Source organism: Hypanus sabinus, chromosome 8 (assembly GCF_030144855.1).
Source record: "Hypanus sabinus isolate sHypSab1 chromosome 8, sHypSab1.hap1, whole genome shotgun sequence".
In the NCBI taxonomy this organism is placed as follows: Eukaryota; Metazoa; Chordata; class Chondrichthyes; order Myliobatiformes; family Dasyatidae; genus Hypanus; species Hypanus sabinus.
In genome coordinates, this window is record NC_082713.1 from 24717868 (window position 1) to 25272849 (window position 554982).

The following is a 554982-nucleotide window of genomic DNA, read 5'->3' on the forward strand; positions in this document are numbered from 1 at the left end:
GAAAGGGCGCGGGACAACTTTGAAGTGCCAGTGGCACTGAATGTGCCGGAGAGGGAGTCGGAGGTCCCTGCATTGATGAGGCACTGTTCCTGGACATCAACGAGAGAGCTGCCGGTGCAGAGGAAATCAGCCCCCCAGCAGGGGCATAGACACCACTGCCAGCATCAAATTCCAGTGGAACCTCTGCCCACCGAAGCACAATGCCTTCTCATGCTTTACCAAAAGCCCAGATGTTCATAGCCTCGACAGATGGTCCATATTCCCCAGTTCATATGTCTAATGGCAACACGGGCAGGACGCTCACCTGAGTACCTGTGTCACAGAGGAAACGACAGCCGGAAACTGAGTCTGAAACAAAAAGAAACTGCCTGACCTACCGACGCTTATAGCAGCTAGCAGGCACCGGCCATTCCGTTTCCCGACTCCTTGAACCTGCAGGGTGGGCGGCATTTCTTAGGTCGTGGCCCAAACCTCTTGTGGTAGAAACACAGGGTAGGAGACCATCGTTGAGCCACAGCAAGGCGGTGAAGTCATCCAGCCACGTGGTCCCCCAGACCCTTTTGGTGATGGAAACACCTTGTCAGCCTCTCTCGCTAGAGCACGGAGCTTTTCGAGGAGACAGCCAGCCAGAGTCACCTGGTAGTTGTTTTAGGAAAAGCTCTCTGAAGATGAAACATGGCTGATGTCCACCAAGGAGGGACAACATGTGGTCCATCATCTCTGACGGCTTGGAGTTGCCTAAGCTGGACAGTGAGAGGAGCCAACAGGTGTGCTCAGACTCAGAAAGTTCAGAAGTTTCTAGAAGGAGTTGCTTAAGTGTCTCGTACCTGCAGTCTTCCGGGGATGCTGTAGGATACTCATCACCCTGGTCACCGTAGAGATGTCTAACGCTACGAGGACCTAATGATATTTCGTGTCATCTCGTAAGATTCCCCACACTGCGAACTGGGCCTCCGCCTGAGCAAACCAAATGGTGGTATGTTCATGCCCAAATTCAGGGAGCTTGAGAACAATGGCGTTTGCAGTCATGATTGTAAAATAACGTACAACGTAACACGTAACATACAAGCGAACTTAACCCTTAACAGTCTGGGTGAATTCTGCCTACTTACAGTAAGGAGTCCCTACTTTATACCATCTTGAGATTCATGTCCTTACTGGCGGCCACAAAACAAAGTAACCCAATCGAACTCATTAAAACAAAAGACCGTTAAAACACCTGATGTGCAGCGAGAAGAAAAAACATTGTGCAGACAATAAAAGTAAGCAAGTAGCATTCAGAACTGCAGTTTGCAAAAGTGAGTCGACAGCCGATTCACAAGCTCGTTGCATGGCAAAGCCTCAGTTTGGCGCAGAGATGAATAAACCTCACAGTGCAGCATGTTTGCATGCTCACATGGTTTTATATTCGGTGTAGAGAGGAGAGGGAAAATGGAGAAACCAAGGCCGGCGGTGACTGGTGCGTTATATTTTTAATTTTTTTAAAAGTTTTTAATGGCTCCGGACCAAAATGTTCTTACTTTCTGTTATTTCCAAAGCAACTACCACATTCCCTCTATGGTTATACAAATCTTAACAGTGCTCTTTAATGCCTCCATAGTTCCTTTCCTCCCAAAACAACTTCTTCCAGGTGTGTCAGCAATGGTATATTATTGCAATAATAAAATAACTCAAAATGCTGGAAGCATTCAGCCTGTGGGAAAAGAAACAGGTAATGCGTCAAATCTGAGACCTTTTATTAGGACAAAGAAAGTGAGAAAGCAAGTTAGTTTTAAACTGCAGAGGGTGTAGGAGAGGTGGTAAACTGGTAAATTTCTTTATTATTATCGTATGTACTGAGGTACAATGGAAACTTGCTTTGCATACCATCCATACAGTTCATTGCATCACATCAGTTCATTGAGGTACTTCAAGGGAAAGGCAATAAGGGAATGATTCTTATTTTCTGATAAAGGGTCTTGGCCTGAAACGTTATTCTTTATTCCTCTCCATAGATGCTGCCTGACCTGCTGAGTTCCACTAGCATTTTGTGCATGTTACTCAGCGCCTGCAGAATCGTTTGTGTTTAAGAGAATAATTCTTAGATAATAGACTTTATATTTAAAAGAGTAGAACAATAATAATAGAAATAATGAGAAGATCTGCAAAGAGCAACTTGCAACAAGTCCCCATGCTCCTGTGTCATCTTGTGTGGACAGAAGAGCAGGAGTATCTCTGATAACATAGGCCAAGGTTACCATGGTGATGACCTGTTGGTCAAGTCATCTAGTTGAAATATTAAAGGGAAAAAGAAAGGCTGTGAAATGCAGGTTAGGGCCAAATGAAATTCCTTGCAGCTTAGACAGTTGATGGAAGGAAAATAGTTAATATCAAAGGTTATAAGCTACAGCAGAATTGGGCAGTTCTGACAGTTCTGCAGAGCAGTCACACAATCTGTGCTTGGTTTCTTCAGTGTGCCTCTCATGCAGAACATCTCTCAGACTCCCACACAGAATGCAAGAACTTTGTTCATTTGATGAGATTCCTTTCATTATCGACTTCAGCTTTCTTCCTTCTAGCTTTTTAGTTAATATACCCATCAGCACTTTTCCCTGAATCTTACAGTTTTGGTTTTCCATATGTACTATTCTTGTCAGGCTATGCAGAACTTACAGGAGGAACTAGGATGAAAGGTTCAAAGTTAAGCGGTTACCCAGTTAGAACTCAAATGGGAGAGAGAAAAAAGATTTCTTTACTTGGAACTTGGACTGTCTAGGAATTTTCAACCTTAGAGGGGTATGATTGCACAATCTAGGATATTTAAGGCTGAGAATTTTAGACTTTTTGAGGATAAGGATCCAATTTCAAAGACTGTTCATCCCATGTTCTAGATGTTTATTTATTTATTTATCTATCTAGCTAGCTAGCTGTTTGTTTATTTATTTATTATCATTTCTTTCTTTTTGTATTTGCGCAGTTTGTTGTCTTTTGCATATTGGGTGAATGCCCAATTTGGGGTGGTTTTTCATTGATTCTGTTTTGGGGTATTATTCTATTATGGATTGACCAAGTATGCCTGCAAGAAAATGAATCTCAGGGTTGTATATATGCAGTTTGATAATAGATTTACTTTGGAAATGGGATTGGGTAGGTGAGAGGATATGAGTTATAGAATCAAACATCAGAACAAATTTGAGGGGCAGTAAAGACGCCTGGTGTTCCTATCCAATTTGGTTTGGTTTTGTCTGCTTACTGACTTAAAGTCAATGACATACGCAGGGACATCCAAACAGCCAGAGTGACTTGCAATGGAAAACTTCCATTAGTTTTCTATGGTTAATGGGATTATGAGTGGTTGTCAAAGTCCAAAGCATTAATGCTATCTGAGTGGGGTTAGATTATACATAATGGACGATCTCACCTGTATTGAATTATTTAAATAAACAAGATGCTTAATCAAACAATATATATACACAAGATTACTCAGATATTACTGAAATATTAAATACACAACAAGAAGCCTTAGGTTCCACACCACCAGGTTCAGGAACAGTTATCACCCTTCAACCATCAGCGTCCCAAATCAGTCTGGGTAACTTCACTCGCCTTATCCTGAACCGATTCCACAACCTACAAGACATCTTTAAGGATTCTACAATTCATGGTCTCAGTACTTTTTTATTAGCTCAGTTTGTCAGCCTTTGTTTATGTACTGAATAGACTTTTTTCACACACATTCTATTGTACTGAATTATTTTCCTGTAAATGCTTGCAAGAAAATGAATCTCAAAGTAATATATGGTAACATACATGCATTTTGATAATTAATTGTACTTGACTTTGACTTCTATGTACCACATTTACACTTCCTACTCTCCCTCAGTACATGATTTGTCTGCATTTCAAATTACAAACTTTGTAAACAGCACCTAATTGGGATGACCTCAATATGAATGTAATTCTTCAGCATAGAAGCAGGACAAAAGCTGATATTGTTTGTTGGAGTGAATAGGGGCAGAGGTTCAAGTGACTAACCCTTTTCTTCTCCTGGGAGGATTAAGCGAGCTGGTTATGTCTGCATTATAGAAAAGTGATTGGAAAGCTGCTTACTGTAGTGTAAAATAACTTGGTCAGGATGTGTCATGGTGCTGTGCTCAAATAAGACAGGATATGGGGAAGAGACTCCTACTGTGAAGAACTGCTAATGTGCATCCACACAGCTGGAAGAGAACAAAAGGAACTGTAACCTTTTGTTGACCACGTATTTTTCCAGTTGCAGTGGACTTTCATGTTTTCATGTTTTGACAACTTGGAAAAATCTGGGTAATATCTAATAAATCAGGAGTCAAATTCACCTCAGGCCTCATTTAGATCATCTCTTAACAGGTACTGTATGACTTTTGTACTCCTTTTTATATATGATACTTACTCTGTGTGAACTCTGCTATGTGGATTCTAACATGCTGATGAGACCAAGGTCCACTGAGCATACCTAAGTGAAATGCTATAATGGAAAAGCAGCATCCATCATCAAAGATCGTTGCCACCCAGGCCAGATTCCTTTCACGCTGCTGCCATCAGTTAGAAGGTATAGGCGCCTTGGGGCTCGCACCATCAGATTCAAGAACAGTTGCTACCAGGCTTTTGAACAAAAGTGGGCGACTACACTCACTTGCCTTTCCATGGAGATGTTCACACAACCAATGATTTCATTTTAAGGACTCTTTATCTTGTTATTTCATGTTCTTGCTATTTATTTCTGTTTATTTATATTTGTGTTTGCACAGTTTGTTGTCCTTGACACTCTACTTGATCCTTCATTGATCCTGTGCTCGCTATAAGCCTGTAGGCTTCCTGAGTATGCCCTCAGAAAAATGAATCTCAGAATTTGTATGTGGTGACTTATCATAAATGTACACTGATAACAAAAGATACTTTGAATTTTTGAGCTTTGAAGCTGGAACCGGCCACAGGTGAGGGACGGTGCTTAACAGTTCCGGTAGATAAGTAGTTTAGGAGTTCAGATGCTCCTCCTGCCAATTACCCTGGGCTTTCCTGTGCTTCTGATGAGTGGACTTCAGGTACCCAATGCCCATCCAGGTTGTCATAGAAAATGCTCACACACTGATCCAGGATCGTCTTCCCGAAAAAAGGTCATAATGGTATGCACAAGATTTGTTCTCCTCCATATATGCTACTGAAAGACCCAAAAACCTCTCTCCCCCTGCACCCTGCACACCACAGTCAGCAAAAAGAGTTGATATCACTTAAGTCTAGAAATGGCAGCCTGTTCTGGTGGGATAACGGGAAGAAGGACCAGTACTTTTGAGTCAGGGATCTGATTGGGGCTGGAGTTATGTATTTGTTCGGCCATGGGAAGGTGACCCTTAGGTGACTGAAGATGCCAGCTGAAGTTTAATTGCAGTGAAGGAGCGAGATCAGTACAATAGTGTTAAGTGGAGAGGATAGTTAGTTAGAACTTTATTGTCATTGCTGAGGACAATGAGATTGGAGTGAGACTCCATTAAGTACAAAAGAGCATACAGGCAATTCAATGACTAAAAACACAATGACTGAATTTAAAAGAACGTCTGAGTTATTTAGAATGACAGCTAAATTACAATTCAATTAAAAACAAGCAAATCTAAGACTAAAAGAAACAGTGGCTACCCCATTTAAGTATTGCACATACCTATGTTATAATATACAATGTGTTAGGGCATATTCTGGAATTAGGATATATAGCAAACTTTAACTTCAGCAACTAATCTTTAGACCTGAACGTGGATTGTAGATTATATTTAAAATGCAACCCTGGGCAATGGTTTCTGGAGCTGTGGACAGCAGTTAATTGACAAACTGGCCAATGCTGATTAATGTTCATCTTGGGTGTCTAAAGTGTGGGTGTGAAGTAGGAGGTGCAGAAATTAAATGTAATTCAAAGGAAGCCTTGTAAGTATATTGTAAATATAGAACTGTCCTTTGATCTTTAGCATATAAAAATGTCATGGAACATTGGGTCAAACAGGCCTCTTCCTCCAGAGAGTGTCTCATTTTGTTGAATAAACCATTTTTATATCCATTAGCTCTCTCTGATGCACCATCAATAACTCTTGGAGATGTGAGGTGAGATATAGGCTTTTATTGGCTGGAAGAAAGAACAAGCAGCAAGTGACCACCATACTACATCCTGGAGACTGAGGAAGGGTCTGTGCCTCGAATCGCCTTTATACCGGGGTCTGTGGGAGGAGCCACAGGAGCAGTCAGCAGGGGGGGGGGGCGTGCCCAGACAGGTATATATAGTTCACTACATTCACCATCCCCCTTTGTTTTAAAAGAGAGTCCCCATGGGGCAAAGTTTCTTACAAGTATATTTACAGGTTAAGTCTATCAGGTGGTCAAATCTGTCGCTGCGATCGACATAGCACCGGCTGTGATTGCACAGGTGCCGGTGGTGATTGCACCGGAGACGGTGGTTGTGCTGGTTCCGGCCTGACCGGAGGTGTCAGCCCACTAGGTGTCAGTGATCCCTCATAGGAGTGTCGTGAGGAGTCTGTGTAGGGCTCGGTGTGCACGGTGTCACCTCGGGTACAGGGTTCATAGTTACCGTGGAGTGTTTGGGGTAGTGGTCTGTTGCTCCTGCAGGCGCCAGGTCACAGACGGAGACCGTGTCCTCCCGCCCATCAGGTAAGACCACGTAGGCATACTGTGGGTTTGCTTGTAGCAGGTGAACCCTTTTGACCAGCGGGGAGTATTTGTTGCTCCTCACATGTTTCCGGAGCAGCACTGGCCCTGGAGATGTCAGCCAAGCTGGTAGGGTGGTCCCAGTGGCAGACTTCCTGGGAAAAGAGAATAGGCGCTCATGAGGGGTGGCATTGGTGGACGTATATAACAGAGAGCGGATAGAGTGAAGTGCCTCGGGGAGGACCTCCTGCCATCGAGAGACCGGCAACCCCTTTGACTTAAGGGCTAAAAGTGTGGCCTTCCACACTGTGGCATTCTCCCTCTCCACCTGTCCATTTCCCCGGGGATTATAGCTCGTGGTCCTACTAGTAGCAATACCCCAAGCCAGCAGGTACTGGCGCAGCTCGTCACTCATAAAGGAGGACCCTCTATCACTGTGGATATAGCAGGGATATCCGAACAGAGTGAAGAGCTGGTGCAGGGCTTTTATGACGGACGTGACAGTGGTGTCAGGGCAGGGGATGGCAAAGGGGAACCGCGAGTACTCATCGATAATGTTGAGAAAGTAGACATTGCGGTCACTGGAGGGAAGGGGGCCCTTAAAGTCAACGCTCAGTCACTCAAAGGGGCGGGTGGGCTTGATAAGTTGCGCCATGTCAGGACGGTAGAAGTGCGGTTTGCACTCAGCGCAGACTTGGCAGTCCCTGGTCATCATCCTGATGTCCTCAAGGGAGTACGGCAGGTTCCGGGCTTTCACAAAATGGTAAAATCGGGTGACCCCCGGGTAGCAAAGATGTGCATGGAGGGCGTATAGCTGGTCGAGCTGTGCGCTGGCACGCACTCCCTGGTATAGGGCATCAGGGGGCTCATTGAGCCTTCCAGGCCGGTACAGGATATCATAGTTGTAGGTGGAGAGTTCTATTCTCCACCACAAAATTTTATCATTTTTGATTTTGCCCCGCTGTTGTCTGCTGAACATGAACCAGCCTATATCTCGCTTCATGTCTCCGAGAGTTATTGATGGTGCATCAATTTTATTGGCTGGAAGAAAGAACAAGCAGCAAGTGACCACCACACAACATCCTGGAGACTGAGGAAGGGTCTGTGCCTCGAATCGCCTTTATACTAGGGTCTGTGGGAGGAGCCACAGGAGCAGTCAGCGGGAGGGGGGGCGAGTCCAGACAGGTATATGTAGTTCACCACACTCTCATGACCTTTTTCACATTACAACAAAATGATTAGATATAAAATAGCATCAAGAATTAAAGCTGAGATTTTAAAAGAGCTCTGAAATCAGAGGAAGGCAGTTGCCCCATTTAAAGCAAAATATTGCACATGCCGATATATATTGCATTTAGAGATTGTCCACAATGCCAGTGGATTATGGGTGGATGAGGGGCATTGTTCAGCTGCACAACCTGGAAGGAACCCAGCAATAAACTAGATTGGATTGGCAACATGAAGCTGGGAATTATTCAGAGCTTTTCCTTTAACATATGCTTCTGCAGGTACAACAATGTTATTAAATCTTAATTTCCCAGGCAGTGCCTAACAATAGGTAGAAAGTAACCCAATTTCCAGGTGCACTGGGAATAATTTCACCCATGCACAGCCAAATTAGAAATTTCAACTTCAGACCACGTGCTCTATAACTGGAAGGGTCCATTTGATCTTCCAGAAGAGATTATTCAATCCAGAAATGATTGAATTCACATTCCATTCTATAAATAACTGGTGTTCAGTCAGGTAGTTGTAAAAGAAGGGACTATTGTTACATGAGCCAATTCCCCAGTTACCTGAAGACACCCTAATACTAATGTGGTATTTACAAATAAGAGCTATTCCTATACAATAGATAATGAAAACCAAGCTCTGAGATTTGTATGACTTGCCAACTTTGCATTGCTGTGTTGCTGGTTATATCTATAACAATCATGATCTAGTGGCTTTTTCAATGTAATTTGCTGAATGTATTTAAGACTTTCAATTATTTTCTCATTGCCTGCTTGATGTAATATTTGCATAAGAAGCATGGCAATTGACCCGTGAGGTAAGGCTTTTAAACTTTGCCAGTACACCACCTGTTCATCAGTTGTATTGTATACAAGAACAAGAAGAGAACTGCTTCTAATTGCAATTTAAACAAGAAATGTTTGGCTTACTCACATAGTCAATTCTTGCAAGTGTAGTGTCATAAAAACCATCTGCATGTAGGGGAGTAATAAAGATTTTTATCAGTCAGTACACAGATGCTGAAGTGGTATATTTGCTCAAATAAAGTGGTATATTTGCTCAAATAAAGCAAAGACCTTGACTTGAATGAGAGGCTAGATATCCATTAACTGCCTGGAGTCCTGGGAAAGAAAAATCTCATCCATTAAGTGTGCTGATGGTTAAAAAAAAAGCCTTTTGCTACACGTTTGTAGTTAAAGGAACTTTGTTTCCAAGTGCAAGTAAAATGTTTTTTTTGTTTGTTTGGAAAGGGAGGAAAGCCAGTAAAATCAGCAGCAACAACCGATGCCATTGCTAAATTTCTATGTTCCCTAAATGTGGGGAAATGGGCAGGCAGGCTATCTATCGGCAGGAGGTTCAAAGTTCAAAGTAAATTTATGTATTACCCTGAGATTCATTGTCCTGCAGGCATGCACAGTAGAACAAAGAACTACAATGGAATCAGAGAACAGCTACTCTCAGGGACTGGCAAACAGCCAATATGCAAAGACAAACAAAACAAGTAGTACATATATAAATAATACTGAGAATGCGAGGTGGAGAAACCTTGAAAGTGAGTGCACAGGCTGTGAATCAATTCATTGCTGAGGTGAGTGAAGATTTCCACACTGGCTCAGGTGCCTGATGCTTGAAGGATAATAACTCTTCCTGAGCCTGTGGTGAGGGCACTCCCAAGGGCAGCAGTGAGAAGAGAGCACGGCCTGGATGGTGGGGTCCGTGATAATAGATGCTGCTTTCTTGTGGCAGAGCTCCTTGTGGATGTGCTCAGTGGTGAGGAGGGCTTTTCCTGTGATGGACTGGGCTATATCCACTACTTTTTGTAGGCTTTTCCATTCTTGGACATTGATTTTTTCATATTCGGTCATGATATAATTATGTATGTATACATCTCCCCCTGTATATCCTTGTTGGTGGGTGGCCAAGTGGTTAAGGCGTTGGTCTAGTGATCTGAAGGTCTCTAGTTCGAGCCTCAGCTAAGGCAGCATGTTGTGTCCTTGAGCAAGGCACTTAACCACACATTGCTCTGCAACGACACCGGTGCCAAGCTGTATTGACCTAGTGCCCTTCCCTTGGACAACATCGGTGGTGTGGAGAGGGGACACTTGCAGCATGGGCAACTGCTGGTCTCCCATACAGCCTTGCCCAGACCTCAGTCAACATTGAAAATCGATGGACAGCCGAAGAAGAAGAGAAGAAGATATCGCTCCCCACTACTAATGCTAACAAGGCACTACGTGAGCTCTATAGCACCATCAGTGACTTTCAAACCAAGCACCCTGATGCTATCTTCATTTCCACTGGTGATTTTAACCATGTGATCCCAAAAATAGTTCTGCCTAAGCTCCACCAGCATGTTGGTTTTGCTACTGGAGGTGAAAGTACACTGGACCTGGTTTATACTAACATAGCAGATGCATATAAAGCGGTTCCCCGACCCCACATTGAGCTCTCAGATCACTATTCCAGCATACAAACCACTGATTAAATGCAAGAAACCAGCTCTAAAGATGGTGAAAGCCAGGCCTTGAGGGGGCAATCTCGGCATTGCAGGACTGATTTGAAAACATAACCTGGAGAACGTTTGGAGAGCCTGCTACCCACGGCAACCACGTTAACATGTGACCAGCTACATAGAGACGTGTACTGAGGATGTTACCATCACTAAACGCATCTGTGTGAGGGCAAATCAGAAGCCACGGCTCACTGCGGAGGTCCGGGCCAGGCTAAAGGATTGTGATGCTGCTTTTAGATCATGGGGATGTGACAGCTCTCAGGGAAGCTTTTGCATTCCATCAGGAAGGCAAAATGGGGTCATTCTCAGAGAACATACAACCATTTCCATGACACCAGAGACATGGAGTGCGTGCAGCAGGGAATTTAAAGGATTACAGCCTACAAGTCTACCCTGCGTGTCAGCAATGAGGACGCCTCATTCCCCAACAGACTGAGTGTTTTCTATGCCTGGCTTGATGCACAGAACAAAGAGTTGGTGAGGAAGGCACCTCTCCCCCAGGGGAGCAGACACTCTGTCCGGCTGAAGATGAGGTGAGGAAAACCCTGGCTGGAGTCAAACCCACGCAAAGCTGTGGGGTCAGGTAACATACCAGGTCATGTTCTGAAATACTGTGTGGCCCAGCTACCAGAGGAGCTGATGGATATATTCAGCATCTCTCTGGAACAGCCCAACGTCCCCTTGGTTTGCAATGAGGCAACTGTCACCCCAGTGCCAAAGAAAGCGACAGTAGCCTGCCTAGATGACTATCATCCTGTGGCATTAACATCAACCATAATGAAATGCTTTGAGCAGCTGGTCATGGAGCACATTAAAGCCTTTCTCCCGGTTATATTGGACCCTTTCCAGTTCGCTTATCACTCAAGTAGATCAACTGATGATGCAATAGCCTCTGCCTTCCGCTCTGCCCTGTCCCACCTGGAAAATGGGGCCTCATATACCAGGTTGCTGTTTATAGACTTCAATTCAGTGCTTAACACCATCAAAGCTCAGAAACTGGTGTGAAAACTGTCCTTGCTGGGTCTCAATGTAAATAGATCCTGGACTTCTTAACAGAAAGGCCACAGTCAGTCGCCGTGGCAATAATGTCTCCAGTCCCATTAGGCTGAGCACTGGCACCCCAGGGCTATGAACCCAGCCCGCTGCTGTTCACACTGCTGACGCAAGACTGTGTCACAGGATTAAGCTCAAACCATGTTGCAGGTGGCACAACAGTGGCTGGCCTCATCAACAACAACGATGAGTCGGAGTACTGAGAGGAAGTGCACTGGTGTGAGAACAGCAACCTAAGTTGGAACGTGAAGAACACCCAGGAAATTATTGTGGACCTTAAGAAGGTGCGGATGATCCACCCGCTCTGCACATACTTGCAGAGAGAGTTAAGTGCACCAAGTTCCTGGGAGCTCTTATCATCGACAACCTCAACTGGTCCCTCAGTATCGCTTCCCTGAATAAGTAGGCATACAGCGCCTCCACTTCCTGAGGAGATTCAGGCTCCCACCACCCCTTCCTCACTCTAGCTTGACTGCGTTTTACAGGAGCGTCATTGAGAGTATCCTGACCAACTGCATCTCCATCTGGTATGGGAGCAGCAGAGCATCACACAGGAAGTCCCTACAAAGGATTGTGAGAATGACTGAGAGGATCATAGGGGTCACCCTAACTTCCATCAGGGACATTTATTAGGACCACTGCTTATGCAGGGCCACTTAGTACTATCAAGGACTGCATCCATCTGCCCAGCATCTCCTTTGCTTTTCTACCATCAGGCAGGAGACTCCGACGTATAAAGACAAGAACGGTCAGGATGGGAGGCAACTTCTTCTCATAGGCCATTAGGCTTCTGAACACCCTGCCACATTGCATTCGAAGTGTTACTGGATAATTTTGTACGGTACCCTGCAATATTTAATTTATGCATTTTACTTTGTTTATCTGTGGATTATTCATTTATAGATTTAATTCTTACTTTCCTAAGTTATTGTGTGTTACTGTGCTTTACACCCTGCTCCAGAGAAACATTGTCTGGTTTGGCAGAGTACATGTGTAACACCCTGGGAAAGGTTTTACTGCTAGCAATATGGTCTTTCTGTAGAAGCAGTGTTTGAGTTATGGTCAGAGGTAATGGGTGCTTTGGTGAGCTGTCCAGTGAAGGGAGTGTGTTTTCGTGTTGTGTGCCTGACACCGGTGTGAGCTGGGTCTTTTGTTTGGCGGGAGATGAAGGTAAAAGGCACCAGAGAGAAGAGGTCGTAGGACTCGACCCAGAGCAGGACCATGAATCAACAAATCCCAGGGAGATCGAAGGAGGATCAATGAAGGGGAAACTGTGAGCTCCAACTTGTGCACATTAGACTGCTTCATTAAAATGGACCCTTTTCTTTTTTTGCTTTTTCTTTATTATGTATGTGTGGCATCCGTTAGTCTCGCGAGACCATGGATCTGCGCCTGGAAAGTCTTCCCTAGGGTGCAGACCTGGGCAGAATTGTATGGAAGACCGGCAGTTGCCCAAGCAGCAAGTCTCCCTCTCCATGCCACCAATGCTGTCCAAGGGAAGGGCAAGGACCGATACAGCTTGGCACCAGTGTTGTCGCAACTCCTGCAGGAGTTGCCAGAGTGAGGTTGAAGACAACTTCGGACTGCCTTATGGACTCCAGCTCCGGATTTGTCCTCAGGGTTTACTCCCAAAGCCTTTCCCATGAGTGGGTATGGACGCAAGGCAGTGGAGGTTTGAAATCAGTTTTCCCTCTCTTAGATGGACTGCCTTCTCAGGCTGACGAGCTCCATCTTTATTAACTGTTTAGTCAAATTAAGAGTTATAAAGCTAAATTGTTCAATTGTATGTTGCGTACTGTCTGTTATTTCATGGTACTTATTTGTAACAGGGTAATGAATCACGCAGCATCCTCACAAGCAGGGCTTTTTGGTGGGGGGGCTCACACCTCAATCTCAAACGCTTGACGGGCCGGAGACAGAACCAGAGCGTTTCACATAATGTAATTAAATGACAGTAAACTTGACCTGACGATGCAACCAGTCAGAATACTCTCCACTGTGCATCTGTAAAAGTTTGCCTAAATTATAGAGCATGTGCCAAATCTGTGCGAACTTCTAAAAAAAGTGAAGATACTGCTGAGCCTTCTTTGTTAGGAACTGAGCGAGTCAGCACCTCTTGTGGTGGGTTGGTTGGAAAACGATGTGTTTCTGTGTCAAACTGGATGCATTGGTCGCAGTGAAATTGACTCCAGCTCTTTGTGGATTCTGTTGCAAAAGGATGCTCTGCTTTGGAGCTGTAGACCACATTCATACACTCTAAAATGCAGGTCCAAAGTTCACGGACAGAGTAGTGAAGCTGGTAAGTGAACATCCCCGGATCTAACAGAACAGTTGCATATATCCTTAGTCTTCAAGAAGGAAATTCATATGATGGTTTCCCAAGTAATTGCCATAAAACTAAATCTCAGCTTCTGTCAAAATACTGGAAGTTCTCATGCAAAATTTTGTATCTCATATTTCTGACCAGTTGCCTTTTAATAGCCTGGATTGTCTTCCTGTTCCACAAAGACAGAGAACTGTTGATATGTTTTTAATAGTATCTGATCGTCACAGCAGATCTGCTTCTTGAAAGGCCTGCTGTGAGTGGGGAATTATCTGGATGAGTTTGTCCAGGCAAGTAAGGCAGCTTGAAGCTTTGTTATTCAGCCATTTAGAAGTGGAATTGGGTCAGTTAGCCCATCAAATCTGTTCTGCCATTCAGTCAGGGTTGTTTTATTTTCCTTCTCAGGCCTTCGACATTCTTACTAATCAAGAACCTATCAATCTTTGCTTTAAATATACCCAATGACTTGGTCTCCACAGCCATTTGTGGCAATGAATTCCACAACACACCATGCTCTGGATAAAGAAATTCCTCCTTATCTCTGTTCTAAAAGGATGTCCTTAATCCTGAGGCTGTGCCCTCTGGCCTAGACTCTTCCAATACTGGAAACATCCTCTCCATGTTCACTACATCTAGGCCTTTTCTTGTTCAATTCAATTTTGTTAACAATTCCAAAGATTATGATTGCATTGCATGGCTTATTAATCATTTGCAAAGATTAATTATTTATCATGAATCCCCTAGTGCCACATCTAAATATGTACTTGTATAACAACTAACCATTTCCTCAATATGTGTAGTGCTTAGTATCAGCAGATTTTTGTTGATAGTCAGTCTCTATTATTAATTGACAACAGCCAATGTGCTCATAGCAAGACCCAATAGCATCAAATGATTTCATAGTCAGATAATTACTTCACTCCTGGTGAGATTGGCAAAGAAACAATGTGAACCAGAATTGCGAAAGTTCTGTGTACTATTGATCCACCAGACTAGAATTTCACACACTCCCAGAGATCCTAATCATTTCTATTTAATTACTGAGCACTGACTTGTGTTTCCAGGGGTCCTGCAATTATTGGACATTTTCTTGCCTCAATTTCTTTTGCTGAGTGGCATGATATTTGCATCCAGCTGAGAGCTGATGAAATTCTCAATCCTCAAATTTGTCTGTCTTCTCCAGTGTCCCTCAAGAATTCCCAACATAAATCATCACGCCTCGATGATTGGCCTCCTTTATGTCTGAGTGAGTTGCTTCTTAATCCCCTCTTGGAATGATCATTTTTACCAATTTACTTAGAAAACTAAATCCAGATTTGTGACACAAGCTGTGTCCTCCAGGGAGTCTGGGAGATGTTGACATAGAACCATAGAACCGTAGAACATTACAGCACAGAAACAGGCCTTTTGGCCCTTCTTGGCTGTGCTGAACCATTTTTCAGCCTACTCCCACTGATCCGCACCTGGGCCATATCCCTCCATACACCTCTCATCCATGTACCTGTCCAAGTTTTTCTTAAATGTCAAAAGTGAGCCTGGATTCACCACTTCATCTGGCAGCTCATTCCACACTCCGACCACTCTCTGCGTGAAGAAGCCCCCCTAATGTTCCCTTTAAACTTTTCCCCCTTCACCCTTAACCCATGACCTCTGTTTTTTTCCTCCCCTGGCCTCAGTGGAAAAAGCCTGCTTGCATTCACTCTATCTATACCCATCATAATTTTATATACCTCTATCAAATCACCCCTCATTCTTCTACGCTTCAGGAAATAAAGTCCTAACCTATTCAACCTTTCTCTGTAACTCAGTTTCTCAAGTCCCGGCAACATCCTTGTAAACCTTCTCTGCATTCTTTCAACCTTATTAATATCCTTCCTGTAATTAGGTGACCAAAACTGCACACAATACTCCAAATTTGGTCTCAGCAATGTCTTATACAACTTCACCATTACATTCCAACTCTTATACTCAATACTTTGATTTATAAAGGCCAATGTACCAAAACCTCTCTTTACAAACCTATCTACTTGTGACACCACTTTTAGGGAATTATGTACCTGTACTCCCAGATCCCTCTGTTCTACTGCACTCCTCAGTGTTCGACCATTTACTTTGCATGTTCTACCTTGGTTTGACCTTCTGAAGTGCAATACCTCACACTTGTCTGCATTAAACTCCATCTGCCATTTTTCTGCCCATTCCTCCAACTGGTCCAAATCCCTCTGCAAGCTTTGAAAACCTTCCTCACTGTACACTACACCTCCAATCTTTGTATCATCAGCAAATTTGCTGATACAATTTGCCACATTATCATCCAGATCATTGATATAGATGACAAATAACAATGGACCCAGCACTGATCCCTGTGGCACACCACTAGTCACAGGCCTCCGCTCAGAGAAGCAATCCTCCACTACCACACTCTGGCTTCTTCCATTGAGCCAATGTCTAATCCAATTTACTACCTCTCCATGTATACCTAGTGACTGAAACTTCCTAACTATCATCCCATGTGGGACCTTGTCAAAGGCCTTACTGAAGTCCATGTATACAACATCCACTGCCTTCCCTTCATCCACTTTTCTGGTAACTTCCTCGAAAAACTCTAATAGATTGGTTAAATATGACCTACCACGCACAAAGCCATGCTGACTGTTTCTAATAAGTCCCTGTCTATCCAAATACTTGTAGGTCCTATCTCTTAGTATTCCTTCCAATAATTTACCTACTACCAATGTCAAACTTACCGGCCTATAATTTCCCGGCTTACTTTTTCAGCCTTTTTTAAACAACGGAACTACATGAGCCATCCTCCAATCCTCCGGCACCTGACCTGTGGATATCGACATTTTAAATATTTCTGCCAGGGCCCCTGCAATTTCAACACTAGTCTTCCTCAAGGTCTGAGGGAATACCCTGTCAGATCCTGGGGATTTATCTACTCTGATTTGCTTCAAGACAGCAAGCACCTCCTCCTCTTTAATCTGTGTAAGTTCCATGACCTCCCTACTTGTTTGCCTTGTTTTCATAGACTCCATTCCAGTTTCCTTAGTAAATACAGATGCAAAAAACCCATTTAATATCTCTCCCAGTTCTTTTGGTTCCATACATAGCCGACCACTCTGATCTTCAACAGGACCAATTTTATCCCTTACTATCCTTTTCCTCTTAAATGTTGTGTAGACGTTGAAGAAAGACACAGAGCCGAGATCGCTAACATTCAAAGAACAATCAATACGCCATGACATCATAATCTTGGGAATTATTGAAGAAAAATGTGAATACTGTGATTGGGAAAATAATTTTTTAAGCTCTCAGTTAATTAATTAAGAAGGTAGAAACATAGAAACATAGAAAACCTACAGCACAATACAGGCCCTTCAGCCCACAAAGCTGTGCCTAACATGTCCTAACCTGAGAAATTACCTAGGGTTACCTATAGTCTTCTATTTTTCTAAGCTCCATGTACCTATCCAGGAGATCTTAAAAGATCCTATCATATCCACCTCCACCACCATCACAAGCAGCCCATTCCATGCACTCACCACTCTGTGTGAAAAACTTACCTCTGACATCTCCTCTGTACCTACTTCCAGGCACTTTAAAACTGTGCCCTCTCGTGTTAGCCATTTCAGCCCTGGGGAAAAGCCTCTGACTATCCACACAATCAATGCCTCCCATCATCTTATATACCTCTGTCAAGTCACCTCTTATTCTCCAACGCTCCAAGGAGAAAAGGCCTAGTTCAACTCAACCTATTCTCATAAGGAATGCTCCCCAATCCAGGCAACATTCTTGTAAATCTCCTCTGCACCCTTTCTATAGTTTCCACATCCTTCCTGTAGTGAGGTGACCAGAACTGAGCACAGTACTCCAAGTGGGGTCTGACCAGGGCCCTATATAGCTGCAACATTACCTCTCAGCTCTTTAACTCAATCCCATGGTTGATGAAGGTCAATGCACTGTATGCCTTCTTAACTACAGAGTCAACCTGCACAGCAGATTTGAGTGTCCTATGGACTCGAACCCCAAGATCTCTCTGATCCTCCACACTGCCAACAGTCTTACTATTAATACTATATTCTGCCATCATATTTGACCTACCAAAATGTACGACCTCACACCTATCTGGGTTGACCTCCATCTGCCGCTTCTTAGCCCAGTTTTGCATCCTATTGATGTCCTGCTGTAACCTCTGACAGCCCTCCACACTATCCACAGCACCCCTAACCTTTGTGTCATCAGCAAATTTACTAACCCACCCGTCCACTTCCTCATCCAAGTCATTTATAAAAATCACAAACAGAAGGGGTCCCAGAACAGATCCCTGAGGCACACCACTGGTCACCAACCCCAATGCAGAATATGAGCCGTCTACAACCACTCTTTGCCTTCTGTTGGCTGGCCAATTCTGGATCCACAAAGCAAGATCCCCTTGGATCCAATGCCTCCTGCTTTACCAATAAGCCTTGCATGGAGTACCTTATTAAATGCCTTGCTGAAACCCATATACACTACATCTACTGCTCTACCTTCATCACATCCTCAAAAAATTCAATTAAGCTCGTAAGGCACAACCTGCCTTTCACAAAGCCATGCTGACTATCCCTAATCATATTATGTCTCTCCAAATGTTCCTTAATCCTGCCTCTCAAGATCTTCTCCATCAATTTTCCAACCACTGAGGTAAGACTCACTGGTCTATAATTTCCTGGGCTATCTCTGCTCGCTTTCTTGAATAAAGGAACAATATCTGCAACCCTCCATAACTCTGGAACCTCTCCCATCCCCGATGATGATGCAAAGATCATTGCCAGAGGCTCAGTTACCTCCTCCCTCACCACCCATCGAAGACTGGGGTACATTTTGTCTGGTCAATAGATAATAGTCAATAGACAGTAGGTGCAGGAGTAGGCCATTCGGCCCTTCTAGCCAGCACCACCATTCACTGTGATCATGGCTGATTATACACAATCAGTACCCTGTTCCTGCCCTCACCCCATATCCCTTTACCCCGCTATCTATAAGAGCTCTATCTAACTCTCTCTTGAATGCATCCAGAGTCTTGGCCTCCACTGCCTTCTGGGGCAGAGCATTCCACATATCCACCACACTCTGGGTGAAAAAGTTTTTCTGCATTTCTGTTCTAAATGGCCTACCCCTTATTCTTAAACTGTGGCCTCTAGTTCTGGACTCACCCATCAGCGGGAACATGCTTCCTGCCTCCAGTGTGTCCAATCCCTTAATAATCTTATATGTTTCAATCAGATCCCCTCTCATCCTTCTAAATTCCAGTGTATACAAGCCCAGTCACTCCAATCTTTCACCATATGACAGTTCCACCATTCTGGGAATTAACCTTGTGAACATACACTGCACTCCCTCAATAGCAAGTATGTCCTTCCTCAAATATGGAGACCAAAACTGCACACAGTACTCCAGGTGGGGTCTCATCAGGGCCCTGTACAACTGCAGAAGGACCTCTTTACTCCTATACTCAATTCCTCTTGTTATAAAAGCCAGCATGCCATTAGCTTTCTTCACTGCCTGCTGTACCTGCATGCTTGCTTTCATTGACTGATGTACAAGAACACCTAGATCTTGTTGTACTTCCCCTTTTCCAAACTTGACTCCAGTTAGATAGTAATCTGCCTTCCTGTTCTTGCCACCAAAGTGGATAACCTCACATTTATCCACATTAAACTGTATCTGCCTTACATTTGTCCACTCACCCAACCTGTCCAAGTCACCCTGCGTTCTCATAACATCCTCCTGACATTTCACACTGCCACCCAGCTTTGTGTCATCAGCAAATTTGCTAATTTGCTAATGTTACTTTTGGATAAGTCCCGGAGACTTATCCAATTGGACACTTTCCAAAGGCTCCAGCACATCCTCTTTCTTAACATCTACATGCTCAAGCTTTTCAATCCACTGTAAGTCATCCCTACAATCGCCAAGATCCTTTTCTGTAGTGAATAATGAAACAAAGTATTGATTAAGTACCTCTGCTATCTCCTCCGATTTCATACACACTTTTCCACTGTCGCACTTGATTGGTCCTATTCTTTCACATCTTATCCTCTTGCTCTTCACATACATGTAGAATGCCTTGGGATTTTCCTTAATCCTGCCCACCAAGGCCTTCTCATGGCTCCTTCTGGCTTTCCTAATTTCATTCTTAAATTCCTTCCTGCTAGCCTTATAGTCTTCTAGAATCCTATCATTACCTATTTTTTTAAGTCTTTCATAAGCTTTTCTTTTCTTCTTGACTAGTTTTTCCATAGAAACATAGAACACAACAGCACAGTACAGGCCCTTCAGCCCTCCACGTTGTGCCAAACCATATAATCCTTAAAAAAAGTACTAAACCCACACTACCCCATAACCCATTTTTCTTTCATCCATGTACCTATCCAAGAGGCACTTAAATACCCCCAATGTTTTAGACTCCACCACCATCCCTGGCAAGTCATTCCAGGCACTCACAACCCCCTGTGTAAGAAACTTACCCCTGTTATATCCCCTAAACTTCCCTCCCTTAATTTTGTACATATGCCCTCTGGTGTTTCCTATTGGTGCCCTGGGAAACAGGTACTGACTATCCACCCTATCTATGCCTCTCATAATCTTGTAGATCTCTATCAAGTCCCCTTCCATTCTTCTACGCACCAAAGAGAAAAGTCCCAGCTCTGCTAACCTTGTTTCATATGACCTGTTCTCCAAACCAGGCTACATCCTGGTAAATTTCCTCTGCACCCTCTCCATAGCTTCCACATCCTTCCTATAATGAGGAGACCAGAATAGAACACAATACTCTAAGTGCAGTCTCACCAGAGATTTGTAAAGTTGCAACATGACCTCTCTACTCTTGAACTCAATCCCCCTGTTAATGAAGCCTAGCATCCCATAAGCCTTCTTAACTACCCTATCAACCTGCGCAGCGACCTTGAGGGATGTATGGATTTGAACCCCAAAGTTCCTTTGTTCATCCAACTCTTAAGTAACTGACCATTAATCCTGTACTCAGTCTTCTGATTTGTCCTTCCAAAATGCATCACCTCACACATGTCCGAATTGAACTCCATCTACCATTTTTCTGCCCAACTCTGCAGCCTGTCTATATCCTCTTGTAACCTTCCACAACCTACAGCTCCATCCACAACTCCTCCAATCTTCATGTCATCCGCAAACTTACTCACCCATCCTTCCGCCTCTACCATCCAGGTCATTTATAAAAATCACAAATAGCAGGGGTCCCAGGACAGATCCCTGCGGCACTCCACTAGTCACCGACCTCCAGGCAGAATACTTTCCTTCCACAACTACCCTCTGCTTTCTTCCTTTAAGCCAATTTTTTATCCAAACAGCCAAGGTTCCACTTATCCCATGCCTCATGACTTTCTGGATGAGTCTCTCATGAGGGACTTTGTCAAATGCTTTGCTAAAGTCCATGTAGACCACATCCACTGCCCTACCCTCATCAATTTCTTTTGTTACCTCTTCAAAAAACTCAATCAGGCTTGTGAGGCACAACCTTCCCTTCACAAAGCCATGTTGACTATCCGTGAGTAGACTATACTTCTCCAAAAGCTCGTAGATCCTATCCTTAAGAATCCTTTCCAGTAGTTTGTGTACCACCGACACAAGACTCACTGGTCTATAGTTCCCAGGTTTCTCCCTATTACCTTTTTTAAACAAGGGAACTACATTTGCCATTCTCCAGTCCTCCAGTACTTACCCTGCACCCAAAGAGGATTCAAAGATCATGGCTAATGCTCCTGTGATCTCTTCTCTCAATTCCCACACCAACCTGTGGTGTATCATATTCAGCCCTGGGGATTTATCTTAAAAATCTTAATGTTTCTAAGAATCTAGCACTTATTCTTCCTTAATCTCCACATTGTCCAGCACACAGGCCCACTCTACTTTGACCTCACCCTGATCAAGATCCTTTTCACTTGTGAATACTGGAGCAAAGTATTCATTTAGGACCTCCCCAACCTCCTCCACCTCCAGGCACATGTTGCCCTCTTTATCCTTTAGCGATCCCACCTTTGTTCTCGTCGTCCTCCTATTCTTCACATACGCATAGAACACCTTGGGGTTCTCCTTAATCCTACATGCCAAGGCCTTCTCATGTCCCCTTCGAGCTCTCATAAGTCCTTTCTTAAGCTCCTTCCTGGCTACCCTATATTTCTCATAAGCCCCTCCTATTTCCTTCTTCTTATATCTAACATATGCTTCCATTTTCCTCTTTACGAGTTGCCTCACATGCTTCATCAGCCACGGTTCCCTTTTCCTACCATTTTCTCCTTGCCTCAGTGGTACAAACCCATCCTGAACCCAGCTCAAGTTGTCCCTAAACTTCTCCCACATTACTTCTGTGCTTTCCCCTTTCAACATCTGTTTCCAATTTACTCTTGCTAGTTCCTGCCTCATCCCTTCAAAGTTAGCCCTTCCCCAGTTAAGCACTTTACCATTTCATCTGATTTTATCCCTTTCCATAGCTATGCTGAAGTAAGGGAGTTGTCACTGTCACCAAAATGCTCCCCCACCAAGAGGTCTGTCACCTGACCAGGTTTATTACCCAGAACTAGATCCAGTATGGCCTCTCCTCTCGTCAGCCAGTCCACATACTGTCAGGAATCCTTCTTGAACACACCTGACAAATTCAGCCCCATCTATCCCCCTTGCACTCAGGAGGTGCCAGTCAATATGAGGGAAGTTGAAATCACCTGTAACTACGACCCTGTATTTCCTACACCATTCTAAAATCTGCCTGCTTATCTGCTCTTCAGTGTCCCGAGGACTATTTGGGGGCCTATAGACTACTCCCAGCACAGTGATTGATCCCTTCCTATTTCTGACTTCCACCCAGACTGACTCCATGGACATTCTCTCTGCAGCGTCATCCCTTTCTATAGCCGTGATACTATCCCTGACCAGCAATGCCACTCCCCCCCCCCTTTTCTACCTCCCGTCCTATTCCTTTTAAAACACCTGAACCCCGGGACCTGCATCATCCAATCCTGCCCTTCCTCCAACCAAGTTTCAGTAACGGCCACAACATCGTAGTTCCACGTACTAATCCATGCTCTAAGTTCATCCTCCTTGCTCCTAATACTCCTAGCATTGAAATTTCTACAGCCTTTGCACACCACGGTTCCTATACTCTACCATCCTTTCCCTGTCTCTTTGGAACGTACCTATGCAGAACTCCATGCAAATATCCTCTGAACATTTGCTGCATTTCTGCTGTACATTTCCCTGAGAACATCTGTTCCTAATTAATGCTTCCAAGTTCCTGCCTGAGAGCTTCATATTTCCCCTTACTCCAATTAAATGTTTTCCTAACTTGTCTGTTCCTATCCCTCTCCAATGCTACGGTAAAGGAGATAGAATTGTGATCACTATCTCCAAAATGGTCTCCCACTGAGAGACCTGACACCTGACGAGGTTCATTTTCCAATACCAGATCAAGTACAGCCTCTCCTCTTGTAGGCTTGTCTACATATTATGTGAGGAAACCTTCCTGAACACATCTAACAAACTACCTCATCGAAGCATGAGGCCGATTAGCAAGATAAGAGCTCATGGAATTACAGGGAAGTTACTAGCATGGGTGGAGCATTGGTCGGCACCAATGCTCTCTGTTTTCTGGTCGGCAGAAAACAGAGAGTGGGAATAAAGGGATCCCATTCTGGCTGGCTGCCAGTTACCAGTGGAGTTCCACAGGGGTCAGTGTTGGGACAGCTGCTTTTTACAATGTATGTCAATGATTTGGACTACGGTATTAACGGATTTGTGGCTAAATTTGTTGATGATACAAAGATAGGTGGAGGAGTGGATAGTGTGGAGGAAACAGAGAGCCTGCAGAGAAATTTAGATAGTGTAGGGGAATGGGCAAAGAAGTGGCAAATGAAATACAATGTTGGAAAGTGTATGGTTATGCACTTTGGTGAAAGAAATAAATGGGAAGACCACTATTTAGGTGGGGAGAGAATTCAAAATACAGAGAGGCAAAGGGACTTGGAAGTCCTTGTCCAAGATATCCTAAAATTTAACCTCCAGGTTGAGTAGGTTGTGAAGAAGGCAAATGCAACGTTGCCATTCATTTCTAGAGGCATAAAATATAAGGGCAGGGATCTAATGTTGTGGCTCTATAAAGCACTCCTGAGACCACACGGAGTATTGTGTGCAGTTTTGGGCTCCTTATTTTAGAAAGGATATATTGACATTGGAGAGGGTTCAGAGAAGATTCATGAGAATGATTCCAGGAATGAAAGGGTTACCATATGAAGAACGTCTGGCAACTCTTGGACAGTATTCCCTGGAGTTCAGGAGAATGAGGGGAGATCTCATAGAAACGTTCCAAATGTTAAAAGGCCTGAACAGATTAGATATGGTAAAGTTATTTCCCATGGTAGGGGATTCTAGTGCAAGAGGGCACAACTTCAGGATTGAAGGACGTCCATTTAGAACAGAGATGTGGAGAAATTACTTTTGTCAGAGGGCAGTAAATCTGTGGAATTTGTTCACACAAGCCGCTGTGGAGGCCAAGTCATTGGGTGTGTTTAAGGCAGAGATAGATAGGCTCTTGATTAGCCAGGGCATCAAAGGGTATGGGGTGAAGGCAGGGGAGTGGGGATGACTGGAAGAATTGAATCAGCCCATAATTGAATAGCAGAGCAGACTCGATGGGCCTAATGGCCTACTTCTATATCTTGTGGTCTAATGGATTGATGGTCAAAACCCCTTGCTCTAGGGAGATGGCAATCAATATTTGGGAAATTAAAATCTCCCACCACAACAACCCTGTTATTATTACACCTTTCCAGAATCTGTCACCCTATCTGCTCCTCAAAGTCCCTGTTACTATTGGGTGGTCTGTAAAAAAATACGCACTAGAGTTATTGACCCCTTCCTATTCCTAACTTCCACACACAGAGACTCTGTAGACAATCCCTCCATGACTTCCTCCTTTTCTGCAGCCGTGACACTATCTCTGGTCAGCAGTGCCATGCCCCCACCTGTTTTGCCTCCCTCCCTGTCCTTTCTGAAACATCTAAAGCCTGGCACTCTAAGTAACCATTCCTGCCCCTGAAACATCCAAGTCTCTGTAATGGCCACCACATCATAGCTCCAAGTACTGATCCACGCTCTAAGCTTGTCTGCTTTCTCCATGATGCTTCTTGCATCAAAATAGACACACCTCAAACCATCGGTCTGAGTGCATCCCTTCTCTATCACCTGCCTATCCTCCCTCTCACACTGTCTCCAAGCCTTCTCTATTTGTGAGCCAACCACCCCTTCCTCTGTCTCTTCAGTTCAGTCCCACCCCCCAGCAATTCTAGTTTAAACTCTCCCAGATAACCTTAGCAAACCTTACTGCCAAGGATATTGGTCCCCCTGGGATTCAAGTGCAAACTGTCCTTGTTGTACAGGTCACACCTGCCCCAAAAGAGGTCCCAATGATCCAGAAATCTGAATCCCCACTCCCTGCTCCAATCCCTCAGCCATGCACTTATCCTCCACCTTGCTCTTATTTACATGATCTGTATGCTATAAACGTGACTGTGTAAACAAAATCTTAAATGTTCATTGGAGCTGGAAGTCATTGGGCAAATCCAGGTGTTTAGACTTGGGCTGTTGCTAATGATGAACACACTCGCAGAAACACAATACATACTCACCAGTGTAAATACAATGATTTCAGGGGAGGCTGTGGCATGGTGGGACCAGCTGGACTGCTCTCAGGGAGACTGAATGGTCTCCTCACATGCGTTAACCATTCCGTGACTCTTGTCATACTTTTCACTATTTGACAAGAATTTCTCTGATCCATACAAAGTGTGAGAGAATTATAAAAGATATGCATAATAGTAGTATCATGTACGCACACACACACACACACACACACACACACACACACACACACACACACACACACACACACACACACACATTTTTGGGAGCAAGACATGAGCTCAGAGGCCAAACACAGGGCTTGGTTCCTGTCAATGTACATAGTTTTGGAGTCTTGGTCAGCCAGTGCAGACAGCTCAAGCTAGACAATGATGGATGCTTCCCAAATGTTATATCTCTACAAGAAAGCCAGTCTTCAGTGATGTATGGTCCCCAGACCTTCCTTGCTTAAAATGCTGCAGACCCATTTCTTGCAGAATATTGGGAAAACAGGAGGTGGGAACATTGATATTCCGAAGATGGGATCATTTCCGTTCTGGCATTAGAACCAAAAGCATTGAAAAGATGAAGCACTCAAGGGCCACGTGTGACCAACCAAAGACTGAAATGGCCAGGTTCCCCCTGAATGCTCATTGATTTTCACCAGAGCGGCAAATCTCTACTAGGACTGTAGATTTTGTTACATCCTTCTTAAATGATGCGTCACTCCAAGCTGACACAATAATGATCAACGAACACGAGGAAATCTGCAGATGCTGGAAATTCAAGCAACACACAAAATGCTGGTGGAACACAGCAGGCCAGGCAGCATCTATAGGGAGATGCTGTCTTCTTCCTTTGGATGCTGCCTGGCCTGCTGCGTTCCACCAGCATTTTGTGTGTATTACAATAATAATCACCATGTTTCAGAAATAGCTTCATTGTGCTCTGTGTCTTTAAGAGTTTGTGCTTCAAACATGGGAATGGACTTGTTTTTCTGCTTTAGGTGGTAATGTACTAGATCTCCACTGTGCTGCCAACTGTATATAAAGGAAGAACAAGGTCAAAGGATCATCAGATAATAAGTGAGAAACAGCCAGAGTTAAAGCTCCCTTTGTTTTCAGTGAGAGTGAGTTTGAACTTCACCCTTTCCTTGTGCTGGCAAGTTCCCAGATCTTCAAGCTGTCTTCCTTTTCAGTCAGTCTTGCCAAGATTGTTGATAAACAACTCACATGTATGTGTGTGTTGGTGTAAATATCAAAGTACTTATATGTCACATATTCTACATTGGGATTCATTTCTTGCAAGCATTTACAGGAGAGTAAAGACATAGAATAGAATTTATTAAAACTATAGATTAACAAAGGCTAACAAACAACCAATGTGCAAAAGAGGACAAATTGTGCATTCAATCAATCAATAGATGAATAAAAGAAAAATGAATGAACAAAAAGATGAATAAAACTGAGAACATGAGTTGTAGCGTTCTTGAAAGTGTGTCCATAGGCTCTGGAATCAGTTCAGTGTTGAGGTGAGTGAAGTTATCCATGCTGGTTCAGGAGCCTGATGGCTGTAGAAATAACTGTCCCTAAAAGAAAGCGGCCAGTGAAGGAGTGGAGATTTGAGGCTTTGACTTGAGAGACTTCGATGAGAAGAGGGTGAGGATGAGCTTCACTCCAAGTGAGGTAATGCCGGGTAAGTTCCTTTCAAAGGAGAAAGTTTAAAAGTTGAAGCAAGTATAGAGTAGGTCATGGCAGCTGAGATCGGCCCCATGGTTTGTTCATCCTGCAGCATATGGGAAATCAGTGATACTTACAGTGTCCCTGACAACTATGTGTGCAGGAAGTGTGTCCAACTGCAGCTTCTGGCAGACCGCATTGAGTGTCTGGAGCTGCGACTGGATTCATACTGGAGCATCCGCGATGCTGAGAAAGTCGTGAATAGCACATTCAGTGAGTTGGCCACACCGCAGGTAAAGGCTACACAGGCAGAAAGGGAAGGGGTGGCCACTGGACAGTGTAGCAGTAGGCAGGTAGTGCAGGAGTCCCCTGAGGTCATCTCCCTCCTAAACAGATATACTGTTTTGGATACTGTTGGGGGAGATATCTCAACAGGGGAAGGCAGCAGCCACAGAGTTCATTGCACCATGGGTGGCTCTGCGGCACAGGAGGGAAGGAAAAGGAGTGGGAGAGCTATAGTGATAGGGGATTCAATTGTAGGGGGAATAGATAGGCATTTCTGCGGCCGCAAACGAGACTCCAGGATGGTATGTTGCCTCCCTTGTGCAAAGGTCAAGGATGTCTCTGAGTGGCTGCAGGACATTCTGGAATGGGAGGGTGAACAGCCAGTGGTCGTGGTGCACATAGGTACCAACGATATAGGTAAAAAACGGGATGAAGTCCTACAAGGTGAATTTAGGGAGTTAGGAGATAAACTAAAAAGTAGGACCACAAAGGTAATAATCTCTGGATTACTACCAGTGCCACGTGCTAGTCAGAGTAGAAATAGAAGGATATTTCAGATGAATACATGGCTTGAAAAATGGTGCAAGGGGGAGGGATTCAAATTTCTGGGGCATTGGAACCAGTTCTGGGGGAGTTGGGACCGGTATAAACAAGACGGTCTGCACCTGGGCTGGACTGGAACCAATGTCCTAGGGGGAGCGTTTGCTACTGCTGTTCAGGAGGCTTTAAACTAATGTGGCGGGGGATGGGAACAAGTGCAGAGAGACAGAGGGGTGTAAATTGAGGGTAGAAGCAAAAAGTAGTAAGGTGAAAAGTAAAAGTGGCAGGCAGGCAAATCCAGGGCAAAAAGCAATAAGCGCCACTTTTCAACATCATTGTATAAGGGCTAAGAGTGTTGTAAAAACAAGCCTGAAGGCTTTGTGTGTCAATGTGAGGAGCATTTGTAACAAGGTGGATGAATTGAATGTGCAGATAGTTATTAATGAATATGATATAGTTGGGATCACAGACTCATGGCTCCAGGGTGATCAAGGATGGGAGCTCAACATCCAGGGATATTCAATATTCAGGAGGGTTAGACAGGAAAGAAAAGGAGGTGGGGTAGCATTGCTGGTTAGAGAGGAGATTAACGCAATAGAAAGGAAGGACATTAGCCTGGAGGATGTGGAATCGATATGGGTAGAGCTGCATAACACTAAGGGGCAGAAAATGCTGGTGGGAGTTGTGTACATGCCACCTAACAGTAGCAGTGAGGTTGGGGATGGCATTAAACAGGAAATTAGAAATGCGTGCAATAAAGGAACACCAGTTATAATGGGTGACTTCAATCTACATATAGACTGGGTGAACCAAATTGGTAAGGATGCTGAGGAAGAGGATTTCTTGGAATGTATGCGGGATGGTTTTCTGAACCAACATGTCGAGGAACCAACTAGAGAGCAGGCCATTCTAGATTGGGTATTGAGCAATGAGGAAGGGTTAGTTAGCAATCTTGTCATGCGAAGCCCCTTGGGTAAGAGTGACCATAATATGGTGGAATTCTTCATTAAGATGGAGAGTAACATAGTTAATTCAGAAACAAAGGTTCTGAACTTAAAGAAGGGTAACTTTGAAGGTATGAGACATGAATTAGCTAAGATAGACTGGCAAATGATAATTAAGGGGTAGACGGTGGATATGCAATGGCAAGCATTTAAAGATCGCATGGATGAACTACAATTGTTCATCCTAGTTTGGCAAAAGAATAAACCAGGGAAAGTAGTGCACCCGTGGCAGACAAGGGAAATTAGGGATAGTGTCAAGTCCAAAGAAAAAACATATACATTAGCAAAAAAAAGCAGCACACCTGAGGACTGGGAGAAATTCAGAGACCAGCAGAGGAGGACAAAGGGCTTAATTAGGAAAGGGAAAAAAGATTATGAGAGAAAGCTGGCAGGGAACATAAAAACTTACTGTAAAAGCTTTTATAGATACGTGAAAAGAAAAAGATTGGTCAAGACAAATGTAGGTCCTCTACAGTCAGAAACAGGTGAATTAATCATAGGGAACAAAGACATGGCAGACCAATTGAATAACTACTTTGGTTCTGTCTTCACTAAGGAGGACATAAATATTCTTCCAGAAATAGTAAGGGACCGAGGGTCTAGTGAGATGGAGGAACTGAGGGAAATACATGTTAATAGGGAAGTGTGTTAGGTAAATTGAAGGGATTAAAAGCAGATAAATTCCCAGGGCCAGATGGTCTGCATCCCAGAGTGCTTAAGGAAGTAGCCCAAGAAATAGTGAATGCATTAGTGATAATTTTTCAAAACTCCTTAGATTCTGGATTAGTTCCTGAGGATTGGAGGGTGGCTAATGTAACCACACTTTTTAAAAAAGGAGGGAGAGAGAAACCGAGGAATTATAGACCGGTTAGTCTTACATAGGTGGTGGGGAAAACGCTAGAGTCAGTTATCAAAGATGTGATAACAGCACATTTGGAAAGAGGTCAAGTCATCGGACAAAGTCAGCATGGATATGTGAAAGGAAAATCATGTCTGACGAATCTTATAGAATTTTTTGAGGATGTAACTATTAGAGTGGATAGGGGAGAGCCAGTGGATGTGGTATATTTAGATTTTCAAAAGGCTTTTGACAAGGTCCCACACAGGAGATTAGTGTGCAAACTTAAAGCACACGGTATTGGGGGTATGTTATTGATGTGGATAGAGAATTGGTTGGCAGACAGGAAGCAAAGAGAGGGAGTAAACGGGACCTTTTCAGAATGGCAGGCAGTGACTAGTGGGGTACCGCAAGGATCAGTGCTGGGACCCCAGTTGTTTACAATATATATTAATGATTTAGACGAGGGAATTAAATGCAGCATCTCCAAGTTTGCGGATGACACAAAGCTGGGTGGCGGAGTTAGCTGTGAGGAGGATGCTAAGAGGATGCAGGGTGACTTGGATAGGTTAGGTGAGTGGGCAAATTCATGGCAGATGCAATTTAATGTGGATAAATGTGAGGTTATCCACTTTGGTTGCAAGAACAGGAAGAACAGATTATTATCTGAATGGTGGCCGATTAGGAAAAGGGAAGATGCAACAAGAGCTGGGTGTCATTGTACACCAGTCATTGAAAGTGGGCATGCAGGTACAGCAGGCAGTGAAAAAGGCAAAATGGTATGTTGGCATTCATAGCAAAAGGATTTGAGTACAGGAGCAGGGAGGTTCTACTGCAGTTGTACAAGGCCTTGGTGAGACCGCACCTAGAATATTGTGTGCAGTTTTGGTCCCCTAATCTGAGGAAAGACATTCTTGCCATAGAGGGAGTACAGAGAAGGTTCAACAGATTGATTCCTGGGATGGCAGGACTTTCATAAGAAGAAAGACTGGATCGACTAGGCTTATACTCACTGGAATTTAGAAGATTGAGGGGGGATCTTATTGAAACGTATAAAATTCTAAAGGGATTGGACAGGCTAGATGCAGGAAGATTGTTTCCGATGTTGGGGAAGTCCAGAATGAGGGGTCACAGTTTAAGGATAAAGGGGAAGCCTTTTAGGACCAAGATGAGGAAAAACTTCTTCACACAGAGAGTGGTGAATCTGTGGAATTCTCTGCCACAAGAAACAGTTGAGGCCGGTTCATTGGCTATATTTAAGAGAAAGTTAGATATGGCCCTTGCGGCTAAAGGGATCAGGGGGTATGGAGAGAAAGCAGGTACAGGGTTCTGAGTTGGATGATCAGCCATGATCATACTGAATGGCGGTGCAGGCTCGAAGGTCCGCCTACTCCTGCACCTGTTTTCTATGTTTCTATGTTTTTAAGCCCCTGGTTGTAGAGTGGGACCTAAGGCCTAGCCAATGGTAGTAGTGAGAGGAGAGTGTGTGTGTGTAACTTCCTTTTCCTTTCTCCCTCCATTTTTCCAGGAAGTATGGGCTCAGGCTCAGTTTGACCCAATACTCTGTCCATAACCTGCTCTCTGTGCACTTCCCTAATGGGGGAAAACTGCAGAATAATGTCCCTAGCCAGCAGTTCAGCAACAACGAAAGCGACTGTAACACCCTGCTGAACTCAGCCCCCCTGACTTGGGACTGAACCTGCACTGCACACCGCAAATGACACATTGTTAACCAAGACTTGCGCTGGTGTAGTCATCTTGATGGAACATTCATAGCAACCCAAAAGGCTTCAGTACCAAAAGTAAATTTTTAATATATATAAATTATGGTCACTGATTCTAATTTATTCAGAGTAAGTTCTCAGAAATACTATCTCTTTTTTTCCAGAAACGCTGAATGAAGTATAGCTTCAGCCAGACCACAGGGGTCATCTGCCCTATCCTTTTTTCCATAAGACATTGGAGCGGAATTAGGCATTTTGACCTATCAAGGCTGCTCAGCTATTTCATCATGGCTGATCCATTTTTCCTCTCAGCCCCAATCTCCTGCCTTCCCCCCGTATCCGTCCATGCACTGACAAATAGGAATAGAAACACCTGAGAAAGCAAGAGAGATTCTGCTGATGCTAGACAGCTTGAGCAACAAACACACAGACTACTGGAGGAACGTAGCAAGTCAGGCAGCATCTATTGAAGGGAATAAATAACCGACATTTCTGGTCAAGACTCTTCATTGGGACTGGAAAGGAAGTATGAAGAAGCTAGAATAAGAAGGTGTGGGTGGGTAAGGAGTACAAGCCGGCTGGCAAGTTGCAAGTTTTGTTTCTTAATACAACTTAAGAGGACAGTTTGGCGATCACATTAATGCTGGCTTCCATAAGAGCAATCCCATCATTTCCATAAGACTTTGACACAGGAGCAGAATTAGGCCATTCAGCCCATTGAGTCTGCTCTGCCATTTCATCCTCTCACTGATTTCCTCCTCTCCTGGAGTCATGCAGCAGTTTTTGCCCTCTGCTTATCTGTACAATAGGGGGCAATGTGCAGTGACCAGACTGTCTAACAACCCTCATGTCTTTGAGGTATCAGGGGAAACTGGAATATCCACGCAGTTCTAGGGAGAATGTGCAAAGACCATACAGGCAGCACCAGAGGTCAGGAGTGAACCGAGTTCACTGGAGGTGGGAGACAGCTGCGTCACTGTGCCACTCTGCACCGTGTTCTCTCTCAGCAACCCGTTTGAATCTTTCTGCCACTGTCTTGTTGAGTCCCAATGCAGGCTCTTAGCCTGAAATGTCGACTGTTTATTCCCCTCCATAGATATTGCCTGGCTTGCTGAGTTCCTCCAACATCTTGTGTGTGTAACCCGAGAGCGTAAACTGACCATCAGTTTAAATTCTCATCTAACAGATGAAAAATTGGAATGGTTTACTGTCCTGCAGGGAATCCTTAGCTGAAGCTGAGGATCCAGATAGCAGCCTGTCAAACCAACCCCAGTTTCCTTCACACCTTTTACCTGATCACTGCAACTGAAGTAGTCATATGTATAATGCCTTCAGCATAGTAACCTCTCCCAATGAGATCCATGAGGCAAAGTGGGAAAATAAACTGCTTCAGAATCAGGTGTATTATCACTCACAGATATGAAATTTATTGTTTTGTGTCAGTAACACAGTGCAATACATATAAACACAATAAATCATAACAAGAAACATTTTTTAAAAAGTGCAATAAGAGCAAACTGATGAGGTAATTTTCATGGATTGTCAAGAATTTGATGGTGGAGGGGAATACGCTATTCCTAAAATAATGAGTGTTCATTCTCATGTTCCTGCACCTCCTTCCTGGTGGCAGTAATGAGAAGAGGGCATGTCCTGGATGGTGAAGGTCCTTAATGATTGATGCCATCTTCTTGAGGCACGGCCTTTTGGCCTCGGAGGGTGAAGATTTTGCGATGTATATTAGCATGGATGGCCAATGGCAGAGAGATGGAAACATTTAGAAGCAGAATCCCCAGGGCAACAACACTAACTGAGAATGTTTCTTCTTCCTCATCATTCATCCTTTGCTTTGATGCTAAGATCATGAAATCAGCAGAGTTTTACATTCTAGCAACCTTGTTCACTTTCCTCCTAACCATTACACCATGTAAGAAGATGTTAGGAGTTAGCCGGACACAGGCCAGGCTCAGTAGGACTTTTATATTGAATCTAATATAATATCAGGATCTCCATCTTCCTGCAGTTTTATTTGGATTATAGGAGTCAGTTTTAGACATATCTTTCTCTGCTGAAATATTATTTTTTGTGGTGTATCATTGAATCAAGTTTGCAGGTATGGCGAGTGAGACAGAGAACACTGACTGTGAGTAAGCATGTTCATCATTTATTTACAAACAGTAAAAAATTGACCAAACATTCATGTTCTCCAAGTTTCAGAAACTATAAAGTTCAATATTCAACAAACAACCTTAGCTAAAAGCACGTACAGAGCATACCTTCCCAATAGCTATGTGCCCCACTTGCCTTAAGCAAAGGAAAAGACAGAAAGAACCTCCTGGATATCCTCAAATATCCAGGATATTTGAAACTGGACACTAGGCAGCTATCCAATGGGGAAAGCAGATGCTGTGTCTAACCTAACCAATCACAACAGAAGAAACTTTCAACGATCAGAATGAGTCACACCCCCCAAAGGACATGTAAACAAATAATATTTGCAGTTGAAAGCTGAGACTCTTAAAGAAGTAGCAGGCTATCCATGCACACAAAACACTGAAAATGATCAAGCAGGTTCGGAAAGCAACTGGCAAGGCATATACTGTGACGGCCTCCATTGTGACAGAATGTGACTACACCTGCTATGTTGTGAGACTATTGAACAGTCCCTAGTATGGGCGATGACCTGTTGACCTCATAATCTACCTCATTGTAAACTTGCACCTTATTGTCTAAGTGCACTGGACTTTTTTCTGTAACTGTGACACTTAATTTTGCATTATGTTATTGGTTTCCCTTGTACTACCTCAATCTACTGATGTGATGAAATGATCTGCATAGATGGCATGCAAAACAAAGTTTATCACTGTATCTCAGTATGTGCGATGAAAATAAACCAAAGTTCAAAGTATATTTGTTATCGAGGTATGTATGCAGCATACAATGTTGAGATTTGGCTTCCCACAGACAGCCTCGAAACAAAGAAACACATTGGAACCCATTCAAAACAGGCAAAAAAAAAGAATAAATCATCCAAACAGCAGAAAGTAAGCGAATAGCACATCAAATATTAAACATGAAATCGCAAAACCCTTGGAGCATTTAGGAATGTTCAGTTTAGGCCTGTGTCATTCGTTGACTGCAGGCCACACAGCCGGTCAGCCCCAATCAAAATCACACAAAATAGTAATAATAAAAAGGAATAAGCATTAACGGAAGCACATTATAACATGAACTGCAGAGCCCTTTAGAAACGAGTCCAATCCATAAAATGCACCGATCAAGCTTTGCCTGAGACCTAAAACTCCTACACATTCCTCCGACAGCAGTGGGTGAGAGGAAGAGGGAGACTGTTCAAACACAGGCAAATGGCGCTGTATTCCGCTGTAGTCCTCGTTGGTTTCAATCTTGTTCAAAGCTTCAGTCAGTGGGCTGATTGAGAATTTGTTTCTCTACCATTAGGCCACACGCTCTGCTCCCAGCCTCATTCCCAGCCATGCCAAATTCCCCCCAGGCCAGCAAAGTCACCGACTCACTCAGTTGTGATCAAAATGTAAATTACAGGCTCCAATTGCTGATTGGTAGTAGAACTATATTTAAAAGAAGAAGTAGTTTCATTAGTCCATTGGTCACTGGCGCCATCTTGCCAAAGGATTATGTTAGATAAAAGAAGCAGGAAGTAGGAGGGGCTTATGAGAAATATAGGGTAGCCAGGAAGGAGGTAAAGAAAGGACATAGGAGAGCTTGAAGGGGGCATGAGAAGGCCTTGGCATGTAGGATTAAGGAGAACCCCAAGGCATTCTATGTGTATGTGAAGAATAGGAGGATGACGAGAATGAAGGTGGGACCGCTAAAGGATAAAGAGGGCAACATGTGCCTGGAAGCGGAGGAGGTTGGGGAGGTCCTAAATGAATACTTTGCTTCAGTACTTGCAAGTGAAAAGGATCTTGATCAGGATGAGGTCGAAGTAGAGCGGGCCTGTGTGCTGGACAATGTGGAGATTAAGGAAGAAGAAGTGCTGGATCTTCTTAAAAACATTAAGATTGATAAGTCCCCAGGGACGGATATGATACACCCCAGGTTGTAGTGAGAATTGAGGGAAGAGATCACAGGAGCATTAGTTATGATCTTTGAATCCTCTTTGGCTGCAGGGGAAGTGCCGGAGGACTGGAGAATGGCAAATGTAGTTCCCTTGTTTAAAAAAGGTAATAGGGAGAAACCTGGGAACTATAGACCAGTGAGTCTTACGTCAGTGGTATGCAAACTACTGGAAAGGATTCTTAAGGATAGGATCTACGAGCATTTGGAGAAGTACAGTCTACTCACGGATAGTCAACATGGCTTTGTGAAGGGCAGATCGTGCCTCATGAGCCTGATTGAGTTTGTTGAATAGGAAACAAAAGAAATTGATGAGGGTAGGGCAGTGGATGTGGTCTACATGGACTTTAGCAAAGCATTTGACAAGGTACCTCACAACAGACTCATCCAGGAAGTCATGAGGCATGGGATAAGTGGAACCTTGGCTGTTTGGATAAAAAATTGGCTTAAAGTAAGAAAGCAGAGGGTAGTTGTGGAAGGAAAGTATTTTGCCTGGAGGTCAGTGACTAGTGGAGTGCCACAGGGATCTGTCCTGGGACTCCTGCTCTTTGTGATTTTTATAAATCATTTTTATAAAGATGTAGAGGTGACGGGATGGGTGAGTAAGTTTGCGGATGACATGAAGATTGGAGGAGTTGTGGATGGAGCTGTAGGTTGTGGAAGGTTACAAGAGGATATAGACAGGCTGCAGAGTTGGGCAGAAAAATGGCAGATGGAGTTCAATCCAGATAAGTGTGAGGTGATGCATTTTGGAAGGACAAATCAGAAGACTGAGTACAGGATTAATGGTCAGTTACTTAAGAGTGTGGATGAACAAAGGGATCTTGGGGTTCAAATCCATACATCCCTCAAGGTCGTTGCGCAGGTTGATAGGGTAGTTAAGAAGGCCTATGGGATGCTAGGCTTCATTAATAGGGGGATTGAGTTCAAGAGTAGAGAGGTCATGTTGCAACTCTACAAATCCCTGGTGAGACCGCACTTAGAGTATTGTGATCAATTCTGGTCACCTCACCTCATTATAGGAAGGATGTGGAAGCTATGGAGAGGGTGCAGAGGAGATTTACCAGGATGTTGCCTGGTTTGGAGAACAAGTCATATGAAGCAAGGTTAGCAGAGCTGGGACTTATCTCTTTGGAGCATATGGAGAGTTATGGGGTAGTGTGGTTTTAGTATTTTTTTTAAGGATTATATGGGTCGGCACAACATGGAGGGCTGAAGGGCCTGTACTGTGCTGTAGTGTTCTATGGTTCTATGATTTACCAGTCTACTGATTTCTAATGAAATGGAGCTCAGGTAATATCACATTTGGAATATTATGTAGTTTCACCAGCAAGAGAATATAGTCAAAGATCACCAGGCTGATTCCCAAAGAAGTCAGGTTTGTTGTATGAGGAGAGACTGAATAAAACGAGTCTATAATCTTTTGAGTTTAAAAGAACAACAGCTGAAATTGAATATGAAATATGCAAAATTCATAAGGGATTTGACAGGATTGGTGTAAAAATAGTCCTTTCCCTGGTTGTGGTCTCTAGAACCAGAGATCACAATCGTAAAATAAGGGAGTGGGCATTCAGGTCAGAAATGGCAAGCAAAGAGTGGTGTTGCATAGCAGTTGGCATAATGCAACTGCAGCACCCGCAGTAACAACAGGGTTTAACTGCTGCCACTGTCTGTAAGTAGTCTGTATGTTCTCCCCGTGAATGGGTGTTCCGGTTTCCACCCACATTCCCAAGACCATAACTTCCAGTCAAGATGGTGCCAGCGAACAACAATTCCTCAGGCAGCATCTTCCAAATGGTGAATTATTTCACTTTTTCTTTGTCTTTTCCCGATTCGTTTCTATCTTAATTGTGTTTCAGAAACTGCTGGAGATGGTGTTTGGAGTTCAATCGAGTGATCTAGTGTTCTGCTGTCCCCAAGAAAATTCCAGGAGAAGACTGTGAGCATGAGTTGTCCCAAACAAGTCAAGTCAAATCAAGTTTATTGCCAATTTGACCATAAATTGCTGGTACAGTACACAGTAAAAATGAACTAACGTTCCTCCAGGACCCTTGTGCTACATGAAACACAAAACTACACTAGACTATGTGAGACAGCACAAGGCTACACTAGACTACGTAAAACAACATAAAAACTGCACTAGACTACAGTCCTGCACAGGACTACATAAAGTGCACAAAACAGTGCAAGGCAGTACAATAATTAATAAACAAGACAATAGGCACAGTAGAGGATAAATTACAATATTGTAGCGGTGTGCTACACGCAGCGCTAAAATTATGACACGGAGTCGGTAACTGCAGTCGAAGGAAAAACTTTATTCGAAATCCTCAGCCTCGCTTTTAAGCCTCCCTCAACCTGCCCCCCGTGGCGCAGAGGCTCCAAAGCTCTGTGCTCGCAAACCCCCGTAGGCTATCTAATTGTGAGCCGGTTCGGATGTGCCAGGAAATGGGTCGTCACATAACCCCCCCCCAGAACCGGCGATACACCCCCCAATGTCCACAGTCTGGGCCAGAACCTGCTTGGGAGGTCGGCCTCTGCGCCGAGGTGCCGGAAACTCGGCCGGTTGCGCAAGGTCCACATGGGCCGGTTTGAGGCGGTCCACCGTGAAAACCTCCTCTTTCCCCCCAACGTCCAGCACGAACGTGGACCCGTTGTTCCAGAGCACCATAAACGGCCCCTCGTATGACCGCTGCAGCGGTGGCCGATGCCCGCCCCTTCGTACAAACACAAACTTACAGTTCTGTAGGTCTTTGGGTACGCAGGTCAGCTGCCGCCCGTGCTGTGAAGTGGGTATGGGGGCCAGGTTACCGAGCTTCTCGCGTAGTCTGCCCAGGACTGCTGCGGGAGCTTCCTCTTGCCCCCGTGGGGCTGGTAGGAACTCCCCGGGGACGACCAGGGGCACGCCGTATACCAACTCGGCCGACGAGGCGTGCAGGTCATCCTTGGGCGCTGTGCGGATGCCGAGTAGGACCCAGGGAAGCTCGTCCGCCCAGTTGGCTCCTCGCAGGCAGGCCATGAGGGCCGACTTCAGGTGACGGTGGAAACGCTCCACTAGCCCGTTCGACTGTGGGTGGTAGGCAGTGGTGTGGTGCAGCTGAGTCCCCAAAAGGCTGGCCATAGCTGACCACAGGCTGGAGGTGAACTGGGCGCCTCTGTCGGAGGTAATGTGGGCCGGTACACCAAAGCGAGATATCCAGGTGGCGATCAGGGCTCGGGCGCAAGATTCGGAGGTGGTGTCGGTGAGCGGGACCGCCTCTGGCCATCTTGTGAACCGGTCCATGATAGTCAGGAGGTGCCGTGCTCCGCGCGACACTGGCAGGGGGCCCACGATATCCACATGAATGTGGTCGAAACGCCGGTGGGCGTGATGGAACTGCTGCGGTGGGGCTTTGGTGTGCCGCTGCACCTTGGCCGTCTGGCAGTTCATGCACGTTTTGGCCCATTCACTGACCTGTTTGCGGAGTCCGTGCCAAACGAACCTGCAGGAAACGATCCGGACAGTAGTCCGGATGGAGGGATGCGCCAAGTTATGAATGGAGTCGAAAACATGGCGCCGCCAGGCTGTCGGGACGACGGGACGGGGCTGGCCGGTGGCAACGTCACAGAGTAGGGTCCTCTCACCCGGGCCCACGGGGAGGTCCTGGAGCTGCAAACCGGAGACTGCGGTTCTGTAACTCGGAACCTCCTCATCCGCCTGCTGCGCCTCTGCCAGTGCCTCAAAGTCTACCCCTTGGGAAAGGGCATGAACGGTAGGGCGAGAGAGCGCATCCGCCACGACATTGTCCTTACCCGAGACGTGCCGGACATCCGTCGTGTATTCAGAGATGTAGGACAGGTGGCGTTGCTGGCGGGACGACCAGGGGTCGGACACCTTCGTAAACACAAAGGTAAGCGGTTTGTGGTCCGTGAACGCGGTGAAGGGCCGACCTTCTAGGAAGTACCTGAAATGCCGGATTGCCAGGTAGAGCGCCAACAGTTCCCGGTCGAAAGCACTGTACTTGAGCTCGGGTGGCCGCAGGAGTTTGCTGAAAAACGCCAGGGGTTGCCAGCGACCTGCGATGAGCTGCTCCAGTACCCCACCGACTGCCGTGTTAGATGTGTCCACTGTGAGGGCGGTAGGGGCATCCATTCTGGGATGTACTAGCAATGCGGCGTTCGCCAAAGCTTCCTTCGTTTGAACGAAAGCGGCGGCGGACTCCTCGTCCCAGGTAATATCCTTGCTCGGACCCGACATCAGGGCGAACAGGGGGCGCATGATCCGAGCAGCTGAAGAGAGGAAGTGGCGGTAGAAATTGACCATACCTTCGAATTCCTGAAGGCCTTTGATCGTGGTGGGTCGGGGAAAGTGGCGGACCGCATCTACCTTAGCGGGCAGAGGGGTTGCCCCGTCTTTAGTAATCCTGTGGCCCAGGAAGTCAATGGTATCGAGTCCGAACTGGCATTTGGCGGGGTTGGTCGTAAGACCGTACTCATTCAGTCGGGCGCAGAGTTGACGGAGGTGGGACAGATGCTCCTGACGACTGCTGCTGGCTATGAGGATGTCATCCAAATAGATGAACGCGAAGTCCAGGTCCCGTCCCACCGCGTCCATTAACCGCTGGAACATCTGTGCGGCATTCTTCAGGCCGAACGGCATGCGGAGGAACTCGAAAAGGCCAAACGGGGTGATGAGAGCCGTTTTGGGGACGTCGTCAGGATGCATCGGGATTTGATGGTACCCTCGGACGAGGTCTACCTTGGAGAAGATCCGTGCGCCGTGCAGGTTTGCTGCAAAGTCCTGAATGTGTGGCACAGGGCAGCGATCCGGTGTGGTAGCCTCGTTCAGCCTGCGGTAGTCGCCACACGGTCTCCAGCCCCCGTCGCTTTGGGCACCATGTGCAGGGGGGAGGCCCATGGGCTGTCGGACCGCCGAATGATCCCCAATTCCTCCATCCTCTGGAACTCCTCCTTCGCCAGTTGGAGCTTGTCCGGGGGAAGCCGCCGAGCGCGGGCGTGGAGGGGTGGTCCCTGGGTCGGGATGTGGTGCTGTACGCTGTGCCTGGGCATGGCCGCTGTGAACTGCGGTGCCAGAACCGATGGGAAATCCGCTAGGACCCTGGTGAAGTCGTTGTCGGACAGCATGATGGAGCCGTGGTGAGGGGCTGGCAACTGGGCTGCACCCAGGGAGAACGTCTGAAAGGTCTCGGCGTGGACCAGTCTCTTCCTGGGCAGGTCGACCAGTAGGCTGTGAGCTCGCAAAAAATCCGCACCCAGAAGCAGTTGGGCTACGGCGGCCAGTGTGAAGTCCCACGTGAACTGGCTGGAGCCGAACTGTAGCTGCACCTGACGGGTGCCATAGGTCCTTACTGTGCTGCCATTCACGGCCCTCAGGGGGGGGACCCGGTGCCCTGCTGCAGGTGTCGTAACTCGTCGGAGGTAAAACGCTGATCTCAGCCCCAGTATCGACCAAAAACCGGCGTCCCGACCTTCTATCCCACACATACAGGAGGCTATCCCGATGGCCAGCCGCCGTAGCCATCAGCGGCGGCTGGCCCTGGCGTTTCCCGGGAACTTGCAGGGCAGGCGACAACGGCGGGCTTCCGCGCCCCACCTCTGGTGGTAGAAGCACCAGTGTTCATTGGGCCGGGGGTTGGCGGGCTCTGCGGCCGGGCCTGGACTGGTTTGCTGCCGGGAGCGTGGCTGGGAGATCAGTGCGATGGACGCCCCGCTCACCTTTTTGGCATTCCACAGCAAGTCCGCCCGGGCTGCCACCTTCCGGGGGTCACTGAAATCCGCGTCGGACAGCAGCAGGCGTATGTCCTCGGGCAGCTGCTCCAGGCATGCCTGCTCAAACATGAGGCAGGGTGTGTGTCCATCGGCCAGAGACAACATCTCATTCATTAAAGCCGAAGGAGGTCTGTCGCCCAAGCCATCCAGGTGCAGTAAACGGGCAGCCCGCTCGCGCCGTGAGAGTCCGAAAGTCCTGAGGAGCAGGGCTTTGAATTCCGTGTACTTGCCGTCTGCCGGGGGCGACTGTACGAACTCCGCGACCTGGGCCGCTGTGTCCTGGTCGAGGGAGCTCACCACGTAGTAGTAGCGGGTGTCTTCTGAGGTGATCTGGTGAACGTGGAATTGGGCTTCGGCTTGCTGGAACCATAGGTTCGGTTGCTGTGTCCAGAAACCCGGCAGTTTCAATGAAACCGCATGAACAGAGGCGGCGGCAGTCATTTCTGGTCCAAAAATTGTTTGGACCATCGGGGTCACCAATTGTAGCGGTGTGCTACACGCAGCGCTAAAATTACGACACGGAGTCGGTAACTGCAGTTGAAGGAAAAATTTTATTCGAAATCCTCAGCCTCACTTTTAAGCCTCCCTCAACCTGCCCCCCGTGGCGCAGAGGCTCCAAAGCTCTATGCTCGCAAACCCCCGTAGGCTATCTAATTGTGAGCCGGTTCAGATGTGCCAGGAAATGGGTCGCCACAATATAATAATAAATGATGTAGATGTCAGTGTGAACTCTGAGTACTGAGGAGTCTGATGGCTTGGGGGAAGAAACTGTTGCACAGTCTGGTCATGAGAGCCCGAATGCTTTGATACTTTTTGCCAGATGGCAGGAGGGAAAAGAGTTTGTATGAGGGGTGATTGGGGTCCTTCACAATGCTGTTAGCTTTGCGGGTGAAGCATGGGGTGTAAACATCTGTAATAGTGGGAAGAGAGACCCCAATGATATTCTCAGCTGACCTCACTATCTGTTGCAGGGTCTTGTGATCTGAGACGGTGCAATTCCCAAACCAGGCAGTGATGCAGCTGCTCAGGATGCTCTCGATACATCCTCTGTAGAATGTGATGAGGATGGGGAGGTGGGAAATGGACTTTTCTCAGCCTTCACAGAAAGTAGAGACACTGCTGAGTTTTCTTGGCTATGGAGCTGGTGTTGAGGGACCAGGTAAGATTCTCTGCCAGGTGAACACCAAGAAATTTGGTGCTCTTAATGATCTCAACAGAGGAGCCGTCAATGTTCAGCGGAGAGTGGTCACTCCATGCTCTCCTGAAGTCAACGACAATCTCTTTTGTTTTGTTCACATTCAGAGACAGGTTGTTGGCTCTGCACCAGTCTGTTAGCCGCGGCACCTCCTCTCTGTATGCTGACTCATTGTTCTTGCTGATGAGACCCACCACGGTTGTGTCATTGGCAAACTTGAAGATGTGATTTGAGCTGTGTATTGCTGCACAGTCGTGGGTCAGCAGAGTGAACAGCAGTGAACTGAACACAGAGCCCTGGGGGGGGGGGCCCCGTGCTCAGTGTGATGGTGTTGGAGATGCTGCTCCCGATCCGGACTGACTGAGGTCTCCCAGTCAGGAAGTCTAGGATCCAGTTGCAGAGGGAGGTGTTCAGGCCCAGTAGGCTCAGCTTTCCAATCAGGTGCTGAGGAATGATTGTGTTGAATGCTGAAATGAAGTCTATGAACAGCATTTGAACGTATGTGTCTTTTTAGTCCAGATGGGTGAGGGCCAGGTGGCGATAGCATCATCTGTTGAGCGAGTGGGACAATACATGAACTGTAGGGGGTCCAGTGAGGTGGGCAGCAGGGCCTTTATGTGTCTCATGACAAGCCTCTCGAAACACTTCATGATGATGGATGTGAGTGCAACAGGACGGTGGTCGTTGAGGCAGGACACTGAAGACTTCTTCAGCATTGGGACGATGGTGGTGGCCTTGAAGCACGTTAGAACGACCGCGCTGCTCAGGAAGATGTTAAAGATGCCAGAGAGAACATCTGTCAGTGGTCTGAACATCCTCTGAGTACTCTGCCAGGAATATTGTCTGGTTCAGCAGCCTTCCATGGGTTGACCCTGCGCAGGGTTCTCCTCACATCGGCCATGGTGAGACACAGCACCTGGTCATTGGGAGGAGGAGTGGTCTACCTCACCACCACACCATTTTCTGCCTCAAAGCAAGCGTAGAAGTTGTTCAGTGCATCTGGGAGGGAGACCAGAGACAGAGTATGGGGCCATGATTGGCTCCAGTTCTTGCCAATCAAAGTGTCAAACAAGATTGAAACACCAAGTTGAATGTGAAGGAGGCCAGGTCAATGAGTGCCCTTCACAGGTCAGACTGGAGGCCGAGAAACCACATCAGGCCAGAGGTTGGGGGGCTGAGTTGGCTTTTTGGTCACTCTTCACGGGTCAGACCGGAGATCGAGAGACCGCCATCACTCACACCACATGGAAGGCTGAGTTTGAACTTTCACTCTCCTCAATGCTGACAGAGGATGCATTTGGAATTCTGAGACATATGTGATTATTGGTGTGGACTGTATTGGTCTCCTTCAAATTTTTCAGTTTCCTTTCTCATTGCAAATTGGCAAGTGGGCAATATGCTTCCTTCTACAGGCGAGGGAGCGGTTGGGGATTTGAGGTCTGATGTTCTTGCTGTTTTTCTGTGTGAGAGGTTGGGGGTTTGATATAATTGTCTCTGTTTTCTTGTGTGGGAGGAGCTTAAGGTTTGCAGTTTGATGTTTTAGCTGCCACGTCCGTAAGGCAATCTGTTAGTTTTTGTGTGAAGGAGGTGTTGAGGGGCTTGGGATTTGTTAGATTTGTTTATTTTCCTTTTTCGGACAGGAGGGGATATAACCATATAACATATAACAATCACAGCACGGAAACAGGCCATCTTGGCCCTCCTAGTCCGTGCCGAACCCTTAATCTCACCTAGTCCCACCTACCCGCACTCAGCCCATAACCCTCCATTCCTTTCCTGTCCATATACCTATCCAATTTTACCTTAAATGACACAACTGAACTGGCCTCTACTACTTCTACAGGAAGCTCATTCCACACAGCTATCACTCTTTGAGTAAAGAAATACCCCCTCGTGTTTCCCTTAAACTTCTGCCCCCAACTCTCAAATCATGTCCTCTAGTTTGAATCTCCCCTACTCTCAATGGAAACAGCCTGTTCACGTCAACTCTATCTATCCCTCTCAAAATTTTAAATACCTCGATCAAATCCCCCCTCAACCTTCTACACTCCAATGAATAGAGACCTAACTTGTTCAACCTTTCTCTGTAACTTAATTGCTGAAACCCAGGTAACATCCTAGTAAATCGTCTCTGCATTCTCTAATTTATTGATATCTTTCCTATAATTCGGTGACCAGAACTGCACACAATATTCCAAATTTGGCCTTACCAATGCCTTGTACAACTTTAGCATTACATCCCAACTTCTGTACTCAATGCTTTGATTTATAAAGGCCAGCGTTCCAAAAACCCTCTTCACCACCCTATCTACATGAGACTCCACTTTCAGGGAACTATGCACAGTTATTCGTAGATCTCTCTGTTCCTCTGCATTCCTCAATGCCCTACCATTTACTCTGTATGTTCTATTTGGATTATTCCTGCCAAAATGTAGAACCTCACACTTCTCAGCATTAAACTCCATCTGCCAATATTCAGCCCATTCTTCTAACCGGCATAAATCTCCCTGCAAGCTTTGAAAATCCACCTCATTATCCACAACATCTCCTACCTTAGTATCATCGGCATACTTACTAATCCAATTTACCACCCCATCATCCAGATTATTTATGTATATTACAAACAACATTGGGCCCAAAACAGATCCCTGAGGCACCCCGCTAGTCACCGGCCTCCATCCCGATAAACAATTATCCACCACTACTCTCTGGCATCTCCCATCTAGCCACTGTTGAATCCATTTTATTACTCCAGCATTAATACCTAACGACTGAACCTTCTTAACTAACCTTCCATGTGGAACTTTGTCAAAGGCTTTGCTGAAGTCCATATAGACTACATCCACTGCCTTACCCTCGTCAACATTCCTCGTAACTTCTTCAAAAAATTCAATAAGGTTTGTCAAACATGACCTTCCACGCACAAATCCATGCTGGCTACTTCTAATCAGATCCCGTCTATCCAGATAATTATAAATACTATCTCTAAGAATACTTTCCATTAATTTACCCACCACTGATGTCAAACTGACAGGTCTATAATTGCTAGGCTTCCTTCTAGAACCCTTTTTAAACAATGGAACCACATGAGCAATACGCCAATCCTCCGGCACAATCCCCGTTTCTAATGACATATTAAAGATCTCCGTCAGAGCTCCTGCTATTTCTACACAAAGCTCCTGCTATTTCTACATTAAACAACTTTTCATTAAACAACTTCCATGGCTACCTGGAGAAGATGAACCTCAGGGTTGTATTCTGCATGTTAAAGTTAAAGCCTTATAGGCTCATCAGGCCAGTGCTTATGCTGGTTTCTGTGGCGTGAAGCGACTGAGAGTATGAGACTCCCCCCCGGATAGGACGCTAGTCTATTGTGAGGTTAACTTCCAGCATTTTTCCGGTACCCATTTTCAGCTGGGTGGACTGGAGCAATGTGCCTTGCTCAAGGACACAACACACTGCCTCGACTGGGGCTTGAACTCACGACCTTCAGATCGCTAGTCCAACACCTTAACCACTTGGCCACGCGCCACACTGTAGCCTGCATACATTGACAATAAAATGAACCTTTGAACCTCTGAAGGCATATGGTATGGGTTAGCGAGTTTTATGCATATTGGCGCTAGAGCATGGCAACACCTGCAGGTTACCCTGCATAATCCTCACTGATTTGATTTGATCCAAATGACGCATTTCACTTTATGCTTCAATGTACAAGTGACAAATAAAGCTAATCTTTAATTTTATTCATTGGAATTCACCATCCCAGAGGCTGAGGGGGTTCAGTTGCGTAATATATTCAAGACAGAGATCGATTGACATTTAGATATCGAGGCAAACAAAGATAGGATCGTAGGTGCATGAATGTTGCAGAGGGGTGAAAGATCTGGATAATTGAGACGGTACAAGGAACCAAATGGCCTCCCTCTCTGCTTCTGTTTCTCAAGTTCATTACATCATCGTGACAAAAGCTATTTCTGTCTCTTGTTTCTTGGTTTCCTCTTTTGAGTGAGGGCCAGTCTGAAAAGTGGCAGTTCTTGCCCCCTTGAGAAAATGTAACTGTTCTGAAAGTTAGCTTTTGAGGCTGCTGAAGGTCAGATGTGTAGTGGCAAAAGAACAACACACAGGGCAGACCAGGTAGGAATCAGTTTCCCTTCCTTGACGAATGTAACTAATCTAATTAATCTTTACAATACCAGCCATCGGTGAGAGGGTACAGGAGCCTGAAGAGTCACACTCAAAGCTTTAGGAACAGCTTCTTCCCCTCGGCCATCATATTTCTGAATGGCCTGTGAACTTATGAACACTACCTCACTCTTCCTCTTTTGGCATTATTTCTTATTGTAACTTAGAGTAATTTTTATGTCTTGCACTGTACTGCTTCCACAAAATGACATTTCAATGACATTAAACAGGATTTTGATTCTGACTCTACATTGATGCAATTAGTTTTCACAATCCCCCTTGATTGGATTTGAACTCATGACCATGAAACTATAAAGAGAAAAATAATGCATGAAGAAACGACTCCCCGCAAACACTAAGGATTTTTTTTTTTTTGCGTTCAGGAGGTAAGGGAGACAAAATTGATCCTTGCAAGTTCAATATTTTTTTTATTTATTAATCAGATTTGCTGTTACCCTGGGGATTATTCATGCAACCACACTAAGGAGCAACTGAGTAATGACTTGACACTAGAAATGACTTGCCTGTGCACAAGATTCAGGCAAGAGTCAAGATTCAAGTTTAATTATCACCTGCAGATCGAAGCATATGTTGAAAGGTGCCATTTGTGTTAACAGCCAACACACCTGAGGGTGTGCTGGGGGCAGCCCACAAGTGTAATCACACATTCCGGTGCCAACATAGCGAGCCCACAATACTTAGCAGAATGACACAGAACACAATGAGCAACAACAGAAGAAACAAGTCCTGTTCCTTCCTCCCACCCACATATATATACGGTCCTTTAGCCCCATCAGGGTGTCACCTTCAGCCTCCAGCCTACAGAGGACTTGGACTTGGGCTTAGGCTTCAGACGTCAGGCTTCATCTTCGCCAGAGACTCACAGACATAGTTGTGGCATGGAGTAGTCCAAGTTCAGGTCGGAGCTCTGGTGGGCTCAGCTGTCCCGCTTCTGTTGGTCGGCAAAGGGCTCCTTTCTCTGGAGGAGACAGGAGATACGAGAGCTGGCTTGACCTTCTGTGCTTCAGGGCTGCTCACGGAGCACTCACCCTCTAGGCCACAAGATAATCGATCAGTTATCGTAAGAAAACTAAAAACAAAGCGATTACAATTACAGGGACCAGGGAGACAAAGCCAGATAAAAAGAGCAATAAGGCAAATGTTCTGGTAGCTAATTGATATGCAACATGCTAATTAGCCCATCGCCTTTCAAAAAACAGCACAATCACATTACTGTAGCAAGGCAAGTGAAAGCAGATCTAACCTGCTATCTGCTAATGCTAAACTAGCAAAACACTTAGGGTAAAAGTAGGCCAGTGATTAAGTTACTGGTTCGGCATCCCAAGAAATGGACTACTGATCTGAAATCATGAATATGAGTCCTCATGTAGGCTTAGGAATTTAAATTCAATATTTGAATCTAGTTAATTAAATAAATTCCGTGACTATGAAACTGCTTAAAGTTTCAAAGCTCTAACTGCTTCACCAACGGGCTTGATAATCAGAAATTAGACCCTCCTAATCTGGCTCAGACTGTACAGTACTGTGCAAATGTCTTAGGCACATATAGGGTGTCTAAGACTTTTGCACAGTACTATAGTAATCTTATTCATAGGACTGTACTGCTGCAAAGAAAAAGCAGATTTCATGACAGTGAGTGATGATAAACCTGATTCTGATAAGGATCTCTAATGTGGACTGAGAATGGGAAGGGGGCTGGGAGAGGGGAATCATGGTTGGGAAGAGGGTAAGGGAGAGGGCAGGGAGCAGGAAGCACCAGAGAGACATTCTATAATGAACAATAAACTGACTGTTGGGAATCAAACCACCTTACCTGGTGTCTCAGGGATGGGTGTGTCTGCACTCGCGCCACCTCCCCACCCCTGGCACTCATTCTCTGCCACCTGTCCCACACCACTCCCACAGTACTCCACCCTTACCATTCCAAACCCTGTTCCTGCCAGATTTACAAATTCGCTCTCCACACCACGTTGACAGATATAACACTGCAAAAGTCTTAGGCACCCAAGCGATACATGCCTAGGACTTTTACATGGTACTGTGTGTGACTCCAGACCAACAGCATTGGTGGAAACACAAGGGACTACAGATGCTGAGACCTGCAGCAACAACCAGTTGGAAGAGCTCAGCAGTTTGATCAGTGTCCATGGGAGGAAGGGAGTTGTGTTTGCTGTTGATTCTCAATTGGCTTTTCCGTGGCCTAACAAGCCACAATGATCAGGGCCTAGCAGAATTAGTTAATAAACATTGAATTTACAAATGACTTCAACATCACACAGTCATAAATGTTAAGTTTAGAACTTATTCCTTAAAGAATATATTATCAATCAATTATTTAGAAAGCCCCTCGGACCATCTAGTCTGTGCCAAACCAATATTCTGCATTGACCCACTGACCTGCACCCAGACCGTAGCCTAACATACACTTCCCATCCATGTACACACCCAAATTTCTGTTAAATGGTGAAATCGAACCCAAATCCACCACATCCGCTGGAGGCTCGTTCCATATTCTCACCATCCTCTGAGTGAAGAAGTTTCCCTTCATGTGTTCCCCTTAAATTATCACCTTCCACCCTTAACCCATGACTTCTAGTTGTAGTCCCACCCAACCTCGGTAGAAAAAGCCTGCTTGCATTTACCCTATCTATACTTCCCATAACTTTGTATACCTCTATCAAATCTCCCTTCGTCCTCCTACGCTCCAGCGAATAAAGTCCTAACCTAGTGAAGCTCTCCCTACAACCTCAGTTCTCAAATCCTGGCAACATTCTTGTAAATTTTCTCTGCACACTATCAATCTTATTTATATCTTTCTTATAGGTAAGTGAGCAGATCAATTTGTTGGATTACTTAAACTTTGGTGCGTAAGCGAGTTCAGAGATTAGCAGAATAAATCTTTTGAGATTATTTGCTGCAGCTGTCACAGTGATGCATCAGAAATGATCTCACTGTGTCACTAACTGTCGAACCAATTTTATTTTTAGTAACAAATGAGAACTTTACAATTAGGTTTTAAATTTAAATTTTCAGAAGCATCTCTGCCTCAGCATTAAAAAAAAACTATTCCCAAATTCCTTGTAATTGGACGCATGCGATTCAAGGAAGAATGTTCCCCTTAAGGGTAAGAATCGTCCCCTCACCGAACCTCATGCATGTGAAGTTATTAGCCCTTGCCTCTGTCCCATACTTTTAGCTCCACCACAGTCTTCTGTCTCCTCCTTCCCTTTAGTCAGGCAGGGAGGCCAGTTCTCAGCAAGTTCATGAAGGTCTTGACTCCCTGCTGGAGATGGTAGTTGCTTTGCTGGCTGGGCCAGCAGGGTAAAACGAGCTGACCGACTGTTAGCTCCATTGTCAAAGCAAACAAGATTGATTTCAGAAGAACTAATAACTGAAACACAAGCTGATGCCAGCAGAATCCAGCTTGCTGAATGTGATGGAGGAAACAGCTGCTGGCTGATTAATAGTATGTGGGTGATGAAGGGAACTAAGAGTAAGATTCTACATATCACCAGTCAACGAGCATCTGTTTCCTAATATAGGCTTTAATCATGAGACTGAACGAATCCAGTCCTTTATCAATCTCCTAGGGACTGTGCTAAGGCTAGCAGGGGGCAACCTGGCACATAGACAACATGCCTTCTAAAAAGACTGCAACTCCCAATTGCTCTGCGATCTCTGTCATGAGGCTACTACGTAGAGGAGATCTCTTCGGTCGGCTTTCACCACACTTCACTTTAGCAGATGGTTTCTGACTTGTGCCTTTTTCAAACGTTAGATTCAGGCAGGAGGAGAAAGCAAAACATTTTCGAGAATATCAGACAGAATCAATGTTGGTCACACTGGCTGGTTGCAAAGAGGCGTTTACCCAATCTTGTATTGTAAACATAAACCTAACAATTACTTCTTGCACCAGTCATCCAAGTATAGCCCATGCTATTTCTATATTCTTGCAGTTTGATCGCAGCTTTATTTTCCTCCTTTGCTGGAAGTCCCCCGTGCAGTATGTTCACAGGAATTGCTCAGGGGATTCAATCTGTCTCCAGTGGTTGCACAGAGAAGACGATGGCAGAGCTGTCACCATTTTACACTTCATCTGATTCAGAAGGGGAACTTGGAATAAAACAGTACAGACTGCTTATATGTTATTGTCCATTTCTTATCCAAACCTTCAGAGACACTGCAAACCACAAAATGCTGGAGGAACTCAGCAGGTCAGGCAGCACCAATGGAGAGGAATAACCAATCAATATTCCGGGCTGAGACCCTTCATCAGGACTGGAAAGGAAGGAGGAAGTCAGCATAAGAAGGTGGGGGGGAGGAGGGAAAGGAGCACAAGCTGGCAGGTGAGAGGTGAATCAAGTGAGGGGGAGGGAGGATAAAGTGAGGAGCTGGGAGGTGATAGGTTGAAGAGACAAAGGGCTGAAGAAGAATGAATCTGATAGGAGAGGAGAGTGAACCATGGGAGAAAGGGAAGGGGGAATGCCAGAAGAGGGAGGCATTGGGCAGGTAAGAAGGAGTAAAAGGGGAGCCAGAATAGGGAATGGGAAAAGAGAGAAGGAGGATGGGGAGGAGAAATTAAGGAAGTTAGAGAAGTTGATTGTTCATGCCATCAGACTGGAGCCTCACCAGATTGATGCTCCTCCAACCTGAGAGAGGATAAAGTTGGCAGTAGGAGGTCATGGACCACCGTATCAGAATGGGAATGGAAAGCAGAGTTAAGTTTGGTGGCCAGTGGGAAAACCCGCTTTTTGTGGCGGACGCAGTGAAGGTGCTCAGAGACAATGGTTCACATCTTCTCCTAAACATCAATTGTACAATGTGCATCGTTTCTTGATCTTTTGCGGATATAAAACTCAATCCTCACTGTGGTATTCCCCAATATAATACACAGTGGCTGCCTTGCCTATGCAGGAAATGGAACAGACATCCTTCATCATAAATATCTGAACATTTACCTCTCAAAAGAAGCCTTTCAGGAAAATCCTTGAGTTTCTACATAGGAAGTAGCTCTTCCAAAAATTGATAAGCACGAGGTAAAGACTTTTTTTGTGTTTTTTGTGTCTCAGTGATTAATGATTGAATTACCTTGATGAAAAGTGAATATTTCCTGTAAGGATCCTTTAAAGAATGTTAGGCTTGGTGGATGAAGCCTGGTTTCTGCATAGATTAGAAAACCAGTGCTCTATTCTTGAACACTTACTGTATTTTCATTATCCATCTTGTCATATGAATGTAAAATTCTCATCTCTTTGTTGGTTGGCAGGGCGTTACACAACATGAGCAGAGCCCTTTCCAGTTTATATAGGCTTCAGCCTACTGCAAAAGAGCACTCATTCATTAATTGGGAATTTACTTCTGAGATTAATGTAACTTCAATTTGTAGGTAGTAGTATTAAACTTGTCCTCAAGCTGACTTGTACTGCACTGAATTCATAAATAACTTTTCCATCATTTTTCTATTGAAGGCAAAAGTCTCTGTTCAGTTCCAAAATGAATGCAATTGGGATTGCAATGCTGATCATGTATAATGGGTCTTCAAACTAATTCTAAACACGTGATGAAAGTATTCATGGCGAGCTCACTGTGAATGAAATTGTTGATGATACTGACACTGGGTTCTGCTCTGGCACCAGTATAGGGTTTACTACCAATGTGTGAAATAAATAGGGGAATTCTGATCAGCAGTCTGAGATAGACCAAAACTGTACCACACAGTATGGCCCTCCACCCACAACGTCGTGCTGACCTATGTAAACCTACTCCTCAAGTAGTCTAAATCTTCCCTCCTGCACAGTCTATTGCCCTCTGTTCTTCTTACATCCTTATTGCAAAATAAGAGAATCTTAAATGTCACTCTTCCACCACCACTGGCAGTGCTTTCCAGATGCCCACCACTGTAAAAACCCACCCCTGACATCTTCCCTTAAATTTTCCTCCACTCGTCTTTCAAGGACATCTCTGGTATTAGGGATTGCCATCCTGGGAAAAAAAAGTGCATGCTGTTCACTCAATCCATTGCTCTTATTAACTGATTCACCTCTAACAAGTCATCTCTCATCTTTCTTTTCTCCAAAGAGAAAAGCCCTAGCTCGCGTAACTTTTCCTCATGACATATTCTCTAAATCTCCATTGCACATTCTCTAAAGTTTCCATATCTCCCCTATAAAGATGTTAAGCGGACTGAACACAATTCTCCAAATGTGGCCTAACTGGAGCTTTATAGGGCTGCAACATTAACTCCCCTGACTAATGAAAGCTTTCACACCTTCTCAACCACCCTATCAACTTATGCTGCAGCTTTGAGAGGTTTATGGACTTGGACCCCCATATCTCTCTGTTCCTTCACGCTGCTAAGAATCCTGCCATTAACCTTGCACCCTGCCTTCAAGTTTGATCTTCAAAAGTGCATCACTTGATGTTTTTCTAGCCCAACTTTCCATCCAATCTTCTACACTATCTTCTACACTATCCTCGACACTGCCAAACTTTGTGACTTACCAACTCACCCTTTCACTTCCTCATCCAAGCTGTTTATAGAAGTCACAAAGAGCAGATCCAAGCAGAACACCACTAGTCACCAACCTCCAGGCAGAATACACTCCATCTACTTTCACCCTCTCTCTGCCTTCAACAAGCCAACTCCAAATCCATGCTTAAGTTCCCCTACTCATGAGTTGCTGAATGGAACTATCACGGGGAACTTCGTCAAATGCATTACTAAAGTCCATATGACTCATATTCACTGCTCTGTCTTCATCAATTGTTTAACCACTTCCAAGAAAAAGTCAATCAGGCCCATGAGGTACATCTTGCCCCTCACAAAGCCATTGTTGGCTTTAAAGAAAACAAGGAATTTTCCATCCCTCCCCCCAATCCCACCTCCAGTACTTCTCTCAAACGTGGTCACTAATGCATTGGGCTGATCATCCACCTTTGAGTCAGAAGTTCATCCCTTCAAGCCTCACTCCAGAGTGTCAAGAACATAGTATTGACCAAAACATTAACACAGCCTGTGGGATAATTGCAGTTTTAAACAAAAATTGAAGTCTTTATCTGAGCTCCGCCGTTTGTCTCAGGTGGATTAGTAATATTAAAAGGCACTTCCTAAAGAAAAATAGGGTAAATCTTCCAGTCTTCTGGTCAACATTATTGTTTCAACAAAATACATGCGAAGAATTTAATGTGCTATTGACGTTGCTGCTGCATTTCAGCACAAGTGACTGCACTTTGATGCGATGCTGTTTGCACATGAGTAAATTCTAAACTGGACCACAGAGAGATATGACTGAGGAGGTAGTTGCTGAGTTGTGACGTGATGAAGTCACGTGGCATTTGAACACCATGTGCCCGCCTGGTTTTATCCCATGATGCAACGAAAGAAGATTCACGTTAGTGGATGAGCAAAATGTGGACCGTTTAGTCCAAAGCCTTACTGGCATCAACCCCAGCATGCATGAAAGCATCGTTCTCACTGTGCATTTATAGAGAGCACTTCATGTAATCAAGTTCAAGTTTAATTGTCATTCAATCATCCTTGAATACCAATGAATATAGACAAACAAAACAGCGTTACTCCAGCACCTAGGTGGAGAACACTGTACCAACAGTCACACAACACGAGGCAGATACAGCACATATAAGATAGCAAGCACATGTAAGGTATCAGTAAAATATAATCATACACAAAAATATATAATCCAAGACCCTGGGTTCATGAATGTTGCACCAGTCTGCAGCTGAACCCAATGAAGCTGGTCTTCTGCCACGTGAACACTGTTGAGGGGGTGGGGGTTGAGGGCAGCAACAACTCTAGCTTCGACGCCATGCCACACTGCCTCTAGGGCAGTGGAACTAGGGTAAAGGATGAACTGAAGGAAATTTATATTAGGCAAGAAACGGTGTTGGATAGACTGTTGAGCCTGAAGGCTGATAAGTCCCCGGGACCTGATGGTCTGCATCCCAGGGTACTTAAACAGGTGGTTCCTGAAATTGTGGATGCATTGGTAATCATTTTCCAATGTGCTATAGATTCAGGATCAGTTCCTGTGGATTGGAGGGTGGCTAATGTTGTCCCACTTTTCAAGAAAGGAGGGAGAGAGAAAACAGGGAATTATAGACCGGTTAGCCTGACGTCAGTGGTGGGAAAGATGCTGGAGTCAATTATAAAAGGGGAAATTACGACACATTTGGATAGCAGTAGAAGGATCAGTCCGAGTCAGCATGGATTTATGAAGGGAAAATCATGCTTGACTAATCTTCTGGAGTTTTTTGAGGATGTAACTATGAAAATGGACAAGGGAGAGCCAGTGGATGTAGTGTATCTGGACTTCCAGAAAGCTTTTGATAAAGTCCCACATAGGAGATTAGTGGGCAAAATTAGGGCATATGGTATTGGGGGCAGAGTACTGACATGGATTGATTATTGGCTGGCTGACAGGAAACAAAGAGTAGCGATTAACGGGTCCTTTTCGGAATGGCAGGCTGTGACCAGTGGGGTACCGCAAGGTTCGGTGCTGGGACCACAGCTGTTTACAATATACATTAATGATTTAGATGAAGGGATTAAAAGTAACATTAGCAAATTTGCTGATGGCACAAAGCTGGGTGGCAGTGTGAAATGTCAGGAGGCTGTTATGAGAATGCAGGGTAACTTGGACAGGTTGGGTGAGTGGGCAAATGTATGACAGATGCAGTTTAACGTGGATAAATGTGAGGTTATCCACTTTGGTGGCAAGAACAGGAAGGCAGATTACTATCTAAATGGAGTCAAGTTAGGAAAAGGGGAAGTACAACGAGATCTAGGTGTTCTTGTACATCAGTCAATGAAAGCAAGCATGCAGTGAAGAAAGCTAATGGCATGCTGGCCTTTATAACAAGAGGAATTGAGTATAGGAGTAAAGAGGTCCTTCTGCAGCTGTACAGGGCCCTGGTGAGACCCCACCTGGAGTATTGTGTGCAGTTTTGGTCTCCAAATTTGAGGAAGGACATTCTTGCAATTGAGGGAGTGCAGCGTAGGTTCACAAGGTTAATTCCCGGAATGGCGGGATTGTCATATGTTGAAAGATTGGAGCGACTGGGCTTGTATACACTGGAATTTAGAAGGATGAGAGGGGATCTGATTGAAACATGTAAGATTATTAAGGGATTGGACACACTGGAGGCAGGAAGCATGTTCCCGCTGATGGGTGAGTCCAGAACTAGAGGCCACAGTTTAAGAATAAGGGGTAGGCCATTTAGAACAGAGATGCGGAAAAACTTTTTCACCCAGAGAGTGGTGGATATGTGGAATGCTCTGCCCCAGAAAGCAGTGGAGGCCAAGTCTCTGGATGCATTCAAGAGAGAGTTAGATAGAGCTCTTATAGATAGCGGGGTCAAGGGATATGGGGAGAGGGCAGGAACGGGGTACTGATTGTGTATGATCAGCCATGATCACAGTGAATGACAGTGCTGGCTAGAAGGGCCGAATGGCCTACTCCTGCACCTACTGTCTATTGTCTGTTGTCTATTGCCTCTGATGCCTTTCCAGACATCCCACCTCTCCTGGAAGTTCTGTGAGTCTCCCGCATATTGATAGCGGCTCCCTGAAGCCTGCAAATTATATATAATATCCTGGAAATCAATATTTTTGAGAGGAAGAGCGAGAGCAAGAGGGAGCATCCTGATCGGTCTCTCTTCGTGTTAAGTAGACCTATTGGTTTTCTCTGTGGGCGGGCTTTACAGTCGACCCCAAAACCAATGGCTTTTCTATTGCCCATGGTGGGTTAAAATGTAAAAGACATGTTGAGGTGAGTTTAACAGGTGTCGTTCGTTCATTAGCATAGCTAATGTTATTTAAACTAGCTGGCTAGCTGCTAAGGAGCTACTCTATTGATGTCCTACATGATGAGGCCAAACTCCCTGTAGACTTGCTTAAAGTTGTAATAGGATTAAAAAATGACTCCATGATAATATAAGTACATATTTTAATGTCACATTTCCTGCATATACCCAACTTAGTTAACAGATTGGACAAAATCACTAAACAAAATATTACATACACCCTTGGAGGTCGACGGGGGAGGAGGGGAATATGGGATTGCGGGGGTGGGGGTGTGGGGGGGTGCTACCTACCTGAAATGGGTTTTTGCAGGGTGGGATATCTGCCTTTCTCCTGGGCAACTGTAAACAGGCAAACCTCAGGTTCAAGGCCAAGTCCTTGCTATGGCCAAGGCCTCACAGCTTCCCAACCATCTGCCAACAAGTCAGTGAATCAGACTTGTAGTGCTCTGTAAGCCCATAAGATATAGGAGCAGAGTTAGGCCATGTGGCCCATCAAATCTGCTCCACCATTTCATCACAGCTGATCCAATTTCCCTCTCAGCCCCAGTCTCCTGCCTTTCCCCCATATCCCTTCATGCCCTGACCAATCGAGAACCTATCAACCTCTGCCTTAAATATACATAAAGACTTGGCCTCCACAGCCACCTGTGGCAAAGAATTCCACAATATCTAACAGGGCCTTGTGATCACAAGAAAAGCAACTGAAATAAACGATCGAATGTACCAACGTATTAATCATCTGAGACCTTGCAAAAGCAGAAATAGCCCTTTTCTGTTTCTCTTATCATCCCTGTAGTGTTACAATTGTTATCAGTGGATAGGACATCATGCAAACTGTTAGTATCTGGTTATCTAGCCTGCTATCTTGCTCTTATTTTTACTCTGCTCACCAAAATTTTGCAAGCACAAACCCACAACGTGCTGTGGTACAGAGAATACTTGAGGGGTGTCTGTGACGTGCATACAGTGCAGTCAGATCCCTTTCAAAGCTAATATTAAACTTGCTGTCACAGATTTCCATAATAACTCACTTATATAAAATTCTGTATCTCCTCCTCAGCAATATTTTCCCGCAACTGGGATTATATCAATAGAAACTCAATGTTATCTAGCATTCGTGACATTTTAAGGTGGAAGATTTCTGTGGCTGACATGATTATAAAACACATGCTCCCTGTAAAGGACTCAATATCCCCTCTGACTTTTACAAATCACCGACTCTTATGAATCTCTGGCTAATAACTACTCAAGATAAGAGCATTTGGGATGGTAATTTGGGAGGGAAAGGTTGAACAAGTTAGGTCTTTATTCTTTGGAGCATAGAAGGTTGAGGGGGGACTTGATAGAGGTATTTAAAATTATGAGGGGAATAGATAGAGTTGACCTGGATAGGCTTTTTCCTTTGAGAGTAGGGGGGATTCAAACAAGAGGACATGAGTTGAGAGTTCAGGGGCAAAAGTTTAAGGGTAACATGAGGAGGAATTTCTTTATTCAGAGAGTGGTAGCTGTGTGGAACAAACTTCCAGGAGAAGTGGTAGAGGCAGGTTCGGTATTGTCACTTAAAGTAAAATTGGATAGGTATATGGACAGGAAAGGAATGGAGGGTTATGGGCTGAGTGCGGGCCAGTGGGACTAGGTGAGAGTAGGCACTCAGCACGGACTAGAAGGGCCGAGATGGCCTGTTTCCGTGATGTAATTGTTATATGGTTATATGGTATTGAGTAGCTCCGGTCCATACTGCGGGTGAATATCTAACCTCATCACACTGCTTCACAAACTCCCACTCACCTACCTCATCACGCACCTGTGGAGAGCCTATGTTGGTTCAAAGTTCAAAGTAAATGTATTATCAAAGTACGTATGTGTTACTATATACTACCTTGACAGACTTTTACAGGAAAAGAAGGAGTGCAACAAAGTTTACAAAAAACTACAAATAAATGCTGGTTAGAATTTGGAACAATGAATGAAACATTGACCACACTGGGACTGAACATTATCTGAAAATGGGAAATGATTTAGTTCTATCTGAGACCAGGGTGATGTACAAGACAATGGTAAGGTTACACGCAAAGTACTGTGCACAGTTTTGGTTACCCCATTATAGAAAATATATCATTCAGCTGGAAAGAGTGCAAAGAGTGTGTGAGAACTTTGCCTGGACTCGAGGGCTTGAGTTATTGGAAGAGGCTGGGTAGGCTGGGACTTTACTCTTTGGAGTATACATGAAGAGGTGACCTTGAAGAGATACATAAAATCACAAAGGACATGTACAGAACGCAACGTTTTCTTCCTTAGAGAAAGAGATTCAAAAACTAGTTAGCATAGGTTTAAGGCACAAGGAGAAAGATTTAAAAGGACTTCAATGAGAACTTCTTCACAGAGAAAGTAGTCTATATATGGAACGAGCTGCTAAGTGAAGTGATTGAGGCATTTAAAAGACAGTTGGACACTTATATGGTTAAGAAAGCTTTAGCAGGATATGGCCAACACAAACGAATGGGACTAGCTTAGATAAGCATCTTGGTCAGTATGGATGAATTGAGCCGAAGGGCCTGTTTCTGTGTTGTACTGCTCTATGACGCTTTGCATATAAAGCAAACCATGATGGCATGAAGTATCACTCTTTGAGCATCAGGTCTATACTCAAGTTACCTCGGAACTGATCACTGAACACAAAGTATGGACTCTTTCAAGGAAGCTACAAATCATGCTCTCAATATTATTTATTTGTTTGTTTATTATTTGTTTACATTTGTTTTCTTGTATTTGTGCGGTTTGTCGTTTGCACATTGGTTGCTTGTTCGTCTTTGAGTGTAGATGTTCATTGATTCTATTGTATTTCTTTGTTCTACTGTGAATGCCCACAAGAAAATAAATGTCAGGGTAGTATATGATGACATATAAGTAGTTTGATAATAAATTTACTTTGAACTTTGAGTTGCTATGGTAAGTTTGGAAATTACATTAAAAGAAGGCATAACAATAAATATATAATGGCTGTCATTAAAAAATCAATATGTAGCTTACTAGCAATGTATATCATTTTTAAAATACCAACAAGTAAAGTGATTCAGCTGTGACTAGCAATAAAAGTTAAAGGTGACGTTAATAATAGTGATCAGTCTGGGAATTGGGCAAGTTTCAGAATTCAGGATAGGAAGTTCTGAATAGTTCAGCAAGAAACTTAAAAACAAAGAGTAGAAGCTTCTACTGAGAAAGATATAGCTCAGCTGAAGTTAATGTGGATCCTACGCAGCCTGATATATATATATATATATATATATATATATATAAAATTGGGGAAGAACATACTTGCAGAGAAATTAAATATTTTGCATTAGCTTTTATAGAAGACACAGAAACCTCCTGGAAATTTACATTGTAAATGAGAATTTCAAAGAAATTTGTATTACTAAAAATTGCTACTCACGGGACAATTTACAATGACCAAGTAACCTACCAATGGGGAGTCTTTGGACTGTGGGAGGTAATTAGAGCACTCGGAGGAGAACCACGCAGTCACAGAGAGAACATAACAAACTCCTTATAGGCAGTGACGGGAATTAAACCCAGGTCACCTGTACTGTAAAGCATTGTGCTAACTACTGCATTACTGTGCCTCCCCTGAATGACATTCATAGAATGAGGTATAACCACACTGTTTAAGAAGGGATTAAGAGCAAATGGGGAAAATATTGGTTAGCCTGACATCAGTAACAGAGAAAAAGCTGGAATCCATTATTAAGGAATTGGAAACAGAGCATTTTGAAATAATAATAGGGTTAGGCAGAGTCAACATGGATTTTTGAAGTGAAATCATGTCTAACAAATCTGGTGGGTTTTTTTTTGAAGTTGTAAATAACAGAATACATGAGGGCAAACCAGCTAATACGGTTTATTTGCACTTTCAAACAGTGTTCAGTAATGTCCTACTCAGCAGATTATTAAACAAAATTAAAGTGCATGATATTTAGTGTAAAATAGCAGCGTGGAATGAGCATTGGTTAATACAGAATATAGACAGTACAATTAAACCTTCATTGGTCTGTATGGGGAGCTACATGACCAGCTCGTGCTGAGGCCTCAGCTGTTTCCCATCTAAATCAATGATTAGATTGAGAGCATCAGGTGTAACTTATCCAAGTTTTCTAATGACATAAGGCGAAGAGGCAAATCATAAACACAAGAGATTGTTCAGATGCTGGAAATCCAGAGTAACACACACAAATAGCTGGAGGAACTCTGCAGGTCAAGCAACATCTATGGAGGGGAATAAATGTTTAACGTTTCAGTCAAGATCTGAACTGGAATGAAGACAGAAGAAATCAGAATAAAAAGATGGGTGGGGGAAGGATGACAAGCTAGTAAGTGATGGGTGAAGTCAAGTGAAAGAGAAGGTAGGCAGATGGGTGAGAAGGGAATTAAATGAGAAGTTGGGAGGTGATATGTTGAAAAGGTAAAGGGCTGAAGAAGAAGGAATCTGATAGGAGAGAACAGAGTGGACCATAGGACAAAGGAAAGGAAGAGGGGCATCAGGGGGAGATGATAGGCAGGTAAGGAGAAGAGAAGGAGTGAATGGGGAAAGGAGAGAGGTAGAAATTACTGGAAGTTAGAGAATCAATGTTCATGTTATCAGTGGAAGCTATCCAGATGGGAAATGAGGTGTTGCTCCTCCAAACTGATGGTGGCATCATCATAGCAGTAAAGGAGGCCTTGAATTGACATATCAAGGTAGGAATGGGGAAATGGAATTAAAATGATTGGCTACTGGGCCCTGCTGTTGCAGATGGAGCAAAGTTGCTTGATAAAGCCATCCCCCAATCTACACCAGGTCTCACTGATGTAGAGGAGGCTGCATCAGGGGCACTGGATACAATAGATGACATAGGTAGAAAAAGGGAGGAGGTCCTGAAGAGAGAATTCAGGAAGTTGGGTAGGAAGCTGAAAAGCAGGACCTACAGGGTGGTAACCTTAGGATTGCTGCCTGTGCCATGTGCTAACAAGTGCAAGAATAGCACGTTAATGTGTGGCTAAGGGATTGGTGTAGGGGGCAGGGCTTCAGGTTCCTAGATCACTGGGGCCTCTTCTGGGGAGGTACGACCTGTTTAAAAAAAGGACAGGTTACACCTGAACCCAAAGAGATCCAATATCCTAGCAGGCAGGTTTAATAGAGCTGTTAGGGAGGGTTTAAACTAATGTGGCAGGGGGTGGGAACTGGAGTACTAGGGCTGAGGAAGGGGAAAACAGAAATAAATCAAAGATAGTGTGCGACAGAGATGATAGGAAGTACAGGTAGGAGATGAGACACAATCAGAGCCAGTAGGATTAGTTACAGGGCAATAGAGGTGTAGTGCAGTTAAAACAGAAAGCAACAAATACTGGACTGAAAGTTTTATATTTGAATGCACGCAGCATAAGAAATAAAATGGATGTTCTTGAAATTCAGCTACAGATTGGCAAGTATGACATTGTGGCCATCTCTGAAACTTGGCTAAAGGATGGCTGCCATTGGGAGCTGAATGGAAAGACAGGTTAGATGGCAGAGGGTGGTGTGGCCCTGGGTATAACAAATAATATTAAATCGTCAGAAAGGGATGATATAGGATCAGAAGGTGTAGAGTCTCTATGGGTTGAGTTAAGAAATGGCAAGGGTAAAAGGACCCTAATGGCAGTCGTATACAGGCCTCTAAACAGCAGCCGGGATGTGGATTACAAATTACAGCAGGAGATGGAAAGGTGAGTCAGAAGGGCAATGTCATGATAATCGTCGGGGATTTTAACATGAAAATGGATTGAGAAAACCAGGTCAGTACTGGACCTCGAGAGAGAATTTGTAGAATGTCTAAGGGATGAACAGCTTGTAGTTGAGCCCACTAGGGAATTGGCTGTGCTGGATTGGGTGTTGTGCAATGATCCACAGGTGATAAGAGAGCTTAAGGTTAAGGAACCCTTAGGGAACAGTGATCAGAATATAATTTAGTTCACTTTGAAATTTGAGAAGAAGAAACTAAATTCCAATGTGTCAGTATTTCAGTGGAATAAAGGAAATTACAATGACATGAGAGGGGAACTGACCAGAGTTGACTGGAAAGGGACACGAGCAGGAAGGACAGCAGAGCAGCAGTGGCTGGAGTTTCTGGAAAATTGAGGGAAGTGCAAGACAGATATATTCCAAATAAGAAGAAATTTTTGAATTTTTGAAAGTTAATGGGAAGATAGAGGATTGGGAAGCTTTTAAAAACTTGCAGAAGGAAACTAAGAAGGTCATTAGGAAGGAAAAGATGAATACTGAAAGGAAGCTGGCAACTAATATCATAGAAGAAACTAAAAGCTTTAAGTGTATACAGTAAAGGGTAAAAGAGAGTTGAGGGTCAATATAAGACCTATAGAAAATGATGCTAGAGATATTGTAATGAGATACACAGAGATGGCAGAGGAACTGAATGCATATTTTCTATCAGTCTTCACAGTGGAAGACATTTGCATTATACTAGACATTCAAGAGTGTCAGAGAAGTGAAGTTTGTGCAGTGACTGAGAAGGTGCTCAGGAAGCTTAATGGTCTGAAGGTGGATAAATCTCCAGGACTTGATGGAATTCACCCTCGGTTTCTAAACGAAGTAGCTGGAAAGATTGCGGAGGCATTAACAATGATCTTTCAAGAATTGACAGATTCTGGCATTGTACCGGATGATTGGAAAATTGCAAATGTTACTCAGCTGTTTAAGAAGGGTGGAAGACAGCAGAAAATAAACTCTAGACCTGTTAGCCTGACATCAATGGTTGGGAAGTTGTTGGAATTGATTGTTAGGGATGAGATTATGGAGTACCTGGAGGCACATGACAAGATAGGCCAAAGCCAGCATGGTTTCCTGAAAAGAAAATCCTGCTTAACTAACTGCAGTTTTTTGAGGAAATTGCAAGTAGGGCAGACAAAGGAGATGCAGTAGACGTGGTGTACTTGGAGTTTCAGAAGGCCTTTGACAAGGTGCTGCACATGAGGCTGATTAGCAAGATAAGAGCCCATGGAATTACAGGAAAATTACTAGCGTGAGTAGGGCATTGGCTGGTTGGCAGAAAACAGAGAGTGAGAATAAAGGGATCCCATTCTGTCTGGCTGCCGGTTACCAGTCGAGTTCCATAGGGGTCAGTGTTGGGACTGCTGCTTTTTATGATGTATGTCAACGATTCAGACTATGGGATTAATGGATTTGTGGTTAAATTTGTCAATGATACAGAGATAGGTGGAGGAGCGGGTAGTGTTGAGGAAACAGAGAGTCTGCAGAGAGACTTAGATAGTTTAGGGGAATGGGCAAAGGAGTGGCAAATGAAATACAATGTTGGAAAGTGTATGGTCATGCACTTTGGTGGAAGAAGTAAACGGGCAGACTATTATTTAGGTGGGAAGAAAATTCAAAATGCAGAGATGCAAAGGGACTTGGGAGTCCTTGTGTAGGATACCCTAAAGGTTAACTCCAGGAAGAGTCAATGATGAAGAATGCAAAGGAAATATTGGCATTCATTTCTAGAGTATATAAGAACAGGGATGTGATGTTGAGGCTCTAAAAGGCACTTGTGAGACCACACTTGGAGTATTGTGTGCAGTTCTGGGCTCCTTATTTTTAGAAAGGATATATTGACATTGGAGAGGGTTCAGAGAAGATTCACGAGAATGATTCCAGGAATGAAAGGGTTACCGTATGAGGAATGTCAGGCAGCTCTTGGGCTGTATTCCCTGGAGTTCAGGAGAATGAGGGGGGGATCTCAGAGAAACATTCCAAATGTTAAAAGACCTGAACAGATTAGATATGGCAAAGTTATTTACCATGGTAGGGGTGTCTAGGGCAAGAAGGCACAACTTCAGGATTGAAGGACATCCATTTAGAACAGAGATGCTGAGAAATTACTTTAGTCAGAGGGTGGTAAATCTGTGGAATTTGTTGCCATGAGTGGCTGTGGAAGCCAAGTCATTGGGTGCATTTAAGGCAGAGATAGATAGGTTTTTGATTACCCAGGGCATCAAAGGGTATGGGGAGAAGGCAGGAGAGTGGGGACAACTGGAAGAATTGGATCAGCCCGTGATTGAATAGCAGAGCAGACTTGATGGGCCAAATAGCCTACTTCTGTTCCTATATCTTATGGTCTTATGACCCCGACAGATTTGCAAATGAAGTGTTGCCTCACCCAGAGGAACAGTTTGTGGCCCAGAATGGAGGTGAGAGAGCAGGTGAATGGGCAGGTGCAGCATTTGAAAGCTGAGAAGGCTTCAGCTTTGAAGGTGGGGATGGATGGATATACAGTCGGGTAACTTGAAGGGATGAAGATAAGGTAGATGGAATATGCTATGCAAAAATGGAAGGCCATGCACTTTAATAGAGAAAAACAGGTAAAAGTGGGGTACATTTTAAATGAGAAATGGAATGTTTCCAGTTTTCAGAAAGATCTGGGTGTGCTTATACACAAATCACTGAATGTACGGGTACAGGAAGCAACTTGGTAGGCACATAGTATGTTTACTTTCATTGCACGAGGATTTGAAAAATCTTGCTCCAATTACAATGGGGCCCAGGTCTGAACCCATTTGGAAATTTCTGTTTGGGTCAGTCTCCCAAACCAAGGAAGATATACCTGTGACAGAGGGAGTGCAGTGAACTTCTCCAAATTGATTTCTGGGCTGGTGAGCTTGCTGTATGTGGAGAAATTAGTAAACTAGGCCAACTAGATTTTAAGATCTCCTTAAATGTGTTTTTTTTTTCATTCTTACAGGGCTTGACATACAGTGATGACGTGTCTGAAACCAAGGGCCAGGCTCTTAAAACAAGAAGTTGCTCATTTGGGACAGTGAAGAAAGAACTTCAGTCACTGAGTATATTCAAGGCCAATTTTTATATATATTACAAGTTATGTAGACGATGTATTCATGCAGAGTGAAAGGTCAGCAACCTCTTTGAAGGCATGAGAAGATGAATGGCCTACTCTTGATTTTAAATTGTTATTTCATTTAGCAATACAGCACAGAATAGGCCCTTCTGATCCTTTGTGCCACACTATCCCAGCAACCCCACAAGCCTGATTACCCCTAACCTAATCAGAGGACAGTTTACAATGAGCAATTAACCAACTGGGTATGCCTTTGGACAGTGGGAGGAAATCAGTGCACCTGGGGGAAACTCATGCATTCCTCAGGGAGGAGGTAGAAAGACTCCTTGCATATCGGCACCAGAATTGAACTCCAAACTCTGAAACATGCTGAGCTGCAAATCATCGCGCTAACTGCTACCCTACTGTGGTGCCCAATCTAATTTTCTTAGCTCATTTAGTTTTTAGATTGTTCCGATTCAGATTTATTTATCACATGCACATCAAAACGTGCAGTGAGATGCACCAACACACACACACACACACACACACACACACACACACACACACACACACACACACACACACACACACACACACACACACACACACACACACACACACACAATGCTGGAGGAGCTCAGCGGGCCAGGCAGCACCTATGGAAAAGAGTAAACAGTCGACCGTTCGGACCCTTCCTCAGGACCTGCTTGGATATCCAGCATCTGCATCTTGTCTCGGTGAAACATGTCATTAGCATTAACAACCAACACAACGTAAGGATGTGCTCGGGCAGCCAACAAGTGTCGCCATATTTTGCGGCAGCAACATAACATGGCCACAATGTTCAGCAGAACAACTCAAACAAAACAACTATGAAAAGAACAAAACAAGACAACAATGGCAAAACAAGCCCCTTGCCCATCCTCCCAATCACCCACCTACTCACTCACATGACATCAGGGTAGGCTGCCTCCAGGCTTCCAGTCCTTGGCCCCAGACTCTCAGGCTCACAGACATCGGGCATCCAACTTTGAATCGCCGATTTCAGGGTATCGGCCGCAGGACTTGCTGATGATGGGTTACATGTTCGGGCCTCAACCCCAGGAATTGCCGATCGTTGGTTTGACCATTAGGCTTTAACGCCAGGGATTAATGATCATGGGTTTGACTTTATGGGCTTGACCCCAGGAAATGCCAATCATGGGTTTGACCTTTAGGCTTTGACCCCAGGAAAAGCTGATCATGGGTTTGACCTTCTGGCCTCTACTTCTAGAACTTACATTCTAAACTGTATGTAAGTTTAAAAGCATGGCAAATGACTATCTTTGTGGTTCCAGGAACTGTAAACTTAGACTTTGACATTTCAGTTTGGTCCATTATCTGGCTACCTTGCCCTTGTGACCAGAACACATCACCAACTTTACAGTGGATTTGCTACTTGAAGTATTTCTTCCCCATTCCTACACTTCTCCATCTGACATGTTTTTTCTTCTACTTCATTATTTAAGAATCATAATTTTGCCTTCATTTTTGACACTTCAGCAATATGTATTCCTTTTGTATAAATAAAGCAGGTTTTTCTCAATGGTGTCGATCTGCTGCTCATGTAGTTTGCCGCAGAATGCACGTGATTAAATTGTTCCGGGAGTGACATCTCTGCTATATTCCGACCATCGTTAGTACAGGGCTCCTGCAGACCCCATCTTCTATAAATCTGCCTCTAGTATTGTCATCCCTCATGAATTCAAATGGTTGGCACATTGCTTTACCGCGCCAAGTGATCACCGACTGGAGTTCAATTCTGTAAGCAGTTTGCACATTCTCCCTGTGACTGTGTGGGTTTTCTCTAGATGCTCCAGTTTCCTCCCAAGTTCCAAAGAGGTATGGTTGGGGCTCGTGAGTTGTGGGCATGCGACATTGCTGTAGGACGCATGGCGAGACTTGCAGGACGCTCAGTACAATCCTCGTTGATTTGATTTGCTGAAAATGATGCATTTCACTGTAGGCTTTGATGTGACAACTAAAGATGACCTCATCTATCGCAATCCTCCTTTGATGCGATTATTATAGAGATTATGTGGGAATAATATTTTATAGGCGTGCCTTCTTTAACCCTAGTATTATTCACGCATCTTTCAAATTTCATACATTGATGACAGATGAAAAATTCCTCAGAATTATCCAGTAACAACTTCAAACTGCATTCTCCATTCCGAAACTTTGTTTGTTTTGTTCCTATTAAATATTTTTCTGCAGTTTCCAATGTCTATTGCAAATGCCAACAAATTGAAGTGTGTTTCCACATTCCCCGTGATTTTATGATCAAGGAGCTATAAATTACTTTGGTTCCTGCAGCAGCTAAAGATTTGAGGTCTGTGGAAGTAATAGCTTTCAGTGCACCGTTCCAAAAACTCAAGAAACTATTGCAAATCAAAATTTAAGACCATAAGATATAGGAGCAGAATTAGGCTATTCAGCCTATTGAGAATGCTCTGCCATTCAATCTTGGCTGATTTATTTTCTCTCTCAACTCATTCTCCTACCTTCTCTCTGTAACTCTTGACACCCTTACTAATCAAAAAACTATTAACCAATGCTTCAAGTATATCCCAGTGACTTGGCCTCCACATCTGTCTGTGGCAATGAATTCCACTGACACTCAGGCTAAAGAAATTCCTCCTCATCTCTGTTTTAAATGGATGTGCTTCTATTCTGAGGCTGCGCTTTCTGGTCCTGGGTTCTCTCACTATTGCAATCATCCTCTCCACATTCATACCTCATATCTTATCTTCCTCATGTGTTAACCCTTTCATTCCCAGGTCATTCTCCTAAACCCCCTCTCGAACCTCCCCAATGCTAGCACATCCTATCTTAGATAGTTGACCCAAAATTGCTCATAAAACTCCAAATGTAGTCTATACAATGCTTTGTGCACTACACCTTTGCTTTTATATTCTAGTTCCCTCAAATAGGTTTGGCAGTATATGCACTGGAGGAGCATCTTATTTGATGGTAAACATACAGCTGTAGGTATTGGGAACTTGTCTTAATCTCTTTATTTCGACGAATGCTCAGGCCTTTGTAAACTGCAAGCATTCCAGAGGTCATGTAGAAATAAGAAATTAATTTTGTGAATTATAATTTAATTGGGTACGTGTGAAGTCCCCGTCCACACTGAGGTTCTACGGTGGCCTCCAGGGCACAATCTCAGGCTGTTTACAATGAGGCACCAGTTTCAGTGGGACTGAGTTCAAATTTTGTTCATTTATTCTGAGGGCGAGAGGATTTTTTTTTGTCAGCAAGAATACAAAGAAATGGGAAACAAGAAAAACAGCCTACTTAGCCAATTCCATCAAGTACATATATACAATTATTCTAAATATCTCCCCACCACAAACTGCATTCCCATAAACTAAGAAGCCTGCAGGCAACTTTTTATTTTGAAGAGTATTCACTGCAGTAATTGTCAGGCTGGAAATATCTATCAGATGTTCAGGTGGACATGGTCTCCCAGACTATAGCAGCATGTAATGCTTAAATTAAAATAGTAACTTTTATGACCTTAGGATGTTCTAAACATTTTCTGCTCAATGAACAGAGCTGAAATATAAGGACTCACAGGCAAGGCCCCAAAAATGCCAGGAAGATAAATTACCAGAAAGAAGAGTTGTTTGCAGGATTAATTTTAACCAGGATTATGAGAGAAGTCTGCTGCATTTCATGCACCTGCAACACTGACTAAAATTAGTTTTATTGTCTTGGGACAAGAGGGTAGAGTTTGTTTAGTGTAATAACATAAAATGGATAGTGAATTGCTGGCCTGTTCTGTATCACCTAAGTGTTTAATTTCCATTGGAGTAAAGTTCAGAAGAGAAATAAAACAAGCTTTGGTTCTGCATCATTGGCCAATATGCTGGTGTTGCTAAGACGCTCAGTTCAGGCAGATTTAACTCTTTCAACACTGTTAGTCAAAGCCAGCATCGACTCAGTGAGCATATTGCCTTTATCTACACTAGTCAACAGAAAACAAACAAACTGATCCTAAAGGGCTGACTGATAATCCCCAACTTTGCCATCACAGGGCAGCACCCACCATTCCCATTCTAATTGCACCCATATCTTGGAACCTCTGAGATCTGCCGTCTGAAAACTACTAGAGCAACACTGAATCATCAACATGAAACAGTCTGCAGAAGCAGGCGATCCAGAGCAACACACATGAAGAGTTGGAGGAACTCAGCAGGTCAGGCAGCATCGATGGAAATGAAATAATAGTCCACATTTTGGGCCAAGACCCGACTCCTACAGTGACTTTAGAGGCAGCTGCAAATTGACAGCAGTCCTTAATCTGACTGGAGGCTGGCGGCCCAGAGGCTTGGAGGACTATCGGTGAGCAGCGGCCAGACAGCGATTGGAATTATGAGAAGATGCAGCTCACTCAGGTACGCTGATTGACTGCATAAGGCATCGACTTGTGGCAGTTTGATGCTTTCAGCGATCAGGATTGTTTGGCAAGGACAAAATAAAGTAAGGCAGGAGCAAGCAGAGTGGCCACGGTTGGAATGGGCAGTGTAAGAGCGGGGATTCTGAGGCTTCAGCCAGAGAAGGCAAAAAGCTGTAGATAGAATTTTTTCACCCCACAGGTTTTTTGTTGTTTTTCTTTCTTTATATTTGCTTAGTTAGAACAGTAGGGAGGCCTGGCAGGATAGTTGAATCCTCCTCTTACAGAATGTAGGAAGGAAGGGAAACATCCAATGTCCCTGTTGACTAGACCTGCAAGAAGTGCATCCAGCCGCAACTTATAACACTCTGCGTTAAGGAACTCCAGATCATCGGGAGGCCATGGGGTGACAGATAGGACATATAGAGAGGTAGTTACACCCAAGATGCAGGACATGGGAAACTGATTGACAGTCGGGTAAAGGAAGAGGGTTAAACAGCCAGTGCAGGGCACCCCTGAGGCCATTCCCTCAACAACTACACTTTGGATACTGTTGAGGGAGATGCCCAGCTGAGGAAAATCACAGCAGTCAGGTCTCTGGCATTGAGTCTGGCTCAGTGACTCAGACGAGAAGGAGGGAGAAGAGTTGAGCTGTGGTGATAGGAAATTCAATATTAGGGAAACAGAAAGGAGGTTCCGTGGACGAGAATGGGATTCCAGGGTGGTATGTTGCCTCCCGGGTACCAGGGTCCAGGACATCTCAGATTGAGCCCTCAGCATTCTTAAGTGGGTGGGTGAGCAGCCAGAGGTTGTGGTCCATATCATGGGTAGGAAGAGTGACACAATTCTGCAAAGGGAGTTCAGGGAGTTAGGTAGCAAGTTAAAGGGCAGGGCCTCCAGGGTTGAAATCTCAGATTGCTACCTGTACCATGTGCGAGTGAGTTCAGTAAAGGAAGATCATACATTCTAACGTGTGGCTAAGGAGTTGATGTAGGCTGGATTTTTGGATCATTGGGCTCTCTTCCAGTGAAGGTGGGACCTTTAGACAAGAGGCAGCTTGCACCTGAATTGGAGGGGTCTATTATCCCAGTGGGAAGGTTTGCCAGTACTGTATGGGGGAGAGGGGGAATTAACTAGAGTTGCAGGGGATGGGAATCAGATGGATGTGGAGACAGATGTTGTTAAGACCTCAGAGTCAGTTATCAAAAGGTGAGTAATGTCCTGAGCTGCTTATGCAAGACGTATTGTAGGAAAGGCAGATGAGCTCATGGCTCAGCACATGGAATTATGATATCATGGTCATTAGTGAGACTTAGTTACAGGAGGGGTAGGACTAGCAGCTCAATATTCTAAAGATCCATTGCTTTAGATGGGACAGGGATTAAAGGAGGAGGGGTGGTGTTACTAAGCAGGGAAAATGTCATGGCAGTGTTCCATCTGGACAGACTGCAGAATTCGTCCACTGAGGCGCTATGGGTGGAATTGAGAAATTAAAAAGGTATGACCGCATTACTGGGGCTAGATAACAGACCACCCAACAGCTTGCGGGATTTAGAGGAACAAATTTGTAGAGAGTTTGCAGACTGTTGCAAAGAGCATAAAGTTTTTATGATAGGTGATTTTAACTTATTGACTGGGACATAATGACCGGGACTCCCATACCATAAAGGGGCTAAATGGGATAGAGCTGGTCAAGTGTGTTCAGGAAAGTTTCCTTAATCGGTATGTAGAAGTTCCAACGAGAGACTGTGCAGTACTTGATCTGCTATTAGATAATGAGACAGGGCAGGTGACAGAAGTTTGTGGTGGGGAACACTTCACATCTCGTGAAGTGCCATTAGTTTCAAAGGCAATATGGGAAAAAGGTAGGTCTGGTGAGATTCTAAATTGGAGAAAGGCCAATTTTGATGGTATCAAAAAGGATCTGGCAAGTGTAGATTGGACCGGCTGTTTTCTGGCAAAGGTGTACTTGAAAAGTGGGAGGATTTTAAAAGTGAAAATTTGTGAATATAAAGCTTGTATGTGCCCGTCAGAATAAAAGCTGAAGATAACAGGTTTAGAGAACCTTGGTTTTCAAGAGACATTGAGGCCCTGGTTAAGAAAAAAGCAAATGCATTGCAGGTATAGGCAGGCAGGAACAAATGAGGTGCTTATGGAGTACAAGAAATGCAAGATTACACTTAAGAAAAAAAATTAGGAGGGCTGAGAAAAAATATGAGGTTGTCCTAGCAGGCAAGGTGAAGGAGAATCCTAAGGGATTCTACAGATATGTTAAGAGCAAAAGGATTGCAAGGGACAAAACTGTTTATCTAGAAGATCAGAATGGAAATCCACATGTGGAGCCAAAAGAGATGGGGGAGATCTTGAATAGAATTTATTAATCTGAATTTACTCAGGGAACAAATGCAGAATCTATAGAAGTGAGGCAAAGCAGCATCAACTTCACCAACCCTGTACAGATTACAGAGGGAGGATGCGTTTGCTACCCTGAAGCAGATTAGGATGGCTAAATGCCCAGGACCACACAACGTCCCTCTGACGCTGCGGGAGGCTAGTGGAGAAATTGCAGTGGCCCTAGCAGAAATACTTAAAGCATCCTTAGCAACAGGAGATGTACCAGAGGATTGGAGGATAGTGAATGATGTTCCGAAGGCTCTAAAAATAAACCAGGAAATTGAAGGCCCATGAGCCTGACATCGGTAGAAGGAAAGTTATTAAAAGGTATTCTAAGGGACCGGATATATGAGTATTTGGATTAATACGGACTGATTAGGGATAGTCAGTATGACTTTGTGTGTGGTAGGTCATGTCTAACCTATCTTTGAGGAAGTCACCAGGAAAGTTGATGAAGGCAAAGCAATGGATGTTGTCTACATGGACTTTAGCAAGGCATTAGACAAGGTCCCACATGGGAGTTTGGTCAAGAAGGTTCAGTCACTCGCCATTCAAGATGAGATAGTACATGGGATTAGACATTGACTTTGTGGGAGAAGCAGAGAGTGGTAGTAGATGGTTGCCCCTCTGACTGGAGGTTTGTGACTAGTGGTGTGCTGTAGGGATCAGTGCTGGGTCCTTTGTTGTTTGTCATCTATATCAATGATGATGATGTGATAATGTCGAAATTTGCAGATGACACCAATATTGGAGGTTTAGTGGACAGCGAGGAAGACTATCAGAGCTTTGATAGAAGTACATAAAATTATGACGAGGTAGATAGGGTAAATGCAAGCAGGCTTTTTCCATTCTGGGTGGGCGGGACGACAACTAGAGGTCATGGGTTAAGGGTGAAAGGTGAAAAGTTTAAGGTGAGACATGAGGGGAAACTTCTTCAACCAGAGGGTGGTGAGAATGAGGAACAAGCTGCCAGTGCAAGTGGTGCATGCGAGCTCGATGTTAACATTTTTTTTAAAAGTTTGGATAGGTACATGGATGGTGGGGGTATGGAGGGCTATGGACCAACGGCTAGGCAGTCTAAATGGTATGGCATGGCCTGCTTCAGTGCTGTACTTTTCTATATCTCTATGGCTCTATGTGTGTGGGTTGGTGAGAAGGAGGAAAGGGCACTGGTTCTGCCTTTATGGCTTGTGTGTTGTTAAGCCAAATATTGTGGGCATGTTATGTTTGGTGCCGGAATATGTAGCAACACTTGCTGCTACTCCCAAAGCCTCCTTAGCCTGTGTTGTATGTTCATGCAAATGACACATTTTACTATATGTTTCAATGTATATGTGATAATTAAATGGACCTGCTTCTGAGCTACCCCAAGCTACACACATATAATGCCGGAGGAACTTAGCAAGTCGGGCAGCAGCTATCAACATGAATAAACAGTCGACTTTGCGGGCCGAGACTCTTCTTCAGGATTGGGAAGGAAGTGGGAAATGCCAGAATAAGAAGGTGTGAGGAGGGGAAGGAGGACAGGAGGTGATCGTTGAAGCTCGGTGGCTGGGGAAGGTATAGGGCTGAAGAGGAGGAATCTGATAGGAGAGGAGAGTGGATCATAGGAGAAAGGGAAGAAGGAGGGGCTCAGGAGGAGGTGATAGGCAGGTGAGGAGATAAAAGGCTAGAGTGGGAAATAGAGCAAGAGGGGAGGGGAGGAGGGAAAAATATTATTGGAAGGAGAAATCGATGTTCAGGGGATCAGATTGGAAGCTACCCAGGAATAATGTCCACTCTAAGGTATACGCACACACATCTTTTGCTCAATTTAAACTGTGCACAAGAGGTTGTCACCCTCTACCTCATTGGCATGTTAAGTATATCACAATCGTACACAATCACATGTCCTTTTCCGGTTTATGATACAGATGGTGTTGACAACGTGGATTTCGCGATGATTTGTCTGCAGGTTTAGAACTGGCTTATTTATACTGTTTTTATTGAACAAATCATTGGCTCACTGTGTGATGCACCATCAATAACTCTAGGAGACGTGAGGCGAGATATAGGCTTTTATTGAACAAGCAGCAAATGACCACCACACTACATCCTGGAGACTGAGGCCAGGGCTATGTCTCCAATCGCCTTTATACTGGCTTCTGTGGGAGAAGCCACAGGAGCAGTCAGACAGGTATATGTAGTTCACCACACTGTGTCAAATTCCAAGGAAGCAAAGGGTGTGAAGCACAAAAGAACTGCGTTTATTTACAGTGGTATGGCTTAATGCAACTGAAGACACTGCTACACCGAAAACTCATGAGGTCAAGAACGTGCAGTTACAAGAAAATCCTTAGAATAGCTTCAGGTTTAATTCACTTAAAAATTCAGTGTCCATAAAAAATTGCACACACTGGCCATTACAAATTAGAGGGAAATTTCCTGGAAATATGAGGTGCTTCTCTTCCACGCTGAGAGCGGTTTCTACACGGCACAATTGGAGGCCAGGGACCGAATTGTCAGAAAGGTAATAGGATTCAGATTTAAGATAGTTGGCCACCAAGAAATCATGCTTTTGGGGGATTGAGCGGAGGTTCTCAGTAAAGCAGTCCCCCAATTTATGGCGAGTCTCATCAATGTAGAAGAGGCATCATTGGGAGTACCAGATACAAAGGACGACCCCAGCAGACTTGCAGCTTAAGTGTTGTTTCACCAGGAAGGACTGTTTGGGACCCCGAATGGAGGTGAGGGATGAGCTGAATGGGCAGGTGTAGCACTTTGGCCACTTGCAGGGGTAAATGCCAGGATGGAGATTAGTAGGGAAGGGCAAATGATGGTAGGATCCCATTGGAGATGTTGGAAGTTGTGTTGGATGTGGAGGCCCATGGGGTGGTAGGTAAGGACAAGAGGCATTCCATCCCTGTTGAGGCTGCGGGAAGATGAGGTGAGCACAGGTGTCCAGGAAATGGAGGAGATGTTGCTGTGGGCAGCATCAATGATGGAGGAAGGAAAACCCCATTCCCTGATGTCCTGGAAACATGCCTACCTCCTCACCCTGGTGCCCTCCTTCTTCCCTGTCTCCTATGGTCCTCTCTCCTCTCCTATCAGAATCCTTCCTCTCCAGTCTTTTACCTTTCCCACCCACCTGGCTTCACCTATCACCTTCCCCTCCCCCCACCTTTTTACTCTGGCATCTTCCCTCTTACTGTCCATTCCTGAAGAAGGATCTGGGCCCGAAACGTTGACTGTTCCTTCATTTCCATAGATGCTGCCTGACCTGCTGAGTGCTTTCAGCATTTTGTGTGTGTTGCTCTAGATTTCCAGCATCTGCAGAAACTCTTGTGTTTCTGATCAACATCTTGTCCATTTCTGAAAGGACAATAAACCCATGGACACTACCCCACTAATGTTTTGATATCTTTTTGCACTATATATATACACACAGTGCCTATAAAAAGTATTCACCCCCCCCCCCCCACCGGAAGTATTCATGTTTTATTGTTTCATAACATTGAATCACAATGGATTTAATTTGGCTGTTTTTGACACCAATCAACAGAAAATGACTCTTTCGTGTTAAAGTGAAAACAGATCTCTACAAAGTGATCTAAATTAATTACAAATATAAAATACAAAATAATTGATTGCATAATTATTCACCCTCTTTAATATGACACACCAAATCATCACTGGTGAGGTCAATTGTTTTCAGAAGTCACATAATTAGTTAAATGGACATCTGTTTTTGGAGACCTGTGTGCAGACAGGGTGTTGCAATTGAGCTTTTTGGCCATCGGACTAAATGCTATGCTATGGCGATGCTTCATTGCCGCAGGCCCCGGGCGACTTGTGAAGGTAGAGGGTAAAACGACTGCAGCAAAATACAGGGAAATCCTGAAGGAAAACCTGATGTAGTCTGCAACAGAACTGCAACTTAAGAGAAGATTTGTTTTCCAGCGAGACAATGACCCCAAGATAAAGCCAAAGCTACACTGGAGTGGCTTAAAAACAACAAAGTTAATGTCCTGGAGTGGCCAAGTCAGAGTCCAGTCCTCAATCCAAATGAGAATTTGTGGCTGGACTTGAAAAGGGCTGTTCACTCACGATCCCCATGCAATCAAATAGAGTTTGAGCAGTTTTTAAAGGGGAATGAGGGAAAATTGCAGTGTCGAGATGTGCAAAGAGACCTATCCCCACAGACTCAAGGCTGTAATTGCTACCAAAGGTGCATCTACTAAACACTGACTTGAAGGGGGTGAATAATTAAGCAATCAATTATTTTCTGTTTTATATTTGTAGTTAATTTAGATTACTTTGTGGAGTTGTTTTCACTTTAACATGAAAGAGTCTTATTCTGTTGATCAGTGTAAAAAAAAGCTGAATTAAATCCACTGTGATTCACTGTTGTAAAACAATAAAACGTGATAACTTCTTTGGGGGGGGGAGTTGTTGAATGCTCTTTATAGACATTGTGTATTATTTGTGTATGTGAAATATATATATTTCTTATTGTAATTTATAGTTTTTTTATTATTATGTACTGGGGCTGCAAAACAATAAATTTCCCAACGTGCCAGTGATATTAATCCTGATTCTATTTCTCGTTTCTTGTAATCAGAATCTTGAACAACCTCCCAAGTCCAAAATGATGAACTCCTGATCTTGTTGTGACCCTTGCACTGCACTCCTCTGCCTCCACTGCATTCCCCTGCCTCCACTGCACTCCTCTGCCTCCACAGCACTCCTCTGCCTCCACTGCATTCCTCTTTCCACTGCATTTCCTCTGCCTCCACTGCATTCCTCTGTTTCCACTGCATTTCCTCTGCCTCCACTGCATTTCCTCTGCCTCCACAGCATTCCTCTGCCTCCACTGCATTCCTCTGCCTCCACTGCATTCCTCTGCCTCCACTGCATTTCCTCTGCTTCCACTGCATTCCTCTGCCTCCACAGCATTCCTCTGCCTCCACTGCATCCTCTGCTTCCACTGCATTTCCTCTGCCTCCACTGCATTTCCTCTGCCTCCACTGCACTCCTCTGCCTCCACAGCATTCCTCTGCCTCCACAGCATTCCTCTGCCTCCACTGCACTCCTCTGCCTCCACTGCACTCCTCTGCCTCCACTGCATTTCCTCTGCCTCCACTGCATTCCTCTGCCTCCACAGCATTCCTCTGCCTCCACTGCACTCCTCTGCCTCCACTGCATTTCCTCTGCCTCCACTGCATTCCTCTGCCTCCACTGCATTTCCTCTGCCTCCACTGCATTCCTCTGCCTCCACTACATTTACTCTGCAGCTGCGACACTGTATTCTGCATTCAGTTTACATTTTATGGCCGTGATGTGTGGCATGCCCTGTTTTGCTGGCACGTAAATGTATACATTTCATGGTATCTCAGTGACTGCGACACTGATAAACAGTACCATAAGCCAGCAGTACTCAAAACGTGGACCGTAAAGTAGTGGGGCCATTAGCAGAGATGCTGTCGCAGAACTCCAGGGGCCGGGACTTGAGAAACTGAGCTACAGGGAAAGGTTGAATAGGTTAGGACTCTATTCCCTGGAGCGTAGGAGAATGAGGGGAGATTTGATAGAGGTGTATAAAATTATGATGGGTATAGATAGAGTGAATGCAAGCAGGCTTTTTCCACTAAGGCCCAGGGGAGGAAAAAACCAGAGGTCATGGGTTAAGGGTGAAGGGGGAAAGTTTAAAGGGAACATTAGAGGGGGCTTCCTCATGCAGAGAGTGATGGGAGTGTGGAATGAGCTGCCAGATGAAGTGGTGAATGCAGGCTCACTTTTGACATTTAAGAAAAACTTGGACAGGCATATGGATGAGAGGGGTTTGGAGGGATATGGCCCAGGTGCAGGTCAGTGGGACTAGGCTGAAAAATGGTTCGACACAGCCAAGAAGGGCCAAAAGTCCTGTTTCTGTGCTGTAATGTTCTATGTTTGAATGGTTCTTTGGGTCCATGTTCAATCCTGAACTTCAGAGCTGTGGATGTGGAGTTATTTCTGCCTGTGACCACGTTTTGCTTCCATGCTTTTTTCATTTTCTTCCCACTGGCCTAATACGTATCAGGTGGTAGGTTAATTGGTTACTGTAAAATGGCTCGGCTATGTAGGTGAGCGGTTAAATCTGGGGAAGCTGTATTAGATTGAGTCAGTGGACTAAAGAGCCTTTTCCTGAGTTTTATGACTCTAAGTTTCTGGAGTAGATGGTGGAGTGGGTTCAGATGCACTTCATGAGGTCAAGAAATCAAATCATTGTAGTAATTCCAGGGAGCGGTAGAGCATGTGTGGTGCTCTCTGGTCTACAGCACCCTGATCCAGGCAAATCCAGCCTGGGCAGCTCAAGATGCAACAGACAAAGCACAACAAATATTGAGGTTGTGTGTTTTCCTGAGAGGCGTGGATAGAATGCCAGGCCAGCTACAGAAGCTGGGTTTTACCAGTGCTGCTTGGTTACAGACTTATCACAGCTATAGTCCAAAACCTGGACCAACAAGCTGAATTCCAGACAGAGCTGAGGGCGGTGTCAAGGCAACACTTAACTGAGAGAGGCATTCAGGAGCCCCGGTAAATGTGAAATCAATGGACCTTGAGGGGAAAATACAGCACTGGACAAAATCATGTGAAAGGTTATTGAAGGTCTATCAAAGATTCTGCAGCAGGAGTTCCTTTAGCTACTTCATCAATGATTGTTCTAGCACAATGCCAGAATGTGTTTATTCAATCTCTGACCATTCGCCACTGCTCCGACAATGAAGCAGACAATGCCTTTCAAAAACGAAGGTTTACACTGTCCCTTAGAACTGATTCCAAACATTTTTGCACTATCCAAGTTAACCAAATGACCTATATTTACTGTGCAGCAGTAATGGCAGAAATGAGTGAGTAGATTAAAAGATTAAAGATTAGCTTTATTTCTCACATGTATATTGAAACACACTGACACTAACCCTTGTCCATTCATCACTCCCTACTGATCTCCCTCTTGACATTTATCCTTGCAAGCGCAGCAAGAGGTACCCCTGCCCCTCCACCTCCTCCCTCACTGCCATTCAGGGCCCCAAACAGTCCTTCCAAGTGAAGCGACACTTCACCTGTGAGTCTGTTGAGCTCATCTACTGTATCCGGTTTTCCCAGTGTGGCTTCCAGTCAGTGACACCCGACATAGATTGGGAGACCGCTTCACCGAACACCTACGTTCTGTCCACCAGAAAAAGTGGGATCTCCCAGTGGCCACCCATTTTATTTCCACTTCCCATTTCCGACATGACCATCCACGGCCTCCCCCACTGTCACGATGAGTCCACACTCAGGTTGGAGGAGCAACACCTTATATTCCATCTGGATAGCCTCTGACCTGATGGCATGAACACCGATTTCTCGAATTCCCAGCAATGGCCCCCCCACCCCCTCTTTCTCTATTCCCCATTTCCTTATCTCCTTACCTGCTCATCACCTCCCTCTGGAGCTCCTCTCCCTTTATCTTTCTTCCATGGCTTTCTGTCCTCTCCTATTAGATTTCCCCTTCTCCAGCCCTGTATCTCTTTCACCAATCAACTTCCCAGCTCTTTATTTCACCCTTCCCAGTTTCACCTTTCACCTTGTGTTTCTTCCTCCCCTCCCGCACCTTCTAACTCTGACTTCTCGTTTTTTTGTTCTCGGCCCGAAATGTCAAATGTACTCTTGTCCACAGATGCTGCCTGGCCTACTGAGATCCTCCAGCATTTTGTGTGTGTTGCTCAGATTTCCAGCAACTGTAGATTTTCTCGTGTTTGTGAGTGAAATCCATTGCTTTGTGCAAACTAAAATCAGCGAGGATCATGTTAGCCAGCACACAAGTGTCTCCAAGCTTCCAGTGCCAACACAGCATGCCCACAACTCACCTACACTAACCGTATGTCTTTGGAATGTGGGGGGGAAGCTAGAGCACCCAGACAAAACCCACATGGTCACCGGAATAATATGCAAACTTCTTGCAGACAGCGGCAGGAATAAACCCCAATCTTACAGCAGGTGCTGTGAAGTGGTCTGCTAACTGCTATATGGCCGCACCTTCATTATGATAATTACTGATAATCATTAGAATAATTGATGGGATATCCATCAAATGGGTTCATTTTTTTTATGGCGTTGAGTTTCTTCAGAGTTGTAATTATCATGATACTTCCATGTTTAATAGTACGACATTAGCACTTCCACCAACAACTTGCACCAATCCTTGGAATGAAACATTGTTGTCAGAATATCTGTAAGTTCCTCCCTTGAATCATTTACTAACTTTGGAGCTATTTCATGCAGGTCTTACAATCTAGTCACTAATTAGTGGCAATTTTTTTTCCAAAGGTCGAGGAATTCTGTTAACATCTCAGGTGGTGATGAGAGGACGTACAGGAGTGAGGTAAGCCAATGAGTGGAGTGGTGTCACAGCAACAACCTGGCACTCAATGTCAGTAAGATGAAAGAGCTGATTGTGGACTTCAGGAAGGGTAAGACAAAGGAGCACATACCAATCCTCATAGAGGGATCAGAAGTGGAGAGAGTGAGCAGTTTCAAGTTCCTGGGTGTCAAGATCTCTGATGATCTAACCTGGTCCCAACATATTGACGCAGGTATATAAAAGGCAAGACAGCAACTATACTTCATAAGGAGTTTGAAGAGATTTGGTATGTCAACAAAAATACTCAAATACATCTATAGATGTACAATGCAGAGCATTCTGACAGGCTGCATCACTGTCTAGTATGGGGGGAGGGGGCTACTGCACAGGACCGAAAAAAGCTGCAGAGGGTTGTAAACTTAATCAGAATCAGAATCAGACCTTAATCGTCAAGTACCTGTGCACATACAAGGAATTTACATACAAGGAATCAGCTCCATCTTGGGTACTAGCCTACAAAGTAACCAGGACATCTTCAGCGAGTGGTGTCTCAGAAAGGCAGTGTCCATTATTAAGGACTTCCAACACCCAGGGCATAAGAACATGAGAAATAGGAGCAGGAGTAGGCCATCCAGCCCATCAAGCCTGCCCCACCATTCAATAAGATCATGGCTGATCTGTCCATAAACTCAGCTCCATCTACCTGCCTCTTCCCCATAACCCTTAATTCACCTACTATGTAAAAATCTATCTAACTGTATCCTAAATATATTTAGTGAGGAAGCCTCAACTGCTTCCCTGGGCAGAGAATTCCACAGATTCACCATTCTCTGGGAAAACTAGTTTCTCCTCATCTCTGTCCTAAATCTTCTCCCCTGAATCTTGAGGCAATGTCCCCTAGTTCTAGTCTCACCTACCAATGGAAACAACTTTCCTACTTCTATCTTATCTATCCCTTTCAAATTTCTGTATGTTTCCATGAGATCCCCTCTCATTCTTCTGAACTCCAGAGAGTATAGTCCCAGGCAACTCAATCTCTCCTCATAGGTTAACCCCTTGGAATCCCTGGAATCAACCTGGTGAACCTCCCCTGCACTGCCTCCAAAGCCAGTAAATCCTTCCTCAAGTATGGAGACCAGATCTGCACACAGTACTCCAGGTGTGGCTTCACCAGTACCCTGAATAGTTGCAGCATGACCTCCCAGCTCTTGAATTCAATCCCTCTAGCAATGAAGGCCAACATTCTGTTTGCCTTCTTAATAACCTGTTGTACCTGCAAGCCAACAGGTACATGAACAAGCACTCCCAGGTATCTCTGCACAACAGCATGCTGCAGTCTTTCACCATTTAAATAATAATCTGCTCTTCTATTATTCCTTCCAAAGTGGATGATTTCACATTTTCCAACGTTGTATTCCATTTGCCAGACCTTGGCCCACTCACTTACCTATCTATATCCCTCTGCAGACTCTCCACATCCTCTGTACAATTTGCTTTTCCACTCAGTTTAGTGACATCAGCATGCCCTTTTCTCACTGTTGCCATCAGGAAGGAGGTAGAGAAGCCAGAAGGCACACACTCAGTGTTTCAGGAACAGCTTCTTCTCCTCTGCCATCCGATTCCTAAATGGACATTCAACCATTGGACACTACTTCATTTTAATATACACTATTTCTGTTTTTTGCATGGTTTTTAATCTATTCAATATACCTATACTCTAATTGATTGATTTTTTTTCTTTTTCTATATTATGTAGTTCATCAAACTGTTGCTGCTAAGTTAACAGATTTCACGTCACATAATAAACCTGATTCTGATTCTGATTAATTTTCCAAATTCCTTTCAATTTTATTTCTACTGTTTTCAATGCATTTTGGTGTCTTGAATACTAAAAATCTCACAAAACTTCCCTTTTTCATATTTTCATACCCTCTATAGATATTGTTATCTAGCGGGCTTGATATCTGGCAGTTCACCAACGCCTCATGACTATCTTCTATTGTTCTAACTCCAATTTTCCTTCAAGTTTATTGGTTCTGAATACACTGGGTATGGGAATAACTACCGTTCCAACAAGGATAGTGACTGGAAGCATGCAGTCGTTCTAGTGAGAGTTGATGGGCGAATTTTGGGCATGTAGGAAGAGACAATAAGCAAGCACCACTTTAAGACAATGGGCCTAAGCTCCTGGGACTATCACTGCCAATTCCACACCACCACCCAACATGCAACACCCCCAGATCAACATGCTGTTGGAAAATGAGGCTTAAAACTTGGTGGTTCTGGCCATTTTATTAGGTGTTACAAGAACAAAAATGAACAAAAAGCAAGGGAAAAGAAGTTGTGGTCATCTTCAAAGCAGAGATGAACAACGTTCTAGTGATAATGATTAAGCCGCTAGATATCCACTTTCAAGCAGCGTGATACCTACTGCAGAAAAACTAAGGAAGCTTCTAGACGCTGCTTGCCATCTCCAAACAAGAAACAGCCCAAACTGAACCATTTCAAATTATTGTCAGAGACTTCAACCAGGCTTGTTTGAAGAAAACCCTTCAAGCAGGCTTCAATCATACTGGTGTCCAAGAATACCATGGTAACCTTTCTCAATGACTATCATCTAGCTGGACTTCCATCCACAATGATGAATTGTTTCAAGAGACTGGAGATGAAACATATCGACTCCTGCCTGAGAGATGACTTGGATCTGCTCCAATTTGCTGAAGCAACAGGTCCTCAGCCCATGATATTTCATTGGCTCTTCGCTCATTCCTGGAGCATCTGGACAGCAAAGGTACATACATCAGGATGTTCTTTATCAACTACAGCTCAGCATTTGATATCATCATAACCTTAAAACTAATCAACAAGTTCCACGATCTTGGCTTCAATTCCTCCTTGTACAATTGGATCCTGCATTTTTTCATTTGTAGACCCCAAGATTTGTCTCCTTACAGGCAGAGCTGCAAGTCAAAGAAACCCAACAGAACCTGCTAGAAAAGGCCACCCAACCCCCATTATGCAGAAACAAACACAAGCAAATAACATTCCATACTAAAGTTCACTAAAGTGAGTTCACAGCCATGAATCCGGTCATCACTTCAGCCAGTCCAGGAGCCTGTTAGTTGCAGGCCACAGACCCAGTTCAGAGCAGAGGTGAGTAAATCTTGCTGAGCACCGAGTTGTACACTAGCCCATCCATCTCCTCCAGCTCTGACACACTGACCTTTACAATCTGGCCTGGAGCTTACATCGGCCAAACAGCAAGTCGTTCCTCAGACGTAGGCTTTGCCAATTCGGTACACTCTCAGGTCTGGGCCCCACAGGTTCGATTTGGCCTGTGCGCAACCTTTCCAGTCTGGCCCAGTGCTTAAATCGGTCAAACATCAACTTGTTCCTTGCTCTCAAGCACAGGCCTCGACTCTGCCTTGCCTCAGTTCTGCTGCTTCGAATTGCCTTCAGGTCCTCTCCAGCAGGGACAAACGGTGGCTCATTCCCCACTCTCAGGCCTGGGCCCTGATGCCTCAGTTTGGCCTGTGCATGATGCCACAACTGTCCTGCACCTTCAAGGCTTCAGATCACACCACAAAAGTGCCGGGTCATACAGGGAGTACAAAAGTTCAAATCCGAAAGGAAAGTTGCAGGCTTTTGATTGCAGTGATAATTATTTTGAGAAAGCGTGTGATTAATATACTAGTTAGTATTTTTATTTGCTGTCAGCAATCCATCACCATCTTAAACTGGGAATTATAAGCAAGCTTAGGAGAATTTAACTGCAAGGAAAATAACATTTCTATGCCCTAATCCAAGAATGTCAAACCAGAGGGGTTTGAAATCAGCCCCTACCACAAGCAGAAGCTGGAAAATAGCAGAAGCACATCCTTTCGGGTTCAACTGTTTGTCAGTGATGAGGCCCGGCTCACAAAACCTGCCGGCAGCCTGGAGCTCTCATCCACTTTCACTCTGCTGATTTACTTCCAAGGCAGCCACCTAACCGACCTCAGATTTGCAAAGCTGAGCACCTGTAAAATGCAAAACAGAAACACCGCATCAGATGACAACTTCAGCAAATTCTCACCAATTTACTTGCAAATCCAGCTGCTGTGCAAGATAGCCGTAAGGCTATATTTGGAGAACTGCAAGAAGTTCTAGTCACCCTGCCGGAGGAAGGATGTGTTTGAACTTGAGAGGGTCCAAAAAACATCAGTAGAGGTGAACTGGGCCAAACAGCCTCTTTCTGTGCCATCATTCTTTTGGGCTCCATATCTAAGAAACGATGGGCTAGCATTGAGAGGGTCCAGAGGAGATTTACAAGAATGATCCCAGGAATGAAAGGGTTAATGTATGAGGAGTATTTGATGACTCTGGGCCTGTACTTAATAGAGTTTTGAAGAATGAGGTGAGGGAATCTCATTGAAACCTACTGAACACTGAAAGTCCAGATAGGGCGGATACAGATGTGAAGAAGTTATTTCCAATGGTGGAAGGATCTAGAACCAGAGGGCACAGCCTCAGAATAGAAGAATGTCTCTGTAGAACAGAGATAAGGAGGAATTTGTTTAGCCAGAGGGCGGTGAATCTTTGGAATTCATTGCCATGGACGGCCGTGGAGACCAAGACATTGAGTACATTTAAAGCGGAGGCAGATAGTCAGAGAGGCAAAGGTTACAGGAAGAAGACAGAAAAATGAAGTTGAGAGGGAAAATGGCAGATGGAGTTTAATGCTGATAAGTGTGAGGTGCTATATTTTGGTAGGAATAATCAAAATAGGACATACATGGTAAATGGTAGGGCATTGAGGAATGCAGTAGATCAGAGTGATCTAGGAATAATGGTGCATAGTTCCCTGAAGGTGGAATCTCATGTGGATAGAGTGTTGAAGAAAGCTTTTGGTATGCTGGCCTTTAGAAATCAGAGTATTGAGTATAGGAGTTGGAATGTAATGTTAAAATTGTACAAGGCATTGGTGAGGCCAAATTTGGAGTATTGTGTACAGTTCTGCGAATTATAGGAAAGATATCAACAAAATAGAGAGAGTACAGAGAAGATTTACTAGAATGTTACCTGGGTTTCAGCACCAAAGTTACAGAGAAAGGTTGAACAAGTTAGGTCTTTATTCTTTGGGGCGTAGAAGGTTGAGGGGGGACTTGATAGAGGTATTTAAAATTATGAGGGGGATAGATAGAGTTGACATGGATAGGCTTTTTCCATTGAGAGTAGGGGAGATTCAAACAAGAGGACATGAGTTGAGAGTTAGGGGGCAAATGTTTAGGGTTAACACGAGGGGGAACTTCTTTACTCAGAGTGGTAGCTGTGTGGAACGAGCTTCCAGTAGAAGTGGTAGAGGCAGGTTCGATATTGTCATTTAAAGTAAAATTAGATACGTATATGGACAAGAAAGGAATGGAGGGTTATGGGCTGAGTACGGGTCAGTGGGACTGGGTGAGAGTAGCGTTCGGCATGGACTAGAAGGGCCAAGATGGCCTGTTTCTGTGCTGTAATTGTTATATGGTTACATATATATAGTTTTAAATCAGCCAAGATCAAATGCTGGAGCAGATTTAATGGGTCAAATAGCATAACCACACTAACCAGTTCCCCTTCCCTCTTATTACGGTGCCTGAGATGTTGACATTGCCTCTGGCTCTCTGGGGAAGGGCCACAGCAGCCAGCTGAAAAGTTGTACTTTCAGACAGAGAATGATTGAACGGTACTTCAAAAGGACATGCTGCTGACTTTTTTCTGCTTAACACACTGTGACAGGACAGGGAGAAAAAAGCCCTGTTGCATTGTTTTAGAGTTTTTATTCCAAATTCTGCTGTATTTCATTTTTTCCTGTAAATAGCTACTAGAAAATGAATCTGAATGTAGAATATGGTAACATATATGGTCAGGGGAAATTTATTATTGAAAGACATATGCGTCACCATATACAACCCCGAGATTCATTTTCTTGCAGGCACACTCAATAAATCACAATAGAATCAACAAAAGACTGCACCAACAGGGCATAAAGTCAGTGTGCAAACTACAATAAACTGTGAAAATAAATCAAAAAAGAAAGAAAAAAGATATAATAAATAAATAAACAAACAAATAAGCAATAAATATTGAGAACACAAGATGAAGAGTCCATGAAAGTGAGTCCATAGTTTGTGGGAACATTTCAGTGATGGAGCAAGTGAAGTTGAGTGAAGTTATCTCTTTTGATTCAAGAGCTCGATGGTTGAAGGCTAATTTCTCAACCTGGCAGTGTGAGTCTTGGGGCTCCTGTACCTTCTTCCTGATGGTCTCAGTGAGAAAAGATCATGACCTGGGTGGTGAGGATGATGGAAGCTCATCATCCTGATGAAGGAAGCTGCCGTCTTGTGACAATGCTCCATATAGAAGTGTTCAATGGTGAGGACTTTAACTGTGATGGTGTTAGGGCATTTTGTGGGGGAGGGGGGGGGTTAGGACCTATAACAAATAACTTCAGCCACTAATCTTCAAATCTGAATATGGATGGTGGATTACATTTAAAATGCAGCTCTGAACAATGGGTTCCGAAGAGCCGTGAATCACAGTTAATGGAAAGACCAGACAATGCTGATCCAGATTAATTTGGATATTTGTGGTGTGTGTGTGAAGCAGAAGGCGTGAAGGTTGTGTGCAGTTCAAAGGAAGCATTGTGGATGCATTGTGAATCTGGTGTTGTCCTTTGATCTTTGGCATATAAAATGCTGTGTAGCATTGGGTAAGTCAAGCCTCTTCCTCCAAAAGAGGTCGCAATACGATGCCTGCTGTGTCTCATTTTGTCAAATAGAGACTGCTTCATATCTACCAGCTACTTCTCACTGGTAACTTTGTTCACACAACAATGGACCAGGCAGTATCCATTAATTTTTATAGAATTTTCAATACAAGGCATTGTATTATGGCAACTCCTTTGCTTGCATCTTCAAAACCAGCTCTATTTCCACCTTTAATATTTTTCCTTTTCAGGGTTCTGGAGTTACGCGCAGGCTTCGGTTCTTTGCGGGAATGGGACCCGTTCTCGGGGTTCCACCACTGGCCGTTATTTAGCATGCCGAAGATCTCGGGGATTGGGAGACGGGCGGATTGAGGGTCGGTGTCACAGCAGGGAACTCTTGTATCGTCAGGGAGGCCAGAAAATCTTTTACCGTGGGCCCAAAGACCTGAGGTCTTTGCAATCTTTGGACACAGAGCTCGAAAAAAGCGACAAAACTGACTTTTAACATCATAAACCAGCTGGCTGTTGTTATGTCAGCCACTCACTGTGAAAATGGGGGACACCTCCCTCTCCCTTGCCAGGGAGAGAGAGAACCTGTGGTTTGTTGAATGTCGGATGAAATGGGAAGCCTTTGGGGTAACTTTGGCCTGTGTCTTTGCTATTGCTTAGCATGTGTTTGGGCTCAGTGATGGTACCGATGCGCTTTTTTTTGCTGGTGGGGGGGAAGAGGGAGGATTATTGCTTGCTGCTGCTTACGTGGGGGGGGAACGGGGATGGGGTTTGGGGTTCTCAAGTTTAACTGTCGTTCAGTCTTTGGGGCACTTCTCTGTTTTCATCGATGTTTGTGAAGAAAAAGCATTTCAGGATGTATATTGTATACATTTCTCCGACATTAAATTCGGCCTTTGAACCTTTGAACCTTGATGTTTCTACACTAGGCTGTGATAGAGCCAGTCAACATACTCTCCACCACACAATTATAGATCAGAATTACAAGTGTGTTTAAGGAAATGGGGCTTTAAACTCCCTATACCGACGATCTTACTGGCGAACGTGCAGTCTCTGGTGAATAAAATCGATGATCTCAGAGCCAGGTTGCTGAATCAGAGGAACATTAGGACCGTGTGTGTCTTTTGTTCCACCGATCCTGATTAACCCCCTCCATACCGGATGCAACGATCCAGATCGACGGGTTTACTATATACCATCAGAATAGATCTACGGTCTCTCAAAAGCAGAGGTGGAGGAGTATACCTCATGATCAACTCTTCTTAGTGCACAAATATATCAGTGCTGTCCCAATTCTGCTCACCAGACCTGGAATATCTAGCAGTAAAGTGTCGTCCTTTTCACCTACCACAGAAGTTCTCTGGGGTCATTATCGGATCAACATGCACGAAACAGCACACCCTAACGCCTTCACCATCATTTTGAGAGATTTTAATAAGACCAGTCTAAAAAAATCATTAAGCAATTACCATCAACAGCTAACTTGAAATACCAGAGGAAACAACACACTGGACCATTGTTACACCACCATCAAGAGTGCCTACTGTGTTATTCCACGCCATCACTTCAGGAAGTCTGATCACCTGGCTGTAGTTCTACTCCCTGAGTATAGGCAGAGACTGAAGACTGCAGCACCAGTAGTGAGGACCAAGAAGCTTTGGACAGGGAAAGCATAGGAACACCTACAGGACTGCTTTGAATTGGTGGACTGGAGTGTATTCAGGGATTCATCATTGAACCTGGATGAGTATGCTGTAGTTGTTACCGACATCATTAAAACCTGTGTGGATGAATGTCTGCCTACAAAGACTTACTGTACATTCCCAAACCAAAAGCCGTAGATGAACCAGGAGATACGTTGTCTGCTGAAGGCTAGATCTGTGGCATTCTGGGAACCCAGGCCTGTACAAGAAAACCAGGTATAATTTGCGGAAGGCTATTTCAAAGGCGAAGGGACAATTTTGAATGAGGTTGGAGGTGATATCAGATGCATGGCAACTCTGGCAGGGACTGCAGGACATTACTTCCTACAAAGTAAAACTCAATAGCATGAATAGCAGTGTTGCTTCACTACCAGATTAACTCAACACCTCTATGCCCGCTTTGAAAGGGAGAACACAACTGTAACTGTGAAGATCCCTGCTGCTCCTGATGACCCTGTGATCTCTGTCTCAGAGGCCAATGTTAGACTGTCTTCAAAGAGAGTGAACCCTTTAAGGCAGAAGGTCCTGATTGGAGTACCTGGTAAGGCTCTGAAAAGCTGTGCCAACCAACTAGCAGGAGTATTCAAGGACAGTTTCAACCTCTCACTGCTATGGCCATAAGTTCCCACTTGCTTCAAAAAGGCAACAATTATACCAGTGCCTAAGAAGAATAATGTGGGCAGCCTTAATGACTATCACCCGGTAGCACTCACATTGACAGATGAACATGCTTTGAGAGGTTGGTCATGACTAGACTGCACTCCTGCCTCAGCAAGGACCTTGACCCACTGCAATTTGCCTTTCATCACAATAGGTCAACGGCAAACACAATCTCAATGGCTCTTCAAATGGCTTTAGATCACCTGAATAGCACAGACACCTACATCAGGATGCTGTTCATCGACTGTAGCTCAGCATTTAATAGCATCCTTCCCACAATCCTGATTGAGAAGTTGCAGAACCTGGACCTCTGTACCTCCCTCTGCAATTGGATCCTCAACTTCCTAACTGGAAGACCACAGTCTGTGCGGATTGGTGATAAAATATCCTCTTCACTGACGATCAATACTGTTGCACCTCAGGGGTGTGTGCTTAGCCCACTGCTCTACTCTCTGTATACACATGATTGTGTGGCCAGGTATAGCTCAAATACCATCTGCAAATTTGCTGACGATTCAATCATTGTTGGTAGAATCTTAGGCAGTGATGAGAGGGCGTACAGGAGTGAGATATGCCAAGTAATGGAATGGTGCTGCAGCAACAACCTGACACTCAATGTCAATAAGATGAAAGAGCTGATTGTGGACTTCAGGAAGGGTAAGATGAAGGAACACATACCAATCCTCATAGAGGGATCAGAAGTGGAGAGAGTGAGCAGCTTTAAGTTCCTGGGTGTCAAGATCTCTGAGGATCTAACCTGGTCCCAACACATTGATGTAGTCATAAAGAAGGCAAGACAGCGGCTATACTTTATTAGGAGTTTGAAGATATTTGGCATGTCAACAAATACACTCAGAAACTTCTATAGTTCTACAGTGGAGAGCATTCTGACAAGCTGTGTCACTGTCTGGTATGGGGGGGGGGGGGGGGCGGCTACTGCACAGGACCGAAAGAAGCTGCAGAAGGTTGTAAATCTAGTCAGCTCCATCTTGAGCACTAACCTACAAAGTACCCAGGACATCTTCAGAGAGCAGTGTCTCAGAAAGGCAGTGTCCATTATTAAAGACCTCCAGTGCCCAGGCCCTGCCCTTTTCTCACTGTTACCATCAGGTGGGAGACACAGAAGCCTGAAGGCACACATTCAGTGATTCAGGAATAGCTTCTTCCCCTCTGCCATCCGATTCCTGAATGGACTTTGAAGCTTTGGACACTATCTCACTTTTTTAATATACAGTATTTCTGTTTTTGCACATTCTTTAATAATCTATTCAATATACGTAATTGATTTACTTGTTTATTTATTACTATGTTGTTTTTTTTCTCTCTGTCTCTGCTAGATTATGCATTGCATTGAACTGCTGCTGCTAAGTTAACAAATTTCACATCACATGCCGGTGACAATAAACCTGATTCTGATTCTCGAAGCTTGTCAAAGTTTTAGATGTCATGCCAAATCTTTACAAACACCTAAGGAAGAAGGGCTGTTAAGCTTTCTTCATGATTGCACTTATACACTGGGCCCAGGACAATTCCTCCAAAATGATAACACAGAGGAATTAAATTTGATGACCCTCTCCACCTCTGAATCCTCGATGAGCAGAGGGACCTCTGGTTTCCTCCTCCTGAAGTCAATAATCAGCTCCTTGGTCTTGCTGACATTGGGTAAGAGGTTTCTGTTATGGCACCACTCAGCCAGATATTCAATCTCCCTCCTATAGGCTGATTCATCACCACTTTTGGTTCAGCCTATGTCAGCGATGTCAACAGCAAACTTAAACATGGCATTGGAGATATGCTTGGCCGCATGGTCATGTTTGTGAAGCAAGTCCAGATTTTCCAGGGTTCAGTGCAGAGCTATGGACCTAGTGTGGTGGTAAACAAATGGGAGGTCATTCACATCATTTCTCAGACAGCACCAGCAACCTCTCAAAACATGTCATCACTGTGGATGTAATTCTTACTGGTTGATGGTCACTGAAGCAGGTTACCACATTCTTCTACGGCACTGGTATAATTGAAACCTACATGAGGCAGGTGGGTACCTCAGGCTGCTGAAGTGAGAAGTTCAAGATATTGGTGAGCACTGAAGCCAGTTGATCAGCACGGGTCTTTACCCTGTCTGGGCTGGATACTTCCTGAAGGATGCCTTCACATCAGCCTCAGAGACTGAAGTCACAGAGCCATTGGGGTTGAGGGGCTTGTGATGGTTCCTCCATGTTTTGATGGTTAAAGCCAGTACAGAAGGCTCTTGATATTAGAAGGCATATTTTGCTAATAAATTTAACCTTGATGTATCTCATTCCTATGAGTCAGAAGCGCCAGAATCTGCTGCAGTAAAAATCTGCCTTAGCTGAACAGTTAAAAGAAACTTCAAATGACATTCCTTCATTTCATGGGGCGGCAGAGTAATGTAGCAGTTAGCACAGTACTATTACAGTGTCAGGAGTCACAAATTGGTGTTCGATTCCCACAGCTGTCTGTAAGGAGTTTTTACATTCTCCCAGTTACCAGGTGCTCTGGTTTCCTCCTACATTCTAAAGATGAACGTTAGAGTCAGAGTTAGCTCTTGTGGGAATGCTATGTTGACACTGGAAGCATGGTAACACTAGCAAGCAGAACCAATGACATATGTATTTTAAACACTCGAACCCAGATTATAACACTTGTACATGCCTGCCTCTTGTCTAGGCTTTTCCTGCAACCAATAAATGAATCAGGCAGCATCTATAGGGAGAAGCACTGTCGACGTTTTGGGCTGAGACCCTTTGTCAGGACTAACTGAAAGGAGAGATGCTAAGAGATTTGAAAGTAGTGGGGGGGGGAGGGGGAAATGCGAAATGATAGGAGAAGACCGGAGGGGTTGGGGTGAAGCTAAGAGCTGGAAAGGTGATTGGCGAAAGTGATACAGAGCTGGAGAAGGGAAAGGATCATGGGACGGGAGGTCTCGGGAGAAAGAAAGGGGGGGTGAGCACCAGAGGGAGATGGAGAACAGGCAGGGTGATGGCAGAGAGAGAGAAAAAAACAAACAACTAAATATGTCAGGGATGGGGTAAGAAGGGGAAGAGGGGCATTAACGGAAGTTAGAAAAGTCAACGTTCATTCCATCAGGTTGGAGGCTACCCAGCTGGTATATAAGGTATTGTTCTTCCAACCTGAGTTCTAGCATTCTAGCAGTAAGTCAGATTTACTATACCAGAACTTGTGGGATAATGGGCATGAGGGGAGACACCTCTACAGAATACATAAAACTGTTGGATTGATGGGAGGAAGAGGTGAGACAAGAAGGGAAGGAATTATATTTATTCATTTTAGAATTTGGCCTAATATATTCAATTTTTCCTTGTATTTTGTTGGAAAACATCACTCTGGGGTGTGTAGGTTTTGTCATCCTTATGAAACAGTTTAACACATTATTTTACAATGTGAAGCATAAAAGGTTGAAAGAAAGCAAATGCAAGCAGCATGACTAACTTTGGGGGGTTGACAGTTTTCATTTAAAAACTTTACTAAGTTATGAAAGTGACTTTAATTTAATTCACAATATTGTATCTCATTATCTAAAATCTATAGGGCTTTTGGAGTAATTTAGTTTTCATTTGATAAAGAACTAGTAGGATTTTATTTCCCAGCTCTCTATACCACGCTCCAGTCTAGTTAGTGGCAGTAATGCACCTTTAAGTTGGACTGCCAACCACAATTAAAGGTCAGAAGAAGAAGGAAAAGGGTTCAGTTATTCTTCAGACCAAACATTATATTGAGTAAGAACTGTGATCTAAGTGATTGTTGGTGCCAGACGAGGTGGTTTGAGTATCTCAGAAACTGCTGATCTCCTGGGATTTTCACACCCAATAGTCTCTGGAGTTTACAGAGAATAGTGCGAGAAACAAAAATCAAATCCAGTGAGCAGCAGTTCTGTGGGTGAAAGAGTCTCAGTAATGAGAGAGATCATAGAAGAATAGCCAGGCTGGTTCAAGCAGACAGGAGGGAGACAGAAACTCACATGATCATACCTTATAACAGTGGTATGCAGAAAAGCATCTCTGAATGCACAACACATAGAACCTTGAAGTGGATGGACTACAGCAGAAGACCACGAACATACATTGAAGTGCCACTTTACTGGCTACAGGGGATATGTGATAAAGTGGCTATCTGACAGAACTTCTCAATGAAGCAAATGGAGAAATATCATAAGATGGAGGAACAGAATTAGGCCATTTGGCACATCGAGTCTGCTCCGCCATTTCATCATGGCCGAACCATTTTACCTTTCAGCCCCAATCTCCCACCTTACCCTTCATGCTCTGACCAATTAAGAATCTATCAAACTTTGCCTTAAATATACCCAGTGAGTTGGCCTCCACAACCATCTGGGCAACAAATTCCATAGATTCACCACCCTCTGGCTAAAGAAATTCTTCACCTCCATTCTAAAAGGATGCCGCTCTATTCTGAGGCTGTGTCCTCTGGTCTTAGACTCTCCCTCCATAGGAAACATCCTCTCCTCATCCACTCGAACGAGGCTTTTCAACATTCTATAGGTTTCAATCAGGTCACCCCTCATTCTTCTGAATTCCAGTGAGTACAGCCCAGAGATATCAAACACTCTTACAAATAACCGGGCCCCAAAATTTAAGAACTGTGCCTTCACTGACCAATGAAAGACGTGATTCCACCTTCCTGTTCCGACACCACTATCACCCAGTCCACCTGCCTTGTGTTTCACATCCTATCCTTACATTCCCTTTCCCCACTAATCCTTGTGCAGCTGCTGGTCAGGGTGCGGTGTGGAGATGCATAGTTCACAGCTCCCCCACCCCCATCAACTCACGTCGCTACAGAAATCTGCCACTAACATGAAGGCATGAGAAGCCGAAGGCATTTGTAAACTGCAAGGCTTCAGCCCTTGTAACTGAGATTAATTTTAACAGAATCAATTCCGAGCACAGTGTAAACACTGTCGCTCTGTTTATTATCACACCCACGTATTGGACATGCCCAGCACGGCACACAGTCTTAAAGAGGAAATGTACTGTCTCTGTTCTTAAAAGAGAAATGTACCGACATAGAATTAAGCAAAAATATTTTTCAGGTTGCTTTCTCCTTTCTTTATGGCACGGATTTCCTGCTCAGTTCATGCTGTAGATTGAGCACATGTGTGATTAGACAGAATGAAGGATAGTGGTAACTCAGAGCAGCGATAGAAACAGTCATCTCTGCCTCAAATCAGGAAAGATTACAAGAGAAGTCTGAGATGTCAAAGTTCAAAGTAAATTTATTATCAAAGTACATAAATTATATGTCACCATATACAACCTTGAGATTCATCTTCTTGTGTGTATTCACAGTACAACAAATAAATACAACAGTCACTGAAAAAGCACACACAAAGTCCAACAAATAACAACGTGCAAAAGAAGTGGTTATGGATACGGCCACTTCGTTAACTTTGAGTTTCTGCTTAGAGTTACAACTACACTCATGCATCATTCTGTTTAATCACACGTGCACTCGCAGCACGAACTGAAGAGGAAATGCATACCATAAATAAAAGCGGAAGTAACAGGTGCAGATTAAAAGAAAAATAAAATAAGTAAATAAATAATACTGAGGACGTGGGTTGTAGAGTCCCCTGAAAGTGGAATCAGTTCAGAGTTGAGGTGAGTGAAGTTATTCATGTTGGTTCAGGAGGCTAAGGCTCTTGATGGTACCTTCCTGATGGTATCAGCATGAAGTGAGCATGGCCTGGATGATGGGGGTCTTTTGATGATGGATGCTACTTTTTTGTGGCAGTGCTCCTTGTTGATGTGCTCAGTGCTGGGGAGAGGGCCTTGCCTCTGACGGCTGTGCCCACAGTTATGCTTTGTAACTCTAGAAACTAATTGAAAGAAAAACATAGGAGCCAGGATCGTTTGTACTTAATTTTACTTTAGTTTCGCTTTAGTGAGGCCCTCACATATGACGTGGTGGCTTGATTATGTACACCAGTCACTTTTACAAATAACCAGTATTGAATTATGCAAGCAAACACAAATGCTTAATCAAACAATATATTTACAACATTATTGATATATTAAATACACAACAGCTGCCACTTTTTGTTGGCATTTTCTTTATACCAATCCATGAAGCCGCTAGTCAGGGTACTTTCCACTTTGAATCTATAGAAGTTTGTCAAAGTTTCAGATGAATGACAAAGCTGTGCAAACTCTAAGACAGTAGTAATATTGCCATGGCTTCTTCATGTTGGCACTTACTTACTCATCCCAGGATAGATCCTCTGATATGATAATGCCAAGGATTTTAAAAATACTGACCCTTTCCATCTCTGATCCCCTAATGAGGTCTGGCTTATGTAGTCAATAATTAGCTTTTTGGCTTTGCTGATATTGAGTGAGAGGTTGTTTTTGTGGCACCACTCAACTAGATTCCCAGTCTCCCTCCTATATGCCAATTTATCACCACCTTTGATTCAGCCAATGACAGAGGTGTCAGCAGCAAACTTAAATGTGGCATTGGAGCCCCACAGTCATAAGGCTAAGCACGCAGCCTTGTGGTGCACCTATGCTGATAGTAACAATGGAGGACGTGTTGTTGTAACTCCATTCTGGCTAGGATCTGCAGGTGAGAAAATTGAGGATCCAATTGCACAAGGAGATATTAAGGACTAAGTCTTGGAGCTTAGTGATCAGATTTGAGGGGATGAAAGTGTTGAGTGCTGAGCTGTAGTCAGTGAAGCGTGTCCTGAAGTATGCATCTCCATTGTCCAGATGTTCCAGAGCTTGAGTTTGATCAGGTGAACATCAGACAGGACTAAAGACTAGTTCACATAGTTCAAGCAGGTAGCTCTCTGATATCGCAACAGAATTTTCATTCTCTCCAGCTTTTCTTCTTTGCGACATACAGTATAACTGCTCTGTTTCTGTACTGTACGTTTCTATAGATATATATCAACAGTAGAGCAAGTCACAAATTTTATTTTCAATTTGAATCTCAATATTGAGTACTAAATTACTCACAATACCACCAGGCTTCACTACCACATTTCCCTTGCTATTTAAAAATCCAATATGTAAACGACATTCATTTTTTTAAACTGCAAGCACTGAGAATGCAAAATTCAAACACTCAGCAAATTAGGTTGCTCGGCTTCCTGAAGTCAATGATCAGCTCTTTAGTTTGACTGACATTGAAGGAAATGTTGTCTTGACACCATGTCGCTAGGCTCCCTTTCTCCTTCCTGTACTCTGTCTGGCCGTTGTTTGAAATCCAGCCACGATGGAGGGGTCATCTGCAAACTTACAAATGGAGTTAGAGCAGAATTTGACCACGTGATTATGAGAGTATAGTGAGAATCGTAAGGGCTGAGCAAAACAGCCCTTAATCACCCTCTTCTACCCCCTCCTGTTAGGGAGAGGATACAAAACTTTCAGAACACATACCGGCAGCCTCAAGAGGAGCTTCTATCCAAATGTGTCGGACTCTTGAACAGACGTCGCATGCGCTGAAACATGAGCTCCTGATCTTCAGTCTAACTTGCGGCCCTTGCACTTCATTTGTCTACTTGCACTGTAATTTCCCTGTAAATGTAACACTGTATTCTGCATTTCATTTTTCTTGGTATCTCAATGTACCTATGTGTAGCATGATCTGCTGATTGGCACACAAGCAAACAGTTTTCAAGCACACATGACAATAATAAACCAATTCTAGTTCCAATTCTGACTCCATCTGAGGAGAGAGAAACTGAGTTAATGCTTTAGGTCAAAGACCTGACGTAGAATTATTAACTATGTTTCCTTTTCCGTAGTTGCTGTGTGACTTACTGAAGTATTTCTATGATTTACTTCATTTCAAATACAAACTGCAGTCTTTGTCGTCTCCTCTGAGGATTGTCCATATAGCCTTAAATGTGCACCCTGACTGCTTTGTGCATGAAGGTCAAGGTCAAGGTCTCTATCTTAGCTTCCTAATCTCAGAGTTTCTCCAGACTGATACTGCTGATCTCTTCCATATTTCATGGTCTGATGCTCACTGCAGATTAGAGAGGTCACCCAATCTCCATGCTCAAGGAGAGGGGTCATCTACTTTTCCTTCAGCCCATAAGAGTAGATGGAACATGTGCAAACAGTTGTCTGCATTTCAGGCTTCCCCAGAATGGAAGGCTCCACCCATATCCTTACAGAGATCTCCCTGGCAACCTCCTATCAGGAGTACCCAGCTGTAACAGTCGCCTGCAGGAACTGCCTGACCTCTTGGAAGTATTCCCCTACCCCCGCCTCTTCAATGTAATATCAATTCCTCAATGGCTTGTTGCAACTAGACGGTTGTTTGCATTGCAATAAGTCCCTTTAAAAGCTCTCTGCAAAGATAGCATTAGCCATGCTAAAATGCTGACAGCACTAAAGTTACAGCACTCGATTAGGAATAAGTCACTGAAACCATCTATAGTGCAGAGTTACAAAGCAAACCTCAGCAATATTGCTCTGTGAACTTTGCAGTTGAAGGTCTCATTCTTTCTGCAAACTTTTATAATGTTGGGTGTCGTTCAATGTTGTTTTAATGTTTAGAACATAGAATAGCACAGCACTGAATAGGCCCTTCGTCGCCCAATGTTGTGCCAACCTTTCAACCCACTCCATGGCCAAGCAAACGCTCCCCGTCCACCAGCCCTCCATTTTGCTTTCATCTGTGTGCCTCAAAAAGGCAATTCCTACTTACAGGTCAGACTTGAGGACTCATATAAGATGATCACTCTTAAGTCTAATAGAGAATTCGGTAACTTCTTTTTACAAAACGACTGAATCACTAAGTGATTGTAGCACAGAAGGAAGCCAACCAGGCCTTGAACCCATACAAACTCTATGCAAGAATGGTGCATTTGGTCCCCTTCGTGGTAGTCTTGAAAATTCAGCTAGAACTTGCAGAACTATGGCGAGATGGCAGCAAAACTGAGCTAGCTCTCGTTTGAGTTCTACAATTAAATCTGCCTCCACTACCTAACCCTGGTAGTGCGTTCCAGATTTTCATAATGTTGAGCGATGGGAGGAGTACATCAATGTGATACTGTCAGCAGAACGAGCTGTTTATATCCAATAAATATTACGTAATACTTCGCGCCGCTTTGTCTTTCAGAATTGGCGAGACTTGTTCTGCTTTCAGTTCCCATCCTAATCTTTTCGCTGCTTCCACATTAGCAGGTGTTTGGCCAGTATTACACTGGGGAAACTATCTCTTGAATCCTTTTCGATGTGAGGATCCTCCTGGATCCATCAAATAACGCCTGGTGCAGGAGGCTGTGAATTCCCATTCAATGCGAATTTTGGGGCAGAGTTTTAAGAGGAAAGTAAATTACTCAAGTAACGCATACAATGTGCTAGAGGAACTCAGCAGGTCAAGCAGCGTCTGTGGAGGGAAATGAACTGTTTAATTCAGCCAGGACTATTCATCAGAGTCTTTAATCTAATCTTTTAAAACCGGCTCCCTAATTTTCACACAACAAGATCCCACATGAAACAACGGGAAACAATCAGATAATCTACACAGGGGAAAACACCAGAAGAATCTCTGCTCTACTTCAAATAATACTGTGAAATCTTTATATCTATCTGAGAATTGTGTAATTCAAATGCCTCCACTTCTAACAATGCTTCTTTATTACGGCGCTGAAGTGTCAGCCAAGATTTTGTGTTCATATCGCTGGAGTGGGACTGAACTCACAGTCTCCACTATCAAAGGAACAACTGCTACCAGCTGAGCCACACCCACAGGGAGGTCACTCTCCTTGGTCCCCTCCATGCCAACTGCACAGCATCACATGTTCGGAACGTTTACAATTGCTGACAAGTGCTAATGTTTGCAAGTTAGCAGTCTAGAAGAGGTAACAAATTTAGTGTCTGACTTATGAGATATGCTTGAGATGAAGGTGGATACTTGAGCCAATATTACTTCCATGATGTAAAGCCTTTTTTTGGCATGTAGCATGTCATTGCAATTCAATATTACTGTTCATTAACTTCAAATCTGCTTCTAAGATTAGCACTTTAAAACTTACCGTGGGGAGGAATTTTGCTTCAGTCTGTTAAAAAGATAAAAGTATTAACAAGTTTATGAAAAGGAGTTCTGGGAAAATGTTGGTGAAGAATTATTTTCCAAAGACAACACTTTATGCACAGATATATTTTCATTGTTTTCTAAAAAATGCAATATTTTCACTTGTCTGCACTCTATTTATAAACCTGTCCATTTGTGTTAGTCTGGATATGATAGTCTAGCTAAAGCTGTTGATAGACAACAGATCCATGTTGTATTAATCCATAAAGGAAGAGTGATATACTGTTCAATTTGCAGGATAATGACAGGTTTCAGCTCTTCAGAGCTTTGATTGTTCCGGGTTGCTGGAAGTGACACTAAATTATTGCAGAAATCAAAGAGATTTCAAATCAGCATTTTGGGTTCGCAAGCAGAATGCAGAGATCGTCATTAAAATGGAAAACTGGATGAGGAAGGTTATTGAATGCAACACAGTGAGAGAGGTGAATTATCACCTCTGTAGATGATTCTATTATTGCAGGTTACAGGACAATATTCAAAACATGGTGTAAATTGAAGGAGATACCATACACCACAAACAAAGAAGATTAATATGATCAGCTTTATTTGTCGCATAGAGTCACAGAAAGTATCAGATTCAGAATCAGAATCAGGTTTATTATCACTGGCATGTGGAATGAAATTTGTTAACTTAGCAGCAGCAGTTCAATGCAATACAGAATATAGCAGAGAGAGAAAATAATAATAATAATGAATAAAATAAAACATAATAATAAATAAACAAGTAAATCAATTACATATATCGAATAGATTATTAAAAAATGTGTAAAACCAGAAACACTGTATATTAAAAAAGTGAGGTAGTGTCAAAAGCTTCAAAGTCCATTCAGGAATCGGATGGCAGAAGGGAAGAAGCTGTTCCCGAATCGCTGAGTGTGTGCCTTCAGCCTTCTGTATCTCCTACCTGATGGTAACAGTGAGAAAAGGGCATGGCCTGGATGCTGGAGGTTTTTAATAATGGACGCTGCCTTTCTGAGACACCGCTCCCTAAAGATGTCCTGGGTACTTTGTAGGCTAGTGCTCAAGATGGAGCTGACTAGATTTGCAACCATCTGCAGCTTCTTTCGGTCCTGTGCAGTAGCCCCCCCCCCCCCATACCAGACAGTGACGCAGCCTGTCAGAATGCTCTCCACAGTACAACTATAGAAGTTTTTGAGTGTATTTGTTGACATGCCAAATATCTTCAAACTCCTAATAAAGTATAGCCGCTGTCTTGCCTTCTTTATGACTGCATCAATGTGTTAGGACCAGGTTAGATCCTCAGAGATCTTGACACCCAGGAACTTGAAACTGCTCACTCTCTCCATTTCTGATCCCTCTATGATGATTGGTATGTGTTCCTTCATCTTACCCTTCCTGAAGTCCACAGTCAGCTCTTCCGTCTTACTGATGTTGAGTGCCAGGTTGTTGCTGTGGCACCATTCCACTAGTTGGCATATCTCACTCCTGTACAGCCTCTCATCACCACCTGAGATTCTACCAACAATGGTTGTATCGTCAGCAAATTTGCAGATGGCAATTGAGCTATGCCTAGCCACACAGTCATGTGTATACAGAAAGTAGAGCAGTGGGCTAAGCACACACCCCTGAGGTGCACCAGTGTTGTTAGTCAGCGAAGAGGATATGTTATCACCAATCCACATAGACTGTGGTCTTCCGGGTAGGAAATTGAGGATCCAATTACAGAGGCCAAGGTTCTACAACTTCTCAATCTGGACTGTGGGAATGATGGTATTAAATGCTGAGCTATAGCCAATGAACAGCATCCAGACGTAGGTGTTTGTGTTGTCTAGGTGGTCTAAAGCTGTGTGAAGAGCCATTGAGATTGCATCTGCCGTTGACCTATTGTGCCGATAGACAAATTACAATGGGTTCAGGTCCTTGCTGAGGCAAGAGTTCAGTCTAGTCATGACCAACCCCTGAAAGCATTTCATCACTGTCAATGTGAATGCTACTAGTCGATAGTCATTAAAGCAGCCCACATTATTCTTCTTTGGCACTGGTATAATGTTGCCCTTTTGAAGCAAGTGGGAACTTCTGCCCATAGCAGAGAGAGGTTGAAAATGTCCTTGAATACTCCTGTGAGTTGTTTGGCACAAGTTTTCAGAGCCTTACAGGTACTCCATCGGGACCTTCTGCCTTGCGAGGGTTCTCTCTCTTTAAAAACAGCCTAACACCAGCCTCTGAGACAGAGATCACAGGGTCATCAGGTTCAGCAGGGATCTTCACAGCTGTAGTTGTGTTCTCCCTTTCAAAGCGGGCATAGAAGGCATTGAGTTCATCTGGTAGTGAAGCATTGCTGCCATTCATACTATTGGGTTTCGCTTTGTAGGAAGTAATGTCTTGCAGTCCCTGCCAGAGTTGTCGTGCATCTGATATCGCTGCCAACCTCGTTCGAAATTTTCCCTTCGCCCCTGAAATAGCCCTCCACAAATCATACCTGGTTTTCTGGTACAGGCCTGGGTTGCCAGCCCTGAATGCTGCAGATCTAGCCTTCAGCAGACAACATACCTCCTGGTTCATCCACAACTTTTGGTTTGGGAATGTACAGTAAGAAACAGGCCATTCAGCCCATCTAGTCTATGCTGAACCATTTAATCTGACAACTTCATAACATATCGACCTGCACCCAGGCCACAGTCGTCCACACCCCTACCATCTAAATACATATCCAAACTTCTCAAGCGTTGAAATCAAGTTCACATGCACACTCCACAAGCAGCTCATTCCACAATCTTATAACGCACTGACTGAAGAAATTTCCCCTCATGTTCCTCTTAAACTTTTCACCTTTCACCCTTAACCCATGACTTCTGGTTGTAGTCCCACCCAACCTCAGTGGAAAAAGCCTGCTTGCATTTACCTATCTATAACCCTCATAATATTGTATTCCTCTATCAAGTCTCTCAGCCTTCTATATCCCAAGGAATAAAGTCCTCTAACCTATTTAATCTTGCTTTATAACTCAGGTCCTCCAGTCCCAGGAATATCTTGTAAATTTTCTCTGTATTCTTTCAAACTTGATTACATCTTTCCTGTAGGTAGGTGACCAAAATGGCACACAATACTCTAAATTAGGCCTCACCAATGTCTTATACAACTTCAACATAACATCCTATATCCTGTATTCATTGCTTTGATTTATGAAGGCTAATTTTCAAAAGCTTTCTTTATACAGTAACCTTATTTACCTGTGGCATTATTTTCAATGAATGATGGACATGTATTCCTCGATCCCTTTGTTCTACCATACTCCTCAGTGCCCTACCGTTCTCTGTGTAAGACCTACCCTGGCTGGTTCTAATGAAGTGCAACACTTCGCCCTTGTCTGCATTAAATTCCACCTGCCATTTTTCAGCCCATACTTCCAGCTGGCCCAGATACTGCCTCAAGCTCTGGGAGTCTTTCTCTCTGTCCTCTAGGTCCCCGATCTTGGTGTCATCCGCAAAATTGCTGATCCAGTTAGCCACATTATCACCCAGATCATTGATATAGATGGAAAACAGCGACAGACTCAGGACCGATCCCTGTGGCACTCCACGAATCACCGGCCTCCAATCAGAGAGGCAACCACCTACTACAACTCTTTGGCTAATGCCTAATCCAATTTACTACCTCACCTTGAATGCTGAGTGTCTGAATCTTCAGGACCAACCTTCCATCCAGGACTTTGCCTAATGCCCTGCTGAAGTCCATGTGGACAACACCTTTGCCTTCATCAACTTTCCTGGTAGCTTCCTTGAAAAATTCTATAAGGTGGGTTAGACACAACACACAAAGCCCTAACAAAGACTATCTCTAATCAGTCCATGTCTATACAAATACCCATATATTGGATCCCTTAGAATAACTTTACCACTACTGATGTCAGCCTCACCAGCCAGAGGAGCAATATAAGCTACCTTTCAATCTTCCAGTACCTCACTGGTCACTAGGGATGATTTAAGTATCTCTGCTTATGGTCCCTACAACTCCTGCACTTGTCCCCCACAGGGTCCAGGGGAACACCTTGTCAGGCCCTGAGGATTTCTCCATCCTAATTTGCCTCAAGGCAACAGGTACCTATTAAAGTGCCACTGAGTGTATAGCTGAAACAATAAATTTGCTGAATTACACCAGCGATCTCCATTGATGTCAACTCACCATGTGGTGGCATGGTAGCATAGCAGTTAGTGTAATGCTGTAAAACATGAAGTTATAAGATTGAGGTTCAATTCCTACTGCTGTCAGTAAGTTACGTTCTCCCTGTGACTGTGTGGGTTTCCTCCATTGCTCCAGTTTCCTGCCACATTCTAAAGACATATCAGTTAGAGTGCTGGTCAGTAAGTTGCACGCATGCTGGAAGCTGCTTCCATCAGAAAGAAGGTTCAGAAGCCTCAGGACTCACACCATCAGGTTCAGGAACAGTTATTACCCCTCAACCCTCAAGCCCTTGAACCAAAGGAGATAACTTGACTCAACTTCATCTGACCATCATTGACATGTTCCCACAACCTATGGACTCACTTTCAAGGACTCTCCATCTCACTTTCTCGATATTTATTGCTTATTTATTTATTTATTATTATTACACCTTTCTTTTTGTATTTACAGTTTGTTGTCTTTTGCACACTCTTTGAACACCCAAGTCGGTGTGGCCTTTCATTGATTCAATTATGATTATTATTCTATTATGGATTTATTGAGTATGTCTTTTGGTAATAAGTTTACTTTGAACTTTGAAGTGTATGATTCAATATTGAGTCCAGAAGGCTGCAGTGTTCCCAGACAGAAGATAAGGGGCTGTTCCTGAAGTTTACATTGGTCTGTGGATTCATCATTCAAGAAGACGAGTGAACTTCACCTTTTCTCCTCCGATGGAGGATGAGAGGTGACCTGATAGAGGTGCATAAGATGATGAGGGGCATTGGTCTTGTGGATAACCAGAGGCTTTTTTCCCCAGGGCTGAAATGGCTAACACAGGGGGGGCATAGTTTTAACGTGCTTGGAAATAGGTACTAAGGGGATGTCAAGGGTAAATTTTCCACACAGGGAGGCGTGGGTGCATGGTATGCACTGCTGGCGGTGGTAGTGGAAGCTGATACAATAGGGTCTGTTAAGAAACTCTTAGATAGGTACATGGAGCTTAGAAAAATAGGGAGCTATGCGCTAGGGAAATTCTAGGCAGTTTCTAGAGTAAGTTACATGGTTGGAACAACATTGTGGGCCGAAGGGCCTGTAATGTGCTGTAGATTTCTATATTCTATGTTCTAAGAATGTATTGTTTCCGAGTTTATACAATACTAGAACTCATGGACTCAGGCAAGGTTTAATTTAGACTAGGCATTCTGGTGCTTCTCCTGTTACTTCCAAATGATCTTTAAAATGGGAATGTTTTCTCCTATGGCACAAGGAAGTGGAAATTCCATGACAATCCATGGGCAGAATCCAAGAAAAGTGATGGTTTTTACGGGCAGTGGCCACTTGATTGGATACCTCCTGCACCTAATAAGGAGGCCACTGAGTGTACATCCTTGGTCTCCTGCTGCTGTAGCCCATCCACCTTAAGACTCAACACATTGTGTGTTCCAAGATCTTTTTACTGCACACCACTGCTGTAACTTGAGTTACTGTCCCCTCCCTGTCAGCTTGAACCAGTCCGGCCATTTTCCTGTAACCTCTCTCATTAACAAGGCACTTTCACCCACAGAACTGCCGCTCACTTCACTGGATGTTTATTTGTTTTTCACTTCATTCTCTGTAAACTCTGGAGACTATGTGCATGAAAGTTTCAGGACTTCAGCAGTTTCTGAGATACTCAAACCACCCTATCTGGCACCAACAATCATTCCACAGTAAATGTCACTTGGACCACATTTCTTCCCCATTCTGATGTCTTCTCTGAACAACAACTGAACTTCTTGAGCATGTCTGCACTCTTTTCTGTATTGAGTTGCTGCCACACGATTAGATGATTAAATATTTGCATTGACAAGCATGTGTATCTAATAAAGTGGCCGCTGTGTGTAATTGGTAGAGTTTCCTTGGATCAAAAATCATATTGAAGCACTCAATTGTTCCGTATTTTCTGTGTGTTCTGTTTTCACAGGGACATTGTTTAATAAATTCTGGCCAGAAAATGGAAAATCCATTTAATAAATGAGTATTAATTAGCCCTTCACATTGAAATTTCTTGGAGCAAGTTAGCCCATTTTAAGCCCTTTCCCAGGGTGAGGACTTATTAGTACTATTTGCTGCTTACCTCCAGGAAGACCATGAACTTGCCGTAGAGTTTGGAGGCTTGAGTCCCTCAGTGACCTGCAGAGCGATGTTGGCTGGAGTCAACTTTAGAGCTTTAGGCTTTGTTTCTTGGTAGGGTCACCCATTCCAAACAGGTCAAAGGTTAGAGGCCAGACTAAGAGTTGTCCACTGGTCCTCCAGGGTTGGGGGTCCAGCTCAGGGCCTACAACCCTGACGGGTAAAACAAAATTGTTACCTGAGTGTGATGGTATTCCTGAGTCTCCACCCAGGACTTGCATAGATGACTAAAATGAAAGCTGAGAGGAAGCTGCTGACACGATGAATGGAGCCCTGAACACTGCCAGAGATGTCAGACCTTCTGTGCTGCCCTAAACGAGAGTGGCATAACATGCAGTTAGTAAATAACCATGTAAATTTCATCAGTGGTATCTTTGCAAACACTTTTAGTCAGATACTCAAAGCTCCCACTGTAAGCAACTCTCTAATTGAGTTGTTCTCTTTGCAAACATTCTGAGAACAACTCTTCTTTAAAATCACCCCCTTCTTTGAGGGGGGGGGGGTACTGATTTAAGATGCCTCCTTAAAAGTAGGCTGTTTTGCATTTGGAAGAAATTGATACCAATTCTATGCAATCAGCAAATTGTGGTAAGTCTCATCACAAATAAGCAAATGATTTTTAACAGGATACAAATTTACCTGGTTTGAGGACCACTTAGCATTAAAAGGGTTCGAGTTATTTATTTTTACCATTGCTCCCACCGCGGTATAGGCACGGATTGGTGGATGGACAGAAGAAGAAGGGTATGTGGTCGACAATTCGTAAACATGAGAAATTCTGCAGACACTGAAACTCCAAAGCAACACATACAAAATGCTGGAGGAACTCAGCAAGTCAGGCAGTGCTTATGGAAATAAATAAATAGTCAATGTTTCAGGCCGAGCCCCATTCAGCTAGGTCAATGCTGCCTGACCTAGTGAGTTCCTCCAGCATTTTGTGTGTGTTGTACAAGTTAAGGAATTTGCCTTGTTTTCTTCAGAATGAATAACAGTTGAATCCAAAGTTCCTTAATTATGGAGGGTTTTATCAAAATTGGCTGGGATTGATCTACCATCTAGGAATGAACCCACCCCCACCCCCCCCCCATAAAAATAAGAGCCATAGATGGAATATTATGGAAGATTGTCAACACAAGGCTATAAGGACCTAATCTGCTGTGTGGTAATTGACTGTTATTACCCCAAGTAACTGTTCTGAAATCTTTAATTAAGCATGAAATTGCCTTGCACTGACTTAAATAGAAAATAGTTGGAAGAAATCAGCACAAATCTCAAAATGTGTTTGCGAAAATAACTGACACAACAGCAATAATATTAATTGCATAAAATTACAAGTACAAACAAAGGAATCTAAGAAAGCCTTCAACAAATAGCATAATATTGAAGAAATTTAAGGGGTCTAAAACTACTGCAAGGGTATCAAACTGCTTTAAGAATCAAGTTAGAAACAATAACATGGAAAGCAGGTGTTATGACTGTGGCTGAAGACACAGGAGAGACACTGAAGCTGATGATATCGAAGTCTTTAATCATCATACTGGAGGAACTCAGCAAGTCAGGCAGCAGCTATGAAGGGAATTAAACAGTTGATCTTTTAGGCTGAGACCCTTCGTCAGAACTGAATAGTTCAGGTCCTGATGAAGGGTCTTGGCTTGAAACTACTTCTTAAGCCCATCATCCTTAATAGGGCTTTGGCTGCCGACAATAGCTTGCCAGAGACCTCTGTCCTGGGCTAGGCTTTAAGATGTCTGCAGGTGTAACCCATCTTCAAGGATCCTTCCTCTCCCAGGAATGAGGTCTTTGGAGATTCTGCTGGTGTTTCTGTAGCTCTGGATTTCTACAGGATGGGGTTGTGAGACCCATGCCCAAACCTCCTTCTTTTGCAGCCAGGATTGGAACCATCCTTGGCAGAGTTTGACTTGAAACCACAACCATTTATTCTCCACCATAGATGCTTCCTAACTTGCTGAGTCCCTCTAGAACAGGGGTTCCTAACCTTTTTTCCTGCCATGGAGTCCTACCATTAACCAAGGGCTTGTGGACCCCAGGTTGGGAACCCCCTCCTCTAGAAAATGGATTGAACAGCTGACTGCCCTGTTCTGTACCATATTTTCTCTTCAGGCACACACCAAAGCAAGAAGCCAAGATCATTTTACCTCGTAAATCCAAGTGTTCTAAATGCCTTTGACACATTTGGGAAATGAAACTGTTTAAACCCAAGCATAGGTAGAAAATAACATAACAGAAGCCTTCTCCTCCTGTCTATGTACTTTCCAGTACACTGACTGGGGGTGCTGATGGTGTACTCCAGTGCCAGCACACAATGGCTTCTAATTTGATTCCAGTTGGCATATACACATATAAACAGGCAGTAGGCCATTGGCTTCATAACTCCCAGCTGGCAGTCTGTTCTCTGTTGTGTTGGAAAGCCTCAATCTTCAACACCGTTGCTGCTCAGTACACATCTGTGGGTGTGATTGCACACAGGATATACAGAGGAGGAAATATTGGTGCAGCAAAAATAAAATTATTGGTGAGAAATTGCAAAGTTTAGACCAAGAAATAGCAGTTTGTGGGCTGCAGATCATGAGGTGAATATTTTTAGCAGATGATATTTCCTTGTAACAAATTTTCTCTCCTCCCAATTTGTTAAATACTATTGGGTGCTTTGTGTTTATGATGTTCAGAGATAGAAGGGTAAATTAGTGTGATGGTTTAAAAAAACTGGATGAAGTATGCAAAAGATCAATCCACTACCAAACCCATTTGTCATCAAAATTCTGTATTAAAATCAGCCATCAGAGATCTTAACTTCTTAGTTCACCTCCATTCTTGACCATTATCGTTGACAAACGCCACTTGCAATGTATAACACTACAGATTCCATTGTCACTAAAAGGCAGAACCTCTACAGGTTTCTGCACAAAACAGCAGACAATTAGAAAGTGCCACTAACATTCTAACCACTTCATTTATTCACGTCACCACTTAAAATTTCTGCCCTGGAAAATCTATGGGTATCCTAGAGAAAGCTTCAGACTGTTATTGAATTAGGAAGTTGTTGGTTACATAGATCCTCAAGAAAGAGATAAAGTAAAAATCTAACAGATGGTTTCAGAACACTGATAGGAAAATTCCATTCCTTATTCAGGCTCCCCTTTATCCTTTCTCTTCTCCTCACCTGCCTATTACCTACCTCTGGTGGCCCTCCTCCTTCCCCTTCTCCCTTGGTCCACTCTCCTCGCCTATTTTCAGCCCTTTACCTCTTCCACAAATCACCCACCAGCTTCTCACATCATCTCCCCTCCCCCACCTACCTACCTGGCTAGCCCTATCATCTAGCTTCCACTCCTGCCCCTCCCACTCCTCCTTATCCTGGCTTCTTCCCCCTTCCTTTTCAGTCCAGATGAAGGGGGTCAGTCCGAAACGTTGACTGCTTGTTCCATTCTGTAGATGCTGCCCGACCTGCTGAGTTTCTCCAACATTTTGTGTGCGTTACTCTGGATTTCCTGCACCTGCAGAATCTCTTGTGTTTAGGGCTCAAGTGGCACAGAAAGTGGCCCTTCAGCCCATAGAATCTGTGCTGGCTGTCAAGTAGCCATTTATACCAATCTTACATCAATCCCACTTTATTCTTCCCACATTCCCATCAACAAGTCATAGATCTACCATTCATCTATGCACTGGGCACAATCTATAGAGACCAATTAGCCTACTAATTGTCATGTATTTGGGAAGTGAGAAGAAACTGGAGCACCTGGAGGAAATCAAAGATGCTTATGCGGCAAACAATCCTGTTTATATGTTGCCTCTGTGTGTCACCGAGTGCACCCAAGGTCAGGACTGAACTTCCCTCACTGGAATATGTGAGGCAGCAGTTCAAGTGAAAATTAGATGGAATGAGGGAGGAGGAAGAAAGACAGTCAAAGGAATAAGGGGGGATGGGAAGGAAGCAAGAAGACAGACGTGGTAAGAGAAGGAAGTGAAAAAAAAGCATGAGAAAGAGAAAAAGTGAGGGAATGAAGAGATAAGGCAGGAGGGAATGGAGACATGGGCCAAGCTGCAGGAGTTGGGAGAAAGGGGCTAATCCAAAACTCCAACTATTGAGTGAGGATCATTTGACCCACAGAATTACTGTATTGTGTGAGAGATTAATTATCATTTGAAAATTGAAACAATTTATTTCCCTGTAGTACAAACAATCAAAACAATGGAGACATGGATGTGTTAAAAAAGAGTTACAGACTTAAAGAAATGGATATTGATGATTTATGCGGAGAATAATAGTCACTCGGTAAATCACAGCACTCACTGCAGTTGTTCATCTATTTCCCATTGTAGCATTTTCTATTAACAAGCATTTTGCCATTGCTCAGGACTGCAAGTAAACACTTATCTCTTTCCTGTGCATTAAATAGGATTGGAGGTAACCTGTTTAGATGGAGCAGAGTGCACTTAGCCCTGGATATGTTGTAAGTAAAGCCCACAGGTCGCTTTATTATCCAATCAGTTCCTTTCATGCGATGTGAAAACAAAGTTCTTGGGATCTTTTTAGGGAATGACGAATGTGCTAAATTAGACAATACTTTTGTTGCCTTTGTGAAAATCCTCTTGTTTATGAGAAGAACTTTCCTTTTGCGTCAAACATATAATTAACCTTTTCTGCCTAGCTGCTGGACAATGGTGCACAAGCAGAAAGGTTCAAACCTTGCATGCTTCATTATTGCCATGTGCATCATAGCTCTTAACGGAACAATTGCTCAAAAGCACATATAATGGGATTCTTCTGCCTGACCTACGTAATCTTGTTATCTTATCAGTACATGTGTAGGAGTCTTTTTGCAGACATCAGAAATTAATTTTGCTTTTTGGGATGCATCAGGTCATATTCATCCTGAACATGAGTGTGGGACTGAAGTGTAACATATAAGGCTGGAGAGCTGCACAATGCATTGACGTTTTGCTGCTCTGCAAAACTTTGCAATAATTGACAGTGCTCTTCAGCTAATGCCTTGCTGAACGTATGTCCAGTCCCAATCATGCTACTCAGTGTGAGGTCCTCTCACTGCAAGTCAGCTTCTTGGCTGTTGCTGAGTGGCCATTTACAAAGACAAAAATTTGGAAAGTTTTTAGACAAGTTTTAACTGGTTGGCACAATCGCTTTACAATGCCAGCAATCACCGATCGTGGTCCAATTCTGCCCACAGTCTGTAAGGAATTTGTATGTTCTCCCTGTGACCGCATGGACTTTTCACCAGGCTCCCAGTTTCCCCCCACATTTCAAAGATGTCCGGTTAGGGTTAGGAAGTTGAGGGCATGCAATATTGGCCCCAAAAGCATGAGGACATTTGTGGGTTGCCCTCAGCACAACGTTTCAATGTCTGGTTCAATGTACATGCTAATCTTTAATCTTTAAACCCACTGCTTCATTGTGAATATAGAGCTAAACATATGTTTGTCTACTGTTGAATTTGCTAAACATAAAAGGTCATCATGTGTCAACTTAAAATAAATTTTGCAATTCAGTGCTATTGAAGGTTAAGGTTCACTTCGTTTAAGTGAAACCAGGCATTTAAAAACCAGAAGATTTAGAAGCAGAATTAGGTCATTTGGCCCATCGAGTCTGCTCTGCCATTTCATCATGCATAATATATTTGATCAGGCCAAACAAGAATCCATCAACCTCTGCCTTAAATATACAAAAGACATGGCCTCCACAGCTGCCCATGGCAACAAATTCCACAGATTCACCATTCCCTGGCTAAAGAAATTTCTCCTCATCTCTGTTCTAAAAGGACACCCCTCTATTTTGAAGTTGTGTCTTCTAGTCTTAGACTCTCACACCATAGGAAACATCCTCTCCACATCCATTCTATCAAGGCTTTTAACCATTTGATAGGTTTCAATGAGGTCACCCCTCATTCTTCTAAATTCTAGTGAATAATGCCCAGAGCCATCAAATGCTCTTCATATGACGCCATTCAATCCTGAAATGATTTCCATAAACCTCCTTTGAACCATCTCCTGTTTCAGCACATCTTTCTAAGATAAGGAGCCCAAAACTGCACACAATATTGCAAGTGGGGCCTCACCAGTGCTTTATAAAGTTTTAACATTACATCCTTGTTTTTATATTCTAGTCCTGGTGAAATGAATGCAAACATCACATTTAGTTTCCTCATCACTGACTCAACCTGCAAATTAACCTTTAGGAAGTCCAGCTCAAGATCCTTCTGTGCCTCGGATTTTAGTTAATTTTCTCCATTTAGAAAATAGTCAACCCTTTTATTTCTTCTACCATACACTTCCCAACACTGTATTCCATCTGCCATTTCTTGCCAGTTCTCCTAATCTAAGTCCTTCTGTAGCCTCCCTATTTCCTCAAAGCTACTTGCCCTTCCAACTATCTTCATATTATCTGCAAACTTTGCAACAAAGCCATCAAGTCCATCATCCAAATCATTGAATCAGTCCCAGCACAGACCCCTTTGGTACACCTGCAGCCAGTCAGAAAAAATCTCCCTTTATTCCCATTCTGAGCTCCTGCCAATCAGCCACTGCTTTAACCATGTTAGAATTTTTCATGTAATACCATGGGCTTGCAGCTTGTTAAGCAGCCTCATGTGTGGCACCTTGTCAAAGGCCTTCTGAAAATCCAAGTACACAACGTCAACCGATTCTATACTGCTATACTGTCTATACTGCTTGTTACTTCTTCAAAGGATTCCAACAAATTTTCCAGGCAAGATTTTCCCTTGAGGAAACCATACTGACGATGGCCTATTTTATCATGTGCCTCCAAGTACCTTGAGACCTCATAGTTAATAATCAACTCCAACTGAGGGCAGACTAACTGGCCTATAATTTCCTTTGTTCTGCCTCTCTCCCTTCTTGAAGAGTGAGGTGATATTTGCAATTTTCCAATTTTCCCGAACCATTCCAGAATCTAGTGATACTTGAATGATGATTACTAATTCCTCCACAATCTCATCAACCACCGCTGATTGACCTTCAGATCTTTCAGTTTCCCAAGAACCTTCTCTCTAGTTATGGTAACTTCACACGCAATGAATACTACAGATGACTAGAGAGCCAAATGTCACATATTTGAGTTGAGATTGATTCTGTATTGAGTCGGAGTTTATAGTGAAACAGGAAGGAGTGTAGTGTATTTCATATTTCAATAATAATTGAGCAATACTGTAAATATATTGTTTGATTAATCATTCTTTGTCTACATCATTCATTATGGATTAAATGGAAAAGTTTGTGAATGGCATATGTCATTATATTACCGCATCACATGTGAGCACCTCACTAAAGTGAAGCCAGGTACACGCGTACAAGAAAAAAAATGCAGATGCTGGAAATCCAAAAAATGCTGGAGAAACTCAGCAGGCCAGACAGCATCTATGGGAAAAAGTAATCAACGTTTCAGGCCTGCCAGATTCCTCCAGCAATTTGTGTGTGTTGCAACGTACACACATAATCCCGGGCTCCAATGTTTTTCCTTCGATTAACTTCTGGTGACAAAACATAACAAATGCACCCTTGTTGTTGTTTGAGGTACCTTCTCATGAATGGGCTGACTGCCCATCCCCACTAAAGCCAGTTTCCTGGCAATACATCATTGAACTAAAAAAAAATAAAATGTAAGGTCTTGCTGTGAGCTGCAAGAACCACAGTTCTGGTACCAGGCCCTTTGTACATACACACACAAAGAAGTCTAGTCAACAACACTTTCACCCAATGATACGCATGCGTGACCTGGACTGCAGGAGTCACTACACAGCAGCAAGTTGTGAAAACTCCTGAAGGCAGTGTAAAGGGGCCTTTCTGAAGAGGTCATAGCTGGCCCAGTCTGGTGCTAGGAATCCGCTTCTGGTTGGACCTTAACTAATTTTCTGTGCCCCCCTCAGTCTTGTTTCTTGAAATGCTATGTCCTCAAAGACAAAGAAGACACTGTGGTATTAATAGCTGGTAATTGGTTTATTATTATCTTCTGTACAGAGATACAGTCAAAAACGTTGTTTGCACGACATCAAGACAGATTATTCCATTCATAAATATACCAATGTAGAACAAAAGGAGAAACAATAACATTTTTTTTATCAGGTGATGGAAAGGGAGCTGAGTCTGGCGCCAAGAATATGCTTCTGGTTGGACCTTAACTGATTACCTGGGTGTCACTCAATGTAACAGAATATCATGTTGCAGCTTCAGAGAAAGTACAATGCAGGTAGACCAATAATGTAGAAGGGCCATGATGAAGTAGACTGAGAGATCAGAAAAGAGGTCACCTGTATCATAAAGAAGTCCCACCATTCAAAAAGGAAGCTTTGCTTCCGAGTTTATACAACAGTAGAACTCATCCACTCAGACAAGATTTAATTTAGTCTTGGCATTTTGGTGCTTCTTGTGTTACCTCCAAATGATCCTTAAAATGGAAATGTTCTCTCTTAGGGGCACAGATCCCAACAAGGAAGAGGAAACTCCATGATAATCCATGGGCAGAATCCAAAAAAAAAGTATTGTTTTTACACTTAGTGCCCACTTTATTCAGTACTTCCTGGAACTAATAAAATGCCCATGCTACATTCATGGTCTTCTGCTGCTGTAGCACTTTTACTTCAAGGCTCGGTGTGCCGTGCATTCAGAGATGCTCTTCTACACACCACTGTTGAACCATGGGATTATATGAGTTACTGTCACCTTCCTGTCAGCTTGAACAAGTCTGGCCATTCCCCTCTTACCTCCCTCATTAACAAGGTGCTTTTGCTGTCAGAACTGCCACTCAGTTTTCACAACATTCCCTGTAATCTCCAGACACTTTTGTGTGTGAAAATCCCAGGAGATCAGTAGTTTCTGAGAAACTCAATCCACCCCATCTGCCCGCAGCAAGCATTCCGCAGTAAAGTAACTTAGATCACATTTCCTCCCCATTCTGATGTTTGGTCTGGAGAACAACTGAACCTCTTGACATGTCAGCATGCTTTTATGCATTGATTTCCTGCCACATGATTGGCTGACTAGATATTTGCATTAACAAGCAGGTGTACTAATAAACCAGCCACTGAGTGTATTTGCCAATTATGGAGAACTGAAGTTCCCAGTTAGGGAGGATATTACTTCTAACTTGAGGGCCTTTCATCCTTATTCTCATTTATGGCAGCCATGGTTTGCTGCTAGAGCTGAATCATGGTGAGATCAAGCTGCAGGTTTGCCATTTGAAGTAATGCCTCATAAAGTCAGCTGACAATAACAGGAGAGGGTAGTGGGGCACATAGACCAAACTGCTGGCAAGCAGTGAAGGGCCAGCTCATGACACAGCAGAAAATGGTGAATTACCAAAGCAACAAAGATGAGTGGCTAACACCACAAATCTTCAGTCGAACTTGTGCATAGAATAACCAAGACACGCAAATTATGCTCACAACCATCATGTGTCGCACAGGAATTAAACGTGCCTTCAACATGCCCGCTCTAATGATGATGCCATTATGGTCTTTGGGCTTCTTGCCTAATGAAGTGAATCAATGTTGCCAACGGTAGACAAAAAGATTGGGGAGAGAAAAATGACAATTCGAATCAGAAGTGTGACAAGCCAACAAAATGCTAAACAACACTTAGTCTCAGCTTTAAGAGTCCAAATTCAGTAGCAGGCTGCATGGAAACCGCAAAACATCTGCTTTCTACAAGGAATTGTCAAAGAGGCCAGAAAGCACAAAGGATTCTTTGTGAAGATAATTTGGCTTCATTTTTAATAGACAGACTTATAATGAGCTGCAAGTATACTCTCTTGCATTGATTAACAGAACTAGAGCAAGGCAACAATGACATTTGAGGCATCCTACCTAATTCTGTGATGCACAAGCACTATGTGTAGGTGTGCAGAAAGAGAAATTCACCTTACTTTTAAACCTTCAGAGATTCTTCATCAGATTCTATTCTACACTCAGATCCATCACTTGCAGGGGCTCCCAACCTGGGGTCCAGGGACCCAGCTCAGTTAATGGTAGGGGATCATGGCAAAATAAAAGTTGGGAACCCCTCATAAATAGATATTTTGCTTGCTTTTTTTCCCCAGTCCATCAATTTCAGAATCAGGTTTGTTATTACTGACACATGCTGTGAAATTTGTTGTTTCGTGGCAGCAGTACAGTGTAATGCATAAAAGAGCTGCAATAAAAAGTATAACAATATAATTAAGAAGTGCAAAATGGGAGCAAAATGGTCAGGTTGTATCCATGGATCGTTCAGAAATCAGACAGCAGAGGGGAAAAAGTTGTTCCTCAAATGCTGAGTATTTGTTTTCAGTCTCCAGTATCTCCTCTTTGATGGTACCATTGAGAAGGGGGCATGACCTAAGTGGTGGAGGTCCTTAAGGATGGATGCTGCCTTCTTAAGCCATCGCCTTTTGAAGTTTTCCTCTCTGAGACAATGATGTAAAACAGGATAGTGTCGCTTTGTTTAGTGTAATATAAATTACTGCAACCAAGAATAGTAGAGCACGAAATATCCAGGACATAAAGACATAAGCTGGATTATGCCATTCATAAGATTGTAACTAATCCACTCTTGGTCCCAACACCGTTTACCTTCCTTTTTATTCGTGTTGGTATTGGTTTATTATTGTACCAAGATACAGTGAAAAGCTTGTCTTGCATGCTGTTTATACCAATCAAACCATTACACAGTGCACTGAGCTAGAAAGAGGTACAAAGTAACAATGGAATAAGTTATAAAAGCTGCCAAAAGAGCACAGTGCAGGTAAACAATAATGTGCAAGATCATAATGACATAGATTGTGATGTTGAGAGTCCATCTTATCATACAATAGGACTATTCAATAGTCTGATAATAGTGGGATAGACTGCTTCTAGCCATCTGTTATCAGACTTTTGCCCAACAGCAATATGTCCACAGCACACACATATCCCTCATTGAAGTCTGCGATATAAATTATAATCAGGGGACATCCCAGCGCAGATCCTGGAGGTACCCAAGTTATTACTTACTGATTACCAATCTAAAAATGAGCCTTTTATCCTGAACTTGTTTTATGTTAGCTACGCTTTTATCCCCAACAGATTAGTCCTAAACAGAACACTTCAGCACAGAATTGTACAATACAGCAAAATGCAATTTTGAATCGTAACACTCCCGTTTCTAGAATACAATTCAAGTCAACACTTTCAACCACTGAGTCTACATAACTCTCAAAAACATATTTGGTCCTGATTTTTCTTGGCACAGTGAATAAAATGTCATCTGGGAAAAGGCTCCGAAGCATTCAGGCTCTCACGACCAGACTATGTAACAGTTTCTTGCCCCAAGCTATCAGACTCCTCAATACCCGAAGCCTGGACTGACATCTTGCCCAACTGTCCTGTTTATTATTTATTGTAATACCTGCACTGTTTTTGTGCACTTTATGCAGTCCAGTGTAAGTCTGTAGTCTAATATAGCTTTCTCTGTGTTTTTTTTATTACATAGTTCAGTCTAGTTTTTTGTACTGTGTCATGTAAACCATGGTCCTGAAAAACGTTGTCTCATTTTTACTATGTACTGTACCAGCAGTTATGGTCGAAATGACAATAAAAGTTGACTTGACTTGACTATATAAATATATTATATAGTCAATATAATATAATATAATAAATATATAAATAAACTATATATTGTTTATAAAATAAACAATAAATAAGGAGAACATGAGATGAAGAGACTTTGAAAGAGAGTCCATAGGCTGTGTGAAGTTGAGTGACGTTATCCCAATAGTTTAAGAGCCTGATGGTTGGAGGGTTTAACTGTTCCTGATCCTGGTGGTGTGAGTCCAAAGGCTCCTGTACCATCTTTCTTACGGCAGCAGCAAGAAGAGAGCTTGACGTGTGTGGTGGGGGTTCCTGATAATGGATGCTGCTTTCCTGTAAATGTACTCAGTGATGGAGAGGCTTTACACATGATGGACTGGGCCATATCCATTACTCTTTATAAGATATTTCCATTCAAAGGTGTGATGCAACCAGTCAATATACTCCTCACTACACACCTTTAAGCTCATTAAACAGAATCCAGTGGGATTTGGGTTGGTGTGAGTAGGAAACATCCAACGGTCTTTTCTGTAATCAACAACAGGAAGCAGATTTGTGAAACTTACCCTGCATGTAAACTGTTAAAACTGAATTAATCTATGACTAACTGCTCAATACCTGCACTCCCACATCTAATCGGGTTATGCCTTTATGTTCTGATCCTCAAAAGGTTAATGCCTTAAACCCCAGGAACATCCAACAGCTACAGATATCCTGCAAAGGTTATGAATGAACACATGCTCATTACAGATTTTGGCCTGGGATTTCCCGCAATGTCAGAACCAGGAAGTTGCACCCAAAATTCCTGCACATTCCTGTCTCTAGAGTCAAATTATGCTCAAAATCCTGTCAATCTGAGTAGTGTGATTGGAATAGTAAAGGAAAAATCATTGTCACAAATACCAATTCAGTTTAATTCAGTTGCTAAGAAGAGGGACAATATCAAAAACTAACGAATAGAGTTGGATTCATGGAGGCGTAAGTGCCAACCATTAAGCACCCATTTACACTGAACCTTCACTATTTTTGTTTCCCCAAACTCCTGTGAACTAACGGAATTAACGGAAGATATGTCTATCCATGGCCTCCTCTACTGTCAAGATGAAGCCACACTCAGGTTGGAGGAACAACACCTTATATACTGGCTGGGTAGCCTCCAACCTGATGGCATGAACATTGACTTCTCTAACTTTCATTAATGCCCCTCCACCCCTTCTTACCCTATCCCTGATATATTTAGTCTTCTTTTTGTTTTTTTTCCCCCTCCCTTTTTTTTCTATCTCTCTCTGCCCATCACTCTGCCTGTTCTTCATCTCCCTCTGGTGCTCCCCCCCACCTTCCTTTCTTTCTCCCTAGACCTCCCATCCCATGATCCTTTCCCTTCTCTAGCTCTGTATCCCTTTTGCCAATCATCTTTCTGGCTCTCAGCTTCACCCCACCCCCTCCGGTCTTCTCCTATCATTTCGCATTTTCCCCTCCCCCTCCTACTTTCAAATCTCTTACTATCTTTCCTTTCAGTTAGTCCTGACGAAGGGTCTCGGCCCGAAACGTCGACAGCCCTTCTCCCTATAGATGCTGCCTGGCCTGCTGCGTTCCACCAGCATTTTGTGTGTGTTGTTGTTTGAATTTCCAGCATCTGCAGATTTCCTCGTGATTCCCTGTTTGATCCAGTCCAGTAATAAATATAAGATGCCATTAAGTACAAACTACATGTGAGGTTTTTGTATCAAATCACTTTCCATTGGTTCACAAGTCAGAAGCAGGACATCAGTCTACACGTGGTCCTGTAGGATTTAAAGCACTAAGCAGAACCACAGCTGGAAGAACTGGGGCAGCTTGGGATGACCTGATAAGAAGAGTGTCTGAGAGGTGGATTGGGGATCACAGTAGCTGAAGTAGATGTCCAACATGAAGATTGGAACATTCAGGATCTTCACACTAAAAATATAGAAGGTTGCATAAGATAATATTCAAAAATTTGTTCTGCCATTGTATTGGTGATAAACCAGCTGATGCTTTCTGCAAGTGGCTCTCAACAATAGGGCTGGTAATTTGTGTCCCTTTTTAGAGCACATGAATGAATCTTTTTTTTTAATGGGTCGCTGTTTGCTCTGCTGAAACCCTTGTTTTTGTATAGGACCCATAACATAGAAGACAGAGGGTTGGACAATGTTACAGAGGTGGGAATAGGCAGAATTTGTGATATAGTACTTTTGTGGTCAAAAACTCCCCTCAAGGACAAACATGGCAATGGTGGGAGGGGGGAGGGTGCAAATAGAATAGTTTAACCTCATGCAAGAAGTGTGACAAAGATGATAAAAAAACTTGAGGATCTGGAAATCTGAAATAGAAACAGACTATGCTGGAAACACTCAACGGATCAGGCAGTATCTGTGCAAACAGAAATCTAGCTCATGTTTCGTGTCAAGGGCTCCATCAGAATTGGAGAAAAGAGGGAAACAAGTTAGTTTTAAGAGTTGGGGAAGGAAGTGGAGAGGACAAAGGAAATAGGATGAGATCAGATTTGCAGTGTGGATAAGTTGTTGAAGTCAACCCAATAATGAGGGCAATTAGAAAGAGAGAAAATGACATAAACTTTGATATGAAACACTGTAGGACATGTTGAGTTCATCCAGAATTTTGTGTGTTACTCAAGATTTCCAGCATCTACGGAATCACTTGTATATATGTAGGACTTGCCCAGTAGGTCAGTTTGTGCTAGTGGAGAAAGAAAATCTCAGCTCATGTCTCAGCTATATGACCTACAGCAGAAACAGCTGGTTCTGGTACAGACAGAGGAAGCCAGTTATACGCTCCCCTCCACAGTTTTAGAAATTGGTATTGAGTTCAGAAGGCTGCAACATGCCCAGATGGAATATGAGGGACTGTTCCTCAGCTTAGATCAGGCCTCATTAAAACAGTTCAGGACTGATGGGTCAGTGTGGTAGAGGGATAGAGAATTAAAGTGATGGGCAACATTGAGATAGTCTGAAGTCCTGGCTACAGTGTTTCAGCTGTAGAATTAAAGGTGACCAATATTGTCAACTTCTGTGTATTTGGATCCTAACCAGCGTCAGCAAGGAACTGTGAGACTTGCAATAGAGGGCCTGTGTTTGGCAGGTGACTCATATCCTGTTCTGAAAGGCTTGGGTTTTATCAGACTTGAAAACAACCAAGGCATTGGAAATAGAATTGGTTTTCTATTGTCACATGTACCAAGATACAGTGAAAAAGCTTATCTTGCATTTTCTATATAACAATTCACATCATTACACAATGTACTGAGGCAAAACAACAGGATGCAGAATGAAGTGTTGTAGCTACAGAGAAAGTGCAGTGCAGGTAAACAATAAGGTGCAAGATCATAACAAGGTAGATTATCAGCTCAGGAGTCCACCTCATCCTACGAGGGAATCATCCAATAGTTATATAACAGGAGGATAGAAGCTGCACCTGAGCCTGGTGAGACGTGCTTTCAGGCTTTTTCTGCTGCATGGTAGGGGGAGCAGAGAGAATCACAGGGGTGGGTGTGGTCTTTGATTGTGCCGGCTGCTTTGCTGAGGCAGTGAGAAGTATAGACAGAGTCTGTGAAGGGAAGGCCATTTTCCATGATAGGCTGAGTTGTGTCCACAACTCTCTGCAGTTGCGATACAAAGCCATGAAGCACCCAGATAGGATGCTCTGTATGGTGCACTGATAAAAATAGGCAAGGAGTGATGAGGACATGCCAAGTTTCTTTAGCCTCCTAAGCAAGGCTTTCTTGGGTTTGACATCCACATGGTTAGACCAGGTTAAGCTTTTAGTGATGTTCAATCAGTTCAAACCTCGATGAAGTCAAGAGCATGCTCAATGACCTTCATGGTCTACTCCTGTCTTATGTCCCTCCTTTCTACACCTGATCAGTGGAAAGGTTACACTTCTGCAAGGACTGCTGACTGCTCCAGCATGCGAGGTGTGATTGCAGAAATCAGATATCAGTGCAATACTACCCAGCACAGCCAGAGATGAGGTCAGCGACATACTTACAAGAGGCATCATTTTCAATGTTAAAGCAACAATATTGCCACAGGGGTCATAAAATGATGAAATTCAGATTCAAAGTATATTTATTATCTGCGTATGTATATGTCACTATGTATTACCTCGAGGGGTTCATTTTCTTAAAGGCATTCACAGTAGAACACAGAAATGCCATAGAATCAAAGAAAAGCTACAAAGACTGACAGTCAATGTGCAAAGGAAGACCAACTGCAAATACAATAAATAAATAACACTGAGAAGATGAGTTGGAGAGTCCTTGAAAGTGAGTCCATAGATTCTAGGACCAGTTCAGGATTGAGATGAGTGAATTTATCCACACTGATTCGGGAGCCTGGTGGTTGAAGATTAGTAACTATTCCTGAATTTAGTGGTGTGGGACCTAAGATTCCTGTACCTCTTTCCCCTTGGCAGTAGTGAGTAGAGAACTTGGCCTAGATGGTGGGGGTCAGATGAACAGTCAAACCCAGTTTCTTCTAACTTCAAGGACCTTTTTGTTGTGTATTTAATATATTAGTAGTATTTGAGTAATATTATAAATTGTATTGCTTCATTAAGCATTCTTGTTTGTTTACATAATTCATTACAAGTAATATGTAAGAAACATGTGAATGCCGTGACATTATGCCACCACGTCATATGTGCACACCTCACTAAAGCAAAATAAATGAAGTAGACAAGTGAGAGTAAAGTGAAGCAATGAGTAATTTTTAGAACAAATCTGAGACAAGTACCTACCAGTTGAAGTGCAATACATTTCTTTTTTCTACGCAAGAGGAGAGACATGGTTGAGTTTTTCAAAAGTGGATGAAATTCATGTGTTCATAAACAGAGAGTACTGGGTGATGATCTGATGATGATAATAAATCAATCAATAAATAAATAAATAGCAGAAATGGCTGGCTACATTGGAAAGATAGAAGTGTTCAACTGCACAACAGATAACTCAATCTTGTAGACTGAATGAATTGAACAATATTTTGAAGTGAATCAAAGCCAATGAGAAGTGAGTGCTAGTTTTTCTGAGTGTAATAGGTGGAAAAGCATACAGTTTGCTTAGAAGTTCAACTGCTCCAACCAAACCAGATGAAATTAGCTTTGCTGATGTTGTAAATGCAATGCAGGAATATTTAGAACTGAAACTATTGTTGATTGCAGAACATTGTAGGTTTCAAAAGTTGATTCAAAAAGAAGGGGAGTCCATTTTAGCTTATGTGGCTGAATTGACGAGATTGAGAATTGTCAGTCCAGTAATGGGCTTAATGATGCTTATAGCAATTGTTTAGTTTGTGGAATCTCAGAAGAAAGCATTCAAAATTGACTCCTAATAACTCACATTTAAAAGAGCAGTTGAAACCATTGTATCAATGGGAATAGCAGCCAGAGACACAACTGAGTTACAGTCTAGAATGAAAGTGAGTGTGAACAAAATAGCAACATTTAAACAGAAACCTACCTGGCCCAACAAATAGTGTTACCATTGTGGCAGGGGCTCACATACACCATATCTATGCAGATTTAAAGGCAAAACTTGCAGACAAACAGCATATCGGGCAGACAAAAATACATGAACTGTACAGGGAAGAGAAAAAAAATAAAATGACAAATTGCAGTTTCAAAAAGAGCACTAATCTGCAGGCTATTGATGAAAAGTCTGATAATATGGGAGTGGCACAGGACTGGAAAGCCTTGAGATTTACATTGTGAAAACTAGCTAAAGACAAGCAAATCATAAACATGAGTTATTCTGCAGATGCTGGAAATCCAAAGCAACAGACACAAAATGCTGGAGCAACTCAGCTGATTAGACAGCATCTATGGAAACTAATAAACAGTCAATGTTGTGGGCTAAGACCCTTCTTCAGGACTGAAAAGGAAGGAGGAAGATGCCAGAATAAAAAGGTGGGAGAGGGGAAGGAGGGTAGCTAGAAGGTGATAGATGAAGTCAGGTGGGTAGGAAAGGTAAAGGGCTGGAGAGGAAACAACCTGATAAGAGAGGAGAGTGGACCATAGGAGAATGGGAAAAAGGTGGGGGCCCAGCAGGAGTTGATGATGGGAAGTGGTATGGGACCAGAGTTGGGAATAGAAGAAGAAGGGATGGGGAAGGAAAACGTTTTACCATAAGGAGAAATAGACACCATCTTTTTTATTCTGGTGTCTTCCCCCTTCGTTTCCAGTCCTAAAAAGGGTCTCAGCCCAAAACTTTTTGACTGTTTATTTATTTCCATAGATGCTTCATGACCTGCTGAGTTCCTCCAGCTTTTTATGTATGTTGCAATAGACAAGCAATATGGCTGTCACTAGAAGTAAAATGGAATTGGACACTGGCTCAGCTATTTTAGTCATTCCACAAAATGAGATTGAGCAGAATTTCAAAAATACTAAACTGAAGCCCACAGATATCCAACTAAGAACTTATACTGGAGGAAAAAATAACTCCTGTGGGAGTGACATTTGTAAAATTGAAATACAACAACCAAAAAGCCACATTCATCAAATTTACTAACCCATCCCTTCACTTTTTCATCCAGGTCATTTACAAAAATCACCAAGAGTAGGGGACCCAGAACAGATCCCTACAGTACACCACTGGTGACCAACCTCCATGCAGAATATGACCCATCTACAACCACTCTTTGCCTTCTATGGGCAAACCAGTTCTGGATCCACAAAGCAATTTCCCCTTGGATCCCATGCCTCCTTAATAAGCCTTGCATGGGGTACCTTATCAAATGCCTTGCTGAAATCCATATACACTAAATCTACTGCTCTACCATCATCAATGTGTTTAGTCACATCCTCAAAAAATTCAATAAGGCTTGTAAGGCATGACCTGCGTTAGACAAAGAAATACTTACTATTCCTAATCATATTATGCCTCTCCAAATGCTCATAAATCCTGCCTCTCAGGATCTTCTCCATCAACTGGCTCTCCTAATTTCTTTCTTGAGCTCCTTCATGCTATCCTAGTAATCTTCTAGCTCTCTATCATTACCTATCACTTTGAACCTTTCGTAAGCATGGGATCCAAGGGGAAATTGCTTTGTGGATCAAAGTCTTCTTGACTAGATTTACAACAGACTTTGTACACCATGTTTTCTGTACCCTACCATCCTTCCCCTGTTTCATTGGAACGTACCTATGCAGAACTCCACGCAAGTATCCCTTGAACATTTGCCACATTTCTTCCATATATTTCTCTGAGAACATCTGTTCCCAATTTATGCTTCCAAGTTCCTGCCTGATCACCTCATATTCCCCCTTACTCTAATTAAGGGATAGGAACAGAAAAGTTAGGAAAGTACTTAATTAGAGTAAGGAGGAATATGAGGCGATCAGGCAGGAACTTGGAAGCTTAAATTGGGAACACTCACAGAGACTCCGTAGACAATCCCTCCATGTCTTCCTCCTTTTCTGCAGCTGTGACACTATCTCTGATCAACAGAGCCATGCCTCCACCTCTTTTGCCTTTCTCCCTGTCCATTCTGAAACATCTAAAGCCTGGCACTCAAAGTAACCATTCCTGCCCCTGAGCCATCCAGGACTCTGTAACGGCCACAACAACATAGCTCCAAGTACTGATCCATGCCCTAAGCTCATCCACTTTGTTCATGATGCTCCTTGCTTCAAAATAGACACATCTCAAACCATTGGTCAGAGCGTGTCCCTTCTCCATCACCTGCCTATCCTCCCTTTCGCACTATCTCCAAGCTTTCTCTATTTGTAAGCCAACCGCCTCTTCCCCAGTCTCTTCAGTTCGGTTCCCAACCCCCAGCAATCCTAGTTTAAACTCTCCCCAATAGCCTTAGCAAACCTGCCCGCCAGGATATTGGTCCCCCGGGTTTCAAGTGCAACTCATCCTTTTTGTATAGGTCACTCCTGCCCCAAAAGAGGTCCCAATGGTCCAGAAATCTGAATCCCTGACCCCCGCTCCAATCCCTCAGCCTTGCATTTATCCTCAACCTCATTCTATTCCTATATTCACCTGTCACATGGCACAGGCAGTAATCCCAAGCTGACTACCTTTGTGGTCCTGCTTCTGAACTTTCTTCCTAACTCCCTGTAGTCTACTTTCAGGACCTCTTCCCTTTTCCTGCCTATGTTGTTGGTACTGACATGTACAAAGACCTCTGGCTGTTCTTCTTCTCACTTCAGGATATCTTGGACACGATCAGAAACATCCCAGACCCTGGCACCTTGGAGGCAAACTAACATCCGTGCTTCTTTTCAGCATCCACAGAATCACCTGTCTGACCCCCTAACTATATAGTCCCCTATCACTTCTGCCATCCTCTTCCTTTCCCTATCCTTCTGAGCCACAGGGCCAGACTCTGTGCCAGAGGCTCTGCCACTGTTTCTTCCCCCAGTTGGGCCATTCCCCCCAACAGTACTCAAGCAGGAGTACTTATTGCCAAGGGGTACAGCCACATGGGTGCTCTCTCTAGCCTCTGACTCCTGTCATTCCCTCTCCTGACTATTACCCACTTATCTGTCTCCCCAGACCCCGGTGTGACTACCTGCCCTTAGCTCCTCTCTATCACCTCCTCACTCTCCCTGACCAGACGAAGGTCATTGAGCTGCAGCTCCAGTTCCCTAACACGTTCCCTAAGGAGCTACAGCTCGATGCACCTGCCGCAGATGTGGCTGTCCGGGAGGCTGGGAGTCTGGTCAACTGAAAGCGAATTAAGAAAGGTACTGGATGATGCCACAGCAGTGTTCAAGGATGGTATTGGAAAACTCAAACATATCAATGGTAAAATAGTGTAAAATGAAAATGCACACCCAAGTTTTACAAAGCCCACCCAGTTCCTTATACTATCTGTGACAAAGTAGCCAGTGAGCTAAATCAATTCTTTCCAAGGTTGAGTGGAGCGCATGGGCAGTGCCAGTGGTCCCAGTAGCCATGAAGTATGATTGGGATCTGTGGTGATTTTAAGGTCACCATCAACCTAGTACTGAAAGTAAATCAATACCCTCTGCCCAGGACAGAAGATAAGTTTGCAAATCTTCCTGGAGGGAAAGTGGAGTAAGCTGAGGGCTACCTACAGATGGAGTTGGAAGAAGAGTCCAAAGTGTTTCTCAGCATAAGCACTCACAGAGAGCTTTACTGCTATAATAGGCTTATTTTTGGAGTAGCATCTGCACCTGAACTTGTGTATACGGTGCAGCAATGCTGCCCAGGCTCTCATTATTACCAGGATGGCATCACTGTTACCAGTAAGGATATCAGAGAACATCCCCAAAGTCTCAAGATAGTGTTAAAAAGATTAGAAAAGTATTGGCTCAGAGCACAATGTAGTCAGTATGAATTCTTAAAGCAAAGCATCACTTCCTGTGGTCACACCATTGAGGCACAAGAATTACACAAGCGTGCTGAGAAAAGAGCAGCAGTGGTGGAATGCCCCAAAGCCAAAGGATGTGGCACAGTTGTAGTTCTTTTTAGGGTTTGCCAATTACTATAACAGGTTTCTGTCAAACCTGGCTACTGTGATCTACCCCTTGAACTTTTTACTACAGGTCAGAAGAAATGACTACGGACAAAGCAGTGTAAGGTGGCTTTTGCAAAGGTAAAAGAAATGGTGACGATCTGCATTGTCCAGTGAAGCTTGTTTCTGATGCCTTGCCTTATGGTGTAGGTGCAATCATGTCACATGTTGTAAGTATTAGAAGTGAATGCCTCATTGCCTTTACATCATATTCCTTTACTGCTGTGGAGAAAATTTACCCACAGATTGACAGAGAGGCCTTGAGTCTGGTTTGGAGTGTAAAACATTTCAAGCAGCACTTGCATGGGAGGGAGTTTACCCTCATTACTGATCATTAACCACTTGTACCCACTTTCACTCCACAGAAAGGCGTTCCACTAACAGCAGCAATACAAATGCAGAGATGGGCTCTCTTTCTTAGCAGACGCACTTACAAGATTGAATTCAAGAGGGCAACTAATCATGGAAATGTTGATGGGTTGTCTGGATTTCCTTTGGGAAAGGAAATGCCTGAAAAATTTACAAAAGAGACTTCCCTTGACGTATTCACCCTAGGGCAAAACAAAAGTCTCCCAATTACGGCAGAGATGATCAAAAGAGAAACCAGAAAAGACCCCTGTCTCGGGTCTGCATGGTAACCCAAAATGGCAGGGATGTGCAGCAGAAATTCCAGTTCCCACATTTTTATCAGTGGCAGTGTGAACTTGCCTCAACAGGTGTTGCCTTATGTGGAAATTGAGAATTGTTGTAACATCCAAGCTGAGAGCTAAAGCTTTTGAGGGGCAATGTACCAGTCATCTAGATGTAGTCAAATTGAAAGCATTGGCTTGAAGCTTTGTCTCGTGGCCTGGGATCAATCAGCAGATCGAGCAGCTTGCCGTGCACTAGGAGAGGATTCGTGTGGATTTTGCTGAAGCATTCATGGGCACAAATTTCTTGGTAATAGTGGATGCAGCTACAAGGTGTTCCCAATAACCTCCACTACAGCCTCACACGCTGTTGATGTGCTATGAAGCCTCTTCACAAGGACCAGTGTTCCAGAACACTTAATCAGTGACAATGGGCCACTATTTGCTGTGGAACAGTTTCAGTCATTCCTGAAAATGAATGAATTAAGATGTATTCCATCCGCACCGTATCACCCAGCCACAGCTACAAAAAGGTGTAACAGCAGCGCAGTGGTTAGCACAACACTTTACAGTACCAGCAATGCGGGATCGGTTCTCACTGCTGACTGTAATGAGTTTGTACATTCTCCCCATGACCGCATAGGTTTCTTTTAGGTGCTCCAGTTTCCTCCCAGAGTATTGTCCACATTTCAGGCCAAAACTCTTTGGGTTTCATCCCGAAACATCGACAATACTCTTTTCCATAGATGCTGCCTGGCCTGTTGAGTTCCTCCAGCATTGTGTGTGTGTTGCTTAAATCGGGGGGATTGCTGGGCAGCACAACTTGAAGGGCCAGAAGGGCCTATTCTGCACTGTATCTCAATAATGTTGCAAGAAAAAGTTTGTAAACCCTTTGCAATTACCTGGTTTTCTGCATTAATTACTCATAAAATATAGTCTGATATTCATCTAAGTCACAATAATAGACAAACACAATCTGCCCAAACTAATAACACACAAACAACTGTATTTCCTCTCATCGTTACTGAGTGCATCATTTAAGCAATCAGTCTAGGTTCAAAAAATTATGTGAACCTCTGGGGTAATGTCTTCTACAAAAGCTGCTTGGAGTCAGGTGTTCCAATCAATCAGTTGAGATTGGAGGTGTGGATTATAGAGGCGTCCTGCCCTTTAAAATAGACACACAAAGTCAGGTTATTGACAGAGTCTGCACTTCTCAAGGAAGATCTGTTTATGTGCACCATGCCTCAATCAAAACAACTTTCAGAGGACCTTAGAAGAAGAATTGTAGAGATGCATCAAGCTAGAAAAGGCTACAATATCATTTCTAAGGACCTGAGTGTTCATCAGTCCATAGTAACCAAAATTGTCTCCAAATGGAGGAAATTCAGTACTGTTGCTACTTTCCCTAGGAGTGGGCATCCTACAAACATCAAACCAAGAACATAATATACAATGTTGAAGGAGGTGATAAAGAACCCAAAGGTAACAGCAAAAGACCAGCAGAAATCTTTAGAACTTGCTAAAGTCTCCGCTCATAAGGAAACCACCGAATAAGAATGGTGTTCATGGAAGGACTCAATGGAGGGAACCACTGCTCTCTAAAAAAACATTGCTCCCCGTCTCCAGTTTGCAAAAGACTGCATGGGTGTTACACAACGCTTCTGGGACAATACTCTGTGGACGGTCGAGACAAAAGTTCAACTTTAAGGCAGAAATGCACACTGTTTGGAGGAAAAAGGGCACAGCCCACCAACACCAAAGTCTCATCCCAACTGTGAAGCATGGTGGAAGGAGCATCGTGGATTTGCTGCCTCAGGGTCAGGGTAGCTTACAATCGTCAAGGGAACAAAGAATTCAAAATTGTATCGCATACTTTTTCCAACAAATACATGTAATATTAGATTATTTTTCTCAATAAGTAAATGAACAAGATGAACAAGTATAACAATTTTTTGTGTTATTTATTTAATTGGGTTTGCTTTATCTGGCTTTAGGACTTACATTAAGATCTGATCACATATTAGGTCATACTTACAGAGGAATAGAGAAAATTCGAAAGGGTTCACAAACTTTCTAGCACCACTTTAAATAAATTAATAAATAAATAGACAGACAGATAGAAAGATAGATAGATAAATATATAAATAAAACGGCTTTGCAAAAAGGTTTGTCCAGAATCCAGAGAACACACTGTGAGCAACGTCAGCTGAACACACTACACTGACACTGAATCAGAGGTTCATGAATGTTGTCCTTGCATAGCACAGTGCAACACACTCCTCAACCAACAACCCGCCTGCTATGCTGAATCCGGGCAATCCCTTGCACGCACGCTTGGATCTCCTCAAATCTAATCTCAGAAGCAGTATGCAGGACAAGCAGCTGAGACCAATTGAGAGTTCCTCAAGCAAGGAGCTTCAATATTTCACTCCTGTTCTAAGCTAGCAATTCTGCTGAGGGACTACAGTGATGATCAAATGTGGGTACTTGGAAAGATTAAGGACAGAACTGAACCACAATCCTACACAGTGGCGATTGCATCTGTTGTCATCTGGAGAAGAAATATTGATCAACTGAGCAGGGCAGGGTCGATTGTTAGAGATGAAGGGTGTCCAGAACTGTCAGAACCACTTTCTGCAGTCCCGGAGTCAACTCCTACAGCCATCATGGAGGAGACTGCGATTATTTCACAGCCATAAGTCTCACCTGTCAGGCAGAATGAACCTCCTTGTTAGGAAAGATGTGACCCCACAAGAGTAAAATATCCTTCACAATGATCAAATCTTGAATGTGACAACTTAAAATTCACTTTGTTGTAGATGTCTATATAGTAGTTGTATTATATAGTATACTGTGCATACAGTGTGAGTGTGTGTATATATATTTATGACTCTCTGTATATGAATAGAGAGAAGTATGTTACATATTTGAGTTGAGATGCATTCTATATTAAATTGTAGTTTATTGCTAAGCAGGAAGGAGTGTTGTGGGTAAGAGGTATATAAATGGTAAAAGTCATAATGCCAGCACATCATATGTTTGTGCCTCACTAATGTGTAAAATAAAATCGGCATGTTTTATCCCTGGGCTCCTGTGTTTTTCTTTCAATTAGTTACGTTTTGGAGCTACAAAACATCACAATTTTATCACAAAATCTGTTCGGTTTTAAATAAAGTATGACTAGCAAAGTCTGCTCAGCATGTTGCAAAAATATGCAGAGCTGTTGAATGATAATTTAGGTGACTATTTAAATCATCTGCTAAAGTAGGCTGAAACTCTGCTGAGTTCCTCTAGCAATTTGTATGCATTGCTTTAGATTTCCAGCATCTGCAGACTTTCTCATGTTTAAACTCTAAAAGACAAAGTTCTTAAAATTCAAAGAGGTATACCTTTCTGTACTTAATGGAAAATCAGCATGTAAAAACTTAATCAGGACTTCCCTGTGCAAAGTAGGACTGTGCATCACCCACACAATGTCTGGTATGCGCCTACACACATTAAGAAAACACAGCACTTAACAGCAAGAGTAAGCATTGTGAAACCAGCACAGGAAACACTCATCAGGCTGGGCAGCATCTGTAGAAAGAGAGACAGTTTCAGGTCCAGAATCCTTCATCAGAGGAGGAGGAGTAGTCATCCTGGACCCTCAAGCCTACACCCACCCCAGTCATGCCTGTCTTGCCGCAGCCTCATTGTCCATATCTTTCAGATTCCCTAAGCTTGTTTCATAAATGCATATACCTCTTCTCTAGCCCCCATGATCGTCTGGTATACAGAATTTCAGAGATTCACCTCCTTAGCTCTCTGTCTATGCCCTCTCATAGGACATAGAGCACCACAGCTCAGCACAGTACAGTCCCTCCAACTCAGGACGTAGTGCGACCATTTAGCCTACTCTATGATCAATATACGGCTGTCAAATTGTCTTTAATAAAATACTTGTGAAGTGCCTTGAGATAACCCATATAATTAACGCAGATACATTAATGCTTGCTGTTGTTATGACTTAGACAATATACTATTTAAAGGTTACACGTTTCCTCTTTAGAACCATGAAGTGAAACCTCCAGTTCGTCCTGTCCTTGGAGCCTTGTGCCCCAACTCTAAGCATTTTAGGGTCCAAGTGCCTTAAAATTCCCACAGTTTTATTCCTTTTCCCTCCGTGATGCAACTTACAGGCACTTACTAAAGGAGAGGCGCCCAGCAGAACTAGTTAGTGCCCGACAAAGAAGGGAAGTTAGAGTAGTGGCTCCACTACCAGATCCAGGACAGTTCATATTGTGGACGTCCATGCTGCTCACTAGTTGGAATGCGCAAGGGACGAACTGCACGAATCGAGCTGTCATCGTCGGATAGGACACTATGTATAGGGCAAGTGGAGGAGTCCAGCTTAAACTTCTACGCCTAATATATGTCAGTTTTGTAAAAGAATTTCTAACAACGGAGCTTTAAAAAAATTACTTTATCAGACTGCACAGCCAGCTGGAGCCGCTTGGGCTGTGCGCGCTGTTTACTGTACATCTGAACACGCTCGGCACCGCCAGCTCACGATCACACTGTTGCTGGGCAGAACAGAAAGCGAGGACCAAAAACCAAAAACCTACGGAGAATGCATTTGCGTTTAGGTTAATTTTTAAAAAAAAACATCTCTCACATTCCTGCAAAGACTAGCAGTGTTACCGATTCCAATGACGTCTTACTCTCAAAAGGCCTTTTGATCTTTCAATCATTTTGCACCGAGCTGCAGTAAATAGATCAGATATGATCTAACTGCCTCTTGGAAGCCCACCTCCGCAGCGCTCTCATTGGCCCTGCGGTACCCCCGTTCTGCCGCTGTCTGCACCGCCTCGGATCGGCCGGCGGCTCCTGCCGTAAACCCGCACACCTACACATAATAACCAACAGATCCCCAAATGAATAACCCCTGCCTCCTCTGGAGAGGAGACACAGAGCAAAAAGCAAGAGGGGGTTATTTCCGAGATACTGAGCGAGAGCGGTTTACGATGGCATTCCTGGCCAGGAGCACTTTGCAAAGTGCATTCGGTGAGGTAAAGCTCTGTCTAAATTGTGAGATGAGCCTATCAATAAGACTGAAAGAATCCACAGAAAATTTACAAGGGTGTTTCCATTCCCCACTCTCCTCCCATCTTCTCACCTGCCCATCACCTCTCTCAGGTGCCCCTTTCTCCCAGGGTCCACTTCTCTCCTAATTGATTGATTCTTCTTCAGCACTTTACCTCTTCCACCTATCACCTCCCAGCTTTTCATTTAATTCACCCTCCCCACCCACCTTCCCCCTTGCCTGATTTCACCTGTCACCTTCCAGCTTGTACTCCCCCCTCCCCCCACCTTCATATTCTTCACTGTCCCACTTCCTTTCCAGTCCTGACAAAGGATCTTGGCCTGAACAGTCGACTGTTTATCCCTGTCCATAGATGCTGCCCGATCTGCTGAGTTCCTCCAGCATTTAGTGTGTGTTATTAGGATGCAGTTGGGTCTTGAGGTTCTGAGTAATAGGGAAAAGTTGAATAGGTTATGACTATTCCCCGGAGCATAGAAGAATAAGGGGAGATTTGATAGAGGTATACAAAATTATGAGGGGTATATATAGGGTAGGGTGGCAGGGTGGAGATACAGCTCTACCAATGGAGGTATATGGTGTTCCTTCCATCCACTAGCCTGTAGGTCACCCTTGGACAAGGTGTAGCACCTGTGTAGTCCCCCCGACCAGGGTCATATGAAGCCAAGGGAGCAGGTGGTGGATGGTTGTATGAGCCATTGGTATATATCATAAATCCTGGTTAGACAACCACGGACACCAAGCAATCTCTGAAGAGTATTGATAATGAATGGGGTCATGCATCTTGTAAAGACACTGCCCAGAAGAAGGCAATGGCAAACCACTTCTGTAAAAGAAATTTGCCAAGAAAAATCTTGGTCAAAAGACCATGACTGCCCATGTCATAGAACACAGCACAGAATAAAGATGACGACGATAGATGGGTAAATGCAAGCTTGCTTTTTACATTGAGATTGTTTGAGACTAGAACTAGAGGTGACAGGTTAAGGGTGGAAGGTGAAATATTTAAGGGGAACCCAAGGGGGACTCAGAGGGTGATTGAGTTGCCAGTGGAAGTGGTTGGTGTGAGTTTGATTGCAACTTTAAAGAGAAGTCTGGATAAGTACATAGATGAGAGGTGTATGGTAGGCTATGGTCCAGGTACAGGTCGATGGAACGAGGCAGAATAATGATCCAGTGCAGACTAGTTGGGCCAAATGGCCTGTTTCTATCCTACGGCACTCTCTAACAATATGATTCTATAACTTAAAACTGTGACCTTGACTGACAAAATTACCAAAAAAAGTAATTATTACTTTTATTGATTCCATCACACCATAAGATATAGGAGCAGAATTAGCCATTTGGCTCATTGTGTCTGCTCCACCACTTCATCATGGCTGATCCAATTTTCCTCTCGGCCGCAATCTTCTGACTTCTCCCTGTATCCCTTCACACCCTGACCAATCAAGATTCTGATAATTTGCAAAAAAAAAATCTGGCTTCTGCCCTTTTTTTCTCAGTTCTGATGAAGGGTGCCAGCCCAAGATGTTGACCGTTAATTCCCCTCCATAGATGCTGTCCTAACCTGTAATGTTCCTACAGCATTTTGTGTGTGGAAACAATACCGCTTAAACACTCTGCGTATCTCCACAACATTTGAACTGGAGTGTCTTACCTTAATGATGTATTTTTATCTACACTGTAGTCTGTTTGGTTTTGGAGGTCTTCAACAGAAAGAGTTGATTGGGACTGATGGACAAATGTGTTCCACAGAGACCCTGGGAGCAAAGAGGCACAATGGATGTGACCTTCACCTCGTGAGAATTCCATGAGAAATACAGGAAGCAGCATCAATCATTCTACATGGACCTTGACTGTCTTGAGGGTCTGTGCTGTAGCCTAATCAGTTTGACTGCACATGGATAAAGACACAACATGCTGGCAGAACTCAGCAGGCCAGAGACAGCATCTGTAGGAGGAGGTAGTGACGACGTTTCAGGCCGAAACCCTTCATCAGGAAGCCAGAATTTTTTTGCAAATTACCAGAATCTTGATTGGTCAGGGCATGAAGGGATACAGGGAGAAGGCAAAAGATTGCAGCTGAGAGGAAAATTGGATCAGCTATGATGAAGTGGTGGAGCAGACACAATGAGCCAAATGGCTACCTCCTCCCATAGATGCTGTCTCTGGCCTGCTGAGTTCTGCCAGCATTTTGTGTTTTTAATTATTTTTATTTATTTCCAGCATCTGCAGATTCACTCATGTTGACTGCACATGGAAATTGATAATTCATTTATTATTGTCACATGTACCAAAATACAGTGAAAAACTTCTGTTTGCATGCGGATCATTTCATTCATATGTACAATACTCTGCAAAAGTCTGAGGGTCATATATATATATAGCTAGGGTGCCTAAGATCTTTACACAGTCCTGTAGTAATTTTATGCATTGCACTTTACTACTGCCACAAAAAAAACAAATTTCATGACATATGTGAGTGGTGATAAACCTGATGCTGATATGGGTCTCTATTGTGGACCGAGAGTGGGAAGGGGGCAGGGAGAGGGGAATCATAGTTGGGAAAAGGGGAAGGGAGAGGGGAGAGAGCGGGATGCACTAGAGATATTTCATCTAGAACTATTTATATGTGCACAAGACTTTTGCACAGTACTGTTCTTTGAGGAAGACAAGTGGATAAAAATAACAGAATGCAGTATATATTGTTCTAGTTCGGGAGAAAGGACAGTGCATTTAGGAAAATAAAACACAATGATGAGGCCATGATGAGGTAGGTCAAGAGTTCATCTTCAAGAATTTGTCTCCATTTTATTTATGTTGCATAGTCAAAGATACTACAGCATGGAAATAGGCACTTCAGTCCATATGCAACACACACAAAATTCTGGAGAAACTCAGCAAGGGAGACAGTATCTATGGAGGGATACTGTGCAGATGGGCATTTTGGACCGAGACCTTTCATCATTTATTTTCCCCAATAGTTGCTGCCTGACCTGCTGAGTTCCTCCAGCATTTTGTGTTTTACTCAAGATTTCCAGCATCCGTAGAATCTCTTGGGTCTTCCTTTTAGCTCAAATGCCCATACTGCCATCGAGAACCAATTTATACTAACCCTACAACTACCACGTTCCATTTTCCCCACTTCCTCAGCAAATCCCACAAATTCTACCTCTCACCTACACAACAGGAGCAAGTTACAGTGACAAGTTTACCCCCCAACCTTTGGAATGGAAGGGAGGAACCAGAGGAAGTACATTTGGACACGAGGAAAACATGCACACTCTACTCAGACAGCACCAGAGATCAGGATGGAACCCAGGCTTCTCGAGCTGTGAGGTAATAAATTATGATTTTAACCAATGGGTCCAGACTCAGTCTCAGTGCAAAAGCAAAGATTTGAAGAAGTTATCAGATCAGGCAATATTTGTGGAAGCAGGGTCTCAACCCAAAATGTCAACCTTCTATTTAAAGATTATAAACATAAGAGATTTTGCAGAAGCTGGAAACCTAGAGTAAAACACACACACACACAAAGTGATAGAGGAACTCAGCAGCTCACAGCATCTATGAAAGAATATAAAGAGTTGACATTTCGGGCTGAGACGCATCATCAGGACTATTTAAAGAATACAGTGAAATGTATCATTTGCATCAATGACTAACATAGTCCAAGGACGGCGGAGTAGATTGATGGGCTGAATGCAATGTTCCCTCTAAGGTGTGCATGTGCACACACCTTTCGCTACTAGAGCACGAAGGAGTTTAAACTGCGAACAAGTGGTCGTTGCCCTCTACCTCATTGGCATGTGAAGTACATTTCACGATTGTATGCAATCACGTTTCCTTTTCCGGTTTCTGATTCGGATGGTGTTGACAAAATCATTGAGTTTGCAATGATATGTCTGCAGATGTGAGAACTTGTTTTTATTTAAGAAATTATTCAGTGTGCGCTTGTTGTTGTTGTTGGTAAAAAATTGCACAGCACAAGATTTTTGTGCACACTGATCATTACAAATTAGAGGGAACATTGGCTGAATGGCCTAATTATGCTTTTATGTCTTATGATCTATATACCATATATGTTCCTAAGACTTTTGCATAGTACTATATATATATATATATATATATATATATTTCTTCAAAGTTCAAAGTAAATTTATTATCCATGTACATATATGTCACTTTATGCTATCTTGAGATTAAATTTCTTGTAGGCATTCACAGTAGAACAGGGTACCACGATAGCATAGCTGTTAGTGTGATGTGATTACAGCTCGGGGCTTTCTGGAATTTGGAGTTCAATTCTGGTGTTGTTCTGTAGGAGGTCTCTGTACAAATTTCAGAACATAAGTCGGTGAATGATTTGATTCTGAGTCAGCTCACGGCCAGTATGTTGATAAATCCAAATGACCACTTGCCATCAATCTTTTGGCTGCCCAGTTCTCGAGAGGGTTGAATATCCAGAGTGTAGTTTGGATCAGGGAACGACATGTGATCTTACTTTAATAGTTTATTTTTATTTTGTTGGATGTCAATAAATAATCAGATAACTTCTTGAAGATTAGATTGAAGTAGGACCAAGTGAAGAACGAATCTCTTGTAGAATGTGTAAACTGATACACCCCTGTCGAGTTTACATTGATTTCTGTGAAAGGTTGTGTTTGTTTGAATAACAGCCCTATGAGCAGGATGCCATTGTAGTCAAGTTAGGCTGGGATGTTCTGCCTGAATAGACTCATCAGATGAGAAAATAACCTAGGAGAGACTAATGCCTCAGTTTAGAATTTAAATTCTCCCCATACCCTTAGTTGGGTTTCTGTGTCATAAGCACAATACTTAGGGCTAGCAAGTAAAGGCTTGTTGTGGGTAAACAAGGAGAATTCTAATCATGTGGAATAGTCAGTATCGGAGGCATAGCAACAGCAGTTTTTATCTTTACTTTTGTGAACCTCCAGGCAAAAACAGGTTTAGGGAGTTAGATCACAGAATACTGAGTCAGCTATTATTTCAATATGTTAGGTGGCAGTATCCTCAGAAAGTGGAGCCCATGCTTGCATGCAACATGATTCAGGCAAAATTCAGGTACAGCCTAATAAGTGGCGAGTACCACAGGAGTACCAGGCACTGGTCATCCCCGACAAGGATCTAACCACTTATAAACACAAGAGATTCTGCAGATGCTGGAAATCCAGAGCAAAGCACACAAAATGTCAGGCAGTATCTACAGAGCGGAATGAACAGTCGAGGTTTTGGACCGAGACCTTTCATCAGGACTCATTACCCTTACCATTGATAATCCCTGTTGTCATCAGGACAAGTGCCTGTCACCACTTTTGGGTAGAAAGCAGAGCAGAAGTGGAATAGCCTGACACCAAATGGTCTTTTCGCTGTCAACAGTCAGGAAACTCAGCATCCACCAAGAAAATCCCTTTGATTCAGTATGTCAAGCATTCATTCCTCACTGCCAGCAGACAATGGTTACAGTGTGCACCATTTACAAAATGCACTGCAGTTACTCACCTTTACTGCCTTGAGAGCACCTCCCAAATCTCTGATCCCTAGCAGCTCCACTAGCAATGCCACTGTGTCATCTTTACTCTGGAGAACACCAGCTCTAAGTCCTGAAACTATTTGACATTTCTATCAACCACGTACTGTACCATGATCCAGAGATATTTAGAAAGATTGCTGAGTAATCATTTAACTCATTTTATTTATCAAATTGTTAACTAACTCTTGATGAATGTACTTGATGACTCTTGAGTGCTGGAATGTAGAATGTTTTCTGTCTGGTGGTATTGATGACAGCAACAGGTCACCCAATTTAAAGTGTCTAGTATAAACAGTAAAGGTCTTTCTACATTACCTAACAGAAGGATTGAGCTAAGTCTTTGAATTTTTTTTTCCCCCAAGAGAGGGGCCATTTTCTACAGCAACCATGCCTGAAAGGGATTAACAGTGAAATTTAAGATTTCATGCTGGTTCCTTGGAGATTTTGAGCAAAGAGATTATCTTTATTGGTCACATGTACATCAAAACAGCTAAACATACATTGAAATGTGTCACTTGCATCAGCAAGGATTGTGCAAGTGTCACCACACTTCCGACACCAATGTAACATGGCCACACTCACTAACCCTAACCGTATGTCATTTTGGAATGTGGGAAAGAACCGGAGCACCCAAAAGAAACCTTTGGGCATTGAATAGAATGAACACAAACTAATCTGGAACAAGGTTGAGGATGTTCAATCATTTAACTTTAGACTCTTACAACAAGTAACAAGGATATTGTCTCTCCATCAGTCACTGAAATGCAGTACAAGAAAGATAAACGATTTTAACCTTGTGCGCCTTCAGTTTACATCAGCCTTTGCTCTTATCCTACTAGGATCTTAATTAGACATCATTTAAATGGATGGAAAAATCCAACAAACTGCAATGGTCATCAATAATCTAGACAACCACACTTTCTTCATTTTGACAAGCCAAATATACCAAGTGGTTCTGCTATACACCCACAATAATTCCTGATTTTTTTTTGCAAGAGATAGTTCCTTTCCCAACACATGCTAGGAATTCCTAGCCCAATGACAGAGATAGAACTCAAAAGATCTCAGAATCAGAATCAAGTTTATTATCACTAACATGTGTCATGATTTTTTTTTGTTTTATGATGCAGTACAGTGCAATATGTAAAATATACTATAGGTTACAATAAGAAATATAAAAATATAGATATAAAGATAGATAGTGCAAAAAGAAGCAGTGTTCATGGATCCTTCAGAAAGACAAATGAACTGTTGGCTATTATCCACTAATTGATCAGACTACCGTCAAGTTTGGGGGAGCGCTATTTTTTTGCCCACGAATTGTAGATAAATACAGAGAATATGAATTGAAGATACATTTAGGTGATTCGTGCCTGCTTCATTCATTTAAGTGTTTATCAATTGACCCAAAACAAAATTCTGATTGTCTGTATATTGGATTTCAACAACTACCAGCACCCCCTCCTAACCCTAAGATTATTTTGTGAGATACAATCCCAACATTTATCTGAGGTATTGGCACCCACTGTCCATAAGAGATCTCAGCTTCTCTGTAACTGTATCAAGACTTAAAGCAAACATGTAAACCTGCTAGACACTGGGTTTTTAACGTAAACCTAAAATAACTCTGTTTCTTTCAACAGATGTTGTCGAGCCTGTTGAATATTTCTGCTTTCATTACTAACTTTTAACCCATCACTTGGAATGAGAAACTAGGCAAAAACAAATAATCAGTTCTTCAACATCTTCTCGTGGAGATACTGGGAAGTCACTGTGTACAGGACAGAAGCCGAAAAGTTAATAATCTTCTCACTCGACCATTGAGATCTGGAAATCATATCAGAAGCATATGAACTGATGTCCCTCATGGAAACATAATAGAATCACTGAAAGGCTGCACTGAATAGAGCAAACAAACAAACAATGTGTAAAAGACAACAAACTGTGCAAATGCAAAAGAATAAAGAAATAATAATAATAAATAAATAAGCAATAAATATTGAGAGCATGAGATGAAGAGTCCATGAAAGTGAGTCCATAGGTTGTGGGAACAGTTCAATGAAGGGGCAAGTGAAGTTGAGTGGTTATCCCTCTGGTTGAAGAGCCCGATGGTTGAGGAGCAAGAACTGTTCCTGAACCTGGTGCTGTGAGTCCTGAGGCTCCTGTACCTTCTTTCTGATGGCAGCAGCAAGAAAAGAGGATGATCTGGGTGAGGGTTCCTGGTGATGAATGCTGCTTTCCCATGACACTTCTCCATACACTCAATAGTGGGTGGGGTTTACCCATGATGGACAGTCCACAGAAGATTACAAAAGATTTTACTCTTACTTTTTTCTCACTCATTTTCACTGAGAGTTTCTAGATTATTTAGAGACAGAGATGCCTTCACAGCTGGTGGCAGATTTGCTGCTTCTTGGTATGTGTGTAGGGGAACAGTAACACTAAACAGAAACAGCACCAGGCAAGGCAGTGCTATTTTCATTTTCCTTTTGTACAACTCTCACTCCTAGTGGGGCGGCAAAGGTCAAAGAGAGTGATGCCTAAGCTATTTTGAAGTCACTGCATGAGTCACTCACTCTGAAACCTGAACATCTCTGAACAAGCTAAAACTGAACAGGAGGAATTCTGCAGAAGCTGGAAGTACAGAGCAACACATACAGAATGCTGGAGGAACTCAGCAGGTCAGGTAGCGCCTATGGGAATGAGCAGACAGTCGATGTTTCAGGCTGAGACCCATCTTTAGGGCTCATTCTCACTGAGAAATTCTAGATTATTTAGAGGTGGAGATGCCTTCACACCTGGTTGCAGATTTGTGCTTCTTAGTGTGCAAGTAAGGGAACTGAAGACCCAATGGCCAAATCAATGTTTGTTGCATCCTTACAAAGACAGTGCTCATTAAATACGGTGGGAGGCTAGCAGGTTGAGGGTCTCAAGTTGCAAGGGTACAGAGGTTACCTTGAGGAAGGGTTTCAGCTCCAAATGAGCAGTAACGTGATGGTCATGGAGGTAGCAGGCTTGCAAAGGGTATGATGCCAGGACCTAAAGGCAAACAGTGTAATGAAATGGAGAGAGAAGAGATTCATGAGAAGAAAAAAATACTTACAGCAAAAGTTCTGTGCTGTGAAATTGTTTTCAAGGACCTCAGGTGACCCTGAGTTACTTTTGGAGACCTTTGACCCTGAGAACGGTCACCCTTCTTTAAAAGGACCTTTGAAAACAAGCTCTTCTAGTACGGCAGTAGGAAATGCCAACTTCATAAGACTTTAGTGGGTCTCTGAGCGATTGACTGCACATGGCAAGAAAGAGATATCAGAAGAGGAAACTGTTGCTGGAGATCTGGAATAACTTGGCATGAGACAAATGGTCCAACAACAGTGAAGTAAACTATGTCACAAGTTTAAAACCCATCTTGTTTTTTCAGAAGTTTAAATTCCACACATGGACGGACTGTTCAGCACAATTAGACTAAGGACCAGAAGGAGGATGTCATGCTATAAATCATATTGTAACAGAGTGTAAAATCAACAGAGGTAAAGATAAAAATGTAATGCCCATGATGTTGATGAGAAATCAAGGGAAAGTTGCATCAGATGGCAGTTTTGAAAGAAGATGTGTTTCCTTGCATAATCTGTACCAGCAAAGGAGCCAAGACAAAATTGCCACAGGGTCGTAGAGCATTACAGCACAGAAACTGGCCCTTCAGCCCATCAAGTCCCTGCCAGACTGCTATTCTGCCTAATCCCATTGACCCACATGGACCATTGTCCTCTATATCCTTTCCATCCATATACTTCAGGTTCCTTAGCCAACGGGTATATGAATCTATAAAATCCATTGCAACTACCAGCTGTGGAGGCCAAATCACTGGGTATATTTAAAGAAAGTGGTAGATCATAGGTTCTTGATTAGTAAGGATGTCAAAGGTTATGGGGAGAAAGCTAGAGAATGGAGGTTGAGAAGGATAATACATCAGCTGAGATCGAATGGTGGACAGGATTCAATTGGCCAAATGATCTAATTCTGCTCCTATGTCTTATGGTCTTATGAAAAGTTCTCTTAAATGTTGTAATTGAACCCACAGCCACCACTTCCACTGGCAAATCAGTCCACATTTGCACCATCCTCTGAGCGAAGAAGATCCCCCCTCAGGTTACCCTTAAACATTTCACCCTTCACCCTTATTCTATAAGCTCTAGTGCTAGTCTCTCCCAACCTGGCTCGTTTCTAGATAGAAGCTATACAAACCATAAAACATGGAAAACTAGAGAACCCTAAAGAAAATAATATGAGATTTCTAGACACATAGACAAGCAGGTGGAATAAGTATATGCATGGTAGTTAAAATAGTGCAGTGTTACTTTCATAGGAAGAGCAAGGGCAGACAATATAAAAGACAGAAGACACAATGCTTAAAGGTGCACAGGAACAGAAAAATTAATGTTTGCATGTGCACTGAGGTTCGGTCAGACTGCATCTGGAGTATTGTGAGCCATTTTGGACCCCTTATCCAAAAAAGGATCTGACAGGAAGTCCAGTATCCAGCTACATAAGGCAGGGTGAAGGCCGAGGTCTCTGAGCTTCTTGTTGAGCCTGGATGGAATTATGGTGTTGAATGCTGAACTGTTGTCCAAGAACAGCATTTTCACATTAAGCATTCCTCCTCTCCAGATGTGTAAGGACAGTGTGTAGAGCGGTGACTATTGCGTCGTTGGTTGTGTCAGTAGGCAAATTGTAGCGAGTCCAGTGTGGGTGGCAGCAAGCTACAGACGTAGTCCTTCACCAGCCTCTCAAAGCAATTACTTATAATTGAGGTGAGTGCGACAGGATGCCAGTTGTTCAGACATGGTACCGTGGTCTTTTTAGGTACAGGGACAATGGTGGATGTTTTGAAGCAGGAGGGCACTCTACACTGGGAGAAGGAGAGATTAAAAATGTCTGCAAATGCACCTGCCGGTTGTGCTGTGCACATCCTGAGTACTCGTGACGGGATGCTGTCTGGTTCCACTGACTTGCGACTGTCCACTTACTGGAAACACCTACGCACTTTGGCTTCAGGGATGACCAAGCTGCTGGTCGCATCACCTGCAGGTTTCCTCAGGGGCTCAGTATTGGTAATATTGAATCGAGCGTAAAAAAGATTTAGTTCGTCTGGGAGAGATGATTGATGTTGGAAACTCTACTGCATTTAGCTTTGAAGTCTGCGATGGTGTGCAGACCTTGCCGTAAGCTGCATGTGTTGTTGGCAGAAAGTTGAATTAGAATCTCGTCTCTGAATTGTTGTTTCCCTGCCTTGATGACTGCGCTGATCGTAGCTGTATTTCTTGAGCTCTTGCTGATTACCAGCAATGTAAGCTCTGTCTCGCGCAGTAAGAGCTGCTCACATGGAACCATTGACCCGGAGTATCTGTTTGGAAAGACCCTGATCAATTTTGATTTTGTGTGTATTGAGAAGAGCATGCTGTCTACAATGCTGAAGAAGGTTTGCCATTTCAAGGTGCCACCTTTCAAATAGAACATGAAGATTCCACGACTTCGAGAAGAATTGAGGAGCTTCTTGAAGTCCTACCCAATTAGGCCCCCTCAGCCAACACCAGATTAGGTAAAGACCACAGGCATCCTTTGCCCCTATTGGTTCCCTCCAGCCTTCAACTTCAACATAAAACCTTGTTTTCACTTAAATATATTCGGCAAACACATTAATCAAGAAAAACAAACAAATGAACAATCTAACTATGATACAGGACTCTCATGTAGATGACTGATACCCAGGTTCAAAGGCATTTCACAATATTTAACACAATAAATCTTTTCCTCTATGCTCAAAGGGCAATGTTGTTTCTTATCATCAATCCTACATTATATAAAAAAATAAAGCTACTAGATATTATCCACCGTTATCATTTAATCCTTAACACACTGTCATTTTTTTTAATCTCCCGCTTCATAATTAAGTTTATTATCACTGATTTGTTTTTTTTTGCTGCAGTGGCTGTACAGTGCAAAGCATAAAATTACTATAAATTACAAAATAAATAGTGCAAAAGAAAGGAATAATAAGGTAATTACCATTCATGGGCCATTCAGAACTCTGATGGCAGAGGGAAGAAGCTGTTCCTAAATCATTGATTGCGAGTCTTCAGTCTTCTGTACCTCCCCCATGATGTCAGTAATGAAAAGAGGGCAGGTCTCAGATGGCGATGGTCCTTAGGAATGGATGCTGCCTTCCTGAGGCAGTGCCTTTTGAAGACGTCCTTGATAGTGGTGAGGGTTGCAGCCATGATGAAGCTAGCAGTCTATAACTCTCTGCAGCCTCTTGCTGTCCTATACATTTCCAGGCTGAGATGAAACCAGTCAGAATGCTCTCCACATACATTTATAAAAATTTGCAAGTCTTTGGTGATATACTATACCTTCTCAAACTTCTAACACAGTAGAGCATTGGTTTGCAGTCTTCATGATTGCATCAATGTATTAAACCCAGGGTGAACACTTTTGATGTGATTGGAACTTGAAACGGCTCACCACATAACTCTCAATGAGGACTAGTGTGTGTTCTCCTGACTTCCACATGCTGGAGTCTACGATCAATTAATTTATCTTGCTGACATTGAGCACGGGGTTGTTGTTGTGAATTGTCAACCAGTCATTCTGGCCACTTTATTAGGTACACCTTTACAACTGTTCATTAATACAAATATCTAATCAGACAATCGTCTGGCAGCATAAAAGCATGCAGACAATGTCAAGAAGTTCAGTTGCTGTTCAGACCAAACATCAGAATGGGAAAGAAATGTGACTTTAACCAAGGATTAATTGTCAGTGTCAGACAGGGTGGTTTGAGTATCTCTAAAACTGCTGATCTCCTGGGATTTCCATGCACAATGGTCTCTAGAGTTTACAGAGCATAGTGAGGAAAACTTAAAACATCCAGTCAGCAGCAGTTCTCTCTCTTGTAAATGGGAAAGGTCAGAGGAGAATGGCCAGACTGATTCAAGCTGACAGTAACTCAGACAGCCACACGTTACAACAGTGGTGCGCAGAACAGCATCTCTGAATGCAAACCTTGATGTGGATGGGCCACTGCATCAGAAGACCACGCCGAGTTCCTCTCCTGTACCTAATCAAGTGGCCACTTAGTATATCTCGCTACAGTCGGCCTCCTCATCACCACTTGAGGAAACTACTTATTCAGCTCTCACTTATATGTAATATTCAGTTTGCCAGAACTTCCCAATGCAATTTTAACTCCTATATTCTTATCAATTTCTGTGTAAAGTAAAAGTCTCTCACAAAATCTTCTGTTTATGGCCAAATTGTTTTCGGGATAATTCGAAGGTGTGTCTTCCATTTTAACATGGCATGTCATAGAATCAGTGAGCCCTAGAATTATAGAAAAATATAGCATGGAAACAACTAGTCAATGCAGACCAAAACACCCATCAAAGCTATTCCCATTTTCCTGCATTTGGCACATATCCCTCTAAACCAGGGGTCCCCAACCTTTTTTATGCCATGGACCAATACCATTTAGCAAGGAGCCCATGGACTCCAGGTTGGGAACCCCTGCTCTAAACCTTTCACATGCCAAATGCTTTAAATGTTCTTAATGCACCTCTGGCAGCTCCTTCAGAATACGGACCACCTTCTGGGTGAAAAGGTTGTCCCTTGGGTGACTCTCACCCTAATCCTATGCCTTCTAGTTCTTGATTCCCATAGCATGGGAAAAAGACAGTGTACTTTCATACATGCGGAGCGGTGTAGACCTGATGGGCCATATGGCCTAAGTCTGCTCTTATCAAGACCATGTTCATTCAAGTACAGTCATAGAATTAGACAGCATGGAAGCAAGCCCATCAGCCAACGAAATCCTTGCCTACATCAACCACCCATTTACACTAATCCTACAGTAATCTCATTTTTATCCTCCCCACATCCTCATCAACTTCCTCCAATTCTACTTTAAACACTAGTATAGATTTTAAATAAATAGATAAGTACATAAGTATCTAATAGATACTTATCTATTTTAACTCTTTAATTGTGCTGACCTCGTATTGCTACCTTGAGATTCATTTCTCTTCTTGCACTATTCTACTTTGACTAAGTAACTAAGCTACTTCAGTGCAGCCTTGACATTGGTGTTGACAACTTCTCATGTTCCAGGAGCAGCAGCTTTACATTTTTATAGCATGTTCCCTGTCAGTTAGGAGCTCATTGTTGGCCAGGAAAGGAATGTGGACGGTAGGTGAACACCACACAGGCCTGGTGCATTCAAGTGTATTCTGAGTCCCCTCAGACATGCAGAAAAATAATTTACAAAACTAACAACAAAACCCAATCTGTGTGATCAATCAGATTCAGATTCATCTACTTACCACGTGTATATTGAAACATAGAGTTTAATATGTTGTCCGCGTTAACAGCCAACTCCATCTAAGGATGTACTGGGGGCAGCCTGTAACTGTCGCCTCACGTTCTGGCCCCAACAAACCCAGTGTTCAGCAGAACACAGAACACAACAAGAAACAAAATAACAACAGCAAAGCAAACAAGAGAAAATCTGCAGATGTTGGAAATCCAAGTAACACACAAAATGCTGGAGGAACAGGCCAGGCATCAACTATGGAAAAGAGCACAGTCGACATTTTGGGTCAAGACCCTTCAGTACACCAGACTATTACAACACCTCCCTTATCTGTGGGTTTGATGGTGAGGTTAGGATTAGTGCAGAGGGAGTGGAGAGCAGAGCGTTCGGAAGGAGTGAGGTTGAAATTGGAGAGAGGAGTGTTGAAGTTGGGACAGTTGATATCCCGTTGACAGTTGGCAATGAGAAGGTCCTGAGCAGGCAGAAGACCAGGGTGCAGTTCCAGGAAGAGGAGGAGAGTTGAAGACAGGAAAAGGGGTCATTGGTGCGGGTTGGAGAGTCCTTGCCAAAGAAGTAGGCTTGGAGGCAGAGGCAATGGAAGATGAGCTCAGCGTCATGGCAGGTGAGGAACTCACTGAAGTGTGGGTGCAGGGGGACAAAAGTGAGGCCCTTACTGAGGACAGAATGTTCTGCCTCAGAGAGGGGAAGTTCAAAGGGAATGATGAAGACATGGCATGGATAAGAGCTGGAATCGGAGGGGGAAGGGGTTGGTAGTGCCTGAGGAGAAGGGAGGTTTGGGGTGCTCAGCAAAGGTGGAGCGAGAGGAAGGTGGAGTTTCCGAGGGTCCAAGAGCTGGCAGTGGGGGAAGAGGAGACAGGGCAGCACATTATGACCTGGCTTGGAGTTCAAGGTCGAAGTTGGAGTTGAGGGTTGCTCAATCAGCCCTTTGGAGATGTCCAAGGTAGGTGGAACCTGCTCTGATGGCAGCAGAGTCCATAGCATGTTTTGAATCTGCTCTGGGTCATTAGAGCTGTTGAGGTCAGTAGCAGGGATCACAGTCTGGAGATATCCAGGCCTGCCAGTGTTAGAGACAGCAGGGTCTGGGGTCTGTGGAGGGGTGATATTCCAATCCTTGCAGGACATGAGAAAGTCAAAGAACCGGTGATTGAAAGTGTGGATCCAGCAGGGGATTAAGTAGCAGACAAGTCCATTGTCATGGTCCTGACTGGCATTTCCCACCATTTCCCTTTCCTCCCTAATTGGTCCTTAATCCCCACACTTGATTCCCAATCTTTCCCAATTCCTCTCAATCACCAGCACCTGGTTTCCATTAGCCACTAGAGGATAAGACTCAGTCAGCTCTGGTCAGCCCTTGCCAGATTGTTGGTCGACTCAGAAAGAGAGGAACCTTGCTCCAAGTCTTCATCCTGTATCTCTCCTAAACCAAGTTTCCCAGGTCCTGGTCCCGATCCTACGCTCGCTACGGAGATTCTGCCTCCTGATCCTGCCTCTGCATCAGAGTCCTGCACTTGGGTTCGTTTTTCCTGCCACGTCCGTGTCACAGAACAATCTGGCCAGCCATGAACCCAGCGGACTCGGATCCCGTGCAACAGACCCTCGCCGGTCAGGGCCAGTTGCTGGGCGCCCACGACTGATTGCTCCGGGAAGTTACGGAACACCTCCATACGCTGGCCACAAGTGTGGGGAAGGTCAGTGAGCAGGAGGACCGGATTTTTGTCTTCCTTAGTCCGCCACACCCCCACCCCCAAGAACTCTGGCCGACTGTGCCCCTGGAACCGGCAACAAGATCCCTTCGAGAGCTGTCTGTTCCGGAGCCAGAACCTTCTGCGGCGGACCTAGGGAGGTGTAGAACATTCCTACTACAATGCTCCCTGGTTTTCGAGCAACAGCCATGAACATACACATCAGATAAGTCGAAGATCGCATACGTCATGGGGCTGCTGTGAGGGGATGCCCTGGCATGGGCTATGGCTATTTGGTGCAACCAACCTGAGGTTTGCGCCTCCTTCCCCACCTTCGTCTTGGAGATGCGGAAGGTTTTCGCTCAGCCCCTTCATGGAAAGGCCGCCACCAGACACTTGCTGACCCTGAGTCAGGGTCCACGGAGTGTGGCTAAATAAGCCATCGAATTCCGCACCCTCACAGCCGACTCAGGATGGAACGACAAGGCCCTACAGGAGGTGTTCCGACAGGGTCTCGCAGAAAGGATTAAGGATGAACTGGCAGCGAAAGATGACACGGACAGTCTGGACACATTAATCTCTTTAGCGATCAGGCTGGACAACTGGTTGTGGGAGCCTCAGAGGGAAAGGACTAGTCACCCAGATCCTCGGGTAAATCCACACCGTTTCCCTACCTCCCACCGATTCGCCTTCCCCAGCTCCCCCAAGTTTCCTTCCTGCTCCATCTGTCCACACCGTCCTTGGAGAAGAACCAATGCAGCTGGATTGGACAATACTCCCTTCAGCCCCCCAAACCCGGATGCAGATCCCGGCCACTGTGCTCTTCCAGCAACAGTCTTTGCCCCTATTAGTCCCAGTTGATTCCGGCACTGAGGGCAATCTGTTGGATGAGGACGTAGCCGCCCGGGCCGGAATCCCTCGGGAACCGCTCACCACCCCCTTGGAGGCCTGGGGCCTGGACGGTAGGCTGCTGGCTCAGGTAACCCACCGCACTCCGCCCTTAACACTAGTCCTGTCCGCTAACCAGCAAGAGAAGGTTAGATTCAATCTAATCCACTCGCTTGAAGCCCCGGTGGTACTAGGATACCCATGGCTGGTCCACCACAATCCCCAGATTGACTGGACTGCCGGGTGGATGGCCAGATGGAGTCTGGCATGCCACGCCCACGGTCTACGGTCGGATCCACCTCCCACGGAGGCTCCGGCGACTCCACTGGTTTCTGAAGACCTTGACCTCTCCAGGGTACCTGCTGAATACCATGACCTGGGACAGGTGTTCAGCAAACAAGGAGCACTTGCCCTGCCTACGCACCGCCCTTATGACTGTGCCATCGACCTCCTCCCTGGGGTGCTGCTACCCACCAGTCGCTCCTATAATTTATCGTGACCAGAGAGGGAGGACATGGAGAAATACCTGGGTGAGTCCCTCGCAGCGGGCCTCATCAGGCCCTCTTCCTCCCCTGTGGGCACCAGGTTCTTCTTTGTGGATGAGCAAGATGGATTGCTTTGCCCCTGCAACGATTATCGAGGCTTGAACGATATAACCATTAAGAACAAGTACCCACTACCTCTCATTAGTTCAACCTTCGACCCGCTACGCGGAATGACCATCTTTTCCAAGCTGGACCTGCGGAATGCCTACCACCTCATTAGGATACGGGAGGGGGGATGAGTGGAAGACAGCCTTTAACACCCCTCTGGGCCATTTTGAATATCTTGTAATGCCGTTTGGCCTTACCAATGCTCCCACTGTTTTCCAGGCCTTCATCAATGATGTGTTAAGGGACTTCATTAACCGTTTCGTGTTTGTCTATCTAGACAACATCCTGATCTTTTCCCGCAGCCTGCAAGGAACATGTTAACCATGTCCGTAGAGTCTTTCAGAGGGTGTGGGAAAACCAACTGTTTGTGAAGGCGGAGAAATGTGAGTTTCATGTCCCTTCGGTCAGCTTCCTGAGATACATCATCGAAGACGGGCAGGCGGGAGCGGACCCCGAGGAGATCCATGCGGTGGAGGAATGGCCTAGGCCCACAACCCACAAGCAACTCCAACATTTCCTGGGGTTCGCAAACTTCCACCGCCGTTTTATCAGGGACTACAGTTGGGTGGCAGCCCCCCTCACCCGACTTACCTCGCCCTCCACACGCTTTTCTTGGGACACCGAAGCGGAAGCAGCATTCACTAACTTAAAGAGACATTTCACCACCGCCCCCATCCCGATCCACCTGGACCCGTCCCGACGATTCATCGTGGAGGTGGACGCTTCAGATTCCGGGGTAGGAGCAGTCCTGTCCCAACGGTCCGGTACGGACGAAAAGGTTCACCCCTGTGCCTTCTTTTCCCACTGGTTGTCCTCCGCTGAACGGAATTATGACATGGGGAAATCGAGAGTTATTGGCGGTCAAACTGGCGTTGGAAGAGTGGAGGGACTGGCTGGAGGGGGCAGAGCATCCATTCGACGTCTGGACAGATCACAAAAACCTGGGGTATATTCAGACCGCCAAGCACCTGAACTCCCGCCAGGCCCATTGGGCATTATTCTCTGGGCGATTCAAGTTTACCATCACTTACCGCCCAGGGACAAGAAGGGAAAGCCGGACGCGCTCTCCCGCCAATGTGACCCCAGGGAGGACACCTCCAGTCCAGAAACGATCATCCCCGCACCCCATCCTGCGTGGTGGCTGCCCTCACCTGGGAGATCGAGTTCATAGTAAAGGAAGCCCAACGGGATGACCCGGACCCAGGTAAGGGGCCCAGCAATCGCCTCTATGTGCCCGAACGCATCCGATCTCAGGTCCTCCAGTGGGGGCATTCATTTCGATTTGCCTGCCACCCCGGAAGTAATCGAACCCTGGCACTCCTGAGAAGGCATTTTTGGTGGCCGTCCATGGAGGCAGACACCCGCTCCTATGTAGCGGCATGCCCCACTTGTGCCCGGGGGGAAGGCCTCTCATTGATGGCCTGCGGGATTGCTTCACCCCCTGCCTGTTCCTGGCCGCCCATGGTCGCACATCGTCCTGGACTTCATCACAGGTCTGCCCAAATCCAGCGGAAGTACAACCATTCTCACCGTGGTGGACAGATTTTCGAAGGCTGTGCATTTTGTAGGCCTACCGAAACTCCCCTCGGCCCAAGAGACCGCTGACCTCCTTGTCCGCCACGTCTTCCACCTCCACGGAATCCCCACCGACATCGTCTCGGACCGAGGTCCCCAGTTCGTCTCCAAGGTGTAGAGAGCATTCTGCCGAGCTTTGGGTGCATCAGTCAGCCTATCATCCGGCTTCCACCCCCAGACTAATGGACAGACGGAGCGGGCTAACCAAGACCTGGAAGCAACATTGCGTTGTGTGACCGAAAACAACCCAGCCACCTGGAGCAACCAACTCCCGTGGGTCGAGTATGCCCACAACTCCCTCGTGAGTTCAGCCGTAGGAAAGTCCCCGTTCGAGTGCTCACTGGAGTACCAGCCCTCATTGTTTCCTGTGCAGGAAGCAGAGATTGCAGTACCATCCGTCCGTGATCATATCGACCGGTGCTGCAAGATTTGGGAGGAGACACGCGCAGCCCTAGCCCGTTCAGCAGATCGCTACAAGGAGACGGCCGGCCGACACCGGACCCCGGCACTGGAGTACCAACCTGGGCAGATGGTATGGCTGTCCTCCAAAGACAGTCCGCTCGAGAATGAGCATTGAAAACTCGCTCCTCGCTTCCCAGGACAGTTCAGGATCAAACCGGTTATCAATCCCGCGGCGGTCTGACTGAAGGTACCAAGTTTCCTACGCATCCACCCTGCCTTCCACGTTTCCCAAGTTAAACCAGTCTCGGTCAGCCCCTTGTGTCCACTGCCCGATACTCCCCCACCAGCCCGAATCATTGACAACCATCCAGCTTACAGCGTCCGATGGCTATTGGATGTGCACTGAAGGGGCAGAGAGTTCCAGTACTTGGTGGATTGGGAAGGGTATGGTCCCGAGCAGCGTAACTGGGTTCCCCGCTCCTTTATCTTGGATCCTTCCCTCATCCAGGACTTTTATCGAGACCATCCCGACAGGCTGGGAAAGTCGCCGGGAGGCTCCCCTTGAAGAGGGGGTACTGTCATGGTCCTGGCTGGCATTTCCCACCTTTTCCCTTTCCTCCCTACTTAATCACCACATTTGATTCCCAATCTTTCCCAATTCCTCTCAATCACCAGCACCTGGTTTCCATTAGCCACCAGAGGATAAGACTCCGTCAGCTCCGGTCAGCCCTTGCCAGATTGTTGGTCGACTCTCAGAGAGAGAGGAACCTTGCTCCAAGTCTTCACCCTGGATCTCTCCTAAACCAAGTCTCCCAGGTCCTGGTCCCGATTCTACACTCGCTACGGAGATTCTGCCTCCTGATCCTGCCTCTGCATCGGAGTCCTGCACTTGGATTTGTTTTCCTGCCACGTCTGTGTCACATCCATTCCCAGCGGTGGAGAGACAATCCTGGAGTTGTGGAAGTGACTGGGAGAGAACACCAAATAATTCCTCATGGGAGAGCATGGCACGTAGAACCCAGCAGGAGAAGCAGTCGATTGAACATGAGTACCTGCGGTCCTCGGAGTCCAAATCGTGAAGCTTGAAAACAAATCTGGAAACCGTGTGGTACAAGCTGGCGGTGAAGACACGTTCCCAGGAGGGAAACGTGGCTGTGGTAGCGGGTCTGAGTAAGTGTGTACTCAAAGAGTCGGAGGGTCGCAAAGATCACAGAGAGGGACCAGTGGAAGAGTGTTGCACAGAGCTCCCATCAAAGGGAAGACTTAAACAGCAAAACAAACTCCTTTCCTCTTTCTCTCCTATCCACTCACCCACACAAAGTTTTCCAATGAAAGACGGGCCTCCAGTCTCCTGTCTCCAGGCTTTGAATCTCGGATTTCCGATCGACTTTTGGGCTTTGATCTTCCTTATCAACCCCCTGACCAGTTGATGATGGGACTCCAGGCTCACTGACCCGCTGGCCCATGTACTTTCTGCTCACATGGGCATCTGTCCCAGGACCTGCTGACATGCACTGGTTATTGCTGGACCGAGTGCAGAGCAGATGGTTAGACTCTGGATGTCCTTTGTCACCAGTCAATGTCGCTGGACATTGGAATCTAGCCTTCTGCTCCGTGTTCAGACATCCTTCGTTACCCATCCACATCGCTAGACTTTGAGCACAGAGCAAGTGGCCAGACTCCAGATGTCCTTCATCACCCATCCACATTGCCTGACTTTGCTTGCAGAGAAGAAAGCAAGATTCCGGGCATCTTTTGTCACCAATTCCACATTGCTAGACTTTGAGCACAGAGCATCCTAGACTCTCGTTGTCTTTCATCACCCATCCACTTTGCTTGACTTTGTGGGCAGAGAAGGAAGCTAGATTCCAAATGTCTTTTGTCACCTATCCATGTCTCTGAAGTTTGATCTGGATGTCCTTTGTTACTCATCAACATTGCTGGATTCTGAGCGCAGAGTGATGGTCTAGACTCCAATCTGACCTCCTAACTCCTTCACATCCCTAAAACCCAAATCTGACCTCTAATTCCCCCATATCCCTGTCCTTAAATCAAACCTGACCCCTAACCCTCCCACTTTGTCCCCAAAACCATTCCAAAGAACTTCAAAAACAAACATTTCTGAAACACAACCTCAATGAAAACTGCAGCTCAGCGCCATCTTGACCAAAAGCACCAAATCATTGCCAGATGATGGACTGTATTAAAATTTTATTGAGTTTTCCACTCATTGGAATTTAAATAGAGTCAGTCACCACTATATGTCACAGAATGGTAGACATGACTAGATGTTCCTAACATAATCTTGCTGTTTGCAAATGATGGAAATGCACTGGAGGCCATGCAGCGTTATATGTCCAGTTATCTCCTCCACCACTATAAGCAGATGCCATAAAAGTAGTGGGAAGTGAAGACCAAGCAAAGTGTATCTCAAAACATCTCCCAGCTTCTATGTTTAAGGTCTGCTGGAGTGAGATTCCAAAATTTCTGTAAAAGTCCATGTTCTTTCTGTATTCCTACCAAGTCCAGCCAGGACAAACAAAGTTACGGTATAATTTATCACAGTGGGACCTTCTGTACAAATTATTTGTCAAATCAGCCTATATAATGCCAGAAACTACATTTCACATGTAGCCCATTGGTTTTCACTTTACTTGTAATTAATTTTTAAGATATGAGAATTGCTGACAAGGCCAGAATTTATCACCCTTCCTAGGCTGCCCTTGAGAAGGTCTGAGTGGGTGTTCTTATTGAGCTGGTTCAGAATATCTGATTGTACATACATTCAGGTCATGTTAAATAATTGCAGGTATATGAAGCAGCCATTATGAAGGGACTAAAGAGAATAGCAAATTTATATTCATGGACACAGTTTGCAGTGCGGTGATTTAGAGTCATCGAAGCACTTGTGAAGTGCAGTCTCTCTTGCAATGTCAGGCATGCCACAGCCAATGTGCTCTCTGCACAGTGTCACAAACAAGAATGCGATAATGACCACATAATCTGTTTTATTAATGTTTGCTGAGGGATACATATTAGTTAGAAGCACAAGAGATTCTGCAGGTGCTGGAAATCCAGAGCAACAGAAAAAGGAGAAGGAAGAAGGAGGGGCACCTGAGGGAAGGGACGGGCAGGGAGGAGAAGAGCAGAGGTGGGAAGGGAGCCAGAAGGCAGAATGGAACAAAGAGAAAAAGAAAAAGCCTGCCTTCCCCCTTACCTAGTCTCACCAATCACCTGCCAACCCCATCGACCACTTATTTCTCTCCATAGTTGCTGCCTGGCCTGCTGAGTTCCTCCAGCATTTTGGTGTGTTGCTCTGGATTCACAGTATCTGCAGAATCTCTTGAGTTGCCGGTCTTCTCAAGTCCAGAGGGTACAATGTAACTAATAGGTTTACATCAAATATCCCCCCCCCCCCACCCATCTGTCCTGCTTGCTCGGCCCCTTCCTGGATGTCACCTACCTCCCCGTCCCTCTCCCCAGCCTGAACATGACTCAGACAAAGCAAGAGAAGGTGTAGGCCTTCTTGTAACACTGAACACTAGGAGTCAGGCATGCAGCTGTATTGCTTTGAAGTATGCCTCAGTTATTTTGATGGAAGTGGTTTCACGCTGTGTTGGTTCTAATGAAGCCTTTATTCCACTGTTGGCCACACTTAAATAACTGAGCATGTTACAAAAGTCTCACAGCTCAACCTTAACTACCTCTCCTAGGCTCTTATCTGATAGAGGAACAGCAGCAACTGAACCTAGTGATGAGTAGACTGTAAACACTGCCCGCCTCTGGTCTTGACCGTTCTATTGTTTCCTATAATGGCTGAGTCTAGGACCAAAGAGCACAGAATAGAAAGCCAGCTCTTTAGAACAGAAATGAGGCAGAATTTCTTCAGCTAGAGGGTAGTGAAACTGGAATTCATTGTCACTGCCAGCTCTGGAGGCCAAGTCATTGCGTATGCTAAGTGCAGACTCGTGTGTTTTTGAATTGTCGGGGCATCAAAGGTTATGGAGAGAAGGAAGCTGAAATGGGTTGAGATGGATAATAAATCAACATGATGAATTGGCACAGCAGAATTGATGGGCCGAATTGCATAATTCTGCTCCAACGTTTTATGGTTTTATTGCATAATCAAAGGTTGAGCTGGAGGTACTTCCCTGCTAAGTATCCCAGGGTTCAAAGTTCAAAGTAAATTTATTATCAAAGTCACCATATACAACCGTAAGACTTATTTTCTTGTGGGCAATCACAGTAAATACAAGAAACACAGTAGAATATGAAAAACTGTACCTAACAGAGCGGACAAACAACCAATATGAATAAAGAAAACAAACAATGCAAATACAAAAGGGAAAATACTAATAATAAATGAACAATAAATATTGAGGATATGAGATGAAGAGTCCTTGAAAGTGAGTCCACATATTGTGGGAACATTTCGGTACTGAAGTGAAGTTGCTTGAAGTTGTCCCCTTTGGCTCAAGAGCCTGATGGTTGACGGGTATCAACTGTTCCTGAACCTGGTTGTGTGGGTCCTGAGGGTCTTGGCCCAAAACGCCAGCTATTTATTCTTCTCCATGGATGCTGCCAGACCTGCTGAGCTCCTCCAGCATTTTGTGTGTGTTGCAGAAGAGAACATGGCTTGGGTGGTGGAGGTCCTTGATGAAGGAGGTTGCTTTCCATGTAGATGTAGATGTAGATGTAAATGTGCTCAATGGTGAAGAGGATTTTACCCATGATGAACTGGGCTGCATTCATTACTCTTTGAAGGACTTTCCGTTCAAGGGTGTTGCTGTTTCCATACGAGGCTGTTATGCAGCCAGTCAACATACTCTCCAACATATATCTATAGAAGTCTGGCAAAAGTTTTCAATGTCATGCTGAATCTTCACAAACCCCTAAGGAAGTAGAGTAGCTCCTGTGATTTCTTGGTAATTGCACTTGTGCAGTAGGCCCAGGACAAATTCGATGAAATGATAACATCAAGGAATTTACAGTTGTTGGCCCTCTCCACCTCTGATCCCCCAATGAAAACTGGCTCATGGACTTCCAATTTCCTCTTCCTGAAGTCAATAATCAGCTGCTTGGTCTTGCTGACATTGAGTGAGAGGTTGTCGTTGAGGCACCACTCAGCCAGACCTTCAATCTCTCTTCTATATGTTGATCCATCACCACCTTTAATTCACCCAACAGTAGTGACATCATCAAACTTAAATATGGCATTGGAGCTGTGCTTAGCCTCAAAGTCATAACTGTAGAGCAGGGGGCTAAGCACACGGTTTTGTAGTACACCTGTACCAGTGGAGATTGTGGAGGAAATGTTATTGTCAATCTGAACACACTGAGGTCTGCAAATGAGAAATCGATTATCTAGTTGCGCAAGGAGGTATTAAAGCTTATTGGGTAGTTTTGACGGAATGATGGTATTGTATGCTGAGCTGTAGTCAATAAAGAGCATACTGATGTATGCACCGGTGCTGTCTAGATGTTCCAGGGTTGTGTGGAACATCAATGCGGAAGGAGTTCTAATAGGGTGAATAGGACTTGTCTCTGCCGTAAATTCTATGCAATAGCCCAGATCATCCAGTGGATCTCAGTGCCAGTACCAACTTGTTTTAGTACAGTGCACCCTTCAGAATCAAAATAAATGCAGTATTTATTGAAGCCCACTCATCTTAGGAAGTTACGTGTTTCTTCTGTTTTAGAGCTAATGGAATCAAGTCAAAAAGATTTAAAACACCACTGAAGAGTTCTCATCCAAATTCAAGTTTACTGCCATGCAACCATATACATGAATACCACCAAACGAAGCAACGTTCCTGTGGACCAAGGTGCACAACTAGTACGTATAACTCACACACAATATGTAAGGTAATATTACCACAAATAAATAAACAAATGATAAGGTGCATTTATGACTCATAAAAGAAAATAGATAAATTTTATACACACACACACACACACACACACACACACACACGTATATTCAGATTATATAAAAGAAACGGACAGATTCATAATGTAGCAGTGGTAATGAATGAAAAAAATATTTATCTGGGTTCTGGCACAGCGGGCTTTCTTTCTTATCTTGTGCCAAAACAGCTCCTGCTGTGTTAAAAGCTTTCTTTCTCATTACTGTCACATTACTAACCAGTGGTGCGTAATAAAAAGTTTCAGTCTTGAAAGGGAAATGTTTCTATTTACAGTCGACCATTCCCAACTGTTCCCCTGGGTACTTGTTTTCTCACCTTCCCAGAGGGATGTTACTAACCATATGAAGAGTATACAGTCTTTCAACTTTGTCACCGAGACTTCACAAATAGCTTAAGGGAAAGCCAAAGGGATAAACATGCTTCAAACAATGCTGAAGAGTACAGGACTGTTAACCCTGCACACCTGGATGAGCACACTCAGTAACCACTTCATTACCTACTTTCTGTACCTAATAAAGTAGCCACTGACTGTACAGTACTGTGCAAGTGTCTTAAGCACATATATAAATGGCTAGGGTGCTGAAGACTTTTGCACAGCACAGCATAGACAAGTTTTACAAGAAAGAGCACCATCAGAACAAAAAAATCCCTAAAGATATGGAGTCAGCTCTGTAAGATTGAAAGATGAAAATTTCCTCCTTTAATTTCAGGTCCAAACTCAAATGCCATTTTTTTCCGATTTTGTTCAGTGAAACATTTAAATCCCAATTGAAGAAAGGAGTTTCAGTTCATTTTACTTCAAGTTTTTGCGAGTTGCTGTGTGCTGGTTAGATGCCCAAAACTTACATTATCTATACTTTGAAAAGTCAACATCTGAACGGGGCAAGTTTCTACCCTTCTCAATAACAACTTAATAAGGCGCCACAGTAGCATAGTGGTTAGTGCAATCCTATTACAGTTCAAAGTATACTTATTATCATAGTATGTGTACATTAATCAACCTTAAGGTTCCTCTCCTTACAGGCAGCCACAAAACAAGAAACCCAAAAGAATTCATTCAGAAAAAAGACTGACAAACACCTAATGTGCAGAGAGAATAAAACAAATCGTGCAAACAATAATAGTAATCAAATAGTATTTAGGACAAAAGTGGGTCCTTAGCTACAAAACCCGGACAGCCGGAGCAGCCTCATCCTCAGTTCAGTACGTAGCACAGTAAACATCATGGAGCAGCAAGCAGAACTGGCTCTTGCCTCCAGTCCTGACGCCTTGACTTTTCAATCCATCTGTCCCGGAGTTTAGATTATCCAGACGTCAGGTCGCTCCTCACTCCCGAGTCCCGGGCCCTTTCGCATCGACACGCTCTGAGCCTGGACCCCACCGCCACGTGACAGCCCTCACCTGATCTTTCCAAATCAGCCCGGTACTTAGATCGATCAAACCTTACTCTCGGTTTAGATGGGCGGGCCCCAAATTTGCCTCTCACCCTTTTCTTCAACTTTCCTCCGCTCTGCTCACCCTGACAGCTCGGTTAATCGAAGTTGGGAGTTCAGTTCAATCTGAAGGAGATTCTACGGTCTCCCCGTGACTGAGTGGGTTTCCTCCTGGTGCTCTGGTTTCCTCGCACAGTCCAAAGACGTACTGGTTACTCAGTGAATCTGTCCTGTGATTAGGCTAGTGCTAAATAGGTGGGTTCTGGGCAGCACAGCCAGAAGGGCCAGTTCTGCACTTTAAACAAAATAAATAAATTCTGCAGTTATGGACATGGAATCAGAAATAGATAATTATTTTCAATTTCCTAAAATGGATAAAATCTACATTATTTCAAAACCGAAAATGAAAATACTTCATGTTTTTTTCCTGTTTAGAAATTTCAAAATGAAACATTCTTTCCCAAATGAATGTACTGTGGTTGATTGCTGACATTCATTTCTGATATAAATATTTCTATTTCAGAAGTTTTATCAAAGGTTACTTTAAGGCACTTTGTGGCATTGAAATATGTATGGGACCTGACATAAAATAGCCATCAAATCAACAATTCTTTGTTATTAGTTCCAATTAACTGCATTTGATTTGAGCACAAGGTGCTTTCTATACTTCAAGTTATACCACAGACTGAAGTGATTATCTACCTGTAACTTTTAGCCTTTTTCCACAGATGATGTAAAATTCAGAAAGACACAATATCTGATAAACTAATTAACAATGATTACCTAATTTTATATTTTTAAAAATGTAAGCTAAACATTTTTGAGCTCACTTGGATGGTGAGATGGGACTTACCATGATTGCTGTAATCAAAGTAAATTTATTATCGAAGTACAGATACAGTGCCTATAAAAAGTATTCACCACCTTAGAAGTTTTATGTTGCATTGTTTTACAACATTGAATCATAATGGATTTAATTTGGCTTTCTTGACACTAATCAACAGAAAAGACTCATTGATGCCAAAGTAAAAACATATCTGTCTAAATTTGAATTGAATTGACTTTAATACTTGCATCCTTCACATAGATGAGTAAAAATCTTTACGTTGCATCTCCATCTGACTATGCAATGTGCAATTTATAGTAATTTATAATAAGTAGTATGTACCACAGGACAGTCAATATGACATAGAAATACAATTTCTATTTCTATAGAAATACAATTACTACACAATCAGCATGAATTAATCGGTCTGATGGCCTGGTGGAAGAAGCTGTCCCAGAGCTTGTTGGTCCTGGCTTTTATGCTGCGGTACCATTTTCTCTGGAACAGCTGTGGTTGGGGTGACTCTGGTCTCCAATGATCCTTTGAGTCCTTTTTTACATACCTGTCCTTTTAAATGTCCTGAATAGTGGAAGGTTCACATCTACAGATGCGCTGGGCTGTCCGCACCACTCTCTGCAGAGTCCTGCGATTGAGGGAAGTACAGTTCCCATACCAGGCAGTGATGCAGCCAGTCAGGATGCTCTCAACTGTGCCCTTGTAGAAAGTTCTTAGGATTTGGGGGCCCATACCAAACTTCATCAACCGTCTGAGGTGAAAGAGGTGCTGTTGTGCTTTTTTCACCACACAGCCGATATGTACAGACCACATGAGATCTTCAGTGATGTGTATATCAAAGAACTTAAAGCTGTTTACCCTCTCAACCGCAGATCCATTGATGTCTATAGAGGCTAGCCTGTCTCCATTCCTCCTGTCGTTCACAACCAACTCCTTTGCTTACACGACATTGAAGGAGAGGTTGTTTTCTTGACACCACTTCTTCTCTGTAGGCTGCCTCGATATTATTTGAGATAAGGCCAATCAGTGTAGTATCATCAGTAAATTTGATTAGCAGATTGGAGCTGTGGGTGGTGACACAGTCATGGGTATACAGAGAGTAAAGGAGGGGGCTTAGGACACAGCTCTTAGGGGCACCTGTGTTGAGGGTCAGAGGGGCAGAGGTGAGGGAGCCCACTCTTACCACCTGCCAGCTACCTGATAGGAAGTCCAGGATCCAGCTACACAATCCAGGATGGAGCCTGTTACAATTATTGAACACAAAATAATTGATTGAAAAATTACTCAACCTCTTCAAGTCAGTGTTTAGTAGTTGCACCTTTGGAAGCAATTACAGCCTTGAGTCTGTGGGGATAGGTCTAGATCAGCTTTGCATATCTGCACATTGCTTTTTCTCCCCATTCTTTACAAAACCACTCAAGCTCCATCAGGAAGTCATGTGTGAACAGCCCTTTTCAAGTCCAGCCACAAATTCTCAATTGGATTGGGGTCTGGACTCTGATTTGGCCACTTCAGGTCATTAATTTTGTTGTTTTTAAGCCATTCCTCTATAGCTTTGGCTTTATGTTTGGAGTCATTGTCTTGCTGAGAAAACAAGTCTTCTCCCAGGATTTCCCTGTATTTTGCTGCATTTATTTAACCCTCTACCTTCACAAGCCTTCCAGGGCCTGCTGCAGTGAAGCATCCCTACAACATGATGCAGCCACCACCGTGCGTCACGGCAGGGATGGTGTGCTTTTGACGATGTGTGGTGTTTGGCTTATACCAAACATAGCATTTAGTCTGATGGCCAAAATGCTCAATTTTAGTTTCATCAGACCATAGAACTTTCTTCCAGCCGACTTCAGCGTCTCCCACATGCCTTCTGGCAAACTCTAGCTGAGTTTTCATGTGAGTTTTGTTTTCTAACACTGGCTTTCTCTTTTCCAGTCTCCAATAGAGCTGCTACTGATGAAGTACCCGGGCAACAGTTGTTGTATACACTGTCTCTCCCATTTCAGCCACTGAAGCTTGTACCTCTACCAGAGTTGTCATAGGTTTCTTGGTGGCCTCCCTCACTCGTCCCTTTCTTGCACAGTCACTCAGTTTTTGAGGACAGCCTGCTCTAGGCAGATTTATAGCTGTGCCACATTCTTCCATTTCTTGATCATTGACTGTTCTCCAAGTGATATTCAGTGACTTGGAAATTTTCTTGTATCCACCTCCTGACTTGTACTTTTGAATAATCTAGTCAGAGTTGCTTAGAGTGTTCTTTTGTTTTCATGGTACAGTTTTTACCAGGATACTGACTCACCAACAGTTGGACCTTCCAGATACAGGTGTATTTTTGATACAGTCAATAGAAACACCTTGACTGCACACAGGTGATCTCCATTTAACTAATTATGTGACCTCTAAAACCAATTGGTTGCACCAGTGATGATTTGATGTGTCATAATAAAAGGGGTGAATACTTATACAATCAATTACTGCGTGTATCATATTTATAGTTAATTTTAATCACTTTGTAAAGATCTATTTTCACTTTGACATGAAAGAGTCTTTTTCTGTTGATCAGTGTCAAAAAAGCCGAATTAAATCCACTGTGATTCAATGTTGTAAAACAACAAAACATGAAAACTTCCGGGGGGGGGGGGGTGAATTCTTTTTATGGGCACCGTATGTTACCATATACATCCCTGACATTAATTTTCTTGCAGCCATACTCAATAATCTATAATAGAATAATAACCATAATAGAATCAATGAAAGGCCGCACTAACTCTGACATTCAATCTTTGTGCAAAAGACAAAAAGAAAGGAATAATAAACAAATAAATAAATAAATAAAAATCAAGAACATGAGATGAAGAGTCCTGAAATATGAGTCTACAGGCTGATGGGGCAAGCGAAGTTGAGTGAAATTATCTATCCTCTTTGGTTCAAGAGCCTGACGGTTGAGGGGTAGTAACTGTTCCTGAACCTGGTGGTGCGTGTCCTAAGGTTCCTAACACCTAACAGCAGCAGTGACGGAGAGCACAACCTGGGTTGTGGGGGTCCCTGATGATCAATTCTGCTTTCCTGCGACCATGTTCCATGTAGATGTGCTCAATGTTGGGGAGGGATTCACATGTGATGGACTGGTCCATATCCACTACTTTTTGTAGGATTTTCCATTCAAGGGTATGGGTGTTTCCATACCAGGCTGTGATGCAGTCACTCCATATACTCTCCGCCACACATCAACAGAAGTTTATCAAAGTTTTATCAAAGTAGATTCAGGATCAGTTCCTGAGGATTGGAGAATGGCTAATGTCTAATGGCTAATCCCACTTTTTAAGAAAGGAGGGAGGGAGAAAACAGAGAACTATCGTCCTGTCAGCCTAACATTGGTAGTGGGGAAGATGCTAGAGTCCATTATTAAAGATGAAATAGTGGCATATCTAGATAGCAGTGATAGGATTGCGCCGAGCCAGCATGGATTTACCAAAGGCAAATCATGCTTGACTAATCTATTGGAGTTTTTCAAGGATGTAACCAGGAAGTTAGACAAGGGAGATCCAGTGGATGTAGTGTACCTTGATTTTCAGAAGGGTTTTTATAAGGTCCCACATATGAGATTGGTGGGTAAAATCAGAGCTCATGGCATTGGGGGGAAGATATTGACATGGATAGAAAACTGGTTGGCAGATAGAAAGCAAAGGGTAACAGTGTATGGGTGTTTCTCGGAATGGCAGGTGGTGACTAGTGGGGTGCCACAGGGCTCGGTATTGGGACCACAGCTGTTTACGATTTACATCAATGATTTAGATGAAGGCATTGAGAATAACATCAGCAAGTTTGCTGATGATACTAAGCTGGGTGGCAGTGTGACATGTGATGAGGATGTTAGGAGAATTCAGGGTGACTTGGATAGGCTGAGTGAGTGGGCAGATACTTGGCAGATGACGTTTAATGTGAATAAGTGTGAGGTTATCCACTTTGGGAGTAAGAACAGGAAGGCAGATTATTATCTGAATGGTGTAGAGTTAGGTAAGGGAGAAATACAAAGAGATCTAGGACTAGTGGGGTGCCACAGGGCTCGGTATTGGGACCACAGCCACAGGACTAGGAGTCCTTGTTCATCAGTCACTGAAGGTGAATGAGCAAGTGCAGCAGGCAGTGAAGAAGGCTAATCGAATGTTGGCCTTTATTACAAAGGGAATTGAGTACAAGAGCAAGGAAATCCTTTTGCATTTGTACAGGGCCCTGGTGAGACCACACCTGGGGTATTGTGTACAGTTTTGGTCTCCAGGGTTAAGGAAGTACATCCTGGCTGTAGAGGAAGTGCAGCGTAGATTCATGAGGTTAATTCCTGGGATGTCCGGACTGTCTTACGCAGAGAGGATAGAGAGACTGGGCTTGTACACGCTGGAATTAAGGAGATTGAGAGGGGATCTGATTGCAATTTAAAAGATTATTAAGGGATTGGAGGCAGGAAATATGTTCCAGATGCTGGGAGAGTCCAGTACCAGAGGGCATGGTTTGAGAATAAGGGGTAGGTCATTTAGGACAGAGTTATGGAAAAACTTCTTCTCCCAGAGAGTTGTGGGGGTCTGGAATGCACTGCCTTGGAAGGCAGTGGAGGCCAATTCTCTGGATGCTTTCAAGAAGGAGCTGGATAGGTATCTTATGGATAGGGGAATCAAGGGATATGGGGACAAGGCAGGAACTGGGTATTAATAGCAGATGATCAGCCATGATCTCAGGATGGTGGTGCAGGCTTGAAGGGCCAAATGGTCTACTTCTGCACCTATTGTCTATTGTCTAAAGTTTTAAATGTCATGCTGACTCTTTGCAAACTACTAAGGAAGTAGAGGAGCTGCCATGCTTTCTTCATAATTGTACTACGTGCTGGGCCCAGGGCAGGTCCTCTGAAATAATAACACTGGGGAATTTAAAGTTGTTAACCCTCTCCACCTCTGATCCTCCATTGAGGACTGGCTCATGGACCTCTGGTTTCCTCTTCCTGAAGTCAATAATCAGCTTGCTGACATTGAGTGAGAGATTGTTGTGGCACCACTCAGCCAGATGTTCAGTCTCTAGCCCTTATGCTGATTCATCACCATCTTTGATTCGGCCTACAGCAGTGGTGTTAGCAGCACACTTGAATATGGCATTGGAGCTGTGTTTAGCCACACAATCAGAAGTGTAAAGTGAGTAGAGCAGGGGGTTAAGCATACAGCTTTGTGATGCACTGGTGCTGATAGAGATTGTGGAGGAGATGGTGTTGCTCGTTCAATCTGACTGGGGCCTGCAAGTGAGGAAATTGAGGATCCAATTGCACAAGGATGTATTGACACCAAGGTCTTGAAGATCGTCGATTAATTTTGAGGGGATGATGGCGTACAGCTTTAGCTGATTGGTAGGAGGCAGCGAGAGTGAATAAAAGGATCTTTTTCTGGTCGGCTGCCAGTGACTCGTGGCGTTTCGCAGGGGTTGATGTTGGGACCGCTTCTTTTTATGCTGTATGTCAATGATTTAGATGATGGAATAGATGGATTTGTTGCCAGGTTTGCAGATGATACGAAGATTGGTGGAGGGCAGATAGTGTTGAGGAAACAGGAAGGCTACAGAAACACTCCAGCCAGTTGATCAGCACAGGTCTTTAGTACTTGACCAGGTACTCCATCTGGGCCAGAGCCCTTTTGTGGGTTCAACTTCCTGAAGGCTGCTCATATGTTGGTATCAGAGACTGAAATCACAGGATCATTGGGTCTGTGGCAGTTTGTGATGGTTCCTCTGTTTTGATGGTCAAAGCGAGTGTAGAAGGCATTGAGCTCATCTGGATGCAAAGCCCTGTTGGCACCTATGTCACTTGATTCAAGCCCTGCCACAACTGTTGAGGATCCTTCATTGATTCAGGTTTAGTCAGGGATTGCCATTTGTGAGATTTGCTCTCTGGGGGACATACCTAGGGCTCCTGTAAATGCCTTGGTCACTAGACTAGAAAGATCCAGCCCTCAGCAGTTTGTGAATCTCATGATTCATGCAGGACTTCTAGTTGGAGAGGACTCTGAATGATTTTGTAGGACACACTCATCTACAACTATTCTTATAATCTAGTTGCATTACAAACTTCATCTAATGCATGCTCCAAAGCAACATTCTTCAGGAGATTATCTGCTTTCCTGGGTACTGGGATTGCAGATTTGCTTGTTGAAGATGAGTTTTCAGCAGAGCTCAGATGGATCAAGTGCGTTGTTATATTTCGAACTTGCTCTCAGTGACCAGTTTATTAGGTACACCTGTACACTTGCTCGTTAATACAAATGTCTAATCAACCACTAATGTGACAGCAACTCAATACAGAAAAGCATGCAGACATGGTCAAGATGTTCAGTTGTTGTTCAGACCAAACATCAGAATGGGGAAGAAATGTTATCTAAGTGACTTTGACTGTGGGATAATTGTTGGTGTCAGACGGGGTGGCTTGAGTATTTCAGAAACTGCTGATCTCCTGGAATTATCACATACAACCATCTCTGGAGTTTACAGAGAGTGGCAGTTCTGGTGCTCCGGTGAGTGGTAACTCTGTGGATAAAATGCCTTGTTGATGAGAGATCAGAGGAGAATGGCCAGACTGGCTCAAGCTGACAAGAAGGTAACAGTAACTCAAATAATCACACTTTACAACAGTGGTGTGCAGGAGAGCATCTCTGAATACACAATGCATCGAGCCTTGAAGTTGATGGGCGATAGCAGCAGAAGACCATGAACGTACATATGTCACCGTATACAACCCTGAGACTCATTTTCTGATGGTTATACACAGTAAATCCATTGTCAGAATTTTACCCATAGTCTTCTAAAGCTTTCCAATCCAAGTACTTGTTCAACTGTCCTTTCAAAGTTGTTATTGTTTCACTTCCACTGGCAGCCGATAGATACCACCCTATATTTTAAAAAGTTGCTCCTCAAGTTTGTCTTAAATCTCCCCCCCCCACTCACTTTTTATGCATGTCCTCCAGCTCTTGATACTTAAATTAATGGGAAAAAGACTTAGTGCATTCACACTATCTATATCCCTCATAATTCTATACATCTCTATAAAGTCACCTTTCAGTCACTTAAACTGTAGGGAATAAAGTTCCAGCCTGTCCAACCTCTCCCTATAATATATCGTGGAAGATTACCTTGTAAATCTTTTCTGTACTCTTTTCAGTTTACCCACATCTTCCCTACAGGGCTATGACCAAAACTGAACACAATAGTCCAGCTGAAGCCTTGCCAGCATCCTTATAGCTGCTCCCTGAATCTCCTATCTTTAAACTCAATATCCCAACTGATGAAGGCTCACATGTCAAAAGTTTTCTTCACCATCCTATATAACCATATAACAATCACAGCACGGAAACAGGCCATCTCGGCCCTCCTAGTCCGTGCCGAACTCTTAATCTCACCTAGTCCCACCTACCCGCACTCAGCCCATAACCCTCCACTCCTTTCCTGTCCATATACCTATCCAATTTTACCTTAAATGACACATCTGAACTGGCCTCTGCTACTTCTACAGGAAGCTCATTCCACACAGCTATCACTCTCTGAGTAAAGAAATACTCTCTCGTGTTTCCCTTAAACTTCTGCCCCCTAACTCTCAAATCATGTCCTCTAGTTTGAATCTTCCCTACTCTCAATGGAAACAGCCTATTCACGTCAACTCTATCTATCCCTCTCAAAATTTTAAATACCTCGATCAAATCCCCCCTCAACCTTCTACGCTCCAATGAATAGAGACCTAACTTGTTCAACCTTTCTCTGTAACTTAAGTGCTGAAACCCAGGTAACATCCTAGTAAATCGTCTCTGCACTCTCTCTAATTTATTGATATCTTTCCTATAATTCGGTGACCAGAACTGCACACAATATTCCAAATTTGGCCTTACCAATGCCTTGTACAATTTTAACATTACATCCCAACTTCTGTACTCAATGCTTTGATTTATAAAGGCCAGCGTTCCAAAAGCCTTCTTCACCACCCTATCTACATGAGACTCCACCTTCAGGGAACTATGCACTGTTATTCCTAGATCTCTCTGTTCCTCTGCATTCCTCAATGCCCTACCATTTACCCTGTATGTTCTATTTGGATTATTCCTGCCAAAATGTAGAACCTCACACTTCTCAGCATTAAACTCCATCTGCCAACGTTCAGCCCATTCTTCTAACCGGCATAAATCTCCCTGCAAGCTTTGAAAACCCACCTCATTATCCACAACACCTCCTACCTTAGTATCATCGGAATACTTACTAATCCAATTTACTACCCCATCATCCAGATCATTTATGTATATTACAAACAACATTGGGCCCAAAACAGATCCCTGAGGCACCCCGCTAGTCACCGGCCTCCATCCCGATAAACAATTATCCACCACTACTCTCTGGCATCTCCCATCTAGCCACTGTTGAATCCATTTTATTACTCCAGCATTAATACCTAACGACTGAACCTTCTTAACTAACCTTCCATGTGGAACTTTGTCAAAGGCTTTGCTGAAGTCCATATAGACTACATCCACTGCCTTACCCCTCGTCAACATTCCTCGTAACTTCTTCAAAACATTCAATAAGGTTTGTCAAACATGACCTTCCACGCACAAATCCATGCTGGCTACTCCTAATCAGATCCTGTCTATCCAGATAATTATTAATACTATCTCTAAGAATACCTTCCATTAATTTACCCACCACTGATGTCAAACTGACAGGTCTATAATTGCTAGGCTTACTTCTAGAACCCTTTTTAAATAATGGAACCACATGAGCAATACGCCAATCCTCCGGCACAATCCCCGTTTCTAATGATATCTTAAAGATCTCTGTCAGAGCTCCTGCTATCTCTACACAAACTTCCCTCAAGGTCCTGGGGAATATCCTGTCAGGACCCGGAGATTTATCCACTTTTAAGTTTCTTAAAAGCGCCAGTACTTCCACCTCTATTGTCATAGGTTCCATAACTTCCTTACTTGTTTCCCACACCTTGCACAATTTTTCCCGCACCTTACACAATTCTACTTGGTACTCCACTTTCAGGAACCATACCCTTGTACTGCAAGGTCAATCAGTTCTATAGCACTGCCTAGTGCCCTGCTGCTCATACAGACAGACAGACATACTTTATTGATCCCGAGGGAAACTGGGTTTCGTTACAGTCGCACCAACCAAGAATAGTGAAGAAACATAGCAATATAAAACCATAAATAATTAAATAATAATAATAAGTAAATTATTCCAAGTGGAAATAAGTCTAGGACCAGCCAATTGGCTCAGGGTGTTTGACAGTCCAAGGGAGGAGTTGTAAAGTTTGATGGCCACAGGTAGGAATGACTTCCTATGATGCTCAGTGTTACATCTCAGTGGAATGAGTCCCTGGCTGAATGTACTCCTGTGCCTAACCAGTACATTATGGAGTGGATGGGAGACATTGTCCAAGATGGCATGCAACTTGGACCCCAACCTCTTTTCAGACACCACCGTCAGCGAATCCAGTTCCACCCCCACAACATCACTGGCCTTACGAATGAGTTTGTTGATTCTGTTGGTGTCTGCTACCCTCAGCCTGCTGCCCCAGCACACAACAGCAAACATGATAGCACTGGCCACCACAGGCTCGTAGAACATCCTCAGCATCGTCCGGTAGATGTTAAAGGACCACAGTCTCCTCAGGAAATAGAGACGGCTCTGACCCTTCTTGTAGACAGCCTCAGTGTTCTTTGACCAGTCCAGTTTATTGTCAATTCATATCCCCAGGTATTTGTAATCCTCTACCATGTCCACACTGACCCCTTGGATGGAAACAGAGGTCACCGGTGCCTTAGCCCTCCTCAGGTCCACCACCAGCTCCTTAGTCTTTTTCACATTAAGCTGCAAATGATTCTGTTCACACCATGTGACAAAGTTGCATTGCATACAACTGACCTGGATTTGATTTTCCAAAATGCAACACCTCATATTCATTGGAATTAAACTCTGTTTGCCATTCCTTGGCCCATGTTCTTAGCTGATCAAGATTCTCCTGTAATTTTTGATAGCCTTCTTCACTATACCACCTATCTGCAAACTGATGAACCATTCCTTGTACTATCTTATCCAAATCATTGATTGGTCCAGCATCATCCCCTGAGACACATCACTAGTCACGAGTCTCCAGAACAAGAAACAACCTTAAACTTCACCCACTGCTTCCCACTATCAATCCATTTGTGTGTTGAGCTCTGCCTGGATTCCACGCAATCTAAACTCCAGAGCATCCTACCATGTGAAACCTTATCAAAAGCCTTACTGAAGTCCACATAAACCACATTTACTGCTCTTCTCTCATCAACCTTCTCAGTTACCTCATCAAAAAGCTCAATCAAGTTCATAAGATAGTTCATACTCAATCAAGTTCATACACAATTCCATGCTTACTACCCCTACTCAGCCCTTGATTTAACAGATATACCTTATCCTTCAGAATCCTCTCCAGACACACACCACCAAGTTTAGGAACAGTTATTACACTTCAACTGTCACGCTCCTGAACCAATGTAGTCAACTTCACTCACCTCAACTGTGAAGTGATTCCATAACCTATGGACCCAGTTTCCAGGACTCTACAACTCATGTTTCCAGTATTATTTATTTATTTGTTTATTTATTTATGTTTTGTGTTGCAGTTTGTTGTCTTTTACACATTGGTTATTTGACAGCCCTTATGTGTAGTTTTTCATTGATGCTTTTGTATCTGTCTGTTCAGCCATTAATGCCTGCAAGAAAATGAACCACAATGTAGTATATGGTGACATGTCTACTTCGATAATAAATATACTTTGAACTTTGAACTCTGAACTTAACTGCCACAGATGTTAGATTTACTGTCCTATAATTCCCAGGTTTTTCTATGCTGCGCTTCTTAGATAAGTATATTAAGAGAAAAGTGGTAATGAGAGAGAGGGAATAGACCAAAGAGGACATCTTTGTATGGAACCGCAGGAGGTGAGCAAAGTTCTCAGTGAATATTTCTCCTCTGTCGCTACCCCCCAGTTTACTAGCACCTCACCTATGATTAATTATGATGCAAATACCCCATCAAGGGTTCCCACAGATTCTACTTTAGCCTCCCACTGTGTTTTTGGAAAAATCTGATCAGGTTTTGGGGATTTCTCTCCCATGACGTCCAGTGCCTCCTCTACTGTAATGCAGGCTATCCCCAAGACCTACCCATTTATACTTCCTAGCTCCAGTGTCTTCATATCTTTCTCCATGATAAATAGAGGAGAAATATTCACTAAAGACTTTACTCACCTCATGCCTTTCCACAGAAAGGCTACCCCTTTGGTCACATATAGACTTCGGTCTAATTCCTTTTTCTCTTTACTGATTTTCTCTTAATATACTTAAAAATTCACTTTGTCTCTCCAAAATTAGTGCTTGAACCTGTCTACCAGTTTTGTCCTTTTCCATAACTATTTTAAAACTGATAGAACTGTGGTCACTCATCCCAAAGTGCACCCCCAATGTCACCTCAGTTACTTGCCCCATCGCATTCCCAAGAGTAGATCAATCTTTGCTTTCCCCTTAGTAAGATCCTTCATCCATCAAGTCCCGATGAAGAGTCACGGCTCAAAACGTTGATTGTTTTCCATAGATGCTGCCTGGTCTGCTGCGTTCCTCCAGCATTTTGTGTGTGTTGAAAGAATAGGTGTTAACCATTAAAGAATAGCTTTATTAATTGCATGCACATCAAAACATACATTTGAGAGCATTATTTGTGTCAGCGCCCAGCACCATCTGAGTTGTGCTGGAGGCAGCCGGCACAGAAGCAGAGGGGTAGCATAATGCTTTATTGCACCAGAGGTCAGTGACTGGGGTTCGATCCCACTGCTGTGTGGAAGGAACTGGTATATTCTCCACATGACCATGTGGGTTTCCTCCCACATTCTGAAGGCAAACGGGTGAGGGATCCGAAACTGTGGGTATGCCATGTTGCCATCTGAAGGATGGTGAAACTTGCAGGCCACCCACAGCACATATTCGGATGTGAGGAGAACCCTGGGCAGGGTCAACCCACGGAAGGCTGCTGGACCAGACAGTATTCCTGGCAGAGTGCTTAGAGGATGTGCAGACCAGCTAGCAGATGTTCTCACTAACATTTTCAACATCTCCCTGAGCAGCGCCATCGTTCCAACGTGCTTCAAGGCTGCCACCATTGACCCCATGTCAAAGAAGTCTTCAGTGTCCTGCCTCAATGACTACCATCTCATTGCACTCACATCCATCACCATGAAATGTTTCGAGAGGCTCGTCATGAGGCACAACAAGACCCTGCTGCCCCCCTCACTGGACCTCCTGCAGTTTGCGTACCGTCCCAACTATTCAACAGACAACACCATTGCCATCACCCTCCACCTGACCCTAACCCACATATGTTCAGATGCTGTTCATAGACTTCAGTTCAGCATTCAGCACAATCATCCCTCAGAAACAGATTGGAAAGCTGAGCCTACTGGGCCTGAACACCTCCCTCTGCAACTGGATCCTAGACTTCCTGACTGAGAGACCTCAGTCAGTCCGGATCGGGAGCAGCATCTCCAAAACCATCACACTGAGCATGGGTGCCCCCCAGGGCTGTGTGCTCAGTCCACTGCTGTTCACTCTGCTGACCCACGACTGTGCAGCAACACACAGCTCGAACCATATCATCAAGTTCGCCGATGACACAACCATGATGGGTCTCATCAGCAAGATGAGAGCATACAGAGAGGAGGTGCAGCGGCTAACGGACTGGTGCAGAGCCAACAACCTGTTTCTGAAAATGAACAAAACAAAAGACAGGGTTGTTGACTTCAGGAGGGCACGGCGCGACCACTCTCCACTGAACATCAACGGCTCCTCGGTAGAGATCGTTAAGAGCACCAAATTTCTTGGTGTTCACCTGGCGGAGAATCTCACCTGGTCCCTCAACACTAGCTCCATAGTAAAGAAAGCTCAGCAGCGTTTCAACTTTCTGCGAAGGCTGAGGAAAGTCCATCTCCCTCCCCCCCCCCATCCTCACCACATTCTATAGAGGTTATATTGAGAGCATCCTGAGCAGCTGCACCACTGTCTGGTTCGGAAATTGCACCATCTCGGATTGCAGGACCCTGCAGAGGATAGTGAGGTCAGCTGAGAAGATCATCAGGGTCTCTCTTCCTGCCATCACAGCCATTTACACTACACGCTGCATCTGCAAAGCAAACAGCATTATGAAGGACCCCAAGCACCCCTCACACAAACTCTTCTCCCTCCTGCCATCTGGAAAAAGGCACCGAAGCACTTGGGCTCTCACGACCAGACTATGTAACAGTTTCTTCCCCCCCAGCCATCAGACTCCTCAATACCCAGAGTCTAGCCTGACCCCAACTTACTGCCCTCTACTGTGCCTATTGTCTTGTTTATTATTTATTGTAATGCCTGCACTGTTTTGTGCACTTTATGTAGTCCTGGGCAGGTCTGTAGTCTAGTGTAGTTTTTTGTGTTGTTTACATAGTTCAGTGTAGTTTTTGTATTGTTTCATGTAGCACCAAGGTCCTGAAAAACATTGTCTCATTTTTACTGTGTACTGTACCAGCAGTTATGGTCGAAATTACAATAGAAAGTGACTTGACTTGTTTATAGACGCAAATGATGCATTGCACTGTATGGTTCGATAAACATAAGACAAATAAAGCACATCTCTCTTAGACAAGTTACAGAAGACTAAAATTAAAGGAATAGACCATAAGAATATGAGGTATAGGAGCAGAGTTAGGCCATTTGGCCCATCGAGTCTTCTCCACTATTTCATCATGGCTGATCCAAATTTCCTCTCAGCCCCAATCTCCTGTCTTCTCCCCATATCCCTTCATTCTATGGCCAATCCTGAATCTATCAATCTCTGCCTTAAATATACATAAAGACTTGGCCTCCACAGGTACCTGTGGCAAATAATTCCACAGATTCACCATTCTCTACCTAAAGAAATTCCTTCTAATCTCTGTTCTAAAAGGTCACCCTTTTTTTTTTTGAAAACTTTATTTTATAAAGGTCACCCTTCTATTCTGTGTATATGACCTCTGGCCTTGGACTCTTGCACCATAGGAAACATCCTCTCCACATCCACTCTATCAAGGCCTTTCATCATATGATAGGTTTCAATGAGGTCACTCCTCATTCTTCTGAATTCCAGTGAACTTAGGCCCAAAGCCATCAAATGATTTTCATATGACAAGCCGTTTAATTCTGGAATCATTTTTGAGAACCTCCTTTGAACCCTCTCCAGTTTCAGCACATCCTTTCTAAGATAAGGGGCCCAAAACAGCTCACAATACTCCAAGTGAGGCCACACTAGTTCTTCACAAATTCTCAACATTACATCTTTGCTTCTATACTGTAGTCATCACAAAATGAATGCTAACATTGCATTTTCCTTCCTCACCACTCAACCTGCAAATTAACCTTTAGGGAAGCCTGCACAAGGACTCCCAAGACTTTTTGCACATCAGGTTTTTTTTGTATTTTCTCTCCATTTAGAAAATAGTCAACCCTTTTATTTCTTCTACCAACATGCATGACCATACAGTTCCCGACACTGTATTCCATTTGGCACATCTTTGCCCATTCTCCTAATCTATCTAAATCCTTCTATAGCCTCTCTACTTTCTCAAACTACCTGCTCCTCCACTATCTTCATATCATCTACAAACTTTGCAATAAAGCCATCAATTCCATCATCCAAATCACTGATATATACGAGGGGTGATTGATAAGTTCATAGCCTAAGGTAGACGGATTCAATTTTCGAAATCCTAGCACATTTATTTTTCCTACATTTACACACTTAGTCCAGTAGTTGTGGAGCATTCAGATCCCTTCTTTGTACAAGTTGATGTCTTGGACCTCCAGAAGTGGTCCGCAGCATGGGGTGATTGATAAGTTTGTGGCCTACGGTAGAAGGAGATGATTTATTAACTTAAATCTTTCTACATTTTCACTCAAAGAGCTGAACTGCATGTGCATGTAACGAGAGCTGTATAACTCATCTCTTTCTACCTTAGGCCACAAACTTATCAAACATCCCTGCTGTGGAACGCTTCTACAAAGAAGGGATCCATATGCTCCACAACCGCTGGACTAAGTGTGCACATGTAGGAGGGGACTATGTTGAAAAATAAATGTGCTAGGTTTTCCAAAATTGACTCCTTCTACCTTAGGCCATGAAATTATCAATCACCCCTCGTAATGTAGAAAGAATCGGTCCCAACACAGACCCCTGCAGAACACCACTAGTCACTGGCAGCCAGCCAGAAAAGGCTCCCTTTATTCCCATCTTTTACCTCCTGTCAATCAGCCACTGTTTTACTCATGCTAGAATCTTTCCTGCAATACCATGGGCTCGTAGCAGCCTCACATATGGCACCTTGTCAAAGGCCTTCTGAAAATCCAAGTGCACACCATCAACCAAATCTCCCTTGTCTATCCTGCTTGTTATTTCTTCAAACAATTCCAACAAATCTGTCAGGCAAAATTGTCCCTTGAGGAAACCATGCTGACTATGGCTTAGTTTATCATGTGCCTCCAAGTAGCCCAAAACCACATCCTTAACAATCGACTCCAACATCTTCCCAACCTCTAACTGGCCTATAGTTTCCTTTCTTCTGCCTTTCTCCCTTCTTGAAGAATGGAGTGACATTGGCAATTGCCCGGTCTTCCAGAACCAATTCAGAATCTAATGAATCTTGAAAGATCATTACGAATGCTTCCACAATCTCTTTACCTACCTCTTTCAGAACCCTGACGTGTACACCATCTGGAACAGGTGACTTATCTACCTTTAGGCCTTTCAGCTTCCCAGAAACCTTCTCCGTAGTAATGGTAGCTTCACACACTTCATGATCCCTGACACCTGGAACTTCCACCATACTATTAGCATCTTCCACAGTGACACTGATGCGAGGTACTTATTCAGTTTGTCTGCTATTTCCTTGTCTCCCATTACTACCACTCCAACATCATCTTTCCAATATCCACTCTCACCTCTCTTTTCCACTTCATGTATCTGAAGAAACTTTTGGTGCCCTCTTTCATATTATTGGCTAGCTTACTTCCATAGAGCATCTTTACCTTCATAATGACCTTTTTACTTGTCTTCTGTTGGTTTTTAAAAGCTTCCCATTCCTCTAGCTTCCCACTAATTTTTGCTCTATTATATGCCCTCTCTTTGGCTTTTACATTGGCTTTGACTTCTGTGGTTAACCACAGTCTAGTCTTTCCTTTCGAACACTTCTTCCTCTTTGGGATGTATATATCCTGTGCCTTCCGAGTTGCATCCAGAAATTACAGCCATTACTGCTCTGCTGTCTTCCCTGCCAGTGTTCTTTTCCAATCAATTCTGGCCATCTCCTCTCTCATGCCTCTGTAATTCCCTTTACTCCACTGTAATACTGATACACCTGACTTTAGCTTCTTCTTCTCAAATTTCAGGGTGAATTTAATCATATTATGATCACTTCCCCTAAGGGTTCTTTTACCTTGATCTCTCTAATCAATTCTGGATCATGGCACAACACCCAATCCAAAACAGCTGATCCCCTAGTGGGTTCAACCACGAGCTGCTCTAAAAAGCCATTACATAAGCATTCTAGAGATTCCTCCTCTTGGAATCCAGCACCAACCTGATTTTCCCAATCTAACTGCCCATTGAAATCCCTCATGACTATTGTAACATTGTCCTTTTGGCATGCATTTTCTATCTCCCATTGTAACTTGACCACATCCTAACCACTGTTTGAGGGTCTGTATATAACTTCCATCAGGGTCTTTTTGCCCTTGTAGTTCTTTAGCTCTCTCCACAATGATTCAATACCCTCTGACCCTATGTCTTCTCTGTTGTGGAGACAGGGTTGGCAGTGCATGATGCTCATCCTGTCTACTAATTTTCAGATTCCAGCATCCAGCCACTGTTAACTATGTGTCTATACCAGGTCCAGTTTCATGATTATAGATTAAAGATTATCTTTATTTGTCACACGTATATTGAAACATACAGTGAAATGCGTTATCTGAGTCAACAATCAATCGAGTCCGAAATGTGCTGGGGCAGTCCCCAGGAGTCACCGTGACTCCAGTGCTAACAAAGCATGCTCGCGACTTCCTAACCCTAACCCATACAGTGTGTCTTTGCCTATGAGGAAACCGGAGCACCTGGAGGAAACCCATGTGGTTATGTGGAGAACATGCAAACTCCTTATAGATACAATCGGAAATTGAACCCCAATCGGTGATTGCCGATGCTGTTAAGCAATTGTACAAACAAGGACCTGCCACGCGAGCCCTGATGAAGGGTCTCAGCCGAAACGTTGACTACACTCATTTCCATAGATGCTGCCTCGCCTGCTGAGTCCCTCCAGCATTCTGTGTGTGTTGCCTGGATATCCAGCATCCGCAGATTTTCTCCTTTTTGTAAAAGGTGACTGCTGTGTGATATTCAGCCAAAGGTATCAGTCCTCAACTTTAAAGCATAACCTCTCCCCTAACAGAGATGCAAATAATATACAAGCTGAAGAGGTTCTTTTCCCTGCATAAAATATGTGAGTAGTGAAGATCTGGAGACTGTTGTGAAGATTGAAAAGATGCATAGACCACCTGAAATATGTCACAATAATTATATATTTTATATTAAACATTATAATATCAGAGCATATTATATGCAGATGTATAAACTATGGATGCTGTAAACTTGAAATATAAACAGAAATGCTCAAAATGCCCAGCAAGTAAGGCAGCATCTGTGAAGAGGGAAACAGAGTGTTACAGACTGATAGTTATTTTTTATTTGAACGTGGCACACAAATAGATCACAGTTTACATAACGAAACCATAACCACTTGCAATTAATAGAACAGTAAAACTAGTCTATGCCTGTGTTTACCCTCCCCACAGATCTCCTCCTGCCCCACTTCCTCTTACTCTATCACATAACCTGCTGCTTCATTCTCCATTTTGTGTGCCCAGCTTCCCCGTGAACACATGTGGTGCATCTTATTAGACTTAATTGCTCCATAAAGTAGTAAGTTCCATATTCGAACCACTCCCTGGTGAATAGGCAACAGTTAAATAGAAAACTACTCTTGAAATGTTATTGTATGTGCGTTGTTGAGTCAATGTAATTAATACAATACTTAATGGTTCTTTGGTGTCTTCACAGGTAGCAGAGAATGCAATGGCCTTGAGGACACATCTGCAGAGACCAAAGAGCACATACATTAACCAGCCAGTGAGATACTCAATATAAACACACAAAATGCTGGGGGAATTCAACAGGCCAGGCAGCATCTATGGAAAAAAGTACAGTTGACATTTTGGGCCGAGACCCAGGGTCCACTGTACTTTTTTCCATAGATGCTGCCCATAGAGGCTGAGATCCCCCAGCATTTTGTGTATATTCCTTGGATGTCCACCATTTGCAGATTTTCTCTTGTTTGTGATATTAAAGAGTTAGCATTGGGCTTCTTTTCTCAAATGTGTCAACAGATGAGGCTGTTTCCTAAAGGAGTAACTTCTAATATCTGTGTTTCATTGCCCTCCGAGTGAATGACATGTAAGGGTTAACTGTGCAGTCAATTCGGGGTTACATTCAGGGAAGAATGACAGATTATTTTCCCTGAAGGATATTGCGCTTCATCTTCTCACTCTTACCAATTCTTGCTTTGTACTCCAGATCCATGGTGGGCTTTCAAAGCGTGTGCCAAGTTAAGGACCGCTTGGTAGTGTAGCGATTAGCATTACACTATAATAGCGCTGGAAAACACTGATCAGGTTTGTTAAGTTTTGTAACTCCAAAACATAAAACCAAATTGAAAGGAAACATGGAGCTGGAAAAATGAGTCTAATTTCATTTTTACTTTAAACCAGGCACATACATATGACGTGGTGGTCTGATGTTATACTGTATGCCATTTACATGCTTTTATATATAACACATAATGAATTATTTAACCAAAGAATAATTCATCAAACAATATTACTGAAATATTAAGTACACAGCAGGGTTGAAATCCCCCCGCAGCCTGTAAGGAGTTTGTACGTTCTCCCAGTGAATGTGTGGGTTTCCTCCAGGTGCTCCAGTTTCCTCCTGCAGTCCAAAGACAGAAGGTTAGGGATAGAGAGTTGCGAGCATGCTATGTTAGTGCTGGAAGCATGGTAAAACTGGAGGGCTGCCGCAGTATAATCCTAGCTGATTTGACTTGATGCAAACAAAACACGTCATTGTATGTTTCAACGTACATGTGACAAATAAAGCTAGTATCATCTGAATCTTATTTGGCTGGGTATCTGACAAAATAATATCATAACATCACCACTTCGATCTCACATTCCTTTATATGTAGTGAAGCAAACAAGCTTACTGACTTCTTCTTAACTATAATGCTTTATGAATGAGCATGCTCTGAAGTGTGATGCCCCTAATAGTACAATGGGTGAATAGCCAGCTGAGTGCTCCGCAGTTTGCTGAAGGGTAAAATGCAATGGCAATAATCCCTGTGTTCTCTACAGCAATGAGAATTCCATAGGTCACAGTCGCAATGTATGAATATTTCACAATAATTTCTCTCCCCTCTCCTCTCATTTTCCATTCATTCTATCTCCCCTCTTACCCCTTCTCATCTCCTCACCTACCCATCACCTCCCTCTGTTGCCCCTCCTTCTTCCCTTTCATCCATGGTCCACTGTCTTCTCCTATCAGATTCCTTTTTCTTCAGCCCTTTACCTCTTCCACCTATCACCTCCCACTTTCTTACTTCATCCCTCCTCCCCCATCCACCCACCTTCCCCTTCAATTGGTTTCACTTATCATCTGAGAGCTTGTAATCCTTCCCCTCTCCACTATGTTCTGATTAACACTTCTTCCCCTTCATTTTCAGTCCTGATGAACGGTCTCGGTCCAAAACATAACTCTTTATTCCCCTGCATTTTACTCAAGATTTCCAACATCAGCAGCGTCTCTTGTGTTCATGAACATTTCACATCTCCTTTGGATGATTTAGAAGTCCACAACCCCAAATATGCCCAGTGCTGGCCTCGATTCATTTGGAGAGCAAACTCTGTGAACCCATAAAGATAAAGTCAAAGACCTCGTAGATGTTCCTCTGCTCAGAAAAAGCCTGTTTGGAGGTGAGTAGTCTGGACAGTGCAAGAAGAATGGAACGACTGTGATTTTCAGGGCACCATGTTCTCTAGGTTTTGACTATCCATTGAGAGTGTTGATCGTCTGGTATAGAAATTGCAATGCATCAGATCACAAGACCCTGAAAACATCATCGGAGTCTCTAACCATCTCCCCCCACCCCCACACCATTCAGGACATGGATCAGAAGTACTGAATGCATAGCACCCCCAGCATTGTCAAAGATCCCTCTCATCTCTCCCACAATCTCTTTGACTACTACCATCAGGCAGAGGGTACTGCAGCGTGAGAACAAGAACCAGCAGGGTGGGTAGCAACTTCTTTCCCCCAGTCTGTTAGGTTCCTTAACACCTTCTGCCAACCAGCACACACGTACGCCCTGTCTGAATGTCTTGTCATCACCCCTCCCCAGCTGCCCAACTCACAGACACTCATCTTACACTGGTCACTTCTCACCTTCTACTTCCGCTGTTTTACATATTTATACAACTGCTTGTTTTATTATAACAGTGACAGTAACATTATACTGTTTGACATAAACTTGCACCTCGCAATTCTTGTCAGTCAGGCAGTTTTCAGGCCACGCCACTCAGGGGTTTGTGCTAATGTTATTTTGTGACTGTGTGCGCCAGATCGTAACTGTATGTGCTGTGTGTGAGTACATGTACTGTGTTTTTCACCTTAGTCCCAGAGGAATGATGTTTGGTTTAGCTGTATACATGTGTATGTTTGGATGACAATAAGCTTGAACTTGAACTTACAACCTCAGAAAGCAATGATTGCACAGTGCTAATGGAGATATATTTTAAGAATCAAGCCGATCACGTGACCTCTGAATAGCAGGCAGCCTGTTGTTTTCCCTCACATTCATCTAATGGGCTGTTCAATTTATTCTGCTTTTTTTTAAACAATCTCAACAATTGCATTTATTTCTTCCTCACCTAAGTGCGATGAGTAGAAATTACTGTACTGCATTTGTATGGACAGAGTTGGTCAATGTATGCTGATGTAAGATAGAACTAGAGCACGTGCAGGCAAACAGGCTCCGCCTCAGGTAGTTACTGCTCAGCTGATTAAAGTCCAGGAGGCAGAGTGTTGTCTCTTCTTGTTATCCTGCATAAAGTTATCAAAGTGGTCACACTCTGGGCTGTGGCCAACAAGATTTAATCTTTATTTACTTGTTGAACAAACTCTCTCTTCCCAGATACTTATGACCTAAGAAGAAAAGACGGAACATGAGGTTAGTTCGGTCAATATCCGAGGATAGGTTTATGAGCTAGGGCTTTTCTCGCTGAAGGGAAGCAGGGTGCGAGGTGTACAAGATGATAAAACACACAAAGAGTGGACAGCCAGAGACTTCATCCCGGGTCAGAAATGGCTAATATGAGGGGGCCTAATTTTAAGGTGATGGGAGGATGTCAGAGGTCAGTTTTTTATACAAAGAGTGGTGAATTCATGAAACACACTGCCAGGACTGGTGGTAGAGGCAGATATATATGGGGCACTTACAAAACTCCTGGGGAGGCATGTGGATGATAGAAAATGGACAGCTATTTTGGAGGGAAGGGGTGGATGGTTTGACTGTAAAGTAGGTTAAAAGATAAGCACAACATCATGTGCAAAAGGGCCTGTAATTTTCTAGCAACACATACAAAATGCTGGACCTCCTGACGAAGGGTCTCAGCCTGAAACGTCGACTGTACTTCTTCCTATAGATGCTGCCTGGCCTGCTGCGTTCCTCCAGCATTTTGTGTGTGTTGCCTGAATTTCCAGCATCTGCAGATTTGCTCGTGTTTGCATTTTGTAATTTTCTATGTAGCATTGTCATACCCACGGACACCGCCGTGGAGGCGGCCAGCTGAAAGCGGTCGGCAAACATGCTCAAGAGAGTGCGCGGTCCGGCCTGCTTGTGGTTGTGTTTAACTCTGTTCCTTTTGTTTCAGTCCTGTCAAGTCTTGGCCAAAACAGCACGATCCCTGCTAACCCTAGTCCACATTCCGGAAAAGAAGATTACAATTTAGATAGACGCTCTAAAGGAATGGTATTAGTTCTGTACAGTATTAGGTTACTACTTCCAAACTGCAGTGACTGCAGTGCATTTTAGTTTGAGAGTTTTCGTTAGTGGCCCTTCGAGCCTAGAGTGTGTTATTTTCCTTTTGTTCTACACCCTAGCTAAAACTCTGTGAACTGTTTATTCTGCTTCAATGTCCCTCCCTCTGCACTTGGGCCATCACCAAACATCGTCGGCAAGCCTTGGACATCAAAATGGACCCGGTGGAATGACAGCAGCTCAAATCAGCCTTGAGTTTCATCGGGCAGGTAGGAGAAAAGTGAAAGTCAGTTGGAGGCTGGATTGGAAGAAAAGACTCTTGCAGTGCGACCGCTGCTTGCAAAGCGGCAGAATCAGCCCAAACAGGAAAAACAGGTGCCGGCATTTGTAGCAACGGCTCAGCAGCTCACCACCGACAGCCAAAATTAGGTGGCAGCCATTACTGCTCTCACTGACTTTATTTAGCAGCCTTCTGCCAGGACAGTCCCACTCTCAGCATCAGTACCTCCCACATCCTCCTCTGTAGCAGTCACATCAGCCTCAGCCACTAATGCCCTGATTTCCTGGCAGCATCTGGACCTGAACTGAGCGTTTCTCCACCAGACAGAAACTCCGGTGATCTCGACAGCTGCAGAAACTTTTTTTACCCAGTATGAACTAAGTTTCCAAGTCCAGCCAAGTCAGTTCAGTGATGTTGCCCATAAACTGCCCGACATGGTAAATCCCCTAGACGGGCCCCCATCAATGCTGTACAAGTTTTGGCTGCAGCCCAGACTTTATAGTCAAGTTCAAGAGTGTTTGATCTCCCAGTATGGGATCATGAGGCTGCCCACCAGCACCTGGACGTGTGCCAAGGGAAAGGGACAGTGAAGGACTATACAGTGAAGTTCCACAGTCCCACGATTGAGACAGAGTGGAACAAGAGATCTCTCATCACTGCTTTCCAGTGTGGGCTGAGCACAGGGGTCTGGCATGAGATCATATTGTGTGATGAACCAGACAGCCTAAATGACCTGATAAATCTGGCCATTCGAATAGACAACCACACTGCTGAGTGATGGAAAGAGGGAATGCCCTAAGCCTCCTACTCTTTAGATCCCCGGTGTCTTCATGTCTCTCCCGTCAGCCAACACACAGTCTGTGAAGGAGCCTTTGCCAGTGCAGTCCTGCACCTATCTCAGAACAAGCAAGATCAGCATAAGTGAACAAGTTACTGCCTCTACTGCGGCTCTCCCGGACACTTGTGGGCGTCATGTCCCAGGATGCCCCATAAGAGAGGGTACCTGTCAGCAAGAAGGGGAAATCTCTCAGATCAATTGTCTCTGAAAGCATCTTCACTTGATCAAGTAATGCTCCCAGCTTCTTGGTCATGAGTGTCCCAGATCCCCAAGCTTCAGTCATTTGTTGACTCGGGGGCAACCGGGAACCTCACGGATATCTCTCTGGCTCAAAAATGGGAAGATCGCACTCAACAATTGAGAGAGAAATTTGATGTCAGGGCTCTGGATGGTCGATCTCTGGGCACCGGCAGGATCCACCTATCCACAGTAGCTTTGCAACTACATGGAGCAGCTCTCCTTCCACCTTGCTGATCCAACTGCTTTGCCACTGCTTTGCTTGGCCTTCTCTGGCTATCTCGGCACCACCCACAGATCAATCGGTCTCTAAAGGCACTCCAAGAGTTGAGACCAGATGCCTGTCTACCTCTCTGGGTCCAGCTCAAGCCCATATCCCCTCCTGTGCCAGCTGCAAGTGTTCCGGCTGAATATGTGGACCTTCTTGAGGTCTTCAGTAAGAAGAAGGCCACCTTTCTGCCTCCAGACCAGCCATACAACTGTGCCATTGACCTCTTACCTGGTGTTAGTCCACCCCGGGGCCGACTCTTTCCCTTCCCTCATTCTGAAACGGTGACCATGGAAGTAGGCATTGGCCTTAGGGTTTATCTTGTTTGTGAGTAAGAGGACAGCAAGCTCTGTCCCTGCATTGATTATCGGCTCCTCAACAACATCAGAGTGACGAACCACCCTCTTCCCCTGCCTGCCTCTGTGTTTGAACATCTCCAGGGGGCAACCACATTCTCCAAAAAAGATCTGCACAATGCTTACAGCTTAGTTTGTATCTGAGGAGTGGATGAGTGGACAGCATTCAATATCTCCACTGGCCATTATGAGTACTTAGTGATGCCATCTGGTCCAGCCAACACCCCTGCTGTTTGTCAGACTCTGGTCAATGATGGGCTCCAGGAGATGTCGAATCAGTTTGTCTTCGTGTATTTGGATGACATTCTTACCTATTCCTGCTCTCACCCGGAGCACATCCAGCATGTCAAGAACAAACTTTATGCCAAGCCAGAGAAGTGTGAGTGCCGTTAAGAGCAGGTGTCGGCTTGGGCTACATCCTCGCCCCTTTCAGCATTCAGATGCAATGTTCAGGCAGTTACAGACTGGCCCAAGAGGTCAAACAGGTGAGGCACTTCATGGGATTTGCAAAATCTTATTCACTTCATCAGAAACTTTTGTTCCATCATGCACTCACCAAGAACACTTCTGCAGGATTCTTATAGATATGAGAAGAAGACCAAGCATTCTCAGAAATAAAGCGATGCTTCACCTCTGCCTTAGGGCTGCAACATCCACACCCATCTCCTCCGTTCATCGTTGATGTCGGTGTACCAGCTGTCAGCATTGGAGCTGTCCTCTCCCAGTGCTCTTCTTTTCTTTCCCATTGCTCGACTCCTACAGAGTGTAACTATGGTGTCAGGAACCAAGAAACTTCTGGCTGACGAGGAGGCCCTGTAGACATGGCAACACTGGCTGGAAGGGGGCAGAGCACCCCTTTCTGTATGGACAGATCACAAAAACTTCTCCTACATGCGTGACCCCAAGAGACTCAACTCCCATCAGACCCATTGGGCCCCCTCACTCGTCTGGTTTAATTTCACTTACCGTCCCTGCAGCAAGGTTACTAGGCCAATGCTCCCTCCCACCAATCTGACATCGCCGAGGACAATGCCCACACCTATCACCCTCCCCTTCCCCACTTGTGAATGGCTGCTCCAGTGACTTGGGGAATAGAGACGAAGGTGAGCTCTGCACAAGTCAGATCGAGGCATAGCTGGGGGAAGCCCCCAGCAGCCTGTTTGCCCCTGCCACAGTGCGCCCCAGAATGTTGGAACGGGTTCAGTCGTCCCATCTGTTTGGACATCTGAGAATTCAACAGACCCTGGAGTTTCTAAAAGGGTCGATTTCGGTGGACATCTTTGCCTGACTTCGACTCCGCCTATCGCACTTGTGCCCAAAGCAAGACTTCACATCAGCGCCCTGCTGGTCTGCTCTGCCCGTTACCTGTGCTTCACTGGCCCTGGTCCCTCCTCTCAGTGGACTTCATCGCTGGTCTGTCTCTGTCAGATGAAAATAGTACCATTCTGGTAGTTGTGGACTAGGTCACCAAAGCCGTACACTTCATTGCTCTCCCCAAGCTCCCATCAGCTCGTAAAAACAGCCACCCTCATGGTTCAGCTAATGTTCAGACTTCCCTCAGGAGATAGAATCTGATTGTGGACCACAGGTCATGTCTCGTTTTGGGAGCCACAACCATCCTCTCAGTTTCCTACCCCCATTCTAATGGCCAGACTGAATCAGGAACTGGAGACAACCCTGTGCTGCCTTGTCTCCTCCAAGTCCACGATCTGCAGCTCCCAAATAGTTTGGACAGAGATTGCCCACAATAACCTTAAGTCATCCTCCACTGGCATGCCCTTTGAGTGCCAAAAGGGATTCCAGCCACTGTTCTTCTCTGACAAAGAGATTGCTGTGGGAGTTCCTACTGCTGAACAGTTCATCCACGACTACAAGTGCACGGAGACTGACCAGGGCTTTTCTGCCACTCACTCAGAGACAATATGTCCAACAGGCCGAGCAGCTCCAGCACACACATGAGGCCTCTCAAGCCAGAGGAAAAAGTCTGGCTGGCACCTTGAGAGTAGAGAGCTTCAAGCTGACACCACACTGTGGGACCATTGGTAGTGCAGAAGCCTCTTATAGGCTGCACCTACCTATGAAAATACACCCAATATTTCATGTTTCCCAGCTCAAGCCAGTGACTTCCTCACCCCCTTGCTTGTCAGCCCCCACTTCTCTACTTAGTAAATGGGCCCCTGATCTATTCTGCGCAGCACCTCCTGGCATCTCGCTGGGTTTGGGACAGAGGTAAGGTACCTCATAGACCCCTCATAGAGGGGTCTGGCCCAGAACATTCTCGGGCTTCAGCTCAGGACACCCCTGACAGGTTTCTCATCCGGGACTTCCAGTGGGCACAGCCCTCTTGAAAGCTGCGCCTAGGGAGGGGGGCCCTGTCACAAGCAGAGACTCTGCCGCAGAGTCTCGGCGCCCTCACAAGCGGGCAGCTGAAAGGTGTCAGCAGTCACATTTGTGAGTATGCACGTTCCAGCCAATTTGTGGTTGTATTTAACTGCCTTCCTTTCATGTCACTATTGGCGAGCCTTGATTGAAGCACAGCGACGGCAAAGCTCCCTGCTTACCTTAGTCCACGTTCCAGGAAAGAAGATTACAATTTCGACTGACACAGTAAAGGAGCAGTATTAACTTAGTGCTAGGTTTACTGCTTTTGAGCCATGGTGACGGAATTAAAGTTTAGTTAGAGGCCCTCTTGGCCTAGCATTTGTTATTTTCCTTTTCTCCGGCACAGTTATTAAAACTCAGTGAACTGTTCATTCTGCTTCTGTGTGTGTGTCTCTCTGCACTTGGGCCATCATCAAACACCATGTTAAATATTGTACATGTCCACAGAAATCACAGAAAGCTGCTGACGAACATGATGATAAATAGTTTCAGGTACCCGGAGAGGAAACCTCCTAGCACCAATACAATGAGTCAAATTGACTGCTCCACGATCTTGGTTAGATAATTTCCCATTGGTGCAATAGAACACCTTCTCAATGTTCAGTGTTCCTTGTTGTAATTGCATAATGAATATTTATTATGCCCAGTATCGTTGAATTGAAATGTCAAATCCATTTTTAAATCAGAATTACCATTTCAAAAATCAAACGTCATAATCATAGTTATTGACTTTTACGTTGAGAACAGGCTCTTTAGCCCATCATGTCAATGATGAGTTTTTTGATCAACTATTCACCTGACTTGCCTGAGTCAGGATCACTGTATACTTCTGTACCTTACCTGTTTAATTTTCTATTTATGACGGTGAGGACAATATGAGTGAGGTTGATGTTCTGGAGCATGTTGTAATTAAGGGAGAGGAGGTGTTGGAGTTGTTAAAACACTTTAGGATGGATAAGTCCCCGGAGCCTGACGGAATATTCCCCAGGCTGCTCCACGAGGTGAGGGAAGAGATTGCTGAGCCTCTGGCTAGGATCTTTATGTCCTCGTTGTCCACAGGAATGGTATCGGAGGATTGGAGGGAGGCGAATGTTGTCCCCTTGTTCAAAACAGGTAGTAAGGATAGTCCGGGTAATTATAGACCAGTGAGCCTTACATCTGTGGTGGGAAAGCGGTTGGAAAAGATTCTTAGAGATAGGATCTATGGGCATTTAGAGAATCATGGTCTGATCAGGGACAGTCAGCATGGCTTTGTGAAGGGCAGATCGTGTCTAACAAGCCTGATAGAGTTCTTTGAGGAGGTGACCAGGCATATAGATGAGGGTAGTGCAGTGGATGTGATCTACATGGATTTTAGTAAGGCATTTGACAAGGTTCCATGTGGTAGGCTTATTCAGAAAGTCTGAAGGCATGGGATCCAGGGAAGTTTGTCCAGGTGGATTCAGAATTGGCTTGCCTGCAGAAGGCAGAGGGTTGTGGTGGAGGGAGTACATTCAGATTGGAGGGTTGTGACTAGTGGTGTCCCACAAGGATCTGTTCTGGGACCTCTACTTTTCATGATTTTTATTAACGACCTGGATGTGGGGGTAGAAGGGTGGGTTGGCAAGTTTGCAGATGACACAAAGGTTGGTGGTGTTGTAGATAGTGTAGAGGATTGTCGAAGATTGCAGAGAGACATTGATAGGACACAGAAGTGGGCTGAGCAGTGGCAACTCCAAGGCAGGATACTTGGTAGTGTGGAGGAGCAGAGGGATCTGGGGGTACATGTCCACAGATCCCTGAAAGTTGCCTCACAGGTAGATAGGGTAGTTAAGAAAGCTTATGGGGTGTTAGCTTTCATAAGTTGAGGGATAGAGTTTAAGAGTCACAAGATAATGATGCAGCTCTATAAAACTCTAGTTAGGCCACACTTGGAGTACTGTGTCCAGTTCTGGTCACCTCACTATAGGAAGGAAGTGGAAGCATTGGAAAGGGTACAGAGGAGATTTACCAGGATGCTGCCTGGTTTAGAGAGTATGGATTATGATCAGAGATTAAGGGAGCTAGGGCTTTACTCTTTGGAGAGAAGGAGGATGAGAGGAGACATGATAGAGGTATAGATAGAGTGGCGACCCACTTTCTGCGCAGGCGAACCAGCTCACAAATAGCCAGCGCGCAGGGGAAGACTTTGGTAATGCACCTCTGATGTCATTTCCGCCCGGAAATTAAATGCTACGGATTAAATACCAGTGCCGCGAAATTTGAATAAACTAGTCTTGAAACGACTTACCGACTGCATGCCATTATTTCAGCGCTGTGTGTAGCACATCGCTACATTGGTGACCCCAACGGTCCACGCGGGATTTGGACCAAAGATGACCGACCCTTCAACTGTTCATGCAGTTTCGCTACAACTGCCGACTTTCTGGACACTGCGACCATGTGTGTGGTTTAGCCAAGCAGAAGCCAGTTCCAGATTCGGCAGATATCTTCTGATTCCACGGATTACTGCCACGTGGTGAGCGCCCTTGACCAGGAGACGGCCGCCCAGTTGCGGATTTCATACAGTCGCCCCCGGAAGAAGGCAAATATGAAGCATTCAAAGTGCTGCTCATTGGGACCTTTGGCCTCTCACAGTGTGAGCTGAGTGCCCACCTGCCGTCAACATTAATGAACAAGATGCTGGCCCTCGCTGACGGACACAAGCCCTGCTTCATGTTCGAGCAAGCGTTCCTAGAGCAACTGCCCGAGGACATACATCTGCTGCTGGCCAACGCAGATTTCAGTGACCCCCGGCAGGTGGCGGCCCGGGCAGATGTGTTGTGGAAAGCCAAGAGGGAGAGCGTGGCGTCCGTCGGTCAGATTACCAGGCCACACGCCCAACAGTGGACCAGACCAGGCCTGGCAGGGGGTTGCATACAACACAGAGGCAGGAGTGAGGAGGCCAGTGAACAGTGGTGTTTCTACCACCAGCGGTGGGGCACAAAAGCCCGCCGTTGTCGCCCGCCCTGCAAGGGCCAGGGCCAGGGCCAGCTGTCCCTAATGACTATGGCGGCTGGCCACCAGGACAGCCTCTTGTACGTCTGGGACAAACAGGCAGGACGCTGCTTCTTGGTCAACACCAGAGCAGTAATCAGCTTCTTGCCCCCGATGGGGTACGACACCCACAACAGGAAGCGAGGACCAACCCTGGGGGCGGCAAACAGCAGCACGATACAGACCTACGGCACCCACACAGTGCAGCTGCAGTTCGGCACCGGCCAGTTCACGTGGGACTTCACACTGGCCGCCGTGGCCCAACCACTCCTGGGGGTGGACTTCCTGCGAGCTCACAGCCTGCTGGTCGACTTGCAAGGGAAAAGACTGGTACATGCCGAGACTTTCCAGACGCTCTCCCTGGGTGAAGCCAAGTTGCTGGCCCCACACCTGGACTCCATCACGCTGTCGGACAACTAATTCACCAGAATCCTGGTGGACTTTCCATCGACTCTGGCACCGCAGTTCACGGCAGCCATGCCCAGACACAGGGTTCAGCACCACATTCCGACCCAGGGACCACCCCTCCATGCCCACACATCAAGGCTCCCCCTGGAAAAGCTATGCCTGGCGAAGGAGGAGTTCAAGAGGATGGAGGAATTGGGGATCGTATGGCGGTCTGACAGCCCATGGGCCTCCCCCCTGCACATGGTGCCCAAAGCAGCTGGGGGTTGGTGACCATGCGGTGACTACCGCAGACTGAATGAGGCTACAACTCCAGACCGCTACCTCATGCCGCACATACAGGACTTTGCAGCACACCTGCATGGGGCAAGAATATTTTCCAAAGTAGACCTCCTCCGGGGATACCATCAAATCCCGGTGCACACCCTGAAGACGTCCCCAAAACGAGCACATATCACCCCGGACGGTCTGTTCGAGTTCCTCTGAATGCCGTTCAGCCTGAAGAATGCCACACAGACATTCCAGCGGCTAATGGATGCGGTGGGACGTGACCTGGACTTTGCGTTCATCTATTTGGATGACATCCTCAAATAGCCGGCAGAAATCTTCAGCAGCATCTGTCCCACCTCCGCCAGCTCTACTCCCACCTGAGTGATTTCAGCCTCACAATCAACCCGGCCAAATGCCAGTTCAGTCTCGATACCATCGGCTTCCTGGGCCACAGGATTACCAAAGACAGGGCAACACCTCTGCCCGCCAAGGTAGACGCGATCCGCCACTTTGCCCGGCCCAACACGGTCAAAGGCCTGCAGGAGTTAGTTGGTATGATGAACTTCTACCACCGTTTCCTCCCCTCCGCAGCCCATATCATGCGCCCTTTATACACCCTGATGTCGGGTAAAAGCAAGGACATTACTTGGGACGAGGAGGCCGCGGCCGCTTTCGTTAAAACCAAGGAAGCCTTGGCAGATGCTGCGATGCTGGTGCACCCCAGAACGGACGTTCTGACCGCCCTCACGGTGGATGCATCTGACACAGCAGTCGGTGGGGTGCTGGAGCAGCTCATCGAGGGGCGCTGGCAACCCCTGGCATTCTTCAGCAAGCACCTATGACCACCCGAACTCAAGTACAGTGCTTTCGACAGGGAGCTGTTGGCACTGTATCTGGCAATCCGGCATTTCAGGTACTTCTTAGAAGGCAGACCATTCGCCGCATTCACGGACCACAAACCGTTGACCTTCGCGTTCACGAAGGTGTCCGATCCCTGGTCAGCTCGCCAGCAGCGACATCTGTCCTACATCTCCGAGTACATGACGGACATCCAGCATGTCTCGGGAAAGGACAACGTCATGGCGGACGCACTCTCCAGACCAGCTGTCCAGGCCCTGTCCCTGGGAGTGGACTATGCGGCACTGGCGGAGATGCAGCAGGCAGACGACGAGATGCCCAGCTACAGGACCGCAGTCTCGGGTTTGCAGCTGCAGGACTTTCTCATAGGCCCAGGTGAGAGGACCCTCCTGTGCGACGTGGCTACCGGCCAACCTCGTCCCATTGTCCCAGCAGCCTGGAGGCGGCGAGTTTTCAATTCCATACACGGTTTGGTGCACCCATCTATCAGGACAACCGTCCGGCTGGTCTCCAGCAAGTTCGCGTAGCACGGACTTCGCAAGCAGGTCAGTGAATGGGTCAGAACGTGCATGCAGTGCCAAACAGCCAAGGTGCAGCAGCACACTAAAGCCCCACCACAGCAGTTCGAACCCACCCACCGGAGGTTCGACCACATTCATGTGGATATCGTGGGCCCCCTACCAGTGTCCCGAGGAGTGCGGTACCTCCTAACTGTGGTAGACTGGTTCACAAGGTGGCCAGAGGAGGTCCTGCTGACACATCTGCCGATTCCTGCGCCCGAGCACTGATCACAACCTGGGTAGCACACTTCGGGGTACTGGCCCACATTACCTCCGACAGAGGCGCCCAGTTCACCTCCAGCCTGTGGTCGGCTGTGGCCAGCCTGTTGGGAACGCAGCTACACCACACAACTGCCTACCACCCACAGTCAAATGGACTAGTGAAATGCTTCCACAGTCACTTGAAGTCGGCTCTCATGGCCCGCCTGAGAGGACCTAACTGGGTGGACGAGCTTCCCTGGGTCCTGCTTGGAATTCGCACAGCGCCTGAAGAGGATCTGCACGCCTCGTCGGCCGAGTTGGTGTACGGTGCACCCCTGGCCGTCCCGGGAGAGTTCATACCAGCCCCAAGGGAGCAAGAGGAAGAACCCGCCGCAGTCCTGGACAAACTACGCGAAAGGCTCGGCAACCTGGCCCCCGTACCGACTTCACAGCACGGACGGACCCCGGCCCATGTACCCAAAGACCTGCAGAACTGTAAGTTTGTGTTTGTACGAAGAGGCGGACACCGGGCACAGCTGCAGCAGCTGTACAAGGGGCTGTTCAAGGTGATCAACAACAATGGGTCCATGTACGTTCTGGACATTGGGGGGAGAGAGGAGGTTTTCACGGTGGACTTACTCAAACCAGCCCATGTGGACTTGGCGCAGCCGGTCGAGATTCAGGCACCCCGGCGCAGAGGCAGACCTCCCAAACAGAGGCTGATCCAGACTGTGGATATTGGGGGGTGTATCGCTGGTTCTGGGGGGCAGGTTATGTGGCAACCCACATTCTGCGCAGGCGAACTGGCTCACAAATAGCCAGCGCGTCAGGGGAGACTTTGGTAATGCACCTCTGACGTCATTTCTGCCCGGAGAGGGTGGGCGCTAGGGATTAAATGCCAGCACAGCGAAGTTTGAATAAACTAGTCTCGAAACGACAAACTGACTGCGTGTCATTATTTCAGTGCTGTGTGTAGCACATCGCTACAATATTAAGAGGAATAGACAGAGTGGACAGCCAGCGCCTCTTCCCCAGGGCACCACTGCTCTGGGGAAGAGGACATGGCTTTAAGGTAAGGGGAGGGAAGTTTAAGGGGGATATTAGAGGAAGGTTTCTCACTCAGAGAGTGGTTGGTGCGTGGAATGCACTGCCTGAGTCAATGGTGGAGGCAGATGCACTAGTGAAGTTTAAGAGACTACTAGACAGGTATATGGAGGAATTTAAGGTGGGGGGGGGGATCATATGTGAGACAGGGTTTGAGGGTCAGCACAACATTGTGGGCCGAAGGGCCTGTAATGTGCTGTACTATTCTATGTTCTATGTTTAACTGTCTTTTAATCATATTGATTGTATCCAACTCACCACCTCCTCGTGGAGTGAGTTCTGGGATATCAACCACTCTCTTTCTAAGGAAAAAAACTTCTCAAAGCACATCCTCTAACCTTAAACAATATTTCAATTAACTGTATACATGTGTTTGGTTGAACAAAAATAAACTTGAAATTGATCTCAAACCTCTGCTCTCTTGTTTTTGATAACCCTAATATGGGAAAAACATTATTGCCTACCCTATCTATGCTTCTTATAGTTTTACAAACTCCTATCAGGTCTGTCCTCAAGACACAAAAAAACTGTAGAAGCTGGGATCTGGAGCAATGCACAATCTGCTGGAAGAGCCCGGTTACTGCTGACTACCTGCAGCAGATTGTTTCTTGTTCTCTTCAACAGCCTCTCCTCCAGGAGAAGCAAACATAGCCTCCCCAATCTCTCCACGTTTCTCTAATCCAGACAATGTCCTAGACTGTCTTCTCTGCACTCTCTCCAGCACAGCCATATCTTTCCTGCAGTACGGCAAAATGAAATGCACGAATTGTCCGAGTGTGGCCAATCCCATTTTGTGTTCTACGCCCCATCCTATGAAAATAAGTATGTCATATTCCTTCACAAAATGCTGGAAGTACTCAGCAGGTCAGGCAGCATCTATGGTGAGAAATAATTAATTCTTATTTAGTGATACAACATGGTAACAGGTCCTTAAGGCCCAACAATCCCACACTGTCCAATTACATCCATGTGATCAATTAACCTATTAACCTGTACATCTTTGGAATGTGGGAGGAAACTGGAGCACCTGGAGGAAACCGACACGGTCATGGAGAGAACATACAAACTCCCCACAGACAGCAGCAGAACTGAACCTGGATTGCTGCTACTGTAATAGCATCACACTAACTGCTATGCTACTGTGCACCCATTCTTCATCAGAAATTCTTCAGCAAAGGTCTTGGACTGAAACATCGACTGTTTTTTCCCCTCCATAGATGCTGCCTGACTTGCTGAGTTCCTCCAGCATTTTGTGTGCGTTGCTCTGGATGTTCAGCATCTGTAGAATCTCATGTGTATCCTTTTCAAGTCAAGTCAAGTTTATTGTCATTTCCACCATAAACTGCTGGTACAGTACACAGTAAAAATGAAATAATGTTCTTCCAGGACCCAGGTGCTACATGAAACAACACAAAATTATACTAGGCTATGTGAGACAGCACAAGGCTACACTAGACGATGTAAAACAACATAAAAACTACAGACCTGCAAAGGAATACATAAAGTGCACAAACAGTACAATAATTAATAAACAAGGCAATAGGCACAGTAGAGAACAAATTTCAATATAATAACAAATGATGTAGAAGTCAGTCTGGACTCTGGGTATTGAGGAGTCTGATGGCTTGAGGGAAGAAACTGTTGCACAGTCTGGTCATGAGAGCCCAAGTGCTTCAGTACTTTTTGCCAGATGGCAGGAGGGAGAAGAGTTTGTGTGAGGGGTGCGTAGGGTCCCTCACAACACTGTTAGCTTTGCGGGTGCAGTGTGGTGCAGCTTTGCGAGTATAAATGTCTGTAATGGCAGGAGGAGAGACCTGATGATCTTCTCAGCTGACCTCACTATCCACTGCAGGGTCTTGCGATCCAAGACGGTGCAATTCCCGAACCAGGCAGTGATGCAGCTGCTCAGGAAGCTCTTGATACATACTCTGTAGAATGTAATGAGGATGGGGAGAGGAAGATGGACTTTTCTCAGCCTTCGCAGAAAGTAGAGATGCTACTGGGCTTTCTTGGCTATGGAGCTGGTATTGAGGGACCAGGTGAGATTCTCTGCCAGGTGAACACCAAGAAATTTGGTGCTCTTAATGATCTCAATGGAGGAATCCTCAATGTTTAGCAAAGAATGGTCACTCTGTGCTCTCCTGAAGTCAACAACCATCTCTTTTGTTTTGTTTACATTCAGAGACAGGTTACCTGTCTACCTGTGTTGTAACTTTCAAAGAACTATGGACTTGAACCCTAACCTCCCTCTCTTCATCAAAATTCCTTAGTGGCCTTCCTTCTCCCACCCCTAAATGATTTCCCAAAATACATCACCTTGCACTTGTTGGGATTACAGCCATCTACCAACACACTGCCCAACTGTCCACCTGATCTACATACTGCTGTAATCTTGAACAACCTTCCTCACGATCCACACCACCACCAACTCTCATTCAATCCATAGCCTTAATAATCATACTTTCTATATTCACATTCAAGTCTTTTATATATCAAAAACAATAAGGGTCCCAGCACTCATCCCTGTGGTACACCACTGATCGCAGAGTTCTAAACAAATAGGCACCCTTCCATCTCTACCTTATGCTTCCTATCAGCAAACCAAATTTGGATCTATTTAGAGCTTTATAGAGCAGGCGCTAAAGTAGAGGGAGACAGAGTAGGAGGGCTTCGGCGATAATGGGTCAAGGCGAGGTAGTTGTCTATGTAGAATATAGACAGGAAGTATGTATGTGAGGTCGGTGTTCTGTACTGGGGGTCAGATGTGGGACGTCCTGGAGTCTCTCAGCCTCCCAGACGGCCACATCTGCTCCAGGTGCATCGAGCTGCAGCTCCTTAGGGACCGTGTTAGGGAACTGAAGATGCAGCTTGGTGATCTTCATCTGGTCAGGGAGAGTGAGGTGGTGAAAGATAGGAACTATAGGCAAGTAGTCACACCGGGGCCTCAGGAGACAGATAAGTGGGTAACAGTTAGGAGCTGGAAGGACAAGTCTCCCTTTGGCTGTCCCCCTTAACAATAAGTACTCCTGTTTGAGTAATGTTGGGGGGGAACGGCCTGCCTTGGGGAAGCAACAGTGGTCGTGCCTCTGGCACAGAGTCCGGCCCTGTGGCTCAGAAGGGTCGGGAAAGGAAGAGGTTGGCAGCAGTGATAGGGGACTCTATAGTTAGGGGGTCAGGCAGGTGATTCTCTGAATGCAGGAAAGAAACACGGAAACATGGGAGTTTGCTTCCCAGGTGCCAGGATCCGGGATGTTTCTGATGGCGTCCACAATATCCTGAAGTGGGAAGGAGAACAGCCAGAGGTCATGGTACATATTGGTACCAATGACATCGGTAGGAAAAGGGTGAGGTCCTGAAAACAGACTACAGGGAGTTAGGAAGGAAGCTGAGAAGCAGGACCACTAAAGTAGTAATCTCGGGATTACTGCCTGTGCCACACGACAGTGCGTATAGGAATAGAGTGAGGTGGAGGATAAATGCGTGGCTGAGGGATTGGAGTGGGGGCAGGGTTTCAGATTTCTGGTTTATTGGGACCTCTTTTGGGACAGGTGTGACCTGCACAAAAAGGATGGGTTGCACTTGAATCCGAAGGGGACCAATATCCTGGCAGGGAGGTTTGCTAAGGCTATTGGGGAGAGTTTCAACTAGAATTGCTGAGGGATGGGAAGCGAACTGAAGAGACAGAGGAAGGGGAAGCTGGGAAGCTCACAAACAGAGAAAGGTTGCAGACAGTGTGAGAGGGAGGATAGGCAGGTGACAGAGAAGGGATACGCTCAGACCGACGGTTTGAGATGTGTCTATTTTAATGCAAGAAGCATCATGAACAAAGCGGATGAGCTTAGAGTGTGGATCAGTACTTGGAGCTATGATGTTGTGGCCATTACGGAGACTTGGATGGCTCAGGGGCAGGAATGGTTACTTCAAGTGCCAAGCTTTAGATGTTTCTGAAAGGACAGGGAGAGAGGCAAAACAGGTGGGGGCGTGGCTCTGCTGATCAGAGATAGTGTCACGGCTGCAGAAAAGGAGCAAGTCATGGAAGGATTGTCTACTGAGTCTCTGTGGGTGGAAGGTAGGAACAGGAAGGGGTTAATAACTCTACTGGGTGTTTTGTATCGACCGCCCAATAGTAACAGGAACATTGAGAAGCAGTTAGGAAGACAGATTCTGGAAAGATGTAATAATAATAAAGTTGTCATGGCAGGAAATTTTAATTTCCCAAATATTGATTTACATCTCCCTAGAACAAGGGGTTTAGATGTGGTAGATTTTATCAGGTGTGTTCAGGAAGGTTTCTTGACACAATATGGAGATAAGCCTACAAGAGGACAGGCTGTACTTGATTTGGTGTTGGGAAATGAACCTGGTCAGGTGTCAGATCTCTCAGTGGAAGAGCATTCTGGAGAAAGTGATCACAATTCGATCTCCTTTACAATAGCATTGGAGAGGGATAGGAACAGACAAGTTAGGAAAGTGTTTAATTGGAGTAAGGGGAAATAAGAGGCTATCAGGCAGGAACTTGGAAGCATAAATTGGGAACAGATGTTTTCAGGAAAATGTATGGAAGAAATGTGGCAAATGTTCAGGGAATGGAGTTCTGCACAGGTACATTCCAATGAGGCAGGGAAAGGATGGTAAGGTACAGGAATCATGATGCACAAATGGCTGTTGAGGAAAAGAAAGAAGAAAATCTTATGAAAGGTTCAAAAAACTAGGTAATGTAAGAGATCTAGAAGAATATAAGACTAGCAGGAAGGAGCTTAAGAATGAAATTAGAAGAGCTGGAAGGGGCCATGAGAAGACCTTGGCAGACAGGATCAAGGAAAACCCCAAGGCATTCTAGAAGTATGTGACAAGCAAGAGGATAAGATATAAGAAAACAGGACCAATCAATTGTGACAGTGGAAAAGTGTGTATGGAACCAGAGGAGATAGCAGAGGGACTTAATGAATACTTTGTTTCAGTATTCACTATGGAAAAACACCTTGGTGATTGTAGGGATAACATAGTAGATTGAAAATTGTTTTTCAATTGAAAATTGAGCATCAATTCACCAGGACTGGATGAAATGTACCCTAGGCTACTGTGGGAGGCGAGGGAGGAGATTGCTGAGCCTCTGGCAATGATCTTTGCAACATCAAAGGGGACAGGAGAGGTTCCGGAGGATTGGGGGGTTGTGGATGTTGATCCCTTATTCAAGAAAGGGAGTAGAGATAGCCCAGGAAATTATAGACCAGTGAGTCTTACTTCAGTGGTTGGTAAGTTGATGGAGAAGATCCTGAGAAGCAGGATTTATGAACATTTGGAGAGGCATAATATGATTAGGAATAGTCAGCATGGCTTTGTCAATGGCAGGTCGTGCCTTACAAGCCTGATTGGATTTTTTGAGGATGTGACTAAACACATTGATGAAGGAAGAGCAGTAGATGTAGTGTGTATGAATTTCAGCAAGGCGTTTGATAAGGTACCTCATACAAGGCTTATTGAGAAAGTAAGGAGGCATGGGATCCAAGGGGATATTGCTTTGTGGATCCAGAACTGGTTTGCCCACAGAAGGCAAAGAGTTGTTGTAGATGGGTCTTATTCTGCATGGTGGTCAGTGACCAGTCCAGTGCCTCAGAGATCTGTTCTGAGACTCCTACCCTTCATGACTTTTATAAATGACCTGGATGAGGAAGTGGAGGGATGGGTTAGTAAATTTACTAATGGGTTAGACACAAAGGTTGGGGGTGTTGTGGATAGTGTGGAGGGCTGGCAGAGGTTACAGTGGGACATCAATAGGATGCAAAACTGGGCTGAGAAGTGGCAGATGGAGTTCAACCCAGATAGGAGTGAGATGGTTCATTTTGGTAGGTTAAACATGATGGCAGAATATAGTATTAATGATAAGACTCTTGACAATGTGGAGGATCAGAACGATCTTGAGGTCCAAGTCCATAGGACACTCAAAGCTGCTGTGCACATTGACTCTGTGGTTAAGGCGGCATATGGTGCATTGTCCCACTCAATCGTGGGATTGAGTTTAAGAGCCGTGAGGTAATGTTTCAGCTGTATAGGACCCAGGTCAGACCCCACTTGGAGTATCGTGCTCAATTCTGGTCGCCTCTCTACAGGAAGGATGTGGAAACTATAGAAAGGGTGCAGAGGAGATTTACAAGAATGTTGTCTGGATTAGGGAACATGTCTTATTAGAATAGTTTGAGTGAACTCGACCTTTTTTTCCTTGAAGTGATGGAGGATGAGAGGTGACCTGATAGAGGTGTATAAGATGATGAGAGGCTTTGATCGTGTGGAGAGTCAGAGGCTTTTTCCCAGGGCTGAAATGGCTAGCGTGAGAGGGCATAATTTTAAGGTGCTTGTTAGTAGGTACAGAGGAGATGTCAGGGGTAAGTTTTTTACTCAGAAGGTGGTGAGTGCGTGGAATGGGCTGCCGGCAACGGTGGTGGAGGCAGATACGATAGGGTCTTTTAAGAGACTCCTGGATAGGTACATGGAGCTTAGAAAAATAGAGGGCTGTGGATAATACTAGGTAATTTCCAAGATAAGGACATGTTTGGCACAGCTTTGCGGGCCAAAGGGCCTGTATTGTACTGTAGGTTTTCTATGTTTCAATGTTTCTATTAAGCCAGTAACCTTTGATCCCATGTCCCTTCACCTTCAGATCTGCAGGAAACCGTCAAATGTCTTTCTAAAATCCTTATTGATAAATATTTATCACCCTCTTTTTCTGGTTTATCAGGGATTCTCTTTAATTCTACTTGGAAGGATATTTCATGGTTCAGTTTTCCCCCTCCTAATTCTTTTCCAAGTAGAAGGTGGATTGTACATTCCTATTCATGTGATGTGCCCACACGTCAAAATATTAAAACAGAGAGATCTTCAGTGGGTTTGTTAAAAGAAATAGTCTGCCAAAGGGACAGGCAGGTTATGTTCAGACAGACATAGGAGAGTTTATAATGTGAGTGAGGCAGGGAAATTAAACACTTGCTTTGTGCCTGACAGCATTGTTTGCAGTTCCACTGGTGAAGAAATTGCTTCTGAACTCAGTTCTGAATGGCCGAATCCTTATTTTGTATGTTTCAAAGACATCACCTCTTAATCTTACAAACTCAAGGGAGTGAAAGCCAAGTCTGCTTTATCTCTGCTAAAAGGCAAACTTTCAGTCTCAAGGGTTATTCTGGTAAACATTCGCTGCATTCTCCCCGTCTGAAATATAACTTCCTTTTGATCAGGAGACCAGATCTTTCAATCTCATACCACTTGAAGAAACCTCTGCTTTTCTACTATTTCCTCAAAAATAATGGTGGAAATAAATAAAGTTGATGTTTTTCTTCTGCTCAAGGCAAAAGGCAACCCTACAAACAGTTACACTAGCTGGTAAATACATTCAGAAATACCATAAAGGTATTACCAAAAAGAAAGTCTTATTATCAGTACCCACCTCTGCAGTCAGTTTGAGGAAGGGTCCATTTATTCCCACTCTGTTTTCTGATTCATAGTCAATTACCTCCCAATTATTTGTTGACCAATCTCTTGTATAGGAGCTTATCAATAGCCTGAAAACATGAATATGCCACATTAAATAAAGATACACTTTATTTGCCACATGTACATTGAAAAATTGAAACAAATAGTGAAATGCATTGTTTGTGTCAACAATCAAGATAGTCTGAGGACATCCTGGGGCAGCATGCAAGTGTCTCCACACTTCCAATGCCATCGTAGGATGCCCATGCCTCACTACCCTTAACCTGTATGTCTTTGCGATATGGGAGGAAATCGGAACACCCGGAGAAAAATCACACGGTCATGGGGAGAACATAAAACGCGTTACAGACAGCGGCGGGCATTGAACCGAACTGTAAAGGTTTCACTAACCACTACACTACCAGGCTGCCCATGTTTACTAGTTCCCCCTTCTATTAGCCATATTCAACAATCCAGTAGATTATTCAAATGAACAATGCACATAATATGCTGGAGGAACTCAGCAGGCCAGGCAGCATCTCTGGAAAAGAGTAAACAGTCAACGTTTTGCACCGAGGCCCTTCATCAGGACTGGAGAAAAAAAGATGAGGAGTCAGAGTTAGCAGGAGGGGGGAGGAAGAAACACAAGGTGATGGGTGAAAACAGGAGGTTGGGGGGAGGGGGGAGGAGCTGGGAAGTCAATCGGTGAAAGAGATACAGGGCTGGAGAAGGGGGAATCTGATAGGAGAGGACAGAAGAAAGAAAAGGGGAGGAGTATCAAAGGGAGAAGATAGGCAGATAAGGAGATAGAGCGAAAAGGAAACGGGGAGTGGTGAAGAGAGAGGGGCCATTACTGGAAGCTCGAGAAATCTATGTTCATGCCATCAAGTTGGAGGCTACTCAAATGGAATATAAGGTGTTGCTCCTCCAACCTGAGTGTGGCCTCATCACGACAACAAAGGAGGCCGTGGACTGACATGTCAGAGTGAGAATGGGAAGTGGAATTAAAAATGGGTGGCCACTGGGAGATCCCACTTTTTCTGGCGGACAGAGCGTAGGTGCTCGGTGAAGTGGTCTCCCAGTCCACATGAGGTCTCACCAATATACAGGAGGTGACACCGGGATCAGCGGATTCAGTAATGACTCCAGCAGACTCAATGCCCCCTCTCCCTCAGCATTTCCGGAAAAGCTCCTCCTCCTTCACCATTTCCCATTCCCTTGTGATTCAAGGACATTCAGTTGCTATTGGCTCCAATTTTTGTTTCTATTAGAAAGTCCTGCTGAAGGGTCTCAGCCCGAAACATCGACTGTACTTTTTTCCACAGATGCTGCCTGGTCTGCTGAGCTCCTTCAGCATTTTGTGTGTGTTGTTATTGTCTCCAATTGCCCATCCGTGTGACTGAGAAACTCACCGAGGGGCCTGTATCATAAAGTTCCATTCTTTTGAGGTGATCATCACTTAGACAAAGCAAATGAAAACGGACCAAAAACACTGAACAAAACAGTGAAGATGGTGCCTAAGTGTAGGTCAAAGGTGAAGAACAGAGCAACTCCTTCAGTAGAAGAAAGAATATGGTAAACTACTCTTCACTAGAGAGGAATTTTTTATGCCTCTGTCCTTTGCTGTACACCACAGACTCCAGGCTACTAAAATCATAGCAGTACCCTACTAACCTCTCTCTTTTGCAAATTACCTAAGAGCAGGTGAACGTTAGCTAAACTGATTCAAATAGTAATTCAAAAATTGTCCAGAAGACCCCTGATCTTGATGACCTGGACACATTCAGTTGCTATGAACTCCAACTCTTCCTTCTGTTAGAAAGCTGTGGGTTCAAATCCTGCTCTGGGTGTCTGAGCTACTTATATGATGCTGTGTGCCTGTGATGCTATTGGAAGAAGGTTTGTCATCGCATCTTTGCATACTTGTGCCCACGACAAAGGTGCTGCCTTTACATTTAGACTCAGAGTCAGAGTCACTTATCACGTGTACATACAGGGAAATGTGCCATTTGCTTTAATAACCAACACACCTAAGGTTATGCTGGGGGTAGCCCGGAAGGGTTGCCACACATTCCTGTGCCAATATAGCTTGCCCACAGAACAGAACAAAGCAAGATATACCAAGCAACAAGGCAACACCAGTGAAACAAGTACCATACCACCCCCACCCACACACATACACAGTCCTCCAACCCCAGGGCAGGTTGTCTCCAAGCTCCAACCTCCAGTGGTCTCGTGGATACACACTATGTTAAACTGAAGGCCTGGTCTCTACTTCGTTGATACAGTGCATTCTGGTTAATTGGGACAAATCAGGACCAGTACATTTTGCCCCAGTTAAATGACTGTCCCAATTAGCCAAAGTTTCATTGAAATACTTAAATAGGTATAAAAAAGACAACTACCATTTAACAAAGTAACAATTGATGCGTTTATGTGAAATACAGAACAAATTAGAATACCCATACCACTACAGTACTATAAAACTGTGTATTATTTCAGAGTCAGGTTTATTATCACCAGCATGCGTCGTGAAATTTGTTAACTTAGCAGCAGCAGTTCAATGCAATACATAACATAGAAGAAAGTAAGTAAATAAATAAATTTCAGTTTATGTATATTGAATAGATTAAAAATCGTGCAAAAAACAGAAATAATATATATTAAAAAGTGAGGTAGTGCTCACAGGTTCAATGTCCATTTAGGAATCAGATGGCAGAGGGGAGAAGCTGTTCCTGAATCACTGAATGTGTGTCTTCAGGTTTCTGTACCTCCTACCTGATGGTAACAGTGAGAAAAGGGCATGCCCTGGGTACTGGAGGTCCTTAATAATGGATGCTGCCTTTCTGAGACACCACTCCCTGAAGACATCCTGGGTACTTTGTAGGCTGGTACCCAGGATGGAGCTGATTAAATTTACAACGCTCTGCAGCTTCATTCGGTCCTGTGTAGTAGTCGTACCTCACCCCCACCTTACCAGACAGTGACGCAGCCTGTCAGAATTCTGTCCATGGTACATCCATAGAAGTTTTTGAGTGTATTTGTTGATATACCAAACTTCTTCAAACTCGTAATGATTGTGGTCTTCCTAATAGTTATCAACGGAAGAATTCATTCAGTTTACGATACCATGTTTTCTCCATTGACTGTAAATAAACAAAGGGGCACGTGGGGTGTCCAGGGAGGTGTAGTACCTCTGGTGAAGGGGCATCTCATGTCCAGTCCACGAAGGTCACTCACCTTTGGTCCCCACCAGAACTTGGCGCTCAGCTGTGGCTCCAAGTAGCTGTCACTGTTTTGACTGTCACTATTTTGCATTTGTACACTGTTTTGACAGGCAGGCTAAACCAGGGTGAGGGACATGCCTGTCTTAGCATGTGAAGTCGGGCCCGGTGGACAGGGCAGACGAGATCCAACGGCTAGCGAGGTGTTCTGCAATGCTACGTGGAGTGCAAAGGGCATGACAGGAGACAGATAAAGTCATGGTCATCCTCTGCAACCAAGGAAGATCCCAGTTCTGACAACCTCTCGTTCTACTGGACTCAGACTTCCAAGGCCAAGAAAGTGGAACTACCCCAGTGCAGTGGCTTTTCCACTTTAAAATCTCTCCAGCAGACATCCCCTGTCATTGTCAGATATGACAGACAGCCACCAAAAGAACAAGATCAGTGCAAACACCCAGTGCAGATAATGGACTGCCTTCATACAATGCCTTAGATGACTGAACCCATCAGATTTTCATTTTCATTGTAATATTCAAGATGATTGTCGGTGTCTTTGAATTCTTCATAATTCCTAACTTGTTGAAAGAGTGAAATATTTTCACTTTCACTCTCGGCCAATTCTGCTATCTCCAAGCCAGAATGTTTGGCAGTGAGCAAAACACATCTGAATTGTATTACTGATTACTTCTTCCAAATATCAGTAACAAAAATTACTGCCCTTTGAACACAAGCACAAGCTACTGATGCCATTTGAGAAGAGTTTGATCTAAACACGGTGTAATGTCTAATGGCCACGGAAGTACACATGACTGAAAGTAGTTAGAAACTGTTTGGCAACTGCCTCCTGTCCCAGTTAAATAGCACAGTGACCAAAATAAATGGAATGAATCCACTATTTTCTCAGTTCCATAAGACTATAAGGTATAGGAGCAGAATCAGGCCATTTGGCCCTTCAATTCTGCTTTGCCATTTCATCATGGTTGATCCATTTCTCTCTCAGCCCTAATCTCCTATCTTCTCCCCATATCTAATCAAGGGTCTACCAATTTCTACTTTAAATGTACCCAATGATTTGGCGTCCACAGCCACCTGAGGCAACGAATTCCACAGATTCACATCTCTCTGGCTAAAGAAATTCCTCCTCATCTCTGTTCTAAATGGACTTTCCTCTACCCTGAGGCTGTGTCCTCTGGTGTTAAACTCCCCTACCACAGGAAACATTCTCACCACATCCACTCTATCGAGGCCTATCAACATCCAATAGGTTTCAGTGAGATTCCCCTCATTCTTCTAAATTCCAGCAACTAAAGGCCCAGAGCCATCAAACACTCCACATATGACAAGCCTTTCAATCCTGAAATCATTTTCATAAACCTCCTTTGAACCCTCTCTAATGTTGGCACATCCTTTTTTAGACAAAGAGCCCAAACCTGATCACAATACTCCAAGTGAGACTCACCAGTGCTTTGTAAAGCCTGGAACTTTACATCCTTACTTCTATATTCCAGTTCTCTCGAAATGAATGCTAACATCCCATTTGCCTTCGTCACCACAAACCCAACCTGCAAATTAACCTTCAGGGAATCCTACTTGAGGACTCCCCAAGTCACATTGCACCTCAGATTTTTTTCAATTTTCCCATACATTTAGATTCAGTTTTGTTCTTTAAGACATGTCCCAAATAAGTGGCTGCCCTGGTTAACTGACAGCCCAATTAACCAGAATCCACTGTATATTGAAGAAGAGGGGAGTCACCCCAATATTCTGGCCAAAAATTATGCCTTATTTAACATAGTTGTATTTCCAACAACACTGGCTACAGTTCAGTAATACTCCATTGGGCATAAAGCAGATAGAACAAAGAGAGTGTGTCATTAAGCTGGAAAGGGAGAGTAAAAGATTTACTAGGATATTGCCATGACTGGCAGACTTAAGTATTAAGGAGAGACTGGATAGGCAGTGACCTTTTTCCGAGAACAAAGAAGACTAAGGTGTGACTCTATAGAACAAGCATTCCCAGCTTTTTTTATGCCACTGAGCAAGGGGCCCATGGACTCCATGTTGGAAACCCCTGCTATGAAAGAACATAAAATCGTGAAGAGCCCAAAGGAGGTGAATAGCCATGGATAGGGGAGTCTGAAACTGAACAACATAGATTTAGGATGGGAAGTATAAAGATTTACAAGGGACCAGTGGCAACATTTCCACACAGAGGGTGGTGAGCATATGGAATGAGTTGCCACAGAAAGCCAAAAGGTGGGCATAGTCACTAAGTTTAACAAACACCGAGACAGATACACGAATAAGAAAGGTTCAGATTCAGATTCCGATGTAACACATGTATATCAAAACACAGAGGGAAATACATTGCTTGCATTAACAACCAACACAAGCTATGGATATACAAGGATATGGAGGTACTGGGGTAGCCCACAAATGTCACCATATATTCCAGCGCCAATATAGCATGCCCTCAATGTGCAGCAGAACAGTACCAATGAAACAGTCCCTTTGCTCCTTCATATTCACACACACACACGGTCACCTTGAAGTTACAGGAGGCGAGTAGCTGGGTGACTGGTGACTGTCAGGAGACTAGACAGTTAGCACAGAGCACCCCCATGGCCACTCCCCTCAATAATAAGTATACCATTTTGGATACTGTTGTGGGGGGTGACCTCCCAGGGGGATAGAAACATAGAAAACCTAGAGCACAATACAGGCCCTTCGGCCCACAAAGCTGTGCCGAACATGTCCCTACCTTAGAACTACCTAGGCTTTACCCATAGCCCTTTATTTTTCTAAGCTCCATGTAGTCATCCAGGATTCTCTTAAAATAGGGGTCACCAACCTTTTTTGCACCGCGGACCGTTTAATATTGACAATATTCTTGCAAACCGGCTGACAGCGGGGGGTGGGGGACGTTAATAGTGACCGGAATATAGGTGATAAGTCAACTATAAGTCACTTATAAATGGCTCAAACACTCAATTTCATTTCTAAAAGGGTTTATCTAACAAATTTAATATTAAACACACAGCTCATATTTTCCTTGCATGAATATAGTGTTAAGTCAATTATAAGTCACTAGCATCATAACATTTTAAGTAACCTTTGGATATTAAACACCCAGCACATATTTTCCTCATGAACATATAAAATCATTGCAACACACCAATATCGCTGAATCAGTGGGAGCCCTGGGCTTGTTTCCCTGCAACAAGACAGTCCCATCGAGGAGTGATGGGAGACAGTGATACTCGAAAGGGGTTCCTTATGTCCAGTCTATTCCGTAATTTAGTTTTTGTTGCATTCATTGCAGAAAACCCTGCTTCACAGAGATATGATGTTGGAAATAGAAGCAATGTTCTCAGTGTTTTCATGGCTATCTCAGGATATTCAGCCTTGACTTCGATCCAGAATGCCAGCAGAGATGTTATATCAAACATACATTTTAGCCCACCGTCATTTGCAAGCTCGAAGAGTTGATCTTCTTCCCGCGCTGACATGGATGATTCACCGGGGGCATTCACAAATGGGTCATGGACCCATTCTTTTGCACGTCTTGGGTCATTTGCGGTTGGAAAGTAACACTCGAATTCTGTCGACAGCGAAGATAGGTGATCACACACCAGCTGTGAGAAGGACGGTGCAGCCTCAGTCTCTCCCAAAATCCCAGCTAATGTTGGGAACCTGTCAAATATACCCGTCCACTCGCCGTCTTCACAGTTCCAGTTTGGCTTTGAAAGCAGACACGTTATCTGCCAACTTGAAGACGGTTGTCATTCTCCCCTGAAGTGATAAATTGAGTTCATTGAGCAGGTTGAAGATGTCACATAGATAACCAAGTTTTGCTATCCACTCCTTGTCACTGAAGTGTGCTGCCAGTGGTGACTTTTTACCTGAAAGAAATCTCTATAGTAGCTCTCTTAACTCAAAAACCCTGGCCAGGGCTCTCCCCCTTGATAGCCACCTGACTTCAGTGTGTAAGAGAAGGCATTTGTGCTCTGCATCCATTTCCTCCCAAAGCTGCTCAAACAGATGTGAGTTAAGGGCTTTGTTTTGATGTGATTGATAACTTCAACAACATCCCTCAATACGCTGTTAAGATCAGGTGAAATTTTTCAGCTAGCCAGCATTTCCCTGTGTATGATACAGTGTGTAGACTGGGATTCAGGAGCAACCTCTTTGACTTGGGTAGTGAAACCAGACAGCCGTCCAGTCATAGCTGCAGCCCCGTCTGTGCACATTTCAACACAGAATGACCAGTCCAGTTTGCCTGACATGTAGTTATTCAAAGACTTGAATAGTTCTGCCCCAGTTGTGTTAGTTGGCAGCGGCAGTGCACATAACAGATCCTCATGCACATCGCCTTGAAATATATATCGCACGTAAACTGGCAGTATTGCTTTGTTGTCGACATCGGTAGACTCATTGAGCTGGATAGCTGTGCTTCGATGTCCTCCGCTATGTCATCGATTTTCCTTGAAACTGTGGTGGCTGAAAGAGAAACCTGTGCCATCTTGTTAGCTGCAGCTTCTCCCAGCAGTTCACGGCACATATCTTCGGCAGCAGGCAGAATTAATTCTTCACCAACAGTGAAAGGCTCCTAAGCCTTAGCAATACAGCTCGCCACTCAGTACGACACTCTCAGAGCAGCAGCATTCGTGGAGGTGCTGGCTTTCAGCTCTTGCTTCTGTCCCGCTTGCTCACGTTTTTTCCGCTGAAAAAACTCAACGGGTTTGTCTTTAAATGCAGGGTACTTGGACTCAAGGTGCCGAAGCAGTTTTGAGGGCTTCATTGCCTCATTAGACAGCTTGTCTCCACATATCACACACAGGGGGCTTGGAGCGTGTGAGTCACCAGTCGCATTAAAGCCATATTTTATGTACGACTCGTCGTATTTTCTGTTGAAGGAAGCTTTCTTTTTTTTTTTCGCATTCTCGGCCTCAGCTGTCCCTGCAATATCATCACTGTTAGGCCTTTTATGCCCCCAACCACCTCTTCCAAAGAAACTCTCAAGCGACGTTTGTTTTTAACTCATTGAGTAGTTGTAGGTTAATGACCGACTGATGACCTGATGTGCGTTCAAGTTCAATATTGGGCATGACAGGGAAAGAGGAAAGGTATAGCTGACTCACATAGTTTCATATCGCCAAATCATACTGTTTCCTTGTGGCCCGGTAGCACATGCTTTGCGGCCCGGTGGTTGGGGACCACTGTCTTAAAAGACCCTATCGTTTTCACCTCCGCCACCACCACCAGCTGCCCATTCCACGCACTCACCACTCTCTGCGTAAAAAACTTACCCCTGACGTCTCATGGGAATGCCAAGCAGACTGGGTAACTGGCACTGACTGGTTCGTGCAGCAGAGTGGAAAGAGGAAATAGTAGTGATAGAGGGTTCAATATTCAGGGGAACAGAGAGGAGATGCTGTGGACATGAACGGGACACCTGGATGGTATATTACCTCCCAGGTGCCAGGGTCAGGGATGTCTCGGATTGCGTCCACAACATTTTGGAGAGGGAGGGAGAGCAGCCAGATGCCTTGGTACATGTTGGTACCAATGACATAGGAAGGAAAAGCAAAGAGGTCCTGAAAAGAGAATTTAGAGAGCTAGGTAGAAAGCTGAGCAGCAGGACCTCCAGGGTAGTAATTTATGGATTGCTGTCTGTGCACATAACAGTGAGGGTAGAATCAGGATAATTTGGCAAATTAATGAGTGGCTGAGAAGCTGGTGCAGGGGGCAGGGCTTCAGGTTGTTGGATAATTGGGGAGATATGACCTGTTCAAAAGTGATGGGTTGTACCTCTACCTGAGGGGAACTAATACCCACGTGGGCAGGTTTGTTAGATCTGTTGGTGAGGGTTTAAACTAATTTGGCAGGGGCGTGGGAACTGGAGCGAAGGGACTCAGGATAGGATGGATGGTAAAAAAGCAAAGATAGTGTGCAGTCAGACTGTCAGCAAGGACAGGCAGATGATCGGATGTAATTGCACCAGCAGGGTGAGTATCAGTGCATCAGGGATGCAAAATCAAAAAGGGTAGCAAATACAGCACTCGAAGTATTATATATCAATGTATGGAGTATAAGAAATAAGGTGGGTGACCTTGCTGCACTTTTACAGATTGTTGGCTATGATGTTGTGTCCATCACTGAAACGTAGATGAAGGATGGTTGTAGTTGGGAGCTGAATGTCCAAGGTTACACATTGTATCGGAGGGAGAGGAAGGGAGGCAGAGGGGGTGGTGTGGCTCTGCTGGTAAAGAATTGCATTAAATCAAGAGAAAGATATAACACAGGATCAGAAGACGTTGAATCCTTATGGGCTGAGTTAAGAAACTGCAAAGGTAAAAAGATTCTGATGGTAGTTATATATTGGTCTCCCAACAGATTACAATGGAACACAGATTATAACAGGAAATAGAAAAGTCGTGTCAAAAGGGCAATGTTATGATAGTCATGGGAGATTTCAATATGCAGGGCGGTTGGAACTGGATCTCAACAGAGTAAGTTTGTTCAATGCCTACAAGAGAGTTTGTTAGAGCACTGGTCCCCAACCACTGGGCCACAAAGCATGTGCTACTGGGCCGCAAGGAAACGACGTGATTTGGCGGTATGAAACAATATGAGTCGCTGCACCTTTCCTCATTCCCTGTCACGCCCACTGTTGAACTTGAATGCACACAAGGTCATCAGTCACCTAAACGCAGTGACACCCTAGCGCCAGGGATCACTGATTGGCCTCGGGTAACTGGCCACCTCGGGCAGCCAGTGAGAAGCGCCGTTGCTACTGGCCTGGAGCGTGGACAGATGGGCGCCGCCTCTAAACCTGTTTAGCATGCTGAATGTTTGTGGGGAACCTGGTGCTAAAATATTTGCAGACGACCTAATTCGGGCTCAGGGTTTCGTAAGTAGCAGAGCAGTTACCTCACTGTGATCTACTGAAAGTCATCCCTCGAGCCAAACTTTTGTTGGCCAATAGATCCTGTCGCACTCCTCATTCAGTCAGTCGCTCTCTCCGGACTGCAACGACTGCAGCCGGCACGGGGACCTCCGGCCCTTACCTTGCCCTCTCACTGGTGTGTTGCAATGATTTTATATGTTCATACGAGGAAAATATGTGCTGTGTGTTTAATATTAAGTTTGTTAGATAAACCATTTTAGATACGAAATTGAGTGTATTAGCCATTTATAAGTGACATCACCTATATTCTGGTTGTGATTAACACCCACCCCCCACCCCCATCAGCCGGTCTGCAAGAATATTTTCAATATCAAACTGGACTGCGGTGCAAAAAAGGTTGGTGACCCCTGTTTTAGAGCAGTTTGTCACTGAGCCTATGAGGGGATCAGCTATTCTGAATTGGGTGTTATGTAATGAACCGGAGGCGATTTGAGAGCTTAAGGTAAAAGTGGATAGTAAAAGTTTTAAAAATTAAAAGAGAGGTGAGAGTGGATATAGAACCACTAGAAAATTAGACTGGTGAAAAATAATGGGGGACAAGGAGATGGCAGATGGACTAAATAACTATTTTGCATCAGTCTTCATTGTCGAATACAAAAGCAGTGTGCCAGATGTTGAAGGATGTGAAGATAAGTGAATGCAGTTACTATTACAAAGGAGAAGGTGCTCAAAAAGCTGAAAGACCTAAGGGTACATAAGTCACCCAGACCAGATAAACTGCACCCTAATGTTCTGGAAGAGGTAGCGGTAGAGATTGTGGAGGCATTAGTAATGATCTTTCAAAAATCATTGGACTCTGGCATGGTGCCAGAGGACTGGTAAATTGGAAATGTCACTCCACTCTTTAAGAAAAGAGGATGGTGGCAGAAAGCAAAGTATAGACCTCACTGATTGGGAAGTTGGCATCAATTGTTAAGGATGAGTACTCGGTGGCACAAGTCAAGATTGGACAAAGTCAGCATGGTTTCCTTAAGGGAAAATCTTGCCTGACAAACTTGTTGGAATTCTTTGAGGAGATTACACGTAGGATAGATAACGGGGATGTTGTACATTTAGACATTCAGAAAGCCTTTGACAAGGTTCCACTCGTGAGGCTGCTTACCAAGTTAAGAGCCCATGGTACTACAGGAAAGTTACTGGCATGGTTAGACTATTGGCTGATTGGTAACAGGCAGCAAGTGGGAATAAAAGGATCCTTTTCTGTTTGGCTGTCGGTGATTACTGGTGTTCTGCAGGGGTCGATTTTGGAACTGCTTCTTTTTATACTGTATATAAGTGATTTAGATGATGGAAGATGGCTTTGGTGCCAAGTTTGCAGATGATACAAAGATTGGTGGAGGGACAGGTAGTGTTGAGGAAACAGGAAGGCTGCAGAAGGACGTAGACAGATTAGGAGAATGGGCAAGAAAGTGGCAAATGAAACACAATGCTGGAAAATGCATGGCCATGCACTTTGGTAGTAGAACTAAACCTGCAGACTATTTTCTAAATGGGGAGAAAATCCAAAAATCTGAGATGCAAGGGGACCTGGGAGTCCTCGTGCAGAACACCCTAAAGGTTAACTTGCAGGTAGAGTCAGTGGTGAGGAAGGTAAATGCCACGTTGGCAATCATTTCAAGAGGTCTAGAATACAAGAGCAAAGATGTGATGCTGAGGCTTTATAAGGCACTGGTGATACCTCACCTTGAGTATTGTGAACAGTTTTGGGCTCCTCATCTTAGAAGAGATGTGCTGGCATTGGAGGGGGTCCAGAGGAGGTTCATGAGGGTGGATCCAGGAATGAAAGGGTTATCATACGAATAATATTTGATAATTCTGCATCTATACTCGCTGGAGTTTAGGAGGATGAGGGGGGTATCTCATTGAAACCTTTCAGATGTTGAAAGGCCTAGACAGAGTAGATGTGGAAAGGATGTTTTCTATGTTGGGGGAGTCAAGGACAGGAGTGCACAGCCACAGGATAGAAGGGTGTCCACTTAAAACATGCAGAGAAATTTCTTCAGCTAGAGGGTGGTGAATTTGTGAAATTTATTACCACTAGCAGCTGTGGAGGCCAAGTCGTTGGGGCATTTAAGGAGGAGGTTGATAGTTTCTTGATTGAACGTCGATGCGCTATCAATAACTCTAGGTGACTGGAAGTAGAGTACAAAATGATAGGCTTTTATTAGCAGCGAAAACGGGCACGACCATTTTGAAGACTGTGGGAGGAGCTGTGCCCCAATCACCTTTATACAGGGGTCTGTGGGAGGAGCCACAGGAGCAGTCAGCCGGGGGGGGGGGGGGGGGGGGGGTGTCCAGACAGGTATACATGGTTTACCACAGACATGGCATCAAGGTGAGGGCTGGGGAGTGGGGCTGAGGGGGGGGGGGGGGAGAATTGGCCATGATGAAATGGTGGAGCTGGTTTGAGTTGTCTAATTCTGCTCCTGCGTCTTATGGTCGTGTGGACTATTTCATCAAAAATAAATACAATTTGTGGAGATGAGCATCCATCAATTGATCAAGTGAGCAAAGTGAGCATTTCCTTAACATAACACCCAATGCCTAACTGAAAGTGTTTTACTTCCATAGTAAGTCAATGTTTTAATGACGTTTGCTACAAATATTTCAGATTTCAGATCTGGGTGATTGAACCTTAGGTAGGTACTTTCTCCTCTGCTTAAGGAGCTTAAAATATCACTTCAGCAGAGGCAGAGTGGTGAAATTTGAACTTTCTCACGTCCTTAGTAACCACATTTCAAAGCTGGACATTCCCTCAATTTCATTAACTGGTGAAAATAACCAAGTCCAATGAGCTAAACTGATCTTTTCCAAAGGCTAATTTCAAGTGAATGCAGGTAGCCAAAATTCTACAGAAAAATGAGTTGAACAATAAAAAAAATAAATTACAAAAAAAAGCTGAACTATAGCCACACTGTACGGGTGCCATTGGTCCATATTGTGCTGCCATTTGTGGCCCTCAGGGTGGGACCCGGTGCCCTGTTGCGGGTGTCGTAACTTGGAGGGAAGACGCTGATCTCAGCTCCGGTGTCGACCAAAAAGCGGCGCACCGACCGCTTGTCCCACACATACAGGAGGCTATCCCGATGGCCAGCCGCCGTAGCCATCAGCGGCGGCTGGCCCTGGCGTTTCCCAGGAAGTTGCAGGGTGGGCTACAGCGGCGAGCTTCTGCGCCCCACCGCTGGTGGTAGAAGCACCATTGTTTGTTGGGCTCCACACTCCTGCCTCTGGGTTTTGTGGGCTTTGCGGCCAGGCCTGGTCTGGTTTGCTACTGGGAGTGTGGCCTGGTGATCTGTATGACAGATGCCCCACTCTCCTTCTTGGCTTTCCACAGCATATCTGCCTGGGCCACCACCTACTGGGGGTCGCTGAAATCCGCGTCGGACAGCAGCAGGCGTATGTCCTCGTGCAGCTGCTCTAGGAATGCCTGCTCAAACATGAGGCAGGGCTTGTGTCCTTCAGCCAGAGCTAGCATCTCATTCATTAATGCCGACGGCGGCCTGTCTCCCAAACCATCCAGGAGCAGTAAGTGGGCAGCCCACTCACACCGTGAGAGTCCAAAAATCCTTATGAGCAGGGCTTTGAATTCCGTGTATTTGCCGTCCGTTGGGGGAGACTGTATGAACTCCTCAACCTGGGCGGCTGTCTCTGGGTCGAGGGAGCTCACCATGCAGTAGTAATGTGTGGAATCCGAGGTTATCTGCCGAATGTGGAATTGGGCTTCTGCTTGTTGGAACCATAGGTGAGGTCGCAGCGTCCAGAAGCTTGGCGGTTTTAACGAAACCGCATGAACAGATGCAGCGTCGGTCATCTTCGGCCCAAATTGGGGTCACCAATTGTAGCGGTGTGCCACACACAGCGCTGGAATAACGACATGCAGACGGAGAGTTGCAGTTGCAAAGAGGTTTATTCAAACTTCGCGGCATCACTTTTAAACCTTTTCGATTCTGCTTCCCTGAGTGGGAATGCTGTAGGGGGCGCATATTCACAGTCCCGTCCCGCGCATGGGCTTTTCCTCTTGCTGGTGAAGAAGCCCTGGCGCCCTTTTTGGGGCCGGCCTCTCTGCCGGCGCGCGCCATTTGGTGAGCCGGTTCAAGTGCGCTGGAAAGTGGGTCACCACACAATCACAGATACACATCTCAAGCACAGAACATGGAACGTTAAAAATAGAACATAACGTAGCTCAGAAACAAACCTTCAGCACCATGATGTTGCGTTCAATTAACCAAATTAGCAATTAATCATCCAACTAAACTGGTCCCTTCTGCCAACCCATCCATGTCTCTCTATTCTCTGTGTACTCACATGCCCAGCTAACAGTCTTTTAAATGTCTCTGTCGTATTTGCCTCCACTTCTGCTCCAGGCAGCACAATCCGGGCATCCACCTTTCACCGTGTGTAAAAAAACTTGCCCTACACATCACCATTGAAGTTACCACCTCTCACCCTAAATGCAGTCCTCTAGTATCTGACATTCTGACCCGGTGGAGAAGATGCTGGCTACTGCCTCCTCTATCTATGCTTCTCATAATGTTAACTTCCATCAGGTCTCCCTTCAGTTTCTGGCACTCCAGAGAAAACAACCCAAGTTTGTCCAGCCTCTCCTCTTGGTGCATGCTCTCTAACAGAAAACATTGAACATAGAGCACCGCAGCACCATTCAGGCCCTTCAGCCCACAATGTTGTGCTGACCTGTTAACTTACCCCAAGATTGATTTATCCTTCCCTCCCATATAGCCCTCCATTTTCCATTATCCATGTGTATGTCTAAGAGTCTCTTAAATGCCCCTAATGCAACTGCCTCTTCCAACACCCACCATTCTCTGTGTATAAAAAAAAATCTCTGACATCCCCCCAATACTTTTCTCCAATCGCCTTAAAGAAATGCCCCCTCATATTAGTCATTTCTGCCCTGGGAAACCACCTTTGGCTGTCTATTCTATCCACGCCTCTTATCATTTTGTACACCCCTATAAAGTCATTTCTCACCCTTTTATGTTGCAAAGAGAATAGCCCTAGTCCGCTGAACCTAATCCAGGCAGCATCTTGGTAAACCCCTTCCACACCCTCTCCAAAGCCACCAGATCCTTATGGTAATGAGGTGATCAGAACCAAATTCAACACCCCATCTTTGGGTAATAAACAGAATCACATCCGTGTTCTATTGCTCACTACTAATTCAATAGGCACAATCTTCTCAGAGTTAATTCACTATCCCTTCAAGCAATACAGGGTTATCTTATGTAAATAATGTATGTTTCATTTAATAGAAATTCTAAACAACACCTAATGATATTTATGTGACAACGCAACATTTACTGCTATTAAATCTGTGAAAAACTGAAGCAACGTAGCAATGTCAGAAGCTTAAATGTTCAACATGGTTAAAAGTTGAATATTCTGCTTGCAAGTAAACTACTATGCCAAAATACATTGCAGTTTATGGAAGAACTGGTATTTCCGTCCAGATAGTCAAAGAATATTAATGTCTCATATTTTGCAAATGATAGGTATGTAGCGTCAAAACTAATCTTTTAACAATACAGTATTCTCCTCCGGTATGGAATCTCGTTTGTCGACGTAGAGAGGGATGTAAAAGAGGTGGGGAAGTTGCACTGCTCATTGGGAAGAATGTTTTACTTTAGACGAGACAGTTTATGTCCCGTCTGCGGTTTGTGATGAAAAGATCGAGAGAGGGCAGAAGGCCAGAGCGGGGTGTCCAAGAAGCCTGACCTGCCAAGTTCCTCCAGCATGTGTTGCTCAAGTGCAAAGAGAATAATATTGTGGGGGTTGAAGACAATATCATGAGTGCTCAAAATAATGTGATATGTGGGAGTGAAAAAGCAAGTGTCCTGAGGGAGTTTGGGCCTGAAACATATAGTTTACTGCCAAACCTTGTTTTGTGCAAAGTGATAGATGCCTTGTTTAAAGCTGCGTGGGGGCTGGAAGGTTGGTAACCATTAGAAATATATGAGGGTTGTCCATCTGAGATGAGAAGCCAAAAGTAAAGTGAAGCACCTGATGCACCATCAATAACTCTCGGAGACGTGAGTCGAGGTAGGCTTTTAATATTATTAACTGGAAGAAAAGCCTGTCAGCAGCAAGCAACCATCAAAGAACATCCTGGAGACTAAGGGAGGAGCAGCGCCTCCAATCACCTTTATACCGGGGTCTGTGGGAGGAGCCACAGGAGCAGTCAGCGGGGGGGGGGGGGGGCGGAGGTGTCCAGACAGGTGTATGTAGATCACCACAGCACCTTAAGTTTCAATGCAGGATTTATTCATTGACTCACAACTTTAGTGCCCAGATGCCTTTTGCATTAGGATTTGTATATGAACTGGTAGATGAACACATTTGGTCAAGGTTGAACTTCCGTGTAGAATTACTAGGCCCTTGAAAGCAGCACCCAAGAATGGTAAAGAATTTCATCGTACAGATAGCTCCTCTGGAGACGATCCAGAGGAGGTTTCCAATAATGATCCCAGGAATGAAAAGATTAATATATGAGGAGCCTTTGACAGCTTTGGGCCTGTACTCACTAGATTTTAGAAGAATGAAGGGGGTCTCACCAAAACCTATCGAATATTGAAAAACCTAGTTAGATTGGACATGGAGATGATGAGTCCAGGGCCAACGTTAACAGCCTCAGATTAGAAGGATGGCCCTTCTCTTTTGCCAGAGAGTGGTGAATCTGTGGAACTTATTGCAACAGGTAACAGTGGAGGACATGTCATTGGCCTACTTAAAGCAGAGGTTGATAGGCCCTTGATTAGTAAGGGTATCAAAGGTTACGGGAAGAAGGCAGGAGAATGGGGTTGAGAGGGAAAATAAATCAGTATGATAGAATAGTGAAGAAAACTTGATGAGCTGAATGGCCTAATTCTGCTCTTATGTCTTAGCTATATTCTGGAGTCAGAGGACCGTAGCAAAGTCCAAAGCCATGGTTCAGAGAATCCTGGTGACATCGCTTGCAGAAACTCTTGCAACAGCCATCATTCACCATCATTTGCCAGTTTAGAACAGCCAGATACTTCAACTGTCAAAAGAAATATCACATTTTCACAGCCTGCAGATCCAAAATAAGACGTGAAACAGTGGCAACGTGGAACAGTAGAAAGGAGGCCTTCATTGTTTGAAATTTGCTTTGGACATTGATGATCTGGGATTGTACATTTTCTATGGCATGAGCAGTAACAGAAGTGAACAGACTGACAGATTGACTTTCAAGTAAATCATTGATTAACAATTGGAGCATTGAGATGCAAATTGATTGCTGCAGGCTGCCGACAATTTGCATATTACAAATTTAACCATTCTGTTGACAGCAAGCACTGTTGAACTTAAAGCCTGCTCTGCTGGGGATTTGCAGTTAAAAGGTCAAATGGAGTGCATGATACAATATAACAAACAACAAGAATAATTACAGTATTCCTCAATGCCACAAACTATAAAAATAGAGCATCTTTAATGGTGAGGTTTGTCTGAGGTTAGATTGATTAGGTTTAAAGGACGGTACAACATTGTGGGCTGAAGGGCCTGTACTGTGCTGTAATGTTCTACGCCCCATGCAACAACAGAAATTGGAAGAATGTTCAACATTCAAGCCTCAAAGTGCCACCTTGGCTGGCAAGACTTAGTAATATCGGTGGAGACAGCCTATAGTCACAATGGATCCAGCAAGCAGGTCCACATTGGACTAGTCAGAGCAGAACAGTCCCATGTGGTCTAAAGCAGAGGTTCCCAACCTGGAGTCCATGTACCCCTTGCTTAATGTTTTGGTCCATGGCATAAAAAAAAGATTGGGAACCCCTCGTTTCAAGAGTCAAACTGAGGATGAATGAAAGTGGCTAGAACAAAACGATGTGCCAACAAAAATTGATCAAAGTGGTTGTTTCAAAGGCAGAGGGAGACTATTCAGCTGTGTGGGACTAGAGTCAAACTTAATCAAAATGTAGATAGTGAATAATATCTGCTGTCCATTTCACAACCCTCGTGCACAGGATTGACAGGATCAAAGGTACCTGTGGACCTTATAATAGGAGTTACCTGGGTTCTCACACAAATAAGTGTTGAAAAAGGCCGTCAGCAGTACCTAATCATCAAAAAGCAAAAAGGATTCTACTCATAGATAAGGTTACCCAATGGAGTCAAAAATTTTCAGGCAGTATTGGATAAAATATTGCAAGTGCTGATGCAACTATGATAATATGCCTGTTTGTTTAGTTAAAGTTTAAAGATCAAAGTAATTTTATTACATAAGTATGCACAGTACTGCGCAAACATCTTAGCACATCTATACACAGCTAAGACATTTGCGCAGTACTGTATTTGTCAATGTGGAGTGAAGAGTGAGTTTGGAAATCTAGCGGGAGCAAAGGAGGTTGGGAATACTGAGAGCAGGTTTCTGCGGGAAAGGTGTGGGGCATGCAGCAGAGAAGTGCTGGGGCGGATGCAGACACACCCAGCCCTGAGAAAGCTGACAAGGTCTTTTGATTCCAAACAATGACCATGATACTATGCTTAAACTGGAGTTGGCAATACGGTGCACCAGGTTAGGTACAAGTGTTGTGATAAGCCATGTATGTGATTGACGAAGTTAGTTGTTTAATTGAGTACAATTGACCAGCAATCAAGGAAGAATTGTGAATAGTGTTTGGAATCAAGAAATTCTCGTAGGTTCAACAAGACAAATCCTTTAACGTAAACCACAGCCAAAATAACATCCCAAATTAGTGATCCCTACTATTCTGTCATTAAAGAACCAAAGATGGACAATCTTTCTGTCACTAAAAAATAGTACAGAATTTCCAAGCAGAATGGTGTCATGCCTGCCACATGAGAACTCAGATGTTGGAAGTGAAAATGCGATCAATACATTAAATGGAGTCAATAATAGATTTTCACTAAGTGAAATGGAAATTGTAAATAATAACCAGAAAAACCCAGGACTGAAAAGTATCGTTCAACAAACATGGAAAGGCTTGGAACGATCCAAAAGAGGGACTTAAACTCATTAAACATTCATTGAAGTGAGTTGTTGAATGAGTGGGGATCCATCTTAGAGTGGACTGAGAAGGATTCAGAATCAGAATCAGATTTAATATTACTGGCATATGTTGTGAAATGTTGTTGTTTTGAGGCAGCAGTACAATGCAATATATAATAATAAAAAAATATTACAATAAAATATACTGTTCAATATATTAAAATTAAATTAAGTAGTGCTTGGGAAAATGTTTGTTTCAATTTCATATAGAATTTCATAGGAATAGATAAAATTAGGAGGTCATATTTGCTGCCTCATTTTGGACAGTAGCCCTGAATAATTGGTAAGTAACCACAGTATTTGTTGAAAAGTAAGAACAGGCCAGCATTTTTTTTTTTTTTGCAGCTACAGTCAGGGCAATATAGACTACTTCAGAGCAAAAAATGAAGACGTTTATATCTTCATTTCTGGGAGTGAAACTTTCCTGGTGCAAATTGATAATTACTCAGAATAGGTTGAAACAAAATACATGTGTTTATGCAACCCAACAGAGCAAAATATAAATATACTAGTCCAAAATATCTTTAGCTGTTTCATTAATCACTTTGCTTCCACCATAAATTCAGAGGTGGAGATATTCATTGGAATTGCACAATATTCAGTTCTGTTAACAACTCATTAGCTAATGAAGTGGTGTATGAATGATTGCACTAAGTCCTAGATATCATTCAGACAGGGGCTGATAAATGTCAAGTAACACTCTTGCCACAAAACCACTAGTCATTCGGAGAACATCAAACCTCCTCTCCTAATATTACTTAGGCTTACCAATGGGAGTCCCTCACTATTGAGGGTTATCATGGATCAGAAACTCAAATGGGCATAAATACTGTAGCTAATGGAGCACATCCTGTGGCTAGGTATCCCACGGAAAGTAACACGCCCCTAATACCCCCGAATCATTTCCATCGGTGGATGCCACAGGCCTACATGGAATACTCGGCAGTTAATGGATGATTCTATCTCCAAAAACACTTAAGGAACTCAACACCATCCAGAACAAAACAGCTTGCCCATCTATCACCTTAAACATTCTTTTTGTCCATTGTCATTAGACAGTGATTACAGTGAACACCATATAGAAAATACTCTGCAGACTAGCTAGGCTAGTCTGACAATTTGCAAATTTGCAAACCCAACCACCAAAGTAGAAAAGGTACAGACACCTGGGTGCACCACCGCCTATGGGTTCCTCTCCAAGTTACAGACCAACCTGTCGCTGAGATACATGGATTGTCCATGTCAAAATCCAGGAAGTCTCTATCCGAATAGCACAACATTAGAGATTCTGCAAATGGTGGAAATCTTGAGCAACACAGTCAGAATGCTGGAGGAACTGAACAAGTCAGGCAGCATCAGTGGTGGGGAACAAACTGGCCTCTTCACTAGAAGAACTATGGAAGTTCAAGAAGACAACACCACCCACTCCAGGGCAATTAAGAATGGGCAATAAATCATGGTCTTGCCAGCTACACATTGAACCTAAAAGGCAACAAGCATAGGATTTTGTGTGCATGCCACAATTACCATCAAGAACTCAGTTCAAAGATCACAGTTCCAAACGTTCATTTATTATCTAAGCATGTATGCAATATACAACTCTGAGATTCTTCTTCTCCAGGTGGTCATGAAACAAAAGAAAGACACGAAAGTCAGTTCAAAGAGAAACAACAAACCTACCCTCCCCCCGGAAAAATGAAAGGCAACGCTATCATCAATTTTCACCCCCCAACCTCAACCCCCCCACACAAAACAAAGCAAGAATATCAGTCCCTAAATCCCCCACATTAACCCAAATCAGGCCCCAGCTGCTGTGTTTGCAGTCTTTATGTAACAGCGCACTTCCCTGTTTATTCTTCAGGGTGCTTATTTATTCTTATTTATTTATCTATCTATCTATCTATCTTATTTATTCTTCAGCTGGCAATTTTAGTGGTGGGTCCCCCCTCCCTACTGAGGAGAAGATACTTCCAGCTAACAAAGTACGGTAGTCTAAAACATTATGTAGTTCATTTATTTTCAGTGATACACATATAAATCCAAACAACATTCTTAAAACACTTCTAAAACTTACAAAGGATTTTTACCTTATAAAAGGCTTCCAAATTGCAAACCATTTCTATAACACAAAGGGTTTCCAAAAAAACAAATCCTAGAAACTAAAAGGACAAACCAACAAGGCAAATGTCATCCATCACAGAAATCGAAGGCTGAGGAATGGACTCTAGCTCACCTCATGTTTCTTTCATGCTTCTTGATGTTTCTTACCTCAAAAGCCTGAACAGCTCTCTTCATTCATACCATTCCTCTGCCACTTCACATACATATGATACTCTTCCTGTCATGGTTCCGGTTGGCTATTCCCCTTTAACGCTCTTTTCTCCCTGATTATGCCCTAATTTCAGTCATTAGATTTCCAATTGTTGCTAGTTTACTTAATTACAGTACACCTGGTTTTCATCAGAGGCTGTGAAATAAGTACGATAGCGTCACTGTCATAGGTTGCCAGTTTGTTGGTCTATTCTTGTGCGATACTTTGTTCCCATGTTCGATTAGAACTGTTAGTTCTAAGTTCAGCTCCAGTTTCAAGATAGTCCCTGTAAATCCCGTCTCCTTGTCAAGATTCCTCTGGTTTGCTGTTCTATGTTCATGTCTATGCCAGCATCCCCAGCTCAGTCGACGTGCTGATGTCCTGTACTTGGGTTCTCCTCAGTTGCCCTGTGCAACACTTTCAGATACTTTTTCTATACAAAGAATCTTAATGTTTTTGAAGACCCATTTCCCAGGTACCCACAATTAATGCTGTGAGGTTGACTCACCTTACATAAATCTTCCAACTTATTAATAGATCAGTTATTGGCTCTATCTGGTCTGCAAGTTTCCTTGAATTCAAGAACTAAGCTAACATTGTGTGTTTTGAAACAAGCCCAGTTAAATTCAGCAATAAGACAAGAGTTGAGACCCAACATCCTGCTTTCTATAGACAGTGTGCCTGTCTGTTTTTTTTCTGACTTCAACTGATTACTGCTTTCTACTTACATTTAATAAATGGAGCCTGGCTCCCGTTTACTACCAGAAGCTAAATAATGAATATTAGTTAGACGTTTAACTTACAACAGTTTGTTCTTTACAAGTAGCCACTGCTATATTTAGAAAGCTAAGCTTGGGTTAAAAAAAACACGAGGCTCCTTAGCCCAGGAATGAACATCCATCACAGAACATATATTCATTGCCAATTTATTAGGGACAGGAGGTCCCTAATAAAGTGGCTACTGAGTGTGTATGCGCAGGTACAATGAAAGAACTATTTGAAGCAGCATCACAGGCACATGCCATCATCTAAGAAGCATTCAGAAATTCTAAAATTAAACATAAACAAAAGGAAACAATTAGAACAAGAAAAAGTCCATTTTAGTGCAAAGTGATCAAAGTTGCCACAGTGCTGTTGAACTGTGGTGATTAGGATTGTGCTTGTTGATTCATGAATAGTTGAAGGGAAGTAGCTGTTCTTGAACCTGGTGGCATGGGACTTCAGACTTCTGTACCTCCTGCCTGATATTAACTGCGAGGAGATGCCATTACTAGAATGGTGGGGGTCTTTGATGACGGATGTGGCCTTCTTGAGGTAGCACCTACTGTACACACTGTACACGTGGTGAGAAGGGATATGCTTGTGATGTTTTGGACAGAATCCACTAACTAATCTCTGCAGCTTCATGACACAGACAGCACCTGAGGTCAAGGCTGAACCTAGGTTTCTGGTGCTGCTCTGCCAGACGTGCCCCTGTGGAGCAGTTTGAAGGTTTGACTAAATACTTGGAAGAAGCCTTCCCCACCATTGAGAACATTTACAAGGCACGCTGCCTCAAGAAAGCAACATCCACCATCAAGGAGCCCCATCATCTAGGCCACGCTCTCTTCTCACTCCTCCCATTGGGCAGAAGACACAGGAGCCTCAGGTCTCATGCTACAGCCAACCACTGCCCTGAGCAGGAAGCTTTTAAACAGATTGAAAACTACATGGCTCTTTAATAAAACATTAATTAAAAGAAAACTCCAGCTGTGTGGCAACAAAGACTATGTGTGCAGGAGCATTTCAGTTACTGTGGGGTTGTGGACCCATGAAGCTTCAATGAAACAGTGACCACAAGGTTCAGGAACACTCATTATTCTACAGTCACCAGGCCCCTAAACCAGCATGGATAATTCACTCACCTCAACTTTGAACTGATTCCACAGCCTGCAGACTTACTGTCAAGGGCTCTACAAATCATATTCTCAGTAATATTTATTTATTTTTTTAGTTCCGCAATTTGTCTTCTTTTGCACATTAGTTGTTTGTCAGTCAGTGTTTTTGTATGATTTTCCATCAATTCTACTGTATTGTTTTTATGGAGGGTCAATTATGAGTAGGGAGGAGATCTCATTGCTGATTGGTTGTGGGGCTATTCTACCCATGAAGATCAAAAGGGACACAAATTTGACTGGGCATCAGTTAAAGTAATGATGCAAGCTGACATGCGGCATGCAAGAGAAGCATGGTTTTCCACAAACCATTCAGTAAGCAGACATGTAGACCTCAATCCTATTTACAAGCCAGTGCAGTCAAAATTCCAGACCACAACTCACAAAATTTGCAACCAGCGATGAGATCTCCCCCCTGCATCAGAACTGTGTGTCCGTAATGGCAACCAGTCAGCTGACTGATGAGTAGATAAAGGCCCAGAATTCGGGGGGTACACCACAAATCAACAACACACAGATGATGTGTCCTTGTATGGTGACAAAACACTTGCAAATGAGGTGCCAAGATCGGAGAACAACTCCATTCAACCATCACCCGCCCGAGCTATACTTGTTCCAAATTATTTCCAAGTCCAAAAGTTTAATGTTAAAATCAGGAAAAGCCAATAATGGCTGAGGTGTGCTTTTTATGCCGGATGGTGGAGAACTGGGAGACCCAGAGTCTCCTGGGGAACTACATCTGCATGAAGTGCATCCGGCTGCAGCTCCTTGAAGACCATGTTGGGGATCTGGGGCAGCAATGAGGTGACCTTTGGCTTGTATGGCAGAGCAAGGACATAACTGACCCAAGTTACGGGGAAGTAGTCACCCCAAATTTGCAGGAGGCTGGTAGCTGGGTGACCGTCAGGAGAAATGGAAATGGGCAGTGAGAGCAGAGCACCCCATGGCCATTCCCCTCAAAAACAAGTATACCGCTTTGGATACTTCTGTGGGGAATGATCTCCAGGGAGAACGCCATGGTGACCGGGTTATAGGCACTGAGCATGAGTCCGTGCAGCAGGATGGAAAGAGAGAGAAGAAAGGAGCAGTAGTGATAGGGAACTCAGTAGTAAGGGGAACAGACAGGAGGTTCTGTGGATGTGAACGGGACACCCGGATGGATTGTTGCCTCCCAGGTGCCAGGGTCAGGGATGTCTCAGATTGCATCCACATCATTTTGGAGAGGGAGGGGGAGCAGCCAGACATCTTGGTACATATCGGTACCAATGACATAGGAAGGAAAAGCAATGATGTCCAGAAAAGAGAATTTAGAGAGCTCAATGGAAAGCTGAGAAGCAGGATCTCCCGGGTAGTAATTTCTGGATTGCTGTCCATGCCACGCACCAGTGAGGGTAGAAACAGGATGATATACGCAGAAAAATGTGTGGCTGAGAAGCTGGTGCTGGGGGCAGGGCGTCAGGTTTTTGGATAAATGGGATCTTTTCTAGGGGAGGTATGACCTGTTCAAAAGTGATGGGTTGCACCTGAACCCGAGGGGGACCAATATTCTCGCAGCCAGGTTTGTTAGAGCTGTTGGGGAGGGTATAAACTAACTTGGCAGGGGGTGGAAACTGGAGTGAAGGGAATCAGGAAAAGACAGATGGTAAAAACGTAAAGATAGCGTGCAGTCAGACTGTCAGGAAGGGCAGGCAGGTGATAGGAGTTAGTTGCAGCCAACAGGGATGATTTTGTGGCCATCACTGAATCGTGGCTGAAGGATGGCTGTAGTTGGGAGCTGAATGTCCAAGGTTACACATTATATCGGAGGGATAGGAAGGTAGGCAGAGAGGGCATGGCTCTGCTGGTAAAGAATGGCAACAAATCAGTAGAAAGATGTGACATAGGATCAGAAGATTTGAATCCTCGTGGGTTGATTTAAGAAACTGCAAGGGAAAAAGGATGTTGATAGCAGTTATATACAGGCTTCCCAACAGTGGCTGGGAGGTGGACCACAGGGTACAACAGGAGATAGAAAAGGTGTGTCAAAAGGGCAATGTTATGGTAGTCATGGGAGATTTTAACATTGGGAAAATTGGGTTGGAAATGGATCTCAAGAGAGTGAGTTTGTTGAATGTCTAAGAGACAGATTTTTAGAGCAGTTTGTCATTGAGCCTACTAGGGGATCAGCTATACTGGATTGGTGTTATGTAACGAACCGGTGGCAATTAGGGAGCTTAAGGTATAAGTACCCCTAGGACCAGTGATCACAATATGATTGAGTTCAATTTGAAATTTGACAGGGAGAAAGTAAAGTCTGACAGAGCAGTATTTCAGTGAAATAAGGGAAATTACGGTGGTATGAGAGGGGAGTTGGCCAAAGTAAATTGGAAGGAGCTGCTGGCAGGGTTGTCAGCAGAGCAGCAACGGTGTGTGTTTCTGGGGAAAATGAGGAAGGTGCAGGACACATGTATTCCAAAAATGAAGCAATACTGAAATGGTAAAATCGTACAACTGTGGCTGACAAGGCAAGTCAAAGCTATTGTAAAAGCAAAAGAAAGGGCATACAACAAAGCAAAAATTAGTTGGAAGATAGAGGATTGGGAAGTTTTTAGAAACCTACAGAGAGCAACTAAAAAATCATTAGAAGGGAAAAGATGAAATATGAAAGCAAGCTAGCAAACAATATCAAAGTGGATAGTAAAAATATGTTAAAAAAAAGAAATGAGAGTGGATATAGGACTGCTAGAAAATGAGGCAGGAGAAATAATAACGAGGGACAAGGAGATGGCTGCTGAATTAAATGAGTATTTTGCATCAGTCTTCACTGTGGAAGACGCTAGCAGTATGCCTGATATTGTAGCCTGTGAAGGAAGAGAAGTGGATGCAGTTACCGTTACAAGAGAGAGGGTGCTCAAAATGCTTTAAGACCTAAAGGTACATAGGTCACCCGGACAGAGGAACTAACATGGGTCACCCTAGGGTTCTGAAAGAGGTAGCATTAGAGATTGTGGTGATACCTTTCAAAAATTATTGGACTCCGGCATGGTGCCAGAGGACTGGAAAATTGCAAATGTTACTTCACTCTTTAAGAAAGGAGGAAGGTAGCAGAAAGGAAATTATAGACCAGTTAGCCTGGCCTCAGTGGTTGGGAAGATATTAGAGACAATTGCTAAGGATGAGACGATGGAGTACTTGGTGACTGACACAGGACAAGATTGTACAAAGTCAGCATGGTTTCCTTCAGGGGAAATTCTGCCTGACAAACCTGTTGGAATTCTTTGAAGAGATTACAAGTAGGATAGATAAAGGGGATGCAGCAGATGTTGTATATTTGGACTTGCAGAAGGCCTTTGACAAGGTGCCACACATGAGGCTGCTTACCAAGTTAACAGCCCATGGTATTACAGGAAAGTTACTAACATGGTTAGAGCATTGGATGATTGGTAAGAGGCAGCGAGTGGGAACAAACGGATCCTTTTCTGGTTGGCTGCCAGTGACTAGTGGGGTTCTACAGGGGTTGGTGTTGGGACTGCTTCTTTTTGTGCTGTATATCAATGATTTAGATGATGCAATAGATGGCTTTCTTGTCAAGTTTGCAGATGAAAGGAAAATTGGTGTAGGGGCAGGTAGTGTTGGGGAAACAGATGGGATGCAGAGAGACAGATTAGGAGAATGGGCGAGAAAATGGCAAATGAAATACAATGATGGAAAATGCATGGTCATCATTTTGGTAGCAGAAATAAATGTGCAGACTATTTTCTAAATAGGGGGGAAATAGAGGAATCTGAGATGCAGAGGGACTTGGGAGTCCTTGTGCAGAACACCCTAAAGGTTAAAGCAGGTTGAGTCGGTGGTGAGCAATGCAAATTCCATGTTAGCATTCATTTCAAGAGGTCTAGAATACAAGAGCAGGGATGTGATGCTGAAGCTTTATAAGGCACTGGTGAGGCCTCACCTTGAGTATTGTGAACAGTTTTGGGCCCCTCATCTTAGAAAAGATGTGCTGGCATTGGAGAGGGTCCAGAGGTTCACAAGAATGATTCCAGGAATGAAAGGGTTATCATACAAGGAACATTTCATGGCTCTGGGTCTGTACTCGCTGGAATTCAGAAGGATGAGGGGGGATTTCATTGAAACCTTTTGAATGTTGAAAGGCCTAGACAGCGTAGATGTGTAAAGGATGTTTCCCATGATGGGGGAGTCTCCAGATAGACGGGAACCCTTTCAAAACGGAGATGCGGAGAAATTTCTTTAGCCAAAGGGCGGTGAATTTGTGGAATTTGTTGCCACATGCAGCTGTGGAGGCCAGATTGTTCGGTGAAGTTAATACAGAGATTGGTAGGTTCTTGATTGGACATGGCATCAAAGGTTACGGGGAGAAGGCTGGGAACTGGGGTTGAGGAGGAGATGGAAAAAATGGATCAGCCATGATTGAATGGCGGAGCAGACTTGATGGGCCTGATGGCCTAATTCTGCTCCTATGTCTTACAGTCTTATAGTTATTAAACTACATTGACAATAGCTGTTTGTTTAAGTGAGAAAGTCAGTTATAGTTATGCAAAATGTGCATACTGATCAGTTACTCGTATCTTGTTTAAGGTTTAAAAGGAAATTTGACAAAATGGGGATCAGCATAATGTGTCAATAAACTATACTGTGTATCTATGTGTGACCTTGTCGAATGGGAGAGTGATGCGGAATGCCCACTTCGTTACTATACAACAATGAATTGGTATGTCACCAAAGACACTCGTAAATTTTTACAGATGTTCCATGGAGAACATTCTAACTGGTTGCATCAGCATCTGGTAGGGAGGGAACGACTGCACAAGATCAGAAAAAGCTGCAGAAATTTGTAAGTTCTGCCAGCTCCATCATGGGTACTAGGATCCAGGACACCTTCAAAAGGCAATGCCTAGAAAAGGCTGAATTCATCAATAAGGACTTTCCCCTCCCCCCCCCCCCCCCCCACCTCATCACCCAGGACATGCCCTCTCATTGCTACCACCAAGGAGGAGGTACAGAAGCCCAAAGGCACACACTCAATGTTTCAGGAACAGCATCTTCCCTTCTGCCATCAGATTTCTGAATGGACATGAACACCACCTCAGTATTTTTCTTCTCGTTTTGCACTATTTATTTAATTTAAATTTCTATTTTTATATATACGTCTTACAGTTCCTTATAGAATTTATTATTATTATTATTATTATGTATTACAATGTAATGCTGCTGCAAAACAACAATTTTCACAACACATGCCAATGATATTAAAACCGATGCTGAATTAAACACAACAGAATCTTAAAGCCTCAATATGCATAAGGGCTGCTGCAGTATGAAGCCGTTATAAAAACCAAGATTTTGACCCATTTCTAAGGAAGGATATGCATCAAAAACATAAAAATGTGCCCTTTCTTTTTTACAAATGCTGCCTGACCTTCAGTCTATTTTTAGCATTAATCGTCTTCTATTATTGGCCTATTGAGTTTTTTTGATACAGATTTATTTATTGCTTTCAACAATATCAGACGTTCACAAATTCCTTATTTTCTTTATTTTCTGTATTTCTCACATTCTTTTCTCCCCCATGGATTTTGAGCTAGTCCTGACAGTGTTTTCAGCCTTTAATTGTCTTCCTGCCTACTTGCCAATTAGTATCTTTTCTTTGCCTCTCTTTGCAATATATTAACATTACTTAGTAACATTACAAATCATTAGCTAGTTCCTTTGAAGTTAGTCAGATTTAGATTCAATCTTACTAGTGTTCTAGCTATCTTGGACAATGTCTCCCATCCACTCCATGATGTACTGGTTAGGCACAGGAGTACGTTCAGCCAGAGACTCATTCCACCGAGATGCATCACTGAGCATCATAGGAAATCATTCCTGCCTGTGGCCATCAAACTTTACAACTCCTCCCTCGGAGTGTCAGACACCCTGAGCCAATAAACTGGTCCTGGACTTATTTCCACTGGGCATGATTAACTTATTATTATTTAATTATTTATGGTTTTATATTGCTATATTTCTTCACTATTCTTGGTTGGTGCGGCTGTAACAAAACCCAATTTCCCTTGGGATCAATAAAGTATGTCTGTCTGTTTGTTCAACTTTTTTTCCCTAGAATATATCCAGACTTCTGCTTATCAGTTCTATCACAGGGGCTTCTTTAGGACGGCATGTTAGTTAGTGTCCATAATTGTGATTGGGGTTCAATTTCCACTGCTGTCTGCAAGGAGTTTTTACACGCTGCCCGTGACCACGTGAATTTCCTCCTGGTGCTCCACATTCCAAAGGTGTATGTATGGGTTAGGGTAAGTAAATTGTGAGTGTGCAATGTTGGCACCAGAAGCACAGCGACACTTGCAGGCTGCCCCCAGCACAGTCCAGACTGTGTTGATCGTTAAAGCAAACACTGTATTTCACTGTATGTTTCAATGCACATGTGGCAAATAAAGCTAATCTCGCTTTAATCTCTAAAGGTGGCCATGGCAGTTTGAAGAAAGTTTGTAACTAATCTACCAATGCATCAACTTGAATGACTCGGAAGGCACATTGCCCAAACCCACAAGCACCACTATCTAGAAAGGTAAAGGAAACAGGTGTAAGGAAACGCCGCTAACTGTAGCTTTCTCTCCAATGTGATGTGGGAATACATTAACATTTTGTTGGCTGAAAATCCTGGAACTCCCGAGCCAAGTTTGCTGTGCGAACTGAACTGAAGCAATTCAAGGCAATGGCTCACCACAAGTACTTAAGCACGGCTAGCATTAAATACTAAGTCCAATTCCTATTAATGATGTTGTTTAAACTCACACTGGAGGCCAATCTAAAGAATGCTTCATTGTCACAGTTACTCCCAAAATGTTAAACTCAAATTTCTATAGTTCATTCAGGCTTGGAGGATTTTCATACAAATTGATGAGAAGTTGATAGTTATCTTATTAACCAAAGCAATATTTCTTAACCACTGAATAAACATTCTAGCTAATCACAGTTCTTTTATTCTATTTTTAGGATTAAATAGCCACATCTGCCTGTGTAACAAGATTTGTATTTCCAATTAATTCAGAGTCAGAATCAGAATCAGGTTTAATATCACCAGCTTATGTTGTGAAATTTGATGTCTTTGTGGCAGCAGTATAATGCAATACATAGTAATGGAAAAATAACGTGAATTACTATAATGCATACATATATATATATATATATATATATATATTGCATTAAATAGTTAAATAAGTTTTATAAAAATAAAAAAAGTGCTGAGTTAGTCTTTATGGGCTCAATGTCCATTCAGAAATTGAACAGCAGAGGAGAAGAAGCTGTTTCTAAATTGTCGAGTGTGTGACTTCAGGCTTCTGTACCTCCTCCCTGATGGTAACAATGAGAAGCAGGCACGTCCTGGGTGATGGGGGTCCTTAATGATGGATGCTGCCATTTATTTCACTTTGAGAAGTGTCACTATATGAAAGTATATCTTATTTGGTGCATATCTCCATTGTTTTCTACTTTAATTAAATTGTATTAAGCCCTTGTTATTGATAGCACACAGGGAGTGTTGATTTTGCAGCTAAGCGATGAGAGGGGCATGGTCACATAGCAGACAGCACCATGCTTTGCAGTGGCAGCTGTAAGATCGTTGTTTGTGTTCCACTGCTCTCTGAATGGATTTTCTACATCCTCTCCAAGACCACGTGGGCTTCCTCCTGGTGCTCTGGTTTCCTCCCACATTCCAAAGATGTACCGGTTAGGGTTAGTAAGTTGTGGGCATGTATTGTTGGCACAGGATGCAGGGTGACACTTGGGAACAGCCCCCAGCACATCTTCGGACTGTGATGATTGTCGACGCAAATGAAGAATTTCACTGCACGTTTCGTTGTACATGAGACGAGTAAAGCTAATCTTCATCTATATTTCATTTTCACTGATATTGGCTGCTTTGAGCATTTATACTAATTTTTGTTGGTGATAACTTTATCAGGAAACTTTCTCTTCTCATAAACAAGAGAAAATCTGCGGATGCTGGAAATCCAAGCAACACACATGAAATGCTGGAGGAACTCAGCAGACCAGGCAGCATTGATGGAAAAAGGTATAGTTGACGTTTTGGGCCGAGACCCTTTGGCAGGACTGGAGAAAAAAAGCTGAGGGGTAGAGTTAAAAGTTGGGGGAGGGGAGGGAGAAACACAAGGTGATAGGTGAAACCGGGAAGGGTGAAGAAAAGAGCTGGGAAGTTCATTAGTGAAAGAGACACAGGGCTGGAGAAGGGGGATCTCATAGGAGAGAACAGAGGGCCCTGGAAGAAAGCGAAGGGTCGAGGAGCACCAAGATGGCCAGGCAAGGAGATAAAGTGAGAAAGGGAAAAGGTGATGGGGAATGGTGAAGGGGTGGGTCATTTCTGGAAGTTTGAGAAATCGATGTTCATGCCATCAGGTTGGAGGCTACCCAGACAGAATATAAGGTGTTGTTCTTCCAACCTGAGTGTGGTCTCATTGCAACAGTAGAGGAGGCCATGGACTGACATATTAGAATGGGACTGGGAGGTGGAATTAAACTGGGTGACCGCTGGGAGATCTGGCTTTCTCTGGCAGACAGACCATAGGTTCTCTTCTCATGTCTTACGTCTTAAGGAAATGGACTAACTGAGTTTCAGGTTCATAAATATTATCCTGCTCAAGTAAGTACTGTTCTGAACAATTCTTCTCACTAAGTGTGGGGTCCCCATTTCTGGAAACAGCTACCTGTTCCTATGCGAAACAAATGCTCACATACTGTCAGCTGTGGGTGAGTGATAGCTTCAAACTGAAGCTGGAATTACACATATTCAGGACTCACTCCACTCCAGAGAGACCTAACTCATTAATTCAATACTTTACTAAGTAATGGTCTATCAGTGGTATTGGACTTATTGATCCCATAATACCATTTAGAGAAGAGTAGGGGTATTAACTTGGTATCCCATCAACATCCTTGTACTTTCGATTCTTCAGCCAGAGTAGTGAATCTGTGGAATTCATTGCCACAGACAGCTGCAGAGACCAAGTCATTGGGTATATTTTTGTGGTGTTTGACTGGTTCCTGATTAGTAACGGCATCAAAGATCATGGGGAGAAGGCAGGAGAATGACGTTGAGAGAGATAATAAATCAGCCAATATGGAATGGGGCAGACTCAATGGGCCGGGCGGCCTAATTTTAATCCTATTTTTTATGGTTTATGGTCTTTTGAAATTTACTCCTCAACAACTTCCAAAACTCATCGAAAAGCAAAACAAAAAATTGCAGACACTGGAAATTTGAAATAAAAACTGACAATGCTGTCAATCTTTCAGTACTTATGTGGAGAGGCAGAGTTAACAGCTAGGCCAATGAATTTGCAGGTTTCCAGCTTCTATTGTTTTACTTTCACCTTCCATTACTTTTTAACTCACTGTCATTCCTCTTCAAGGAAGATCATAATACCACAAGAGATAGGAACAGAATCAGGCCATCCAACTCTGCTCTGCCACTTACTCATAGATGATTTATTTTCCCTCACAACTCCATTCTCTTGCCTTCTCTCCGTAACCTTTGATGCCCTTACAAGAAGCTATCAATCTCTGTGTTAAATATATCGACACCATTGCTCACACGCAGTGCTTTCTGTTTCCTTTCTCTTTTTTTGTAAAGAAGTTAACCAAAATCATCCCGCACCCTCATCTCTGTCCTTAACAGACGTTTGTAGGTCCAACTTATTCCATGGGGACTTCACCTGAAATTTTATCCTTCACACCCACAATTACCAATATCTAGTTTTTTCCTCAAATCACTGTCCTTGATACATTATGAGATCTATTCTTAATGCAATTCCTAGACACGTGTTTTCTTGACATCTCGGAAACAACACCAATTTATTCTGTCTCTGAGCTGTCTCTGTCAGCACTTTCATTTCATTAGAGTTCACCATATTTCTGTACTTCAACCTCTTCAGACATCAACGGTGGGCCAACTTTGACAGCTCTTTGATTCTAATATTCCTTTCTCACCTTCACATTCCATTCACCCCAAGTCTGTACCTAATCCAATCTCTTGCCATCTTTTCAACATTCCTCCTAACCTTCCCCTCTCTGATACTGAACAAACAATCCTCATCAGGGGCCTTAGCATCATCGAACTACATGCTCATCTTGTTGAGTTCTGAGCACCACATGCTCTTGAACTTTTCTTCTACAACCTTCACCTCCATGTTCATTTCTTTAGCCAGGAAGCTTCAACCCCAAGCCTGTGGTGTCCTTTTCCCCATTTCTAGAATTCCCTATTCACATGGATCATTCCGTCGGCCCTCCTACACACTTCACCAATTTTCATCACTAATTCCCAAACTACAATTCAAATTTTCTACTGGTTTTCACACCACTGAGCTTGCAGCAGTGCCCTCACTAGGGACCAACCCCAACATTAAGGGGGGGATTGTGCCTTAAAGTTTCATTAAAAGGGACTGCTGTTATGGTTTGTCAAGGTGACCAGTTCTAAACTTCATCTCCCATGCATGCTTGTCACACCTCCTACTAGACCATCTCTCTCCCACCAAACATCAGGGTACCATCACTTACCATCACATTTTCTTGGGAGGTCCTTATGTCACAGCCTCAGCCCCTTGTTCCTCCAGTCCGGGTAATTCTATTTTTACCTCTTCTCCAAGATTCAATAATTTATAAAAAGATATCAATAAGATTAAAAGAATACAGAGAACATTTACAAGAATGTTGCAAGGACCTGACAACCTGACTTAATAGGGAAAGTTTGAATAGGTTAGGACTTTATCCCCTGAAGCACGGGAGAATAAGGAGAGATTTGATAGAAGTATACAAAATGATAAAGGGTACAGATATGGTTAATGCAAGCAGGCTTTTTTTCCACTGAGGTTGGCGAAGATTAGAACAAAAGGTCATAGGTTATTTGTGAAAGGTGAAATATTTAAGGAGAACTTCTTCACTCAGAGGATGGTGCGAGTGTGGAAGTAGTGGATATGTGTTCAATTTCAACATTTAAAAGAAGTTTGGGTAAGTACATGGATGGAAATGGCATGGTCCAGCTGCCAGCTGATGGGATGGAACTAGACAGAATAATAGTTCTGCATTCTCTGGAAGGGCTGAAGGGCCTGTTTTTCATGCAATACTGTCCTACGACTCTATGATTCACCAGTAGTACTGCCCTGGAAGATGCAACCTAATCCTTTACCACAGAATTAATTTTTCTGTACATTGACTCCATTCTTTTTTCTCCTATTTAGCCATGTCCATTGTACCTCGGCTGCCACTACTCTGCCAGATTGACACTCCTGATCCCAGCGGACTTATTTTCACCATGGATGGCCAATCCCTCTTCACCCTAGACTCACACCATGATGGCCTTCTTCCATGACAGAGCTCCCCTCCACTTCCATCCCTCATATCCCTGGTGAATTTGTTCTTACATCAAACAATTTCTCCATTAATTCCACTCCCTTCCTCTAACTCAGCGTCAGAGCTGTGGGAAATCACGTGTGCCAGACTTTTAGAAGGAGATGTGTAGCAATTCCTGCTTTAGTCCTACACAGACCTCTTTCCTTGCCTCTTTTCCCAGTACATTGGTAAGTCTATTGAAACTGCTTTCTGCCTTGTACAAAACTCAAGGATTCCCTTACTTTTATACCAATTTCCACTCTTCTGCCTTTTTTAATAATCCATCGCTGACTCATGCTTTCCATTTCTTAAAAACAAAAAAAAATCTCTGCATATGCTAGAGATCTTAAGCAATGCACTCAAAATTTCTTGACTTCTCTGTCTCCAGATAAGGTAGACAACCAACACCTATTAGAAAACTACAGATTCCCAATGAGTGAGTGGGTGAGGCCTCCAATGGTCAGAGTTGACCATGGATATTGCATCCTAGCTGTCTAGATACACAATATGGACAGCAAGCTGTTGCCCATGTAGCTAGCTCCCCCTCTCCACACATCTGATGAACCCAAAAGGAACGGCAGAGACTGATACAGTTTGGTACCAGCAGTGTCACAGGAGTTGCCAGTCAGTATTGAACTCAATGTAGGACTGCCTTAATGACTCCAGCTCCATATTTTTCTCGCAAGGTTTACTCCCAAAGCCTTCTCCATGAGTGGGTATAGCCACAAGACAGCGGAGGTTTGAGATCAGAACTTTGCTTTTCCTAGATAAGCTGCCAACCACGGCTGATGAGCCCCTTCTGCTCAAAGTGACTGGTTTTCAGGTGCCAGTAACCTGCCTTTGCCCCTTCTACACAAACAAAATGCTGGAGAAACTCAGCAGATCAGGCAGCATCTATGGAAATGAATAAAAAGTCAACATTTGGAGCTGAGACCCTTCCTCAGGGTTGGAAAGGAAGGGGCAAATGACAGAATATAAAGCTGGGGGGAGGGGAAGGAGGGTAGCTAGAAGGTGATAGGTGAAGCCAGGTGGGTAGGAAAGGTAAAGGGCTGGAAAATAAGGAATCTGATAGGAGAGGAGAGTGGACCATAGGAGAAAGGGAAGGAGGATGGGACCCAGGGGGAGGTGATAGACAAGGGAGAAGAGGTTAAGAGGCCAGAGTCGGGAATAGAAGAGGGGAAGTGAAGGAAAAGTATTTTTACCAGATAGAAAAATCAACATCCATGCCATCAGGTTGGAGGCTACTCAGACAGAATATAAGCTGTTGCTCCTCCACCCTGAGGATGGCGTCATCATGGCAGAAGAGGAGGCTGTGGACACACATGTTGGAACAGGGAAGGGAATCGGAATTAAAATGTTTGGCCACCTGGAAGTTCCACTTTTGGCAGATGGAGCTGAGGTGCTCGACAAAGCTGTCTTCCAATTTACGATGGGTCTCACCAGTGTAGAGGAGGCCACTACAGACAACCCCGGCAGGTTCGCAGGTGAAGTGTTGTCTCACCTGGAAGGACGGTTAGAGTTCTTGAATGGAGGTGGGGGAGGAGGTGTATGGGCAGGTGTTGCACTTTGGCCGCTAGCAGGGATAAGTGCCAGGAGGGAGATCAGCAGGGTGGGATGAATGGACACTGTGGAAAGTGGTGGGGGGGGGGGAGAGTAAAGATACATTTGTTGGTAGGATCCCTTTGGAGATGGCGGAAGTTGTGGAGAATGATGTATCAGATGTGGAGGCTCATGGGGTGCTGGGTAAGGTCGAGAGGAACTCTATTGCTGTTAAAGCAGTAGGACAATGGGATGAATGCAGATTCCCATCACTATTTTAAGTGCACCCCCAACCTTGCTGCCTATGAGGTCTCCATTCTTCCAGTTCTACATCTGCATCATTTCTGCCTGATGATGGGACTTTCTTGAACACCTTCCCTTTTTCTCAGCAACACCTTTCCTCTACTGTAGTTAGCTGGGCTTGCAATGGTAAGCGCTCCATTTACTGCATTCTCCTCTCAACCAGAACAAGTACTGCTCTTGTCCTCACCTTCCAATTAATCATTCTCCATATTCAATGGATCATTCTTTATAAAATCTACCAGCTTCAATGGGATCCCTTCAACTTTCCCTTCCCAGCACCCACATGAGTCTGCATCATACACAGCTTGGTTCAATCTTCCACCTGTCACTTCAATTCTCCATTCTGACTTCCCTGTTTTGGCTACCTACTCTGTTCTAGCAAAACTCAACATACACTCAAGGAACAGTACCTCAGCTTCCGGTAAAGCTCCTTGCAACTCCTGGTACTTAAGAAATTCAACCATTTCAGATAGAAATGGGCACCACGGTAGCACAATGCTATTTCAGCTCAGGGTGTTCCAGAGTTCAGAGTTCAGTTCCGCCTCTGTTCTGTAAAGTCTCTGTACATTGTGCCCGTAGAATACACGGATGTTCCCCAGGTGCTCCGGTTTCCTCCCTCAGTCCCAAGAGGTACTGGGTAGGGAAAATGCTCATTACAAATTGTCCTGTGATTTAGGTCAATGTCAACTGGGGTTGTGGGGTTACTGGGGGAGCATGGGTCAAAGGGCCAGAAGGGCCTAAGGCACATCTTTTTAATATAAAAAGAGTGAACAGAGTTACTTCTGATGCAATAGTGCAGGCTTTCCTCTTTTCAAAGATGCTTGCAGACCTGCTGAGTACTTCCAGCATCACAAATGTTTGATTCACTGGGTTACTAATTCTTTTATTTCTGATCTTCAGAAATGCTGTGATCTACATCCCACATTTGTAGCAGTTTTCTTTTTCGCTACTACCTCAACCCATCTCCGGTTGCACACCTCCTAACAGAGTCAGAACCAACGGTTTCAACATCACAGGAATAGTTTTGGTTTCCACACTGTCCCAGACATCCACCATGCTTTCGCCATCTCTTCTCCTCTTTGCAACTTCAAGCACACTTTTGTTTCATCTGTTCCGGTTCCACTAAGGTCATCAACCTCAAATGCTATTTCTGTTTGTCTCTTTACAAATGCTGATTTACCAGCTGAATATCATCTACTTTTTTCTTGTTTCAGAGCAGTGTGCATGAATTGGCTATTGTGTTTCAGCAAAACAACGGTAACCACACCTCAAATGTATTCCATCAGTTTTAAATGATATTTGGCTGATTCTGAAAGGTGACTTATAAATGCACGGCTGTTTTTCATTTCTCAAATGTAAACTTTGCCATTCTTAGGATTTCTTCACACGTTACAACAGAGGAAAATTAATTTTGGAACATTTCTTTTTTGCATCACATCAGCTTGAGCTTTTCAAACAATATCTTGGGGTATGAATATTCAAAGTTCGACATGTTGACCAGAGCAAAAAGCAATCGGTTTCACAAGAAACCCTTCTGCTCGCCCTAAAGCAACTTGATCATAACCATCAATTCTGATGAAGTTTCGATTGTTGATTGGATGATCAGCCTCCAGCTGCTTTCATTCTGATTGGTTCGCGCTTCTCCTTCCTCTTGGATACAAGGGCGGGCTACTGATTGGCCAGAGATGACGCGAAGCAAGGAGTGAAGCAAAACCTGTGCTGTAATTGGTCAAGTGTGACGACTGGACCCGCCTTCTTTCTCAGGACAGGCTGGGCTGTGATTGGATGATGGTGCGTTTGAGTGACAGGCTGGTGCCTCCTTCCTAAGGAGGTTGTGCCTTGACTTGTACGGAGGAAAGGACCGGCTTTGCGGGACAAAGCCCCGGCTCCAGCGAAAGAAACAGCAGAGGGAGGAAAAAGAAGCAACAAGGGGGGATAAAAAGTCAATGCAAAGAAAATGATCATCAGTATCAGCGAGGAAAACGACAGGAACCCAGAGAACATGGCAGCGGGGGAATATTTAAACCGCTGTCAGAGGATCTCCAGACAGGTAACCGTGCAAAAAACAATATGAACAAAAGGAATAGCAGAGTAAACAGCAGCACTTGCAGCTCCCTGTACATATAGATTGAGCTAGTGACAGGGTAGCCACTAAACACTTTTAGCATTCCAATTTAATTCATTATCTTGCGTTTCTGTGTTCTTGCATATCTTTCATTTGCACCATTGAGTCCGGCGACTTGGTTGAAAAAAAATCATTGTAACTTGTTTTGTCTGTTGTGAATTTGCGTTTTATTTCTAGTCTTCCCATTGTTAAGATGTGTCTTTCCCCCCCCCAATACAATGTTCTTTTACACCTACCTCTTTTTAAAATTTTTTCATGTTTGTGATTTCAAGTGCTAAGGCACAGGGGTAAAAGGTGATATTCCAACTAAATCGATCTCTATTGAATAATGAAGTGATCATTGGATTCACTAGGTTGCAAACTTTGCAAAAAAAAAATTATTTTGAAAGGATATTGTAACTGTTTTTGTTCCCTCCTTCACCTCCCCATTCGACATTAATTGTGTATAAATTAGTGAAATCTTTCCCATTAAGTGCAGCCACGTTCCTCGATTGCAATTTACATTACGTTAGCCAGTTAAAGTATAATTGAAACACATAAAAATAGTCATTCTAAAATTACAGCACTGCAAATTCCACCGCATCAGTGTTAAGTAGTGATCCAAGATAGCAAACATGTATGTCTGTGCTGCTTATTTTAAATATCCCAATTCATTTTGGTCAGGAGCATAATCCCCATTATATTGCAACGATCCTTTGTGAATCGACTAAAATGCAACCTCTTTGCATCATCTTACCGTTTTCCCCCCTTCTTTGCATTTTTTCTCTCTCTCTTTGCTGTAGAGAAAGCATTTGGCCAACATCGATGCCAATCAAAGTTGTTTTTCTCTCCCAGCCGCGCTGCAGTGTCTGTTCTGCCAGGGCAGGGGGCGCTCCAGCTAAGGATCTGCTTGTTTACATCATTGCTGGACTTATTCCAGCCTCCTTTGTGATTTCACTTAAAGCTGCAGAGGTCTCTTTTCAACCTGCCAAATTCTGCAATTCAGAATCACCCACTGACAAATGCATCTGTATGCAGATTGATATGTAAAGATGGACAAGTAGATCTATTGTTGCAACACAATTGCATTTTTATTGAAAAGAGGAAAAAATTCCTGGAATTAAATTATTTTGACTGCTGAGAAGTGACATCAGTGAGACAAAGCCTTTTTTCCCTCTCTTGCTGCATATTTTAATTTTTGTACTCCAACGAAGAAAAAAACCATGCAACAGTATTTTAAATCATTAATGTCTGTGTTGTTAAGGTTACTTTTTCTGCATTTGTTGATTTACAGGCTTTCATCCTACCTATTATTCTTTTTCTTATCCTTAGTGTGCTACGGTGATGGCTCTCTCAGCTGTTCTTTTTCTTCTTGCAAATGAGATGCACAATCTAAAAAAATATATACATGGGCAGTTTTCTTATAGAACTGCATCCCTAGGCTTTAGGATCAGATCCATTATTTTGTATCTCCTGTTCTTCCAATAAAGGCTTGCTGCTGAAACAAAGCTCTGGTAAAGTACGAAAGCTTCACTTGCCTCTTTAGTGGGTCATGCTGATTTATTTTACCATTGGTCCTGATTTGGCCTGGACAATCCCATCTTTCAGATGAATGATCTAATTTCTAAGAAAGTTACTGCATTGAATCATCACTTCTTTATATGTCTTAAGAGTTAGCAAGATTAAAGTTTTCAGTGAACTTTCATCCAAGCAGGCACACGTCTACGAGGCATCTGTCCGATTTTTGGCCTGTGTGGAAGATCATTACTGTATTTTATTATCAAAGCACTTCAGCAGTCCGTTCTTAGTTTGGTTTGCAAGAACAAAGGCATCTGAAGAGAAACAAACATGGGTAAAGATGAATGGATGATATTTTCTAACCTGGAGCCCTACTGTTCCATTACTTCCCCCAACCCACCCCCAGCCAAGTGTAATTGTGGTTCTGTTTAAAGGCCCCATAAGCTTGGGGAATTAAGTGTCAGATCATAATCTTAACGCAGTCAAGCAAATACCATCATTAATGGAAATAGATTACGCACTTCTTCACTGTAACTGTAACCACAGCACACTTGTTCTTCTATGGCCACTTTAGTTCCTTATCACCGTTCTCTTCACCATCCTGTGCCTCTTCACTTATTACAAGATCTTTTTGCGAAACAAATTAAATGGCCAGTTTTCCTCTTAAGGTGCTGACTCATGGTGCCTTGTGCTTCAGTGGGCTACAGAATGTTCTGGTGTCTCGCGCAATTGTCTATTTTTGTTTAAGATGTTGAGGCACCAAGATCATCCCCGGGTCCTGCCCTTGCTCAGCACTCTTTCCTGAAAATGTTCCAGTAGGGTCACTAAGCTCTACACTGTTCCATCTGAAGGGCACTTGGAGGTAATTGTTGTTTTCTTATTCCCAGCAGAATGAGTAAATTAAATTTAGGTGGCTTGCCTCTGAGGCAAATGTGGGAGCCTTTGCCACAAGGCCAACAAGGTTGTTGTCTTAATCGGAGGATTGTAATCCTCACCGTCTGTGATGCTCAACAGGGTGTCAGCCATACATTCTTTGCTTGTTTCGAGTAATAATCCAAATCCAATACTTCAACTGCATAATCTTATTTGTACACTGAGACTGTTGCCTGCCACAGCAACAGAGCCTTTTGGACAAACTTGGGTGGGATCAGTTTGCATCCTGGTATTAAGCTTGCTGGGGCAGTGAGTACACAGATGAGGTATGATTATTTCCAAACTATGAACACGGGATTATTGTATTCCACCAGGTATGACTGAGATAGAGCATTACTGTTTGGAGTGACACTGGATGCTAGGTACACAGGAGGCTGACGAGTATGCACTTATGCTTGTTGATAATGTATGAGATGTGCAGCAGCCCAAAGTCTTGCAAATGGCTTATCTACACCAACCAATGGGGAAAAATTTGCTCCCTGCCAAAAGTAAGGATAAGATAGCACCTTGGAACACCAGACTATTCATGCAAGTTTTGTGGAGGAGATGCCACATTCTTTTAGCAATTTATTATCAAAGAGAAGGCAAAATTGATGGACTCTTGCAACCAGCTTACACAGCCAGAGCTAAAGTAGGTCAAATCAAATAAATAACTGTCAAGAAGTGTATAGAGTCATATGCATTACTATCTCAGGGCATTAATAAAGGTTTATGGAAAACTGGCAGTATGTCAATTGTTTGTGAGAGGGTCGGGGCGAAGGGGTTATTGAGAAGAATTGATGATTGAGAAATGAAGCAGGTTCGAGCATGATGAGAAAGGAAGATGGAGTGAATGTCACAGTTTCCAATTCTGGTAAGTTATTCTCAGAATTTTGAACTACTTATGGTGCAAAATTACCATGATATGAGTGACATGAGGATGTTATTATTTGTGTAATTAGTACTTTATCTTCTCCAAATTTGTCCGAAAAATTAGTTTTGAGATTTCAGGATTAATCCTCAAGCTACACAGAGTCAGTATATGTACTCAGTGGCTACTTTATTAGGTACATTGGTTCATTAAAGCAAATACCTAATTACCCAATCGTGTGTCGGCAACCCAATGCATAAAAGCATGCAGACATGGTCAGTTGATGTCCAGACCAAACATCAAAACAGGGAAGAAATGTGATCTTAGTGACTTCTGACCAACCATCTGGTTGTTGGTGCCAGATGGGATGGTTTGAGTATCTCATAAACTGTTGATCTCCTGGGATTTCTATGCACAACAATCACTAGAATTTATGGAGAATAGTACTAAAAACAAAACAGATCCAGTAAACAGCAGTTTTGTGGAGTTATTCGGAGGAGAATAGCCAGAATGTTTCAAGCTGACAGGAAGGCAACAAGAACTTAGAAAGCCACATATTATAACAGTGGTTTGCAGAAGAGCATCTTTGAATGCACAGCACTTCAAACCTTGAAGTAAATGGGCTATAGCAGCAGAAGACCGCAGACATACACTAGGTGGTGGCATCCTTCGGTCTCGAGAGACCATGGATCTGCACCTGGAGTTTCCAGGGCGCAGGCCTGGGCAGGGTTGTATGGGAGACCGGCAGTTGCCCAAGCTGCAGGCCTTCCCCTCTCCACGCCACCGATGTTGTCCAAGGGAAGGGCACTAGGACCCATGCAGCTTGGCACCGGTGACGTCGCAGAGCAATGTGTTGTTAAGTGCCTTGCTCAAGGACACAAACACGCTGCCTCAGCTGAGGCTCGAACCAGTGACCTTCAGGTTACTAGTCTGGTGCCTTGTCCGCTAGGCCGCGCACCAACACAACTGGCCATTTTATTAGGTGCAGGAGTTAATAAGTTAATATATTAATGATATTAATACATTATTAATATTTACACAGATTATTCATAATTGTAAACTCATCCAGTACTAAAAACCCAAACGAAGGCACCAAGAGCATTTTAAGAGCGGATGAATATGACTGGCGTGTAAGATCTTCAGCAACCAAGGGATGTTCGTAGACCTTAACAGAATCTTTTCTGTAAGTTCATAGCTGACTGAGCAGTCTATGAACCCTTTGATCATTTTACTCTATGTCAGACACTCAGCTGAGTCCAATTCAGGTTTGCTGCAGTTCACAGCATCATTTAATTCTCTGATTCAGCAGGGCTGGATTAATTAACCATTGGGATCACACTTTGGATGATACATAGTTCATGTTTAGGCAGGCAATCTTTGTAGTGATGTCATCCCTCAATATCAAGTAGTTTACAATTATCATGCATGAGATAGTTGACTATTGGCTTTATAATATTACTTGTGCAAAAATACCCAGATATTATTTAGCACGTCACTAAACCATTTTTGTTGACATGATTGGATAATAAATACAGGAAACTGGTAATTAGATCAAGTCAAACAGGAAATTTACTGTGGGAGCTCTTTTAAAAAATATATATAATTATTCCCTGAGCCTTTGCTGTGCTTAGTTTGAAGACTGTTGATGTTGCCTTTCTCAGCTCCCCAAAAGTAATCATTGTCCACTCAAACCAGGAAGGCCCTAGGGCAAGTTGGTCAGCTGTGCAGATGTCGGGTAAGGCAACTATCCTTTGCTTCCTAAGGCAAAATAGAAAACCTTCATTTATTATAGCTGGGAAGGTGTGTCTTTAGTGTGCTCCTTGCTCATTGAGCCCACTTGCACTGCCAAGCATGAAGATGGTTTATTTGGGTAAGAACCAAGATGGCAGACGGTGACTGGTATTGTACTGAAGGTAGTGTTAGAATCATTGACGTGCAGGGAAGTCTTCCCCCAGAAAGAAAACAATGGTGTTTCAACATATTGAACAAAATCTTTGTTTACACAACTTTCATGCATCCTTTCTGTCTTTGGAGACTTTGACTTTTTTTTTTGAGAAAGTCAACCCTAATGTCTTCCTGGCATATTGATGCTAGTGTTTAAAAACATGTTCCAGATTGGGAACAGTTTTCCAGTGCAAATGATGTGTGCAGCTGGTGGAAAGAGTACATCTCTGTGTGCTCTTGACGGATGGTAATCCATTGCATTGGTCGCCCTGGTGAATGACGACAACTTCCATTCCACGTTGACACCTGGAAGTTACTAATTTCTTTCGTTTCCTTGTATCAAGCTAATTCTCATTTTAAATTAGATCCGGGGATTTTCTTACACTCTTTGCTTCTGAAGACTATTAGATCGTGGACTTAGTTCCTCATTGTCCTAATGTGCACAGATACTGGTTTACTGGCTTAGTCAGTATTAATTGCCTTCCACCTTGTCTCATGTTGAAGAGCTATGAGTTAATTTGTACAAAAATAATTTGACTCCTTAGATATTTTCAAATATCTTTTCTACTTGCATTGAACTTTGTCACTGCAACTAAATTGTTATGTTAAGTGTATGGAAGTCCTAAAAGTTAAATGCTGCCTGCCTGTCCTAGTGATGGGGATTTTTTTTCCTTTGCATGTGGCCCAGGAGGAAGGGTTGGCAAGTTTGCAGCTTGCTTTCTCTTCAGTGAAATCTACTCCACAGTCACTGACGTGCTGGAGTTTGTTACAACTGCTTAAAGCAAACCTGCTGCGAGTGTGGCAAACTGCTCAAAGGCTTGTAAGTGACTGATAACACAGAAAAGATCTTTAAAAGAATCTTATTTTTGACCCTCGTGTTCAATTTTTGGGAATCCAATTTTGGCTGTAATTTGGTGCAGTAACTAAAAGCTCTTGAGCTTGCCCTCTCAAGTGGTGAGATTCTTGTTGATCTAGTGTTTCAGTATAACTTTCCTCTACTAATCCCCTATGCGACAAGAAGCTGGGACTCCACAGCCATCCTGGAATGGTGAATCCTAAAGGATATTTTTCCGAGTGGCAAGCTTTCTTCCCCTTGCTGCCGAGTGGCCAATTCACCTCATTCTGACCCAGGATTGAGACACGGCACAGAGTCATGGGAAGCACCTGCTTATCCGTACTGTCAAGCCTCATTGTATACATTTCAAGGTGTGTTAGCCAAGGGTGGGCAGTAAGCGGGGCAGCACAGTAGAGTAGTGGTAAGTGCAATTGCTTACAGCGCCAGCAGTCACCGATTGGGGTTCGATTCCCAGTGCTGGTTTTAAGGAGTTTGTATGCCCCCCCCCCCCCACCGAAGTAACAACGTGTGTTTCATCTAGCTTCCTCCCACATTTCAAAAGGTAACTGGCCCTGGAAGAGTGGTGACATTTGCAGGCTGCGGCCAGCACAGTCCTCTCCGATTTGACACAAACAACACATTTCACTATTTCGCTGTATGTGACAAGTAAAGCTAATCAAGCAACACAGAAAATGCTGATGGAACGCAGCAGGCCAGGCAGCATCTATAGAAAGAAGTGCAGTCAATGTTTTGGGTCGAGACCCTTCGTCAGGATAGTTATCTGTAATTCACTCCGACTTCGAAGACGAACATGAAAGAAGACCACCAGAATTATTTTGGGCTGTGATCTGGCTGAGCTGGCGGTGTTAGTGGGAGTATGCAGTAGATTTGTCGGCGACTCAAAAAAAAAAGTCTGCATTTTTGCTTGTGAGATCTTTCTGCACCTCCCCCAAGACCACCACCAATTTATTTATTAAATTAATAAATCTGGTTCATTAAATTAGCCACTTTTATTAAATTTAATTACACAACCTGTGCAGGATTGAACTCAGTCCCAGGTTTGTCAACCAGAATCACAACTGCACAAGCGTTGTCATTACCAAATGCCCTAATGACACATACTCTCTTAGTTTTATTCAATTGTTCTGTCAGTTAGCCATTTGACAGTTGGATAAATAGCATTGTCATCATGAGCTTTGCAAATACAGGGAAGTAATTGAAACAGTAATGCAGTTTATACACTGTGTCCTTGTGTGTCTTTACATATGGTGTCAAGTGAAATTGGGTAGATTGGGAATAGGCTAATCAAGTCTCCTAGGCAGGGAATATGTAACCTGTAAAATTTGTATCGGTATTCTAATTTGCAACAGTGTGTTGTTAAAGAACACAGGCCGTTTTAAGTGTTGCATATACAGGAATAACTATGTGTCTGCATTGGCCATCTGGGGGTCTCTACTAATCTACTTACCAGGATATGAATGGATTTGAGAATGAGCCTTTTATGCTTTTGAGTGTGAACAAACAGAATCACTAAACATAATGATCTGGTCTAGATTGGAACATTTGAAATAGATTATGTGTATAATTAAATAATTAACTGATGGTTACCTTGTGGAACATTGATGTTTCCAGTTTGACAAATTTCTTGGACCCACTGCCCATAAGACAGTTTGACTTTTAAGTCTTTATTGCCCTTGTGATCATCTGGTGCATAACAACGCAATGCTTCTGTCTGAACCCGGCCGAGCCTGAAGAAATTGTCAGCAGGAAATGTCTCTCACTGGTGGTAGCTGAGTATTTAAAAATCTATATTGTATAAAAATGGGGCACTGTGCTAGCGTAATGGTTAGTGTGATGCTGTTACTGTGCAGGGTGCTGGAGCTTGGACTTTGGAAGGAGTCTGTACATCCTCCCCATGACTGCATGGGTTTCCCTGGGTGCTCCTGTTTCCTCCCACAGTCCAAAGACATTCCACTTGGTGAGTTAATTGGTCGTTGTAAATTGTCCCATGATTAAATGAGGGTTAAATCAGGTGTTGCTGGGTGGCAAGGCTTGTTGGCATGAAGAGCCTGTTCTGCGCTGCATCTACAAATAAATTTCAAAGAGGCTTGGAGTATGAAGGTGATCTTATCATGGATGTATTGGAGAAATCTCTTCTAATGTAGATTACCAATGTGATCAGTTGAGGAATGTGCCAGGTTTCCCACATCTGCATTAGGAAGCATAAAAGTTCCAGTGCTTTAGCACACAGTGGTTCTTGCATCTAAGCAGGAAAGTCCAAAGCTGTTGAAAATGTATTCATTGAGAAAAACACAACTCATTGGGGAGAGATGTGGATTGCTTAACCCTGCTGGAGGATGGGAGTATTTTAGCTGTTACTATAGGAAGCGATTCACTGATGCAGTTAATGTTTAGTTCAGTGGATGCACATTGAAGTGCTCTCTGTTGATTTGCCTGGTGATTCCTGCATACTGAAGCTTCTGAATTTGGTATTTGTTTTTTTAAAAAAGTGTGTTGACACAAGTGTTCCAGTGGCTCCCTGCAACGGCAGGTGTAAGGGGGTTAAAATTACCATTTTTGATGGAGGATTGGGGAGTGGTGGTGTTACTGTTGGTAGGGATGAGGGGTGTTCCGTGGATGAGTTAAACAACCCAAGTGAGGGATCAGGATGAAGTGGGTGGGAGTTTTGTCTTGCCCCAACGCACACCCAATGGATCAGAGCTCCTGTCCTTGCTGCATCAACGTCCCATCAGAAGCCTGTCCCACAAGAGTAAGTTAGCACGTGCTATAGGAACTGGCAGTAATGAGGACTCGTATCCCAGCTGTGGAGATGAAAAAAAAAAGGCTCCACACCCCAAGGATCACCAGCAAAATTCTCGCTGCCTCCTTGGAGTGTACTGTTGACCCTGTCTCTGGGCTCTGCTTTTCCAGTGGAAAATTAATTGGGTGATTTGAGTCCACTGTAAAGGAAATATTGGTTTTGGCTTTTTATTGCCACGTTGACCAAGATACAGTGAAAAGCTTGTCTTGCATACTGTTCATACAGATCAAGTCATTAAATGGTGCATTGAGGTAGAACAAGGCAAAACAGTAATAATGTCGAATCAGATGTAAGAGATGCAGAGAAGGTACAGTGCAGATAAACAAAGGGCACAATGACTAAGGTCAAAAGGGCAAAGGTCAAAGGGCACAATGACCGTAAGGTCAAAAGTCTATCTTCTCGTACAAGAGGTCCATTGAAGACACAGTTAACAGTGGGATAGGGGCTGTCCTTGAGCTTGGTGCTGCGAGCTTTCAGGGTTTTGTATCTTCTGATGTATCTGTCTGATGTGGGAAGTGTATGAGGCACTGGCAGCTTAGTTCTTCACTTCGTGTTATTAAGAGTGATGATCTGACTGCAAGTCTCCATACTTGGTTTCCTTTCCAACTCTACCGCTGCACAGCCGCTGGATTATCTCAACAGCAATTCTATAATGCAGTCTTAATCCCTGCAATGAGCCAGTCAAAGTGGATTTGAGGGAGTGCTGTCGATGGGTAAGAGAGTTGAATCTGCTGGAGCAATGAAAGCAAAATGGGTGAAGGAAGACCAGCAACCTAAAGCTGAACGTGTGTGAGCTTTTACAATAGTGAGAAAGGATACTTTGCCTAGTACGTTCCCAGAATTTTCAGGAAAAGGAAGTTCTTGTCCTAACAATAGCTGGAGAGAGCAGGCTTGTTTATGGTGAGGAAGGATGCAATAATGGGAATTTGAAAGTTGGTATTTAGTGAGAAAGATGGTGGTTGGTGAGGTATTGATCAACTGTTTACCCTCGCTCCGAAAATTGGGGGAGGCAATGATTAGGGCCCTTAGAAGTCATGCAGTATAAGTGGTAAATGGTCTGAAAGATCAGATGATTGTGTTTGTGGTTGAGAATGGATGGGACTTGCACAGAAAACTTCATTTAAAAAGAGCTGAATGATGCATGTGATTGTGAGATGACATTGTCATGAATGTGAGTGAGGAAGTGATGAGAGAGTTTGAAATTGAGAAAAGCAAACAGGACAAAAATGTCATCGCCTCAAGGGAAGGGCAAGTCTTACTGGAGATTAAAGTCACCTTGGGTGTAGAATCATTTGGAAAAAACGTAGCAGGAATAGAGAGGCCAACCTTAATAGAAGAACACCAAGATTTGCAGCCAATGTGTATGGTACCCAATAAAGCAAATCTGAAGAAATTTGGTTAGATATGAAAAGATGCCTTTTCCATACCAACATTGTTGGCAGCTGTACCTTCTGGTTCTTCTAATGTGTTGTCACCAGTCATTCACTGAAGAATCTAAAATTGTGGATGACAGGTTACCGGAAGAGAAGGTTCATGTACATACTTGTTGTACTTGATTGGTACATTTGTTGAAGCCCGCCCCCCCCCCACTTCATTAGCTGAAGCAATAAGCCTTGGGTTCAAATTTTGCTTGGGCGTTGACACTAAATGTGTACCGTCCAATAAACTCATTACCTGAGATTTAATTTTATTGACTCCAGGGCAATCAAGTTTGTATACTGGGCTCCTGATCTAACCAGGCTTGTTTCACCAGAGACCAATTTCTCACCCCCAGCATAATGACAATAGATCTTGTGAATTGCTTGCCATAACCAAGTACAAAATTAAATTTATTTTCGAAGTGCATATATGTCACCCTATACAACCCAGACATTCATTTTCTTGCCGGCATACTTAGTAAATCCAGTGATCATAGTAAAATCAGAGAAAGACTGCACCAAAAGGGCAGACAACCAGCGTGCAAAAGACAACAAACTGTGCAAATACAAAAGAACGTAGTAATAATAATAATAATAATAAAACATTTCAAGAACATAAGATGAAGAGTCCTTGAAAGTGAGTGCATAGGTTGCAGGAACTGTTCGGTGATGGGGCAAGTGAAGTTCTGTGATCTTGTTCAAGGGTCTGATGGCTGAGGGGTGGTAACTGTTCCTGAACCTGGTGGTGTGGGTCCTGAAGCTCCTGTACGACCTACCTGGTGGCAGCTGTGAGAGGAGCATGTCCTGGCTGGTGAGGGTCCCTGATTATGTTGCTTTCCTGCAACAGCGCTTCATGTAAATATACTTAGTGGTGGGGAGGGCTGTACTCATAATGGACTGGGCCATATCCTCTTCTTTCTGTAGGGTTTTCCAATCCAAGGCATTGGTGTTTCCATACCAGGCTGTGATGCAGCCAGTTAGTATACACTCCACCACACACCTGTAGAAGTTTGTCAAAGTTTTTGATGTCACACTGAATCTTCACAAACTTCTAAGGAAGTAGAAGCACTGCAGTGTGTCCTTAGTAATTCGCTTTGGTGCTGGGCCCTGGACAGGTCCTCTGAAATGATAACACAGAGGAATTTAAAGTTGTTGACCTTCACCACCCCTGATTTTCCCCGATTTTCCCCTGATTTCTTCCTCCTGATGTCAAAAATCATCTCCTAAGATGAATTGCTTTTTCCTGTTTGTCACATTTCCAGAGCTCCAATGCACACTTGTCATTTGTTCAATATCTACAAGTGACTGAACCGGAGGTATAGGGGGCTATGTTTAACAGGCTTGTTAATTCTTGGGTGAAGCACTTATTAATGGGCATCACAGTGATTGGTGCTTTCAGAAGTGATAATTTAATATGAACCAAGAAGTTCACTGTTTTCCCGGGAAGATATTAATGGTTGGCACTGTGCCTCACTTGTTAAAGGGACTAGGAGGGGCAGTGATTCAGTTGTATTCTAATAAGGTGACGATGCTTACTGTTCCTTACCAGGTCACTGTGCTAGTAATATGGATATTGTTAGCTTACTAAATAAGTAATATCCTTGCTTTAGCTTGCAACCTAACCATGTCCTTGCATTACCGGGTTTCCATTTAGACAGAAGCTACTTACATTGGGGTCTCTCTCAACAAGCCACTTAATTAGGGCAATTCATACATCAGCCCTGAAAGGTTAAGAAACTGTATTTAAGAACAGAAAACAAAAAAAAAAGATCATTTGGCCAGTCCATGGAGTCAATTGTTTGTAAGATTATGAGACATTTGTTATAAATAAAGAAAGAAGATGTATTTAATATAATGTACCACATACCCAGCTATAGCAGGAGGTGGAGATAATATTGTTTGCATGTTTTTTGGTCCTGCAAAGGATGTATACTATTTCCTACGTTACGACAGCGAGAACACTTTAAATATAATTGACTGGGTGTGTAATGCTTCTGAGTGGCATCAGATTTATGAACGACACTCCATTAATGTCAATTCTTTCTTGCATTGGCCTGCATCTTAAGTCTGAATGCTGCATATAATATTTACTAAAGTGCGACTCTATGTTACTCCACTGGTCATTATTACTGACCATCAGAATAAACTTGTCTAAGCCTGTGTAAGTGACCCAGGTCTGCCAGCAGTCTGTCTGAAATCAGTTTTCAGAATTAATTTGTGGGGATTTTTTTTTTGAAACAGGTTAATTCTGTGCTTGCTTCAAGTACTTTCTGGGGGTTTGTGTGGATTGAAATCTTGCAGCTTATTCTCAGTATTATTAAATTGTAATCTGAGCAACGTTTGTGATTTGATTCAGTTTTGACTTGCGGACGTCTGCAATTTCGGAAGCCTTCAACACAGTCTTAAGAAGTAGAATATTTAATCTGAAAAAACATTGAATTTGCTACCTCAAGATGCTCCCAGCACCTGCCACAGACCTGTTTGCACCAGTAGTTCATTCTGGCATCCTCTAGCTCTAAACACAACCTCTGGACAAAGACCAAATTTGAAAGAATAACAGAGGAAGGAGGTGAATGAATGTGCCAAGAGCCTCTATCTATTGAAATATCTGATCGCTAGTATTTGGAAGGGTTGTGAAGGGTCTCAATCAACAGATCACTGAAAATGGCTTCGAGGTGAATAAATTGCTTTACATTAATTCTGAAAGCTCAGTCAGAAGCGAGAAAATCTGCAGATGCTGATGTACACTCGGTGGCCACTTTATTAGGTACAGGAGTGGATTCTTTGCTGTAACCTATCCACTTCAAAGTTTGATGTGTTGTGTAATCAGAGATGCTCTTCTGCACACCACTGTTGTAATGCATGGTTATTTGTGTCTCTATCACCTTCCTGTCAGCTTGAAGCAGTCTGGCCATTCTCTTCTGACCTCATTTACAAAATGGTTTGGCCTACAGAACCAACTCACTGGATTTTTTTTTGTTTTTCACACAATTCTCTGTAAACTCTAGAGACTGTTGGGCATGAAAATCCCAGGAGATCAGCATTTTCTTAGATACTCAAACCACCCCATCTGGCACCAACAATCATTCCATAGTCAAAGTCACTTGGATCACATTTCTTCCCCATTTCTGATGTTTGGTCTGAACAACAGCTGAACTTCTTGACCATGTCTGCGTGGTTTTATGCATTGAGTTGTTGCCACACGATTGGCTGATTGGATGTTTGCATTATTAGGTACACCTGGACAGCTTGTTAAAGAGGCCACTCAGTGTATTCTCAGAGTTCTGGCAGTGCTTTTGTATTCTAAACCAGTGAATGGGTTCAGACCTGTAAGCACAGCTGTGAAATATGCAGGCAGGCCAGTGATGATAATAGATATTTTCTTTTTAGAGACCGTATTCTTTTCACCCAAGACCAGCTTTCATTGGAATGAGTGGTGGCAGAAAGTGAATGGTTCATTAAAATCTGAAAAAGAAAGCTGAAGAAAACCCATGAGTGGTGGAGAAGCACTCTCCCAAGCTTGTATTTTTATTTCCTGATAGTGCCACATCACTGCAGGCTAACCATTGTACAGAAAATGTCACAATACCCCAAAAAAACGTGCATTTATTTTGCTGTTGGGGAGCCCAAAGGACCCAGCTAATTGGCAGCCGAGATCCAGGTTGAATGTGTGACTTTGGAATTTCTGTTGTAGACTCGGATTTCTGAGAGCTTAAACCAGCAATGGGAGTCAGAGAAATCTGGCCACTTCTGCAACAGAAAAACATAATTTAAAACAATAGCAATTTGTTTCTCTTATTTGCTGTGTTTATGTACTTTGTAATGACCTTTGTCCAGTCATTCAGTGCACGCAGTCTTTTTCCCACAATGCGGGAACCTGAAACCGGAGGGCACAGTTTTAAAGTGAGAGGGGAGAGGTTTACGAGGGACCTGAGGGGGGGTATCTTCTCAGAGAGGGTGGTACATCGACAGAATGAGTTGCCAGAGAAGGCCGTTGAGGTGGCAACATTTAAAAGACATTTCAGTAAGTACATAGGTGGGAAAGGTTTAGAGGATATAGGCTAAAATGGGACTAGCTTAGGTGGGCACTTTGGTTGTCATGGACCAGCTGAGCCGACTGACTTATTTCCTTACTGTATTACTCTCCTGACAGTTTTTTAAATTTCCAGAGAAGATCTTGCTTACTTTATCCAAGTCCTTCCAAATACATTTCTAACTTTGCCCCTGTATCATTCATCCACATGCGCGTAGCCTTTGCGACATGGACTGTGATGTTGCGTTTAGTCATTTCATTCTGCACTTATCTTGCAGTTATCAATCTTACTAGTTAAGAAATATTTACTTAGCTCTTTTTGTAATGTACATACGGGCAAGTTATCGGCCTCTTTATCAGAGAGCCTGTTCATTACTACTTCACTCTAGTGTCGTTGAGAATTTTTAATTATTTTCACACAAACTCTTTAGGTTCTTTATTTAACAGGCATGTTTTTTTTACTCCTGCTATACAATTTGGGGCCCAGCTTTATTCCTTTGTTGGGTCCATATATTCTTTTGCAGGAGGATTGGTATTAGCAGAACTTCCTATTCTTAGCTGTAAGTCATTGATTTGAGAAGACTTGCTGTTTTACCAGTGGGAAATTATCTAACCAAGATTGTGGAGCAGCATTGTATTGCTGTTAGGAGGTTTCCTCTCCAGATATCTGATAACATTTATCACCGTATACTTAAGCAGCTTTCTTGATTGTCATTGACATGTACAATATCATATTGAACATTACAGGACAGTACAGGCCCTTTGGCCCACGATGTTGTACTGACCTTTTAACCTGATCGGAGATCAATTTTATCTGAACTTTCTGGTCAATCCTCACCATCTACCAATTTTCCCCTGCAGCTGTGGTTATGCTGCCACATCCCAAAGATGAATTGCACTTGTGGCTCTCTAGTTTGTGCATTGGCTAATTTTGTCAAGAAAACCTTGGACTAAGCAGCCATCTCAGTTGTAGACCTGTTGATAAAATTCACTCGGAATTTAGTTCTGTTGCAGGTCTTTACATGTTAATTTGTAACCTGTAGCCCTCTCCCTTTGGAAATCCCTCATTGGCCCATGATTTGAATTAAATTAAATTCAATTCAGCACGTAATTGTTTGAGGTTATGACTATCTTGTAGATAATTTGGCACACCTGTTGCTGATATTTCATTGGTCGCATCAATCCTCTAGTGACTCACCTCCCCTGGTTCTGACTGTGCGGTACTCATTTCGTCCCCGCCTCCCATACAATGCTGTGGGCTTGGCTTGTGGAGTCATCTTGACTGGTGTTCACTGCTTTTGCAGAGATTATTTCATAACACAAGGATACTGATTGAGAAAGTCATTTCTAATTCTTATCATTAAAAGTGATTGCAGGAAGCCAATTTCTTGTCCATTCTCTTTTACTCTGCATTTGCTAAAGTGTCCTCTTTTTCACCTTAAGTTTGTTATGGTTTTCTGTTATCAGAGTTTACTCCTTCCCTTTAGAACGCAGTAGAGGCCCTTCAGCCCATGATGTTATGCTGACCTTTTAACCTACTCTAAGATCAATCTATCCCTTCCCTTGTATACAACTCTCCATTTTTCTATCATCCATGTGCCTATCTAAGAGTTTCTTAAATCTCCCTAATGTATCTGGCTCTACCACCACCCCCAGCAGTGTGTTCCATGTGCCCACCACTCGGCATAAAATAAATAAATAGACAATTCCCACTATACTTCTCTCCAATCACTTTAAAATTATGCCCCCTAGTATTAGCCAATTCTGCTCTGTGGAATAAGTGTCTGGCTGTCCACTGTATCTATGCCTCTCATCTTGCACACCTCTATCGTCACCTCTCATTCTCCTTTGTTCTAAGGAGAAAAGCCCTAACTCGCTCAACCTATCCTCGTAAGACATGCTCTCCAATCCCGGCAGCATCCTGGAAAAACCTCCTTTGCACCCTCTCAGAAGCCTCCACATACACCCTTCCTATGACGAGATGACCAGAACTGAGCCCAATACTCCAATTCCCTTTCTGGACATTTCCTTTCTGTTTAGCCAAGATACCCTGCAGAAGATAACAGATTCCCATCTTTGGAAGGGGCTCGGTGATGCAGGCCCACTTTGCATGAAGAATCTTATGCTCAGCAAACATGAAGATTAATTTCTCAGAGCATGACAGCAATGTTGCTGCTTCAGTTTTACAGAAGCCACTCTGGACTGTTGATTAAAACATTTTGCTTCTGGTGTTAATTTTGCATGTATCTGTAGTGCATTTTGTTGTTGGGGGGCTGAGATTACACTGCAGCTATGTTGAAAATTAATGACTTTGTTTTTGCCTGATTTTAATCAGCAGTGGACTCCTGGGAACTACATCATAGAAGTGCTAATTACTGCTCGTAATCCAAATTCAGCAGTAAATGGAAATTAAGTGCTTCAGAGGATTAAAGGTGCTTTATTGTTTCTTCCCATCTGCCCCATCCTTCAAGCACCTCACCGAAGTCTCCGATTTGGCACTAAAATCTGAGGTTGCCCTCCGGACAAATCTCCCAAATTGCTGTTCCACCTGCTTGGTCCTGAACGGTTTGTTTACTCTCTGTTGCAAGTGAATGTGTTTGGAGGTATTCCACGTGCAGCTTTCAGCAGGGGCTGGGTCAGCATGTAGCGATCAAGAGTTGAGAATTCTCAGCATCTTTTTTTTCTTCTTCTTTTGGCTGTTCTGAGAAACCCAAACAAAGTTCTCTGTGCATTTGCCTGTTTTTCCTGAAGTTGCTGCCACAATGTTGTGGCTTGTGATTGTGCAGAGGGTTCAAGCACTCCTTCGTTGTGGAGTAGTGAGCCTAACGTGACATGCAAGCTTGAGTATGTCGATCATTCCAGGCATGCTGTCTGTAGCAGGAATCACTGTGTTGACTGGGAGGACATCTTGTCCCTCGGCCATGCACTCTCACACCAGTTAGCACTTGGCCAGGGTCAACTTACCAAGCTGAGGTTCTAAGGTGAAGCTGCTCAAACTGTCTTTATATTTTCCAATAAACCTTGAGCCTTGGTAAAGAAGGTAAGAGCGAGGATGTTGTGCTGAAGGTTTATATGGTATTGGTCAGTTCACATTTGGAATATTGTGAGCACTGTGGGCTCCTTATCTAGGGAAAGATGTGTTTGTCCTGTTGAAGGTCCAGAGGAAGTGTACAAGAACAGTCGTGAGGATGGGAAGGTTAATTTACGAGAATAGTTTGCTGGCTCTGGGCCCTGTTCTCATTTGAGGAGAGGGCAGTAGAATCTGAAGGAAATCTACTGAATGCTGAACAGCCTGGATAGATTGAAAGTGGAGAGGATGTTTCCATTAGCAAGGGAATCTAGATTATGAGGGCACTACCTTAGAATAAAGGGATAGAGGTATATAAAATTATGATGGGTATAGATAGTGAATGCAAGCAGGCTTTTTCCACTGAGGCCAGGGGAGAAAAAACCAGAGGACATGGGTTAAGAGTGAAGGGGGAAAAGTTTAAAGGGAACATTGGGGGGGGGGGTGCTTCTTCACGCAGAGAGTGGTGGGAGTGTGGAACGAACTGCCAGTTGAAGTGGTGAATGCAGGCTCACTTTTAGCATTTAAGAGAAGCTTGGACAGATACATGGATGAGAGGTGTATGGAGGGATATGGTCCAGATGCAGGTCAGTGGGACTAAGCAAAAAAATGGTTTGGCACAGCCAACAAGGGCCAGAAGGCCTGTTTCTGTGCTGTAATGTTCTATGGTTCTATGGATGTCTTTTAAAAGTGAAATCATGGTGAATTTCTTTAGCCAGAGGGCTGTGATAGACAAGTCGTTGGATTAATTGTTTCTTGATTGCTTAAGGGTTACAGGGAGAAGGCAGAAGTATGGGCTGAAAGAAAATGTCAGCCATGGTTAAATGGTAGAGCAGGCTTAATGGCCTAATTCTATATTTATGGCCATGATTGGGTGAAGCATGTCCATTAATATATAATCCTGCAGCACTGGAGGGGATTGATACGCATTGCAGTCATCGGCTTTAAAAAAAAAAGTCCGGTGTTTGGATTTGAATATCATTGGTGTGCTCAGTATTTGCAGGGAGCCAGAACTTAATTGATGACTGAACAGAAGAGCGATGTTGTAATTAACGAGGGAAGGTATTAGTAACCTCAACTGTGAGGTAACTGAAGGGGAAGCTGAGACATAATGAGGTGAAACGGGGTTTCCACAGGGAGTTATGATGATCTAGAATTGGAAGCTGATCCAATGATGGTTTTCAAAAGGGAATTAGACGAGCATCTGAAAGGGAAAATGTGAATGGTCTTGGACACGTACAGGCAGTTCCTGGATTACGAACTTGCTGACACCTGCGCACAGGAGCGATTTCAACAATAATATTAAATTCCAAAAAGCCCAGTGTATGTGCATATATTTGTTCCTACAAATAGTTTCTACTCTCTCCATTTTACTAATTGTTTTCATTTGTTATACTCACACTCTTTTCATTCTGTTGATGCCGTCCTTTACAATGTTGTGGTAGTATATTTACCATATCAAGTGATTGCTGTGTGTTTTCTGAGTTGGGGACAAATTCAACTTGTGCATTTCTGTAAGATCAGAACTTGTTTGTTACCGGACTAAGGCCTAGGAATGAAAACATTACTGCTTGTGCTCCATTTCCTTTTCTAATTTTCTTACACTGCAGTCCGATGCAGATTGATCCACCTCCTTTCGTTTGGAAGTCTGAGCTGCTGGAGTGTCTGTCTTGCAGCCCTTCCCAATGTTTGTCATCAGAAAGCTGCAATGTTCTCACTTCCAAGCTTGAAATGTGCACTGTGTTGTCACTTTTTATTAGGTACAGGTATCTAACAAAGCAGCCAGTGATATGTTCATAGTCTTCTGCTATAGCCCATCCACTTCACCGTTCGACATGTCGCGCATTCAGAGATGCTCTTCTGCGCGCCACCGTCGCCTTTCTGTCACCTCTCTCGCTAACAAGGTGTCTTTGCCTATTGAACTGCTGTTGACCAGATGTGTTTTTTTTGTACCATTCTCTGTAAACTGTATATGAAACTTCCCGGAGACCAGCAGCTGAGATACCCACTGGGTACCAACAATCATTCCATGATCAAAGTCACTTGGATCACGTTTCTTCCCCATTGGTCTGAACTACTAAACCCTTGACCATGTCTACATGCTTTTATGTGTTGTATTGCTGCCGTGTGATTGGCTGATGAGATGTATTTGCTTTTATGAGCTGGTCACTGAGTGTATGAATAAAATCCATTGCTATTGGATCCCCTTGAGCCATACTCGCCACCTGTTCACAGTCGAAGATGATCATCCACCCCTTCCCTGAATATTCTGGAATTGAATAGCCTCTGTTGTATGATCACATATCCCTTAATACCAGATCTTTGCTTTTGGTGGGCTGAAATCAGAGCAAGGGTTTGTTCGTTGGTGACTCGGCAAAGTTTAAAGAGAGCTGAGGAGCTTTCGGCGGGCTGAAATCAGCCTGGGGCCAATAAAAAGAAAGCAGCTGTAAGCAGAGTGGCCATTACGTGGGTGGGCCAGTGTTAGAGTGCATCCATCTTTGGTTCACCAGGCTTGGGCAAGAACAGATGGAGGGTCTAAGTAAGAAAGAAAGTTCCTAGTATGTTTATTTTATTGTGTTGGTACATGGCTAGTGTGCTGAGAATGGATTGAGAGGCAGTGGTGTGTTCCTTCTGTGAGATGTGGGGGGAGAGAGACCTCCAGTTTCCCCGATAACTACATCTGCCTGAAGTGCATTGGGCTGCAGCTCCTTAGAGACCATGTTAAGGAACTGGTGCTGCAGCTGGTGAGAGCTACAGTGAAGTGGTCACCCCTAAGTTGCAGAAGGCAGGTTTGAGAAGGAGAAGATAAAATCGAACGTATCAATTGTACGTGTCCTATCAGTGGCGTCGACAGAGCTTTACAAAGAGGGATTTCTCACAGGTCAGCAGTCGTTATTTAAAAAGGGAGCTTCGAGAGCATTTGTCCATTGTACGTGGCCTACCAGTGGCTATAACCGGAGCACCAATCAAGAGTTAGATAGCAGGGAAGGTTCAGGTATAAAAGAGAGACGCTGCCTAGCGGAGCGGCCATTCAAGGAGAGATCTGAGGCAGAGTGGTAGGGCTTTGGCTCATTCAGGCTTCAGCAAAGTAAGTGGGTGAGTGGACTTTTTTTGCTTTTTTGGGAGGAATAAAGAGCACAGCTGTAGGGTTTGTACTTTGCTCCAGGTGTCAGATATAGGAATCCTGGGAATCTTCCAGTCTCCCAGATAGCCAGATCTGCACCAGGTGCACCGAGATGCAGCTCCTGAGAGACCGTGGTAGGGATCTGGAGCTGCAGCTTATTAGGGAAAGTGATAGATAGGAGCTACAGGGAGTTAGTCACCCCAAGGTTGCAGGAGTTAGACAAGTGAGTGACTGTCAGGGAAGGGAAGGGAAGAGCTCAGGTAGTAGAGAGTACCGCTGTGGCCATCTCCCTCAGTAATCGTTATCTCGTTTTGGATGCTGTTGGGGGGAGGGGGTTGCTGACCTGACAGAGGACGACCTTGGCAATTGGGTCTCTGGCACTGAGCCTGGTTCCATGGTGCAGAAGGGTGAGCAGAAGATGAGGAATGCGGTAGCCACAGGGGATTCCCTAGTGAGGGGAACAGACAAGGAGGTTCTGTCAGCCTGATAGAGATACCCGTAAGGTATATTGTCTCCTAGGTGCCAGGTACAGGATGTCTGGTATCGGGTGCAGAGTATTCTGAAGGGAGAGGGTGAACAGTCTTGGTACACGTTGGTATCAATGACTTGGGTAGAAAAAGGGAGGTTACCAGTGGAGTTCCACAGAGGTCAGTGTTGGGACCGCTGCTTTTTAACGATGTATGTCAGTGACTTGGACTATGGGATTAATGGATTGGTGGCTAAATTTGCCGATGATACAAAGATAAGTGGAGGAGCGGGTAGTGTTGAGGAAACAGAGAGCCTGCAGAGAGACTTAGATAGTTTAGGGGAATGAGCAAAGAAGTGGCAAATGAAATATAATGTTGGTAAATGTATGGTCATGCACTTTGAATCAGAATCAGGTTTATTATCACCAGCATGTGACATGGAATTTGTTAACTTAGCAGCAGCACTTCAATGCAATACATAATCTAGCAGAGAGAGGAAAACATAATAATGAATAAACAAGTAAATCAACTGCGTATATTGAATTGATTTTTAAAAAATGTGCCAAAACAGAAATATTGTATATTTAAAGAAAGTGAGGTAGTGTCCAAAGCTTCAATGTCCATTTAGGAATGAACGGGCAGATTATTTTTTAGATGGGGAGAGAATTCAAAATACAGTGATGCAAAGGGACTTGGGAGTCCTTGTGCAGGATACCCTAAAGCTTAACCTCCAGGCTGAGTCGGTGGTGAAGAAGGCGAACGGAATGTTGGCATTCATTTCTAGAGGTATAGAATATAAGAGCAGGGATGTGATGTTGAGGCTGTATAAGGCACTTGTGAGACCACACTTGGTGTATTGTGTGCAGTATTGGGTTCCCTATTTTAGAAAGGATAAACTGACATTGGAGAGGGTTCAGAGAAGATTCACGAGAATGATTCCAGGAATGAAAGGGTTACCATACGAGGAATGTCTAGCGGCTCTTGGGCTGTATCCTCTGGAGTTCAGGAGAATGAGGGGGGGATCTCAGAAACATTCCAAATGTTAAAAGGCCTGAACAAATTAGAATGGATATCGGATCAGTGGAAAATGACACTGGAGTGGTAGGAAAGGGGCAACAAAGGGATGGCAGTGGATCCTTATGTATTTTGCATCAGTCTTAATTGTGCAAGACACCAGTAGAATGCCAGAAATGTGAGAGTGTTCAGGGGGCAGAACTAAGTGTCATTGCTATTACTAAGGAGAAGGTGCTTGGGAAGTTGAAAAGCCTGAAGTTAGATAAGTCACCTGGACCAGATGGACGATACCCCAGGGTTCTGAGAGAGGTGGCTGAAGAGATTGTAGTGGCATTAGTAATAATCTTTCAAGAATCACCAGTTTCTGGAATAGTTCCTAATGGACTGGAAAATTGAAAATGTCACTCCACCCTTCAAGAAGGGAGGGGGGGGGGGGGGGTAGAAGAAAGGAAATTATAGGCCAGTTAGTCTGACTTAAATGATTGTAAAGATGTTGGAGTCTAATACTAAAGATGACGTTTTGGGGGTACTTGGAGGCACATGATAAAATAGGCCAAAATCAGCATGGTTTTCTAAAGGGGAAATCTTGCCTAACAAATATTTTGGAATTCCTTGGGGAAAAGAACAGACAGGATAGACAAAGGAGAATCAGTGGATGTGTTTATTTGGATTTTCAGAATGCCTGTGACAGGGTGCCGCAAATGAGGCAGCTGAACAAGATAAGAGCCCACTATATTGCAGGAAAGGTACTAGCACGGATAGAAGATTAGCTGATTGGCAGGAGGCAAAGACTGGGAATAAAGGATGCCTGTTTGGCTGGTGGTGTGCCGCAGGGGTCAGTAGTGGGACCACTTCTTTTCATGTTGTATGTCAGTGAATTGGATTAAGGAATTAATGGCTTTGTGGTGAAGTTTACAAATGATATGAAGATGGGTGGAGGGGCAGGTAGTGTTGAGGAAGCAGGGAGTCTGCAGAGGGACTCAGACAGATTGAGAGAATGGACAAAGAAATCGCAGATGGAATGTAGTACAGGGAAGTGTATGGCCGTGCACTTTGGCAGAAGGAATAAAGGCATGGACTATTTTGTAAATGGGGAGGAAGTTCAAAAATGAGAGGGAATTGGGAGTCATTGTGCAGGATTCCCTAAAGATTAACTTGCAGGTTGAGTTGGTGGTAGGGAAGGGAAATGGAATGTTAGCATTAACTTCGAGAGGACTCAAATACCAAAGCAAGGATGAAATACTGAAGCTTTAAGGTATTGGACAGATGGCACTTGAAAGACGATGAGCACCTTATCTAAAAAAAGATGTGAGATGTGATGGCATTGGAAAAGGTCCACGAGACTGATTCCAGGAATGAAAAGGTTCAGATAAGAGCTCTGGCCTGTACTTGCTGAAGTTTAGAAGAGTGAGGGGGTGGGGGGGGGGGGGGGGTTGAATCTCATTACAACCTATCAAATTTTAAAAGGCCTAGACAGAGTAGATGTTCCCTATAGTGGGGAGAGTCTGGGACCAGAGGGCACCGCCTCAGATTTGAGGGATGTCCACTTACAACAGACGAGAAAATTTTTTTTAGCTGAAGGGTGGTAAATCTGTGGAATTCATTGCCACAGGTGGCTGTGTAGGCCAAGTCATTGAGTATATTTAAGGTGGAGGTTGATACATTCTTGACTAATCAGGACATTAAAGGTTATGGGGAGAAGGCGGGAGAATGGATTGAGGGATAATCAATCGGCCATGATGGAATGGCGGAGTAGATTCAGTGGACCGAATGGCCTAATTCTGCGCTTGTGTCCTTTGGTCTAATCATCAACACCAACACTGTGTCAGCCTTGACATTATCATACTGCTGTCGAAAGTGTTGAACTTACAGTAAATTATGGAGATTTCATTGGGTTCAGTTTTTGATTTTCCATGTAGTATCTGTGATGTATCTTTCTCTTTAGGCCATCCCTCTAAATCGAGGATGCCTCATTGTCCACTCTGGCTCTGTGGGGGCTAAAGAGTCCCATGTAAGCACAGCCTACTCTGTGCCAGTGGGACAGATGGCCAAGTCGTTTAAGAGGTGGTGCCCTCCTTTCCCTGTTAATATGTGGCCTTCACACACGTCTGGCACAGAACAAAGTATTTAGTACCTTACTTACTTTCCAGCAAACGTGGACATGTACTGCATTACTCATCACTGCAGAGTCACAGAGTACTACAGCACCAAAACAGGCCTTTCAGTCCATCCAGTTCATGCTGTGCTGGTCTTCTGTCAGTCACATCTTCCTACACCTAGACCATATTCCTCCAAACCCTTCCATGCCTATGCCTACCCAAGCTTCTCTTGAATCTTACAGCTGACTCTGCATACACTTTCACTGGCAGCTCATTCCACGCTCGCGCTTCCATCTCAGTGAAGTAATTTCCCTTGGGTATTTCACCTTTCAGCATAAACCTGTGATCTCAAGTTCTAGTCTCACCCAACCTGCCTGCATTCACCCATAAGGCATAGCAGCAGGATGAGGCCATTCAGCCCATTGTGTCTACTCTGCCATTCCATCATGGCTGATCCTGGATCCCACTCAACCCCATACACCTACCTTCTCACCATCTCCTTTGGTGCCCTACCTGATCAGAAATGATCAAGTTCCGTCTAAAATATACGCACGGACTTGGCCTCCATTGCAGTCTGTGGCAGAGCATTCCACAGACGTACTGCTTTCTGGCTTTTAAAAAAAAAAAGTCCCTCTTTCTATTCTAAACAGTTGCCCCTCAATTTTGATGCTGTGCCCTCTAGTTCTGGATACCCCCACCATAGGAAACATCCTCCCTGCATCCACCCCATCTAGCCCTTTCAACATCCTTCATGGAGTCTTTTCCGAGGACTTCTAACTCCCTCTGCACCTCTGATATTTGAACCTTCCCATTTAGACAATAGTCCACATTATTGTTCCTTTTACCAAAATGCATTGTCATACATCTCCCAACACTGTATTCCATCTGCTACTCTTTTTTCCCATTCTTCCAATTTGTCTTGAGTCCTGCTCAGGAAGCAACGTGATTACAGACTGCCTACTCCTCCACCTATCTTTGTATCATCCACAACCTTTGCCACAAAGTCATCAATTCTATTATCTAAATCATTGACAAACAATGTGAAACCCTATCTATAACCTTCATCATTTTGTATATCTCTATAAGATCTCACCTTTTCAACTATACTCCAAGGAATAAAGTCTTAACCTATTCAACCGATCCTTCCTGGATCTTTGGGGGCTATAATGTGTCTCCATATTTCCAGCCCAAGGATCTTCGTTTTCTCATGACTGATTAACCCAAAACAGCTCAATCCATAGACCTTCCAAATCCATTTTAAGGTTGGGGAGGGGAGAGTTGACAAGGGCCAGTGTTAGAATCATGCCAGTGTTAATGTATCATGGTCAGTGCATCTCACTACATGAAATAGGGAACAGTGAAGTTCTGAGGACTTAATTTAAGCTCAACAATTAAAAATTAATATTTTGTCTATTTGTCTTGATGGGGAACCAAGGTAGATTTGTTTCTAAAAGCTTTGGGATTGGAATCTAAGTGAAGATTGCTGGGATAGAAATCACACAAGTCATGAGATTGGAGCTTTCTTTTTAACTTGCTTTTCCACAGTGGCTGAAAATATATGGTTTAAAAACTGTTAATGATCATCGGGAGTTTAGGCAGCGCCGTTCTCGGGTTGGGAGCTGATGGGTAATCCAATATGGCATCAGCTGTTGTCAGTGATGGATGAGGCTTCCCACGGGTGGACAGCTGTTGTGCCTGTCAACAGCACAGCTGGTATGTAGAGCTGGTCACGTTTCATTGCTGGCAAGGCTTGGCAGTGGTTGAATAGGCTATCAGATGGACCTGTTAACCCTTCTTTCATTGAGAGAATGCTAGTTTATTGCTGTCAATAATCGACCACGGAAACTCTCAAGTGTGCTGCCCTCCTACATGCCAGTATTACAGGCTGCCAGCAGGCATTCAGATTGTCTCTTTTATTGAATGATATTGTTTTTATTTATTCAAAGGTTGTGAGCTAGACAAGCTTCAAGTAAGGGACCAAAGGTGCATAAGCTTGAAAGTGTATACCACCAGGTTCAAAGACAGCTACTACCCCACTGGTATCAGACTCTTAAAAGGACCACTTGTATGATAAAGTGGACTCTTAACCTCTCTTAACTACCTCATTGTCATCTTGCTCTTTATTGCTTGCCTGCACTGTTCCTTCACTGTAGCTGTTACACATTATTCTGCATTGCCATTGTTTTACCTTGTTCTGCCTCAGTGTACAGTGTAACAAACAGTGTGCGAGATAAGCTTTGAACTGCCTCCTGGTACATTAATAATCAAAGTATGTACGGAGTACTATATGCAACCTTGAAATCTGTCTTCCTTACAAGCAGCCACAAAACAAAGATACCCAATAGACCTCATTTTACAAAAAAGACCATCGAACACCCAATGTGGGGAAAAAACAAATCATACAAACAATAAACGTAAGCAAGTAACATTCGGAACAGGTTCACGAAAGTGAGCACACAGCAACGAGTAACGATGATAAGCCAATAGCATTTTATTCCTATCACTAATTGACTTTGAACTGAGGATTCCTCATAAGTAAGTTGAGAGTCAAGCATGTTGTTGTGGTCTGAAATTATGTGGACTTGTTAAGGATTACAGTCCTCCTTCCCCAAAAAGCTGTTAACCAGCTGGGTTTTCCTGATAAACATTGGTTCAGGGTCACCATTATGCAGATTTATTCTTTAATGTTTTGGATCAACTGAATTTTGGTTGCTTTGGAGGTGATATACAGGTCATTACATGCTTACTCTATGCAATTAATTTGTTAACTAGAAACCAGTACAGAACCATCCTTGATGTATTATGCAGAACCTAAACTCGAAATTTTGTAGGCACTGGAAGTCGTACAAAGTGCTGGAGGAATTCTGCAAGTCAGGCAGCATCTCTGGAAGCGAATAAACAGTTGGTGTTTTGGGCTGAGACCCTTCCTCAGGTCCTCTGAACAAAATGTCTGCTCTTTATTCTTTTCCATCGATCTGCTAAGTTCTTCTGGTACTTTATGTGAGTGTGTTATTATGCATAACCTTCTGTCATACTGAAAACCAGTGTTCTAAGTAAATTTATTGTCAAAGGACATGTATGTCACCATATACAATCCAGGCATTCTCTTTTTTGTGGGCATACTCAATAAATCCAATAATCATAATTGAATCAATGAAAGACCGCACCAACAGGGCGGGGATACAGTGTGCAAAAGACGACAAACTTTGCAAATACAAAAAGAAAGGAAAAAAAGATAAACAGTTTATTTCAAGAACATGAGATGGAGAGTCATTGAAAGTGAGCCCATAGATTGTGGGAACAGTTCAGTGACGAGATGAGTGAAGTTAACCCCCCTGGTTCAAGAGTCTGATGCTTAAGGGGTAGTAACTCTTCCTGAACCTGCTGGTGAGAGTCCTGAGGCTCCTGTACCTTATTCCTGGTGGTCATTGGGGGAAGGTCAGTAACTTCAGGGCCCAGCCTGATCCTTGTCCAGTTTCATTTTCTCTCGGTCAAGCCAATATGAAGATGGTGTCATTTGCTGTTAGCTTAATGGGGAAGAAACAGGAATACCACACAGTAATCCCTACTGAAAGTGCCCATCTGCAGGTGCTCAGCTCAGGTCAAGGAGCCATTCTTGTGTTGATACTCAATAGCCATCTCTCTTCCATTAATAATAAATGACCTGCTTCTAAGTTTCTAATATACAGACCAATAACTGGGTACTTTGAGAAGACAGGGAAACAGATGGAAAGCACTGTTGAAAGGATGTTTCTGAGAGGTTTTTAAAGGGAAACGAAAGATCACTAAGGTAATTTTAATGGTTTTAGATAAACCTTTGTCCTGCAAAGTTGTTCTGTGGAGCAGCTTGTTCCATAGGTCATTGAATCTCAGTAATAAGGACCTCCTGAGATCTATCCTAGTTCTATGCTTGCGTAATTTATACTCATGTGTCTTGATCTCTCCTAACCTATCTAACTCAAATAGTCTACCCACATGGACCAAATCTAATCATTTCACTATATAAAGACCTTATTCAAATCTCTATTTTGTCTGCTTTCCTGGAATAATCAGACGGATGGCCAAACCTATTCTGATAACCGGGCACTTTAAAACTGGGCCTAGAAATTCTAATAAATCAAACATGGTGCACTAGATTGGCTTTAAACTGGGGCACCAGAAATGACTTTGACCCCTTGCACTTGAGGTCCCCATCTTCACTGCAAAGTCAAGCAAGGGAGAAACAATACTATGGGGGGTGGGGAGTGAACAAAAACTACGGGCATTGGAAGTCTGAAATAAAAACAGAAAATGCTAATAATACTCAGCAGGCCAGGCAGCATCTGTGGAAAGAGAAACCGAGTTAACATTAAATGCTAACTGAGGGAAAAAGGACAATAACTGAGATTTGAGTTACTGGCCTGTTTCTACATTAACTCTTCAGTTGGCTTAAGTGTTGGACAATGGATAGCAGCGTATGATTTCTTTCAGGGGGTACACTGGTAAAGTGTTATTTACCGGACTAGCTACCAAAAGCCTGAAAACAGCACAGTAGCGTAGCGGTTAGCATCCTGCTTTTACAGTGCCAGCAATCCAGGTTCAATTCCTACCACTGTCTGTAAGGGGCTTGTACGGTTTCCACATGACCATGTTGCTCATTCCAAAGATACATGGTTTAGTAGGTTATTTGGGTCCTGCGGGCTCGTTAGGCCGAAAGGGCCTGTTACCGTGCTGTAAAATGAAAGAAATACATAGAGACATGAGCTTAAAATGCTCTGGGTGATTTGAATCCCATTAATTAAATGGATTCAATTTATTTTTGGTGTCTATCAAAACGCAGGTAGTTCACTGGTATCTGTTTTTTGGGGGGGGGGAGGGGAATATGTTGTCCTTAATCTGAACCGTATGTGGCTCCAGCTTCACAAACTCTCGATTTGCCTTCCGTTGCATCACGGAAACACCAGTGCTCTTGAACAGAAAATCATACAAACACAGGTGGATATGGTCCAGGCCGTCATGGGCAAAGCCCTCTGCACCGCTGAACACTTCTGCACGAAGCGCTGTCGTAGGAAAGCAGCACCACGATCAAGGACCTCTACCATCCAGGTCATGCTCTCTTCTCACTGCTGCCATCAGGAACAAGGTACAGGACCCACACCACCAGATTCAAGAACAGTTATTACCATCAGGCTCTTGAACCAGTGGGGATAACTTCACTCGCCCCAACACTGAACTGCCCACAACTTATGGACTCATTTTCAAGGATGCTCAATATTTATTACTTGTTGTTTATCTGTCCTGTTAGGTCTGGTATTTCATTGATCCAATTGTGTTTCTTAGACTTACTCTGTATGACCCCAAGAAAATGAATCTCAGGGTTGTATATGAAGACATAGATGTACTTTAATAATACATTTACTTTAAACTTTGAGATGACCTAGCAAGCCATTGCATTCAAGAATAATTAGCAAAATGCTTGCCTTTGCTACCTAATGATCTATGAAGGAATAATGAAAACAGCAATTCTGTCCTACAGATGGTCTATATCTCTTCTTGAGAGATTTGTTTAATATCTCATCAGACTAAAAGAACTGGAGTGTTGGCGATAATTTTCATGCCCTAGTGCATCTAGAACCCATAGCCTCCTCATTTCTTGGGCAAGAGACTACAGACTGAACCACAGCTGGCACTTTCATTAAAGTGGATGTTGTGTAATGTTGGTTACTGTTCCAAGAATGAGGAGCATTTGGATTTAAGCCTAGAACAAGCCTGTGTGCCTGTTCCATAGTAGATCATTACTTTCAAGGAATCCTGGCGGGGGGAGGGTGCCCTGAGAATGGAACCAGGTCTTGCCTTTGGCATCTACAGGGTTGACTGGTGTTCTTTAAACCAGGGTGCTGAAACCTTGTGAACAGAGCTGATGTTGTATTATGATAAAGTGTATTTTACGAGCTTGTCTTCACAGAATGCACTGAATTCCAGTGAAGTCTAACAGATGCATGAAATTTTTCGAACTGCATCCCATGTTGTTCTGGACCAGATCCTGGTATCTGTTCACACGTAGAGCTTTAATTGCTTTGGCAGACTGCTTTACATTGGGTGTTTCAAGGCTTTATCTAAAGGGCTTTGCTACTTTTATCTTCTTAAGGCCATTAGCCCTGCTGAGCCAGCTGCTCATCAGAATCCTCGATCCTGGGCTAGTCTTTAAATCGTCCCCAGGTGTAGCCCATCTTCAAAGACCCTTCCCCTCTCTGGTCTTTGGAGCCTCTGTAGCGATGGATGGGATTACCAGCTCCATACCTATCCCCCACTCCTTTTGCAGCCTGCTTGGGACTGTGCATGGCGGAGCTTACTTTTATTCTGCAGTGAGCTAAGTTTATCGTGAATTGTGTGCTCTCTGTCCATGCAAACTATTGGCTTCAAACTCTTTATCTCCATGCTTTCCCTGTTTTGAAGCCAGTTTCATGTGAAGCTGGAGCTGTGTTGGTAGCACTGTTTCCTCTTGAATCAGATATATTGGACTGACTTGGGAGACCAATGGGCCGTTGAACCAGATTGAGACTTTGGGTCTGACTTTGGGGGATTTGAGCCCATGAGCCAGACTGAGACTTTGGTGCTCTTCTGAATGCAGATCATCCTGCCAACAGTGCCATATTTGGAAGGGACATTAAAGCAAGGCCTGATGTAACATCTCAGAGCAGTGCAAACTAAGCCAGAGATATCTCTGAGGAACATCTGGGGAGTTGGTGTACTGGCATGTAGTGATCCCTCAAGCAGGAATACTTAGAAAAGAAGTAAACAACTAGCTAACATGCATTTGTTGTACCTTGCTGAGTCCAATTTAGCTAGCTTATTTCCTACATAATTTTGCTACAATAAAAACCTGTTTTGATTGTAAAGTCCTTCAGGATATTGAAATACTCTGAAAGGCACAGCAAAAATGCAGTACTTTTCTGCCTTTTAACAGGCAAGGACATTCCAAACCTCCTCTTTCACCCACTGCAGGATTTTTTTAATAAGTATTTGAGATTAGATAACAGTTCTATTGTTTTCAATAGTCCTTGATAATAGTGTTGGTGTGTGACCTCAGTTCATACTTTGGGAAATGTTTGGGAAAGCAGAATCTTTAAATATTCACTCTGGCAACACCCAATTATTGTTAACAATCTTTTTCTTAAGACCTTTCAACAAAGCATAATCCCAACAAAAAACCATCCTGATGTAAGATCATAAACTCCATAAGATATAGAACTAGACCTTAGAATTAGATAATTTAGTCTACTTCATCTTTTGTTTTTTAACTCCATTCTCCCCATAACCTTAACACCCTTAACCCTCTTACCAACTAAGTATCTATTGCTTTCTGTTTGAATACATTGAATGACTTGATCTCTGCAGCCCTCCATTGTATCAAATTCAACAGCTTCACCACCCTTTGAAAATGAAGTGAGAAGAAATTTCTTCAGTCATAGAGACACCCCTTTATTCTGAGGCTGTACTGTCCATTCTTAAACGCCTGCTAGTGGAAACATCTCTCCATATCCAACCAGTAGACAACCGGTTTCAGTGAGATCTCCCCCATCCTTCTGATTCAAGTACAGATCCATATGTAACAACAAGGCCTCATTTATTAAGGCAGGTTGAAAATTGAGACAAGATGCTGCAAATGCAAGAATCTGGAGAAAAACAAAAAAGCCTCTTTGGGCCAGACAGCCTTTATGGAAGGACACAGGCAGGCAATGTTTTGGGATTAAAAGTTAATGAACACACAATATTCCTCCAGCAATGCCATGCAGAAAAACTGGATTACATTTTTGTTTTGGTGTTCATTTAGCAGAGGATGAGGGAACATATTTTCTGTGTGAAAGAAGGAGTTAATGATCTTTCTTGGGCACCAGGAAAGTGAATTTTAATACTAAACTCCTTGAAACAGGAAACCAAAAAAAGTTTCCTCTCAAACTGTAAAAGGCAAAAGAAAGCTGTCAGCTGCATTTGCTGTACAAAGGCTTTGAATCGTTCCGTGTTGACATGTGGTAAATGTAACGATCCAAAGTTCCTCTTTGTTCCATCTTTGGTGCTGTTGCTTTAAGCCAACCAACATGATGCACTGCACACAGCCTCTTTCAAAATTATCACTCTAGCATTGCAACTTGGGTGGAAGAAGTCTTGTAGTGGCATTTTAAAGAAACGCTAACTACCTTTCCTATGATCTTTAAGGTAGGACATTTCTGTGCTGAGGAATGGAACACTTTGGCATTATAAGCAACCCATGTCAGTTTTGACTTATCTCAGTGAACAAAGTGCAGAAGCTCAGAAACATCTTCCCCAAGCTTCCACAAATAAGATTGGCATTTGCAAACAATGAGCCCAACGCGTGTTTGCGTTCCTTTGAAAAGAGTTTTGCACCTTCCCCAATTATTCCAGTGGCCCAAATTCTAGGTCAGATGTTTTTGCTTGACTCAAATTTGCAATCCTACTTGAAGCTGTTGAGGGAACTGCTTTATTTTATCTGGTACTATTTTCTGGAATGCAAGAGGTCAGATCTTGAGGAACTTGGCTGCGCTAATACTTGGAGGATCCTGTTGTTAACTTTGGATTGCAAAAGTAAGGAGTTCTGGTTCTTCGTTCTGTCTGCTAAAGAATATGTGATCTTTCTTTTTGAAGAGGCAGATATGATTAAGTAGGTCACTGGGTATATGGTGCAGAGCACAGAATATGGCCAGTCTTCAGCATGGACTGTTGGGAAGCGGCCTGGTTGAGGGAAGTGCCTGGTGTGAAAAATGCTAGTCTTTGGCTCAAGAGTCTTCGGCAAGGAGACTACGCCAGGCACAACTGGAGAGGGTGAAGACATGACCACTAAGCTGATTCAGTGTGCTACATGCATGATGTGGGAGGTCAGGGACACTGATGGTGCCCCCGGCTGCTACAGCTGTGGAAAGTGTGTCCAGATTCAGCTTCTGAAGGAGCATGTTGCAGCACTGAAGAAAGAACTGGATGACCTCAGGTTTATTCGCGAAAACGAGGATTTTCTGGACAGGACCTACAGTGAGGTCGTTACACTGAGGATACCGGAAGAGAGAAAGGGGGCGACGATGAGGAAGGAAAGGATGCTTGAAGGTGACCCCAGGGGATGTACCTCTCATAAACAAGTTCACCCTCTTGGAAGCTGTCAGGACAGAAGATACTCAGACAGGTCTGTGAGCCGAAAATTGGTGCAGAAGCAGAGCCGAAGAGTCAGACATCAAGAAGAGCAGTGGTAGTAGGGGACTCCATAGTAAGAGGTACGGAAAGGGGTTTCTGCGGCAACAGGCGAGATTTAAGGATGGTGTGTTGCCTCCCTGGTGCTAGGATCCAGGACATCATGGACCAATTGCAGGGAATCCTCAAGGGTGAAGGTAGTGCATGTCAGCACAAATGACATCGGGAGGAAGAGGAAGGACATTCTGCAGCGGGACTTCAGAGAACTCAGAAGAAGGCTGAAAAGCAGGACTTCCAGGGTGGCTATCTCTGGTTTGCTTCCAGTTCCTCGTGCTGGAGAGGGCAGGAACAGGGAGATAATGGATCTGAATGTGTGGCTGAGGAACTGGTGCAGGAAGCAAGGATATACTTTCTTGGACCACTGGGATCTGTTTTGGGGTAGGGATGAATTGTACAGAAGGGACGGGTTGCACCTTAACAGACGGGGGACCAGCATTCTGGCAGACAGGTTTGCCACTGCAATGTGGATGTGTTTAAACTAAGTAGTGGGGGGGGAGAGGATGATCTGGAAATATAAGGATGGAGTTCAAGGGAAATGAAAATAAGAAAATTTAAAAAGGACAACAGAATCAATGGAGTAGAAGGCTCAAGAAGAGATCATACAGTATGGCCAAATGAAATAGGAATTGATATGAAAGGAGAAGGGAGTAACGAATTAAAAGTATTATATGAATGCACGAAGTATAAGGAATAAAGTAGATGAGCTTGAAGCTCAGTTGGAAATTGGCAAGTACGATGTTGTGGGAATAACTGAGACATGGCTTCAAGCGGACAGGGCCTGGGAAATGAATATTCAAGGATATACATCTTATCGAAAGGACAGACTGACTGGCAGAGGGGTTGGGGTGGCTCTGCTGGTGAGGAATGATATTCAGTCCCTTGTGGGGGGGGGACATAGAATCACGGGATGTAGAGTCAGTATGGATAGAACTGAGAAATTCTAAGGGTAGAAAGACCCTTATGGGAGTTATCTACAGGCCCCCAAACAGCAGTCTGGATGTAGGGTGTAAGTTGAATGAAGAGTTAAAATTGGCATGTTGCAAAGGTAATGATACAGTTTTCATGGAGGATTTCAACATGCAGGTAGACTGGGAGAATCAGAATGGTACTGGACCCCAAGAAAGGGAGTTTGTGGATTGCCTCCGAGATGGATTCTTAGAACAGCTTGTACTGGAGCCTACCAGGGAGAAGGCAATTCTAGATTTAGTGTTGTGCAATGAACCGGATTTGATCAGGGACCTGGAGGTAAAGGAACCATTAGGAGGTAGTGACCATAATATGATATGTTTTAACCTACAATTTGAGAAGGAGAAGGGAAAATCGGATGAGTCAGTATTACAGTTGAACAAAGGGAACTATGGAGCTATGAGGGAGGAGCTGGCCAAAGTTCAATAGAACAATAGCCTAGCAGGGAAGACAGTGGAACAAAAATGGCCGGTATTTCTGGGAATAATGCGGAAGGTACAGGATTGGTTCATTCCAAAGAGGAAGAAAGATCCTAAGGGGAGTAAGGGGCGGCCGTGGCTGCCGTGGGAAGTAAAGGGCAGTATAAAAATAAAAGAGAAGAAGTATAACATAGCAAAGATGAACAGGAAACCGGAGGACTGGGAGCAACAGAAGATAACAATAAAGGCAATACGCCAAGAAAAAATGAGGTACGAGGGTAAACTAGCCAAGAATATAAAGGAGGATAGTAAAAGCTTCTTTAGGTATGTGAATAGCAAAAAAATAGTTAAGACCAAAATTGGACCATTGAAGACAGAAACGGGTGAATTTATTATGGGGAACAAGGAAATGGCAGATGAGTTGAACAGGTACTTTGGATCTGTCTTCACTACGGAAGACACAAACAATCTCTCTGATGTAATAGTGGGTAAAGGATGAACTGAAGGAAATTTATATTAGGCAAGAAACGGTGTTGGATAGACTGTTGAGTCTGATGGTCTGCATCCCAGGGTACTTAAACAGGTGGCTCTGGAAATTGTGGACGCATTGGTAATCATTTTCCAATGTTCTATAGATTGAGGAACAGTTCTTGCTGATTGGAGGGTGGCTAATGTTGTCCCACTTTTAAAGAAAGGAGGGAGAAAGAAAACAGGGAATTATAGACCGGTTAGCCTGACGTCAGTGGGGGGAAAGATAAAAGAGGAAATTACGACACATTTGGATAGCAGTAGAAGGATCAGTCCGAGTCAGCATGGATTTATGAAGGGAAAATCATGCTTGACTAATCTTCTGGGGTTTTTTGAGGATGTAACTATGAAAATGGACAAGGGAGAGCCAGTGGATGTAGTGTACCTGGACTTCCAGAAAGCTTTTGATAAAGTCCCACATAGGAGATTAGTGGGCAAAATTAGGGCACATGGTATTGGGGCAGAGTACTGACATCGATTGAAAATTGGCTGGCTGACAAGAAACAAAGAATAGCGATTAACGGGTCCCTTTCAGAATGGCAGGCTGTGACCAGTGGGGTACCGCAAGGTTCGGTGCTGGGACCGCAACTGTTTACAATATACATTAATGATTTAGGTGAAGGGATTAAAAGTAACATTAGCAAATTTGCTGATGACTCAAAGTTGGGTGGCAGTGTGAAATATCAGGAGGATGTTATGAGAATGCAGGGTGACTTGGACAGGTTGGGTGAGTGGGCAAATGTATGGCAGATGCAGTTTAATGTGGATAAATGTGAGGTTATCCATGTTGGTGGCAAGAACAGGAAGGCAGATTACTATCTAAATGGAGTCAAGTTAGGAAAAGGGGAAGTACAACGAGATCTAGGTGTTCTTGTACATCAGTCAAAGAAAGCAAGCATGCAGGTACAGCAGGCAGTGAAGAAAGCTAATGGCATGCTGGCCTTTATAACAAGAGGAATTGAGTATTGGAGTAAAGAGGTCCTTCTGCAGCTGTACAGGGCCCTTGGTGAGACCCCACCTGGAGTATTGTGTGCAGTTTTGGTCTCCAAATTTGAGGAAGGACATTCTTGCTATTGAGGGAGTGCAGCATAGGTCCACAAAGTTAATTCCTGGAATGGCGGGACTGTCATATGTTGAAAGATTGGAGCGACTGGCCTTGTATACACTGGAATTTAGAAGGATGAGAGGGGATCTGATTGAAACATATAAGATTATTAAGGGATTGGACACACTGGAGGCAAGAAGCATGTTCCCGCTGATGGGTGCGTCCAGAACTAGACGCCACAGTTTAAGAATAAGGGGTAGGCCATTTAGAACAGAGATGCAGAAAAACTTTTTCACCCAGAGAGTGGTGGATATGTGGAATGTTCTGCCCCAGAAGGCAGTGGAGGCCAAGTCTCTGGATGCATTCAAGAGAGAGTTAGATAGAGCTCTTATAGATAGCGGGGTCAAGGGATATGGGGAGAGGGCAGGAACGGGGTACTGATTGTGTATGATCAGCCATGATCACAGTGAATGACGGTGCTGGCTAGTAGGGCCGAATGGCCTACTCCTGCACCTACTGTCTATTGTCTATTGGACTGTCCAGGCAGGGTTTGATATCACTGGTGATGGTATTGTGAATAGTCCTTTGCAAAGAGAATGCAGGTACCTTGGAGTTTTTAAAAAGAACAAGTGTCATTGTCCTTAACAATGATCTCGCAAAATGCTATCCAGCATTTCTAAGGGGCAGCATGATAGCATAGTGGTAATGCTTTACCGTGTTAGCAACCCAGATGCTGTCTGTAAATAGTGGATCCCTCCTACATTCCAAAGATGTACAGGTTAGGGTTAGCAAGCTGTGGGCATGCTGTGTTGACGCCAGAAAGATGGTTCCATCTGTGGGCCTCCCCCAGCACATCCTTGTACAGTTGGTCATTGATGCAAGTGACTGATTGCACTGTTTTGATGCACACATGACAAATAAAGTTGATCTTTGTCTTTAAATGCCTGATTGCAGAAATAATTCTACTTTTCCTGCTCGGTTCATACTGTCAGTTATTTCAAGCATTCTTCTAGATGTTGGTTCCTCCATGAACCTCTTGCTAGGCTTACAGTTCTGAAAAATGCAGAAATACCAGACAGTAATGCAGAGTCTGCCTCACTGTGATTAATGAAGTGCATTCCTTCCCAAAGGCTGTGGAAGGCCTTATTATTAGATATGATCATTGTGAAACAGGACCACGTTTCCTTGTTTTAAAAAAGTCACTTTGTTTTATTCCAAGCTAAGTGATGTTTGACCTTTTAATCATTCAATTTCGGCCTGTGTTTGCCCTTTTTGCGTTCTGCCCCTTTCCCTTTCATAATCTTTGTACGTCCATGCCTTGGACTGCTCTGTTTCCCTACCATCCCTGACCATGATACACCCCCTTTTCTCTGCAAATCATATTTTCCTTCTTACTGCTTTCCTCAGCTAATTTACATCTTTCACTAGTTCTGCTTTCCTAGACATTTTTTGTCTCTTTATTTGTTTTCTATTTCGGTTTCTTCTATACTTCCAGCTTCCACTTCCTGTGCTTCTGTTGAATTAATTCCCTCCCTTTTTCCTGGTTCCCTTCCAGCCCTCCCCTCCGCCACACCGTACTACAGTGTGCTGTTTCTGTTAGAGTAAAGGACAAGGTAAAATTACTGTAACATGCTGTCCAGCATCGGACTCGCCAGATGATTGCAGTGCTTCCCATTGAGACATTGGTTCCCATGCACCCTTTAAGCTAGCTGAAGCCTTGATACCGATCGTCCTTTAAACTTGTCAGTGGCACAGCAGCGTAAAGCTCTGACAGCACCGGTGGCCTGCGAGGAGTGTGTATGTTCTCCCCGACACCATGTGGGTTTCCTTCGGGGGTGCTCTAGTTTCCTCCCACATTCCACAGGCGTATGGGTTAGTAGGTAACTTGGTTACATGGGTGTAATTAGGCCTGTTACTGTGCCGTATACCCAAATTTTTAAAAAAGGCTTCCTTGGAAAATGTATTATTCTTTGTGGGAATGCTTTTTAGGCAAAGAGGTGAGCTCAAAGTATGTTAAAACATTGTCAGAATTATGTTCAGTGGTGTGGAAAATCTCATGGAATGGAATCTCTGAAGTCCTGGGCCTATCGGATTAACTGGAGTTTTACTGTCCTCCGGTAGATTATCACTCCAGTGTTGTGTTGGCATGGCCTAGATTCAAGCAACACGACTGTTCTACATTTCACTCAGCAGACACTTATTTGTAGCTCTGCATCGTGTGCTTTTCCACACCCTCGGTTATTTTGAAACTCATTCGTCAGCCTTGTGTTTATGGTCGGGCTACTTGGAGCCAGAAATTTCCCTTGTCTGATCCACAATCATTGGACTACTTTGTATGGTTGTGGACACTTCCCCATCCCCGGTTCCATGCACAATTACTAACCTGTGATACACCATAAGCCCATAAAGTATAGGAGCAAAATTGGGCCATTTGACCCATCAAGTCTACTCTGCCATTTCATCATGGCTAATCGATTTCCCTCTGAGTCCCAATCTCCTGCCTTCTCCCCATAACCCTTCATGCCCTGACTAATCAAGAATCTATCAACCTCTGCCTTAAATATACCCAATGACTGCCTCCACAGCTGCCTACGGCAGCGGATTCCACAGATTCACCTCTCTCTAGCTAAAGAAACTCTTCCTTATCGCCATTCTAAATGGATAACTCTCTCTTTTCTGAGGCTGTAATCTCTGGTCCGAGACTCCCCCGTCATAGGAAACATCATCTTCACATCCACTCTATCAAGGCCTTTCAACATTTCTATAGGTTTCAATGAGATCTCCACTCATTCTTCTGAATTCCAAGGAGTACAAGCCTAGATCCATCAAACTTTCCTCATATAAGACTTCTAATCCTGGAATCATGTTTGTGAACCTTCTTTGAACCCCCCCCAATTTCAGTGCATCTTTCCTTGGATAGGGGCCCAAAACTGCATGCAATATTCCAAGTGAAACCTCACCAGTGCTTTATAAAGCCTCAACATTACATCCTTGCTTTTATATTCTAGTCCTTGCAATGTTAGAATGCATTTTTGCATTTTGCTTCCTCACCACAGACTCGCCGGCAAATGAACCTTTCATGACTCCTGCACAAGGACTCCCAAATCCTTTTTTGCACCTCAGAGTTTTGAATTTTCTCTTCATTTAGAAAATAGTCTATGCTTTGATTTCTTCCATCAAAGTGCATGACCATACACTTCCTGACACTATATTCCATCTGACGTTTTTTTGCCCGGTGTCCTAATCTGTCTAAGGCCTTCTGCAGCTTCCCTGTTTCCTCAACACTACTTGTCCCCCTACCTATCGGCCACAAAACTATCAATTGTGCCACCCAAACCATTGACGTATAAGGTAAAAAGAATCAGTCCCAAAACAGACTCCAGTGGAATACCACTCATCACCAGCAGCCAATCAGAAAAGGCTTCCTTTAGTCCCACTCTTTGTCTTCTGTCAATCAGCCAATGCTTTATCCATGCTAGTATCTTTCCTGTAATACCATGGGGCTTTTAACTTATTAAGCAGCCTCATGTTTAGCACCTTGTCAGAGGCCTGTTATGTACTTGGATAACACAACTATTGTTCCTCCTTTGTCTGTCCTGCTTGTTACTGAGCTCTAACAGATTTGCCTGGCAAGCTTTCCTCTTAAGGAAACCATGCTGACTTTGACCCATTTTATCATGTGCCTTTGAGTACCCCAAAACTACATTCTTAACAATTGAGTCCAATATTTTCCCAATCACTGTTGTCAGACTAACTGGCCCATAATTTCCTTTCTTCTGCCTCTCTCCGTTCTCAAAGAGTGGAGTGACATTTGCAGTTTATCAGTCCTCCAGAACCATTCCAGAATCTAGTGATTCTTGAAAGATAGTTACTAATGCCACCACAATCTTTTCAACCACCTCTTTCAGAACCCTGGGGTGTACATCATCTGGTCCAGGTGATTTATCTACCTTCAGACCTTTGTTTCCCAAGCACCTTCTCCCGAGCATGGCAGCTTCACTCACTTCTGACCCCTGGCACTCTCGAACTTCTGACGTACTGCTGGTGTTCTCCACAGTGAAGACTGATGCAAAATCTTTATTCAAGTTGTCTGCCATTTCCTTGTCCTCCATTTCTACCTCTCCAGCAACATTTTCCAGGTGGTCCGATATATATGCTCAGCTCTCTTTTACACTTAATGTATCTGAGAAAACTTTTAGTATCCTCTTTAATATTATTAGCTCGCTTACCTTCATATTCCACCTATTCCCTCTTTATGACTTTTTAGTTGCTTTCTGTTGGTTTTTAAAAGCTTCGCAGTCCTCTAACTTCCCACTAAGTTTTACTCTACTATATGCCCTCTCTTTAGCCTTTATGTTTGCTTTGACCTCCCTTGTCTGCCATGGTTACATCATCCTGACTTTTAGAATACTTTTCCCTCTTTGGGATGTGACTATCTTGCACCTTTCAAATTGCTTCCAGAAAGTCCAGCCATGGCTGCTCTGCTGTCATCCCTCCTAGTGTCCCCTTCCATTCAACTTTAGCCATCACCTCTCTCATGCTCTGTAATTTCCTTTATTCCACTGTAATACTGATACATCTAACTTCAGCTTCTCCTCAAATTTCAGGGTGAATTTGATCATATTATGATCACTTGCCCCTCAGAGTTCTTTTACTTTAAGCTCTCTAATCATATGTACTCCCTCCTGTTTTCCTTTTCAACTGTGCAGTACCGTTACAATAGGCTTCATGTTTTTAATTTTTAAATATTGGAAAAGTAGTAATTAGAAGATGAGATTGAGTTGCATTCTTGCTTGCGGGATGTGACTGGAGCCTTGAATTATTCCACCTCTGTAATTCTCCTCCTGGTTCTCTTACAGGAACGGACAAACCGGGTCCCTCGACCATGCAATAATGGACAGAATGCATTGATACCAGAACATGAGGTAATATTGAACTTGATTCCATCTTCTCCGAGGAAATTTGAGGGAAAAGTTGTCACTAGGATTGTTTAGATATTGATGGAAATGCAGGGCAACCTTGCCGCAAGAGAACAAATCACAGAACGGGCCTTGCTGCCCAAACAGATGAACACTCCACTGACGGTGTGCACTCATAAAAGGCAGTCGGTGTGTTCTTCAACCACAAAGGGCGTCACTACCAAGGAATAATCTTCTCCTTTTGGCTAGCAGGTTATGAGACAAAATTCATGAATGGAATCACACATACTTGCATTTCAGTTCACAGGTTTGAATAGTTATTTCAGTTTTCCCTGTTGCCAGTCTACTCTGTGATAACATATCAATTAGCACATGGCATTACAGCCCTGTCTGTAAGATCGGGGTTCAATTCCTGCCGTTGCCCTTAAGGAGTTTATATGTTCCCCCCGTATCCACATGGTATCCCTCTTGATGTTCCGGTTTTATCCCACATTCCAGAGACGTACGGATTAGGATTAGTGATTTCTGTTCATGCTGTATTGGCTTCAGAAGCGTAGCGACCCATGTGTTCGAGAGTGCCAGAGGGCAGAAGTGAGTGAAGCTGCCCAGCGTAATCCTCGCCGATTTGATTTGATGCAAAACGTGCATTTTACTGTGTGTTTTGATGTACGTGTGACAAATAAAATCTGATCTTTTTCAGTACATCTTAATGTGAGTTGATCTAATCCTTGAGTCTTGGAAAGACATTTCCAGAGTAATTATTGGAAATGTTTAAATTTATCATCCTTGTTGTTTTGGGATTTAAGTTTTTAATGATTTTTTTCCCCAATCTTCTGGAGCTGTCATCACATTTGTTCTTACACCTGTACTATTATACAGCCAGCTGCCATTGTTTGCCAGCAGCTTGAGGTGACTCTCTTGCCCCTCCAGTTTTCCTCACTCCAACCCCTCCACTGATGCTACCCATGGACATGCAGGTCTACTGCTGCCTGCGCCCCTAGGCGTCCAGTTTCAGGCTGCTTATAGCCTTACTCTTACAAGTCATTCTGTAACAGTCCTAGGTGAACTTCTAACTCTTGATCTTTTGTGCGATGATCAAAGGTTCATTTATTATCAAAGTATAACAATTCTGGAATTCTTCTTCTCCAGATAGCCACAAAACCAAGAGAGTACAGAATGGCAGCACGATCATCATCTTCCAAATCCTCCTCCCCCAAACAAAAACAAGCAAAATCGGAACTGGCACATTCACCCCCAAATCCCCCTCCCCTGCAGACAAAAAAAGAGAAAGATCAGCAAAAAGCACAGCATATATATTTAATAAAACCTTTAAGACGGAAAAAGAACAGTCTACAGTCCAAGTCCTTAGCAAAACACAGAAAACTTGGGTAACCTGCTTGCCAAAACAATCAGGATCTGCTAGCACAGTGACACAGCTGGTAGTGCCTCTGCTTCTCAGCAACAGGGACACAGGATTGATAGTCATCTGTTGGTGTCGAATTTTCATGTTCTACGTATGACTAATGGGAATCTCCGAGGTGATCCTGGTTCCTCCCACATCCCAAAGAAGAATGGGTCTGTAGATTAATCAATTATTGTAATCTGTCCTTAATCGCAGATGAGTGGTGAAATCATGTGGGAGTTCACGGAATGAAAAGAGAATGCAATTAATGTCGAATACAGAAATAAGTTCCACTTGCATCACTGGCACCCACCTACGTGCCATCAAAGATGTGTATGCTGAAAGGTGCCAGCAAAATCATGAAGAATCCTACCCGGCCTGCTCATAGACTGTTTGCCCCACTTCCATCAGGGAGGAGGCAACATAACTTCCATGCCAGGAGCAGCAGACTCAAAAACTGTTACTTTCCCCAAGCAGTAAGACTGATCAGCCACCAACTCCACGACTATGTTATTTCCCACCAGATACCTAGTGTCACTTGATGAACAATCAGTGTGTATAAGCTATCTTATGTGTTTATATTTATTGTGTTTTTTCTTTATTATTGTATTCCTGATTTTTTTTTTGGTGTGTTTTTTGCACTGCATCAGATCCAGAGTAATGATTATTCCATTCTCCTTACACTTGGGCATAGGAAATGACATTAAACAGTCTTGAATGAGAGGATTCTAGGTGTTTGGCAGTCAGTCAGGGAAGGCCTGTTTCCCTGCTGTATCTCTAAGCACCTTTAGCTGGTACAAGCATGGTGGTGAAATGTTTGCATGAAGATAGAAGATTAAACCTCTCTTGTTACAGTTGCACTCTGTTTTTTACCTTTCCCTTGTAATGTGAGCACTTCCATATTTGGTATAGATTGAGCTAGGGAAAGATTTGTAAGATCCAGTTCATCTACTATTAACTAGAAGTCGACAGATTTTAAGGAATTAGACTGATATTTTTTTTCCCCCGTTCTCATTTTTTTTAAACCATTTAGATCAATAAGGTGGGTGCAGAGAATGACCGTGCCCATCTGTTTGTGAAGGCGCTAGGCAGCAGGAGCTGCCTGGACGGAGTCGTTCAACTCATGGGATGCCACCCTCAGTACCTGGAGTCATTCCTGAAAACCCAACACTACCTGCTGCACATGGACGGACCTCTCCCCTTCCACTATAGACACTACATCGCCATCATGGTAAAGCCAGCAAGTGTTTGAAAGCTGCTGATAGTTTAGAGTGGTGTCACCCAGAACCTCCGTGTCACAAAGTTAGAGACTGTGGCAGAGACGGGCTTTTAGAAGGAGTGTACTGCAACACCAACAGAGTCATTCGCTCTGTTGGCTGAGTCACAAACTTGGTTGGCCACAGGAACCCCTGGGGAGGTGGGCATGCGTGGCCTTTGGAACCTTGGAGTTAAAGTTTTATGAGAAAAAAATGTTTAAAAATATTTCTTCAGCATTCTTCCCTACTCGTGTTATGTTTCAACATGCATTCATGAATAACAAATTGTATAAAAGTTGAGAAGCAAAACCGGATTCTTTATTGATGCTGCCTGTGCATTTTTAAAATTCCTGTTTTGTAGTTACTTAACACTGTTTTAATGCCATAAAGTTCATTGATGTACACACAAAATGCTGGAGGAACTTAGAAAGTCGGGCAGCATCTATGGGAAGGGGAGGGGAAGCAATACAAGCTGGAAGGTGACAGGTGAAGCCAGGTGAGGGGGAAGGTGGGTGGGTGGGAGAGGGGGGGATTGAATGAGAGGTGATAGGTAGGAGTAAACCTGTGTCATTCGATCATGAAAGGGAAGATGAAAGTTGGATTGTGGAAAGATTTAAAGATGGGTTCAAGAATTTTGATCTATTCAGCTAAGGTGCTGCAACTCAGGACAAGGAAAATCTGGGAAGCACATGGCATGGATTTGTAGGCTTGGAGTAAAGTATGGAATCGGGGAAGGCTGAGACCAAGAAGGAGTATGAGAAGAATTTGAAATGTAAGGTATTTGAAAAGCCAGTTAGTAATAGTGTCCTCAGAGTGAACACTCCAAGGCAGGCAATTGTTCCAAATTAGGTTGTGGCATCCCATCATGTAACCTTGATTGCATCCTCTAGTGTTGGAATCTGGTACTTCAGTAATCCAGTCCAACATGAAAGCAAATGTGTTGAAACCAAAAGAGATCTCCGTACATTACTGTTCTCTAAACCTTCCTTTGGTTTCTGTCATGAGTCCCTGGAGGACGAGATTCTTTTGCTTCCAGCCTCCTTATTATATTCAACACTGCACTAAAATCCCAGCCTCAAGCTATTGTGTAAACTTTGGTATTTACCTACTTCAGCTTGACAGAGATGGGTTAATGAAGAAGAGAAGGTGATGCTGAGTTCTCGGCGTCAGAGGTTCTCTGTGCACATTGTGCCAGGGGTTCCCAATCTTTATTATGCCATGGAGCCATTCCATTAACTGAATAGTCCGTGGACCCCAGATGGGAACCACTGTGTATGGTCAAATTATAAATGGTGGTCTTTACACTGGTGCATTTTGTGAGTGTGGGGATTTCTGCAGCATTTTCACCAGTGGTTTCCTCATAGTGATCACACAATAACTCTTCCTCCCCCTACCTTACCATCCTCCACTGCCCACTACCCCTATGTCTCTCTACACCCCCCCACTAAATATTGTCTCTGAAAGAAAATACAATGCATTATTCAACTTATCATTGCTACAAGCCCACAATCCTAAACCAGCTTACACTAATAAACACACAATGTCGGTGGAGCTCTGCAGGTCGGGCAGTATCTATGGAAGGAAATGAGCAGACAATGTATTGGGCTGAGACCCTTCATCAGGACTGGAAAGGAAAAGGGGCGAAGTCAGAATCGGAAGGAGGGAGGGGGCAACAGTACCAGCTGGCAGGTGATGGGTTCCTCCTTCTAACTCTGGTTTCTGCTCCCTTTCTTTCCAGTCCTGGTGAGGCTTGAAACTTCCACTGTTTATTCCCCTCCATAGATGCTGTCTGACCTGCTGAGTTCCTCCAGTAGAGTGAGTGAGTGCATGTTGCTCTGAATTTCCAGTATCTGTAGAATCTCTTGTCTATAATTTTTGTCGAACCTTCTTTCTTCTTCCCTCCACGCAGGCAGCAGCCCGACACCAGTCCTTGTATTTGGTGGAGGTTCACATTAATCAGTTCTTGCAGGTGGGCGGTGACCCACAGTGGCTGCAGGGGCTCGACTGCATCCCGCAGAGACTGAGGAACCTCAACGAGATCAACAAAATCCTGGCACATCGGCCCTGGCTCATCACCAAGCAACACATTGAGGTGAGCACCAGCCTTGCATCCATCACAGCCTCCATACAATTTGACCACTTCAGGAAGGAGGAGATTGGTTTTGTGTCGATCACAGCCATGAGCATCCTCACTTCAATGAGGCTCAGTCAGTTACTGTTATCTTGTAAAACAACAAGCTGCTGAAGGAACTCTGTGGATGGTCTTGACTCAAAACATTTGACCATCCCAATGCCTCCATATACATTGTTTGACTTGATAAGTTCCTCCAACAATTTGTTCTATGCTCCGGATTCCAGCATCTGCCATCTTTTGTGTCTCTACTGCGGTTTTGTATCGGGATCTAAATTTGTTCTGCTTTTATATCATAATTAACCTTCGCTACCAATGTTAACTCTTTGAGTTATCTAGCTGGCCCAATGCACCTCTCCTCAAGTTAGCATTCTCAAATTTCTAGTTGTAGTTGCGTGAGGCAAGTTGATAGGTGGTTACGAAGGTGTATGGTGCGTGGGCGTTTATTAGTTAAGAGACTGAGTTCAAGAGCCATGAGGTAGTGTTGCAGCTCTATAGAACTCTGGTTAGACCACTCTTGGGAGTGTTGTGTTCATATCTGGTCACCTCATTATGGGAAGGATTCCACATAGGTGCCATGCGCAGTTTGAGCTTTGACTGGCATGGCCCACACACTCCTGTTTCGGGTCAAGTGGATCTATTCATTGGTATTCATTTCCAGTTCTCTGGCTGCTGTCTCCATCATCATCTGTCTTTGCCTTCCTCTTGCTTTCTTCCCTTCAATCTTTCCCATAATTACCTTGCATTCTAACTCCTCTTTCCTAATCACACATCCAATGAAGTTACGTTGCCTTTTCATGATCTCATACATTATTTCTTTTGTGCTTGTTCTGTTCATGACATCCTCATTAGATATTCGTTTTGTCCATGATATTCTTTGCATCCTCAAAAACCACATCTCTGCTGCTTCAATTCGTTTCCTCATGTTACTAGATATTGTCCAACATTCTGAGCCATATAACATAACTGGATAAACATTTCAGTACTCTGAGGCGGGCTGTCATTACCAGGATACTGCCTGGATTAGACAGCATGTCTTATGAGGAAATGCAAACTTCTCTCTTTGGAGGGAAGGAGGATGAGCAATCACTTGATAGATGTGTAAGATAATAAGAGGTATAGATGGACAGCCCATTTGTCCCAGGCAGCATGGCTAATACGCAAGGGCATAATTTTAAGGTGGGGAGGATGTCAGAGGTAGGTTTTATTTTTAAACAGAGGGTGCTAAGTGTGTGGAATGCTCTGCCAGGGGTGGCATTAGAGGCAACTATATTAAGGACATTGAAGAGACTCTTGGGGAAATAAATGAATGATAGAAAAGTGGAGGGCTTTGTAGGAGGGAGGGTTAGATTGATCTTGGGGTAGATTAAAAGTTGGGCACAACATCGTGGGCCGAATGGCCTGCACTGTGCTATACTGTTCATATGTTATAATGAGCAACTTTCAATTTTCCCTTCACAATATTTGTAGCATGGGAATGGATTTCATTCACCTCCTCTCACAAAACTCTGGTGAAGTAGATATAATTATTTACAGTTTTCAACTCTGTGTGCGTGCAGAACCTGCTGAAGATCGGCGAGCACTGTTGGTCACTGGCAGAGTTGGTCCATGGCGTGGTGCTGCTGGCTCACTACCACTCGCTGGCGAGTTTCGTCTTTGGCTGCGGGATCTGTGCCGAAGGAGGGCACGAAGGCGGTCACATCCTCCGGCCGTCGTCAATCAACAACCAATGCTCCGGCGACACTACGAACGGGAACGGCAATGTCCCAGACCCCTCGGTGGTTCACCGCAGGCGAAGGGTAAGCAGTGGATGGTGGGAGTGTGGGGTCATGCAAGGAGCGGTGGTACTACTGTCGGGTATCTCCAGTTGTGTAGAGAAAGTCCTTTATTTAGTCCAGAATTATCATTGTACCTTCCTTGGCTGAGAGACAGTTTCAGAAGCAATGGAGCAAAAAACAATCTGCTAGAGGAACTCAGCTTGCTCCTGCCCCACCGAACTTATTCCTGCATATCTTGACACTGTTTTATCCCCCATTGTTCAATCCCTTCCCACCTATGTTCGTGACACTTCTCAAGCTTTGAATTTTTTCAATGACTTTAAGTTCCCTGGTCCCCAATGCCTTATTTTCACCATGGATGTCCAGTCCCTATACACCTCCATCCCCCACCCGGACGGTTTCAAAGCTCTCCACTTCTTTTTGGATTCCAAACCTAACCAATTCCCCTCTATCACCACTCTCCTCCGTCTCGCAGAATTAGTTCTTACTCTCAGTAATTTCTCCTTTGGCTTCTCCCACTTCCTCCAAACCAATGGTGTAGCCATGGGCACCCGTATGGGTCCCAGTTATGCCTGCCTTTTTGTTGGCTTTGTGGAACAGTCCATGTTCCAAGTCTATACGGGTATCCGTCCTCCTCTTTTCCTTCGCTACTTCGACGACTGCATTGGCGCTGCCTCCCGCACGCATGCTGAGCTCGTCGACTTCATTAACTTTGCCTCCAACTTTCACCCTGCCTTCAAATTTACCTGGTCTACTTCTGTCACCTCCCTCCTCTTCCTTGATCTTTCTGTCTCTATCTCTAGAGACGGCTTATCTACTGATATCTACTATAAGCCTACAGACTCTCACAGCTACCTGGACTATTCCTTTTCCCACCCTGTCTCTTGCAAAAATGCCATCCCCTTCTCACAATTCCTCCGTCTTCGCCGCATCTGCTCTCGGGATGAGGCTTTTCATTCCAGGACGAAGGAGATGTCTTCCTTTTGTAAACAAACGGGCTTCCCTTCTTCCACCGTCAACTCTGCTCTCAAATGCATCTCTCCTATTTTCCGCGCATCTGCCCTCACCCCATCCACCCGCCACCCCACTTGGGATAGGGATCCTCTTATCCTCACCTACCACCCCACCAGCCTCCAGGTCCAACGTATAGTTCTCCGTAACTTCTGCCACCTCCAATGGGATCCCACTACCAAGCACATCTTTCCTTCCTCCTCTCGTTCTGTTTTCCGCAGGGATCGCTCCCTACACGACTCCCTTGTCCACTCGTCCCCCTCATCCCTTCCCACCGATCTCCCTCCTGGTACTTATCCTTGTAAGCGGAACAAGTGCTACACCTGCCCGCACCACCATTCAGGGCCCCAGACAGTCCTTCCAGGTGAGGCGACACTTCACCTGTGAGTCGGCTGGTGTGATATACTACATCCGGTGCTCCCGGTGTGGCCTTTTATATATTGGTGAGACCCGACACAGACTGGGAGACCGTTTCGCTGAACACCTATGCTCGGTCTGCCAGAAAAAGCAGGATCTCCCAGTGGCCACATATTTTAATTCCCCATCTCATTCCCATTCTGATGTGTCTATCCATAGCCTCCTCTACTGTCAAGATGAAGCCACACTCAGGTTGGAGGAACAACACCTTATATGCTGTCTGGGTAGCCTCCAACCTGATGGCATGAACATTGACTTCTCTAACTTCCATTAATGCCCTTCCACCCCTTCTTACCCTATCTCTGATTTATTTATTTCCCCCCCCCCTTTTTTTCCCTCTCTCTGCCCATCACTCTGCCTGTTCTCCATCTCCCCCTGGTGCTCCCCTCCCCCTTTCTTTCTTCCTAGGCCTCCCATCCCATGATCCTTTCCCTTCTCCAGCTCTGTATCACTTTTGCCAATCACCTTTCCAGCTGTTAGCTTCATCCCACCCCCTCCTGTCTTCTCCTATCATTTCACATTTCCCCCTTTCCCTCCTATTTTCAAATCTCTTACTATCTTTTCTTTCAGTTAGTCCTGACGAAGGGTCTCGGCCCGAAACGTCGACTGTACTTCTCCCTCTAGATGCTGCCTGGCCTGTTGCATTCCACCAGCATTTTGTGTGTATTGCTTGAAATTCCAGCATCTGCAGATGTCCTCGTGTTTGCTGGAGGAACTTGGCAGGTTGAGCAGCAACTGTGGGAGGAAAAGAATTGTCGATATTGCAGTTTTGACCCAAAACATCACCAATTTCTACCTCCTCCCCCCCCCCCCCCCCACTTGACCCACTGAGTTCTGCAACACATTGTCTGGTGCTCCAGATTACTGCATCTGCAGTCCCTTGTGTCTCCATTTAATGGGTGAAGTTTCAATTAAACCACATGGCTGCTACCAGCCCAACTTGATGTGGCCTCTATTTTGCACTTTCACAGCATTTTTCTCCCTCCCACCTTTATAAGATGTACGTTTGCACAGAGTAGTGCTTGCATGTGCAGCTTTGGTAAATATAGGTGCAAGTAATCACAGTCACAAACTTCCTGAAAGTGCTGTCTGCTGCCAAAGTGAATTCTCTTGCAGCACCACATCCAAATGGCCTCTGGTCATGCCTGAGCTGAGACAGAAGGCAGTGTAATTCCAGTTGGGTCCAGTCCTGAGTTTGTCCAGCGTCCAAGTTCAGATATTATAACCTCGCCAGAGGCCGCATTGCAATCACTCAGCCTTTTGATTTCTTTAACCTTGTGTTGGGGGACCAAGGTTAAGAACGCGGACGCGGCTAAAAATTGCAAGCTCAGTATTAACCAATCCTCTAACTTGACTTCCTTGATCTCTGTGACCAAGTCCTTGGGGGAGCATCTACTGCTGTGGTTCTGATTCCAAGTTGAGTTGTTCAAGTCAAAGAGCACTTCCACACAGGAACAGGCCCTTCAGCCCAACAGGTCTGTACCGAACTATTATTCGGCCTAGTCCCACCTAGACTTGTACCTGGACCATAGCCCACCGTACCCTTCCCATCCATGTACTTATCCAAACCTACCTTAAATGTCCAAACTGAACCTGCATCCACCACTTCCATTGGCAGCTCATTCCACACTCTCACCATCATCTGAGTGAAGGAGTTCCTCGGGTCCACTGAAACATTTCACCTTTCACCCCTAACCCATGACCTCAAGTTTTCATCTCATCCAACCTCAGTGGATAAAGCCTGCTTAAAGTTACCCTATATATAGCTTTGTTCAAAGTGCCCCAGGGAATAAAGTCCCAACGCATTCAGACTTCCAAAATAACTCAGGTCCTCACGTCCCAGCAACATCCTTGTACTCGTTCTATGTTATGACAATCTTTCCTGCACAAAGGTTAAGAGATTGTTTGAAGTTGAATATCCAGTGTGGTCGGGGTGGAAGCATAAACTTTGGCTCATAGAGTATAAATTACTTTGTGTCTTGGCCTTAGACTCTGGGCTTTCTGCACAGGGAATGGATTTTACCAGTAGTGCAGTGGAAGGGTATTTAGAAAAAAGGAACGGTGTTGTAGAGCCCCGAGTCTGGGGCGAGCAGGTGGATGAGTCTGATATTCCTGGAAAAGAGCCAGTCGGAAATCAGTGCTGAGTGACGTTGTTTCCAATCCTTCCAGTCGGTGGACTACTCCAGTGATTCCGAATATCTGGTGGACAAGATGCAGAAGTTCCAGGCAGAGAAGGAGAATGAAGATGAGATGCTGAGGGAAGAAACGTGGATTGCATCAGAGACAGAAAAGGACACCAGTCCACCGACAGTGAACCGGGGTAAGCAAAGTCACTTCAGCTGGTGTCTGATCTGTTTCTGCTTTACTGATCTGGTGTAAAGTTTGTAACTGCTACTTTCATCTTGAGCAGATTGGTAACCTCTCTGAAATCTCCACCTGTGCTGCCTTTAAGACTCGGAGGAGATGATTAGACTTCCAAAATAATTTATTTCTCTGTCACAGAGTCACACAGCATAAAAACAGGCCCCTTGGCCCACTGGCTCACTTAGATCCCATCTAAGCTGGTCCCATTTGCTCACTTACAGCCCTAAAACCTTCTCTACACACGTACGATTTCCCCATGCCAATAAGTGGTTTCTCTCCTCCGGCTGCTGTGCACTTTCTCCCTGGAAGCTGAGGAGATGCTAGTGATCCTAATGTGTTTGGATGCAATGCAAACCCTCCTCTCTTCCCTCTTTCTCCTCTTCCCCCCCCCCCACCCCATAGCCAGCCAGTGGATGTAGTGGCACATCCATACTGGGTTTCAAGGTAAGTGGTCCCAGGTTCGAATCCGCCACTTTTCCATCTATGCTGGAAAAGGAGCTGCCCCCCTTGGCCTCCGCTGTGGAATGGAAGGTATTTTGGAGCTCCATTCCATGGTCCCCCTGTGGAACGGTGATCTGTGTGACTCTTTCCCAGCCACATCGGCGGATCTCTGGTTCACTCCAAATTGAAGGCCAAGCGATTGACTTGTACAGGCTTGGCCATGAGTGTGGAGTAAGTGACCTGTCAAAGCCTGGACTGCAAGCAGAGAAGGGAAGCTCGTATATTCAGTACTGAGTTAGGACAAGATAAGATTCTGTTTTTGTGAGTGCTTTTTAATCTTCCCGTCTAAGTGGATAACGAACCTGTGAACACTACTTCATTATTTTCCTTCTCTTTTTGCACTGCTTATTTTAATATATTATTACAGAGCTGTGTACTGCTTCTGCCAGATAACGAGTCACAACATATGCCAGTAATATTAAACCTGATTCTGATTCTGACACCTTACTCTTTGATTACACAGCTCCAGAAGACAAACCTGTTACTATCCCTGACTTGTCCTGTTACGTAGAAGACCCTGAGTTTGGCTATCCCGAGTTTTCCCGAAGAAGTGGAGAGCAGCTTCCTGTTTTCCGAGCTCAGGTAAAATTTCATCTGTTGGATCTTCCGCTGTGGCAAAGGATGTCCTGTAGCATGACTTTGAAACCCTTTTTGAAGTTAAGGTAGAGAGACTATGGTCCAATTGTATAATGGTTAGGTTACTGAAATGGACTTGTGATCTAGAGACATTCAAATTAAGGGAAATAAATTAATAATTAATATTATTAACAAGCTGCTGGCCTGTTAGTAACAGTGAAGGAAATTTGTTATTCTTGCCATGTTTTGTTTGTCTGGTATCCATAGCGATATAGGCATCTCTGAACTTCCCTTTGGAATAGTCCAGCGAATTAAAGGACAGTTACAGAGTGATGCCACATATGAATAGATTTTAAAACTTGCTCGGTGTCGAGGTTATAGTAACTTCAGAAAAATAGATGATGATTAGAAGGTTCAAGTCCTCACAACCAAAGTTGATTTAAATACAATCTGCTCCGGACCTGATGATACACAGATCTATAAAGTAAAAGCTGCCTGCAAACTTGACTTTGTAAATTCCTTGTCCTTCAGACCATCATTCATTCCTGCTTGTTTCACTTCCTCAGCTAAACAACAGGAGCTGACATTGGAGGTTGGCTGATGAACTGTGAACATACCAGAGTGGTCACAGGGTTACCTTTGAAACTAAGGTTCCACTCTCATAACAAGGCGGACTTAAACCAAAGAATTAGGTGATGTAGTCCTATAAACATTTATATCCCAAAATGAACAATTCACCGTTCTAATTTTGACCTTCAGTCTTGTGGTTGTCATGGCATCTGAGGTTGATGTAGAGGTCAGTGTAGAAATTGGGGATACCAACCCCAGTCTAAGACCAGGGGCCCGATACATTACCGTCTCGATGACCAGTCAATGTTATGCATTTGGACCATGAAGTTGTAGTGCAGATTTAAAGCTGAGGGCTGATTTGTAAGACAAAGCGGTGAGTTTCTAGCCCTTGAGATGGCAGGGGAAAGTCTCCTTGTCCTGTGGCCCAGCACTCCCTAATGCTTTTCTGCTTTTGGTATTAAGTTGCACTTTCTCCTGCAGGACTACTCGTGGGAAGACCATGGGTTCTCGCTGGTGAACCGTCTGTATTCGGACATTGGCCACCTCCTTGACGAGAAGTTCCGCACTGTATACAGTCTGAAGAATGGCACTATGGCCAAGCAACGAGGCTGTGACTTCTCAGTGCTGAAGAGAGGAATTTGGAACTACATCCATTGCATGTTTGGTATTAGGTAACTGCCATTTATACAAGATCCTTTTTAACAAACCATATAGAGCTCTCAAAATACTTAAAAACTCACAGAACGAGCAAAAACGAGGAAGTATTTCATTCTCAGAGTCATAGAGCACCACAGCAGAGAAATGGGGCCCATCTGGTCAGTCTAGCTGAACTGTTCGTTACTCTGCCCAGACCCATCGGCCCACACCTGGACCATAGCCCACCACCCCGCCCATCCATGTACTTATCCAAACTTCTCTGAACTGTTGCAGTCGAATCCATATCCACACATCAGCTGACAGCTCATTCCACATTCTCACCACCCTCTGAGTGAAGTTCCCCCTCAAGTTTCCTTTAAGTATTTCATATTTCACCCTTAACCCATGACCTCTAGTTGTAATCTCACCCAATCTCAGTGGGGAAAAAAGCCTGCTTGCATTTACCCTATCTATACCCCTCATAATTTTGTATCACAAATTGAGGTATGGGCAAGAATACTTCCCATATCCAAAAAAAAATTGTCGCTCTGTGGCTAAATCAGAGTGGATCAATTCTTTTTTTGTCCTAATGGGCCCATTTCATAGGAGTTGGTTCTTCCTGAGATTCATTAGCGACTTTTGGATGACACACGCCAACCAGTATTGTTGGATTATTATCAAGGTCGGGAGTATCACAGGAGCTCCCCCTCCCCTTCACTCTAGTGTGGCTTCCTCCCGATAACCCTGCCTTCCTTAGGCACGCAGGAGGAACTCGAAGCAAGCTCTTTGCAATCTGAAACAAAAACAGATTGTTGGAGGAACCCAGGAGAAAGAGGAAGTATTGACGTTTCAGCTCGAGCATCTGGATCGGAATCTGTATGGACTGTGAGCTTGCTGTGTAGGTTTAAAGAACCTGATGCAGATTCTTGATCCAAAATACTGGCATTTCCTTTGCCGCTCTTGGATGCTGCTTGATCAGTTGAGTTCATCCCGCAGTTTACTTCTTCACTCTAATTTTCAGACTCCTATCTCCATCTCAATGATTTAGTACAGCTCGGGGGTGTGAGTTTGCCCTCGTGATGAACGTACTGGTGTTCAAAAGCTGCTGATTAATAAATAATCGGATCTAAGGTGTGGAAAGGTTTTCATTAACACGGCATTTACAGCATCTCCCCACGTAAAGTAGGAGTTGCTTTCCTGGAAAACCATTGATGATATATCATCATATTCCAAAATGTGAACAGTTGACACAAATGGAGAAAATTTGTTGTTGCTTTTTCATTTTGTTCATTTAGTTATTTCCACCCCCCCCCCCACATAAATTAAATTTGTACTCCATATCTCAAAGTTTTTGGTAGGGATTTTTGATCATAAGGGCAGGAGAGTAGTGCTGTGGATTAGCATAACACTTAATGGCGCCTGTGATTGGGGTTCAATTCCCACTGCTATCTGTAAGGAGTTTGTACGTTCTTCCAGTGACCATGTAGGTTGCTTCTGAGTGCTCAGGTTTCCTCTCACACTCCAACAAAGTACGGGTTAGTAAGTTGAGGGTGTGCTATATTGGCACCAGAAGCACAGCACCACGAGAGCTGCTCACATCACCTCCTTGGACTGTGTTGCTACTTGACCCAAACGATGCATTTCACTGTACATTTCGATATACGTGCGACAAATGATAAAAGCTGCATTGTAAAACAGCATGAGAGGGACAGTTTAAAATAATTTGTACCAATCAACTCGCACAGGTGCTCTGGAGAACACTGACGTAAATTGAAGCTATTCTTCTCTCTTCATTGTGACAGGTACGATGATTATGACTACGGTGAAGTGAATCATTTCCTGGAGAGAAATCTTAAGGTTTACTTGAAGACTGTGACTTGCTATCCTGAAAAAACAAAACCTCAAATGTTTGAGAGGTACTGGAGACAGTTTAAATACTCAGAAAAGGTGAGTGGTGAACTGGAAGAACCCTGCCAACAAAACCCAACTGGAAAGAGAAAAGGCCATCTAATACCTTTTGTAAAACTATTATAAGATGCTGGAGCAACACACACACCCCCCCCCCCCCCCCCCCCCCCCCCCGGAGGAACTCAGCAGGCCCTATGGAAAAAGAGTACACAGTCGACTTTTCGATCCTAGAGCATGCGTGTGTGTGTGTTTCCTTGTGTATATAATGCTGGAGTACGTTATTAGGGAGGTGTCTTTTCCCCTCAATCTCTTGTGTACGAGGTGTTGTGGGGGTCCTCACTGTTTCTTTGGACAATGGTTGTCTGGAGAGTCACATGCACTCTAGTGAGTGTGCCAAGTGGGCACAGCAGTGGGGCATCAGCCCCTGTATAGTTACTGGCCCTCCATTGAAATCTGTTGTTGTACACAAGACCGAAAGCCGAAGGGTCTCTCTGCACCCCCCCCCCACCCCCACACCCCAGGCAGGCAAGGGCTAATACTAGAGGACAAGATTTTATAGTGATTGGAGGAAACCATAGAGGAGATGTCAGAGGTATTTTTCGCACAGTTTTAAGTGACTGGAACGCACTGCCAGGGATGGTGGTGGAAGCAGGTGAGTTAAGGACATTGAAAAGATTCTTGGATAAGCACATGAATGATGGGAAGATGGAAGGCTATGTAGGAAGGAAGTGCTAGATTGATCTTGGAGTAGGTTAAAAGGTCAGCACAAGGGCCTGTACTGTGCTATACTGCTCTGTTCTTTGCCCCTGGTTTCTGCTAAAAGATGTAGGCCCTTTCTCTTTACTGTGTCAAAATTCCTCTTAATTTCATTTCTGCAATCCCAGCATTTTGATTTGTTGCTGTTTGTTTGCAACTGAACAGAGTGAACTTCCACTCGTAGAACAGAACTTAACGGAGGTATCTAAGATGGTAAGAGGCATTAATAGAATGAAGTCACCACCTTTTTTTTTTACCCCAGGGCTAACAAAAGAGGGCATAATTTTGAGGTGATTGGAGGAAAGGAGGAGGGTGTCAGAGGAGAGGGTCAAGTGCACGGAATGTATTGCCAGGAATGGAGGTAAAGGCAGATACATTAGGAGGGCTATGTGGAAGGGAAGCATTAGAGTAATCTTGGAGTAGATTTAAAAGACACAACGTTGTGGAACAAAGATCTGTACTGTTCCAAGTCCTATGTGCCCCTGGTTCTCATTACAAGATGTAGGCCATTCCTCTGTTTCAAAGTTCCTCAGAGTTCATTTCTACAACCTCACTCTTTGGTTTGCCTGTAACAAAAGAGAGCTGAACTTGAACAGGAAGGAGTTCAGCACAGGTACAGGCCCTCCAGCCCACAATGTTGTGCCAAGCTACAGAAAAGTTGTCCCGGCAAATTTACTTTTATTTTAAACAAATGCCTTTCTCTTCCTGTTGTAGGTTCGTGTGAATCTGTTGATCCTGGAAGCTCGGATGCAGGCAGAGCTTCTCTATGCACTGCATGCAATAACCCACTACATGATCTCTTAGAAAGGTCAAAAGGAAGGATGCCCTTACCTGCGGGGAACATTTTTTAAAAAAAAATAAAGACTGGACATAAGCTTAAAGACTTGAATGTCTTCTTGGATGGAGGCATTGCAGGGCAGCTGGAACCATGTCACAATGTCTGTGACAGTTAATGTGCAATTATTGACAATGACGCAATCAAGCATTGTGACTGTATGTACAGAGCAATGTTACTTCACAAAAGTGTTTCATGCCTCAACACCAAGTATTCACTTGAGGATCTTCAATCTCTCTAAGTTTTCAGATGTCAAAAGGCTATCGCATCAGTGGTTTGCGTGACTACCATCAAGCCTTGATGTTGGGACGGATGAGCCCCCCTTTTTTTGGAAAAGAAAGACTTATTTTTGCTATGAATAGTAATAACAGAAAATATGTTTGACACGTGTTGAGTCTGTTTCATATTGGAATGGCGTTTCCAGATCCTTGCCATATTACTTTTGGTTTTAAGACTTATCCAAAGCCTTTGTGTGTTTGGATGTGTGTGTGTGTGTGTGTATGAGTCAGGGGGGGTGTGTTAGGTGGGTTTGGGGGGGAGGGTGGGTGGGAGTGAAGGGCAAGGGGAGGGAGCAGAGTTTAACTGTGCCAACGAGCTGTGAATTTAGTAAATCTCGGGTGACTGAATAGGGGAAGAAAGGAAGTATGGCGAGACAGTGGGGCATAACATTTCTTGAGTTTATCCAAAACAAAGGCACTAATGAGTGAAAAGTGAATGTTCTTCCCTGCCCTAGTTAGTGGTTACCGAAGGAAGCACTGCCATAATGCAGTGTGCCAAATAAGCATGGTTGACTTTCTTAAACCTACTGAACAGTCAAAGACAGGATCCACAACACTGGCCGAAGTTTAAAAACTGATTTCGGAGTCCAAATCTGCGCAGGTCAACATCAGTGTTTTTAAGTTGTTCATTAATCTTGTAGCATCCAATCCTTCCAATGTTCTGAGGTAACTTCGAGCCTCCTTACCGGAAGTTCTCTTGCAAGTTGCATGTGCGATTGGATGGTTGGCAGCATTGCATGCTTGTGCTTTGTCTTTCCCGTTTTGATATAGAAAGCACTTCAGGCCTCAGGCAGGTACTTGAACTTGGAATGAGTATGGCAGCCATTGGATTGGTGACACAAACTTAACTGGAGTTGGATCTCTGTGGAACTGTTTTATTTATTTATTTTTTACATTCTATATCCAGTAACAGTGTTACATTACAGGAAGAAAGAAATGAGGAAATATAACCCTACCTACAATGTGTATAATTGGCTTGTACAACAATTTTACCTGTAGCTGGTTCTCACCATGCATGTAATATGGTCATTTCCACTACAACCAAATGAATGACAACCCATCATTTTCCATTTATCGTCAGACAGTGAAACATAGAGGATGTTTGGACCTTGTGGGAGTACTCACAGTTTCAAACTACAATTGTGAATTGACTCCCAACAAGCCCAGCTCCTCTGCTTGTTGCCATGCAACCAACCACACCCCTCCCAATTTTAAAAAAAAGAAAAAAAAATTGTTGGTGCTGGTCTATCACTAGATATAATGAGTATAAAAATACAAAAAATAACACTTTTTTCTTCCTTCTAGCGGTATAAATGTGACTGTAAAAGTTTTTTAAATTAAAAAAAAGGAATATATTATAAATGGACACTATTTTGGAACAAAGTGCTGTGGTTAATGATACACAGAACGAGAGTCTTGTGCAGTCACGATCTGAATCATCACCTTCATTGTGATTAGAATCATTTTATGTGATGTGTTCTATTTGGGAATTATTGGTTTAGTGTTCCAAAATGGAGTAGCAGTCAGACATCGATCTCAAGAGCCTCGTGATCATACATGAGGATTTTCTGTTTTTCAAGGATTTTCTTACAATCCAAGAATAAGGAAAAATTCTGAGCTATTGCAACATATCTGTTGCTGCTGTTGTTGTCTTTGATGTAACTTTGGGAGTTTCAAAGCTCTGCAGTAGCATTTTATTTGCACCAAAATAAAAAAAAATAACATTTTTAAAACTGTGAGGAAAAAAAAAGTGGTCTGTGGTGAAATCATCTCTGACTCTCCTGATTTCTCTGTGTTGGTTAACATTTTCACCTTTATTCACCCCCATGTATTCTGTAACAAAGTATGGATTATACCCGGGACAGGAGTTGAGGGCAGCAAATACCCCTGCAACAAGAACAGAAAAATTAGAATTTTTATTTGTATTATTGTACTATTATTGTATTATTTTACATTTGTATCAAGAGTGTCTGATCTTTTTTTTCCAAAGAGGAAGCCAGGTTTTGTCCATCCTTGTCCACCTCTCACAGTGGGACCAAGTGAAACACCCCAGCATCTTCTGCAGTTTCTTTCCAGAACAAGCTTACAATTTGGAAAATTGTCGCTCAGTAGTATAACATCTAAAACACTTTTAAAGATGCTTTTATAGTCATGGAGTTTACAGTGCAGAAACAGGCCCTTCAGTCCTTCTTGTCTGTGCCAAACTCTAGTGTAGCTGACCCCCAACTGGACAATCACATTCCATACCCCTCCCGGCCCTATGCTTATGCAAACCTCTTGTTTAAAAACTGCAATTGAATCTGCATCCACCATTTCTTCTGGTAGCAGATTCCATGCTCTGCACCCTTTTGAGTGCAGAAGTTCCCCTTAAATATTTAAACTTGCACACTTAACTTGAGACCTCTGCTTCCAGTCTCACCCAACTTCAGCGGAAAAATTCTGCTTTCATTTACTCTATCTGTACTCTTCATGACTTTCTATACTTATATCAAATCTTCTCTTATTCTCCTACACTCCAGAGAATAAAGACCTAATCTATTCAACCTCTCACTATAGCTCAAGTCCCTGGGTCTCTGTAACATCCTTGTAAATTTTCTCACTACTCTTTCAAACTTACTGGGTGCAATGCAAAGCCAATGGAGCTGGGGTGTAGAGGTTTTGCCTGCTGAGTGAGCTTCCGGATGGGTAAGGAACAAGAGGAATGATCTGAGCACCATTGCTACTGGGACACGAGCTGAGGCCTCCGACTCTGGCTGGGTCATCTGGGTAAGAGTGTCTGATGTTGAAGTACCCACTGATGTGTTCCCAGCCCATCGCAGGGTGCATCTCAGCATCATCTCTTTCCTGTAGGTAGGTGACCTGACTTGCAGACAACACTCCAAACCTGGTTTTGCCAATGTTTTATACATAGAACTTCAACACAACATCCCAACTCATGTACTCATTAATTTATAAAGGCCAATGTGCCAAAAGCTCTCTTTATGACCCTTAAGTGATTTCCACGATTATACGGTACCTTTTCCTCAAGTAAATTTCTACCCCTGGACAGTCGTGGGTTAAGACTCTGTTACAGTGTCAAAAGTGGGGCAGATTGAGCTACAGTTGCGTTCTGACTACTTGTGTCCACTTGTGGAATTATCCTGGTCAATTTAAAATGGTGCCATTTATGAAAATGATTGCCATGATTGATATGGCATACGGTGGTTGTTTATTGTGGGTTTTCATTTGGTGTGGTAGTAAATCCTGGGAAAAAAGAGGTGCCAAGAGTGTACTGGGGGAGAAGAAAGAGCAGGAAAATGGAGCCAACTCCTGTCGCTAATGAAGTGTCTACATAGTACATTTGTGGTCTGCTGCTGCTGTAGCTTATCCACTTCAATGCGTGCACATCACTGTTGTAACGTGTGATTATCTCAGTCGCCTTCCTGTCAGCTTGAACCAGTCTGGACATTCCCTGGCCTCTCATCAACAAGGCACTTTCACCCACACACTGCCACTCACTGGATGTTTTTTTTGTTCGTCACCTCAAGCCATACCGTCTGGTACCAACAATCATTCCGCAGTCAAAATCACTCAGATCATATTTCTTCTCCATTCTGGTGTTTGCTTTGAACAACAACTGAACTTCTTGAACATGTCTCCATGTGTTTATGCTTTGAGTTGCTGCCCCATGATTGGCTGATTAGATATTTGCAATAATGAACAACTGGCCATTGAGTGAGTAGGTGCTTCTTCAATGCTATACTGTTCTACAAATGGGCCTGAAACCATTCAGTGTTTACCAGTAATAAAGTATTGTGAAAGACAATTTTAACACCAATGAAACTGGACTGGCAATGTATTTTGCTTTAAGAATATGGCTTTTAGAATGCAGGTATTGTGCAAAGGCTAATGTCCAATTAGATGAGGTTGTGGGCACATAAAAGGGAACATATTACTCAATAGTGTTACCAGGTAGCCCAGTGTCAGGTTCCAGGATTACTGTCACTACCAATCTGTATTTACGATTAAACCAAAAATTGATGCTCTTACTTCAGTTTATTTTGTAAGCAAATCGAAGTTCAATGCATCAGAATGGCAGTGAAGGGCTCCCAGCCATTTTGCACTCCATGCCACTGGATTCTGCCCCCCGATCCATCAAGGACTGTGAGGTGGCTGCCCCTGCAGCAACCTCCCCACGTTAAACGAAGTCACGCACAGGTGTGACTATCAATGAAATCCACCCTGACTAACACAGCAGCCTATGTGGACCCTGAATTGGCCTCTAACCCTGAGGACCCACCAACAGACAACCCATTGGGAAAGTATCACACTTGTTTCAAGTGGTCACAGCCATAGATCACTGTTGTAGAGTCAAACAGTTGGGCGTCTGGAACCCCTCTGGTGCGAGTACTGTTGGATCTCCAGTCCAGTGATGGAGATGGTTAAACCGAGTCCATTGTCCCCCCTCGAATAGAGAAGCTGAGATATCCCCAGTGACCTGGCTGACATTTTTCTCTACTTCAAAAGAACAGGTTATCTGATCATTCTCTAGCTTTCATGGACTGACAGAATCCACCTTTTGATGGCTTTGGGATTCCATGATCCCACTGTGGAGTCTCTTCAATCTAATCAATGCATTGATAACTGCGGCAATAGCAATTTTTTTTTTACCCAGCATAAATAAGTTTCTTAATGAGCCAGTAGCATTATAGATTTTACAAGTGCTGCCCTATCTCAGGCTTTTATAATGTTTTGGGATTGTGGGCAATGCACTCCAATTTTTCTTAATTTCATACCTTTAATACATTTAAAAAGTTCTTTGTTAACTTTAAAGTACTATATGCAGGACATTTGATGGGTGCCATAGCAATGCAATTCTTAATTGGTCTGAAATGCAACAGCACCCTTAACTGGCAGGAGGTGTGTACTGCAGCTTGGTTATTACCATTTAAAAATGGCAGCATAAAGTAATATGTCACCTCAGGAAAATGCCCCACTGAAAATTGCATTTGCCGATGGTGCTCTTGAAGCTTACCATTACATCACAGTGGATTTGTATTTTTTTTAATCACTGACTTGGAGTTTGCTAAAATCTGCCTCACTATCCACACTAGCTGCTATGGTTCACATTTCCTTACCAAGTATCTATCCAAAACAGAAACAGCTAAAAACACTTTGATGGAACACAAAGCCTGCTCCAGTGGTTTTGACAATTATCCAAGTGTAATAATGCCCTGAAACATTGCAGCCCCAAGGATCTGGGTTCAGTCCTGATCTTGGCACTTCCTGCAGTTTTATGTACTTTTTTGGATGCACTTTTTAAAAAAATCTCTTCTCAAGGGCATAGGTTATTGGGATACTATAAATTACCCCTCGTGTACAACAGTGGCAGAAAGATACAAAAGGGTTGCTGAGAGAGATGTGTTGCAGAGTGGTACAATGATGCAGCTGCCTTCCATCTCCAGTGAACTCAGTTCAGTCCTGACCTCTGGTGCTGCCTGTATGGAATTGGCACATTTTCCCTAGAACTGTGTGGATATTCCAGTTGTCCCTCAAAGACGTGAGGGTTGTTAGACTATCTGGTCACTGTATGTTGCCCCCTATTGTACAGATGAGGGGAAAAACTTCTTTTCCTGCAGCTGTTGGAAAAGATTCTTAGAGATAGGATCTATGCGCATTTAGAGAATTAGGGACAGTCAGCATGGCTTTGTGAAGGGCAGATCGTGTCTAACAAGCCTGATAAAGTTCTTTGAGGATGTGACCAGGCATATAGATGAGGGTAGTGCAGTGGATGTGATCTACATGGATTTTAGTAAGGCATTTGACAAGGTTCCACGTGGTAGGCTTATTCAGAAAGTCAGAAGGCATGGGATCCAGGGAAGTTTGGCCAGGTGGATTCAGAATTGGCTTTCCTGCAGAATGCAGAGGGTCGTGGTGGAGGTAGTACATTCAGATTGGAGGGTTGTGACTAGTGGTGTCCCACAAGGATCTGTTCTGGGATCTCTACTTTTCGTGATTTTTATTAACGACCTGGATGTGGGGTGAGAAGGGTGGATTGGCATGTTTGTAAGTGACACAAAGGTTGGTGGTGTTGTGGATAGTGTAGAGGATTGTCTAAGATTGCAGAGAGATATTGATGGGATGCAGAAGTGGGCTGAGAAGTGGCAGATGGAGTTCAACCCAAAGAAGTGTGAGGTGGTACACTTTAGAAGGACAAACTCCAAGGCAGAGTACAAAGTAGATGGCAGGATACTTGGTAGTGTGGAGGAGCAGAGGGATCTGGGGGTACATGTCCACAGATCCCTGAAAGTTGCCTCATAGGTAGATAGGGTAGTTAAGAAAGCTTATGCGGTGTTAGCTTTCATAAATCGAGGGATAGAGTTTAAGAGATACGATGTAATGATGCAGCTCTATAAAACTCTAGTTAGGCCACAATTGGAGTACTGTGTCCAGTTCTGGTCACCTCACTATAGGAAGGAAGTGGAAGCATTGGAAAGGGTACAGAGGAGATTTACCAGGATGCTGCCTGGTTTAGAGAGTATGGATTATGATCAGAGATTAAGGAAGCTAGGGCTTTACTCTTTGGAGAGAAGGAGGATGAGAGGAGACATGATAGAGGTGTACAAGATATTAAAAGGAATAGACAGAGTGGACAGCCAGCCCCTCTTCCCCAGGGTACCACTGCTCAGTACAAGAGGACATGGCTTTAAGGTAAGGGGAGGGAAGTTCAAGGGGGATATTAGAGGAAGGTTTTTTACTCAGAGTGGTTGGTGCGTGGAATGCACTGCCTGAGTCAGTGCTGGAGGCAGATACACTAGTGAAGTTTAAGAGACTACTAGACAGGTATATGGAGGAATTTAAGGTGGGGGGGGGGGGGTTATATGGGAGGCAGGGTTTGAGGGTCGGCACAACATTGTGGGCTGAAGGGCCTGTAATGTGCTGTACTATTCTATGTTCTATGACCAAGGAGGAGATCGGCCATGATGGAATGGTGGAGCAGATTCAATAGGCCAAATGTCCTAATTCTGTTCCTGTGTCTTAAGGTCTTATGGAAGTGATAGGATTAACTGTTGGAAGTCAGCATTGATATGAATGGCCAAGTGTTCTTGTGTTTTAATTTTTAAAAAGCTAGCAATGTGCCAGTCAGCTTATAGACCTTACCCACACATACATCATTTCCCCCTTCCTTTCAGGTCCTCCTGAAGGTTTTTACAACCACTCTATTCTTATAACAATTACCTAGAAATCTATGCCAATCATAATATGCCCATCAACCCCGCTCCACTTTAACGCTAATGCAGGCCTTGCATCCACATCTCAAAGCTTCCAAAGACTTCCAGCTAACCAGTGAAGCATGTACACAGTTTCACCCCAGTACTTTTGAAAGAGGAGGTGACACCCATTCAGCAATGGCAACAGTTGCTTAATTGTGGACAAATGCGGTGTTCAAGAAAGTGGATGGAATATCAACAAAATGGGTTGTTTCCTTGCAAATGATGTTGGACATCACCAATATTGTAGGAACTGTAGCCTTTTAGCTAAACAAAAAATATTTCATCACGTGTGAATTGGATCAAAGGTATTTGGTGAGTTGGAAATCGAAGGCCCAGCCTCTGATGTGTCCTTGTTTTCAAGCTATTTCAAGTCTGGTCACGTGTATCTGATCAATGGTAATCCTAATATAGATGGTATAGCTTTAACAGGAATAGACTTTCTCTTGTTGGACATGGTTATTGATTCAAATTTGCAAGGTATGAATGTCACTTATCAATCCATGCCTACATTTATCAAGATGTATTCTTGGGTTTCCTTTTACTTGGCCCTAGTGACACAGCTCAGGCTCCTCACGGGAGCCAGAAGATAATTAGGATTTCACAGCACGCTCAGAAAGATCTCCATCTCCTCCAGTAGCTTGAGAGGAGTCACAATTAGCGGAGACACCCTCTTTGGTGTCTACCATGGGAAATATATCCAAAGAAAGCTCCTACTGCCTTCCTCTGAATGTCTCTTCCTGGTATTTGGATCCACTCCAGAAGCACAGCAGGAATGCCCATTTTCTGAACAAGTGTGCTCAAAGCTACACAAACAGCAAAGAAATTACCTTCTCCAAAAACATTGTCATCACAATGGTTGCAAATCAACCAAACTCAATCACTAGCAAACTTACAAAACAGTGAAGATTCTTTTCAAAGGCACGGATGTTGGTAAGGTTGGGGAATCAAGATTATTTCAATTAATATTGTTAGCTGGGTCATTACAATCCATTTTGAAATACTGATGTCCTATCATTATTGCCCTGGAATCAATTCCCTCCAGTCCCTACTCTGTCCACACTTGGAAGATACATGCTAACCAATTTGCAGAATACTGCAATTTGAAATCTAAATTGGAAGCAAATTGACACATATAGCATAAAAATTGGCACCACAAAGTCGAATTTCACAGTCACTGCCTTTTCTCAATCTACTGCCATTCAGGCAGAATAAATTATAAGAATTGTGTTCACTCACAGTTACAAGCTCCCAGCATAATGCTGAAGCATCTTAGGACTTCAAAATAATGATTTGTATAGTAAGAAAAAAGATTTATATCAACAAGGCTAAACCAAAACTACTACGTAATTCCTAATAAGCTAGCCTCCACAGCCCTCTGGGACAAAGAACTCTAGAGATTCACCACTCTCTGGGAAGTCTCTATTTACGTCAGTTTTAAATGTCCCTTGTTTGAAACTCTCCCAGTAATGAAAGCATTTTGACAACTCTCTGTCATTCCCCTTTAGGAATGTATGTGTTTCAACAAGGTCACCCCTCATTCTTGAAAACTCTAAAGAATACATGTCCACCTTGTTTAGTCTCTCGATTAATTATACTATTTCTTAGACAACAGGACCAAATCTGTGCACAATAGCTCTTTAACATCCTGTGCAACTTTAACAAACTCACTATTTATGAACTCAAACCCTCTTGCAATAAAAACATACACATAAGAAATACCATATACATAAGAAATTCTGCTTACACATATACAAATGCTGGAGCAACTGAACAAGCTAGTGAGTTAGCAAGTTCCTCATCTATGGAGGGGAATAAATAACTGACGTTTCAGACAGCGACCCTTTATCAATGCAGGAAAGGAAGAGGAAAGAAACCAGAATAAGGTAGAGGCGAGGGGAAGGAGTACAAGCCGGTAAGTTTAGGTGAGCACATGGCCAAAGAATTGCACAGCAGCAGAGATCACAGAGGGGGAGCTGTGAGACAAGGTCTCACTGAATGCCAAAGAGAAGATTTAAACTTTGTCAAGGTAGGAATACCTCAAAGAAGCTTCAGAGTGGGGCAGCAAATCATCAACATGAGATTCTGCAGGTGCTGGAAATCTGCATTTTTTGAGTGTTGCTCAAGATTTCCATTACTAGTATCTATTTATTAACTATGTTTAAAGTAAGTCTGCATTATAAACTGTACCTTATTACTATTGTTTTAAACTCAGAAAAAAAATCCAGACCTTCGTGTTGTGTAGGTACAAGCTCTTCTGTTCCCCCCCCCCCCCAAGTGTCTCAAAAATACTTAAGATGCAATTACACCTGACCATATTATACAATAAAATATCTTTTCTTTCCTATTCCATACCACTCAAAAATAATCACAGATTAGCATTGAGCCTTGTTTTTATAGCAGATTAAGTAGTTGCCTGTAGGGGGAAATATTTGCTGAGCTATGATTTAGAAATATGCTGTGCACAATATTTTTACTTTTTTCCCCCAAAGACATTTTTTTCATTTTCATACTATGGGTAACTTCCCCAATCTAAAATTATATTGTTTAAGATTGTTTAATGTCATTTCCAGTACACAAGTGTAGAGGAGAACAAAATAATTGTTGCACTGGATCTGATACAACACAAAAAATATAATAAATACATCAGATAACTTAGATGCATTGATTGATTTACATCCGTAAAGTGACGCTAGGCACAGTAGTGTCTGTACAAAAGGTGACTGACAGGAAATGATAAAGTAGCAGTGGTTGGGGGTGTGGAAGGGTGTGTTAGTGGGCAGAGGTGTTGGTCAGCCTTACTGCTTGGGGAAAGAAACTGTTTTTAAGTCTGGTGTTCCTGGTGTGGATGCTTTGTAGCCTCCTCCCTGATGGGAGTGGGACAAAAGGTCCATAAGCAAGAAGGGTTGGATCCTTCACGTTACTGGCCCTTTTCCAGCATCTTTCTGTATATTGAAACATCAAATGCAAAATGATGCAGTTTAATACTCTACCCTATTTACCCCATTCAAAAAAAAGCTTCCAAACGGCTCAAGGATGAATCAGCATGTGACTGAGCCACATGGGTCTCAGATTAAATTTCATATCTGTCCACTAATCACAATCGCAGTGGAAACTCCGGCAAGGGGTAAAAAAAAAATCAAATAAGGTTCCAACATCTGCTGTACATGCTGTAAATAAGCTCAGAGGGGTGCAGTTCCATGCTGATGTAGTACAACAACGTGAAAACATACTCTACAATGAAGAATCAGCATAACAAGATACTAAAATGCATTCACGCCAGTAAGTTCAATGTGGCAGCTAGAAGTCATGTATATGTAGACAAAAAAATGACAGAAAATTCTGTTCGTTAAAACTTGCTTTTTTTTTAATATTGATGGTCAAGCAGAATATTCTATTGTATACAATTTTTTTCCTGGGATTTCAAATTAAAAATTCAATCACAGAATGCATATTTAGTCTACCAGAAATGCAAAGGACTACACGGTATTTTGATAACCTGTGCCTGAACAGATCTATTATGATTTTTTTAAGAAATATTAGTACCAAGCATTATAGAGATGGACATTAGAACAATATGGCAACAGCATCACAAGTTGCACAATTATAATAAGTGAAATAAAAATAAATCAATAAACACAAGTTATGATGTCAGTTTTCTCAAGACATCATAAATCTACTTAAAGGTAGTTATTATTAAAAATATCCAGTTGGGTTAACATTTAAAATAATATTTATATGACCATTCTAAATGTGCTACTGCCATGGATTACTCAACAGGCGAAGCATACATTAACTGTAAATCATTATTGATCACATACATCACGCACCCATTGCTTTCTTCATTCATTAGGTTTATAACTGACATGCATTTCTTTTATAGAATGTACAAGATCAAGCACCACTAAAATGTTTAAAATATTTGTATTAGTACCACACAGTACACTCATGAGTGTGGTTATCACTAAGCAAGGAGTCAACAAGTTGTGTTCTGAGATGTTGGAATTTATATATTTAAAAAAATGCCTTACAAGATTAATGATAACTGGTTATCTCCCTGAAATCCACTGCAAATTATTTTCCAATAAATTTGCAGTAGAAATACCAGAGTCAAGTCTCAAAATGCCGTGGTATACTGAAGCTTTGGAATGCTCAAGCACTTTATCACACCTTTAGAGTTCCCATATCCAACCCTTACAACCAGGATGTAGAGACACAAGTTTGGTCCAACTGATCTATACCAGCAGTTTCTGAACTTGCTAAATATTTCCTGTCAGGATTTCCAATGGCACTGTATCTTAGTCAACCTTTTGAATGCAATAACTTTGACAAACAATGGTTGTGCAGCAAACAGTCTCTTCTGTACTGTAATCAACTTTGGACTGGTTGCGATCTTCATAAACTGAGTAGTGCACACATGGTGCAGTGTGCAAGTTAACCAGTTGCCGTTATATTGATCTTGACAGCCAGAAATGTTTGAATATATCCACAGGCAAAAGTACAAATATCTGCTATCACGTCCAAATCAAATTAAATAGTTTAAATGAACGTACCAGCAATACAGTTAAGAAATTAACAGGAGCTTTATCAAGTCCAGTAAGGGCCAATTGTTGAGACTTCACTTCAAGCTTAAAATACCACCATTAATGCTACAACTCCTGCCAGCTCTCCTTACAAGTAGGGTTCAATGACCAACGTTTTGCAAAAGGGATGGTGGGAGCTAGGTGGGAGAATTTAATATTCCTCGACACATTAATAATAAAATCATCGAAACAACTCGGACACATATTTTATCAATACACTATTTTTATTTCACTTATTATTCTTGAAAATGACTGTTGACACTACCATGAAGAGCAATTACATACGTGACTTTAGGAAGTAACGCAGGGTAACTACATCTCTCCTTGTGAGTACGCAGCTGCTGTGAATTTCAGCCTGTGGCTGAACGATTCAAATCATAAACCTTTACTGCTATAAGTTATGGCCGTGTAACCTCATCCTTCCACTCTGTGGCGCATTACACTCAGGCTTGACCCTACAAGTAAAGACATTTTCTCATTCCTTTCAAAGATGCTGACATATGATGCATCGCGATTCCATCTGCAGCAGCCTCCTTTAGTACCTTACTCAAGCAGTAAATTCTTTATGTATGGTTGCTATCATTTACAGTCCAAAAAATATTAAAGAAATATCAGGCAATGCACTCAGGGAGATGCATTCACTTATAATTAACTTCACTAACCTTGGTTCTGGCAGGGAGTAGGGAGAGATGAGAGAAAATACCAAGGTTAATGTTCATTCATGCATAGAAGCATCAACCAATCTCCAGCTCTCACATATCTTAAATGATCTTAAGTGGTAAAGGTGACCTCTCCCAGGCAGCAAAATGTCTCATGTCAAATCTTAGCGACAGGGCGGGAGGAGGAGGAAAGAGAAGAGAGAAAACTTTTCCCTCACAGGTTTGCATTTTTCTCCCTCCAGAGATCGAGGGAAAGGATAAGACTGGAGGAGTATGTTGTATGGGGGAAGAATGGTAAAAAAGATGGGAAAAGGGGTAGGATGCAATACTCAATTTTACAACGGGCACCCAGAAGAACCAAGAGGGCTGTTTGACTATTGCAGAGTTTACTCTTAAACAAAACCTCACAAAGGGTGTGAAGTATGCTTCTTTCTGCAATTAATATATTTCTCAGAAATCATCACATATGGTATAAAATATCACACATTCATAAAATATACTTTAATGTTGCAAACCCCATGTACCAAAATAGTACCACATGGAGCACTTACATGAATGTTTTACAGATACAGAATACTCTTAAATGCATAAGTAAAAAAAAATTACAGAGATTATTTTACTCCAAAAGATTTTACTTGGAGCTCTGCAAATGTCATTAATCATTATCCTGATAATAGGCAGGTCTCATGAAATACTCTGGCTATTCAGTATTTTAAGGAAAGGAAAATATTACTGTAAAGATAAAATTGTAAAAAAAATCCAAACACATTAGACTAAGAGACTATAAAGTTCACACTCTAATAGCAGACTACGGTTATTTTCTATTTCTTTATACTTGTCTTTCCACAACCAATAATTTGCATCCAGCTGAAGAGACTGTATAGTAAAACACTATTTGTAATCTACCTCATCAGGAAATGAAGTTATGGCTAGATGTATGCACCATTCCTACAAGGGAACTTCCTTAACCCTGCTCATCAAAGGGTCTTTTCTGCAAAAAGCTTCAACGGACGTAAGTTTATTTAAAACACAAAACATGTCATAAGCATTGGGTTATGGAGGCATTGTTTCAATTTAAGATGACTGTGGGGTTTTCAGTGCAGCACCTATATGCAGGAGTTGCCTGCATTCTACAACCAACCTCCTATTCGCCTCTTTGAAAGTACTATTTCAATCCCTTCTATGCATCTCCCCACTTTTCCCTAACAATCGAAGGCAAAGATAAAGTATAGACCACTCTCAAATGTGGGAAAAGTTGTACGAAGATGAGTAAAATCTGCCCAGATACGTCAGCTTCTGAAGATGCAGAAACTCATTCAGTTTTGCCCAAAAGGCTGAAATCTTGCAGCAAGATGAAATTGCAAACAGAAACCCCATATCCTGCAGCAGTGTGGAGAATACCTCTTTAATCTGGTTCCTGTCAGAACTTTATATGCACGCAAACAGAGTGAATACCCTGGGCTGAGCAGGAGATAGGAAAACTAAACCTAATTTTTTTTTTAAGCTTGCATAAATAAAGTCTATAGAGACATATTAGAAATGGCCAAAGCATTAAAATTAAAATAGTTCAAGTTTAAAAGTCAAGGTGTTTGAATCTACCAAATTACTAATTAGTGAATGAAGTCAGAACTTCATTTATAAGCAAAATCTGAAGCTAACAGTTTAAAAAGGACAAAAATGTAGTAAAGACATTTAATGTATATGCAATTAACTTAGTCTGTAAACACTTGAATCTGGCATACTGCCCTTAAAGAGCAAAAACAAAAACACACTTGCCTTGTTTTTTTTTGATACTAGCAATATAATCAGAATCACCCTGAGAGGTAAAGGCAGGTTTATGCGAACGCAAAAGGTCTAAAAATTTGTTTCCATGAACTAGTTTGTTTTTAGTGTTATGTGGCATGCACATCTGCTCGACTCTAATCCTCGGTAGTTTTATATAAAAACATTTTTTAAAACTTACGTGCCAGTGAATGAGACGAGCAGAACTGGGACTCGCAACGGTGACCACCAATCACTCCCTCTTATTAAACATCACAACCTCAGCACACCTGCCAACAGCTTACACCATAGAGGGCCACAAGCTGTTTTACAGCAAACTGAGGATTAAGTGCTATAATTGTTATTAAATAGTCATTAAAATGAAGAAGGGGTAGGGGATGTGCAGGTAGAATTCTCTCCCAAAAGAATTTCCTCCACTATAAAAGATAAGATTACCCATCTTTTTCTTTTTGTCTGGCAATGAAATGGCAATTGAAAAAAAATTCGAACTTCAACTACTGGAGGTTGAAAAAGTGGCAGGAGAGCATATTGGGAGAGAAGGGAGTTCTTTGAAAACCATTCCAGGAATCGTTTAAAAGAGAACTTTGCTCCTTAAGTTAAAAACATTAAAGCTGGCAATTCAAACAATAGTCATTTTCAACATCTAAGGTCATTGACAAAACTCACAAGTTCGGCGCACAGTAAAGCCTAAATAAAAGTGCCTCATGTTAAAGATTATACCACTACTTGGTATTCTTCCCACCAGACACCAATTGTCTGAGGGCGTTTCATAATTTAGTGCTAAATTAGAGGAGTGCTTTGGGCTGCAAGGAAGCATTCAAAATTAACAATAGTAATTCATAAAAATAAATCCTCACAACCTAATTCTAAACTTTCATTGCAAATCTGGGTTGAGTTAACACTAGCCCAGAGGTAAAATATAAACACTTCCAATTTCCATCGTCTTATTTATACTTACACCATCTATACAAACTTTAAATTGTATCATCCAGTACTAACTTCTTAAATAAACCATTTTTTGGTTTGAATCACCTCTCAATTCAATTTCACAATTTCCCTCATTATATATTCTGATTTTGCATGTAGCAAAAGATATTTGTGTTAAAAAGGAGTGTGTTTCATGGAAAAAGAATGAGTATAAAGTAGGATTGAGGAGGATGAAAGCAGTTTGGGTACTATGTACACTATAAATCTATGGTTATAGTATGTAAAAATTAACAAACTTCAATAAAGATTATTTCTTGATACAGTGTGCAGGTGATCAAGCCACAATTCTTAATCCTTCAGCAAGAACATCCTCATGAATTCACGAAGAGTGCATTGGGCTTCTGTGACTGCACCAAACATCAGTCCAGAAAAGCAACCCCAAACAGATCAAGTTCAATTTTATAAACATTAGTGTATACATTAGGCCCCAGAAGTGATTTCTGATATTCAGGATCTATAAACTTTGAGCTTATGAAGACATCCAAGTTATTTGGTGACTCATAAATCACTCCTGGGTTTTTATGCAAACTAATCCTTGACAGCTTTAGGCTTGCTTATAGTTCAGAGTATTATCTCGTAGAATTAAAGCCACTTCTTGACTTAATTACACAGTTTAAATCAACCAACATGTTTACTTCCTCCTCTGCAATGGACATATGGGTGACATAGGAGATCTTCTTCAATTAGAGAGAATAGCACCTTTCATAACATCAAGTGATTCCCCAAGTATATTTCACCCAATGATGTAGTTTTGAAGTCTAGCCAATGTTGTAGGGAAATAAAACAGCTGTTCAGAGCTCGGCAAGATCCCACATATTGCCATAAAATACATTGCCAGACAATTTGCTTTAATAATACTAGTCAATATTAACCAAGTCGTTGAAAGAACACACTCTTTTTCAAAGATTGTTTTGGAACGTGTTACGCCCATCCTAGAGGAACAATTTGGTCTTGCTTTAAAATCTCACCAATGGCAACTTAACATCATTTAGAATTTACATATAACAAGGGCATTTTAAAAAGCATGTTTCATGGAAACAAAGCCTGTATCCAGGAGGGTGAGATCAGTTCAGTCATTAGGACACAGACATACATGCCATGTGTTTAATCCCAGTACTATACCAGGATGCTGGACAAAATTAAGTGCTTAAGTAGAAGGCACAATTTAAATGGAGAATAGTACAAATTTCAGTCAAACTGCTTTTTTGACTTGATGGAAAATTTCCCAAATTTGTGAGGTTTGCTCACATTCCCCTTCATTAAGCAACATTGCATGATGAAATCAACCTCCCTCTCTCAAAGAATGAGCCAGGGGCTATTACACAGGGTTCCAAATTCACTGGACAATTAATTCTAAATTCAATTGTTAAAAGAATGGAGTGAGATCAACGGGGGAGAGGGGACTAAACATTTTACTTGCCGGAATCAAAACGTCCAGATTAAGCACACTAAAATGAAATTACGCAATAATTAATGGTTTTCTTGTTGGCTTTAAAATGTATAATACTAATCTACGGAATTGGGAATGAGTGCATAATATTACAGATTGGGTTGAATACCTTAGCATTGCTAGAATGGATTGGATAAATTATAATCTATTCCAAAAGGAATTTCTGTCACCACAGTTTTACTGGAAAATGTCTGCATTTTCTTTGCATTTTAATCCTTATTTACAAACAGTTCTGACTTTATTCAATTTAAGTTCCAAACAGCATGTACGCTGAATGCAGTCAAAGGTGTCAGAGAGAGAGAAAGGAGGAAATCCTCAGTCTACATACTCTATGCTTCTTTGTGATGTTTCGCTTCATTTATCCAACACAATGGTTTGTGCTCAATTAATATTTTTTCATGTGAGTATTGCAAATTTATTTTGAGGGGTTTTGTTGGAAATCTGAATGACTTACTTCCACGTAGTGTTTCAATGCAAGCTCTAAAAGAACAAAATGGTTTGCTACCAATTAGCTTTTTTTAAAAAAAATGTTCTGCACTTTTAAAAAAAAAGTTCTGATAATCATATTTGCTCAACTGTTAGGATCCTATATATTTGCACTATTTTCATCATCAAGGATCATTGCACCAGAAGTTTAGAACCAGACAAAAATAAACATCCCCATCAGTGTGTGCAATTCCTTCCGAGAAATTCTTTGTAATGTAATAAGCATTTTCAAATGGATTGTGTTGGCACTATGACATTCCAGAATCACACCAGAAAATGATTTTGGATAGGTTTCAACCACACTGGAATCAGAGTGCATGACAGAAGGAAAATATCTTCTTGGATGAATTTGTTGGAATAAACAGGAACGGATACTCGACTCCTGGATTCGTTTAAAATAAAACTTCTTTGTGAAGACAGATGACTGCCAGCTGACAAACAACAAACCTGCGAAAAAAAAAGACGCACTTAAATGAAAGATGTCACGATTAATTTTATTTCTTTGATATAACTATTACTATTTAAAATTTCAGTGACAGCAACTGTACAGTATTTGGGCTTTTAACTTCAACTTGCACAAAGGAATTATTAAACTTAGTTGCTCCCCACAGCAGCTATATGGTGACATTTTCTACAAAGGATAAAGGAAAACTAAAAAAAATAGAAAAGAATCCATTAGCAGCCATCACACAGAACTCTCCTCTACTGAATATGATACAATGATTTAATTAAATGTCTGAAAGCAAATTTCCTACTTATTTCATGCTGCAAGGAAAAGATAAGAGTTTGTATCCAAGTGAGGGCTCACATGTGGACCAGCTCCCGTGCAATACATTATGAAAGCGAATAATCTTTGATCAACCAATATTTATCAATCTGCAGAATTTATTATAATTTTGGAAGCCGAAATAAAGACAAAAATAATTACAAGATCAGAGACCGAGAGGGTGAACAGAAGGAGACCTGGAATGAGAGAGACAGAGAGCAAAAAAGAGATTGATTTGGAAAAGGTAGTGTGATAGAGGGAATGCAAAGAGCAAGACATTTCTCTTCCACTCCCAACTAATTCCTCACTCCCCATTTTCTCTTGCAGCCATCCCACAGTAATGTGAACGCATAAAGAGTTTAGGTACATTAGGAGATAAAAACCAAATAAATAAATAAATATTTAAATAAAACCATTTTCTAATAGACCCAAAGTATTTTCATTATACATTCTATTGTTTTAGCTGCACAATGATTAAATTTAAAAAACTGCTTATCAACTGAGTATGAAATTTGTCCCAAGAAAAGTTAAAAATAGGATTAAATGAAATTTAAAAGCAGCACATATTTAAAACTAAAACTTCTGATGTGGCAGGAGTGAAAAATCTTTCATTCATTTGTAAATTATACCCAGTCCAGAAGCTATTGCCATCCCAAATTGACATAAGTACTGATGCTATGAAAAATTATTCATCAGACAAGTCAAAGTGGAAACATTTTCAATAAAGACAGGTAACTACCAGGTACTAGCTTATTAATCAGAACCACTTATTAATGCCTCTCTAAGGAATGCTCTCTTCATTACAGAGACAGGTCAGTTCTAGAAGTCTATTTGTCATTTTGTCTCCTTTTTAAAAAAAAAGGACATTCAGATTATAATTAAATTATTCTAAAATTTTCAGAAAGAAATGCTAGGAACTGTTAATTGTATTCATCATAGAATTAAAGTACACCAAAGTTTGTAAACAGCAAATGAACTTTGCAGCGTCTGCTTCCTTTTCTTCTCCATCTTTAATTTCTATTTAGAAGTTTGCCAACTCAGTCGAGTTTGGCAACTTGTCCAAACTCAGTAAGGCAAGACTGGGGTGGCAGAGTAGCGCAGTGATCAGCACATCGCTTTACAGTGCCGGTGATCACAGACTGGTCTTCAGTTCCCACTGCTGCCTGTAAGGAGTTTTTACGCCCTGCCCGTAACCGAAAGGGCTTCTTCCAGATGCTCCAGTTTCCTACCACATTCCACAGACTAAGGTTGGGGTTTGTGAGTTGTGGGCGTGCTATTTATTTATTTAGAGATACAACGTAGAGTAAGCTTTTCCAGCCTACAGAGCTGTGCTGCCCTCTGATTTAAACCCACCCTAATCATGGGACAATTTACAATGACCAGTTAACTTACAAACCAGTATGTCTTTGGAAACCGGAGCACCTAGGAAAAATCCACACATTTCACGAGAAGGAATGTACAAACTCCTAACAGAGGATGCCAGGACTGAACTCCACACACTGGCGTCCTGAGTTGTACTAGCATCACACTAACTGCTACACTACTGTGGTGCTATGTTGGTGCCGGAAGCATAGCAATACTTGCAGGCTGTCCAACGCAATCCTCACTGATTTGCTTGGACACTAATGATATTTTTCACTGTATTTTTCGATGTACATGACAATTAAAGACAATCATCTCTTTTTATAGAAAGTGTTTAGTTGTTTTGAAATATTTACACTTGATGGCTGGAATCTCTACCCGAAACCAAAAGACAATTTCTTGGCAATAACATTATCATGTAGGTAACTCTCATGCATTTTCAATACCTGTATCAGAAATATTATTTTTTTTGCCTACAGATGTTTCCATTTCACATAATAAACCTGACTGTAGAAGGGTAATAACTGCTTCGTCATCTATCTCAGTAATATTCACTGGTCAATATGCAGTAATGTGATTTGGTAGCAAAGGAAATTAACTATATTAGATGGCAAATCTGTTTTCTGTTTACAGAGGCTAATTTTTTTTTAAGGAATTAAGGCTAGAACGTTACATTTAAGTCAGTCATCCCAATTTTGGTTGAAAAGAGTTACCTGTATTGAAATTAACTTGGCACCCAGCTACGAGAAGACGACTGTGAGGTGTTGGGATAAGATGGATTTGTGGCAATAGGATCCAAATTGAAATCAAGTCCTTCATCATCCATGAGATCATGATCAATTATATAATCCACATCACAGTCAAGACTTTCCATGAACATATCCAAATCAAGATCTCGAGGGAAATTCTCATGATTCATATTCACTCCTCCTGAAGAGCTACTGCTGCCATTTGAGTTGATGGTGGATGACAGATCAATTTGCAGAGCTTGGCTCACTGGGGTCTGGAGTTGGGCCTTCAAAGTGGGCATTTGGTTTGCATCAGGTGGTGGTCCCAGCATATTCATTGCATGAGGTATAATATTAATAGATGAGGCTGGTGATCCGGCAGATTTTCCTTGTTGGCTGGGCTGGTTAATTTTTGACTCTGCAGATGGACTGTTGATAGAGTCAATGTTCAACAGCATAAGATTTTCACTGGCTAGTCGTCCACCTGTCTGTGGCATGACGGGGTCAACTTGGCTCATCATCACATCTGTATGAGCTGGCGACTCCGAAGCCAGGAGGGCTTCGAGAGTTGCGGGTACACTGAAGTGACTCTGCACAGACGTCAGATCAGAAGAATCATAGAAGGAGTTCCCATAGGCAGAGGCCTTTGACCCAGAGTCAGAGCTCTGTGACCTAAATGTATAGTTTGAGCTTTGTTGTATCAAGCCAGCAGATAATGATTGCTGGGTTGGCAACAATGCAGATGATGGTGACATGAGGTTTAAACTGTCAATGAGTTCAAGTTCTTCAATTATGTTTTCAGTGAGTGTTGATGGTAATTTGCTCGAAGAGCTGGGGTAGGCTAGTGTAGCATGGAGCTCATCTTCCAGATCATCCTGTTCTGGCACTATAGGGGACAGGTGTCCAGTACTTAATGTGCTAGCATTAGAGCTCGTTCTTGGCCTAAAACTGGTCCAGGTCTCAGAATCCTCATTGGTACGAGAGGAAGGACTTCCAGGCCATTTGGAAATTTGTGAACTAGGGCTCTCAGCGCTTCCTTCCTGAGCAGCCTGAAGGGCAGCCTTTTTCCGAGCAGCCCTTCCTTTGCTCTTAACAAGCTTGCTATTATTGTCCATTGATGCTGCTCTTCTCCTGGGCGACTTCCCACTTTTGCCACCTTCAGGATTAAGTATCCACCAAGAGCTCTTTCCTGTTGCTTCATTGTGGACTCGGATGAATTTGCTGTGCAGAGAAAGGTTGTGTCGAATGGAATTCTGAAAGAATTTTTTAAAAACAGGTGAGAAAAATACTTGCAGAAAAACTTTTAACCAGAATAGTTTAATCTCACTGAAAATTTATATCCAAAACATTAATTCTTGAAAGCTCAATTCACCATTACATTTGAAAAGCTTCCAACTTACTTCAGACATTCCGGTTTTTGTTTTAATATGAAGTTACACTTTTTTTCTTTGAAAAGGCACATCTTACATTCAATCTCCTTAAAAATTATATTCAAGAACATGCCGAGTTGACTCGTTCCTTCATTGCCAAAATAATGAATTTTTTTGTTGTTAAATTTTTCAGAGAGTTAGTCAAGGATCACACAAAGATTTTGCAGTTCAAAGGAGCCCATATGTACGGCGTTTGCGAAGTCATTTTTGTTCTTTCAGACCCAAGAGTAGCTACTGCATTTTGTCGGACAGGAAAGTTACTAGACAGCCATCTCTTCCGGGGATCACAGGTTTGCACCTCTGGTGGACTGTGTCCTCTCCAGGGTGCAGGCCTGGGCAGGAAGATTTGAAGAACTGGCTGTTGCCCATGCAGTGGGTTCCCCCACTCCACGCCACTGATGTAGTCCAAGGGAAGGGCAAGTGCTGATACAGCTTGGCACCAGTGTCGTCGCAGGATAGGGAAACTATTCCAGTAAGCCACAATAAATAAGAGGGAGCTTTACAGAGGGTTGTTGTTCCTTTTCATGTTTTGTGATTTTTGCTGTTTCCTTAGTAGTTGTGTTTTTCTTTACAAGGCAGTTGTTAGTTCAACACTCAACACAGCATCGATGGAAAACGTGCAAGGGGCCAGCCAGATTCAAACCTGGGACTTTGAAGTCCGGTACTCATGCCACTACACCATTGGTCAGCTTCAGAGAGCACATAGAGGAAATTTACCAGGATACTGCTTGCATTAAAGAGCATGTCTTGGACTTTTCTCTTTTGAGTTAAAGAGGACAAGATGAGACTTGATAGAGGAGTAGAAGAAGGAGGACTGATAAGAGTAGAACCTCATACCTTTACACCAGGGCTAATATGTGGCGGCATAAATTTAAGGTGATTGGAGGGACGTCAGAGATAGTGTTGCATGCTTTTTGCCCCACAGAGAGAGCTGAGTGTATGGGACGTTCTGCTAGCGGTGGTGGTACAGGCAGTTGCATTCGGAATATTTAACAGACTCTTAGATAGGCAGATGGATGGAAGAAAAAAAAAGGAGAGTAGAGTTAGAAAGTTAAATGTCAGCACATTGTGGGCTAAAGGACCTGTACTGTGCTGAACTGTTCTATCGAGATCAATGGCAAAAGTGGCTTCACAGCTGCAAATGTGGAAGTTGCTGATCGGCAACTGTGGGGGGGGGGGGGGGGGAACACACACACACACACACACACACACACACAAATCCAGCATTTATTCCCCATCCTTTATTGCCCTTAAAGTAATGGTGCTGAGCTGTGCAGTCCTTCAGATGAACATGCCCCCGGGGGCATGGGGGCAGAGGAAGTGTAGTGGTTAGCACAATGCTTTACAATATAGGTGACCCAGGTTCAATTCCCACCTCTGCCTGTACAGAGTTTGTAAGCTTGACTGCGTGGGTTTCCTCATACTGGTTGTTACGTTAATTGGTCATTGTAAATTGCCCCACGATTAGGCTGGGATTAAATTGGGGATTGCTGGGCAGTTTGGCTCAATGGGCCATAAGGGCCGATTTATCAGAATACCTCAATCAACCAATCAATAAATAAAGGCATCAGATTGTATGTTCCAGGAAGTGCATTCAGCAAAGGTAAAGCAATAACACTATCTACACAAGGCCAAGAATGCATATGATGTAGGAAGAAAATTTGTGGGTGAAATTCTGTTTTCAAAAGCTTATAGTCACGGAGCTTCTTCATCTCAAGAAGTTATGGAATTGGGACAGGCTGCATGAGAAATCTATGGAATCAACTATAGTGCATTTTATTCGAGTAAGAGGAAATTGATACATAGACAGGGCAAGCAATTAGAAAGGCCAACGGCGTATATATTTTTAACAGAGAAAAACTTGATATCTTGCTTTAATTAAATAGGACCCTGGTGAGATCAGGCCTGGAATATGGCCTCCCTTCCCAAAGTGAGAGAGTATCCAGCAAAGATTCACCAGATAGATTACTGGGATCGTGCATTTATCATGTGAAGAAAAGACCTATACAACCAAATTTATAAGTATGAATTGGTGTTATTGTAATGCACAAATTTCTTACATTGCTCGAAAGAGTAGATCAGGAGAGGTTATTTCCCTGGTCAGGGTGCTTGGAAATGGACAGTGCAAATCCCAAGGATTAAACAAATTTCTTTATCCAGAGCAGTGTTTTACCCGCAAAGGCTGGTAAATTAGTTTATTTTTGTCACATGTAATGAGATACTCTGAAAAATTTGATTGGTTAGTTTCTACAGATCAATTCATCACAACAGAGTACTGGAGTGGGTGAGGCCTCTGTTGGTCAGGGTTGACCATGGATATTGCATCCTAGCTGTCTAGATACGCAAGCCTGGGCAGGACAATATGGAGAGCAAGCTGTTGCCAATATAGCAAGCTCTCCCTCTCCACACAACTGATGAACTCACAAGAATGGCAGAGACTGATACAGTTTGGTACCAGCAGCGTCAAACTTAGCGAAGGGCTGCCTTAGAGACTCCTGCTCCATATTTTTCCCCTCGGTGTTTACTCCCGAAACCTTCCCATGAGTGGGTATAGCTATAAGCCAGCAGAGGTTTGAGATCAGAGTTTTCCTTCTCCCAGATGAGCTGCCAAGCACAGCCAACAAGCCCCATCTGTCCAAAAGGTTCCTTAAGGTGAGGACAAGTGGGGACAAGCTCCCACTACCTATTAAATGCTCCCAATGGCGTGCATCTCAAATAGCCTCTCACAACCGAGTCCAGATCTTGGCGTTCAAGTGTGGCATAGCTACAAAGCCTGACGGAACCATTTCTACTGACAGGAGAAGGGGCAAAGGTGGATTACTGGCACCTTAAAACCAGTATTAAAACGCAAGATCATAAAACATAGGAGCAGAATTAGGCCATTCAGCCCACAGTCATTCCATCATGGCTGATCCCGTATCCTACTAAACCTCATACACCTGCCTTCTCACTGTATCCTTTGATGCCCTGACCGATCAGGAAACGATCAACTTCCACCTTAAATAGCCACGGACTTGGCCTCCACTGCAGTCTGTGGCAGAGCATTCCACAGATTCACTACTCTCTGGCTAACAAAAAACCTCCTTACTTCTGTTCTAAAAGGTCACCCCTCTATTTTGAGGCTGTGCCCTCTAGTTCTGGATAACCCCACTGTAGGAAACGTCCTCTCAAAATCTACCCTACCTAGTCCTTTCAACATTCAGTAAGTTCAATGAGATCCCTACACAGTCTTCTAAATTCTAGTGAGTACAGGCTCAAAGCTGCCAAATGCTCATGTTAACCCTTTCATTCCTGGAATCGTCCTCGTGAACCTTCTCTGGACTCTCTCCAATGCCAACACAACCTTTCTGAGATATGGGGCCCAAAACTGTTGACAATACTCCAAGTGCAGCCTGACCAGTGTCTTATAAATGTCAGCATTATCTCATTTTTATATTCTATTTCCCTTGAAATAAATGCCAACATTGCATTTGCATTCTTTACCAGACTCAACCTCTGGGAGTCTTGCTTGAGGACTCCCAAGTCCCTCTGCGCCTCTGATGTTTGAACCTTCTCCCCATTCAGATAATAGTCAATACACTCGGCCCTCCTTATCCATGAGTTCCACATGCGCGAATTCAACCAACCGCGAATCAAGAAAACCCGGAAGTGCTCTTCCAGCACTTGTTGTTCGAGCATGTATAGACTTCTTTTTCTTGTCATATACAATGCAGTATAACAACTATTTACATAGCATTTACATTGTATTAGGTATTATAAGTAATCTAGAGATGATTTAAAGTATACGGGAGAATATGCAAAGGTTATCATGGATCGGGATCGAAAAAAACAGAAGTTCTCTTACTAAGTCAGAACAGGTACATCTGGTATTATTTAGCATCAGTTAAACATTTGTTTTAGTATATAGTATATATTTTACCTTTCAGTGCATATAAAACACTAAAGAAACATGTATTTTAATAATTAAAACACTGCATTGCTTAGTAATAATTGTAGCTTTCATCAGGGCAGGGCCTTTCTCATTTTATTATTTAAAATTATCCGATCGTTGACCAACGTAGCCCAACACTTTTCTAATGACCGATGTTGTTTCACCTCTTTCCGATCGCTTTATTATTTCCACTTTATTTTCAATCGTGATCACTTTCGTGAACAGAAATGCTGCGGATTCAGAGCTCCACTGGGTCCTAAAGACCACCGCACTGAGACAGGTTAAATAAGGGACTTGAACATCCGCAGTTTTTTGTATCCGCAAGGGGTCCCGGAACCAATCCCTCGCAGATAAGGAGGGCCGACTATACTATTGTTTCTTTCACCAAAATGCATTATCATACATTTCACCTACCACTTGTTTGCCCATTCTTCCAATTTGTCTAAGACCTACTGCAAACACATTGCATCCTCAGTACTACCTACCCCTCCACCTATCTTTTTTATCACTTAAGCAACACACACAAAATGCTGGAGGAACTCAGAAGGCCAGGCAGCATATATTGAAAAAAGTACTGTTGATGTTTCCGGCTGAAACCCTTCAGTAGGATTTTCAACCCGAAACGTCGACTGCACTTTTTCCAAAGATGCTTTCTAGCCTGCTGAGTTCCTCCAGCATTTTGTGTGTGTTGCTTGGATTTCTAGCATCTGCAGATTTTCTCTTGTTTGTATCATCTGTAAACTTTGCCACAAAGCCAACAATTACATTATCCAAATCATTGACAAACAATGCAAAAAGAAGCAGTCCCAATACTGACCCCTAAGGAACACCACTAGTCACTGGCTGCCAATTAGAAACCCCCCCGCCCACCCCTTTATTCCCACCTGCTGCCTCCTGCCTGTCATCTATACTGCTATTCATGCCAATATCTTTCCTGTAACACCATAGGATTTTATCTTGTTAAGTAGCCTCACGTGTGGCACCTTATCAAATGCCTTCTGAAAATCCAAGTAAATGATATCCACTTGCCAACTTTGATTTACTCTATCATTAGACTCCAAGTACCCCAAAACCTCATCCTTAATGATAGACTCCAACACTTTCATAACCACTGAGGTTAGGCTAACTGGCCTATAATTTCCTTTCTTTTGCCATCTTCCCTTCTTAAAGAGTGGAATAACATTTGCAATCTTCCAGTCCTCTGGGATCATGCCAGAATCAAGTGATTCTTGAAAAATCATGACTAATGCATCTGTTATCTCCTCAGCAATCTTGCTCAGGACTTTGGGATGTAGTCCAGGTGGCTTATCCACCTTAAGACCTTTGAGTTTGCCTAGCACTTTTTCCTATGTAACAGAAATGGCATTCACTCCTGCTGTCTGGCACAAACCTCTGGAACACTGCTACTGTCTTCCAAAGTGAGGAAAGATGCAAAGTATCCATTAATTCCATTTGCCATTTCTTTGTCCCCCATTACTACTTCACCAGCACCATTTCCCAGTGGTCTAATATCAACTCTCACTTCCCTTTTTATATAACTGAAAAACCTTTTTGGTATCCTTTGAGAACTTCTTCCTCTGTGGGATATCTATCCTGCACTTTGTGAGCTATTCACCAAAACTTCAGCCATCTCTGCTCTGCCGTCATCCCCGCCAGTATCCTCCTCCAATCCACCTGGGCAAGGTCCTCTCTCATGCCTCCATAATTCCCTTACACTGCAGTATGAATTCAATCATATTATCATCGTCATAGTACAAAATAAAGGAATAACAGAGTGCAGAATAAAGTGTATCAGCTACAGAAAAAGTACAGTACATGTGAAAAGATAACATCTGCCTACTCTATGCCTCTCAATCTTGTAATCCTCCATCAGATCTCCCCTCAGCCTCTGCCACTCCAGAGGAAAATGTGAGGATATGGACAATGTGTAGGCAGAAGAGATTAGTTCAGTTGGCCATTTAATTACTAATTTAATTGGTTCAACGTGACACTGTGAGCCAAAGGGCCTGTTCCTGTGCTGCATTGTTCTACGGCTACAATAATTTAACGTTGAATTCTAAAAGGTATACCACTTACCCACTTGAAGTCTACTGACTGCAGTTTTATTAGAGGTCCTTGATGGTACACTGTCAAGCGATACCTTAGCTCATCTCTTAAACTCAGCTCTTTGGTGGACATTTATACCAAGGCTATAATGAGGTCTGAAGCACATGATTCTGTCAAAATCCTATCTGAAGATTTTCCACTTGGCACCACAGTCAGTGACACCATCCATTATCCCAGTGATGTCAGAACGTGGAAAAGATGTAAGTGTACTGGAACTATTTAGTTTATGGCATGGCCGGACTTTGAGGGGAATGGTCCCGGGTTTGAATCCCGCCAGTTCCTTGCATGTTCTCCATCTGTACTGGGTGAGTGTCAAGCTAGCAACTCGGCCTTATTAAAAAAAAAAGGTTGAATGCTATGGAAACAGCAAAAATGCTGTCTGATGTGCCACAACGTGTGAAGAGGAACATCAAAAATGGCTGGCTCTGCAGTTTTCAGTACTACAGTGAGGAAGTTACCACTGTTGTATCTCTAGTTGTAGTATTTCTTTTTATGTGTAGTGAAATAAATTGATTATAAACAGGTGTGTCCAAGAGAGACCATCCAGTATTTCTGCGCGAATATGGCCAATTAGGAAAGGGCCTCTTTACTCCCACTCTTTGCCTTCTGCTAGTCAGCCAAGACAGGGAAGGTGTGACTGGATTGGAGAAGGTGCTGTTGGAGGATGTTGCCAGGACTAGTAAATACAGCACCAAGGAAATGTTGTGTGAGGTAGAATTCTAGAGTATAATTAAAGTGTATAAAATGTTGAAGTGTGTAAATAGTAAATGGGAAATATCTAATTTCCCTTAGCAGGAGGTCATGTTGACATGGATTTAAAGCATTATTACACAAGAGTGAAAGCTGACAGGCAGAGGAGGTTTCTTTCATCCACCTGCTTCAGTCTCCCAATTCCGCCCCAACCTCCCTCCTACTTTGCATAACCTGCCCATCAGCTTTCACCAACTCAGTCCAGCAGTCACCTCAGCCCCCATCTTACCACTCCCCCTCTGCTCTTTATGCAGGCAGCTCCCCCCTCCACTCTCAATCCTGGTTGTACAGGAAGCGCAGCGTAGATTCATAAGGTTAATTCCTGGGATGTCCAGACTGTCTTACGCAGAGAGGTTAGAGAGACTGGGCTTCTACACGCTGGAATTAAGGAGATTGAGAGGGGATCTGATTGCAACATATAAGATTATTAAGGGATTGGACAAGATAGAGGCAGGAAATATGTTCCAGATGCTGGGAGAGTCCAGTACCAGAGGGCATGGTTTGAGAATAAGGGGTAGGTCATTTAGGACAGAGTTAAGGAAAACCTTCTTCTCCCAGAGAGTTGTGGGGGTCTGGAATGCACTGCCTCGGAAGGCAGTGGAGGCCAATTCTCTGGATGCTTTCAAGAAGGAGCTAGATAGGTACCTTATGGATAGGGAAATTAAGGGATATGGGGACAAGGCAGGAACCGCGTATTGATAGTAGATGATCAGCCAAGATCTCAGAATGGCGGTGGAGGCTCGAAGGGCCGAATGGTCTACTTCTGCACCTATTGTCTATAATCCTGATGCAAGGTTTCACTCTCCTCCCCTCCAAGGCCACCAGATGCTGTCCAACCCGCTCTGTTTCTCCAGCAAATTGCCTGTTGCTCCACCGTACTGTTAATTTCTTCAATGTAGCTGACTTGGGAAACCAAGCAATTCTTCATTGGAAGTAATTTAAAATGTATTTTATTAAACAAGGCTCATGATCAGGCGATGCCACGTATCTGAACACAGAGCTCAGCAGAAACTCCATCAGAACGTGCCAGGTTATAGCTGTGTTTTCTCAACGTTTAACTCGTCCAGTCTATTGAGCTCTGAAGCCTTACAATGAAGCAGGGCAGCTGACAGTACTTAGTATAAAAGGAGCGTCTAAAATTGCTTAAAAATAATTCTCAGTATGCATGAACATGTGTTGAATATAAACCAAAAAGCTCAGGATCACAAGCTTTGAAACTGGCAATGAATATTGTTGTCATTGTCTCCCACCACTGGGCCTGCAAACCAGTGCCATGTAAACAGCCATCCTCTCTGCCACAGCACATTGACAAGATCATTCCCTCACCTTCAAGTCTTACCCACTCTGCCTGTAAAATTTCATCCATTTCCAAATTATGATTCGATACCTGTAGCTGAAGCCAACGTTTTAAATGCTTTCCCTGCAACTCTCTCCCTTCCCTACTCTTCTTCCAAAATTTAAAAAACATCTTTAAATTACACAGATTTCCTGTTTCCCACTAAGCAAGCGTACCCTTTAGAAAGCATTTTTTTTAAATATACGAGAAGTACTAAATAAAGTTGCGTTGCTATTCCTGGCACTACAGGGTGGTTATTAAAAATAATTGCCTCTAGTCTGCAAGTGGTGCAACACTTCTGACCAAAATGGCCCAGGTTTCGCGGAAATGGATAAAAGATTTCGAGATACAGCAAAAATGCACCACATCACTGACAGATTTATTACATTTAAACTGTCTACAAACCAAAGAACATGTGGGGTGGTGAGGGGGTCTAGGGTCTGATTTTATGGTTAGCAACAGCTGAAATACTACCAGATTCAGGCACGTCCAAGCTTATGAAGTAATCAGAAGGAAATCAAGACCTGTGGTTAAAATAGCTTACAGGCACATGTGTTACCAATCAAACATAACCAACACAAAAATCTGTCCCAAAAACTGAATAAACATTCACTTACATTCATACTTTTATGACAGTGTTTTCTATTTTTAAACTAATAGTATATTACAGATAGAAGGAAAATTCTAACTTTAATAAAATTGTACATTCTACATGGGAATTTTGATAATTCAACTCTGGAGAAGAGGCATTTAGACAAAAGAAAAATCTGATAGAAGAGTCAAAGTGAATTTCTTCTAAATTACTCATCTGGTAATTATACTGTCCTCCACAGAATGAGGAATATGAACCAAAAAAAAAGTTAATGGTTGAATTCCCAGGCTCATGTTAAATGATGCACACTAGGACGAGGATAGAAATACTGCACGTTTCAATCACCTCAGGTTCTGAAACAGAAGAACTCTCAAAAAGACTCTACATTGTTCTGTAAAGACCCCTCAGGAAATGGTGGATGTATGGACAGCAAATAAAGAATGAATCAGTCTTCCCTGGTCAAATGTCAATAAATATTCAATATCAGTAAGTGATGTGCAGGAAGCAGACGTGGATGTGTACCTGAGGACAGTCACCACCCAGAGGAAATATAACAACTTTGGAAAAAGTATTAATATACATCACACTTAAAACAGAAAAATGGTATTTGGTGGTTCAATCAAAACAAGATATTCTTGGAATTTAATCTTGGAGAAACTGCTTCATGGAAACATGTAAATGTAATATTTAATTTTCCTTCTGCTGCAACAACAAAAAACAATTTACAATATCAGGCAAATTCAATAATAAAGTAAAAAAAAACAATGGTCCAGGATTGGATACAAGCATAAGAATAACATCTATTTTATATCCTTTCTTGAGACATTGGTAATCTAACAACTAACTCCCCACTTGTTGAAGGGCATGTCACTCAAACAGATCAGTGCCTTTACTGTTGAGCATAATACCAAATAAAATGAAGTAAGACTTGCATTAAAATGAAGCTTCTCACAACTTCAGGAAACCCTGAAAGTTCTCACAGCCAATGAAGAGCTTTTATATTAAGTGTTGTAATGTAGGAATCAGGGCAGTCAATTGTTAAAATCAAGAGGTTCTGCAGATGCTGGAGATCTTGAGCAATGGATAAAAAATGCTGTCGGAACTCAGCGAGTCTAGAAAGGGGAGTAAGCGGTGGAAGTTTCAGGCTGAGACCCTTCATCAGGATTGGAAAGGAGAGGGGCAGATGCCAGAATAAGGTGGTAGAGGGGATACAAACTGGCAGGCAAGACAAAGGGAGGGGGAAGGTGGGTGGGTGGGGAAGAGGGGATGAAGTAAGAAGCTGGGAGGGGATATGTGGAAAAAATACAAGGCAGGAGAAGGGATAACATCGGGACAGAAGCTAAGTGCCGAGAGCCACAAAAACTAAATTATAGAATAGACTGGACATAAGGAACCTGCTTCGAGTATCGCTGTATTCCGGTCGTGTTTAGCACCATCCCCCCGTCGGCTGACCCACAAGAATATTGTCAATATTAAACCGGTCCGCGGTGCATAAAAGGGTGAAGACCCTGGGCGTTCATACAATATTTTCTACTTCCGGGTTGTGGGGTTTTACTTCCTGTCTTTTCTGCCCCACTGCGCATGCATGTAACTAATCGATTTGGAGTGGATCTTGCCTTTCACTAAGGTTGAGGTAGGGGATCCTGGGCTTAAAAAGGTTGGTGACCACTAGTTTAAGGGAATTGGGGGATTCTCAGATTCCTGTAAATGATGGGTTAAGGCTGAGTACCACCTGTGTCTGTGCATTCTGGTTTGTGAATGGCGACAGCATGTTTAAGATGATGTCTCACAGCTGCTTCTTTGGAGCAAGATAAGGGTTAAAGCTCACACAGATCCACAAAAGATGTCTCCTGATTTTTTTTACACCTTCTGGTCTTGACAAAAGGCAGTTGCTGATGGAGATAAGACAGGACATTTCTTTCTTAATTAAAGCTTAAATTTGGTGGAGTCTCGTATCTAAGTTATTAAGTTTTGCTCTATTTGAGTAGCTGGAATGTCTATCAAACTGATTGTTCTTTTGTATCAGTGGCCTTATAAATTGTAACAATTCTGGAAGTCAAGCAGTGAACTTGTTTGAACCGCCAGAGTGCTTCTCCCCCTGATGTTGGGACCAAGTTCCCTCGCCGTCTGAGCTCAAAGAAATAAACTGGTGAAAAGATAAGTAACGATCTTTTTGTTCTGTGGTTATTTGGTCCGGCGAATTTAAGTTTACAATTGAGCCACAACTGACACATAATTCCTCTAGATTTGTCAGATCATTTCCAAACACAAGCTCAGTAGAGTGTAGACCGCCCCTCAAATATCTAAAAAGATCATGATTTATGTGATTACCACCACATACTTACCTACCCACCCAACATTTACATGTTAAGTATCTATTTTCCAGTGCAGTCAAAGACTGCTTCCTTTAACTTTTGAGGAAACTGAAGACTCAATCCTTTGAAAGAAAGAGATTCACTCTTCACCACCTTTAATGGGTGACATTTTTATTTTAACAACCCTCCACCACTATTACTCTCTATTCTTTACTTAATGCTCCAGGCCAAAAAAAAAAACTGTTGCCTCCCAACTACATCCGATATTTGTTCATCTCGGTGCTCTGGAATCTTTCATTATTTGAAGATTCAAAGATCCAAAGGTTCAAGTACATTTATTATCAAAAAATGTATAAATCATACACCTTGAGATTTGTCTACTTTACTGGCAGTTGCAAAGCAAGAAACCCAAATAACACAATTTTTAAAAAGACCAGAAACCGCTGCGTAGAAAAGGAAACACATGGTGCAAACAACAGAAGCAAGCCAACAGCATCCCGAACCAGACTGAGTCACAGATCCACCGAGTAGGCCCCAGCTTTGGTCCCCAGTTCATCACACCAGTCGGACTCTCACGACCAGACTATGTAACAGTTTCTTCCCCCAAGCTATCAGACTCCTCAATACCCGAAGCCTGGACTGACACCTTGCCCTACTGTCCTGTTTATTATTTATTGTAATGCCTGCACTGTTTTTGTGCACTTTATGCAGTCCAGTGTAAGTCTGTAGTCTAGTGTAGCTTTCTCTGTGTTGTTTTTAATTATGTAGTTCAGTCTAGTTTTTTGTACTGTGTCATGTAACACCATGGTCCTGAAAGATGTTGTCTCATTTTTACTATGCACTGTACCAGCAGTTATGGTCGAAATGACAATAAAAGTTGACTTGACTTGACTTGAATATACAAACAAGTGCTCTGAAAACCTAATAGTAAGGATGGTGGCAACTAGAAATGATGACTGCTCTGCTGAAGAGCCTCTCCCAATATCCCCCTTTTACCCTGACATTTCACCTTAGTTCAACACTCCACCTATATTACAAGCCTTTTCCTTTTACAAGGATTCCCTGCACTTTCTCACTTTCTCTATTGTCTGCATGAACAGTTTCTGATCTACAATTGTATTTTTAAAAATTTCAACAATAATTTTATCGTAAGTAATTTCAGAATTTTAGGGGTTTGTGTAAATTGATCCTCCTAGGCATGGAGCCATAGACTAGCCACTTAACAGATGTGGAAAACACAACATAATGAATCATGAATCACAGACGCTGTCCAGAACTGAGAAATATTAAGCAATGCAAAATTCCTTCCTGGCAGCCCAATTAACAAGTCATCTTTATTCTATAGCAATACAAAACGAGAGAGCAAATGAAAGGGTTAATGGCTTTATTTAAGTGCACCAATAGCTGTCTCAGTCAACAGCAAAAATAACAAAAGAGTGGATGTTGAGAGGATGTTCCCTATAGTAGGGGAGCCGAGGACCAGAGGCCACAGCCTCAAGAGTACAAGAACATCCCTTTAGAACAGAGATGAGGAGGAATTTCTTTACCCAGATGGTGGTGAATCTGAGGAATTCACCACAGAGTGCTGTGGAGGCCAAATTATTGGTATATTTAAAGTGGAGGTTGATAGGTTATCGATTAGTAAGGGTGTCAAAAGTTACAGGGAAAAGGCAGAAGAATGGGGTTGAGAGGGATAATAAATCAGCCATGATGGAATGGTGGAGCAGATTCCAAAGGGCCAAATAGTCTAACTCTGCTCCTATGTCTTATGGTCTTATCACAAAATGAACAGGACTGGCAAGAGACCTTACTACGTTCTTATCCAGCTATAATATTGCCACAAACACCAAATATATAACTTCTTCAATGCTATCAATAAATAATGCTACCAATCCTATGTCTTACTTAAAATCCAGTGCATGTTTCTCTGAAATAATAAATATTTTAAACCTAGCTTGCTAATTACAAAATGCTTAGTTCCCCATGTCAGATTGTAAAGCTTTGTTTCTTAAAATGATAAAAATAAATGTAACTCATTTGAAACGTAGCCATCAAAAGTGTTTTGAAATACAAACATGCAAATCTGAGGGTGTGTGATAATCTATGCAAACAAAGGCTGTAAGTTACAAATGCTGTAAACATAGCCAAAGCCATGGATGTTTTAAAAATGCACCACTGAACTAAAGTGTGGGTGCTTCATTCACCAGATGGTCTTAAAGAGCAGAATTTTCTCAACCTTAAACAGATAAAAAGAGCAAAACACAAAACAAAAATCATTGGCATGATTTATTTCCCTTTTGAAGTTACAGTATCCCTAGCTTGATCAGATAGTGTTGTCTGGTTTCGGTACTATATTTCCCCAAGTCCAAGCTTACAATGAGAACAATGTCTCTTTCACACAGGCAGCTTCACTCTCACCCACGTAAACACAGGAGTCTTTCTGTGCAAAAAAGTCACACTTGGACAGCATCTAAACCACAGAAACAAACCACAGAATGGGATTATAAAGCCAAAAGTCACCTTCAAAAAAGAAATGGATTTATTTAAATCAGCAGAATTCTGACAAGAAAATATCTTAAGTCCAGCTTGCCAGTATCACTTAGAAAATTCACAGTAATGCATTTATGGCTTTAAACTCCTGATCAGAAGCTCTCTGGGTGAAACACTAGAATTTCCACTGCCATAAAATGATTAAAGATAAAAACAGTCATGTCACTGCACCGGTTCTGCCAGCTTTTTCAAACCAAGTCAAAAAAGTTAAAGTAGATAATATTGGGAACAAAATTAAAAGCAACAGATATTATTTAGAATAAATATAGAAGTCTGCTGGGCAGTTGACCATTAGCCCACTAAAAAATGTTCCAACTTCAGCATGTTGGACTCCAGAAAATAAAAAGTATGTTCTAATCCATTGTGAAGGTGATTTAAGAATTGTTTGGAGAAAAGAACTGGAAATAATATACGAATGTCAAATGCTAAAAGCCTATTTGCATTGCTTTTTTATTAAACTCAAACTATCAAATCTGGAAAAAAACAAACTCAAAGATGAGCAGAAAAAAACTGAAGATGAAATCACCTTCTTTTTTTTTAACTGGAGCCTGAAATGTTGAGACCTGTTAAAGGACCCAAAATCTAAAAGATTGAAGATATTGCATTCTTGATATGGCTCCTTAACATTTAGTCTGTGGTATGGTGACTTCAAATGGCTGTACGACTAAGCCATGATTCTTATCCTAGTACTCAAGCAGGAAATTTTACAGCTAGAAACAACACTACTAAATGCAATGAGTCAAATGGAGCTGAAGTCAACCTGCTACTCAGCCCAGGGTCACTGTTCACTGGATATACCTAGATTAGATGCAAAGAACCAGTTCTACTAACAGGACAATAGGAGGACAACCAGCGCAGTTCAATTAGGCTAACTGTCAAAGCCTTGGAAACAACCTTTAAATGTGGCTGACCTTTGGAAACATTTGTAAGGCATTGCAATTTGAAATCACATGTTAAGTAATAATCTCTATGCCAGAAATCTCTGTTATGTTTTGTAACTTCAAAACATTAAATTAATTCAAAGGAAAACACAGGAGTCCAAAATGAGTCCAATCTGATGTTTACTTTAAGCAAAATGCACACGTATCATATGGTAGCGTGATGACATAAGCAATTCATGTATATATACATAACACATAATTAATAATTTAAATGAACAAGAATGCTTAGCCAAACAAAAATACACACACACACACACACACACACAAGATAATTCAAGTATCACTGAAATACCAAATACACAAAATCTTCTATTTACAAGAATAGGAACTCCAAATTCATCACCAAGTTAACAAGAACCACGGTGATGTGTTGCAGGCTGCTTACAAAACTTTTAAATATTCCTCCTCTAAATTACTCTCACTCAATCTGCAACCCGTAATTTCCCTTTAAGCAACGTATTTTTGAACTGCCTTAATGAACTAACGTCCCGTGAACTTCTGAAGGAATCACCAGGCTTAACTCTCAAGCATGCAGGTACTGCACCTTTAAGTGGACAAAGTTACATCAGCATAGTCAAAAGACAGGGAGAAGATTCCAAACCAGGCTGAATTTTTCTCTACCTAGTAAATGTACAGTTGCTGGAGAACAAGCTTAAGGACCCAAGGGCAAGATAGCTCTATCAGAAAGGAATGAGGAATTGCCGTGTTCTGTGGTTCATGTTGTCTTGGCTCACTCTGACCACACTGGATTCAGCGATCAGACCAGAGTTTTTTTGATATACAGGATGGACCAAACAGCTGATTCGACAAAAGGTGGGGGGGGGGGGGGGGGGTCTGTGTTTCATGATAAACTCTCTGTGGTGTTCGAACACAGCAACCTTGGTATTGTTGCACTCTTGTTTCCCTTACCTGGAACATCTAATGATTAAGTGCCAAGTCCTACTCACCAAGAGAGTTCGTCTCCATGATCCTGACCATAGTTTATATATCATTAGCAAATAACATGCAGCACCAGGGGTCCCAACATTCTAGACCACTGCAATACTACAATCAGGAATGCCTGATCCATGCCTAGACCATATTTCAGTAAATCTAACCACTTGGCTGCCCTTCTCCTACCTGCAGAGGCTGAAGAGCAAGGCTCCAGAGATAAGGAATACAAAGAGGTGGCCACGGAAGGCAAAGTAGTGGCTATGGGATTGCTTTGAGTCAGTGGACTGGGCTGTGTTCAAGGACTCATCTGTGGATCTGAAGAAACATACCACAGTTATTGAGGACTTTATGGCCAGATCAGTGGCAGTCAGGTCTGGCAACCATGCGAGATAAAAGAGGTCCAGGTATGATCTCTGGAAAGCCATCTCATGTGTATATTGGCCATTCTGGACCAAACTTGAGTCACTCGGGTGGGGGGAGGGGTGGGGGGGGGATGCTTGACAGCAGACTTGAATGCTGTTATCTATTACAACATGAAACCTAGTGATATAGGTGACAACAAGCCTTTGCTACCAGATAAGCTCAATGCCTTCTACAGTGGCATGCAAAAGTTTGGGCGCCCCTGGTCAAAATTTCTGTTACTGTGAATAGCTAAACGAGTAAAAGATCAACTGATTTCCAAAAGGCATAAAGTTAAAGATGACACATTTCTTTTAACATTTTAAGTTTACATTTTCATTTCAATCTTTTACAGTTTCAAAATAACAAAAAAGGAAAAGGCCCCAAAGCAAAAGTTTGGGCACCCTGCATGGTCAGTAACACCCACTTTGGCAAGTATCACAGCTTGTAAGTGCTTTCTGTAGCCAGCTAAGAGTCTTTCAAATCTTGTTTGAGGGATTTTTGCCCATTCTTCCTTGCAAGGCTTCTAGTTCTGTGAGATTCTTGGACTGTCTAGCATGCACTGCTCTTTTGAGGTCTATCCACATATTTTCAATGATGTTTAGGTCAGGGGACTGTGAGGTCCAAGGCAAAACCTTCAGCTTGCACCTCTTGAGGGTTTTGAGGTGTGTTTAGGATCATTATCCTGTTGTCGAAGCCATCCTCTTTCCATCTTCAGCTTTTTTCACAGATAGTGTGATGTTTGCTTCCAGAATTTGCTAGTATTTAATTGAATTCATTCATCCCTCTACCAACGAAATGTTCCCCATGCCACTGGCTGCAACACAAGCCCAAAGCATGACCGATCCACCCCCCATGCTTAACAGTTGTTCTTTTCATGAAATTCTGCACCCTTTTTTCTTCGTTCATTACGGCTAAGAAGTTCTAATTTAACTTCATCAGTCCACAAGACTTATTTCCAAAATGCATCAGGCTTGTTAAGATGTTCCTTTGCAAGCATCTGATGCTGAATTTTGTGGTGAGGACGCAGGAGAAGTTTTCTTCTGATGACTCTTTCATGAAGGTCATATTTGTGCAGGTGTCACTGCATAATAGAACAGTACACCACCACTCCAGAGTCTGCTAAATCTTCCTGAAGGTCTTTTGTAGTCAAACGGGGGTTTTGATTTGCCTTTCTAGCAACACTACAAGGAGTACTCTCAGAAAGTTTTCTTGGTCTTCCACACCTCAACTTGACCTCCACTGTTCCTGTTAACTGTCATTTCTTAATTACATTATGAACTGAGGAAACGGATACCTGAAAATGTTTTGCTATCTTCTTGTAGCCTTCTCTTGCTTTGTGGGTATCATTTGTTTTAATTTTCAGAGTGCTAGGCAGCTGCTTAGAGGAGCCCATGGCTGCTGATTGTTGGCACAAGGTTTGATGAGTCAGGGTATTTATAAAGCTTTGAAATTTGCATCACCTGGCCTTTCCTAATTATGATTGTGAACAAGCAATAGTTGTAACAAGCTAATTAAGGTCTGAGACCTTGGTAAAAGTTATCTGACAGCTCAGATCTCTTGAGGTGCCCAAAATTTTGCATGGTGCTCCTTTTCTTTTTTTCACTAAAATTGTACAAAACACAAATAATACACTAATCTTGCCTAAAATGTTGAAAAGAATGTTTCATCTTTAACTTTATGACTTTTGGAGATCAGTTCATCTTCTACTCACTTAACTATTCACAGTAACAGAAATTTTGAACGGTCAGCCCAAACTTTTGCATGCCACTGTATGCTTGCTTTCACTGTCAAAACATGGAGGAACTTCACAAACACCCATAGTCCCCAATAATCCTGTGATATTAGTCTCAGAGACTTATGTGAGAGTATCATTCAGGAGGGTGGCACAGAAAGCATCTAGCCCTGATGGGGTACTTGTCAGTAAGACCAATGAGCAAATTGCTCATTGAGGAGGGGGCCAGAGGTCCATGAACCAGTGCTCATCAGGGGATCAGAGGTGGAGAGGGTCAGCAATTTTATATTCCTCAGTGACATCATTTCAAAGGATCTGTCTTCAGCCCACAACCTCTGCAATTACTAAGAAAGCATGGCAGTGCCACTACTTCCTTAGCAGCTTGCAAAGATTTGGCATGACATTTAAAACTATGACAAACCTATAGATGCATGGTGGAGAGTTTATTGACTGATTGCATCAAGGCCTGGAATGGAAATACCAATGCCCTTGAACAAAAAATCCTACAGAAAGTAGTGGATATGGCCCAGTTGATCACAGCTAAAGCTCCCCCACAACTGAGCACATCTAAACAAAGTACTGTCACAAGAAAGTACTATCCATCAAGGACCTCATAGGACATGCTGACTTCTCGCTGCTGCCATCAGGAAGAAGATACAGGAGCCTCTGGATCCACACCACCAGGTTCAAGAACAGCTATCATCCCTCAACCAGCAAACTCTTGAATCAAAGAAGATAATTTCACTTGCCCCATCACTGGACTGTTCCCACAACCCATGGACTCACCTTCAAAGACTATTCATCTCATGTTCTCAATCTTTATTGCTTTTTTTAATCCCTCTTTCATACTTGCACAGCTTGCTGTCCTTTGCACATTGGCCATTTGTCTATTCTGTTGGGTATTGTGTTTCTTAGATTTACTGTGTATGCCCGTACGAAAAAGAATCAGGGTTGTATAAGGTGACATATATGCACTTTGATATTAAATTTACTTTGAACTTTGAAGTTCAGTGAACTGGGATTCACCATCCGAGGAATCCAATTCCACTATGGACTGAAGAGAAAACGGCTATGGTCTATCTCAGCATACCCGTGACTAACCAAGCACCATCTAACACCAGCAGTTCCCTTTGGAGCCATCGGCCACAGCTAACATAATTCAGCCCGATAGGGATAATGGCAACTCCTCTTAGTTCAATTTCCATACATTTCCAACAAACTTATACTGGTTATATGATAACAACTGCATACTTGTTTATAGTCTATATACTAGAGTCTCAAATTTCACTCTCAGTAGTGTCCGACGTGATGTCACACTTACAACTTTAAGAGACTGTTCACTAGTCTATTCAAAGCCATTTTCTTTTAGTCTTAGTAGCTTTTTGATTCTTAGTTCCAAGTTTAGAAAACAGATCCATTTAGATATATATTACAAAGAAATCTTTGACTGTCTTAAGACAATTCACAGCCAGGGCTAGAAAAGAATAACAGAGGGTGCAAGAAATTGGAAAGTGAAGTCAAGCTTGCTTTTTAAAAAAATACATGATTGTAAGCTGGAAGAAAATAGCTAAACTCAGGCAAGAACAGAATTCTACAGCTTTGTGGTGCTGGGGAACAAATGAGTCGTGGCCAGAATCATCAAAGAAAGTTTCTTTCAGCAGGCTTTCTCTTGCCAACACTTCCCAAGGATTAAAGTGCTAGCACAGGGGTGCAGCTTTTAAGTCTCAGGAAAGAGTTCAGCTTCAGAGAGAAGCTAGGTTCACTCATGATAAATAAAAACAAGTTATTTTTTAGAAGTTATTTGCAAGGCTCTAAACAGTAAACGTCAAACAACAGTTGAGCTTTAATTAATGCCTCTTAGCAAATTAGTCAAACATTTAGAAATACATTGCCATTTCATTTTTAAGTGAAGACTGTTTCTCCCATGGCACAGCAGAAGAATCCAACAGAATGTATTCTTAATTATAGAAATGTACATGCATTTCCTGTCAGCTACACTAGAGATATTAAAGGCAAATTTTGTGCAGCTGTTTGGTCTCCTTTTTAACTCCTGTTGTCTCGGATTTCTTCCAGTTATTTGCAATGTCTACCACAAACTGAAAATGTTTTGTTAAAATGTCATCAGCAATATTTCAAAGCTCACTATTGGGAAGCAATGAGGCAGAGCAGAGGCTTAACCATGCAATAATCAAATAAATTTTAAGACCACTGATTCTTTATTTTGGTCCAAAACTTTAAGACAAAATACACTTCAAAAGATAAAGAAAGCTGAACCACCCATGGTAGTTTCTAATTTCAACCCGTCAGATGAACCACAATGAAGAATTCTGATACACCAGGGTGGGATTTTTAGAAAGGAATTAAGATACAAGTTATTAGTAATTTGGTCTTTCCTACTTGCTTACCAAGACCTATTTTTTTTTATATATTCTTAACAGCCACATTATAGCCTCTGCTTAAGTGCAAAAACAAAGCACAGAGAGGCCTGTAACCCTCTCTCCCTCCAATGTGCCCATCTATTCTCTGTCACAGCAGCTGTTAGACCAAGACCTTGGAAAAAAGGTTATTTGCCTAAATGTTAAAGATCTTTAGAGGTTAGCTTTGTCACATGCACATCAAAACATAGACAAGATGTATTATTTTCTGGGGGGGGGGGGGGGGGAGAGAGAGAACCCACAAGAGTCAGCATGCTTCCTGCTCCAACATAGCATGCCCAAAGCTTACTAACCTTAACATGGGAGGAAACCGGAGCCCACAGCAGGAACTGGATTTCAGTGGATCGCTGGCACTGTAAGGCATCGCGCTAACTGCTGCACTGCCTGCCACCCTGACATGGAAGTGTACCTTTGATAACTAACTGTAATACACTCCACTATTCACAAGATTTCATGCATTTCCCCGGGGTGGAGCTTTGGTTGGGGAAAGCAGAAAGGAAAAAAAAAATAGGAGCCCAGAAGTACAGAGAAGGAACCAAGAGATTAGATTAGATTAGATTCAACTTCATTGTTGTTGTGCTGAATACAGATACAAAGCCAATGAAATGCAGTTAGCATCTAACCAGAAATGCAAATAGTGTTATTTATAAAATAACTGTGAATAAAAAGTAAGTGCTACAACACACAATATAAACGTACTGAGACAGTACAATATGGGTGCTATACTGCTTAGCGTTGTGATGGGAGGTTCAGCAGGGTCACAGCCTCAGGGAAGAAGCTCTTCCTGTGCCTGCTGGTGCGGGAGCGGAGACTCCTGTAGTGCCTACCAGATGGGAGGAGAGTAAAAAGTCCATGGTTAGGGTGAGATGCGTCCTTGATAATGCTTCTCACCCTGCCCAGGCAGCGTTTATGGTAGATGTTCTCAATGATGGGCAACTGGGTGCCGATAATCCGCTGATTATGCACATTCAATAAACAAAAAAAATATGCTATAGATTTTCTTTGATTTTAAGGACGATGAGAGAAAACCGGAACTATTGATCTGCCAGCATGACATAAGTAGAAGGGAAAATATTGCAGTTATCTACAGATAACAGGGCACTTGTTAGATTTGGGCAGAGCTTACATAGACTTAGCATAGTGGAAATCATGCATGACCAATTTTTGGAACTATTTTAAGGTCACAGACAAAAGATTGACAAGGCCAAATTAGTAATTGAACTTATAGAATGTCTTCAATAAAGTAATAGACGAGATTATTAAGGCAAAAATATTAGTGGTAATATAGTAGCATGGATTAAGGATTGGTTGACAGACACAACAGGAACAAATAGTTCACTTTGGGAGTGTTAACCGTGAATCCTGGAGGGATGAGTGCTGGTTGGACCGTGGCTGTTTACTATTTACATGAATTATGTTGCTGTAATATATCCCGGTCTTGGTTTTGATACAAGGTCTTGACCCATAGCATGACTCTCTCTCTACCTCCACTTGTACTGCTCCACCCACTGAGTTTCTCCAGCAATTTGCAGTTCATTTAAAAAAATCTGGTATCGAGCTTCTGCAATTTAGACCACAAGACATAGGAGCAAAATTAGGTCATCTGGCCCATCGAGTCTGATCCGCCATTCAATCATGGCTGATCCTTTTTTTCCCGATCTCCTCCTCAACACCAGTTCCCGGCCTTCTCCCCATAACCTTTGATGCCATGTCCAATCAAGAACCTACCAATCTCTGCCTTAAGTGCACCCAATGACTTGGCCTCCATAGCTGCATGTGGCAACAAATTCTACAAATTCACCACCCTTTGGCTAAAGAAATTACTCCATGTCTGTTTTGAAAGGGTGCCCCTCTATTCTAAGGCTGTGCCCTCTTGACCTAGACTCCCACACCATGGGAAACATTTTTTTCCCACATCTACTCTGTCTAGGTCTTTCAACATTCAAAAGGTTTCAACTGTATCCCCCCCCCTCATGCTTCTGAATTCCAGCAAGTACAGACCCAGAGCCACCAACCATTCCTAAAATAATAACCCTTTCATTCTTGGAATCATCCTTGTGAGCCTCCACTGGACCCCCTCCAATTTCTAAGATGAAGGGCCCAAAACTGTTTACAAAACTCAAGGTGAGGTTTCACCATTGCCTTATAAAGCCTCAGTATCACATCCTTGCTCTTGTCTAGACTTCCTGAAATGAATGCTAACATGGGATTTGCCTTCCTCACCCCCAACTCAACCTGCAAGTTAACCTTTAGGTTGTTCTGCACAAGAAATCCCAAGTCCCTTTACATCTCAGATTTTTGGATTTTCTCCCTGTTTAGAAAATAGTCTGCACATTTATTTCTACTATCAAAGTGCATGACCATGCATTTTCCAACATTATATTTCGTTTGTCACTTTCTTGCCCATTCTCTTAATCTGTCTAAATCCTTTTGCATCCTACCTGTTCTTATGTGTCTCTGTAACATATCCAGGTCTCTCGATGATATAACTGCAGGTAACAATACAGATTGTGGAAAGTGCAGACGGATGTTGGCAGTATACAGTCACCAAGGTGAAAGGACAATAACAGCAAATGGAACACAATGGGAGAAAATATGAGGGCATTCACTTTGGTACAAGGGCAGCATTATTAGAGATTGACAGATGTAGGTGTTCAAAGGGACCTGGGTGTTCTTATACATAAATCACACAGTTAACCTGTAATTAGGAAGACAAATGGCATCTTTTTTCTGTGAGAATTTGTGCATGAAGACATCTTGGCCCAATTGCAAAGAACAACATTGAGGCCAGACCTGGAATACTGGAACAGAACTAGTCTCCCTGGCAAAGAATAAATCTACTTAAGAAAGGAATGCATCCAAATTTCATATTGATTTACAGATGGTGAGCCTAGTGTATGAGGGGTTAAGCAGATGAGAGTTTCAAAGGAAGTAGTGATCTCACTGCACAAAGCTCCTAAGACTGTTGATAGGATAGATGCAGAGATAGTGTCCCTCTTGGCTGCATCACTGCCTGGTTCGGAATTTGCACCATCTCGGATCGCAAGACCCTGCAGCGGATAGTGAGGTAAGCTGAGAAGATCATCGGGGTCTCTCTTCCTGCCATCACGGACATTTACACTACACACTGCATCTGCAAAGGAAACAGCATTATGAAGGACCCCATGCACCCCTCATACAATCTCTTCTCCCTCCTGCCGTCTGGAAAAAGGCTCCAAAGCATTTGGGCTCTCACGACCAGACTATGTAACAGTTTCTTCCCCCAAGCTATCAGACTCCTCAATATCCAGAGCCCGGATTGTCACTTTGCCCTACTGTCCTGTTTATTATTTATTGTAATGCCTGCACTGTTTTTGTGCACTTTATGCAGTCCAGTGTAGGTTTGTAGTCTAGTATAGCTTTCTCTGTGTTGTGTTTTTTTATTACGTAGTTTGATCTAGTTTTTTGTACTGTGTCATGTAACACCATGGTCCTGGAAAACGTTGTCTCATTTTTACTATGCACTGTGCTAGCAGTTATAGTCGAAATGACAATAAAAGTTGACTTGACGTCTAGTGTGTGGAGCAAGTGCCTCAAAATAAGGGATCAGACTTCAAGACAGAAGTTTCTTCACCAACAGAGCTGTGAAACTTTGAAATTCCCGACTTAAGAGGGCTGTACAAGTGCCCAAGTACATGCAATACAGACACTGGCAGGTTTTCAGATACAAGGGTACTGAGAGACATGATGCAAGTTAAATTATCAGCCACGATCCCACTGAACTGCAGAGTGCCACTAAGAAGTGAATGCAACACACACACACACACACACACACACACTCACACACACACTCACACTCTCACTCTATTTCCTGCATCCTTATTTTGAAATATATACACCAAATGGTGCACTTGGTAAAATTCTAATTTTTCCCACCAGCAGACCACGCTCTGCCCCAACCCCAACAGATTTCCACTTCCACCTTCCAAAAACAGCCTGCTTCTCAAAATGAAACACCATCACCACAGACCGTATTCACAGAAATAAATCTTTTTTTTACCATTCAATGCACTCCAACTATAAAAAACTAAAACTGTACAGAAAACAGAAAATGACACAGTAGTCGAATATGTAGTTAACCTTACTTTCATCAGAGTTTAACTGTGGGACTGTAATCAGAAGACCAACACTCATGTAAACCTACTCTTTTGTAATAATGACATTCAAGTGCAAAAATACAAATACAAAATGGTCCAGAATGAAATAATCTATATCCCATATGAGCCAATCTATATCCCATGCCCATTCAGCTTCTAATCACTGGCTCTGCACTGCTAAAGAAATCAATGTTCAGCTACCCATTGATCCAGTTTAAATTTCATAAACTTAATTTATTGACCAACTTCACTGAAAATGAGCAATGTAGTTTAGAAATCTCCAATGGTGAAAATATGTTTTTGCTCGGGGTTTCTGTTTTTTGTTAGTGAACTGCTAAATTAATATTAAGCAACGTACTGTGAATATTAAGTTCAGGCAAAATTTTACAGAGGAAAAAAAACTCATTAACTTACTTATGTCTAATCAGTTTTCTCCATGTCTTCCAGGACTTTGCATTAATACTTAATTTTCTAGTACTGACGTATCTACAACTTGCTGAATTAATGAACTGCATTTTGATTTTAATTTGGTAATTGAGTTTCTGTAATTTGTGATAGTGCAAACTTATCCAATGACAGTGTCAAAGAGATCAGTAAAAATTTATCAATGCAAATATTAACTTTCTCAAATACAGTAAATATGATTTTATTCCCAAGATCTAGATGTACAGAAATTGCATCTATGAGTTCCCAATGCCAAAAATGTCTGCGGAGAAGGCTCTAGTCCCTTGTCAAAATGGAAGATAATACAGAAAAAACAGCATTAATAAAGCAGAGAAAAAGGAAAAGTGCAGTAAAAATGCTTCATCTGGAAAATAGGTGTTGCTTAAATGTCAAACTCACATCAGTACACAAAGCAGAAAGCAAATAAAATAAATCAAATACATAAAAGTTGAAGACCATAAACAGCATGCAGCACTAAAATAAAATGTGGCAATGCAGATAAAAAAGAAGACAGTGAACTCCAACAACCAAAAACCTGGAAGATGAGAACCGGTCCACAATAAGGCTATTCATTACCCTCTCAGTACCCATTGTGATGATAGGCAAATTGCAGCAGGTCCATGTCCTTGCTTAGGCAGGAGCTGATTCTAGCCATGACCAACCTCTCAAACTACTTATCACAGCAGATGTGACTGTCATTGAGGCACCTCACTTTGCTCTTCTTGGGCAATGCCATGATTGTCAGCCTTTTGAAGTAGACAGGAACCTCTGACTGCAGCAGTGAGACTGAAGATATCCTTGAACACTCCAACCAGTTGGTCGGCGCAGATTTTCAGAGCCTCATCAAGTCCTGAAACCTCACAAAGGTTCACCTTCTTGAGATGAAACTTTAAAAGATGTTCTAACATCTGCCTCTGAGACAGAGATCACAGGGTCACCAAATGCTGCAAGGATTCGCACAGGTGTTTTATTCTCTCTTTCAAAATGTGCATAAAAGGCATTAAAGTTCATCTGGGAGTAAAGCTCCACAGCCATTCATGATGATAGATATCACTTTGAAGGAAGTAACGGCCTGCAAACCCCGCCAGAGCTAAAGTGCATCCAATTCTGTCTCTAACCTCTAACAGAATTTTTTTTTGTTGCCCTTACATTAGCCTTCCATAGGTTGTACCTGGATTTCTTGTATAGTCACCAATCTTGAATGCCACCTATCTAGCCCTCAGAAGACTACAAATCTACTGGTTCATTCATGATTTCTGGTATGGGTATGCCCAGTATGTTCTTGAAGGCACACATTCATCCAAGCAACTAATGATTCCAAAAGAACGGCAGAAATCGATACAGTTTAGAACCAATGATGTTGCAGCATTTGCCAGTCAGCATTGAACTCAATGTAGGGCTGCCTTGGGGGCTCCAGCTCTGGATTTTTCCATGAATGGGTATAGCCGCAAGTTTTCCTTTTCCAAGATGAGCTGCTAACCTCGGATGATGAGCCCCATCACCCCAGAACAACTGGTTTTAAGGAGCCAGTTACTGGCCTTTGCTCCTTCTCCTCTCAAAAGAAACAGTTCTCTCAAGCTTAGTTGCTAAGCCACACATGAAGCCCGGAACCTGGACTTGATTGTCAGGGGCTATTTGAGAGGCATGCCATTCGGAGCATTTAAAAGGCAATCGGAGCTCATCCACACTATGCACTCCCCTCCCACCCCACAGCGGTTATGACAACCATAAGGAACTAAAGGCAGATGTTCACCCCTTTTGTTCTCACAATCCCCAAATCACTGGCAAAACCAGTCCATAGTGCTAATTCAAAGAGAAAGTGGGAGATATAATTAGGGTCTTAAGTTATTGTAATCAATAATTAAGCTGGAGGGCGATAAAGTCTCTAATATATTGACATAGCTCTGACCTTCAGCCTGCAATGAATTTCATTACAAAATGTGCTCAAAATTGGTAGAAGATCAAAGCGAAACAGGATATTGGAGTAGAAAGCAAAATATGTAAAAAAAAATTATTTGAACTGTGGAGGAGCAGGTTGGGGGAACAGAATATAGAGAAATGAAAAAGATGTAATCAAGGCTACTGAATACATACCAAAGTGATAAGATCAACTGAGGGATGAAAAAAACACTTTGAACTCCCAGTTGTGAAAGCCATATCATAAAGAAAAATGAGCTTTTCACAAAGTAACTGAAGGCAATGGCAATATCACCAGAAATGGGGACTGCTCCAGGGAAATAGAGTGAGTTAGTTAATGATAAATGAACATATAAAGTCCAAGAGCAGAGATGGGAAACAGATTGATCATGTTATAGGGTGGAATTAAGCAACATCTATTGAATTTGTTGGTAGTTTGTCACCATCTGAATATGCTTGTTTTAAGATAATAAATATGGGATGTGGAGTTAGTATAGGAAAGTAATGCCAAGGTAAAAAGAACCACCACAATAATATTGATTGGCTGAAGTATATTGATCTTAATCTATGTTCTATATTCTAATCGTTCTTTGCAAATAAAAAGAAAAAATGTACAGCATTCGAAAGACAAATTAACAATCAAAGCAATCAATGCTAATAAATGGCCAATGGCTGACAAATTTCAAAGTTCAAGTTCAAAGTAAATTTATTTATTATCATATTACAAATACTGTATATCACCATATACAACCCTGAGACTCATTTTCTTGTGGGCATATTCAATAAATCCAATAACCATAATAGAATCAACGAAAAGCCGCACCAACAGGGTGGTCAAGCAGTGTACAAAAGACAACTATGCAAATACAAAAGGAAAGAAAAAAGAAGTTATAATAATAAATAAATAAATAAATATGCAATAAATATCAAGAACACAAGATGAAGAGTCATTAAAAGTGAGTCTATGGGCTGTGGGAGCAGTTCAGTGATGGGGCAGGTGAAGTTATCCCCTCTGGTTCAAGAACCCGATGGTTGAAAGGTAATAACCGTTCCTGAACCTGATGGTGTGCGTCCTGAGACTCCTGTACCTTCTTCCTGATGGCAACACTGAGAAGAGAACATGACCTGGGTGGTGAGCGTCCTTGATGATGTTTGCTGTGACAATGCTCCGTGTAGATGTGCTCAATGGTGGGGAGGGCTTTACCTGTGATAAGACTGGGCAATATCCACTACTTTTCGTAGGATTTTCCATTCTGGTATTGGTGTTTCCATGCCAGGCTGTGATGCATCCAGTCAATATACTCTCCTCCACACATCTAAAGAAGTTAAGTCAAAGTTATAGGTGTCATGCCAAATTTTCCTAAGTTCTTAAGGAAGTAGAGGTGCTACCGTGCTTTCCTTGTAACTGCACTTATGTGCTGTGCCCAGGACAGCACCTCCAAAATAACAACATCTAGGAATTTAAAGTTCCTGACCTTCTCTACCTCTGATCCCCAATGACTCGCTCATGGATCTCTGGTTTCCTCCTCCTGAGTCGATAATCATCTTGTTGATCTTGCTGACATTGAGTGACAGGTTGTTGTTGTGGCACCACTCAGACAGATTTTCAGTCTTCCTCTTAAATGCTGATTGTTAACACCTTTGATTGGCCTATGACAGCGGTGTCACTGGCAAACTTAAATATGGCATTGGAGCTGAGCTCAGCCACACAGACGTAAGTGTAAAGCGAGTAGAGCAGGGGAGTAAGCACACGGCATTGCTGTGCACCTTTGCTGTTGGAGATTGTTGCTACCCATCCAAACTGACTGGGATCTGCTAGAGAGGAAATCAAAGATCTAATTGCACAAGGAGGTATTGAGGCAAAGGTCTTGAAGCTTACTGATTAGTTTTGAGGAGATGACAGTTTTGAATGCTGAGCATCCTGATATATGCATCTTTACTGTCCAGATGTTCCAGGGTTGAGTGAAGAGCCAATGAGATGGCATCTGCCATGGACCTGTTGTGCCTGTAAACAAATTGAAGTGGATCCAAGTCGTTTCTCGGGCAGGATACGTATCAACAACCTTTCAAAACACTTCACAGTAGATGTAAGTGCAAATGGATGATAGACATTGAGGCAGGTTACCGCACTCGTCTTAGGCACCAGTATAACTGAAACCTGCTTTAAAGCAGCTGGGTACCTCAGGCTGCCAAAGCGAGAGGTTAAAGATCTCAGAGAACGCTGCAGGCAGTTGATCAGCATCTGCCAGGTTCCCCATCTGGACTGGATGCTTTCAGTGGGTTCACCATCCTGAAGGATGCTCTCATGTCAGCCTCAGAGACTGAGATCACAGGATCATCAGGGGCTGTGGGACTTCATGATAGTTCTGCCATGTTCTGATGGTCAAAGAGAGCATAGAAGGCATTGAGCTCAACAGGAAACGAAGTCCTGCTGTCACCTACACTTCGTAAGAAGTGACTGCATACAAGCCCTGCCACAGCTGTTGAACATCCTTTATTGACTCAGGTTTAGTCTGGAATTCCTACTTCACCTGTGAGATGGCTTTCCAGAGATCGTGCCTTTGCTTCTTATAACATTCTTGGTCACCAGACTTGAAGCCCTCTGATCTGGCTCTCAGCAGATTGCAAATCTCATGATTCATCCAGGGCTTCTGGTTGGGGAAAGCTGCGTATGATTTTGTGGAGACACACTCATCTACGGCTGCTTTTACAAAGTCTGTGTCAACAGTGGTGTATTCATTCAGATCCACAGTTGAGTCCTTGAACATGGCCCTGTCCACCAACTTGAAACAATGCCGTAGCCATTCCTGCCTTCTACAACCACCTCTGTTGTCCTAAGCTCTGGAACTTTGCTTATTAGCCTGTACCTGTGTGCAAGTAGGAGAATGACAGCAAAGTGATCAAATTTCCCAAAGTGCAGTCTAGGCATGGACAGTGGGCATTCCTTCTCACAGTATAGCAGTGGTCTATTGTCCCAAGACCCCTGGTGCCATTTAAAAGAGGTGATTAAATATCCAACTTCTAAAATCACAGGACAGTGGTGACAAAAGCATTGTTTTCTGATCTTATAAAAGTGACAGGAATTCAAAACCAGGTGAAAATATGTAAAAGAAATAATTACTGTGAAATTCGCCTGTGGCAGTTTTGGTTAATCCAATCTTAAAAAAAGGGATAACACACATGAAACTTGCCATTGGAGACCCAGTAACGTTTCCAAATTTGACACATTTTCAGTATCATGGATTGGAGAGGAGAGGAACCTTTCTGAAAGCGTATCAGTAAAGTTTATTTTTTTTTAAGTAGTCCATGCAACTACAAGAACACAGTCAGTGAGACGTGATGCCAAGACTGGAAACGACATCTTAAGCTATCCACTACTGTCAGAGCTTCCCAAATAATGCTATGACAGTATTTTGGCTAGTAATGGAAAAAAATTTAAAAGTATGTTTGGCTAACAGTATGCTAAAATTCAAAAGGTCCTCACAACAATACTCGTGACTTAAATCTTATTTGTTTCATGTGCTTGTTAGCTCGTTAATAGTAATTCACATCTCAAATACAAGTCATTTACCCAAAAGCAAACCAGCTTATGCCTGGTCTCTTTCAAGGTAAGTGAACTCAGCCAAATAAACAGCGAGGGCAGTAAATCCAGCCCTGTAGCAGACCAGGGATTTTTCTAATAATCAAGGATACTTTTTAATCCTAGAAGTGTGATTGACAATGCTGAAAATATAATCAAGATTGCAAAGTCTCCCAATAATTTTCTAGACAAGCTTACACTTAATTACCAAATGGGTGAAAAAAGTAAAGAACTGCTGCTAATTCTCTAGCTGTACCAAACATGGGCCAACTCTAAATGATATGCATCTTGCTACTTGAGCTGCAAGCAAAAGCGATCTTCCAAATACTTACAAAAGCGTTATTAATTAGGGAAAGAGAACAAGGAGAAATTAATATAGAGATTGGCCCACAACTGCTACTGAACTCAAGGTTAGCTCAGCTATCACTTAATGCCACAAGATTCCTCTAATATAAACATTTTTACATCAGGATTTATTGGAAATTACATATGGTCAGAGTATTAAAGCACAGAGGCCCACATCCAAGCTAACACTTGTCACCTACTCTAGTCCCAATTGCCTGCAAACAGATTCGTAGGCCAACAGGTATCAATGCGAAATCTGACAAAAATGGCCAAATGGAATTTGCCTTGATGGTTAGGCTAGAAGTCATGCAGTTAACATTGAAGCACTCTGGACAGGCCACAAGCCAGCAAAACATCCCGGAGGAGATGATTTGCAAACTGTTACAGATATCAAGTTTGAGGCAGTAAACCAAAGTATTGTTCCTTGTCACCTTTTGTAATGCAAATAATAAATATGCTTTTAATTATTTATCAAAACTGTCTCAAAGATTGAAATGTATATCAAATCTTACTTTAAGCTCTTGGAACAAATCCCAACATGGAAGGTTCAAAAGCTAACATCTTACCCACTCATCCCCAAAATAAACAGAATTCTTACCTTCCACCCAGCTGAACTGTTGCTATCTCCTTTGTCCTTGAAGTAAGGCACAGATTTGACCATCCAATCATAGATCTGAGAGAGTGTCAGCCTCTTCTCTGGTGAGCTCTCAATAGCTTTGGTGATAAGGTCTGCATAAGATTGATGGCCCCATGCATTTCTTCGAGAAGAACTCTTACGCTGTGTACTTGCTGCAGCACTTTGGGAAGAGACCTCTGCATTCAGGTTAACTTCACTCTCTAGTTTTATAGCACTTGAATCAACAACATCCTGCTTTTCTTCTTCAGTGGGAGTTCCTGTGGCAGAATCCTCCTGCTTCACAGTTGTCAGTTCTGGTCTTGGCAAAGGCCAAGTGCAGGATCTCGGACGAACCTGTGGTTTGAAGTCAGGGTCAATCTCAGCCCGACCCGATTCTTCAGCCATCATTTGTAAAATCTTCTGTCAATTAAAATCCAAACAAGAATGGTTTCTTTCTCTCCACAAATTAAAGTTCGTGACTTCTGTCTTACAAAATACATATAATTGATTTTCTTACAAACCTCTCTATATCTTCAATAAAATAACTTGCATCCTATTGAAAAGGGAAACAAATTCGGATGCTGTTCCCGATTATTTGCAAAATTTAGGAAGTTACAACCACCACCACCTATCCAAATATACTGATACTTCTTTTCTGCAAATATTACTTTGATTTCAAACTGAGATTAGTCCCATAGAATTAACACAACGCAATTTCCATTGAGGGGAATAGGACTGGCACCCACTGCAATATGTTCTAATACGTCCTTTCCAATTACAAATAAACACTTTGCATCTTTCCCGGAATTCAGAATCTGACTTTATTATATGAAACCATATAATACTGAAGAGGTTTAAACATACATGTTGACCCAGATTTTGATCATTTAGATTTTTTTTAAAAAAAACAACGTCCACAAAAATTATTTTCCTATCTCAGTCAATCTCAGTGACTTTCGATAACAAGGTAATAGAAAAAGACAAGTAGCATTCCGGTTAACAACTTCCTTTTAAAATGCTCAGAATTCACAAAACCATTGCGATTCTGAGCAGCTTTGTTTTCTTCTTCTCTAAGTAAATCCAAAACGATGCGTTGCATACAGTTTAAGAGAGCGTGTGGCAAACAAGAATCTCTTTCAGCTGACGTTAAAAGGCAGTGTAAAAGAACGACTGTGAAAACCAATGTCAGATGCTACATGATCACGAACACTCATGACAGATATTTCACCTTCACTGTTCTATAAGTGTCCACGATTAAAACTTTGTTTTTAAACAAACGAAAAGGACAGGAGCGGGGGGTGGGGGGGGAACGATCTGCATAAATTCCTTCGTCGCGAAACAAGCTCTGTCGGAGAGGTGCAAGCGTGCAAAACGTTCACGAATCCTCCAGCAGCCACGGGAGTCTCCGAAGCCTTTCCAGGAGTGGGGCTGCTGCTTCTCCCTCTCTCTCACTCACTCATCCCCCGTCGGCCTTTCGTTGCAGGCCCCGGCCACAAGGCGCCTCCACTCCAAGCTACCATCTTGACCAGGAGGAGGGGTGGGGAGGGGTGAAAGCGCCGCTGATCCAACCTGTGCCTTCAGCTAGGAGTGCGAGCTCCTCCGAGTGGTTTGCAGGACACTTTGGCCACCGCAGCGGCTGCAGCCTCGGCCGGCGGTGCCCTCAAGCTTCATTGGAATCCAGCCACCGCAAGCCGCGGGATGTCCGTCTCAGGCGAATATTTCAAGCACTCTCCGTATAACAAACACTGCTTTTCATTGTTTTTAATTCCTTTTCCACCTTCTCCTCTGTTTTGATCCGTCTCGTTCCCTTTGACGTGTTTCAACGCATAGTAAACATTGCCGTCCAGTGAAATGGGGGCGGCTTCGAGGCACGATGGGAAATGTAGTCCACTTTCCAGCACTTCCCGGCGTTCAGCGGGGACTCTACTATTTGTAGACTACAGGACCCAGGATGCAGATGGGCTACAACAACATCTTTTCACGGCGCCACCAAGAGGGCAAAAACAGTTTACAAAGCTCCTCAAACGAGTACAGTCACACCGTTTGATCGTTAACCCATTTTCTTTGAATATTTAGTTGCTGATAATTGGATCCAGTATCTGTTACACTGCTGAGTTTACAATCTCTCATTCATGTTTCCCTTCATTCTGCCAACCAAAAAAAAGCCACGGTGACGACATTGACGTCAGGCAGAGTAGTTGGATCGTGCGTTGCCTTCTGGGAGTTGTAGTAATGCTTCTGACAGCGTGTGGCTGCAGCAAGGCCTACAATACCCAGCAAACATTAGATTGTACAACATTGGAAAATTATTTCTAATTAAGCCCTCCAATTACACCTCGAGTAAAACATCTCCCGAATGCGACTAATTTCCCCGCTAAACAAATGTCTTAGTATTATAAAAACAAGTGATTCTGCAGATGTTTAAAATCCAGAGCGACAGACACACAATGCTGGAGGATCTCAGCAGGTCAGGTAGCAGAATCAGATTTAATACCACCAGCATGTGTCGTGAAATTTGTTAACTTTGTAGCAGCAGTACAATGAAATACAGAGGAAAAGTGTGAATTAAACAATTAAGTAGTGCTAAAAACAGAAATAGAAAAGTAGTGAGGTAGTGTTCATGGGTTCAGTGTCAGATGACAGAGAGGAAGAAGCTGTTCCTGAATTGTTGAGTGTGTGCCTTCAAGCTTTTGTATCTCCTTCCTTATGGGAGAAATGAGAAGGTGGTGTGACCTGAGTGATGGGGTCCTTAATGAGACACTGCTCCGTGAAGACCTATGGAAATGAATAAACACTCGACGTTTTGGACCGAGACCCTTCATCAAGGACATTTCAAATGTCTCAGCACACAAACATAGTATGTTATTTGAGGAATTCAGCCGATGAGAACCAGATTGAAATTGTCACACACTCTCATCCAGAGAGAGTGGTGCAAGACGTGTAAGGGTGTCCATATTCTAGGGTGGTGCTATCAGTTCAAGTCAAGTCAATTTTTATTGTCACTTCGACCATAACTGCTGGTGCAGTGCATAGTAAAAATGAGACAACGTTTTTCAAGGCCATGGTTTACATGACACAGTACAAAAACTAGACTGAACTACGTAATAAAAAAAAACAGAGAAAGCTATACTACAGACTTACACTGGACTGCATAAAGTGCACAAAAGCAGTGCAGGCATTACAATAAATAATAAACAGGACTGAAGGGCAAGATGTCAGTCCAGGCTTCGGGTATTGAGGAGTCTGATAGCTTGGGGCAAGAAACTGTTACATAGTCTGGTCATGAGAGCCCGAATGCTTCGGAGCCTTTTCCCAGATGGCAGGAGGGGAAAGAGAATGTATGAGGGGTGCATGAGGTCCTTCATAATGCTGTTTCCTTTACGGATGCAGCGTGTAGTGTATATGTCCGTGATGGCGGGAAGAGAGACCCCAATGATCTTCTCAGCTGACCTCACTATCTGCTGCAGGGTCTTGTGATCCAAGATGGTGCAATTTCTGAACCAGGCAGTGATGCAGTTGCTCTGGACGCTCTCAGTACAACCCCTGTAGAATGTGATGAGGATGAGGGTGGGAGATGGACTTTCCTCAGCCTTCGCAAAAAGTAGAGACGCTGCTGGGCTTTCTTTGCTATGGAGCTGGTGTTGAGGGACCAGGTGAGATTCTCCGTCAGGTGAACACCAAGAAATTTGGTGCTCTTTACGATCTCTACCGAGGAGCCGTCGATGTTCAGCAGTTGCTGATGTTACCCCCAATTTGGATAAACATAGTTCAAATAAAGCACGTTTCCCAGGTTCCCGAGCAGGTTCGGATAGTCAACCTCTACCTCCCAAATTAAAATGCTATGTACCTCTGTTCTAAGGCAGAGAGGTCTGCATCCAGGATACATAATTCTAATGAGTCCCTTCTAGATTATTTTTATTCACTATCAGGCTAGAGGTAAGCATGTTGAGGGATGCACTGAAGCTCAGAGCAGCCAATGCTAAGGGTCTGTGGGGAAGGACCACAGTATAGACTCCTTCGGCTACCACGTATTCAGGGGACCATGTGATGTTGATGGTGCTTTCTTTATTTGTGTTTCTTTCTCATTCTCTTTAAAGTTTACACTACATAATGTACTGATCAAGAAAGTAATTTTGCTCTATTTCTCCCTTTTGTATATATTTTTAATCATTAATAATGTCTATTTTTGAATTAAAGAAAGACAATAAAGTACTTTAACATCAAAGCACAGGAAGATTAACAATTTTGGAGTACATGAAATTGGAGGGTGGAAACTGATATTGAATAAGAGTTGGTTAACGGACAAGTAGCAAAGACTGGGGTTAATCAGGTCTTTCTCATGTTGGCAGGCTGTAACAAGTTGCAGCCACAGAACTCTGATCTAAACTTTACACAGTCTATATCAATAACTTGGCAAGGAGGTCCGTGATCACGTTTCCACATTTTTACATGTATTTTTATATAGTTTTGATCCTGAAATCTGCTGCTGTTTACATGGAGTTTACATGATATCCCTGTAACTGTAAGGGACTGCAGATACTGGGATCCAGAGTAACAAATAATCTGCTTCAGCATCTCTCAGCAGAGTTATGTTAATGTAAGTGTACGTTAACTTATGTTTTTGTCATGTACTTTGCTGCCACTATAAAAAACATGGCATTTATATCCTGTGTATGTATGCCCATGCCAATAGACTTGAACTTGACTGATAACAGGGTTTGTTCTGAAATATGGACAAGTGCTTTCCCCTCAAAGATAGTGCTTACAGATTATTCTGTATGCTGTTCCCTGTGAATGCATGAAATTTCTCTGGAGTCTCCAGTTTCCTCAGGCACCCCAAAGAGTTGTTCAGAGTCGAATTAGTCACTGTAATTTGTCCTTAATGTAAGTGCCTGGTAGGGAAATCAGGGAAGTTTACAGAAATGTGAGAAAGAATAGGTTACAAGAAAATAAATGGGGACTGCATTTGCTCTGAGAGTTGGACATGTTGGGCTAAATAGCTTCCTTCCATGGCTGAAGAAAATATAGAAAAAAGTTAGAGTATGTAAAGAAGTTTCAAGATGATGCAAACAAGGAAAATGTTTGGGCAAGAATACAATAAATTGAGTAAGATGTGGGAAAATGTGGCATCATTCTTTCTGAATCAGAAAGCAGCAAAATAGTATTTTTTAAAGCGAAGCTAGCCTGGGATATGTTGATGTTCAAAGTGACCTTGGTGTCCTTGTTCCAATTTTACTGTAGGGTATTCAGGACCAGCAAGCAATTAAGAGTTCAAAAGATTTCTGCCTATGACGGAAAATGGGGGTGTGTCAGGAAAATGGCACTGAGGTACAATATCAGACATAATCTTGACAAGCAGCAATGTTGATTGGAGAGAGAGAACAAGATTCCAAATTTAGGTCATTGACCTGAGTCACTGGCCTTGTTTCTCTTTCATGGTTATTGCCAAACTGTTGACAAAGCCAAACATCTGAATTTTCTGATTTAATTTCAGATGTCTGGCTTCATGAACTATGACTTCATTCACTATGTTTACTTCAGAACTGTTTCTCCTCAGAGAATTTTTAAATGAATTTCCACATAAAGAATTTAAGTATATAATTGAATACCTCATTGCAGGAATGTTGAATGTCAGAAGATCCTTTATTTGGATGATTTAATGGTTCTATCTGCTAGCCTTTCTGGTTCATTTGGATATTGACTTTGGAAAAAGATCAAGGTCATTATTGATTGTGAGAGCTGCTTGTGTATGACTTGACGACAGTGCACTCTTTGGCCGTCAGGTCCTCTGAGACCTCAAGGACATCTCACCACCATCAAGAAAGCCTACCGTGCTATTCCACGCCCTCAGTTCGGGAAATCCGATCAGCTGGCTATACTTCTACTCCCTGAGACTGAAGACTGCAGCACCAGTAGTGAGGACCAAGAAGAGATGGACAAGGGAAGCACAGAAACACTTACAGCACACTTTGAATCGGTGGGCTGGACTGGATTCAGTGGTTCATCTTCAAATCTGGATGAGTATGCTGAAGTTGATACCGACTTCATTAAAGCCTGTGTGGATGAGTGAATGTCCACAAAGACTTACCCAAATCAAGACCGTGGATGAACCAGGAAGTATGTCATCTGCTGAAGGCTAGATCTGTGACATTCAAGTCTGGCGACCCAGGCCTGTACCAGAAAACCAGGTATGATATGCGGAGGGCTATTTCAAGGGTGAAGAGACAATTTCGAATGAGGTTGAAGGCTATGTGCAGGGTTTGCAAGACATTATTTACTACAAAGTGAAACCCAGTAGCATGAATGGCAGCAATTTCACTACCAGGTGAGCTCAGTGCCTTCTTTGCCCACTTTGAAAGGAAGAATATAACTACAGCTGTGAAGATCCCTGCTGCACCAGGGGAACCTGTGATCTCTGCCTCAGAGGCCAATGTTATGCTGTCTTTAAAGCCGGTGAACCCTCGCATGGCGGAAGGTCCCAAAGGTTTACCTGGTAATGCTCTAAAAACTTATGCCAATCAACTGGTGGGAGTATACAAGGACATTTTCAACCTCGCACTGCTAAGCGTAGAAGTACCTACTTGCTTCAAAAAGGCAACAATTATACCAGTGCCTAAGAAAAATAATGTGAGCTGCCTTAATGACTATCACCCAGTAGCACTCACATCTAGAGTGATGAAATGCTTTGAGAGATTGGTCATGACTAGACTGAACTCCTGCCTCAGCAAGGACCTGGACCCACTGCAATTTGCCTTTCATCACAATAGGTCAACGGCAGATGCAATCTCAGTGGCTCTTCACACGGCTTTAGACCACCTGGACAACACAAACACCTACGTCTGGATGCTGTTCATCAACTGCAGCTCAGCATTTAAATCCATCAGTCCCACAGTCCTGATTGAGAAGTTGCAGAACCTGAGCCTCTGTACCTCCTTCTGCAATTGGATCCTCAACTTCCTAACCAGAAGATCACAATCTGTGCGGATTGGTGATAACATATCCTCCTCACTGATGACTTTATTACTCACATCTCCTTCATATTCATGAGGAGTAAAAATCTTTAAGTGACGTCTCCGTCTAAATGTGCAATGTGCAATTTATAATCATTTATAATATATATTATGTACAACAGATGAGAGGGCATATCGGAGCAAGATATGCCAACAAGTGGAGTGGTGTCATAACAACAACCTTGCACTCAACATCAGTAAGATGAAAGAGCTGACTGGACTTCAGGAAGGGTATGACGAAGGAACACAGACCATTCCTCATAGAGGGATCAGAAGTGGAGAGAGTGAGCAGTTTCAAGTTCCTGGGTGTCAAGATCTGAGGACCTAACCTGGACCCAACATATCAATGCAGTTATAAAGAAGACAAGACAGCAACTAACATCTGTAGTTGTACCATGGAGAGCATTCTGACAGGTTGCTTCACTGTCTGGTATGGAGGAGCTGCTGCACAGGACCGAAAGAAGCTGCAGAGGTTTGTAAATTTTGTAATTTTGTAATTTTGTCAGCTCCATCTACAAAGTACCCAGGACATCTTCAGGGAGCGGTGTCTCAGAAAGGCAGCGTCCAGTATTGAGGACCTCCAGCACCCAGGGCATTCCCTTTTCTCATTGTTACCATCAGGAAGGAGGTACAGGCGCCAGAAGGCACACACTCAGCGATTCAGGAACAGCTTCTTCCCCTCTGCCATCCAATTCCTGAATGGACATTGAACCCATGAACACTACCTCATTTTTTAATATACTTTATTTCTATTTTTGCACTGTTTTTAATCTATTCAATATACATATACTGTAATTGATTGATTTATTATTATTTTAATTTTTATTTATCTGCTATATTGTGTATTGCATTGAACTGCTGCTGCTAAGTTAACAAACTTCACAACACATTCTGGTGATATTAAACCTGATCCTGATTCTGAAAGGTGCAACAAAAAATTAAAATATTTAAAAAACATTAAAAGCATTCATACAACCAATAGAATATGTCCTCTGACACACTTCTATAAGATGTATGCAAGTCTGTGTCTTTACTGATGCTTTGCTGCACGCTTAAGTGTTCAGTGGAGGGAGCTGATGCTTTTTTGGCTGGTGGCGGAGGGGTGGAGTCTAGGGGTGGACGGAGGGACTTTGGGGTTCCAACGTTTTAACTGTCATTCATTCTTCGGGACACTCCTCTGTTTTTGTGGATGTCTGCGAAGGACAAGAATTTCAGGATATATATTGTAAACATTTCTCTGACATTAAATGTGCCTATTGAAACTATACAAATGGCTCATTTTTTCCATTTAATTATTATTTTATAAAGCAAAATTGAGAAGTTATCTTGTGACCCTTAAAGAAACTTATGTAATTGTACATGACAAGATCTGCAAGGTATAGAAGTAACACATGAGGTGAAAAGTTATCTATTCATATAATTTATACTTTTGAAGTATTTTATTGGCTACAAGAACATTTCTTGAGAATGTGAAGACTCACTTTAGTTATATACCCTGATGACTAAAATCTTTAACTGAGAACAACAGTCACAACTACATAATAAGGAGCACCACACTGACCATTCAAATCACTTTTGGAACACCTGTTATTTTAATCTTACAAAACTACATATCACTGTTTTAGTATCTCTCACACACACATGAAAACGGAAGTTTTAGGGGATATTATTAGCCGATTCTGTTCAGAAAGCTTTCATGCAACACATAGCCCATAGTGGTTTCCTTTTTTAAATTATGTCTGGTACTTCATGGTTTTGCCAGCACAATTTGATTGAAGTCCTTTCAAAGCCATTTTCAGCACTATAGTCTTGATAACAGTCTCAGTTTCTGGTTCATTTCTAATTTCCAATTTTAATGTTTTCTATGCCATACATAATGATCTGTGCATTGCATCCTTAAATGTAAACTTTACATCTTTACAAAGTTTACTTCTGCATTTTTGAAACATATTGAATGGTGAAAGGCTGTGATGGAGTGGTGTAGAGAGGATATTTCCCATGGTGGGTGAGTCTAAGACCAGAAGACACGGTCTCAGAATAAAAGGGTGTCCTTTTAGAATAGAGATGAGGAATTTCTTTTGCCAGAGAGCGGTGAATCTGTGGAACCTTTGCCACAAACAGCTGTGTAGGTCAAGTCTTTATGTATATTTAAGGCAGAGATTGAAAGATTCTTCATTCATCAGGGCATAAAGGGATTCAGGGTGAAGGCAGGAGATTGGGGCTGAAAGGAAAATTGGATCAGCCACTATGAAATGGCAGAGCAGACTCAATGGGCCAAATGACCTAATTCTGCTCCTATGTCTTATATATTTATATCTGTCTATCCAATTGTCAATTGCAAAACATTGTACATACTGTAAGCCACTTCTTCCATCCTAAATCACCAATTATCCAATTTCTATCAGAACCATTTGACATGAAGATGCCAACACACAGAATCAGAAAAAGCTGAAGAGGGTACCCTGCTCCACCATGGGCACTAGCCTCTCACCATCAAGGGCACCTTCAAACAGGTCAGTGTCATACCCTATTAGGTTCATGTGTACACTTGCTCATTAATGCAAATATCTAATCAGCCAATCATGTGGCAGAAACTCAATGCATAAAAGCATGCAGACATGGTCAAGAGGTTCAGTTGTTGTTCAGATCATACATTAAAATGAGGAAGAAATACGATCTAAGTGTCTTTGACTGCGGAATGATTATTGGTGCAAGCCATGGTAGTTTGAGTATCTCAGAAACTGCTGATCTGCTAGGATTCTCACATACTCTAGAGTTTACAGCAAATGGTGCAAAAAAGTATCAGTGAGCTACAGTCTGTGGGTGAAAACATCTTACATGCGTTACAACAGTGGTGTGCAAAAGAGCATCGCTGAACTCACAACATGTTGAACCTTGAAGTGGATGGGTTACAGTAGCATAAGGTCATGAACCTGCACTCAGTGGCCAGTTTATGACGTAAGAAGGTGGCCACTATGTGCACTATATGCATTTGTTGTTGCAAGTTAGTATTTTTTAAATGTATTGCACTCTACTGCAACACAAAGCAACAAATTTTACGACATGTTCAAAGTAAATTTATTATCCAAGTACATATATGTCACCATATTCAACCTTGAGATTCATTTTCTCAAGGGCATATGCGATAAAGCCATAGAAGAATAATAACCCCAATAGGATCAAAGAAAGATCACACCAACTTGAGCAAACAACCAGTGTTCAAAAGATATCAAGTTGTACAAATGCAAAAAGAAAGAAATTATAATAACAATAGATAAACAAACAGTAAGTATCAAGAACATGAGATGAAGAGTCTTTGAGAGTGAGTCCATAGGTTATTGGAACTTTTCAATGCTGGGCAAGTGAAGTTTACAGAAGTTATCCTCTTTGATTCAAGAGCCTGATGGTTCCTGAACCTGCTGGTGTGAGTCCTGAGGCTCCTGTACCATCTTCCTGATGGCAGCAGTGAAAAGGTGGCAAGTCCTGGGTGGTGGGGGCTTTTGATGATGGATGCTGCTTTCCTGCGACAACATTTCATGTAGATGTGCTCAATGGTGATGGACTGTGCCGAATTCTTTTTTTTAAACTCCTTTCAAGGACATTGGTGTTTCCATACCAAGCTGTGATGCAGCCAGTCCATATACTTGCCACTGAGTATCTATAGAGGTTTGTTAAACTTTTAAATGTCAGCCAAATCTTGGAAAACTCCTATGGAAATAGAGACACTGTCATGCTTTCTTCATAATTGCACTTATATGCTGAGCCCAGACAGGTCTTCCAAAGTAATAACATTGAGGAATTTAAAGTTGCTGACTCTCTCCACTCATCAGTTAATAACTCATAAGGGGTGATCGATAAGATTGTGGCCTAAGGTAAAAGGAGATGAGTTATTAACTTCAAACTTTCTGCTGTTACGTACCCCATAACTGGGTCACTTACTAGCAAAGATAGAGAGGTCCATTGAAATCTGATGGTACTATTTTTAACAGTACTTATTGATAAAAATACACAAAATAATATCAATGCAAACATACAGATAATATACGCTGTCAATACTAAATCTAAAAGCGCGGGTCTAATAATAATCAATAAGAAATAGTTCTATCATTGTCTAGGGGATAATGTATTGTCCGATGGAAATATAAAAGTCACTTTAGTTCATTCAAGCTGCAGTGTTTTGGTTTGAGAGAAAGACGGGTTAAAACTTGCCCATTCCTCTTATGATGTCAATCCTTTGAGAGTCGTTGGGAGTTGATTTCCCCGTTGTTAGCTAAAAACCGTTCTTCCGTGGTAAAGGCTCACCGATTCTGGGGCAAATGGAAACGGACACACGTGGCCTTCCCACCGGCTTTTGCTATTACAGGATCGCTAGCGTTTCTTCTGGTGCGTCTGAGGGGCTGTTCCCACAGCCCCTCTTTTATCCTGACTCACAGGGTCTCAGATGTCAATTAGGTTGAGATGATGCAATCCCTCCACCAACCTCCCCCTCGGTTCATTGCCTGGGGCTTCAATGCATCGTACAGGATGCAATACACAAGTCCGTCTCCAAGAGACAATAGCCGGTATCAATGGGTCCACCTTTCGGAGGCCAGGACACATTCCAACTCTCTGCATGTCTTTCTCTCATTTCCTGGGTCTCCTGAACTGACTCAATAGTGATCTTGTGATTCTCACAAAGGAGAGGGCTACCCCGCACCCTTCGGCCCCTCAGAGCTGTGGTACATTCATAACACCCCCTTTCTTCAAAGCGTTTTCACCAGCGGCGAAAACAAAGTAGTACAGAGTCTTACAGGGTTTAGAATCTAACACAATGCAAAAGTTTTTTTTACAGAGTAATACAGTTATACATTCAATTCAGCATCTAAACAGTTAACGATTACAGTGTCACTTCCTTTAATATCTTAACATCTTGTACCTTACTAAAGTCTTGTAGCATCAGACTCCAATTTAATAACCACCTATTTTTATTTCTTTCCTTCAGCAAACAAAAACTAAAGAGTTGTGATCTTAGCTGACATGTATACTACAAAAGTTCATGCAAATACTAATCTTTCTGTTGCTTTCAAACTTAACAGGCAGGCTTCTATGGGGTTGCCTTTGTTATTCACATGCTTTGTCGAAATCCCGTAAAACCAGCTTTTGCTATTTAAAAATGGCGTCCCCATTGACCCTCGCCTCTTTTGCGGTTAATTCCCACGTGGGGAGCTTGAGTACCCTGGCGAAATAGGCATTTGCCCGCTTCTTCCATTGGAGTTATTTTATCAACACTGTGTCCCAAACTTAGACCATCTTCTGAATCTCCACCCAATTCTTTAATTTTATGCAAGTTGTTAGTTTTCTCTTCAGGACCCTTTAGGCTATTAGTTTTCAGTTCGAACTCTTTGTTCAAGACGCATTTCAAATTCTGCCTTTTCACACCACACTCTGGAATAACAATAGCATGGGGGGCCCCGTCATCTTCCAGCTCAACCTGTAAGTGGTCCGCAGGCTTTGTGGTACCACGCTATTGAAATGACTGGAGCCTGGTTACTGCCTTTGATATTAATTCAGCCTTTAAATTTTCTTCATTCGATTTGGAAACTACATATTTCCCGTTTCCTTCAATAATAATATTCATCTCCCCACTTTTGATCTCCGCATTAACTTTTAACACACCTTCGAGCACAAACACCTGGGAACTCTCACTTCCCACTATTACCAAGGTTAACCCTTTTTCCACTGAACCAAGTCTATCGGACCCACAAGGACTGCCTTCCTTTTCAACTGAATCAAATACCTCAGACTTTTTCTGAGCTCCGTTACTAGGTTCAGTACCACGTGCATCCACATCTTGGACACACTCAAACGGGACATTTGCCTCTTCCAGGTTTTCAATACCCGTACCCTGTTCAAATTCTAAATTCCTTGATCCTCCCAGCTACTCTCTGGGCAACTCCCTTCTGGAGTAAACTCAATCCCGCGGGCTGAAACAACCTTATCTGTCAACCCAGCAGACTTCTTCAAGGTAAGGGCACCCTTTTCATCTAGGACTGCCCTCATTTCATTATCGGGAACACCTTTAGAATTTTCAACTTCTTCAAACAGTTCTGCCAAACCAGACAGATCATCTATGTCCAACTCTGGACCTTTTAACAGCTCTATCTGTTTCTCATCTTTATTTTCTGCCTCTAGAACTTTTCTTCTTGCTAAGGGCAGGTCTACCTCCTCTCCCTTATTCTCCTTCACTTTACTACTCTTCATTTTACCACCCTCTAAACCCTCGTGGTACAGGGTCGGTAAAAACGTCTCGGCCAAATCGAAACTGGCCGGATTTAAACTGCTCCCTTTCTCAGCTGCCTTTCTCAACATGCTGCGAGTGATCGAGCATGCGGGATAGATCTTGGAGTCTAGGGGCGGGGCCGCAACACTCACCAGCCGGCTTGTCAGCGTCATTACTGACCAAACCTTACCACCTGCTAAATCGTTACCAAGAAGGACGTCCGCGTCAGTTCTTGGGAATTCTGATCGGACCCCCATTTCAACTGGTCCAGACACCAGCTCACAATTCATAATGATCCTATGCAAGGGCACCATTTCCGTCCCTTTTCCTATTCCTTTCACAGCTACCATTCCCGTCTTGCGACCAAAATCCAGTACCTTACTGCTGATCAACAATAGCTCAGCCCCTGTATCTCTCCAGATCCATACTGGAACTGGTGTGTCTCCCTCCCTCACAGACACGGTTCCGTTTGACATACAAGTCTCAGACCCTTCTCGTACTCTGTCTACCCAGGGCTCTCTTGTCGATTTACTGATTACCATGGCACATCTGATAGGGACTTCTGCTTTCCCTTTTCCTGTCTCTTTCCTCAGAGCAAAGCACCTAGATGCAATATGCCCCCCCCTTTCCACAATTAAAACAGGTCAAGCCCGGAAATCTCTGGCCGTCTGGCCTTTCCCCCTCAACCTTACCACTAGCTCCTGGCAGGACCTCTGCCTCAGCCGGTGGGCTTTCTCGATTATTCCCACGGTCTCTCTGGGAACTTTTATTCAAGGAAAACTTTGTCTTGTGGGTTAGGGCATATTCATCTGCGAACCTAGCAAATTCTGAGATGGACTTATTCGGCTTCTCATTCAAATACATCTGGATATCCTCCGAAACACAACCTTTAAATTCCTCAATCAGAATTAACTCCCTGAGACACCAATAATCCTCTTCCACTATCTCTGCTGTGCACCAACGGTCCAGGAGCACACCCTTCTCATAGGCAAACTCGGTATACGTCTGATTCCACCCTTTCTTTAAATTTCTGAACTTTTGTCTATACGCTTCAGGTACTAACTCATAACTCCGGAGAATGGCTGCCTTTACTTTGTCATAACTCTCCTCCTCTTCCTCCTCCATGGACAACGCTATATATGCCCGCTGTGCCTTCCCTTTTAACACACTTTGTAACAACGCCACCCAATGATCTCTGGGCCACTTCTGATTCACTGCCACCTTTTCAAAAAGCAAGAAATAACTATCAACATCCGTCTCCTCAACTCCCGACTAACATTAAACTGCTCCTCTCGGTCTGACCCTTGATCTCTTCACCCTTGCCTTAACTTCTCCATCTCCAAGTCATGTTTCCTTTGTTTCTCTGCCTCCCCATACTCTCTCTCCTTCTCAGCTCTCTCTCTCTCTTTCTCAGCTGCTTCCAGCTGTCTTAACTGAATCTCATGCTCTCTTTGTTTCTCAGCTCTCTCCTGCTCCCGTTTCACCTCTAACTCCTTTAGCTGGAGTGCATGCTCTCTCTCTCTCTCGGCTCTTTCATTCTCCTTCTCAGCTGCTTCCAGCTGCTTTACCTTAATTGCATGTTCCAACCTTAATTTTTCCAACTCTAACTGAGCCGTCCCACTAGCTGGTACCTTTTCAGGGATATTTTCCAATACCTCAGCTGCAAACACATTCTTCCCAATACTGAGTTATGGCCCTTCGTACCTCCCGCTTTTTCATTGACAACCTCACCTCTGCGAGGTTTAACCCCTTCGCCAAATTTATCAAGTCCGATTTGGTGGCCGCCTCTAGCGCCTCCAGAGTCGGGTTTTCTATAAATTCACCCACGTCCATCTTTGCTGGTTTCCCGCATAACCAGATCCAAGTTTGGACTTACAAGCCCGATTCACTGGCCCCCACAATTTGGTGTCAAATCCTGAGACGAGAACCCCAAGTTGTTACGTATCCCGTAACTGGATCACTTACCAGCAAAGATAGAGAGGTCCGTTGAAGTCTGATGGTACTATTTTTACAGTATTTATTGATAAAAATACACAAAATAATATCAATGCAAACATACAGATAATATATGTCATCAATACTAAATCTAAAAGCGCGGGTATAATAATAATCAATAAGAAATAGCTCTATCATTGTCTAGGGGATATTGTATTGTCCGATGGAAATATAAAAGTCACTTTAGTTCATTCAAGCTGCAGCGTTTTGGTTTGAGAGAAAGACGGGTTAAAACTTGCCCATTCCTCTTATGATGTCAATCCTTCGAGAGTCATTGGGGGTTGATTTCCCCATTGTTAGCTAAAAACCGTTCTTCCGTGGTAAAGGCACACTGATTCCGGGCAAATGGAAACGGATGCACATGGCCTTCCCACCGGCTTTTGCTATTACAGGATCGCTAGCGTTTCTTCTGGTGCGTCTGAGGGGCTGTTCCCACAGACCCTCTTTTATCCTGACTCACAGGGTCTCAGATGTCAATCAGATTGGGATGATGCAATCCCTCCACCAACCTCCCCCTCGGTTTATTGCCTGGGGGCTTCGATGCATCGTACAGGATGCAATACACAAGTCCGTCTCCAAGAGACAATAGCCGGTATCAATGGGTTTGCCTTTCAGAGGCCAGGACACATTCCAACTCTTTGTGGATTCTGCATGTCTTTCTCTCATTTCCTGGGTCTCCTGAACTGACTCAATAGTGATCTTGCGATTCTCACAAAGGAGGGGGCTACCCCGCACCCTTCTGCCCCTCAGAGCTGTGGTACATTCATAGCACTGCATAATCACTCAAAGAGTTAAACTGCATGTGCATGTAACGAGAGCTGTATAACTCATTTCCTTCTACCTTAAGCCACAAACTTATCAATCACCCCTGCTGTGGACACTTTCTGGAGGTCCAAGATCCGTATGCTCCACGACTGCTGGACTAAGTGTGTAAATGTAGGAGGGGATTATGTTGAAAAACAAATGAGTTAGGTTTTCTAAATATGACTCCTTCTACCTTAGGCCACGAACTATTAACTACCCCTCGTAAACCTGATTCTGATTCTTATTCTGAAAGAGTTTGCTTCCCCCTCCCTATAAATCTTCTGCCCACCTCTATTCCCAACTCCTTTTGAAGCTGATTCTATTGCAGGTTCAACCATTTGGAACTGTTAATCACTAACAGAAAAGAAAGTGTCTCAGCTGTGGGAAGGACCTAGAATCTGAATGTTATCATTTTCTGTGACATCGGCCACAAATGGAGGAACATTTTTCATTTGCATTTCTTTCAATGTTCCCATATGTGCATGAACCTAGCTAAGCATCATCTTTATAAGTAAGACTAAGAATCAAATTCATTATCACTGCAAGGTAATTAAATTTGTTGCTTTGTAGCAGCAATACATTCCGGGCATTAAAAAATTCCTATAAATTACAATATATAAAAAGAACAATAGCAAGGTCGTGTTCATGATTTAATGGAACTTTCCAAAGTCTGATAGCAGAGGGGAAGAAGCTGTTCCTAAAGCACTGAGTTTGGTTCTTCAAGCTTCTGCTGCTTCTCTGTGGTGGTAGTAATGAGAAGACAGCCTGTCCTGGAAGATGATAATCATGGATGCCACCTTCTTGATGCATTTCCTTTGGAAAATGTTCTTGATGGTGGGAAGGCATGTGCCCAGGTTAGATTTAGAGCTGGCTGACTCTGCAACCTGGCCCTGTGCATTGGCGTTGCCATACCAGACATTGATGCAACCTGTCAGAATGCTCTCTACAGTACATCTGTAGAAGTTTGCCTTAGAGTTTTAGTACATACTCAAAGAGAGTTGGGAATATGGGTAGTGTTAGGGTGAAATAATTAAAAATGAGGCAATAAAAGCCTATAATTCATTTAAAATTCCATTTGCTGCATTGTTCTGTTTGATTCCAAGTACCAGTTGGGATCTTAATTGGAGCTGTGCAAGTATTGTCCCCCGTGGCAATGTATTGTGAGTGAAGGTATCACAAAAAACTGTAGGTGAAAACTGAATGCAACATCTTGGAGTGATATCTAAATGTTAAAACTAATATTGCTATTAAAATCATATTAAGGCATTCGCTGCGTATGTTTGTCACTAAAATATTCTCTGATGCTGATGTTAAAAGTGCATGTCATATAATGTATAGGGTATGGAAACATTTGGATAGCGTTAAATGCAAATAATAATGCTACAGGAAAAGTTATTGCTACTGAATAACATACAGTAATTTAAATACTGACATGTGTCATAATGCATGATTTTACAGACCCATGTGTAATTGTGCCTAAGTTCACAAATAGAAAAGCTTTATTTGAAGAGAAAGGAATTATCAAAAAAAAGAGAAGCAAGAGGTTACCATTTACTATTGATCTATTTAAAAGTCAGAAATAGTTGTTATCACAATTACCTGCCTATTGAAAAGATATGCTGATTGTGAAGTATTTAGAATTAAAGTCAAAGAAGAATCCATAATCTCCAGTTTCCACTTATCTCTCTCATCCATGAGAAAGAACTGGAAGAACAGCTTGTGTGTTTAAGCTAAAGGAAGTTAAATGGATTTTGGACTATATCTCATTCCATGGTGGTTTGTGTATTATTTAAGTCCATTATTTCACTTTGATAGCATATGGCATGTATTTTCAAGAATTAAATGGAAATACATTGAAATATATAGCCCACAAAAAAGCAATTCCATTAAATTGTTCTATACTGATGTTTACATTCCACAAAACTCTGCTCAATTCCACTTACTTAGCTCTGCATCTCAGAACCTTTCTGCTCCTATTTCTCTCACATGCCTATTTGTGGAAAGAAATCATTCCATGTAATGAACCTGTTCCCAAGCCTACCCTTGCTATAATTATTTTCCAGTCTTTAAGATAATTAAAAATGCCCATGATTATTCCATAACTGTTCTTACACCCCAACCCCACTATTTCTTGGATTTAAACTCCATCCAACGGTATGACTAAAGTATGCTAAAGTTCCAAGTTCAAAATGCATTTATTATCAAAGAATATATGTGTTATACAACCTTGAGATTTGTTTGTTGACAGGCAGCCTACTTCCACTAAGGATTTCTATCCACCCACAGTGATTGTGTTTCTGAGCTTCTGAGCTTATATCACTACTGCAGCAATCTCTCCCTTTATTAGTAGTGCCATCCCACCCTTCCCTTCCTGCATAGGGCAGAACAGTAGCATAGTGGCTAGCACAGAGCTCATTAGCAGCAATTGGTGATCAGGGTTCGCTTCTCGTCTGTGTGGGGAAGGAGCTTGTACATTTTCCCCGTGATTGTTTTGGTTTCCTCCTGGTGCTATGGTATTCTTCCACATTTCAAAGACATATGAGCTGGGGATAATAAGTTGTGGGCATGTTATGATGACACCAGAAGCATGACAATACTTGTGAGCTGCCCCCGGCATATCTTCAGGCTGTGTTGGCTCTTGATGCAACAGACACATATCACTGTATGTTTTGAAGTTTTGATGTACATGTGACAAATAAACCTAACCTTTATCTATACCTTATCTTTATCTTTGTCAGGGAGGTTTGACACAAATTTGACATGCATTTTGACACACAATTCACTTCCCAGCCTTTTCCACCTTGAAACTATTTCTCTCCGTTGTAACTATTATATATTTAATATTTTGGTAGTATTTGAGTAATATTGCAAATATATTGTTTGAGTAAACATTCTTGTTTGTTTACATAATTAATTATGGGTTATACAGTGATGCTAGAAAGTTTGTGAACCTTTTAAAATTTTCTCTATTTCTGCATAAATATGGCCTAAAATGTGATTAGATCTTCACACGTCCAAAAAGCAGATGGAGAACCCAATTAAATAAATAACAAAAAAAATTATACTTGTTCATTTATTTATTGAAAAAGATGATCCAATATTACATGTATTTGTTGGAAAAAGTATGTGAACCTTTGCTTTCAATAACTGGTGTGACACCCTTGTACATCAATAACTTCAACCAAATGCTTCTGGTAACTGTTGATCAGTAGTGTACATCGGCTTGGAGGAATTTACAAAACTACTTCAACTCTGGGGTGCTGGTGGGCTTCCTTATGTGAACTGCTTGCTTCAGGTCCTCTATAGGATTTAGGATATAGGATCTCTATAGGATTTCTATAGGATTAAGGTCAGGACTTTTGACTTGGTCATTCTAAAACACGAAGTTTCTTCTTTTTAAACCATTCTGTTATTGATTTACTCTTGTCTTTTGGATCAATTTCCAACTTCTATTAAGCTTCGGGTGATGGACTCTTACCTTGACATTCTCCTGCAAAATGTCTTGATACAATTTTGAATTCATTGTTTCCTCAATGATTGCCCAGGCCCAGAGGCAGCAAAGCAGCCTCAAACCATGATGCTCCTTCCACGTTGTTTCACAGTTGGGATGAGGTTCTGGTGTTGGTGTGCAGTGCCCTTTTCCCTCCAAACATAGCAAAGTGCACTTCTGCCATAAAAATCAATTTTTGTCTCATCTGTCCACAGAACATTGTCCCAGAAGTGTTGTAGAACATCCAGGTGGTCTTATACAAACTTGAGACGTGCAGCAATGTTTTTTTTTTGGAGAGCAGTGGTTTCCTCCGAGGTGTCCTTCCATGAATAACATTCTTGTTCAGTGTTTTTCTTATAAAGAGGTGGACACATGAACGGAGACTTTAGCAAGTTCTAGAGATTTCTGCAGGATTTTGCTGTTACCCTTTGGTTGTTTTTCACCTCCTTCAGCATCGCACATTGCGCTCTTGGTTTGATCTTTGCAGGATGCCCACTTCTAGGGAGACTAGCAACAGTACTGAGTTTCCTCCATTTGTGGACAATTTCTGTTACTGGGGACTGATGAACGCTCAGGTCTTTAGAAATGCTTTAATAGCCTTTTCCAGCTTGATGGAGCTCTACAATTCTTCTAAAGTCCTCTGAAAGTTGTTTTGATTGAGGCATAGTGCATAGAAACGGATCTTTCTTGAGAAGAGCAGAGTCTGGCAGTAACCTGACTTTCTGTGTCTTTTTTATAGGGCAGGGCAACTCTACAACCCACACATCTGAATTCATCTCATTGATTGCAACACTTGACTCCAAATAGCTTTGGTAGAAGGCGTTACCCCAGAGGTTCATTTTTCTCAAAATGAACAAGAATAACATTTTTGTGTTCTTTATTTAATTAGATTCTTCTTGTCTAGTTTTAAGACTTATGTGAAGTTCTGATCACATTTCAAGTCATACTTATGCAGAAATAGAGAAAATTCTACAGGGTTCAGAAACTATGTAGCACCTCTGTATGTGTTGTGACTGTGAACAGAATCACTGGAGAAACACCAAAGTTGGCAATATGAAAGTCTTTATTCAGCACAACAAGCAGCCCTCATTCCAGAAGTACTCTTGGAAGAAGATCCCTGACCCCAAAATTACATCACATTTTATATATTGAGGAACAAAGGTAACAACAGAACAATCTCTATAGTTACAATGCATTCATAACACTTCCTTTGAGTTGCACATAACTTTCAAACACCCAGATCTTCACCCCAACACGCCCAAAATCAGTGTTGATCACTGCAGTCTTTGAGTTGCATTCATGCATATGCAGACATCTCAGGCGAATGGGGTCTTTCTTGGTTTGCAATCAACCCCAGTCAGCAGCTGCAGGAAGACCATTCTTCTCAGCTGCATTTTAAATTCAATCTACAATCCACATTCAGGTCTGAAGACTGGTTGCTGTTGAAATTAATATTTGCTGTATTCCACAACTCCAGAATAGGCCCTCCTCTTGGCCCTCCTGGACAAAAATAATATTGTTCCAGGAAAGCCCAAATTTTAAGGAGGAGCTAATCAAGTAGGGCAGCAAATAATGCCCTATACTTTGGACTCCCTTCCCCAATTACCTATCACACCCCTATATGCATCTACATCAACACAATCATCCCTAATGGCTACCTACAAGACTCTAAGCAGAGATTGTTCCAGAAATTTGACCAACAAGTCTTTAAAATATAGCACTGTCATTCGTATGACTGTTGCCTCCTTCCCTGCTGGTGAATTGTGGCTTAATTATGTTTGTATCTTCACCCCTCCATTTTCTGATAGCTCAAACTCAGCAGTGGCTATCAGTGGTTACTCTCTGGTCAAGGGCACCAGCCAGGTAAGTGTAGCAGGCTAACAGTTCACACTACATGACAAAAGATTGTCAGAATCATGACAGCTAGTCTCTCAGACTGTTTCATCGACTTACAGGATGAGTTGGAGTGATTTCTATATGAATGACAGCAAGGACCTTACCCACTTCTGGACTGTCCAGTTGATCACTGGCCCAGCCACTGAAAGGGCCATGCTCATTTGTATTCACTCCCATTCAGACTGGGGTGACTGCCTTCAAGTGCTGTAACATCTGCCCTTCCTAATTACTTACCTTCAGCAACCAGATTTCATTATAGAGTACAGTTACCGTGTACTTCAACACGCTGTTCACAGCTTGCTTTCATGCTCTCTGTATCTTCTGCGTTTGTGTTTGTTGTGGTTCTGCTTCCATCTGGTGTGGTCAGATCTGATACAGCCGGCTGGCGTTCATCACTTAGGTTCTCTACAATGACACTGTTACGGGGCACACTTGATCTCTTCTTCTGTCTGTGCCAGTGAGGAGAAGGGGAGTCATGTAGTTTAACCTGAGCTCAGTGTGTCCTGTCCACTGGCTGCCTCTCTGAGACTGTACACCAACATTCATACCTGCACTACCTGCAGTCCTATCTGTGTGGGAGCAAAACCTGGCTTTTCAGACTGCTCCCTTGCCATGACTTGGTCACCCGGCTGTGGGAGGACTATCTTTCCTCCCTCTGGCTCTCTCTGATCAGCAATAGGTTGCTGCTCGATCCCTCAATGTGTTACCCTGGTAACTGTGTTATTACAGGGGTTGTAGTGTTCTCGCACAGGTGTAAAAACTCTGAACTAAATTCCAAGTATAAACCAGAGTCAATAAAACTACGACAAACTATATTACATTAAAGTACAACATACAGTCAGAATCTACCTACGCCATCAACTGCTTTAAATACACTTCAACGCAAACTATCAGCAACTCTTTAAATAACAAAGAACGTAAGCTTTATCAACTGTCATTACTTTTAACAGAATCAGCGTTAACATTTTTACTTCAACATGTCGATTATCTTATGAACTTACAGCGTTGCTTCTATGATGTTTCTAGTGCGTAGAAAGAAAACTTTTCTCGCACTGATCCTGCACACACAAGCCCCCTCCTTCCCGTTTCTCCAAACCGGTATTTTCCCACAAGACACAGTGAAACTGGGTGTGACGTCATCGCATGTCGCGATATATCACAGACAACGAATTTACTTTCAACAACCTTAACTTTAACTAGAAAATGATTACAAATGAATTACTAAAGCAAAAATATAATAAACTAAACGAATGCCTTAGGGGCAACACAGGGGTCCCCAACCTGTTTTGCATCGCAGACCGGTTTAATATTGACAATATTCTTGCAGGCTGGCCGCCGGGGTGGGGGGGTATTAATCATGACTGGAATATAGGTGATAAGTCAACTATGAGTCACTTATAAATGGCTAATACACTCAATTTCGTTTCTAAAAGGGTTTATCTAATGAATTTAATATTAAACACACAACACATATTTCCCTCACATGAATATAGTGATAAGTCAATTATAACTCACTTATTTATAAGTCAATAGCATCTTAACGTTTTAAGTAACATTTGGATATTAAATACGCAGCACATATGAACATATAAAATCATTGCAACACACCAGTGAGAGGACAAGGTCAGGGCTGTGCCGGGGCCGCGACAGTCGCAGTGTGCCCACCCTCCTTGTAGGTAGTGCTAAAAGGCGGCACACATCTGTCCTTGCAACAAGCCAGTAGCAACGGCACTTCTCGCCGGCTGCGCAAGGTGGCCGGTTACCCGAGGCCAACCAGTGATCCCTGGCGCAAGGGTATCACTGCGTTTAGGCAACTGATGACTGCGCATGCGTAATGAACTCGTGTGCGTTCAAGTTCAACAGTGGGTGTGACAGAGAATGAGAAAAGGTGCAGCTGACTAATATCGTTTCATATCGAGAAATCATATTGTTTCCTCGCGGCCCGGTAGCACATGCTTTGCGGCCCAGTACCAGTCTTTGGCTTGGTGGATGGGGACAACAGTGGGGACAATTATTATGTATGCATAATGAAGAACTTCAGTTCCCAGTGGGCAATGCAGTGGTTCACCCAGAACCAGAAGCTTCGTTGGTGAGCTGGTCACACTCGCTCTGTGTTGAAGTGGAATATTGTAGCATTTACCCACACAAAGTTTGTCTTTATTACGAACAAACATAACATGGTGTTAGAAGTCGGCGTGAGGTCTAAACATGGAGGGTAAATGAATACCGTGTCTGACTGAGAAAAAGACTGCTCGAGTGCAAAATGTGCCAGCCACAGGTGAGGTTGGACGGCCAGCAAGGCAAGAGAGCACGTTGTGTCCAGAAGTTCACCAGATTCACCAGGAAGTTCAGGTAAGAGTCCCAGCAATTCCCGTCATGGATAACCTAAGTTCTCCTAAACATTTGCAGTCTGCCAGCAATTTAACGGATAACTGGAAATGCTTCAAACAGCAATTTAATATATATTTAGCAGCTAATGAAGTGAGAGGGGCTGATAAAAAATTGAAAGCATTTATTTTACTGCATGAAATTGGTGAAGAAGCTTTGAATATCTACAACAACTTTCAAATTGAAGAGACAGATTTTACATTAGACGCTATAATGGCAAAATTTGAGGAGTATTTTTTCACAAGTGAAAACATCTCATTTGAGAGATAGAAGTTCTTTCCCTGTGACCAGAAACATGATGTTAGTTTTGACAGATACTTACTGAGCTTCACACACTGAGTAAGCCCTGTGAGTCTGGCGAATTGAGAGACTCACTAGTTAGAACAGTTTGCGGAATCCTAGATAAAGGGCTCAGCGAAAGATTGTTACATGAGAAAGATTTGACACTGGAAAGGGCTATGGATATGTGTACAGCAGCAGAGACCACACGAGCACAAGCTAAGGAGCTGCAGAGGGGAGACACAACAGTTCATGCTGAGTGCATCCTGTCTGGCTACATCACTGCCTGCATGGGAACTGTACTTACCTCAATCGCAGGACTCTGCAGAGAGTGGAGTGGACAGCCCAGCACATCTGTAGATGTGAACTTTCCACTATTCAGGACATTTACAAAGATAAGTGTGTGAAAAGGGCCCAAAGGACATTGGGGACCTGAGTCACCCCAACCACAAACTGTTCCAGCTGCTACCATCCAGGAAACGGTACAGCAGCATAAAAGCCAGGGCCAACAGGCTCTGGGACAGCTTCTTCCATCAGGCCATCAGACTGATTAATTCATGCTGATACAATTGTATTGCTATGTTTTATTGACTATCCTGTTGTACATACTACTTATCATAAATGACTATAAATTGCACAATACACATTTAGATGAAGATGTGACATAAAGATTTTTACTCCTAATGTATATAAAGGATGTAATTAATAAAGTCAATTCAATTCAAAACAGAGGGGCAGAGCACATGGCATTTCGCAAAGCAACAGCAAAGCAAAAAGGAAGGTTCGAACAGCAAATGTGGAGGTAATCACAGTCCAAAGATGTGTCCTGCCTCTGGAAAGCCCTGCAATAATTGTGGGAAGAAGAATCATTTTGCAAAATGCTGCAAAGCTGAGGTTGGCATGAGAAAGGTGCACACGGTTCATGAGGAAATTGAGGAAGCCTTTGTAGATTTTCTACAGACTACGGGTACTTGTAAAACAGAATGGGTTGTTCCAGTGACTGTGAATGAGACAATAATTCAATTCAAGCTTGACACCAGAGCCCAGGTAAATCTATTATTCATGGATGATTACGAGACACTCAAAGTAAAGAGTAAGATTTACCCAGTGAAGTTAAAGGTGACAGGCTGTACTGGAGAGAACATTCCATTAAAAGGGGTCTGTATTGTGACTTTCAAGCATAAGAGCCAACACCTAAAGTCACAGCTACTGATTGTAGAAGAGACAGGACTGCCAATATTATAAAAAGTGCATGTGGAAAGCTCAACCTCGTGAAAAGAGTTTTCATAGCGGCTTCACAGTCCAATGACAACTGCTCTTCACTCATGGAAAAGTACGCAGACGTTTTTGAGGGGCTCTGATGCTTACCTGGTGTGTGCAAAGCTCATATAGATGAGACAGTGGCTCCTGTTGTTCATGCATGCAAGGAAGTTCCATTTGCACCTGGAGACAAACTTAAACAGGAGCTAGCACACATAGGACAGATAAATGTCATACAGAAAACAATGAACCAACAAATGCACTGACTTTCATAGTTTATGTCACATCAGAAGTGGGAGCGAAGCCTGACCCAAGAAAGACATCAGTTATTGGAACCATAGCGTGGCCCCAGGGCAAGGCGGAGGTGAGACATGTCTTGGGTACGGTGACTTACCTGGCTAGGTTCATCCCATAACTGTCTTCTGTGTCAGCACCAGTTAGATCATTTCTTTAACAGTGAAATGTGTGGATTTGGTCTCACAAGAAAGAAGAGTATTTCCAGATGCTGAAAAGAGTCTGAACCGAAGAACCCATGCTGAAGTTTTATGATCTGTAAAGTGTACTAGGATCTCAACTGATGCATCCTGGTATGGCCTTGGAGCAGTACTACAGCAACAGCATGAAGACACATGCCAAATTGTGGCCAATGCATCAAGGGTTTTAACAAGTGTGAAAGACAAACCATGCACAAATAGAGAAAGAGCATCTCGCCAGCACATATGCATGTGAAAGGTTCCATCAGTATATCTATGGTCAAGCTTTTGAAGTGGAGACAGATCACAAACCCCTGGTCTCAATTATGTCCAAACCACAGAATGACTGTCCCAGGCTTTCTTCACTGCCTGCATGCAGGTACAGCAGGAAGTGAAGAAAGCTAATGGCATGCTGGCCTTTATAACAAGAGGAATTGAGTATAGGAGCAAAGAGGTCCTTCTGCAGCTGTAGAAGGCCCTGGTGAGACCCCACCTGGAGTATTGTGTGCAGTTTTGGTCTCCAAATTTGAGGAAGGACATTCTTGCTATTGAGGGAGTGCAGTGTAGGTTCACAAGGTTAGTTCCTGGAATGGCGGAACTGTCATATGTCGAAAGACTGGAGTGAATGGACTTGTATACACTGGAATTTAGAAGAATGAGAGGGGACCTGATTGAAACATATAAGATTATTAAGGGATTGGACACACTGGAGGCCGGAAGCATGTTCCTGCTGATGGGTGAGCCCAGAACTAGAGGCCACAGTTTAAGAATAAGGGGTAGGCCATTTAGAACAGAGATGCGGATAAACTTTTTCACCCAGAGAGTGGTGGATATGTGGAATGCTCTGCCCCAGAAGGCAGCGGAATCCAAGTCTCTGGATGCTTTCAAGAGAGAGTTAGATAGAGCTCTTATAGACAGCGGGGTCAAGGGATATGGGGAGAGGGCAAGAACGGGGTACTGATTGTGTATGATCAGCCATGATCACAGTGAATGGTGGTGCTGGCTAGACAGGCCGAATGGCCTATTCCTGCAGCTACTGTCTATTGATGAGACAGCACATGTTGATAAGGCTGCAGAAATATGATGTGAAGATGGTCTACACAGTGAAAAAATATATATTTGCTGCTACAGTCATCAAGAAAGAAAAGAGTGACCTAGAGATTAGTGCAGATATACGGGCCTATGTTAATGATTGTCACCTCCATTCCATTTGCTCCCAATAGAGCACAGAAGATTAGGACAGCAACAGGGACAGAAGAAACAATACAGAAAGGATGGCCCACAACTAAGAATGACTGCCCAATGTGTAGTCGGTCAAGGTCATGAAGGGTTTCATTAAGAAAGCACAAGATGGATGAGAGGATTTCCACAAAAGTCTAATGGTTTACAGAAGTGTGCCACGGCAGAATGGATTTTCACCAGCCCAAATGCTGATGGGTCAACACATACACACTCACCTTCCTGAGCATGAAAACTTTTTGACACCTAGAAGAGTACTCAAACCGACTAAAGAGAAAGGGAAAGAAGAGCAGAAACAGTGTCATGGCATGACTGCAAAAAGCCTACCAGTCCTGAAGCCTGAAGATCAAGTGTGTGTCTGAGATCACTATTCTGCCACATGGTCCAGGCAAGGATATGTACAAGAGGAAGTAGCTCCATATTCTTACCAGATCCAAATGGAGTGAGAGACACATCTGAGAAGAAACCATATGGACTGATGACCACAAGCTCCAACCCTGAGCTGTGATATGTCACCGGCCAGAAGACCAAAGAGGCCAGCAATGTAAAAAATGAACATGGTGATCAGAGTTCTCAGAAAGTCCGAAATATTAATGCTCCAAATACAAGAAGTCCACCTGTGGCAACAAATAGCAGACCAAAATGAATCATTAAAAGACCGCAGAGACTGATTGAAAGTTGATGAGTAGAACAGGTCTGGCTACAGAATGTAGATATTTCGTTGGAAAGGATTATTGTTCCCTGCAGGTTTATCAGTATGATGTGTTTATTTTTCTTTAAAGAGGGGAGGTGAGTTGATATGTACGTATAATAAAGAAGCTCGGTTCCCAATGGGCAATGTGGCAGTTCACCTGGAACCAGAACTTTCAATGGTGAGCTGGTCACATACACTGAGTGTTGAGCTGGAGCAATTCAAAATAAAATGTTCTCTTATTTACCCATGCAAAGTTTGTCTTTATTAAGAACAAACATAAGAGACAGTGGTCCTTCACAACTCCTTATAATCTTACTAAATTGCCATTTGTAGCTTCTTCCTGTATACTTGTAACTTCTTGTTCTCCTGCTGCCTTCTCCACACTGATGTCTGCCCACTAGTTCCTTTTCTGCTCCTTACTATCCCCTTTCTGGTGAGCCTTTACTGTAATCACTGCTACCTCCTCAGGCAGCTGCACTACTTCTACCTGCTCCTGTCTGTGCTTTGCCCCTACCCTTCGGACCTCCTAACATGATTCCCTCACATAGGCCTGCTTCCCCTCCCTGCTTGGGGTTGCTGTTTCTCAATAGGCCATGTCAGCTGCTCTGTTAGTCACACATGTTCTCTGTTCCTGTCTTGTCCATGTTATTGCTTCTTTTCCTGAGTCCATGATAGCACCTTCCTTACCCAGTGTGTTTATCCTCAGGGCAATACCTTCGTTGTTTGTGCGCACTCAGAAATCTACAGGAAGCTGCAATTCCTCACTCTCAAATCCCTGGGGCTGTCTTCTCTCTGTACCGGTAATGCAAATCACCTCTCCAGTCATGGGCAAGGGTAGATCAGTTATCGACACTGACAACCTCACGTCTACTAACATTTTACATTGCTGTCCCCTTAATAAACCTCTTGTGTACATCCATGGATGACTACCACTGGTAATAGAGGCTGCCTCCTAGATGCTGACCTCACCAGCTCTATAATCTGGTCAGCAGATAAATCGGAAAGAGAGGGCTCTGTCCTGGACTCTGTCTGCTTTAGTGAGTGATTCTCAAACCTTCCTCTCTTTTCAGGCCACTGCCTCCAACCATGACCTGAGCGGTCAAAGCTGTAATGAATCATCTTCTTTACCTTTCTACATCTTTTCCAGCAGTTCCTTGCTAGGTGCCCCTGGTTGCTGGCATGCAAAGCAAGTCACCTGTGATGTTACAGCAGCTACTTTATGACCGCACTTCCCCCCTCCTGTGGTCTACCTCACCGGCCCATAATACTATCACGGTGTAGGTCGATCCCACCTCTATCATGGGAGGAGTTAAAGATAGCACCAAGGTCTTTGCGGCTCTGGGTGACGTCTTCCTGCTCATCCATGAAACAGTTTAATTTCTTCTCTTCTCATGTCTCTTTTTCCCTTTTCAAGGTGGTTGGGGTCCTGCCAGAGTCCATGATCTACAGCGGGTGCTCAAACTATGGTTCTTCACGGGTAGTGGGCTCTCGCTCTCAGAACGTCCCAAGCAAGCTGGCATTTCGGTATCTCGAGGTGCAACCGAGAAGACGTGCGCCTTTGGGGTGCAGTCCTGGCCTGATTCCAGACAACGTTGCTGACTGAAGCATTGCGGGAGAATGAAACATCGAGACAGTGGGTGGTTTGCGCAGCTGTCAGAGTCTCTCTTTCTCTTGATGAGAGTATGTTGGTCTTCGAGTCGGGGGTTTTATACAAGCAATGCAGCAGATTGTAACATCGAAACACTGAGCTCTGGTTTCCACTGTTGCTGTTGCAGGAGCAATGCCTCTCTCTCCCTTGCTAGTGAGCAGGTTGCTCCCTGTCTGAGATGTTGTTGAGGTGGACTGCAATTTCTGATGGACTCTAGATCATGGTCCCTGAGGACTTGCACAGTGGGTAGTGGGGGGTGGGGTTGATGCTTTTGCTGGAGTAAGTGGGGGAGGGAGGAGGAGGATTAATTTATTTGCTGTTGCTTGTACGTGGGAAAGCAGGAGGCTTTGGGGCAATGATCCCTCTAATTTGTAATGACCAGTGTGTGCAAAAATCTGGGGCTGTTCAATTTTTTGCCCAGTGACAACAACACATGTGGACTGAATGATTTCTTCGATAAAAACAATATAAATAAACCAGTTCTAAAATCTGCAGACAAATCATAGCAAACTCCATATTGTCAATACTGCCTGCATCAGAAACCGGAAAAGGAAATGTGATTGTGTACAATCGTGAAATATACCTAACATGCCAACAAGGTAAAGGGTGACAACTTATGTGTACAGTTTAAATTCCTTTGTGCGCTAGTAGCAAAAGATGTGTACACATACACACACGCACACCTTAGAGGGAACATTGCCTTGGTGTTCTAACATTTCCTGTCATTTATTCATTTTGGTTTTCTTCAGTTTTGTGGAAGTCTGTGAAGAGTAAGGATTTCTCTGATATTAAATTGAAACTTTGAAATCTACAACTTCCTGGTGGACTGAGCTCAGACCTTCTTTCAGCTTTTTCAAGAAGACTGGGTCATCCCTCCCTGGATTATCCAACCCTGAATACAACATTTATGCTCCACATAATCCATGGCTGTATCATCATCTCTCTGAACCACTGACATTCTCATTCCCCAGTTACTCTCATCTCTCCCCACTCGCTGCGATATCTCTCTTCATTGGTAGCATTCCTGGTAGTTGCCCATGTACCATCTTGTCCCATATATTCTTTGGGCACTTAGCTTTTACCAGTATATGTACATCTTTTGGGGTGCCCCTAGTGAACTTCTGCATTCCCACAGGCCACTATAAGCTCTGACAAAATGCTCTGTTTCTCTCCAGGAGTGAAGGGTCTATGAATGGTTGCAATCAGGGTCAAGGGCTGGCTTGGGTCATCAGGATTCTGGACCTAATATTGCCATCCCAACAGATATATATGTGTATAACCTCTGCTTTAAGTATCTCCACAATAATTCCCACACTAAAGGTTCCATTGTCATCAATGTAGACCTTGACACCATTAGTACTTTTTACGAGGTCAAGTTGCTAGCTCGATGCTCAACCTAGCTCAGACGGAGGGAGCCGGCTGGTTTTGAACTCGGGACCTCTCGCCCCAAAGTCCAGCGCTGATGCCACTATGCCACCAGCTGGCTTACGATGGTGTCGAGACGAGCACGTGATTTGGATTTAAATGAGGGAGAGTTGCGCAGCGTCAGCCTCACTCTCTCTTTCCAATTCCCATCTGGATCTAGTGGCAAGACAAGAGTCGAGACGGTTGGAGGTGGGACTAGGCGCAGTGGATGACCAGGACGTTTTCTGTGTCTTGTCATGCTCTACACATTCCACGACGCTTGCAAAGACCGCCTTCTTGACCGTTGGACCTTCCATTGGTCTTGTCCGCTCAGTCCGCTGGAGTCTGTCTCCACATGCTGGGATAGACAACTCCCTATCTCACCGAGGGTTTGAGACCCGTCAGCTACCCTCACCTGGTTTAGCCGGCTTGTCGAAGCCGTTGCCCGGGGTGTGGCCACTGTCGCATGCAAACAGCTACAGGGAGCCACAGCTGAGAGCTGAGTGCCAGGTGGGGACCAAAGGTGGACAAACCACCTGAAAAGGACACAACATGTTCCCCCATCAGAGGTGCTACCCCTCCCAAACACCCCATACACCCCAATTCCCACACTAAACAAAATATAAATGATGGATAAAAATTAAACAGTACATACTTAAAACCACAGAGTATGTATTCTGCAATCTGCAGTACATCTGAATTCATAATGACTGTTGTATTCCTTTGCATTTAAAACAGTTCTTCACCAGGGTTACAGACTTATTCTCAAAACACACAAACACAATCACAAATTAGTCTGCTGCTATGCAATTCCCGAAACAGGCATAGTCACACCCCAATTGTGTTCCGAAAGGTCAGTAACCACCCTTCACAACTGGTGGCCCTGACTCATCAAATTATCCAAAAATGCCGTCTCTTACAACATAAGGCATACACACACACACACACACACACACACACACACACACACACACACACACACACACACATACACACACACACACACACACACACACATACACACACACACACCACTTATATATTTACTAGCTCAGCCCTCTGCTAAGTTCCTGATACTTTGTGATCCCATAGTCATTGAACTGAACTGAACTAAATGTGAGTGCTAATAAACTCATCCATTTGGACTGCTGTGATGGCCAGCCACGTGAAGGGTCCTGAATGTATCATAGGATGCAGAACATAGAAATTTATAGCACGTTACAGGCCCTTTGACCCACAGTGTTGTGCCAACCATGTAACTAATCTAGAAACTGCCTAGAATTTCCCTAGTGTAACACTTTACCAACAGGCTGGTATATGTCTAGGGGAAAAGGAGATCCAGCCACACACCAACCCACCTCCCGTACACGCAGGTGCTGTGAGAATCAAGTTTATGCCTCACGCACGCACACAGTATCAAATGCACACCAGATACAGTTATGAAATATACTTTAGAGAGTTTACTAAAACTAAAAGAGTACTAGGCAATACGATATATATGAAAGAAAAGGAAAAGCAAAAGCTGCCAACTTATCAAAGTTCAGTCAGTTTAGTGCACATCGTTGGAGCTCAACCATCGAACCATTCGACCCCTCGTCACTTGCCTCCGACCTCCACGTCTTCGCACCCGGGACCACCCCCCAGTGGTCAACCAAGCAGTGCAGCACATGTCCGCCTTCCTCGGCGTCTTCCTCCCAACTCTCCCGAAAACCCGAGAACCCCCCCCCCCCCCAGCTCCCAGCCTCACAAGACAAAATAACATTCTCCATTGGTTAACAAACGAATACAATCCCCATATCAGCAAGTCTAAAGCTAAACAACTGCGAGAGAAACACTTATCAGACAAAGAAGCATTCCTACTCTTAACAAACCAAAGAAGCCATTTTGAGTAACAGCCACAGGACATTGTACATTCTCCCCCCACCAGCAAAAGTCATGCCCTCATGGCATTACCAGAGTTCCCCAAAGCTTCTTGCAACACACAAAACCCAACCCAGGTGCAGAAAGCAACGACATAACTACCCAGAGCAGTAGAAATCACACGCGGTTCTCCTGGTACCACATATGTCAACCGCTCCGGGGGGCGCCTACTTCTCTGAGATCTCCGTACCCCTTCTGCCGACCCTTCCGCCTCACTGGGCTCCCTCTTCAGCTGCGAACCCTCTGCCTCGGACACCCCAGGTCTACCTGACAGACCCTTACCCCCTCCCTCACGGGACTCCTCCCTCACCTGAGAACCCTCCGGCTCACGCTCGGGTTCCACCGTCTCTCCCCCCAATGCTGGCTGCCTCTCCATCTGACCCTAAATACCTTCCCTCCTCTCCACAGCTATAGCACACCCTTGGCCGCCTACAGTCCCGCCTGAAATGCCCCTCTTTTCCACAGTTAAAGCACACGCTGCCCGCCGCCCCTCCTCTCTCAACCCACTGCACGGGCCGCCCCGCGAGTGAGTACCTTCCCTGTTCTTCCCCTCCAGAGGGGGGTCCCCACTCCCCTGGGGGTTTTCAGTCCTCCACCAAGCCACCGCTTCCTGTATCACTGAGGATCGCTCCCGTAGGCCCGCGCCCCTTTTCCGCCCCAATGCTCTCTCTTCCTCTCGCACCTCTCTGATCAGTTGCCTGAACGATGGAGGGGGGCCTTTCCTATAAGCCTGCCGGATAGTCCACGCCACCTTGTCCTCCTCCAGAGAGCCACTGAATATCTGACTCATCCTCACGCTAGCCACGTCAGGCGCCTTCACTACCCCCCCCCCCCCCCCCCTCGGCGCCGCAACCCCATAAGCATCCCCTCCATCCGAAATATGTACTCGGAGAGCTTTTCCCCTCTCCATTGTTCCAGGCATTGAAACTCTGCTAAAAGCAGCCAGGGTTCCCCTGACAACCCCAACGCTCCCTCCAAAACTTCTATGCATTCCTCCACTGAAGCCCCAGGCTTCTCAGCTTTCAACTCCCAGACTGTTTTGGCTGACGAACCCCTCAAACTTCCCACCAATCGCTGCCTCTTCTCCTCCGCCGAGCCTGGCCACTCCTCTAACATCCAAGACGTATGCTCGATCCAGGTCTCATAGTCCACCTCCCCGTCCGGAGTAGGCTTGGCTGCGGAGAACACCCCCAGCTTCAGCCGTGGCCTCTCGGCCACGCCCGCCAGGGAGTTAAGTGCGGCTGCCAACTCGGAGGCTTCCCCCCTACCTGAGGGGCGGGGCCTAGTCACGCCTCCCTCCTCTGGTGTCTCCTCATCCTCATCCTCGAAGAGAATGTGGAGCCCCCATGGCCCCACCTCCCCCGGAACACTGACCGTCGCCGGCAGTTCCAACGTCATGCCGTCAGCACTCGTACGAACCAACACCCAGCTAGACTCCACCTCTTTACCACACCGTCTAGCTACCAACTCTACCTGCCCAATACTTTTTACCAAACTTAAGCCCCGCACTAACGCATCCCCCGAAATGCGAAAATCCACTCCGCTCACTACACATGCATACTGCATCGGTACATCTTCCAGCTCGCACCAGCTAACAGTCTTATCTCTGTCCATCTCCGCTCTGCTACCTGCGCGATTCCACAGCCCTTACAATCCAATCCTGGATGAGCCCCCACAAATGTAACACTTTACCAACAGGCTGGTATAGGTCTAGGGGAAAAGGAGATCCAGCCACACACCACCCCCACCTCCCGTACACGCAGGTGCTGTGGGAATCAAGTTTATGCCTCGCGCACACACACAGTATCAAATTCACACCAGATACCATTATGAAATACACTTTAAAGAGTTTACTAAAACTAAAAGAGTACTAGGCAATACAATATATATGAAAGAAAAGGAAAAGCAAAAGGCGCCAATTTATCAAAGTTCAGTCAGTTTAGTGCACATCATTGGAGCTCAACCATCGAACCATTCGACCCCTCGTCGCTTGCCTCCGACCTCCATGTCTTCGCACCTGGGACCACCCCGGTAGTCAACCAAGCAGTGCAGCGCACGCCCACCTTCCTCGGCGTCTTCCTCTTGACTCTCCCGAAAACCCGCGAAACCTGCACCCCCCCTACTGCTGTCAGCACACTTCCTACGGTCTCAGAGTCAACTCCTCCAACCACCATGGAGAAGGCCCCAGAACCAGAGAGAGGTTTTACAGCTACAAGTCTCACTTGCCAAGCAGAGTGATCCCCCTTGTCAGGGAAGACGTTATCCCACTAGAGTAAGACATCTTCCACAGCAATTAAATCTCTCAGCTTGAATGGGATCATTTAAAATTTCCTATATTGTGGATGTCTGTATATAGTGGTTGTATTATATAGTATGCTGTGTGTATAGTTAAGGTGCATTTTCTATTGAGTTGGAGTTTATAGCTAAGCAGGGAGGAGAGCTGTGTATTTAACATTTCAGTAGTATTTGAGTAATATTGTAAGTATATTGTTTGAGTAAGCATTCTTGTTTGTTTAAATTATTTTACGTTATATTTATAAATACTTGAATTGCATATGTCATCACACCTCACTTAAAGTAAACACGAAGTTAGACTCACACTTTTGGACTCCCATGTATTCCTTTGAATTAAGTTAATGTTTTGAAGTTACAAAACATAACCGCAACTATAAGAACATACCCTATTATTTCTGTTTGTGATATCAATTAAATTCACCCTTTACAAGTGTTGTGTGTATTCAGATTAAAAAATGCATTTAATTTTTTTTCTTTTTCTATTTTTGCCCTATGACCCTTCCTGAAACATTCTGTCTACTGTTTTTACTTTCTACTATTATTTCTTCTTTCTCTGTGCATTCCGGAATATCCCTTTCACCTGAATCCTTATTTTCTATTTCTAGTGCAACATGTAAAAGGGAATATTAAAAACTGATTTAGGGTCTTGACTTGAAATGGTGACTGTCCATTTCCCTCCATAGACGCTGTCCAACCCATTGAGTTCCTCCAGCTTTTTGTGTGTTGCTTTCAGCATCTGCATTCTATCTGTGTCTTCTATTTCTGGTTTAGCTATCCTCCCTTCCATTTACAAAGTTTCCATACCTATGACACCTCAAGAGTACTATCAACCCCCACATGAAAGCATTGTTCTTGGAGTGTAACCCGACTAGCTTGCAAAGTTCCCCATTTCTTCCAGATATAGTGCCAATGACCAGGGTTCAATTGCACCACTGTCTGTAAGGAGTTTGTAAGTTCTCCCCGTGACCACGTGGCTCTCCCCCAGGTGCTCCAGGTTTCTCCCACAGCCCAAAGAATGTGTGGGTTAGTCGGTTAATTGATCACATTGATGTAATTAAGTGGCATGGGCTTCTTGGGCCAGAAGGGGCTGTTAATGTGCCTCTAAATGAAAAAAAAATCTCCATAGATCAACATTTCCATCATCAACATAGATTCAAGAAAAGGGCAATGTTACGATGATCATGTTGGATTCCAATATGCACATAGTTTTGGAAAATCAGGTTAGTGCTGGATCCTGAGAGAAAGAATTTGTAGAATGGGGACATACAATTTTTGGTCTAGCCTACGAGGGGAAAGGCATTTCTGAATTCGATATCGTATAATGAATTTGTGTGTATCTGTGTGTGTGTGTGTGTGTGTGTGTGTGTGTGTGTGTGTGAGAGAGAGAGAGAGAGAGAGAGAGAGAGAACAAACAAACACACAGTACAGCAAAAAAATTCAAGGCTGAGTGCGTGCACCCCGCTCTACTCTCTGTCCACGGTGGAGGAATTTTTGAGGAATAGACAAAAGTCCAATGTCACTGATAATTATATTGCAGAAGTAGTTCAAGATTCTGTTCTATTTTACATGCAGCTCTGATAGTGGAACAGAGATAACAGACAAGAATAAAACTTTACAAGTACTTAGTAAACAAACATAAAGAAAAATTTGCACTCTTGCAGTCCCTTTTGCAGTTAAAACATTTTACAGCTTGTAAAGTTTTTTTCAACGTGCAGTCATTATGGAGTAGGAATCATGGAGGTCAAGTTACTCACAGCAAGCTGCCGGTTGAGCACAAAAGATTTCACAGATAAAATAATTAACAGATGAGTCTATTTCACGAATATTATTTTATTTTTATTTAGTGATACAGTAACAGGCCCTTCAGCCCATCAGGTCCGTACCACCCAATTACACCCACATGACCAATTAACCTACTAACCTGTACATCTTTGGATGTAGAAGGAAACTGAAGCACCCGGAGAAAACAACATGGCCACGGGAAAAACGTAAAAATTCCTTACAGACAGCGGTGAGAATTGAACCCAAACACTTTCCCAACCACTGAGGTTAGGCTAACTGGTCTATAATTTCCTTTCTTTTACCTTCCTCCCTTCTTAAAGAGTGGAGTGACATTTGCAATCTTCCAGTCCTCTGGGACCATGCCAGAATCAAGTGATTCTTCAAAGATCATGACCAATGTATCCGTTATCTCTTCAGCAACCTCTCTCAGGACTCTGGCATGAGGTCCATCTGGTCCAGGTGACTTACCACCTTAAGACCTTTCAGTTTGCCTGGCACTTTTTCCTTTGTAACAGCAATGGCACTCACTCCTGCTCCCTCACACTCATAGACTTCTGGCACACTGCTAGTGCTTTCCACAGTGAAGGTTAATGCAAAAGACTCATTAAGTTCATCTGGAATTTCTTTGCCCCCATTGCTACCTCACTAGGATTGTCTTCACCAATGGTCCAATATCAACTCTCACCTCCCTTTTTCTCTTGATATAATTGTAAACCTTTTAGTATCTTGCTTTATATTATTGGCTGGTTTGCTCTCATATTTCATCTTTACCCTTCTTAAAGCTTTTTAGTTGCCTTTTTTTGGATTTGAAAAACTTCCCAATTATCCAACTTCCCAATCACTTTTGCTACCTTGTATGCCCTTTCCTTGGCTTTTATGCAGTCCTTAACTTCCCTTGTCAGCCATGGTCGCCTACCCCTGACATGTGAGAACTTCTTCTTCTGTGGGACATGTCTATCCTGCACCTTCTCCGCTCTGCCGTCATCCCCGCCAGTATCCTCCTCCGATCCACCTGGGCAAGCTCCTCTCTCATGCCTCCGTAATTCCCTTTTTTCCATTGCAATCGTGACGCACGTGACTTATGCTTCTCTCTCTCAAAGTGCAGTATGAATTCAATCATATTATGATCACTGCCTCCTAAGGATTCCCTTATGTTAAGCTCCCTGGTAAGAACTGAGTTATTGTACAGCACCCAATCTAAGATAACCTCTCTCCATGTAGGCTCAGGCACAAACTGCTCTAAAAAGCCATCTCATAAGCTTTCAACAAATTTCCTCTCTTGCGACCTGACATCAACCAAATTTTCCCAATCCCCTTGCATGTTGAAGTCCTCCATTACAATTGTATCATTACCCTGATTACATACATTTTCCAGCTCCCTTTGTAATCTCAACCACATCTTGGCTACTATTTAGAGGCCTATATATGATTCCGATAATGTTTTTTTTTATCCTTGCATTTCTTAACTCCACCCAGAACGATTCAACGTTCCCTGACCCTATGTCACCTCTTTCTAAAAGACGTAATTCCATTTCTTACCATCAGAACCACACCACTGCCTATGCCTTCCTGCCTGTCCTTTCGATACAAAGTATATCTCCTAACCTCCTAACTATGGCCTTCTTTCAGCCACGACTCAGTGATGCCCACAACATCATACTGACCAATCTCTAATTGCGCCATGAGTTTGTCCACCTTATTCCAAATGCTACATGTATTTAAATACAGCACCTTCAGTCCTGCATTCTTTACCATTTTGAATTTTGCTTCTGTGGTACAATTTAACTCTTTGCTCTGTCTGCATTTTGTACCCAATCACTGGCTTGTCATTCCTTACATTCATGTTCCATCCATCATCTACTTGTAAACCTGCTGGCTCATCCTCAGCTCTATCATACTGGTTCCCTTAAGAGACTTAAGAGACATTTGGGTATCCACGTGGATAGGAAAGGTTAAGAGGGATATGGGCAAACATGGTCAAGTGGGATTAATTTAGGTGAGCACTTTGGCTGGCATGGACAATGGACCTATTTCTGAGCTGTGTTACTAAATGCTTTGAGACATGGTGTATGTACATCCATATAAGTTACTTGCTATGCAGATTAGTTAAACTTACTGATGCATTCAGACCCTAAGCCCTGCTGCATACTCTACAAACAGAACATTCTGAACTGTCTGTGGTGGACTTACATTGCTGGAAAGTCGACACACTCTGTGACTCTCAGGATCACAATATGAGTACACATATATAGATACTCTTTGGAAAGCATGCCCCTTCTTGAAGATAAACAAATTTACATATCTGAGACAAAAGTAAAAAGTTGATAATATTGTGAACACTCCCATGTACCGAGCCAAAATATTACTCTGGGATCTATTAATTCACTTGTGAGGAGAGGTAAAGATTCAGTTTAATGTTTAATTCTAAAGGCAGCATCTCCAAAACGCAACACTACTGCAGCAGCATGTCAGCCTCAACTCGCACTCACAAACTCCTGACCATGAGCTAAGTGTTATGCCACCTCCTGCTTCAGGATTAACGTCCAAGAGCAGCACATTTAGAGTAGTTTACTGCTCATCCTGAGGAGACACAGCTCACTCAGGTTGGCTGATTGAGGTGGAAAGGTAGCGACTCGTGACAGTTTGGTACTTCGAGCAGTGGCCAATCAGCCATCAGGATTGATTGATAAGAACAAATCAAAGTGAGACGGTGGCAAGTGGATCAGCCATTGTTGAAGTGGTCAGAGTTTGAGTGGAGATTTTGAAGCTTTTTCTCTTTGAGGCTTCGGCAAGGAGAGGCTTCAGTCAGAGAAGGCAAAAAAGCTGTAGGTTTAATTTCCACCCCCCCCCCCCCCACAGTTTATTGTTTCCCCATCTGTATACTTGCTCACTTAGAACAGTACAGAGGCCAGGCAGGGTAGTGGAATGCTCCTCTTGCAGAATGTGAGGAGGCAGGGAAACCTCCAGTGTCCCTGATGACTACAACTGCGAGGAGGACTGTACATCCAGTTGCAGCTTCTAACACTCTGCATTATGAGCTGGAACTGGATCATTCGGGAGGCTGAAGGGGTGATAGATAGGACATATAGAGAGGTAGTTACACCCAAGGTGCAGGGTACAGGAAACTGGGTGACAATCAGGAGGGGGACATGGGTTAAACAGCCAGTGCAGAGTACCCCTGTGGCTGTCCCCCTCAACCACAGATATACCACTTTGGATACTGTTGGGGTGGGGATGACCTAACAGAGGAAAGACACAGCGGTCAGCTCTCTGGTACTGAATCTGGCTCTATGACTCAGAAGGGAGGGGTGGAGAAGAGGCACACTGTGGTGATAGGGATTCGTTAGTTAGGGGAATGGACAGGAGGTTCTGTGGATGGGAATGAGATTCCCAGATGGTATGTTGCCTCCCGGGTGCCAGGATCCAGATCATCTCAGATCAAGTCCTCAGCATTCTTTAGCGGGAGGGTGAACAGCCAGAGGTTGTGTTCCATATAGGTATCAATGACATAGGTCAAGTTACAGGGTTCCGCAAAGTGAGTTTGGTGCTAAGTTAAAGGGCAGGATCTCCAGGGTGTGATCTCAGGTTTGCTACTTGTGCCACGTGCTAATGAGGGCAGAAATAGGAAGATTATACAGTTTAACATGTGGCTCAGGAGTTGGTGGAGAAGGGAAGGCATAAGATCTTTGGATCATTAGACTCTCTTCCAGGGGAGGTGGGAACTGAATGGAAGAAACGGTTTGCGCCTGACCTTGGACAGGACTAGTTTCCTGGCAGGAAGGTTTGCTAGTGCTGTGGGGGAGGGGGAGGAGTGGCATTTAAACTTGAGTTAGAGGCGGATGAGAACCAGACTGCCAGAACAGTTGGTGGAGAGGTTGTGGAGACAGATGTTAAGACCTCAGACAAAGTCAAGAGTCAAAAGGTTAAGCATGGTGCGACTAATGTCCTGAATTGCATTTATTTCAATGCAAGAAGTATCATAGGAAAGGCAGATGCACTCACGGCATGTATTAACACCTGGAGGTATGAATTTGTAGCCACTCGTGAGACGGTTGCAGGAGGGGCAGGACTGGCAGCTCAATATTTCGAGGTTCCGTTGTTTCAGACGTGACAGAGCAGGGGGAATTAAAGAGGGGTGACAATACTAGTCAGGGAAAATGTCATGGCAGTGCTCAGTCAGGACAAACTGGGAACTCATCTAGTAAGGCGTTATGAGTGGAACTGAGAAATAAGAAAGTTATGACCACACTAACAGTCCATGGAACTATGAGAGACAAATTTGCAGAGAGATCATGGACTGTTAGAAGAAACAGAAGGTTGTTATGGTTGGTGACTTTAGCTTTCCACATATTGACTGGGCGGCGCATACTGTAAAGGGTCTCGATGCGACAGAGTTTGTCAAATGGGTTCAGGAAAGTTTCCTTTATTGGTACATAGAAGTCCCAACAAGAGAGCGTGCATTACTGGATCTGCTATTAGGAAATGAGACAGGGCAGGTAGCAGAAGTTTATATAAGGGAACACTTTGCATCTATTCCACAATGCCATTAAAAGTTCAAAGGTTTAAAGTTTAAAGTTTTAAAGTTTCAAAGATTTAGAAGTTCATCTATTATCAAAGTGTGTATACAGTATACAACCCTGAGATTCTTCTTCTCCATTTAGCCATGAAACAAAAAAAAACCATGGAAGTCAGTTCAGAGAGAAACAGCAAACCCACCCCCTGCACAAAACAAAGAATAGCAGCACTATCATCGACCCCCATAACCCCTGTCCCTGAACAAAATGTAACAAGAACATCAACCCCAAAACCACCTCCCCCTGCACAAAACAGAACAAGAACATTGGCCTTCAAATCCCCTTTCTCCCCGCACAAAAAACGAGAAAGAATGTCAAAATCACAAAATATAAAACAACATGTCTGAGAAAAGTCCATAGTCCATTGTCCAAAATCCATATGCAGAAACCTCGGTACATTCACCAGCATTATTGAAAGAGAGAGATTTCAAGCACAGAGGTAGACCATACAGACTTCCTCTTTGGCAGCAGAGTGATCCCACCAGCGATCAGCAGGCATGGTTCGTCTGCCTCTTCACCTTAATCGGCGAACAATAGAAACTTTAATCAGCAAAATGGAGTTGAATATTGGCTTGTACCCTGACTCGTAGTTTATTTGCCTCGAGGTTCACATTCGCTGATGCCCAGAATCTTCTTGGAGACAGCAAAGCATTAGGTCGCTCAATCGACCTCCAAAATAGAAATCACTGTGTTTAGCAGTCCCAGAAACACATTCAAGATGAAAAACAGCCATAAAAGAGGTGAAATAAAGTTTCACGATTTATCCAGAAGATGTTGACTGAAGGAGCATTGTACACAGGCACCATCTTGACTGTTCATTTCAAAGTAAATTTGCAAAAAGATAGATCTGGTGTGTGGGCTGAGATTCTAAATTGGAGAAAGGCCAATTTTGATGGCATCAGAAAGGATCTGGCAAGTGTGGATTGGGACAGGCTGTTTCCTGGCAAAGGTGTACTTGGTAAGTGGGAAATTTTGAGAGTACAAAGCTTGTGAAAAAAGGATCTAGTGCTTTCCCAGTGTATACAATGAATAAACTCTTCTCAGGATTCCAGCAGGGTACAGGTATCAATTATAACCGACGTTTCGATGACAAACGCTGCCATCTTAATTAGGGATGATGCCTGGACATGTCTCATCTGGTGGTATATATACCCCCATCATCTGTCTCTCCTGATTGGTTAGTTCTCATCCTATCAGGTTTATGCTTGCCACCTTTACAATTGAATTCCAGTTCTTACTTAGAACGAGACCTTTGTCTTTGCTAAATATTCTTTTCCTCTAGTTTTATTTCAATGGTTTCCTTCACCAGCTGGTCTCAAATCTATTGGCGTGGCACAGTAGTTTTGTGCCGTTGAAGTCAATCCTTCGGCCACTGCCAATACAAATCTTGTATTTGCCTGTCAGAATAAAAGGTAAAGATAAAAGGGGTAGGAAACCTAGATTTTCCAGAGAGATTGGGCTCTGGATAAGAAAAAAATGAGATACATAGCAGGTATAAACAGGTGGAAACAAATGAGGTGCCTTTGGAGTGTAAGAAATGCAAGAGAAGACTTGAGAAATAAATCAGGAGGGCTAAAAGAAGGCATGATGTTCCTTAGCAGACAAGGAGAAGAAGAATCCTGTGAGTTTCTACAGATATGTTAAGAGCAAAAGGATTGCAAGTGACAAAATTGGTCCTCTGGAAGGTCAGAATGGAAATCCATGTGTGGAACCAAAAGAGATGGGGGAGATCTTCAATGAATATTTGCCTCTCCATTTACTCAGGAGATGGACACAGAGTCTACAGAAGGGAGGCAAAGTGACACCAATTTCATAGACCCTATACACACTACAGAGGAGGAGGTGCTTGCTATCTTAAGTCAAATTAGAGTGGATAAATCCCCAGGGTGTTCCCTCAGACCCTACAGGAGTCAAGTTCACAAACTCCCCAAAAGGCTGTATGAATTTTACCCCCAGTGTCATGCAAGGAACAGAGTTGGTGAGGAAGACACCTCTCCCTCCAGGGGAGCAGACACTCTGTCCGGCTGAAGATGAGGTGAGGAAGACGCAGGCCAGAGTCGAACCCACGGAAAGCTGTGGGGTCAGATAACATACCAGGTCATGTTCTGAAATACTGTGCAGCCCAGCTACCTGAGGAGCTGATGGATATATTCAGCATCTCTCTGGAACAGTCCAACGTCCCCTTGGTTTGCACGGCAGCAACCATCATTCTAGTGCCAAAGAAAGCGACAGTAACCTGCCTAAATGACTATCATCCTATGGCATTAACATCAACCATTATGAAATGATTTGAGCAGCTGGTCATTAAAGCCTTTCTCCTGGTTATATTGGACCCTTTCCAGTTAGCTTATCACTTGAGTCAGTTCTCTGATGATGCAATAGCCTCTGCCCTCCACTCTGTCCTGTTCCATCCAGAAAATGGGGTCTCATATGCCAGGTTGTTGTTTATAGACTTCAGTTCAATGCTTAACACCATCATAGCTCAGAAACTGGTGGGGTAACTGTCCTTGCTGAGTCTCAACTCCTCTCTCTCTGTAAGTGGATCCTAGACTTCTAACGGAAAGGCCACAGTCAGTCCCTATGGACAGAAATGTCTCTAGTCCCATTAGACTGAGCACCGGCACTCCCTGGGGCTGAGCGCCCAGCCCGCTGCTGTTCACACTGCTGACACAAGACTGTGTCACGCGATCCAGCTCAAGCCGTCTCATTATGCCTGCAGATGGCACAGCAAGATGGCTGGCCTCATCAACAATGAAGATGAGTCGGAGTACAGAGAGGAAGTGGAGCAGCAGGTGGACTGGTGTGAGGAGAACAACCTAAATCTGAACGTGGAGGAGACAAAGGGAATCATTGTGAACTTCGGGAAGGTGCAGATGAAGCATCCCCCTCTGTAAGTTTGTGGCTCTTCCGTAGAGTTCAGTGCACCAAGTTCCTGCGAGTTCACATCACAGATGACCACACGAGGTCCCTCAACATCACCTCCCTGATCAAGAAGGCAGAGCAGTGCCTCTACTCGCAGGAGATTGAGGCAAGCAAGGCTCGCCCCCACCATCTTAACTGGATTTACAGGAGCACCATTGAGAGCGTCCAGTGTGGGAGCAGCCAAGCTTCAGACCTCAAGACCCTACAAGGGACTGTGAGAAAGGCTGAGCAGATCGTAAGAGTCTCCCTGGCATCTGTCAGGAGCACTGTGTCCACAGGATCCTTAGTATTAATTATCAAGGGTCCCACCCATCCATCCAGCATCCTCTTTGACATGTTACCATCAGTCAGGAGGCTCCAATGCATAACAGTCAGGATGGAAAACAGTTTCTTCCTTCAAGCCATTAGGCTTCTGAACTCCCTACTGCATTGCATTCGAAGTGTCATTGGTTAATCTGCTCTATACCTTACAATATTTAATTTATACACTTTATTTTGTTTATTTATGCATAATTCATCTGTAGGTATAATCCTTACTTTCCTAAGTTATTGTGTGTTATGTATACTACACCCTGATTCGGAGAAACAATGCCTCATTTGATGGTATACATGTAACTATATAGTTAAATGACAATAAACTTGACTTGACTTGAAAATGCCGGGGTCCTAGCAGAGATATTTTAGCAACAGGTGAGGTACCAAAGGATTGGAGGATAGCCAATATTGTTCTGCTGTTTAAGAAAAGCTCTAAAAAATAAACCAGGAAATTATAGGCCTGATATGAGTAGTGAGAAAATTATTGGAAGGTATACTAAGGAACCAAATATTTGAGTATTTGGATAGACATGGACTGATTAAGCATAGTCAGCATGGCTTTGTGCATGGTAGGTCATGTCTAACCAATCTTATAGAGGTTTTCAAGGAAGTTACTTGGAAAGTTGATGAAGGGGAGAGAGTGAATGTTGTCTACATGGACTTTGGCAAGACATTTGACAAGGTCCTGCATGAGAAGTTGGTCAAGAAGGTTCAGTTGCTCAGCATTGGACTAGATATTGACTTTGTGGGGGAAGTCAAAGAGTGGTAATAGATGGCTGCCTCTCTGACTGGAGGCCTGTGACTAGTGGGGTGCCACAGGGATTAGTGCTGGGTCCATTGATTTGTCATCTATGTCAATGATCTGGATGATAATGTGGATAAATGGATCAGCAAATTTGTGGATGACACCAAGATTGGGGCCAGTGAGGAAGACTATAATGGCATGCAGTGTGATCTGGACCAGATGGAAAAAGTGGCTGAAAAATAGCAGATGGAATTTAACCAGACAAGTGCGAGGTCTTCAACTCTACCATCTACCTAAACTTAGTGCATTTTACAGGGGCGAATTAATCCACTAACCTGCATATCATTGGCTTGTGTAAACGTGCAATATCTACACCAAGAGTGCTGGAAGCCGGGATTGAATCTGGGTCAGTGGAGCTACGAGGCAGCAGCTCTTCTAGCTGTGCACTCAATCAACATTAGAGATACTGAAATGAGATCCGGAGACATGAAGCAATGCATGCTGGATTCTGGAGCAAGACTAAAACAAGCTGCTAGAAGATCTCAATGGGTTGAACAACATCTGTGCATGCACAGGCATGGCTGATATTTCAGGTTGAGACCCTGTGACTGAAACACCAATCACCTCCTTGCTGCTTTACCATCTGAGTTTCTCCAGCAGTTAGTGTCTTTGCCATAAGGGTATTTCCTTCGATGCGTGAATGTAAAACCATGGGGCCAAATTCTCATGATAAGGAGTTGCCTACCTTGCTCGTTGTTTTTCACACTATTTTTGTTGTAACTTATATTCATTTTTTATATCTTACACTAGTCTATTGTCACAAAACAACAAATTTCATGAGGTGTGTTAGTGATAACAATCTGATTCTGATTCCCTATCCCTAAGTGTATTCCTTTGCACTTTCAAATCATGCAATTTGCTCTGTTGCTCACTAGAGGGTAAGCCAAGGCCTACATGCTGGAGTGAGACATGGTGTCAGAAAGAACCACATGGAGCAAGCTGGAATTCTTTGGATTATAAACTTATACCAAAACCCTCCTGACTCTTGGCCAATCAGAAACATATAAAATGCTCTGTCTTGAGTGTCCCAATCTACTATCAGGGACGAAGCATTTCAACACACTGGTTTCTGTGTCTAGTTCTGCTGCTAAAGTTTATTCAAGGTGTGAAGGATTTGCATAAGAAATTCCTTGAAATTATTTCAGGGACGGGAGACACTGGTAATGTGAATAAACTACAGAAATTCAGGTTGTGCTCCTTTGAACAGAGATGTATATGAAGATATCTGATAGCAGCATTTAAAATCATACAGGCTATAGACAGTGCTTACAGAACGAAACTGCATTAGCAGAGGGTTAAGAACGAAGTGTTTAAAGTTGTAGGTGATTAGCAAAGGATTCAGGAGAGTAGAATCACAGAGTACTGCAGCACAGAAACAGGCCATTTGGCCCAACTGGTCTGTGCTGACCTGGTCTTCTGCATATTACCATCAACCTACATTTTAATCATAACCCTCCATACTCCTCTTATCCAAGTACCTATTTAAACTTCACTTAAAATTTACAATTGAAATTGTATCTACCACCTCTGCTGGCAGCTCATTCCACACCTCTTGAGTGAAGATGATACCCTCAGATTCCCCTGAAATATTTCACCTTTCACCCTAAACCTATGACCTCTAGTTCCAGTCTCACTCAACCTAAGGGGAAAATGCTTCAAAGCAATCACCCCTTCTGCACCCCTCATAATTTTGTATAACTCTTTAAAAATTCCCACTATTCTCCTGCACTCCATGAGGAAAAAAAATCTTACTTTTTTTGTTAAAGGACTGAGTCTGGAAAGTATTAGTACTAGAGGGACTGGTAAAGATACATACAATTTTGGAATTGAAATTATTCGATTGTGTGTCACAACCACGGATACGGCAGCACAACAGATACTGCCATTGCACTTGTAAACATGCACGTGTCAACTAATTATTACCTAATTGTGATAGTATTTAACTCCATTCATTCCGTCATAGCATTTGTCGAGGCTTGGACATGGACATAGCCACGCTTCATTATCTCCATCCTGCCTTGCCTGAGAAATTGGACTGTTGGGTCAACTGGCTGTAAAGACTAGCAGTATTCGTTTTATTCTTAGTTGTTCTTTTCAACCACAGTGTAGGCTTCATTTTCCACTTGTGTTCTAGTTAATGGCCCTGTTTGGCCTTGCGTTTATTGTTTTGTTTTCCCTTTAACACTCTTCGCATTAAAGTCTGCGAACTACCCACCCACTTCCGTGTTTCTCACTCCGCACTTGGGCCTTGTCCGAACCTGGTGACATTGTGATCACATGTGCCAAGAGGCTTTTTCCCAGGGCTGAAATGGCTAGCACAAAAGAGCACAGTATCAAGCTGCTTGGAAGTAGGTAGAGAGGAAATGTCAGGGGTAAGTTTTTTATGCAGAGAGTAGTGGGTGCGTGGAATGGGCTGCTAGCAACGGTGGTGGAGGTAGATATAATAGTGTCTTTTAAGAGGCTCCTGGATAGATACATGGAGCTTAGAAAAATACAGGGCTATGGGTAACCCGAGGTAATTTCTACAGTAAGTACATGTTCGGCACAGCATTGTAGGCCGAAGGGCCTGTATTGTGCTGTGTGTTTTCTATGTTTCTATAAAATTGTAGGCCAAAGAGATTATGCTGTGCAGGAATGTTCTATGTTCTATATATGGTGTAAAGTTTGTCTTGCATACCAGCCATACAGATCAATTCATTACATAGTGTATCAAAGTAGTACAAGGCAAACGACAGAATGCATAATAGAATGCAATACCTATAGTGCAGGCAGACAATAAGGTGCAAGATTTTAAAGAGGTAGACTGTGAGATCGAGAGTCCAGTTTGTGGTACGAGGAAACCATTCAATAGTCTTATAACAACAGGGTGGAAACTACCCTCGAGGCTGGTGGTACATGCTTACAGGCTTTTGCAGAAGAAGAGAAGAGAATGAACAGGGTGGGTGGGGCCTTTGATTACATTGTTTTACTGAGGCAGCGAGAAATATAAGCAAAAGTCTAAGGAAGGGAGGCTGGATTCTATGCAAAGCCAAGCTGTCCACAACTCTCTGCAGTTTCTTACAGTCACAGGTAGAGTATGGAGCTGGATTAAGAGTCCATAAGACATAAGATCTAGGAGCAGAAGTCGGCCATTTGGCCCATCAAGTCTGCTCCACCATTCAATACTGGGCTGATCCAATTCTTCCAGTCATCCCCACTCCCCTGCTTTCACCCCATACCCTTTGATGTCCTGGCTAATCAAGAACCTATCTATCTCTGCCTTAAATACACCCAATGACTTGGCCTCCACAGTTGCTCATGGCAACAAATTCCACAGATTTACCACCCTCTGACTAGAGTAATTTCTCCACATCTCAGTTCTGAAAGGACGTCCTTCAATCCTGTAGTTGTGCCCTCTTGTCCTAGAATCCACTGCCATGGGAAATAACTTTGCCATACCTAATCTGTTCAGGCCTTTTAATATTTGGAATGTTTCTATAAAATCCCTCTCATTTTCCTGAACTCCAGGGAATACAGCCCAAGAGCTGCCAGATATTCCTCATATGGTAACCCTTTCATTCCTGGAATCATTTGTGAATCTTTGCTGAACCCTGTCCAATGTCAGTATATCCTTTCTAAGGTAAGGAGCCCAGAACTGCACACAATACTCCAAGTGTGGTCTCACGAGTGCCTTATAGAGCCTCAACATCACGTCCCTGCTCTTATATTCTATACCTCTAGAAATGAATGCCAACATTTAATTGGCCTTTTTCACAACTGATTCAACCTGGAGGTTAACCTTTAGGGTATCTTGCACAAGGACTCCCAAGTCCCTTTGCATCTCTGCATTTTGAATTCTCTCCCCATCTAAATAATAATCTGCCCATTTATTTCTTCCACCAAAGTGCATGACCATACACTTTCCAACATTGTATTTCATTTGTTGCTTCTTTGTCTATTCCCCTAAACTATCTAAATCTTTCTGCAGGCTCCATTTCCTCAACACTACCCACTCCTCCACCTATCTTTGTATCAGCAGCAAATTTAGCCACAAATCCATTAATACTGTTGTCCAAATCATTGACATACATCATAAAAAGCAGCAGTCCCAACACCAACCCCCGTGGAACTCCACTGGTAACCGGCAGCCAGAAAAGGATCCCCTTATTCCCAGTCTGTCTTCTGCCGACCAACCAATGCTCCACCCACGCTAGTAACTTCCCTGTAATTCCATGGGATCTTATCTTGCAAAGCAGCCTCATGTGCGGCACCTTGTCAAAGGTCTTCTGAAAATCCAAGTACACCACGAGTCTGCATCTCCATTGTCAACCCTGCTTGTAATTTTCTCAAAGAATTGTAGTAGGTTTGTCAGGCAGGATTTTCCTTTCAGAAAACCATGCTGGCTTTTGGCCTATCTTGTCATTTGCCTCCAAGTACTCTGTAATCTCATCCCTAACAATCAATTCCAACAACTTCCCAACCACTGATGTCAGGCTAACAGGTCTGTAGTTTCCTTTCTGCTGCCTCCAACCCTTCTTAAATAGCGGAGTAACATTTGAAATTTTCCAGTCATCCGGTTTAATGCCAGAATCTATTACTACTTGAAAGATCATTGTTAATGCGCTCACAATCTCTCCAGCTACTTCCTTCAGAATCTGAGTGTGCATTCCATCAGGTCCAGGAGATTTATCCACCCTCAGACCATTAAGCTTCCTGAGTACCTTCTCAGTCGTTATTTTTACTGCACAAACTTCACTTCCCTGACACTCTTGAATGTCTGGTATACTGCAGACATCTTCCACGGTGAAGGCTGATGCAAAATGCGCATTCAGTTCCTCTGCCATCTCAGTATCTCTCATTACAATATCTCCAGAGTCATTTTGTATTGGTCCTATATCTACCCTCAATTCTCTTTTACCCTTTATATACTTAAAAAAGCTTTTTTCTTTGATATTAGTTGCCAGCTTCCTTGCATAATTCACCTTTTCCTTCTGAATGACCTCCTTAGTTTTTTCTGCAAGTTTTTAAAAGCTTCCCAATCCTCCATCTTCCCACTAGCTCTGGCTTCCTTGTATGCCCTCTCTTTTGCTTTTACTTTGGCTCTGACTTCACTTGTCAGCCACGGTAGTGTCCTTCTTCCCTATCAAAATTTTTTCTTATTTGCAATATATCTGTCTTGATATCTGTCATTTTTCACAGAAATTCCAGCCATTGCTGCTCTGCAAATGTCTTTCCTGCAAATGTCCCTTTCCAGTCAACTTTGGCCAGTTCCTGTCTCATGCCATTTTGATTTCATTTATTCCACTGAAATACCAACACATTGAATTTTCTTTATTCTCTCTCAAACTTCAATGTGAGCTTGATCATATTGTGATCACTATTCCCTAAGGCAGGGATGGTCAACCTATGGCGCGTGCGCCAAAAGTGGCGCATTCAATGATTAGAAGTGGCGCACATAATAGAAGACATGATCTTAATAGACACTACAAAACACAATGTCAGACTGAAATAGAAGGAAAACTGAAGCTAGTGCTTGGGTCTGAATTACGGAAAGAAAATGTGATTAAGAAAAAGGAAGAAATCAAAAGAAGACAAAATATATTTGTTAAAAAAGTTGTGAAAGTTTGGCGATGACAGAAGTGTCTCACAAAATTGCTTTAGCATTGGCCAAGAAAAGGAAGTCTTTCTCTGGTGGAGAAGAAATTGTTAAGCCTTGTCTCCAAATATTTGCAAGATGTCTTGGTGATAAAAATATTGAAAGGAAAGTAGACAAAATTGCTCTTTCCAAAGCAAACAGTTACGAGACGCACCGAAGAACTCTGTCATGATGTATCTGAGCAACTGAAAGACTTTGTCCATGCTTGTACTTTCTTTTCTTTAGCTTTGTCGAAGCTGCTGAAACATGTGATGTAGCCCAGTTAAGCATTTTTGTAAGAGGAATTGATGATAATTTTAGCGTCTTTGAAGAACTTATTGGTCTTGAGTTGCTTCATGGGAAATCAAGAAGATCAGATGTATTTGACAAAGTAAAATCATGCCTATAAAATCTATAACTAGATTCTAGTAAACTCATCAGCATGTGTACTGATGGAATGCCGTCAATGATAGGTAAAGCCACTGGGACTACAACTTTGCTTGAAAACTATTTAGGTCATCCTCTACTAAGATATCACTGCATTATACACCAAGAGTCACTGTGTGGAAAAACTTTAAATTTGCAGCGTGTTATGTTACTGGTTGTGAATTGCGTGAATAAAATTAGAACAAGAGTATTAAACAGACGAGAATTCAGAAAATATTGTGAAATGTTAGATTTGGAATATGGCGATCTCGTCCTTCATTGTGAGGTGTGCTGGCTTTCTGGAGGACAGGTTCTGAGTACATTTTGGAAACTGAAAAATACTGTTCGTAATTTTCTAGAAGACAAAAATGAGCTGCCTGAGGAAAAAGCCCTTTTAACAATTGGCTATTTGATTTAGCATTTTTAGTTGATGTTACCAGCCATCTCAATTATCTAAATTTGAAATTCCAGGGCAAGAACAAATTGTTTCCTAGCTTAGTAGATGATATCAATGCATTCAAGATGAAGTTAAAACTGTTCACCTCCCAGTTAGAAAATAAGGATTTGAGCCATTTTCCCCACTTAAAAGAGCAGAGTGAATGTGCTGAAGATAATGACAATTTTACAAAATATATTGAAAAAATCAGCTTATTGCAAGAGTCATTTGAAAGTCATTTTCGTGACTTTGCTAAAGAAGATTGCATACTTGCATTTATAAACCCATTTTCAATAAGTGAATAAAAAATCATGAAGATGCCTAGTAACATACAAATGGAACCTATTCAATTGAAAACAAATTCATTATGGAACATGAAATTTGATGAGCTTCCCTTAGTCCCAAATGCTTCTGACATGATTAATTTCTGGCGATCACTACCCTGTGAACATTTTCCAGAACTAAGAAAATTTGCCCAGAATTGTATTTGTCATTTCGGAACAACGTGATGTGAACAAGCATTTTCAGCCATGAAATTTATTAAAAACAAATCAAGGTCGTGATTGACTGATTCAAATTTGAAGAATTATCTGCTGCCCTCAATAACAAATTTAACTCCAAACATTAAAAGCTTGGCAAAATCAAAACAGTCTCATTATGGTAAGTAATGTTTATCTTCTTTTTATATTAAATCAACATATCATGTAAAAATGCTAAATATGTCTATATTAACATATTTTTACAAGAATTGAATAGGGGTACAAGAGTAGCATGGCACATCTGAACTTGCCTGTGAAAAAATTGACGCATGGAATGTAAAAGGTTGGTCACCCCTGTCTTAAGGGTTCCTTAACCTTGAGCTCTCTTATCACCTCCAGATCATTATACTACATCCAATCCAGCACAGCCAATCCCCTAGTGGGCTCAACCACAAGCTGTTCTAAAAAGCCATCCCTTAGACATCCTACAAATTCTCTCTCTTGAGGTCCAATACTGACCTGGTTTTCCCAATCCAGTTTCATGTTAAAATCCCCAACGATTATCATGACATTGTGGCGACCCACTTCCTAGCGCACTTGAACCGGCTCACAAATAGCCAGCACGCTGACGTAAAGGCCGGTCCCAAAAGGGCGCCAGGTCTGCTTCACCAACAAGGGGAAAAACCCGCGCGGGACTGTGAATACGTGCCCCCTACAGCATCCGCGCGCGGACAGGTCTGTGAATATGTGCCCCCTACAGTATCTGCACCCGGGGAGGGCGGGATCAGGGAGGCTTTAAAGCGAGGCTGCGAAGTTCGAATAAAATCTTTTTGTAACTGCAGTTTACCGACTCCGTGTCGTTATTTCAGTGCTGCACGTAGCACACCGCTACAACATTGACTTTTCTATCTTCTGTTGTTATTTGTAATCCACATCCCGGCTGCTATTTGAAGGCCTGTATACAAGTGCCATTAGGGTCCTTTTACCCTTGCCATTTCTTAACTCAACCCATAGAGACTCTACACCTTCCAATCCTATGTCATCTCTTTTCAATGATTTAATATTATTTCTTATACACAGGGCCACACCACCCCCTCTACCTACTAACCTATCTTTCCGATATACCGTATATCCTTGGACATTAAGCTCCCAATGGCAGCCATCCTTTAGCCAAGTTTCAGAGATGGCCACAATGTTGTATTTGACAATCTGTCGAAGGTAACATAAAGGGAAAACAAGAAGAAAATTTCCGTAGGCGGGCAAGACAGTAGATCTTTCATTAAGCTGGCAGAGACTCAAAGGCTGAAAGCATTCCAACAGTGTTGTAAACTTTTGTTAACACTACAATATTCTATCAGTAGTTTAGACCATAAGATATAAGAGCAGAATTTAGCCATGTGGTCCATCCCATGTGTTCTGCTATTTTATCGTGGCTGATCCAATTTTCCTCTCAGCCCCAATCTCCTGCCTCTCCCTGTATCCATTCATGCCCCAGCCAATCAAGAATCTATTGAGCTCTGCCTTAAATATAGATAAAAATTTGGCCTCCACAGCTGCCTGTGGCAAAGAATTCTACAGATTCACTACTCTCTAGCTAAAGAAATTCTTCCTCTTTGTTCTAAAAGGACACCCCTCTATTCTGAGGCTGTGTCCTCTAGTCTTAGACTCTCCCACATTAGGAAACATCCTCTCCGCATCCATTATATCCAGGTATTTCACCATTGGATAGGTTTCAATTAGGTCAGTGGGCATTCTACTGAATTCTGGTGAATATAGGACCAGAGCCTCCACATGCTCTTCATATGACAAGCCATTCAATCCTGGAATCATCTTTGTGAAACTCCTCAGAACCTTCCCCAGTTTCAGCACATCCTTTCTAAGAAAAGGGGCACAAACCTGCTCACAATACTCCGTGAAGCCTCACTACTGCTTTATAAAGTTTCAACATTACATCCTTGCTTTTATATTGTAGTCCTCTTGAAATGAATGCTAACATTGCATTAGACTTCCTCACCACAGACTCAACCTCCAAATTAACCTTTAGGGAATCCCGCACAAGGACTCCCAAGTTCCTTTGCACCTCAGTTTTTTGTATTTCCTTTCCACTTAGAAAATAGTCAACCCTTTCATTTCTTTCTACTAAAGTGTATGACCATCCACTGCCCGACTCTTTACTCCATCTGCCATTTCATTGCCCATTCCCCTAATCTGTCTAAGTCCCTCTGTAGCCTTTCTATTTCTTCAAAACTACCTGCCCCTCCACTTATCTTCATATCGTCTGCAAACTTTGCAACAAAGCCATCAATTCCATCATCCAATTCATTGACATATAATTAAAAACAATCGGTCCCAACACAGACTCTTGTGGAACACCACTAGTCACCAACAGCCAGCCAGAAAAAGCTCCCTTTATTCCCATTCTTTGCCTGCTGCCAACCAGCCACTGCTTGATCCATGCTAGAATCTTTCCTAAATAGCTTGGTCTTGTAGCCTGTTAAGCAGCCTCATGCATGGCACCTTGTCAAAGGCCTTCTGAATATCCAATTATACAACATTGACCAATTCTCCTTTGTCTATCCTCCTCGTTATTTCATCAAAGAATTTCAACAGATTTGTTAGGCAAGATTTTCCCTTGAGGAAACCATGCTGACTATGGCCTATTTTATCATTTGCCTCCAAGTACCCTGAGACTTCATCCTTAATAATCAACTCCAACATCTTCCCACCCACTGAGGTCAGACTAACTGGTCTATAGTTTCCTTTTCAATAGATGGGTGACTCTCAGGAGAAGGAATGGAAATGTAAATAGATAGTTAGTGCAGAACACTCCTGTGGACATTCCCCTCAATAAAAGTATACCGTTTTAGATACCTTTGTGCAGGATGACCACCCAGGGGAATGCCACAGAGACCAGGATACTGACACTGAACATGAGTCCATGGTACAGAAGGGAAAGTAGGAGAAGAGGGAGCAGTAGTGATCGGGGACTCAAAAGTCAGAAGAACAGAAAGGAGATTCTGTGGACATGAACGGGACACCTGGATCATACGTTGCCTCCCAAGTGCCAGGGTCAGGGATGTCTCGAATCATGTCCACATCATTTTGGAGGGGTAGGGAGAGCAGACAGATGTCTTGGTACATATTACTACCAATGACATAGAAAGGAAAAGCAAAGAAGTCCAAAGAGAGAAGTTAGAGAGCTAGGCAGAAAGCTGAGAAGCAAGACCTCCAGGGTAGTAATTTCCAGATTGCTACCAATGGCACATGTCAAGGAGGGTAGAAACAGCATGATTTAGCATGGCTGAGAAGCTGGTGCAGGGGGCAGGGTTTCAGGTTCTTGAATCATTGGGATCTCTTCAGGGGGAATGCGACCTGTACAAAAGAGATAGGTTGCACCTGAACCCAAGAGGGGACTAATATTCTTGCGAGCAGGTTTGTTAGAGCCATTGGGGTGGGTTTAAAATAATTTAGCAGGGGGATGAGAACTAGACTCAGGATAGGATGGATGGTAAAAAAGTGAAGATAGCATGCAGTCAGACTGTTGGAAAGGGCAGGCCAATGATAGGATAGAATTGCAGCCGGCGGGGTGAGTGTCAGTGCGTTAGGGATGCAGAATCAAAAAGGGTAGCAAATACAGTGTAATATCTCAATGCACAGAGTATAAAAATAAAGAGGATGATCTTGTTGTACTTTTACGGATTGTCAGGTATGATGTTGTGGTCATCACTGAATCGTGGCTAAAGGATCATTGTTGTTGGGAGCTGAATGTTCAAGGTTATACATTGTAATGGAGGGATAGGAAGGTAGGCAGAGGGGGTGGTGTGGCTCTGCTAGTAAAGAATGGCATCAAATCATTAGAAAGATGTTATGTAGGATCAGAAGATGTTGAATCCTTATGGGTTTAGTTAAGAAACTGCAAAGGTAAAAGGATCCTGAAGACAGTTATGTGCAGGCTTCCCATTAGTAGCTGGGATGTGTGATACAGATTACAATGGGAAATAGAAAAGGTGTGTCAAAAGGGCAATGATAGCTGTGGTAGATTTTAACGTGTAGGTAGATTGGGAAAATCAGGTTGGTGATGGATCTCAAGAGAGTGAATGCCTACGAGATGGCTTTTTAGAGCAGTTTGTCATTGAGCCTACTAGGGGATTATCTATAGTGGATTGGGTGTTATGTAATTAACCAGAGGTGATTAGGGGGCTTAAGGTAAAGGAACCCTTATGAACCAGTGAGCACAATATGATTGAGTTCATCTTGAAATTTGATAGGGAGAAAATAAGTATGAAGTAACAGTATTTCTGTGAAATAAAGAGAATTACAGTAGTGTGAGACAGGAGTTGGCCAATATAAATTGGAAGGAGATGCTGGCAGGGATGACAGCAGAACAGCAATGGCTTGAGTTTCTGGGAAAGATGAGGAAGGTGCAGGACAGATGTATTCCAAGAACAAAGAAATACTCAAATGGCAAAGTAGGCACAGCTGCGGCTGACAAGGGAAGTCAAAGCTAATGTAAAACCAGAAGAAAGGACGTACAACAAAGCAAAAATTAGAGGGAAGATAGAGGAGTGGGAAGCTTTTAAAAGCCTATAGAAAGCAACTAAAAGAATCATTAGGAGGGAAAAGATGAAATTTGAAAGCAAGCTATCAAATAATATCAAAGTGGTTAGAAAAAGCTTCTTCAAGTATGTAAAAAATAAAAGAGATATGAGAGTGGATATTGGGCCGTTAGAAAATGAAGCCAGAAAAATAATAACAGGGAACAAGGAGATGTCAGATGAACTAAATGAGTCTTCAGTCTTCACTGTGGAAGACACTACTAGTATGCCAGGTATTGAAGGGTGTGAGGGAAGATAAGTGAGTGCAATTTCTATGACAAGGGAAAAGATGCCGAAAAAGCTGAAAGACCTAATGGTGCATAAGTCATCCAGAACTGTGCACCAGGGTTCTGAAAGAGGTAGCAGTAGAGATTGAGGAGGCATTACTAATGCTCTTTCAAAAATCATTGGACTCTGGCATGATTCCAGAGGGCTGAAAAATTGTAAATGTCACTCCACTCTTTAAGAAAAGAGGGAGGCAGCAGAAAATAAATTATAGACTAGTTAGCCTGACCTCAGTGATTAAGAAGATTGGAGTCAATTGTTAAGGATGAAGTTATAGAGTACTTGGTGATAGAAGGCAAGATAGGATAAGGTCAGTATGGTTTCCTTAAGAGAAAATCTTGTCTGAAGAACCTATTGGAATTCTTTGAGGAGATTACATGTATGATAGATAACGATGATGCAGTGGATGTTGAATATTTGGACTTTCAGAAGGCCTTTGACAAGGTGCCACACAAGAAGCTGCTTACCAAGTTAAGAGCCCATGGTATTATAGAAAAGTTACTAACATGGTTAGAGCATTGGCTGATTGGTAGGAGGCAGCGAGTAGGAATAAAGGGATCCTTTTCTGGCTGGCCGCCAGTGACTAGTGGTTTTCCACAGGGGTTGGTTTTCAGACCACTTATTTTTATGCTGTATATCAATGATTAATATGATGGAGTTGATCAGAATCAGAATCAGGTTTATTATCACTGGTTTGTGATGTGAAATTTGTTAATTTGGCAGCAGCAGTTCAATGCAATACATAATTGATGCACCATCAATAACTCACACTGAGACGTAGGCGAGATATCGGCTTTTATTGACTGGAAGAAGGAACCAGGAGTGAGTGTCTATCATACAAGGTCCTGGAGACTGAGGCCGATCTTCAGGCCGCAGGTCTCCTTTATACAGGGGCCTGTGGGAGGAGCCACAGGAGCAGTCAGCAGGGGCGTGTCCCGACAGGCACATAGTTCACCACATTCACCCCCCCTTCGTTTGAAAAAGTCCTCATGTAGCGAAGGTTCTTACAAGTCAAGCCGATCAGGCGGTCGAATCTGTCGCTGCGATCTACGTAGCACCGGCTGTGACCGCATAGGTGCCGGCAACATTGGCGATTGCACAGGGGACGGGGGTTGCGCGTGTTCTTGCCCACTAGGCGCCGGTGATCCCTCATGCATGTGCGAGGCGCCTGGTATAAATGCGTACGAAACGCCCGGTATACAAGTGTCGTGAGGAGTCTGTGTAGGGCCTGGTGAGTACGGTGTCACCTCTGGTGCAGGGTTCACAGTTATCAGAGAGCCTTCAGGGTAGTGGTCTGCTGCACCTGCGGGTGCCAGGTCGCGGATGGAGACCGTGTCCTCCCGCCCATCAGGTAAGACCACGTAAGCATACTGGGGGTTCGCATGGAGAAGGTGAACCCTCTCCACCAGCGGGGAGTATTTATTGCTCCTCACATGTTTCCGGAGAAGCACTGGCCCCGGGGACGTCAGCCAAACTGGTAGGGTGGTCCCAGTGACAGACTTCCTGGGAAAAGAGAATAGGCGTTCGTGAGGGGTGGCATTGGTGGACGTACATAACAGAGAGCGGATAGAGTGCAGTGCCTCAGGGAGGACCTCCTGCCATCGAGAGACCGGCAACCCTTTGGACTTAAGGGCTAAAAGTGTGGCCTTCCACACTGTGGCATTCTCCCGCTCCACCTGGCCATTACCCCGGGGATTATAACTCGTGGTCCGACTGGTAGCAATGCCCCTAGCTAGCAAGTACTGGCGCAGCTCCTCACTCATAAAGGAGGACCCTCTATCACTGTGGATATAGCAGGGATACCCGAACAGAGTGAAGAGCTGGCGCAGGGCTTTTATGACGGACGTGGCAGTGGTGTCGGGGCAGGGGATGGCAAAGGGGAACCGTGAGAACTCGTCAATAACACTGAGAAAATAGACATTGCGGTCAGTGGAGGGAAGGGGGCCCTTAAAGTCAACACTCAGGCGTTCAAAAGGGCGGGTGGCCTTGACAAGTTGTGCCGTGTCAGGACAGTAGAAGTGCGGTTTGCACTCGGCACAAATTTGGCAGTCCCTGGTCATCGTCCTCATGTCCTCCAGGGAGTACGGCAGGTTCCGAGCTTTCACAAAATGGTAAAATCGGGTGACCCCCGGATGGCAAAGTTGTGCATGAAGGGCGTACAGCTGGTCGAGCTGTGTGCTAGCACATGTTCCCCGGGATAGGGCATCAGGGGGCTCATTGAGTCTGCCAGGCCGGTACAGGATATCATAGGTGTAGGTGGAGAGTTCTATCCTCCACCGCAAAATCTTATCATTTTTGATCTTGCCCCGCTGTTGGTTGCTGAACAGGAACGCAACCGAGCGCTGGTCGGTCAGCACAGTGAATCTTTTGCCAGCAAGATAGTGCCTCCAGTGCCTAACAGCCTCCACTATGGCCTGGGCTTCTTTCTCCACCGCGGAGTGCCGAATTTCAGAGCCTTGGAGGGTGCGAGAAAAGAATGCTACTGGTCTGCCTTCCTGATTAAGGGTAGCAGCCAGAGCGAAATCGGAGGCATCACACTCCACTTGGAAGGGAGCGGTCTCGTCCACTGCATGCATCGTAGCTTTGGCAATGTCCGCTTTAATGCAGTTGAAGGCCGCGCAGGCCTCAGCAGAGAGGGGAAACGAGGTAGACTTGACCAGGGGGCGAGCCTTGTCTGCGTAATGGGGGACCCATTGGGCGTAATAGGAAAAAAACCCCAGGCACCGTCTGAGGGCCTTGAGAGTGGTGGGAAGAGGGAGCTCTAACAGGGGGCGCATACGTTCGGGACCAGGCCCAATAACCCCGTTTTCCACGACATACCCAAGTATAGCAAGGCGGGTGGTACCAAAAACACACTTGTCCCTGTTATAAGTAAGGTTCAGAGCTGCGGCCACTTGGAGAAACCGTTGGAGGTTGGCGTCGTGATCTGGCCTGTCATGACCACAGATGGTGATGTTATCCAGATAGGGAAATGTGGCCTGCAGTTGGTACTGGTCCACCATCCGGTCCATTTCCCTCTGGAAGACAGAGACACCATTCGTGACACCGAAAGGGACGCGCAGGAAGTGATAGAGCCGGCCGCCCGCCTCGAAGGCGGTGTAGGGGCGGTCCTCTGAGCAGATGGGGAGCTGGTGATAAGCGGATTTCAGATCTATTGTCGAGTACACCTTATACTGAGCAATCTGGTTGACCATATCCGCGATGCGGGGTAGGGGGTATGCGTCAAGCTGCGTAAACCTATTGATGGTTTGACTATAGTCCACCACCATCCTATTTTTCTGCCCAGTCCGAACAACAACCACCTGGGCCCTCCAAGGGCTTGTGCTCGGCTCAATGATCCCCTCCCTGAGCAGCCGCTGCACCTCCGACTGAATGAAGGCCCGGTCCCCCGCGCTGTACCTCCTGCTTTTGGTTGCCACAGGTTTACAGTCGGGGGTCAGGTTGGCGAACAGCGGTGGGGGAGGGATCTTGAGAGTGGAGAGGCTGCAAGTGTCGGTAGCGCAGCTGTTGGCCTGGTTCTGGATGGGATGTGTGTGTCCGTGTGTGTGTGTGGTCAGTAGCGGGGTATGTGAAGAAGTCCCACAAAACTGAGGATTCTTGACAGTGAGTGGTGGGAGGGGCCCGTCGTATACCATAGTCACACTTTCGAGATGGCTCTGGAAGTCCAGCCCCAATAGCACAGGTGCACACAGATTAGGCATGACCAGCAGTTCAAAGTCCCGATATTCTGTGCCTTGCACCACCAAAGTCGCTACACAACCCGCCCGGATGTCTGCGGACTGCGACCCAGAGGCCAAATGGAACCTCCGACTGACCGGCCGCGTTGCAAGTCCGCAGCGTTGCACTGTGTCCGGGTGAATAAAACTCCCAGTGCTGCCCGTGTCAAACAGGCATCCAGTCCAATGCCCCTCCACCTGGATGTCCATCATGGATCTTGCAAGCTGGTGTGGGGCGCTTTGGTCGAGAGTCACAGTGGCCAGAGTTGGATCGTCGGGGTACCCGGTCAGCATCGGAGGGTCGGGGGCGGGGCATGCTGACGCCGACAAAGATGGCCGCTCACATCCGGGGTACCCGGTCAGCATCCGAGGATCGGGGGCGGGGCATGCTGACGTCGACAAAGATGGCCGCCCACATCCCGGCATGCAAGATGGCGGCCCCCACGTTTCACCCGCAGCGCTGCACTCCGCTCGAGGTTGAGACTTACAGAACTTGGCGAAATGGCCCCGCTTTCCGCAGCTGGAGCAGGTCGCTTCTCGCGCTGGACAGCGTCGTCGAGGATGTTTCTTTTGGCCACAGAAATAACAAAGCACGAGTTTCTTACGGGCCACAGCCGTGGTCTGGGTCGGGGAGCTCGTGGAATGGCGACTGGCGGCGGCGTTGGCGAATTCGCTCCCGGGAGCCGGCGGTGGCGGGGTCTGAGGCGTCCACGAAACCGGCGGGGAATCGCGCGACTGGACAGCGTCGGCGTTATGCAAAGCAGCTTCTAGAGCGTTGGCCTTCTCTATCGCCGAGCTTAAGGTAAGATCCGAGTTCTCCAGCAGTCGCTGGCGCATGTACACTGACCTCAGTCCCGTCACAAAGGCGTCTCGCACCAGCAGCTCCGCATGCTGTTCTGCCGTGAGCGTCTTGCAGTCGCAAGGTCGGACGAGTGTCTGTAGTGCTCGGAGAAACTCAGCGCACGATTCGCCAGGCCGCTGTTGCCGGGTAGCTAAGTGATGTCTTGCGTAGACAGTGTTCACCGGCCGCAGGTACTGTCGTTTGAGGGCGTCCAGTGCCCCTTCGTAGGTCGGCAGGTCCCGGATAAAGGAGTAAACTTTGGAGGAGACCCTCGAGAGTAGGATTCTGTGCATAACGGCGGGTTCAGTCGCACGAAGCTCCGCCAAGTACGATTGGAAGCATGCAAGCCAGTGTTCAAAAGCGAGAGCTGCGTCAGGGTCTTGAGAGTCCAAATCCAACCGGTCCGGACGCAAAACGGGTTCCATGTTTTAAAACTTCCAGTCAATAAAATTGATGCACCATCAATAACTCACACTGAGACGTAGGCGAGATATCGGCTTTTATTGACTGGAAGAAGGAACCAGGAGTGAGTGTCTATCATACAAGGTCTTGGAGACTGAGGCCGAGCTTCAGGCTGCAGGTCTCCTTTATACAGGGGCCTGTGGGAGGAGCCACAGGAGCAGTCAGCAGGGGCGTGTCCCGACAGGCACATAGTTCACCACAATAATACAGAAGAAAATAATAATAATAATAATAATAATAATAAATAAGTAAATTGTATTCTGTATAATATGTATTTTGAATAGATTAAAACTCATGCAAAAAACAGTAATACTATATATTTTTTTAAAAAGTTGTGTCCAAGGGCTCAATGTCCATTTAGGAATCAGATGGCAGAGGGGAAGGAGCTGTTCCTGAATCACTGATGGCTTTGTTACCAACTTTGCAGATAACATGAAGATTAGTGGAGGGGTAGGTAGTGCTGAAGAAACAGGAAGGCTGCAGAAGGACTTAGACAGATTAGGAGAATGGGTGTGAAAGTGGGAAATGAAATACAATGTTGGAATGTGCATGGTTATGCACTTTGGTAGAAGAAATAAATGTGCAGACGTTTCTAAACGAGAAAATCCAAAAATCTGTGATGCAAAGGGACTCAAGAGTCCTTGTGCAGGATTCCCTAAAGGTTAATTTGCAGATTGAGTCTGTGGTGAGGAAAGCAAATGCAATGTTAGCATTCATTTCAAGAGGACTAGAATGTAAGAACAGGGATGTGATGGCGAGGCTTTATAAGGCATTGGTGAGGCCTCACCTTGAGTATTGTGAACAGTTCTCAGCTCCTTATCTCAGGAAATTACTGCCATTGGAGAGGTTTCAGAGGAGGTTCACAAGGATGATTCCAGGAATGAGGTACATTTGATAGCTCTGGGCCTGTTCTCGCTGGAACTTAGAAGGATGAGGGGAGATCTCATTGAAACCTTTTGAACGTTAAAAGGTCTAGACAGAGTAGATGTGTAAAGAGTGTTTCCCATTGTGGGAGAGTCTAGGACAAGAAGATACAGCCTCAGGGTATGCCCTGTGACTTTAAATGTCCATTTAAAACAGAGATGCAGAGAAATTTCTTTAGCCAGTGGATGATGAATTTGTGGAACTTTTTTTTACTACAGGCAGCTGTGGAGGCCAGGTCGTTGGGTGTATTAAGAAGGAGATTGATAGGTTCTTGATTGGCCAGGCCATCCAAGTTTGTGGGTGAAGACCAGGGAGTGTGGCTAAGGAGGGCAGAAAAGGATCAGCCATCATTAAATGGCAGAGCAGACATGATGGGCCAAATGGCCTAATTCTGCTCTTACTGTATGTGTTCTGGTCTTCTGATCTTCCTCTGTCTCTTTCCCTTCTTGAAGTGTGGAGTGACATTTGCAGTTTTCCAGTTTTCTGGATCCATGCCAGAATCGAGTGATTCTTGAAAGATCATTACTAATGCCTCCACAATCTCTTCAGCCACCTCTTTCAGAAGACTGGGATGTACAGCATCGGGTCCAGGTGACTTATCCTCCTTCAGACCTTCCAGTTTCCCATGATCCTCTGTCTAGCTATGGACATTTCACCCACTTCATGCCCTCTGTTACCTGGAACATTTCCATACTGCTAGTGTCTTCCACAGTGAAGACTGATGCAAAGTACTTATTCAGTTCATCCTTCATTTCCTTGTCCCCATTACTACCCTTGCAGCATCATTTTCCAGTGGTCTGATATCCACTCTTACTTCTCTTTTACACTTTATCTAACTGAAGAAACTTCTGGTATCCTCTTTAATATTTTTGCCTATCTTACTGTCGTATTCCATCTTTGCCTTTTTTAGTTGCCTTCTGTTGGTTTTTAAAAGCTTCTTAATCCTCTAACTTCCCATTAATTTTTGCTCTATTATATGCCCTCTCTGTGGCTTTTATGTTGACTTTGACTTCCCTTGTTAGCCATGGTTGTGTCACCTTTCCTTTAGAATTCTTCTTCCTCTTTGGGATGTATATATACTGGGCCTTTGGAATTGCTTCCAGAAATTCCAGCCATTGATGCTCTGCTGTCAATCCTGCCAGTGTTCTTTTCCAATCAATTCTGGCCAATTCCTCTCTCATGCCTCTGGAATTCCCTTTACTCCACTGTAATACTGATACATCTGACTTCAGCTTCTCCCCGAGTTTCAAGGTGAATTCAATCATATTAAGATCACTTTTCCCTGAGGGTTCTTTTATCTTAAGCTCTCTAATCAATTCCAGTTCATTGCACAACACCCAGTGCAGAATAGCTGATCCTCTAGTGGGCTCAACCACGAGCCGCACTAAAAAGCCATCTCATAGGCACTCTAAAATTTTCCCTTCCTGGATTCCAGCACCAACATGATTTTCCTAATCAACCTGCATATTGAAGTTTCCCACAACTATTGTAACATTGCCCTTTTGACATGCATTTTCTATCTCCCATTGCAATTTGTAGGCCACATCCTTACTGCTGTTTGGGGGTCTGTATACAACTCCCATCAGAGTCTTTTTACCCTTACAGTTCCTTAGTTCTATCCACAATGATTCAACACCTTCCCACCCTATGCCACCTCTTTCTAACGATTTGATTTCCGTTATTACCAACAGAGCAATGCCACCCCCTTTGCCTTACTACCTCTGCTTTCAACATAATATGTATCCTTAGACATTAAGCCCCCAGCTATAAATTTTCAGCCATGATTCAGTGATGCCTACAACATCATTCCTGCCAGTCTGCAACTGTACTGCAAATTCATCAAACTTGTCCCGTATACTTTACGCATTCAGATACAACACCTTCAGTCCTGTATTCAGTCTTTTCAATTTTGTTGCACCATACTCAGCCTTTTGATTAACACACACAAAACGCTGGTGGAATGCAGCAGGCCAGGCAGCATCTATAGGGAGAAGTACAGTCCCATGTTTTGGGCCAAGACCCGTTGTCAGGACTTCTCGTACGTCAGGACATTGTACTTCTCCCTATAGATGCTGCTTGGCCTGCTGCGTTCCCTCACTAGCACATGGGACAGGTAGTAATCCTGAGATCTCTGGAGGTCCTGCCCTTTAAATTAGCACCTAACTCCCTGAACTCCTTATGCAGAACCTTGTCACTTGTCCTACCCATGTCATTGGCTCCTACATGGACCACAACCTCTGGCTGTTCATCCTCCCACTTAAGAATACTGAGAACTCGATCCGAGATAGATGTCCCAGACCCTGCACCCAGGAGGCAATGTACCATCTGGGAATCTCATTCTCACCCACAGAACCTCCTGTCCTTTCCCCTAACTAGTGAATCCCCTATCAACACAGCATGCCTCTTCCTCCCCCTTCCTTTCTGAGTCACAGAGCCAAACTCAGTGCCAGAGACCTGACCACTGTGACTTTCCTCTGTTAGGTCATTCCACTGACAGTATCCAAAGTTGTTGAGAGCACAGGGGTACTCTGCATGGACTCCTCAATCCATTTCCCCTTCCTAACTGTCAACCAGTTTCCTATGTCCTGCACCTTGGGACCTCTCTATATGTCCTATCTATCACCCCTTCAGCCTCCCGAATGATCTGGATTTCATTGAGTTCCAGCTCTAACACTTTAAAGCAGTTTGTTAGAACCTGCAGCTGGATGCACTTTCTGCAGTTGTAGTCGTTAGGGATACTGGAGGTCTCCCTACCTTCGCGTATTGTGCAAGAGGAGCTTTGCACCATACTGCCCGACTGTTGTACTGTCTTAGCTGAGCAGATATAAAGAAGAGGAAGAAAAAAAGACCTGAGATTTTCTCTCCTCTGCTTTCCCTGATTTTGCTGGAATTTCAGTCTAGGTATCTGTGACAAAGTTTCTGGAGTAGGACATGAAACTGAAACCTTTTAAGGTAAATGCACCAGCCAACACCCAAAGGAAAGGAAATAGAGATTGTTACGAATGAGGAGCAACTCTGATGGGCAGAAGGGTGCAAAGTCGCCCCCCCCCCTTTGAGAATTGCAAAATCGCTATTATTTCTGGTCTGATACCAAGGAAATGAGAGAGAGACAATGCAGAGATACACAAAGTGGAATGTCTCCTCCTAACAAAAGGAGAACGGAACCACTGATTACTGCTATTGTTCTATTCATTGAAACCCCTCAGGGGGCAACCACAGTGGTCTGGTTGTTGGGTTGCATCATCCCAACCTGATTGACACCTGAGACCCCGTGAGTGGGGATAAAAGTAAGGTCTGGGGAACACCCCTCAGATGCACCAGGAGAGATGCTACGAGACTGGTGGGGGCTTGTGTGTGTGTGTCCACCCTTGCCTGGGTGACGAGTCCGCCATGGAAGAACGGTCTAGCTAAAGGATGGAGGGGTCATACGTGAATTGCCACAACAACGATGCTCTGACGGATCAAGATCGTAAAGGAAAGTCGGCAAGTCAATAGCTGTTACTCTCTCTCTCTCTCTCCAACAATTGCAACATAGCGACCAACAACTACCGCAGCCTGCATGAACTGAACTGAACTTTATATTTCCATCGGACAATTCATTATCCCCTAGACAATGATAGAGCTTATTTCTTATCGATTATTATTATACCCGCACTTTTAGGTTTAGTATTGATGACGTATATTATCTGTATATTTGCATTGATATTATTTTTGTGTATTTTTACCAATAAATACTGTTAAAAATAGTATCACCAGACTCCAACGGATACTCCTATCTTTGCTGGTAAGATACCCAGTTACGGGGTTCGTAACAAGATATACAAAGGTGGCTGAAGCTTTGAGTGGATGGTTCCTTGTGTTTGTTACCCTGAGCAACACACACTAAGTTACTGGAGAAACTCAGCAAGTCAGACAGTTCTCTGGAGGGAAATGGACAGTTGACATTTCAGGCTGATACCCCTTCATCAGGTCTGAGGGAAAGGTCTTGTTCAAAACATTAATCGTCATTTCCCTTCAGTGATGTTGCTGCGTTCATCCAGCATTTTGTGTGTTTGTGTTACTCAAGATTCCCAGCATCTCAGAATCTCTTTTGCTAGCCTGAGTTGCTACTGTGCTGGCTTACCAGCAGTTAACTAGCAGGAGGAGCCAAGAGGTCAAAAGAGGCAGCAGGGGATTATAGACTCAGCCAGCCCCACATGAGCACAACCTTCCCCATTGTCAAGGGCATCTACAAGGGGTAATCTTTCAGGAAGGCAACATCCATCATAAGGACCCACACCATGCCCCCACCTTCATGCTGCTATCAGGTTCTTCAACATTTCTGAAAAGCACGAACACTTCCTCATACTCTGCTTCTTTTTACACCCTCTCAACTTGCTAACGTCATTATGTTTGTTCTGTCATGTAATTTATGAATAATTTACATTCATGTTAACTTAGGTTGGCATGTTTGTAATGTACTGAGCAGCTGCGGCAAAAAAAATATTTTCCAGGCAAGGTAATAAACTTGAACTTGAACAACTGAAAGAGCTTTAAGACCACTGGTAAGGCTGACCCATTCCATGGATGTATTCATAAGCAAAGCAATTTAATACAGAGAAAAAGGTAAATCCACATTTTTATTTCCTAAACATAAATAACAAACAGCAGTGTGGTTATAAATCCAAGTATGCAGCATCATTTATTAAAAATAGAGTACTACAGATGCTGTAAATCTGAAGTCAAATAGAGAAGGCTGAAATACCAAGAAGCTTAAGGAGCATCTGTGGGGGAAGAAAATAATATCAAAAATATAAGTACGATTTTGAAAGTTTATAATGAATGTAATAAAAAAAAGCAAATGTCATGAATACTTAAGATGATTAGGTTACATCTGGAACTCAGTGCGTATCTTCTGTCCTAGCTATAAGCGACTGGTCCTCGGCAAGGAACACATTTACTGCAATTATACCAATGCAGCAGATTACAATATTCATAGGAAGTTTCAAAGAATGATCCACATTTGGGAATGTAAATATATTCTTGCCAAAAGCCATGTAGCAGATTCTGCTTGTAAAATGTTGTTTTTCATTCAGAACTGACTACTTCTACAATGTGGAATTTTTGGAACCAATTTAATTTATTTTAAGTTAATTTTGTAAAAGAGTTTTTGATGCATATGTTGCGTGTTTTCTTTTCACGTAATACTTTCTGTGAGAAAATGCAGATGTTTGGTCAAATAATTGGGTAGCAATGCTAATAATAATGTTAACTAATCGTATTTCTATACAGAGATAAGAGAAAATGGAGAATCAGTTTGGAAAATAAATAAATTTCAGGGATTGGAATCAGGTAAATACATGAAACATGGCACATAAATCTCTTGAAATAAAGCGCTTTTGCTTAATAATCCAGGAAACCAACAGTTCCTTTCCTTTGTCTTCTTGAAAAATCTATTGGCAGTTGGCAGACCAACATAAAGTGCATTTCCACCACCAACTAAGTTGGAGTGTGGAGCAAAGAGGAAAGTATACCCACTAAATTCCACCCCCAAATAACTCAAATAATATTTAAAAATATGCATTAATAATCATTGCAATGGCAGCGATATCCTAACAAACTTTCTATGTTAATCTGTATCTGCCCCAAAGATCTCAATTTAGGAATTGAATGTTTCTTTTGCATCTCATAGGAATTGCATTCAAAAAATATATGCTGCACCATTTCTTTACAAGTGCCCTCCCTACAGATACACATATCTTGCATATTAATTCTGAATAGGAAATTATTCAACCCAATATGTCTAATACATCAGCGTGTAACTATATTTTTTCTCTCCTTTTGTACTCATCTTCTAGTTGAGCTTTCTCTACACTTTTGGAATGTTGTTGTTCACTTCAATTGTTTGCATGATTTGAGTACTTTTTTCTTTCTCTTGTGCATCGGATGTTAGTCTTTTATTTTTTTTCTTCAATTGGGTTCTTTCAGGTTTGTTTCTTTGAGGCTACCTGAAAGCAAACAAATCTCAAGGTTGTATAATTTATACACTCTTTGTACTTTGAATTTGGATTTGAATAAAAAAAATTGCTACCACTGATTCTTCATTAATTTGGGACTTCAGATTCCAAACTTTAAACTGACAAAGGAGAATTGGTTGATGTTGTGTATTTGAAATTTCAAAAGGTCTTTGACAAGGTGCCACACATGAGGCTGTTAACAAGCTGTGAGCCCATGGTATTGCAGGGAAGATTCTAGCATGGATAAAGCAGTGGCTGACTGGCAGGAGGCAAAGATGGGAATAAAGGGAGCCTTTTCTGGTTGGCTGCCAATAACTAGTAGTGTTGGAACTGATTCTTTTTATGTCATATGTCAATGAATTGGATGATGGAATTGACAGTTTGAAGCAATATTTGCAGATGATATGAAGATAGGTGGAGGGGCAAATAGTTTTGAGGAAGTACAGAGGCTACAGGACTTAGACAGATTAGGAAAATGGGCAAAGAAGTGGCAGATGGAATACAGTGTTGGAAAGTGTATGGCCACGCACTTCAGTAGAAGAAGTGAAAGGGGTGACTATTTTCTTTTTTTTATTGATTTTTTTATGCATTTCTACAACACTACAACAAAAAAACCCCAAGACCAAAATAAGAGATTAATACAGTGCAAGAAAAACACACAATGATAATATGATTCAAAATAATGATAAAAAAGCACCCAAACTAAAGTGGTGTAGTTAGTACCCAACCACCCCACAAAGAAAAAAGAACTCCAGACCAACCACAGCAAAATGTAGGAAATCTAAATCAGAACATTCAAAACCCCAAAACTGTACATGCAAATAAGAACAAAAGATAATAATGCCCACTACCAAGAAAAAAAATCTGAAAGTAAGGGACTGAAAAAAAACTTAATCTAAAGAAAAGTTGTGAAAATATTCAAGAAAAGGTCCCCACACCTTATGAAACTTTATGTCCAAATTAAGAAGTGAGTAGTGAATTTTTTTCAAGGTCTAAACAGGACATAATATCATTGAGCCATTGAGCATGCATGGGTGGGGCAACATCTCTCCATCTAAGAAGAATTAAACGTCTAGCCAGAAGAGAAGCAAAAGATTATGTTCAACATTTAGTCAGACTCAAATTTGTATCTGTCTCACCCAAGGAACCAAAAAGAGCAATCAGAGAGTTAGGTTGTAATTGGCAATTCAGAATATGGGATAAGGTTAGGAAAATATTTCTCCAAAATTTCTCTAGACTAGGGCAGGTCCAGTACATATGAATAAGAGAAGCCTCACCACTTTTGCACTTATCACAAACAGGACTGATGTTAGAGTAAAATCAGGACAACTTAGATTTGGACATGTGAGCCCTATGTACAATCTTAAACTGTAAAAGACAGTGGCGAGCACAAAGAGAAGTTGAGTTAACTGACTTGAGAATTGAGTCCCAGACCACATCAGATAAGGAAATATTTAAGTCATGCTCCCAAGTCATTCTAATTTTATCAAAGGGGTTGCGCCGTAAAGGCACTAATTTGTCATGAATAAAAGATATTAAGCCCTTACCCAGTGGATTAATAGAAAGAAACAAGTCCACAGCATTTTTCTCAAGCGTCTCAGGAAAGTTGGGTACTAAATGATTAATGAAGTGTCTGATTTGGAGATACCTAAAGAAATGGGCATTAGGTAGATTAAACTTAGCAGAGAGTTGTTGAAAAGATGCAAAACAATTATCAATGAAAAGATCTTCAAAATGCCTAGTGCCCTTTCTATACCAATCATAAAATGTTGAATCATGCATAGAAGGTAAAAAAAGATGATTATGTAAAATAGGACTAGAAAGGGAAAAACTATGGAAACCATTAATTTTTCTAAACTGGACCCAAATTCGCAGAGTATGTCTAACAAGAGGGTTAACAATTAGTCTAGGCAAACTACTAGGGAGTGCAGATCCAAGAAGTGCAGAAATAGAGAGATCCTTAGTAGAGTTCAGCTCCATTGCCACCCATTTAGGGCAGTCAGGCTGGCTATGAAAAGAGGACCAGAAGGTAAGACAATGAATATTAGCTGCCCTATAGTAGAGACGAAAATTAAGTAAAGCCATGCCACCTTCTTTTTTAGATTTTTGAAGACAAGCTTTATTAAGTCTAGAACGCTTACCCTTCCATGGATAGGATAAAATAATAGAGTCTAAGGAATCAAGGAAGGTTTTAGAAATAAAAATTGGAATTGATTGAAATAAATATAAAAATTTAGGGAGGATATACATTTTAATAACATTAACACGACCTACCAAAGACATAGATAAAGGTGACCATTGTGACAAACTTTTTTTTCTAGAGTTCAAAAGATTGGCAAAATTTTCACAAAAAAGATCCTTAAAATTCATGGTAACTGTAATACCAAGATAAGTAAATTGCTTATCTACTACTTTAAAGGGGAGGTCACGAAATGCTAATGCTTGTGCTTCTTTATTAATTGGAAAAAGCTCACTCTTATGTAGGTTAAGTTTATAGCCAGAAAACTGGCTAAGTTGATCAAGAAGTGAAAACATTGGGGATAAGGATGTGGATGGATTTGAAAGAAAAATTAATAAATCGTAAACGTAAAGAGAAACTTTACGCTCAACACCCCCCCCCCCCCCCCAGATCCCCGTCAGTTCAGGACAACTTCGAAATGCAATCGCCAGAGGCTCTACAGCCAAATCAAAAAGGAAGGGACTTAAGGGGCATCTTTGATGGTGCCACGTGACGGGTGACTATTTTCTAAACGGAAAAATAATACAAAAAACTGAGGCACATGAGGACTTGGGAGTCCTTGTGCAGGATTCCCTAAAGGTTAATTTGCAGGTTGAGTCTTTGGTGAGGGAGGCTAATACAATGTTAGCATTCATTTCAAGAGGACTACAATGTAAAAGCAAGGAGGTAATGTTGAGATTTTATAAACCACTGGTGAGGCCTCAGTTGGTGTATTGTGAGCAGGTTTGGGCCCCTTATCTTAGAAAGGATGTGCTGAAACTGGAGGAAGTTCAATGGAAGTTCACAAAAATGATTCCAGGATTGTACAGCTTGTCATTATAAAGAGTGTTTGATGTCTCTGGGCCTGTATTCACTTGAATTCAGAAGAATAACTGGTGACCACATTGAAACCTATTGAATGGTGAAAGGCCTTGATAGAGTGGATGAGGAGAGGATGATTCCTATGGAGTCTACGGTCTAAGACCAAAAGACAGAGCCTCAGATCAGAGTTTTAGAATGGAGATGAGGAAGAACTTATTTAGCCAGAGGGTGGTGAATCTGTGGAATTCATTGCCACAGACAGCTGTGGAGACAAAATCATATTTAAGGCAGAGGTTGATAGATTCTTGATTGGCTAGGGCATGAAGAGATACCGGGAGAAGTCAGGAGATTGGGGCAGTGAAGACTCAATGGGCCAAATGGTCTAATTCTGTTCCCATGTCTTAATAGTCTCAACACCGGTCAAAACCAACAGTCCGTTCAAAGAAAGGTAATATAATGCAATGGGCGTTGCCTTCTGCTGTGGCGAAGGTGGGCAAACTAACACTCGGAGTCTGAATAAATCATCTCCAACATCGTGTTAATGATAGGACACTATTGCACAGGAAGGCTACACCCTGTAACATGGATAATCAATTTCCAGTGCGGTGCAAGCCTTTGAGGGCAGGGTGCGCCCTGTAACATGAATATACGATGTTCTCGCGTGGCGGCGAATCGCAGTGGAGGGAGAATATTCTGAGCCGGTGCGAAGGGCGGCGCGCTCGCCCGGTACTATGAATAGTCAAGTACCCCTGTGACAGAGCGACGTCGATGTTGATTTATGCCCTCTCATGGGTTCCAGGGAAAGGTCCGCCCGATTTTCAGAACGCTGAATAAGTAATATGTGCGGATGAATGTTGCGTTATTGGTTTATGCCGGCTGCGGGTGGAGTCTGTCAATCTTTTGCATTTTAAAACGCCTCAGACCGAGCGCTGGCGGTAAAGTAAGCAGAGCGGGGTTTAAAATTTGATCTGTCCTCTCTGGAAGATGGCGGAGGCGCTCGGGGTGGCCGACACCCGCAGACTGCACAGCAAACCGCAGGATCTGAACGATGCCTACGGTCCTCCCAGCAATTTCCTAGAGATCGACATCTTCAACCCGCAGACCATCGGCGTTGGGAGGAGCAAGTACACCACTTACGAGGTCCGAATGAGGGTGAGTGTTCCGCTTCTGCTCTGCACAGCCGTGCATGACTGGAAATCGAGCCCGAGGCTTCCGCTGTGGCCTTCATTCTTTCTCCAGATCATGGCAGTCTTTTGCCTCTGTGGGAAAGATGTTTTATTTTTGGGAGAATGAACGTAGGGTCATTCCTACTGACAAAACAACATAATCTGTACAAACGTATATTTGGCATTTCTACATCAATTTAGGCATTAAAACAACTAAATGTAGGCTCCCGAGTGTTATTTTCTGATTTGCAATGTCTGCTTTCCGTTTATGCCTCTATATAGCTGCGTATGTTTTATTTGTAAGGGCGGGTCAATTAGCGAGTTAATCTTGTAACTTTTCTATGGTTTATTTTTCAGCACTAGCTATAGAGATTTCTAGAAGGACCAAACAATCTCCTGTAAAATCTAACGTTAGTTTACGTCGCTGACAGGCAGTGTATATCGTCGTTCCAATCACTTAACTTTCTAGTGAATGAAGAAATATCTTTAAAGAATTCCTGCTATTTGAAGAATGGACTGAAGGTGCAAATATGTCTAATAATTCAAGATTTTTTAAATGGCATTCTCGATATTTGAAAGTAAATTGCGCAGAGCGCCTCTAGATGTTCTATAGAAAGGACTGTGGTCTGATTATATCGTGTTTATCTCAACTGTCAAAATTTGTTCTTTCGTCCTAGTTCTCGTTTTGCCAAATCCTGTTTTTAAATAAAACATGGAATTGTTAAACTGTATCTCATAGCATATTTTATTTTGGCGCTACTGAGGAGAGTTTAACAGTTGAAATGTAGAAAACAGCATCACTATTGGATAAACAGCACAGATGCTATCCTGCAGCATGGAAAAGCATTAATGAATTGGTGTGTCAGAAAACGATGTCGCCTTCATTTGTTCATCTGAATTTTCTGTGCTAAGTATGTATGTGAGATATTGCATTGGAAGTGATTTTTTTTAAATCTTGGCAAATGAGTATGGAAATATCTCAGACCTGCCATTTATGTGGATATAGTTACTTCCAAACTGATTTTCTTGAGTGTTTTGTTCTTAATGCTTGTTGGGGGGGGGGGGGGTGCGGGGGCAATCTATTGTGCTGACCTGAGTATTAGTAATTTTTCTATCCAGATTCTGCTGAAACACTAGGAACTAAAGGTTATATATCAACTCCTACCTGAGAAGCGACTTGGATCTGCTCCGATTTGGTGCAACAGGTCCACAGCAGATGCCATTTTATTGGCTCTTCACTCAACCCTGGAACATCTGGACAGCAAAGGTGCATACATCAGAATGTTCTTTATGAACTACAGCTTGGTATTCAATACCACCACCCCCTCAAAACAAAACAATAAACTTCAATATGTCCGAGTGCAATTGGATCCACGATTTCCTCGCTTGCAGATTCTAGTCAGTTTGGATTGGTGGTAACATCTCCACAATCATCAGAATGGTGCACCACAAGGCTGTGTGCTTAGCGCCATGCTCTACTTTATACTTATGACTGTATGGGTAAGCACAGCTCCAATGCCATGTTTGCTGATGACACCATTGTTGTAGGCCAAATCAAAGGTGGTGACAAGTCTGCATTTAGGAGGGAGATTGAAATCTGGCTGAGTGGTGCCATAATAACAACCATTCAATGTCAGCAAGACTGAGGAGCTGATAATTGAGGTCAGGAGGAGGAAACCAGCAGTGCAGTAGCCAGTTCTCTTTGGAGGATCAAGGTGAAGAGGGTCAGCACTTCCAGTTCCTTGTTGTTTGAGGTGCTGTCCTGGCCCAGCATGCCAGAGGAATTATGAAGAAAGCACGGCAGTACCTCTACTTCCTTTTGTGAAGTTTTGGCATGATATCTGGAACTATGACAGTCATCTATAGATGTGTAATGGAGAGTCTATTGACTGGCAACCCCACAGCCTGGTATGGAAACACCCTTTCCTTTGACTGGAAAATCCTACAATAAGTAGTGGATATGGACCAGTCCCCACCATTGAGCACATCTACACAGAACATGAAAGTGGCATCCATCATCAGGGAACCCTACCCCCCAGCTCATGCTCTCTTTTCCATACTGCCATCAAGAAGAAGGTTCTGGAGCCTCAGGACTCACCACCAGGTTCAGAAACAGTTATGCCCCACAACCATCAGGCTCTTGAACAATGGGGATAACTTCACTCAACATAAACGAGAAAATCTGCAGATGCAGGAAATTCAAGCAACACACAAAATGCTGGAGGAACTCAGCAGGCTAGGCAGCATCTGTGGAAAAAGAGTATAGTCGACATTTCAGGATGAGACCCTTCAGCAGGACTGGTTGGTGGGGAAGGGGAGGGGGAAACACAAGGTGATAGATGAAATGGGGGGGTAAAGTAAAGAGTTGGGAAGTTGATTGGTGAAAGAGATACAGGGCTGGAGAAGGGGGAAGGAGAGGACAGAAGACCATGGAAGAAAGAAAAAGGAGGGAGGAGTGCCAGAGGGAGGCAATTGGCAGGCAAGGTGCTAAGATGAGAGAGGGAAATCACAGTGAGATGCAACGTAGATTGGAAGACTGCTTCACCAAACATCTTCACTCCATCCGCCAGAAATAGAGGGATCTCCCAATGTCCTCATTTTAATTCCACTTCCCATTCCCATTCTGCCATGTCCATCCATGGCCTCCTGTACTGTCACGATGAGGCCACACTCCGGTTGGAGGAGCAACACTTTGTATTCCATCTGGGTAGCCTCCAACCTGATGGCATGAACATTGATTTTCCCAAACTTCTTCACCATTCCCCATTATCATTTCCCTCTGTTTCCTTATCTCCTTGCCTGCCCATTGCCTCCCTCTGGTGCTGCTTCCCCCCTCCCCCTTTCTTTCTTCCATGGCCCTCTGTCCTCTCCTATTAGATTCCCCCTTCTCCATCCCTGTATCCCTTTCACCGATCGACTTCCCAACTCTTTACTTCGCCCCTCCTCCTCCTCCTGGTTTCACCTATCATCTGTGTTTCTCTCTCCCCTCCCGTCCCTTTACTCTGACGGCTCATTTTTTTTTCTTCAGTCCTGCTGAAGGGTCTCCGCCCAAAATGTCGACTGTACCCCTTTTTTCCATTGTTGCTGCCTGGTCTGCTAAGTTCCTCCAGCATTTTGTTTATGTAACTTCATTTGTTCAATCACTGAACTGTTCTCACAACTGGTGGACTCGACTCCTCATCTCAAGTTCTTGTCTATTTATTTGTTTTTGTAGTTACAGCTTTTTGTCACTTGCACACTGGCTGAATGCCCAAGATGGTGCGGTATTTCATTGATTCTATTACAGTTGTTATTCTATTCTGAATGTATTGAGTATGCTCACACGAAAAATAATCTCAGGGTTGTAAATGGTGACATATGTATTTTCAACTTTGAAATCTGAAGAACTCACTTAACCCTGGGTAAGGATTCATGGGAGTAACTTGCTGAAACCTTTTAGCAGCATCAATCAAACTTGGGGGCAAGGGCAATACTATGCTCAGTAGGTCTGTCATCTGCAAAGAAGGATTTGACTTTTTCACCATGGTAAAGGAGTTCTACAGGGTACATCTACAGAACTGTTAATGATCTAATCTACAGCTCTTAAATATCTGGCTGCTAGATTATCCTTGCTTTTAAAGGTGTGCAAGTAATGACAAAATGACTGGTTAATGTTAATGAAATGGCTAAAACTTAGCCTCCTGCTCTTTCCTCAGCAATTGTTCATGGTGACAGTGCTAACAGGTTTGTGGCTTTTGTTGGTGTGGAAATTGAGACTTGGATACTATCCTAAAGCTCATCAATTAGGACCTATTATAATGAAAAATGCCAGAGACTTTCAAGTATTGTTTGAATGACTTGTATGTTTTTAAATGAATTTTGCTATACCGTTCATAGTAATTCGAATGGCCTTGGTCTAGCAGAGTATGGCTTTCAAAGCCACTTATCTGTCTTGGAATAAAGCATTTACGCCATGACTTTGCTTAAAGCTAGAATTTTGACCTACATGCTACTTAACCAAAGAAAATATCAAGACCTGTGGTCAGTTACTATCATATGCTTAATTTTTTAAATATATGACAAATGGACCCATGAATGAAGGTCACAATTAAGATGGAGATTCTAAGAACAAAAGTAGTTCAAGAACAAAACTAATTCAGAGGGGCATCAAGCAAATGGCACCATGATAGAATCTCAGATCATTTCCCCCCCCCCCCACCTTATTCTGGCTTCTGCCCCTTTTCTTTCCAGTTATGGAGGTGTTGGCCCAAAACATCAAATGCTGCCTGACCTACTGAGTTCTTCAGGTGCACAAAATTTGGTAGCAACTCAAGTGCAATGGCTATCAGCTAATGATAATCAGCTTAAACAGTTGCAGTCCTTTTGCAGGATACATATGCTGGTGATTTTATACAGGAGAAAGGAATTGGTGTTAAAGAGCCTTTTACTTTATCCAGTGCCTTTTGCTTTTCCAAACTCCTACAGCTGGCTCTGACTACTGTCTTCCTTTAAGGTAGGGGTAGCTAATCTGGGGTCCACGAACCACTCTAGTAATGGTAAGGCTCCATGGGTTAAGGTTAGGAATCCCTGCTCTAAGGGCTTTATACTCCAGTTTCTGTCTCTGCTCTGACAAGATTCTCTACACCATTGCCTTTTGCATGTGTAGGGACAACAATGACAGTAGTCTCATTTCACTGAGTGGTGCTTTGTGTCTGAATCTCTAAACCACTAAATTTTGAATAATCTGTAATCCCCAAACACAATTCAACTAAGTGACTATTGGTTTGATATATTCAGTTTACCTACTGTTGCTTTTGACAATTGGCTACTTTATTATTTTTGTAGTGACTTTATTGATAGCTGAAAGGCTGGAAAAATTTCTTGTAAGAATTTCAAGATCCAGATATTTCTGGCAAAATATTCGGTAGAAATTTCAAGAAAATCATTTGGACTTACTGGTATGTTTTGTCTACTTGCCATTGTAAACAGTAATAGTTATCAGACTTGAAGTGCATTTTTAAAAATACTGAATTTTGCTTTGCCAGAAGGTGCATAAACTAAAGTTGACGTTAAATGGCTTCAGACTTTCTACTGTTTTATTGTTTCCATCTGCTGGAGTAATGTAGACTTTTCAATTGCAAAACATCATGATAAGGACATGAGCCCAAAGGTCTGGAAATATACCAGCCATTGGAGAAACTTGTTAATGGCACAAGTGATATGTTTGAACCTAATGGTTGTTGGCAACATGTGGCCATTTAGACATTCTCAAATAGTTTTTGTGCCTGTGTGATTCTTCCTCTTCACCCCCCAGAAATCTTTTTCTTAAATTGTCACTACTTCCATATTCTATTTTTATAACAAAAATCCAACAATGGCAAGTAGCTTTTACTTTGCCTCAGTGTTCTTGCACACTCTTCCACAACACCTCACTTTGCAAAATGGTGTGCCTCAAGAAAAGGCATCTGTTCTTGCAAGCTGCTATTGCACTTTAGCCTTTTTATGGATACTTTAAACATGTTGCTTGCTTAATCTTGTCCCTCTTCCTTTGCATTTAAGCAATTTGCAAAAGTATGCATCGTCATGAGACATCTACTAAAAGAAATGTACAACCTTACTGTAACCCTTACGAATTGTTACTATTCCAGTGATTGTTTAATCCATCGAATTGGAACTGACTTGATCCAGTGATAATTTCCCTCCAACACTGCTGCACATTTACCTCAAGTTATATGGAGCTCTAAATTTAGTAGTATCACCTTTTCATGCTACCTTGTGGCCTCTCATCTTTAGATAACTAATTCAAAGTTTATAATTAGCAGCTGGCTCTATACATGTTTTTTAAATTTCCACAATCTGATTTCCACTTCCAGGTGACCTTTCTTTTTAAAACATTCTTCAAATGAAAACCTTTCACATCATTTGAACCTTTTGAGCCAAACTGCTCCATACCTTGGTATTTCTGACTTTGCCCTATAATCAGCTACATTAAAGAATAATTTTGGTCTGAAAGCGAACTGATTATGTCCATTTAGTTTGTACTTTCTGCTTTGGTTAAAGTTATCATGAAAGCCTGGTATGTTTTGTAAGGATGCATTGACTGGGCCAGGAATAAGTCTTGCTTATCCATTTTAAAACAAACAACAGACCGTGGACCTCTTCCTCCTTTCCATTTACACCCCTCCCCCCCCAAAAAAAGGTTCCCTTTTTCTTTCACCAGAATTGTAAAAATCACTGTTTTAAATTAATGAAGGTCCTTGTGTTTCCATTGTCCAGTTTTATGTAGATATTGATATCTTTGCTTGGGAGGTGAGATGGATGTACAATGGGATTTTGTTGGATGTTGTTGTTGGGATACATCTGACCCAAGGATGGTGGACTTTGTGCTTCAATTCATGATTCTTCCTGTTCCATTTTGTATATGACATTTACCTTTTGCCACAATGGTTATTTGTGTGTATCCTAAAATGTCTAATGTGGAAATGCTTTACATTATTTAAACTTACTAGAATATTGATTTTCTGAAGTAATTTCCAAATTTTGCAAGTAACAGTAGAATCCATTTGAAATATTATTTGTACTTGTGATAACATGAATTTCCACTTGGTACGGCATCAGTTCTGAGTGAGATTGAAAATGGACTTTGTAGCCTGGCTAGAACAATGTCTCCTGTCAGACGGGTTTAAACAGTTGTGTTCTTGCGCAGTAAGTTAAGACATCAGTGTAGGTTCTGAAGGTTTTTTTTAAGACTTGCTGGCATGTCTGGAGTAATTTCAAGAATTGAAATTGGACTTTATGGTTGGCCATATTACTCCCTCCAGTGCTTGTGCTAAAGTTCAAAGTAAATTTATTATCAAAGTACACATGTGTCACCACATAAACCCTGAGATTCATTTTCTTGTGTGCATACTCAATAAATCCATAATGGAATCAATGGAAGTCTACACCAACTTGCCTGTTCAAACAATGTGCAAAAGGCAACAAACTGCAAATTCAAAAATAAACTACCGATAATAATGAGAGGATTAGAAGCACTATTTTTGACTCATCAATTAAATTTGAACAAACTTGGAGACCGTTCATTCAACATTTTCATATGAATTAATTTGACCTCTTCCAGACCTTCTCTCTGCTTATTCTTGTTCAGGTATGGAGTTCCGGAGTTCTTGACACTATCATATACATATAAACTATTATTATTGCCCATGTTAGTTTAGTCTAGTGTTTTTTTTTCTATATATTTTTTCTTGTATTTTTAATTTTTTTTTCTTCTTTTGATGATTATTTTTATTTTTTTCATATATAATTATTATAGACTTGATTGATTATTATACTATTTTTTTGTTGTCGATATTTATTAGGATATTGTTATCTTATTATTAATGTAATCTCAAGTCTATTGCACTTATAACCTGTTCACTATTATGTTATATTTTCTTTATATATGAAATTCAATAAAAAGATTGAAAAAGAAAGATAATAATGAGAGGAGTCCTTGAAAGTAAATCCATAGGTTGTGGGAACATTTCAGTGATGGGACAAATTAAGTTGAGTGAAGTTGTCCTCTTTGGTTCAAGAGCCTGATGGTTGAGGGGTAGTAACAGTTTCTGAATCTGGTGGTGTAGGTCCTGAAGGAGCTTCTTGATGGCAGCAGAGAGAAGAGAGCATGGCCTGGGTGGTGGGGATCACTGATGGATGTTGCTTTCCTGGACAACATTCTTGTATAGAGATCAGTACATTTAAAGCATTCTAACTGATACATTTTTAATCCCAAAACATTTATCCTTGGCTCCATAAAGTACAAGTTTAAAATTTTATTAACCCAAATTTGAATTGGACTTTATACTGTACTAGACAACGGGGTGACCTGTTGGGGCACCCTTTGAGAGAAAGGTAGTGCAGTTCAGAATGTGACCAGAATGAACATTACATTTTCCTGAACGCTATTGGTATTGCTTTGCTTTGGAAATTGAAGAAAAACCAGTTTATTAAAGAAGAAAGAAACATGGCAAGGCAAATATAACTCGTTGTTTAACGAAGGACACTTCTGATGGCAACATTTCTGGTTGATCAGCCACCCTTGTGCCTCTCATTGTCATTCTGGAGATGTGCAGTCCTTTCAGTCTCTTCATTTCTTCTGCTGTTCTTTGTCTTTGATCTTGGAGACGTGCATTTCTCAGTTCCTTTGTCTCTTCCTCTCTCCTTCCGTGCCTGTTGTCGTTCTGGAGACGTGAATGCCTTTCCTCCTCTGTCTCTTCCTCTCTTGCCTTTTTTGTCCTGACTCTTTGATCCTGGAGTCGTGCGGCCCTGTCCCCATCCGATTCTTGTTCTCTCTTTCTCCTTGCTGCTTCCTGATGATGTTTGGCATAATCTCTTGACCATAATGTCCCCCTTCTCTTTCCACGCAGCATAATTAGGCTGACCATTTTTTTTTACCACAATGCTGGATAGAAGGTACGAACCAGTAATACCAAAGGAAGCTGCTTATTCTTGATGATGTGGTTGCCGCTTTCCTAAATGGACGTGATATAGTCACCGCTGTCCTTTGACTGCAGCAAAGGGTTTTATGGAGGTCTCGAAGTACATCATTATGGGTTACGGGATGTTATGTCATGCTTAAATTTAGAGAAGATCGGATGTTCAGTTTTTGAATCTAGTCAAGACTTTTATATGTTGTAGGGATTTTTGAGTTATTTTCAAAACCTTTGTTGTAAGAGTACATATGGTGGCTAATAATATATTTTATTATATGATAAGGGTTTTTTTTCTCCTTGTTTTTCCTAACAGCTCTGACTTTGGTAACATGAGTGAATCTGCAGATGCTGGAAATAAATAAATAACACAAAATGCTAGCAGAACTCAGCAGGCCAGACAGCATCTATGGGAGGAGGTAGTGACAACTTTGGTAGTGGGTTTAGATTTTTTTCTGTACAACAATTTTTTTTATATTTCAATATTACAATTTTTATGAATACAGGGTTTTGTGATTGTAACTGTATTTCTAATCCAATGTATTTGGTACTTTGACTTGTAATATATATCTTGTACTCTGTATTCCCTTATGCAGAAACTAATAAAAATGTTGAAAGAGAAGTATGACATTACAATAAGATTTAATGATCTCTTATTGATGGGTGGCAGTTAGATCTGTCCCAATCCTGCAAATGCTTATGGTGATATGTGACCGCTCAAATAGGGCTGCCCTGCCCTTTTGCTCCGGTTGGTGTCACTGCTGAGGCTGGCCGTGCGACGTGGTGCTGTGTCCTGATTCCTATCATGGCAAACATCAACTCTCGGGTGAAAGCGGGGCAGTTGATTTTGGCGAATCAGCAATTTTATATAAATATAAAACCCTGAACTTTGCCTGCATTCTGTAAGTTAGCGCATTTTGAGTCGATTTAGCCAAAAAAAAAGTGCCACTGTAAAGCACTGTTTGCACTAATTGGAGGTCACAAACAGACAGAGCATGAGAGTTTTAGTAGTATATAGATATCAAAAGGACTTAATTTAAGTGGACACTATAATGATTGATTTAAAGAAATGCCACTTCAAAATCTGTTGGCTTGAACTCTTTGCTGCTGCAATGTCTAGTGTATTTGCATGGATCTCAAAGTCCAAGTTGAATTGAGTTCATTGTCATATGCATAAGAATTTGTGTATATCGCTGTAGTCAAAATCTTTCAGTAGCATCATAGAAGCTGGATTCACAACAAAACAAGTAAAGGATGGCATCACTATTGCTTAACTATCTACAATGAATGGTTAACTTTTTTAGTCAAGATTTACTTGGATTTTTCAGAAGGCCTTTGAGGTGCTGCACATGAGGCTGCTTGGCAAGATAAGAGCCCATGAAATTACAGAGAAGTTAACTAGCGTGGGTGGGGGATTGGCTGGTTGGCAGAAAACAGAGTGGGAATAAAGCAATCCTATTCTGTCTGGCTGCCGGTTACCAGTGGAGTTCTACAGGGGTTGGTGTTGGGACTGCTGCTTTTTACAATATATGTCAATGATTTGGACTACAGTATTAATGGACTTGTGGCTAAATTTGCCGCTGATACAAAGGTAGGTGGAGGAGCGGGTAATGTTGAGGAAACAAATGAAATACATGTTGGAATGGTCATGCACTTTGGTGGAAGAAATAAATGGGCAGACTATTATTTAGATGGGGAGAGAATTCAAACTGCTGAGATGCAAAGGGACTTGTGTAAGATATCCTAAAGGTTAACCTCCAGGTTGAGTCAGTTGTGAAGAAGGCGAACGGAATGTTGGCATTAATTTCTAGAGGTATAGAATATAAGAGCAGGGACGTGATGTTGAGGCTCTATAAGGCACTCGTGAGACCACACTTGGAGTATTATGTGCAGTTCTGGACTCCTTACTTTAGAAAGGATATACTGACATTGGAGGGAGTTCAGAGAAGATTCATGAATGATTCCAGGAATGAAAGAGTTACCATCTGAGGAACATTTGGCAGCTCTTGGACTGTACTCCCTGGAGTTCAGGAAAATGAGGTGGATCTCATAGAAACATTCCAAATGTTAAAAAGTCTGAACAGATTAGATATGGCAGTTATTTCCCATGGCAGGGGATTCAAGGACAAGGGTGCATGACTTCAGGATTGAAGGACATCCTTTTAGAACTGATATGTGGAGAAATTACTTCAGTCAGAGGGTGGTAAATTTGTGGAATTTGTTGCCACAAGTGGCTGTGGAGGCCAAGTCATTAGATGTATTTAAGGCAGAGATAGATAGGTTTTTGATTAGCCAGGGCATCAAAGGGTATGGGGTGAAAGCAGGGGAGTGGGGATGACTGGAAGAATTGGATCAGCCCATGATTGAATGGCGGAGCAGACTCTGGGCCGAATGGACTACTTCTCTTTTATATGTTATGGTCTTGTGATTTTGCAGTCAGTAAATGTTGTCTTTCATTGATTATGGAAGAAAATGACCTGCAAATCAGGATTTCCTTTTCCTGAATTGTTAATCTGAAGAGTAGTAATGGTCGAGTCATCAAGCAGGGCAAACAATCACTTGCATTGAAGTTTTTTCTAAACAGCAAAGCTGACTTTTTTGCAGGATCATAATCGTTCCTTAAGATTTGATGTACTTAAAGTCTGATGTTTTTTTGGTCAAAATGGCATGAAGAAATTGTCATTAAAGATTTCAGTCTGAGATTACAGACAGACTTTATTGATCCTGAGGGAAATTGGGTTTCGTTATCGCCGCACCAACCAAGAAGAGTGATGAAATATAGCAATACAGAACCATAAATAATTAAACAAAAATAAGTTAATTATGCCAAGTGGAAATAAGTCCAGGACCAGCCTATTGACACAGGGTGTCTGACACTCCGAGGGAGGAGTTGTAAAGTTTGATGGCCACAGGTAGGAATGACTTCCTATGACGCTCAGTGTTGCATCTCGGTGGAATGAGTCTCTGGCTGAATGTACTCCTGTGCCTAACCAGTACATTATGGAGTGGATGGGAGACATTGTCCAAGATGGCATGCAACTTGGACAGCATCCTCTTTTCAGACACCACCATCAGAGAGTCCAGTTCCACCCCCACAACATCACTGGCTTTATGAATGAGTTTGTTGATTCTGTTGGTGTCTGCTACCCTCAGCCTGCTGCCCCAGCACACAACAGAAAACATGATAGCACTGGCCACCACAGCCTCGTAGAACAAGCCATTGAGGGCAGTTGGAGATGGGCAATAATGCAGGCATTGCCAACTGGTACTTCTGTTCTACACTTGTAAAACCACTCTCAACATAATGTGTAGATTAGGTCGAGATTGCTTGTCCTTAGCTGCTGAATAACAGCGGTGAGAAATGTAGGCTAATCCTTCCATTGCTAGTTAAAATCCAAGTAATTTGTATCAATTTTGTGACTGCAGTGTTGATTTTGTAACTTAACTGAAAGGGGATGCTATCTTGCAGTTCCATATTTAATGTACATAAGTGGTGGAGGGGCGTTTGTCCAGAATTGTTTTGTACATTTGCGTACTTTACTACAGGTTTTTAAACTGTACTTAGAAATCCAAAATTATGCAAGCCTGTCCAGGGGTCTCTGCCACTATAAAAGTCTTCATATCTGAAAATTAACTCCCATTCTTTAAATTTAGGATAAGGATGTTGATCTTTCCTATACATTCACAAGGTATTGCTGGAAAGTTCTGCATGGACTGCCCATTCCTAATGATCCCTTGAGTAGTCCAAATGGATACTTGAAAGTTGAAGATGAGCTACTGGAAGCTGTATTGGCTGCTGTAGCAAAAGATGCTGAAATTTAGTGTAATAATCTGCTAGAGAACCTCTACAAGTTGAGCAGCAGCTTTTTTTCTTAATGTGGGGTGGGCATGGTGTAGGAGGAAGCAAGTGTAGATATTTCAGGACAAAACCCTGTATCTGGACAGTTTATTCCCCCAATACAACTTGATTTAATTTCATAGAACCATAGAACATTACAACACAGAAACAGGCCTTTTGGCCCTTTTTGGCTGTGCCGAACCATTTTTCTGCTTAGTCCCACTGACCTGCACCTGGACTATATCCCTGTATACACCTCTCATTCATGTACTTGTCCAAGTTTTTCTTAAATGTTAAAAGTGAGCCTGCATTCACCACTTCAACTGGCAGCTCATTCCACACTCCCACCACCCTCTGTGTGAAGAAGCCCTCCCCATGTTCCCTTTAAACTTTTCCCCTTCACCCTTAACCCGAGTCCTCTGGGTTTTTTTTTTCTCCCCTAACCTCAGTGGAAAAAGCCTGTTTGCATTTACTCTATCTATACCCATCATAATTTTATATACTTCTCAAATCTCCCCTCGTTCTTCTACGCTCCAGGGAATAAGGTCCTAAAGTCGTCTTGCAGATTGTATTGGTAAAATACTAATGTATAATCTAGCATGTGTACGTCTTTGCTGTGAAGTTTAATGTGAACTTGAATTGCCAACCGTAAGCAGAATTTGAATTTGTTTCCAGTTCTTAGTTTGTAAGCACTACTCTGCAATGCCCAATAATGCTGTGGTGACTGGGGAGAGACTGAGAATTAAAGGGGGGAAGAAAACATAGTATTTATATTTAACTGCAAGTGTTTGGAATTGTGGAGTACTACAACGCAGAAACAGGCCTATCAGCCCATCTAGTTCATGCCAAGATGTTACTCTGCCTAGTCCTATTGGCCTGATGCTGGACCATAGTCCTCCATTTTCTCTTACCGTAAATTCCAGTATATAAGCCGAGAATTTGGCCCTAAATTTTGGTCCTAAAATTAGGGGGTTGGCTTATACAGAGGGTGCCAACTTTGGAAAAATGAATAGATAGAAGACAGGTTGTATTTATTGGCTGTTTTTTGAGTCAAATTGGTTCCACTGTCGATGCGTGAATTCTTTGGTTTGTTTAAGCTTGCATCTCGTGGCTGGAGCGTAGGTGTCAAACCACCAGGGATGACTGCAATGTCCTTATTTTCAGCTTTCAGTTCACCTGACAAGTGCGCTTTGAACATGTCCCAGACAAGTAGCGACTTTTCCTTCCTGACATCTTTGGGATATCGACGCCACACCTCTTTAACCCACTTCAAGCAACCCACTTCGTCCATCCAGCAGCGTTCTTGAATGTAAACAACACCCCGCGGGAATTTTCTGAACAATCTTTGATTTTTTTGTCTCAATACAAGATCATGTCTATTCATAAATTGGGTGCACCAACTTCGCGTAGCTTTGAAATTTTCGCTGACCTCATGGTGTTTTTCATCCCATTTGAACGCTTGAACTCAAATCATTTATCTGGTAACAATGTATCCAGACAATCACTGGTGATTCACCCACTCTAAAACTTTTTCTTCCAGTTCTGGCCACTGACATGTTTTCCCGCGGTTTGCACATTTAGTCTTTGGCATTTCCCTCAGCGTGTCCTCTGCCTTTCTCCACTCTCTCACTCGCTCTCGTTTATACTAAACTTCTTAGCAGCTGCAGAATTATTCGTTCCTTTAGCAAAATCAACAACCTTCAGCTTGAAGCCAGCATCATATCGCACTTGTTTTAATCTTTTGTACATGGTGGTCGCAAACTCAATACTGAGTACACATACTGATCCCAGCACCCTATATTATGTTTTAACAAGATTGCAATGGGCGCTAATGGTTTCAAGGGGGTTACATTTCAGAGGATTCTTTTCCATTGGAATCCTAATCCAAAATTTCTCTCCCTGATTTATTTATTAAGAATTCGCCTATAACACTCTATAATGTGTAGGCCTGTTTTCTTAGCAGGTACTAGTTCACAAGATTTCCAGGGTCCGGATCTGGCAAAGCTGAGTACTGGCATGTGCGATCTTGTGATCTTTTCTGGTTAAATAAAAACCTCTACAAAAGGGGTTGGCTTATACAAAGGCAACATGAAAAAGTCACTTTTTTAACCTTGAAAATGTGGGGGGGGGGGGGGGGGGTGGCTTATACTCCAGAATATACGGTAATTGGAATTAAATCCTCTCTGTCTAAATAATTGTATATCCTGTCCCTGATTAATGAATAGCAAAGCGGAAGTGAAAAGCAAAACTATTTTTGTCAAATCAACCTGTTTTACATTGGCATGTGTAGTGAATTCCTTATCTTGAAGTATTCTGGTTTTGCTGGCTCTCTCACATGAGGTATGTATATTATGGCATCTGTGCTTGTCTATTTACATCAGTTGAAGTTTTAGCAGGAACCTTTCTCTTCTAGGTCAAAAGCATGACCCATATTTGTCATCCTGCATTAACAAGAGTATGAATTCATGCAGAAATTTTCTTAACACTGACTTGGACACTCTGAGAAATTGGTTCACAATGATGGAAATGTGATCGGAAGAAAGCAGAAAAATACTGTGTTCTTTCCTCATGGTATCCGTACTGCAAATTGAGTGACAGATTTAAGATGCTTGAGATACTCTAAGACAGCTGGGAAGGCACCAGGAAAGTGACATTGCATGTGTAGTGAAAGAAGGAATTTGAAAGCTGACTTTTCACTTGTTTGACAGTGTAAACTTGTCAAAGCTGAGTGCATGATAATTAAATGATAGAAATTATTTACAGTAGCTGAAATCAATCAAGTTTGAGGAAATAGATGAAAATTGCCTGAGTAGAAGTGATAGTAGGTTGAAAGGAGCTGGTTTTTGACAAATTAAAGCTGAAGATCCTGGTTCAGATGCTTTCTCGAGAACAAATCTAGACATTCTTGTGGAATAAGAGTGAAAAAGGGAATTTAAAATCGGGTGTAATCCATCTTCCTCTCCCCTGTTCCCACACTAATTTCTGTATTGTATATTTCAACTCTGGAATTTCTGCCTCAAATACTGATGTTGCCTCACTTTGCAACTGTTTTTATGGAGTAATACCCAAGTGATTTAAGCCCTGCAGTAGAAAGGTACAAAGTAAATGTCATTCAAATTTACTGCTACTGTTTTGCTTAAGTTCTACTTTGTGGTCCTAGTTTTGTATTGTCTGACAGTGGGTTCATTTGTTGACATGATTGTTCAGTACCATAACTTATTAATGCTGTTGTACAAGTTGTAGAGTCTGATAGTTGAGTTGCTTTCTTTTGCAAGTACATGGAACTACTGTACATCACTAAAGTTCATTGTCCTTTTGCAGACAAATCTTCCAATCTTTAAGATGAAGGATTCGTGTGTGCGCCGACGATACAGTGACTTTGAATGGTTAAAAAGTGAATTGGAGAGAGACAGTAAGGTAAAGGCTACTGACTTGGAAGTGTATTGATTTATGGATCTCTTGCTGGTTTGTTAGATTTTATTCAGTGTTTTAAAACTCTACAATTGGTATCAGCTTGTACATTTGAGTATCAGTTACAAGCTTTATCTTTTAAGACTTTTTAGTAGAGACATTTTTAAAATAAACTAACATTTAAACCATTGTCACACAGTGGCTTTTTAATTAAGAGCATTTTGCTACATTAACAATGTTTGTTTGTGTTTGCCCACTGCCCATGAAATGATTCTATCCTTTGGGTGCATACATAAGCTACAGAAATAATTAATTTGAAGCAAGTACTTTGGTAAAACAGAATTTGTGCAATCTGAAAAATGTCTCATTGCTTTAGCAGTATAAATATAGTTGAAGTGAGCAAGGCAGGTGCTTTGATCAAAGCATTCCATGCTGATATAGATAGTTTTTTTTGTCATAAGAATAATAAAACAGCATATGGTGTCCAAGGTGGTCATTATAAAGCTTCTGAGGGATTTGTGAATGATTCAAATTATTGCCTTAAATATTCTGTATGATATTTGTGTATTGTATCCTATAAGTGGAAAAGCATTTATTTTAAAGCTTTACTTGCCTGAATAGATTCATTTCTTAAATTTTTAGTTTTCTTTCTTTGTTGCAGATTGTTGTTCCACCATTACCAGGAAAAGCTTTGAAACGGCAGCTTCCATTTAGAATGGATGAAGGAATTTTTGATGAGTCTTTTATTGAAGAAAGAAGAGTGGGATTAGAACAATTCATTAACAAGTAAATTCTTTGACTAATTCTACAAATCCTGACTGTTGGGAATTTGAAGTATCACTGACAAGACCAGTGTTTATTGCTAATTACCCTCAAAGGTTTTTGGACCTTTTGAATTGGTACAGTCCTTCACATTAAGGTACTGGAAGAAGTTCCAGCATTTGGACCCAGCATCATAAAGCTCTGGTAATCCCAAACTGGGATGTTATGTGACTTGGAGGGAATCCTACAAGTATTTTTACATGCATTATTCTGGGTGGTGTCATGGATTTGCTGGGTATAACCTAAGTAAATAACTATGCATTTTGTGCACCGATATGCCACTGACTGTCAGTGAATATTTGAGCTGGTGAGTGGGATGCCAGCCAAAAAGGCTTTGGTCTCAGTGGTGAGCTTCACTGGTTAATCTGAGCAGGAGCGTCGTCTGTCATGTTTCTGATGGGCCTTGTAAGCAATAGAAGAGACCTGCATTGTCAGAAGTCTGTTCACTTGCCTTGTCTATCACCATTTATCCATAGGGAATTATATTTTCCTTCATTGTCATCATAGTAATGTGTGGCTTTGTTTTTGTGGAAGTACAGGACACTTGGAAAGCCTCTTAGTGACCTATTGCTTTATTTTGGGGAGCAATCTGAAAATTTGTCTCTGACATGATTGCAACATCAGTATTACAAGGCCCATTGTACTGCAATCTAAAGTCAAACTATTGTAAACTGGAGCGCATTTTTCAGAATTTGGCATTAAGTTCAGTTGTGACAACTGATTCATTTGAATGTATCAGAAGAGAACTGATTTTTGAAGTAAAAGATAAAACATTCTTTTATTTTTTTTGATACATTGTCAAAATGCTTGCTTAAAAAGGAATTGATTAAAAGTCAATTATGGGCAAAATGCAAGGATGGTTCCGACAAGGAGAAGATGAAATCACCATAGCATGAAATTTTGTAGCTTTTTTAAGTTGTGGAGAACTAGCATTAGCTTAATGATTCCAGTAACATGCATTATGGATCAAGGTTTCCAGAAGCCATTTTAATAGTGCCATAGAAAAGGTACCAAAGAAAGTAAATGGAAGTGCTAACAAAACAGCATAATGTGAAATTTCTTTTTGATAGGAAAAGACCCATTATCTGATGGGTGACTACAAAAATCAGATGCAAAGGGATCTTGGTGTCCTTGTGAATGGTTCACAAAGATTATGCCCTTGCAACAGAACTATCGACACTAACAATTATTCTAGGAAAATTGAATACAAAAGTTGGGGATCGTGTGCTTAGTTACATAAGGTATGTACATTGTACACTACAGTCACAGTACTTTCCTCATATCTGGGACTTGCAGTTATCTAAAATGGGCAGCTATTATTTTGAAAGAATCTTTTTTTGCAGTTCATGAGTGCTTGGAATGTTCTTCCTCAAAGTGGTGAATATGGAGTTTTTGAATATTAAGGCAGTTTTACATATAGATGGAAATGCATGTGGAGTGAACTTAATGGCTAAGTAAGCTACTGCTAATTCATAACTTTCATGTATCTAATTTTATTCTCTTTTTAGAATTGCTGGTCATCCATTGGCTCAGAATGAACGCTGCCTCCACATGTTCTTACAAGAAGAATGCATTGATAGGAATTATGTACCTGGCAAAGTGCGTCAATAGGTCAGCTGGGTTCTTTGGTTTCTTCCTCACACGCCCCCTCACCTCACTTCCAGTGAATTGCATTTATTTTTACACTAAAATTATACGCATTTATAATCCCCTGTTTCTAACTTCAACCATTCTAGAGAATACAGGTTTTTCAGAATCATACATTTGCATTTTAAATACCTTGTACTCTCCCAAGTTCTACATGTGAAATGTAGGTTCTGTAGTTCAGGATTCTTGGTTTGAGTTGGGCTGAAAACATCAGATTGTTGAGGCTCCCCATTTCCCCTTGTTGTGTTTCTACCCCAAGTCCATGATTTCACTTGAAAGGGAATGGCACCATTAAAGTTTGGTTTGCTGACCATCTGGAAGTCGAGTACAATTTGTAGTTTTTGTATGCTTGATTTGACTTGTTTAAACTAGTTGTTCATATTGCAAAACTGTTAAGCTTGTGCGCCCTACAAAATGTTTTCTGTTTTCAATTCTGCTGGACAACAATTTGCTGAAGAATCAAAGTTATTTCTAAAGCTTTAACCTTCAAGGTATCTTGGTAGATACCACTGATTTGAGTACACATGCTCCAATTTCTTCAACTTTTTCTGTCATGTGATGCACTGAATGGTTTTGTATGGACTTGTAAAGGGTGATCCTCTTGGGCCAGACTTTGAATTGTAAAATTGCCTAAACTCACAAATGATTTTTAAGTGCTTAAAACTGAGCTCTTATCTACAGATAATGTGTTGATATCATGCATATAAAACTATTATAGGGTTAATATGACTGAATGTTGACGACATATCTTTGAATTTATTTATTTTAATCCCTTTTTGGCCAAATGTTCTGAGGGCCAGTATATAATCTGGGATTTTCCTTAAGGAGATTTAAGTATTGAATGTGCTGCAGTTGTTCTTTAGTGTAGTCGGTGAGTTTTACACTTTATTGCAAAATGTACATAAGCTATGTAGTCTTAGACATCTTCAACATCTTGGCAAGTAACATTGGGCAACTTCTGTTAAAGTGATTTTGTTAAGTATTCAGTGACTTTTAATATTCAACATTCCTGTTTAATGAGCAATTGAATCCAAGAATAAAAGGATTGATGTTTGCAAGGAACTTCCTAGGAAAGGATTGAAATTTGATCTTTGGTCTCAACCATAAACTCTAAACTGTATCAGATTAATTTCTGGTTTCTCAATTTTTTTTGCTCCTTTCCATTTTTTTGCACTCTATAGTTTTACATTTTGCTGATTCATTAGTGGTGCTGCTGCTTCAGCTTGAAGTCATTGTACAAATCTTAGCATGGATTCTTTATAATTGTGGTTTTTAGTTGGTTTGATATGTAAATGTGTTAAGCACTTGTTTGTCATATTGAAGGCCTCCAAAAGAAACCTGGACATCCTCTCAACAGCTATTGCATGTTGACTATTTATTTAAAAGTGAACAATCCTGTAACTTTATGCCAGGTAAATACAATGGCATTTGGTTAAGCCATCCAGTTAATAACATTTGTTCCAAAAGTTATTCGTAAGCATACTCTGTATTTTAAATTACAATGCCAGTTTAAAAACTAAAGTTACCATCGGTGTTAACTTCAATCAATACCCTACTATTAAACTGCCATTTTTTTTTTGATTTCCATCTCTTCCCTCACCCCCCCCCCCCCCCCCCAAACTCCAGATTCTCTCTGTGGACTTCTAATAGGGAAGCAAATCTGAGTCACCTGCAGTGCTTTGGATGGAAAGGCTGTTGACCTGAAGACAATTACAGTTGTTAGTCTCAATGTTTCTGCCATCCTACTGTTTCATTGTTTTACCTTTTTTTTTCCTGGTTTCATTTGTTTTGCTATCCTGTTTGCTGCTTGTACTGGGTACTCTTGCATCAAACACTTCTACCGTAGTAAATTATAGCAATACTGTTGTGTTGACTTTTAGAACTGAAGAAGAGTTATACATTCAATAGTTAAAAGTGAAAGGCTTGACAAATGATTTCATCAGTTAGAGCAGATGGGGTGGGGATGTCTTCAAATACAGAAGCCAAGCTAGTTTGGTGACCTAATTGCTGATTTTTGGGTGTATTTGTTAAACTTCTCCCATTTTAGGTGTTTATTCCTTTCAATTGGAATGTGTGAAGTTTATTTAACAATTTAATTGGAAATAAAATTCTCACTTTGTCCCAGCTTCGAGTACAACTTTCACTAAGAACCTTGGAGTTGAGAGTTTTTGATGCATACTCCTAACCGAGGAAATGGAGTTAATGTTGCTATTGATGTACTGGAGCAATGAATGGAACTGCAGTGCAAGCTATTGGCAGATTGGCAATGGGGAAACTAGGTTATACACAGCTGAAACGCAGTGATCAATTGCTTCATGAGGGGGAAGAACACAATGTACTGAATCTTTCGGTTCTGAGTGGGAGATGTTTATAATATTTCAGGACCAAATGGATTTGGAATATCCAAGTCATAACTGGATGTGGAGTAGTAATTGAAACAAATGTACAATACATTGGAACTGTTCAGTTTATAATTCTGGGAATAGTAAAGTTGATAACTCTGTATCTGATCTGTGAATGAGTATGCACTTGAAGATTGATTCTTTAAATATTGGGGTGATGCTTTAGAAGAATCTTTGCCAAAGATCAATGCGAAGTGCAGTCTGTCACTGCCTCCAGAAACCGGAAATCAATCTGATTTGTTTTAGTTAATGAGTAAACTGGCATGGAGCTGACAGTTTAATCTTGATATTCAGCATTGTTGCCAATAATGTACCCTCCTGACCCATTCAACACTTAAAACAGAGTTTTCTGTAAATTCACTTTGTACTATTACATTGGTTTTATCTAGGTGCTTTTTGTGTCACTGGGGAAAGAGTTACTTACTATATTAAGCAGCTTTCTCTTAATCTAAACGGATGTGTCCACTTTTGCATTCATAATAAACCACTGTAAAATCACAATTTGTGCTGGTCTTTATTTTTGTAACATGATTTGTGTATCACTGGAAATTCTTTGTGACAGGAGTACAGTTGCAAAAATTCCAATAAATCACAACATAGTGCGAAAAGGGGGGAAAAAATCTGATGCCGGGGGGTGGGGGGAGACTGTTCATGACAGTGTAGATCTTTAGGTTCATCTGGACGCTAATAAGAGGTTGTGTCTGGATGTTGAGGGTCCTTAATGATGGATGAAAATGATTTTGATGGTGGGGTGGGCTGTGCCCATAGACCTAGCTGAGTCTACAACCCTCTGTAGCCTCTTTCAATCCTGTGCACTAGCACCTCCATTCCAGATGTTGATGCAACCATTCAGAATGCTCTCCACTGTACATCTACAGAAATTTGCCGGAGTCTTTCAGTGTATGCCAAATCACAAACTACTAATTAAGTAGAGCCTTGTGTTTTGCATCAGTGTTGGGTCTAAGGTAGATCCTCTGATCTGTCTAAGAATGTAAAAATACTGGTTTAAACTTTGTGCAATAAACAAATAGCATTCATGTAATATGTGCTTTAATCTGCTGTAATTTCTGCCATGAGTTCACCTTTTGGCTGAAGAGATGAAATCTAAACTAGGGGCCAGTGAAATAAAATAATAGTCATATGCATTGTGTTTGTGATATTTTCTTCCATTAATACAGTTGTTTTATCAGCATTATTTCTAATTCAGAGTTAAATGCCCTGACACACAGTAAAATGTGTAATTCTCTTTTGCCAATACCTGCCTACACAGCAAAACTTAAAACTGGCATGTTTGAGGCTTGGGTATTAGACTGTCATTTTTTTCTGGCATATTTACATATTAGAATAACATCCAATACTTGGATGGTATGGAGTATTAATTTTCCAGTAGAGCCAATAAGTTTCAAGCAAGCATGAGATTTAGACCTTAGTAAAATAGTGTTATGGCAACAACCTTTTCTTCAATATCAGTGAAACAAAAGATACGTCTTTTCCTTCAGGAAGAGGTGTACTGCACATACTTCTCTGTGCATTGACAGTGTTGAGGTTAAGAACTTAGTATCAGCTATAGTCTTCTGTACTGATCCACCAATCTGGACACAACAGTCAAAAAAAGCTCATTAATCTTTTAACTTCCTCAGGATGCTAAAGAGATTTGGCATTTCCCTGTTGATGAACAATTTTTATCAATGCACCATAGAATGTGTCCTATCTGGATGGATTTAGTATGACAACTGTTATGCCTATGAGCAAAAGAAACTAATCAAAAAGAAACAAATCAACATGTGGGAAAGAGACTGAAAACCTGGCTGAGTGATGCCATATTAACCTCTCACTTGATGTCAGCAAGACCAATGTCATAATGAGCCAGTCCTCATCAGAGGATTGGGGCGGAGAGGGTCAGCAACTTTTAAATTATTCAGTGTTAGCATTTCAGGGGATCTATCTGGAGCCCAGCACGCAAGTGGAATTACAAAGAAAGCACAGCAGCACCTCTACTTCCTTGGGTATTTGAGAAGATATTATGCTGAATCAAAAGCTTTGACTAACTTCTATAGATGTGTGGTAGAGTATATTGACTGGTTGCATCATGGTCTGTAAAGCCCTTGAATAGAAAATTCCACAGAGTACTGGATACAGTCTGGTCTATCACAGGTGAAGCCCTTACCACCATTGAGCATATCTATATGCTGTTGCACAAAAAGCAGCATTCATTATAGAAGACTCCCATCATTCAGGCCATGCTCTCTTCTCACTGCTGCCATCATAAAAAAGGTACACTAGCCTCAGGCCCACAGAGGGGATAACTTCACTCAGCTTCATTTGTACCATTACTGGAACTATTTTCACAACCTATGGTCTCACTTCCAAAGACTCTTAATCTCATGTTCTCTATAAATTGCTTGCTTGCTTATTTTTTTTCTTTGTATTTGCATGGTGTTGTCTTTTGCTCATTGGTTGGTTGTCCTGTTGCGTGTGGCCTTTTCTTGATTCTACTGTGTTTCTTGGATTATTTGCCCAAAAGGAAATGAATCTCAGGGTTGTATATGGTGACATTAAGATACTTCAGAGATAAATATACTCTGAAATTGCAGAGTTGTGGACATACCCTGGTCATTTTCTCTTCTTCCTTCTCTCATCAGACAGAAGATGGAAAATCCTGAAAGCAAGTACTAGTATGATAAATTTACTTGATGATCTTACACTTGTTGTTTAGCTGCACTGCACTTTCCCTGCAGCTGTTACACTTTATTTTGCAGGTAATTGTCTTGCCTCAGTGCACTGTGTAATAATCTGATCTGTATGAAAAAGTACAAGACAAATTTTTCACTATCTCAGAACATGTGACAATAATAAACCAATTATTGGAACCAACACCCACTGAGCCTGCATTCTTCGAACAATTTAGATAGGCAATTAGGACTGTGTTGCATCTAAGTACTTTCTTGATGTTTGACTCATACCAATTACAATACAGGAGTCAAAGGTCTTTTGACTCCTGTCCTCCATGGCAGTCATGATTGTTCAGTTTTGAAATTTTATGGTGGGGCCTAGCAAAAATATAGAACCCATGATGGCTTTGATCCTTTCTAAGACACCCAAAGTTCAGCCATGTGAATGCTGTCATGTTTTGATATTGAAGAAAAATTTTAATGATTATCACCTGGTCAACATTTCTACAACTGGCATAAATAATGATGTATTCGTTAATAAAATTACCAGCGATCTGTTGTACATGCCAAATTCAGCCACCAGATGGCAGCAAATCCAAACTCGAAGCCACCTATCTATCAATTGTGCTGCAGGATCTCAACCCAAAAATGTCAATATCCTTCTGCCTCCACAGAAGCTGCTTAACATTCTGAGTTCTACCAGCAGTTTTTATTTTTGCTCCCGTTTACAATATCTTCTGTCTCCAGAAGCAAGAGTAGACAGAAGTATTTGAATGTCCTTTGGCTTTAATGTGAGAATGTGCAAATCCACCGGTCCCCAGAAAAGAACATTGTGATGCATTATAATTTGCAGCAATTTTGTACATATTTAGCTACTTAATCATCAGTTCATGGTGCAAGTCACTGAAAACAATCAATATTCCATTCTTTGTTAGAATGAAATAAAGTCTCAAGAAACAGGACAAGATTAAATGGTTTAGGGACTGTTTAGGGTTCAGGGTTCAGCATGAAGCCAAAGCACCAGGAAATACAGCTGCCAACTGTCTAAAAGTGTGATGTAAATATGGCCAAACTCAGTGAGGAAAATGGAAATGACCAAAAGTAATCCTCTGAGAGAAGAGGTCATTGATGAACTGAATGAGCTATATTGTGGCAGTAGATTTTTGATGAAAAATAAGAGGGTTTCCTTTAATAATCACAACTAATGACCCTTCTTTAGGGCCTCAGCCCAAAACATCAACTGTTTTATTTCTCTTCATAGATGCTGCCTGGCTCGCTGAGTTTCAACAGCATTATGTGTGTTGCTCTAGATTTTCAGCATCTGCAACATCTCTTGTGTTTAAGATCCTCTCCACCATGTATCTATAGAAGTTTGGCAACGTTTGGGTGATATGCCGAATCAAAGTAAACTTCAAAGAAAATAGGGGTGCTGTTGTGAATTCTTAGTGAATACACTTAATTTCTGGTCCCAGGGCAGATCCTTGGATATGTTATGCTAAGGAATTTAAAACTATTGACTCCCTCCACTTCTGTTTCCATAAAGAGGACTAGATCATGGAATTCTAACTTCCTCTTGTAGTCGATAATCAGTTCTTTGCTTTGGCTAATGTTGAGTGAAAGGTTTTCCTCCATCTGAGTGGATAAAAGATTTGTACCTCTCATTTCCTTTCTCTGCTATTATACATACAACTTAATGTTTTAGTTCTGATTGTGTTTTCTCCCACAACAGGTTTGACAGGTGAATTCAGTGTGAATTGGCTCTGGGGACTATGATATCATAGTCATAACAGAAACATAGCTGAGGGAAGGCCATGACTAGCAACTCAGTGTTGCAGAATACAGATGCTACTGAAATGCATCTAAGAGATCCAAGAGAGGAAGGGAAGTCGCCTTAATGAAAGAAGACATAACAACAGTCCTTCAATGATATTCTTGGGGATCATCTCATGAAACCATACGGGTAGAAATTAGAGGCAAGAAACGGACTGTATTGTAGTGAGAATTGGAGGAGCAGATATGCAGAGGGATTGCAAGTTGTTGTAAATATAATAAGGTAGTATTAGTGGAAGATTTTAATTTTCCCTAATATAGACTGGGCTAATAATGTTAAAAGTGAGGACAGAATCCAATTTATGAGATGTATCCAAGAGAGCTTCTTTGATTAATGTATAGAGGGACAAAGGAAAGAGACTTGCTGGCCCTCATAGGGAATGAGGTGGGAGATATTTACAGACTTTTTTTTTACATCTCCCTGCTTCAATCTGAGGTTCCTACCTGCTTTAAGAAGACCACTGTCAGTCTGGTGCCTAACAGAAACGAGCTAACTTGACCTAATGACTACCACTCAGTTGTTCTGACATCCACCATCTTGCATGTCTTCCAAACACATGATTTCATTACAACAGTGCATTAAGGTAGTACAAGGGAAAACAATAGCAGGAGGTAGGCATAGCTCAAATACCATCTATAAATTTGCTGACGATACAACCATTGTTGGTAGAATCTCAGGTGGTGACGAAAGGGTGTACAGGAGTGAGATATGCCAACTAGTGGAATGGTGACGTAGCAACAACCTGGCACTCAACATCAGTAAGACGAAAGTGCTGATTGTGGACTTCCGGAAGGGCAAGACGAAGGAACACATACCAATCCTCAGAGGGATCAGAAGTGATGTGAGAGTGAGCAGCTTCAAGTTCCTGGGTGTCAAGATCTCTGAGGATCTAACCTGGTCCCAACATATCGATGCAGTTATAAAGAAGGCAAGACAGCGGCTATACTTCATTATGAGTTTGAAGAGATTTGGCATGTCAACAAATACACGCAAAAACTCATATACATGTACCGTGGAGAGCATTCTAACAGACTGCATCACTGTCTGGTATGTGGGGAGGGGGTCTACTGCATAGGACCGAAAGAAGCTGCAGAGGGTTGTAAATCTAGTCAGCTCCATCTTGGGTATTTTGCCTACAAAGTACCCAGGACATCTTCAGGGAAGCAGTGTCTCAGAAAGGCAGCATCCATTTTTAAGGACCTCCAGCACCCAGGGCCTGCCCTTTTCTCACTGTTACCATCAGGTAGGAGGTACAGAAGCCTGAAGGCACACACTCAATGATTCAGGAACAGCTTCTTCCCCTCTGCCATCTGATACCTAAATGGACATTGAACCCTTGGAAACTACCTCACTTTTTCAAATATACAGTATTTCTGGTTTTTGCATGGTTTTTAATCTATTCAAAATATGTATACTGTAATTGATTTATTATTATTATGTTCTTTTCTATATTATGAATTGCATTTAACTGCTGTTGCGAGGTTAACAAATTTCACATCACATGCCAGTGATAATGAACCTGATTCTGAACAAAGTGTTAGTGTTGCAAAAAAAGGAGAACATTATAATATATCTCTTCAGTTTTTACTGAGGAGAAAAAAAGCAATATGGGAAATTAGTGGTGATGTCTTGAACCACATATGAATTAGTAGGAAGGAGGCATTAGTGTTTTAAGGTGGATAAATCTCCAGGGCCTGACCTGCTACATTATTGGATCTTGTGGGAAGCAGGGGAAGCAATTGCAAAGATTTATACTTCATCTTTAGCCAGAGGACAGTAAAAAGGAATGGGAGCATTGGAGTGCAATTGCATACTTTTTTGAAAGTAGCATCGCAGTTAGATGGGTGGTACCATTGATTAAAAAGGGTAGCAAAGACAATCCCAGAAAGCCTGACAGAGACAAGGTGTGATTGGGCTCACACCTTTGTGCAATGGGGAGATGTGTCTGACAAATCTCAGAGTTTTTCTAAGGGGTAGAGCATCATGACCCGCTAGTCTGGAAGGTTAGATGATAACATGGGATCCAGGGGAAGGTAGTGGATTGAATTCATAATTAACTCAGTGATTGGAAACGGATGGTAATGATCGAGATTGTTTCTCAGACTGGATGCCTGTGGCTAGTTAGTGTGCCACAGGTGTGGTGCTGGGGCCATTGTTTGTATAAACAATGTAGATATGAATGTACAAGGCAAGGTTAGTAAGTTTGCAGATGATACTAACATGGGTGGTGATGTGGATAGTGTAGATGGTTATGAAAAATTACGGGGGGGATCTTGATCAGCTAGCTACATGGACTAAGGATCGGCAAATAGCTTTCAATTCAGATAAATGTGAGGTGTTGCATTTGGGAGATCAAACAAAGATGGGGCTTACACCGTGAATGGGGCACTGGGCAGTGATAATGGGACGCAGCAACCTAGGAACATAAGTTCACAGTTCTCTGAAAGCATGTGGGGTGATGGGCAATAACATTTCACTAGCATTCAACACAGGTGCACCTCAATGATATGTGCTTAGGCCACTGCTCTGCTCTCACTCCACTCATGATTATGTGGCTAAGCACAGCTCAAATGGCACCGATAAAATCACCATTGTTGCTGGTAGAATTTCAGATGGCAAGTAGGAACTGTACAAGAGTGAGATAAATTCAGCGATGTTGCAGCACCAACCTGACATTCGACATCAGCAAGACCAAGGAGTTAATTGTGGGCTTCAAGAAGGGGAAGTTGGAGAATATAAACCAGTCTTCATTGAGGAGTCCGTGGAGGAAAGGGTGAGCACCTTCACTCCCTGGTTGTCAACATCTCGGAGGGTCTATCTTGCACCCAACCCATTGATGCAATCACAACAAAGGCATACCTAGGACTATTTAATTAGGAGTTAGAGGAGATGAGTACATCATCAAAGACTCTTGCAAACTCCTACAGATGTACCACAGAGACCTTTATGAATGGTTGCATCACAGCCTGGTACTGGGGCTGCAATATACATGATTGCAAGAGGATCCATCATGGGCACAACCTTCCCCACCAAGGACACCTTCAACCTGCAGTGCCTCAAGAAGGCAGCGTTCATCCCCAAGGACTCTCACCTTCAGGTACATGTCCTCTTCCCATTACTAACAGTAGGGAGGAGATTCAGGAGCCTGAAGACCCACATTCAGTTATTTAGAAATAGCTTTTTTCTCTTTGCCACCAGTTTTCTGAATGGTTCATGAATGCTACTTTGTTTTTACAAACATAAATAAATCATGCAAGTTATAGTAATTTTGTATATACACTATACTGCCTTAGAACAACAGATGTCACAACATATGAGTTAGTACTGATCATTCTAATTCGGAAGAAAGCACTTGGCATGCATAATATTGAGTAAAGGAGTTGGGGAATTATGTTGGCAAGGCTATACTTGGAGTATTGTGTGCAGGTTTGGTCATTATCAAAGAAAGTATGTTATTAACTAGAAACAGTGCAGAAAAGATTTACCAGGATACCACTTGATCTTGGGGACCTGAGTTACAAGTACTAGTTGTGTAAGCCACCCCACTCCCCTCTCCACTTCACCCCCTTGGAAGGCTTCTACAAACAAGAGGGCACATGTTTAGAGGAAAGAAATTTAAAAGGGATATTGGGCATGGTGCATATTTGGAATGACCTGCCAGAAATTGTGCTGAGACAGGCACATTAGCAATATTTAAAAGCCATCCAGATATGTACATGGATAGGAAAAGTTTAGAGGGCTATGGGCCAAACACAAGCAGAAGGAACTAGTTCACTAAGCAACATAGCTACCATGAACACGTTGAGCCAAAGGGCCTGTTGCTTTGCTGTGTTATTCTATGACTGTATGTCTCTGACTTGATTAGTCTTTAAGTCTTTGGTTTCTAAAACTCCAAGTTCTTGGATTTTACTGTCATTCTTCATGACTTTTTCAAGCTTAGCATTCAATTAAAATACCATCCCCAGTTTGTTGAGACTTATGATATTGCTCTTCAACCCACAATTCTTTGCATTCACTTTCCTGAATGACACTGGCTGTATCACCACGCATGCTAATAACCTTTAAGATTAAAACTCCAGTTTCAGATTTAAGATGCATTTTTGCTCATTATCAAAGGTCCAACATTTTTCATATTAAGATTACTCTCCCTACAATATCCTTGCTGTGTGATTACTAAATAATCCAGAAAAATAACTAGATCCCTGGTTGAGTCTGCAGCTTAATGTTCTAGGAAACTACTCTGAATAGATTTCCATCATTCTGAAAAATACTGTGGTCATTTTCAATTGTTCAGTCTCTGTTAAGATTATAGTCCCTAAATTAATTCCATTACCTTTCCTGTGAAACTCTGGTATTTCATAAGAACATGTGTAGCGGTCAGTGCAATACTATTCCAGCTCGGGTCACTCCTGAGTTCAATTCTGTCACCGTCTGTAATGAGATTGTATGTTCTTGCTGTGGTTTTCTGCAGATGATCCTGTTTCTGCACACAGTAAACCTATATGGTTAGTAGGTTAATTAGTCACTGTAAATTGTCCTGGGATCAGGCTAGTGATAAATAGGTGGGTTGCTGGGTGGTGTGGCTTGATGAGCCAGGTGGGCCTGTTCTGCACTGTATCAATAGATAAACAGACAAATACAAGTAGAACAACAACATACACAAAATGCTGGTGGAACACAGCAGGCCAGGCAGCTCTCGTCAGGTCTTGGCCCGAAACGTCGACTGTACTTCTCCTATAGATGCTGCCTGGCCTGCTGTGTTCCACCAGCATTTTGTGTGTGTTTGTTGTTTGAATTTCCAGCATCTGCAGATTTCCTCGTGTTTGCAAATACAGGTAGAAACTGCCTTACGCAATCAGTCCCCTGCCTGTCACACTATTCAGTATGATAATAACTAATATTTCACCATAGCACATGTCTGTACTAGTCCTGTATTCCTTGAATCCTTTAACCTTTGGATATTTATCTCTTGGATATGCAGCAGTCAGCAACTGAGCCTGCACAGCTCTCTTGGGTAGCGAGTTCTACAGGTTCACTGCTCTGAATGGAGGAATCCCATGTGCCCCGAGCTGTCAGCTCTTTATTCTCAGACTGTAACCTCTTCCACACACTCCAGACAGGGGAAATATTTGAATGTCTCCATTCGTTTCAATTCAAGAGAGCATATGCTCAGCCTGCATTCTCTCTTTATTCCCTTACCTTCACCAACCCTGATACTATTTCCAAAACCAAAGTCACTCATCATAATCCTAGAACCATCCTTTCTCATCTTTTTTTCTTCCCCACAAACCCCACCTCTTTCTCCCTCCCAAAAACAAGACCAGGTATGCCCTTTTCAAGTCCCAGTTCATTGGAAAAGGTGTACATACACAAGGCTTTTCGTAGTACACCTGTAGAAGTTTGCAAGGGTCTTTGATCATATACCAATCTCCACAAACTAATTAATTCTCTCCAATGGATTTTACATTCATTTTGCATATTTCCCAAATATGGAATATTTCAGGTTTGTCACCTTGCAACCATATCTCTGTAATGCATTTACAGTTTGTAAATCAAACCTTTTATATCTACTTTTGACACTAATTTATCAACATTGTTATGAATTCAGATAAAGACTCTTTGTCTTCTCTGTACCTTCCTTCCACGTTATATTTTGTTATTTCCCCATCTCTAAATTTCTAATTCTTTTCCCCCCAGATCTGAACCCTATCCACTCCCAAAGACTCACAGAGCCTATAACAGTCAAGTAAGTATTTCTGAAGTGTCGATGCTCGAAATGCAGGTACAAGTAGGAAATGTATCAACTTGTCAAGAATAATAGGGAGGAGAACTGGAAAAGAAGTAGGAGCAAATGGTTTGGGATCAAATTGTCTGACAGAGGGTCTACAATTATTTGTTCTTTAAAGAATGTTGCTGTATGAAAATGACTTCTCCGTGGATTGTCATCTTGTTGTGGTGGAGAAGCTTGTGTGGTCCTGAGATCCCGAGAGCGATGCCGTCTGGAGCTATGCTCCTGGTAGGGTCACCCCTGGCGGTAAGGTCGAGGGTGACGTCCCTGACAAAGAACAATCCAACCAAGACCTCGACGGTGGAACAGACGGATGAAGTTACTTCAAACTCAACAGCTGTGAAGGCGGATGAAGGCTGCAACAAATCCATCAGCTCCAATCGTCGTGGCTTCCATGTCACTGGAATCACTTGGTTGATTTGTGAAGTATCGTGTGCTTCTTGGAGTGCAACATCAAGTACACGTTAAACAAATACACGCACAGACATCTTCGCTCTGTGGGCCACATCTTAAATAAATCAACGGAACTAAGACCCATCATCCTCGACCTCAAGTGATAGCCACAACAACAATGAAATGAAATGAAATGGGGAAATCATCTCATGAGCTCAGTGTTAACTGTACAATCAGTGTTTTTGGGAGTGGGTTTAATGATAAAAACTAGTTAGTTTTTAAGGTATAATGTGGGAATAAAGGAGGCCTTTTCTGCTTGGCTGCCACTGACTAGTGGTATTTGGCAGGAGTCAGTGTTGGGACCCTTGTCATGTTATATGTCAATGATTTGGATGACAGGATTGATGGCTTTGTGGGCAAGGTTTGCGGTTGTTACAAAGTTAGATGGGGAGCAGATAGTATTGAGGAAGCAGGGAGCAGATGAGGAGGATGGGCAAAAATGTGGCAGATGGAATACAGTGTAGGGGAAGTGTATGGTCATGCACTTCGGCAGAAAAGTTAAAGACATGGACTATTTTCTAAACTAGGAGTAAATTCAGAAATGAAAGGTTCAAAAGGACATGGGAGTCCTTGTGCAGGATTCTCTAAAGGTTAACTTGCAGTTTGAGTCAGTGGTAAGGAAGGCAAATGCTATTATTCATTTCAAAAGGACTTAAGTGTAAAAGCAAGGATGTAATGCTAAGGCTTTATAAGGTATTGAGCAGACTGCACTTGGAGTGTTGGGCCTTTGGCCTTTTATCTACCAAAGGATGTGCTGCTATTGGAGCGAATGCAGAGTAACAATGATTCCAGTAATGAAGGAGTTAACACATGAGGAGTTTTTGATGGTGTTGGATCTGTACCCGCTGGAGTGTACATGAGTGGAGTGGGGTGGGGTGGGGGGGAAGCGGAGCGGGATTTAATTGAAACCTATGGATTACTGAAAGGCCTGGATAGGGTGATGTGACAAGGATGTTTCCTGTAGTGGATGAGTGGGAGACCAGAGGGCACAGCCTCAGAATACAAAGGCGTCTCTTTAGAACAGAGATGTCTTTCTTTAGCTAGAGGGTGGTGAATCTGTGGAGTTCATTGCCATGGCTGGGTACGGAGGCCAAGTCATTGGGTATATTTTAAATGTCATTTGATAGGTTCTTAATTAATAAGGACAACAATGGTTATAGGGAGCAGGCCGGAGTATGGGGTTCAGAGTGATAATAGATCAGTCACGACGGAATGGCAGAGCAGACTCGATGAGCCGAGTAACTCATTCTGCTGCTATAGTTTACGGTAAAAAAAATTAATATCCGACAAAATGAGAACTAGTAAGAACAGAAGAAGGCTGAAGACTTGTCGGGAATTCCGTGTTCATCTTCAGAGAGAGAATCCGAGCTGGAGTCTGCGGCTCCCAGCATCTACTGCCTTAACGCTGTAAGAGAAAAGTGGGCTCAGAATCCAGCTGCTTGATATACGAGGAGAATACTGCGGACAACGGACGCATTAAATTAACCCAGGAGAGCGACCGCTGGGAGAGAACTATTTTGACTCAAGAGGGCGAGCACATTGCCTGTGAGTGTATTTGCAGAACTCCGCTCCGTCGTTACTGAATGGGTGAAGAGTTGTGGGAGAGGCGGAGCTGTCGCTGATTAACTGGGATCGAGCACGCTTCCTGTTTATCAGTATCCCGAGGGACTGGATGTTGTAGGAAATTAGTTTTGCCGTCAGATGTGTTACTGGAACCCGGCTATCTCGCCAGCGTTTTCCCGTGTTTTCGCATTAAAATGGGGCCAGAGGCGGAGTTTCCGCCTGTCTGGGGATTTGTTTTCTCTGTCGTTGATTGATTCGGTAGTTGCGTTGATTCTGGCGGCCGGCCCAATCAGTGAAGGACAAGGGCAGGGGGCCGATTTACACCTGATTTTCGAGCATAAAATGATTACAGAACGCTAACCCCGATCAGTCGATTTATGTTCGAGCTTCGCTGTGGTTCGAGGACGCCAGTTACATGTGAATAAAACAGCCACATTACATAAAAGCAGTGGCTGTAATTTACACCCTTCGGCCAAGGGAACGTCACCCAGAGTGTGTAGCGAGTACTTTCCTGTCTTGTCTAGAGGAACGGACGCGGAGGACTCAGCTGAGCAGATGTCGGAATCTGCCGAGGATAGGGTGGAGGGAACAGTGCAAGCGGAGGAGGTGCCCGGCTGCAAAGAAGCCCCACAGCCGGAGGCTGTCTCGCCGTCCGCTCCCCAGCCAACTTACCAAGTGCCCGATGGTGGCTTCGGCTGGGTCGTGGTGTTTGCGGCCACCTGGTGCAGCGGTTCCATCTTCGGCATCCAAAACTCATTCGGGATTCTCTTCTTGATGTTCCTGAAGGAGATGGAGGACAAGGGGGACCCCAGCCTTCTCTTTAAGACGGGTGAGTGCGGATTGCCTGCTTTCTCCCAGTTACCAGTTCCGCGCGTGTTACCATCAAGTGTATAACTAATCTGCACCTCCAGTCCCTTTCGAAATGAGTTCAGTTCAAATACCCAGCATTGTCATTTAACCACGCACGTGTATATCGCCAAACGAAACCAAGTTCCTGCAGACCAAGGTACACAACGAAGTATGTATAACTGCGCACAATCCATTAAGTAATATTGCTGCAAATGAATAACAAATAATAAAGTATATTCCAGAAGATTGGCATTTGGCAAGAAGTGCATTTATGACAGGAGTTTAAAAAATAAACAGTATAACACTCCACTAAGGTTAGTGACAGAAAGGGGGACGATAATCCCCAATTATTTTGTGCCTGATACAAAGCAATGGTCAAAACATCCCAGATTTTCCTAAAAGGAATGGAAGTTGAAATTTCTGGAAGCACCCAGGCAGGTGGACTAGGATCAGAGAGAGTGTGTTTCTCTCTGCGGAAGTATTCCCAGTGCTCTCCAGAGTCTGCTTCAGCTTGTGCTTGGAAGTACGCACCACCTTGTATATGATGTTTCAATGTGATGGGATCAGATGTGGAATTTATTGCAAACAAATGGCCACTAAGTTTGCTGGTTGGAGTTGGGGTAGGTATGGATTCCAGAATTTTACAGGAGGTGGAGGCCAAACGAGGCAGGAAAGCTTAAGGCACGGTTTCGTGTGCTTGCGTCCATCTTCTACAGCTGTGCAAACCAACCGTTGCTCTGAGCAGGAAATTTTTACATGGCCTGAAATCTGTGCGGCTCTTTAATAAAGCACGTTATAAATGAGTATTCCAGCTGAGAGGCAACAAAGGCTATGTGTGCACCGGCATTTCACTTGCTGCACAACTACAGCTCAGAGGGTGCCGTGGACACGTCACAACTTCTCAGCAGGCTGAATGGACTGTAAACTGCAGAGAAGCTCTTGGTCAGAGTACTTGTAGTTTGGTGGACACTCAGAGCATCTTGAGATAACCTCCACTTTCTCCATTATTGTCATGTTCCCTGCCAATTTTGATGACCACACCTATTATATTTGGGGAAAGGGAAGCTGCAAGCGGTTGTGGAAATCATGTTTAATGTAAATAATGATTTTAAATAAAATTTGCTATAAATAAACAGCTTTTGGCTTTTTACTTTTTTAAAAACTAATTTTTTTTTGAATTAATGCCATTTTCTCTTTCGAAGTTTTGATTAGATCCATGTATTGCTTGCCAACTCTTGCCTCCTCCCGCTCCCTCACCACTTTATAGGGGCTATCTGTCCTATTTCATTTCTGAGGAATGGTCTCGAACCGAATCATCCACTTCTCTTCATAGAGGCTGCCTAACCTGCTGAGTTCCTCCAGCAACATTTTTTTCTCCTCTTCACTCCAGATTCCAGTCTCTTCTGCTTCTGTGACCAAAGGTTCTATTCATCAAAGACATTTAACACCAACAAAACATTTCCTCGGTTCTTCCCTATTGAGGGGCACTTGAAACGGGAGGCCACCTAAAGGTTTTCTAGTTGTTAAGATTATGCATTTTTGAGCTAGTCTATTAAGTTGAGTTTATTGTCACATGCACAAATACAGGTAAAGTACAACAAGTAATTCTCCTGGTATCATTGGCATCATTTACCCTACATTCAATATAAATTAAACTGGTTGTTTGAAACACTCGGATAAAAGTTGAAAGACTGTAGTAATGAAATACATAAAGAAAAAGATGAGCCTAGAGATCAAACTGTGACATTTCTTTAACAGTGAAGTAGTTACTGCAGTTCAAAAATGCCCTTTCTTTTGAATTCCCATTGGTCTTTGAAGGCATTTTGGGTGTGTTTTAGCACATAATCAAAAACTTTTTTTAATACAGCACAGTTAAGGGCCTTCCAGGCCAATGAGCCCCTGCCGCTCAATTATACCCTTGTGACCAATTAACCTACTAACCAGAATGTCTTTGGAAGGTGGGAGGAAACTGGAGCACCCAGAGGAAATCCTCATGGTCATGGGGGAACGTGCAAATTCCTTACAGACAGCAACGGGGATTGAACCTGGGTTTCTTGTGCTGTAATGGTGTTGTGCTAACCACTTCATTGCAGTGCCGGGCACTGTTCTATAGTGGTTAGCACAACACGAATGCAGCTCGGAGTTTGAGTTCAGAGTTCAGTTCCAGCATCCTTTACAAGAAAGTTTGTATGCTCTTCCCACGTGTACATGGGTTTTCTCCGCGTGCTCCGGTTTCCTCCCACAGTCTCAAAGACCTGCCAGTTACCAGGTTAATTGGTCATTGGAAATTGTCCTGTGATTAGGCTAGGGTTAAATCGATGGGTTGGTGGGCAGGAAGGGGCTGTTCCATGCTGTATCTTTGAAGGGCCTCTTTTGTTTGGGTGGGTTTACCATAGAAGTTGTGTCCCATCTGTCTATGTGATACATAGACCAGGACAGTGCGATATGGAGAGCAAGCTGTTGCCCATGCAGGAGGCTCCTATGCAGCTGATGAATCTAAAGATGCAGCAGAGATTGATGCAGTTTGGCACTAGCAGTGTCATAGGAGTTGCCAGTTAGTATTGAACTCAACTTAGGACTACTTTGGGACTCCAGCTCCAGAATTTTCCTTGCAGTTTACTCCCAGTACCTCCGTGAGTAGATATAGCTTCAAGTTAGTAGTGGCAGTTTGAGATCAGAATTTTCCTTTTCCAGGTGAGCTGCCAACTACAGCCAACGAGCCCCATCTGCCTGAAGCTATATCTCTGAAATGAAATAAGTAAGTACTGAGAAAGGTTCTGTAACATGTCTTTGACCAATAAAATTTCTGTCTCTCTCACAGATGCTTTCTGACCTGCTAAGAGTTCCCAGCAGCTTGTTTTACCTTCTGGTTTACAGAATTTTACTCTTCAGTGCTGTTCCATGAATTTTCAAACCACGTTTGGAAGATCAGTTGATCTTGATATAAAATCCCTTCAGTTTTCCCCCTAACAGAGGACTCAGAAGGGGGAATGATTCTGTTGCTGCTGTGGTGCTATTAAAAGCAGACTTGAACAAGTATCATAGATGCTGTTTGACCTAACAAGTTCCTCCAGCATTTTATGTGTGTTGCTACCAATTTAAAAAGGCTTTATTTGTCATACGTGCACCGAAGCATATAGTGAAATGTGTCTTTTGCATCAAATCAAATCTGTGAGTATTGCACTGAGCAGCCTGCCTGTGTCGCCACACTGCCTGTGTCGCCACACTGCCTGTGCCAACGTAGCAAGCCTATAACTCACTAACCCTAACCTATGCACCTCTGAATGTGGGGAGGAAACTGGAGCACTCTAGGAAACCGCAAGGCTACGGGGAGAACGTACAAACTCCTTACAGGCTGCAGCAGGAACCGAACCCTGATCTTGCAGCTGGCAATGTAAAGCATTGTGCTTGGAATACGTACACAACGCTGGAAGAACTCAGCAGGTCAGGCAGCATTCGTGAGAAAAGAGTAGCCAACGTTTCGGGCTGAGACCCTTCATCAGAAAGGGTTCCTGATTCCTGATGAAGGGTCTCAGCCCGAAACGTTGGCTACTCTTTTCTCACGGATGCTGCCTGACCTGCTGAGTTCTTCCAGCGTTGTGTACGTATTCTTTGATCCACAGCATCTGCAGTTGTATTTTTGTGTTTTTAAAGCATTGTGCTAACTGCTACTCTAGCATGCTGCTCCTTGTTCGAATAGAATACAGAAAATAAAATGACTTGCTACCAAGCCCTCCAGCACTTGTGTTTTGAACTAAAGCATTTTGCTTCAAATCTAGGCAACTGCACTCAGTGGCCACTTTATTAGGTGCAGGAGTGGAACCGGGCATGGACTTTGCGGTACCCATCCACTTCAAGGTTCGGCGTGTTGCGCATTCATAGTTGTTATTCTGTACACCACTGTAATATATGTCTTTTTATTTTGAGCTACTGTTGTTATCTTGAACCAGTCTGGCTATTCTTCTCTAACTTCTTAAAAAGGCATTTTCACCTACAATGCCGCTTTCACTTTTTTTTTAATTGTTCTCTGTTGTCTGTGAAACTCCTGGGAGATCAGCACTTTCTGAGATAATCAAATTCCACAGTCAAGGTCATATAAATTATACTTCTTCCCCAATCTGATGTTTGGTCTGAGCAACAACTGAATCTCCTAAACAGATCTACATGTTTTTTATGCATCGAATTGCAGCCACCTGTTTGGCTGATGTTGCTAACGATGTAACCTACTCGAGAAACGGCTTAGAATTTCCCTACCACATAGCTCTCTATTTTTATAAGCTCCATGCACCTATCTAGAATTTCTTTTTGAACCTTTTGGAGTCGAGCACAATGGTGCTAGTAAGTCCAACTATGTTTAGAGTGTGCTCTTTTCTTCCTGCTTAAAATAATTTAGTTGAAATTTGTTTGTGAAAAACAGTATGGTGAGATTTTGAAACAATTTATGGAAGTACTTTGAGATGCTAATATAATTTGCAGAGGGAATTCCATATGAGCTAGCTATCACCTCAGGGTAAAGTTGTTCCTTGATTTTAATTTATTTCTTTTTCAGGATACAGGCATCAGCAACAAGGCCAGCATTTTTAGCCCGTCCCTGAGAAACCGGCAGAGGGAAAACACTGCCCTGTGTCCACCAGGACTATATGTTGTCTACAGAGCATTAATTTGCTCTATTCCTACTTTATGCTCCCACATTTGCATCTATTGCTCGCACCCTGTATCCAAGATTCTATCTCACCATCTTGTCTTTGAGCTTCTGATGTACTACAACTTCCTAAAGTGCTTATCAACCTACTCAGGAGGGAATCACTTTGCCGAGTCAGTGGAGTTGGTTTTGGGAACTCCGGGACTGCAAAGTTGTGGGGACAGCTTGGCACATCACAAAAAGCAACCTCCCCTTCATGAACTCTGTCTACATTTCTCACAGCCCAGAGAAAGCAACCAACATAATCAAAGACTTCACCCAATCCAGATATTCTTGCTTTTACCCCCTTCCCATCAGGCAGATGATATGAAAGCATATACCATCAGGTTCAAGGGTAGCTTCTGTTCTTCTGTCATTGGGCCATAAGCTGTATGAGCAGAATTAGGCCATTTGGCCCATGGAGTCTGCTCCGCCATTTTCCTCTCAGTCCTGATCTCCTGCTTTCTCCCTGTATCCCTGTATGCTATGAACAATCAAGAATCTATCAGCACACACAAAATGCTGGTGAAATCAGCAAGCCAGGCAGCATCTATGGAGAAGAGTACAATCGACATAGAAACATAGAAAATAGGTGCAGGAGTAGGCCATATGGCCCTTCAAGCCTGCACTGCCATTCAGTGTGATCATGGCTGATCATCCAACTCAGAACCCTGTACCTGCTTTCTCTCCATACCCCCGATCCCTTTAGCCACAAGGGCCATATCTAACTCCCATTTAAATATAGCCAATGAACCGGCCTCAACTGTTTCCTGTGGCAGAGAATTCCACAGATTCACCACTCTCTGTGTGAAGAAGTTTTTCCTCATCTCGGTTCTAAAAGGCTTCCCTTTATCCTTAAGCTGTGACCCCTCGTTCTGGACTTCCCCAACATCGGAAACAATCTTCCTGCATCTAGCCTGTCCAATCCCTTTAAAATTTTTTATGTTTCAATAAGATCCCCCTTCGATCTTCTAAATTCCAGCGAGTATAAGCCTAGTCAATCCAGTCTTTCTTCATACGAAAGTCCTGCCATCCCAGGAATCAATCTGGTGAACTTTTTTTGTACTCCCTCTGTGGCAAGAATGACTTTCCTCAGATTGGGGGAACAAAACTACACACAATACTCCAGGTGTGGTCTCACCAAGGCCTTGTACAACTGCAGTAGAACCTCCCTGCTCCTGTACTCGAATCCTCTTGCTATGAATGCCAACATACCATTTGCCTTTTTCACCACCTGCTGTACCTGCATGCCCACCTTCAATGACTGGTGTACAATGACACCCAGGTCTCGTTGCATCTTCCCTTTTCCTAATCGGCCACCATTCAGATAATAATCTGTTTTCCTGTTCTTGCAACCAAAGTGGATAACCTCACATTTATCCACATTAAATCGCATCTGCCATGAATTTGCCCACTCACCTAACCTATCCAAGTCACCCTGCATCCTCCTCACAGCTAACACTGCCACCTAGCTTCGTGTCATCCGCAAACTTGCTGCATTTAATTCCCTCCTCTAAATCATTAATATATATTGTAAACAACTGGGGTCCCAGCACTGATCCTTGCGGTACCCTGCTAGTCACTGCCTGCCATTCTGAAAAGGCCCTGTTTATTCCCACTCTTTGCTTCCTGTCTGCCAACCAATTCTCTATCCACATCAATACCATACCCCCAATACCATGTGCTTTAAGTTTGCACACTAATCTCCTGTGTGGGACCTTGTCAAAAGCTTTTTGAAAATCCAAATATACCACATCCTCTGGCTCTCCCCAATCCACTCTACTAGTTACATCCTCAAAAAATTCTATAAGATTCGTCAGACATGATTTTCCTTTCACAAATCCATGCTGACTTTGTCCGATGATTTCACTTCTTTCCAAATGCGCTGTTATCACATCTTTGATAACCGACTCTAGCATTTTCCCCACCACCGATGTCAGACTAACCGGTCTATAATTCCCCGGTTTTTCTCTCCCTCCTTTTTCAAAAAGTGTGGTTACATTAGCCACCCTCCAATCCTCAGGAACTAATCCAGAATCTAAAGAGTTTTGAAATATTATCACTAATGCACCCACTATTTCTTGGGCTACTTCCTTAAGCACTCTGGGATGCAGACCATCTGGCCCTGGGATTTATCTGCCTTTAATCCCTTCAATTTCCCTAACACCACTTCCCTACTAACATGTATTTCCCTCAGTTCCTCCATCTCACTAGACCCTCGGTCCCCTACTATTTCCGAAAGATTATTTATATCCTCCTTAGTGAAGACAGAACCAAAGTAGTTATTCAATTGGTCTGCCGTGTCCTTGTTCCCCATGATCAATTCACCTGTTTCTGACTGTAAGGGACCTATATTTGTCTTAACCAGTATTTTTCTTTTCACATATCTATAAATGCTTCTACAGTCAGTTTTTATGTTCCCTGCCAGCTTTCTCTCATAATCTTTTATCCCTTTCCTAATTAAGCCCTTTGTCCTCCTCTGCTGGACTCTGAATTTCTCCCAGTCCTCAGGTGTATGCTTTTTCTGCCTAATTTGTATGTTTCTTCTTTGGAATTGATACTATCCCTAATTTCCCTTGTCAGCCACGGGTGCACTACCTTCCCTAGTTTATTCTTTTGCCAAACTGGGATGAAAAATTGTTGTAGTTCATCCATGTGATCTTTAAATGCTTGCCATTGCATATCCACCGTCAACCCTTGAAGTATCATTTGTCAGTCTGTCTTGGCTAATTCACGTCTCATACCTTCAATGTTACCCTTCTTTAAGTTCAGAACCTTTGTTTCTGAATTAATTATGTCACTCTCCATCTTAATGAAGAATTCCACCATATTATGGTCACTCTTACCCAAGGGGCCTTGCACAACAAGATTGCTAACTAACGCTTCCTCATTGCTCGGGCTGAGCCCGGTCTTGGCTCGAAATATCAACCGTACTCTTTTCCATAGATACTGCCAGGCTTCCTGAGCTCCTCTAGCATTTTGTGTGTGTTGCTAGGATTTCCAGCATGTGCAGTTTTTCTCTTGTTCAAAAATCTATCAACCGCTGCCTTAAATATACCTAAAGAATTGGCCTCCAAAGTTGCCTGTGGCAAAGAATTCCACAGATTCACCACTCTCTGGCTAAAGAAATTCCTCCTTGTCTCCATTCTAAAAGGACACCTGTCTATTCTGAGGCTGTGTCCTCTAGTCTTAGACTCTCCCACCATAGGAAAACCCTCTCCACATCTGCTCTATCAAGGCCTTTCACCATTCAATTGGTTTTAATGAGGCCTCCTTGTACGATAAAGTGAACTTTTGACCTCACAATCTACCTTGTAGTGGGCTTAAAGGATTTTCAAAGTATTTGTCACACATACATCAAAGCACAAAGTGAAATGTGTCATTTGCATCAAATCAGTGAGGATTGTGCTGGAGAGTCTGCAGGTGCAACCATTGGCACTAGCATATCATGCCCACAACTCACTACCCCTAACCATGTATCTTTGAAACGTAGGAGAAAACCGGATCGCTCAAAGGAGACCCACTTGTTCATGGGGAGAATGTACAACTCCTTACGATAATCAGCAGGAATTGAACCCTGATTGGTGATTGTGGTGCTATAATAGTTTAACATTAATTATTATGCTACTGTACTTTGCACCTTATTGTCTGAGTACACTGTATTTCACTGTAGCTGTTGCACTTTATTCTGCATTATGTTATTGTTTTCCATTGTACTACCTCAGTGCACAGATACGATGAAATCATCTGTATGCATGACATGCAAAACTTAAGTTTCTCACAATAGCTTGGTTCATGCGACAGTAACACATTTACCATTATATTGGCTTAAACATGTAAAGGTGGCAAGTGCAACAGGAAGCTTTTTATAGTATGCTGCTGAATTATTTTAAACTTCGAGAATAAAGATTGCAATTGTATACCTCAGCTGTCAATGTGAGGTGTAAACTTTGATTCACTGCGCTCTGATAAATTTACTTTGAACTTTGAATGCTGTTGAGATACAAAGTTCATATATGTCACCATATACAACCCTGAGATTCATTTTCTTGTGTGTATGCTCAATAAATGCATAATAGAATCTATGAAAGACCACACCAATTTGGGCATTCAATCACTGTGCAAAATACAAGCTGCAGAAGCAAAAAGAAACAAATAATACTACATAAATAAGCAATAAATATCGAGAACATGAGATGAAGAGTCCTTGAAAGTGAGCCCATAGGTTGTGGGAACAGATCAGTGTTGGTGTGAGTGAAGTTAACCTCTCTGGTTCAAGAGCCTGATGGTTGAGAGGTAACAACTGTTCCTGAGTTGCAGGTCCTGAGGCTCCTGTTTCACCTTCCTGATGGCAGCAGTGAAAGACACATATCCTGCGTGTCGGGGGTCCTTGATGATGGGTGCTGTTCTGCTGCAACAACACTGTGTCAATGTATTCAGTGGTGGGGAGGGCTTTACTTGCAATGGGCTGCATCATTTCAGAGCTTTTAATTAATAAAGTGCTTCACCAGGGCCATTGTCCAACAACATTATCCAACATATTGAGACATGTTGTCAAAGGCTTGGTAAATGAGTTTAAGGAGTGACTGGGGGAAACTCATGCAGTTGCGGTGAAACGCCACGCAGATGGCACCTGATGTCAGGACTCAACCCAGGTTTCTGATGCAGCAGGGTAGAAGTTCCACTAGCTATACTATTGTGCCATCTTATAGGATCATTGGACCACTCTGATCTTGGGTCATCTGATGTTGAAATCTCTATTTTAGCTCTTGTTGAATCTTGACCTGATTGTTCAATGCATTGAAGGGGCAAACTCAGTCGTTTCACTCTATGCAATGTATTTTGTCTTTTGCTTTCTTTAACCAGCTGAAATCTTTTACAAGATAGTTCTCCATTTCAAGTTGACTGCTGGCATTTCCATTGCCTTCCCTTAGAATTCCAGCGCCGACGCAGAGTTAGCTGACCCTGCTGTTTGTTGCTGTTTTTAGATACTGGTCTACACATATGAGATTTCAATTGTATCAGCCCAAAAGGTCCGTTTGGAGCTTAAACACCAATGCAAAGATACAGTTCTCTGTTGATCAGCCTTCTTCAGAATTCAAAGTCATCATATTCTCCCCTGAGGTTCATTTTCCTATGGGGATTCACAATAGAAACACAAAAGAATCAATGAGAAACTACATGCAAAAGTGGACAAACAACCATAATGCCCAGTTGCATAGTTTGGTGTTAGTAAAGATGCCATCTGAGCACGACACTGATAGATTAATCACAATGTTCTCTACCTTATTCTGTTTTTATTTTCCTCCGTATAATGCAATGTTTTTGGGCTGTTTGAGTTGAGCATGCTAAGTCTTGAATCTGACACCACTCTGACGATTCCCTACTTGTGTCAAAGTGTCATTTCTCACATAAAACCAGAAAATACTGGAAATGCTCAGCAGGGCAAGTAGCGTCTATGGAAAGAGAGAGTTAACATTTCAAATCTTTTAGTCAGTGTCGGAACTGGAGAGAAAACAAGTTGGTTTTTAGTAGTAGAGAAAGTCGGAAACAAATAGGTAAAAGAAACATGGATAACTTTACTCATCTCAACATGGAACTGATTGTACAACTGATGTTGTACATCACTATCACTCATGTTCCCTTCTTACTGCCTTTCTTTCTTTCATTGTTCTTCCTTCCTTTATTTCTTTTGCATTTCTTTGTTCTACTGGGAATGCCTGCAAGAAAATGAACCTCTGGGCAGTGCATAGTGGCATAAACACTCAGTTATTTACATCTACCTGCACACTTGCTTGTTAATGCAAATATCCAATCAGCCGATCGTGCATCTCGGAGACTGCTGATCTCCTGGGATTTTCACGCACAACGCTCTCAAGAGCAGCAGTTCCCAACCTCCTTTATGCCATGGACCCCTACCATTAACCAAAGGGTCCATGGACCCTGGGTTGGGAACCCCTTTTCACAGAGAATGGTGCAAAATAAAAACTAGAATAAAGCATCGAGTGAGCAGCAGTTCTGTGGGAAAAAATACCTTGTTAATGAGAAAGGTCAGAGGAGACTGGCCGGACTAGTTCAATCTGACAGTAGCTCAAGTAACCATGTGTTACAACAGTGGTATGCAGAAAAACATCTCTGAATGCACGGCATGTTGAACCTTGAAGTAAATTTGCTACAGCAGCAGAAGACCAGGAACATACACTCAGGCGGTACCTAATGAAGTGACAGCTGAATGTATGTACTTCAATAATAAATTTATTTTGAACTTTGGATTTTAGAACAAAATGGAAAGTATCTAATAGGGCAAGGCCAACTGACTCGAAGCAACTTGTGCAGAGGAGCAAATGGGATAGTACCTCGATCACTTGGTCAGCTTGCCTTTCGTATCTTTTTTGCTCTCTGCTAGATTTCACTATTTTACTGGTGTCCTAGCGAGCTTCTGCTGTTCTACCAACAGTCAAATCTCAAATGCCTGACTCCTATGACACGTTAACTAGTCAAGTATCAATTCCTGTGCTTGTTGATGGAGACTGATCCCCTGGATCTTGGTATTGATCTATTATTTTCATATAATAGATCTCTATTTAGGTCTCTATTCATTGGAGTGTAGAAGGTTGAGGGGGGATTTGATCGAGGTATTTAACATTTTGAGAGGGATAGATAGAGTTGACGTGAATAGGCTGTTTCCATTGAGAGTAGGGGAGAATCAAACGAGAGGACTTGATTTGAGAGTTAGGGGGCAGAAGTTTAAGGGAAACACGAGGGGGTATTTCTTTACTCAGAGAGTGATAGCTGTGTGGAATGAGCTTCCTGTAGAAGTAGTAGAGGCCAGTTCAGTTGTGTCATTTAAGGTAAAAAGGAGTGGAGGGTTATGGGCTAAGTGCGGGTAGGTGGGACTAGGTGAGATTAAGAGTTTGGCACGGACTAGGAGGGCCGAGATGGCCTGTTTCCGTGCTGTGATTGTTATATGGTTATAATGAAAAGTTTGTCTTGCATATAGATAAAATTATGATACGGTGCAAGGAGGTGACAAATAATGCAGAATAAAGAGTAAAAGCTCCAGAGAAAGTGCACTGCAGGTAACTGACAAACTGACAAAGATCACAGCACAGTAGATTGTGAAGTCAAGTCCATCTCATCATATAAGAGGCTGATAACAGTAAAATAGAAGCTGTCCTTGAGCCTGGCGCTATGCGCTTTCAGGCTTTTGTATCTTCTGTGGACGGGCGAGGACAGACTGCCAGGGGTGGACCTACATGTTAAATTGCTTGTTTGCACAGATATTTCCTGACCTGCTGAGCACTTGTTTTCTGTACTTCTGGTAAAGTTCTGATGGGAAGGAGGTACAAAGTTGATTGTTTCATTTTGAAATGAAAGCTGAAAATGTTGTAGGTGCTTTGGAGGTGTGGCAACAATGGAATCTGAATTGGAATTTGAAACCTAATGCTGGCTTTCCTGCCTCTTGCAATCATGTAGTCAAACAGTTTCCTGCCAGTCCCATTTAAGACATTTATATGATTCATCCTTGAAGGAGACAAGACTGCCAGTGATATTCCTGTGGTTCTCACAATTTGGAACTGTGCCCTGAATGAAACTGTTTTTCATTACTAAGTGGGATTTTTCTTTGGCTGCTATTGTATACATTCCCTCAAATAAATAAAACTCAATGGCCACTTCATTGGGTAAACCTACTCATTAATGCATATCAGCTAATCATATGGCAGCAAACCAATGGATAAAAGTATGCAGGCATGGTCAAAAGGTTCATTTGTTGTTCAGACAAAACATCAGAACGGGGAAGAAATGAGATCTCAGTGACATTGACTGTGGAGTGATTTTCAGTGCCAGATGGAGAGATTTGAGTATCTCAGAAAACAGCTGGTCTCCTGGGATTTTCATGAACAACACTTTTAAGTTTCAAGGGAATGGTGCAAATAAACAGAAAACAGTCAATGAGCTGCAGTTCTGTGGGAAAAGAAGCCTTGTTAATTAGAGAGGTCAGAGGAGAATGGGCAGACTGGTTAAAGCTGAGAGGAAGGTGAGAGTGATTCAAATAATCATGTGTTACAATAGTGGTGTGCAGAAGAACATCTTAGGACACACAACACATCTTGAAGTGAATGGTCCGTAGTAGCAGAGAACCACAACATGTTCCACTGCTTTACCTAATAAAGTGGCCACTGAGTGTAATTTTGCATAAATTCTCTCAATCACTAGTCCACAAAATAACACCCCCAATCTATATTTTTAAAACTCTGCCTCCTGGCAAATCCCCAGGGTGATAACTATTTTTTTCTCCCCCTACTGTCTTCTCTGTTTTCAAGTGGCGAATTAGTACCTCTTCAAAACTTCTGACAGAGGCAAGTTAAAATATTTTTTAAAATTATGTCTATTTTAAGGATATTGAACAAGCTGTACCTAATTACTCACCTTAAAAACAGCTAGGGGTTTGCCAGTAGTAAACTTGAAAATTAGATTGGTAGATTTCTGCTGGCTCAAAGGCAGAGGACAAAAGAACAGGAGTAGGCGGCCAGGCCCCTTGTGCCTGCATCATCATTGGCTGATCGATGTTCGTCTCACCTCCTCTTCTATGCTAGTTCCCCATAACCCTACTTCCTTCAAGTGGCTTTCAAATATTTATCTCCCTCCATCTCAAATGATCCAGCTCCAGCTATATCAGGGGCAGAGAAATCCAGATATTCACTGTCCTGAGAGAAGATATGTCTCAGTTGTAAATGACCACTACCTTACTGTGTAGCTGTGTTCCCTTGTTTGTGACTCTCCCACAAGTGGAAACATCTCAACATCTACCTTGTTAAGTCCCCTTGGGATCTTGTATGTTTGAATAAGGCCACTTCTCCTTCTTCTAAACTTCCAGGAATTCAGACCAAACCGCCTGGATTTTCTTGGTAGCAAGACCCTTTCACCCAGGAATTAGCTTGGCACCAATTAGCTTGTTAGGAATTGGAATTAGGAGTTAGGAATTAAGACCATCAGGGTGCCAAGCTATATTATATACTGTACATATTAAGTATTTTTTAACCTAAGGGGACAAAAGCCATGCATAGTATTCCAGATGTGACCTCATGAACAACTGGTACATCTGTAACAAATTCTCCCTATCGTTAAGCTCTAGCCCCTTTGCAATAAAGGCCAATATGTCACTTCCATTCTTAACTATTGGTTCTACATGCACTAGAACTTTTGAACTCTACCCATTCGCACTCTCTCCATTTAGATAATTCACCTTTTGATTCCTTTTACTCTCATGCATAAACTCACACTTCCAGAGCTGCCAGGTTCAAGTTCAAGTTTAACTGTCATTCAAACCATACACGAATACAGCCAAATGAAACTGTGTTACTCCAGCGCCAACATGCTAAACATTGGACTGTCAGCACAGGGCACATATAGCTCGTGGAAGTGAGCAAGCACATACAAGATATCAGTAGAATACAGTCACACTAAAAAAAAACCCTGAGTCCACGAATGTTGCAGGAGTCTGCAGCTGAACAGAACACAGCTGGGCTGATGCGGAGGGAACACTGGGGTGCAGCACTGAGCCTGGCTCGGATGCCACGCTGCGCTGCCTCCGGTGGAGCAGATTGATTCCGATACCTCTCTCCTGGGCACCTGTAAACAGGCAACCCACGCCTTGAGGCCTAGTCCTTGCTGCAACCAAGGCCACGCAGCTCCCCCGCCGCCTGCCAATCAATCGCAATGTCTTTATTACAGTGTGCCCTTCTAATTATTTTCATGTCCTTGGAAACCTTTCATTTTATTTCCTCCTCCAGGCAAACATTTAAGGATAAGAACCTACATATCCTTGGTGTTACTTGTTACTTCCCTGCACCCCAAAATGGGCCCATTTATTCCTGCTTTCTCTTTTCTACATGATTGCAAGTTTTCAGTCCACATTAACACACTTGCTCAAAGATCTTTGAGCTCTTAATTTTTGTACCAGCCTCTTGTCAAATGCCTTTAGGAGATCTAAATACACTCCCCTCCATTAACTCTCCCTGTAACATTTTCAAAGAATTCAAGCACATTAGTCAACGTGACTTACTTACCTTGTGTAAAGCCATGATGACTAGGTTAGATTATATTCAACTTTCCAAAATGATTAGTTGTTTCCTCTCTGATTATTGACTACAGCGTGTTGCCAGCAATAGGCAATAAACTACACACAGTGGCCACTTTATTAGGTTCCTCCTATACTTAATAAAACGGACAGAGTGTATGGTCTTCATCTTCTGCTGCCATATCCCATCCACGTCCAGGTTCGATGTGTTGTGCTTCTGCATACCACCGTTGTAACAACGTTACTTGACTTATTGTTGCCTTCCTGTCAACTTGAATCCGCCCAGCCATTCTCCTCGGACCTCTTTAAATAACAGGACATTTGCGGCCACAGGATTGCGGCTCATTGTATGTTTTTTTTGGTACAATTCTCTGTAAACTCTGGAGACTGTTGTGTGTGAGAATCCCAGGACATCAGCAGTTTCTGAGACATTCAAACCACCCAGTCTAGCACAAACAATCATTCCACAGTCAAAATCACTTGTTTCATGTTTCTTCCCCCGTTCTGATGTTTGGTCTGAACATCTGAATCCCATTAACTACGTATGCATGCTTTCATGCATCGAGTTACTGCCACAAGATTGGCTAAGTAGATATTTGCATTAACAAGCAGGCGTCCAGGTGCACCTAATAAAATGGCCATACTGTGTAATTGGTTGGTAGTTCTCCACCTTCTGTACAAAGGAGTCATGTTGGCTGTTTTCGATTTTTATGGAAATTTTGTGTGTTCTGAAAATTTTCAACTAATGAGTCCACCACATCTGTGGCCATCTCCTTTAAAAGCCTGGTGTGCAAACCCTTGGCTCGTGGCAATGTTTCTGACTTTTGCCCTGTGAGTTTCCTTTGTATTTTATTCCTTGTGGTTTTCAATTTCTATAAGCTCTTCTGTGTTATTTGAAATTAGCCCATCTGTTACCTAAGGCATATTTGCAGTATCCTCCACAGTGAAGATTGATATATGATTTAACTCTCTGCCACTTACTTGTTTCCTCTATTATTTTCTATCTCATTCTCTAGAAACATAGAATATCACAGCACAGTACAGACCACAATGTTCTGCCAACCTTTTAACCTACTCTAGATCAATCTAACCCTTCCCTGCTACATAATCCTCCATTTTCTATCATCCATGCACCTATCTAAGAGTTTGTTAAATGCAGCTAATGTACCTGCCTTTACCACACCCGGCAGCACACTCCGCACACTTACCACAGTCTGTGTAAGAAAGGGAATTACCTCTGAAATCAACCCCCTCGTATTAGTCATTTTCACACACTACTTAACAACCTTCTTCCTATTAATATATCCTTAGAAACAGTTTTAATACTACTCATTTTCTCTCAAAAGCAATTTTCTGTTTCTTATAAACTTTGTAATCCTTCATCGTTAGATCCTAAAAACTCACCATTCCTCTGGTCTGCCTGCAGCCCTGCTGCTTTGGCTGTTTTACTTAGACATTTAACATTGTCCGTGCCTCTCATTAACCATAGATTGTTCCTTTTTCTCAGGGAATCTCTCTTGCTGAGTGTTATAAACCAGTTGTTTGAATATCTGCCATTGTTGATCTACTGAATGTCTCTCAGCTTATTTTCCCGGTCCACCTTCACTCTTTAGTAACTGCAGTTGTTTTAATTCAATACCATAGCATTGGTCCCATGGTGTTTACTCTCAAACTGCACCTGAACTTCTGTCATACTGTGATCACTATCTCCTAAGAGATCTTTAACCACAAGATCTCCTATTAATCCTCCATCATTACTCATGACTAAATCCACAATAGCCTGTACCTCAGTAGGTTCTGGAGCATGCTGTTCTAAGAAGTGTATCCGAATATAACACAAATACTTTCTCTACAATACACTTGCTAGTTTTGATCATCCAATTAATATATAGCTTAACATCCCCCAAGATAATATCAGTTCTCTTCAGACAAGCTCTTGGATATTTTCCCATTTATACTCCATCCTATCGAGAGGTCACATTTTGAGGGTGAATCAACTATACCCATTCATGTCTTCCTTCTCCTGTTATTCCCAAGCCAACCAATCCCATATCACTATCCGCTGCCTCAATTTCACTACTCAACACCACTCTGACGCATACAAAATGCAAGAGGAACTCAGCAGGTCAGAGGAAAGTGTGAGGGAAATGAACATTCAGGGCTGAGGTCTTAAGTTCAAAGTGAATTTATAATCAAAATACGCATTTGTCACCATATGCTACCCTGAGATTCGTTTTCTTACAGGCAAAGAAATGCCACAGAATGAACGAAAAACAACACACAAACAACTAATGTGTAAAAGAAATCAAATTGTGGAAATACCAAAAACAAAATAATATAATTTGCATCGGGTCTGGAGCAGCCTCACGGAAGCACCAGTGAGAGATGGCTAAGCCCTGAAGTGCAAAGCTGATAGACAATGACTACTGTGGGCAGTGAATGGAACTACATTAGGAATAAACGTTCTTACTCATTCTAGCCCTGTCAGATGCGGCAACTTGTAGAAGTGACCACCATGCATTCCTTGTGAAGACAATGTCTTGGCTTCACACTGAGGACAGCCTCCAATGTTTTAGTTAATTATATAGAGATACAGCACGGTAATGGGCCTGTCTGGCCCAACGAGCCCATGCTGCCATTGTGACCAGTTAGCCAACTACCCCGTATATCTCTGAAATGTGGAAGGGAACCAGAGGAACCGGAGGAGATCCACGTGGTCTCTGACAGGAGCGGGTTTGAACCTGGGTTGATTGCGCTGTAGTAGCATAGTGCTAGTGTGCCGCAAGGGCACAGCAGACAAGAGAAGATGTGCGTAGCCTGTATCTGCACACCCAAGTTAGAATTTAACCCAGGTCCCTGGCACTGTGAGGCATTGGCTCTACCGCTATGTTGTGTGGCTCTGCAGGGGTGGCACCATAGTACAGTTGTTAGTTCAGCACTTTACAGTGCCAGCTGCATGATTGGGGTTTAATTTGTGCCATTGTCTGTAAGGAGTTGGTACGTTCCACCCCTCCCCCCACCGTCACTGCAGCTGTTTCCTCCGGGTGCTCTGGTTTCCGCTCAAATTCCAAAGACAAACGTATTAGGGTTAGTGAGTCGTGGGCATCCGATGGTGGTGCCGGAAGCACAGAAACGCTTGCAGGCTGCCCCTAGCACCCTAGCTACAGAAGTGGCCCCTAGCCACAGAAGTGGCGCATTTCACTGTATGCTTCAATGTACATGTGACATATCTAGTGGCGTAGAGTTGGAACACGTCTGGTGGTTCAGGAGATGGAGTCGACCATCGGCAGCGGCAGAGCCGTACGCTGTCACAGTCGGTAGCCTCCCCGGCCCAGCACCGCCCTCACTCGCATCACTGGAAGCCAGTGGGTCAGCAGTGGTTTGACGAGGAGTGCAGGAGGGCTTGCTCAGAGCCACAGCAGGCACTGGTGAAAAACAAAGTGTCTACTAATGGAGCTGCAATACGAGCACTAAGAGCAACAACAGCAAGCAGTCGCCAAAGCCCAGCAATCTCGTAGAGCAACAGATCAAAACATTCCTTCCTATCCAGTTCTGAATAGTAGTAGACATTTAAACAACTTAACAGGAAGGCTCTGAAGACTTCCCCACCCTCAACAGTGGCAGGTATCGGCTTTTGGGGCTAAAACATTTGCAGCCACATTTGTTCAGGAGATCCTCAGCATCCCAGAAGCCATCCTCCAACCTTCTGGATGCACCCCAGCGGATATCAAGCAGCAATTGAAAGCACTGGACACAACACAAGCAGTGAGACCATACAACACCTTAACTCCAGGACTGCTCCAGAACTAGCTGTGCCTTTAGCAGCATGAATGCTGCCCTGGCGTTTACATTAACATGTGCAAAAGTGTCCAAATGTGTCTTTTCTCATCATGTATTCTGGGTAATTGCCAACCAATCTCTCATATCCCTATCATCCTTTAAAGATTAGATTTTAAATGTTAGCTTAATTTGTCAAATGTACTGTACATTAAAATATGCTGTGAAATGCATTGTTTGCATCAACAGCAAACGCTGTCTGAGAATTGCCCGTAAGTGTCACCATTGCTTCCATTGCTTCTGGCGCCAGTGTAGTACGCCCACAACTCCTAGCCCTAGCCGAACGTAATTTTGGACTGTGGGAGGAAGCCAGAGCACCTACAGGAAACTCCTTGCACACAGAGGCTGGAATTGAAAGTACGTTTCTTATCAAAGAATGTATAAACTATACAACGTTGAGATTTGTTTGCTCAGAGGTAGCCACAAAGCTGGAAACCCGAACGAATCCAATCAAAGAGCAAAAAATAAAAGGTCAACACCCAGTGCGCAAGAGAAAGGGGAATAAAAAACACAAAATAAAAAACACAAATGACGCAAACAATTGAAGCGAATGCCAGCAGCTGCTCCCTGCCTGGTGATTGTTGGCATCATAAAGCGTTGCACTACTATACTGCTGTGAAGAAAGCTGATGTTGACACACCGTCGGGCAGTGGCTACTTAGCTTTGACAGTTCCACGTTGCCCCGTACAAGGGTGAACTGTAGAGGTAAGCTATGAGAGACTTCAAGGTAGCGTTTGACTGAATGTGGCTCCGGTAAAAGTGAGGCTAATGGGTATCAAGGGGGAAAACCTTCCGGTGGCTGGAGTCTTACTTTGCCCTAGACATGTTGTTATCATTGGAAGTTAATCATCACAGTACTAGGTTTCTCAGAGCTGTGTATAGACTGAATCACCTTCAGCTGTTCCACCAGTGGCTTTCCTTCCACAGAGTGACGAAACCAGCCGATGACTCCCCAATGCTCAAGTTCACTTCCAGCTTTCAGCCAGCAAAGCAGCCCCTGCCTGTTCACGGTAAAGCCTATAGTGATCCTGCAGGTATTGGCTAATAACTAGGAAGTAACATCCGTGCCCCAATAATGCAAGGCAAAGACTGTTTCCAACAAGTGGAAGTTTAATCAACAGCTCTTGGTAAGTTCAGTTCCAGTATCAGAAACTGAAATGGATGGGCTCTATGATTACAGTGGGAGCTAGTGCCGGTCAGAGGGTGAGTGCTTACAGTTTGTGAGCCACCTCGTGACACCCCAAAACAAGGTGTTTCCATTACCACAAATCAGGATTCTTTCCTAAACTCAAGAGATTCTCCAAATGCTGGGAATTTTGAGCAACACACACAAAACGCTGGAGGAACTCGGCAGGTCAGGCAGCATCTATGGAGAGGAATAAGCAGCCACCATTTCGGGCTGAGACCCTTCTTCAGGAGTCTCTCCATGCTGGTTGAGTGCAGTTCCAACAACACATTAAGTATGATTCCACCCAGGTGGGTAAGGTACCCCCATAACCAGTGGCTTTGGTACCTCATCCCTTACTCCAAATGTCCATTGCCAGGGCTGTAGTGTGAGCTCTCCACAAAATGCACTGCAGCTGCATGGTGAGCTGCTTCCAAACCTGCACTTCCTACCATCAGGAAAGACAAGGTGCGCCCAGACACACTAGTTCCTCTTCCGGTCACTTGCCATTCTGATATGGAAATGTATGGCTCATCACCAGATATAAATCCTGAAGCTCTCTTTCCTTTAGGAAAAGCTATGTATAGCAGAGAGACAGTGGGTGAATACAAATGTGACTCCTCGTCATCTTAAGGGCAAAAATCAGCAAATTAAAATGTTGGAGCAACACCTAAAAATGAATAAATTAAATATTTGAGATCTTATAAAGGTGTTAGTATGATATACAGGATAATATGTCTTATCTCTTTAGGTCATTCTTAAAAACTGAAGTAGTTTAATGTTGCCCAGTCAGTGTGTTGAAGAATGTACACCAAAGAGGAGAATCCAAGTGTTCCTAAACTGGAAACGATGGATGAACCAGGAGATCCTCTGCCTTCCAAAGTCTGGGGTGGCAGTGTAGGGGTTGTACAAGGTACAAAAATAACGGTGCAGAATAGAGCGTCACAGTTACAAAGCACAATGCAGGTCATCAATAAGGTTATAACAAGAAAGATTGTGATGTCACAAGTCCATCTGATGGTACTGGGGAACGGTTCAATAGTCTTGTAGCAATGGGCTAGAAGTTGTTCCTGACCCTGGTGATGCGTCTTTTCAGGCTTTTGTGTCTTCTGTCTGATGGGAGAGGGGAGAATGGAGGAAGTCTGGGGTGTGCAGGGTCTTTGATTATGCAGGATGCTTTACTGAGGCATTGAGAAGTGTAGACAAAGTCCATGGAGAGGAGAGGCTGGTTGCTGTGATATGGTGAACTGTGCCTACATCACTCTCATAGTTCCTTCTGGTCACAAACAAAGCAGTAGCCATACGAAGTCACGATGTATCTAAATAGAATGGTTTCTATGTTTTTTTTTAATTAACAAAATAAACTATATTCATAATAAAAAATTATTTCCAAGAATAATCCCTTTCACGACTTTCCATTCGTTACAGAGGTGGTCAGTGCTTTTCACACTGTTATAACAGTGTTTGCCACTTGTGCCGCTCTAGGTTTTAATCTGAAATAACTACAGTAATTGAGGGGCTTCCTCCCCCCACCTGGCCCCTCCCTCTCCCACAGGAGAAGGACCCTAAACCGTGGCCCTTCCCTGCCAAACACTTGCGGTGGCTGCACCAAGTTTTAGTGTGTCCCTCAACTCGTCCTGCAGCCTGGAATGTGCCAGTTGGCAGCATTCTTCCACAGACATCTCAATGTGCTGAATGAACAAGTTTCAGGCCGACCAAAGAGCGTCTTTCACCAAGTTGGTGATCTTCCAGCAGCACCTGATGTTTGTCTCCATGGGTGTTCCTGAGAACAGCCCATAGATCAGAGAATCCTCTGTTACGCAGCTGCTGGGGATGAAGCGTGACACTAGCCCTTCCATCCTCCTCCACACCTTCTCCGCGAACCCACAGTGTGCAAAGAGGTGGCCTACTGATGCCGCCCCACTGCAGTCCTCCCGTGGGCAGCGGGGTGTGGAGACAATGTTCCGGGCACGACAGAGGGATCTGACGGGAAGGACCCCTCTCCACTGCCAGCCAGGCAGGGTCTTGGTGCCTGTTGGCAAGGCCTGGTGATGAGGCATTCTTCCAGGTGGACAGTCTGCTCAGAGAACCACCCTGCTGTGTTCATCAGATCTTCTCCTGCGGTTTCTGCAGGATATTCCATGCTGAGCACTGCCCGATGGCCTTGTGGTCCAAGGTGTTGGCTTGCAGGAATTTTTCCATAAAGGACAGGTAGTATGGCAATGTCCAGCTGACTGGGGCAGTGCGCGGGAACAGGACCAAACTCATCTTTTGCAACACAGGAGACAGGTAGATCCTTAGCGGGTGGCGGTACTTGGTGCTCACATATTAGGGTTCCATACACAACCTGATGGAGTCACACACGAAGCTGGTCATCAGGGTTGAGGGCGACATTGGGAATGATTTTGCCCCCATTGCCTAGAGACTTGTGCATTGTGACCCGTCTGACCCCTCCATCATGGATCTCCAAGTGAACCTGACGGCAGATCAGGTGATTTCCAAGCTGAAGGAGCAGGGGGTGGGCCACATCTGTGCCAAGTAGGGCCACCCTGGGAGCACCATGCACCTGGTGACCAGGTCCTTCCCAGTCATTGATAGGGAGCGCCCTCCCCACAGTCCCAGTTTCAGCCTGCTCCAGCCAATTGTTGTTGCACACCTCGGCCCCTCCAAACCAAAGCCCCAGCACCTTCACCTAATTGGACCTGGATCGGTCAGGCCAGTTGCTGAAGAGCATGGCCTTGCTCTTTGTGCAGTTGACCCTGGCCCTTGATGCCAACTCAAACTGGTCGCAGATGCTGAAGTGACCTCGGATCAGAGCAGACGATGGTGATGTTGTCCATGTACAGGGAGGTTTTCACTAGGGTCCCACCCCCACTGCCTAGCAGCATCACCTTCCTGATGGCTCAGTAAAGGGTTCTATTCAGCACATAAACAACAAACAGGAACGAGGACAACCCTTCCTGTCTTCAGCCGTGATGGCGAAAATCTCTGTTTCCCACCCATTGACTTGGACTGCAAAGTTTGAAGTTCAAAGTAAAATTTATTATCAGAGTACATACATGTCACCACATACAACGCTGAGATTCTTTTTCCCTCAGGCATACTCAGCAAATCTAAAGAATAATAACTGTAACCAGGATCAATGAACCAGCAAGAGCATAGAAAGTGAGGTAGTTTTCATGGGTTCAAAGTCCATTTTGCAATCAGATGGCAGAGGGGAAGAAGCAGTTCCTGAATCGCTGAGTGTGTGCCCTCCTTCCTGATGGTAGCAATGAGAAAAGTGCATGCCTTTGGTTCAAGGGGTCCTTAATAATGGACGCTGCCTTTCTGAGACAACGCTCCTTGAAGATGTCCTGGGTACTTTGTAGGCAAGTACCCAAGATGGAGCCAACTAAATTTACACCCCTCTGCAGCTTCTTTCGGTCCTGTTCAGTAAACCTCCCCCCTGCCCCCCCATACCAGACAGTGATGCAGCCTGTCACAACGCAGTCCACAGTATATCTATAGAAGTTTTTAAGTGTTTTTCTTGACATACCAAATCTCTTCAAACTCCTAATGAAGTATAGCTGCTGTCTTGCCCTCTTTATGACTACATCAATGTGTTGGGACCAGGTTAGATCCTCAGAGATCTTGACACTGAGGAATTTGAAACTGCTCACTCTCTCCTCTTCTGATTCTTCTATGAGGATTGGTACGTGCTCCTTCATCTTACACTTCCTGAAGTCCACAATCAGATCTTTCGCCTTACTGACGTCGAGTGCCAGGTTGTTGCTGCGAAACCACTCCATTACTTGACATATCTCACTCCTGTACGCCCTCTTATCTCCATTTAAGATTCTGCCAACAATGGTTGTATCATCAACAAATTTATAGATGGTATTTCAGCTATGCCTAGCCACACAGTCATGGGTATAGAGAGAGTAGAGCACACACCCCTGAGTGTAATCATCCTCTTTTGTTCAAGAGCCTGATGACTGAGGGGTAGTAACTGTTCTTGACCCTGTTGGTGTGAGTCCTGAGGCATTTGTACAGTCTGCCAGCAGTGAGAAATGAACAAGGCCGGGGTGGTTAGTGTCTTTGCACTACAGATGTCTGTGTAGAGCAGTTGGATCTGATTCCCGATTGCCTCCCCAAATCCTATTTTGGTATGTCCATCATGTACGTGTGTGATACCCTGTCAAATGCTTTCTCCTGGTCTCTGGAAAAATCCGACGAAGATGGAGGTAAAAGTTTTTCTGGAAATATAGAAAAGACTTTGATGCAAATAATGCATAAATTAGAAAAATTAAACGCATTAAGCGTAATCAAAAAATGATAAGTATGGAGATTATATTTGTTAAAATGACAAAAAGACAGGAAAAATGGAAAAGAGAATTGTACATTTGGAAGCTGCAACGGAAGACGGTTGAAAGAATGAATAAAATGGAAGATGATATCACTGCCTGGACATCAGAAAGAAAACAATTGTTGGAAAAAATGGATAAGATTGAAAATTTTAGTAGACGAAACAATATTAAAATTGTTGGACTTAAAGAAGATATAGAAGAAGATCCAATAAATTTTTTTTCAAAAATGGATCCCTGAAAAATTGGAAATGGAAGGAGAAGCTCTAATTGAAATTGAAAGGGCTCATAGAGCCTTAAGGTCAAGACCTCAAGCTGATCAAAATCCACGATCAATTTTGATAAAATGCTTAAGATAACAAGCTAAAGAAAAGATCCTGAAGGCGGCTGCCCAGTGTGCCAAAAAGAGAAACGGACCATTGATGATAGAAGGGAAAGCAGTTCTTTTCTATCCTGATATAAGTTATAACCTTTTGAAGAGAAAGAAGGAATTTAACCCAGCGAGAAAAGCTTTATGGGAAAAGGATTATAAATTTATAATGCGTCACCCAACAACACTGATAATTTTTTTGAAGGATGGAAAAAGAAGATTTTTTACTGATTATTGAGAAGCGGAGGAGTTCGCACAAGAACTCCCAACTATTCACTAACTACACATAGAGATTTCCGAGTGTAATGGATTAAAGATGAAGACAGAGACAGTGAATGGAAGTGATGGACATATAAGGATGATACAGGGGAGAAAGGCAAAATTTCAGAAATACTAATTGAGAATAGTATTTTTTTCTTTATACATATATATATATACACTTATTTATGTTGCGGGGGGGCTGGGGTGCTTTGAATCGATTACTGCGGGATTCACGTGTGTAATCATGGTGATTGCCATGACCCGTACAATAGAGGGGGGTAATGTTGTGTTCTTTTTTTTTCACAACATTAGTAGGGGGGTATTTTGTTTTTTTCTTTATAATCTATTTTTCTTCTATCTTTCTGCCTGGATGATCAGTGGGGACACACATAAGCAACATGGAGAGTTTTAAAAAGATTTCCCAAGATACCACAAAAGTTGAAAGATTAGGTATTATTATAGATTGGAGTAACATAATTAAAAATAATGACTAATTTACTGAATTTTTGAAGTTTTAATGTTAATGGGCTTAATGGACCGCTGAAAAGAGAAAGAATCTTAACATACATTTAAAAAATGAAAATAGATTTAGCTTTTTTACAAGAAACACATTTAACAGAGATAGAACATCATAAATTAAAAAGAGACTGGGTTGGAAATGTTATTGCAGCTGCATTTAATTCAAAGGCGAGAGGAGTTGCAATTTTGGTTAATAAAAATTTATCAATTAAAATACAAAACGTATTAATTGATTCAGCGAGGAGATATGTAATTATACATTGTCAAATTTTTTCAGAACTATGAACTCTTATGAATATTTATGCACCAAATGAAAATGATGTAAAATTTATACAAGAGGTCTTTTTGAATTTGGCTAATGCACATGACAAAATATTAATAGGTGGAGATTTTAACTTTTGTCTAGATCCAGTTTTAGATAGATCAACAAAGGTTGTCACAAAATCAAAAGTAGCAAAATTAACTCTATCATTGATGAAAGATTTAAATTTGATTGATATATGGAGAAGAATTAACCCAAAAGAAAGAGATTATTCATTTTATTCAAATTGACATAAAACATATTCAAGGATAGATTTTTTCCTATTATCAACGAATATTCAAGACAGAGTGAAAAATATGGAATATAAAGTGAGAATATTGTCAGATCATTCTCCTTTGATAATGATAATGATAGATAAAGAGGAATCAATTTATAGATGGAGATTTAATTCAATATTACTAAAATGTCAAGATTTTTGTGATTTTATGAAAAAGCAGATTCAGTTCCTTTTAGATAGAAATTCACATTCAGTTGATAAATTTATATTGTGGGAAGCAATGAAGGCATATTTGAGAGGTCAGATGAGTTATACTTATAAAATTAAGAAGGAATATATGATAGAAATAGATCAATTGGAAAAAGAGATTACAAAATTAGAAAAAGAATCTCAAAGATATATGACAGAAGAAAAACAAAGACAACTTATTAACAAGAAGTTACAATATAATACACTTCAGACATATCGAACAGAAAAAGCAATTATGAGAACTAAGCAGAGATATTATGAACTAGGTGAAAGATCATATAAGGTCCTTGCATGGCAGTTAAAAACAGACCAGACTTATAAAACGATAAATACAATTCGAACAAGAGTATATAAAATTACTTATAAACCTTTAGAAATTAATGAAACTTTCAAGAATTTTTATTCTGAATTGTATAAATCAGAATCACAAAATGATAATGTCAAGATAGAAAGGTTTTTATCACAAATAACTCTTACAAAATTGAATACGGAAGAACAGAAGGGATTAAATATGCCTTTTACATTAAAAGAGGTCGAAGAAGTTCTAGGATCATTTCAAAGTAATAAATCTCCAGGAGAAGATGGTTTTCCGCCTGAATTTTATAAAAAGTTTAAAGATTTATTAATTCCTCCTTTTATGGAGTTAATACATCAAGGGGAAAGAACACATAAACTTCCAGAATCTTTTTCGACAGCTATTTTAATAGTATTGCCAAAAAAAGATCTTTTAAAGCCAACATCATATAGACCTATTTCTTTGTTAAACACTGATTATAAAATAATAGCAAAAATCTTATCTAACGGATTATCTAAATACTTACCAAAATTAATACATATGGATCAAACAGGATTTATTAAAAATAGACAATCGGCAGATAATGTAACTCGGTTATTTAGTATAATTCATTTGGCTCAAAAGAGGGAGGAAATGAGTTGCTTTAGATGCAGAAAAAGCATTTGATAGATTGGAATGGGATTTTTATTTAAGGTATAGGAAAAATATGGATTAGGAGTATCTTTTATAAAATGGATTAAAACCTTAAATACTAATCCCAAAGCTAAAGTAGTGACAAATGGTCAAATTTCAACACCATTTCAGTTAACAAGGTCAACTAGACAAGGTTGTCCATTATCACCTGCTTTATTTGTATTGGCGATAGAATCATTAACTGAATTAATTAGAATGGACCCAGATATTAAGGGTTTCAGAGTTAACCAGGAAGAATACAAGATTAACTTATTTGCTGATGATGTTCTGCTTTATTTAACAAACCCATTGCACTCGTTGCATAAATTATCTTCTAGATTAGAAGAATATGGGAAAATATCAGGTTACAAAATAAATTGGGATAAAAGTGAAATTTTACCTCTTACTAAAGGAGATTATAGTCAATGTCGATTAATAACTCAATTTAGATGGCCGACAAATGGTATAAAATATTTAGGTATAAGAGTTGATAATGATATAAAGAACTTAAATAAATTAAATTATTTACCATTATTGAAAAAAATTCAAGAAGATCTTGATAAATGGATGATATTACCAATAACATTAGTAGGTAGAGTAAATACCGTAAAAATGAATATATTCCCTAGACTACAATACTTATTCCAATCACTACCAATACAACTACCATAGAAGTTTTTTCAAGAGTTAAATAAATATGTGAGGAAGTTTCTTTGGAAAGGTAAAATGTCAAGAATATCGTTGGAAAAATTGACATGGAAATTTGATCTAGGAGGGTTACAACTTCCAAATTTTAAGAATTATTATAAAGCAAATCAACTTAGATTTATTGCATCTTTTTTTGAGAAAGAGAGACCAGCATGGATTAGAATAGAACCAGATAAAATAGGAGAAAATACACCAGAAGATTTTATATATAAATGGGAATCTAAATGGATACGGGAAAAGAAAGAATCTCCTATATTAAAACATTTGATTGACTTATGGAACAAGATAAATGTTGATGATGAGACAAAGAAATCTTTATTAGCAAAGAGATCTTTAATTCAAAATAGACTTATTCCTTTTGCAATGTATAATCAACTTTTATATAATTGGTTTCAAAAAGGGATTAGATATATAGGAGATTGTTTTGAAGGAGGTATATTAATGACATTTGATCAATTAAAGAATACATATAAAGTATCAAACAACACTCTTTTTTGTTACTTCCAATTAAGGGCTTATTTAAGAGAAAAATTAGGTCAAACAATGTTATTGCCGAAATCTAATGAAATAGAAACTTTAATTCAAAAAGGAAAAACTAAAAAATTTATTTCTTGTATGTATAGCTTGATTCAAAAACAGGCAATTAAACAAGGAATCCATAAGTCAAGACAAAATTGGGAAAGTGACTTGAATAGTAAAATTGAAGAAACAAATTGGTCAAGACTATGTCTTGATAGTATGACAAATACAATAAATGACCAGTTAAGATTAGTGCAATATAATTTTTTACATCAATTATATATTACACCACAAAAAATAAATAAATTAAACCCAAATTTATCCGATCAGTGTTTCCGATGTAAACAAGACATCAGTACCTTTTTACATTCTACTTGGTCTTGTTCTAAAATTCAACCCTTTTGGACAAATTTAAGAGTTTTATTGGAACAACTTCCACATAATCCAATATTATTTTTATTAGGCGATATTGAAGGGATAAAATCGAAACCCAAATTGAATAAATATCAGAAAGAATTCATAAAAATTGTATTGGCAGTAGCCAAAAAGGCTATTGCAGTTACTTGGAAATCGGATTCATACTTAAGTATAGATTGTTGGAAGAATGAAATTTCCAGCTGTATTCCACTTGAAAAAATTACATAATTTAAGAGATAAATATGAAACATTTTTGAAAATTTGGCGCCCTTATTTACAAAAGACAGGATTAAATATATAGGTGCTCCAAAGATAAAATAATTGGTTATTTGGGGAAAGAAATAAATATATATACTAAAGTAATTATGAACTCCGTGGAGCATGTGGGGATCTTCCGATATCCAGGCAATCCTTTTTTTGTCTTTTTCTTTTTCTTTTTTTCTATAGAGATGTTAGGGAGGAAGGGCTAAGGGGAGGGGGGAAGGGTATATATTTTTTTCTTTCTGTAATCATTTGAAAACTCAAAACTCAATAAAAAAAAGTTTAATAAAAAAAATGCTTTCTCCTGGTCCAAGCAATTGTGTCAATAAAGATCAGTGAAGGTTAAAGGGGACGCGCCAAATTTCTTTAGCCTCCTGCGGAAGTAGAGGTGCTGGTGAGCGCACTTTATCATGGTGTGTGTAGTGTCGTAAAATGCCAGAGCATTCTGAGATGAAGAAAGAGGTAGTATTGGTTTCTCAAAGAATACTAAGGTGGATGCCCCTGGAGCATTGTTTACTCTGGAGTCGAAGAGGCTGAGTGGAGACCAGATAGAAGGTTATGAGAGTCAAAATGGCTGATACTAGAGGGCATACATGTAAAGGTGAAGGGGGAAAGGTCAAAGGGGATGGGCAGAGCAGGTTTTTTTACACATAGCGCGGTGGGTGCCTGGAATGCACTGCCAGGGGTGGTAGTGGAGGCAGATACGATAGACGCATTTAAGAAAATGTAGGGAATGGATAGCTATAGTCCATATCCAGATAGACGGAATTAATTTAATTATGTTGCATCTTAATTAGCATGCCTTTGAACACTATCTCACTATTTTTTATTTCTGTTTTTTAGCATTACTTATTTTAACTTAACTATTTAACAGGTGTATATTTATTTCATGTAACTCAGTTTTTTCTCTATATTTATTTATCATCTATTTCATTGTCCTGCTGTCGTAAAGTTAACAAATTTCACGACATATGCTAGTGATAATAATTCTGGTTCTGACTCTTTGAGGCCAAGTTTGTGGATGATACTAAGATAGATGGAGGTAGTGTTGAGGAAGCAGGGAGTCTACAAAGTGACTTAGACAGATTGGGAGAATGGGTGAAGAAGTGGCAGATGGAATACAATATAGGGAATATGTGGTCATGCACTTTGGTAGAAGGAATAGAGGCGTAAGCTATTTTCTAAATCGGGGGAAATATTCAAAACTCAGAGGTGCAAAGGGACTTGGGAGTCTTCCTGCACGATTCACTAAAGGTTAGCTTGAAGGTTGAGTTGGTAGTAAGGAAGTTAAATACAATGGTAGAATCATTTTGAGAGAGCAAGGATGTAATGGTGAGGCTTTATAAGGCATTGGACAGACTGCACTTGGAGTTCTGTGAGCAGTCTTAGGCCCTTTATTTAAGAAAAGATGTGCAGGCATTAGAGAGGGTCCAGAGGAGGCTCATGAGAACAATTCCAAGAATGAAAAAGTAATGAACGAGGAGCATTTGATGGCCCTTGGCCTGTACTTGCTAGCATTTAGAAGAATGACGGGAAATCTCATTGAAACCTATCGAAAGACTTAGAGAGAGTGGAGGATTCCTATCGTTGGGGAGTCTATGCCCAGGGGGCACAGCCTCAAAATAGAGGGAGGTCCATTTAGAATGGAGATGAGGAGGAATTTCTTTAGCCTGAAGGTGATGAATTCATTGCCCTGGACAGCTGTGGAGCTGTGATTGAGTTGATTTAAAGTAGAGGTTGATAGGTTTTTGATTAGACAGGGCATCAAAGGTTACAGAGAGAAGGCAACAGAACAGAGTTGAGATAGATAATAAATCAGCCATGATGGAATGGTAGAACAGATGCAATGGGCAAAATGGGCTAATTCTGCACCAGTAACTTATGCACTCATGGTCTAATCAGTTCAGCGCATTGAGAGCCAAAGGGCTTGTTCCTATGCTGTTCTGTTCTATGTTCTATGAAGTGTGTTGGCCTGTTTTGGTATTCTCATGCCTGGCATCATTCTGGGGCGGCATGGAGGATCAAAACTATGACTGTTTTTCTACCTGGAACAGGGGTTCAAACTATCCCCTCGTTCTGGTCAGGAAGGGATTCGAGCAAAGGCCACATTGCCAGCCACTGGTGGTGAGGTCTTGTCGTTGCCTTGTGCTTGCAGCTGCAGCAATTAGTAAGGAAGGGCTTTCCTGTTGAAGCCTTAACTCCTCATGGATCATTGATCCCTAAGCACTCGGGCAGGTGTGTCGTCCTGCTGGGAACTCTCCGGCTTCCTGTCCCCCATCCATGCTAGCAAGGAGCGCAGACTCGTGTACTGATGCCCTTAATTGGGATCAAATGGTTTGTACCAAATTCAGGCCAATCTTTCCACATTCTTGTAGACTGCACGACTTGAGATCACTGTCGAAATTACCAAATAAAACAAAAGTAGCTGGGAACATTCAGCAGATAAGACAGCGTTCATGGAAAGAGAAAGATCATTAATGCCATTCTCACAAAGGTTGCTTCAAATTCAAATGCTGATTGCTTTTCCCTTTTCAAAAATGCACTCGACTTGCTGGGCGTTTCTGGCACTTTCTGTTTTTGTTTCAGATTTCCAGCATCTGCAGGTTTAAAAAATATTTTAAAGATCAAGCTTGGCATTATTTGTCACGAGCACATTGAAATATACAATGAAATACGCCGTTTGCATCAACGACCAACGCAGTCCGAGGGTGTGCAGGGGCAGCCCACAATCTTCTTGCACCAACATATCATGCCCTAACCTAAGCTGAATGTTTTTGGAATGTGGGAGCAAACTGGAGTATCTGAGGCAAACCCATGCAATCATGGGGAGAATGTCCAAATTCCTCACAGGCAGCAGCTGGGATTGAACCCCGACCTTACAGCTGCCGCTGGAAAACATTACACTAATTACTACACTATTACACCGTTTACGATAATACCAAGAATATACCTCTAGCTATCCCTTGGTTGTTGATGCTCTCAAAGTGGCATCAGGCCAGTGAGTGTTCAAGATTATATATTGTCATTCTTCACTACACAAATGTAAAGGAGAATGAAATGATTGTCACCCTGGATCCGATGCAGCATTTAAAAATCACAATAAGCACAAAGAACACAAAATAACAATAAATACATAAAATTAGTTAATATACACAAACTGATTGTATGTACAAGGGGTGATTGATAAGTTTGTGGCCTTGGGTAGAAGGAGCCAATTTTCAAAATCCTAGCACATTTATTTTTCAACATAGTCCCCTCCTACACTTACACACTATGTCCAGCGGTCGTGGAGCATATGATTCCCTTCTTTGTAGAAGTCAGCGACTTGGACCTCCAGAACTGGTCCACAGCAGGCATGATTGATAAGTTTGTGGCCTAAGGAAAAGATGTTATTAACTTTAAACTTTCTGCATTGTCACTCAGAGAGTTGAACTGCACATGCATGTAGCAAGAGCTGTATAACTCAAATCTGTCTACCCCAGGCCACGAATTTATCAATCACCTATGCCTTGGACCACTTCTGGAGGTCCAAGACGCCGACTTCTACAAAGAAGGGATCCGTATGCTCCACGACCGCTGGACTAAGTGTGTAAATGTAGGAGAAATCAATGTGCTAGGTTTTCTAAAATTGACTCCTTCTATCTTAGGCCACAAACTTATCAATCACCCCTCATACATCAAGTGATGCTAGGTCCAGGAGTATCAGTACATAAGGTGATCCTGACAAGAAATGATAAAGTAGTGGTGGTTTAATTAAGCTTCTTATTTAGTTCCACGCAACATTGTGAACTACAGGACTTGTTCCTGTGCTGTTCTATGAAGCAAGATCATAATCCCTCAAGCATGTATTCCAATATCCTTCAGTCAGCGAGTCCAACACACTAATCTATGGTAGAGTATTTGGATGCCACAGACACAATCTGGGCTTTACACCACGCCACGCCGAGGCATACCACACCACCTTTTGATGCTAACAAGTCCCCCAACTCAATTGTTCCTTGCTATGAAGTTCTGTTTTAGGATTGGCTGGCACATTGATCCTTACAAACTCTCCCTGCTTAAGTGAAATATGGAGCTGGCATAACTATATATTCAGAATGGTCTCGAGAATATCCTGCAGCCAATCACAAATGAATGAAGTGCAAAGGGATCCTGATGTTCTCATGCATAAATCAGAAAAAAATTAGCAGGACACTTTATTAGATCGTTAAGAAAGCAAATTGTGTATTAAGCACAAAGTGCACTGCAGACGCTGTGGTCATATCAAGATGTAATAAAAAAAGCTGGATGAACTCAGCAGGTTGGGCAGCGTCCATGGAAACGAGCAGTCAACGTTTCGGGCCAGTCCTGATGAAGGGTCTCGGCCCGAAACGTTGACTGCTCCTTTCAATGGATGCTGCCCGACCTGCTGAGTTCATCCAGCTTTTTTTGTTACGTCTTGAAATTGTATATTAGTGTTTATTAGGAAGGAGTTGGGGTTTAGAAGATGATACTTCTTGTTAAAATTATACATGGTGTTAATGAAGACTAAATCTGGAGTACAGTGCACAGTCTTAGTTCCCTTGGATAAGAAAGACAGTGCAAAGTATATTTCCCAGGAAAATTCCTGGAATGGAAAGGTTATCTTGTCACTAAAGAAATTGGACCTGCATTATTTGGAGTTTAGAACAATGAAGGGTCATCTTATTGCAAGGTCCTAGGTAGGCATGACAGGATAATTGTTGATACGTTTCCACTAATGGAAGAGGCTTGAATGAAGGGACATGGATACAGATAAGGAAGTGATCATTTAAAACCAAGTAGTGAAGAAATTTCTTTTCAAAGGCTGGTGAATCTTTGGAATTCTCTATCCCAGAACGTTGCAAAGGCTTTGAATAGAGGTAGGGAAAATCTTGAAATATTATGGAATTGAGGGCAATGGGAAATTGGAGCAAAAGAGGACGTGAAGTCCAGAGGAGACCAGTCACAATCATATTGAATGAGCGGCCAAGTGCCCCATCCCTTCTCCTATGTTCTTGCCTTCTTGTGATGCTCTCATTCAGTTTGAATGGAGATGGTCTAAATGTTATGTAACGTATTAATGGCTTTGAATTTTTCCCAACCTCTGGATCTGCTGCTAAACCCTTTAGCAACACACATTGACAATTCTTCGCACCTGAATATGGTGCCATTATTTTTTTACCAACCCTGAACTCTGACACTAAACTTTACAAAGTCTACCATTTTGATTCCAGCAATATTGTTTTGATAGTTTAAGGGAAAGCCTATCTGGACTTTGAAAAAGAGACTGCATCAGTTTACCTTTGTATTTACATTTAAAAATGATTTTGCTTAATTGAACCAAGGGCTCAAAAAAGTCAGCACACAGGCACATTCTGTTTTCACGGTTTGTTCTGAGGGATGTAAGGAGCAAAGTAATACTGTAGTAATAGATACAGGTAAGTTAAATATAACCAGCCACTAAATCCTATGTAAAAGTTTAATTCTCCTTTGGACCTTGTACTATCTGTTCATTCTCTGATATTGCTTAATTTGGGTCAACATTTGATAACTTAACCTTCAATTATGTAAAGTCTGCACATAGACATTGGGATCATGGCCAGTAATCTTTGCTTCCCCCGCCCCCCACAGCCCCACCTCCAGTGATCAACCTTTCTGATATTGCCTTCGCATATTGCTTCTTCTTAATCAGGTCCGATGAAGGGTCTCAACCCCAAAAAGTCATCTGCTTATTCCCCTCCATAGAGGCTGACTGGCTCATCGAGTTCCTTCAGTATTTTGTGTGTAATGCCCTAGATTTGCAGCATCTTCAGAATCTCTTCCGTTTACGCCAAGGTTGGACTAGGAAGGGGCAGGAGAGCCGAATTCACCCTGGAACCTCGGCCAAAAAATTTTTAGGTCTGCGGAGCCTGAATTGGAAATGAAAACAGATGCAACGTTGTTAGAAAAAATTTTGCTCAACAGTGGACCTGTTCGCCCTCAAAAGAGAAAAACCACTGTGTTGGGAGAGTAAAAGCTGCCAGAACTCATTATAACTTGGCACTTGACAATGTCTTCAGAAGCACATAATCAAATTCCTGTTGAGACAGTTTTCCAAAAGTTGAAAGCACTTTCTGCAATTAGTTGATAACAGCAAATTGAGCCCCCCCCCTACTGCCCTATTAAACTGAACAATTTATGCGAGAGCCTAGATTGATTGCGGCTATTTGAAAATGTGCAGTTCCCATTCACGTTGCAGGATTTGAATTCCTTTGTGGGGTGGATGTGAGTGTTTTGTTTGTATCCCATAGAACAATATTGCACAAGTGCCAAATTCTAAGCTTGTTTCACAAAGATAGGACAAGCTAAGAAGGTAATTAAAGAGAAACGTAGCTGGGATCTCTGTTCCCCAACGCCCATTACGAGCTTTTCTTAGCAGCCTAGGTACGGAATCTAATGTCGAAAGTTGGAACAGTTGAAAATTGGAACCGTTGGAACACGACTAATCTTAATGCAACGAAGCTCATTAGCAAGAAGTCTGCTTCAGTGAAACAATTTAATCTCACTTTCTAAATATAAAATGTTTATTGATGAAATGAATAGGTAACACAGTAGGAGTGGTAGAGTGATCACTCCAGGCGAGTATGATCTCCTCCTAAGGCATAGGTGTCAAACTCAAGGCCCGCGGGCCATATCCGGCCCGGCGTACAATTATATCCGGCCCGCGAGATCATTTTAGATAGATCTATTATTTTAATTATTAATGGCCCGGCGATATGAAGCCAATGATTGTAAGTTAATACCAATCATAAAAATAATGCTTGCTCAGCAGTCTTCTTCATAAGAAACGGAATTTGTGAAGTGAAACACTTTGTAGTTATAGCAGAGACTGAGACACATGAGAACAGGCTGAGAAAACGGAGGCAATGAAAGCTGCGTTCGCACGCGCCCGACTGATCCGGCCCACATGAAGCTGCATTTTGCCCAATCCGGCCTGTGACCTAAAATGAGTTTGACACCCCTGCCCTAAGGGGTTGTCTCTTGGTGGGTCCTCAGGTGGCTGTATAGCTGATCCAGGACAGCATATCCTGGTGCAGTGTGGACAGCGTGGCTGTGGTTAGTGGTAGGGTCTTTTTGATTGTTCAGTCACTCCTTCCCCAGCTGCAGCTTGTTCTCTGAGGCGCAGCTCCCTCTTGAACAGATTTCCTTCTGGTTTATCTGTTGAGCACAATGTCCTCCCAGTTTTTAGATGTAATTTATCCTCCAGGGGATGTAATGTTTTGATGCTGTCCTCCAGGGGAGTAAAAGATCTGTTTGGGGAGAATATGAGTTAGATATCTAGATGACATTGGAGTTGGTTATTTCTTTATCATAGTGGAGATGCTGTTCACGTTGGTCTCCTTTCAGTACCTGAACTCCCAGCTGATCGTCAAAGTCATTCATAAACACACAGGAGAAAATTCCCCTGCTGTCTATACAAGCTGGACTTAGTAACAATTTAAATTGACTGGAACACCTTGCATTCCCACGTCAGTCAGGAGCTGACTTCGGACCTTCCTAATCCGAAGGGATATTCTAAAATGGTTTATTTTAAATTTATTGATTTATTTATTTGTTTATTTTAAATGCCAAAATCAGCAAGTTTTTTTTTCTGACATCCTGAGTATCTGTGATCTGGCTCTTGAGATTTAGTAATCCCATCAGTAAAGCAAAAGTGACAAAGGCACCTGTTTCTATTATTTTATAGCTTTCATCCATTTTAAAATCATCAACCAGCAAACTAATGGAGTCTTTCATCTTGAACAGTTCTTATTTCATAGCAATCATCCCCATCTCCAGATTGAGCAGCTATTATGCTTTATACTTGAAATAAGATGAGTTCATCCTTTTGTGAATTAGCCTTTAATGGAAAAATTTCATATCTCTCTTGCAAATGGTGTGAGTAATAGTTGGTGTAAGAAGGAAATAATGGTTGTCGTCATTAATGTGGTAAATGGTGGGAGCGGGTGATTAAATCCTATAAAATCTATTTGTCCTGTTGTATGTTCTGCACAGCTTGGATCGGTGCCCTCGCGATGGGAATGATATTCTTCTGTTCTCCGGTAGTCAGCATTTTTACTGACTGGCTTGGCTGCAGAAAGACGGCAATGGGCGGAGCAACATTAGCTTTTATTGGACTTCTTTCCAGTTCCTTCACAAAGTAAGATGGTATTTAAAATGATCATGTTTGTGTGGACACACGTGCTCGCGCGCGCGCGCGCACACACACACACACACACACACACACACATATAAAAGCATCTACACCTTGCATTATCAAACCGTCTCTCAGTAGAAGGTATAGGGGACTTGATCAGCTGGGTTGATACCCCATGCCTTGGATGCTGCTAGGAAGATTAGAAGCTGGGTGTTTGATATTGTTTCCACTCTGATCTCTCTCAGCCACTGCATTTTAACTTCACGTCCACCTGAGCTGATAAATAGCACTTTATCTTCCATCCACTGTGTTTTTATCCCAAGTGCCCTTCCTTTCCAAATCTCTCCATCGTCCTAGGTCAATTTAAATTAATGTGTCATTTTTCATGTAATATTCCATTTTGGATAATAGGGTTTCCCAGTCCAAGCTGCTGTCCAGGTATGCTACACACAAAGCCAACTGTCAAGAATGATGTATTTTTTTCTCATTTGTATACGTGGATGCATGGCTGACCTTGTCGTAGTGCTCTACTGGCACTTACTGCTCATATTGAGTCCACTTATATATTTTTCACAGTCTTCTTCAGGGCATTTTTCAAATAGAGGCTCAAATGTTGTAGTCAAGTTTAAAATAGCACAGATTGCTGGGGGGACTCAGCAAGTCAAGCAGCATCTGTGGAAAGAAAGGGATGGTCAATGGTTTCCATCAGGACTGAGTGTAGTAGGAAGATAGTCTTGAGCAAAAACAGATACACAGTATTTACTTGAGAAGCACACACAAAACGCTGGAGGAACTCAGCAGATCAGGCAGCATCTATGGAGAGAAATAAACAGTTCATTTTTCGGGCTGACTTGATTTGTTCAACAGTGTTCTGAGATTAATGAGAAGGTAGGTAGTATATCTTCACACTGGCTATCTTCCTGCTAATTTCAGACATTTGTATTGAATAAGTCAAATGGTTAAACTTAACATCAGAGGATCTATATAATATACAAACTGAAATTCTTACTCTTCGTGCTCAAGTTATTATAGCTGCTTTTGTGAATACTAACAAAATGCCAGACTATTATTATTGTTAGTCAATATAAAATAATAAAGACAAGAAGCTTTTATTAGAATTAAGTATATAAATGTACAGTTTTGATTTCCTTTTTTAGAGAAGGATGTGTGGCAGTGTAGCAGTTACCGGATTGCTTCTGAGATGTCTATCTAGGCACGTGAACTATAGCGGAATTTAGAGTTGCGGGGTCAGGCTACTTGATGGTCTTGAGATCAGCTATCAGATCAGCCACAATCTTATGACGCAGAGGGTGATGTTGCTTCTGTGTGCTATCATGTTCTCCTTTCAACAATAGAAACCAAGATCCTGCAATTCAATCATGTATCCTGTGTTCTGCACGTTGGATAACAAAGAAAGTACAAGCATGATGTTTGGAGCCTACCCCATTTAACAAGTTCATGACTAGTCTACTTCAGCCTAATTTTCCTATCCTATACAAATATCCTTGATCTTACTAATGTCCCAAGGTGTTTTAATAATTGAGCATCTATGGCTCTCCATTGTGGAAAATTCTGGGGAATCGCCACTCTTTAAATGAAGAAATACCTCCACATTTCAGTCTCAAATAGTCTTCCCTCACCCCCCCCCCCTTTGTTTTTAGACTGTGACCCATAGGTTCTAGACTTGAGAACCGGAGAAAACATCCTACCCACACCTACCCTGTAGAAGAACACAACATCGATATTGAAAGGCCTAGATAGAGTGGATGTGGAGAGGGTGTTTCCTATAGTGGGGGAATCTAGGACTAGAGGGCACAGCTTCAGAATGCAAAAATGTCCCTTTAGAACAGAGTTGAGGAGGAATTTCATGAGCCAGAGGGTGGTGAATCTATGATTTATCACATTATTTGCCACAGATAGAGGCCAAGTCATTGGGTATACTTAAAGCAAGAGTTTCCTATATTTTTGATTAGTAAAGGCATCAAAGATTATGATAAGACAGGAGAATGGGGTTGAGAGGGATAGTAAATCAGCCTTGATGGAATGACAGAGGACTTGATGGGCTGAATGACCTATTTTTGCTCCTATGTCTTATGATTTTATGGTCTTAACATTAGAAGGTAGAAAGAGTGCCAAATAGGAAAGAAGAGAGCTGAAGGGCTTCACTGATTTTTAAATGCTGATTTTTAAACCTACCCCAATAACTAATAGTAAAGGAATTGTGAAATTAGGTTTTCAACAGCAAAGATCTTGAGAAGAAATGAAAACTTTAATTCATCTGCACCAACCACTACTTTCCCTTAGAAGGTATTGACAATCTCACACTTGGTTCAGTGCCTTTTATCCTAGGGAGATACCTGGAGGTCACACTGTGGAGGAGCACAGCAGCAAGTTTCACCATTCCTATTGCCAATTCCAGATAATTACATCCTTATGCTCCTGATCTACAAACTCTTACCTCCTATATTCAACTTTTCCCACTTGTAAGTTCTCGTGTTAACATTTATATTGGGAGATGTTGTCACGTAAATACCAGGCTGAACTTCACCTCGCTGGCATCCCTGTCACCTCTAAGTGGGCTTTTTTACACCTGAAATTGATCTTGTGCTGTGGCTACGTTCTAGTACTCCAGCCAATTATTACCGCTTTGAGATTTAAATGGGTATCATTTATTTAAGACCATAAGACATAGGAGCAGTATTGGGCCATTTGGCTCATCAAAGTGTGCTCTTCTGTTCCATCATGGCTAATTTATTATCCCTATCAGTTCCATTCTCCTGCCTTCGCCCCATTACCTTTGACACCCTGACTAATCAAGAACCTGTCAACTTGCACTTTCAATATACCCAGTGACTTTGGCTTCCACGGTCTTCTGTGGTAATGAATTCCACAGATTCATCACTCTCAAGCTAAAGAACTTACACCTGATTTCTGTTCTGTGGATATCCCTCTACTCTGAGCCTGTGCCCTCTGGTCCTAGAGTCCCCACTATTAGAAACATCCTCACCACATCCACTCAACCCACCACTGAGCACATCTGCATGAAATGGTGTCGTAGGAAAGCAACCTCCATCATCAGGGACCCTCACCATTCAGGACTTGCTCTCTTCTCGCTGCTGCCATCAGGAAGAAAGTACAGGAGCTTCAGAACTCACACCAAGAGGTTCAGGAACGGTTATTAACCCTCAACCATCAGGTTCTTGAACAAAAAGGGATAACTACACTCTACTTAACCCACCATTGAAATGTTCCCGCATCCTATGGTCTCACTTTCAAGGACTCCTTATTTTATGTTCTGGATATTTGTTGCTTATTTATTTATTAGTATCATCTCTTTCTTTTTGTATTTGCACAGTTTGTTGTTTTTTGCACGCTGGCCGAACACCCAAGTTGGTGCAGACTTTTATTGATTCCGTTCTGGTTATTATTCTATAGATTTATTGAGCATGCCATAGGACAATGAATCTCAGAGTTGTATATGGTGATGTATGTGTACTTTGATAATGAATTTACTTTGAACTTTGAACACTGTTGAGGAGAGTGAAGTTGTCTATGCTAGTTCAGGAGCCTGACGGTTGAGGGTAATAACTGCTCTTGAACCTGACAGTGTGGGACCCAACACTCTTGTACCTCCTCCTCAGTGGCAGCAGGGAGAAGAGAGCGTGGCCTGGATGGTGGAGGTCCCTGATGTTCATGTTACCAAGGCAGAGTTCGACAGCCTAGGCATTTGTTACTGAATGCATGGTGTAGTTAGTACAGAAAGAGACCAGTTAATGTTTTGCCTTGTACATAAGTTGCCTGTATTTCCCTACCATATGCTAAATACACAAGCTGTGTATATTAACTGGCGAGTTACAGTTATTCTGTGCTTTTTTTAGTTTGCTTTGCAAACGTATTTTATCTTGGGACCTGGTAAATCGTAGGTTTGTGCACTAAAAAAACTGAAAGCACCTGTTTTTTTTAAGTACAGACCTCTGTACTAATAACATGAAACTGATAATCCTACATATTTACGTCAGCAGTGGAAACAAGCTGCTGATTGAGTTACTTCTCTGATGCAAACACTAAGTTCTTTATCACTTGTGAATACTGCAGACGCTGGGTGGTCAAACATTGAACTACTGATTTGTATTGTAAGTGACTAATGGATTTTGAGAAACTCCCTACCCCAGAACAACAGTTTTCTTTATGCCAATGGTGAGAGCAAGAGTCAAACAAGCTCTTGAAAAACTATCTCTAATTTCCTGGAATAGATTTAATTGAGGTAAAGAGTGGGGAAGGAGTACAAACTGGCAGGTGTTAGAAGTCCGGTGTAAAGGAAGGTAGGTGGGTGGGGAGGGGGATGAGCAGAGAAGCTGGGAAGTGATAGGTGGAAAGGGTAAGTGGCTGAAGAAGGAACGTGATGGGAGAGAAGACTGGATATTTATTTCCCATCTGTAGATGCTGCCTGACCTGCTGAGTTCTGGATTTCTAGCACTTGCAGAATCTCTTGTGATCGGGAATTGAGCACGTTCCAGATTAATCTTTGCCTTGAGTCATTAAAGGTTAAGAGTTTCCCATCTTGTATGTAGTTACTCTCTTCCCTGAATGTCTGTAAATGCACATCAGGAATATTGAGAAGTTTTGGTGGACTTCTTCAGATAATCTGCCCTCATGGTGTTGGGGATAGATTATGTAAACCAGTCTGCTGGGTTTAGCTGGAACTGTTCTGTTGACAGCATCGAGAGCTTTGCAAATATTGCCAAAAGCAATGTAAAATTATCTAGAGCTAAACCACAACATGCGGGAGGAACTCAGCAGGTGAGGCAGTGTCGATGGAGGAGAATAAACTGTCAACCTTTCAGGCCAAGACCCGTCATCAGGACTGGAAAGGAAAGGGGAAGAAAGCAAAATAAGGTGGTGGGGGTATGGAAAGGAGTACAAGCTGGCAGGTGACAGGGGAGAGGGAAGGTAAGTGGGGAGGGGATGTAGTAAGAAGCTGGGAGGTGATAGGTGGAAAAGGTAAAAGGCTGAAGAAGGAGAAATCTGATAGGAGAGGAGATGAGACCTTTATTCTGATAGCAGAGGAGACTGGACCTTCAAGCTCACAGATAATTTAAAGATAGGTGGAGGGACAGGTAGTTTTGACGAAGTAGAGAGGCTACAAGAGGATTTAGACAGTTTAGGAGAATGGGCAAAGGAATGGCAGATGCAATACAGTATTGGGAAGTGTATGGCACTTTGCACTTTGCACTTTGCACTTTGGGTGAAAAAGTGAAAGGGCTGAATATTTTTGAAATGGAGAGAAAATACAAAAATCTGAGGTACAAGGGTTTTGGGAGTCCTTGTGCAGGGTTCCTAAAGGTTAATTTGCAGGTGGTCCATGGTGAGGAAGGCAATTGCGATGTTAGCATTCATTTCAAAAGGACTAGAATATAAAAGCAAGGATAAAGCACTGGAGAGGGTTCACTTGGAGGTTGATGATGATTTGGAGGTTTGTTTGATTTGGATTCACTTGGAGGTTGATGAGGAGGTTGAAAATGATTCCAAGGGTTAAACTGCTTGTCATAAGAAGAGTGTTTGATGGCTTCACTGTGTTCACTAGAATTTAGAAGAATGAGGGGTGACCTCATTGAAACCTATCAAATGGCGAAAGGCCTCGATAGAATCAATGTGGAGAGGATGTTTCCTATGGTGTGAGAGTCTAAGACTAGAAGACACAGCTTCAAAATAGAGGGGCATCTTTTTAGAACTGAGATGAGGAGGAATTTCTTTAATCAGAGAATGGTGAATCTGTGGAATCTGTTGCCACAGGCAGCCGTGGAGGCCAAGTCTCTATGTATATTTAAGGGATGATTGATAGATTCTTGATTGGTCAGGGCATGAAGACCTTCAGGGAGAAAGCAGGAGATTGGGGCTGTGAGAAAAAAAAGCATCAGTGCTGAAGCAGACTCAATGGACCTAATTCTGCTCCTATATCTTATGGTCTTAAAGTCTTATTTGTCTCTATAGATGCTGCCTGACCTTCTGAGATCCTCCAGCATCTTGTGTGCTGCTCAGGATGTCCATCATTTGTGTTTGTAAAATTATCTAATGTACTTTAGTTGTAGTTCATGCAGAGAAAGCATCATGGCCAAATTGTTCTCCCATCCCTAAATTTACACTGTGATTCAATACAGATGGTATCCAACCACATTGAATCTCGGTGTAGATGCACCATGCATCAAAATAACCTTTATGAAATATTTTCTATCTATGCTTCATAATGAGATACCTCTAAGGATTTAACAAGCTCCCTTATCTCCTGTAGTTTTAGATAATGATGATGGCCATATTTTGCATTTGGTAAATTGTACCCCTTCCAGCATTTAAAGATTACATTTATTTGTTGCAAGTATGTCAAAACATACAATGAAATGTGTTGTCTTTTGTCAACGACCAATACAGTTCAAGGACATAACAGGGGTCAAAGTTGACAGGGAGAAGGCAGAAGAATGGCGTTGCGAGGGAAAATAAATTAGCCAAGATCAAATGGCAGGGTTGACTTTGGGCTGAGTGACCATATTCTGTTCCTATGTCTTATGCTCAACTACTGAGATCTGGGTGGCTTTGCTTCTGGAGTGTAATTGCTGTAGGTAGAATACTTTCCCACTGGATCTGAAGGATAGATTTACTTCCACAAAAGGTGAGGTCCAACTTCCTGGGGAGGTAAGTTCAAGAAAGTGTTGGCTCGATGACATAGCCAACCAGTCTACACAGAAATGTATAGACTATAGACCTTTTGGTTAAGATTGTGACTTGCATGCCTTAACAAAGCAAGTGTAAGATGAGGAGAGGAATTATTTTGGTTTCTTCCTCCTTCCTTTCCAGTCCTGATGAAAAGTCTCAGCTCAAATCATCGATAGTTTAGTTCACCCCATAGATGCTGTTGAGTTTCTGCAGAGTTTTGTGTTTTGCTCTGTATTTCCAGCATCTGCAGAATCTCGTGTTAATGAGATTGTGAATCAGTGACCGAAGCTCTTCTCTGCAGAGTTGTAGAATTTCATTGGGGATATGATCTGCTCCATAGGCTGTCTTATTTTTTTTAGCTGGAAAATGTCCTTCTCAACTGTCTATTGATCAGGAGTGGTGACAAGGCTAAACTTCACAGGCTAAGATGTGATTAAGTCAAGGAGATCCATCACATATCAGCCTATGATTGAATCAGAAGGCCAGGAGTCCCTCTAGAGGTGCCAATTATGATTGGCTGCAAGGCAGCCCATACACTGTGGACACTCGAGATTTCTTGTTGTCTGGGTGTCAACAGGTTAGTGGTGGACTCAGTATCATCCAGAATGGGGGGGGGGGGTCTATCTTTGGGGCCAGAGTTGAGAATGTGGAACAGCACAGAGCTCACATCTGGGACTAAGCTGGGTCAGGTATGCCAGGAGTCTGAGTTGAGAGGCAGCGTGTGGATGAGAAGTAAAGAGGTTGATAAGTGGCGAGGCCTTTTCCATTTGATGCAGGAAAAGACACTTGCATAATTTTTAATTTTATGAACTTTTCATTGTGGAACCAAATTCAGACTCTACTTTTGATTAAGAACAAATTTCCTAATGTCTACCTTAACCAATTTTCATATAATTTGGAATTATTTGTTTGTTTGTTTGTTTATTAGGATACAGCACAGAATAGGCCCTGCCGACCCCTTGGGACACCACGCCCAGCAATTCCCAATTTCCCTAATCACAGGGCAATTTACAATGATAAATCAACTTACCAACCGCTATGTCATTGGATTGGTGGGGGGGGGGGGGGGGAGTCATGCGGTCACATGGAGAACGTACAAACTCCTTACAGGCAGTGGCAGTATTTAAGAGTATTGAGAAACTGAAGTTACCATAAATGTGAGAATAATTTGAGTGTGGCAAATGAAAAAAAAATCACCTTTTGAGATCATATGATTTAGATGATGGAATAGATGGCTTTGTTGCCAAGTTCACAGATGATACGAAGATTGGTGGTGGGGCAGGTAGTGTTGAGGAAGCAGGTAGGATGCAGAAGGACTTAAACAGATTAGCAGAATGGGCAAGAAGGTGGCAAATGAAATACAATGTTGGAAAATGCATGGTCATGCACTTTGGTAGTAGAAGTAAATGTACAGACTATTTTCTAAATGGGGAGAAAATCCAGGAATCTGAGAGGCAGAGGGACTTGGGAGTCCTTGTGCAGAACACCCTGAAGGTTAACTTGCAGGTCGAGGTGAGGAAAGCAATGTCATATTAGTATACATTTCAAGAGATCTAGAATACAAGAGCAGGGATGTGATGCTGAGGCTTTATAAGGCGCTGGTGAGGCCTCACCTTGAGTACTGTGAACAGTTTTGGGCCCCTCATCTTAGAAAAGATGTGCTGGCATTGGAGAGGGTCCAGAGGACATTTACAAGGATGATTCCAGGAATGGAAGTGTTATCATTCGAGGAATGTTTGGTGGCTCTGGGTCTGTACTCGCTGGAATTCAGAAGGATGAGGGGGAATCTCGTTGAAACCTTTCGAATGTTGAAAGGACTAGACAGAGTAGATGTGAAAAGGATGTTTCCCATGGTGGGAGAGTCTAGGACAAGAGGGCACAGCCTCGGGATAGAGGGGCGTCCTTTCAAAACAGAGATGTGGAGAAATTTCTTTAGCCAAAGGGCGGTGAATTTGTGGAATTTGTTGCCACATGCAGCTGTGGAGGCCAGATCATTGGGTGTATTTAAGGTAGAGGTTGATAGGTTCTTGATTGAACATGGCATCAAAGGTTACGGGGAGAAGGCTGGGAACTGGGGTTGAAGAGGAGGGAAAAAAGGATCAGCTGTGATTGAACGGCAGAGCAGACTCGATGGACCAGGTGGCCTAATTCTGCTCCTGTGTCTTATGGTGTTATCATCAGCTGCGTTAAACCAGAGACAGGAACAGTGAAAAAGTCACATTCTATTCTCTAAAACACAATCTACGGTACGAAAGTGCAATTTCTTATTTAAAAAGAGAACTATGTACAAAAGGAAGCAGCTGAATCCAGTGTACCTTTGAGAAGCTGAGTGACCAGCCTATTTACTCTAATCTGGAACAAATTACTCAAATGCCAAGTTCTTTGTACATCTCTTTGAAGAACTTTCTTTCCTTTGGTTATACCTCCAGCGACTTATTATTTTTCATTTTTGTTTTTTCCTGGGTGGTGTTGGACCATTGCAGTCCAGGTACTTTTTGATGTTTTGTTGCATCTAAGCAAGGTCAGAATTTATCATTCAGCATTTATTGATGAGGAAATGCTAGTGACTGGGGGGCTGTCTCTAAGTTTATTGGTTGGTTTTATGTATAGTGCTGTTGGGAATTTCAGATTTTGACCATCAGTGTTAGAGAAAAAGCACCCTGTTTCATGTCCTAATTGTGCACAACCTCAAAGTTAATTTATTATCTAAGTACACTCCTGTATATGTCATCATATACTACTGTGAGATTCTTTTTCTTGCAGGCATTTACAATGGTATTTGCGAGCAGAGAGCTTGGTCTGGATGGTGGGGGTCCTTGATGATGGATGCTGCTTTCTCGTGGCAGCACTCCTTGTAAATGTACTCAGTGGTGGGGAAGGGTTTGTCTATGATGCAATGGGCTGTATCTACCGCTTCCTGTAGATATTTTCAGAATGTCCAGCCTCTGACCTGCTCTGGTAACCACGTTATTTGTGTGCTAGATAAGTGAAACTCCTGCAGGATATCGATACTAGGGGGGCTTACTGATGGTGATGCTGTGATGGTAGGTGGGTAGACCCTCATTACAGCTGGTCATTGCTCAGCACCCGCGGCGTTACTTATCACTTCTTAGTTTATGCCTGAGAACGAATGGAGGAACCGGAGCTAACTAGAGATATGGAGCATTTTGTCAAGAGGAAGAAAGAAGTTTATTTAGGGTTTAGGGAACAAGGATAAGCCAGTGGCTCCCCCACTGTCTGAGGTATTCTGGAGCTGAAAATTGTGCAAACAATTCTGAATGAGAGGCCAGTGATAAAGAAGCTGAAATTGGGAATATTTATGAGACTCTTAGATAGACACAGGGATGAAAGAGATACGGAGGGCTGTGTGGGAGGGAGTGGTTAGATTGATGGACTAGGTTGAAAGGTCAGCACTACATCATGGGCCGAGGGACTTGCACTGAGCTGTAAGGTTCAATGTTCTATGCAGGTCATTGGGCCGGACACACTGCCTTGCGTAGCTCCAATGCTGATGTCCTGGGGTTGAGAAAATTGACCTCCAGGCATAATAACCATCTCCAGTTTTACAAGGCACAGCTCCAGCAGCCTAAGAGCAGATGTCTGTGCAGGCAGGAAGGGTGATAGAAAGTTAGCAGCAGGGAGGGGGGGAGGTGGGCTACATTTGGCGAGGCTGCAGATTCAGCCCTGCTGATGATCAGCAGACTTCACAAAAATGACCAGCACTGATTCCTTCACGAGATTAAGGCCTGCAGGGGTACCCTGTCCACTTCCAGCTGCTTCTTGTTGTGCCAGGCTAGTGGCACTTGTTCCACAAGAGTGAATGCCAGTCTGTGTTTCAGGGTGACCGGCATATCATAACTGAATTGTACCAGCTGTGAGAGGTGGATATTGCCTTCCCTCTTCTCCCCTCTCAAAACCCCCAAGCCTAACCTCAGTGTCCCTCACCAGAGAAACGTTCCCTGAATCCGTTCAGCACAATTGGATGGCACATATTTCTCCGATCTCTTATCTTCAGCAGTAACCCAAACAAGCAGCTTACACAGAGAACAGAAATGCATAACGGAAAAGAAATATGAAGCGTGTGAGCCAGGGCATTACACAAAGGTAAAGTGAAAAGCTTGCCTTGTATAGATCAAGTCATTACACAGTGCATTGAGCTAGAATAAGGTAAAACAATAACATTGCAGAATAAAAGTATAAAGGCTGCCAAAACGTGCAGTGCAGTGCAGCGAAATGATAAAGTGCAAGATCATAACAAGGTCGGCAGTGAGGCCACAGGTCCATCTATTGAACTAGAGGTCTGTTCAAGAGTCTGATAACACTGGGATAGAAGCTGTCCTTGCGCCTGGTGATAAGGACTTTCTGGTTTTTTACCTTCTGCCTGATGGGAGAGAGAATGTAGGGGATGGGTGGGATCTTAATTATGTTGGCTGCTTTGCTGAGGCAGTGAGTATGGAGAGTGTCCTTAGAGGGAAGGTTGTTTTCTGTGATGAGTTGAGCTGTGTCCACCAACTCTGCAGTTTCTTGTGGTCACATGCAGAAAGGTTGCCGTACCGAGCCATTACACCTCCAGGCGGGATGCTTTCGGTTAAAAATTGGCAAGAGTTGATGGGGCATGCCGAATTTCTTCAGCCGTCTGAGGAAGTAGAGGCAATGGTGAGCTTTCTCGGCAGTGACGTCAACAGGATTGGACCAGGACAGCCTCTGGTGATCTTCACACCCAGGAACTCGAAGCTGTCAACTTCGACATCACTGATGTGGACAGGAGCACGTGTATTGCTCCTCTTTCTGAAGTCAATGGCCAGCTCTTATGTTTTGTTGACATAGAGGGAAACGTTGTGATGCGGCTGGTCCGTTGGAGTATCTGGTCAGTGGTGATCCCCATAGTAACTTGAGCAGTCTGTGGCGAGCGGTGCAGTTGGTAGTGAACCTCCTTTTAAATGGCATTTCCTGATCTTGATGATTGATTCTTGTAACCCTGTATCGAAGTTCTCAGGGCCTGGCTGCTGTCAGAAATTTCCACTCCCTCTGAGAACGTGTGTGGAGAACTTCTTAGCTCAACCTTTCAAGGGTGGTCAAGTTCAGCATTGTGCTGGTTCAGCGTCATGTCTAAAATCATGTGACAAATATCAGCACCCTGCAGACCTCGTATTCAAATCCCACCAATGTCACCGCTGAGGGACAGGCTTGTCACTTGCTTCCAACAGAACAGCAGCCTGCAACCAGATCTAGTAGCATGGCAGGGCCTTCTTCAACTGCTGTACAAAGCTTTGTTTTGCTATTGCCTCAATCATGAGCATAGCTACCGTGGCAACAGGTCCATTAGCTTTGTAAACAAAATATTCTAGTATAGCAGCCAGCAGGAGATTTAAGCTTTTCTTTCTCCCCCTCCCCCAAGGAGGCCCCTTGCTCACACAGTACCTCAGATTGTAAACCACATCACTGACCTATTTTGTTTTTCTAAAGTTCTTTGTAGAGTTTTAACTCACAGTAACCAGGAAGGTTTAGAATTCACTTTGTCTCTTTAAATAAATCTTCGGATTTTTATTTATTCCTTCCTTAAAACTTACACACGTAGCTGTTCAAACTGCACAGATCTTTGGATGAGAAGGGAACATTTTCCAACTTGTGTTTCTCACTTTCGCTGATACATTAGGACAGCATGTCAGCATAGCAGTTAGCGGAACACTATTACAGCGCCAGCAACCTGGGTTCGATTCTGCCGCTGTCAGTAAGCAATTTGTACGTTCGCCCCGTGACCGCATGAGTTTCCTCTGGGTTCTCTGGTTACCTCCCACTTCACAGAGACACCCAGGTCAGTAGGTTAATCGGTCACACGGGCGTAATCGGGTGATGCAGGCTTGTTGGGCCAGAAGGGCCTTTTATTGTACTGTATCTCTAAATAAAACTAAAATAATAGGCAGCAGTTAATACAAGCACAATTAATTATTTAATGTAATAATTACCAGTACAATTCCTTTAGATTTCTTTTTATTGTGCATGTGTTTTTCTCTCTTGGGCTGCTCATCACAGAGTTCTGGAGATTACTCATTGCCTCCTGTGGTTTCCATGACAATCCAGGAAGGTTGATCATAGAACGTCGAATAATATTTTTGTTGGACTAGATCAAGCAGAAGAATGACACTTGGTTTTGGCCTACCAGTGGATAAGTGGGCTTTGCAAAACATTCAAGTGTCAAGCGTGAGGCAGTCTGCAGGTGCCAGAAATCCAAAGCAACACACACACAAAATGCTGGAGGAGCTCAGCAGGCCAGGCAGCACCTATGGAAAAGAGTAAACAAACAGCCAACCTTCTTCAGGATTGAGATGGAAGGGCGAAGATGCCTGAATAAAAAGTTGGGAGGAGGGGAAAGGGGCGAGCTGGAAAGTGTAGATGAAGCCAGGTGGGAGGGAAAGGTAAAGGGCTGACGAGAAAGGAATCTGATAGGGGAACAGGAAGGAGGAGGGAACCCAAGGGAAGTATTGGCAGGGGAATAGAGGAAGGGGTGGGGGTGGAGAAACTGATGTTCATGACATCAGGTTGGAGGGATCCCAGACGGAACACACGGTGTTGCCCCTCCACCCTGAGGGTGACCTCATCTTGGCACAAGAGGGGGCCATGGACTGACGTGTTGGAATTGGAATTAAAATGTATGCCCTCCAGGGAGTCCTGCTTTTGGTGGATGGTGCGGAGGTGCTCAATAAAGTAAGCCTCCATTTACAAGTGTCAAATCCATGTGCTGAAAATTTCTACTTAGGCACGGAATTACCAGAGGTCCATACCAGAAACTGGGCACTGGGTCTCATCAGCATATTACCTGTAAACCCTAGGTTGCAATTGAGGAGCTTACAGGAAGAAGTAGGGCCAATTCAGGCTTGTGGATGGTGGGGTTGTAATATGCAGCTCAGGATGTGGGACAATAACTCCTACACTTCCTGGGTCCACATGAGGGTGAAGTGATAACATAAAGGTTAATTTTTTTATGATTTGGCCGCAGTAGTCTCTGAACAAACAGAATACAGACTGACCAGTACGGATCAGTTTTGCCGACAGACACAAGTATTCATTAACAAAGGGCCAAATGTTTGCTGAAGATAACCGTACAGAGATTGAGATTTTGTTCAAGGCTGATTGGATGGCAGGAATGTTCCAGGTGTTTTAGAGTGCAAGACATGTGGACTAGCAAGATCATTAAGTTTTGATCCTCTAATTGCCTGAGAGTCAGACTCACTTCTATCTTCTCAGCCAATGAACAGTTATCTCTCATCTCAACTCAACATTTTCTTTTGCCATTAATGGCTTATCAGTAACCTGGCAAGAAACTGCACCTGACGGTTTCCTTTATTACTAAGAATAATGTAGCACTATTGTAGTTCACAGGAATATAGCCAACAGCTATTAATGAGTTTGAGGAGATTTGGTATAACCGTATAACAATTACAGCACAGAAACAGGCCATCTCGGCCCTTCTAGTCCGTGCCGAAAGCTTATTCTCACCTAGTCCCACCAACCTGCACTCAGCCCATAACCCTGCGTTCCTTTCCTGTCCATATACCTATCCAATTTTACTTTAAATGACAATATTGAACCTGCCTCTACCACTTCTGCTGGAAGCTCGTTCCACACAGCTACCACTCTCTGAGTAAAGAAGTTCCCCCTCGTGTTACCCCTTAACTTTTGCCCCCAACTCTCAACTCATGTCCTCTTGTTTGAATCTCCCCTATTCTCAATGGAAAAAGCCTATCCATGTCAACTCTATCTATTCCCCTCATAATTTTAAATACCTCTATCAAGTCCCCCCCTCAACTTCTACCTTCCAAAGAATAAAGACCTAACTTGTTCAACCTTTCTCTGTAACTTTGGTGCTGAAACCCAGGTAACATTCTAGTAAATCTCCTCTGTACTCTCTCTATTTTGTTGACATCTTTCCTATAATTCGGTGACCAGAACTGTACACAATACAAATTTGACCTCACCAATGCCTTACTTGCTGGAATTTAGAAGATTTAGAAGATCGAGGGGGATCTTATTGAAACGTATAAAATTCTAAAGGGATTGGACAGGCTAGATGCAGGAAGATTGTTTCCGATGTTGGGGAAGTCCAGAATGAGGGGTTACAGTTTAAGGATAATGGGGAAGCCTTTTAGGAACGAGATGAGAAGCTTCTTCACACAGAGAGTGGTGAATCTGTGGAATTCTCTGCCACAGGAAACAGTTGAGGCCAGTTCATTGGCTATATTTAAGAGGGAGTTAGATATGGCCCTTGTGGCTAAAGGGATCGGGGGGTATGGAGAGAAAGCAGGTACAGGGTTCTGAGTTGGATGATCAGCCATGATCATACTGAATGGCAGTGCAGGCTCAAAGGGCCGAATGGCCTACTCCTGCATCTATTTTCTATGTTTCTATGTTTGTACAATTTTAACATTACATCCCAACTCCTATACTCAATGCTCTGATTTATAAAGGCCAGCATACCAAAAGCTTTCTTCACCACCCTATCCACATGAAATTCCACCTTCAGGGAACTATGCACCATTATTCCTAGATCACTCTGTTCTACTGCATTCCTCAATGCCCTAAACATTTACCATGTATGTCCTATTTTGATTAGTCCTACCAAAATGTAGCACCTCACACTTATCAGCATTAAACTCCATCTGCCATCTTCCAGCCCACTCTTCTGGCCTAAATTTCTCTGCAGGCTTTGAAAACCTACTTCATTATCCACAACGCTACCTACCTTGGTATCATCCGCATACTTACTAATCCAATTTATCACCCCATCATCCAGATCATTAATGTATATGACAAACAACATTGGACCCAGTACAGATCCCTGAGGCACATCACTAGTTACCGGCCTCCAACCTGACAAACAGTTATCCACCACTACTCTCTGGCAAATCCCATCCAGCCACTGTTGAATCCATTTTACTACTTCAATATTAATACCTAACGATTGAACTTTCCTAACTAATCTTCCGTGTGGAACCTTGTCAAAGGCCTTACTGAAGTCCATATAGACAACATCCACTGCTTTACCCTCGTCAACTTTCCTAGTAACCTCTTCAAAAAATTCAATAAGATTTGTCAAACATGACCCTCTGCGCACAAATCCATGTTGACTATTCCTAATCAGACCCTGTCTATCTAGATAATTATATACACCATCTCTAAGTATACTTTCCATTAATTTACCCACCACTGACGTCAAACTTACAGGCTGATAATTGCTAGGTTTACTCTTAGAACCCTTTTTAAACAATGGAACCACATGAGCAATATGCCAATCCTCTGTCACCATCCCTGTTTCTAATGACATTTGAACTATTTCTGTCAGAGTCCCTGCTATTTCTACACTAACTTTCCTCAAGGTCCTTTGGTATGTCACCAAAGACTCTAGCAAGTTTCTACAGAGGTATGATGGAGAGTATTCTGACTGGTTGCATCACCATCTGGTATGGATGCTCCAAAGTGCAGCATCGAAAAAGGCCGAAAACAATTGTAGACTCAGCTAGCTCCATCACAGGCACAACCCTCCCAACATTGAGGATGTCTTCAAAAGTTAATGCCTCAAGAAGGCAGCATTCGTCATTAAAGACCATCAGCATCCGAGACATGCCCACTTCTCGTTACTGCCATCAGGGAAGAGATACATGAGCCTGACGACCCACATGCAATACTTGAGGAACAGCTTCTTCCTCTCTGCCTTCAGATTTCTGAATGGTCCATGAACACACCCTCACTACTCCCCTTTTGGACTGTCCAACTTATTGTTACATATTTAGGGGTGGCCTGGTGGCATAGTGGTTAGCGTAACACTATCACAGTGCCTGCAGGGTTCAGTTCTGCCGCTGTCTGTAAGGGGTTCAGACTTCCTTGCCATGACTGCATAGGGTCCTCCACTTGCTCTGGTTTCCTCCCACATTTCAAAGACGTGCTGGATACTAGGTTACTCGGTCATATGGGTGTAAGTAGGCAGTGCGGCCTCGTTGGGCCAGAATGGCCTGTTACCACACTGTATAATAATATATATATAGTAATTATTTTCTATGCCTTGCACTATATTGTTGCAGCAAAGCAACAAATTGCATGACATGCAACACTGTGCTAAAGCTAGGGTGCCTAAGACATCTGCACAGTCCTGTATTTGCCAATGTGGAGAGGAGAGTTTGTAAATCTGGCAGGAGCAAAGGATTTTGGGAATGGCGACAGTGGCACACCGTGGGAGGGGTGTGGGACAGGGGGCAGAGAAGGAGTGCCGGTGGGGGTGGGGGGTAGTGGCACACCCAGCCCTGAGGCACCAGGCAAAGTTCCAAATAATTGGTTTATTGATCATTACAGAATGTCTCTTTGGTGCTTTCCGCTCCCTCCCCTCTCCTTTCCCTTTTCCCAACCGTGATTCCCCTCTTCCCACTCTCAGTCCACATTAGAAACCCATATCAGAATCAGGTTTATCATCACTCACATATGTCATGGAAGTTGTTTTTTGTACACGACAGCAGTACAGTGCAATGCATAAAACTATTACAGTACTGTGCAAGAGTCTTGGGCACCCTAGCTCTATCTATATATATCTAAGACTTTTGTACAGACCTAAATGATAACAAACCTGAATTCTGATTCTGCGATACCCTCAGCCTTGCCTCAAGAGTCCATTTTACTGTTGGCTACAAAACAACAGCATAACTAAATCGACCAAGCCTGTGCCCTGTGCATCAGCACTAGTTGGATCAGCAAATGAATCCGCCACTTTTGAACAAAGGGTCAGTTGCCTTTTTTAGGATATCCAGTTTAAATACTTCAAGTTTAATGTTCAAAATACCCCCTTCTTACTTTGGTGCATATAATTAGTTGCCAGATCAGTTTCCCAGACAGATTCACATCAAGGAGCAACGCTGGCCATGGAGACAACATTGCAGTACAGTCTGGTGAACTAAATGCCAGTGAGCTTGAGTTAGAGCCAGAGGCAGAGATGTAAATGACGTTCAGTCACATGTTGCATCCTTGACCCTTCATGTCCCTCCAGCATTCTAGATTGTGTTTTTTTTAAAAAAAGAGAAACTAGAAGCTTTCCTCTAGGGTGATTATTTTTTTAAGGTGAGATTCACGGAATGTCACAGTTTGGGAGTAGGGTATTTTCCCAGCATGCTTCGCTGTCTTCAGTGGAGAAGCTCAATTAGTTCCAGTCCCTGCTCTTTCCCCAAAGCCCTGTAAATATTTTCTCTTTGGATATGGATCGATTTTTTTCCTGTTTAAAAAGAGGGGACTTTGCAACTATGTCATGTCCAGCCTTGACACAGTGCCAGCAAGGCACATTCTTTCACGTAATCCACTTTCTCTGATAATCCATGCTTGTATAGAGCTGTCAGGGTAAGTGTACTCACTGAGTTCTTTCTCTGCAGGCTCAGAGGTGATCCATGTGGTTACATCTGCTTGTTCCAGCTCTTTGAAAGAGCTCGCTAATAAAAGATTGGCTTTATTTGTCACACATATGCCGAAGGATACAGAGAAATGCATTGTTTAGATTAAATGAAATCAGCGAGGGTTATGCTGGGCACCCTGCAGGTATCGCCACAATGCTAGTGCCAACATAGCTTGCCCTCAACATATTAACTCTACGTCTTTGGATTGTGGGAGGAAACTGGAGCATCCAGAGGAAACCCACAATGCCACGGCGGGAATGTACAAACTTTACAGACAATGTCAGGAATTGAACCCCCACTGGTGATTGCTGGTACTGTTTTATGAGGCCCTCCATTGGTTGGGGTCGACAATGGATGCTGTGTCCCAGCTGTCTACATGATTCAAAAGCGAGAAGCAAGCCAGGGTAGTACAATATGGAGAGCAAGTTGATGCCAGTGTAGCAGGCTTCCCCCTCTCTACACAGCTGATGAATCCGAAGGAACAGCAGAGACCCATACAGTTTGGCACCAGTGGAGTCACAGGAGTTGCCAGTCTGAGTTGAACTCAATGTAGGACTGTCTTATGGACTCCAGCTCCGGACTTTTCCTCTGGGTTTATTCCCAAACTGAGTGGGTGTAGCTAGAAGGCAGTGGAGGTTTGAGATCAGAGTTTTCCTTCTCCCGTATGAGCTACCAACCACGGCTGATGAGCCCCATATGCTTAAAGCAATTGGATTTATTTAAGGCACCAGTAACCTGCCTTTGCCCCTTCTCCTGTCAGTAGAAATGGTTCCACCGGGCTTGGTAGCTAAGCCCTACATGATGGCCAGGAGCTGAACTTCATTGTACTTCATTTGAGATGTACGTTATTGGGAGCATTTAATAGGTAGTGGGAGCTTATCCCCAGCCATAAAAACCTTAAGGAACCAATGCCGTAATCATGTTACGCTAACCACTAAGCTACTCTGCCATCAACATCCCTCCCGTTCCCCTGCTCTTCATACAATTTTCCAGTATTTTGTTTCTCAAGAACGTATCCTGTTAAGTTTTGAAAGTTAACAGGATATTTCCTTCCAACATCCTTTCCAATTAAAACAGTTAGATCATGTGAGCTGATTGTGTTTATATGTTAAAAAGAACATTTTGCAATGTTGCTTTGTCAGCCACCTTAAGTTGGGACATTCTTGTCTTAGTCTAACAGAATCCTGGGAGGAGGGCTGAGGGATAAAGCTGAGGCTGTCCAGCTCTGCCCACTTCTCACTGGAGACCCAGAGCGGAGCCCAAGTTCAGGTTTATTGCCATGAACATATATACCGTGGAAATTAGCTTTACAAACATGCGAAACATGTATTACTTAAATTAACATAAACTATACAGAACTTGCTCCACACTATAAACAAAGATATCATAATGGTGTTAGTGCCATCTGAAGGAAATATAGTCCAAGATAGAATTAACGTTTTTCAGGTCGGTTCAAGAACCTGATAGCAGTGGGGAAGAAGCTGTTGTTGAACCCTGAGATGTGGATCTTCAGACTGTTGTGTATCTCCTGCTTGCTTTTCAGGGTACATCTGCTGAAGTTTGTCAAAGTCTTTGATTACATGCTAAATCTCTTTAAGCTTCTAAGAAGGTGGAGATGTCTTCTTCATGGTTGCATCTCTGAGCTCTGAGATGTTGAAGCTGCTCTTTGCGGGCCACTGTGTAATAGGCATTTCTTATCTTCCATTCCTCCCAATTGGCCTTTCTTTAGGTGACCCTTCACTATGGCTGCTGGTTATCTAATTGTGAAGGAACCATCACATTCAAATCCAGTAATGTACCCACTGGACATCCATTCATACCTGTAGGGAAAACTGAGGAGTAGTGGATGTTACACAAACATCTGCACTACTACCTCAAATGAATGGGCATTCTTCTCATAGAGTCAAAGAGCACTACCACACAGAATCAGGCCCTTCAGCCCATCTAGCCCATACTGAACTATTATTCTGCCTAGACCCATCGACCCGCACCCGGACCATAGCCCTCCATACCCCGCTCATCCCTGTACCTATCCAAAATTGTCTTAAATGTTGCAATTGAACCTGTACCCATCCTTTCCACTGGCAGCTCATTTTACACTCACATCACCCTCAGGGTGAAGAAGTTCACCCTCAGATTCCCCTTCAGTATTTCGCCTTTCATCCCTAACCTATGACCTCTAATGTTAGTCTCACCCAGCCTCCATGGAAAATGCCTGCTTGCATTTACCCTTTCTATAGCCCTCATAATTGTATATACTGTTCCTTCTATCAAATCTCTCCTCATTTCCCTACACTCCTGGGAACTTACATTCTAACCTATTCTGCCTTTCCCTGTAACTCAGTCATATCATTGCTTGACAGAAATCTTTAATTTCTGTCTCCTGCTGCCAACATCTCAGGCACATCCTGTAAGCAGTGGAGCAAATGTCTCTTTGTTAGATCCCAAGGTATGCAGCCTTTAACTATCTCACTCAAACACCCACACAGTTCAAAATTTGACTATTGAGTGTTAATTGCATTCCATTGTGCAACGGATCACAGGGTTTCACCAGGGTAGACTGTTGCGTCATTTGAAATTGATTTGGAAAAGGCAGTGAATTTTAAAAGGCACAAAAGATGTTTGCTTTTTGCAGCTGTACCTAAGAAGAGTCTATCAGGAGTGGCTTCATTTATTTTGGGGGAAACATGTAGGCCAGAGCTTTCTAGAAAATGGTGGGAGCACTGGGGCCCTGTCTATTGTTCTGTGGCAGGTTAGGCCAGGTGCAGGAACAGTGAGCCCACGTTTGTGAAGGGAGAAAAGATGCCGAAGCCGAGTTGAGGGATAATAATTTCACTGATGTTTTACTTTTGAAAAAGCCAATTAATTCAAACTGCTTAATTTGTTTAAAAGAATCTGTAATTTTTTTAAAAGCTTAATATATTTAATTTTTTCTAGTTGATGGTTCTAGTAATGTTTGAATGGAGTGCTACGTTAGTGTAGCGGTTAGAACGATGATTTTACAGCTCAGGGCATCAGAGTTTGGAGTTCAATTCCAGCGTCCTCTGTAAGAAATTTTGTATGTTCTTCTGTGTGCATGTGTGTTTCTCTGGGTGCTCCAGTTTTATTATACAGTCCAAAGATGTACCATTTAGTAGGTTAATTGGACATTGTAACTTGTCCAATGATTAGGCTAGTGTTGAATCGGTGGTTTGCTGGGCAGTGTGGCCGATTGGGCTAGAAGGGACGGTTCCATGTTTCATCTCGAAATAAACTACTTTTCATCCTCAAACTACTTGATGAGCTCTGGAGATGACAATGGCTGAGGCTGTGGTTTGGGTGTTAAATTTGTTTTTCAATTGTTCCCTGGGTATGGTGTGTTCTGCAGTCTCCCCCCTGAATCCTGCCTTCCACCAACAGTTAACCCACGATGACATTACTTAATACCTACCACAGTGCAGAGTGATGCTGTGCTTATTTGGGATAAATTCAGGAAAAATACCTTGTTAGATCTGGAAGAGCTAAATTAATTTCCTCCTTCCTTAATTAATTCCTGTATCTGAAGCTGGAGTTCAGGCTCCAGGTCAGCAACTCTAAGCACCGGTTCCATAATCACAGTAGTTCATATTTACTTACATTCCGTAATCTACCTGTGTTATTGCTTTAGTCGCAATTTATTCATTAGTTAACTCATTAGTCAAACTCTGTATAACTTGTTGTTCGAATTTTCTTGAGTTAACCTGGTTTTAAGGTACTGATTTTTTTTTTGGGTCTAGATTATAATATTTAATGAACTCTTTTAGGATGAATAGAGATTAAAAAAAATATAATCCTCTCTAGCTGCTAACGCTGCTGAAGTGCCAGGTGTTGTTCTTATTCCCTCTCTTTAATACTCATAACTGGGTTTCTACCCACGGTGCAACTTATTAACCCTGATTTTTGTTTTAAATACACTTTGCCGACAATGACCAAAATATGAGGGCACATTGTTAAGGTGATTGGAGGGAAGTGTGGAGGTGGGGGATGTCACAGGTAGATTTTTTGCACGAGTGGAACCTACTGTCAAGCATAGGGATAACGGTAAGTACATTAGGGACACGCACGAGATTCTTACATAGGTACATGGATGAATGAAAAATGGAGAGCTATATGGGAAGGATGTATTTTGCACCATTCTCTGTAAACTCTAGAGACTGTTTTGTGTGAAAATCCCAGGAGATCAGCAGTTTCTGAGATACTCAAACCACCCCATCTGGCACCAACAATCATTCCACAGTCAAAGTCACTGAGATCATATTTTTTCCCCTTTCTGATGTTTGGTCTAAACAAAAACAGAACCTCTTGACCATGTCTGGATGCTTTTGTGCATTGAGTTGCTGCCACGTGATTGGCTGACTAGATCTTTACGTTAACAAGCTGGTGTACAAGCATACCTAATAAAGAGGCCCACTGAGTGTAGGTACCAAAGCAGTTGAAGACCCGTTAAATTCGGATTCAGGGATTTGTTTTCTGTGATTGATTCAATATGGGGATTTTGCTCTCAGGTGTAACTTGCTCCTGTGGGAGCAGGACCGATACCAGCCTCTCTACATTCCCTAAAATGAACTGCTTGTGCCATATGATTGTATAAACTGAACTCCTTTGGAGTTTTGGGAAGGTTTTTGTGGGACATGTTACCAGAATAGAAGCAAGCCCCTTCCTCTAAGGAGAGCAGCCATCTGATGTAATGTACCTCTCCGTTGTCTCCAACAGGTCCCTGGAGCTGAGGTATTTCACCTACGGAATTCTCTTCGGATGCGGGTCATCTTTTGCTTTCCAGCCATCATTAGTCATTCTTGGCCATTACTTCCAACGCCGATTAGGCCTGGTGAATGGCATAATGACGGCTGGAAGCAGTTTGTTTTCCAGCGTCATGCCTCTTTTCCTGAAGAAGATTGGTGACGCCTTGGGTCTGGCTCACACCCTGCGGATTCTCAGCGCGTTCTTGTTCATACAGATCTTTCTATCCTTGACGTATAAGCCTCTGTTACCAAGCAATCCTGAAGAAGGGAGGACTAACACAGAATTCCCGAAGTTTTTCCATCAGTACAGGAGATACCTAAATCTGAGAGTCTTCAGGAAAGTAACATATAGGGTTTGGGCCTTTGGAGTTGCCACGGCTGTCCTAGGTTACTTTGTGCCATATGTTCACTTGGTAAGTGCACCAAACCTGAAAGAGATTTTCTGTAATAAAGCGTAAAAACTATTCTGAAAGGTTTTGTGCATGGAAAGGCCTCTATTGCTCTACTAAATCGGACTGACATGTTTACATACAAAGGTTGAATTAATTTTAAAGAATCCCATGCACAGCAGAACAATGTCAATGTGGGTTTGTTTGCTGGGCAGTGATTATTGATTCATGGAATCAGAGCATTTGGCCCATCGCGTTCATGCCAACCATATATCCATCCGTGTTAATCCTATCTCCCTGCACTTGACCCATTGTGCCGAGGCAGGTCAAGTGCTCACCTGGAAGCTCATTAATGCTGTTAGTGACTCTACATTCAACACTCCTTGGGGCAGCGTTTCCAGCTGTTTGCCATGTTCTAGGTGGATTAGGCCTCCCTCAGATCTTTCCCAAATCTCTTAACCCTTACCCTAAATCAATGTTTTACTCACCTCCTAAAAGAGGAAAGGGTTTCCTACAGACAGCGCCTGAGTGATTTTTATCTCCGCTTCAAAATGACTGCAATAGATTCAAAACAAACATATCAGTATAAAGGTGACTGTTTCTCAGGCTTAATGTTTTTGTTGGAAATGCAACCAATTGGACCAGTAAGCTCAAAAATTAAAATGCACAAACTTAAATTCATGCATAGATGCTGTCTGGCCTCCTGAGTTCCTCCAGCATTTTGTGCGTGTTGCTTGGATCTCCAGATTTGCAGATTTTCTTGAACTTGAATTAACGTGCGGCTAAAGGTATAACTCTGTGCTGGCGACTGTCAAACATTAGTGAATTCCAAAGCACTTTCACTGCCATCTGAATAGTCACAGAAGGGAAGTCACTGTTATATTGAAAATCAATATTCTGCCCCACAATCTGCAGGGGTACATGACCAATTATTCATAGTACTAGTTGAGAGACAAATGTTGATCAAGGGAACTCCTCTGCTCTTCAAGTAAAACCACAAGGTTTACCAGGAAGATTGTGGATGAGACCATAAAACAAAGGAGCAGAACTAGGCCATTTGGCCCATCGAGTCTGCTGCTGTTAACTTCTCATCCACAGCATAGCACCTCTGGTGCGGCACCAAGATGTCAACAAACAATGTGTGTTCGCATATCAGATATGCAGGGTTTAAACTGTGCCACACAGACCACTGTGACCACCAAGCAGTCTGTATAATGTGGAATTTTAAATTATATTGATCTGTAGCATATTATATTTACAATATCCTTATCCTAAATACACAAGTCCTGTACGTTGTTCCATCGGTCATTAGAATCACTTTAAAATCTTTAAATAAAATACGGGGAGAGAGATGGAAAACCTTTCTAGACTTTGGCTGTCTACCTGGTAAATGATTAGCAATTTTGGATGCATATGCATTTGAAGTATTCAATTTTGACATGAACTTTAAAATTTGAGGCCGTCAAAACCCTTCAGACGAGCTTTTCCCTATTAACCAGGAATTATCTAACTTGGGCTAACTTAGGCCCCCTCTGGTTTCAGTTTTTCCACAGCACATTGCAAGTTCAAACAAGTACAGACAAAACTTCGAGCTCAGCAATTCCAGCCCCTCTCTTCATTCCAGCATTTACTGTCCATTTTGTTCATTGCTTTTCAGATGAATTCTGATGGCTTTGATATTTATCAATGAAATACCACTCACTTGCATCCTGGTCTTTCACCCTTCTTGTCGTTGACTCGTTCCTTGACCTTCAACCCCCAACACCCAGAACATGCCCTCTTCTCACTGCTGCCATCAGGAAGGTGGTACAGGAGCCTCAAAACTCACAGCACCAGTTTCAGGAACAGTTATTACCCCTCAACCATCAGGCTCTTGAATCAGAGGAGATAACTTCACTCAACTTCACTTGCCCCATCATTAAAATGTTCCCAGATCCCAAGGACTCACTTTCAAGGACTCTTCATCTCGTGTTCTCGATATTTATTGCTTATTTATTTATTATTATTTATTTCTCTTTGTACTTACATACTTTGTTACCTTTTGCACACTGGTTGAACGCCCAAGTTGGTGCAATCTTTCACTGGTTCTGTTATAGTTATTATTCCATAGATCTACTGAGTATTCCCACAAGAAAATGAATCTCCAGATTGTATATGGTGACATGTATGTACTCTGATAGTAAATTTACTTTGAGCCTTTGTGTTCCCTCTGTACCTCCTCTTCATTTGACTGTTTTTCCTGTTCTGATTGAGGATCTGAAGTGTTCACTTTGCTGCTCTCTCTACAGATGCTACCTTAACTGCTGGGTATTTTCACCTCCATTGTATAACAGAGAACAGTATGTTGTGCTGACCTTCTGACTGCCAAGATAAATCTAACGCTCCACTCCCACATAGCCCTCCATTTTTCTTTCATCCATTTGTCTATCTAAAACTCTTAAATCACCCTAATGTATCTTCCTCTAGCACCACCCAGGACAGTGTGTTCCGTTCACTTACCACTCTCCATGTAAAATAAAGCCACCTCTGATATGCCTCCTACACTCTCCTCCAATCACCTCAAAATTATGCACTCTCATAATAGCCATTTCTGGCCCAGGAGAACGATGCTGACTGTCCACCCTTATCATCTTGTGCACCGCTAGTAAGTCTCCTCTCATCCCCCGCCAGTCCAAAGAGAAAAGCCCTAGATCGCTCATCATTTCCTCATAAATGTTCCCTAATTCAGACAGCATCCTGGTAAATCTCCTCTGCACCCTCTCTGAAGCTCCCACATCCTTCCTGTAATGAGGGGACCAGAACTGAACACAATACCCTAAGTTGTTCTAACTAGAGTTTTACAGAGCTGCATCATTACCTCATGGCTCTTGAACTCAACCACTTGATTAACAAAGGCCGATACACCATATATCAACTTTGAGAGATCTATGGATGTGGACCCCAATGTCCTCCGTGCTTGCTAAGCATCGCCATTCACCCTGTACTCTGTCTTCAAGTTCGACCTTGCAATTTTTTATTAAACATACGATACATTAGCCGACCGGTGGTGTAGTGGCATCCGCACCAGAGTTCGAGACGAGTGGTCCCGGGTTCAAATCCGGCCGACTCTTTGCATGCTTTCTATCTGTGCTGGGTTGAGTGTCGAGCTAACAACTCGGCCTCCTAAGAAGCAGACAACTGCTAAAGAAACAGCAAGGTTGCAGCCCAATGGAAAGGAACAGCATCAAATTGAGACTGAGTGTAGGTGGAAGCGATTGATTCCTGAAGCACAATGTAAAATGGAAATGAATAGCTCATTTCATCTTCTCTACAGCTACTTATTGGACAATTTGCAGAAAGAGAATTACTATGACTATTAAGAGTACAGTAGTAGAGATTTTGCTGATACAGATTCCTGAAGAGATAAGGAACTCTATATTAGAAATGAAAAACCACCACATAGATCTGACCTAGATTCCATGGATAAAATAGCCAGTCGGTTTGTTAGAGATTTGTAGGCAGCTTGAAATGTTATTTCTAATAACTAGCAAATGATTTGCCTACAGATGAACCATGTAAAAAAAGAATTTGGGGAAACTGAGAGAAACTGGATACTGCTTGTCTGCATTGGAGCTTCATCGGGAGTCGGCCGCCTAGCCTTTGGACGGATTGGTGATTGCATCCCTGGACCAAGGAAGATCTACCTACAAGTAGGTCAATCCAGTCTAAGTACTCAGCTTCTGAGAAGTAGGCTCTGAATCGCCTACTGTTCATTATTTTCCGTTGTTTTGATTACCTCATGAAGGCTCTGTGCTCCTCCTGAAAAATTCCCCTGTTTAATCTCACAGTGCTGTTGAAACCACACGTTCAAAATGGCAGCAACAACTTTTCTTAAAACCAAAGATTACGATCAAGAGTCATATATAGGCGTTCACAGTTCTGGAGACATTTATAAATGCTGTTTTCATGATAGTGCTGTTTAGGTTAGAGCAGTGGAAAATGTGGCTAGGCTTTCTTGCTTTGACGAGATATTCAGTGAGTCATGCAAGAAGATAGGTTCGTGCAGGATCAGACCTGAGCCTCCTATAGCTTGCCAGTGTTATTTTTTTTTATCTACTAGGGGTGATTGATAAGTTTGTGGCCTAAGGTAGAAGGGGTCAATTTTAGAAAACCTAGCACATTTATTTTTCAACATAGTCCCCTCCTACAGGTTTGTAGATAATTGGGCTTTGTTCCAAAGGGACGGTTTACACCTGAACTGGAGCGGTACTAACATTCTTGCAGGAAAGTTTGCTAGTGCTTCTCGGGGGAGTTTAAACTAAATTTGCAGGGGGCGGGGATCCAGAATGTGAGGGAGGATAGCGAGAGGAAGAATAAAGGACAGGTGGGGACTCCTCTTGCATTTGTACAGGGCCCTGGTGAGACCACACCTGGAGTATTGTGTACAGTTTTAGTCTCCAGGGTTAAGGAAGGACATCCTGGCTATAGAGGAAGTGCAGCATAGATTCACGAGGTTAATTCCTGGGATGTCTGGACTGCTTACGCAGAGAGGTTAGAGAGACTGGGCTTGTACACGCTGGAATTAAGGAGATTGAGAGGGGATCTGATTGAAACATATAAGATTATTAAGTGATTGGACAAGATGGAGGCAGGAAATATGTTCCAGATGCTGGGAGAGTCCAGTACCAGAGGGCATGGTTTGAGAATAAGGGGTAGGTCATTTAGGACAGAGTTAAGGAAAAACTTCTTCTCCCAGAGAGTTGTGGGGGTCTGGAATGCACTGCCTCGGAAGGCAGTGGAGGCCAATTCTCTGGATGCTTTCAAGAAGGAGCTAGATAGGTATCTAATGGATAGGGGAGTCAAGGGATATGGGGACAAGGCAGGAACCGGGTATTGATAGTAATTGATCAGCCATGATCTCAAAATGGCGGTGCAGGCTCGAGGGGCCGAATGGTCTACTTCTGCACCCATTGTCTATATTTACACACTTAGTCCAGTGGTCGTGGAGCGTACGGATCCTGGACCTCCAGAAAGTGTCCACAGATGGGTGATTGATAAGCTTGTGGCCTAAGGTAGTAGGAGATAGTTATACAGCTCTCGTTACATGCACATGTAGTTCAACTCTTTGATTATGCAGAAAATTTGGTTAATAACTCATCTCCTTCTACCTTAGGCCACAAACTTATCAATCACCCTAATGAGTTATTAACTTCAAACTTTCTGCATAATCACTCAGAGTTGAACTGCATTTGCATGTAATGTACAACTCATCTCCTTTTACCTTAGGCCACGAACTTATCAATCACCCATCTGTGGACACTTTCTGGAGGTCCAGGATCTGTATGCTCCACGACCGCTGGACTAAGTGTGTAAATGTAGGAGAACACTATGCTGAAAAATAAATGTGCTAGGTTTTCTAAAGTTGACTCCTTCTACCTTAGGCCATGAATTTATCAATCACCCCTCGTAGTTATTGCTGTAATAAAGAGTGAATTAAAACTACTAAGAAACAATGAGAAGAAAACTCAGGCTGGTCACTGCAGGGCAGCATGAAAAAGTTCAGAAGAAGTTATTCAGATGGCAGTTCAGTGGATGATCTAATTGCTTCCCTCCCTGCTTCTAGGCAGTACTAGCTTAAAACAAAATTATTTGCTGAGTGGCACACAAAATGTTGGAGAACTCAGTAGGTCAGCCAGGATCTATGGACGGGAATAAACAGCTGATTTTTCGAGCAGAGATGCTTCATCAGATTTTAGCCCGAAACAACATCAGCTGTTTATTTTCCTCCATAACATGTTGCTCAAGATTTCCAGCATCTGTAGTTTCCCTTCTGTCTATCATTTTTTAGTGGATAGGCTTTTTGTGCCTCATGACTTTTTAAACCCACTGTGCTTTTATTAGTACCATAGTTCTAGTTTAAGATGACTTTGGTGAAGCACAGCGACCACTTGCCCATAGCAAACAAAACTCTAAATTACAGTTAATCACACTTTTTCTCAGATGCAATCACTGCAATCAATAGCCTGTAACTTCCCTTTAGGAGTTGAGCTTTTGAAATGCCCATATGGTCTGGCTTTGAATTGAAGACTCAGAAGTGCAGGATGGTTGCAGCTTGGCATATACAGGCTGAATCGTGGAGTGGGGAACAAGCCAATGTTTGCCCATTGCTGGAGCGGAGTTGGAGGTGATTCGATTCAACAGAACAGAGGCGAGGCAGCAGGGCCCAGGCTCCAGGCCAAGGAATGGCCAGCTGTTTTAAACACCAGGCAGATCAAAGAGGTTGGGTTTGGGCTGCATTGAGGTGGTGGGGCCCGGAGTCAAGAGTGTATGGTAGCGGCAGGGCCCAGGTCCAAGAGCAAGGAACGATCCGAGGTTTGGCCAATTTAAGCGATGGGCCAAATTGAAAAGGTCAGAGTGTCACGGCTGGTGGAGAGGGTTGGGCCAGTGTTCAGCTCGCTACTCTGTAAGGTTTACTTGTCCCTGTGCTGAACTGAGCCTGTGGCCTGCAACTAACGGGCTCCTGGATCAGCTGCAGTGATGACCTGTGCTGTGAACTCACTTTCGTGAGCCTCGGTTCTAAACGTTATTTGCTTACACGATTTGTTTTTTTTTCCCCTTCACTTTGGGAGTTTGACAGTATACTTTTTAAAAATGGATTCTATCGGGTGTCTTTGTTTTGTGGCTGCCTATAAGGAGATGAATCTCAAGGTTGTATAGGGCAGAAGCACTCTGATAATAACTAGAACTTTAACAATCTCCTGTTTCCCATTTGTAGGTGGCATCATTTTGGGTGCTGGGTGTTATGTCCATCATGATACCGCTCTGTAAAGTGTTTGAAGGCCTCATTGCTGTTTGTATTTTACTGGGGTTTTGTGACGGATGTTTCATCACCATTATGGCACCTATTGCCTTCGAACTGGTTGGACCTCAAGAGGCTTCACAGGCTATTGGCTTCATTCTGGGTCTAATGGCCATTCCTATGACTGCAGGACCACCTATTGCAGGTCAGTAAGAAATGAAAGTGCAGACTTTATTTTTAACAAGATGGTTAATTTAACTAGGCAGCATGGAAGCAACTCTTCCTTGCTAACCAAGATGTGCATCTTATCTGGTCCCATTTGACTGTGTTTGACCCATACCTCTTTAAGCCTTTCTGTCCTGATGTATTTTAAATGTTGTTATTGTATCTGCCTCAGCCACTTTCTCCAGCCACGTATTACATACTGAGACCACTCTTTTTCCTTTGCTTTCTATTGAATCTTTCCCTGGCCCTCCAGTTCTCCTCTTCATTTTCCTATACCGGCATACTAACCTAAACAATGCACAGTTGCACCTCCCAACCTTCCTAAAGAGCAGGAGGTCTGATAAATCCGCTTGCTTTGACTGAGCATGATTAAAAGCTTTTGGTGTGAGATTCCATTATAATGAAAATCAGCTTAGATCCATTCCCGTGATCAAGATGGAGCTCATGAGGAAACTGTTGTTGATATTAATATCCATAAACCTCCAATGCTCAAACATTCAGATTAGTACTTGGTTAAGCACTGTTGCCATGGCTGTAATTTCCACATGGATTAGTGGCATTCAAGTTTAAACTTTGCTGGTGTTTAGTAAGTGCACTCTTAACTTTTGATCTGTTTACTTCATACAGGGCTTTTAGAAGATTCCTTTGGCAACTATCACTTGGCTTTTTACTTGGCCGGAATTCCACCTATTGTCGGCGGAGTTGTTCTGTTCTTTGTCCCGATAATTCATTCTCGAATGATGAAAAGGCAAAAGAAAGAAGACCCCACCGCTGACAAGGTGTTGTTAGCTTCAGAAAATGTATTAACTGGGGAGATGCTTCCAGGAAACCCCAACCCAGAAACCTGTATGTAATCTCTAAAGTCAAGGCATGCTACATTCCACAGTGGGATCAATGCCAGCACAGACTGTGATGTTTCCTTTTGGTATGTGTGCCTATTTTGAAATAATAGTTCTTCCACCCATATAATACTGAGTTCCCTTTCTAAAAATTCCACAAAGGCATTAGGATGAAAAGAATTTTTTAAACTTTACGGGAAGTTCTCAGAATATGAGGCTTAAGATGTCTCTGGCTGCTTTTTAAACACAGTGTTGGTTTTAATCTCCGCCCAGGAGCAATGACAGCATTTTATTGTGGTATTTTGTTAGGACTAATCTGATCAAGTGCACTGTATAGAACTGAAATTACAGGAACATTACAGAATAGGGGGCATCTGTTAAGTCGGTGCTGTCTCTGCAAAAGTAATCCAGCTGGTTTCAATGGATTTCTTCTAAAATTCAGGATACGTGGCCACCAGCTTCTCAATGTCCTTCCTTGTTCCTTTTTGTGATTGGGTTTAAGTCGAGAACAGATTGATTGCTGGTCATGAGTTGCTTTTCCTTCTCGGCCCCCATGTCGGGGAAAGAGCAACGAAATGTTAAAAACAGACAGACAAATCATTTCCAATTTGAGGGTGACCTTTCCCTGATCAAGGCTTACACCAGACAACCAACATCAGGTGGTCACCCTGCATGACCTAACTGCTACTGCCCTGATTTGCCCCCCACGCAAAATCATTTGACTTACCTCGGCATCTGCTGTTCCTTATCGTGAACCACCGCAGCTTCCTAAATTTCCGTTACTGTCATGCAGAAAAATAAGAGACTATCCAACATCTTCCTTATTCTGTGGCAACGTATTTTCAGTAGACCACAGCCCCATCATACAGTGGTAATTTGCAATTAATGGTGTGTGGGAAGATTACCCCACACCTCAGTACTGCATCCACTAAGGCTCAAGTGCCCACTGTGAGCAAATAATAACAGAATGAGCACTTGGTCGAGCAATCGGTTACCACTTGAGCTCCCGTGTCCCAGTTTCACAGAATGCAGTGAAGAGTGAATTAAATGTCTTCTCTTGGGAGACCATATGAGTACAGCATCGGAGGCCATTCTGCCCAGTTGAGACCAAGCCAGCACTCCTTTTTATCCCATTCCTCCGCATTTTTTCCTGTCTCATTTGTTTATCAACTGGGACGTCGCAAGAGAAAGCCGATGGGGGTGAGGAAAGGCAGCAAAGCTGGCTGCAGTCACCTGAAAGATTGTGAGAGGGAAAGGGGTCATAAAAAGGGAGGTAGGTATAGCAGATATTGGTGCTTATCACTACTCCACATCCTTAGACTAACAAACACCTGTCTGAGGATACTGAGTGATGACATGCAGATGGAGTGAAAGTGCAAAGGAGCCGTGATCTAACAAAGTGGTGGCCAATTTGGAGGATTCGAATGGACTCCTGTTCCTGGGTTCACTGTGTATATAAGCATTGATTCAGAAGGAGGCACATTCATATCAACCTACAAGTCATTTCTGAGATGTTAATAAGTTAAACACAGTAAAACAATCTAATACCTGTTGGAAAAGGACAGTGGAATGTTGAGCAAAATTGTTGTTTGCGCAGTTAGCATGGGATGTGCAGGAATTACATGACAGAAGCATAATCTCCTGACTATTCAATTCAATCAGCAAGAAACAATCTGATTCTGTTAGACTTATTAGTTGCTATATCTACATGCAAACCTTTTTCAAATTCTGCACTAGGACTCAGAGTTTTACAGACTTGCCCCATTTAAGTACTTTTGTTTTTCCAAAATGAACCATTTCCTCTTTCTTACCTATCCATGTGTCATCAAGCAAATTTAACATGTGAATTTTTGGTGCTTTCTTCCACATCATGTATATAAAATGCAAAAAATTATACTCCAGCATTGATGGCACATTGGTTACATCTTTCCAACGAGAAAAGGATTGATTTTAGCCTAACTTCTGTTGTTGGCCAGTTTATCTGCTGTCCATGCCATTGCATCAGCTTTCATTTTTCAGAATAACATTTATTTTAAATTTAGTACATTTGATGCCTCTGGGCAGCTAGTAGAGCCAACATCTTTCCTTATCCTTGACACCTACTTCATCAAAGAACTCTAATAAAATGGTTTTACACAAACCATGTTGTCTTAGCCTGATTTACTGTTGTGCCCCCTTCTGAAGATTTTAGTAGTAGCTTCTAACATTTTTCCCCACAATGTATGTTAAGCTAAATGGCCTGCAGATTCCTGCTTTTCAGATAAAGGAATTAGTATTGCTATTTTCCAATTTAATAGAATGGTTTAATAGAATAGAATCTAAAGGAAATTTGGAAAATTAAAAATGAATGCATTAACTCTCTCACTAACCACTTTCTAGGAGCTTGAAATGAAGTCTGTGAAGATGCTGAGACTTAATTTAGTACAGTTGCTCTGTTGACTGGAGTCTTCCTGGGCTGCTGCTTCCTTCTGACCAGTTCCCAGTTGACTGCTATTTCTGGGATGTTACTTGAACCTTACTATATTGAAACTAATGTTAAATTCATTTGTCATCTCCTTATTTTTCATTATTAATTCACCTGACTTGCTCCTAGACAACCAATTAGATTTATTAACTCTTTACAAGATTGGCTGACTGGCAGGAGGCAAAGGGTGGGAACGAAGGGGGTCTTTTTCTGATTGGCTGCTGATGACTAGTGGTGTTCTGCAGAGGTCAGAGTTGTGACTACTGTTTTTCACCTTATACGTCAATGGTTAAAATGACAGCATTGATGGCTTTGTGACCAAGATTGTGGATGATGTGATGGTATATGGAGGAAGCAAGGAGTCTACAGAAGGATTTGGACAGATTGAGAATATTGTCAAAGAAATGGCAGATGGAATACAGTGAGGAGAAGTGTATGGTAATGCTATTTGGTAGAAGGAATAAAGGAGTAGACTGTTTTCTAAATGAGGAGAAAATTCAGAAATCAGGGGTTCAAAGTTAAATAATCAAGGTAAATTTATAAATAAAGTACATAAGTATCATGATATACAAACCTGACCTTTGTTTTCTTGCGAGCATACACAATCAATTCAAGAAACACTGCACTTAACAGGACAAATAGCCAACCTGCAAAGATCAACAAACCATGCAAATACAAAAAGGAAAGATACTAAATAAATAAACAATAAATATCGAGAACATGAGATGCAGAACCCTTGAACGTGAGTCCATAGGTTGTGGGAAGTGTTCAGTGATGGGGTGACTGAAGTTATCCCCTTTGGTTCGAGAGCCTGAAGGTCAAGGAGTAATAACTGTTTCTGAACCTGGTGGAATAGGTCCTGATGGCAGCAATGAGAAGACAGCATGGCCTGGATGGTGGTGGTCCTTGATGATGGATGCTGCTTTCCAGCAGCAATGTTTCGTGTAGACGTGCTCAATAGGGGGAGAAGAGGAGGGCTTTACCCATGATGGACTGGGCCATATCCACTACTTTTTGTAGGATTTTCAGCTCAAGGGCATTGGTGTTTCCATACCAGGCCATGATGCAACCAGTCAATATACTCTCCACCACACATCATGGATGTCATGCTGAATCTTCACAAACTTCTCAGAAGTAGAGGCTCTGTTGTAATTGCGCTTACGTGCTGGTCCAGGACAAATCCTCTGAGATAATGTCACTGAGGGACTAAAGGTTACTGTTCCTCTCCACCCCTGTTCCTTCGATGAGGACTGGGCCCTGGGCCTCTGGTTTCCTCCTCCTGAACTCAATAAGCAGCTCCTGGGTCTTGCTGACATTGAGTGAGAGGTTGTTGTTGGCACCACTCAGCCAGATTCTCACTCTCCCTCCTATGTGCTGATCCATCACCACCTTTGATTCAGCCAGTAGTGGTGGTGTCATCAGCAAAGTTGAGTGTGGCATTGTATCCGTACATAGGCTCATAGTCTTAAGTATAAAGAAAGTAGATCAGGGGCTATGCACACAGCCTTGTGGTTCATCTTTGCTGATGGAGATGATGGGATCTTGCAAACTGACTCGGGTCTGCAAATGAGGAAATCGAGGATCCAGTTACTCAAAGAGGTATTGAGGCGAAGGTCTTGAAGATTATTGATTAGTTTTGAGGGGATGATAGTGATGAATGCCAAGCTGTAGCCAATAAAGAGCATCTTGATGTATGGAATCTTTGCTGTCCAGATGTGCCAGGGTTGAATAAGAGCCAATGAGATGGCATCTGCTGTGGACTTGATGTGCCGGTAGGCAAATTGGAGGGGATCCAAGTTATTCCTCAGGCAGGAGTTGATGTGTTTTATCACAGTGGATGTAAATCCTACTGAATGATAGTCATTGAGGCAGGTAACTACATTTTTTAAAGGTACTGGTAAAATTGAGGCTTGCTTGAAGCAGGTGGGTATCTCAGACTGCCGAAGTGAGAGGTTAAAGATATCGGTCAACACTCCAAACAGTTGATCAACATAGGTCTTTAGTACCAGGCCAGTTACCCCATCTGGGCTGGAGGCATTCTGTGGGGTCACCCTCCTGGAGGATACTCTCACATTGGCCTCAAGAGACTGAAATCACAGGAGCATTAGAGCTTTGGGAGTTCAGTTCTCCACTTCGACAGTCAAAGTGAGCATAGAAAGGATTGAGCTCATCTGGGAGCAATGCCTTGTTGTCACTGATGTCGCTCGACTTCACTTTGTAGGAGACGACAGTATTCAAGCCTGTCACAGCTGTTGAGCATCCGTCAGTTATTTAAGTTTGGTCCAGAATTGCCACTTTACCTGTGAGATGGCTTTCCAGAAATCGTACCTGGACCTCTTGTATCTTACTAAGTCACAAGTCCTGAATGCCAATGACCTGGCTCTCAGCAGATTTTGGATCACATGATTCATCCAGGGCTTCTGGTTGTGGAAGACTTTGAATGATTTTGTGGGACACACTCATCTACAACAGAAACAGTGGCATGTAACAGTTTGGGCACCCCAGTCAAAATTTCTGTTACTGTGAATAGTTAAGTGAGTAGATGAACTGAACTCCAAAAGCCATATAGTTAAAGATGAAACATTCTTTTCAACATGTTAAGTATATTATTTTTGTTTTGTACAATTTTAGAGTGGGGGGAAAAAAGGAAAGGAGCACCATGCAAAAGTTTGGGCACCCGAAGAGATTTGAGCTCTCAGATAATTTTTACCAAGGTCTCAGACCTTAACTAGCTCATTAGGGCTCTGGCTTGTTCACAGTCATTGTTAGGAAGGGCCAGGTGATGCAAATTTCAAAGCTTTATAAATACTCTGACTCGTCAAACCTTGTCTCAACAATTAGCAGCCATGGGCTCCTCTAAGCAGCTGCCTAGCACTCTTGAAAATTAAAATAAATGATGCCCACAAAGCAGGAGAAGGCTATAAGAAGATAGCAAAGCATTTTCAGGTAGCCATTTCCTCAGTTCGTAATGTAATTAAGAAATGTCAGTTAACAGGAATGGTGGAGGTTAAGTTGAGGTCTGGAAGACCAAGAAAACTTCCCGAGAGAACTGCTCGTAGGATTGCTAGAAAGGCAAATCAAAACCCCCGTTTGACTGCAAAAGACCTTCAGGGAGATTTAGCAGACTCTGGAGTGGTAGTGCACTGTTCTACTGTGCAGCGACACCTGCACAAATAGGACCTTCATGGAAGAGTCATCAGAAGAAAACCTTTCCTGTGTCCTCACCAGAAAATTCAGCGTCAGAAGTTTGCAAAGGAACATCTAAACAAGCCTGATGTGTTTTGGAAACAAGTCCTGTGGACAGATGAAGTTAAAAAAGAACTTTTTGGTCACAATGAGCAGTAAGTAGAACAGTCAGCACTTAATTGTTAGATGTTTGGAGGAACAGGAGTGTGACCAAACCACCACGCCTGAGCACCAGAGGAGACCCCACCCTTTGCCTTCTCAACTCGGCAGTCAGTCCATCCAGTGTATCAAGAAGCCTTTGGGTCTTACCAACTTATCTGGCATGTTTCCTGGCTCTGGGCTTGTACTCACTGGAGTTTAGAAGAATAAGGGGGAATCTCATTGAAACCTGTCAAATATTGAAATGTCTGGATATAACAGATATGGAGAGGATGTTTCCTTTTGTGGGAGAATAGAACTAGAGGCATAACCTCAAAATAGAGGATATGTCCCATCAGAATAGAGATAAAGTGGAGGCAATCTTTAGCCAGAAGATGGTGAATGTGTGGAATTTATTGCTACAGATGGCTGTGGAGGCCAAGTCATTGAGTGTATTTAAAGCAGGGGTTGATAGGCTCTTGATTATTCAGGGCATCAAAGTTTTTGGGGAGAATGCAGGAGACTGGATAATAAATCAGCCATGATGGAATAGCAGAGCAGACTTGATGGTCTATGACCTTTTAATTATCAATATGAACATTACTTTTATATACTTCTGGCTTTTTTTCTTATTAATCTTTTAGTCACTCTTTACTTTTTTTATATTCTGTCCAGTTTCTTTAAATTGCCATCCATCATTGTGCAATTATATTCTTTTCAAGTGTGATACTATTTTCAACTTTGTTAATCGTGAAAATTTCCCTCAAAAGTTTACATTCTTATTGGACTGTACAGTACCTGTACTGTGTAGTCTGACTGATTCCTGTATCTAACTTGCTGGTTCACTCAGCTCAACTTTCAGGTCCTTATAATGTCCCTTACTAAAGTTTAAAATCTCTCTCCCTCCCCCTCTCTCTCTGCTTGCCTCTCCATCTCTCTCTCCCCCTCACCTTCTCTCTCCCAGACACACACAAAATACAACATTCAAATATATTCTGGCTGTTTTCACACTGAAGTTACTAAGCGATGTGATGCACTAGACAGTTTCTCGTCTACACTCCCCTCAAACTAGCCCTGGAATACACTTTTCTAAAGAACTATCTCAGAATGCTGAATTTCTGGCCAGACTACTTTTGCCTGATTTTTTTTCCCTATGTAGATTAAAATGTCTCATGATAATTACAGTATTTTTTGTGACAAGTTTCCACTTTTCCCCTTTACATTTCCATTGTTTATATGTGGGAGGGAGGGAAGGATTCGATTGATCTTATAAAGAAGTTAAGAGGTTGGCTCAACATTGTGGGCCGAAGTACAAAGATGCAACTGAAATAATGAAGTTTCATTGTGACATAATGGATGTTTAAGCTGACTTGCATTTAGTTATTTAATATTGCATTTGCACAAAATGTTAACATAATATTAACCCAGTTACTGGCAACAGTTAAATCCTGGCTTCCTCTCAAATCCAAGGTTATTTACAACTTGCTGGTCTTGGCTAATCTCTTTGATCTCACTAACACCCTAACTTGATTCCTACTTGGAACATGGAATATGTTTTTCTCAATTTTGTGGAGTAAGGTTAGAGACAGTTCACTTTAGGGAGGCTTTGAAAAGCAAAAATAAAGTGATCAGTTTACTCCTTCTTGAATACGTACAGATTTGAGATGGTAAAAGCTTTTTACAAGCTCTGAGTCTAGAGCACCTGAAGTGCCAAGTACAATTGTGAGTGAAATATTTAAAGCTACGTAACTTTTTGGCATGAATTGGAGCTTCCATGTGAGCATCCTCTATGGAAATGATAGCTTTAGATGTCAGGTTTTGGTGTCAGCAAGCATCCAGTACAAATCAAAGTCTGGTGGGACTGGGTGCCTAATGCCAGAGGATGTTATTCGTAATCATTTACAGTATATATTGCATTACTGTTCCTCACTGTGCTTTTCGGAGGCTCGCATTATCATACGTTTTGATTTCTGAGTACCTCAATTCTAACCAGTCATTAAGCTACACTTAAGTGTTACAGAATGCCGAGAAGGGTTCTTAGTTCTGTCACCAACTCAAAAGGCACATATTTTAAGCTTAATTTTTTAATTCAATTTAATGCTGTAACAAGCCACATTTCTATTGTAGAGAGGGAAAGGAATAAAAGAATCATTATTCCTTTTCAGATGAGGAGCAGCCAGCTGACATAATTCCAGTCTAAACAAGTGTAGTCAGTTGCTGGGAAACTGCTTTAAGTGATGCTCACTTAGTTTGAACAGAAAGTCAAATTTATTATCAAAGGACTTGTGTGACACCATTACTACCTAGAGATTCATTTGCTTGCAGGCACTTATGGAAAAATAAAGAAATACAATAGAATTTCTGAAAACTATACATGACAAACAACCAATATGTAAAAGACAAATTGTGCAAATTTTGAAAAATAATACTGAGAACATGAGTTGTAGAGTTCTGAACACAGATTTATATTTACAAGATTCACTCTGGAATCTTAGTGTAAAGTTCCATTTTAGTGTGGTACATTCTCTTATTTTTTAACCAGCTTGCCTTAAATGGCAAAGTGTTTTACACTTTGCAAACCATGCTGCCCTGGATTTTGTAGTTAAGGGTCATAGCAGCTGAATTTGAGCTGACCCCGGAGAAAGCTCTGGACAAAGTTCTAAAAGTCTGTGATGTACATTTCCCATCTTAGACATTGCTGGGCATCACACTGGTAGTGGGATCTCTGATGGCCAGCAATTGTGAAGTCATCAAACTCACACAACAGCCAATCACATTGAAGAATTCTCACCAGAGAGATGGCAGAGCAGAATTTGCGTCTTTGTACATCTTAAAACTCACATCATGCAACAAAGCCACAATATCTTCAAGAAAATATACAATACAAAAAGACTGTAAGTTAAACTTAAGTTTAAAACAGATCAGATTTTTGCAGTTTGGACTGGAGGAAGACAATCTGTGGAAGAGCAAGGGTTCGGTGAAATTAACTGATGGGTTTCTCTGTTCAACTCTGCTTTTGTGTACGTCTGACATTATTACCATGACATCCACAAAATTATTTTAAAACTATCACTGTGCAGGCTAACTGTTACACTGAAGTACTTAGGACAGTTAATTAAAATGTATACCAGCATTTCAACACAAGTCTTTTATTAAAAAACTTGATTTAACTGTCAAAATACTACCTGTTCTGGGTATCAGCAGTGACAGACATTTTTAACGTCAGTAGTTACACATTAAAAGAAGTAACACATACGTTGGGCCCTAATTGTACCCGGATTCTAAAGCAGCACAGCAGTCCGAGGATAAACTGAGGAATGTAAAAAGCAGAATGGTCAAACATTTAATGCTGAGAAGTGTGAGGTTCTATACTTTGGCAGGAATAATCCAAAATAGAACATACAGAGTAAATGGTAGGGCATTGAGGAATGCAGAGGAACAGAGAGATCTAGGAATAACTGTGCATAGTTCCCTGAAAGTGGAGTCTCATGTAGATAGGGTGGTGAAGAAGGCTTTTGGAATGCTGGCCTTTATAAATCAGAGCATTGAGTACAGAAGTTGGGATGTAATGTTAAAATTGTACAAGGCATTGGTAAGGCCAAATTTGGAATATTGTGTACAGTTCTGGTCACCGAATTATAGGAAAGATATCAATAAATTAGAGAGAGTGCAGAGACGATTTACTAGGATGTTACCTGGGTTTCAGCACTTAAGTTACAGAGAAAGGTTGAGCAAGTTAGGTCTCTATTCATTGGAGCATGGAAGGTTGAGGGGGGATTTGATCGAGGTATTTAAAATTGAGAGGGATAGATAGAGTTGACATGAATAGGCTGTTTCCATTGGGAGTAGGGGAGATTCAAATGAGAGGATATGATTTGAGAGTTAGGGGGCAGAAGTTTAAGGGAAACATGAGGGGGTATTTCTTTACTCAGAGAGTGATAGCTGTGTGGAATGAGCTTCCTGTAGAAGTAGTAGAGGCCAGTTCAGTTGTGTCATTTAAGGTAAAATTGGATAGGTATATGGACAGGAAAGGAGTGGAGGGTTATGGGCTGAGTGCGGGTAGGTGGGACTAGGTGAGATTAAGAGTTCGGCATGGACTAGGAGGACCGAGATGGCCTGTTTCCGTGCTGTGATTGTTATATGGTTATATGGTTATTGATCTTCTAACATCCACCATTCACTTGACAAAGTGAACATGTCAAGTCTAATACATATCAAAGCAGTTTACTGTTGTAAATGTCACTTTCATCATTCATGTTGAAAATTCACTAGTATTTGTACTAAGCACACGTCACGTTGCCAAGCGATGTGTTGAATTAATGTGAGAACGTTTGTTAAAAAAAATAAAGTATGAATTAAACTAAGAATGTTGGTTTATTTTTAGATGTGTGCAACAAATTTTCACACACTTATATCAACTATAAATGGCTGTAGAAAATTAAAAGGCTAATTACAAAGAGTGGAGATCCAAATTAATGGGAAGGAGAGACAAGGAAGAGTTAATGTGATGTACTACTCAACAGCAGGACAGTCAATGATGGGGAAACAATCCACTTTCACCAGATTGTTCCCCCATGTAATATGCCCAGGATCTTGGACTGTGGCATGTGAGCATCCTCTGGATGCTCGTTCCATCTAATCACTTCCCTCTGAGTGAAAAGGTTGCTCTCGCCCCCAGGCCACTTCTTAAGTCTTTTCTTCTTTCACCCTAAACATCTGTCATCTGATTTTGGGCTCCAGTACACTGGGAAAAAGACCGGTGTCATCCTCCAAATTTTAAACACCACTATACGGCCACCAACTCATTCTCCTACATTCCATTGAACAGAGACCCCACAAGGCTAACCTCTCCCTATAACTCAGGCTCTCTGGTCCTGGCAAAATCCTTAGTCTTTTTCTCACAGTTTCTGGTTTAACCATATTTTTCCTCTTATAATGCCCTTGAGGACTTCTCCCTCACACATTTGTTCAGAGGAGGTGTACAATGCTGCCATTTATAGCTCATCTCCAACCGTCAGTAACATGGCAGTCGGCCATGAATCAACATGTTGGAGGACCTGGAATCACTTGTAGAGGAGAAAATTTGGTTTTCCAAAGTACATTAGTGAACCAGAGGGGGGTTTGTAATAGTTTCATCAAGATTACCATTACTGCAAATAGCTTTTTTCTTTTTCAATATTTTTATTGATTACTTGCATAGATGAATACAAGTACATTATGAAATGAAAACAGAAACAAACTTGAAATGCTGCATATCTGTATTTAGTAAATTAAACGTAATATTGAAAAGGTATTCTAATCTAAAACAAAATCAAAACCCTATAACAGAAAAAAAGAAAAACAGAAAAAAAAGCTGTTTGATTAAAAGAAAAAAAAATCCTGAATATAGTCGTATATTCAAACATATAATAGCCATCATCATTGTGGAACAAGTGAAAGACTGTGAAAGTAGTTCCTAAAAGGTCCCCATAATGTGAAAAAATCTTGCCTAGGTACAGAAATAGAACACCTAATCTTCTGTAAGTTTAAACATGACATAACATCAATCAACCAATGGGCAGGAGGAGGCGGAGCGGCATCTTTCCATTTAAGCAAGAAAACTCTTCTGGCTAAAAGGGAAATAAAAGCCAAGATATGCAAATCATTTGGCTTGAGAGTAAAATCATTTCCTCAAACAATGCCAAACAAGGCAGTCAGAGGGTTGGGTTTAAATTTTACTTTAAATACCAAATAGTTTTATTTGACATCTGGAATTTTTTCATGTTCTAGCTGCTGTATGGGATTCATATGTGTCTTTTGAATTAAGTCATAGAACACTTCAGCCCATGTAGTCTGTGGTGAACTCAATCTGCCTAGTCCCATCGACCTGCACTTAAACCATTGGTCTCCAAACCCCTCTTATCCATGTACCTGTTCAAATTTCTCTCAAACACGGAAATCAAGCCTGCATCCACTACATGTGCTGGCAGTTCACTCTATACTCTCACCACACTCCGAATGACGTTCTTCCTCATGCTCCCCTTAATCATTTCAGCTTTCACCCATAATCCACTTCCAGTCTCACCCGACCTTAATGGAAAAAGCCCGCCTGTATTTACCCTGTCTATACTTCTCAGTCTTGTATATCTCTATCAATTTTCCCCACACCTTCCTGTGCTCTAGGGAATTAAGTCCTAAACTATTCAACATCTCCTATACATCACGTCCTCAAGGCTTGGCAATATCCTTGTAAATGTTCTGTGCACTCTTTCAATCTTATTGCCATCTTTCCTCTTAAGTAGGTGACCAAAACTGCACACACTACTCCAGATTAGTCCCGACTAATATACAATTTCAACATAACATTCCAACTCCTATACTCAATAAATTATGAAGCCAATGTTCTAAAAGCTCTCTCTGTGACTCTAGCTACCTGTGATGCCACTTTCAAGGAATCACGGGCCTGTATTCCAGACACCTCTGTTCTACCACACTTCTCAGAGCCCTACCCTGGTTTGTCCTCCCAAAGTTTACTACCTCACACTTGCCTACATTAAATTCCATCTGCCATTTTTCAGTCTGTTTTTCCATATGGCCCAGATCCCACTCCAGATTGCCTTCCTCCCTATCCAGTCTTGGTGTCGTTGACAAATTTACTGATCCAGTTTGCTCCATTGACATCCAGATCATTGATATAGATGACAAACAAGAATGCACCCAGCACCGAACCCTGTGGCACACCACTAGTTCCAGGCCTCCTGTCATAGAGACAACTATCTACATCCACTGTCTGGCTTCTCCTGCAAAGCCAATGTCAAATCCAATCCACTCCCACATTTTGAATGCCAAGTGACTGAACCTACTGATCTACAAGAGATGCTAGAAACACACACACAAAGAACTCAGCAAGTCAGGCAGCATCTGTGGAAGGTAATGGACCTACTGGTTAAGGCCTCTGGATGTCCATCCAGTACCTTAACCATTGGGGCCCTCCGTTGGTCGAGGTTACCCAAGGATATTGCATCCTAGCTATCTACTTGAGATGCAAGCCAGTACTCAAACCAGGGAAACATGATTTTGAGAGCAAGCTGTTGCACATCCAGAAGGCTCCCCCTCTCAATGCAGCTGATGAATCCCAAAGAATGGCAGAGATCGATAGAGTTTGGCACCAGCGGCATCCTCAGTAGCTGCCAGTCAGTATTGAACTCAATGTAGGACTGTCTTATGGCTCCAGCTCTGAGTATTTCCTTGGGATTTACACCTGAAGCCTTCCCCTTGAGTAGGTATAGCTGCAAAGCAGCAGAGGTTTGAGATCAGTTTTCCTGCTCCTGGATGAGATGCCAACCAGGGCTGATGAGTCCCATCTGCCCAAAGTGAATAGTTTTAAGGTGCCAGTAGCCCACCTCTGCCCCTTCTCCTATCAGTAGAAACAGCTCCACTGGGCTTAGTAACTAAGTGAAGGTCAGGAGCTGGACTTGGTTGTCAGAGGCTATTTGAAGCAAACACCATTGTCAGCATTTAAAAAGGTAGTGAGAGCTTATCCTCACTACCTCCCCTGGCTACAACATCCTTAAAGAATCAACTTGACTATTACTTCCATAAAAACCTAAGAGATGCTTTTGAAAAGTCACAACAATTCAAATACAAAAAGTAGAACTGGGCCATTTCAAATCTACCCTATCACTTAAGGTCATAGCTGATCCAACTACAAATTCAACATTGCACGCCCCTCTACCTATGGTAATCTTTTAATCCTGACAATGCATTCCAAAGCCATGACCCTCAGAAGAAGTATTGCCTCTTCAGTGCCTTAAATGGGCAACCATTTTTCTCCCTAGCTCAGGTTTAAAATCCTCACATTCTCAGATGTCCCCTTAACTACTTAGAGTCTCACTTAATCAACCTTTACAAGTTCCCATCTAATGCCATTAAAAATATCCAAGCTCCAGTTCAGTGTTCTAACTTGTGGATCAGTCTGATTTCTCCCCACAGCCATTTTAACACTAAAGGAACGATGTTCACTGATCTTAAAGTGTTTGCTTATCAACACTCCAGCCATTTCTCTGGACTAATTTCCCAATAGTAGGTCAAGTGCTGCCCCTTCTCTAGAAGAGCCATCTAGATACTGCTGAGAAAACATACCTTGACATGCTTAAACATTTTGCCCATCTAATCCCTTAAGACTATGGCAGTTTCATCCAATTGGATTAGATTCAACTTTATTGTCATTGCGCCGATTACAAATACAAAGCCAAATGAAATACAGTTAGCATCTAACCAGGAATGCAAAGAATAGTGTTATTTACAAAATAACTGCATATAAAAAGTAAGTGCTGCAGCACATAAATATAAACGTACTGAGACAGTACAATATGGGTGCAATACTGCATAGCGTTGTAATGTGAGGTTCAGCAGGGTCACAGCCTCAGGGAAGAAGCTCTTCCTGTGCCTGCTGGTGCGGGAGCGGAGGCTCCTGTAGCGCCTCCCGGATGGGAGGAGAGCAAAAAGTTATGGTAGATGTTCTCAACGGTGAGCAATTGAGTGCTGATAATCCGCTGGGCAGTTTCCACCACACGCTGGAGTGCTTTGCGGTCCAATACGGGACAACTACCATACCACACTGAGATGCAGTTGGTGAGTATGCTCTCAATGGTACAGCGGTAAAAGTCCATCAGTTAAGTTAAAATCAATTACTATTGCAATCCTACTATCCTTACAGCTAAGCACTCGTCTAATTCCCACTGACTACTGTGGAACTTATAGCAATATTACAAAATGATTTCCCCCTTCATATTTCTGTTCTACTTCTATAATCTCCTTGAACATTCTCCCAGGAATATCCTCTTGAAGAACGGGCTCGATATTTCTCTTATCAAGAAATCTACTCCCCTCTTCTCTTATCTCCACTTCCAGCATACCTGTAGCATCTGTAGTCTGCAGCACTGAGCTGCCAGTCCAGCCCATTCCACAGCCGTTCTTCTAGCTGTAATATCACTATTTCATGTTCCTATCTAAGCCCCAAGCTCATCTGCCTTCCCTGTGAGGCTTCTTACATTAGAATGAAATAATAGATCTTTCTAGCTCCCTGCACTGCCAACTGAACTTGTTCACTTGAATTTTTAATTACATTTTATTTTTTAATTGTATGATTTGCTTGAACGGTTTCATCTGCCACACTACCATTTAGGGTTCCACATTTGTGCCAGTTTAGTTTAAATTCTGCTCACTACAGTAGACCTCCTGGCTAGGATATTAGTCATTCTCCAGTTCAGAGGCAACCCATCCCTCTAGTACAGGTTACCTCTGCCCCAGTGGTACGAGAACCTGAATCCTCCTTGCACCAGCTCCTCAGCTATGTATTCATCTACCCCATCCTCCTATCCTTACCCTCTCATACATGGCACCAGATGCTATTCAGCAATTACAACTCCAAAAAGGTCTGGCTTTTTAACCTTCTCCCCAACTGTCTAAATTCACACATTGGAATCTCATCCCTTTAACTAACCTATGCCGTTGGCGTCAATGTGGACACAAAGATCTATTATTTCCTATTTGCACACCTCATACTTTTCCTTCTTCCCCTCAGGCAATTAGGAAACCCACAAATTTCACACAATCCAGGAAACTGGGACAAAGTTGGGTAGGCACTGTGGTCCTGATGAAGGGTCTTGGCCCAAAATGTCAACTACTTACTTCTATCCATTTATAATTCCTGATCTACTGAGTTCCTCCAACATTTTGTGTGTGCCATTCTTGATTTCCAGCAGTGGTAGAATCTCTTGTGTATAATTTACCACTATATTGTTAGTGCCATCTTGTTGGGCTTGCAATACAATCACTGCAGCACACCACTAATTACAAATTCTTACTATCGTTTGCCTCTTGTTGGCTCAGCCAATCTTCTATTGGCACCAATCCATTACTGTACATCCTACACCATAAGCTTTTATCTTCCACAATCACCTTTCAGCATCATTAAGTATCTTCTGCATTCTTACAGTTTTTTAAACCTAAGTACACTCACCAATCTTACGTTATCCAGAGTACATGTTGCATACTCAAAAACCTCAATAAATTGATTCAAACACAACTTTCTTTTCCCAAAGCCACATCGACTGACCCGATTTCCTTTAATTTTCCCAGGTGCCCTGCGGTAATGTCCATAATTAACATTTTAATATTAACAGACCTGTAGCTTCCTGCTATCTATTCTCCTCCCTTTTTGAATAAAGCACTTTAATTATTTTTCAATCTAATGGAAACTTCCCACATCTAGGGAATTTTGGAAAATTAAAACAAACTCAATAATCAATGGGAGAAAAAGGTGGATTGGAAGAAGCCAGCCTTGGGAATGACACAGTGACTCTACTAGTAGAGCTGTTACCTCACAGCGCAGGAGCCCAAATTTAATTCTGACCTCCAGTACTGTGCGGAGTTTTGCACATACATTTCCTTCAGATGCTCCAGTTTCTTTCCACAGAGGTTGGTAGGTTAAATGGCCACCGTAAAACTGACCGTAGTGCATGGGTGAGCGGTACAGTCTGGTTGGCGTTAATGTGAACGTGGGGAGCACAAGGAATGGGATTGGCGTTGATGGGTGTTTCATTAACATGGACCTGATAGAAACAGGGTGAAAGTCGGCACTTTGTTCTATCACTCAAGCAGGGAAATTAAGTTTGAGCATTCTGTTCAGGGCTGGAAACAACTACTGCTGCCTGTAAAGAAGGAGCTTGTACATTCTCCATGTGACCTCATGGCGTTTTTCCAGGTGTTCCAGTTTCCTCCCACATTCCAAAGCCATACTGGTTGATAGGTTAATTGGTCTTTGTAAATTGTGCTGCGATTAGGCTAGAATTAAATTGGGGGATTGCTGGGTGGCATGGTTTAAAGGTCCTATTCCACATGTAGCTGTATCTCAATAAGTCACTGTAGTGATCTGAAGGGTCTCCTGGTTCTCTAGTTCCTAAGCCTTCCTTCTGCCAAAGTATTTTGTTCAGACTTGCCTGTCCTTTTAGAACATAAAAGCTAACCCACTCTATCACTACAGCTTGTTGCTGCCTTGGGAAGCTTGGATTTGAGGTCTCATCACCTTTTTTAAGAGCTGTGTGGTAAAGTGAGATGTGCAAAATAAGATGCGCGCCCATCAGTAAATCATCGAAATTCTGTAATAAATATCTGCTTTGGGCACAAAGTACTACAACCGTTGCCCAGTTTTAAAGTTTTCTGCAAGAGACCCAATTTGGCATTGGCTAAGACCATTGAAAGGTGCAAACTAATTGCCATGTTTATGTGAGGTTGAAGATGGTGAAATCTGGAGCAACACATAGAAAGCTGCCGGAGCTCAGCAGGCTAGGTAGCATCAGTAGAGGGAAATAGACCATTCACATTTTTGGTCAAGACCCTGCATCAGGACCAGGTATACTTTAGCAATCTAAAGTGCTGATCAAATCTGTGACCACCTCAGGAAGACTGGCACCAAACTACCTAAGGTCCCTGGGTATGCACCTTGAAACATTTTCTAACTGCTACAGATGCTACATAAAAAAATGAAGCTATCCTTATACAGAACTGCCTGCTCCATTAACTTTATTTGTATTTTTTTTAATTTGCATTTGTTAGGCATTCAAGTTACTGCCATCATTAATTAGGCACATTTTCCTCTTCTTGATGCCTTACACTGTGTAACTAGGTAATAATAATGCAATATGGTTTCTCCTTCATGTAAAAAACTGTTGCCCTAGAATGCATTCCAAAAGCATCAAGAGAAAGTTAAACTCAGGTTAACTTTAAATGTCATAAATAATCCTATATTTCAATGAGATTCATCTGATTTACAAAGTTGAAGTAATAAGCCTGATGAAAAAAATTTTAAAAATGCAGATACTGTAAAATCTTAAAATGTTGGAAGCATTCAACAGATTGGCAACAGATGTCAAAAGGGAAATAGAGTTAGTAAGCCAGATTCATCAGCAGAACCCAAGTGCTCCCGGCATTTTCTGTAAGATTGATGGAACGTTGGGAAATGCCTGTCTATTCTTTGCCCAGAGGTTGTATCAATCTTAAAGCAATTATTCAAACCCTTGAAGTTTCAACTGTAGGACGGATTTAAAGATGCATGTTGTTTGCTGTCTACGACAGCAGTCTTCAAGATGTTAAAGATCTTTTTTAAAAGATTTGCTTTATTTGGCACATGTATATTGTAACATTGTTACACAAAGTGAAATTCATCATTTGTTCCAAATCAAACCAGCTAGGATTGTGCAGGGGGCAGCCTCTAACTCACTAACCCCTGAAGGGTTCATGTGTCATTTTTGCCAATTGTATAAATATGCTATATTGAATGGAACATTTAGTATTATTGCGTGTTCAAGCAGCATGGACTATACACACTACAGGTTTAGAATGACATTTGTGTTAACAATTGCCCCGGTCTGACCCTCAACTCAACAGGTTCTCTTCCAGATTGAACCATGGCCATAAACTGTCCTGTTTTGCTTCAATTAAAATATGAAATGCCCCTGAACCCATTGGTCCTATGGACATAACCAACACGAGACTGCAGGTCTTTATGCTTTTAAAACCCACTCATCTTTCAATAAGATCATGGTTCATCTACCTTGATTCTACCTTCCCATCAGTATCCAGAAATTAACAGCATCCTGATGGAGCTCTGGGATAGCAAATTACAGATTCCAAAACATGGATGGAGACAATTCTCACCACTTCCTCCTGTGTGGTACAGTGTCAAACCTTTGCTGAAAAGTTTTTAAAAAATCCACCTAGTTCTTGCAAAAATCTGATTTTTAAATGAATGTTAATCTGTTTCCAGGAAAAGTTCTACAATCAGACCTTAAACTTTTGGGGTCTAGCAAGAGACAACTGCCAGTGAGATTTCAGTTCTAACTGTATGATCTTCAGAACATGTTCATTACAAACAAGTTAAGCACTCTTTATATTATTTCTGCAAACATTCAGGAAACCTTGTGAACAAGGCAGAGTTAGCTCCTTGAGGTCTCCACCTTGTGGTGAAACATTGCTTAAAAGTAGCCAGGGTGCTAGTTGTTCAGATTGCTGCCATTTCCCTTAAGATGCTCATACACAGAAATGTCAAGTTTTCTCCATGGAACTACTCAGGCTAATTGATGCCAAAACCTTGAAACCCAGCAACAATAAGGGACTAGTGATAACACCATGTACACTTCACAAATAGCTTTACAAGATAAAGGAGGCACTTCATGCAAGCAAAGTCATTTTACAATAGAAGTACTGTCATTAAATTCTTATTCCATATCTTCAGTTTCAAGTTCAGGGACAGCATATTGAATTCAAATATGACATTTGCACACACTGTGCCAAAGTTCATGTAATTTAATAAAATCTTCTCTCACTGGACCAGGGTCTAGAGTTGTGCTGCCACTGAACATTGTGAGTTGGGCACTTTGCAATAGACTGTTGAACATTTTGTGGATGCATTGTTATAAGTACAAGCATTGTCAGAGTATATATTAAATTGATGGTAAAATCTGCCCATCCATCGAGTAGCCCAGACCACAGCATTTCACCCAAAATTTAATGTATGGTACAGAAAGTAAATTGAGTCTATGTATTAAACAGAACAAGTTTCTTACCTGTCTGGAAATGTGTACAAGAACCTCCATCATACTTTCCCAATAAAGACCAACTCTAACACAATTAAAGGTCTCAGATGCCAGTGAGACCCTGCCAAGTTTGACAGTTAATTAAGCCACAAACTCCGGGATATCAGCTGTCAAAATGGAATTACTGCAAATGTGGCTGCTTGTAAGATTCCAACAGAGAAAAAGAACTGGAGGCAGCCGTGGCATAGTCACAGAGTAATTCAGAAGAACATGCCAACGGCAGCATCTTCTCTGCTAGTCACAGTTGCTCACATTCAGCCCATAACCATTCCCTCCCATGTAAAGATAAAAATCTTTTTACATGTACCTATCCTCTGAAATGTTGCAATGACCACCTTGAGCACACACTCAGCATAGAAATTAACACTCAAATCAATTCATCTGTTAGGTTATTATTGTCCATTGCCATTCACCCCACCCAGAGAGACTCACAAAAAGGATAACATAAATAAGCCATGTTGAATTATTTGAAGCATCCTTACTGTCATTATGGCATAAGTTGTACCAGCAAACTGCTTTTGAAATGCAGCCATTATTTTGTAGGGGGAAATATTAATTTTCACTGAATGATTTGAGGGAGATGTAGGCCAAGATATGAAAACAACTGTTCGGCCTTTAAACAGCTCAACAGATCTTTTGCATGCTTATCAGCTGGTAGGCTACTCAGCTTCCAACAGCACACCATTGTGTTAGGTTAGGAAATTTTCTGACAGGAGGCAAAGTTCCACCAATACAGGACAAAGGCAAAGGTATAGATGAAGTTCAAAGCAAAATGCAAAGCTGAAGGCATCAAATCAAGATTGTGGACAAAGGTGTAAAATATGGGCATGAAAATAGAGGAAGTCAACAGCGTGTACTGTGCACCATTCATTAGCAGTGGGCAGAGCCTACAGACTAGTTTATTGACACTACAGGATAAAGAGCATATATATTGTACAGATAACAATGTTTAGCAGCTGGGACAAATATTAAAACATTTTAGTATGAAATTAATCTATAGTGTTCATTGTTAGAAATTTATATTACAAACAATCTTTGAGATTTGGCTGCTTAAAATTACGGTACTCGATTTCTTCCCTCTCGCAATTAAATTTCCAAACCCACATTATAAAAGAAATTGTCTTCATAAATTTGACATAGTGCAACGGACAAGTGAACACCATCCGTTGTTCCTTGTCCAATAACATCTTCTGGCCATAATGTTCATTCTCTACCTCCTCAGTGCTAACAGAGGCTTTACCAAGCAGAGTTTCCTTCCTATCAATAAACCTGCTCCCCCTCTCATAATTTTTCTTAATCTTTTCAACCAACATTTCTGTAGTCTAACAGAACCACAGATAATTCTGTGGCACACAAAATTGGTTTTCATTTAGTAAATTCCTATCTATTTGATACTCCAATTGACTTATTCAACCAGCACATAAAAGTGATGGCTAGCAGGCATATGGCAGTATATCCAATGTTTCATATGATTTTCTCCATTCTAAAATTGTGAAGAGCATAGATAGGGTTACTAGCCAGAGCCTTTTTCTCCCATTGTGGGTGGGCATAGATTTAAGGTAGGGGGAGGGGTTTGAGGAAGGCTTAAAGTAGATTTGTGAGGCAAGTTCTTTTGTATCACAGACAGTAGAAGGTGCTGGAAGCAGATGCATCAGCAGTGAAGAAGCATTTAGACAGGCATGTGAAATGGAAGGGGACAAAATAATATAAACAAAATTCGCATTGTGGTCAGTAGAATCTCCGTAATTTGGAACGCTTGACCTAATTACTGCAATTAGCATTAGGATAACAGAGGAGATGTCAGGGGTAAGCTTTTTACTCAGAGAGTGGTGAGTGCGTGGAATGTGCTGCTGGCGATGGTGGTGGAGTCAGATACAATAGGGTCTTTTAAGAGACTTTTGGGTAGGTACATGGAGCTTAGAAAAATAGAGGGCTGTGGGTAAGCCCAGTAATTTCTAAGGTTGGGACATGTCCAGCACAACTTTGCGGGCCGAAGGGCCTGTATTGTGCTGTAGGTTTTCTATGTTGCTATGCTTCTATTTGCTTCTGAGGCCCCTTCCATTCAAGGCAACAAGTGGTTCAGACAAGTCATAAAAAAAAAATTATATGAGTTGCACCTAGCCTAAAACTAGCGCAGGACCTCCACACCTTGCTTTATAGAAGCAGCATCTCATCACCCACTTCTCCAGTATATTTAATAATTTACTGAATTTGCATGTTAAATCTCCACTAAACCCTGCCATAGAAAAGTCTGCTAATTGAAATGTACTTACATATTGTTAGTGCATCACTAATCCATCTCACTCATCCATTGGGCATAATATTAAGCATTTAATCAAATTAGACGATAGACAATAGGTGCAGAAGTAGACCATTCGGCCCTTCGAGCCTGCACCGCCATTTTGAGATCATGGCTGATCAATTACTATCAATACCCGGTTCCTGCCTTGTCCCCATATCCCTTGATTCCCCTATCCATAAGATAGCTCCTTCTTGAAAGCATCCAGAGAATTGGCCTCCACTACTTTCCGAGGCAGTGCATTCCAGACCCCCACAACTTTCTGGGAGAAGTAGTTTTTCTTTAACTCTGTCTAAATGACCTACCCCTTATTCTCAAACCATGCCCTCTGGTACTGGACTCTCCCAGCATCTGGAACATATTTCCTGCCTCTATCTTGTCCAATCCCTTAATAATCTTATATGTTTCAATCAGATCCCCTCTCAATCTCCTTAATTCCAGCGTGTACAAGCCCAGTCTCTCTAACCTCTCTGCGTAAGACAGTCCAGACATCCCAGGAATTAACCTCGTGAATCTATGCTGCACTTCTTCTACTGCCAGGATGTCCTTCCTTAACCCTGGAGACCAAAACTGTACACAATACTCCAGGTGTGGTCTCACCAGGGCTCTGTACAAATGCAAGAGGATTTCTTTGCTCTTGTAAATTCCCTTTGTAATAAAGGCCAACATTCCATTAGTCTTCTTCACTGCCTGCTGCACTTGCTCATTCACCTTCAGTGACTGATGAACAAGGACTCCTAGATCTCTTTGTATTTCTCCCTTACATAACTCTACACCGTTCAGATAATAATCTGCCTTCCTGTTCTTACTCCCAAGGTGGATAACCTCACACTTATTCACATTAAATGTCATTTGCCAAGTATCTGCCCACTCACTCAGCCTATCCAAGTCACCCTGAATTCTCCTAACATGCTCATCACGTCACACTGCCACCCAGCTTAGTATCATCAGCAAATTTTCTGATGTTATTCTCAATGCCTTCATCTAAATCGTTGACGTAAATTGTAAACAGCTGTGGCCCCAATACCGAGCCCTGTGGCACCCCACTAGTCACCACCTGCCATTCCAAGAAACACCCATTCACTGCTACCCTTTGCTTTCTATCTGCCAACCGGTTTTCTATCCTGTCAATGGCTTTCCCCCGATGCCCTGAGCTTTGATTTTACCCACCAATCTCCTATGTGGGACCTTATCAAATGCCTTCTGAAAATCGAGGTAAACTACATCCACTGGATCTCCCCCGTCTAACTTCCTGGTTACATCCTCGAAAAACTCCAACAGATTAGTCAAGCATGATTTACCCTTGGTAAATCCTTGCTGGCTCGGCCCAATTCTATCACTGCTATCTAGATATGCCACTATTTCATCCTTAATAATGGACTCTAGCATCTTCCCCACCACCGATGTCAGGTTGACAGGTCAATCGTTCGCTGTTTTCTCCCTCCCTCCTTTCTTAAAAAGTGGGATAACATTAGCCATTTTCCAATCCTCAGGAACTGATTCTGAATCTAAGGAACATTGGAAAATGATTACCAATGCCTCCGCAATTTCCAGGCCCACCTCCTTTAGCACCCTAGGATGCAGACCATCTGGACCTGGGGATTTGTCAGCCTTCAGTCCCATCAGTCTTCTCATCACCATTTCCTTCCTTATGTCAATCTGTTTCATTTCCTCTGTTACCCTATGTCCTTGGCCCATCCATACATCTGGGAGATTGCTTGTGTCTTCCTTAGTGAAAACAGATCTATTCATTAAATTCTTCTGCCATTTCTCGGTTTCCCATAACAATTTCACCCAATTCATTCTTCAAGGGCCCAACATTGTTCTTAACTATCTTCTTTCTCTTCACATACCTAAAAAAGCTTTTGCTATCTTCCTTTATATTCCTGGCTAGCTTGCGTTCGTACCTCATTTTTTCTCCCCGTATTGTCTTTATAGTTAAGTTCTGTTGTTCCTTAAAAACTTCCCAATCATCTGTCCTCCCACTCACCTTAGCTCCATCATATTTCCTTTTTTTTTAATGCTATGCAATCTCTGACTTCCATTGTCAACCACTGTGGCCCCTTTCCCCCCCTTTGAATCCTTCCTTCTCCGGGGGATGAACTGATTTTGCACCTTGTGCATTATTCCCAAGAATACCTGCCATTGCTGTTCCACTGTCTTTTCTGCTAGGCTATCCATCCAGTCAACTTTGGCTCCATAGTTTACCCTGTTCAACTGCAACACTGACACCTCCGAGCTGCCCTTATCCTTCTCAAATTGCAGATAAAAACTTATCATATTATGATCACTACCTCCTAATGGCTCCTTTACTGCAAGATCACTTATCAAATCCTGTTCATTACATAACACTAAATCCAGAATAGTCTTGTCCCTGGTTGGCTCTCGTACAAGCTGTTCCAAGAATGCATCCTGTAGGCACTCTACAAACTCCCTACCCTGGGGTCCAGCACCAACCTGATTCTCCCAGTTCACCTGCATGTTGAAATCCCCCCATAACTACTACGACATTACCTTTGCCACATGCCGATGTTAACTCCCTATTCAACTTGCACCCAATATCCATGCTACTGTTTGGTGGCCTGTAGACAACACCCATTTGGGTCCTTTTGCCCTTACTGTTCTTCAGTTCTATCCACACGGACTCTAATTCTCCTGACCCTATGTCTCCCCTTGCAAAGGACTGAATCTCATTCACCAACAGGGCCAACCCATCCCCTCTGCCCACATTTCTGTCCCTACGATAGCACGTATACCCTTGTAATTCATTTCCCAGGTCGGATCTCCCTGCAGCCATATCTCTGTTATCCCAACAGCATCATTGTTACCCATTCGCACCTGGGCTTCAAGCTCATCCGCTTTATTTCTGACACCGTGCATTCAGATATAGAATTTTTAGCCCATTTCTCCTCTCTCTGTTTGAATCGCTGCCTATTGTGCTTAACCCAGCTCCCCAAACTCCCATCAGGCTATATGCCTCTAGAATTTTGTTGTCCTTCCTAAATTTACTTATTCTTTCAACACATTTAACTCCATGTTTCATCAGACCATCCCTCTGTACGTGTCCTCCTTATCACTTGTTCTGCCTCACCTTTCTCTACTACATATTTAATATTCCAGAACCGTGTAGTCCCCACCTGTCCTTTATTCTTCATCTTGCTATCCTCTCTCACATCCTGGATCCCTGCCCCCTGCAAATTTAGTTTAAACCCCCCCCCCCCCCCCCCCCCGCCAAGAAGCACTAGCAAACTTTCCTGCAAGAATGTTAGTACTGCTCCAGTTCAGGTGTAAACCATCCCTTCGGAATAGATCCCACCTTCCCTGGAACAAAGCCCAATTATCTACAAACCTGAAGCCCTCCCTCCTGCACCATCCTCTCAGCCACGTATTAATCTGTATAATCTTGGCACATGGCACAGGTAGCAATCCTGAGATTGTTACCCTGGAGGTCCTGCTCTTCAGCTTCGCACCCAACTCCCTGAACTCACTACGCAGGACCCCCTCACTCATCCTACCCACGTCATTGGTCCCTACATGGACCACAACATCTGGATTCTTGCCCTCCCTCTCGAGAAATACCTGACCCAATCTGAGATGTCTCAGACCCCGGCACCAGGGAAGCAACATACCATCCGAGACTCCCGATCTTCCCCACAAAATCTCCTATCTGCCCCTCTGACTATAGAATCCCCTATCAATGCCGTTCTCTTCTCTTCCCTCCTCCCCATCCTAATTCCCGCAAATGCACTGTTGTTTTTCCAAATACACTTACAGTTGCAAGACCAAGCTTGTGAACCTTTTGCGATCTCATTTTCTGCAAAAATCTGCCTAAACTAGTAACACACAAACGATTGTTCTTCTCGTCAATACTGAGTAGACCATTTAAACGATCATAGCTTAGGGTCCAAAAATCATATGAACCACTGGGGTAATGCCTTCTGCAAAAGCTATTTGGAGTCAGGTGTTCCAATCAACAGATGCTGAAAGAAGTGCAAAAGAACCAGAAGTTAACAGCGTAAGACCTGCAGAAGTCTCTAGAACTTGTTAAAGTCCTTGTTCACGTGTCCACCAAAAAAAATATACTGAACAAGAAAGGTGTTCTTGCAAGGACACCACAGATCTCCAAAAGAAAACATTTCCCCCTATTTCAAGATTGCAAAAGACCACCTGGATGTTCTACGGTGCTTCTGGGACAACGTTCTATGGTCAGATAAGGCAGAAGTTGAACTTTCTGGCAGAAATGCACACATTTGTGTTTGGAGGAAAAAGGACACTGCACACTGACACCAAACCTCATCTCAACACAGTGAAGCATGTTGGAAGGAGCAACATGGTTTGGGGCTGATTTGGTGCCTCAGGGCCTGGGCAGCTTGCAATCATTGAGGAAACAATGAATTCAAAATTGTTTCAAGACATTTTGCAGGAGAATGTCAGGGTAGCGGCTGTCACTGAAACAATAATTAAGTTGGATGATGCAACAAGACAATGATCTGAAACACAAGAATAAGTCAACAACAAAATGGTTTAAAAATAAGATTTGTGTTTTAGAATAGTGAAGTTAAGAGTCCTGACATCTTGATTGAGATGCTCAATTGACTTGAAAGCTGTTCATGCAAGGCATCCCAGAAAAGTGATGAACCGAAACTATTTTGAATGGAGGAATGGTCTAAAATTCCTCACCATTCTGATAGACTTATCAGCAGTTACAGGAAACATTTGGTGGAGCTTATTGCTGCTAAAGTATGTTCTACCAGTTATTACATACAAGGGTTCACACACTTTTTCCAGCCTGGACTGTGAATGATTAAACAACATGTTCAAAGAAAGGCATGAAAAGTACAATTGTTTGCGTGTTATTAGTTTAGGCAGATTGTGTTTGTCTATTATTGTGACTTAGATGAAGATCAGACCACATTTTATGAGTAGTCAATGCAGAAAACCAGGTAAGTGCAAAAGGTTTACAAACTTTTTCATGCAACTGTATGTGATTTATCTTTATTAAAAATGCTATTTTTCTTTGTTTTAATCCATTTTTCCTTTTCTAATTTGTTGGCAATCTCATTAACACTAACATTACCACATTACACCCGTCACTTCCTAAGGCATTAGATGCATTAGCTTCAACAGCTTGCCTTAGCAGCACATTACAAAGTAAAGCATTTATGTAGATACATCCAGATGTAGTGAGATGTCCCATTTCTGGACCATTATCTTTTCAATGCTGAAATTTTTAAGCTTGAATCAGATCTTATTCAAGTGCAACATCTCAAGTGAAAACAAAATTCCCTGCATTTGAAAAAAATAACATACAGTAGCTTTGTGCAGTTAATAACAGATTCACAGAAATGCAGATTTACTAGATTAAAATACATATAAAACTCTAAAAACTCTCAAACCTGTGAACAGGCATTGCCAAATACCCAATTTTATGATCTAAAAAACGGCAACATTTGACTGCTGCAGCTATCAACAGCAGATCTTTTGTTTTATCCTCTGTACCTTAAAAACAGCTTTAACCAAGCCCAGTTCTATTGAAGGGTCATTGACCTAAAACAATAAATGTTTCTCTCTCCAAGGATACTACTAGATGTTCTGAGTACTTTCAGTACTTTGTTCCATTGCAAGAAAATTAAAGTATGATTTTGAGTAGAGTACATTCAAACACTGAGTGCTTCTCACTAGTAAATTACTAGCAACAACAGGGCTTTCCTCCAACATTACGAATTGCAAACAAAATCAAAAATGTTGGAAGAATTCAGCCCATCAATGGAAGGGAAAGCTAATTAACATTTCAGGTCAAAGACATTTGAACTGCTAGCCAATTGCGAATAGCTAGTTTGATAGTGCACACTTATGAATTGCTGATTTGGGCTATACAACATCTAAACAGTTTTAACATTACATTGACTCAAAAACCAGTGTTACCTAAATCAATACAAGTTGCTTGGAAGCACTGGTATGCCTACCAACACATGTAAATGTGCAAAACTAAACAGCGAAAATGGAAATAAAAGGAATTAACTACTGTTCCGGTTAGCACACTTCATCTTCAGAGGCTTGACTTTTGTGTCTTCAATTCTGCACAAACTTTTTTTCCTGGAATTCCACTGGTAAAGAGCAATAAAGCAGCCCACATATTTATAACCAAGATTTCTTTCCCAAAATTATGACAATAATAGATATACATTAATGTTCACATTTGGAAATAAGATTGCAATTCCCCCGAGTTATTCCTAAGTAATGGTAAACTGTTTTATCAACTCACGGCTGGCTTTCTCCCTCCACCCGTGGCTGTGCCTCAACTGCCAACCACATCATTATAGAAACATAGAAAACCTACAGCGCAATACAGGCCCTTCGGCCCACAAAGCTATGCTGGACATGTCCTTACCTTGGAAGTTACCTAGGATTACCCATAGCCCTCTATTTTTCCAAGCTTCATGTACCCATTCAGGAGCCTGTTAAAAGACCCTTATCGTATTCTCATCCACCACCGTCACTGGCAGCCCATTCCACGCACTCACCACTCTCTGCATAAAAAAAAACTTACCCCTGATATCATCTGTACCTACTTCCAAGCACCTTAAAACTGTGTCCCCATTCTAGCTATTTCAGCACTGGGAAAAGCCTCTGACTATCCAATCAATGCCTCTCATCATCTTATACACCTCTAAACCTCCGTCGCTCCAAAGAGAAAAGGCCGAGTTCACTCAACCTATTCTGGTGCAGAGCCAACAACCTGTCTCTTAATGTGAACAAAAGAGATGGTTGTTGACTTCAGGAGGGCACGGAGCAACCACTCCCCGCTGAACATCGACGGCTCCTCGGTGGAAATCGTAAAGAGCACCAAATTTCTAGGTGTTCACCTGACGGAGAATCTCTCCTGATCCCTCAACAGCAGATCCACAGCAAAGAAACCCCAGCAATGTCTCTACTTTCTGCAAAGGCAGAGGAAAGTCCATCTCCCACTCCCCATCCTCATCACATTCCACAGGGCTTGTATTGAGAGCATCCTGAGCAGCTGCATCACTGTCTGGTTCAGAAATTGCACCATCTCGGATTGCAAGACCCTGCAGCGGATAGTGAAGTCAGCTGAGATCATCCGGGTCTCTCTTCCCGCCATCACGGACATTTACACTACACGCTGCATCCGCAAAGGAAACAGCAATGTGAAGGACCCCCACGCACCCCTCATACAATCTCTTCTCCCTCCTGCTGTCTGGGAAAAGGCTCTGAAGCATCCTGGCTCTCATGACCAGACTATGTAACAGTTTCTTCCCCCAAGCTAACAGACTCCTCAGTACCCGAAGCCTGGACTGACACCTTGCCCTATTGTCCTGTTTATTATTTATCGTAATGCCTGCACTGTTTTTGTGCACTTTATGCAGTCTAGTGTAGGTCTGTAGTCTAGTGCAGTTTTCTCTGTGTGTGTGTTTTTTTTTACATAGTTCAGTCTAGCTGTTGTACTGTGTAACACCATGGTCCTGAAAAACGTTGTCTCATTTTTACTATGTACTGTACCAGCAGTTATTGTCGAACTGACAATAAAAGTGACTTGAATACTATTCTCAAAAGGTATGCTCCCTAATCCAGGCAACATCCTTGTAAATCTTTCTTGTAAATCCTTTCTATGGATTCCACATCCTTCCTGTAGTGAGGCAGCCAGAACCTAGCACAGCATTCCAAGTGGGGTCTGACCAGGGTCCTATATAGCCACAACATTACCTCTCGGCTCCTAAACTCAATCCTACGGTTGATGAAGGCCAATGCACCACACGCCTTCTTAACTACAGAGTCAACCTGTGCAGCAGCTTTGAGTGTTCTATGGACTCGGACCCCAAGATTCCTCTGATTCTCTACACTGCCAATAGTCTTACTATTAATACTATATTCTGCCATCATATTTGATCTACTAAAATGAATCGCCTCACACTTATTTATGTAGGACAACAAACAGCGAAGCAACAAACTAGATATC

At 42.8% G+C, this 554982-nt stretch overlaps 4 protein-coding genes and 1 long non-coding RNA gene across 5 annotated transcripts; 3 read left to right on the forward strand and 2 right to left on the reverse strand.

Annotated features, from left to right (window-relative positions):
* Positions 1-82967: 82967 nt before the first annotated feature.
* LOC132397982 (uncharacterized) lies at positions 82968-240676 on the reverse strand. Its single transcript, XR_009513501.1, has 4 exons — positions 240462-240676; positions 200842-200956; positions 106147-106513; positions 82968-84709 (listed from the first exon to the last, which is right to left on the reverse strand). It is a non-coding gene; the product is annotated as an uncharacterized LOC132397982 (long non-coding RNA).
* LOC132397978 (sestrin-3-like) lies at positions 239435-297604 on the forward strand. Its single transcript, XM_059976834.1, has 10 exons — positions 239435-239650; positions 280882-280947; positions 283377-283574; positions 285509-285691; positions 287290-287529; positions 291106-291256; positions 292265-292383; positions 293428-293618; positions 295386-295530; positions 296962-297604. Exons 1-10 carry the CDS (start codon positions 239558-239560, stop codon positions 297049-297051), a joined length of 1476 nt encoding a protein of 491 aa, XP_059832817.1. The 5' UTR covers positions 239435-239557; the 3' UTR covers positions 297052-297604.
* Positions 297605-310334: 12730 nt separating this feature from the next.
* Positions 310335-351770, reverse strand: LOC132397977 (forkhead box protein O1-like). The gene is made up of 3 exons (XM_059976833.1): positions 349887-351770; positions 317399-318666; positions 310335-315004 (listed from the first exon to the last, which is right to left on the reverse strand). Exons 1-2 carry the CDS (start codon positions 350310-350312, stop codon positions 317410-317412), a joined length of 1683 nt encoding a protein of 560 aa, XP_059832816.1. The 5' UTR covers positions 350313-351770; the 3' UTR covers positions 310335-315004; positions 317399-317409.
* A 71155-nt stretch (positions 351771-422925) lies between these two features.
* On the forward strand, positions 422926-444407 carry LOC132397984 (sorting nexin-12). The gene is made up of 5 exons (XM_059976839.1): positions 422926-423322; positions 438946-439041; positions 439697-439821; positions 441366-441468; positions 443131-444407. The coding sequence occupies exons 1-4, from the start codon at positions 423155-423157 to the stop codon at positions 441466-441468; spliced, it is 492 nt and encodes a 163-aa protein (XP_059832822.1). The 5' UTR covers positions 422926-423154; the 3' UTR covers positions 443131-444407.
* Positions 444408-456291: 11884 nt separating this feature from the next.
* On the forward strand, positions 456292-535423 carry LOC132397983 (monocarboxylate transporter 8-like). The gene is made up of 6 exons (XM_059976838.1): positions 456292-457042; positions 494014-494158; positions 517021-517462; positions 520984-521127; positions 524193-524421; positions 525069-535423. Exons 1-6 carry the CDS (start codon positions 456769-456771, stop codon positions 525293-525295), a joined length of 1461 nt encoding a protein of 486 aa, XP_059832821.1. The 5' UTR covers positions 456292-456768; the 3' UTR covers positions 525296-535423.
* The last annotated feature ends 19559 nt before the right edge of the window (positions 535424-554982 follow it).

What these genes read in the sequence shown, in the direction of transcription:
- LOC132397983 (XM_059976838.1), top strand. Translation starts at nt 456,769, where the DNA reads ATGTCGGAATCTGCCGAGGATAGGGTGGAGGGAACAGTGCAAGCGGAG. An exon ending in CAGCCTTCTCTTTAAGACGG is followed by an intron (nt 457,043 to 494,013) that starts GTGAGTGCGGAT and finishes TGTTCTGCACAG; the next exon opens with CTTGGATCGGTGCCCTCGCG. An exon ending in CAAGGAAGATCTACCTACAA is followed by an intron (nt 521,128 to 524,192) that starts GTAGGTCAATCC and finishes TCCCATTTGTAG; the next exon opens with GTGGCATCATTTTGGGTGCT.
- LOC132397978 (XM_059976834.1), top strand. Translation starts at nt 239,558, where the DNA reads ATGATCATCAGTATCAGCGAGGAAAACGACAGGAACCCAGAGAACATG. An exon ending in TCACCAAGCAACACATTGAG is followed by an intron (nt 285,692 to 287,289) that starts GTGAGCACCAGC and finishes GTGTGCGTGCAG; the next exon opens with AACCTGCTGAAGATCGGCGA. An exon ending in TCCACCGACAGTGAACCGGG is followed by an intron (nt 291,257 to 292,264) that starts GTAAGCAAAGTC and finishes TTGATTACACAG; the next exon opens with CTCCAGAAGACAAACCTGTT.
- LOC132397984 (XM_059976839.1), top strand. Translation starts at nt 423,155, where the DNA reads ATGGCGGAGGCGCTCGGGGTGGCCGACACCCGCAGACTGCACAGCAAA. An exon ending in CTTACGAGGTCCGAATGAGG is followed by an intron (nt 423,323 to 438,945) that starts GTGAGTGTTCCG and finishes GTCCTTTTGCAG; the next exon opens with ACAAATCTTCCAATCTTTAA. An exon ending in TTAGAACAATTCATTAACAA is followed by an intron (nt 439,822 to 441,365) that starts GTAAATTCTTTG and finishes TTCTCTTTTTAG; the next exon opens with AATTGCTGGTCATCCATTGG.
- LOC132397977 (XM_059976833.1), bottom strand. Translation starts at nt 350,312, where the DNA reads ATGATGGCTGAAGAATCGGGTCGGGCTGAGATTGACCCTGACTTCAAA. An exon ending in ACAGTTCAGCTGGGTGGAAG is followed by an intron (nt 318,667 to 349,886) that starts GTAAGAATTCTG and finishes AAATTCTTTCAG; the next exon opens with AATTCCATTCGACACAACCT.